This window comes from Stegostoma tigrinum, chromosome 2, assembly GCF_030684315.1.
Source record: "Stegostoma tigrinum isolate sSteTig4 chromosome 2, sSteTig4.hap1, whole genome shotgun sequence".
NCBI lineage: Eukaryota > Metazoa > Chordata > Chondrichthyes > Orectolobiformes > Stegostomatidae > Stegostoma > Stegostoma tigrinum.
In genome coordinates, this window is record NC_081355.1 from 62,887,998 (window position 1) to 63,342,515 (window position 454,518).

A 454,518-nucleotide genomic window follows, 5' to 3' on the forward strand; every position below is an offset into this window, starting at 1 on the left:
CAAAGATGGATAGAGAAGATAGGTGGAGAGGAGACAGATGAGTTAAAGGGGTGGGGATGGAGCCAGTAGAGGTGAGTGTAGGGAGGGGATAGGTCAGTCCGGAGAGAATGGACAGGTCAAGGGTGCGGGATGAGGTTAGTAGGTAGGAAATGGGGGTACGGCTTGAGGTGGGAGGTGGGGATAGGTGGAAGGACATGTTAGGGAGGTGGGGACAAGCTGGGTTGGTTTTGGGATGCAGTGGGGGGAGGGAATATTTTTGAAGCTTGTGAAATCCACATTGATACCATTGGGCTGCAGGGTTCCCAAGTGGAATATGAGTTGCTGTTCCTGCAACCTTCGGGTGGCATCGTTGTGGCACTCCAGGAGGCCCAGGATAGACATGTCGTCTGAGGAATGGGAGGGGGAGTTGAAATGGTTCGCAACTGCGGGGTGCAATTGTTTCTTGTGAACAGAGTGTAGGTGTTCTGCAAAGTGGTCCCCAAGCCTCCGCTTGGTTTCCCCAATGTAGAGGAGGCCACAACGGGTACAGCAGATGCACATCTGCCAATGTGGTATACTGCAGGTGAACATCTGCTTGATGTGGAGAATCTTCTTAGGGCCTGGGATGTGGATAAGGGAGGAGGTATGGGGGCAAATGTAGCACTTCCTGCGGTTACAGGGGAAAGTGCTGCATGTGGTGGGGCTGGAGGGGAGTGTGGAGCGGACAAGAGAGTCACAGAGAAGGAAGATCACGAAGTAGCATTCTGATTAGCAAAAGGATCATCTTAGCAAATGCAGTTGACAGGGACCATTGAACTACCTTCCTAGTCTGTATCAGCATGGGAATCACAGGTTACAGGGAACAGGCGGGAAAGTTGATATGAGGAATGACAGATCAGCCAAGATCCGATTGAATGCCGATCAAGCTTGAGAGGCCAAATTACCTAATCCTGTTCCTATTTCTTAAGGCCTTTCCGTATTCCCATAATATCCATTTTTTCTGTTTCTCGTCTGTGTGTGCAATGAGGGAGATTTATAATGGTTGAAGTAGCTTTAGAGTTTTAACTAGTAGACCTATGTCAACAATTCATAATTGATGGAACTACTGACAATACAGAGGTTAACCTGCCTTCTTGTACCACTATCAGCCGTTATAGGAAAAATGCCAAAATTTATTTTTCATGCATTTCGCAAATCTTAATGCAATTAACCAAACTAAACATAGCTCAATGACAGCGAAATCATGTCTCACTAATTTTGAATCAGTGTTTACTGTGGAAAGGGATATGGAAGATGTAGAACATGGGGAAATAAATAGTGATGTCTTGAAAAATGTCCATATTACAGTGATGGTGTGCTAGAGGTCTTAATGTATAAAAATGGATAAATCGCAAGGACCCGATTAGGTGTACCCTAGAACTCTGGGAAGCTAGGGAAGTGATTGCTGGGCTCCTTGCTGAGATATTTATATCACTGATAGCCACAAGTGAGGTGCCAGAAGACTGGAGGTTGGTTAATGTGGTGCCACTATTTAAGAAAGGTGGTAAGGAATAGCTGGGGAACTACAGACCGGTGAACTTGTTGTGGGTCGTGTTCTGCAGCAGCAGCAGACTGCGCAGCTGAAGCGTTAGTGGATCAGATGTGGGTTGGAGCAATTCCAGAGGGGGCCAAGAACCCAGAGTGACAGAGGAGCAATGTGCCCCCCAGGGCATCCGTTGGGCCGAGCCTTGGAATGATGGGTGGCTGAGAGAGTTCTTCGGCGGGAGGTGACAGCTGAGTTTGTCAGTGAGCCATAGGGCTCTCGTTTTTCCATGTGGAGTAGGCCCCCAAGCAATGGCACGGCACGGCACAGACTAGTGTAAGTCCACAGCAGGACGCATTCAACAGAGTAGCGTAGGTTAGAAAGCCCAGAGTGGAACTCTGGCAGTGGTACAGCAGCAAAGAAGGAAAGTTGGGCTCTCTCTAAGTTAAATTTCCTTCTTTATTTTAATTTGCTCATGGCGTTTATGTACAAGCGACGGTACACACTTTTTTCATTGCATTTTATTTTGAATGTATGTGACGATAAAGGATGTATTTAGAAAGGCAAGGACTAATTGGAGATAGTAGACATAATTTTGAAAGTGGGAAATCGTGTTGCATAAATTGAGTTTCGTTGAAGAAATAACAAGGAGGATTGAAGAGGGCAGATCACTGGATGTGATCAATATGCAAGGTTTTCGACAAGGTTCCTTGTGGTAGACTGGTTAGCAAGGTTAGGTCACATGGAATACAGGGAGAATTAGCCATTTGGATGCAAAACTGGGTCGAAGGTAGAAGATAGTGGTGGGGGAGCGGGGAGGGGGGTGCAGTTTGCTTTTCAGACTGGAGACCTGTGACCAGGAGTGTGCTGTAAGGATCAGTGCTGGGTCCACTGCCTTTGTCACTTACATAAATGATTTGGGTGTGAACATAGCAGGTATGGTTAGTAAGTTTGCAGATGATCCCAAAACTGGAGGTGCAGCAGACAGTGAAGAAGGCACCTCAGAATACAGCGGGATCTTGATTAGGTGGGTCAATGGGCTGAGGAGTGGTAGATGGAGTTTAACTTAAATAAATGTGAGGCGCTGCATTTTGGAAAGGCAAATCGGGGCAAGACTTCTATACTTAATGGTCAGGTCCTGGGGAGTGTTGCTGAACAAAAAGAACTTGGAGTACTGGTTTATAGTTCTTTGAATGTGGAGTCACAGGTAGATAGTATAATGAAGAAGTCAGGAACAAATTACTGCAGATGGTGAAATCCACTGAAAGCAACAAATGCTGGAGGTCACAGCAGGTAAAACAACATCCATGGGGAGAGAACAAACTAATGTTTGGAGTCTCAATGACTCTTCTTCAAAGCTGAAGTGAAGTGTGCAGGGTACAGCATTTATGCAATAGTTTGGGGATAGTGTGTAGGGGTAGTGGGTGTAGGGCGTTGTTGGAGAAAAAATGCTGATAGTTCAGATTAAGTGATCGGAATGTGAGAATGTCAAAACAACGGTGTCTCCCCTGCCAGATTTGAAAGGACAGACAGCCCCCACCGGGATTGGGAGGAGGGAGGGAAGGGAAAGAGAGGATATGATAACAAGCTAGAAGGAATAGGAGCTGGTTCACAATTTTAAAGTGTTGAACTGAATATTAAGTCCAAAAGGCTGTAAAATGCCTAAACTGAAAATGAGTTGTTGTTCCTCCAGTTTGCATAATGATTTGCTGGAACATTGCACCATGCACTTTACAGTCTTCTGTACTTAATGTTGAGTTCAACACCTTTTAAATTGTGAACTGGCTCCAATTGCCTCCCTTTCATTTTAGCTTGTTATTGTGTTCTCTTTCCCATCCCCCAATGCCAGTGGGGACTGTCTGTCCTTTCCAGTCTGGCAGGAGAGAGATACCATTAAAAACCGAAAGAACTGTGGATGCTGTAAATCGGGAACGAGAACAAAGTTGATGGAAAAGCTCAGCAGGTCTGGCAGCATCTGTGAAGGAGAAGAATAGTTAATGTTTCTGGTCTGCTGACCCTTCCTCAACTGCGAGACACCATTGTTCCTCCAATCTCACATTGTGACTGGATTAATCTGAAAATTAGCATTTCTTCATTAGCATTCTACACTCACTAACCCCCACCTCCCCAAACTAAAGCATAAATGCTGTCCCTTCCACACTTCACTTCAGCTCTGATGAAGAGTTTATCGAAACTTGAAACGTTAGCTTGCTGCCTCTCTGGGAATGCTGTCTGACCCGCTGTGATCTCCAGCCCTTGTTGTGTTCAAAGTGAAGATGATGTTTTGGTATTCATGCCTTTATTGGTCAGTGCATTGAGTATTGGTGCTGGGAAGTCATGTTGTAGCTGTACAAGACATTGGTTTGGCCACTTTTGGAATACTGCATGCAATTCTGCTATAGGCAGGATATTGTGAAACTTGAAAGGGTTCAGAAAAGTTTTAGAAGAATGTTGCAAGGGTTGGAGGATTTGAGCTATAGGGAGAGGCTGAATAGTCTGGGGCTATTACCCTGGAGCATTGAAGGCTGAGGTTTATAAAATCATGAGGAGCGTGGATAAGGTAAAATCGGCAAGTCCTGAGGTTGGGGAGTCAAAAACTAGATGATATATGTTTAAGGTGAAGAGGGAAGGATTTAAAAGAGACCTTACAGGCAACTTTTTCATACAGAGGGTGATGCATGTATGGAAGGAGCTGCCAGAAGAAGTGGTGGAGGCTAGTACAATTACAACATTTAAAAGGCATCTGGATGGGTATATGATTAGGAAGCGTTTAGAGCTATGTAGGTAAATGCTGGCAAATGGGACTAGATTAATTTAGGATATCTGGTCAACATGGATGATTAGAACCGAAGGGTCTGTTTGTGCTGTACAGCTCTATGAAAGCTGTAAGAAGTAAGACTAATTCAGTCTCTCGAATTTGTTCTCATTCAAAAAGATCATGACTATTCTGATTATGGCCTTATTTCCAATTATTTACTTGCCTAAACTTCTCTTTCACTTCCGCACCCCCCCCCACCAACCCCCATGGAAAAAAAAACTCCCTTACCAACCAAAAATCTGTCTAGCTTAGCCTTGAATATCTTCAGTAAGCCATTTTCTACTACTTTCTGGGAAGAGAATTACAAAGATCAGTGATACCAACGTGTAGAGCTAGATGAACACAACAGGCCAAGCAGCATCAGGGGAGCAGGAAGGCTGACGTTTCGGGCCTAGACCCTCCTTCAGAAATATCAGTGACCCGACCTGATCTAAAATGTGAAACTCTTATTTTGAAACTGTACCCCAGCTCTAGACTTCTCCATGAGGGAAGATATTCTTTGATTCTATGCTGTCAAATTCCTTCATATTCTTGAATTTCAATCATCTCTCATTCTTTTCAAGGAAGATGAAGTTGATCGGACTATAAGGATAATGTCTAACTGTAGTATGAATAAAAGGGAGCCAGTTTAGATTTCCAAAACATGTTTGATAAGATTATCTCATCAAAGGTAAAACTAATTGGCGTAGTAGGAAGCATAGTATGATGCAACGAAGTATGAATTGGTTGCTGAATAGGAATTAGTCATGATAATTAGGCTATTTTCACGTTAGCAACCTGTAAGAAGTGGAGTGCTATAGGAGGGTCTCGGCCCAAAACTCAGTTTTTGTGCTCCTGAGATGCTGCTTGGCCTGCTGTGTTCATCCAGCTACACACTTTGTTATGAGAGATAATGGGAACTGCAGATGCTGGAGAATCCAAGATAATAAAGTGTGAAGCTGGATGAACATAGCAGGCCAAGCAGCATCACAGGAGCACAAAAGCTGATGTTTCGGGCCTAGACCCTTCATCAGAGAGGGGGATGGGGTGAGGGTTCTGGAATAAATAGGGGGGAGGTGGACCGAAGATGGAGAGAAAAGAAGATAGGTGGAGAGGAGAGTATAGGTGGGGAGGTAGGGAGGGGATAGGTCAGTCCAGGGAAGACTGACAGGTCAAGGAGGTGGGATGAGGTTAGTAGGTAGGAAGTGGAGGTGCAGCTTGGGGTGGGAGGAAGGGATGGGTGAGAGGAAGAACAGGTTAGGGAGGCAGAGACAGGCTGGGCTGGTTTTGGGATGCAGTGGTGGGGAGGGGACAAACTGGGCTGGTTTTGGGATGCAGTGGGGGAAGAGGCGATTTTGAAGCTGGTGAAGTCTACATTGATACCATTGGGCTGCAGGGTTCCCAAGCGGAATATGAGTTGCTGTTCCTGCAACCTTCAGGAGGCATCATTGTGGCACTGCAGGAGGCCCATGATGGACATGTCATCTAAAGAATGGGAGGGGGAGTTGAAATGGTTTACGACTGGGAGGAGCAGTTGTTTATTGCGAACCGAGCGGAGGTGTTCTGCAAAGTGGTCCCCAAGCCTCCGCTTGGTTTGCCCAATGTAGAGGAAGCCACACCGGGTACAGTGGATGCAGTATACCACATTGGCAGATGTGCAGGTGAACCTCTGCTTAATATGGAAAGTCATCTTAGGGCCTGGGATGGGGGTGAGGGAGGAGGTATGGGGGCAAGTGTAGCACTTCCTGTGGTTGCAGGGGAAGGTGCCGGGTGTGGTGGGGTTGGAGGGCAGTGTGGAGCGACAAGGGAGTCACGGAGAGATTGGTCTCTCTGGAAGCCAGACAGGGGTGGGGATGGAAAAATGTCTTGGGTGGTGGGGTCGGATTGTAGATGGTGGAAGTGTCGGGGGATGATGCGTTGTATCCGGAGGTTGGTGGGGTGGTGTGTGAGAACGAGGGGGATCCTCTTTGGGCGGTTGTGGCGGGGGCGGGGTGTGAGGGATGTGTTGCAGGAAATGCGGGAGACGCGGTCAAGGGCGTTCTTGATCACTGTGGGGGGGAAAGTTGCGGTCCTTGAAGAACTTGGACATCTGGGATGTGCGGGAGTGGAATGCCTCATCCTGGGAGCAGATGTGGCGGAGGCGGAGGAATTGGGAATAGGGGATGGAATTTTTGCAGGAGGGTGGGATGGAGGAGGTGTATTCTAGGTAGCTGTGGGAGTCGGTGGGCTTGAAATGGACATCAGTTTCTAGCTGGTTGCCCGAGATAGAGACTGAGAGGTCCAGGAAGGTGAGGGATGTGTTGGAGATGGCCCAGGCGAACTTGAGGTTGGTGAAGTGGATGAACTGTTCAAGTTCCTCTGGGGAGCAAGAGGCAGCGCCGATACAGTCATCAATGTAACGGAGGAAGAGATAGGGTTTGGGGCCTGTGTAGGTGCGGAAGAGGGACTGTTCCACGTAACCTACAAAGAGGCAGGCATAGCTGGGGCCCATGGCCACCCCCTTGGTCTGTAGGAAGTGGGAAGAATCGAAAGAGAAGTTGTTGAGGGTGAGGACGAGTTCGGCTAGGTGGATGAGGGTGTCAGTGGAGGGGGACTGGTCGGGCCTGCGGGACAGGAAGAAGCGGAGGGCATGAGGAATACAGGTGTGCAGGGACTGGACGTCCATGATGAAAATGAGGTGTTGGGGGCCAGGGAATTGGAAGTCCTGGAGGAGGTGGAGGGCGTGGGTGGCGTCACAGACATAGGTAGGGAGTTCCTGGACCAAAGGAGAGAAAATGGAGTCCAGATAGGTGGAGATGAGTTTGGTGGGGTAGGAACTGGCTGAGACAATGGGTCGACGAGGGCAGGTAGGTTTGTGGATTTTGGGAAGGAGATAGAAACGGGCCATGCGGGGTCGGGGAGCAATGAGGTTGGAGTCTGTGGGTGGGAGGTCCCCTGAGGTGATGAGGTCATGGATGGTGTTGGAGATGATGGTTTGGTGCTCTGGTGTGGGGTCATGATCGAGGGGGCGGTAGGAGGTGGTGTCGGAGAGTTGGCGTTTGGCCTCGGCGATGTAGAGGTCAGTGCGCCATATTACCACTGCGCTGCCCTTGTCTGCAGGTTTGATGGTGAGGTTGGGGTTGGAGCGGAGGGCTGCCCATTCTTTCACCCCCATCCCAGGCCCCAAGATGACTTTCCACATTAAGCAGAGGTTCACCTGCACATCTGCCAATGCGGTATACTGTATCCATTGCACCCGGTGTGGTTTCCTCTACATTGGGGAAACCAAGCGGAGGCTTGGGGACCGCTTTGCAGAACACCTCCGCTCAGTTCGCAGCAAACAACTGCACCTCCCAGCCGTGAACCATTTAAAGTCCCCACCCCCATTCTTTAGGTGACGTGTCCATCATGGGCCTCCTGCAGTGCCACAATGATGCCACCCGAAGGTTGCAGGAACAGCAACTTATGTTCCGCTTGGGAACCCTGCAGCCCAATGGTATCAATGTGGACTTCACCAGTTTCAAAATCTCCTCTTCCCCCACTGCATCCCAAAACCAGCCCAGCCTGTCTCTGCTTCCCTAACCTGTTCTTCCTCTCACCCATCCCTTCCTCCCACCTCAAGCCGCACCTCCATTTCCTACCTACTAACCTCATCCCACCTCCTTGACCTGTCCGTCTTCCCTGGACTGACCTATCCCCTCCCTACCTCCCCACCTATACTCTCCTCTCCACCTATCTTCTTTTCTCTCCATCTTCGGTCCGCCTCCCCCTCTCTCCCTATTTATTCCAGTTCCTTCTCCCCATCCCCTTCTCTGATGATAGGTCTAGGCCCGAAACATCAGCTTTTGTGCTCCTGAGATGCTGCTTGGCCTGCTGTGTTCATCCAGCTTCACATTTTGTTATCTTGTACCTTCATAAATTCTGGTTTGCTTTTGAAAATTGGGGAGTACTCTTGTGGAACTGCCTTTTGAGACATCAAAGGCATTTATAACAAATCTGAGGAAGCGCCAATACTTGTTGGCCAATCTGATGATTGTATTGACGTTCAGCTTGTGGGCGGTAGGGCCGAGAAGAAACACTGAGCAGAGACAGTGCTCCTTGCCGGCCACCGGCGCTGGTCCGTTACTGGGCAGGCGTTCCTCCACCGCCGTTGTCAGGGTCGTGCCTGGTTTCCATGGGGACCGCGCTGGCGGCGTCAGCGCTCACCATGGAGCTGGCAACAGGGCAAAGTCGACTCTGCCAATTGGATGATTGAACAGGATGTCTGAGTACGGGACGCTCTAATTGGTCTGGGTAGTTGGCTGCGAGTGCCTAAGGCTGGTGAAAAGTAAACGGAGCTGCTTGGTTTGGAGAGGGAGAGGGAGAGGGAGAACCACAGGCAACACCATGAGAATCCGGTAAGTGAGAGAGGGGCCGAGTGTCAGTCAGGCCCGAGGCATCATCAGCCTCTCCTCTCAGTAACAAACACACCGTTCCCCAGCCAATGACAATAACTTCAACCTGAACCCAGAATAACCAACAGGCTCCAGTAGTTGTCAGGACAGGCCGCAACTCTTCCCTCGTGAACATTTCATTTCTCCATCAATTGTCTCATTTCCTCCCATCTCTATTCCAGGCGCTCTTTCACAGAATGTCACCATCGCCAAGCTCTCACACACATATTGTACTTCGCGTCTCTCAACTGAGTAATTTGGTTCATTCCCCGCCTCTCACTCATGACCCCAGAACTCAACACCCCCACCAAAACCTTTCTGCTCTTTCTGCGAAATCTCAGGGTGGCTAAGTGAGAGGCTCATGCTTACTGTTGCAGGATTGAGATTCAGTGTCGAGTTGAAATTATGACAAACATAGATATAAATACAAGATAAGCAGATTGACAAGGCAGTCTAAAAGTATGGAGATCACAGGAGAGTTGAGGCCACAACTAGAATAGCCAGATTTTATCAGATGGGTGAGACGGACCAAGGAGCCATCTCCTGTTTGTGCTTGTATGTCATGAAGCATAGTTCCTGCTCTCCAGCTGAAAGGTTTTGGGATGCAGAGATTGGGTGATCTCAGACACCATCCCACTGACTGGTTCACAGTAATTTAGTGATAATTTCACCAGGTGAATGCCCCATCTTAGCTTCTTGTCAGTTGGATGGGTGGCAGTTCTGTAAACCAAGCAATACCAGCTGGGGTAAGTGTCCCTGGTTAGTACTGCAGGTCATAACCTCACCCCACCCCTCATGCTAGGACACCAGGGAAGCTTGGGAACTTGACAATGCGATGAGGGTCTGTTCAAGATGTCCAGGGATATGTCTGGGGATAACCAGCTGAAGGATTGCCTCCAGTGGCCCTAGGCAACCCATAAAGGAGACCCTACTCCTTTATCTGTACCAACCTGAACAGCTAAAGCCGTGAGGCTTCCTATAATGCCTAAGGGACATGCAGATGTAGATAAATTACTGGTGGGATGGGATCAAGTCCTTACGTGGCCATTAATTGGCTACTTACGGGCCACATTAAGCCCCAGAAGGCATGGTCTTCCCAATATTTACTTTGTTCCCTATAAAATTTCAGTTGGGTCAGAGATGGAGGTGGAGGTGGGGGTGAAGTTGGCAGAAAGACTATCTACTTGATTTTATGTGCCCCTGCCCACATTCAAGCAAACCTATAATATCCAGTTAAACAGTTAGGACCATTATTTAGTTTATCAATTATAGTTGTATAATTTCAGTAGCTCCATCAGATCCAACATGCATTTATATAATGGTTTAATGACACAGATTTAGGAAAATCAGAGAGAATCAGGTGAAAATATTTAGCTGAAGGAGTGATAGTTTCAGGATGGGTATGTGGGAAAAGGAGTTGACCATTTAGAATTTTGAGGGTCTGCTGTTCAATGAAACATACTGATACATGTCCTAACGCTGTATTTGAGAAGGGGTGGATATAAAGATTCACCAGGGAAATTGTAACCAAGCCATAGCAGGCTTTTAAGGTGGAGATGCTTCAACTAACAGTCACACATATTCCCTAAAAGTGGAATATTGGGATATCTAAAGTTGGAAGTACTTGTATGCGCAAGAAGTAGAGGCTGAAATAAAGAAATTTATAATATATCAAGTACATAATGCAGTAGAAAACTACGTGTGCACAGTAAGCATTCAAGACAGACCAAAAGTGAGAAAAAAAAATTGACTTACAAGGAACTCCAAACAATTTGTTATCCGCATAAATGGAAAATGGTAGCTAAAAGGGCGATGGGACCAATTTAGAAACAAAAAAAAGGAAATCTTTTGCGGATGCTGAGGTCATGACTGAATGAGTACTGTGCATTCTCCTTCACACAAGAAGAGCATAATGTTAACATTGTAGAAGAGGAGAAGTACAGATATTCAACAAGTTAAACACATAGAAAAAAATGTAAAGGTAGGTTGGCATTATCCAAACTTAATTCACCCATATCTTATGGAATATATCATAGTTGCTTCCGTGGAGATAAAAGAAGCTCTGACTGCAGTCTTCTAATCCTCCTTAGATATGAAAGTTATGCCAGAGGACTGGAGGACTAAAAATGTTATACCCCTGTCAAAAATAGTGAGTGGGATAAACTCAATCATCACAAACCCAATTGGCCTAACAGCAGTGATGGAAAAAACTGCAGTCTATTTTCAAAGATGAAATGAATTCTTAATTGGGAAAACATAGGCTAATATGGGGCAATGAGTATAGATTTGTTAGGCAAATGTGGCACTTCTACAAGAAGCGATGAACTTTGCCAGAAACAATAGCCAGTATACTTTAAAGGGAACGATTCTGAGTTGATGCAAGAGCGGAGACACTTAGTATGCATATTTACAATTCTTTGAAGACAGCAAGTTGATTCTCTATTGCTTTTAAGGTAAATACTCAGCTTCATAAAGGCAAACTTCAAAAATATGTGGTTAAGCCTCAACTGGAGCATTATGCACAATTCAGTGCATAATAAATGTAGGAAGGATGTTAAGACCCTGCAAAAGTGTTGAGATTGCAGATGCTCAGAATACAATAAAAAAGAGTGGAAGCAAATGGGCAGTTCCTCTGAGCTGACTGATGGAGGAGAGGCACAGGAAAAGGATGATGTTGGTTGTCTTACAGTCATAGAGCTGTACAACACGGAACCAGTCCCTTTCATCCAACTCGTCAATGCCAACCAAATATCCTAAATTAATCTGGTCCTATTTACCAATATTTGTCCCATATCCCTGTAAGCCTTTCCTATTTATATACCCATCCAGATACCTTTTAAATTCTATCATTATACCAGCGTCCACCACTTCCTCTGGCAGCTCATTCCATGCACACATCACCGTCTGCATGAAAAAGTTGCCTGTTAAGTCCCTTTTAAATCCTTCCCTTCTTACCTTAAACCTATACCCTTTAATTTTGGTCCCCAACACCCTGGGTAAAAGATCTTGGTTACTCATCCAATCCATGCCCCTCATGACCTTATAAACCACTATTAAGGTCACCCCTCAGCTTCTGATGCTCCAGGGAAAATAGACCCAACCCGTTCAGCTTCTCCCTATAGCTGAAACCCTCCAACCCTGTTAACATCCTTGTAAAACTTTTCTGAACCCCTTCAAGTTTCACAACCTCCTTCCTGTAGCAGGGAGACCAGTATTCCAAAAGTGGCCTAACCAATGTCCTGTACAGCTGCAACATGACCTCCCAGCTCCTACACTCAATGCACCGACAAATAAAGACAAGCATTCCAAATGGCGCCTTCACTATCCTGTTTACCTGGGACTCCGCTTTCAAGGAACTATGAATCCGCACCCAAGGTCTCTTTGTTCAGCAACACTCCACAGGACCTTACCATTAAGTGTTTCAATCCTGCCCTGATTGGTCTTTCCACAGTACAGCACCTGACATTTATCTAAATGAAACTACATCCGCCACTCATCGACCCATTGGCCCATCTGATCAAGGTCCTGTTGTACTCTGAGGTAATCTTCTTCACTGTCCAGTACATCTCCAATTTTGGTATCATCTGCAAACCTACTAACCATATGTTCACACCAAATCATTTATATAAATGATGAAAATCTTGTGAAAAACTGCAGAAGACTTGAGGAGGAAGAGAAAAGTTCTTCTGAATCAAATATAATTGTGATAACACAGCATGGAGCTGGACGAACACAGCGGGCCAGGCAGCATCAGAGAAGCAGGAAAGTAAACATTTCGGATCAGGACTTTTCTTTACAAATGGGGGCAGGGGAAGGGAGCTCTGAAATATATCGAGAGAGGAGGGGTGTGGCTGGGGAGGGTAGGTGGGATGGTGATAGTTGAGTGTCGCTAGGCATTCGTGGGGATTGGTCAGTGAGGTGGGAGGGTGGATAAGTGGGAGAGAAGATGGACAGGTTGTGTCAGCTCAAAGAAGTGGGGATGAGGGGGAGGGTTAGTTGTGGGATGAGATCGAGGGTGATTATGTGCTGTTGAGTATATTACAAAGGGAAGAACAAAAACTGCTCAGATTTTTGAAACCTTTCTCTAATCTCTAAGCCCCTTTTACCTCATTGCAAAACTTTTTTTTATTCCAGTACTTTTTTACTAAATCTCTTCTACAGCTTCTCTAAGCTTCCCAAAATGCAATGCCTAGAATTATACACTAAAATGAGGCTAAAGCATTTTGGTGTTTTAGAAAGGTTCTGATGAATCAAGCCAAAGACCTTTAATGCTTTTTAGCAAACATTACATGTCACCCTGCTACTTCCATGGATTGTTCTACCTTCACTTGAGTTTTCTGTATCCTTGTTTAAAATTGGACCATTTAGTTCATTTTTTCTTGCCTCATTCTTCCTATAAAAGTATGCAACTTCACATTGCTTGGTATTGAATTTCATCTGTCTTGTGTCTGATGTCTGAATAACTTCTTTTGTTGTTTAGCTTTGTTGCTATGCAAAATAAATGCTCCTGAGACCAAACAGGTTAATGGTATGATGATACAATGTGAGGCTGGATGAACACAGCAGGCCAAGCAGCATCTCAGGAGCACAAAAGCTGACGTTTCGGGCGTAGACCCTTCATCAGAGAGGGGGATGGGGAGCGGGTTCTGGAATAAAGGTTCCAGAGTCCAAACTCAAAGGACAAAGAGTAGGAAGACTTCTTCAGGTTCCGTTGATTTCTTGTTGCTGAGATCACGTTTCTGACAGCCAAAGAATCAGAGAGATATCATTAAATCAGACTTTGTTTCAGATGGAGAGTCAGTCAGACTTAAACCAGTAAATGGAAGTGACAGTTCCAGAGCTTAGCAGGAAGTTAAAGATACTGATTTCTGGAACTTTCTCAGGTCAGCAGAAGATACCTTACTGAGAGAGATCTGTACACCTTGTCCCGCTGTAAGAATTTTTTTCAAAAGAGAGAGATCTTTCTTTTTTACTGCCAGCTTCTTTTATTTTTTTTCAACAGGCACCTGTTGAAAGAACAACTGTAAGTCACAAGATTGTTCCTTGGCCAACTTCAGTTCAAGGCCCCAACTCTTCCAAACCAAGTTTGTGAAGCCATTAAAGCTATACATCTCACCTCTTATTGCTCTTATAAGCTTTGAGTTGCATTCTTTTCACAAAGTTAATTGACATTTTGTAAGCAATAGGTGACCGATAAAATATTTCAATTCCTGGTTCTTCTGTTCTAAGTAGTCACCTGGTAAATCCTCTGAAACTCAAAATTGTCTGAATCTTTCCACCTCTTCCATCGTTATTTTCAAGATGCATGTATTTCCAGCACAGTGAGGATACATTTAAAGGAAATTTTGGCACGCACTTAGGACAGACATGATGGGAAGGACATGTTGATAGAATGTGTTGAAAAAAACTGAATGGAGAGTTGTGTGAAGCAAAACCCAGATGGTCAGAATGCAAGATGATGAGGTGTGGGGCTGGATGAACGCGGCGGGCCGGGCAGCGTCTCAGGAGCACAAAGGGTGACATTTCGGCTTTTGTGCTCCTGGGATGCTGCTGGGCCTGCTGTGTTCGTCCAGCCTCACATTTCATTATCTTGGATTCTCCAGCATCTGCAGTTCCCATTATCACTGATACAATTTTAACCTCACTGCGAAGCTTCTTCCAGGGATGCCTAACCTGAAGAAGCTACCCTCCTCCCTCCGGACCAACCTCAGGGAATCTCTCTCCCACTGCAACTCTCTTGTACCTGTCTGTCTTCCCTGGACTGACCTATCCCCTCCCTACCTCCGCACCTATACTCTCCTCTCCACCTATCTTCTTTTCTCCCCATCTTTGGTCCACCTCCCCCCTCTCCCTATTTATTCCAGAACCCGCTCCCCATCCCCCTCTCTGATGAAGGGTCTAGGCCCGAAACGTCAGCTTTTGTGCTCCTGAGATGCTGCTTGGCCTGCTGTGTTCATCCAGCCTCACATTGTGTCATCTTGGATTCTCCAGCATCTGCAGTTCCCATTATCAATGGTATGATGAATAACCCCTTTTATAGGAAAGCTAATATGTTAACAATGACTTTGGAAGTTATGTGACTAAAAGCTATTTATACTCTAGGAAAAATCATAGCTGCTATGTTTTTGGGATCAAGCAGATTTCAGTTCTGGAAATTAGTTATAAGTATTCAATCAATTACAGGTATTTCGATTTTCTGGAATTTTGATGTTACTTCCATTTCAGGGAAAAATTTCATGCAACTTTATTGAGAAGATTTCCGTTTCTGGTTTATCACCTTCCTCAGGTGAATGGTCTAAGTTGTTATACTAATTATACAAACTAGTTTGTTATATGTTGACTTATAATATGGATCTTAGAAAGTAGGTCAAAGAGTCTCATTCTATCAATTCTTGTATTTCTATAGCTGTGCACAGATTACATTACATGTAATATTTTACAGCAGAACTGTAACTGTTGAATAATGTGCAGTTGTACCTATACTGATCAATGTGAAATCTTTAATCAATGCGTTCTTGTTTCTAAAAGCATTTTGCAATTCACTATTAGATTTGATCTTACTGAATAGATAACTCTGTCATTAGCATCATGTCAACTCTCTCGTATGACAGAATTGTGGATTCAAGTCTGATTTCTTAAGATTTTAGGGCTTTGTGCAATGTTGAAAGAAGTTTGTGAGGTAATGTTAATTCAAAGTCCTGACTGTCTTCTCAGTAAATACCGATATATTAAGCATAGGACAGTTATCCTGGTGCCAAAGCTAATGTTTGTGTCCCAATTAATGTTACTGAAATAAATTGTCTATCATTTATTTCAACACTGTGCGCAAAAGAGGTAGTCTCTTGTGTAAATGACAGGTGTCTTGGCTGGGCAGGTGAAAAGTCACTGAGACCTCTACATCATCTCTCTTTGTCAAGGCCTGCCACATATTGTGCTGTTCTGGAAGTTAACATATCAGTGGCAGACGTTCCTGTGGATCAAGGACTTCGAAGATTGAACGTCCTACTTGCTGATAGCTTGTGGCTAATCAGAGATGGCAGATCTTTTGTACTGACTGACGTCACCAATGACGAAGTTGCTACTGGTAGTATGATATCTGAGAGATCCAGGCATAAGCGAAAGATAATAAGAAAAAGATCACAAGGAGGAGAATGAAGCTTGGCAGCAAAGAAGAGCTGGAGGGTGGCTCTCCTAGCATCACCCATATTTCCAGATGCTGGCTGTCTCAGTCAGGTATTGAGTACTTTGGAATAAGGACTCTCTGCTTCAGGCTTCCCCATGGCAAGCCCATTTCCAACTACTGGGTTATTGGTAATGGCAGAAAGAGGCCTTCTTGATCATTTATGCATTTGAGAGCTTCAATTGTTGGCAGGATGAGAAAACCATCAAGGCCTCCCATTACAGACATAATAAGAATGATGACAGGAAGTTGCCAGAGTACCAGTTGACTAAATAACCTCTTGCTACCAAACTCGCCACAGGAAAGAGTGCAACATTCCACCTAGTATCGCCTACATTTCCTGTATTACAACATTGTGAAGAATGTTTCACTGGTTGTGAAGTGCTTTGATTCTTGTGTAAAGAATAGAAGTGAACTTCTTGTTACCCTTTCTGTTAAGTTTGATGTTATCATTAAGGCAGAATGTGGTCAGCCACTCTTTTGCCACGCATGATTGAAGAAATGTCTGAGAACTGTCAAATGAACTGAATAAATTGTATTTTTAAAATATGCCTAACCTGATTGTAGTAGTGGAAGGGCAGAATGTCTGTGAATATGGTGCCAATCAAGCGGGCTGCTTTAACCTGGATGGTGTTGAGTTTTTTGAGTGTTTTTGGAGCTGCACTCATCCAGACAAATGGGGAGTATGCCGTCACAATTCTGACATTATGCCTTGGAGCTGGTGGACAGGCCTTGTGAAGTCAGAGGTAAGTTTGTGGCAGAGGCTTCTTAGCCTCTGAACTGATCTTGTGACCACTTATGTGGCTAGTCCATTTCAGTTTTTAGTCAATAGCAATCCCCAGGATATTGTCCAGACCTTGCTTACATAACCGCGTGGAATGCTTCAGTACCTGAGGAGCCGTGAATGGTGATGAATATTGTGCAGTGAACAGTGAACCTGCCCACCTCTGACCTTACAATGGAAGGAAAGTCATTGAAGTAGATGAAGATGGTTGGGCCTAGAGAATTTCTTCGAGGAATTAGGGATCTTGTGACACACTGATAGTGTCCCTATCTTTGGGCCAGAAGACCTGGATTCCAATCCCACCTGCGCCAGAATTGTACTTCAATATCTCTGAACAGGTTGATTTGACACATCTATCCTGAGGAATAATTTCAGTGATAACAGACCTACATCAACCACAACTGCCTTCCTTTATGTAAATATAACTTCAACTAGGGGAAGGTTTTTCCATTGAACCTCACTTGGCGAAGGCTTCTTGCCTCATTTCTGTCAAATACATCATTGATTCAAAAGCAATCACTCTCATCTCCCCTTTGTAGTTCATCTCTGGTGACCGTGTTTACCTAAAGGCTGTAATGACATCAGACGCTGAATAGCCCTGTCAGAATACAAACTGTGTCAGTGAGCAGGTTATTGCTAAGCCAGTGCTGTTTTAGCCTTATCTTTTGAACTGATGTGCTATGCTGTTAGACACACAGGTAAGTCTGCATTATAGATTTACGCTGCTGCTATGGCATACAAGTCTGCACTCTTCATTGAACCAGAGTTAATCCCTGAATGGTAAGGATAGAGTTGGGGATATGCAAGACCGTGAGGTTACAGATTGTGTTTGAGTACAATTCTGATGCTGTTATCGGCCACAGTGCATCATGGATGCCTAGGCCTTAGTTGCTAGATCTTTTCAAAACCTATTCCAGTTGGTATGGTGGTAATGCTACACAGCACACTAGGTATCTTCAGTGTGAAGATGGGATTTTGCCTCCAAATGTCACTCCTACTCATACTAGGCTAACTGCCACAGTATTTGGCAGTAACTGTGGAATGTAGTTTGGGGCAACTGTTTGAAGGTAAATCCACATCTGCCATGTGGGAACCTTTTAAAGGTCAGTTGGTTAGAGTTAAGGACCAGCATGTTAACTGTAAAAATGAAGGATAAGGATGGCAAGATTCAGAACCTTGGATGAGAAGAGAAATTGAGAGGTTAGTCAAAAAGAAACAGGAAGTGTTCATAAAGTTTAGGAAATTGAAGACAGGCAGTCTTCAAAGAATACAAAGATAACAGGAAAGAACTCAAAAAAGGCAATTAGGATGGCTAATAAAGGCCATGAAATGTGTTTGGCAAACAGGATTAAGGAAGATCCAAAGGTGTTTTATAAACATATAAGGAGGAAGAGGGTAGCTAAGTTCAGGGTAAGTCCACTCGAAGACAAAGGAAGGAATTTATGGGTGGAGTTGGAGGATGTGGATCAGGTCTTAATGAATACTTTGCATTGACATTCACAATGTTGGATGGTGAGTCTCGGGAGGGGTATGTTGCTATTCTGAGGCATGTCCAATATAAGAAAAAGAGGAGGTGTTGGGTGTTTGAAAAAGCATTAAGGTAGACAAGTCCCCAGGACCTGATGCAATCTATCCCAGAATGCTGAGTGAGGCAGGTGAATGGATAATTGAAATCTTTATCCCATGGTAGAAATGCCAATTACAAAGGGAAATAGGTTTAAGGAAAAAATGGGTAAATTTACTGGAGATGTGAGAGGCAGGTCTTTTACAGAGTGTGGTAAATACATGGTATGCGCTGCCGGTGGAGGTGGATACAATAGCAACGTTTAAGAGGTACCATGACAGATACACGAATAGGCGGGGAATAGAGAGATATGAACTGTGTAGGGTCAAACATTTTTAATTTAGAAAGACATCATGTGTCAGCGCAGTGCTAATTTCCTGCACTATCCCTCAATGTCATTAATCTCCAGAAAGGAAATGATTTCTGTATTGAACATGCTCGACAGCTGAGCAACCACATCTCTCTGGGTGAGAGAATTCCAAACAATCATGATCGTCTGAGTGAAGAAATTCCTGAATTTATGTACAAAAGCAGAAGCTGTTGGAAAAGCTCAGCAGGTCTGGCAGCAACTGTGAAGAGAAAATCAGAATTAATGCTTTGGATCTGGTGATCCTTCTCTGAGCTTTACCAGCAGCTTCTGTTTTTGTTCCTGATTTACAGCATCTACAGTTCTTTTGGTTTTCCTGAATTTATGTCCCTGGTTCTAGACTCACCACCAGGGAAATAGCCTATCCACATTGACTGTAAGAATTTTGTAATATTCAATGTGATACACTCATTCTTTGAGATCTGAGGCCCAGTTTCCCCAATTTTTTCCTCATAAGACAATACAACCACCTGGGAATGTTTGGTGAATGTCTGCTGTATTCCCTATTTAACAAGTATATCATTCCTTAAATAAGGAGACCAAAACTATTATGCTGCAGGTGAGAATGGCTCACGGAAGATCTGTATGTTACGCCTCAATATATTGTTCCCAGAATTGTCACAAAAGTTAAGATTTTAAAAAGTATGCACAATTCCCCGATTTACCTGACTTCCAGACCCAGGTTGACAGAAAATGTGGCCAAGATTTTTGGACAGGTAAACAATTATCAACTGCCAACTTACGACTCTCCTAGTTAAAACTCGAAGCAGCTAATAAACTGCCCCTCTTAAGACAGGCACAGAGTTAGGAAAAGAAAGGAATGTTATGGGCAGAAGGAAAACTGGGAAAGCAAGTCAGTGATCCCTGTTCATAACATGACTCTTTTGCTGATCAGAATGCTGCTCTTGATCTTTCTTCTCTCAATGCTTTCACTTTTGTATAGAAAGCACAAAGTGACAAGTTCACATTTCTAAAGACTTGTTAATTAAAAAGCAAAACTCCCTGCAACTGCTGAGGGTAAAATAAACTTTTTTCAGTCTTAAAATGGTTTCTATTGCAGAGAACAGGGAGATCTCCTGAGCTGGTAGAGATCTGATGCTTTCTCACTGTCTTTTTCATAACCCCAAGCAGTCCAGCTACCTGGGAGCCAATCATGCAGTTGTTGGCATGCAGAAAGCCTTACCATTGACAACTTCTCACTAATTCACAGACCAATCAGCTACTTGATGCCAAGTGAATTTCCATTTATATACAGCCCTTAGATCCAGTTCATCTGCAAACCATTCACCACTACTTGAACTCCTTGATCTATACTACAAGTAATATCCTTAAAAATCTCCACAGATTTATTAAAAGTGATTTCCCTTTCATAAATTCCATGTTAACTGTTCAATTTCACTGTTATTTTCTAAATGAAGAGTTATCACATCCTTTATAAAACCATAGGACATAGGAGCAGAGGTAGGCCATTCAGCCCACTGAGACTGCTGTAACATTCAATGATCACAGTTGATCTGTTAATCATCAGCTCTACATTCCTGCCTTTTTTCCATGACCATCGATTCGCTTACAGTTTAAAAATCTATCTCAGTCTTGAATGTGTGTAATAATATAAAATTTCCATAATCCCAGAGGGTCATTGGGCAGCTCTCTGATTATAGAGTGATGACTCCTGTGAATTTAACCTGAGCCCTCTGGACAGGAGTTAGGTTGAGAAAGCAGGACCTTCATGATAACTTTGGCTGGTAGTGGATTGGTTAGCTCAATTAGCTGGATGGCTGGTTTGTGATGCAGAGTGACTCCAACAGTACAGGTTCAATTCCTGAACCAGCGGAGGTCACCATTAAGGTCCCGCCTTCTCAACCTCATCCTTCACCAGAGGTGTGCTGACACTCAAGTTAAGCTCACCACCAGTCATCTCTGTCTAAGAAAGCAGTCCTGTGGTCCTCTGAGACTATGGCAACGGTACCTTCACAAATAATAACTTAGTTTCAACGACCCTATGTGGTAAAGAATTCCACAGATTCACAATGGTCTGAGAGAAGAAACTCCTCCTCCATTTCTGCATTGAATGTGCAACCCCATATTCTGAGATTATGCCCTTTGGTTAGAGACTCTCACAAAATGAAACAACCTTTTTGCATCTACTCTGTCAAATCCTCTAAGAATCTTATATGCTCCAATAAGGTTGCCTTGCATTCTTATATTCCAATGAGTATGAAACCAATCTCCTCAACCTCTCTTCATGAGACTCTATGCCTGGTATTAGTCCAGTGAGCTTTGTCTGGATTGCCTCCTAGGCCAGTGTGTTTTTCCTTAGATAAGGGGCCCAAAACTTTACACAGCATTCCAGCTGTGGTCTGACTAGTGCCTTATATAGTTTCAACAAAGCTTTGCTAATTTTATAGTCCATCTCCTTTAGAATGAAGGCCGACATTGCATTTACCTTCACTAATATCTGAACTTGGATCCTAGCTTTCTACAATTCATGGGCAAGGACTTTCAAATCCCTCTGTTCTATAGATTTCTGCAGACTTTCTACATTTAAATAACTAATTGGCCCATTGGTCCATTAGACCAAAGCTGTAAATGATGCTTACTTTTCCCAGCTTTCTACAATTCAATGATTTTTGAAATTGTTCATTCTACACTTGGGACTGTTCCAAGTGCAGCACAGTATTTACTAATAGCACCCAGCAATTAATGCAAAGAATTATTATTTTTAATTGGGGGATTCTGGTCGTTGTATTTTTATTAGTCTTATTGATGTAGGAACTCATGCCAGTTGGTTTTATATATCATACTTCCCTTTGGACAGTTCCAATAAAGGTCTGTACTCCTGTACCAAAAAGGTTTTTTGCTGTCCCTTTATTTGGAAGATTTTGTAGCTGAATTTTATTTAGCCTAATCAACTTAGAAGGACCATGATGATCATTTTAGTCTATCACACTTCACATCAGAAAGCTCCAGTAGGGCTCCACAAAAAAAAATGCCCAACACAGATACGTGCACATGCACAACTCATCCATTTATAATAGATATTCGCCTCCTCTACTCCTGCAAAAGTGCATAACCACATATTTTTCCACATCAAATTTGATCTGCCAAGTTATTTGCCTACATTTAACCAATGTGTACTGTGAACCTCTGAAGACTGTCATCCTCATCATTTGATTTTTCAGCTATTTTTGTGTCATCTGCAAACTTGGCTATAGTAAATTCTCTTTCCCCATCCAAGCCATTAGTATATATTGTAAGTAATTATTGCCCCAGTACGCCCAGCACACCACTAGCTACAGGTTGCCATTCTGAAAATGCCCCTCTTTATCCTGTCTGTCTTCTATTAGTTAGTCAGTCTTCTATCCATGCTATTACCTCTTGCAACATGGGGTCTTATTAAGTAGCCTAATATGTGGTAGCCTTTTATTCTGCTTTACCTCGTTAAAGAATTCTAGTAAATTTGTCCGACATGATTTCCCTTTCATGAAGCCATGCATCTTTAATAATAAACTGTAACATTTTCCCAATAATAAAAATTAAGCTAACTAGCCAGGGGGTGGCACAGTGGCTCTGTGCTTAACTCTGCTGCCTCACAGCATCAGGGACCTGCGTTCAATTCCACCCATGGATGACTGTGCAAACTCTACACAGATGTCCTCTCCATGTCTGTGTGGGTTTCCCTGTGTGCTCCAGTTTCCTCTCACAGTGCAAAGATGTGCAGGTTAGATAGATTGGCCATGTTAAATTGCTCTGATTTATAGCCTTTAGTTACCTGTTTTATTGTCTCCTTCCTTTTTGAATAAAGTTGTCACATTGATAGTTTTCCAACCCGCTGGGATTTTTCCAGAATCTAAAGATTACTACCAATGCATCCATTGCCTCTGTACCTATTTTCTTTAATATCCTAGGATATATCCCATCAGGTCCAGGGGACCTATTATTGATTAGTCCCATTAATTTCCCTAGCAATTTTTTTTGAATTGACTATTTTCTATTGTCTACAGCTCTGCCTTCAACATTTTAATCCCAACCAAACTAATCTCCAAATTCAAAGACCTAGGCTTCTGCTCCAACCTCTGCAAATAGATCCTTGACTTCCTGACCCACAGACTGCAATCAGTGAGGATAGACAACAGCACCTCCTCCATGACAATCCTCAACATTGGTGTCCTGCAAGGCTGCGTACTCAGCTCCTTTCTGTACTTTCATGACTGTGTAGCCAAATTTGATCCGAACTCCATCTACAAGTTTGCTGATGGCACCACTGTGTAGGCTGGATATCAAACAATGACAAGACATAATACAGGAAAGAGAGTGCTTGGTTGCATGGTGTAAAGGTAACAATCTCTCCCTCAATGTCAGCAAAACCAAAGAGCTGATCACTGACTTCAGGAAACATGGAGGAGAGCGTCAAGTTCCTAGGAGTGACGATCACCAAAAATCTGTTCTGGATTACCCACGTTGATGCGATGATCAAAAGGCACAACAATGCCTATTCTTCCTCAGGAGGCTAAGGAAACTCAGCATGTCAGTAAGGACTCTCACCAATGTTTATAGATGCATCATAAAAAGCATTCCATCTGAATCATATAGAGAGTTATGAACACAGCCCTATCCATCATGCAAACCAGCCTTTCATCCATTGATTCCATCAACGTTCACTATTTTGAAAAGGCAGCCAACATCATCTAAGACCCCTCCCACCCCAGTTGTAATCCCTTCCAAACTCTTCCATCAGGCAGGAGATACAAAAGCTTAAACACACGTACCAGCAGGTTCAAGATCAGATTGTTCCCTGATGTTAGAGATAATGGGAACTGCAGATGCTGGAGATTCCAAGATAATAAAATGTGAGGCTGGATGAACACAGCAGGCCAAGCAGCATCTCAGGAGCACAAAAGCTGACGTTTCGGGCCTAGACCCTTCATCAGAGAGGGGGATGGGGGGAGGGAACTGGAATAAATAGGGAGAGAGGGGGAGGCGGACCGAAGATGGAGAGTAAAGAAGATAGGTGGAGAGGGTGTAAGTGGGGAGGTAGGGAGGGGATAGGTCAGTCCAGGGAAGACGGACAGGTCAAGGAGGTGGGATGAGGTTAGTAGGTAGCTGGGGGTGCGGCTTGGGGTGGGAGGAAGGGATGGGTGAGAGGAAGAACCGGTTAGGGAGGCAGAGACAGGTTGGACTGGTTTTGGGATGCAGTGGGTGGGGGGGAAGAGCTGGGCTGGTTGTGTGGTGCAGTGGGGGGAGGGGATGAACTGGGCTGGTTTAGGGATGCAGTAGGGGAAGGGGAGATTTTGAAACTGGTGAAGTCCACATTGATACCATATGGCTGCAGGGTTCCCAGGCGGAATATGAGTTGCTGTTCCTGCAACCTTCGGGTGGCATCATTGTGGCAGTGCAGGAGGCCCATGATGGACATGTCATCAAGAGAATGGGAGGGGGAGTGGAAATGGTTTGCGACTGGGAGGTGCAGTTGTTTGTTGCGAACTGAGCGGAGGTGTTCTGCAAAGCGGTCCCCAAGCCTCCGCTTGGTTTCCCCAATGTAGAGGAAGCCGCACCGGGTACAGTGGATGCAGTATACCACATTGGCAGATGTGCAGGTGAACCTCTGCTTAATGTGGAATGTCATCTTGGGGCCTGGGATGGGGGTGAGGGAGGAGGTGTGGGGACAAGTGTAGCATTTCCTGCGGTTGCAGGGGAAGGTGCCGGGTGTGGTGGGGTTGGAGGGCAGTGTGGAGCGAACAAGGGAGTCACGGAGAGAGTGGTCTCTCCGGAAAGCAGACAGGGGAGGGGATGGAAAAATGTCTTGGGTGGTGGGGTCGGATTGTAAATGGCGGAAGTGTCGGAGGATAATGCGTTGTATCCGGAGGTTGGTAGGGTGGTGTGTGAGAACGAGGGGGATCCTCTTGGGGCGGTTGTGGCGGGGGCGGGGTGTGAGGGATGTGTCGCGGGAAATGCGGGAGACGCGGTCAAGTTCCCTGATGTTATTTGACTTCTGAACGGATCTCTCAAATTTTAAATCTCGTCTGGATCTTGCTTTTTGTACACCTTCTTTGCAACCATAACTTTGTATTCCTTGCTCTATTCTATCACTGTACGATCTTTGTATGGTATGATCTGCCTGTACTGCACGCAAAACAAAACTTTTCATCAGTTACATGTGACAATAAAAAAATCAAATCAAAAATCTAGTAATAGTTATTGTTTTCATTTCTTCTTCTTTTGCCCCTTATATATTTAATAATTTTATGGTGCTATTAATGTGCCCTACTGTGAAGACTGATGCCAAGTCTTTATTCAACTCTTCTGCCGTTTCCCAGTTCCCAATTTTTATTTTCCCAGTCTCATTTTCTAAGGGACCTATGCTCACTTTGATTTCTGTCTTCCTTTTTATATAGTCAAGAATCTCTTGATCTCTGTCTTAATATTACTTGCAAGTTTATCCTCAACGTTTATTGTCTCCCCCCTTATTATGCTTCTGTCCTCTTTTGTGGACTTTTAAATTTTTCCAAACCCTCTGGCTTACCACTATTCTAAGCCACATTTTTTTTTCTTTTAAACTGATACTACCCTTAACTTCACTGGTTAACCATATTGGGATTGTTCCCTTCCTAGAATCCTTCCTAACTGGAATATGTTTTTGCTGTGAACCAAAAACTATTTTGCTATTATTTGTTAGCCCTCTTTACTGCCCAACCCTGTACTCAGCCCACTCCAGCCTTTCCTTTGTAATTACCCTGTGTTCCTAAGATGCTACTTGGCCTGCTGTGTTCATCCAGCTCCACACTTTGTTATCTCTTATTTAAACTTAACCCACTTGTTTCTGACCCAAGTTTCTTACTCTCAAACTGTATGCTAAATTTTATGGCATGATGGTCACTGTTTCAGAGGAGAACATTTATTCTGATATCATTTACTAAACCTGCCGCAACATATGTCATTAGAGTCCAAATAGTGTGATCTTTGGTTGTTCAAGGAAACTGTCCCAGGTACACTCTATGAATTATTTCTCTTGGTTTTCTCTGTCGATGTGATTATGCCAATTTACATGAAGTTATCCATGATTAAGCCTCTGTTACATGCCCTTAATATCTGCTAATATATTCTCTGTCCCATTACATAGCTATGACAGTGGATGTATACACTGCTTGTACCAGTGTCATCTTGATTTTGTATTTCCTACTCTCACCCCTATGAATTCTACATTTTCCAACTCTCAATAATTTCTTGCTGACAGGCCTGAAACAAAAACAGAAATCACTGTAAAACTTCAGCAGGAACCCTGTAGTTCTGAAGAAGGTTCACTGGACCTAAAATGTTAGGTTTGCTTCCTGTCCACAGATGCTGCCAGACCTGCTGAGTTTCTCCAGCAATTTCAGGTGATGTTTTGGATTTCTAGCATCTGCAGTTCGTTTTTTTTGTTTAGTGAATCATTCAGAGGTCAGTGGTCAAAAAATATTTGAAGGAATTTCTGACTAAATTTTTAACAGCCTTTCTAAGAAAGGAGATAAAATAGATTTAACCCATAAGGTGAGTACACTTGCAGTACAACTTGTGCATTTGGAAGAGTAGGTCCCCAGCAAGCTTACATGGTTAATTGCCAGTGAACAGCCCAAGCCCCGATCTGAACTCTTTTGCATTGTCCTTCCTTCACTTGTAACACATAGCTCCATGACCTCTGAATCCTCCAATTCTCCCTTCCTCCATTCTAAATACTATTGACCACAGTCAACCCTCATCCTTCCTTCTCTTTCTCTTTCCCCACCTCCACTTTGACGGTTGCCTCTTTACCTCCGCCATAACCAAGCCACAACCCCATTTCTGCCCTTCCTTTGTGCACTTTCTTCCCCCAACCGAACAACGTAATCTTTTCCATCTCCCAAACTACAGCATTGACCTTTTTGACTTGTTTTCCTTTCTCATGGATGTAACATATCCTGTATCCCTCCACTCCACTTTTGATCTCTCTTCCTACCTGCCAAGCTATGATATTTTGAGTGAGGTGCCAGCACCCTGTTAGCGCCATTGCCTTGAAAAGGAAAGGGCATAGAACTGTGAAGAATAAAAATAGGTTTTTAAAAAAAAGTTACAGTATAGAAATAGTTTGAATTTAGATTGTATTAATATTTGAACTTGTTCGTCTTTCTGCAGGAATGTTTTAACTCTGTCTCACTGAAGTTATAAAATGCTTGAGCAAGACAAGAAGACCAAAGTTGCAGTGAAAACGGCAGATGCCAAACTCAAAAGAAGTCTAGACAAGTATGTTATTCTATTATAAAAGAGTGCTTTTCATGAACCTTCGATGTTTACAAGAATTTAACTGTGTTTGTAACCCATAATAAGAGGTTGTGATCTTGTATTCTTGTATTAAAATTATAGAATAGAAATTTAAGGATGCTTTTGTCACTACTTTTGACTTTGCAAAAAAACCCATACACTTTGAGTAAATCTCCGTAGTGTTGTGTATTAAAAGTGGATGATTGAGAAGCTCAGTGTATACTGCTTTCATATTAGAGATAACAAAATTAACATCAGTGTACAGCATAATATCAGTTGTCAACATGAATTTAACATTACTATGTGCTTTTGTAATATTGAACCATGAAAATCGGTTCAAGAAAAGCTGCTTGTTTACAACACGTGGCTAATTAGCTTCTTTATAACAGAATTAAAGTTAAAGGAGGTTAATTTTTGAATTTATTACACTAATTTAAGAACATTCCCCATGATTTTCCTGTAAATGTAAGTTGGCACTGCATCCCCTAACAATGCACACTTGGAAAATTATGCAGCAGTAATCTGGTTTAAAAATGGTGTTGTTTTTGTCATAAAGTGATACAGCATGGAAACAGATGCTTTGGGCAACCAGTCCATGCTGACTTTGCTTCCAAACTAAATTAGTCTCACCTGTCTGCCCATATCCCTCCAAACATATCCTATTCATGAACTTATCCATATCTTTTGTAACTGTACCTGCATTCACCACTTTCTCCGGCAGTTCATTCCACACAAGTACTATTCTCTACGTTTAAAAAGTTGCCCCTCATTTCCTTTTAAATCTTTCTCTTTTCACCTTAAATATATGCCCCCTAACTCCCCTGAAGTAGGGAAAACCCTAGTCATTCACCTTATCTACATTCCTCATGATTCTATAAACATCAATAAGGTCACCCCTCAACCTCCCCAGTGGAAAAAGTCCTGGTCTTTCTAATCTATTTTTATGTCTCAAACTCTTTATTTCCAGCAACATCCTGGTAAATTCTTTCTGAACCCTCTCCAGTTTAATAATTTGCTTCCCATTGAACCTTCAGACTAATCTCACTTAAAGTAAGATGTCCCCGGATGAATTGTTTCACTTATCAGAATTGTGTGTTAATATGGAAATTGTACTAATACGCTGCTAAACTTTATTCGTGAATTAGTGTTGCATCATGATATCACCCAATGTCACATTGACCTAAGTATCCTGTTGGGCTTGATTAAGTCAGTGGTTGGATGGCTGACATTTGATGCAGAATGGCCATTCAGCCCCTTGAGGCTGTTACACAGGAAGAGGGTGAGGGGAGACAGGCGCAAACGAGGCGATGGCCTAGTGGTATTATCGCTGGACTGTTAATCCAGGGACCAAGATAATATTCTGGGACCCAGGCTTGAATCCCGCCACGCAGATGGTGGAATTTGAATTCAATAAATATCTGGAATTAAGAACCTAATGATGACCATGACTCCATTGTCAGACAAACCCATCTGGTTCCCTAATGTCCTTTAGGGAAGGAAACTGCCATCTTTACCTGGTTTGGATTACATGTGACTCCAGACCCACTGCAATGTGGTTGACTCTTAACTGCCGTCTGGACAATAAATGCTGTCTAGCCAGCGATGCCCTCATCGTATGATTTAAAAAAAAGAGGACAAGGCGAGTCAATCTTGTATCAGAGATAATGGGAACTGCAGATGCTGGAGAATCCAAGATAATAAAATGTGAGGCTGGATGAACACAGCAGGCCAAGCAGCATCTCAGGAGCACAAAAGCTGATGTTTCAGGCCTAGACCCTTCATCAGAGAGGGGGATGGGGTGAGGGTTCTGGAATAGATAGGGAGAGAAGGGGAGGCGGACCGAAGATGTAGAGAAAAGAAGATAGGTGGAGAGAGTATAGGTGGGGAGGTAGGGAGGGGATAGGTCAGTGCAGGGAAGACGGACAGATCAAGGAGGTGGGATGACGTTAGTAGGTAGGAGATGGGGGTGCGGCTTGGGGTGGGAGGAAGGGATGGATGAGAGGAAGAACAGGTTAGGGAGGCAGAGACAGGTTTGACTGGTTTTGGGATGCAGTGGGTGGAGGGGAAGAGCTGGGCTGGTTGTGTGGTGCAGTGGGGTCAGGGGACGAACTGGGCTGGTTTAGGGATGCGGTGGGGGAAGGGGAGATTTTGAAGCTGGTGAAGACCACATTGAAACCATTAGGCTGCAGGGTTCCCAAGCGGAATATGAGTTGCGGTTCCTGCAACCTTCGCGTGGCATCATTGTGGCATTGCAGGAGGCCCATGATGGACATGTCATCTAAAGAATGGGAGGGGGAGTGGAAATGGTTTGCAACTGGGAGGTGCAGTTGTTTGTTGCGAACCGAGCGGAGCTGTTCTGTAAAGCGGTCCCCAAGCCTCCGCTTGGTTTCCCCAATGTAGAGGAAGCCACACCGGGTACAGTGGATGCAGTATACCACATTGGCAGATGTGCAGGTGAACCTCTGCTTAATGTGGAATGTCATCTTGGGGCCTGCGGTTGCAGGGGAAGGTGCCAGGTGTGGTGGGGTTGGAGGGCAGTGTGGAGCGAACAAGGGAGTCACGGAGAGAGTGGTCTCTCCGGAAAGCAGACAGGGGTGGGGATGGAAAAATGTCTTGGGTGGTGGGGTCGGATTGTAGATGGCGGAAGTGTCGGAGGATGATGCGTTGTATCCGGAGGTTGGTGGGGTGGTGTGTGAGAACGAGGGGGATCCTCTTTGGGCGGTTGTGGCGGGGGCGGGGTGTGAGGGATGTGTTGCGGGAAATGCGGGAGACACGGTCAAGGGCGTTCTCGATCACTGTGGGGGGAAAGTTGCGGTCCTTGAAGAACTTGGACATCTGGGATGTGCGGGAGTGGAATGTCTTATCATGGGAGCAGATGCGGCGGGGGCGGAGGAATTGGGAATAGGGGATGGAATTTTTGCAGGAGGGTGGGTGGGAGGAGGTGTATTCTAGGTAGCTGTGGGAGTCGGTGGGCTTGAAATGGACATCAGTTACAAGCTGGTTGCCTGAGATGGAGACTGAGAGATCCAGGGAGGTGAGGGATGTGCTGGAGATGGCCCAGGTGAACTGAGGTTGGGGTGGAAGGTGTTGGTGAAGTGGATGAACTGTTCGAGCTCCTCTGGGGAGCAAGAGGCAGCGCCGATACAGTCATCAATGTAACGGCGGAAGACATGGGGTTTGGGGCCTGTGTAGGTACGGAAGAGGGACTGTTCCACGTAACCTACAAAGAGGCAGGCATAGCTGGGGCCCATGCGGGTGCCCATGGCCACTCCCTTAGTCTGTAGGAAGTGGGAGGAGTCGAAAGAGAAGTTGTTGAGGGTGAGGACGAGTTCGGCTAGGCGGATGAGGGTGTCGGTGGAGGGGGACTGGTCGGACCTGCGGGACAGGAAGAAGCGGAGGGCCTTGAGGCCATCTGCGTGCGGAATGCAGGTGTATAGGGACTGGACGTCCATGGTGAAAATGAGGTGTTGGGGGCCAGGGAATTGGAAGTCCTGGAGGAGGTGGAGGGCGTGGGTGGTGTCACGGACGTAGGTAGGGAGTTCCTGGACCAAAGGGGAGAAAATGGAGTCCAGATAGGTGGAGATGAGTTTGGTGGGGCAGGAGCAGGCTGAGACAATGAGTCGACCAGGGCAGGCAGATTTGTGGATTTTGGGAAGGAGATAGAAACGGGCCGTGCGGGGTTGGGGAACAATGAGGTTGGAGGCTGTGGGTGGGAGGTCCCCTGAGGTGATGAGGTCATGAATGGTGTTGGAGATGATGGTTTGGTGCTCGGGTGTGGGGTCATGATCGAGGGGGCGGTAGGAGGTGGTGTCGGAGAGTTGGCGTCTGGCCTCGGCGATGTAGAGGTCAGTGCGCCATACTACCACTGCGCCACCCTTGTCTGCGGGTTTGATGGTGAGGTTGGGGTTGGAGCGGAGGGCTGCCCGTTCTGCAGGGGAGAGGTTGGAGTGGGTGAGAAGGGTGGAGAGGTTGAGGCGGTTAATGTCTCGACAGCAGTTGGAGATGAAGAGGTCAAGGGAAGGTAGGAGGCCTGGGGGTGGTGTCCAGGAGGAGGACTTGTGTTGGAAGCGGGTGAATCTCTCTAGTCTGTTATATAGGAGCAGGGACGAGGTCATTCAACCCCTCGAGTGTGTCCACTGTATTGAGAGACTGAAGGTTGGCAACGCTGTACCGGAAGACTGGTGATTACATATCATGAGAGTACACTGTACTCTAATACTCAAGATTGTGTATAGAGAGAGTACACTGTACTCAGAGATTCGAGATTGCGTAGAGAGGTGCTACACTGTAATGCAAGACTGAAGATTGGGTACACAGAGCTGGGAGATGGGAAATTGCATGCTGAGGTATTGCACAGTACTGAAAATCTATAGATTGAACCCACTATGCTAGGAAATTAGTGTTGACAATCAAGATACACTTTACTGGAAGACTAGAGATTGTGCACAGAGATGTTACACTATACTGAGAAACTGGTAATTATATGTAATGATATATTGAGAATACACAGTACTGTAAGACTGAAGATTGTGACCAGGGAGAGTACATTGTACTCGGAGACTGGAAATTGTTTGCAGAGATGCTACATCGTAATGTGAGACTGAAGGTTGGGTAACTGTGCTGGGAGACTTGGGTTATATGCTAAGAGGGTAAATTGTATTAGAGATTGCAGGTTGACTTCAGCAAAGCTATACTGTACTGTGAGACTGTAACTTGTGTACAGGGAGTTTGCACTGTGCTGTGAGACTGGGAATTGTATACAGAGAGAATACACTGTACTTGGAGACTGGAGACTGCGTAGAAGGTGCTACGCTGTAATGTGAGACTGAAGATCATGTACACTGTACTAGGAGATCAGAGTTGTACACAATGAGGATACACCGTACTGTGAGGCTGAAAATTGTGTACAGAGAGGATGCGCTATACTGTGAGACTGGGGACTATATACAGAGAGTGCAAGTATGCTGTACTGGGAGACAGGACATTGTATGCAGAGAGGTTACACTGTTCTGGGATACTGGAGGTTGTATACAGACAGGATATACTGTACTGCAAGACTGGAAATTTGTACAGAGATGGTGACATTGTGTACAGACAGAGTATACTGTACGATGAGACTAAAGATTGGGTACACTGTTTCGGGAGACTGGGATTATGTACAATAAGGGTACACTGTATTGGGATACTGGACGTCGTATTCTGAGAAGTTTCACTATTCTGGGAGACTGGAGGGATTTTTTGATTGGCGTAGACTTAGAACATAGAACATAGAACATAGAAAAGTACAGCACAGTACAGGCCCTTCAGCCCACGATGTTATGCCGTGGAATAATCCTTATCCAAAAATAACCTAACCCACATTCCCCTCCATTCACTGCTGTCCATGTGCGTGTACAGCAGTCGCTTAAATGTCACTACTGACTCCGTTTCCACGACTACCACTGGTAAACTATTCCATGCGCTCACAACTCTCTGGGTGAAGAACCTCCCTCTGACATCTCCTCTAATACCTTCCTCCTAACACCTTAAAACTATGACCCCTCATGGCAGTCAGTCCTGCCCTGGGGAAAAGTCTCTGGCTATCAATTCTATCAATGCCTCTCATTACCTTGTACACCTCGATCAGGTCACTTCTCTTCCTCCTCTCCAGAGAGAAAAGTCCGATCTCAGTCAACCTCTCCTCGTAGACAAGCCCTCCAGCCCAGGCAGCATCCTGGTAAATCTCCTTTGCACCCTCTCCAAAGCCTCCACATCTTTCCTATAATAGGGCGACCAGAACTGGACACAATATTCCAAGTGTGGTCTCACCAGGGTTTTGTAGAGCTGCAGCATAACCTCGCGGCTCTTAAACTCGAATCCCCTGTTAGTGAAAGCCAAAACACCATATGCTTTTTTAACAACCTTATCCAGCTGGGTGGCAACTTTGAGGGAGCTGTGCACTTGAACACCAAGATCCCGCTGTTCCTCCACACTGCCGAGAATCCTGCCTTTAATCCTTTATTCAGCATTTAAGTTCGACCTTCCAAAATGCATCACTTCGCATTTATCCTCTGAACTCCATCTGCCATTTCTCAGCCCAGCTCTGCATTCTGTCAATGTCTCGCTGAAGCCTGCGATAGCCCTCGATACTGTCAACAGCACCTCCAACCTTTGTGTCATCAGCAAACATACTAACCCACCCCTCAACCTCCTCATCCAAGTCATTTATAAAAACTACAAAGAGCAGAGGCCCAAGAACAGAGCCCTTTGGGACACCACTCAGCACTGACCTCCAGGCAGAATATTTACCATCTACAACCACTCTCTGCCTCCTGTCAGCCAACCAATTCTGAATCCAGACAGCCAAATCACCCTGTATCCCATACCTCCTGACTTTATGAATGAGCCTGCCGTGGGGAACCTTATCAAATGCCTTGCTGAAGTCCATGTACACCACATCCACTGCTCGACCCTTGTCAACCTGTCTCGTGACTTCCTGAAAGAACTCAATAAGATTTGTAATGCATGACCTGCCCCTCACAAAGCCATGCTGACTCCCTTTAATCGCGCTATGCTTTTCCAAATAGTCATAAATCCTATCCCTCAGAATTCTTCCCAAAACCTTGCTGACCACAGACGTAAGACTGAGTGGTCTGTAATTTCCAGGGATTTCCCTATTCCCTTTCTTGAAAAGAGGAACAACATTTGCCTCCCTCCAATCTTCCGGTACGACTCCCGTGGAGAGTGAGGAAGCAAAGATCTTCGCCAGCGGCTCAGCAACCTCCTTTCTCGCTTCTCGGAGCAACCTAGGATAAATCTGGTCTGGCCCTGGGGACTTATCAATCTTAATGTTTGCCAAAATTTCCAGCACATCAACTTCCTCAATCTTGATCTGTTCAAGCCTGTTTTCCCGATCCTCAAAGTTCTCATTCACAACAAGGTCCCTTTCCTTAGTGAAAACCGAAGCAAAGGCTTCCCCCATCTGCTCAGACTCCACGCACAAGTTCCCTACGCTGTCCCTGATTGGCCCTACCTGCTCCCTGATCATTCTCTTATTCCTCACATATGAGTAAAATGCCTTTGGGTTCTCCCTAATCCTTCCTGCCAAGCCTTTTTCGTGCCCCCTCCTAGCCCTCCTCAGTCCACTTTTGAGCTCCTTCCGAGCAAGCCTGTAATCCTCTAAAGCTGTGCTGGACCCATGCTTCCTCCACCTTACGTACGCTGCCTTTTTCTTTTTGACAAGAAGCACCTCTGTACCCGTCATCCAAGGCTCCTTAATCTTACCCCTTCTTACCTGTCTCAGAGGAACAAATATATGCATCACTCGCAACAACTGCTCCTTAAACAGCCTCCACATGTCTGCTGTGCCCTTTCTCTGGAACAATTTCTCCCAATCTGTACTTCCCAACTCCTGCCTGATAGTGTCATAGTTTCCTTTACCCCAGTTAAATATCTTTCCCTGGTAACTGCTCCTTTCCCTTTCCATGGCTATGGTAAATGTGAGGCTGTTGTGGTCACTGTAGCCAAAGTGTTCTCCTACCACGAGATCTGACACCTGTCCTGGCTCATTGCCGAGCATCGAATCCAAAATGGCCTCTCCCCTCGTCGGCCTGTCCACATACTGAGTAAGGAAACCCTCCTGAACACACCTGACAAAAACGGCTCCATCCAGACCATCTGCACTAAGGAGGGTCCAATCAATATTGGGAAAGTTGAAGTCACCCATAACAACAACCCTACTACGTTTGCACTTTTCAACAATCTGCCAGCCAATGAGTTCTTCGATCTCCCTACTGCTATTTGAAGGTCTGTAGAAAACCCCCAGTGAGGTGACTGCTCCCTTGCTGTTCCTAACTTCCACCCATACTGACTCAGTCGACAAACCTTCCTCGGCAACCTCAGCACATACCACCTCAGTAGATGAGTCCTCATCAAAGGTTCTTTCAGCCACCGTTATACTGTCCTTGACCAACGAAGCCACACCTCCCCCTCTTTTACCACCTTCCCTGACCTTAATGAAAGATCTAAACCCTGGAACCTGCAACATTCATTCCTGACCCTGCTCTATCCATGTCTCTGAAATGGCCACAACATCGAAGTCCCAGGTACCTATCCAAGCTGCAAGCTCACCCACCTTATTCTGGATACTCCTGGCATTAAAGTAGACACACTTCAATCCAGCTTGCTGTCTGCCAGCACACTCCTGTGACAGTGAGGTCCTGACCATGTCCTCCCTATGCTCATCCTCCAGTGTACTAGGACTACACCTCACTTTCCCATCCCCCTTCTAAGCTAGTTTAAATCCACCCGAATAGCACTAGCAAATTTCCCACCCAGGATATTAGTGCCCCTCTGGTTCAAGTGGAGACCGTCCTGTTTGTAGAGGTCCCACCTTTCCCAGAATGAGCCCCAATTGTCCATGTACCTGAAGCCCTCCCTCCTGCACCATCCCTGCAGCCACATGTTCAGCTGAAATCTCTCCATGTTCTTTGCCTTGCTATCACGTGGCACGGGTAACAAACCAGAGATAACCACTCTGTTTGTTCTAGCTCTCAACTTCCACCCTAGTTCCCTGAAATCCTGCCTGACATACCTGTCCCTCTTTCTGCCTATGTCGTTGGTGCCTATGTGGACCACAACTTGGGGCTGGTCACCGTCTCCCTTCAGGACCCCAAAGACACGATCCGAGACATCACGGACCCTGGCACCTGGGAGGCAACACACCAATCGTGAGTCTCTTTCGTTCCCGGCAAACCTTCTATCAGTCCCTCTAACTATTGAGTCCCCAATGACTATCACTCTCTTCCTATCCCCCCTTCCCTTCTGTGCAAGTGGGACAGACTCTGTGCCAGAGTCCTGCACCCTACTGCATGCCCCTGGTAAGTCGAGCCCCCAACAGTATCCAAAACGGTATACTTGTTTTTCAGGGGAACGACCACAGGGGATCCATGCACTGACTGCTTTTCCCCCTTCTAACAGTTACCCAGCTTTCTTCACACTTAGAAGTAACTACTTCCCTGAAACTCTTGTCTATCACTGACTCTGCCTCCCGGATGATCCGAAGTTCATCCAGCTCCCGCTGCAGTTCCCTAACGCGGTCTTGGAGGAGCAAGAGTTGGGTGCACTTCCTGCAAGACATATTTAGATGGGACACTAATGGCGTCCCCACCAATCCAATCTCCCTGTTTCATTGCACAAAGCACCCCCACTTGCTTCCACCCCTTTGAAGGAGTAATATGCGCTGCTGATAAAGGATACTCCGTAGATGCACCACACTTAGATTTCTAGATGGCATTTGATAAGGTGCCACATTAGAAGTTATTGTGCAAGGGAGAGAAGTGGTGGTATTGGACTATATCAACATTGGCTGGCCAGGCTGGCAGAAAAATGAGAATAAGTATCAACGGTTTTTTGTTTGATTGACAAAATGAGATAAGTCAAATCTTGCAGGGGTCTGTGCTGGGCTCTCAACATTTCATCAATGACCCAAATGAGGGGAGTGAAGGAACGGCAACTAAATTACATGGAAACATAGAAACATAAAAGATAGGAGCAGGGGGAGGCCATTTGTCACTTCAAGCCTGCTGTGCCATTCTTCATGATCATGGCTGATCATCCAACTCAATAACCTAATCCTGCTTTCTCCATATAACCTTTGATCCCGTTCGCCTTAAGTGCAATATCTCGTTGCTTTCTTTGTTTTGGCATCAACTACTTCCTGTGGTCATGAATGCCACTGGCTTTGGGTGAACAAATGTCTCCTCATCTCTGCCCTAAATCGTCTATCCCAAATTTCCATACTGGTTCTCGACACACCCACCATTGGGAACATCTGCCCTGCCCCTATCCTGCCAGTCCTGTTCGAATTTTGTAAGTCTCTATGAGATTCCCCCTCATTCATATGAACTCTAACGAAAGATGTTCCAAACCTAGTCAATCTTTCCTTATTCGTCACACCCACCGTCCCTGGAATCAGCCTGGTAAATCTTTGCTGCACTGCCTCGACAGCAAGAGCATCCTTCCTCAGAAAAGGATACCAAAATTGCACACAATATTCCAGGTGTGGTTTGACCAAGGCCCTGTAAAACTGCAACAACACATTCCTACTCCTGTTTTCAAAACCTGCCATAATGAAGGCCAACACACCATTTGTCTTCTTTACCACCTGTTGCACCTACGTGCTTACCTTCAGCAACTGGTGGACAAGGACACCCAGGTCCTGCTGCACACTCCCCTGTCCTAATTTACAGCCATTCAGGTAGCATTCTGCCTTCTTGCTTTTGCTGCTGAAGTGAATAACCTCACATTTATCCACGTCATGCTGCATCTGCCATTGTTTTGTCCACTCACCCAACCTGTCAGGATCATGCTGAAGGATCTCTGCGTCTTCACCACAGTTCACCCTCCCACCCAACTTGGTATCAACTGCAAACTTGGAGATGTTGCATTTTGTTCCCTCATCCAAATCATTAATATATGTTGTGAATAACTGGGGTCCTAGCACCAAACCCTGTGGCACCCCCACAGGGAGATGAAGAAGTGGTGGATATGGGCACAATTACAATGTTTAAAAGTCGTTTGGATAATTACATGAATAGAAAAAGTTTGGTGAGATATGGGCCAGGAGCAGTCAAGTGGAACTAGTTTAAAGTCAGGTGGAACTAGTTTAGTTTGGGCAGACAGGTGGACCTAGTTTAAAATCAGGTGGAACTAATTTAGTTTTGGCTTATTTTCCACATGGACTGGTTAGACCAACGAGTCTGTTTCCGCACTGTATGACTCTACGACTCATATTTAACCTCACTAAGATGCACTGCCACTAGCCTATCAATTCTGCTAACTTGCCATTTTCTTCCTGAAGTCATTTGCAAACAACAAGAAAGACTACCAAAGTACTTTTTTCCTGTGTTGTCAGACAGTTTCATTATAATGTTTTTCATTGCCAAAATCTAAATAAAGCATCTGCATCAGTAACAAAAGTGGGTCCTGCAGGAGGGAACAAAAAATGACGGTGACGGTGAAAATGTTTTTGTCGAGACCGTTAATGGTGGTGCTGTGTACCAAGCTGAAATGGGGTTGGAGGAAGAGGTCGTAGAGAGTTGAACTGAGACAGCTGAAGGCTGATAACCAGCTGGAGTTAAACAATGTAAAGGAGCAAGATTATTGAACTGGAACGCATCGACTAGTCCACATTACCGGCTGAGTTTACAGAGAATAATCAGTAAGATAAGGAACTTTAAAATAAAGACCCATATTTTGAACTTGATGGATTGTGTTCCTCAATTCCCCCCACCCTCATCTCCACCCACTCACTGTCCACAGGGTCGGAGCAGAGTTTCCATCCTCTACCACGGTTCTGCCGGTAACCCAACCTATTTCCCTTTGCCAGTGCTAATATAGTGTGCAGTCCTATTTAACATATAAGATTTGCATCTTAAAAAAGAACCTGTCTCTACCATAAATAGAAATCCTGTTGGTACTGCACTGAGAATGCCATAATTAGCAAGATAACAGACAAGAGCCCGGGGCAAAACGTTGGAGGAAAGATTGGTCTGGCCAGTCCTGATGAATAAAGGCATTCACCAAAACAAAAAAACCAACCACAAAGTTTAAACTTGGTAATTTATTTATTTGGTACTTGTGAATATAATGACAAATAATCCTTACCATAGCCAATTTAACCAAAATAAAATTTGCCTTTATGTTCAGATTCATAAAATATTTAAAAAGATTGCTGAAAATGTTGATACTGTTTTTGTTGTGGGTCTGAACTGAACAACCATGGAGGCAGAGTACACCTTGTTAACCCTTGGCTGGATTGCTTGAATTTTACACTATTATTCCTTTGTTCTGTAGATTACATCCTGAGCAATTTTAATTGTTCAGGCAAGTAGTTGATCTTTACAGATCAGGAAGTTCATAGGTTCTGCCTGCTTCTAAGTTGCCATCTGATCTCAGTAAGGGTGGGGTTTACAAAATAGGAAGTGAACCAGATTATTGTACCTAGATCAGTTCAGTCATTCAGAAAATAAAAAAAACAGTTCTCTCAAACAATTGAGTGTGGAGCTGGAGGAACACAGCAGACCAGGCAGCATCAGAGAAACAAGAAAGTTTCTGAAGAAGGGTCCCAACATGAAACATCACTTTCCTGGTCCTCTGATTCTGCCTGGCCAGCCGTGCTTCTCCAGCTCCACACTGTGTTGTCTCTGACTCCAGAATCTGCAGTTCTTGTGACCGCCAAGTGATTCATAACCCGACTGCAAAGCCTGTTCCAAGAATGCCCACCTTGAAGAAGTTACCCTCCTCCCTCCAGAAAGACCTTGGTGGATCTCTCTCCCACCGCAACCCACTGATAATCTCCTCTGCCCTCGAACTCTGACACCACATACTTAAACAACCCAGTACTACAGCCATAGCTCCTTTCTCAGTACCTACCAACGAGCTGGATCATCCCCAATGGACTGTAAACAACATTCAGGCCTACCCAATTTGGCCCAAACCGTGACAACCACTACCTACACCCATTTCTGAAGAATGGTCCCTACCCGAACTGTCAACTTTCCTGCTCCTCTGAGGATGCTCACTATTACTTCTGGCATGCTGCATTATCGTCGTCATTGAACTACGGTGTCGCACAGCCGGACTGTAATGATAAAGTACGGGAAATATGAGGCCATGAGGCTAGAGATTGATTGCTTATGGTTTACAACATCTCATGGGCACTGAGTTTAGAAGTGCTAGTTGTGTTCTGAATATAATTTAGTTTTTCCATTGTGCTACACAATTTGATGGAAGGTAACCTTAGTGTGAAATGGAACTTCAGTTCTACAAAGAAGGTGCTGTAGTTATTTTCTAACCGTACTATCAAAGGCAGACGTATTTACAACAGGTAGACTGTAGTGAGGATAATGTCAAGCAGAGATTGGCCACATTCATCGGTGGTAGTACTACTGAGTCACTTTTGATGAACATGAAGTCAGGGACCCATAGTACATTCTGTGTCCTTGATATTCTAAGTGTTTCTTCCAAGTTGTATTTGACATACAGCCTCACTGCTTCATCAGCTAAAGATGTGTGATTGATAGTATTCAGCAGGAGGCTTCTTTGCCCATGTGTGATCTGATGCCAAGCTCTGATGTCAATATTGAGGACTCCCAGAGCAGGTGTGCATCACTGTACTACAGTTCATGGATGATAATGGAAGACCCTGATTGAAAGATAAAATTTTGTAAGTATGACAAGTCTCATTGTTCTTTGAGTGGTATCAGGGACAACGTTGGCACAAGTCCCTAAATGTAAATGAGGAAGACTTTTCAGGGTCAACTGAACTGGCGGTGATTTTGCCATGGCTGGTATGTAGGTCACTGTTAGATTTTGCATCTGGTTTTATTCTTATTATATGTTTTTGTCACAGTTTGATATAACTGAATAGCTTGTTAGGCCATTTTTAGAGGGCACTTAAAAGGCAACCAATTTCTTTTGTATCTGGAGTTACCGATAGGCGCAACGAGGTAAGGAGAGCAGAGTTGCTTCCACTGAAGAAAGGTTTTTAGGACATTGTGTATTGCAATATTGTAATTTCATTGTTGCTATTACTGACAGTGGCTTTTCAAAATTTTGGTTTGTTTACTGAATATATCCTGTTCGCGCAAATCGAGTTGAATTCAATATGGCCAATTACTACCCAGGAGTGTGGTCTCCGTGATCAACAAAGGGGTGAAAGATGTTATTGATACTGCAATCAAGCAGCATTTGCAAGTCAACACTTGCTCATTATTGCCCGTTTGGATTCCATCTCTTTGGCTCCAAACCTCTCTAAGGCCCTGTTGCAACATGGGCAAAAGAACTGAATATCAGAGATGAGATGAGGGAAATTGATTTTGACATCAAAGCAACATTTGACCAAGTGTCACATGAAAGAGCTTAAGCACAATCGAAGACAGTAGAATTAGGAGAATAACTGTCCACTAATTGGAGTTGTACCTAGCACAAGGGAAAATGGATGTAGGTTGTTGGAGGCCATCCTTCCCTGATCCAGGGAAGGAAATTCACAAGGTTGTGTACTGGATCCAATCTTCAGCTGCTTCATCAATAACCTTCAATCCAACTTGATATCAAAAGTAGGTACATTTGCTCATGATTACATAGTATTTAGCCCCCATTTGCAATTCCCCTGCTATTGTGTGAAGACGTAGATCAGAGTTGATTGTTTCTGTGAAGGGTCTTCTTTTTTAAAAAAAGGTCAGAAATTGCTTCCATAACAGTGGCCTAATCTAGTGTCTGTCAGAAACCAGATGACTGCAGGCTTCTCTGGTGTAAATGTAAAGACTTTTATACTGTTGAAGATTACAACAGGTATGGCAAACATTGAAGGCCATAAGCTTTGAAAACAGAAAAACCAAGCTTTAAGCAAGTTTTTAATTCAGTTCAGAAGATACTAGGGTTAATGTCAGAACCGAGTTTAGTTTCTCTTAAGGAGTTAAGAGGATCAAGTCACCTTAACAGAGGGGTTTAGTCAGTGAAATCTCAAAACCAGAAGATGAGGATTTCCTTTCTGATTGTCTCGATGAGAACAGCACCAATAGCTGTTATCTGGGAAAAAGCAGCCTGATTGATATGTACTCCATCCGCTGCCAAAAACATGCATCCCCTCTGCCACTGGTACAAAATGGCAGTAATTTGTACATCTACAGGATGTCCTTCTGAACCTTACCAACCCTCTTTCTTCATCACCTCCCAAGTTTGGGACCACTATAATCTAGACGAACAACAGCAAGAAACACATGGGAACACTAGCACAAGCAAGATGCCTTCAAGTTTCATACCACTCTTTCTTGGGCATCTAATTCCATTCCTTCATTTTCACCAGGAGAAAATCCTAAACCACCCTCCCTAACTACTGTACATGAACCTGTACCAAATAGATTGCAAATGTTCAAGGAAGTGCCTCATCACCATTTCTCAAAAGCAATTAAGAATGGTGTTACAATAAACATGGATTGTTGATATTCAATTCCATCATATGATTTTAATATCTGAGACTTCCATAGACCAAAGAGATTTTTAAAAAGACAAACAATAGACTAGCAGCTTTTATACCTGACCACAGATTGAAGCAAATCCAGAGAATCCGTGCAGGATATTCTAAACTAGATGCACTAAAAATACCATCTTTTCATAAGAAACAAGTCAGTGTCAAAAAAAGTTGCATTTCTTGTTTAATTCACATTTTGTACACTTGTTAGGAGATGAAAAGTTGTCTGCGGGGTATTCTGCTTGAAAGGACAATGGAGCTAGACTGTGCAAAATACAAATGAATCATGTTTCAGAATCTTACTTGTCAGAGCAAACAGAGAAAAAAGAATAGATTCATAAGACCAGAAGTTGGAAGGCTTTCACATGTTCTCTCTCTCTTCCTGTGCTTGCCATCTCTCGATAGAAGCACTCAGTGAGAAAGCAATGTGTGAAAAAAGACTATTCAGCATAATCTCCAAGATTCTACAAATTTCATTACTGCTGAGGAAACAAGACAGTAGCTAATTTCCCTGCCATGTTGGTCTTAACTCATGCCTCTAGATCATTAGTGCAATGTATCTGCATTACCAGTCCAGTAAGATTATCATTGTTCTACTATAGCTGTGTTTTAGGTTATTAACTTTTAAGTGAGAATTAATTGAAATTAGTCTAAGGTTTCTTGCTCCTTTAATCTTAAATTACACTCATGGAATAAAAGGTATTTCCATTTTAGATTACATAATTAGATTTTTTTGCTTCAGATAGTTCATGCTAGATTGCAGTTTATTCTTGTTATGGTGGAAGAACTTTTGTTATTGCAACATGTGTCCTATATCTGTCCAAATGAATCATCTATGATAATTGTACTAATTGATACAGATTTACATAGTTGTTGGTACTTCATTGGAGCTGAGATTTTGTGTTGCTTTCTGTCCTTCAATTCTTTTCAGTATATTTGATGCATCAGTTGAAAGTACTCAGCTAAATGAAGAACACTATTCAATGATAACACTGCAGCGAGTACATATGAACATATAAAGTAGGAGCAGAAGTAAATACATCACCCCCTGGAGCCTGCTCCCATTCAATATGATCATGGTTGATCTGCTCATATTTTAAAATCTACACTTATCTCTATTCCCAATAACCCTTGATTCTTTTGTCTAACGATAATCTATCTACAGCTGCCTTAAAAATATTGAATGCAACTGCCCCTGTGGCCTTATGAGGCAGAATTTCAGAGTCACACATCCAAGAAAGAAAATTTCCACATCTCCATGCTAAAAGGAAGACCCCTAATTTTAAAACAGTGTCTCCTAGTTGGACTAACCCCAAATGAGGAAGCATCCTGCCAAGACTACCAAGTCCAGCGGCAAGGGGACTCGAGGCTGGTCACTCCAGGTCCGTGGCTGAGCCCTTAATAAGAAGTTTATTATTGTTGAACATTATTTCTTTATTTTTCTGCCTTTATATTCTATGTTTTGGTTTATTTTTCTGTGTTTGAAGATGGCGCTGAAAAATGGTGACACTATACAACACTGTTCATTGTATTTTGTAACAAAATACATATGACAATAAATAAATAAATCAACCTTATTGACACTATTCAGGATCGTAAATACGTCAATCAAGTTACTCCTCATTCTTCTAAACTCCAGTGAAAACATACCCCAAACTGTCCAATATAACAAGGTGTAAATCTGGATAAACACAGCAGGCCAAGCAGCATCAGAGGAGCAGGAAAGTTGACATTTCGGGCCGAGACCCTTCTTCAGAAAAGGGCCTTCAGAAAACCAGCCCCCCCAAACTGTCTAAATGTCCTAATTTTAAAAAAACAAAAAGTGCACATACTTTTCAAGATGTGGTCTCACCAATGCCTTTATAACTAAAGCCTATCGTCTTCACTTTTTATGTTCAATTCCTCCGAATAAAAGTCAATGTCCCATTAACCTCCTTGATTATGTGCTGTGTCTTCATACTAATTTTTTGTGACTCATAAACTGGAGCACCTAAATCCCTCTGTGCCTTATTAATTATAATAATATCTGCTTTTTCATTCTTCCTTCCAGACTGAACAGCTTAACATTTTCCCACATCGCACTCCTGCCAGAGTTTTGCCAATTCACTTAACGTTTTTATCTATATCCACCTGCAAACTCTTTATGTCCCCATTGCAACAAACTCTTCTATTTTTGTGCTATCTGTAAATTTAGCTTCCATGTCTTCGCTCACCTCATCTGGATATTTCCCTAATCAATCTATTCAGAGATGTTATGACACACTTCTGGAACAGGTGATACTTGAACCTAGGCCTCCTGGCTCAGAGGTAGAGACACTAACACTGCACCACAACAGCCTTCTGCTCACTCATCTAAGTCATTGATGTAAATTATAAACAACTTAGTCACATCCTGACAATAAGGCAGACACATTTATGCATACTTCTGTTTTCTGCTAGTCAGCTAATCTTCTACGCACGCTAATGTAACACTTCCTTATAACATGAGATTTTATTTTCTGCAATAACACTTTATCAAATACCTTCTGAAAATTTAAGTTCAGCAAGTCAACAGGCTCCACTTTATCCACACCAAATGTTACTTCTACAAAGAACTTCAATAAATGGGTAAAACATGATTTCCCTTTGACAAAATCATGTAATTACCTTGATGTTTTCTGAATGTGCAGGTACAATCTCTTTACTGTTCAATTCTACTATCTTTCCTGTGACAGTCTTCAAGCTAAATGATCTTTGGTTTAACTTTTCCCCAACTTCTTGAATATACAGATTTTAATCGCTACATTCCAGTGAGATGGAAGTTTTTCCTGAATGAACAGAATTTTGGAATATTAATACCATCACATGTAGTAGCTCATTAGTCACATTTTTCCTTCTGATAAATCTTACAGCCATTCTGTGCCAATATTTATTCTCTGTTCAGTTGTTTTACCCTGCCTCTCATTACCTTGTATATCACATCTGTGGACAAGCATCTCAGAAGTCGTCTGTTCCTTAGAGCTTCCTAGTATCTTGCTGTTCATTGAGTACTCCTATGCCTGATTTACATTTTCCATAGTGCATCAACTGAATTCTTAGGGTTAAATTCCATCTGCCACTCATCTGCCCGTCTGATCAATCTATCTGTGTCCTCCTGCAACCTAAGATCTTTTACCTGTCAACCGCGTGGCCAATCTTTGTGTTATCCACAAATGTAATTATCATTTCCACACACCACCCAACCCAACATTTTCTTCTATACCATTTATCTATTTCATGAACATTAGGGACCCAGTGCTCATCTCTGTAGTAAGCAGTTGCATGCTGACCATCAGTCATACAAACAGCCGTCTGCCACCACTCTCTGTGTCCTACCACTAAACCAATTGTCGATTCAACTTTTGGGATCATCTGCTTTTACCTTTTTTATTAGTCTACTATGTTGGATTTTGCCAAAGCTTCACTACCCTTACTTACATACCTGGTCACCTCCTCAAAATATTTAATCAAATTTGTTAGGCACGATCTCCTTTAGCTGTTTTGTAAAGGTATCTACAAAGCTATTTATTGGTGTACCTAGTTTCTGGAGCTTCTGTAGAATTTGGCCCTTTCTAGTAGCTTTTTATTCAATGGGTTGAAATAATTATCGAAAGCTTTTAAGACTTGCTCAGATTTATCTGATGTCTCATTAAAGCCTTGTATTTCAATAATACAATTGCTCCTGTTTCTCTGAAGTAAAATAATATGTTGGCTTTTCAGCTTCACACTTGCCATCTAGCCTAAGGTAATTGTGTACCTTAAATATCTTTTTTATCCAAAGGGTCAGTTTTGAGTTTGATTTGATGCTTCCATTTGTCCAAATATTTCAGGCACTGTAAACTTATGATCCATGGATTTTTGAAGTTTTGGGCAATTCACTTAATGTTTAAGTGTAAATTTATTTATCGGGATTCGGAGTTAGCTATGCTACAAAGTCCCACGTTGGTACCTGCTATGTTCATTGTTTGTCATTGGAGAAACTCTCTACTAGGTATTTTTTTCTTTAGCCATGCAAAATCATTAAAAACTGCTTAATTTTAGTAATCTCTTCACTCACTGCTCCTGAAATATACAATGTAACTTGCTCCTTCATGGTTTAATTTTCCCTTACTAATTCAAAATCCACAAATATAATGGTATTGTCTTTGAATCGGGACTGAATGCATTTTATTTTAAGCCACGCTTCTACTGATTCTCGCTGTATTCACTTTGTGTGTGGAGTAGCTTAGAAATTTTCCACTGCATCTTCACAAGTTCTGCATCTCTGATGCGATCTTTTCAGATCAGACTTTCTAATCTTCTGTAAAGTTATATTTGATGTTTTATGGGATCATTCACAGATGCCACCATGTCATATGTTGGTTAATCTAGTTTAGGAAAGTTTACCAAGCCTTCACTAGGTTAAAATTGACTAGTTTATTAAAAGGTCAAAAATGACACGACGCCAGGTTATAGTCCAACAGATTTATTTCAAGACACAAACTTACGGAGTCTTGCTCCCTCTTCAGGTGTCAGTGAGTGAAGTGGATTCAACCACTGAATTTATAAGCAAACGATCAAAGGTTCATAGAACTGATACAAATGTATTGAACAAACCTAAGATGGCTGTTAAATCTTTAATCAGTTAGAAAGGATTAATATACAAATCCCAGAATGTCTTGCAAGTCACTGCCTTGAGATATCCAAAGGTTTTATCAGAATACCAGAGGTGACATCATAGGTCAGACAATGCATTTTATGTGTGAGGCTTTGTTAAGAATCTGTCTGTGTATTAACTTGAAGTCAGACTGGTTTTATTTCCAAAATAGGAACTTATAAAATGCCACGTTGACTGTCTACAAATTGTGTGCATTTTGAACAAGATAGAATGTACCTGCAATTACAAATGTACAGATGCAAATTCACCCCATAGCTTTTTGTGTGTGTGTGTGTGTGTGTGTGTGTGTGTGTGTGTGTGTGTGTGTGTGTGTGTGTGTGTGTGTGTGTGTGTGTGTGTGTGTGTGTGTGTGCGTGCGTGCGTGTGCGTGCGTGCGAGTGGATCACCTGTAGTGTGACATGAACCCAAAAGGCTGTCTGCATGGGGACCGACCTTAGCCAACAGCCTCTGCTTGGCGACTCTGCATTGTTGTGTATCCCAAAGTCTGCCTGGAGGACATTTACCTGAAGATCCGAGACCATACAACCCTGCCATGGCAACCTCTGGAAGACATGTCAGATCATGAAAACTACTATTACACGTGGGAACACCACCCACCTCGTGCTTGGCAAATACTCACGTGACTCGGCCACCATTGTCTCACACGCTGCAGGCAAGAATGTCCCAGGTCATGTTATATTAGCGAAACCATGCAGACGCTATGACAACAGATGAATGGATACTGTACAACAATTGCCAGACAAAGATGTTCCCTCCCAGTGGGGGAATGCTTCAGTGATCGAGGACACTCGGCCTTGGATCTTCGAGTAAATGTACTCCAAGGTGGACTTTGGGGTACACAACAGTGCAGAGTCTCTGAGCAGAGTTTGGTACCCATTGAGGATGTCCTCAAACAGGATCTTGGGTTACACACACACACACACACACACACACACTCACTCTCTTATACAACACACTCACATACACATACTCACACACTCAGATCTTCTGTCATGCACACACGCACAAACGTACTCACGTGCTCTCTCACACAAATGCGCTCTCTCTTTCCGCCGCACATCCACTTTCTCCCTCTCCCGCCCTCAACATACACACACACACAGGATGAATTTGCACTTGCAGATTTGTATTTGTAGATACATTCTACTTGTTCAAAAAGCACACAATTAGTAGATATTCAATATAGCATTTTATAAATTCGCACTTTGGAAATTAATTAACTCCAAGTTACTACGCTGCCAGATACTAAGCAAGGCCTCACACCAAAATGCATTGTCTGAACTATGATGTCACCTCTGGTGAAATGATAAAACCTTTAGTTAGGGCAGTGACTTGAAAGAAATTCTGGGATTTGTACATTAGTCTTTTCTAATTGGTTAAAGATTTAACAGCCATCTTAGGTTTGTTCAATACACTTGCATCAGTTCTATGATTCTTTGATCTTTTGCTTCTAAATCGTGTCTGATATCACCTCTGTCTCTGACATCTTAAGAAAGAGTATGAGTCCAAAATAAATCTGTTGGACTATAACCTGGTATTGTGTGATTTTTAACCTTGTCCACCCCAGTCCAACACTGTCTCCTCCACATCATCGTTTATTACATTAGGAACTATGTACAGCTTTACAGAAATATGTCTAACTCTGCTGAAGCCATGATGATTCTCCCCTCAAGTTTTCTCAGTCATGTGTTGGCTTGCATCATCCCTGTGGGAGGTGCTATGTATCCAAACCTGGACATGAATCCTTTCAAGTCAACAAACTGTGAAGCTGAATGAACACAGCAGGCCAAGCAGCAGACCCTAGGCCCGAAACGTCAGCTTTTGTGCTCCTAAGATACTCTTGGCCTGCTGTGTTCATCCAGCTTCACACTTTGTTATCTTGGATTCTCCAGCATCTGCAGTTCCCATTATCTCTAATCCTTTCAAGTCCCTGTTTTCCTACAGTCACAAAATATCCAAACATCACAGCAACAAACATTTGGAGCTCTGCTCTGTGGTTGCAGAGAACAGTATATACTTAGCTGCCATGCTGTATTTTAGTCCCCTCACTTGAATGGTCTCCTGTACCATGGTATTTTGGTTTGTTTGCTCTTCCACCCTGCAGACCTTTTGCTCATTCAATGGAACTAAAGCTTGTTAATGGCAAAGATTGATACTTCTGCAGCAGAATGCATGGTCTCCCTTAACTGACTGTATCAATTACATCCAGCTGTCCAGTGACCACCAACCATACCTGCACTATTTAATAACCAAAGGGAATTAGCTGTCTATTTGACTGTGAAAGATCAAAGTATCCGCATTACCCCTTCCATCTCCTTTCCTTATGCTCTGTATTCTTTGCACATGAGACTGCAGCTCAACAATTTGGAGTTAATGTTGCTGGATATGCTGTTATAGTGATGTCGCTGGACTAGTCTAGAAGTCTAGGTTAATGCTATTGAGAAATGGGTTCATATATCGCCGCAGCAGCTGATAGGATTTAATTCAATTTATACATCTGGAATACAAAATGAGGCTCAGCATTGTGATCATGAATACAATCATGAATTGTTGTAAAACCCCATCTGATTCACTGATGTCCTTTGAGGAAGAAAATCTGCCATCCTTATCTGGGCTACATGTAGCTCCAGATCACCATAATGTAGTTAATTCTTAACTGCCCTGAAAAACCACAAGGTTCAAGGACAAGCCTTGCCAGTGACATCCACATTCCATGCAAGACTTAAAATAAAATTCAGTCATTTATTTCACATTCAGTTGTTAAGGCTCAAGATTCTTTCGACAAAGCTGCAGATGCAGCACACTGCCGACAGGTCTCCAGCCTTGTTTTATTTACTTAACACCTAGGTGTCTAAAAACTTAGATTTTAACAAATAACAGTGTCAGTCAGTCATAATGGCATAAACAAGGTCATTTTGACAAAGTAAGTTAAGTTGTAGGTAGTTTAAATATTTATCTGAACAACAAACCATGACATATATTGAAAATAAAGAGCAGCACTTCCTTCCACTCTGCAGTGAATTCCCAACTTCTGTACTGTGTTCACAATTACACTGTGCATTCGCCATGACTGATTTTTTAATTCATCTTTTTGAGACACACCCATGTTGTTTGGCTTCATGCTCAAAGACACCACCTTAATTTCTAATCAACCTTTTCAAAGATGTTATTACATATCTCTGGAGCTGGTGGGACTTGAACCCAGGCCTCCTGGTCCAGGGGTCAGGTAGGGACATTACCATATAGTGCGATAAGAGGTCTTGAAGAAATCAACTTTTTTTTTAATCAATCTGTTCAGAGATGTTATTACAGAGCTCTGGAGCAGATAGAACTTGAACCTGGGCCTTCAATTCTAGGAGTAGGGTCCAGACACCATTGTGCGACAAGCAGGCCATCTATATGTTTCTAATTTTGTTTTAAATTAAACTATTTTCCTAACAAACCTGTCAGAGATGTTATTACACAGCTCTGGAGCAACTTGAACATGGGCCTTCTGGTCCAGGGGCAGAGTAGAGACACTACCACTCTGCGACAAGCGGGCCTTCTATACGTTTCTAATTGTTTTTGAAAATTAAACTATTTTTCTAATAAACCTGTTCAGAGATGTTGTTTCATACCACTGGAGCAGTTGGGACTCAAACCCAAGCCTCCTGGTCCAGAGTTAGGGACACTACTGCTGTGCCACAAGAGGGCTCAAAGAAATCAACACTTACTTAGACAATCAATTGCAGCTGAATGGCAATTAATTAGCAATGACAGGCAATTTTTGTTTAAAAATTAACTTGAATTTAGTTATTACTAAAGTTTTTCAAGTTGGAATCAAAATGTTAATCCAAGTTTCAGTGTGCAACTACTCACTCAACACTTAGAAAATTCCCGTTGTCACTAACTTCTATAAAAATAAAAGCAAATTTTGGAAATCTGACATGAAAATAAATAATAAATATTTAGCAGGTTTGACAGCAACAGTGGAAAGAGGAACAGACTAAATGGCCAAGATATTCCAATGGCCAGATAGCTGTTGTGGCTTTGTAGACTGCAGTTGTGGTTCAAGACCTTGCAGAATTCCCAACACAGCTGAGTCCATGATAATTACCCACAAATATCTGAGGGAAATTCTGCAGTGTTTGTAACATTCCAAAGGAGTCCATTTAAACTGCAGAATGTGAAATATCCCAACTCATATAAGCTTAATAGTTACCTAGGAAAAGCGAGTGGATTAAACCCTACTTTTTAGTTCCTGAATAAGTACTAAACTGAATCCCTGACTCATGTATTATTCCCCCATGACACCCACTTATCCTGACTTCTCTCTGCATTCAAACTTTCCCTCTAACCCTACCTTCTCAAGACCTGAACTGCCCCATTCCTTACCTGGTCTGGCTCTACCGGACTTGACATCCCACACTGACTTCAACTCAACTTTGCTGGTCCCAACAGCATCATCCCCTATTGATCCAACCTGATCCTACTGCCCCAATAGCTAATTCAACCACCCGGCACTGACCTTACCGTGAAAGACCTGAATGACCACCCTGGCCTTGACCAGACCTGGCACCTAATTTCCCAACACAGTCCCATCAGACCTGATACACTCAACCCAACCATGCCAAGTCTGATAGTGTCACCATAACCCCCATCTCAATTGTACCTTGCCAGACATGACAAATCCCTAATTTGTTCTGATCCCTCCCCTCTGCCCAACCTGAGTGCTGCCCACTAATCCAAACACCAATTTCCCTGGTATCCTACATCCCCACCCTTCCCACTTACCCTACACTCTTATCTTAGTCATTGTCCAAATGTCTTCAAATCTTGACTGGAAAAGTCACTGATAAGGAAGTACTAATTTTAAACCAGATTACCATTGGTCAAATCTGTTCTGCTGGTAATTGGAATATTTGCCAGTGTTTAATGATCTTTCAATCCATTTTTTTTACACCCTGCTTAGGATGCACTTGTTTGCGAGTACTCTCTGCAATTAAAGTAACTGTAGTGAATTTGCATTCCAAATATGCACAAAAGAATCTTCAAAATTCTTCCTACATGAGAGAGTAACTATTTCAAAAGTATTTTGTCATTCTTGAAATGTGCCACCTAAATGCCAAATAAATTTTTCATATATATAATCTTTATATATCAACAGTTTCAGAAAAATTAACAGTACAATGCTTTAAAGTTGCATTAAGCACGAGTGGGATGAAAGGATTGGTGAAATTTAATTATTAATTATCTTTCCAACTATCTCAAGATTTCTTTTGTTTTAGAGAATATTCAGATCTTAAGCGACTACTTAATCTTTTGAATGTACCAGCAAGCAAGCAACAGGTATGATCACCCATAGTATAGTGCCTGTTTTAGAAATAGCAATTCTGTGCTATCAATGGGATCTATTATACTTTAAATGAAAGAATATTTCTCACCATGGTATTTTAACAATGAACCATGTATATAAGCAATATTAGCATAATACTAAAAATGTTGTTTTATTCATCATGTACAATAATTATGCTGCTTTTCATTAGCATTTAACTGTTCAAAATTCGATGAGAGGAAAACTGAATGAAGAAAATTGTCTCATAGGCCCTGTCCACAATAAGTAGGGTAAATCCACTCTAATTACTGCTCCGTCAGTTACCCTCAATCAGCAACAAAGTAATCGAAGTTGTTCTAGACAGTGTTATCAACCATTCCCCCTGACTCATTATAGCCCCAATCCAAACGTGAGCAAAAGAGGTGAATTCTAGGGCCGAAGTGAGAGGATTTGACATTAAAGCAGCACATCACCAAGTGCGGCATCAAGGAGCCCTGGCAAAATTGAAGTCAACGGGAATCAATGGTAGCAATAATAACCTAAAGAAAGATAGTCGTGATTGTTGAAGTTAATCATAAGACCATAAGACCATAATCCTGTCAGCCAAGCCTTTGATGCATCATTTTCTCAGACCAATATCCTTTGTTCATCCATTTTCAGCTCCTTACCCAATGATATTCTTTCCATAGTGATATTAGAAGTGGAAATGTTTGCTGATGATAGCCCAGTGTTCAGTATCATTCATAATTTCTCAGATCCTGAAACAGTTTCTACCCACATGTAAGAAGGTTCGGAGAATATTCAGGCTTGAATTGATAAGTGGCAAATAACATTCATTTGAGACAAGTGTTAGGCAATGAGTATCCAACAAGAGAGAATCAAAACATCTTCCTTCAACAATTAATGGCAATTCTATTACTGAATCCTCACTACCAATATCTTGTGGTGAATATTGACCAGGAACTAGATCAGCCACATAAATAATTTCATAGAGCTGTAACAAGCTGAGAATTCCCTAATGGGTTATTTACCTCTTCACATCCCTAAGAAGGTACAGCTCAGGTTTATAATGGGATACATATTGGATAAGTGCAGCTCAAACAACATTCAAGAAGTTCAATGATATCTAGGACAAAGCAACTGACTTGATTGCTAGCAAATCGCAATTTTCATCATTTCCTTCCTCACTGTTTGCCAGCACACAGTGGCAGCAATGTGTTGCGGCTAAATGATCAACTAGAGCAACTTGACAAGGCTCCTTTGACAGCAACTTCCAAATCAGAAACTTCTAGCAATATCATCTAAAAGAACAAGGGCAATAGATATAGGGGAACTGCAGCACTTACAAGCTCCCTTTCAAGTTACTAACCATTGTGACTTGGAAACATTTCTCCATTCCTTAAATAACAGAGTTAAGGAGTTAAATTCCTAGAACTTCCTCCTTAACAATGCTATGGGCTTGCCTACATCCTAAAGACACCAGTGGATTGAAAAGTCACCACCTTTTCAAGACCAGTTAAGAATAGGAATGAATATTGACCTTGCCAGTGATTCCTATATACCAGAAATGAATTAAAAAGAATTGATGTCCTTCTCCTAGGCTTGTCACAATGCTGCATAGCTGGGTGTTAGGAGAGGAGGTGGAAGTGATCCAAAATTGCTTGTCTCCATGAAACCTGACTGACAGACTGTTGGTGAAACTTAAGCACTTCTTAGAATGTTTATAATTTTGATCCTAGTTTGTTTGTTAACTTTTAATGGACCATTTTATAAATACCAAGAATTATAATTAACCTAATTGTACAAATTGTTGGTGTATGTCTTTACTTCCTAACGTTAAGAATGAATGATTGATCACAAAAGATTTCAATGTAAGTGTGGAACGATGGCATAAAATAAGAGATGAAAATTTTTTTTGTGTTTGTTCTTTTAGCTGCCAGCTTTAAATGTTGACAAAGGCCGTGGAATAGTAACTAAATCACAACAACAGCGTTTTGTTCAAGGCAAACAAAATGATGGAATTCGATACGGGGAGCAACAACAGCAGTCAACTGAAGCTGTGGAACTTGAAACTTTTAGGTATTGAACACAAGAACATAAGTGTAAGCCATTCAGTCAATCCCATGACTTAATAGTATAATGGTTGGTCTTGTATCTCAACTTCACTATCTCTCATTATCCCCATAGTCCCTAATTCCCTGAGTATCCAAATGATCTACAGTTGTCCATCTAGAATTTTCTCTGCAACTAAGCATTCATAGCTCTCAGGGATAGAGAATCACGAAGATTCATAGCATAGTGAATAAAGTGTGAACAATATTCCAGATGTGGCCCCACAAATCCCTTTTATTACAAAGGATAACATATAATTTTCTCCCTATTAGGCCTTTAGTTAACTGTTAAATTTGTATTCAAGAATATTAGGTCTGTCTGAAAACTAACATCTTCAAGCCTCCGAAATAAAAATAGAAATTGTTGGTGAAACCTGGCAGGTCTGGCAGCATCTGTGGAAAGAAAGCAGAGTTATTATCTCAACTCCAGTAACTCTTCATCAGAACTGGACTCATCAGACTTGCTACATTAACTCTGCTTTCTTCCCACAGATGCTCCCAGACCTGTGGAGTTTCGCCAGCAATTTCTGTTTTTGTTTCAGATTTCCAGTGTCCGCAGTGCTTTGATTCATCTTCATGTCTCTCACCTTTTAAAAATACAACCTGTTTTCCTATTCTTCCTACCAAAATGGACAGCTTCAGATTTTTATATACTTCATCTGCCACATTCTTGTCTACCCACTTCTTTATATCTCTTGGATGAATTTTATATTCACCACAAAGCTGACTTTCCCACCTAGTCTCCCATTATCAATAAAATCGAATACATTGCACTTGGTTCTCTCACCTAAGTTATGAATGTAGTTTATAGGTCGCTAAATCGGAATGCTGTATGAAAATCCAATTGCATTATCTATCTTTGCTTCCCACTATCAACACTGTTAACTATTGTCTAAAACTACTCAAACACGTTTGGTCAAACATTATGCTAACTCTTCCCAAACACATTTGTTTGGATTTTGAAGTGAACAATGAAATGATGACATTGCCACAAACTTTGAAGAAAGCTGCCCATAGAGGTGAATCGATTCCTCTGCCCATGGATTTCTCCTTTCTAAATTTTTGTTTGTATTTTTCAAGCACTGTGCAACATTGATGTAGGGACATTGGACTTAGGAGCATATTAGACCATTTTGTTTTTGAACTTGCTCCATACTTCAATTAGATCATTACTACTGTAGTTATTGTCTCAATTCCACTTTCCCGTCTATACCCCCATTTCCCTTGCTGTCAAGCAGGGTAAGAAACAGTCCCATTGAAGTATTTTAATAGCAATGTTGGGTATTAAAATGCAATTATTCCACAGTAAAGTAAAACTTTCCAGAAACTGAAAAAAAATGTCATAATATATATGTTGGATTATGGTATAAGGTTTTTTAAATCATTATGGAGAAATTTAACCTTACATAAATTGAAAATTAGCTTCTCAAGTCCAGTGATGCTCCTCATGATTATGGACTTAGTATGTTTTAAAAACCCAGTCACACACCTTACTCAAGATGTAACATTTTCAAGTGTTTGTGAATCAGAGTTAATACCATAAGTTGATAGGTTCTCATTAATTGTGATTATTACTCAATGACAATCTGCAGGGACTTCAATGGCATACTATACAGGGAAGCATAAAACTGCTGACAGCAAATTCTGGATTATCACATTTAACCAGTATCCGTTTCAGGGAAATAATAAGGGCTAACAATCTTGTTTCCACAACTATTCAAGCATTGTGGCTTTCTAATATGCCCTGTTACAATGTCTTTAGTAATAGATTCCAGCAATTTCCCTCGTTCTGATGCCAGGTTAAGTGGCCTATAGATCCTTCAATTATGGATTACATTTACTACCTTTCAATCAGGGAGGACTTTTCTAAACCTTGGTAATTCTGGAAGATCAAAAACCAATACAATTTCTTTGTCTGCAGCCACCTGTTTTAAAACCTAAGGAGAGGGGCATCTGGTCCAGGAGATTTGTTGTCTCTGAATCCCATTCATTTCTCTAGTATTGTTTCCATATTTCTTAACGTTACTCTTTCTCAGTCAGCCATAGATTCCTGACTATTTTGATAGTATTTTGTGCTTTCAATTGTGAAAGTTTTCCAAGTACCTTATGCAAAATATCTGTTTAATGACTCCCTCATTTCCTTGCTTCACATTATAATTTCTCCCGTAACTGCAAAGAGACCCATATTTAGTTTTGATTTCTCTAAACTTTTGTTATATATTTCTGACTAGTTTATTTGTTAATACTATTTTTTCTCTGTGTCAATAAAGCTCAAGAAGAAACAAGACAGTTTCTTGTCAACAAATGGGAGTCAAGGTTGTTACAAGTACAACAAGGGAATATTGTGGGTTAGATGGCTATTTGCTTCTCCAGCCTGACACATCTGCCATCTTAACTCCTTTCTGACTTCCAGCACTTCATGGGCATTTAGGGACAGATGACAAATGTTGTTCAACCAGCAGCACCCAGATTCAGTGAAAATATAGTTCCCCACCTGCTGGTATAAACAAGGCAAGCCTATGATTTATGGTGTCGATGGCTTTGCTATATTGTTCTTGGGTCCCTAAAATTACACACAGTACTTTAAGTAAGTCCTAATCAATGCCTTATACACATTTGTGAAATCGAGCTTATTTTATGACCTTTTTATAGTATATGTGGTGAAGGCATATTTATTTTGAATTATGTATTTAAATCATCACTATTTTTCTCTGTTCACCTACAACATTCAACTACTTTTGATTTAGTGTGACATCCTATTACTTGTTTCTCCTCCCAAAAATATGTTAAATTATATTTGTATTAAATTACCTGCTCACTGGAATAAGTTGTCTGTGTTTTCCTGATCTCCTTTACATTTTGCCTCATACTATTGAACTTCCAACACTAATAGTTTTTGTGATTGTACTCTTAATGCCCAAGTCATTTATAAATCATCTACAAATACTAAGACAAAGCTGAAGTCATATTCACCAGTGCTTATCTACAAAACTATTCTGGAGACATTCTGAAAACCTTGGACTGCAACTGCATGGATTGCCTTTATTCAGTTAGTCTTGATATAGTTAAAACACATTAATATTATTGCACTGAGATAGTAGAAATTGCTGATGCTGGACAATCTGAGATGGCAAGGTGTGGAACTGAATGAACACAGCAGGCCAAGCAGCATCAGAGGAGCAGGAAAGCTGACCGTTCTTCAGAGGCCCAGACCCGAAACATCAGCTTTCCTGCTCCACAGATGCTGCTTGGCCTGCTGTGGTCATCCAGGTCCACATCCTGCTATCTAATATTATTGCACTGTTTTGCTTGCACATTTCTCCTTTCCACTTAGCCTTTGCACCCATGTCTATCTCATTTCCACATGAGGAAGGGCCACCGGACCCGAAGTGTTAATTTTGATATTTTCTTCACAGATGCTACTAGACCTGCTGAGCATTTCCAGCATCTTCTGTTTTTGTTGCTGATTTACACCATCCACAGTTCTTTCAGTTTTTATTTATCTCATTTCCATTGTTTGATACTCTGTCTTTCCTAGTCTCCTGGTTTCTTTTGATGTTCTTTCTGTTGTTTGTCTTGTTTTATTTTCCCCTATCCCTTTTAACTATTCTCCTTCCAAACTATATTTGCCTTTTCATTGATATGTTCCCCATGCTGCTCCTGTATTTTTCTGCTATCCTTAAATCTAGATTTGTGATACTGTTTTGCCTCTGCTGTGCTTCACTTGTATTACTCACATTTTCTCTTTGTTTCTATTCACTAACATTTACATCCTAAAATTTCCTTTTGTTGGTTTATTGTTTATGTTGGTCATGAACTGAAACCTTAGGCTCAACGTATGACTTCCCTGGAGCAGCCTTGTACGTTATTTCATTTTTCCTCATGTTGATCACAGGGCCAAAGTTTTTGCATACATCAGAGACCGATGATGCTACATTGCATGTCCACATATGAAACAGAAGCTAATTCACAGACAACAACAAACATAAGATCATGAAATATGTCATTGGAGACCTTGGTCTTTGCCTGATGTTGGCACAGATTGAGTAGCTTCCATTCCATGCAATATCTACGACCAATGCCAGGACCACAGGCTGAGAAGAACATGCTTGAAGAGGATTCACACTACTATCCAATCCTATTTAACACTGTTGGTAGCTGAGGATATATTAGAAGACTGTAACAAGGACTCATTAGCATGCTCTCAAGAAGCCATTGATGAACTTCCTCAGGCAATCAAATTACCTCATTACCTTGCAAAGGTGCTCATAACTGACTTTGTCAAAACTTTGATTACATCTACAAGTGGGGTGTAGAGATCCAAGTTGTGTTCTTAGCAATTCTTCTGGAGCTGTCTGACAGAAAACACCATAGGAGTGCTTGCTCAACTATTTTTCTAATACCATATTGATTCTCTGTTTCAGTGAATAATCTCTTGGTCGCATACTCCCAAGCTATTTGTATCGTTGATGAGACAGATTGGTGGCAGATTTTGAACACAGGTCTAAAGTGAAGAGGAAACCTGCTGATCAAACTCTATCACAAATCTATAGAGCAATAGTCCTACCCACTCTGGTATGTGCATGAGATTAGGACTCTCTATCAGGATCATGCCAATAAAATCATCTACTGCCACTTGAGATGTCTTCAAATGCTTCTGTGGATTGTACAGTAGTATAAAGCACCAAACTCTGAGGTGCTCAAATGACCTGGTGTGCCAGTGATGCCACTATACTGAGACAGGTGTAATTGAATTGGGTTGGCCATGGAGTCAGAATGCCATACAGGTGCTTACCAATACAAATCTTTTTGGAGAACATGAGTTTTTGGCAGTTAAAGGCGGTGTTGCAAGGACACTCTGAAGGCTTCTCATAGGAGACTTGACATTGATGTCAAGTCCTGGTAGAAGCTTCCTAAGAACATACTGTACACCCCTTCAAAAATAGGCACAGTTGAAGGGTAGAGAAAAATTTCATGAAGAGGAAATCCTGAGCCAATAAAACTCAATCATCAAAGAGTAAAAAGATAATTAGCATAATATAAGCTAATGCTTATTGCTTTGCATGTTATTCCTGTGTCTGTTTTAGTCCTCAAAGCCTCTCGAACTGCCGATTTAACAGTGAGGAGGGAGAATTTAAATATAATAGTTGTTAGATTGTCAAGTTTCTGGATTTGTGATTCTTTATTTTTCATCACTGAATAATTTTGATTTGGACTTATATTTTGTAATGTGTTTTAAAATAAAGCAAATTTAAACACTTTATTTAAAAAGTGTCACAGACTGCAGGCTCTGAAGATATCTATTAAGGCATATGTCACTATTTATGAAACATCCCAGCTCTCAGTCTGTGTTAAACTGATGTAGATGAAGAATATTGTGGTGCAATGTAATGTCCCTATCTCTGGGCCAAAAGGTTCAAGTTCCACCTGTCACAGAGGTGTGTCATAAAATGTGCGAACAATATGACTTAAAAAATATTTAAACTGTTTCAGTCAGGAACCAGCGATCTTTGTTGCCTATGATATACTAAGTTCTGGAGAACTAGAAGTTAAACATGAGACTTCTGGAGTTTTGTTTTTGCAAAATTTCACAGTATTAGGATGGAGTTTAATTTCCTGTATTTTGCTTTGTGTTTGGCATCAACAAGTCGGGCCCATGAAAATAGATGATGTTAAAGGAGAATTATATAATAAAATGTTGTGAATCTTTTGGTTGAATTGAGTAGTGCTGGTGATAATTTGGCAAAAGTAGGCCAGATAAAGCACATTGGTCTGAATTTCACCAGAAATTGACTAATTATCAATATTTGTAATTTCATTGAGGGTATTTCTCCATGAGCCCTGGCATGTATTCTCGTGCTCGTCTCCACAACTCACCAGTTTAACTATACACCACATTTCTATGGCACCCTGCTTGTGTTTACTTTCGCTTGCTGGGAAGCACTCACTGAAGCTGGGACTGCTGGGTTTCCCAGCATGATTTTGAAAGGCCAACCATGCACCAGGTCAAGTGCTGCAAGCTAGCAGTTGCCCTTCACAGTGCACGTTTAGGAGGAGGAAGCAAAAAGAAAAGCTTCTGAGGGAACATAGGTGTCATGGAATACACTTCATTGCAAATACAAGCACACAATGGTACATGTGTCGCTATTTAAAAACAAGCTATGCAGTTTACATATCCTTAGTTTCACTCTGCAAAATCATTTTAAGGGAGTGCTACTCTTTCCCCAATGCCCGATGTTGTCTGGCATCATCTCATTGTTCAATATGGCACCATCAGATACTGGAGAGCCTTCAAACGATTGAAAATTTTTACTTCTATTCAACAACAGAAAAAGCAATGAAGAAACATACAAAAAGCACTGCATCTGGGAACAGACAGGGACTACTTGCCTTTCAAACAACAACAAATTTATAGTCAATGAGTGATTATTGCACCCAGCTCACATTTATTGGAATAGATATCAACTAAGTTTTGTCCAGCTTGTCGTGCATGGCACCGCGGTGCCCGCTGATGCAGAAGGTTATGTTTGTCCTGCTCAATGTCCTCATCTTCCACCACGGAAGACTGTTGCTGCTGTCTGAGCTCTTGAACGTCCATCAAACTTGTTCTTTGTCTGATCTAGTTATGCAGAAACACAGCATGCAAACATAATGTGGCAAACTCTGGACTGTGTTGCATAGCCCCACCAGACCGATCGAAGGATCCAAATCTCATCTTCAGCAGACCTATCATTTTCTTCATGCTGGCCAGGTTGAAGAACAATGCATCATATCTATACTTAGCTTCCCTTGGAGTGTTGTGTAATGGAGTCAGTCATGATTGCAGGGGGTAGCCTTTGTGTTACAGTAACCATCATTTTAAGGCATCTGGCCCTTGCAAGTTTAGCTACGACTCCATGCAGTGGTTCTTGGAATACCATGCATGGACTTCTGACATAGAGATCTTATTCTGATGAATGCAGCACAAGCCGTGCCAGCTAAAAACAGTAGGAGATTGCAGGTGCTGTATGATTACTGATATCTTCTATGTGTACCCCTACATCACTCAAGAAAGACAGCATTGTATATGGGAGACTGTTGACGAATATTTACAGTTCAAGGTAAAAGGAAATCAGTTACATGATTATCAGAACCCTAAGAGATTTTGGATTGTCTTTGTGAATTGCATCCCAAAGGTCTCACTTTTGAGGTCATCTATGATTACTTCAGCTCCACAGAAATAATTATGATTAATCTGCAATAACCACTGACATGGTCAAGATTATTCAAGATGAGGATCTGTAACCCACACAGTTGGGCACAGCTGTATTTCACATACAAGGTACTATGTTTACAGATGATTTCAACCTGTACTGTGAAAATGCAATTGCCCCTTAAAAGGCCTCACAGTGCTCACAAGTAGAGCCTGTGTGCTTGGACAAAAAAAAACTCTCGGCTATTCTGGATCTGGTCACAGCATTTCCATTTTCATTGCTCATTTACAGTTCACATGAGTATGGAAGATGATGTAGGACAAACTTGGCTCGATAAATCACAGGCTAAAACTAATGTTTTCCTCAGGGTTCCCCCAAGCCTCCATGTTCCTTTCTTCCTTGCACCCCCTGTCGAGTCCATCACTCCTGATCTTCCACACATCTGTTTAAATTAAGACTTGATCTCTAAATATTTCTCTGAGTCCTGGCCCTTCAGCTTAGTCGCATCAGCCATCATGCTACACTGAACCCTATGGAATCAGGGTGGTTGTACAGATGATCCCTGCCCCTCCCCCCAGAGTAACCCATATCCTTCAATGCACTATTGTCCCCATTAATTATATATATATTGAGTTTTCCTCCTTCACAATTATTTGGTCTGCACTCCAGCCTGCTACACCCAATTTCCTGACGGAGTGTTGGGCCCTGACATTCATTAAGCTGACCCCTAGGACTGAAGATTACCTAACATCAATCAATTTGAAGGGACAAACCCAACTGATGACTGATCATAACCCTGGCCTGGTATCTGTGCTGCTCTCCAGACAGGTTGCACTGAACCTGTGGGTCTGACTGTGGCTCACTTCCCAGACAGTAATGATACAGATCCTTGAACTGTGACCCTAGGAGGCAGCTAACCTTTTTCATGCCTCTGAAGTGATCGCGAATGATGCTCTTGACTTCTTGTGGTGGGCAACATTGTGGTTCAGTGGTTAGCACTGCTGTATCACAGTGCCAGGGACCCGAGTTCAGACCTTTCCTCAGGTGACTGTCTGTGTGGACTTTGTACATTCTGTCCATGTCTGCATGGGTTTCTGCCAGGTGCTCTAGTTTCTTCCCACACTCCAAGGATGTCCAAGCTAGCTGGATTAGTTGTGGTGAATGCAGGTTTACAGGGTTAGTGTGGAGGCAGGGGAGAGCTGTGTTCAGGTGGGATGCTGCTCAAAAAGTCGAGGCAGACTCGATGAGTTGAATGGCTTCTTTCTGCACTGTAGGGATTCTATGATGCTGTGACTCCATAATTGTAGGCTTTCTGCTTTGGCCTGACTGAGGACTACTTCCTTAGACTACAAGACATGGGCATTTGGTTGAAGCACATGCAGTGTTTTCCAAGAATACTGCTGGCTCATAATGCAGGTGTAAAATTGATGTAGCATGGTGCCATAGAGCAACATGACCACCCTTTTGACGAGCCACTACTGAGAACATGACAAACTAATTGGCCTTGTGCATGTGCTAAAAGGCAACACAATACCAAAGTGCTGTTCTCTATACAACTGGTAGCCATGATGTGGAGGTGCCGGTGTTGGACTGGGGTGGAAAAAGTCAAAAATCACACAATACCAGGTTGTGGTCAAACAGGTTTATTTGAAATCACAAGCTTTTAGAACGCCGCTCCTTCATTGAAATGAGAAAGGGGACACAGACACAGAGTTTATAGGCAAAGCGATCAAAGGGTCATACAACTGGTGTGAGTGGAGTGAAGAAACATAAAATGGCTGATGGAGAACTCTGTTAGAAAGGAGATGCAAGTTTCAATTGATTAAGATGCAAATTCCAGAATCTGTTTCACATCACTGCCCGAGATCATTAAAGGTGGTGTCTGCCTAACTTCGAAACTTCAATCAGGCAGAGATACAAAAGGCAACATCTTAGGTCATAGTCAGTCATTGTGGCATTTTATAAATTCCTGCTTTCAGAATAAAACCAACCTGATTCCAGGTTAAAACTCAGAATCTGTTTCTGAATGAGGCCTCATACCCACAATTCAGTGTCTGACTCAAGGTGTCACCTTTTGTATCTTTGCCTGATTGAAGCTTGGAACGTGGGGTAGATACTGATAAAATCTTTAAATATCATGGAGTAGTGACTTGAAACAGATTCTGGAATTTACATCTTAATCAATCAAAACTTGTGTTTCTTTTCTAACAGAGTTCTCCAGCAGACATTTTCAGAATGTTCACTCCACTGACACAATTTGTATGATCCTTTGATATCTCTGTCTATAAACTCTGTCTGTGTGCCCTCTCTCACTGCACCTGAGGAGGGAGTGGCACTCTGAAAGCTTGTGATTTCAAATTAACCTGTTGGACTATAACCTGGTGTCAGGTGATTTTTGACTCCATACAACTGGAGCAGATACATCCTCTGTGATAAAATAAGTAGCTGCAGAGATGGTGGATGCATTGGTGGTAATTTTCCAAGAATCATTAAGAGTTTAGAAACATTGCAGAGTGCTGGAAAACTCCCAATGTAACACCTTTCTTTAAAAAGGGAAAGTGTCAAATACTAGATAATGATAGCCATTTAACTTAACACCTGTCATTTGAAAAATAAAAATCTATTATCACGGATGTAATAGCAGAGTATTAATAATTTATTTCGGCAGAGTCAGCATAACTTCATGAAGCAGAAATCATACCTAACAAATGTATTAGAACTCTGAGGAGGTAACAAACAGGATAGATAAAAAGGAAGCAGTGGACATAATATATTTGGATTTTCAGAGTACATTTACTAAGGTTCAACATATTAGGTTACTCGTAATATAAATGTCCATAGTATTGAAGGTAGTATATTAGCATGGGTGTTTTAAGGATGGCAACCGAAAATGTGTAATGTGCTCCAGAAATCAGTGCTACAGCCACAATTATTGTATACTATAGATTGTAGATGGCGAGGGATATAGAGAGGTTAAGCAAGTGGACAAAAATTTGGCAGATTGAACATAATGTGGGGAAATGTGAAATTATGCACTTCGGCAAGAAGAATAGAGGAGCTGAATATAATTTAAATGGAGAAGGCCTGCAGAATGCAACTGCACAGAGAAATTTGGGAGTCTACGTTCATAAATCACAAAAAGTTGGCATGCTAGCTCAGTGGGTAATAGGGAAGGCAAATGGAATGTTGATCTCTATTTCAAAGGGAATGAAATATGAAAATAAGGGGAAGAAAAACAAAGAAATGTGGGTGTTAGAAATCTGAAACAAAAACAGAATTTGTTGGAGATACTCAGCAGGTCTGGCAACATCTTTGCAGTCCACAGAAGGTTCACTAGGTTGATCCCAGATGTGGAGGTGCTGTCTTAATGCATAGAAGTTGAGTAGGTTGGGCCTCTATTGGAGTTTGGAAGAATGAGAGTTGGCATTATGGAAACATATAAAATTCTTGGGGGACTTGACGGAGTAAATGTGCAAAGATTATTACTCCTTGTGAGGTTATCTGGGACCAGAGAGCATAATCTCTGTCAGGGGATCACCCTTTAAAGACAGAGATGAACGAATTTCTTCATAGAGTGTAGTGAAATAATGACATTTTTAACTGTAGAGGGCTGTGAAGTCTGGTTTGTTAAATATATTTACGGTTGAGATAGACAGTTTATCCAGTTAAGAGAATTGAGGATCATGGGGTAGGATGGAAAAGTGGAATTAAAGATGATCAGATCAGCTGTGATCTCATTGAATAGCAGAGCAGCCTTAATGGGCTGTACAGCCTGCCGCTCCTAAATAATCTTATTATGCTATGGGCGAAGACAGCAGTACTGTGAGCCTTTAAACTCTGGATGAGGGGACAAATAATAAAAAAAGCAAGGTGGAGATGTTGGGAGCCTCCAAGTAGGCACAAAGTGAGCAACTGCAAAGTGAGCATTTGAGAAGCCCTGAGATCCACCTGGTCTGACTGTGAGTTGAGTGCGTGTACCTACGTGCAAAGTTTGCTGGTAGTAGCTTTGCAATGCAAGGAGGTGGTTCACTCTGAAGTGAAGTATTGAAGTGTAGAACTGTATTGTAAGTGGGGTCAGAGATGTGCAATGATGATATAGTGAGCTTGGTACATGTCTGCTGTCAACCTCAGTGGTTGGAGGGGTGGAGCAGTTGTTTGTTGGCCATGGAGTTGTTGGGGACTGCTATTCAAAATGAAGGAGCTCAGGAGCCAGCAGTGAGCTGGGCCTGCCATGTACCAACTCAGACTTTCACGTCATGAATTGTCACCATCTAGTTTCTATCCAGTGTGAGGGAGAATTAGAAAATGGATATTAATGAGATGATTGTGGATGCTAATAGTTTGCTAATAGATGTAAATAAGGCCTCTTGCTAATCACTCATGAGATTCTCGTCTCGCCATTCAAACCTGGTTGCAGATTGGCCTCCTTTTCTCTCAACATTGAGAATCTCTTCTGCTGATCTTGCCACATTTTCCCAACTAACACGCCAGTGCCCACATTGTTTATGTTCTGGTTAGATTCCACCCATTGTCTCTTAAGCACGCTGGAGCGAAATTAGGGAAGCGATGTTTGAATGCAACATAGAAGGCACTACTTGGAGAGAGGGAGTGTTCCTTTGTTTATATTCTGTTGTAAATTTGGAATACAGAGATGCTAGTTGGAACCATGCCATAGCCTTTGATGAATAAAAAAAGAGTGAACAGTTAAAGATTAATGTGTACATGGACATTATCTATGTTAACTTCAGTATTAACCCTCATATGTTTATTCAGTAGTGCTAGTTAATGTTTATGTTGCATAGTTCTTCACAATCACTCCACTATATATTATTTCAGCAGTCAGATCTGTCTAAGCTGCTGCTGCTTGTGCTGGTGGTTGCTTCCACTGTGATCGCCTTTAAGTATATGGATCTATAAGGCCTTCCCAGTCTAACACGAGGAAGGAATACCATTCCTGGTGTTCTAATGAGAAAAGGCTCTTGTCTTAAACAAATCACAAAAAGGCAAGTGAAGCTCTGAACCTCCACCTGGGGACAAAGTGAGCAAGTGCTAAACGAGCAAGCGAGAAACCCTGAAATATTTATTGCTTCACAGCAACTGTATGCAATTTATACTGGTTTGAGAAGTGTTACCTTAGCTGTGAATAGATCATAATTTAATTCCCCAGAGATCCTAAGCTGTTCTACACCCAGGTCCATTGACTACCATCATATTAGACAGATTTTAATGTACTCTTCAGCATTAACCCTTACACGTTTAAACAAGTTAATATTTAGCAAACATAGTGGAAAAAAAATGAATCCACCGTACTCTGTAAACTGTTCATTTCACTACATTTATTATGAAGTCTGTTTGTAGCAAATGGGGTGATCACAATTTAGAGCTATTTGACTTAAATTACTTTAAAGAGAATTATTCTCAGAGCTACAAATATTTTCAAAAGTGGCTACCCTCATCATATTATTCCAATGGTATCCCTCTGCGTTATACCAAATCTGTGATAAATAAAGGCCATGTAAGTAATATAAATATTTGGCTCTTTGAGTATGTAAGCAAAGTACGTTATATTTCAAACTTCAGTTCTGAGAAGTGTATTAACTCTTATAATCTCACTAAGGACTTTAAATTGAAATTATTCCTATTTTCTATGTCAAGCTTCATTATTAGTGTAGTGGAATGATGTTTAACTTATATAGTTTTCAGTTTTGTGTAGCATGTTTTAAAAATAATGGTATCAATATAAAGTTTGAAATGATAAATACACATGAAACTAATTATGGTTTTGTATCGTAACAACTATATTGCTAGTGAATTTATTGATTTTTTTTCTGTTCCTTCAATAGTGTCAATTACAAAAATGAAAGAAAGTTCAGTTGTCATCCTCATCACAAGCTCTTTTTGGAGATTTTCGTTGCCCTTGTAAAGCAGAGGCTAACCTGCAGGTAGGAATAAATCCTGTTCATCACTAAATTATCTTGTAAATATACTCAAATCTTTCACTTCAGCTATAATATTATGCGACAGTATATTGCCTTATATGGAAGTGAAGTATGTTATAGGTTCAGTTAATCAACTAAAAAAAAACTAATGATTTATTGGTTTTATAAGGTTTTAATGCCAAATGGTCTGGACACTGTGAAAAATGTCATATTTTTTGTGGACCCAGCTGCATTATTGTGGTCTAAATTGTTCCAATTACTTTTAAAAATGCATTTTACTTAGTCTGTAAAGCAAAGAGCAGTATTATATTAGATTTTGACTTTCCTCATGGCAAATATGGACATTAGCAAGATGTGGTAAATAGATGAAGCAATAGCAAGCATCACACAACATTAAAATTGAAAAAAAAATGGCTAAAAAGCAGCGTTGGAACCACTGAATTAGAGTGGTTGATGATTTGAATGCAAAGCTGAGGTAAATGAGTATGACTTAATTGCTACTGTGGAGAAATGTCTACAGGTTAACTGAGATTGGAAACCGAACATCCAAGGATATTCTGTATTTAGGAGGCATTGACAAAAAGGAATAGGAGGTGGGGTAGAACTCTTTAATAGGGGATGACATTAGTATGTTATGTGAGAAAGGATCTAATGTAGAGAAGCTTTAATCAGGAAATAAAAGATGCTCCAATGTGGATAATACTGTAACAACAGCAACATAAATTTCTATATAGACTGGTATGACCAAGTCACCGCTAAGGCTATAGACGATAAATTCCTGGAAAATGTCTGAGATGCATTTATGGAACAGTATGTTGAGGAGCCAACTAAGTATTATACTATTTTGGATTTGGAATTGTGTAATGAGAAAGAGTTATGGAAAGTAGTCTGGAACTAGGGTCTTAAAGATATATGAGCAAGTTGTCTGTATTGGATTGAGCAAATGTCCTAAAATATTTTATCCTAGACAGGCAATGGCAGTACTTAAAGAAATACTAAAACACTGACCATAGATATCCATTCCTCCAAGGCATAAACACCCAAAGGGATTGTTAAAGGATAGTGTGGCATGGAGGCTCAGTAGTTAGCACTGCTGCCTCACAGTGCTAGGGACCTGGGTTTGATTCCATCCTTGGGTGACTGTTTTTTGTGCATTTTGCACATTCTGCGTGTGTCATCGTGGGTTTCCTCCGGGTCCTCCGCTTTCCTCTCACAGTCCAAAGATGTGCTGGTTAGTTGGGTTAGCCATGGAAAATTCAGGGATAGGGCAGGGGTTGTGTCTGGGTGGGATGTTCTTCAGAGGCTTGGTTGTTGTGGACCCGTTGGGCTGACTGGCCTGTTTGTACACTGTAGGGGTTCTGTATTTTCTAAGTTAACCATGGTTAAGGAAGCAAATAAAGATTCCATCAGATCAAAAGACGTAGTTTATAAGAATGCCAGAAATAATGGTAAACCTGAGAATTAGGAGCAATTTGTAACCCATCAAAGGATGACCAAAGAACTGTTCAGGAAAGAAAGCAAGAATATAAATGTAAACTAGAAAGGAATAGAGATAGTGGATCGGGAGTAAGCTTTCGTAATTGTACAAATTATGGAAATGCTGCCACTGATTTGAAAGAGACAAATGTAACTTTGTTAATTAAAAAAATGGGAATGAGAGATCGGAGAACTATTGATCTGTTAGTTTTATATCAGCACTGGGAAAACTGTTATAATCTATTACGAATAATATATTAGAAAATAAGATATTATGAACAAAAGAAAGGCAAAATTTGGCAGAGTCAACATAAATTTATGAAAGGAAAACCATGCTTAACAATGTTTTTGAGGATGTTACTTGTGGAATGTATTTAAAAAAAACCAGTGGATTGGTGCATTTGAATTTTCACTGGAGGATTGTAAATAAATTTAAGCACATGGGTTTGCGGAATTTATTGATGGATTGAAAATTGTGAATAGACAGAAAGCAAAGAGCAGGAATGAATAGGTAATTCACAGAATGATAGATTGTTTGTTTACTAATGGGGTGCTGCAAACATCAATGCAAAGTCCACTATACATAATCTATACAAATTATTTGAATAAGGAAAGCAATTGCAATACTTCCAAATTTACTGAATACTCAGTAGGAAAGATGCAAGGAGGCTTCTGAAGTCTTGGACAAGTTAAGCAATCGGGCAAGATCATAGAAGATGAGATATAATGTGAATAAGTGCGGTTATCCACTTTAGTAATTAGTAACAGAAAGACAGATGATTCCTTAAATGTTGAAAGGAACCTGAATGTCCTCGGTTGAGTCACAAAATGCAGGTGCAAAAAATAAATAAGGCAGGCAATTGTTATGTTGGCCTTCATCCCAAGGGAATTTGAGTACAGTAATAAGGCTATTCTGCTGCAATTGTATTTAGCCTTAGTGAAATTGCATCTGGAGCACTGTACACAATTTTAGCCTCGTTATCAAAGGAAGCACACACTTGCCATTGAGGGAGTGTAGTTCACCAGACTAATTGCTGATAGAGTGGGATTTTTCTTTCAGGAGGGATTGAGGAGAATGGGCCCATATTCTTCAGCATTTCAAAGCACGAGAGGTCATTTCATTGACGCATATACATTTCCAACAGGCTGAATCTAGCATGGACGTTCTCCTTGGCTAGTGATTCTGGAATCATAGGAAATAATTGCAGGTTTAAGAACGCAATGAGGAATTTCTTCATTCAGAGGATGGTGAATCTCTGAAATTTTCTATCCCAGAGAACTGTGGAAGCTCAGTCTTTGTTCAAGAAATTGATATGTTTCTGAACATGGATAATTTAAATGATATTGCAGGAGAGTGATTTTGTAGAGTTGTTCATCCATGATCTAGAATGGCAGAGCAGTCTTGATGCTTTTTTTTAAAATTCACTCATGGGATGTGGGCATCATGAGCTAGCCAGTGTTTATTACCTGGCCCTAGCTGTTCTTGAGAAGGTGGTGATGAGCTACCCTTCTTGAACCACTGCAGTCCATGTGCTTTGGGTTGATTCACAATGCCCTTCAGGGGGCAATTCTAAAATTTTGACCCAACGATGGTGAAGGAATGGCAATATATTTCTAAGTAAACATGGTGGGTCACCTGGGGGAAACTTGCAGGTGGTGATGTTCCCATGTATCTGTGTCCTCAGAGATGGAAGTGGTCATGAGTTTGGAGGGTGCTGTCATGGTGAATTTCCATAATGCATCTTGTAGATAATAAACGCTGCTGCTGCTGAGCATTGATGGTGGATGGAGTGGATGTTTGTGGAGGTCGTGCCAGTCAAGCGGACTGCTTTGTCCTGGATCGTGTCAAGCTTTTTGAGTGCTGGTGAAGCTGTTCCCATCCAGGCAAGTGGGGAGTGTTCAATCACACTGCTGACTTGTGCTTTGTAGATGGCTTGGGGACAGAAATTGGGGAGTCAAGAGGAGATATAATTGCTGCAATAATTCTTGCCTCTGACCTGCTCTTATAGCCACTATGTTTGTGTTGTGAGTTCAGTTGAATTTCTGGTCAAAGTAACCCCAAGGATGTTGATAGACGGAGTTTAAGTGATGATAACACTACTGAATAGAGTCTTAGAATCATACAGGAACAGACTCTTTGGCCCAACTTATCCATACTGACTGGGTTTCCTAAACTAAACTAGTCGCATTTGCCTGCATTTGGCCCATATCCGTCTAAACCTTTCCTATTCATGTACCTGTCCAAATGTCTTTTAAATATTGTAATTGTACCTGCCTGTACCACTTCCTCTGACAGCTCGTTCCCTTTACACACCACCCTCTGTGAGAAAAGCTTGCCCTTCAGGTCCCTTTTAAATCATTCCCCTCTCAACTTAAACCTATGCCCTCTTGTTTTGGACTCCCCTACCCTGGAGAAAAGACCTTGGCTATTCACCTTATACATGTCCCTCATGATTTTATTAAGCTCTAAAGGTCACCCCTCAACCTTCTATGCACCAGGGAAAAAAATAGTCCCAGCCTATTCAGCTTCTCCTTATAACACAAGAAGTGAGGATTACCGCAGCTACTAAAGGCTGAAAACAACAGAAGCTCTAGAGAAGCGCAGAATTGCTAGAGGAAACTTATAAAGGGAATTAGGAGAGCAAAAAGAGGGCATGGTAAAATAAAGCAAAATTCTAAATTATTTTACAGGTACAGCAATGGTAAAAGGATAACTAGGGAAAGCATAGGACTCATTACGGACAACAGTGGTAATTTGTGTGAGTGAAAGTGGAGGATTTAGATAGGGTTCAAAATGTGTTGATGCTCACTAGTGGGTCTGAAACAGAGGCACTGAAACAGAGTGCGAGAAACAGTGGGTATAGAAATCAAGAAGAAGGATTGTGATATAATTATACAAATTAGCCTAGTCAGCCTAGTCAGAGAGGAGGTTCTGAGTGATCTGGGATGTTTAAAAGCAGATAAATTTCCAAGACCAGTTGAAATTTACTGCAGGCTGTTGAGTGAATCAAGAGAGGAAACAGCAGGCAAATAGATTTAAGGTAAGGGGTGGGAGGCTTAAGGGGAATGTGAGAAAATATCTTCTCACCCAGATGGTGCTGGAAATATGGAATTCCTGTAAAGATGGTAGAGGCAGAAATCCTCATAACATTTAAGTAGTATTTAGATGTGCACTTATGATGCCAAGACATACTAGGCTATGGGCAAAGTGCTGGAAAATGGGAATACAAGTTATGTGCTTGTTTTTAACCAGTGGGAACTCGATGGCGAAAAGGCATTTTTCTGTGCAGTAGATCTCTGTGGTTCTTTGACTCTGTTTTTGATAGTGTTGTTCCCATAAGAACATTCAGACGATCTGGTGGCTCACTTAAAGGTGGCAATCATACTTAATCATTTAAGTAATATATTTAAAGGTTGCACCTTTTTTTTCCATTTTCTTGTATTGCAGTGTTCCAATACCTCTGATCTATATCCAGGATTGTATCCTGCACATGATAATAATAAGGATCTTAGATGAAAGCTTCTTAAAATAGTCGTGGTCTCTTTCTTGCAGCATTAGTTCTTGCAGTTTATTGGTCTCTGTCAACATATGCCTTCTTATTTTAACCTTTTTGCCTTGCCTTTAATTGCTGCCTTTCACTTACAGCTCATTTTTTGCCTTTTAGTTCTTGCCTTTTTATTGCCCCTGGCCCTGTGTGCCACTTGGTATTTATCTTACCAAGTCATGTCTCAGAACATAACTTACAAGAAACAAATACGATCTGTGACTTTTTAAAAAATGAAAGAAAGCCAGAGATTTACGGTATAAATACTGTTGTTAAGGGATTGCAGGATCCTGGCTCAACATTATGAAGGTGTCTCAAGCAAATGACACAGTGGGTGGAGTTAGAACTTTTTAAAATAAGCACACGAGAGAGAGCACTGGAAAGTGTGAGCACACATGAGCACAAGCATGAGAGTCTTACCCAAAACAAACTATAAGTCTAGCAAATCATGATTACCATGTATAGCAGTGCTGCTCCAAATATGTAGACAGTGTATCCTGTAACTCAAATCTTATTTCATTGTGTAGATTGAGGCCGCACTGAGTATTGCTGTATAATAAATACTGATACTATGACGTCTAAACCTGAAGATAATTAAAACAAAGACAATTTTTGATATTACATTCTCCATGACCACTCTTTCTCAAACACAAACTCAGTGCGGCCTCAATCTACACAATGAAACAAGATTTGAGTTACAGGATACACTGTCTACATATTTGGAGCAGCTGTGAAGATCAAGAAACAGACCTGAGATTATTTGGAGAAAAGAAGAATTCGAACAAACTTATTTTTAAGGAAATTATTAGTAAAGTTTGAAGACCAGAAAAGCCTCAAAGTTGAACAGTTACTGAGAAAGAAGTAGCTTTGAACAGAAACTTCTCCAGAGAAGCAACAAGAAACATGAAGTTTCAAAAAGTCATATGGGAAACAAGCTTTTAACTAAGCAATGAGACAGATGAAGTAAAATTTGAGGGTAAACTTGCAAGTAATAACAAGACAGACAGCAAGAACTATTTTAAATCTATGAAAAGGTGGACAGAGGTCAAGTTGAAATAGGCACCTTAGAGAACGAGGCTGGGGAAATAATAGGAAACTTGGAAACAGCAGAAGTGTTAAATGAATATTTCACAGTAGAAGGTACTAATAGTATCACAAGGAAAAGAGGAAATAAATAGAATAACTATCACTAGAGAAAAAGTGTTAGTGAAAGTACTGGGGCTAAAGACCAATAGGTCCCCTGGACCTGATGGGATGCATCCTAGGATATTACAGGAAATAGCTACAGAGATAGTAACTGCATCGGTGGTAATGTCCCAGGAATCCTTAGATTCTGCAAAATTGGAAAACTGCCAATGTAACACTTTATTCAAAAAGGAGAGGAGACCAATAACAAGTAACTCTTGGCCAATTAGCTCATCATCTGTAACTGGGAAAATGTTACAGTCTATCATACAGGATGTAGTAGCAGACCATTTAAAAATACACAGTATTGACAAGCAGAATCAGGATGGCTTCATGAGAGGAAGTCATGCCTGACAAATTTAGTTGACTGCTTTGACGAGATAACAAGCAGGATAGATAGATTTTCGAATTGCATTTGATAAAGTACCACACAATAGGCTTTTTATAAGATAAGAACCCATGGTTTTAGAATTAGTACATATGCATTGGCTAACTAACAAAAGTCAGAATTTGGATAAGGGGCATGGGATTTTCAGGATGACAATATTTTATTAATGACTTAGATGAAAAAAGTGAATGCAATACAGCTAAGCTTGTGAGGAACACAAAAATAAGTGAGAAGGCAAATGGCCAAGTATAGCATAAAGAACCTGCAGAAGGAAAATAGACAGTTTAAGTTGGAAAAAACTTGCCAAATTGAATATAACATGGGAAATGTGAGATTAAGATGTTTGCAGGAAGAATAGGGGAGTTGAGTATTATTTAAATGGAGAAAGATTGCAGAAAACTACAAAACAGAGGAATTTGAGAGTCCCTGTCCATAAATCACAAAAAAAGACTAGCATCCAAGTTCAGGGGTAATAGGGGAAGCAAATGTGATGTTATCCTTTATTTCAAAGGGAATGGAAGATGACTTCTATTTCTAGGGTCACTTCCTTAAGTTCTCTGGAATGTGGATTATCAGTTTTTAATCCTATCAATTTCTCCAACATCATTTCTTTGCTAACGCAGATTTGTTTCAGTTCCTCCATCTTATTGAACCCTGAGCTCCCCTTTATTTCTTGCGCATTATTTGGTGTCCTCCTTTTTCGTCCTTTGCATCAAATTCTCACCTGTACCAAATTCCCAACTCATTATCTAAGCCTCATTATGATGCTCTGTGCTTCCACAACCCTTCCCTCCAACTTTTGCCAATGTGCATTTTCTTCTGTAAGGAGAGAAAGCATGGAGGCGGGAGTGTTACGAATGGCTTGTATTCAGAAGAGTGAAGAACAGCATTTGTTGTATGGTGACTGCGAGGATGGATTTGTAGACCTAGGGTTATTGCAACTGATGACTGCTCAGATAGGCATGTGAACAGTCTACAGAGAGAGGAATAAGTAGAACTTTAAGGTGTTTTGACCTAAGAAATGCTGCGTGAAGCAAATTGTGCTGAAATTGTTATTCACCTGTCTTTCTGAAGTCTTAGATCCACCTGATCCACTGACTTAGGTTAGATAAGCCATATTCCTGCTCTATGCTTCAGCCACATCCCACGTTATTGCTTTCTGCCTCCTCCCCTCACTGAAGCCCCTCGACTCCTTATGGTTATAATGGAAGATTCAATAACCAACCTTTACAGGTCTTCTCACCATTCCTGTGCGTGCTGCATCCTAAAAAAACACAAGTCATAGATAGCTCTCTGATGAAGGGTCTAGGCCCGAAACGTCAGCTTTTGTGCTCCTGAGATGCTGCTTGGCCTGCTGTGTTCATCCAGCCTCACATTTTATTATCCTACAAGTCATAGTGAGCATGTTTGGAACATCCCTTGTCCTCGTAATTACAAATCTTCTAGGGACTGGATGCGGTGCTGGAAGTTGCCACAAACTCTGAAGTGTATAGACTATTATAAGGTTCTTTGTCTATATAATGAGCACTGATACATTCCATTAATGCACCTGACAGCATTTCTGAAACATTTTTTTCCTGGAGAGTTTCATTTCTTCATAGATTAACTTTTGAATAATATTTGACACATCTTGCCACATTTGCTCAATTCCATCATGTCATCCATTCCTTCCCATACAATTCTGTGACTCTTATCCCATTCCTATCTCCATCCTGTCCATTAATCCCATCCCATTTCTTAAAGAAATAATCTCTTTAGCCAGGGCTCCCTTACATTTTATTTTTCTAAGTCGACCATCATTTCCGCTGGTCTCCCCAACCATTTGGTAGTCACTTGTGTGTCAGGTGTTGCAGTTCACCACTTGTCTCTGTGTGCTAGGTACTGTCCACCAAGTATACCCACCCACACATGCAACCCATACACTGACCAATCAAAACTGTCTAATCACACAACAAAGGCAATATAGGTTCTGAACTACGCTCATTGTAGGTTAACGTCATAAATGTGAATTATATATTGCATTAAATCTTTGTTTGGAGTTTCATAAACTACTGAGTGGGTAAAGAGAATGCTTGGTATTGAATAGCAGATGGTAAGATATCTGTTATGCACTAGTAGCTAATTTAGAAATTAGCATTGAACATTGAAAAAGAGATGTTAACAGTAATGACAGTTTAATTTATAACTTGGTGTGATATCTTTTCTATTACAGGCAATGGGTGGACAGAGTTCCACCTGCTAATTTTCTCCGGGTGTTAATCTGTCTGAGATTAATAATGAGGGATCCATTTTATCAGGTTTGTTCAATAAACTATGCACATTTACCGTTCATTCACTCAATTTGTCTACTTTGTCAACGATTTATATAGGTGATGTGAAGACTTTTTGTCACTGTGGTATAGTTGCATTAGTAATTTGAAGCTAACCACATGTTTTAAAAAATCCTTCTCAGTCCTCTGAGTGCACTAGTCACTGGCCTCTGACATGTTGATTTTCAGTAACTGTATCGTGATTTAGCATGCCATTAAAACTTGTCTTTAAAAATGTCTCAACTTTTTGGTAAAATTTTGCTCTGGTTGTTTTTTTCAGTTACTTTTAATATTCCTAAAATATGAAAAATGAGTGTCAGAGACATGGTCTGCAGGGCTTCAAGAAGGCAACTCACCACCACTTTCTTAAGGGCAGCTAGGGATGGTCAATAAAAGCAGGTCAGCCAGTAAAACCCATGTCCCATTAGAGAATTTTTTAAAACCCTGAGAAGAATAATATGAAATTAACAGAAAGAAAATGGAGCCAATTTCCCTGTGAAGCAGTGGGGCTAGGCATAGACTTAAGAAAATCCCCATTCATGAGTTTGAGATGAGCTGTGTCACACATGAAATTTAATATCTTAATGCCTTTAAGGCCTATTTCAGGTTTCTTTGCTCTGAATGCTGGTCACTTCCTGCGTGACATTTCTGATTTGGAATGATGCAGGTGTGCAAGAAGACATTGAATGGCTACGGATATGATGGGCTGAGACTTAAAAAAATATTTTTTGAAATCAACTTAGAAGTGTTATTACACACCTGTGGAGGAAATTGGATTTGAACCCAGGATGCCTGGTTCAGTTGTAGGGACACGTACACTGCACAAGCAGAGCCCTAATCCTGACTCTGATAGGCTGTTGAATTGTCAGAAGATTAAATTTGTTCATTGCATGTGCAGTGTCTTTGTTAATTGCTCCTGAAATAACAAGTTAATTTCTTAAACCAGGTGATCCTTTGTTGGAGCTATGAAAGGGAACACTCACCAGTTACAGGCAGGGTGCTTTTGACTTTCATAACTTTGCCTTATCAAAAGTACATACCACAGTGATTTGTCAGAGCGGTTTGGATGTTTTGCTTACCTCAGTGAAGAAGGCAAGATCAATATCTTGCATCGTTATTGTGTTATTTGCTACAGTATCACTTAACCTCCAACATGAACAGAACACAGCGAGAGGAAGCAGCAAGGAAAAGCCTTGGAAAGAGAAGGAGGGCTGTCTTGCAAGGCGTCTAGCCGGAAAGGGTATGCTACAAGAAACACCACTTCTACATAGCCATGAGTTGGGAAAAGTGCCTGAGGATGCTACTCTTCACAAAGGACATCGTCACTACTGTGGGGCCTCATACCAGTGCTGGAAAGTTCCTTTCGTAACAGTGGAGATAACTGTCTCAGTAACTTCAATGCCAGTGGATCCTTCCAAGCTGGAGTGAACTCTCAATTTGCCATTTATGGACACAAGGAGGTCACCAGGGCACTATAAGGGAAGAAATGATACTTAATCCTATATTTCCTGAGAAAAGATCATCAAGATGGAAGGGTGTAGCGTAAGTGACATGATAATAACATGCTAATGTACAGCATAATGTAACAGTGGCATCAGCATTCATGTAAAAGAGACTTTGAAGAAAGGATGGAATAGTCTATACGAGTGAGAGATATGCTTCAAACAATTTTATAGATACATATGCAAGTAAAAAAATGAACAGCAACTTACCAGAGTCAAGCAGCAGTCACCGTTGGGTGAAATGAAATTATTACAGGGCACGTATTACCGAGGAGAAATAAGGATAACCATTTATCCATTGTGCAGAACCCTGGACCACAAGCCAATTCAACTAAACTAAATGTCACATATATTTACCAGGAGAGCGGATTTCCTGCACCATCAACCGCAATATATATTGCTACAAGCTACAATCTAACTTGAAACTAGTTTTGAACAGAAATGTATTCTGTTGGGTTTTACCTGCTCACTTCCCTTCAATAAATGTTCGTGCTTAGAGTAAAGAAAGGTATGTTAAATATGCTTCATTATACTGAAAGTCGTCACCTTTTAAAAAGCTAGGTTAGAGGTGTTGTAAGAAGAGTAAAATTTGTTTTTCCTTTCCTCTGGCCAATCAAATATTCATGTGTCACTTACCAGAGCACCACGTTGGAGTTCAGAGTTCTTTCACTTTGTTGGTATGCACACTTTTATTTGCTGTAACAGGCAATGATGACTTCCCTGCACTTAAGTGTCTGGATCCCAAGAATTTGTTCTGGGTCACTTGATTGCTGAAGTGGAAATCAGCATTCCCATCTGGCCATACTAAATTTCCCACAGTCAAGTCTCTGGAACAATTAGCCCAAATTGTGTTAAGTCACATTTGGGAAAAAGTAAATTAGCAGTTGAAACATGGCTTGATTACTTTTTAATCTTTTACAATGCAATATTTACCAATAAATAATGAAAGGAAGCAAAATACAAAAAGGAAGGTAAAACCTTCCAAAAAATTTGAATAACCTGAGCATGATATTTGGAAAGTAAAAATAAATTTGCAGTCGGTGAGTAATGTATGACATGGAGACCGACGGCTGAACTAATTCAGCTGTTAACCTCTGAATTCAACACATTAAAAACAGAACCTTAAGAAATTGACTCTAGTGATTCCTAACTAGACTTTTAACTAACCAATCCCAGAATTTGTGAATAATCAATTCTCGACACAGGTTTGTAGATTAAACAAATGATTTAAAAATTTATTAAAAATATAAATGCTTCTGGAGAGCAAAATTAAACAACGAAGCCACCTCCCAATTTTCTGAAAAAATCCCTATGCCACCCACCTCCCAATTTTCTGCATATAAACTGATATTTTCCCAGCCTGTATCAGTTCTACGGAAGGGTCACCGGACCTGAAACATTAACTCTATTTTTTCCTTCACAGATGCTGCCAGACCTGCTGAGCTTTTCCAGCAACTTTGTTTTTGTTCCTGAAGTAATTCATTGGTCTTTGCTCTAAACACAAAAGCCCTTCTTTTTAGACCCATTCACACAAAAGACAGACAAACAAACAAACACACTGCCAAGAGACAAATAAAAGAAAATGAACAATTGAACACTTCTACCCAGCTTTATGAAATAGAGTATAGCTCAGTGGTAGAGCATGTGACTACAGGTCAAGAGGTTCCCCAGCCCAAATCTGTGTTGGGTGTCCACTATGTATAGGCACCTTGATTCAACTTAGAGTCATAGAGTAATATAGCATGGAAACAGGCCCATTGGCCCAAACTGGTCCATGCCAACCATGGTGCCCACCAAGCTGGTTTCAATTGCCCACATTTGGCCCATATCCCTCTAAATCCTTCCCGTCCATGTACCTATTCCATATATGCACCACTATCTGCATGAAGAAGTTGCTCCTCAGGTCCTTCTTAAATCTATCCCCTCCTACCTTAAACCTATGCCCTCTAGTTTTCAATTCCACAACCATGGGTTAAAAAAAACGTATGCATTCATCCTATCTATGGCCCTCATGATTTTATTATACCTCAATGAAGTCGCCCCTCATTCTCCTACATTCCAAGGAATAAAGTCCTATCCTTGAGTTGTGTTTCAATGTGTTTAAATCTCTTTGGGTACACAGCAGATAAGAAAGATTTGGGCATTTTGGCTTGTTGTCAATGGCCTTAGCATTTTCACTTTTAGATGGCTGACACGGTGGCTCAGTAGTTAGCATTGCTGCCTCACAGCAGCAGGGACCCAGGTTTAATTCCAGCCTTGGGAAAATGTCTGTGGAGTTTCCACATTCTCCCTGTATCTGTGGTTTCCTCCCACAGTCCAAAGATGTGCAGACGAGATAGATAGGCCATGGAAAATGCAGGGTTACAGAGATAAGGGAGTCGGTCTGGGTGGGATGCTTTTCAGAGGGTCAGTGTAGCCTTGATGGACTGAATGGCATGTTTCTACATTGTTTCTATAACATGTGATGACCCTTAATATAATGAATTATGTTTAACAGGTTAGTTAAGCGTTTTTTAAATGTATTGTCCTACAGACATAGATGGTAGTTTCTTGGCTGATTTTCTGAAGATGTCAATCAGGGTCATCTTTACAGTTCCATCACATAAAGACAGTAATAATTATAACTTAGTTTTCTGTTCTCTGAAATTCCAAGAGCTGATCATGGGAGGCTAGGCAGGGAGATTTCAGATCTTCATGCTGCAATATCATCAGACAGGTTCCTTTTCCACAGAAAACACTGTCCAAAACCTAATACAAACTCTGACAGATCAAGACTGATTATCACCTCCACAAGGTCCCAGTTACCAATCAGCATTTGCTATCTGCTAGAACATTAGGTCTTTTCCTGACTTGCTGGAACTAATTCCCAGGTACTGACCTTGTCAATGGCCAAATTTTGCTGTCTGTTTAAACATGATACTCTACCTGGTGACTGAATGCCTACAGAACCTTTTAATCAGCAACCAACCTAAATGAACTTTCAGGCCTGTCATCATGAATAAACTGAAGCTTGTTTGATCTTTTTTCCTTTTAACACAAATATTACCCACAATCCAAACCATCTTTAGCTCACAGTTCCCATTTCACAGCTCCAAATCAAAATTTTTTTAAAAAGTAAACCAAAAATGAAGAAAAATCAGCAAGGACTCCAAAAACAATTATAATGAACATATTAAATGTCAGAGGCATGGCATTATAAAACCTAGCCAGTTGATTTTTGCATAATCTCTGCATGATATTAACATTGTTAAACATTTCGTAAGTGTAAATAACAAACCATATTGCTTTTCCGAACATTGCACACATCAGCAGGAATTGATTTGCAAGGAACTTTGTCAGCAGCTAATTTCATGCAGGCTGTTATTTTGCATATGCTATAAATCTAGCACTATAAATCTAGAAAAAGGTTATATTGTACATTCAATATGTAAAGCTTTATGATTGCTTTCCAGATGGCTATGGAATTGCTGTTGAATTGTCTGCCCAACTGGTATACAGACCTGTGCAAAGACATGATGGTAACATCAGTAGGCTATCCAGAGGGCCAAGCTAATATTTAATAAAATTAATTCATTTATTTTTTTAAAAAGCTGGAAAAATGTACTATTTGTGACTACAGAACTATCAAATGTTGTTAATACCCATCAAGTTCACTAATAGCTGATAGAGAAGTATATCTGTCAGCTTTATCAGGCTTGACCTATGTACATGTCCAGACCCACAGCAATGAGGGTAACACAAATTGTCCTTTGAAATTACCTAGCATAGAATCCCTACAGTGTGGGACCAGGCCCCTTGGCCCAACAAGTCCATGCTGAATCCCAGAGCATCCCACCTGATTTACACCTCCCTGAACACTGTGGGCAATTTAGCATGGCCAATCCATCTACCCTGCACATCCTTGGGTGTGGGAGGAAACTGGAGTGCCTGGGGAAAACCCACACAGACACAGGGAGAATGTGCAAACTCCACACAGACAGTTGCCCAAGGCTGGAATTGAACCCAGGTCCCTGGTGCTGTGAGGCAGCAGTGCCACCATGTCACCCAATATGATATAGCATGTCATTCATATATTCATCCACTACATAACAGCCTGTGGAAATTTAAGGTGATGGTTCACCAATACTTTCTCAAGACAAATTAAGATGAGCTACAGGTGCTGGCTATGCAAGTATGATGCCAAAATCACAAGGAAGAATTTTTTGCTTTGAAAAACTGGTGGAACATGCCAGTTGCTGTAGGAATAGATAGTGAAGATATGTTCATATGCTCTAGTCCCAGCTTTATGTGCATTGATTCAAGTAACTGCACAGCACCAAATGACCACAACCAGATATCTTCCTCGAAAATGATTCGTCAATATTGATTCCCTAGTCAATCTCTGATGGGATCAACAATATTTTTCCAAACTGCCTTGCCTTTTCCATACTATGGTTATAGAACTGATAAGAATAGTCATGTTAAATCAGTTCCAATACAAAATCAAAAGTGACCCATTTCAAAATATTACCAGCCACATCATTGAGATTATTGGGGCAGTAATGTTGTTGACCTTCTTAGTCAGTAAGCAACATGTGGTCAAGGCACTAAACTTGATTGAAACGTGGAGTGAATGTGTGCTGAGTTTGGTTCATATGGTAAATTCTGATAAGTCTTTTTCGTGTTAAATATAGATTAACAATTAGGTTCTGATGTACAGCTATTAGTTAGGTTCTCTTGTTAAACAGGGATTACCTGGAGTGGCATTTATCTGTCATTTAGTAAACAATTCAAGAAGCTAAACTAGCTGGTGAGTCATCACAGGCTTTATGTAAAAGCTAGGTTGGGACCTTGTGGTGCTGTGATAATGTACCTACCTCTGAACCAGTGGGCCCAGGTTCAAGTCCCATCAGTTCCAGATCTGTGGCAGAATACCTCTGAACAGGGTGACTAAAAATATCTGTAAAAGGTAGGTTTTTCAAACTACATGGTTGGTAAAACATACATTGTCAGGACACTCCTCTCAAGTGAAATGTAGACCAAGTGAGTTGTTCATTAAGATCACATTCAATTATATGGAGGAAGAGATGCTTTATGTAAGGTATATTGCAATTAGCAATATGTGTGAAGTATGCACAAGATTTATCTGTGCTCATGGTTTAACAGTAGTTTTAAGGTTTATTAAGTTAACACAAGTAATATAAAGTTAATATAAATAGACCAAAGTAAAATAATTTTAACAAAATTGAAGTACAAGTAAGGCAAAACTGGGCAGCTTAATCGCTTGGAATGTATATGTGTGGGGTGTCATGGACATCACCAGTGATCTAGACAAGCATATAGGCAACAAGTATCACCATCTGCAGAAATGTGAGCTCTGGATATTGAAACTTGAACAGTGTTGGAGCACACCTGCAAGGTTGACATTTCATATCTGAAAGCTATGTTGCTTGCACGTCAGGCAGAAAGGGAATGAGTGACTGTTAGGCCTTCCAAGAGAACTAGACAGGTACTGCAGGCATTCTTTGTGGCCCCATTCACAAATCAGCTTTCCCTGTTGGACACAGCTGTACAGGAGGGGAGGAAGAAGAAGGAAAGAACAACAGTTGCCCAACTCTTTAGTTAGGGGATCAGACAGATGTTTCTGTGGTAGTAGGCAAGGCTCCAGTATGGTATGCTGCCTCACTACCAGGGTCAAGGATGTCATGGAAGAGAGAGCGAACAGCCAAAGTTTACAGTCTGTGTCAGTACCAATGACTTAAGTAGGCTGGCAAATGAGGTCAGGAAATTGGGAAAGAAATTGAAAGTAGATTATCCACAGTAGTAATCTCAGGACTACATCCAGTTCTGCGCGCTAATGAGCATAGAAATAGAGAAACGATTGATTGAAGATGTGGCTTCTCGGGCATTAGGATCACATCTAGGGCAGGTAAGACCTGTTCAAGATGGATGTGTTTCACCTGAGCAGATGGGGACTAAAACCTCACAGGCAGTATTGTTGAATGCTGTTTTGTTGGGAGAGTTTGAAGTATGTTGATGGAGAAGGGAAGCACAGATTTGAGGGAAGGAAAACCTGTAAAGGAAGTAGAAAAGTAGAAGGCAAAAACAGAATATAGGTAAAGCTTAGACAGGCATCAAATAGGTTCAGAAAATAGAATAATGTTAAAAAATCAGACTTAAAGTCACCTTATTTGAATGCATATATCATTCACAGAAATGTTGATGTTTTGAACACACAAATTGAGGTAAATGGGTAGGATTTTAATTGCCATTACAGAGACATGACTACAGGTTGACCAAGGCTGGGAAGTGAATATCCAAGGATATTTGGCATTTAGGAGGAATAGGCAAAAAGAGAAAGGAGGTAAGGTCACATTCTTAATAAATGGTCTTAATAAATAAATTGATCACTACATTAATAAAAATCTTAATAAAACGATCAAGATTTAGAATCAGTTTGAATGGTGCTAATAAACTTGCTGTAAATTTGGGAAATAGTGACCATAAGATGATTCAATTTTGCATCAAGTTTGAATCTCTCATACTTAGTTCTGAAGCTAAAGTCTTAAAACTGAAGAAAGGAAAAGTCTAAAAAGATATATATGTTTTGAAGGCCCCACGAACACACAAAGGGAAAAGTAAACCACCGTTGTTAACAACACAAGTTAAAGATTCCATTAGATCAAGGCAGGTGGCATATAATAAAACCTGAGAAGGTCATAACCCTGAGGATTGGGTACAGTTTAGAATGTAACAGAGGACCAAGAAACAGATTAAGAAAGGGAACTGAGAAATGGATGCACATTTATAAGGAATTTAAATGCTTCGTGGGATATGTGGAGAGGAATTGATTAACTAAGACAAAAATTGCCCATTAACAGCAGGCTTCGTGATAAAAAGACCTGGTGTGTGTTTTAAATAAGGAGGGATACACTTACTATAGGAGGAATGCCATGGAGGCTTACCGGATTAATCCCTGAGATGGTAGGAATGATTTTTGAGAAGAGGTTGGGGAGACTGTGTAAGTATTCTCTTGTTTTGTAGCATGTCGTTTTGCATTTTCAAGAATGACCAGGGACCTGACTGAAATTTACATAATACTCACAGGGTGTAACGTGATGGATGTAGATGCTTCCCTTGGCTGATGATTCATAGAATAGAATCCCTTCACTGTGGAAGCAGGCCATTTGGCCCATCAAGTGCAGACTGACCCTCCAAAGACCATGCCATCCAGACCTACTGTAACCCTGCAGTCCTCATGGCTAACCCACTTAGCCTGCACATCCCTTGGCACTATGTGCAATTTAGCATGGCCAGTCCACCTAACCTGAACATCTTTGGATGTGGGAGGAAATCAGTGCACCCGGAGGGAACCTACGTAGACAAGGAGAGAATGTGCAAAGTCCACACTAACAGTCGCCCGAGGGTGAAATCAAACCCGGGTCCCTGGTGCTGTGAGGCAGCAGCGCTAACCACTGAGCCACTGTAATTCAGGGATCATAATCTCTGAATTAGGCTTAGGCCATTTAAGATTGAGATGGGGAGGATTTTTTCATGCAAAGGCAGAATTTTTCATCCCAGAGGGCTGTTGTAGCTCAATCATTGAACATGTTCAAGGCAGAAAATCAACATAATTCTGAAGATTAATGACATTATTAGAACTAGTGTTGGAAAGTGATGTTGAGGTAGACGATCAGCCATGATCTTATTGAACGGTAGAACAAGCATGATGGGCTATTTGCTGCTGCTCTTCTCTTCTGCCCAGTTAAAGGTAGACATAACAAATTCAGATTGCAAAATGTGAAATTGAAAAAATATGCATATATGGGAAACCTTTCAGTCATAACTACTATGTTGCACCTTTGAAGAAAACCTCAAGATATTTTAACTGAAATCATATTTCCTTTTTCATAGGAAAAAGAGTAGACTGTTCACTAATTTTACTTGTGTTCAGTTCCTAAATTGAAACAATCAATGCCAGTTTCCAAGTTATTTTTTTTTCACACCACACTAATTTGAAAATAGCCTAATTCCCTCATTGGCTCATTAACATACTGCTACAGAAACCTATCTCGTACATACTTCAGGAATTCTAACTCTACAGTGTTTCTGCTGATTTGGCTAACCCACTCAGTATAAACTAAAGTCAACCTTATTACTGTGTTACACATATTACTTACATCCCTATGATTTGTACGGCTAGTACACAAAACAATACTGTTTACTGTATCTTGGTACCTGTGAGAATAAAAATTAAATCAAATACAAAAAAATTCTCTTTATACTGCACTAATCTTACCACTACAGTTTGGTTGCCTCTGAACAAACTTCCACCATTGGTTGCTACCCCTTGCTGTTTCTTAGCACCATGTAAACAAATAGAAAAGTAAACTTGGGCTGATTGATTTGACGTTCTTCAGCTTAGATGCGTATTAGGTTAATGTGCCTAAAATTAACTCAAAGATGTCATAGCAAAACAAGTTACGTCACTTCATAAACAAATACTCTGAAAAATTGATGGAGATCCAAGAGAGGAGATGTTAGGTGAACTAACTACAAAACTTGGACACAAATATGAGTTTTAAGAAGAAAAGAGGAGCAGAAAAGTTTAAAAAGAATGCTGCAGAGCTTAGGAATTAGAAAATTGTGAACTAGTTACCAATTGCAGGGCAAAGCAAAGAGGGATTGAATGGTTAAAAAGGAAACAGAATTCTCAGAGGGTTGTAGCATGTTATTAAGACAGAGTGGATGAGGACAGGAACTAAAAGTTTGATGCATCTATTCATCATCTACTTGAGCTTTATTTTTAACCTACCGTATTTTGTTACAGAGTCAAAACAACTTCAAGCCTTCTTTCTTTTACAAACTGTAGGCCTTGCTCAGTCAAGTTCCAATTGCTTTTAAATGCACTTCACACAACAGGTCATCCACTACTAGTATTATTATTATATGCTCCCTTGTGACTAACTGTGTGTTAAGCATCACCTGATGTGATTCAGTACCTGTACTCTGGGAAGGCAATGTTTGCCACATATAGAGCATTTGTAGGCATTAACTGAGAAGCTGCAGAGTTTGGTGGTTTCTGTATTCTCTAAGCTATTTTCTCATCCAGCTAAATGTAGTCACCCTCCAGAAGTCCTGACTGTTAATAATAATCTCCAGTTGTGTCTATCACCTTACTTTATTCATTCATGGGATATGGACATTGGTGGTTGGATCAGCATTTATTGCCAATTCCTAATTCCCATTGAACTGAGAGACTCTCTTTTTAATTGTATATTTTTATTCAAACCTGTGTTCTCTGATTTCTAGTCCAGCGTCACTACTACATACACCACTGGATCCCCTTAAATATCTTCTTTTTCTTACAGGTGTCCTCATAGTGACTGTATGGCCACGCAAAAGGTTGTAACCCCAGTGGCCCAATCACTATACAAAGGTCTTTGGGTATACAGTTATCATCCATTTGGTGAATATGGACAAGGCATCATAGATGGCATTGGCTTTACAGTTAGCATATGCAGATATAATCAGCTGATTCTAAAATCTCTAAATTGGCCATCTTGTCCTGCTAAGAAATGCGGAGGATATACAAGAAACAGGAATTGCTCAACCTTTATGGCATATATTTATCAAGTCTCATTTCTGTTAATGTGCAGAGGATGCATATTTGGCGAATTCAATTTGCTGTTCTCCATCATGTTGCTTTTATTCTAGACACTCTTACTCAGTTTAGACATCACAACTGCATTTTCTGTAATGTGTGTTGATTTCAGCATTAGTTGACAAATCGCTGATAATTTTGGAGCCTGGGAATGTAAATCTATTAAAAATCTCCAACAGCACATTATAATGCTGATTGATTGCAACATAACAATGTTCTGGAATATCATCATCACGACCTTTTGGAACATATAATATCTAAAGGCGACTTGACATGGTGATGAAAGGATGATTCCCTTTGTGGGAGAGACTAGAAGTAAGAAACATAGTATAAAATAAACATTCATACATCTGTGATGGAGATGAGAATTATTTTTCTCTCTAGGGGTCATTAGTCTGTGGAATTCTCTTGCCTTTCATTTAAAGTTTTTAAGGCTGATTGGATGAATTCTTGACTAACAAGGAATTCAAAAGGTACAGTAGTTAAAAAAAAGTAAAGGGCACAATCAGAACAACCATGCCTTCACCACATGTTAAAGCAGATTGAGGAACAAGATATCTACTCATACTCCTGTTTCAAATGTGCAAAGCTTTGTATCCTTGTAGGGTCGACAATGAACGAACTGGTCATATGACAGTGGCAAAATGAATAATATGTGAAAGAGTATTGATGCCAGAATACAATCCTGTTTGACCGAACTACATTTCTCAGAGGTTTCCAATGTTGATCTGTCATAGCTGATCTTACCCATCAGATTGTTTTGGAAGGTAGCGATCATATGAGTAGCTTTGGCAAGCAACCAGTTTTCTTCTGCTGAAGTCAGTGACAATGCTGTCATGATACAATACCTTGAACTGCTTGATGAAAGCAAAATATTGTGGCCTCCATTATTCATGAAATTTCTCTTGCAATGGCTAGACGGTTAAAGCAGCATTCCCTCTCATTTGCTTTCCGGCTTGCCTCTCAGGCCATAAAAGAGACCTTGCCTCTACTCAGGGATTAGAGCCCTAATCAAAGGCAACCTGACATTGAAAAAACCGTCCAAATCAGTCTTCTGATTTTTAGTATCAACTATAATGTTTTGTATATGTATTCAGAATTTTGACACTGGGACTTGTTTCAGCCAAGAGCTTCATCTCTTACGATAATTGATGAACATTCACATTTTTGTGTTCTTTTATATTTAAGAAAATTTTCAGTGAACTTGGAGGAGTTGAAAGCTTGGCGCAGGTACATCTTTATATTTAATAACGTTTAACTTCAAATCAATTCAATTAATAGTTATTTAAATATTTAATATAATTGTATATTTTTCTTTCTGTGTAGTATATGGAAACAGTGGCAAATGGATATCTCGGATATGGAGGACAACAGTTTGTGGTTGACAGATTGGTCACTGTGACAAGTAAGTTCAAAACCATTTGCTACAAGCAAACAATGAAACTTACTGGTGAAACATTTCCTTCTCTTTTTAAATTTAGATATAGGACAGATGTCAGAGGTAGTTTCTTTACTCAGAGAGTAGTAAGGGGATGGAACGCTTTGCCTGCAATGGTTGTAGATTCGCCAACTTTAGGTACATTTAAGTCATCATTGGATGAGCATATGGATGTACATGGAATAGTATAGGTTAGATGGGCTTCAGATTGGTACGACAGGTCGGCACAACATCGAGGGCCGAAGGACCTGTACTGTGCTGTAATGTTCTATGTTCTTTGATCTATCAGGGCAGCTTATTTACGTAAAATCTTAGCTCTAAGTCAGAACTTTCAAAGTTCAGACACTGCTACAGGGGTTGAGCAATGACCTAGGCTGTTCCTTGAATGCAGAGCTAATGGAGTGCTACAGATGCTAAACTGAGGCCCTATTTGCCAGTATTGCTGGATGTAGAAGAAATATTGAGGTGCAGAACTTAGATTTGTAAATTCATAACCCACCCATTGGCAAGATTGGAAAATGCATTCAATAAAACCGGTAATTTATATGTTGATTCTGGATAAAATGGTCAAAAACTCAACCAAATTCAGCAGTGGCCTCACGGAAAGTGACCTGTCACCTCAACCTGCTTGGGTCTATGTGTGACACTAGCCACAAACTATGAATTATGTTCGAGCTGATCATCATTGTTCATTCAACACCAAAACACATCAACTGGACATTCATACTCTTTGTATGACCATCCAGTGAATACATCAGCTGCTAGCTCAGTTGGATGAATGGCTGGTTTGTCATGCAGGGTTCATGATAATTGCAAAACTTTATTTTGTTACTTTTATTTATTAGTCCTACTTATGCTACACAATTTATGTTTGCATTTGGGGACATATTTTTAAGTGTGGTTTATTGCCTACTTTGTGGCATTTAGGTAAAAATATGAACTATAAGCTAAAGCAAGCAGGAGGGAAGTGCTGAATCTTATCAAAAAGTGGCTGTGCCATTTTTGGTGAATTGCGTAGAGGGTTTCTCTTTGTGAACCCTAATATGTTAACTCATGCTATCTTCTGAATTTGCCTCATTACCAATGCAACACACCACCATGGTGGCTCACTAATTGTATTCTCTTACCCACCATAGGCAGAATAACTGGCCACTATCATGGTCAAGTGCTGGTAGCTGGCAGGTGCCTTGCATGTTTTGCCTTATTTACCCTTGACATGGAGGCCAGAGAATAATTAGCACCTACTTTGCCAATTGTGACTTGAAGGTCCTGCTGGATGGCAGGTGCATGCAGTCACTGTATCACACAGCCTGTGATGCTAATGATTGATGAAGATCTGGAGGAGCAAACAGTGAGCTGAAACCAACAGGTTACCACTCAAACTTACACGTCTCGAATTGTTGCCGTTTAGTTTCTATGTGGTAGGTGGAAGATGGAGAGACTGCAGAAAAATAAGGCAGGATTGCATAATTAGGAGGATGCAAATAGACCTGTCACTATTCACTAACCAGAATTTTGTCCCACTGCTCAACACTTGGTTGCAAATTCTGACTTTTTTGCTGTTGATAGTAGAAACCGCTCACTGCCATTCTCATATTATTCTCCCAAACTTCATCACAATGCCTATTTATTCAGGGGCTGAGAAGATTCCATCCATCTTTTGCAAAATATAATCTGTACCAATTTCCAGAGATTAGAAGTTTTGTCAATAAATCTTCAGATCGCAGGACAGTTTCAATATTTATTCTTGAAATATTAGTTGTACCATACTTCTTCAGAGTTCAGGCTAAACCATCCACTGACTCTTTATTAGACTCAGTTGAAGTACTTTGTTTCTTAATATAGGTTTGACTTTTAGAGATTTTTAACTTTAAATATCTAACTCTGCATAGCAGTTTTAGTGATTAAGCAATTACCAAAATGGACCATTTAGAGTCAACTCACGAAACATTGTTTTTCATTGTGCCTGTGCTTTATGCTTTTGAAAATAGGGTTTGTACTTTACTTAAATATAGAAGAAAGCAAAATTCTCATTTGCACACCAGAGCATGTTGTCTCTGAAAATGCACTGTTCACCACCTGGTATTTTTCCTAACAGTGTGAGTTATGTAGTGAGAAAGTAAATATAGAGTTAAAAGCTTTCAAGCCACATGACTTTTGAGAAATGATGCATATTTGTATACAAATTATGCATATTGATTTATCAAATATTGCGCAAATCACATTCAGTAAGTTCCACACTTGCTAAAATCAAGAATTCTTGAGTAATATTGCATTACCTCTTGAAAATTTTCATTTGCAAATGTTCAAGTCATAACCTGATGAAAGAAATTTTCAAAAACTTTGTACAATTATACTGATTTCCACCCCACCTCACTACATTCCCCCAAAAATCAAATCTTTTTATTTGTAATCCATGTTCAGGACTGACAATAAGGGGAGAAAAGGGATCTGGTTATCCCCATGCCAGTTACCACATGACTTGTGACGTAACCCCAAGATTACTACTCACATTGCCATTTTGTCATTTGATTCTTAATTTCTGATTTTCCTTGCATAGCCTTTCCCAATTTATATAATATTCAGCTCCTTTAATCTTCCTGCAAAAAATATATGAACTCACTTTTTGCCACATTATGTTCCATCTGCCAATTTTTTGCTCAACTACTTAACCTGTCTCTATTCCTCTGCAGACTCTTTGTTTCATTCTCACGACTTGCCTCCCCTCTACTTTTTGGTCAGCTTCAAAATTGGCGGTAGTATATTCGCTGTCTTCATCCAAACCATTAATATATATATGGTGAACAATTGTGGCTGCAGCACTAATCCCTCTGGCATTCCACTTGTTACAGATAGCCATTCTGAAAATGCCCCTATCCCAATTGTCTGTCTTCTAATAGTGGCCAGTTTCTATCCATACTAATATACAACCACAACCACATTAGCTGTCATCTGATAAAGTAGTCTAGTGTGCAGGTTTGTTGAGCATCTTTTGAAAATCCAAATATATTTTGTCTTGTGTTTCCTTTAGCTATTATGTTTGTTATCTCCTCAAAGAATCCTTATAAATTTGTCATGTATGATTTCTCCTTCATGAAGCCATGCTGAAACTGCTCAACTATGTAATGTAAATATTCTATTGTTACATCATTTATAATAGACTAACATTTTCCAGATGACAGATGTGAAGCTACTGGCCTTTAGTTGCCCTGCAGTTTTCTTTGTCTCCTTCCTTTTTGGAATGAAAATGTTACGTTGGCAGTTTTGCAATTCTTTAATACTTTTCCAGAATTCCAAGGATTCTTGAAAGATCACTGCCAATGCATCCATTATTTCTGCAGCTACTTCCTTTGAGATTCTAGGATGTATCATACAAGGTCCATGGGACTCATCATCTTTATCCCCATTGCTTTCCCTACTACTTTTTTTGTTAGTGATAGGTATAGTATTTTTTTTCCTCTTTCCTTTTTTCCCCTTGATTATTTAATATTTTTCAGAAACTGTTAGTATATTCTTCCGATGCAAAGTAATTATTCATCTCCCTTACCATTCCCTGGTTTACCATTGTTATTTGCCCAGCCTTACTCTCTAAGAGGTATATGTTCACTTTGCCCTCTCTCTTCATTTTCCCATGTTTAAAGAAACTCTCACATGCTGTTTTGATATTACTTAGAATAGAAGAATCACTACAGTGTAGAAGCAGACCATTCAGCCCATGGAGTCCACATTCCCCCATAACCATCCCACCCTACCCCCTACCTTATCTTTGAATTTCCCACCCTTGACACTATGGGCAATTTAACATAGCCAAACCACCTAACATGCACATCTCTAAACTGTGGGAGAAAGCCAGAACATTAGGTGGGAACCCGAGGGGAGAATATGCAAACTCAACACAGTTGCCTGAGGCTGGATTCGAACCCAGGTCTCTGGCGCTGTGAGGCAGCAGTGATAACCACTGAGCCACTGTGCCGCCCCTACTTGCTACTTTACTCTCAAAGTTTATTTTACGTCTTTATCATTTTTTGTCATCTTTTGTTAGTCTTTAAAACTTTCCCAAATCATCTCCTTTACCACTAATATTGGCACATTGTACGTATTTTCTTTCAATTTGCTACTGTCCCTAATTTCCTGGGTTAGTCTTTGTTGGTTTATTCTCTTTTTAGAAATCCTTCTTCTTCACTTGCATATATCTTTGTTGTGAATCATGAACTATTTTCTTAAATGTCTGCCATTATTTGTCATCTGCTGAACTCTTTTTTTAAGGATAGAATCCTACAGTGAGGAAACAGGCCATTTTGCTTATCGAGTCCACACCGACACTCCAAAGATCATCCTGTCCCTGTAACGCTGCATTTCTCATAGCTAATCCACCTAGCCTCTGTATCCCTGGACACTATGGGCAATTTAGCATGACCAATCCGCCTAATCTGCATATCTTTAGACTGTAGGAGAAAACCAACACTCCCAAAGGAAACTCACACAAATTCCACAACAGCCACCTGAGGAATTGACCATGGATCCCTGACACTGTGAGGTAGCAGTGCAAACCATTGTGCTGTCCCAGTCTAATCTGGCCATGTCTGCCCTCATTCCTCTTTAATTACTCTTTTTTAAGCTTTGCACAGTTCTTTCTGAGCCAAATTTTTCAATTTCAACCTGAATACTATATTCTACTAGATTATAGTCACTATTTCTTCCAGGGATCTTTGACTCTGAGATCATTTAATAAGCTTATCTGAGTAAACATTACCCAATCCAAAATAGCCACATCCTGGTTGAATCTACCAGATAAAAATATAACATACTCTTCAAGGAAACTATCCCAGTATGCTGTGAATTACTCTGCATGTCTACCTCTGCAAATGTGAATTTCCCAGTCTACGTGAAGATTAAAGTCACCCATGATAAATGTACTAGATTTTTATATCCCCTCATTATCTCCCAGTTTGTTCACTGTTCTAGTTTTGCTACAGTTTGAAGGCCTATTGACGACTCCCGCCAGTCTCTGCCAACCCTTGATATTTCTTATCTCCAGCCTTATGAATTGAACATCTTCTGATCCGAGATCATCTTTTGTTGTTGTACCGATTCCAGTTTGCACTCACAAAGCTATCCCACCACTGTTTCCTTCTTGCCTGTCCTTTTGAAAAGTCACATACCCTTGAATATTTAGTTGCCAACTTTGATCTCATGTAACCACATCACCATAATGGCTGTCAGATCATATCAATTAACCTCCATTTGTGTCATTAATTCATTTATTTTGTTCTGAATACTGCATTCTTATGAGTAAAGAGCCTGTATTTTATCTTTTTATTATGTTTTCCCCCTTTAACCCTATTTGCCACTGTTTTTCTATATTGTGCACTTTGTCTTTTCCTGTCCCAATCTGGGCATCATTACTTTAATAATTGTCCTGCAATACAGCTATATCCTTTTGTTTTGTAAGCCTTCATGACCACTCTCCCAAATCCCCAATCCATTTATTTTAAAGCCATCTTTACAGCCCCAGTTATTCATTTTTCCAGGTTCCAGTGAAAACTGTCTCACCAAAACACCTCCCTTCTACTCCAATACTGATGCCAGTGCCCCATGAATTGAAACCTATTCCACCCACACTAAATTTTGAGCCATGCATTGAGCTCCTTGATTCTACTTACAATATACCGGTTTGCACATGGCATGGGTAATAATCCCAGCATTATTACTTTGGAGTTTCTGCTTTTTAATTTAGCTCCTATACATTCAAATTCTTTCAGCAGAACCTCCTTTCCGGTCCTGTCAATGGCATTGATACCAATATTGGTACCCCTCACCTCCTAATAAGTTCTCCTGCAGCCCTGAGGAGTTGCCCTTGACCCTTGCAACAAGCATGCAACACAGCCTTAAGGATTCAGTCTTATGGCTGTCGGGCACAGTGTCTATTCCTCCCTCTAATTATACCATCCCCGGTAACTACTAGATTCTTATTTCATTGCCTTAGTTCAATGGCTCCCATTCGTCACAGATTCATGGTCACTTTGCTCATTTTCTCCATTGTCCCACTCTCATTCACACAGCTTGCAAGAACATTGTTAGTTTGGACAATTGTAGGAGCTAGTGCCTCCATGAACTGAAACCTGTTCTTTCAACAGAAATCTTTGAGCCATGCTTTGAAGTCCTGAATTCTAACACAACCTCTGGTCTCCAGACCTGCCTTATCCCCAGTTGCACTCTTCTATCCCCAACCATATCACAACTTTGAATGACCTAATCTGAGGAGTGTAAATGCCTCCTTATTACAGATGTATTTGCTAGCTTCCACATGCTGCAACAGCACATCACCCACCCTGACATCGCTATCATATTCTATTTAATTAATTACGCTAGAATCCCTGCTCATTACATTTTACTGTAATGAGTTGTTTTATACCTGTGTCAAACTTATGCTAGTTTTAAGAAAAGAGAGTGAATAAAATGCTAGAAATCTAACACAAACTGAATAGCGTAATTTTACTTTAAAGACTAGAATTGTTCACCAGTCAACTACTTTCTCTGTGCTTGCACTATGTTGTGGTTCGTGGTGTAACTGCAGTGCTGTTTTTTTGTGCAGTAGGCCTCCTGATGTGCACTCTTTATCCTCTCCCACTTACTTCTCACTCAAGAAACTGAATGCACCTATTTCCCTCATACATTGAATTCTCACTTTGATCCAACATTTCAGATATACTCACTCGGCCTGAATCTCACTCGGGGGAAATCTCCATTCACACTGACTGTGCTCTTTTATTTACTGAACTGTTATAAAATTCCTTTTTTATGTGGAGCTGCAGTTTTTAGCTACAAAAATCAGTACCTCATTTACGTAAGGGATTTTAGGAGTTGATAGTTAACTGCCAGTATTAGACAGATTTTTTAATTTGGCTATTTAAACTTGTTTAAAGATTATTAGTTCTACATCTGAATCTGACTTGAATTCTAAAATTGAACTTGGAAAATACTTACGAGTTAAGTTCCCAGTTTGAATCAAACAGAGGCCAGTGTCTATGGAAATTGTTTGCTCATTGTTTGAATGGGCAGTTTCAATGCAGTATTTGATTGTATTGCATTGTGATTCCAGTGCAATTATTTTGACATTAGTGAGATGTGATTTAATTTGAATTTCTTTTCAGATATTTTTCAAAAGCTAGCAGCTGTTGTAGAACAAAGAGAATGGGTAATTGCATGTGGAGCCCACAAGGTATGAGATCTCCGTGGTACCTGCAAACTTATTCAGTTGCTCACAGGCCTAAGCAATATTCATGGTAATTTGTACCAACATGTTACACAAAATTATAATCTCATAATGTGTTTATTCTATAATCATCAATGAAATGCAAATAATGGATCATTATCTTTTAAATTGTCACTAGTTAAATTAATTTAAATTAGTCTACTACTTCAGAATTTCCAAGCTAAATTTTAAATTAAATAAACTTCATGAATAGTTTCATTAAACAGTGTACATGCAGACATATGCCCACCAAAACTCATCTATACCCACTTTTTGGGCATAAAATTCAATGGCAAATTTGATGGAAATCTATTATGCTGGAACCCACTCCATTTTGCATTCTTTGATTAGGCCTGATGATACAGTAAGCTGCATTAAGTTTATACCAGATGCATGTAATTTAATGTATATTATTTATATACACACACACACACACATATAATTATATAATTAATAGAATTTTGTCATAATTTCTCCTTTTTTGTATATTTTATTTGCCTAGCTGAAACTGAAAATTCAGTGTTGCTGTACAGTGTACTGTGCGTGCAAATAAATTTATGGGAAAGCACAGTTGGGTAGCAACATTGTGAGGTTATTGCTGAATAATGCCTTGTGTTTCTTTCATCTTTTCCCCCTGTTGACAAAGGATTTTTGTAACTATTGTAACTACTGCTGCCTTGCCAACTACTACTGCCACAGTTACACAGGAAGTTTTCTACTGTGCATTACCTTATCTTTGCCTTTTGACAAAAGAAAGGAATAAATCAATAGAGAAATGCCAGCTACACTTGAGACATTCAACTTCTGTCCAACACTACTCCCACAATATAATACTCATGCAGAGATATGTAGGCATGTCTGAAGGGCTGTACCTGCAAAACTTTTACTCATCACTCATGGAATTGCATTTCATGGTGCAGTTGAAGTTATAACTAAATTTTATCACGTGCAAGGCCTGCTGTAGGAACAACAGAAATAGGCGCAGGAGTATACAGTCCATTGGGACTATGCTGTCATTCAGCAACATCAACTCCACCTACGTAGTTTATCCTCATATTCCTCGATTTCCCTTATGCTCAAGTAAACTAACAATCTCAGTATTGAATATAATCATCAGCTGAGTATCCACAACTGAGAATTCCAAATATTCACAATTCTCTGAGCAAATATATTTCTATTCTGGGGCTAAGCCATTGAATTTTATGCCCAAAAAGTGGGCATTGCCAGTCAAAAACAGCAGGCTAAAGAATATTAGTTTTTATTTTAGTATAAGGACATGATTCAAGGACCTCACTTAAACTGGGTTTATATTCCGCATGGTTTATATGTTGTTTGACAAAGTGTTTGCATAGATTATTTCCGCAGAGGTCTTGCTTTAAATTAGTTTGGGTGGGTGCGTGCTATGTCTGCACTTTTTTCCGTATATACACTTTTTTCCGAATCTATGCAGCTTATTTAATTAAAAGTAAACCCTGAAAATTCTGAAACAATTTTAGACTGTCTGGGCGAGGGAAATATCCGCTCAACATCCGCCCAATTAACGCAGAAGTAAAACAGTGTGGATATTGGAAATCTGAAATAAAAACAGAAAATGGCAGAAATGCTCACAGCATTGATGGGGAGAAAAAGACAGTTTCAAATCTTTGACTTTATGTTAAAATTGGGAAAGGTAGAAATGTAAACAAGGATTTTACAGTCTTGCTTTGGGTCTCAATATCAGGACCAAATGTGAGTAATGAATCCACAAAGACAACTGTGAGAGCAAGCTGTGATATTACAATTGGTAGCCAGTTAAGAGACTATCACGGTGAGCACTGTCCAATCCATTAAAGTAAGTTATGTCATAAAGCTACTTGCACAATTGGAGGGTTAGGGCGCCTCCATGTTGAGGTGCCCCGAGAAGGCTTGTCATAAATTTGGAGATGGGCCAGATATTATTGAAACCCGAAAGAACTGCAGATGCTGTAAATCAGGAGCAAAAACAGAAGTTGCTGGAAAAGCTCAGTAGGTCTGGCAGCATCTGCAAAGAAAAAATCAGAGTTAACGTTTCATGTCCAGTGATCCTTCCTCAGAACTGATGGTAGCTGGGAAAATGTTGATTCATATGCCGAAAATAGGGAGGGGAGTGTGTTCTCACACACCACCCTACCAACCTCCGGATACAACACATCATCCTCCGACACTTCCGCCATTTACAATCCGACCCCACCACCCAAGACAGTTTTCCATCCCCTCCCCTGTCTGCTTTCCGGAGAGACCACTCTCTCCGTGACTCCCTTGTTCGCTCCACACTGCCCTCCAACCCCACCACACCCGGCACCTTCCCCTGCAACCGCAGGAAATGCTACACTTGTCCCCACACCTCCTCCCTCACCCCTATCGCAGGCCCCAAGATGACATTCCACATTAAGCAGAGGTTCACCTGCACATCTGCCAATGTGGTATACTGCATCCATTGTACCTGGTGCGGCTTCCTCTACATTGGGGAAACCAAGCGGAGGCTTGGAGACCGCTTTGCAGAACACCTCCGCTCAGTTCGCAACAAACAACTGCACCTCCCAGTCGCAAACCATTTCCACTCCCCCTCCCATTCTCTAGATGACATGTCCATCATGGGTCTCCTGCACTGCCACAATGATGCCACCCGAAGGTTGCAGGAACAGCAACTCATATTCCGCCTGGGAACCCTGCAGCCATATGGTATCAATGTGGACTTCACCAGTTTCAAAATCTCCCCTTCCCCTACTGCATCCCTAAGCCAGCCTAGTTCGTCCCCTCCCCCCACTGCACCACACAACCAGCCCAGCTCTTCCCCCCCCACCCACTGCATCCCAAAACCAGTCCAACCTGTCTCTGCCTCCCTAACCGGTTCTTCCTCTCACCCATCCCTTCCTCCCACACCAAGCCGCACCCCCAGCTACCTACTAACCTCATCCCACCTCCTTGACCTGTCCGTCTTCCCTGGACTGACCTATCCCCTCCCTACCTCCCCATCTATACTCTCTCCACCTATCTTCTTTACTCTCCATCTTCGGTCCGCCTCCCCCTCTCTCCCTATTTATTCCAGCTCCCTCTCCCCATCCCCCTCTCTGAAAGCTCTCTGATGAAGGGTCTAGGCCCGAAACGTCAGCTTTTGTGCTCCTGAGATGCTGCTTGGCCTGCTGTGTTCATCCAGCCTCTCATTTTATTATCTTGGAATTCTCCAGCATCTGCAGTTCCCATTATCTCAGGTGTTGTACCTTCGCCAGTTTCAGGGGAAGGTGCAGTGGGTCTGTGGGGGAGTGTTGGGGATGAAGGAAGAGTAGACCAGGGTGTCCCAGAGGGAACAGTCCCTGCAAAAGGTGGACAAGGGAGGGGAGGGGAATATGTGCCTGATGGTGGCATCTCGCAGGAGGTGGCAGAAATGGCATCTGATGATCTTCTGGATGTGGATGCTGGTGGAATGGTAGGTAAAGACAAGGAGAACTCAATCGCTGTTGAGGGAGGGAAGAGAAGGGGTGAGGGCGGAAGTGTGGGAAATGGATCAGTCCTGGCTGGGGGTCCTGTTGAAAATAGTGCTGGTGAATCCTCTGTTGAGGAAGAAGATGGACGTTTTGGAGGCTCCCTTGTCAAAGGTGGCCTCATCTGAACAGATATGATGGGGGAGACGGAGCCAACTGGAGCACAGGTACAATAGGTAATCAGGAAGGCTAATGGAATATTTGGCCTTATTTCAAAGGGGTTGGAGTATAAAAGTACAGAAGTTTATTACAAGTGTACAAGGTACTGGTGTGACCACATGTGGAGTTTGTGAGCAGTTTTGGACTCCTAATTTAAGGAAAGATATCATTTCATTGAAGGCAGTTCAGGGAAGGTTCACCAGGATGATATCCTCTGTGGAGGGATTTTCTTATGAACATAGACTAAGCATGCTGGCGACGTACTCACCTGAGTTTAGAAGAATAAGGATGATCCCATTGAATCATATAAGATTCTTAACAGGCTTGACAGGCTGAATGCTGAAAGGATGTTTCACCTTATAGGAGAGTCTAGGACCAGAGGGCATTGTCTCAGAATTAAGGGGGTGCCAATTTAAGACTGAGATGAGATAGAATTTCTTCTCTCAGATGCTTGTGAGTCTTTGGAACTTGGTGCAATAAAGAGCTTTGGGGGTATAGTCCTTTTGTACATTTAAGGCTGAGATAGATTCTTGATCAGTCAGGGACTCAAAGGTTATGGGTAAAAGGCAGGAAAGTGGACGTGAGGAATGTCGGATGAACTATAATCCTATTGAATGATGGAGCAGGCTCAAGGAGTTGAATGGTCTCCCCCGTTCCTATTTCATTAAAATGAAGTTGACTGTCCCCAGTGATCAGTAGAGTGAACCTCCCAGCAGCCTTGTTGGAGCCACGAGGGTGGCCATTACTGCTTATGTCTATTTTGTACGTACTGGAACCTTAAGAAAAGAATGGCCCTTCAGGGAAGGGCTGGAAGCCTGCCTGGTGGAATCCCCATGTGGCAGAGCACAGTACCAATGACATTAAAATGCCAACAGGTTCATAAAATGGTTACCAATTGGCTAGTTAGTTGGTGGTCAGTTAATAAAATGGCTGCTTCTCTCTGTTTGTGGCAGTTTTTCTACCTTTGGAAATATGTGGCAGTGAGAAGTCATATTGTTTACAGCACAGTTTGAGGCCATTCAATCAATCATCTCTGCACCTTTCAACAAGGATCCAACTACATAAATCCAGCTCTGACTCAACCGCTCTTTCATACAGTGATTTCATACTCCCATCACCCGCTGAGTGAAAAAGTATGTCCTCAACTCTCCTCGTAGCTTTGTAACTCTCATCTTAAATCTGTGCTTCCTGGTATTGGCTTCCGTAGAAATGGAAAAAGATTGTCTTTCCATCCATCCTATCTATGCCCCTTATAATCTTATACACCTCTATTTAGTCCCCTCCTAAGCTTTGCTGTACCAACTAAAACAAGCCTAGCCCTTCCAATTTTTGCTCAGAGCCCAGACCCTCCAGCCCAGGCATTATCCAGATAAATCTGCACTGTATCATCTCTAGCACAATCATATCCTTCCTATAATGTGGTAGCCTGAACTGAATACAATACTCCGGTACTGGTTTAACCAATTTTTTATACAGTTCCAACATAACCTCATTGTTTGTGTAGTCTATGCCTCAGTTACTAAAGGCAGGTATCCCATTTACCTTCTTAATTGCTTTATCTACATATCCTACTACCTTTCAAAAATCCCTTTGATCTTCCACACCTCTCCAGGCCCCTACCATTCATAGTGTAATTCATCACCTCACTGGTCCTTCCCAAGTGCACAAGCTCAAACTTTCATGTTGAATTTCATTTTCCACTGCTCTGTCTACCTGACATAACCATTAAAATTCTCCTGCAGTTTACAACTATCTTTCTCGCTATTTATGACCCTTACATTGATGCATCATCTGCAAACTTCTTGATCATAATTCCTGCATTTAAGTCCAATTCATAAATGTACACCACCAACAGCAAGCCAACCAGCATTGACCCTGGGCAGAACCCCACTGGAAACAGACTTCACAATCACAGACTTATCCACTTCCCATCACTTTTAATTCTCTCAGCTAATTTTGGATCCAGCATGCCATATTGTCTTGGATCCAATAGGCTCTTACTTTCTCGACTAATCTTCCATGGGAGACCTTATCAAAAGCCTTACTAAAGTCCTTGCAGACCAAATCAAATATATAACCCTCATTGACACTCCTGGTTACCTCCTCAAAAAATTTGGACAGATTTGTCAAGCATGATCTTCCCTTAAGAAATCCATGTTTACTATACCTAATAAATCCGTGCGTCTCCAAATACAAATATAATCTGGCCCTGGAATTCTTCCTAATAACTTGCAATTGCCAAAGTTATACTGACTAGCCTAATTTCCTTTATATCCTTGCCTCCCTTTTTAAATAATGGGACAATGTTAGTCATCTTGCAGTCGTATGACACTTCAGCTGTGGCCAGAGAGCATTTGAAAATTACTGCGAAAGCCCATGATTCACTTTGCTTGCCTCCCTTCTTCCATGCTCCATCCGAGGCCCCATGTTTCATAAGCAGTGCTTATCTAGTTTAGCTTTGAATTTGTTACAAGTTCTACACTGGCTGATGTGGTCCTTAATCTCATTGTTCGATTTTAGTAGTAGAGCACTTCTCTTGCCTTCTTCAGATTAGAACCGATTCTTAGATGGCTTGCATGGAATTACTTCTGCATTTCTTTGGTTTCATCTCCTTTGTGATAATGACACTACAACGTATCATCTTGGGCTTTCATTACATCTCTTCAGCTGTAATGATCATGAGGGTGGGATGAAGGGTGCCAACCCGAAACGTTAGCTTTCGTCTCCTCTGATGCTGCCTGACCTGCTGTGTTCCTCCAGTTCCACACTGTATTGATACAACTGCTCCTTCTCTGAACTCCAGGCCTCTGATTCCCCGCACTCCGATATATGATGAAGCTGAGGAGAAATTTCTACATTTGAGGGTTGTGAATCTACAAAACTTTTTATCACGAAGGGATACAGATGCTTAGTTTTTGGACTCAGAGTGATTTGAGGGATTTTGAAATGAGACAAGACAGTGGAGTTGAGATTGAATAACAGCCCTCATTTTGTTGAATGCAGACAAGATTCAAAGGGTGATGTGGTGTCCTTTTCCTGTGGTTCCTATTTCTAAATCCTTACAACACATGGTCTAATCTTTGCACAGATGTAAGCATTTTTTTTTATATCATTTGTAACTCTCTCTCTCCTGAAACAGGTGGAAGGTACAAAGGCTTTGAGATGTCTTTCAGGCACGCTGTCTGACTTTCTATTGTTTTTACAAATGCCAGGCAAATGTATAAATGAAAATAATTATTAGTTAAGTATGAAGAAACGATAAACATACGGTAAAGTATGTTAACTTGGGATATTTTTCTTTAGACCCTAGTAAAGCTATTGGCAGCCAAGCACAATAATGTACTACTGGGTGCTCTCCTTGCTCTTACCAGCTTGGCTGAAAGGTATGTCACTTAATAAATATTATAAAAAAATCTTTAAACAAATGATTGGAAGTGAACAAGCTCACAACATTTAGTTTTTTTTTAGCCCAGAGTGCAGAGTGAAGATAGGTGAACTCACCATTGTAGAAAATTTGTTAACAATTTTACAAGAATATGACTTGCTGTCAAAAAGGTAAGTTGAGATTGTTAAATCTTTTTTTAAAATAAATTACATCTTTGAAAACGTTGTTAAGTTTGTGTGGTACTCGAGTACACAAGTTTCCTAAGACAGAACCAAACATTTAGGAGGTCATAAGGTTGTAAGTATGGCGTAGAATTACGCCATTTGTCCCATCAAATATGCTCCGCCAATCAATCACAGCTGATATGTTTCTCAATCCCATACTCCTGCCTTGTCTGTGTAACCTTTGATCCCTTCACTGAGCAAGTACTTAGCATCTATGTTTTAAATATACTCAATGACTTGCCTCCGTAGCCCTTTGTGAAAGTGAATTCCATAGATTAACCACCCTCTGGCTGAAGAAATTCCCCCTCACCTCCATTCTAAAGAGTCATCTCTTCATTCTGAGGCTGTGCTCTTGTGTCCTAGTCTCTCCTGTGAGTGGAAATATCTTATCCGTGTCTGTTCTAACCAGGTCTCTGAGTATATTATAAGTTTCAATCATCTTCCCTCTCATCTTTTGAAACTCCGTCGAGCACAGACTCAGAGTCTTCAACTGCTCCTTATATGATTAACCCTTCATCCCTGAAATATTCTTGTAGACCTCCTCCTTATCCCCTGCAATGCCAGCACACATCTTTCCTCAAATATGGGGCCCAAATGCGGTCAGATGAGAGCATTACACAGCATCCACAGTACATCTTCCTACTGTTGTATTCTAGCCTTTTTGAAATGAATGCCAACATTACATTTGACTTCCTAAACTCCAGCTAAATCTGCATGTTAACGTTCAGACAGTTCTGAACTAGGACTCCCAAATCACTTTGTACTTCAGATTTCCAAAGTCTTTCCCTGTTTAGAAAACAGTTTACACCTCTATTCTTCCCACCAAGGTGTACAAGCTCACACTTCCCACATTGTCTTCCATCTGATACTTTTTTGCCTAATCTGCTAATTTGTCCAAGTCCTTTTGCAGGCTCTCTATTAACTCAAAATGACCTGTACCACCACCTATATTTGTCTCATCTGCAAACTTAGCAACAGTGCCCTCCATTCCTTTGTCAAGATTGTTAATGTATAGTGTGAACAGTTATGGTCTCAACATGGACCAGTGCAGAATTGCATTAGTTAATGGCTGCCATCCTGAAAAAGATCCCTTTATCCCCTACTCTCTGCCTTCTGTCAGTCAGCTAATTGTTCAACTATACCGCTGCCTCACCCTTAGTACCATGGGCTCCTATCTTATTTAGTAGCCTCCTGTGAAACACCTTGTCAAAGGCCTTTTGGAAATCCAAATAGATCACACCCACTGGTTCCCCATTGTATAACATGCTTGTTACCTCCTTAAAGAATTCTAACAGATTTGTCAGGCATGATCACCCCTTGATGAAGCCATGATGTTTCTTCCCTATTTAATCATGCACTTCCAAGTACTCCAAAATCTCATCTTTAAGATTGCACCCTAAAATTTTACCAATGTTCAAGGTTAGGCTAACCAGCCTATAGTTTTCTATCTTCTGTCTCCCTCTGCTCTTAAACATGGGTGTTACATTTGCTGTTTTCTGTCCTCTGAGAACCCCCCCTGCCACAACTTAACTCCAGTAATTCCCGAAAGACCATCATCAGTGCCTCTACATTTCCTCAATTATCTCAGTGTCTGGGATATAGTCCATCTGGTCCAGGTAATTTATCTGCCTTCAGGCCTTTCAGCTTCCCCATCATTTTCTTCTTAGTGATGGCCACTACCGTCTACTCTGTCTCCTAATTCTCTTGAGATTCTGGTATGCTGCTGGTGTCTTCCACTGTGAAAACTGATGCAAAGTACTGATTAAGTTCCTTTGCCATTTGTTTGTTCCCCATTACTACTTTTCCAGCCTCATTTTCCATTGGTCCAATGTCCACTCCTGCCTCTCTTTTGCCTTTAAGGTATCTACAAAAAACCTTGTGCATTCTTCTTTTATATTACCAGCTAGCTTACTCTCATATTTCGTCTTGTTCCTCCCCACCCTAACATTGATTTTTTTAGTAGTCCTCTGCTGCTTTATAAAGTCTTCTCAATCCTTTGGCTTCCCACTCATCTTTACCACATTGTATGCTTTTCCTTTTGCTATTTTTTGTTGCTTTATGCTATCCCTCATTATTCATGGTTACTTCATCCTCCCTTTAGTATGTTTCTTCTTCCTTGTGATACTCATATGGTACCCCCAGAAATTCCTGCCAATGCTGCTCCACCGTCTCCCCTGTTAGGCTCCCCTTCCAATCAATTTTGGCCAGCTCCTCCCTCATTTCTTTGCAGCTACCTATGCTTGATTATAAGATCGTTACATCTGATTTGGGCTTCCCCCTCTCAAACTTCATTGTGAATTCTATCATGTTATGATCACTGCCTCCTATGTGTTCCTTCACCTTCAGCTCCCTAAGCAAGTCTACTTCATTACACACCACCAAGCCAAAGTTTTCTGGTCTTGCTTTGTCAGTAAATTGCAAGTTAGGGGAAGAGGGAGATGAGTATACCTCCTGATATTTACAACTTTGATCTTTGTTCATTTTCTGGATTCAAGCGCATTTGGATACTCTGATGAAGGCCAAATCCAACTACAGTGTAACTGGGGCTTCCATGTCACATGATACAGAAGAAAGCCTTTATGGTACTCAGTTCTGGTTATAGTATTGTCCTGCAATTTAGACTTTTAGTAATACATCTAATAGCCCCAGCATTTCTGGGATGAAGACTATATAAGTTACCTCACTTTCATAGTGGCATTATATTGTGAATTTTACTAAGCCACACATATTGAAAAATAAAATATCATGCTTGCTGGATATCTGAAATAAAAATAACTTTTGGGCAAAATCTATGTGATATTGAAGTCTTAAAAATCCTTGTGCGCCCAAAGCCCAGACATGAACGTGAAAATAATGAATTTTGAACAGTTCCTTTCTAAGCTTCAGGACATTGCAAGTAACAAGGAACTAGGAACTTTTGAATACTTTGTTGTGGATGTGTTTGATACTAAGAAATCAGCAAAGATGCCTAACAGTCCATATCCTTTCCACACTTTGGAAAGTCAGATCACAGCACTGTGTTCCTCCTCCGAGTTTACAATCAGTAGTCGAAACATGAGGATCAAGCACAGAAAGTAGTACAGTGCTGCTTGGAGGCAGCGGAAGAGTTTCTGTGGGACTACTTGAAAATGATGGACTGGTCCATATTCAAGAATTCAGTGACCACCCTAGACAAGCACACCACCACCATCACGGAATTCATTAGCAAGTGTGAAGAGGACTGCATGCCAAAGAAGTCAACCCATATGTTCACCCTAGATGAACTGGGAAATCCATTGCCTACTGAAGACCAGGTGTGCGGCATTCAAGTCAAACGGCCCAGACATTTACTGGAAATCCAATTCTTACATTCGATACTCTACTTATCACAACATTAAGTCTTTATGTAAACTACTACTGGCTACCAGTACACATTGAAGTGTAGGAGCTTACACAGTTCAGAGAATCAAAGGGACCTTGATGTACATATGCATAGATCCTTAAAGAGAGGTGGATATGGTCGTTAAGAAGGGATGTTTGCCCTTATTATTCAGGCCATTGAATTCAAGAGCAAGAAAGTTGAAATCAAACTGTATATATTTGTAAAGGAAGGGCATAATATTTGTGTAAGAATATTATATGTGTAGTTCTGGCCAGTTTTGTGACCACACTATTCATATTATGCATTAACAATCTGGATAAAAGAATTGAGGGTATTGTTGCCAAGTTTGCTGATGACACAAAAATAGATCAAGGGACAGGTAGTATTCAGGAAACAGGTAAACTGTAGAAAGACTTGGACAAGTTAGGAAAGTGGAAAAAGTAGTGGCAGGTGGAACACAATGCAGGAAAGTGTGAGCTTTTACACTTTGATGGCAAGAATAGAAGTGTACACTATTTTCCAAATGGGGAAGGGTTTTGGGAACCTGAAGCTTAAAGTGACTTGGCAATCCTAGTTCAGGGTTCTCTTAAGGTTAACATGCAGGTTCAGTTGTCAGTTAGGAAGGCAAATGCAACGTTAGCATTTATTTCAAGATAACTAGAATACAAGAGCAGAAATATACTGCTGAGGTTGCCTAACACTCTGGTCAGACGGCATTTGTAAGCAGTTTTTGGCCCCATATTTAAGGAAAGCTATGCTGGCATTGGAGTAGGTCCAGAGGAGGTCTACAAGGATTAGGACTTTAAACTTCTGAATTGGGGGGAAGGGAAAGCGAAAGTGACAGGGAGTATGGAGTTAAATGGAAAGATAAGCAACAGGATAGCATGTGTACAGGTGGGTTTAAGCTCGAGGCAGACTAGGAATACAGCAAAAAGGAAGGGTAGCTTAAGACATCTCAGGATTTCCAATATCTCTAATAATGATAAGAAAGTTAGCATTAAGGTGCTTTACTTAAATGCTTGTAGTATTCGCAACAAAGTAGATGAATTAACAGCACAAATCATCTTGAGTGATTATGATGTGGTAGGCATCACAGAGACATGGTTGCAGGGAGTTCAGGACTGGCAGTTAAACATCCAAGGATTCACAAATTATCGAAAAGACACGGAGGTGGGCGGGTGGTGGGGGGGGTGGGGTAGGGTTGTCTTGTTGGTTAAGAATGAAATTAAATCTGTGGCAGTGAATGACATAGGGTCAGAGGATGTGGAGTCTGTGTGGGTGGAGTTGAGGAACCACAAAGGCAAAAAAACCACAATGGGAGTTATGTACAGACCTCCTAACAGTGATCAGGACCAGGGACGCAAGATGCACCAGGAAATGGACAGGGCATGTCAGAAAGGCAAGGTCACAGTGATCATGGGGGACTTCAATATGCAGGTGGACTGGGTGAATAATGTTGCCGGTGGATCCAAAGAAAGTGATTTCATGGAATGTTTACAGGATGGCTTTTTGGAACAGCTTGTGATGGAGCCCACAAGGGAGCAGGCTATTCTGGACTTCGTGCTATGTAATGGGCCTGACTTTATAAAAGATCTTAAAGTAAGAGAACACTTAGGAGGCAGCGATCATAATATGGTAGAGTTCAGTCTGCAGTTTGAAAGAGAGAAGGCAAAATCAGATGTAATGGTGTTACAGTTAAATAAAGGTAGTTACAGGGGCATGAGAGAGGAATTGACGAAAATCGACTGGAAGCAGAGCCTAGCGGGGAAGACAGTAGAGCAACAATGGCAGGAGTTTCTGGGTGTAATTGAGGACACAGTACAGAGGTTCATCCCAAAGAAAAGAAAGATTATCCAGGGTGGGATTAGACAGCCATGGCTGAAAAAGGAGGTCAGAAAATGTATCAAAGAAAAAGAGACAGCCTATAAAGTGGCCAAGAGCATTGGGAAATCAGAAGATTGAGAAGGCTACAAAAACAAACAGAGGATAACAAAGAGAGAAATCAGGAAGGAGAGGATCAAATATGAAGGTAGGCTAGCTAGTAATATTAGAAATGATAGTAAAAGTTTCTTTCAATACATAAGAAACAAACGAGAGGCAAAAGTAGACATTGGGCTGCTCCAAATTGATGCTGGAAGGCTAGTGATGGGAGATAAGGAAATAGCTGAAGAACTTAGTAAGTGCTTTCCACCAGTCTTCACAGTGGAAGACATGAATAGTATCCCAACAATTAAGGAGAGTCACGGGGCAGAGTTGAGTATGGTAGGCATTACAAAAGAGAAAGTTCTAGAAAAGCTAAAAGGTCTAAAAATTGATAAATCTCCTGGCCCCAATGGGCTACATCCTAGAGTTCTAAGGGAGGTGGCTGAGAAAATAGCGGAGGCTTTGGTTGTGATCTTTCAGAAGTAATTGGAGTCTGGGGAAGTCCCAGATGATTGGAAAATTGCTGTTGTAACTCCCTTGTTTAAGGAAGGATCAAGACAAAAGATGGAAAATTATAGGCCGATTAGCCTAACCTTGGTAGTTGGTAAAATTCTAGAATCCATTGTTAAGGATGAGCTATCTAAATTCTCGGAAGTACAGGGTCGGGTTAGAACAAGTCAGCATGGATTTAGTAAGGGGAGGTCGTGCCTGACAAACCTGTTAGAATTCTTTGAAGAGGTAACAAGTAGGTTAGACCAGGGAAACCCAGTGGATGTTATCTATCTAGACTTCCAAAGGCCTTTGATAAGGTGCCTCACGGGAGTCTGCTGAGTAAGGTGAGGGCCCATTGTGTTCGAGGTGAGCTACTGGCTTGGATTGAGGATTGGCCACCTGACAGAAGGCAGAGAGTTGGGATAAAAGGCTCTTTTACGGAATGGCAACCAGTGACAAGTGGTGTCCTGCAGGATTCAGTTTTGGGGCCGCAGCTGTTCACCTTATATATTAATGATTTGGATGAAGGGACTGGGGGCATTCTGGTGAAGTTTGCCGATGATACGAAGATAGGTGAACAGGCAGGTAGTACTGAGGAGGTGGGGAGGCTGCAGAAAGATTTAGACAGTTTAGGAGAGTGGTCCAGGAAATGGCTGATGAAATTCAATGTGAGCAAATGTGAGGTTTTGCACTTTGGAAAAAAGAATACAGGCATGGACTATTTTCTAAACGGTGAGTATTGGTCCAGGGTTCTGTAAAGGTTAATTTGCAGGTAGAGTCCGTGATTAAGAAAGCGAATGTAATATTGTCATTTCTCTCAAGAGGGTTGGAATATAAAAGCAGTGATGTGCTTCTGAGACTTTATAAAGCTTTAGTTCGGCCCCATTTAGAATACTGTGTCCAGTTTTGGGCCCCACACCTCAGGAAGCATGTACTGGCTCTGAAGCGTGTCCAGCGGAGATTTACATGGATGATCCTTGGAATGGTAGGTTTAACGTATGATGAACAGCTAAGGATCCTGGGATTGTATTCATTAGAGTTTAGAAGGTTGAGGGGAGATCTTATAGAAGCTTCCAAGATGATGTATGGCTTAGAAAGGGTTGACGCTGGGAAGTTGTTTCCATTAGATGGGGAGACTAGGACCCATGTGCATAGCCTTGGAATTAGAGGAGGTAAATTTAAAATGGAAATGAGGAGACATTTCTTCAGCCAGAGAGTGGTGGGCCTGTGGAATTCATTTCCACGGAGTGCAGTGAAGGCTGGGACGTTAAATGTCTTCAAGACAGAGATTGATAAATTCTTGATCTCACATGGAATCAAGGGCTACGGGGAGAGTGCAGGGAAGTGGAGTTGAAATGCCCATCAGCCATGATTAAATGGCAGAGTGGACTCGATGGTCTGAACGGCCTTACTTCCACTCCTATGTCTTATGGTCTGATGGTCTTAATGATCATGGGGATGAAGGGCTTGTCATGTGAAGAGCAGTTATGGACTCTTGGTCTGTACTTGATGGAGATTAGAAGGATGAGGAGGGGGATCCAATTGAAATGTACAGAATACTGAAAGGCTTAAATGGAGTGGACATAGAGAAGATGTTTTCACTCGTAGGAAAGACTATCACTTGAGGGCACAGCCTCAGAATGAAGAGGCAATCCTTTAGAACGGAGATGAGAAGGAATTTCTTCAGCCTGAGGGTAGTTATTCTGTGGAACTCATTGTCCCAGAGGACTCTGGAGGCCATGTTATTGAATATATTTAAGACATGGATAGCTAATTTCCTGATTGGTAAGGGGATCAAGGGTTTTAGGGAGAAGAGAGGAGAATCTACTTGAGAACCATTATCAGCCATGATGAAAATTCAGAGCAGACTTGATGAACCAAATGACCTAATTCTACTCCTATACCTTATGGTCTTATGATCGTCACATAAACAAGGATGCAATTGCACTATAGAGGGTGTAATGGCAACTCATCAGGATGAGGCTTGACCTGGAGATGTGCAGTTAGGAAGAGAAGCTGGATAGGTTCGGGTTGATCTCCTTCGAGCAGAGAAGGCTGAGAAGGAATTCAGATGGAGATGTACAACATTTTGAGGGTAATTGACAGGATAAATAGGGAAAAAATACCTTTCCCCTTAGATGAAAGTTCAAAAAACCAGGGGCATAATTTTAAAGTAAGGAGCAGGAGGCTTAGAGGGGATTTGAGGAAGGTTTTTCCACCTAAGTGCTTATCAAATCTGGAACTCACTGCATAAAAGAGTGGTAGGGATGGGGATCCTCAAGACAGTTAAGAACTGTTTAAATGAGAGCTTGAAATGTCATAGCATACAAGGCTACAGGCCAAGTGCTGGTAAAGGGATTAGAATTTGAAGACCAAAATAGAAACAATGGCCTGAAGGACCTCTTTAAATGGTATAAAAACTCAATGAATTTTCATTAAGCTCCACCTACTGTAATGACTTTATACAGTATTTGGGTGGAGAAGAAGCAGTTTAACACAAGGTCCCAGTGGATATCCATGTCATCTCTGGTTCTATGAGCTTTTGTAATCATGCGTAATTGGTCTATGTAACCTTGTACACATTGCTATCATACAATAAACAACATCTGGTTGTGTAACATAAGTGCCTATTATCAGTAAGTATCAATATTCTCTCCACTCTGTTAAAGAGGATGAAGAGGATGTTTGTGTTGAAATGTAAATGTCCCTATCTCTAAACCAGAAGGCCTGGGTTCAAGTCTCACCTACTCCAAATGTGTCTATTAACATATCTGACCAGGTTGATTAAAAATATCAAGAAATGATGCTTGCTTGCAGCAACCTATGCTAACCATAAACCACCAGTAGTTTGCAGTGCAACAGTGAACAGAGTTTGGTAATTCAAGGCCAAAAAGAAGGTTCACATTTAGGGTGAAAAGAGATGAGTGACAGAAGAATTAGTTTTCTAGGGCCAAAGAGTATTGTGTTTGGGCAAGAATGAAGCTAAGAACCAAAGAGCTGGTGTGCTACTTGCTGAAAATGATGAGAAGCAATACAAGAAAAGGAAACAAATACAGGTGGATGTGAGTCTGGCGTGCTGTAAAGTGTCTTAAGTTAGTGAAACAGTACAGTTGGCCAAGAACAGAGACATCAGTGTTAGAGTAAGGTGGGGAATTAAAATTACATGGCACTAGAAGCTTGGGATCATGCTTGGGGACTGAACAGAGGTGGTCCACAAAGTAATCACCCAATATGCATTTGCTCTCCCGAATATGGAAGAGACCAGTGAATACAGTGAACTAGATTGAAAATAGTACATGTAAATCACTATTTCACATGAAAGGAGTTTTTTGTTGCTTCAGATAGTGACATGGGAAGGAAATGGGGTGTTGGACGTGATTAAGCAATAGATCTATCAGTTCCAACCATCATTAACTGTACTTCTGAACCTTTCAGGAAACAACCTGTCCCATGCTCCCATTATTAGTCAGCCAACATCTATTTTGTTTTATGCTGACCTTGCTAAGCCAATTGAAAAGCAAAAGACTAATTTTTATTTTCTTCATTTACAGGATATGAGCATTTCTGGCTAGGTCAGCTGAGGTGAAATGACTGATCTTCAACAATATCAATCATTTTCCTTCATACCAGATGTGACTTCGACCAACAGAGATTGGAATTTTCCCAATTTCAGTTGACTGCAGTTTTGCTTGGGTGCCTTGATGCAACACTCGGTCAAATGAAGCGTTGATGTCAAAAGTGGTCATTTTCACCTCACCTCTGGAGTTCAGCTCTTTGTCCATGTTTTGACTAAGGCTTTAATCAGGTCAGGAGCTGAGTGGCCCTGGCAGAACTCAAACAGAGTGTCAATAAGCAAGTTATTGGCAAGCAAGCCTTGCTTGATAGTACTGTTTATGACACCTTATATCACTTTACTGGTGATCAAAAATAGGCTAATGGACCTGTAATTAGCCAGGATGAATTGGCCCTGCAGATTGCACACAGGACAGACTAGGGCAATTTTCCACATTGGCAGGTGGATGCCAGTGTGTTTTAGCTATACTGGAACAGCTTGGCTGAGGTGCCGCAGGTTCTGGAGCTCAAGTCTTAAGTAGTCTTGGCAGAATGTTGTAAGGGCCCATTGTCTTTGCAATATCCAGCGCCTCCAACCAATTCTTGTTGTCACATATTGGCTCTGCGGATTGCTGAAGAATAGCTTCTGCGATTTTGGGGCCTTCTGGATGATGCTGAGATGGATCATCCACTCAGCACTTCTAACTGTAAGTGGCCACAAATGCTTCAGCCTTATGTGTTCCACAAAGACCCCATTGAATTATGCTTGACTGTCTGTCAAACAGTCTTTTATTTTTACACATGGTCAAAAGAAATATACGATAAAACAGGCAATACAGTCCATTTTGTGCCATTGATGTTTTTTACACCCCCTCCAGGGTTGCACATAGAATGTCTTGCAGATTGTTCGTCATTCTTTAGGTCATTACTGGAGAGTTGTCAACCCTAAGTGGATTAAGTGTCAAAGTGAGCATGATCCCTTTGGAATGCTGAAAAGGGAAGAGAGAGGAAAATGGAAAAAGCAGAAAGTGAACACTAAAATTGGTGAAATGGGAAGTGAGTACAAGAAGAACCCTATTATGGCCATCAGAGGGAGTGGAAGGAAATATAGTGACAAGATTAAGGCCCTGTCAACCAATGTGAGGGCTGCCTTTGTTGGGAAAAAAAGAAGACTCTCAAGAAGCGCTGTTCTGGAAAGTTGCAACATCAGAACAGATAAGATAAAGGAATTAGGCATGTAATCCTTACAAGGTGAAAGAAAGTGTGGTCAGGGTAGTAGTGGAAGTCAGTGGGCTTATAATGAATATTAATTGATAGCTCATCGTTCCACCAACAGTCTCTTTGGCTCTACTAAACTTCCGTCATGCCATCTCAGCTTGAGACATTTCTGCAGGAGTTCCTCAGGGTAGTGTCCTAGGCCCAACCAGCATCATCTGCTTCAGCAAAGACCTTCCTTCTATGATAAGGTCAGAGATGGGATCTTCACTGATGATTGCAAATTTTCAACACCATTCATGACTTCTTATGTATTGAAGCAGTCCATGTCTAAATGCAGCAAGACCTGGGCAACGTCGAGGTTTGAACTAATGAATGGCAAGAAACATTTGAACAACACAAGTACCAGGCAATGGCCATCTCCAAGAAACATCTCAAAACGTCACTTCCTCCAGCACCGGAGGTCAGCAGCAAAGTGTATCTCCTACAAGGTGCACAAGACTCTTTAAATAGCACCTTCCAAACCCATGACCACTACTATCTCTAAGAATAAGAGGAGCGGATACATGGAAATACCACCACCTGCAAGTTAACTTCTAAGCCAGTCACCATCCATACTTGGAAAATATATCACCATTCCCTCAATGCCACTGGGTAATAATGCTGGACTCCATCCTTAAAATTATGGGTCTACCTTCAGCAAATGGAGAGCAATGGTTTTAGAAGTTAGTTCACCACTATCTTCTCAAGGGCAACTGGGAATTGACCCAGGCTGCAATATCCACATCCTGTCGCTGCAGTCTTTCAACCTATTGCAGAGACTTTCCTTTTGTCCTTGTCCCACCTATACCTTTGCTTAAAAATAGTTACAAATGAACTATTCCCAGTCCTGAAGAGATCTCTTTGACTTGAAATATTGAATCTTTCTCGCTGTCCACAGATGCTGCCATAAACTGCTAAATATTACCAGAATTTTCTATTTTTTCCGGGGCCAAGAATGTTGGGTGACCCCATCATTAAAAGGAAATTTTTTTAAGTGATAAAAGGCAGGTAAATGCAGCTTGATCTGGCCTTTCCCTAAATTCTATGTCCTGTCTTCATTGATTTTACAGTCTTTGCGGTGATTTGATGGTGAAAAATATTTTTGTTTATTAGTGGGTAATTGTCAGTGATTGCAATAACACTAATTTCTTGGGGATTTCACCAATACAGGAATAAAAGGTGGATAACCTTACTTCTGTCTCTTTACTGAAAGCATAAGGTTATTTATGATTTGTTTCCTAAATGTTAATAATGTTTACAGAATGACTGCTGAGCTGCTTCGTCTACTCTGTGCAGACTCTCAAGTGAGAGAACAGGTGAAGATCTATGAAGGAATTCCCATTCTGCTTAGTTTGCTGCATTCTGACCATCTCAAATTGCTGTGGAGTGTTGTATGGATTCTAGTTCAGCTCTGTGAGGATCCGGATACCAGCACTGAGATTCGATTGTGGGGAGGCATCCAACAATTCCTTCACATTCTACAAGGGTGAGTAAGCAGAAAATAATATTAAACATAGCGAAGCACTATTTAATTTTACTCTTTCATTTTGGTTATCTGAAAATTGTGGTCTGAATATATAATTTAGGAACATACCTGTATAAATTAAGCAAATTAAGGGTTCAGGAATATAAGTAAGAATAGGCATTCTACCTTTACAATTGGAGAAACTTCAGGTAAGACCATATGATGTAGGAGCACAGCAGGCCATTCAGTGACATCATGGCTGATCTGATAATCCTCACCTCCACTTTCTTGCCTTTTCCCATATCTCTTTGCTCCCCTACTGATTAAAAATCTGTTTATATCAGCCTTGAACATACTTAACAACCCAGCCTCATCAGCCCTCTTTGGCAAAGAATTCCATAGATTCACTACCAACTGAAAGAAGAAAATTCTTCGTCATTGCTGTTTTAAATGTATGATTTCCTTATTCTGAGATTATGCCCCCTGCTCCAAAATTCTCCCATAATCGGAAACAGTCTTTTCACATCTTCCTTACAAGTCCCCATGAATCTTGTTTGATTCAGTAATTCTTCTGAACTTATTCTTCTGAATTCCAACAAGTACAGGCCAAAGCTATTCAATTCTCTTCATAAGACTGTTCCTCCTTATTTTGTATCAGCCAAGTGAATCTTCTCTGGACTGACTCCAATGTCAGTATTTTTCCTTAATTAAGTGGCCCAAAACTGATCTCCGTATTACAACTGGGGTCTGACCAGCAAATTTTAACAAAGCCTCCCTATTTTTATACTCCATTCCCTTTAGAAACAGAGGCGAATATTCCATTTGCATTGCTTATTATTGGCTGAACTTTGATGTTTGCTTTCTGTGATTCATAGATGGGACTCCCAAATCCCTGTTCTGCAGCTTTCTGCAGCCTTTCTCCATTTAAATAATATTCAGCTCTATTTTTCCTGCCATTATGCCAAATTTTTAACCGCTCACTGAACTTGTCTATATCCCCTTGCAGAGATACTAGGAACTGCAGATGCTGGAGAATCTGAGATAACAAGGTGTAGAGCTGGATGAATACAGCAGGCCAAGCAGCATCAGAGGAGCAGGAAAGCTGACATTTCAGGCCCAGAAGGATCTGAAGAAGAGTCGAGGCCCGAAACATCAGCTTTCCTGCTCCTCCGATGCTGCTTGGCCTGCTGTGTTCATCCAGTTCTACACCTTGTTATCTCTATACCCCCTTGCAGATATTTTGTGCCATCATCAACACGTGCCTTTAAACTTCAAGCAATTTCCTTAGCATTGGAAATTAATCTATTCCATGCATTAAGTAACATTGCCGCTTCTTGTGGTTTATAATTCCTCTTTGGAAAAACCCTTTGAGCTATTGTACTTTGAATCGGTTCCTCCAAAACATGGTCCAAGATGATTTTTAAAAACATCTTTAGATTTTACTGTACAATTTAAGATCCTTTTTACATCACATATTTGGTAGGTGGGCCAAAGGTTCACAAAATTAGTCAAATTTGAAGCTAGATGTACAGGCTGTTTTGAGTATAATTTTTTGCATGTTATTTGCTAGTAGAATGATGCTTCAATCCATTATATTACATTAGATTCAATCCATTATATTACATTAATTCTACAATGAAACAATAGTGTTCACAATGTAAAGCTTCTATCTGATAACAGAACATTAATATGATTACAGAGAAAGATATCTGACATTTTTTCATAGTTTTAGAAAGAGCAAATAGTTTTAGAAAGAGCAAGTATAATAGTCAAATTATACTGCTTCATATTGTTCTAATGCATTTATATGTTTGTTGATTCATAGAAACCTCTTTTTTGTGTATTTTTAGAGATAGAAATTTTGTATCAGATCGTTCCTCAATTGGAAGTTTGTCTAGTGCTAATGCTTCAGGAAGAATTCAACAACTTCAGCTGTCTGAGAAACTAAGCATACAAGAAATTCAAGAGAATACATTATCTTTGCAAGAAGGTATAGTATTTTCCATTGAACTGGAGATCAAGCATATAGATTCATTATTGACACTGTTACAATCATGTAAGGAGAGTGAATCAGCTCCTGAGTTTCCGTTTTCCTCATTTGGCTGCAACAAGAATTTATGTTCTTTTCAACATGAGGCTGTACCTTTTTCAAATTAATATGTAGTTTAGTGATTTGTAGTAATGAGGAGCCAAACACAAGGGGCTGAATCATATATCTTTTGAATAAGTGCAAATTACATGATTTTGCTCAACATCTTACCAAATTTGTTTCATTAACGACCTATCTTGGCTCTATGTCATCCTTCATGTCCAATTTTATTCCCAACTTAACACTTGCCATTCCTGAAAAAACTCACCAGTATTGAATATCCGTGAAAGACTAGCATCCTTGGCACCTGTGCTACTTTGCATCTGGATGAGCACTGGCTTTTTGAAGCAAATCTGTTTGGTCATGGACACAGTGTGAAGATGTTGGCAAAGAGGAAGATGATGATGTGATTCTCCAAAGGAAACCTGGAGGTGCTGGGAGATGGGGTGGTGAAAAGGAGGATGTCATCTTTCTGATGGCCAGGCAGAGGAAACCATAGCATCAGACTCTGCAGCCTGGTCAGACATTGCCACCTGGGTCAATGAACTCTCTATGGTGAGGAGGAATGGCCAGTATTGCTGCCAGAAAGTCAGTGACCTCTCTGCTCTGTCAGGGTAAATATCACACTCTTCTCTCAACTACCTCACACTCACTGTATCTCAGCTACTGCACCCACTTCCCATCAAGGCTCATTCTCTGCTTTCAACATCTTTCCTCACTTGCTTTCAACCCACAATCTCCCACAACACTAACTCTGCATTGCCTCTGCTGTGCCTACTCACTTGAAGGGATGCTGCACAACCTATCCTCTAACTGCACCAGTACTAACAGCCACATCACTCACTTTCAGCTCACTCGAGACAGGGTATATAGGAAATAGGAAACAGGTGGATATAGGAAAGTCTGACAATAGACTCATCACAGGCTGTGAGGAGAGAATCCTTACCCTCATAGAAGAATGTGACAGCTCCATGCTGAGATAACAACGACCAACCAACCAAGTAAGTATCATTTTTCTTTCTGTTACAATTATCGCATCAACCCTGCTGATGGTTTTCTGCTTTACTCACCACTTCTAACCACTAGCTTCTATGCCTTAATTCTTTTTTGACTTGCAGGTACGTCTGTGGAAAAACAGTCACATCTGCCACTTGCTCAAGTTCTGAAAGCAGGAGTACCAAGCTGTTAGAGGAAAGGTTTGCAAAGCTGCCTTCTGCCCTCCCACCACCTCAGGCACTGACACTCTGGTGGGAATGTTGGCCTTAGACAGTTTGGGAGCACATACTGGTGAACATCGCATTGTGATAACAAGGTGTAGAGCTGGATGAACACAGCAGGCCAAGCAGCATCACAGGAGCAGCAAAGCTGACGTTTCGGGCCTAGACCCTTATTCAGAAATGGGGGAGGGGTAGGGAGCTCTGAAAGAAATAGGGAGAGAGGGGGAGGCGGATAGAAGATGGTTAGAGGAGACGATAGGTGGAGAGGAGACAGACCGGTCAAAGAGACGGGGATGGAGCCAGTAAAGGTGAGTGTAGGTGGGGAGGTAGGGAGGAGATAGGTCAGTCTAGGGAGGACGGACAGGTCAAGGGTGGGATGAGGTTAGTAGGTAGGAGATGGAGGTGGGGCTTGAGGTGGGAGGAGGAGATAGTTGGGAGGAAGGACAGGTTAGGGAGGTGGGGATGAGCTGGGCTGGTTTTGGGATGCAGTAGTTGGGGGGTAGATTTTGAAACTTGTGAAGTCCACATTGATACCATTGGGCTGCAAAGTTCCCAAGCAGAATATGAGCTGCTGTTCCTGCAACCTTCAGGTAGAATCGTTGTGGCGCTGCAGGAGGCCCAGGGTGGACATGTTGTCTGCAGAATGGGAGGAGGAGTTGAAATGGTTTGTGACTGGAAAGTGCAGTTGTTTAATGTAAACTGAGCGTAGGTGTTCTGCAAAGTGGTCCCCAAGCCTCCGCTTGGAAGCATCTCACTGTGACAGCTCCGCAAACGACCAAAGAAGAAAAGTCCAAAGCTGCTGGCACTTGGAGGATTGCCAGAAATGAGGCAGTTGCTCAATCCCCAGGAAGGAAATTATCCACATGAAGACATGGCAGTGCTATAAAAGCATCCAGCCAGAAGAGAATCCACTCACAGACCCCTTGGTCATCTCCTCTCAGGACACTCCAGAGGTGGCTGGGGGTCCCTCCTGCTTACTCCCCTCCCACCAGTTGGAAGTTGAAGTCAAGTAGCATCCACTTGCCTCTATCAAGAAGACTCCCAATATGTCTGGGCAATCCACACACAAGCACGGCTGGGTCCATGTGTAATGATCTTTTGGGACCAATGTCATTGGTAGAAAAGATCAGGAGCTGCAACATCAACTTTCCTGCTCCTCTGATGCTTCTTGGCCTGCTGTGTTCATCCAGCTTCACACTGTGTTATCTCAGAATCTCCAGCATCGGCAGTTCCTACTATCTCTGTTAAAATAGATGGATATTTGATGATCCAATGGACCAATGAGCCTTGTTATGTGCTGTAAAATCTCCATGACTCTAACAAATTTCTGTCCCACTAACTCTGACAATGACAGTTTATTTATTTTCATTACTTTCTGTAAACTTTGTTTTAAAATACATTGTTTAACTTTTGGAACTAACCGACCCATTATGTGCACCTTTACACTTCATGTAAAATGAAACACAGTCCCTAAATCGTAATTCATAGTTAAGTACTGTTAAATTTATAAATTATAAACAATAAGTAGCACCCTGTAACATTTTCCAGGAATGTAAAACATTCTTTTCTCATGTATTGTTATTTGAAATATTTAATATATGAAACCTGTTTGAAATTCTTTGTCAAATATCAGTTCCTCACTGACTGTTTTGTCATTTCAGCATGTTGTGCTGCTATCACTGAGCTGGTACTTAATGATACAAATGCTCAACAGGTTGTACAGGTAGGTATGTTCAAAATTAAGATCAGTTATTATTTTCTAAACTGAATATTGCTTTAAATCATGAAATCTCCATGAACTGTATGGCAATAACAGGAGAAAACTTTTTAACAATAAAAGTATATAGCCACTGGTGTCTGAAATTGTGGTAAGATTAGTGAAGGTGTAGGCAGAGCTGAAAAGTGGAATGAGTTCTTCAGGTTCATATTTACAAGAGGAAGAGTATCTTGTCTGCAACAAAATGGCTATTCCTAGACAGTAAGAATTGGAAACGTAATGGAATTAGCATTACTGCTTGCTTATTACTTAGGTTGGAGACTTGAATTTCATGAATGAGCCAGATGGGTTGGATGACGCTTATCCTAAGTTTTTTGACTACCTCCAGGATGTACTTGCAATTAATGTTCCCTCTAAGCTGCCTGACCGTGCAGCAACTTGGAGGTCACAAGCATACTGATTGGTGTGCAGATGCTTTGTTATCCACATGCAAAAGTCACTTCTACACTGGATCTTGGGGGTGTGTACAGTAGAATTTTTTTTTCAGGGAAAAACAGGCTTGCAGAAATCATTGCACAAATATTTTGAGATTTTTCAGATTACTTATTTAGAACTGCCACAACATCATCTGCAAAAAGTGCATATAAAACACAATAATTAATGAACTTATGAATAATGTTTGGGAGCTAGAATTAGCGGCGAGAAAGTGATTTCTTTTGTGCACATGTTTTGGGCGCTGTGAGATTCCTCAGAATTCCAAATCTCTAATTGCAGTGCACATATCCATTTGTTTGTGGGATTGCTCAGGACCCCGTACTGGTGCATGGATTAACACATGATACATAAATACCCAATGAAAGTATTTGTAGCAGATACATCATAGTATAATTCAGCATGCATACGATTTGACTCCAAGGTTCCATTTCAGAGCTATTGTTTTAATTTTGAACAGCAGTAGAAAGAGTCTGCCTCCAGCATCATTGTTTAAAAGGATGATAAAGGTTAGCTACTGGTTGAGTTACTTTGCCTGGTGCTACAATTCTACATCTGTTGTTATTTTTTATTGGTTATTTCAGTTGCAAAAGTGTACAAGTGTTAAAGGATGTTTGCTTTTTACAAGATTTTTTCAAAAACCAATTGTCGCGGACACAGTTAGGAGTTGGGAGCTACTCCCCTCAAAATAAAACATGACTTGGCGAATGAATAGAATAAAGCAGGAAAATGAAAAAAGTGGTAGAGGAAAGGAGCTTTCGGGAGAAGGCGGTAATTCTTCAAGGTGTTCAAAGAGATACTTGCCTGTTTGAACAATGTATGAGAGGTCTCTGGACTTTCTCTTTTAAATCACCCATTTGCTGAAACCACATCTGTAACCTCAGAACAGACATAACAAAATCTCTGAAAGCAAACTGGAATATTTTTGGAGGAGTTTTAGTAAGTTCGAAGATGACCTGTTGAATAAAGACAGTGATAGTTGCAATGCCTGTGAATCTGCAGCACACCAGGAGGATAGAGTATAGGCTGTGAACAGAACGTGCTCTCCATGGTGGCTCTGCAAACTTGGCGCAGGGCTTCTCTACACCCTTGACACTGTTAGACTATCTGAGTAGGCCAACCCAATGCACGCAGAATCTTGGTATGTATGCCCAGCAGCATTTCTCTGAATGCCACCTATTGAGATTGTCTCCTGAGTCTTCTGCAGAGGATCCTATCTTCAGCTCACTCTCCGGTAAGCTGGCAGGTGAAACATCCTTTTTCCTGGGTTAACTACGTCCAATTTGTGTCCCAGTAATTCTTCATGATTGGCTCCAAATTCTATGCTGCCCTCTAAGTAGTTGAGTTTGTGTCTCTGTGCGTCGGATCTAGTGATGCACCCTCTTAATCAGCGTTGTTCCCTCTCTTCCTCCTCCAGCTAATGTGGCTGACTATGCTGCAGTTTTGGATGGCTGAAATTGGAAAATCAGAAAGGGAGTTTGGGATTCAAGGAAAGGGGTTGGTATTGAAAACAAGAGATCCATCAATTGAATGGTGGCAAACTAAGAATTGAGAAGAACATAAGGCAGGAATATACCTATATTGTCAATATTCTGTCCCCAGGTTTTGCTGCTGCTGTTGTCCCCATGATGCTGACTGTCATCTCCTTTGTAGCACTCAGAAGATGTAGAAGTCCTTGCTCCCCACTGATACTGCTCTATTCTGTTGTGTAGCATCTCATTCATCATGAAAGAGGATAGAGTGCCAGCTGTTGTGTGGTAAACATATTGTTTAATGAATCCTACACAAGTGCTCTTTTTCAGTGAAGGTGTTCAGAGCAGCCTTGGCTCATTCAATCATCTTTGCATCTGTCAAGACCCAATTAATAGCATATGCAAAGCTGCCACATGGAAACTCCTCATCTGTTTACTGAACATTGTTCTAAAGATTTAAGTAAAACATTGACAGATTGATCGATTGTATTATGTTGATTGACTATATTTTCCTAAAGGCTGAGGAAAATCTGAAATAAGTACTTTGACATCTTCCAAAATTCATAGCCAATCCACATGTAACCTTTTCACTTCTTTTGCACTTTCACATTGGTCAAGTTTTTTGGTGTATTTTGTGAACTAAAATAGAATCCATATGGAGTTAGGCTACCGAGGCAGGCTACAGAATTTTCCTTGGTTCTCAATTGCTGCAGCTAGCTCCTAACGTTATTTAAAGGCCTGTAAATTTCACCCACACCCTCCACCTCTCATGATAGTCCATATCACCTCAGCTCTCCCATGCCACCTCCATACTCCTCATGTTGCCTCAATAGTCAGTCATCCATTATCCACTCTGTACAGTTATTAAGAACTATATAATAATAATAATGGAACTTATTTTAAAATGATTGGGAAAAATTAAACCTCTAACCATCTAATAAATTCATCATCGTTGTTATGAGAAAGAAAAAAGAAACTACTCCAGTAATAATCCTTTCAAGCACCTGTTCACCAAGGCTTCTGAAGCAACATCTTTCTAACTCACAACCACTACTTGTGTAGAAGACTAAGGGCAATGGAAACATAGGAGCACCATCAATTGTAAGTGCCCCTCCAAGCCACTCACCATCCCAAAGTGGAAATTTATGAAGAGTCAATTTTAAATGGCAACTGAACAGTTGCAATGATCAGGCACGCAGCTTCATATCATTTTGAGACAATTATGTTTATAATCTCATTAACAACTGTTCACCCTCCTACCCTGATCATTAGCAACTCCTTTGTCTGTCCAACTGTCTTTCCCTTTCTTTGGGCTCTATCCTAACATTTACTCCCTACCCCACCCACCTCCCTATTTTCTGCATATAAACAGATGTATTCCCAGCCACCATCAATTCTGAGGAATGGTCACCGGACCCAAAATGTGAACTCTGTTTTCTCCTTCACAGGTACTGTCAGACCTGCTGAGCTTTTCCAGCAACTTTGCTTTTGTTTCTTATTTACAGCATCCATAGTTCTTTTGGTTTTTACGTTTATAATCCATATGTATTAGAATGTAAATTTTTATTTTAGTAATTAAAATATTATATGTAAGATGAATGGAAACATCTTATTAAGAAATTTGATGCATTTCAAGTGAAAGCAATTCAAACTAACTTGGATTTAATAGATTTAACAGTTAACCAAAGTTTAATTTGCAAGATCAGAAATAATAGCAATTAAGGGTAGTGGATATTCTAAGTTTAATGAAGCTAGAAGGTCTACCTTTACAAAATAAAAATTTAAATCATAAATGCAGTTCCCAGTTCAAAAACAAGATACCTGCTTGTAAACTAAGGGGGTTCCTTCATAGGATGCAGCAAGTATGTAGAGAGAGCAATCACATCTATTATTAAGTTAAATTATTCCTGTAGGTTATATAATAAGAGAGTTGTGTTGAAAGTAAAATAATTATTTTCCATTTCATTTAAGAATGTCCCAAAGCACGGTACTTTCTCCTGAATTTGGGTTGTTGGGGTTAGAAGTTTCCTTTATTTATCTTTGTGTTTACAAACAGAAAGTAGGGAATTGTACTTTTAACTTGGTATGCATTTCAGATCAGTGATTAGGGGAGACAAAAGAGATGCACATTTGTCATACCTGCACCTTAGGCAAAGAAAATACTAACTTGATCATTTACTTCATGGAATGAGGAGAAGTGTTCAGGCTCAGTTTAGAATTGATGATGGGGAAAGAGTTTAGAACTTTACTTAATTTGAACCCGAAGAAAGAAATCTACAAAGGTCCTCACAGAACCTTATGACACAAGACAGATGGCAAAGTTAGCTTGGAGGGCTATGATAAGGCAGTTGGTTATCTGCCAATAACCAGCATGAGAAACTGAGGAATTTTTGTCACAAGGATTTAAAGAAAGTAGTAGGGTTACCAGAGAGGTGTTGTATACCTTTGGAATGACTAAAGGGGTCATTGCAACTTCAAGATTCATACAATATTTTAGGGATATCTTAAGGGGATGTAAATAAAGTAAAACTGAGGTAATCACATAATTAGTTACAAACAATAGTGTTAAATTATTTGTGTTTGCATTAAAGTCATAGAATCATAGAGTTTTACAGCACAGAAAGAGTCCTTCAATTCTTCATATCCACATCACTCCTCAAGCACTGAATTACTCAACCTTTCAGGCAGTGAGTTGCAAATATCCCATCTCTTCCCACGAGGTAAAAACGTTTTCCTCAAAATCCATCTAAACTGTTGTTCCTTGTCTTATAAACATCAAACTGTTTTTATTAACCAGCACCTATGGGACCAGGAGTATACCAATATCAAATATTCTGGTTGATCAAGAGTTCCATGTAATCAATATAAATATACACACTAAGTAATAGAAATGTAACGTAGGAGGTATATATATCACTGTTATACTTCATTTACAGCATAAATCACTTAAATAATAATGCAACTTTGACTTAAATAAAACTTACTGGCAGACAGCCTTCTCATTCGCACCCTCATCTGATTACTCAGACATTGTGGAGATTGCAATAATACAGTAAACTTCGGTATTTGAGATGTATCTTTTTTGCCAGTTTAAGGAGTGTACCAGTTCCTAAGCTGCCAGTTATAACAAAGTTTTGCTGTATATGCTGCCTGGCTATGACCCTTCTACTCAGAGGAGAAATTTCTTCCTGTTTAACCAATCTATGCCCTTCTTATTTTTGTACACATCAATCATATTCCCCTGCAGCATTCTCTGCTCGCAGGAAAACAACCCAAGCCAATGTAGTCTGTCCTCATGATGGAATCACTCCAGCCTGGGTAACATGCTGATGAATCTCCTGTACACCTTCTCTAATGCAATCACATCCTTCCTATAGTATGAAAATCAGAACTGCACATAGAACTCCAGCTGTGGGCTAACTAACATTTTATACAACTCCAATATAACCTTCAATAAAGACGTGTTTCCCCTATTCCTTCTTATACAACATGTCCACCTATCCTGCTGCCTCTAAGGATAAAAGGACATGGACACCAAAGTTACTGTGATCCTCTGTACTTCCTTGGATACAATCATTCGTCATGTACTCCCTTGCCTTATTAGTCCTCGAAAATGTGTCACCTTTCACTTTTCAGGATTAAATTCCATTCAATCCATCTAACCATCCTTCTATATTGTTTTGTGGCCTAAGGTTTGCCTTCTCAATATTCATTTTAAATGTAAGCATATAAGTAAAGATCATTTCCGTTTATGTTTGTTCTTTCAATTGACCACCGAGTGTTTGGATTTCTCTGTAAAAGGGTCATAACAATAATCCAAAGATATTGGTAGTGTACAACTTTATGAGGATATTTGCCATCAGCACATGGAATTTCCAAACATCAATCAAACTTGGCAACAGTTGTCTAAAAGATACAGAATTTTAAAAGAATAAGTACCAACTTCATCCAATTTGACAAGTTATTTGCTGTGAAAATTAACTAGCTGAGCTTGATTCTATTCTTGTCCAATGTCTTACAAGTGTGCTCGTTGTTAAGGGGCACTCTTTAGAAATTAGGAATAGAGATACTTTACCTGCACTACAGTGTATTCTGGTTGTAGCAGTCCTATTGTCATCTTAGCTGAGGTCAATGCAATATTGATCAGGAATCAAGCTTGAAATCTTTAGGACTGGGAATGTTCATGCTGAACATGTAATCGAATATTGGGAATATAGAGCTTAATATTTTTGTTGTATTTCTTTAAATTCTTTATTTAGGGGAATGGCATTTATGTGATAGGGAAGCTAATCCTGCCAAGAAAACAAAAGAATGCACTAAAAGCAGATACCTTGCAGGTATTTTTCTTACAATAACAATTTTATTCTTTTTAAAATCTGTATGCTTTCAGTATTTCTTTTGGTTAAAAAAAACCAATAGATTTTGAATTTGATTTGTTTTGTTGATTGTTTAGAGATTGACAGGGTTTTACGCTGTTGGATATATGAATGCATTCCAGTTCATTCCATGCATCAGCTTCTAAATGGAGGAATGAATTGCACTGAGTTGCAAAGCACTCTTGTTTAAATTATGTTGACAATGCAGGTGATATGTCTGTCTTACTGTTTGAATGTAAATTTGTTTCTCAGACAACAGCAAGAGATGACTGACATAATATTGTAAGTTAGTTTCTGTGATATAACTCATCTGTACAATTGGAAAAACGTCTTCCTTAGAGTAGAGATTTTTCAATGAAAGTTAGACCTATTTTTAGTTTGGTTTAACAATAACGAAGTGAAATGTCTGGGGAAGATGCTGTAATTTTTCTCTTTGTGTCTCATAAAGTAATTTGCTTTTTATGTTACAGTAGCATCTACCTTTTTAAATGCTCAGAAATTTGTACTCTACATGTTTCAATGTCTCTATGCAATTTAATTCATTAATATAAAGATACTTACATACAGTAATTAAAATATTTCCATTACAGTGCTATGCTTTTAGAGCTTTGCGTTTTCTGTTCAGCATGGAAAGGAACAGACAATTGTTCAAAAGGTATAATATACAAATGTATTTATCACCTATGCATTGGCATTCAACCTCTTTATTTTGTTAATCCAATATTTCAGTCATTCTTAAGCAAGTTAACATGGAAAGTACTGTACAGGTTATTTAATCTGTGATTTTCACACTTCTGCAGAGAAACATTCTGTTTGCTACTTTGTCATAACTCAAGATTGGGATCAGCAGCTTAGCTTTTTATTTAGCTCAGTACTACCGTGTTCTATCAAAAAAACTATATAATCAAAGTATGTAATTTATGCTGTTGTTTTTTGTCGTTGCTACTCTGAATAACCTGTGTCTGTAACATTCTCCTCAAGACAATTCTCTGAGTAGAAAATGCACCGTTTTACTAAAAATACTTTTATATTACACCTTATGATTTAAAATTTATAGCATTGTCTGATTAAGCTATTTTGAATTCATGTATATTTGACTCCATACACAGTGTTGATTTCCACTTTTTAATATCTTCTATCAGCAACCAATAACTTTATTTTTCAAAAAATACTTCATTGTTCACAACATGCATTTTCCAGCCAGAGAGTAATCAAACAGGAGCCAAGTGTGAATTTCCATCCTTTACACCCCCATCTCCCAACTCCAATTCACCAGCTACCTAAATTGTTTAAGCTCATTCTGGGAATATGGCAGTCATTATCAAAGCCATTTGTTGTCCATCCATAGCTGCCTTTGAGAAAGAGACTCACCACAAAGGAGGAAACAACATTGCTAACTTTTCAATCATCATCATCTCTCATCTTCTGTGTTGAACAACAGCACAGATGTGACTGTGAAGCTTTGAAAATTCATCTATCTTTTGCAAGTTAAAAATCAAATCTCACCTTCCTTTCAGGCATTTCCATTCTTTTGCAACTCATGCTACAAAAGTCTTAAGAATACGTAAGCTATTTGCACTATGTTTTATGATTATTGTTGTAGTTGTTTGAATTAGGTATTTGAAACTACTTTTTATGAAGCACTATTTTGTGCCCTCTGACTCCTAAACTCTTACTCTATCCTTATAATTGCCTTCCTCACACTTGCTGCTCGGAAGTTGCCTGGAGGTACAGGAAATACCATGAAAATCATTCAGATAAGATCTGTCAACAAATCTTGTGTCTTACCCACCTCATTCAGAACAGGTTGATTATACTACAAATTATGATTCAGCACTCAAAAATCAGGCCACATGTATTTTGGGACCATCTGTTTTTTTCAGTTTGATGCCTTGTATGTTGGAGTAGATTAGCACATGCAACAGCAAGTGGGCTAGTAAGCCACAAATTGAGTTCAGCTTTTCCTGTTGTTGTACCATATGTTAAAGTTTTCTTTTAAAGTATGCACAGTACCCCAACTTGCCTGACTTTAAGACCAAGGTTGATAGAAGGCACGGACCAGATTATAATTTATTAGAAATAAATTTATTACAAGCATTTTGACTACAGTTACAAATAAACAGATACAAATTGTTGGCATACAACACTACTAACACTCTAAACCCTAATAAAGTCTCCTTTTTTTTACACACACATGTGCACAGGCACACGCACACACGCGCATACACACACACACACACACACACACACCACACATGTGCATACACACACACCACACACACACACACACAAACACACACACACACACACACACACACACACACACACACACGAGCAAGCAAAGGGAGAATATAGATTATTGGTAGAGATAGCAAAACTGGGAAGTCAGTTCAGTGGTGAGAGAGGTAATGGGAACTGCAGATGCTGAAGAATCTGAGATGACAAAGTATGGAGCTGGATGAACACAGCAGGCCAAGCAGCATCTCAGGATGAAGGGTCTAGGCCCGAAACGTCAGTTTTTGTGCTCCTGAGATGCTGCTTGGCCTGCTGTGTTCATCCAGCTCTACAGTCAGTTCAGTGGTCTTTGCTTCCCAGTTCTGGTGTTTCAATGATCCTTTTTCAACTAGCCAGACGCTTTGTTGTTTAGAGATAGTAGGAACTGCAGATGCTGGAGAATCAGAGATAACAAGGTGTGGAGCTGGATGATGTTTAGATGTCTTTTTTCTGATTGCTTCCACTGTCTTGTGAGAAGTACAGAGCAGCTGATACAGTTTGAATATGGCTCTGATTTATCAATTCAAAAGATACAGCTTGCAGTGACTACTTTAGGAAAGGTTATTCGTTTTCTTCCAGATTCAAACTAAGTTTTTGACTTCAGGGAACAGGCAGCTTCTGAAATGGGAACTGATTTGTACATTTACTTTTCTCCTTCTTACTGTCTCTGTAACTTGTTTCCAGCTCTAAATTGCTCAGCTACTCACAAACCAATCAGACAGTTGTTAGCAAGCAAATGGCTTCTGTCATTGATAACTGTCACTAGTCCAGAGATCAGTCAACTTTTGTTGCCAACATGAGCTGCTTGGCTTCAGATTGTCTGAACTTCAATCACTGCTTGTTCAAGCAATTGATTACAATGTCTGCTATGAGCATCAAGTCACTTGTTTTCAAAACAGCAGCCACTCATTTCAATACTCTTTTTGAAAACAGTTCTTTCTCATTTCTGTCCCCAGTTAAAAAAAACAAAGTAGAGAGACACAGTCCTTACTCAAGAATTTTTCATGTCTAATGATATATTGGCAATCTAGTGCATGAGGTCCCTTGTGAAAGAGTGACCATAATTTGGTAGAATTCTTTATTCAGGTAGAGTGTGACACTGATTTTGAGACTAGGATCCTGAATCTAAATAAAGGAAACTACAATTGTGATGTGGCTATGGGGGATGCAACTTAAAAGGATGATGATGGATAGAATATTTGAAGAGCTCATGGATGGACTGCAATAATTTTTCGTTTCTGTCTGGCACAAAAATTAAACATGGAAGATGACGCAATCATTGCTATCAAGGGATATTATGGATAATATGAGATCCAGGCTAATAAAATTGGCCAAAAACAGCGGTAGACCTGAGGATTTGGAGCAGTTTAGATTTCAGCAAAGGACGACACAAGGCTTGAATTAGAGGGGAAAGTAGTGTTTGAGAGTAAGCATGCAGAGAACTTACAAACTGATTGTAAAAGCTTCTATGCCTATATAAAGAGAAAAAGATTAGTGGAGCCAAAAATAGGTCCTTTACAATCAGCAACAGGGCAAGTTACGATGGGGAACAAAGAAATGACAACTAAATACATATTTTGATTCTTTCCTTGCAAAGGAGGACACAGGTAATGTCTCAAAAATGTGGGAACTCAGGGTCCAGCGAGAGAGAAAAGCTGAGGGAAATTAGTATGAGTAGGGAAATGGTAATTGGTGGGATAAAAGGCTGATAAATATGCTGATCCTGATAATCTACATCCAGATTACTATAGGAAGTAGCCCAAGAAAAAGTAGATGTATTGGCAATCATCTTTCAAGACTCTGTAGATTGTGGGACAGTTCCTATGGATTGAAGGGTTGCTAATACAATCTCACTATTTAAAAAAGACCTTTGAGAGAAAACAGGGAATTATAAGCTAGTTAGCCTGACATTGTTAGTGGGGAAAATGCTACAGTCTATTATCAAAGAACTAATGGCAGACCACTTGGACAACTGTGACAGAATTGGACAGAGTCAGCATGGATTTATGAGAAGAAAATCATGCTTGCTAAATCCAATAGAATTTTACAACGATGTATCCAGTAAAGTTGATAAGGGGGAACCAATGGATATGGTTTACTTGGATTTTTGGAAGACTTTTGGTAAGGTCCCACATAAGAATTGGCATATAAAATTAAGCACATGGGGTTGGGGGTACTGTGCTAGCTTGTATAAAGAACTGGTTGGCAGACAGGAAACATAATAGGAATACAGGTCCTTTTCTGCATGGCAGACAGAGATGAGTGGAGTACTGTAAATGTCAGTATTTAAACCTCCGCTAAGCACAATATGTATTAAAGATTTAAATGAAGGAACTAAATATAATGCCTCCAAGTTTGCTGATGAAACAAAGCTGGATGGGAAAGAGAGCTGTGAGGAGCATGCACAGATGTTTTAAATGATCTGGAAAAGCTGAAAGTGAACAAATGCATGGCAGATGAAATGTAACATGAATAGGTGTGAGTTTATCCACTTTGGTAGCAAAGTCAGGAAGGAAGATTATTATCAGAATGCTGTAGATGGGAAATGGAAAGGCACAAGACCTGGTGTCCTTATATACCCAATGCTGAAAGTAAGCAATAGGTGTAACAGGTGTTGAAGAAGGCAAATGGTATTTTGGCCTTTGTAACAAGAGAATTTGAGAACAAGAATGGAATTTCTTGTTGTAATTCTGCAGGGCTTCAGTGAGACCACACCTGGAGTACTGAATTCAGTTTTGGTATCTTTATCTGAGGAAGGGATGTTCTGACTGTGGAGGTAGTACAACAAAGGTTTATTAGATAAATTCCTGGGATGGTAGGACTTGATGTATAAAAAGAAATTGGATCAGATAGGAATGATTACATCGGAGTTTAGAAGACTGAGGGGGATCTTATAGAAACCTATATTATTCTAACAGGACAGGATAAATATAAGAGGGATGTTCCCAATAACCAGGGTTTCAAAAACCTGGGGACATAACTTAAGGATACAGGGTAGGTCTTTTATGGCTGAAATGAGGAGAAATTTCTTCACCCAGAAAGTGGTGGGCCTGTGGAATTCTGTGCCACAGAAGGTGGTTCAGGCCAAAACTTTGAATATTTTCAAGAAAGTGTTTGGTATAGTTTTTGGGCTAAAGCGATTGAAGAGAATGGGCAGAAAGTGGGAACAAGGCACTGTGTTAGATGATCATATTGAATGATGGAACAGCCTCGAAGGGCCAAAATACCTGTTCCTGCTCCTTTTTTATGCTTCTGTACATGAATACCTTCATGGAATTAACTGAGTGCAGAAGAATTGTACTTACTTTTCTGGTCCTATAAATTTGTGTCTATCGTTTAATGTCAAAATTTTTGTGACTTACTGACGCTGAGATTTCTTAAATGCAGATTATTTCCTCCTGACATGTTTGAGATGTTCATTGATGTTGGACATTATGCCCGTGATATCCATGCATATGAAAACTTGGTCATTAAGTTAAACTCTTTAACTGTAAGTGAAGAACTCTAATTCAACAAATATATTTTCAAAGTTCTCTTTTTTCATTGAACATTTGTAACTTGTATTACAATTTTATATCTAGACTGATGAACTAAAACAAATCACTGAAAATATAGAAGGAGTTAATCAAAATAAAGCCCCAACAAAATTTATTGGTAATTATGCCATTTTAGACTATCTTGGGAGTGGAGCATTTGGTAATGTCTGTAAGGTAAGTCATTCTTTTGTATTGTAATGTTTTGTTAGCTTTCTACAACAGACAGGTTAAATGTATATTTTAGATCTTTTCTTGAATCTACAGGTTAGGAAATACAGTGGACAGAATCTGCTAGCGATGAAAGAAATTAATTTGCACAACCCAGCTTTTGGAAAAGACAAAAAAGACCGTGACAGCAGTGTAGAGAAAATTGTGTCTGAACTCACAATAATTAGAGAACAGGTGCATTTTATTTGTCCTTTCTGAGAAAAAATACAATGACTGCTCTTGTCTCATATGTACAGTACATTGCAAAATTATTAACCTTTTTGAATGAACTGTGTGTTTATAATAATTCAAGAATGTCTGTAGTTCATTTTGGGGCAGTTTCCAGTAAGAATGCATTGATGCATGCAGAACTACACCAGTTAAATTATCGTACAAGTGAAAGGAACAAATTTTGTTGCATACATTTAAAATATTAATCTTATATCATTCATTTCTGGGATGTGGATGTTGATGACATTACTGCCAGTGACTAGTTGTCATTGAGTTGGGGTTGTGAGCCTACTTTGTGACCTGTTGCAGTCCATGTGGTAAAGTTACACCCAAAATACTACTTATGTAGGGAGTTTCAGAATTTTTACCAGCAATAATGAAAGAATAGTATGATAGGTTCAAGTCAGGCTGTATTTGACATACATTAGAATCTGTAAATATTTGTCTCATTGCCCTCTACCATTATCCTTTTATGTGGTAGAGATAACAGATTGGGACGCACTGTCAAACAAATATCGATGAGCACCTTAAAGATGGCATGCACTGTTGTCATGAAATTCAATATAGAGCCATAGAGTTACACAGCATGGAAACAGAACCTTTGGTCCAACTCGTCCATACTGACCAAATTTCCAAACTAAACTTGTTCCACATGCCTGGATTTGGCCCATATTCCTCTAAACCTTTGCTATTCATGTACCTGTCCAAATGTCTTTTAAATATTGTAACTGTACATCTACCTACCACTTCTTCTGGCAGTTCATTCCGCATATCTACCACCATCTGTATGAAAAGATTACCCCTCAGGTTGCTTTTAAATCTTTCTCCTCTCACCTTAAAAATATGCACCCTAGTTTTGAATTTCCCTACTCTGGAAAAAAGAATCTTTGTTATTCACCTTATCTGAATCCTTCATGATTTTATAAACCTCTATAAAATCACCCCCCAGAAAGTCTCAGCCTATCCAACCTTCCTTATAACTTAAACCCTCCAGTCCTAGCAACATCATGGCAAATCTTTTCTGCACCCACTCCAATTTAACAATATCCTTTCTTTAGCAGGACGACCAGAACTGAGCACAGTACTCCAAACATGGCATCACTAACGTTCTGTACAATCCCAGCATGACACTCCAACTTCTATACTCAATGTTGTGCATAATGAAAGTGAGCATGTTAAATGCCTTCTTAACCACCCTATCTGCTTGTTTGCAAATTTCAGGAAACTATTTTTCTGAACCCATAGGTCTCTCTGTTTGACCACACTACCCCGGGCCCCGCCATTAACTGTAAAGGTCTTGCCCTTGTTTTACCAAAATATAATACCTTGCATTTATCCAAATTAAACCCCATCTGCCACTCCTCAGCCTATTGGCCCAACTGATCAAGATTCCTTTGTAACCTTTACTGTCAACTATACCACCAATTTTGGTGTCATCCACAAACTGACTAACCATGCCATCCAAATTTTCATCCAAACTGTTTATATAAATGACAAACAAAAATGGACGCAGAAATGATACCTATGGAACACTACTGGCCAAGGCCTCCAGTCTGAAAAATAACCCTCTACCACTACGCCATGTCTCCGCCATCAAACGAATTTTGTATCCAATTGGCAAGATCACCCTGAATCCTTGTGATATAACTTTACTAATTAATCTACCATGTAGAACTTTGTCAAAGGCTTTACTAAAGTCCATGTAGAAAGCACCAGCAACCTCAATACCTTACTTTCTTTAATCATAATGATAAAATTTAACTGTCAACTGAGAGGGTTTATGGAGTACCCTAAAATTTGACTGCTGGCATCCTCTATCTGTTGCATGGCGATCCTCACCAACAGATTAATCAATCTTTTTGATTACTTCCTCAAAAATCTCTATCAAGTTTGTGAGACATGATTTCCCACACACAAGCCATGCTGATTATTCCAAATCAGTCCCTGCTTCTTCAAATATATTTAAAGCCTATCTCTCAGAATCCGTTCCACAAATTACACAACACCAATGCCAGTCTCACGCATTTATCAATCCCAGGCTTTTCTTTACAATCTTTCTTAAATAAAGGCACAACATTAGCCACCCTCCAATCCTATGGCACCTCATCCATGGCTATAGATGAGGCGAATATCTTTGCTAGGGGCCTGTAGTTTCTTCCCTAACTTCCCATTGCATCCTGGGATGCATTTTATCAGGTCAGAGGAGGGAATGAATATTTAGTTGGTATATGAGATGCTCATCAAGCAGGGCTGGGTGGATTGGTGGATGTGAGTATATTTTCTTGAACATAGTCTGTTCATATTGAACACCCTTTCATCTTAGAGACACAAATACAAGACCTTATAGCAACACCCTTGCTTCAGACATTGTCACCTCCTTCACTACATCATTAGTACAAACAAGTGACTGCAAGAATGTCCTCATTGTTATCAAAACCTGTTGACTTCTGGACCCACCATTGCCTAATCCATTCTGCCATCTCCTTCAACCTGGTCCAATAACAATCTGGAAATACAGGAAATCACACACATGCAATGCTTATGAATGGGAAACACCACTAAACATAAAGGGAAAGGAACCAGATCTACATACCACTGAAAGATGCAGTTCAACAAAATCTCATGGCCATCAGAACAGATGTTGGCTGGGAAAACCTCAAGAAATTCAGCAACTTGCCAACTCCCACGGTGTTCATGGATCAGTCAGTGCATTTATGACCATGATGGCCAAAACACCCAAGGACCAACCGTACCGTGAGCTAAGAAGAATGGCACTAATTAAGGATGAGTAGGCAGTTAGTGCTGTAGGCAGTACTTTGAGGATCTTCTCGAACTAAACCCAGGCCTTGATATGAGTCCCCTTAGTTTCATTCCACAATATGCTGACCCAAACTATCTCAGCACAACCTCAGCCTGAAAGTTGCAAAGGCCCATTTGATAGCTAAGAACTAACAAGGTCACCAACATTGTTGGAATAAACACTGAAATGCTGAAATAAGGAGGACCATACTTGGCATAATACATGAATGCATCTCCCTCATCTGGATGGTGCAGAGTAAGCTAGATGATCTCCACGAGACTGTAATTATGACTAATCTCAAGAAAGCACTTAAGACTGATTGCGATATCACTCCTTGCCATCCACCACAGGGAAGATTATTTCAAGAATCCTTCTCAATCAGCTCTGCTCCCAGAGTAACAATGCAGATTCTGTCCATTCAGAGGAACAATAGATATAATCTTCACAGCAAGCCAAGTCTTGAGAAAAGTGCAGAAAGCACCAGCAACCTCAATACATTACTTTCTTTAATCATAATGATTAACCTTAACTGTCAACTGAGAGGGTTTATTGAGTACCCTTAAATTTGTCTGCTGGCATTCTCCAACTGTTGCATGGTGATCCTCACCAACAGAACTACTACAGGCCATCCCCGTCATTGCAACAATGCTTTTTTTCATTATCCTCGTCTAGGAGACTTCACCCCATTCCCATGAAGCTTCACTCTGGATGGCCCTCCATACAGATCAAGTGGGAAAGTACTCAGCCTGCACTATTTCAAGTCTAGAATCAAGACCACCCCAAACTTCGGACATCAAGTTACAGTACACAGAGAATGCTTTTATTTGAGGTGAATGGGTGGCTGAGCTGCAAATTATTATCAGTGCAGTTATGGAGCCATACAAGACAATGGGCTTAAAGTTAAATATTCAGAAGACAAAAATCAAGCCTGCTGTGCAACATTGTCTTCCCACTCCAAATCTGAACCACTGAACAACATGGATCAGTTGCCGAGATAATGGGAACTGCAGATGCTGGAGAATTCCAAGATGATAAAATGTGAGGCTGGATGAACACAGCAGGCCAAGCAGCATCTCAGGAGCATAAAAGCTATACTGTGGGACTCTTATTTCAGCGAGAACAGACATCAACAATGAAATTCAACTTAATCTCTAATGCGCCAGTGCAACCTTTGGCTATCTGAGGACTAGAGAATTTGATTGAAAAGACCTCACATCCATGCCAAGCTCATAGTCTATAGGGCAAACTGTATGTATCAGAGATGTGAACAACGTATAGCGGACACCTCAAATCCCAAGAGAAATATCACAGTGATGCCTCTGCAATTTTCTGAAAATCCAATGGCAGCATAGGTGTTCCAATATCAGTGTCCTTCCTCTCTCAGGCCAATATCACCAGCATCAAGGGACTAGTTACACTCTATCAGTTGAGCATGCCTAACACAAAACTCGTAAAATTAGCTCTCTATTCTGAACTTTGTCATGTTAAGTGGTTATCAGAAAGGCAGAAGAAGAGCTTCAGGGACATCCTCAAAGCTTCCTTGAAAAATTGTAACACCCCAACAACTCATGGGAAACTCTTGCTCAAAACCACCCATACTGGAGAAGAAGCATCCACAAAGGTGGCAACCATTTTGAGCATCTTTGACAGGCCCTGGTGAAGGCCAAATGTAACAACCAAGCACACCAGCCACCCACCTCATGAAGCACAACCAGCTCCACTTGTGGCAGGGTGTACAGATTCAGCTTTGGCCAGTTTAATCACTTGGACCCATAATCCCAGAACACTGACAAATTATCCTTGATTGCAGGGGCTGCCCTAAGAAAGTGAAAAGTAAAATATTAGATTTTATTTAGCAAGGTAAAACAAGAGAGTAGATATTTTTGATACTGAGTTTGAAGACAGGAAGATGGAGTTTTGGGCATTTTTCAGGTCAAAAAAAAAAGAAATTCTGCACTTCTGCAACTTGACAAAGTACACCCTGACTGAAGAAGGGTCCAGACCTGAAATGTCAGCTTTCCTGCTCCTCTGATGCTGCTTCATCTAGCTGTACACCTTGTATTCTCTTACACCCAATAACATGTTGGTTTTGGACATCCTTGGCTACCTGAAAGAAAAAGTCATTATTTTGACATGTTATTTAGAGTTTACATCTAAATCAAGGGGCTTTTGTGAAGTTTGTACCTGCTGATGCCATCCAACAAATCCTGATAGTCTCTCTTGATAGGCTGCTTTCCCATAATAGTGTTAAATTGTTTTATATTTCCAGTGTGTCTTTGGTTCAAATTTATAGTAGCTTTGGTGAGTGTTTCTCTTCTAAAATATTTTAGAGTGAATTTGTTTCAATAACAGTTCCAAGGATTTGCTTGAGCACATTTAAGAATCATGAGACAAAAACAAAGCAGAAAATGCCAGGTTTCAGAACTCAAGTGGATGGTGGAGACACTGAGGTTGTCATATCACAGATCAAGGGATTGAATGAAAGAAGGGAGGGGAACCATTCCCTGGGGTCCCACTCATAAATTGGTTTTCCCTTTTGGAAGCTCATGAGACTGCTGGCCCCTTAGGGGAGTGCAGATAGAGTGAGACTTCTGGCACCATAAGGGGATTGACCATACAGGATGGGGGTAAGAAGAAAAGCGGAATGATAGTAATAGGGAATTTATTAGTCAGGGGAATTCATGGGCTGTTGGACGGTGAGGGAGCGCGGCACTGTCAGAGGGTGAGGGAGTGGACGCTGTCATAGGGTTCTCCAGGACGGTATGTTTCTTCCCTCATGACAAGGTCAAGGATGTCACTGAGCATTTGCAGGACATCCTGAAGGGGGAGGGTGATGAGGCAGAGATCATGGTACAAATTGATATAAGGTAGAATGAGGAGTGAAATTTTGCATCAAGAGTTTAGGTTGCAAGGCAGAAGATTAAAAAGCAGGACCTCAAAGGTTGTAATCTCTGAATTACCCCCAGTTCCACATACTGGTGAGTACAGAAATAGGAGAAGAAGGCAGATGAATATGTAGCTCAAGAGTTGGTGGAGGAAGGAAAGTATTAGGTTCCTGTATCACTACAAACGGGACAGTATGCACCTCAACCAGAACAGGACCAACATCCTTGTGGGAAGATTTTGGCTAATGCTGTTGGGAGGAGTTCAACTAGTTAGATGGGAGCAGAGGGTACAGTGTATCAGTTCAGGAGTGACACAGAATACCTTAGAAAAGGAACCCAGCAGAAGGAGTTCAGTCATATTGAGTCTCAAGGATGTAAGACAAGGTTGGATGGCCTCTACTATAATGCTAAGAGTATTATAGGCAACACAGATGAGAGTAAACTGTGACTGACATGTAGAATTACATTGTTGCCATCACGGAGATATGGTGGAGGGAGGGGAAGGACTGGCAACTCAATCTCCAAGGTACAGGACCTTCAGGCAGGACAGGGGAGCATATAAAAGAGGAGGTGGCGTTGCATTATTAGTTACGGAGTCAGTTATGCTGTAAGAGGGGACAATACCTTAGAAGAGTCCTCAAATGGGAGTACTTTGTGGGAAGAGGTTAGGAATAAAAAGTCATACTGTTAAAAGTTATTATAAGCCCCCCAAATAGTCTGGGGAACTGAGGAGCATATATGTTGACAATACACTTTGGCATGTAAAAACAATAAAAGGATAACTTTATTAGAGAATTTAAATTTACCTAACTTTATTTGGGGTGATCATAGTTTAAAGCATTTAGAGAGCAGATTTCTTGAAATGTATTCAGGAGAGCTTTTTATATTAAAATGTAGAAGGTCTGACAAGGAACCGTGTAGTGCTGGACCTAATACTGAAGAGCGAAGTCAGGCAGGTGTTTGAGGTGGCAGTGGGAGAACATTTTACTGATGTTTTAAGTTTATTATGGAAAAGGAAAAATATGGTCTGCAAAAGAGACCTTCGGTTTGGAGAAAGACAGACTTTATTAAAATAAGACAGGATCTGGCCAAAGTGAACCTGGAACAGAGAAGTGGGGGACATTCAAAATGTAAATGGGGAGAGTACAGGCCCAAAATGTTCTCTTTGGGGTGAAATGTAAGAGCAACAAGCCCAGAGAACCCTGGATGTCTATAAATGTTCAGAACTGGATAAAAATGGGAAAAAAAAGGTGTATACAAGTTACAAAGGAAGCAAATTAATGAAGGCCCTAGTGGAGTTTAGTATGCCCAGGGGGAAACTAAAGAAAACAATTAGGAGAGCAAAGAGGAAGCATAAAGAAACACTGTTAGGCAAGACCAGGGTGAAGGTATTCTACAAGTATATCAAGGAAAGAGAATAAACGGAAAGAATAGGGCTTAATAGGAATCAAGGGGGAAATTGTGCACGTATCAAGAAGACATTGGTAGAATATAAACAAAGAAGAACATGGAACAGTGAGCACAGGAACAGGCCCTTCAGCCCCCCAAACCTGTGCTGACAAATTTTGCCTTTCCATGCTAACACTGTCTTCACAAACAGAATCCGTGTCCCTCTATTCCCCTCCTATTCACGTGTTTGTCCAGGTGTTTTTTGAATGCTGCTGTTGTGTCTGCTTCCACCGCTTCCTCTGCTAGTGCGTTCCAGGCACTCAGCACCCTTTGTGTGAAAACCTTGCCACGCACATCTCTTTCAAACATTTTGTGGGAAATTGCCTCATAATTTCCACTCTATCCATGCCATTCGCAATCTTATAAACTTCTAACAGGTCACTCCTCAACCTCCTGTAATCTAGTGAAAACAATCCCAGTCTATCCAACCTTTCTAAATAGCTAAAATCCCCCACACCAGGCGATATCCAGTAAATCTTTTCTGTATCCTCCTCCAGACATCCACATCCTGTAGTGACCGGAATTGCTCACAATATTCCAAGCGCGGCTTAATTACAGTTCTGTAAAGCTGCAGCATAACTTGCCTATCCTTACACTGAATGCCCCTTCCAGTGAAGGTAAGCGTGCGATAGCCCTTTTTCACTGTCTTATTTACCTGCACTGCCACTTTCAGTGATCTGTGGACCAGCACACCCAGAACCCACTGCATATCAATACTCCTAAAAGTTCTGCCATTCATTGCATAATTTCCACATGTACTTCACATTCCAAAATGCAGCACCTCACATTTGTCCAGGATTAAACTGCACCTGTAATTTTCAGCCCATGCCTCCAACTGATCTATATCTTGCTGTATTCTCTGACAATCCTCCACACTACCCACAACTCCACTAGCCTTAGTATCTTCTACAAACTTATGAATTCGACCAGCTACATTTTCCTCCAAATCATTTATGTATAGCACAAACAGCAGAGGTGCCAGCACTGATCTCTGTGGAACACTACTATTCACAACCCTTCATTCTGAAAAGCATTCTTCCACCACCACCCTCTCTCGGATGATGAAGCCGGTTCTGTGTCCATCTTTCCAGCTCACCCCTGAAACCATGTGATTTCACCTTTTGTATCAGTCTGCTGTGAGGGACCTCGACAAAGGCTTTACTGAAGTCCATGTAGACACATCAACCACTTTTCCCAAATCAACCATCTTCATCACGTCCTTAAAAGTCTTGATCAAATTAGTGAGATATGACCTGCCCTGCACAAAATGTCTCTAATAAGTCCATTTGCTTCTAAATGTGTATGGATCTTGTCCCTCGGAATCTTTTCCAATAATTTCCCTACCATTCACATGAGGCTCACAAGCCTGTAATTTCCTGGATTATCCATGCTACATTTCTTAAACAATGGGACAACATTGGCTATTCTCCAGTCCTCTGAGACCTAACCTATGGCCAATGAGGATACAAAGATGTCTGTAAATGCTCCAGTAATTTGTTCTCTTTCCTCACTCAGTATTCTGGGATCGATTCCATCAGGAGTCAGGGACATATCTAACTTAATACTTTTGAAGATGCACAACACCTCTTCCTTTTTAATAGCAACCTGGCTTAGAAATTCGACACTCCCTTCCCTGAGACACCAACATAAGTATTTGTTTAGAATGTTAAATGTTAATTTCACATCTGTCTTCACATAGGCGAAGGCTAATGTAGGTATAGAATTCAGGAAGCTGGCCAGTGAGGTTCTTGTGCAGATTCATATAGGGAGTGAAAAGGTGTTGGTGGTTGTGGCAGGCTTAAAAGTAGATGAATCCCCAGTTCTGGATGAGTTATATCCCAGGCTGCTGTGGGATGTGGGGCGCGGATCCAAATTTTTAATTTCTCTCTGGCCACAGGCAAGATGCCAGAGGACTTTAGGACATCTCATGTGGTTTCACTTTTCAAGAAGGTGATTTAAAGATAAACTAGGGAATTACAAACCAATGACTCTCTCACCAGAGGAAGGGAAACTATTAGGGAAAATTCTGAAGGAGAGAACTAATCCCTATTTAGAGAGACAAGGTTTGATCAGGAATAGTCAACATGGCTTTGACAGAGAGAGGTCATGCCTAACAAATCATGTTGAATTTTGAGAGGAAGTAACCAAGTGTAGATGAGGGAGTACAGTTTATGCAATTTGTACGGATTTCATCAAGGTCTTTGACAAGGTCCCATGTGGGAGACTGATGAAGAAAGTAAAAGCACATGAGAGCCAGGGTAACTTGGCAAATTGGATCCAAGATTGGCTTAATGGCAGGCAACAGAGAGTGGCATTAGAAGGATGTTTGTATGACTGGAAGCCAGTGTCCAGTGGCATACGACAGGGATTAGTGCTAGGAGTCTTATTATTTGTTATATATATAAACAATGTTGGTGAGAATGTGGGGTGGAGTAGTGACAAGTAAGTTTGCGAATGACACAAAGATTGGATGGGTGATTGACAATGAGGAAGAAGATCTTAAATTGTAGGTGGATATGAACAGTTTGGTCAGATGGGCAAATCAGAGGCAGATTAAATTTAACCCTTAAAAGTATGAGATGAAGCATAATTGCACAATGTTCAGAATCAATGTCAATACTCCAGCTACTGAAACAGTCTATGTGCATATGAAGCAAGACTTGCAAGATAGTCAAGCTTGATCTAATGAGTGGGAAACGACATTTGTGGAAGCAACAAGAAAATCTGTTGAAACATCTCCAACAAGGACATCTGTTCAACTCCCCATGGCATTTAACAGCATTATTATAGTTAAATTCCCAACCATCATCATCCTGGAGTTCCCATTAACCAGAAACTATTAACTGGAGCAGTTCAGAAGCTAGAAACACTGCAACATCTAACTTTCCTGCTGATTCACTAAAGCTTGCCCACCATTTAGGGGGTCACAAGTCAGGAGTCTGGCTGGATGAGCACAGCTCTGGCCACACTTAAGAAGCTCGAACATTCCAGAACAAAACAGCCTGCTTGATCCGCTACCTTAAACATTCACTTTCTCAATGTGGGCATGCAATGGCAGCAACATGTACCATCTACAAGATGCAGTGCAGCTACTTGCCAAACCTCCTTTGACAGCACCTTACATGCCTGTGACCACTACCACCCAGAAGGACAAGGGAGCAAATGCATAGGAACATCTCCACCCGTAAGTTTCCCTCCCAATTACACACTATCTTGACATAGAACCACATCACTGTTACTTCATTGTCACTGTTTAAAAACCTGGATCTCTCTTCCTAACAACATCATGGATATACCTGCCTCAGATGTACTGCAGGCATTCATAACAATAGCTTATCACCACCTTCAAGGGCAATTAGGGATGGACAATAAATGCTGCTTTTTGCCTGTGAGGTTCATATCGTATTGCGCCCATAGGTGCTAGCGAGTTTTGAGAAGATTTGTAGCTCAGGTTGAGGTTCTGGATGTGAGTTTGCTCGCTGAGCTGGAAGGTTTGTTCCCAGACGTTTCGTCACCATTCTAGGTAACACCAACAGTGAGCCTCCGACGAAGCGCTGGTGTTATGTCCGGCTTTCTATTTATCTGGTTAGGTTTCCTTGGTTTGGTGATGTCATTTCCTGTTCTTTTTCTCAGAGGATGGTAGATTGGCTCCAAATCAATGTGTTTGTCGTTGGAGTTCCAGTTGGAATGCCATGCTTCTAGGAATTCTCGTGCATGTCTCTGTTTGGCTTGCCCTAGGATGGATGTGTTGTCCCAATCAAAGTGGTGTCCTTCCTCATCTGTATGTAAGGATACAAGTGATAGTGGGTCATGTCGTTTTGTGGCTAGTTGATGTTCATGTATCCTGGTGGCTAGCTTTCTGCCTGTTTGTCCAATGTAGTGTTTGTCACAGTTCTTGCAACGTATTTTGTAGATGACGTTTGTTTTGCTTGTTGTCTGTATAGGGTCGTTTAAGTTCATTAGCTGCTGTTTTAGTGTGTTGGTGGGTTTGTGGGCTACCCTGATGCCAAGAGGTCCGAGTACTCTGGCAGTCATTTCGGAAATGTCTTTGATGAAGGGAAGAGCGGTCATTGTTTCTGGGCCCATTTTGTCTGTTTGTTTGAGTTTGTTGCTGAGGAATCGGCGGACTGTGTTCATAGGGTACCCATTCTTTTTGAATACGCTGTATAGGTGATTTTCCTCTGCTCTGCGTAGTTCCTCTGTGCTGCAGTGTGTGGTGGTTCGTTGGAATAATGTTCTAATGCAGCTTCGTTTGTGGGTGTTGGGATGGTTGCTCGTGTAGTTCAGTATTTGGTCCGTACGTGTTGTTTTCCTGTAGACGCTGGTTTGAAGTTCCCCATTGGCTGTTCGCTCTCCTGTGACACCTAGGAATGGCAGTTTGTTGTTGTTTTCCTCTACCACTGAGGGTATTATTGATGGTCTTGAAGGTTTCCTCTAATTTGTTTTGTTTGGTGATGACAAAGGTGTCATCCACGTAGCAGACCCAAAGTTTGGGTTGGATGATTGGCAGAGCTGTTTGTTCGAGTCTCTGCATTACTGCCTCTGCTAAGAACCCTGATATCGGACTTTGACAAACTGTGACAAACACTACATTGGACAAACAGGCAGAAAGCTAGCCACCAGGATACATGAACATCAACTAGCCACAAAACAACATGACCCACTATCACTCGTATCCTTACATACAGATGAGGAAGGACACCACTTTGATTGGGACAACACATCCATCCTAGGACAAGCCAAACAGAGACGCGCACAAGAATTCCTAGAAGCATGGCATTCCAACCGGAACTCCATCAACAAACACATTGATTTGGAGCCAATCTACCAACCCCTGAGAAAAAGAACAGGAAATGACATCACCAACACAGGAAATGATATCACCAACCCAAGGAAACCTAAACAGATAAATAGAAAGCGGGACAAAACACCAGCGCTTCGTCCGAGGCTCACTGGTGATGTTACCTAGAATGGTGACGAAACGTCTGAAAACTAACCTTCCAGCTCAGCGAGCAAACTCACATCCAGGTTCATATCCCCACAAATGAAAAGAAATCCTGTATGCTCTTCTTGGAACATTGTACAATGTCAATCTCAAAGCTGGTTTCTGCTATTTTATTGCAAAATTCCTCTTCTTATTCTTGATTGCTGTAGGGAGCTTCTGAGCCTGAACTATAACAATGAGCAAGCAGAGACAAATGAGTAGCATCTGAAAGTAGCTTCAAATTAGCAGTCATACTTGCATTTGTGTTTCGACTTGGTCAGATGCATCCATAACATAAAAGGTCTGAAGGCATGATTTGAAGAGTTAGCTGATTTTTTGTACAATATTGAACCCTCAACCAACACCATCAACTTCTTTAAGTGGCAGGTGATCTTAAGAGCAAATATTACACAAGCAAACAAACAAGTCAATCGCAGAAATTTTTTTGTACATCATTGGTTACGTAAAAATGTCAATATCTATTTCAATAAAATTATGTTGTAATATCTGCATTTTAATAGTTTTACTATTAAGAATAACATTGCATTTGATGTTTATGACAAAGCCAATGGCAAAACAAAGATGCACAGAGCAATTTACAAGCTAGTTTATTTTAATTTCCTTTAATGCAACATATTACTTTTGCAGCTCCATCATCCAAATGTAGTGAAATATTACAAGACTTTTATAGAAAGTAAGTATATTTTTCCCTATAAGACAAAAAGACTGTAATAAGAATGCACTTATTTATCTATTGATAATTTTGCATTATAATATACCCAAAACCCAGGCATTCAGTTTGCACGTTTGCATCTGAATTGAAATAATTAATGAATCATACTGCCTTTATTCCTAAGAGTTTGTTACACTGAAGGTGGCAGTTACCCTAGTAAATTGCACAATGTAAGTTTGCAATATACTTTATTTGTTACATAATGAACAGCACTGTTACTATTTTAGCTCTCTGATGAAGGGTCTAGGCCCGAAACGTCAGCTTTTGTGCTCCTGAGATGCTGCTTGGCCTGTTGTGTTCATCCAGCCTCACATTTTATTATCTACTATTTTAGCTCATGTTTGTACAATTCTTCTAATAATCTAGGCTTTCAAGTGAGATAAATCTGCATTAAGGATAAATTTTAAAACACTGTACAGCAATATAATCAGATTTGAAGAGAAAGATTACATAAGAAAGTCATCCTGTTTCAGACATGGATGTCTGTTAGATATGTTCCTCAGAATTCTGGAGTTTAAGATGAAATATTGCCACCTAGTGGCAAATGGTACTCACAATCACATCCCACATCCTCTAACATGGTAAAAACCGAAAGAACTGCAGATGCTGTAAATCAGAAACTAAAACAGAAATTGCTGGAAAAGCTCAGTGGGTCTGACAGCATCTGTGGAGAGATATCAGAGTTAGCATTTCAGGTCAAGTCACCTTTCCTCAGGACTGATGATAGCTAGGAAAATGTCAGTTTATATGCAGAAGATAGTGTCGGGGGAAGGGGGAAGGAGTAAATGATAAGGTGGGATGGAGCTTAAAGAGAGAAGAACAGACAGACAGGCAAAGGAATGGATAATGTTCTGGCTAAGAGGGTGAATAGTATGAATGGAGACTGTTAGTGGCTAACAATGAGTTGTGTGTAATATCAGACTATGTGATAACAGGGCTGGTATATGGTGGTTGGGGCAAAGACATGGGAGAGCTCAGTGCTTAAAGTTGTTGCACTTGATATTGAGTCCAGAAGGCTGTTGAGTTCCCAAGTGGAAAATGAGGTGCTGTTCTTCTAGCTTGCACTGAGTTTTGCTGCAGCACAGCAACAAGCTTGAGACAGAAATGCTGGCCAGGAAATGGGGTGGTGTGTTGAAGTGGCAGGCTCAGGGTCTTTTTTGCGAACAGACACAAAACAGGAAACTATAGGCCAGTGAGCCTGACCTCAGTCATTTAGTCAGTCTTAGAGTCCATTTTAAATGGTGAGATTCCAGAGTACATAGAAGTGCATGGTAAAATCTGGCTGAGTCAACACGGCTTTGTCAATGGGAGGTCATGCCTAAAAATCTGAGGAGGCAACAACAAGTCACTCAAGGGAGTGCCAATGGAATTGATATATTTAGATTTCCAAAAGGCCTTTGACAAGGTGCTGAATAGGAGGCTGCTAAATACTAGCCCATGGTATTATGGGGGAGATACTGGCATGGATAGAGGATTGGCTGACTGACAGAAGGCGAAGAATATGGATAAATGGGTGGCAGCCAGTGACTAGTAGAGTTCCGCAGGGATACGTGTTGGGATCACAACTATTCAGATTATACATGAACAGTCTGGACGAAGGAACTGAGGACATGGTTACTAAGTTTGCAGATGTCATAAAAGCTTGGTAAAAGGACAAGTAGTGTTGAGGAAGTGAAGAGGCTGCAGGAAGACTTAGCTAGGCTAGCAGAGTGGGCAAAGAAGTGGCAGATGGAACAGAATGTGGGAGGGTGTGAGATTATACACTTTGCTACAAAGAGTAGAGGCATAGACTGTTTTCTAAATGGCAAAAAGCTTCAGAAATCTGAAACACAAATGAATTGGGAGTCCTAGTTCAGGATTGTCTTAAGATTACTATATAGGTTCAGTTGGTAGTTAGGATGACAAATGCAATGTTAGCATTAATTTCAAGAGGGCTAGAATACAAGAGCAGAAATGTATGGAGATCATATAAGGCTTTTGTCAGACCGCACTTGGAATATTGTGAACAGTTTTGGGCCCCGTGTCTAATGAAGGATTTACTGGCCTTGGACAGGATCCAGAGCAGGTCACATGAATGACCCCAGGAGTGAAGGGCTTCTCATATAAGGAGTGGTTGAGGACTCTAAGTCTGTACTTGATGGAGTTTAGAAGGGTGAAGGGTCCCTGACTGAAACTTACAGAATACTGAGAGGCCTGGATGGAGTGGATGTCAAGATGATGTTTCCACTAGTAAGAGAGACTAGGACCAGAGGGCACAGCCTCAGAGTGAAGAGATGACAGTTTAGAACAGAAATGAAAAAGAATTTCTTCAGCCAGAGGGTGGTTAATCTGTGGAACTCATTGCTGCAGAGGGCTGTGTAGGCCAAGCCATGAGTGTATTTAAGAGAGAGATAGATAGGTTCCAGATTGGTAAGAGTTATAAAGAGAAACCGGAAGAATGGAGTTGAGAAACATATCAGCCGTTATTGAATAGCTGAGCAGACTCAACAGACTGAATGAGTTAATTCTTCTCCTCTATGTTATGGTCCAATAAGCTTAGGCAAAATTGTAGGACAGTCAAGACTTAGAGGCAAATGGCCTAATTCTGCTCCTGTATGTTATGGTCTTAAATTTAAGATAATTACAGTAGGAATCAACATTTTCAAATTTGCCTTGGCTATTGATATTTTCTTTCATTTTCCTTTGTTTTGACAATTTTCTCACCAGTATCTGAGAAGAAGATTTTACATGTCATTTTGATTTTACAGAGGGTAAGTTAAAGGTAATTCAGTGTTTTAGTCAAAAAAAGTATTGTCATATTTTACTGCTCTTTTTAGATGATCGTTTGTACATAGTTATGGAACTTATCGAAGGAGCACCCCTTGGTGAGCACTTTAATTCTCTCAAAGAAAAGCAACAAAAGTTTACAGAAGAAAGAATATGGAATATATTTATACAAGTAAGAATTATAAATAATCTTTATTCACTGCAAAACTGAAATTTCAGCTCATTAGACCCTAGTCAGCTAAAGTGTTTATACATGGTCAAAACTAATAAATTTAAATCTAATATGGTGGGTTTGGACATTCAATTCAGTGTGTAGCTTTTATAGTATTTAGCCTCCTTAGCAGTTTAGATTTACGCTAATATGTTCAGTTGTTCTCACCAATAATGACACGGTAATATTTACCGCTATCACAAATCAATCACATTTGCAAGTGACAGCTGGGGGAGCCTGACAATTTTAACTTAAATTTAAAGTACTATATGCTGGACACTGAACTTACACTTTGGGTTAAAAAACACCATTCAATCATGCCAAGGCTGCTTAGTTAGGTTATCTATAAATGAAAAATACTGGAAATGCTTAGGAAGTCTGGCAACATTTAATGGAGAAAGAAAGAGTTAAATTTTCAAGTGATTTTTCATCAAAACTGTTCTAATGATATGGTTATTGACCTGAAATGTTTGTCCCGATTTTGATTTGGAGATACGTTGACAAGGCAAAGTTCAAAATTGCATTGAAAACTCAAAGTGATTTCAATGCATCAGTCTGTGGCTTTTTAATGCAGCCACCATAATATAAGTTTATTTCCAAATTGATAATGTACATCAGCAGCATGATGAGGACCCATATGATGCAAATCTCAATACCAGTAATTAAAGGAACCAAAGAAAGATTAACTTCTCTGCAATGAGCAGTAGAGAACTACTGCTGCCAAACAGAAGTAAAGGCTGGGAGATGATCAAGGAAGTCAGCAGAAGGTACATTTTTCCATCCTTCAGAATTCAGTGCTGCAAACACTTTAATAACTCAGTCAGGACAGGCAAGGTGAGTACATTTGTACATTCACTTACACCTTGCAATGCTTGTCATTTCACCCCCTCACTTTACATTACCAAACCTATTGTGTCACATTTGCTCATCTTGCATGTGATCCCATCATTCCCTTTCCACACACTTGTTCACAACCCATTTTATCTACATACCATTTGTCCTCCTCCCTAGATAATTTCATCTCTTGCTCCCCATCACCACTGTTTTCAAATACACTGCATTCATTGAGTAAACACATTCCATTTTAGTGTTGCCACTGTGGGTGAAGAGAGCACAGAGTACGAAAAAGAGATCTACAGAATAGCAGAGGAATAGCACAGGAAGCAACTATGGAGCTCAACAGCATTTTGTCATCTCTTTGGAGATAAGACAATCACAGTTACCTGTTGGCAGAATTAAATATCAACAAAAGAACATGTCATACCAGCACTGAGTCATAGTTATTTTAGGCAACAAATGAAATAAAGTTATTTTCATTACCATAAATGGCCTCATTCTTAGTTTGCTAGTACTCATTATAATATTTTTAACCTCTGCAGCGACATTCATTGCACATGGCAGTGGGGCCGATTCATTCTGAGGGTGCACCAAGATAGATTGATGCTAATTGTGGGACACATAAGACAAACAGTTGCATTTTCACCTGATGACTCAAATTTCACAAGTCAGTAAGAGCAGATGGGAGTACTGGGTGAATGGTAGGACACTAGGAAGTTCAGAGGATCAGGAGGATCCTGGCGTACTTAGCCACAGATCCCTGAAGGTGCCAGGGCAAGTTAATAGCATAGTTAAGACAGCAAACGGGACATTTGACTTTTTCAATCATGATACAAATTTGGAAGAAGAATTGGGAGGTTATGTTGGAACTGTATGCCACAACTGGAGTACTATGTGCAGTTCTGGTCACCACACTACAGGGAGGACATGATTGCACTGGAGGGGATATAGAGGACATTCACCAGGATGTTGCCTGGGATGGAGCGTTTTGGCCTCTAGGGTGACTGATAACTTGAATTGTTTTCTTTGGAGCGTAGAAGACTGAGAGAGGAATAATAAAGATGTATAAGATTATGCGAGGCATGAATTGAGTGGATAAAAAACAGCTCTTCCCCTTCATTGAAGGGTTCAGTAACAAGGGGGCACACTTTTAATGTGAAAGGCAAGAGGTTTAAAGGAAATTTGAGAAAATATTTTCATCCAAAGGTTGAGGCTGGCTGGAATGCACCACCAGAATTCGTTGAGGTGGGAACCTCACAACTTTTAAAAAGTACTTGGATGAGCACTTGAAATGTTAAAACATTCAAAGTTAAGGGCCAAATGTTGGAAAGTGGGACTGGTGTAGATTTAGAGTGGTTTATTTATAGGTGTAGTTGCGATGGGCTGAAGGGCCTCCTCTGTATTGTATCATTCTGTAACAAAGGCAGAGGCAGTAGAGTTCTGCTGTACAAGTTCTGCTCAGCCAGACACAAATGGCATATTCCAGGTGAAATGAAAAAGATAGTCGTTTAGCAATAGTATAGAAGGTGCTACATCGGTGGAATATTCCTAGCACACTGACCATGATTGCAACAAGAATGGAGGAATCCACCTCAAGATGAGTATGTCAATCCTTTATTGAGATGATGTTGTCCTGCATGGAAAAGAAGTCTGTTAACTAGTGGACTGTCAAGTGCAGAATTCATATGTGCCGTGTAGGTACTGAGCCTGTCTGTGCAGACTCTGGATACTCTTACACCTCACTAGGGTAGCACACAGAAATTAAGCCTTGCGATTATGGGAATAATCATAAAGTGTGGACCCTCACAGCCGCATTGATTTAAAACAAAGGCAATGAGGATTTGTGTGTTGTATTGATAAATAACACAGATTTAAGAAAGTGTTATATGCTGCACTTAGGACATGGCTCTGGAAACAATAATGGATTTCCTGCAGGTATTAATGTTGTCACCTGGAAAGTTAAAGGGACCTTCAAAGTCCACTTGATTGATTTGGCAGGTAAACTGTAGGTACCATTTTCTGGTACATCTAGGAAGGGAAAGATCATTGAGGTACTAGAATGCCACTTAAATCTAGAGGAAATACAAGAAAGACCAGGTACTCTGGGTAGTGAAACATCAGAATCAGGTGATGTTCAGTTGTGGTTAAGCCAACTTGAGCATGAGGAAAGAATGAGAAAACAAGAGGTGACAGACAAAGCCAAACAAAGGACTCAAAAAGACAGAGAAAGAACGGAAAAAAATAAAGAAAGGAGAAGGAATTAAGAAGACAGGAAATAGAAATAAAAAGACAAGAAATAGAAATGAGAAAACAGAATTGGAATTATAAAGAGAAGATAAAATGATCTGAATATCAATGCGAGATCTGGTTCAAGGTTGCAAAGCCCCCACTAAAATTTGAGGAAAGGATTGTCAAGACATTCTTCATGTTATTTGAGAAAATGAGAAGACAATATATTGGGCTCATATTGCTCATACAGAGTGAGTTGACAGGTAAAGCACAGGAAATTTACATGTCACTGTTTGAGGAGATGTCTCAGGATTATAATACTGTACAAAAAACTAGACTGGAATTATTCAAATATCTGAGGCAGATAAGCAAAGCATTTGGAAATAAAGGAATGGTTTGGGGAAACCTAAGTTGAATTCCAAAGGGTTTAACAAAATAATTTTTATTTGTGCATATGAACATTAGAAGCTGAAACTATATATGAAACTCTTAGAGAAATTCTTCATTAAGGAATTTAAAAACTCACTGCCTTCCATAAGAAGAACTCATATTGAGGACCAAAGCGTTGCAACAGTGAGACAGGCAACAATAATGCCTGACGATTATGAGCTAATCCATGAAAATTAAACCTCTTTTCTGCCACCTTCATCAATTTGAAAGTGATAAAAAAGGAGCATGAATGAAAGAGAAGAAGCCAGGGTAAATAATGGATAGCCCCAAGATTCCACCACAGATTAGAAGGGAATGCACTGAGGGTGGAAGTGAAAATCAAAAGCTGAGTTATTTCCATTTTAACAAGATGAGACACATTTGTTCAGAATGCTGGAAGTTGTGAAGAAATATATGGGAGTACATGAATCAGAAAAGGAAACCCTAAAGAAAAAGGCCATACATCAGATTGTAGCTGTGAATGCTGAATAAGTACATAGGGTGGAGAGATATGAAGGGTTTTTATCTAAAGAGAAGACAATCCCTTCTTTAAAGGAAACACCTACCCTGTAGCTATATTAAAGGATACAGGAGATACTCAAACGCTTGTGCTGGAATAATATTTAGTTTTCCCTTTCAAGAGTTCATTGAAATCCAAACTGTTGGTAAATGCAATAGGTGAAGAGCATATCCTAATCCATTGTACGAGATCTAATTGGAGTGTGACTTGTGTCTGGATTAGTAGTAGCTGGGGCAGATAAGAAATTACCCATGGATGGAGTTAATTTAGTTTTGGGGAATGATTTAGCAGGAATGGAAATTATAGCTTCACTATAATCGCAGAAATTCCAGTTGAAACTAAAGAGATGAAACAGTTGCAGGACCAGGTTCCAGGTTTTTTTTTCATTGTGTTTAGTGACCAGAGCAATGGGTAAACAAAGCCCATCACCAGAGATCACAGTAATACCACAAGAAGATGTTAGAGAAGCTGAAGCTATTTAAGAATGAGCATAATTCAAAAGAAATGTTTGGCATCTCTTCATTAATTGAGGATCAGAATGCAGATTCAGAGTTAAGTAGATTAGCACAGACAGCTTACATTGAAACTTGAACTGAAGGAGTTTCAGAGAATTATTATTTTAAAAACAGAGTTTTGATGAGGCTGTGGAGAATCCTCACAGATCTGAAGATGAAGACTGGACAATTGTTCATCAAAATACTGGTACCACTCAGATATTGTAAAGCAAAATAGTTGGTAGCACATGAAATTCCTATGGCAGGACAGACAAAAATATGGAAATCGCAGGTATCGATAAACAGTTATTTCATATGACCAAGTCTTCATAAAGCTATAGTACAGTGCTGTAAATGTCAAGTGGTATGAAAATCTCAACATGTCAAACCTTTGAAAGAAATGCCAGTTTTTGAAGCGGCATTCAGTCAAGTGTGAGTAGATTGTATTGGACAATTACTCAAAATGCAAGCAGGACATCAGTATATTCTTACATTTATAGGTGAGATAATCCTGTTCCCAGAAACTATTCCTCTTGGGACAATTACAGATTGGGTAGTAGTGGAGAATTTTACTCAGTTCTTCATTTATTGTGTACTACCAATTGAGGTACAGTCTGAATAAGGTTTTAACTTTATATCTAATATTTTCCTGGCAATCATTAGGAAAACAGGTGAACTCACCTATGTAATATCTGAAAACACTGGAGCTTTCGAGAGATACCATCAGATTCTCAAAACCATGTTTAAGGCTAACTGTTGTGTATACCCACAGGATTGGGACAAAGGATTAGATATTTTAATTATTTGCTGCCAGAGATTTGCCAAATGAATCTTCTGGGTTTAGTTAATTTGAATTGATTTATGGTCATGAGATTAGAAGTCCATTATAATTGATTTGGAAGAAGATCTTGAACCAGAAAGATGAATCCTTATTGTTGGACTATGTATCTATGTTTCTAGAAAAACTCAGGAGCTGGTAGGCTAGCATAAGCATTTCAAAGTCTCACTAGTGAAAATGAAAGAATGAGCAGATAAACTACCAGCAACTTGAATGTTTCAAACAGGAGATGAAGTCTTGATATTGATACCTTTGCAAAGTGAAACTTTGAAAGCAAATTCACTGCTCCATACAAAGTAAATTGGGAGGGTTAATGCAGTGACTTAACTGATAAGTACACCTGATCGTAGAAAGAAGAATTGGTCACAAACGTGTGGAAGGAGTATCTCATTGGGAAGAAGACAAGGAGGAGCAAGTGAGTCAGGTAGAAGATAACAGAAGCAATGAGAATGAGGTAGAAGGAAAGCTTGTTCCCTGATACTCATTGTTTATACTCCTGTTTGTTCATGCAATCTGTATTAATGATTTTGATGAGTAGGCTGAGGGTAACGTACCCAGAGTTCCTGATGATACAGAGTTAGATTAAAAAAACAGTGAACACTATTTAAATTGGCTGCAGAGCAATTGTGACTAGATTAGTGAATGAGCAAGTTCGTAACTGATGGAAATAGCATTGTGAAGTGTGAGTTTGAGCACTTTGTTGGAAACAATTGAAAAGCAAAATACTTTTTGATTCATAACATCCTGAAAAATATTTGTATTCAGAGGAGCTTGCACATTCACATGTATGTATCACAGAAAGATGGCGTACAGTAACAGTAAGCAACTAGGAAGGCAAGTGCTATGTTAGCTGTATTTGCAATATTGTCTATACTTAGCTCATATTATTTCTGGATTTCAGAGTACCAGCTGTACAGCTTTTGTAGGTTGTTTTGCTATTCTGACTCTGTATAATACAGTTGGTTTTGCTTGTTCAAAACATTGGAATCTTGTGGTTTTATTGTCTTGGCACGTTCTTAGGATCTTATACATTACGCACTTTAAAATCAAGGCTACCAGTCCTTGGCTGGATCATAGAATTCTGGTGTTCAGGCCTTAAATGTATATTTATGGAAACTCTACTCACACTGTCTTTAATTTTAACCTTTGTATAATATTGTGCAAAATTTTGTATCAGTGAAAAACTAATAGAACTTGGGTAGAACTGATAAAGAAGCTGCTGCCCTCAAAAATCTTTTGATCTCTCTGGTGTAGATTTCACCTTATTTGGGGTATGTTTGTAACACGCGACAACCTCAAGGATTCTCCAGGCATCCAGCAAGTGTTGCCACTTGATTCTTTTTTGTTATATTTTAAATATCAAACTTTTATCATAATGCGGAAATTTGACATTTGACATCTGACACAGCTTAAAATTAGTTTGTACAGCCAGAGAATTTTTACAATAAATTCATGAACATGCTCCATTCAAAACCAAGATACAGCTCAGGAAGAAGGCAGAATTTATTTGGGCTTTTTATTAGTAATATAGCATGAAAAGGAAATTTTCACATGTCCCAATACGTCTGAGGGACAATACACCCGATAAAGTGGCATGGAATCACTGCCAGATTTTGAATAGCTACCTTTCACTGTGCTTGTGCAAATACAGGAAGTTGTGTCTGCGGTCAGTTTCCAGTGGTAATGAAAGCAAATGTGGGCAGTTTCACTGCCATTACAACTACAAAATCTGTGCCTTTGAAGGAATTTTTTTTCTGAGAAATAATTCTGGTCAATTTTTGTTTTTCAGATATGCCTTGCATTGCGTTATTTGCACAAAGAAAAAAGAATTGTCCACAGAGATCTTACACCGAACAATATCATGCTGGGTGAACTAGACAAGGTAACAATAAGTAAGTACGAAACTTAAAAATATTTGTGCGAATTAGCCTTTCAAAATTATTGGCTAGGTACAATCAGGAAAAACTGAAATCATTTGCCCATTTTATTAAAATTCATTGCAATGTAGCATGGCAATCTCTAAGCCTTGACTCTCCTACATTTCTGCCTACCTTTAAACAAACAAAACTTCTGGGTATGGTATTTTCAGTACCTTTGGAGAATTTTCAACAATGGGATTGTTTTCTGCATGGCAAATATCTAGCTGGCTGTTTGCAAATGTATTTCCAATGAGATAATTAAATAGCTAAACCTTGAGATGTTAGAGTTGTCATGATGGAGAATGAAATATAGTTTAGAATGTTGCATCAGAGATTATCACAAATTTGTTTGTCTCTTTTTAAGTACCACTGATCTAACCAAAAATGCCCCAAGAGCAGACTTGGTGATTAAAAAAATCGCTATGTTCAGTCACCCTTTCTGAGAGCCAATAAAGTGGGAACAAGTACAGGAAAGGAACAATGTCTCAATTTCAGTTTATTCTTAGGGTTTACAAGACAATGAAGCCCAGCACTTTTAACGTTCCCATAACAGACAAAAAACATTTCCATTTAGTTTGTGATAACAGGGTGTGGAGCTAGATGAATGCAGCAGGAAAACTGATGTCTTGGGTCTGGACTCTTCTTCAGAAATAGGGGAGGGGAAGGGGGCTCTGAAATAAATGGGGAGGGGGGTCGATGATAGAAGGTGGATAGCGGAGCAGATAGGTGGGTAGAAAACAGACAGTAAGCCAGTACACGGGATAACAAAGTGTAGAGCTGGATGAACACAGCAGGCCAAGCAGCATCTTAAGAGCAGAAAAGCTGACGTTTTGGGCCTAGACCCTTACTGATGAGTGTAGGTATGGAGTTTGGATGGGGGTTGGTCAGCGGGGAGGGAGGGACGGGGAGGTGGGAGGAAAGACGGACGGGTCAAGGACACGGGGATGAGGCTAGGAGGTAGGAAGTGATGTTGTATTGTCTGTGCATTGTGTATTGTCATTGTGCTGCATAAATGTGATACCTGTTGAATTAACAATCATTTTAAGGGCGATCAATTGTAATTTGAAACACTTTCAGACATTTAAAGTATTTCATACTGATAATAAAGCAAAAAAAACTCTCATTCAAAGTAAACTACTTTGACACAGAATTTTTTCCAAAGTATTTTCTGCTAAATTTCTGTTGGCATCAGGGACATTCATTCTGGAAGTCAAAAATCACTCTTAAGAAATTCTCGTTGAAAAAATAACTGGAACTAATGAATATCAAATGTTTTAAGAAACTAATATCAAACATGCAATCCTTTCTTGCATATTATATTCCAGGAGAGAATATTTTGTGCTGGCTGCTTTGATGGCTTTCCCTGATCAATTGATCTTTAACATTGTTATGTTTTGGGTGATAATGTTCTAGGTGAAATCCTTTTTAGTGTATTTTTAACTTGCTTTTGAGGTAGGTAGCTCACGTTTAAAGGATGCCTACACTCAATATTTGCTTTGGCATCTAGGGAACAGCATAGTCAGGCCCACCTTTCCAGGAAGCAATTGGAAGTTTCAAAAGACTACGTCACTTAACGCTTCTAACTATTGCAGCCTCTCAGCCATTAATTCCCCAGAGACCTACAATCCTAACTTATACACCCTCAATGGAAAAAAGCAAACTGCTAACAATTTAAGACAGTTCTCATTCATACATCCTTCATCTGTGAAAACTCTCCCATTCATTAAACCCAGTCAGAGATTTTAAATTCCCTCAAATGTTAAATCTAGCATAAAAACTAAACTGTGATCATTTACAAATTGGCGACACCATTGACCAGAAACTGAGCCAGCCATGTGGCTGCTTGAACAATTCAGAGGTTGGGCACTCTGTAGTAATCTGTTTTCTTTTTTGCCTTTCTACCAAGAAGTCAGGACTATGATGCAATACTGGATTGGTGCAGCTGCAAGACCATTTAAGAATAAAGCAGTCTGCTCACTTGACTGGCACTTCACTCACTTGCTTAAATCCTTCCACCCTTATGTACTTTGTGCTGTCTACTAAATACATGCAATAACTTGGAATCATAGAATCTCCACAGTGTGGAAACAGGCCCTTTGACCCATCAAGTCCACACTGGCCCTCAGACCATCCCACCCAGACCCGTCTGCTCTGCACATTCCTGAACACCATGGGCAATTTAGCATGGCCAATCCACCTTGCCTGCACATCTTTGGACTGTGGGAGGAAACTGGAGCACCCGGAGGAAATCCACACAGACCTGGGGAGAATATGCAAATGCAACACAGACAGCCACCTGAGGGTGGAATTGAACCTGGTCTCTGGCACTGTGAGGCAGCAGTGTTCACTGCTGAGGCAACATGGAATTTCTTCAGCAGTACCAAACAGTGGTTGGATCACCTGAAGGGCAATGTCAGCAATTATATTGAAACTCATTGGCACATTGCGCACTATTCTGATGGACAGATATAGTTAATCCTTTGTTGATACAAGGTCAATGTCTTGGAACTCCCTTATTATTGGTATTGTGAGAGAACCTTTACCTCAGGGCAGCAAAAAATATCAAAAGACCTACCAATACTTCTCAAATAAAACCAAGAGTTGAAGTAAATTATAGCCATGCCAGTGACACCCAAATCAGAAGAAGGAGTTGAATAGATGGCAACAATTCAGAGAGTTCCTGGTAGTTAGTCACTTTATTTATCTTACTCCACTCGAACCTCTCTACCTTTGTACTTATTTCAATGAAGCTCAATGCCAATTTGAGGGAGATGAATTTGTTCTTCTGTTAGGTCTTTAGCAGCCAACCACTATAAGTGACTTTAACAACTTCAGACTTTAATCATACTTTTCTGTTAAACAATGGTGTCAGATGTTCCAATACTTCGCAATTAGGGAGGGTGTGAGAGATTCTCGGTAAAGGGCCTACAACCTCTACGACTCTGTAATTTTACCTTCAACCCTATTCCCTGGTCGGTGAAACCTGCTCAGTTTTGTTGGTTTTGACATGATCTGTTTGTTTTATTAACCTGCTATTCTGTCAGTCTCATGTAGGTCTACAATTTCTCGTTGTCTTCCTTTTGTGTTGTGCTGTAATCACATCCTAATCAAGCCATTGTTTTCAACAAATTACTTTATTTGCTTTTTCTAACTTTTCATAAGACCATAAGACATAGCAGTGGAAGTAAGGCCATTTGGCCCATCAAGCCCACTAACGTCCCAGCCTCCACTGTGCTCTGTGGCAATGAATTCAACAGGCCCACAACTCTCTGGCTGAAGAAATGTCTCTTCATTTCCGTTTTAAATTTATTCCCTCTAATTTTAAGGCTGTGCCCATGGGTCCTTGTCTCCCTGCCTAACGGAAACAACTTCCCAGTGTCCACCCTTTCTAAGCCATACATTATCTTGTAAGTTTCTATTAGATCTCCCCTGAACCTTCTGAACTCTAATGAGCACAATCTCAGGATCCTTATCCGTTCATCGTATGTTAACCCTACCATTCCAGGGATCATCCGTGTGAATCTCCACTGGACATGCTCCAGCGCCAGTATGTCCTTCCTGAGGTGTGGGGCCCAAAATTGGACACAGTATTCTAAATGGGGCCTAACTAGAGCTTTATAAAGTCTCAGAAGCGCATCACTGCTTTTATATTCCAACCCTCTTGAGATAAGTGACAACATTACATTCGCTTTCTTAATCACGGACTCTACCTGCAAGTTAACCTTTAGAGAATCCTGGATCAACACTCCCAGATCCCTTTGTACTTCTGCTTTACGAATTTTCTCACGCTTAGAAATAGCCCATGCCTGTATTCTTTTTTCCAAAGTGCAAAACCTCACATTTGCTCACGTTGAATTTCATCAGCCATTTCCTGGACCACTCTCCTAAACTGTCTAAATCTTTTTGCAGTCTCTCCACTTCCTCAGTACTACCTGCCTGTCCACCTCACTTTGTATCATCAGCAAACTTCACCAGAATGCCCCCAGTCCCTTCATCCAGATCATTAATATATAAAGTGAACAGCTGCGGCCCCAACACTGAATCCTGCAGGACACCACTTGTCACTGGTTGCCATTCTGAAAAAGAGTCTTTTATCCCAATTCTCTGCCTTCTGTCAGGTGGCCAATCCTCAATCCAAACCAGTAGCTCACCTCGAACACCATGGGCTCTCACCTTACTCAGCAGCCTCCCGTGAGGCACCTTATCAAAGGCCTTTTGGAAGTCTAGATAGATAACATCCACTGGGTTTCCCTGGTCTAACCTACTTGTTACCTCTTCAAAGAATTCTAACAGGTTTGTCAGGCACGACCTCCCCTTACTAAATCCATGCTGCCTTGTTCTAACCCGATCCTGCACTTCCAAGAATTTAGATAGCTCATCCTTAACAATGGATTCTAGAATTTTACCAACTACCAAGGTTAGGCTAATCGGCCTATAATGTTCCATCTTTTGTCTTGATCCTTTCTTAAACAAGGGGGTTACAACAGCAATTTTCCAATCACCTGGGACTTTCCTAGACTCCAGTGACTTTTGAAAGATCACAACCAAAGCCTCTGCTATTTCCTCAGCCACCTCCCTCAGACTCTAGGATGTAGCCCATCGGGGCCAGGAGATTTATCAATTTTTAGACTTTTTAGCTTTTCTAGAACTTTCTCTTTTGTAATGCCTACCATACTCAACTCTGCCCCCGACCTTCCTTAATTGTTGGGATACTACTCATGTCTTCCACTGTGAATACTGATGCAAAGTACTTATTAAGTTCTTCAGCTATTTCCTTATCTCCCATCACTAGCCTTCCAGCATAAATTTGGTGTGGCCCAATATCTATTTTTGTCTCTCGTTTGTTTCTTATGTATTGAAAGAAACTTTTACTATCATTTCTGATATTACTAGCTAGCCTACCTTCATATTTGATCCTCTCCTTCCTTATTTCTCTCTTTGCTATCCTCTGTTTGTTTTTGTAGCCTTCCCAATCTTCTGATTTCCCAGTGCTCTTGGCCACTTTATAGGCTGTCTCTTTTTCTTTGATAATGATCATGTACATTGCTACTTATTTCACACCATCACTTCCCTGGCCCCGTACTTCCTTATTGACCATTAATGCCACCTGTTTCCAATGAAGGATCATGCCTTATCCTTGTTTCCACAAATGCTACCTAACCTGCTTTCCCAGAGTTTCATCTTTCTAATTTTCAGTACCAGTGCAATTTGATTTTTGATTTCATGGCTCCTTGTCACCAGGTGGCATTGTAGCTCCATTCAAATTTTGTCAACTTTCTCCTTTTTGAATATTTTCTATGCCTTTTCCAGATATCCTAAGATACTTTAAAATGCAGAGCTGTTTACTATAGCAAAGCTTCACGTATTAGTCCATACTTTTGTTCAAGAGTTCGGTGCACAGAGGTTGGTAAAACGCCATTTCCTGCCTTTTATAAATGGCTGTTTTTGAATTTCCAGTTTTTAGTCTGGGGAGATGGGCTGGATTGGTAGTCAGGATGGCCAACATGGGAAAAGACTTCTGATTGCTGAGTCAAGTTGAATTGGAAATTGTGGCAATATGTTCATAGTTGAAATATTAAGTTAAAAAATGAAATATTAGTTCTGCTGTCACCTTCTCACTCCTCTCATTCTCCAGGCTCCATCCATGTCACTTAATTCCATATATCTACCTTCAAGACCCCACTCTCTTCATGTCAACCCATATCTCTGTACCCATCCCATGGCACCACATAAGCCGATGCCCTCACCTGTCTCATGCCCTTCATTGTCCATATGCAACTCATATTTCCTATCCACCAACCATTGTCCTTCTCGCTCTATGCCATCTTGCCCAGTATCTACCATTTGCATACCTCGGGAAGCATACTGACAGAAAATCAAGATATCAGCCTGAATATAATGTCACTGTTGAAAAAAGTATCTTCATTAATCTAAAAAAAGGAATTGTCCAAAGATGTGCGGTGTTAAAAAAAATGCGACCTATTTCAGCGGTCTTATTCACATATCTTCATTAATCTAAAAAAAGGAATTCCCTTCTCCAATCTTGTTTGAAAACAAATATTTCTGTTCTATGTGCATGTGGAGGTGTCTATCAAAATGTTTGCATGATAGACATCCCATTGTAAAAGTGATCATTTGAAAACTCAAACATGCAGCACAAATCCTATAATGGCTTATGTGAATAAGACCGCTGAAATAGGTCGCATTTTTTTTAACACCGCACATCTTTGGACAGTTCCTTGACAGCTCTGATAGTTCCTTGACAGATTTAGCAGTCCCAGTCACTAGTAAAATATTGGAAGAGATTATCAGTCGTGCTGTCAAGTACCATTTGTTCAGCAATAATCAGCTCACGGATGCTCAGTTTGGGTTCTAGCAGGGTCACTCAGCTCCTGATCTTATTACATCCTTTGTCCAAAAATGAATAAAGAGCTGAATTCCAGATTGAGGCCTTTGACATCAGGGCATCATTGAACTAAATATGGCATTGAGAAGTCCTAGCAAAACTGAAGTCAATGAGAGCCAGGGAAAGTATTCCATTAGTTGGAGTAATACTTAGCACAAAAGAAAATGGTTATGTTCGTTGAAGGTTACTCAATTCAATTCTAGGCTCCCAATGTAGTCACTATCACCTTAGATGAGTGCCCTAGGCCCAACCACCTTTGGCTACTTCATCAATAACCTGAACTCCATCTTAATATCAGAAGCACAATGTTCCAAATTATTTACAACTCCTCAGCTGCTGAAGCAAACTGTCTTCATATGCAGCATGACTTGGCAACATCCAAGCTTGGGCAGTTAAGTAAAAAGTAAAATTTGCGCCACGTAAGTGCCAAGGAAAGACAATCTCCAACAAGAGAGAATCGAATAATTCCCCTCAACATTCAATGGCACGACTGTTGCTGAAATCTCCACTACCAACATCTGGAGCTGTGTTAAATTTCATATTCGGTTTATCAGTATACTTTCAAGCGAAGTGCTCATGATGTCATTACTGCGACCTGAAAGCCTCAGACACCATGTTAACTCTGATAACATGAAACTTGATACACTACTATTAGCACGTCCCTGTGCTGTCACAAAATATTCCAATGCTAACCCAGATACTGGTGGTGATAATGGTTGTATTCAATAGCCAGTTATAATAAACATCAGTTGGATATTTCAATACTATGTTATCCATTCCTAGTTTCTTATATTATGACAGATAACAAGAGCATTGCTGCATCAAGTAAAGTTACTCCTCTGGAGGCAAAATGCACATCATAGTTAGCACCAGTGGCTATTTACATAAAATGAAAAGACGTTATTATTTGGAAATTTAATTGAAGTCCAACAAGACAGCAGCTTTCACCAACAGACATTTGGACAAAGAGACATTTTCGTGCCCTCTAAACAACATTAATTACTGTAACTGTTCTTTTGACCTGTAGATGGTTTATTAACTACCAATAAAACAAAGCTAATTTCTTTTGATTAGAAATTAAGCTTTTTCAAGATAAAAGGAATTTCTAACATTGACTAAATTAAAAGATCAAAATAGAAAGCTTCATTGCACTTTTGAGCGTAGACTCAATGCATTACAGAGACTGCAAAGCATACAAAATTTGTTTGTGAAAGTGAAACAAAAGTGTCAATATCTCAGAACAGCACCAACTGCAGATTCGGTTCTTAAAGAAAGAGCACATTTAAATTCCACTGACGCAAAGTCAAGAAACTTTTAAAATTAAGACTGCCTGAAAGGTACAGTCCAACAATTTTTTTTATCAGGATAGCAGAAGCCTCATTTCGGAATTGGCATCTCATGACACCCCTACCGAACCACATCCATTCAAACAATGTATGCAGATCTATTTTACAGATCAAGTGATAGATGATCCCAAGAGGAGAGCTCTGATATTCTTACTTGCCATTGGCAAGGCAGGCTTTGCAGAATTAACACATCCAGTCTGTACATAGACAATACAAAAGATTAAAAGTTAGAGTTGCCAAGTTCTTGAAGATTAGCTCAAAGTAAGAATTAACTCATATCATGCAAACAGAAAGCTTAAGAGCCTACTGTCAGTTTTGTTTGGTAAGATGCTGTGGCAGAGGGTGTGAGTGTGTTTTTCCAAAGGAAGGCTTCAAGATACACCATTGGGTTAGACCAAAATACCAATTAAAGCCTTTAGACAGGATCTTCTGGGCAAGAGAAAGGGTCGTAGCATTGATGCATTATTTGAAAACTGACCTCAAGTATGAATCCACAGTGGCTGTCCAACAACAGTTACATGTTTTAGGTGCAGTCAACACCACTGCTGTGGTCAGCAAAGTGTACCAAACAAACAAAAATCTGTAATAAGTTTGGTTTGCCACACCAACCTAAAAGCTGCCCACAAAATGATTATGTAAGTCTAGGAAATCTGGTTCTAAAGGCCAAGCCAAACTCCAGTCTAAACACAGATGATTGACAAGATGGCATAAAACCACAATACTGGCAGCAAGGAAAATGTTAAGAAGGTATACAAAAACAAACACGTCGACAAGGTTCAGAGTCAACCAGACAGAAAGGAAATTCTATAAGATAATCTAGATTTCCATGGTAACTTCACACATTATGTTGATGGTATAAGGTGGTCACACGGGTTTGCAATATTAACATCATATGTCCTAAAAAGATGACATCCCATCAAAACGTAAATTTAACACAGAAGCTAGTGTCAACATAAGTACATAAGAAATAGAAGCAGGAGTAGGCCATCCGGCCCCTCGAGCCTGCCCTGCCATTCAATAAGATCATGGCTGATCTTTTTGAGACTCAGCTGCCCGCCCACCATAACCATTAATGCGTTTACTGTTCAAAAATGTATCTAGCCTTGCCTTAAAAACATTCAGCGAGGTAGCTTCAATCGTTTCACTGGGCAGGAAATTCCACAGATTCACAACCCTTCGACCTCATTCCTACATCTGCTTTCCTTTATTTTGAGGCTATGCCCCCTAGTCTTAGTTTCACCTGCCAGTGGAAACAACCTTCCTGTGTCCACCTTATCTATTCCCTTCATAATCTTATATGTTTCTATAAGATCTCCCCTCATTCTTCTGAATTCTAATGAGTATAATCCCAGTCTACTGAGTCTCTCCTCATAACCCAACCCTCTCAACTCCGGAATCAACCAAGTGAGTCTCCTCTGCACCCCCTCCAGTGCTACTATATCCCTTCTCAAGCAAGGAGACGAAAACTGCACACAGTACTCCAAGTGTGGCCTCACCAGGACCTTATACAGCTGCAGCATAGCCTCCCTGTTTTTAAATTCCATCCCTCTCGCAATGGCAGACAAAATTCCATTTGCCTTTTTAATTACCTGCTGCACCTGCAATCCTACTTTTAGCGATTCATGCACAAGGACACCCAAGTCCCTCTGCACAGCAGTGTGCTGCAATTTTTACCATTTAAAACATAGTCCATTTTGCTGTTATCCCTACCAAAATGGATAACGTCACATTTATCAACATTGTACTCCATCTGCCAGACCTTTGCCCACTCACTTAGACTATCTATATTCCTCTGCAGACTTTCAGTGTCTTCTGCACACTTTGCTCTACCACTCATCTTAGTGTTATCTGCAAATTTTGACACACCTCACTTAGTCCCCAACTCCAAATTATCTATGTAAATTGTAAAAAATTGAGGTCCCAACACTGATCCCTGAAGCACACCTGTAGCCACTGACCACCAACCAAAAAAACACCCATTTATCCCTAGTCTTTGTTTTCTACTAGTCAACCAGTCCTCTATGCATGCCAATACATTACCTGTGAGACTGTGCAACTTTATCTTATGTAGCAGCCTTTGGTGTGGCACCTTGTCAGATGCCTTCTGGAAATCCAGATACACCAGATCCACAAACTCCCCATTGTCCACCATGGAAGTATTGTCTTCAAAGAATTCCACCAGGTTAGTTAAACCTGACCTACATGTCATGAACCCATGCTGGGTGTTCCCAGTGCGACAATTTAAATCCAGATGTCTTGCTATTTCTACCCTAATGATAGATTCAAGCATCTTCCCCACTGCTGAAGTTAAGCTAACTGGCCTAAAGTTATCTGCTTTTTGTCTACTTCCTTTTTTAAACAGTGATGTCACATTGGCTGTTTTCCAATCTGTGGGAACCACCCCAGAGTCCAGTGAATTTTGATAAATAATTACTCGTGCATTTACTATTTCCCCCATCACCTCTTTCAGTACCCCGGGATGCAATTCATCAAGGCCAGGAGATTTGTCTACCTTTAGCTCCACTGGCTTGCTCAGCACTGCCTCCTTAGCGATAATGATAGTTACTAGGTCCTCACCTGTTATAACTTTCTTGCCATCAGTTTTTGGCATGTTATTTGTGTCTTCTACTATGAAGACTGACACAAAATAACTGTTTAGTGCCTCAGCTATTTCCTCATTCCCAGTTATTAAATTGGCCTTCTCATCCTCTAAAGGACCAATGTTACCTTTGCCACTCTTTTACGATTTACAAATTTATAGAAACTTTTGCTGCATGTTTTTATATTCTGAGCTAGTTTACTCTCAGAATCTATCTTACTTTTCTTTATAACTTTTTTGTGGCTTTCTGTTGGCCTTTAAAGATTTCCCAGTCTACTAGTTTCTCACTACTCTTTGCTTTCTCGTACGTGTTTTTTTTTCAATCTGACACTCCTTTATTTCCTTAGACATCCATGGCTGGCTCTCTCTTTTCCTATAGTTCTTCCTTATCAATATACTTCTGCTGAGCACTGTGAAAAATCGTTTAGAAAGTCCTCCACTGTTCCTCAATTGACCCAACATACAGTTTTTGCCCCCATTCTACCACATCCCATCATCATCTCCTTTGTTTAAGCACAGGACATTGGTACTGCATTTAACCTTCTTACACTCCATCTGTATTTTAAATTCGACCATACTGTGATCGTTCCTTCCAAGAGGATTCCCTAACTGTGAGATCATTAATTATTCCTGTCTCATTACACAGGACTAGATCCAGGATAGCTTGCTCCCTTGTAGCTTCCATTACTTATTGTTCAAAGAGATTATCACGGATGCATTCTATGAACCCCTCCTCAAGGCTGACCAACCTGGTTTGACCAAATGATATGTAGATTAAAATCCCCCATGATAATTGTTGTACCATTTTATATACATTAGCTATTTCTATGTGTTTTGCCTGCCCCACCACGATGTCATTATTTGGTGGCCTTTAGACCACACCTATCAATGACTTCTTCTCCCTGCTATTCCTAATTCCCACCCAAATCGATTCAAGCTTTTGTTCAGTAGAACCTATATCATCTCTCACTACCGCCCTGATATCATCCTTAAAAATCAGAGTGACACCACCTCCCTTACCTTCGTGTTTGTCCTTCTGAACAGTTTGATACCCCTCTGTATTTAACTCCCAGTCATGACCATCCTGCAGCCATGTCTCTGTAATGGCCACTAAATCATACCCATTTGCCATGATTTGCACCGTCAACTCATCCACCTTGTTTCGAATGCTCCGAGCATTCAGATAAAGTGCCCTCATGCCAGTTTTTGCACCTTCTGTTTGAGTCCTATCACCTCCATTACTAACAGCTCTTGAGTTCACCTTCCCTTTAACTTTTTTCCTAATTTTCAATGGAGTTGAAGCTTCCTCATCACCTGCCTACCTGCTGCTTTGCCTTACATTAATTCTTATACTCACTGTATGCTAATTCCTCCATTTCCCCTCCCCTACTTACAGCTATGTACATATTACAGCTGTGTATCCCAAAAGACATGTATTTTAGTAAGTGGCATTCCACAGCTACAACTCACAAGAGACATTCACAGGCTATAAAAATACAATAATTCCATTCATTAAAAGAAGCACATTGCAACACAAATATTCAGGCTCATCTTGGCATCTTGACATTGTCTTTCTGATACATACAAATAGTCCAGCTGTGGCAGAACTTTCAGTATGCACAATCTTGGTGTCGTCACAACTCATGAGTTTCAAATGACACACACTGTGGAAGAACAGATGTACAACAATTGCATCAGTTGGAGTTGAAGATGGTCTCGATGTTGATCTGTTACACATTAACCAGGCTGAATCAGGCTGAACAGCTAAAATCAACAACTGCCAAAGATGAGCTGCAAACGATCATCATCTTGGGTTGGTCATACAATATTAAAGATGTACCTGAGCGGATTCCTTTATTTTGGCTATGCAGAGATGAACTTGGTATATTGCAACGATTCATTTTCAAGGGCAACCAGGTCTTAAAGCTACATCAAGAATTCATGTCTACATTACACCAGAGACACAAGGGTATCGAACACAGAAGATGGCATGTGAATGTGCTGACCAGGAATTAATTAGGATATTTAGAGACTCGTGAATACAAATGATATGTCCCAAACATATTAGCCCCAGTACCAGGGAGAGGCAGGAGTTTCTATATCTATATCATGTTACATCCAATACAACAGACCTACTCAGTGCACATGTGAGATTACATCCTTGTGATGGATTACTTCTCCAAACTTCCCATCATTTAATCACTTAACACAACGAGTGCAATTATCATTGATACAATAACCATTAATTTATGTTTATTAGGTATCCTGGAATGGATAGTATCTGACAATTTACCACTGTTTGCTGGAAAACCATTTAAAGATGTCCACCAAGTGGAATTTCAAATCATCACCCTGCTATTCACACTCAAAGATCTAGAAGAATGCATGGTCTATTTTATCAAAGCAGCGATTAAGTGTCAAGAAGCAAACAAGGCTTTTACATTTCATTTTTGTGCAACATCAATGGAGAAAGGATTACCTTCCTCAGCACAACCCAGCCTGGAAAGGCAAATGTGAATGATATTGCTCCACAACCAATTGTCCAGACCATACTGAGATATAGGATACTCTTCTTCAAAGGAGAATGAAGGAGATAAATAACAATGAGCAGGTAGTGAATGACCAAAACTGTAATTTAGGCAGAGAGTATGAGTTGTCAACACTCTGAAGTGTTACTTTGATGTTTGAATTGTCAGTTTGTAAACTGTGTTTTATCTGCTTGCATAATTACTGAATTAACAGCACACAGCTATATAGAACCATCTATATCTGTTTGGGAAAAGCTTTTATCTTTGGAAAACGAGGAACCTGGAGTTATACCTCACAGTCAATATGTCTATTTAAGTGACAAATCCTTGATATCATTACAGCATTGAATGTGATTGAGAATGTAAAGATCTCAACACTATCTTAACTCAGATCACTTGAAGCACGACACGCAACCACAAGAATGCTGTTTTCTCATAAATGGGTGGTTTAATACTAGCCGAGATGCTGATGCAGCTGTGGATGTAAGTCTGTATATAATAGCCAGCTGCAATAAGCATTTGTTGGATCTTTCAATGTCATGTTATCCAGGCTTAGTTTCTTCTAAGGGATAAGATAAGCATTGTCACATCATGTAAAGATATCCTGCTGCAGGCAAAGCTGACATCACATGGGGGTTATCATTAATCAAAAACTAACTGGACATGCCGGATACTACTGTGGTTACAAGGCAAGGTCCAACTCACAAACTTCTACCATCAAAAAGGACATGGACAGCAAATTCATTGGAACGCAACTACCTGCTAGCTCCCTCCAAGCCACGCATCATCCTGACTGAGAATTATTGCTGATCTTTCACTGTCAATGGATCAAAATCCCGGATTTTGGATCAAGATGCTGTATGTAAGTGGAACATTGTACAAAATGAAAAATTGACCCTGGGCATGCACAGACATAGACTGTGAAGTCGGTGGATGGTGACAAACTGTGGAGGCATCTGTACATCTGCCACTGTTTTCATCAGTGATGCCAGCACTTGTGCAGATGACCCCACCAAGGCCGTATATACGCAGACAGCCCTCATATGATTATTGCAATTGCTATGTGCTGCTAACAGCCTGAAGGTATTACTTCAATTTCCCGACTGTGTCTCCTTCATCACCACTCCTCTGATTACTCATTCAGTACCATTACCACATACTCTCACTTCCCTCATTATAACTGCATGTGTTTGATACAATCTTGGTAATACATTGCCTTCTAGATCAGTTATACATCCTTTTCCGTGTCATTCCTTGCATTTGTTTGAAACAGCAGCCATTTCAATTTCAGAACCACATAACTGATCTTAGCTGATAGCTGAACAATTAATTAATAGAGTTTATCTGGTACTCTTTTCTCAGCCTCTTCAGAAATTTCCTATTAATTAAATCTTTTTCTTACATCTTCAGCTGTCAATATGCTCCTTGTATTATTTTTGTACCTTAATGCCCAACGAAAATACCCTTTTATTGAGATCAGAAACTTCCTTTGGTGAAGGATTGAGAATTGCTCAACATGATTAACAGAATTACAGAATTGTTATGGTTCACAAAGAGGCCATTAGATTCTCAGAATGAGCACTATATTGTAGTTACAGTCATTTGCCCTTTGCTCATAACCCTGCACATTATTTCTACTTAAATAATCACCTAATGCTCTTTTGAATGCCTCAATTGAACCTGTCTTTACCACACATCCAGGTAGTATATTCCAGACCATTAACACCATCTATGTGGAAAGGTTTTTATTCTTGCATCATATTTACTTTTTTCCCAAATAAGTGTCCTTTCATTCATGATCCCTTGATGAGTAGGAATAGTTTCCCCCTATGACTTTGAAAACTTCTACAAAGTTCTTCTTTAGCCTTTGTCAGTCTCATACCTGCGCCATGCATCTGATGCATATGCTTCAACTTGCTGCCAATAAGTATTCTATCGTCAACACATAATTTGCTAGATTTGATGATCCTGAAGTATTGATTGGCTGCCAGCTTAACTGGGCAGATTTGACTGCCTAGTGCTTCATGTGGTCATGGGGACAAAGATTAAATGGAACATGTGGAATACATGCTTCCACCAGTAGCTAGTTAAGTTTAAATTAATCCCAAAATTTAAGTTTGAGCCTATTCACTATTATTTACCAGAGATTCTGCTTGGACATACTTTTCCAACTTTTACAGTGTTTACAATGCAATCAGTTTACAACCACTTTATGTGACCATACTTCACACCCTAGAAAAGTATAGAGGGGATTGTAACTCAGATTAAAAAGTAAGTTTTAAATAAGCCCTCAAAAGGTACAGCATCCCTGAAAAATTTCTTACCATCTCATGTCAAGAAAACCTCAATTAATGACACCTGGAAGCTCACCATTTTTAGTAAAAGGAAACTTAGCCCAAAAGTTACATTCTGTTCTGCATTCATCTAATTGTGCAGGTGTTAACCCTATCACTCTCATATTTGCATTCAAAAACCTTTGTTAAAATGCCTATATTTTTAATGTCCTTTTGTGGTCAACAATTCTTGTGTTTTCTTTGAATTGTTTCACTTAATTATGCCATTCTAATGTTCCATTAACTCAAAAAAAACACAAAATTAGTATACAAGAACTATGAAGCACAATTTAATGTAGAAAATAGCATCAAAACATATTTTTCATGTATTATGTTATATCAGTTCATTATCATGAAAAAATAATAACCTCTGAAATTAGACTCATTTTCGACTTGAAGTAGAAACCTTGTTTGTCTCTCAAAAGGTGTTTCCAGACCTGTTGACCTTTGCCAATGCTTTATTTTTATTTTATGTGAAGAGATTATTATTTCATAAATAAATGATGCCAGCTCACTCCCCAGTTGATTTAACAGGAAAATTGAAAGTTGTTTTTGGCATTAACATGCATTCACAAAATCCTAGATCATAAAATTTTACAGCACAATAGGCCATTTGGTCTATCGTGCATGAACTAACTGAGAAAATGCATACAATCTGCATTTTTTGATATCTAGTAGATGATTAGTTAAACTATGTCCCTCCACAAGAATCGTAGTCAAGTTTGATGGAAATAGATTTTGCTGTCTCGATGAGTAAAGGAATAAAGGGAGCTGGTAGGAAAGTGAGACTATTGTCCATGATCAAACATGATCATATTGAATGAGAGAGCAGGCTAGATGTGCCATGTGGTCTTGTCCAGCCACTATTTCTTATGTTATTTTGATCTTATGGAGGATGGTATTGCAGCTGCAATAAGCTGTGCAGCTAAATAGTGGCTTGAATTTGTACCTGGTATTTGCAACTTGTTGAGAATATGGTGTTGGCTACACAGTTAATATCTAGGCTAAAAAACTAGTCATTTCCTTACAAGAAGTGATGGAATAATGGGAAAAATAATTCCAAGGTGTGCTAAATTGACATATCAGTGATTGCATTAGCAAAGGCTTCAGTCATTGGATGAAACATTAAAGTGGGTTAAAAATTTCTCCCATAATCAACACTACCAAAAACAGACAAACTGATTATTTGTTACATTACTAGTCGTTTGATTTTGATGTACGCAAAATGTCTATGAGCTTTGCCTATAAAACAGTTGCAAACTGCACTTCAAAATAATTCATTGTTAAGGACATTTGTACACTTCTGACTATATGATGAGATAAATAGAATTGTTTCTTTTTGATTTTGAAGATTAATCTCAGTTTCTTTCTGAACTGCATGCATCTGCTCTCTGTTTATTATCCCAGTTTTTCTTGGCGAGAAATAAGAGTGACAGAGGACTTAAAAAAAGGTCTAATAACCTCTACAGTAGGTCTTGACTGCAGGACATTTTTGATTTACTTTGAATCCTGAATAATTGAGAAAATGCCAGATCGTACTTCAAAGTTTTTATAAAGAAGTTGATTGCAGAATGCTCTCTGTGGATGTACTGTGTTCCCCAGAGGTTCTGATATTTCGTCTAACTGCCTCAGTGGTGTCAAACCTATATCACCTTTTCCTTAAATATGAATATATGGGCTGAACTGGATTATTACCATATATATCTAAGAATCAAAAGATGCTCAATTTACTTTGCACTTGAGCTTATTTAGACATAAAGTCCAGAGTGATGACGCTATCTCCCTATATAAGCATAGTATAATCTGAGTGAAATGGGTTACCTTTTGCCAGAGTAATCAAAGATGAGGCTAAATAATGATGGATAAACTGAGGTTGTAGACTTGCTTGGCCAAGGCAGTGTCTTTGATTGTAGACGTTTCATCACCCTGCTAGGTAACGTTGTCGGCCTGCCTCAAGTGAAGCATTGATGCTCTGGCCTATTTGTTATTTATATGCCTTGTTTGCTGGGGTGGTTGGCATGACTTATATTGTGTCCAGTTCAATGTGTTTGTTGATGGAGTTCCATTTGGAATGCAGGCCTCCAGGAATTCCCTGGCATGTCTCTATTTGGCTTGTGCTATTATGGCTGTGTTGTCCCAGTCGAATTCAGACTGTCAAACAGACCACAACAAGAAGACACAATTTGGCCAGACACATCAGTCACCCTACCACACATCAGAGACATACCAGAGATGACCACAAGAATACTCAGAACCCTAGGTATCAGGGTGGCCCACAAACCAACAACCACCCTGTTAATAAAATGTGAGGCTGGATGAACACAGCAGGCCAAGCAGCATCTCAGGAGCACAAAACCACCCTGTGACAGCTACTAATGAACGTAAAGGATCCCATATCCACAACCAAAACGTCTAATGTAATATACAAAATACCATTCAAGGACGTAAGAAACACTAAATAGGCTAAACTGGAAGAAAACTGACAATAAGGATACATGAATGCTAACTAGCCACCAAGAGACATGACCAATTCTCACTAGTCTCAACACACATAGACACAGAATTCGACTGGGACAACACATTCATAATAGCACAAGCCAAAATGGGACATGCCAGGACCCAATATACAAACCACTGAAAATCAGAACTGGAAGTGATGCCAACAACCCCAGCAAACCAAGGCATATAAATAACATGCAGGCCAGAACACGAATGCTTCACTGGAGGTGCATTGATGATGTTACCTGTCAGGGTGACGAAATGTCTGCAATCAAACACAGTGGCTTGGTGATAACAAAGTGTGAAGCTGGATGAACACAGCAAGCCAAGTAGCATCTCAGGAGCACAGTTCCCATTAGCACTCGCACTGGCTTGGTGAGCAGGTCTACAACCTCATCCACAACCTGAACTACAAATCTTCTCAAAAACTTTAGACAGATAAACCGTTATTGCTTCAACATGCATCTAAACTGATATAGCTAATCTCTTCATTAGATTTACATTTTTAGATTATTATTTGTATTTAATTTTAATTATAGCAATCTTAAATTGTACTGGACATTTACGTAGAAATTGTAAACTTACTTTTATAAGTTGTTAAAGGTATAAAAGTCATTTCAGCATCTTGCACTATATGCATAGCAGTATAGCAAAATTTTTCTGTCTGAGCTTGCCATCTATCTTAGCAAAGTTCATTTTCAAGGTCGCTGGCAAGTTAACAGCTTGCAAATGACTTGTTCCTCAGATAAATTGACTCATGATTCTCTCTTTTGATTTCTGTCTGGAACTGGCCATCATTATATTTCCTTCTCATTCTGGCTATGCTGAGATTCCTTGAACACATTTGTCAGTATAGCTATGTTATATCTTCTGGCCTCAGAGTCATAAGCATTTAATTACATGGCAGTATTCTTTACAAATTTTACATTTGTCAGCCAAACACTGAACCTCTATTAACCTTAGAATTACAACTGTTCAAAATCTTTCTGACTTTCTGCCATTTAGCTTAGCAGGTTCAACTGCACTCTGGCCCGATGGTTTGCTTGTCTGCCAACTCTGACTTTGGTATGTCAAACGATGGATTTTTATTTCTTAATTTTCACAGATACAAGCTGCCCTTCTAGAACTAAATTTTATCTTTGAAGAACAAGGTAATTAGTTTCTATCCTTTCTGATGTATCTACTGTATTAAGAGTTCATTAGAACTCATGATCATCACGAGGACTGGGATTTCACGGCCTGCTTTTACCTTTTCACATTCTGTAGCTGTTAATTACAAACCTGTCCATGAGCTTTCAGGCTGATCAACTGGTTGGGGATATGTTAGTGGTTGTTAATTTCTTTTTTCTCATTTGTGGGTAAAAATACTTAAGCTAATTTTTCATTGCATATAATCCTCCACGTCACTCTAGATTTTAGAAATGTAGGGCAGAATTTTACACATCCCTGAGGGCAGGTTTGCAGACACTGGGCAGAATAAAGTACCATTGGCACCAGTCTCTGCCCAGCCGCAATTTTAAAACTAATAGTCACTTATGAAATACATCCCACCTCTGCTGTTATTTTGCAGGTAGCAAACTGAGACCAGCAGTAGGTCAGAAACACAGCAGGCAAGACTGCACATGATTCAAGTGGAAAAGAGTTGGGTTGGCCTTCAAGCTCCAGTCATCCCAAATTTTCCCTCACCCTTGCCCTGTCCACCCTTACATACTTTGACAATATACTTATTTAAGTTTTACATTTCTACCTAAATGTCCAGTCAGATTTTTGAACAGCCATCACAAGCCAGATGCAAGGAAAGGTGAGGGGTAGGAAGTGAAGTATTGTCAAGGCCAGGCTAGCAGGCCCTTGTAAGGGGAACATTTATGAATGACAATATCCCACTGGTAATAAAGAATGACTGTTTCTTTTGACCAGGCTTCCTCAAATTGCATTCCCAAATTGAGCTTATAATTGCAAAATTTGACTACAGCATGTTGCTTACTATAGAGATTTGGTTGTTTTTTTCCCCTGCTGTTATATTTTTTTGTTTTTCATGTGCAGGGCAATACTTTTGCGTTTTTAACTCATGGCTTTAGTTGTTACTGAAAATGAAATAACATCAAATCAGTGATGATGTGAATTCTTTGGGGTTGCCAAGAATACTTCTTGGTTTAAATGAGGAATACAAGTTCATAAGGATCCACCAAATGTAGATATTGCAACAATAATGAAATCATATACACTATCCTAAATCCTGGGAGCATGCCCTTTGGTCACATCAGAAGGGCCATTCTTTCATTTTTTAAGTTTGCAAGAGAAAAAGGGTAATTCCAAATGAGACAGTTTGAACTTCAGATCTCTAGAAGTGTTTCATGGTAGTGGTAGTTACTACAGCGTTAGACATTTTTGCTACTGCATCTTCCAAGGACAGTGACACCGGTTAGATTAGTCTGTAGCGCTCAAATGTATTAATCAACTAACATGAGCCAAATTTTAACTCACTCAGATTGCATTCACTTATTTTTTTTTAAAAATCACTCATAGGATGTGGGAGGCACTGGCTATGCCGGTATTTATTGTCCATTCCTAGATTCCCCAGAAAAGGCAAGCTGCTTTCTTGAAAAACTGAAATCCATTTTGTGTAGATACACCCACAATTTATTCGGGATGATGTTCCAGGATTTTGACCAAGTGACGCTGAAGTAATGGCAGTATGCTACCATGTCAGGATAGTGAGTGGCATGGAGAGGAACTTGCAGGTGGTAGTGTTCACATGTATTTGTTGCCCCTATTCATGTACATGGTAATGTTTGTGGGTTTGCAAGGTGTGAGATTCTAAGGAGCCTTGGTGAGTTTCTGCAGTGCGCTTTGTAGATGTACATAATGCTGCTATTGAGGACTGGTGGTGGAGAGACTGAATGTTTCTGGTGCCAATCAGTTGGATATATCTGTCCTGGATGGTGTCAAGCTTCTTGAATGTTCTTTGACTGTGCTCATCAGTTCCCCAGGTCCTGACAGATTTTATGAGCCTTAGAAGAAGTAGCTAGTGGAATAGTTGATGCATTGGTTATAATTGTACAAAACTCATTAGATTCAGGGAAGATTCATTTTTATGCTTAAAGACAGGGAGGCTGAAAACAGGAAATCATTGGCCAGTTAGCTTAATATCTGTCAAGGGGAAAGTATTAGAAACTATTATTAAGATGTTATAACAGGGCACTTGAGTAAGTTCAAGGCAAAGCTAACATGGCTTTTTCAAAGGGAAATTATGTTAAGTAATTTATTGGAGTTTTTGAAGAAGTAACTTGTGCTTTAGATAAAGGGGAACTGATGGATGTATTGCATTCAGATTTCCAGAAAAAAAAATGACAAGGTGCCACATCAAAGGTTATTGCAGGAAAAAAAACTCATAGTGTGGAGTTAACATATTGACATGGTATAAGATTGGCTGCTAACATGAAACAGAGTGTAGAAATAAATGGGTCTTTTTCAGGCTGGCAAAGCATCATGAGCAAAAACAAAATTGTTAGAAAAGCTCAGCAGGTTTGGCAGCATCTGTGAAGGAAAAAAAAAAGTGAATGTTTCGGGTCCGGTGCACAGAACATGAAATTGGCAGAATAATGGTGCATCTCAGTTCTGAGGAAGGGTCACTGGACCTGAAACATTAACTCTGTTTTTCCCTTCACAGATGCAGTCAGACCTGCTGAGCTTTTCCAGCAACTTTGTTTTTGTTCCTGATTTACAGCATCCGCAGTTTTTTTTATTTAGAGCACCATGACTGCGTGCTACAGGGGTCAGTACTGGGGGCCTGAACTCTTTACAATTTATGTAAATGATTTTGATGAATGGACCAAAAGTATGGCATCTGAATCTACTGATGACATAACATTAGGTGGGAAAGTCGGTTGTGAAGAGGACACAAGAAGTCTACGCGTGGATATAAATAGATTAAGTGTATGGACAAGATCTGACAAACTGACAAATGATGAAGAATGTATGAAAGTGTGAAATTTCCCATTTTAATGTAAATAATGTTAAAAAAAATACGTAAGTGGTGAGAGATTGCAGAGCTCTGCTGAGAGATCTGGGTGTCCAGGCTAATATGCAGATAGAGCAAGTAACTAGGAAAACTAATAGAATGTTACAATTTATTACGTGGGGAATTGAATGCAAGAGTAAGGAGGTTATGCTTCAGTTATACATGGCATTGATGAGACCACGTCTGGAGTACTTTGAACAGTATTAGTTACTGTACGTATGGAAGAATGTTACTGCATTGGAAGCAGTTCAGAGAACGTTTACCAGACTAATACCTGAAATGAGTGGCTTGTCTTATGATGAAAGGCTAGACAGGTTAGGCCTGTATCTTCTGGACTTTAGAAGAGTCAGAGATGACTTAATTGAAACATATACAATCCTGAGGGTCACGAATGGATAGATGTTGAAAAGATGTTTCCTCTTCTGGCAAAATCCAGGTGTTGGGTCATAGTTTAAAAATAAGGGGTCTCCTGCTTAAAACAAAGATAAGGAAACTTTATTTTCTCTCAGAGGATTGAGAGTCTTTGGAATTCCTATTCTCAAAAGGCAGTGGATGTAGAATCTTTAAATATTTTTAGAGTGGAGCTGGAGCGACTCTTGAATAACAAGGGATGAAAGATTATCAGGGCTGCACAGGAATGTACAGCCATAATGTTCTGGAATTGCGGAGCAGGTTTAAGGGGCTGAGTGGCCACCTCTTGTTCTTCTTGATGGTGTGTTCATCATATTCCATCATGCTCCTAACCTGTACCTTATAGATGGGGTCAGGCTTTGAAGAGTTGGTAGATGAATTATTTGTGGTAGGATTCCTAGCTTCTGACCAGCTCTTGTAGCCACATTAATTATATGGCTATTCCAGTTCATTTCTGATCTATGATAACTCACTGGATGTTGGTAGAGGGAACTTCAGCAATAATAATCAAAGAGGTGAAGGTTAGATGCTCTTTTGTTGGAGACAGACATTACCTGACACTTATGTGACATGAACATCATTTTAGAGTTAAAATCAGGCACACAGTTTTGAAATAGCTTTGATATCATGTCTATGGAAAGAGTATCAGCTGGACAGAACGTGCAACAGTCATAGCATGGAAGGGTCCCAAAATATCATGGCACAGATGTAGGTATCACAGCTCCTTATGTAAACCCTGTGGTATAATGAACAAAAGGGTTTTCATTCTATTAATGTTCAAATGTTGCAAAACTACAGAAACACCATTATCTCAGCAGCAGCTTGGAAATCTCCATTATGCAGCAGGCTAGGTATAATTTAAAAGGTTTCACAGATTTGAGGAAGATGATCCTTGATGTCATGCGTCCACAATGGAGAAAGAGCTAGAGAGGAAGAATTTGGCAACGTGTTCAAGTTTGTTATGGTAAAACTCCACAAACAATTTCTGAATGTTAAAAAATTGCAGAACACTGCAAAACTGCCCCAGGCAATCTCTATTACTCCTTGTGTGACTGAATTGTAATGTGACTGGCAGATTTAGCTGTAAGTACACCAGTTAGCGTTCACCACACAAAGCTATTTAAGAATGTCACAAGGAACGTAAGAACATGAGTGGGCCATTTAGTCTGTTAATTAGCTTGCAGCTGATCATTTACCTCAGCACCAGTTTTCCATGCAACCCCATCCTCTTTGGGGTCATAGTATCCAGAAATCTATCTATTTCTGCCTTGACCTTGCTCAATTGTTGGGTTAATGCAGTCCTTTGGTGTAGAAAATTCCAAAGATTTCTTACTCTCTAAGTGAGAAAATTCCTCTTCAAGTCAGTATGAAATGGCTTATTCAGAGGCGATGTCCCCAGAGGTAATGTTATCGGTGGGGGAAAATTCTGTCTACACCCAAACTGCAACAATTTTGTATGTTTCAATTAGATTTTATTCTTCAAAAAGAAGAGAATATAGACTAATTTTTCTCAGTCTTTCCTCAAACGGCAATCCTGCCATCCAAGAATTAGTTTGGTGAACCTTTGTTGCACAAGTTTCCCCTGTTCCTTTGTTTGGATATTAAGATATCCCAACCTCTTGCCGTGTAAGAAATATTCTCTATTTCTGTTTTGTCTACTGTACCTTCACAGTTATTCAAATTACATCTGCAATATCCTTTTCATTCGCTTGGTCTGTCTAAACCCCCTTGAAGCTACCTTCATGGTCATTAAACTTTAAATCTCTATCTTGTTTGTGTCATCAGAAAATTTGGCAATATTTCATTTGGTCCCCACATACAAACATTGGACATAGATTATTAACAGCTGTGGCACAAGCATTAATTCTTGCAGCGCATGCTAGTAATCCTGAAAATGAACCATTTATTCTTACCATCTGTTTTCTGACTTAACTAACTATCAAGCCATGGCAATATATTACCCCTGATCCTATGGCCTCTAATTTTGTTTACTAACCTCTGTTTAGGACCTTATCAAAAGCCTTCTGGAAATTTTGGCACAACCATCTCAGCACCCTCAAAAAAAAACTCCAAAAGCATGATTTACCTTTTTTAAATGAATTTTGACTCCATCCAATTTTATTATTTTTTTAAGTGTCTAGTTATCACAGCCTTCATAATAGATTCCAATATTTGCCTTACTTACACCAGAAACATTTGCCAAATGTTTGTTGTCATTTATATACATGATTTGGATGTGAGCATAAGTGGTACAGTTGGTTAAGTTTGCAGATGACACAGAAATTGGTGGTGCATTGGGCATCTAAGAAGGTTACCTCAGACTACAATGGGATCTTGACCAGATGGGCTGGTGGGCTGAGGAGTGGCTGATGGAGTTTAGTTTAGATAAATGTGAGGTGCTGCATTTTGGAAAGGCAAATCAGTGCAGGACTTATATAGTTAATGGTAAGGTCCTGGGGAATGTTGCTGAACAAAGACACCTAGGAGTGCCAGTTCATAGTTCCTTGAAAGTAAAGTTACAGGTAGACAGGATAATGGAAAAGGAATTTGGAATGCTTGTCTTTATTGGTCTGTGCATTGAGTATAGGAGCTGGAAGGTCATGTTGGGGCTGTGCAGGATATTGGTAAGGCCACTTTTGGAATAGTGCATTCAATTCTGGTCTCCCTACTATAGAAGGATGTTATGAAACCTGAAAGGGTTCAGAAAAGATTTACAAAGATGTTGCCAGAGTTGGAGGTTTGAGCTGTAGGAGGAGGCTGAATTGACTAGCGCCATTTTCCCTGGAGTTATTAAAATCATGAGGGGCATAATTAGGTTGAATAGCCAAGGTCTTCCATTTTTATCTTTCCTTCTTGTCTTAATCAGTGGGACTGCATTTGTTACTTTTCACACCACAGGAACCTTTCCAGAATCTAGGGAACTTTGAAAGATAACTGCCAATAAATTTATTATTTGCATAGTCACCTCCTTTTACATTGTAGGATGTAGTCCATTTGGTCCAAAGGATTTATTGTCCTTCAACCAAGTCCAACTTCTTTATTGATACTAATTTCTTTTACTTCCTTGGTTTCGCAAGGGCCATTGTTTCCTAACATTTCTAGGAGATTTTCTGATTTTTCTTCTTGAATAAAGACACAAAGTAACTGTCTTTTTAATTTTCCTATTCTCCATTATAAATTCTCCTGTCTATGCCTGTCCTTACTTGCCCTTTTTTCCCTTTCGAACTGATTATCCTTAACATGAAATGGCCCCCAAGCCTATGCAGATGTGGGCTGTGACATCAACTGGCCACAACAGGCTCCCAAAGCAACTGTGTATGACAATTGTCATAATCACATTCCGCATATAGTGCTATTTGTACTGATGTTGCAACTTCACATGCACTGCTGATGTTGCACCCCTTCCCACTGGTAGAAAAGGAGGAGGAGGTTGAAGGGGAGACTGGGCCGATGGAGAGACAAAGGCGGTGTCTCATGGAACAACGAAACTCATGAGGCCAGAGATGTTTGGACTGACAAAGGGGAGCTACCCCACAGTGATGTCATCTCTTCAGCTGCCCTCCTTCACTGCCTTCCTCAAGGCAGGAGGCCATGCCTAACTTTTGCTACATATCTGAAATCTGAAAAAGGAGTTAGTCAGTAAGAGCAACTGAAAAAAGGGACACCAATGCACCAGCAGCCCCAGCCCAAGGCCTCTTGTTACTGTAAGAGGTCCTTGTCGGACAGTGCAGAGACTGGAAGGGGCTGGGTGGCACTGTAAATGAGGTGAAGGACTGGCAGCCAAGGATGGGAAGGAGAAACTCTTCTTCATTAGCTCCAGGATGCAACTGTACTTTGCTAGGCCTTGGATCACATCTGAGCAGATGCTTTCTAGTGTTTTTCATTACTTTGTAATTGCATCGAGGGTCTGTTTGAATGCTCACTAAAGTGGTGTTTAAGTATTCACAGCCTTTATGTTCTATTCAAAAGAAGCTTTTATTGCCTACCTTAGTGTATCTCATTAGCTTCCATTCATATTCTCCTTTCCCATTATGAGTTCCTTGGCCATTCTCTGTTGATTCCAAATTTGTTCCAACTCTCTGGTTTACCACTTTTCCTGGCCACATTATAAACCATTTCCTATGATTAAATACAATTTTAACTTCTATTCTTAGTGACAGTTGATCACTAGTGCACATCATTAAAACTGTAGAGGGCCACATTTTTGTGGATTTGGGAAGATTTTCAGGAATGGTATCTGGGATCTCAATGTGGAAATTCTGCCTTCATTTTAAACAGATCCAATTTTATCAATAAGGGAAAGAGAGCAGAGCATAAACACAAAGTGGGGGGGAATCCTAACTCAGTAGGAGAATTTATCTCACTCGTAAGTTAAACCAGGTGACATTTTAGCTGTTGCTTGGGCCTTTGCCCATAGTGTGGGAGTAATGAATTGACGGAATAGTCATAAACACGCTTAAAGAATGGGTAAGGTCTGTACCACTGTCATGATTTAAAGTTCTTTTTAAAACCCCTGTAGTTTAAACTTTGACTAAAAATAATACAGCTGTTAGTGAGAATTAAAGAAAACCCTGTACTAGACTGCTTTGATTAACAGGCGTTGGCTAGAAAAACCTCGTAGCATCTATTTGTGAAGTTTCAATCGAGTTAATTCCTAATGAGAGCTAGTATTATGTCATTATGAATGCTTTGCTGAGTTTAAAAAGCTATCGTTATCTTAGTGTGGGATTCTGAACTCATAGTTTGATTAATGATTTAAAAGTTTTGTGTACAGATTAGCTGTCTTTTATGTGGGTTTTGAATGGATGTAATTGTTTCTATAAAATATTTATAATTTTAGTAGATTTAAAAGCATTTTTAAATGCTGTTTTCACAAATAAGTATGTTGTATTGGGTGAAAGATGTGAGTTAGCATTAAGTTGGTATGAAATGTAAAGGGAGATACGAGTTATCATTGTGTTTATGTGGCGGATATGAGAGATTCTGGATGTGGGTGGAAAACATGAGTTGCTATGGGGGTTGTGAAAGGCCTATGGGTGACTGGTAGGCATGAATTGGCATTGTGTTGATGTGAGGTCCCAAGGGATCTTGGTCATAGATGAAGACCATTTGATGGCATGAAGGGTATGAGAGGCAATGATGCAGAGTGATGAGTGATTTGGCTGTGGGTTGGCCTGTAGAGTGGGTGGATGGATGAAGAAGCGTGAGGGTGAGCGCTAGAGGGCCGAACAACATTTCAAAGAAAGACACCTTGGCACCTCTGTGACTGCAAACCCTCATCTTCCAGATCTGTGAGATGGAATCTATCTTCCCACCATCCACCATGGAATAAAAATCACACATTTCAGTATGCACTTTACCACGGTGCATTTGGTGAATTGGGAAATCTCCTGACTTCTGCTTCAATAACCAAATGCAGCCAGATGCCTCGTAGCTTTTCTGACTCTTCAATTGATAGAACAGGGAAATTGGTCAGATTGTGCTGCAGATCAAAAATTAACTTTGTAACATATGTGCTGGAGCCCAGTGGAACAATATGTAACCTTGATGTGGTTATTGAAGAGCCTCTAGAATAATTTATTTCACATAATGCTTTCTTATATTGTAGGCTCTGTCTTTATTTTCAAATTAACTTCAAACCTTGCATGGACAGAACAATTTCAGAAAGGCATGTTTTGCTTATGGATAACTTTAATTTTCATGAGCACATTTTGCAGGACTTCTACATAATACAGAGATACAGTAGTTTTGACTCAATTCATGCAATAAATTGAAGCAACCAATACAATTAGTAATTGTTTTTGTGTACCATGCTGTTATCATAGTTACTCACTGCTTGTTTTCAATTGTAGCTGATTTTGGCCTTGCAAAACAGAAACAAGAAAACAGCAAAATGACTTCAGTTGTTGGGACTATACTATATTCCTGGTAGGTATAAGGCCGGAATTTAACGAACAGCTTTGTTTGGATCTTGATAAACTACAGGATGATTGTGTTTCACAAAATATAATATATTCTAGTAATGGCTTACTGCAAATTATTTTGAAAATCAAGTTTAATATGATTGTGATCTATTCATTCTATTAAATTTAATAATTAATTCACATTGACTTGAATTTCAAACGATTTTCTGCCAGCCATTCATTATTCCAGTACAGATGGGAGTTGCACATGAGGATCCTGTGAAATCCCACTCATAAGACTCTCCAAATGAATTGCTAGGGGAATTGAAGATTCTGCTGGACAATTCCATCACACCTAGGAAGTTTCCATTTAAATCAGAGAATTTGGAGGCTCCTGACCAAATTAAGTAAAATAACTATTCAGGATAATTTAGGCTGTTAATTATACAGTCTGATTCGTGAATCAACTGACTTCATATTTACCTCACACACATCTAACTACACCAAACCCCTTACAAACCCCAGACCCTGACACAACCTCCCTCTGGGACACAACACTCCCTATACCCACTGGAACCCAATGTCCCCTCCCCTCCAGGCACTCGACAACCCTTCTGGGTCATGACAACCCCTCAGACCCAAAATTCCACCCATATCAGCACCTGATGCCCCTCTGTTAGACCCAGCCCTTTCCATCCAAAACCACAGATGCAACCATCCTGCCTCGTCTCTGGTCGAAACCGTCCAAAGTCCTCAACCTTTTTCTACACTGGAGCTGACCCAACCCCACCAGACCTGACCCAACCCCTGAACACCCCCATGTGTCAAACCAACATTGCACCCCACCGTTTTACCCAACCTGACTCCTCTGCCACTGGATCTGACCATATATTCCCATCCCCGTGCCAGACCTGAATCAATCCCCACTGCCAAACCAGCACACACCAACTCCATGATTTCTCCCACTCACCCTGACCTTCCTATAACTGCATCACTTATTGGGCCCCCAGGCCACCTCATGCCCTGGCACACTATCCACTTCCCTCCTCTTCTCACAACATTCTACACACCTGTAGCTGGCACACTACCCCAGGCATCCTACCAAACTGACATCCTGCTTTCCTGACACCCTACACTGTACCCACATGGCACCTTATCCTCCCAGCTTCCGAACATTACACATCCCTGACATACTCACTCTCTGACAGTAGTTGTCAAAGTGGTTGTTAGGACATGTACATTTCAGAATACAACAGCTGACTGCTGTGTTTTCCTTCCTGTGATAATTCTGTGCTGTGTTAGAACTGTCAGAATGAAAGTACGTCTCTACATTTCTGAGGGAGACGTGAGTGGATTCTGTGTGAGATTGTTCCTCACTGGAAAATCTGACACATTGTATTTGGACACCTGCTTTAGTCTTTGGTTCATTCTAAACTGTCAGGTGATTGATGTGTAAGTTCTTAGTTACCCTATTACACAGCAGTTACCAATTATGTTACAAATTTGAGATATTAGTAAGCTTATGCTTGTTTTTAAGCAAGATGACCACCTGCTGGTTGGTTCCTGTTTTCATTTTTAGTTCTGCAGAAGAATATGCGTGAAATTCAACTCAACTTACTTTTGTTGTGAAGTCATTTGAAATGAAAGGAATAAAGAGAGAGGCTCAATAGAAACAAAAAATATATCATCACCCAGGGTCTATAAACCAAAGAGGGTCACTGGATCCAAAACTTTAACCATGCTTTCTCTCTTCAGATGCTTCTAGGCCTGCCGAGTTTCTCTAGCAAATTCTGCTTTTTTAAAAATTTCGTATTCCAGCCTCCACAGTTTTGTTTATTTCAGGATTCAACTCATTTCAATAAAAGTTCATTTTGGTGAGCAGGGCTGCACACAAGTGAGATAATATCAAAATAGCAAACAAATCACAGATAGAATTACTAATAGGTAACTGTAGTAAAACAGAACAGCTTGCTTTTTCATGTCCTGAAGATGCCCAAAATGCAGCACAAGATTGCACTTTTAATTTTATGTATCTGAATACATACATCGCAACACTGATGATGGACCTTGGCCATAGAACTTACATTATCTCTTTTTGGCAGATCTACAAAATTGAACAGACTACATTCGTTGGGATGGGGGAAATGGGGAGTGAGGGATTGTGGGTGTGATTTGTAATGGTAATAAATTCACTTGTGTACACTTTTAACTTATGGTCTACTAATGATTCCATTCAGTCCAGAAATAGTGAAGAGCGAACCTTATGGAGAGAAGGCAGATATTTGGGCAGCAGGATGCATTCTGTATCAAATGGCGACTTTAAATCCTCCATTTTACAGTAGTAACATGCTCTCCTTGGCAACAAAGGTAGGAATATTAAGCAGTCTCTCAGAATTAAGAGAAAACTGTTTTATAAATTAATACACAATCAAGAAACAAATGAAAAGTTAAATCTTTCGGCTCTTGTGACATCTCTGAATTTTAAATGTGATGAAGTCAGCAACCAAATTATAAATGTATCTTTAAGATATACTTATAACACTTTAAAACACTTTGGGATCCCCTGGGTGTGTGAAGGATTCTATATAGCCAAATTTCTTCCTTGCTTTCTTGCTTCCTTCTTCCATTTCCCTGTTTCTCATCAATAGCAACCCATGAGCACCCTTTGACGTGTGATATAAATTTCATCATTTAAAAGTTAGCATTCTTGTGTTTGTCCAAATGGGTACAGGATATAATATGTGTTCAATATGCAATGTACCAGCATGTTCCTGTTTCAGATTGTTTTATTTATCTTTACTGAAATGTATACCTAGCTTATCTGCTAACATCTTTCACTTTCTAGATTTTTAAGGACATTTCTCCACAGGTTGTTTAACCCAAGAACTATATCCTCATACTTGACTTATTAAACTATACTTTTTGCATTTGATTTGCCTTCCACTCTTTGAGTAGAATTTTCATGGAGCTGACCTGCTCACAATGAAGGTGCCGGCTGTGGGGTTAAAAGCTCTATCATCACAGTAGTGGGCTTTACAATTGTCAATTAACTCGGCCATGGCATTTGTATTATCCAGTTTCTGGGTTTCCCAACCAATAAAGGAGTGTAGCTGTGATGAAAATCCATACCTGTCAATGGAAGGTTTCCATTTGAAGGAACCTCAGTAAGTGATAAAGTGATTCAGTCCCAGATTGATTCCTTTGGTGATCAGCTGCAAATTGCAAAGAAGAGCTGATCCCCAGGCACAGGACAAATAAGCCAGTCCTGTACACCAAACAAGTACAGATGGAAGTTGTTAAGGAAATGCATTGTGTGGTCACTCATGTGTCCTGTTCACAACACGATGGATAAATCCAACCTAAGCAGTTACCACCCTATCAATCCACTCATGATCATCAGCAAAATGATGGAATTGACTGTGCTATCAAGCAGCACTTGCCAAGCCTACTCAGCTCCTGACCTCATATCAACCTTGGTCTAAATATGGGTGAAAGGGCTGAACTCCAGAGGCGAGAATAACTGCCCTTAACATCAAAGTGGTATTTGATAAAGTGTGACATCAAGGAGCCCTGGCAAAATTGGAGGCAATGGTTGGAGCCATACCTGGTATAAAGGAAGATAGTTGAGGTTGTTGGAGATCATTCAACTGAGCTCCAGGAAATTTCTGCAGGAGTTCTTCAGGGTAGTGTCTTTGGCTAAACCATCTTCAGTTGCTTCAGCAATGACCTCCACTTCAGTATAAGGTCAGAAGTGGGAAGTTCACTGATGATTGCACAATATTCAGAACAGTTCACAGCTCCTGAAACAGACTGAAACAGTCCATCTTCAAATTCAGCAAGATCTGGACAATATCCATGTTTCGGCAGACAAGTGACAAGTAACATTCACACCACACAAGTGCCATGCAATTATCACCTTCAATAAGAGAAAGTGTAATTATGACTCCTTGACATTCAATAGCATTGCCATCACTGGATTCCCTCATGATCATCACCCTGGTGGCTACCATTAATCAGAAACTGAACTGAACAAGGCCTGTAAACATTGTGTTTACAGTAGCAATCAGAGGTCAATAAGACTGTAAAATGTGAGGCTGGACGAACACAGCAGGCCAAGCAGCATCTCAGGAGCACAAAAGCTTTTGTGCTCCTGAGATGCTGCTTGGCCTGCTGTGTTCGTCCAGCCTCACATTTTATTATCTTGGAATCTCCAGCATCTGCAGTTCCCATTATCTCAATAAGACTGTAGTAAGTAACTCAACTTCTGACTGTCCAAAATCTACAAGGCACAAGTCAGGAGTGTGATGGAAAACTCCACACCTGCCTGGATGAGTACAGCTCCAAACATACACAAAAGGCTTGACACAATCCAGTATAAAACAGTATGCTTGTTTGACATGACATCTGTAAACATTCAGTCCTTCAACCACCAACAGTCAGTAGCAGCAGTGTGTACTATCTGCAAAATGCACCACAGAAATTCACCAAAGATCCTTTGACGAACCTTCAAAACACCAAGTGACTACTACTGTCTAGAAGGACAAGGGCTGCAGATAGATGGGAACACACCATCTGCGAGTGCTCCTCCAAGCCACTCACAATCCTGACTTGGAGATGCATTGTCCATTCCTTCACAGTTGTTGGGTCAAAATCTGGAATTCTCTCCCTAAGGGCATTGTGAGCCTACATATAGTACAGCACTGCAGTAGTTTAAGAAGGCAGCTCACCAACATCACCTTCTCAAGGACAATTAGGGATGGCAGTAAATGTTGGCTCAGCCAGCAATGCTGACATCCCACAAGTGAATGAAAAAATCAAAGCTAATGATTGCTTCATACCATCAATGTCATGAATGAAATTTGGAAAGATTTTATGTTTTGAAAATTGCCTTTTAATTGATTGAATATAAACTGATATATTTGCATTTTTACACTTACTTAACACTTGCCTTTCTTTCAGAGTTTTTGGAATTTTCTTGCTGGTCACTTGCATTCTGTTCTGTGATCTGGAACCAGATTCCCTGCACATGTGTGCCCAATATACTACCACTACCACCCTGATATGTGTTTTGTTTCCAGCAATCTGTAACTGATGTGGCAATGCTTAATATCCTCAATAACATAAGAAACCAGGGCATTGAAAGACCTTTCAGAAATCTATTTGCAGCTCAAATATTCAAATATTAATAGGCATATATTTCCCTGGGTTAACATTAAGCTATTCAGTTACAAAGAGTAGCCATGCTTCCATCAGCTTGTTATGCTTCAAGTGGCCCAAATTAAGATAGAGTCTCAGACCTTTGCACCCTCAGTTCACATATTATGGTGTGATAATGATAATCACAAGCATGTCTCTTAAAGGTAGGTTTACATACCAATTATGATATATAATACAACAATATTTAACCATAGTTGCGTTTCTAGAATATTGATACATACAGTTAATCTATTAATTCATGTCTCGACATAATGACTTTTTAAAAGAAATTCAACATGTAATATAAGTCTCACTACTATGTCCTCATCTTTTTCTGCATTGGATGTCAAACAGATCACTTTTAAGTTTCTGAACTATATATCTACTTTGTACTTTTGTACTGATTGTTTTACCAAATTATTTAAGAATTACACCTTGACAACTTTTTGGATAGAATTAAAAGACAAACTTTGCAAATTGGCATTGGGATAAAAAAAGAAAATAAGCATCATAAACAGATTACAATAATATCATAATGACATAATAACGAGAAATGAAAATACCATTAAACAATGCAACACGGCCTCCAGCTCCTTTTCCTTCAGTTTCTTTCCAACAATTCATTCCGCCCAATAAAAACCAAAGTAACTGCAGATGCTGTAACTCAGGAACAAAAACAAAAGTTGCTGATAAAGCTCAGCAGGTCTGGCAGCATCTGTGAAGAGAAAATCAGAGTTAACATTTCGGTTCTGGGGAAGAGTCACCAGACCCGAAACATTAACTCTGATTTTCTCTTCATAGATGTTGCCAGACCTGCTGAGCTTTTCCAGCATCTCCTGTTTTCATTCTGCTGAATGTTGCTTCTACTCAATCTTCTTGATATCCCTTAGGGTAAGAGAGAAACAAACTATCCCACCTCTGGGAACAACTAGTATATGCAGAACAGGATATGCAAAGTTAGAACAAAATCTTTTAACTCTTGCCACACTCTCCCTGCATACTACAGTTATTTTGAACAGTTCTGGAAATAACCAAACATTTCTACAATCACAGCAATAGCCAGTAGAAATAAATTAATTGCTAAACTGAAAGCAGTAAATGATGCTGTGATAACCCCTGTAAGGCCTATGGGGAATCACTAATTAACCTCCCTTTAGAGTTTGTTGAGTATGAGTTCCTGGCCCAGGAGGCCCAGGTTCAAGTCCCACCTGCTCCAGGGGTGGGTAATAATATTTCTGAACAAGTTGATTAGAAAAATAGGCTAAATTAAAATAAACACATACACAGGACTGTGGAGGAGGTCATCTCTGCTGATTGTCTACACCTCTTCCCTGGTTTCTTTTATGCCTGGTTTCATTGGAGAGGGAGAAATAGTGTCCACCAACACTCTCAATGCCTTTAGAGAGAAGGGGGCACCATGGGGGATGCTTTATTTACCCCTCCAACTCCATTTTGATATTGTCCCTTCCCTCTCTCCCTACAATTCCCTCACTTTTGATGGTCATAATGGGCTTTGCTTATAAATATTTAATCGGCTACAAGGGTGTTTTATTGCTAGTGGTTACTGGTTAAACAAAAATGCAAAAAAAGTCATCATCATTTTGGTGGTGGGAAGTTCGGTCAAATGAATGTAATAGCACTACTGGATATAAAAATAAAGCAGATCCAAGAATGTGGAGGGGGTCATCTCTGCTGACTGTCTGCCCTTCTTCTGTGGTTATGTTTGTGACCGGGTGCCCTTGTAAATGGCACACGCAGTGCCTATCAATGTTGTTGCTGTCTTTAGAGAGAGTTGGACACTGTGGGTGCTACAGTACGTTATTTCCTCCACAAATACCTAAATGCATTTTGCTGCTAGCCCTCTTGATAGCACTACTGCTGCATTCGCGGAGATCCCCTTGGCACAAGATTTAAACTATCAGTGGGAAAGGGAAGATGCATGCCACAGAAATTGTTAGAATGTTACAGGCAGCTCAAATTAAGGTCAGTGGGGATCACCATTGCTTTGTCACTGATGACTGAATCTGACTCATTGTGTGAAGCAGAGTTTAAAAGTCATTTTTTCAGCAAAGTAGTATGGAGGACATTTCGTTCCACTCAGTGCCCGGGATTTCCAGCAGAAAACTTTTCAGTAGGAAATTATTTAAAGGTACGTAATGTCAGCAATATTTTCAGATTTGCCAGGAGTAGGATGACATGTCAAATGGCCCTCTTCTGTGCAGTTACCATTCTATGATTCTATAATTCTATAAATTTATTAGGGGCTTCTATAAGCTATTCCTGTCTTTTGTTTCTGTTGGTTGTTGTAACAATTCCTAACTTCGTAGAGTTAATATTGACAGTAGACAAAAAGTTTTTTTTGGCTTTCCCTTCCCTATGAATAATTTCTGAACTTTATTTTTATCAGATTGTAGAAGCAGCCTATGAACCAATACCAGAAGGACTCTATTCTCACAAAGTTTTCAAAACTATTAAAAGGTAAGAGCATAAGGCCATAAGAAATAAGAACAGAAGCTGTCTATTCTTCCCTTCTAGCCAAATCCATCATTCAATGTGGTTGTGACTGATCTTTTACCTCAGCTGTACCTTCTCATCTGTTGATTAGTATCCAGAAATCTATCAATCTCTGTCCCAAACGTATGGAAAAATTGAGCATCCACAGCCTGCTTGTAAGAAATCTTAAAGATCCGTAACTGCTTAGGTAAAATAGTTTCTCCTCATCTCATTCCTAAATGGTCAACACCTTGTTCTGAAACCTTTGCATGTGGCTCTAGATTTTCAAGCCAGGTAAAGTATCTACCCAGTCCCTACTTTATCGTAATTTTCTTTGTTTGAATGAGATCAGTAATCATTCTTTTAAATTATAAGAAGTATAGGCCCAGCCTACTCAAACTCTTGGTATTTGACATTGGCCTCATCCTAGGATTCAGTCTGGTGAACCCTTGTGACCCTGTCTCCATGGCAAGATATTCTTCCTTGGGTAAGAATATCAAAACTGGAAACAGTATCCTCTAGATGTGAAATTACCAAGACCCAGAACAATTGCAGTAAGACTTCTTCACTCTTGTGAACCAAACTCTTTTCAATAAATATCAGTATATCGTTTGTTTTTCTAATTGTTGGTGCACCTTTTTTTTTGTTTATTCACGGAATGTGACTCTCACTGGCTGGGCCAGCATTTATTGCCCATCCTAATAGCCCTTGAGAAGCTACCGTCTTGAGCAGCTATAGTCCATGAGACATAGGCCCACTACACTGTTAGAAAAGGAATTTCAGGATTTTGAGCCAACAACTCTGAAAGAATGAAGTTATATTTCCAAGTCTGGATGGCAAGTGGCTTGGAGAGGAAATTGCGGATGGTCGTGTTCCTTTGTATTTGCTGTCCTTGCCCATCTAGATAGTAGCAGTCATGGATTTGGAAAGTGCTGTTTAAGGATCCTTCGTGAATTTATGCAGAGCTTTGTGTAGATAGTACACACTGCTGCTAATGAGCATTGGTGGTGGAGGATTTGATTATTTATGGATGTGGTGTATTCTTTGTCCTTGACGGTATCAAGCTCCTTGAGTGTTGTTGGAGCCACACTCATCCAAGCAAGCGGGGAATTTTCCATCACACTCATGACTTGTGCCACAGCACTGCCAGCCCTTTCTCCATAAGCAATCTTTACACATCAATGTTACATTTGATGACACAGTGTGGAACTGGAGGAACACAGCAGGCCAGGTACCATCAGAGGAGCAGGAAAGTTGACATTTCGGGTCGGGACCCTTCTTCAACGTCAACTTGCCTGTTCCTCTGATGCTGCCTGGCCTGCTGTGTTCCTCCAGCTCCACACTGTGTTATCACTGACTCCAGCATCTGCATTTCTTATTATCCCTCAATGGTACATATGACTAGCTTCTCCAGCATTTAGGCCTACACTTTAAGAACCTGCAATAAATCCTGCTTCACTCATGACCTGGATAAACTGCTGCTTTAGAGTTTTGAAGAAGGGTCCTGACCTGAAACATTGATTTTCCTATTCCTCTGATGCTGCCTGACCTGCTGTGTTCCTTCAGCTCATACAATATTGTCTCTGACTCCAGCATCTGCAGTTCTTGCTATCTCCAAACTGCTGCTTTAATCATTTTTGACTTCAGTGTGATTCAAGACCACTTGTAATATGGCAGACTCTTTACTCCTAACTCTCCTTATCCTGTCTACCATCTACTGGGCAGAAGTCCAAAAAATGACAGAGTATTCTCCACTTGCCTGAATGCTGGCAACTCCAGCAATGCTCAAAACACTTGATTGACTTGTCTGGCAGTCATCCACCACTTTCAACTATCACTGCCTTCACCATCAATGCTCAGTGACTGAAATATGTACATCTACAAGATTCACTGCAGCAGCTTGCAAACAGCCTTTTCATCGCGCCTTCCAAACAAACTTTGAAAGATTTGGAAGGCCAAGAACAGCAACTGAATGGAAATGCTACCACTTGCAACTACTTCTCCAAGCCATACATCATCCTGACTTGTAACTTTTTTGCAATTCCCTCGATGCTGCTGGGTCATGATTCTGGAACTCTGTCCCTAACAACAGTGTGTCCGCCATGAGCTGCAGCAAGGGTAATTAGATTTTGCCCTTGCCAGTTACATATCCTGTGACTGACCAAAATAGTAAAATCCTAACTGCTGTATGAAATGGCCCAGAAACATCTCAGTCAAACCAATCCTTCATTCTGAAGTATGCAAGACATGCTAGGATTGTGATGAAATACTCTGCAGATGACTGCAACTCCAACAATGCTTAAAAAGCTCAACACCATCCTGGACAAAGCAGCCTGCCTGGTGAGACCCTATCCATTGCCTTAAACATTAGCTCTCCCTGCCACAGTTTACAGTCAACAAGATATTTTCCAGCAACTCTCAAACTTTTAACAGCATGTTCTGTATCAAAGCTACCATCCTGAAGACAGGAACTGCAGCTGAATTAGAACATCACCACCACCAATTTACTCTTCAAGGCATGCACCATCATGACTTGAAAGCATTACAATTCATTCATTGTCACCAGGTCAAAATTCAGAAAATAAAACCCAAATATCACTGTGAGACAACTTTCACCACACGGATTTCAGTAACTCAAGAGGGTAGCCAGCAATAGGTGATAAATGCTCACTTTAGTAGTGATACACACATCTCATAAACAAATAAAAGCTTCATACATTTAACAATTTTCACTGGCTTCAAAACGTTAACAAGCAGTATTTTTTTTTGCTCCTTAAAGAAACTGGAAAGCATTTAAGTCCTCTAGTAACTATTTAATGTTTTATCTTGGAACCATTTATTGCCATGACCACTTCCTATCCTCCTCACAATTTGCTGGATCTGCCTTGTCACATGTGCACTATATTAGGCAGCCTCATACATCTTCAGGATATACTACCTCCCACTAGCCAGAAATAAGTGAACCATCCGTATACTCAAGTCACCACCTGAGGACATACTTTTGGGTTTGTCAGATGAGTCATGTCTTAGCCATTTCCACTTTACGCTATCAGTTGCTACAGAGTTTGCCATTGTCTCCTCAGTGATACGGTTGGTTCTAGAGCACCTCCTTCTGTCGAAGTGAAGGTTATGTTTTTTGTTTTTATGCTTGTATTTTCTCTAGTTCATCATTATGGGTTGCTCCCTCAAGTCTTTCTGCTATGTTTGTCTTTTATTCCCCAATATTTAGGCAAACTGTATTCTGTACTCCAGCTAGTGGAGTGTCTTTAAAATAAACTAATTAGGCTAAACTTAGGTTCTAAGCCAATAAAAGTTAGTAATGTGGAAATTTGTCCACCAGTAGTCAGTGCACTGTTAAATAAATTCTGTTGCAAGGCATGAGAGAGAATCTGAATTGTTTTGATAGGACACCAAAGGCTGGAACTTTTGTGTTTTGCACAAGTTTGTGCTTTTGGAGGATTTGTTGCCCCAAGACTCATTGAACTTTCTTACCATATCTTACCAAATTCACCCAATTAATTACCAATCTACCCGATGGCATCTCTTATGTCCAATTTCAATCCTATCCAGTGACACATTGTTCCTAAACCAATTTGTTGGTCAGTGGGTATCTGTCAAAAGATTAGCATCCTTTAAATCTGCATCACTGTTAAAAGGAACCTAGGTGAGCACTGAAAATGTCTGTGTGAATCTCTGAGGGAGACCTGGAGATGGTCTAGATGAAAAACATCCTCTTTCTGGAGGACAATGAAAGGACCATGCCATAAGACCCTGCCAGCCTGGTGCCAGGTTGCCACCTGGGCCAGGGTTGTCTCTGGAGTGTGGAGGAATGTCCAGCAGTGCCACAAGAAGTTCAGTGACCTGTTCCACCACTCTTTTCTCTGCTACCTCACTCTTACTCTAACTCTGCCATTTCCTACAAAGGCCCATGCTCTGCCAATTTCACTACTGCATGCACTAACTTCCTTCACTCACTCTCGATAACCTCCCACACCACCCTCTCTTTATGCCCTATGTGCTGCCTCCTCAGTCAAAACAACTCACCACCTTCCCCCACATGCACTAGTACTAACAGCCATGTCCTTGACAGCAGTTTGGTCACAGGCAACATGCTTATCATTCAGAGCAAATGGCGAGTTGAATCTACCAGGTATGCACTATAGTTTCCTTGTTGAATATTCTTGACATCAAGCTTGTTTGGGAGCTTGGTAAAATGGGTAATGGAATATTGATGAGATGAGTTGTATCATGAGCAAGGTGTATAACAAGCATTAATCCCAAGTGTCAGCATCTCACTATTGTTTGACAAGAATCTTGGCACGCTGCTTGTGAGAAACATACAAGGTGGTGTGACTCGTTCCCAATGTTGGGGTGGGCCTCATCGGACTTCTTATCTGATTCAGTCACAACCCTCGTCACTCAGACCCCAAAAGATTCTGCATTGAGGTCAGGAGGGGTTGTGGACCTGTGATTGCTGCATGAACTGGAATAGGAGAAGATATTGGAGATCTAAGAGAGAAAGATGAGAGTTAAGTGTATGGCAGTAGAATGGGCAGCATTTACTGTGAGGACAGGATAAAGGAATGATTACATGGAAATCAGGTGTATAAGGATGAATTCTTGAAGGTTTCTCTACCACTAGAAAGTAGGATCATAGAATGGTTACAGCACAGATTGAGCCCACAACAAAATCCTAGAGGGTAAAATCAGTACATGGAACTGAACATACTGGTCATGCTGGATTTTGAAGTTCTCAAGACAGTCAGACCAAAATAACAAATTGTGAAGCTGGATAATCACAGCAGGCCAAGCAGCATCTCAGGAGCACAAAAGCTGACGTTTCGGGCCTAGACCCTTCATCAGAGAGGGGAAAGGGGACAGAGTTCTGAAATAAATATGGAGAGGGGGGAGGCGGACCAAAGATGGAGGGAGGAGAAGATAGGTGGAGAGGAGAGTATAGGTGGGGAGGTGGGGAGGGGTAGGCCAGTCAGGGGAGGACGGACAGGTCAAGGAGGTGGAATGAGGTTGGTAGGTAGGAAATGGAGTTGCGGCTTGAGGTGGGAGGAAGGGATAGGTGAGAGGAAGAACAGGTTAGGGAGGCGGGGACGAGCTGGGCTGGTTTTGGGATGCAGTGGGGGAGGGGGAGATTTTGAAGCTTGTGAAGCCCACATTGATTCCATTGGGCTGCAGGGTTCCCAAGCGGAATATGAGTTGCTGTTCCTGCAACCATTGGGTGGCATCACTGTGGCACTGCAGGAGGCCCATGATGGACATGTCGTCTGAGGAATGGGAGGGGGAGTTAAAATGGTTTGCGACTGGGAGGTGCAGTTGTTTATTGCGAACCGAGCGGAGGTGTTCTGCAAAGCAGTCCCCAAGCCTCCGCTTGGTTTCCTCAATGTAGAGGAAGCCACACCGGGTACAGTGGATACAGTATACTACATTGGCAGATGTGCAGGTGAACATCTGCTTAATATGGAAAGTCATCTTGGGGCCTGGGATGGGGGTGAGGGTGGAGGTTTGGGGGCACATTGGTGGGCTGTATCGGCGCCGCCTCTTGCTCCCAAGAGGAGCTCGAACAGTTCATCTACTTCACCAACACCTTCCAACCCAACCTCAAGTTCACCTGGGCCATCTCCAACACATCCCTCACGTTCCTTGACCTCTCTGTCTCCATCTCAGGCAACCAGTTAGAAACTGATGGCCACTTCAAGCACCGACTCCCATAGCTACCTAGAATACACCTCCTTCCAACCACCCCCCTGTAAAAATTCCACCCCCTATTCCCAATTCCTTTGCCTCTGCCGCATCTACTCCCAGGATGAGGCATTCCACTCCTGCCAGTTGGCCGCATTCTTCAAGTACCGCAACTTGCCCCCCGCAGTGGTCGAGAACGCCCTTGACCGTGTCTCCCGCATTTCCCGCAGCACATCCCTCACACCCCGCTCCCACCATAACCGCCCCAAGAGAATCCCCCTCGTCCTCACATACCACCCCACCAACTTCCAGATACAACGCATCAACCTCCGACACTTCCGCCACCTACAATCCGACCCCACCACCCAAGACATTTTTCCATCCCCACCCTTGTCTGCCTTCCGGAGAGACCACTCCCTCCGCGACTCCTTTGTCCACTCCACATTCCCCTTCAACCCAACGACACCCGGAACCTTCCTCCGTAACCACAGGAACTGCTACACTTGCCCCCACACCTCCTCCCTCACCCCCATCCCAGGCCCCAAGATGACTTTCCATATTAAGCAGATGTTCACCTGCACATCTGCTAACGTAGTATACTGTATCCACTGTACTCGGTGTGGCTTCCTCTACATTGGGGAAACCAAGCGGAGGCTTGGGGACTGCTTTGCAGAACACCTCCGCTCGGTTCGCAATAAACAACTGCACCTCCCAGTCGCAAGCCATTTTAGCTTCCCCTCCCATTCCTCAGACGACATGTCCATCATGGGCCTCCTGCAGCACCACAGTGATGCCACCCGATGGTTGCAGGAACAGCAACTCACATTCTGCTTGGGAACCCTGCAGCCCAATGGAATCAATGTGGACTTCACAAGCTTCAAAATCACCCCCTCCCCCACTGCATCCCAAAACCAGCCCAGCTCCTCCCCGCCTCCCTAATCTGTTCTTCCTCTCACCTATCCCCTCCTCCCACCTCAAGCCGCACTTCCATTTCCTACCTACTAACCTCAGCCCGCCTCCTTGACCTGTCCGTCCTCCCCTGACTGACCTATCCCCTCCCACCTCCCCACCTATACTCACCTCTCCACCTATCTTCTCCTCTATCCATCTTCGGTCCGCCTCCCCCTCTCTCCCTATTTATTCCAGTTCCCTCTCCGCATCCCCCTCTCTGATGAAGGGTCTAGGCCTGACACGTCAGCTTTTGTGCTCCTGAGATGCTGCTGGGCCTGCTGTGTTCATCCAGCTTCACACTTTGTTATCTTGGATTCTCCAGCATCTGCAGTTCACATTATCTCAGACCGAATACCTAATTTTCTTGGGAAAGTAATGTGTAGTTCTTACATCTTACAAGCGGTTTCAAAGGGAGATAGGAGTTGCAGTTGTTGTGATATTACCGCAACTTCTGCCTAGACCATAAGACCATAAGACATAGGAGTGGAAGTAAGGCCGTTTGACCCATTGAGTCCACTCTGCCATTTACTCATGGCTGATGGGCATTTCAACTGCACTTACCCGCTCTCTTCCCGTAGCCCTTCATTCCTTGTGAGATCAAGAAATTATCAATCTCTGCCTTGAAAACATTTAACGTCCCGGCCTCCACTGTGCTCTGTGGCAGTGAATTCCACAGGCCCACCACTCTCTGGCTGAAGAAATGTCTCCTCATTTCCATTCTAAATTTACCCCCTCTAATTCTAAGGCTGTGCCCACAGGTCCTATTCTCCCTGCCTAATGGAAACAACCTCCCAGCGTCCACCCTTTCTCAGCCACACATTATCTTATATGTTTCTATAAGATCTCCCCTCAACCTTCTGAACTCTAATGAGTACAATCCCAGGATCCTTAGCAGTCATCATACGTTAAACCTACCATTCCAGGGATCATTGCGTGAATCTCCGCTGGACACACTCTAGGGCTAGTATGTCCTTCCTGAGGTGTGGGGCCCAGAATTGGACTCAGTATTCTAAACGGGGCCTAACTAGAGCTTTATAAAGTCTCAGAAGCACATCACTGCTTTTATATTCCAACCCTCTTGAGATAAGTGACAACATTACATTCGCTTTCTTAATCATAGACTGAACCTGCAAGTTAACCTTTAGAGAATCCTGGACTAGCACTCCCAGATCCCTTTGTACTTCTGCTTTACGAATTTTCTCACCGTTTAGAAAATAGTCCATGCTTGTATTCTTTTTTCCAAAGTGCAAGACCTTGCATTTGCTCACGTTGAATTTCATCAGCCATTTCCTGGATCACTCTCCTAAACTGTCTAAATCGTTCTGCAGCCTCCCCACCTCCTCAGTACTACCTGCCTGTCCACCTATTTTCATATCATCAGCAAACTTCACCAGAATGCCCCCAGTCCCTTCATCCAGATCTTTTTATTGAACAGCTGCAGCCCCAACATTGAACCCTGCAGGACACCACTAGTCACCGGTTGCCATTCTCAAAAAGAGCCTTTTATCCCAACTCTCAGCCTTCTGTCAGACAGCCAGTCCTCAATCCATCCTCTTTAATCTGTAATTTATAATTTTTATTATATTTTCAACAGGTAGGTATAAAATCTGTTGAACAATGGAAATGTGTCCATAGTTAGTTTTAAAGCAATTTCATGCCATGAATCATCAAAGAAATGCAGATTTTGTGATTTTAAATTGTCCCTGCCAGGCACTTTTACTACGTGATGCCAATACTGTATATTATCACAATATTCAACATTTTCTGTGAGGATTTCTCAGCATCAATACAGGGTTCTGCAGCATGTCATGTGGCACTGGAACTACATGATCTGTGTATATTGATATGTACGCACTCAGTTGAATATGTGCAACCTTAAAAGTCATGGCATTTTTATTTAGAAGTTGAATTTTATACTGTATATATGTTTATTTATTCCCACAGGTGTTTGACCCCTGATTCAGAAGAACGACCAGATGTTGTGGAAGTAAGTGCAATGATTTCAGATATTATGATGAAATACATGGATAACTTATGCACAATGCAGATAACAATGGAAAAGAAGCTTGATCGGGAGAGAAGACGCACACAGAGATATTTCATAGAAGCTAACAGGAATGTAATGAATTACCATCATCAGATCTCCATGCTATCACAAGTAAGCATTTTAGTTTTATTTGTTGGAATGTTATATAAGTTTTTGTCTACTGGATTCAGTGTAGAATTAGAAGAAATATTCATTCATGACCTCTTTTTGTATGGTGCCTGTTCTTTCTTTGACTTGTACATTCTGACCATTTTTTTGTCACCAGACTTAAATCTGAAAGATAATCAACTAGCTGACACTCATGTTCCAAACAATGGTGTTAATTATTCTCTACTGTGATCAATTGTGTGATTGTACTGTTGATTATACCGTTTATCTAATACACAGTACAGTCACTCTTTAACTGGTAGCTTCACCAGATTGGCCCGCATTTTCAGATACACGTGCTACTGTTCTCAACATGCTTGTCCACATCTTTAACTGAACCACAGTTGGCCATATGGCAGAATGGAAATGGAAGTATTTGGAATATACTGAGCCATATGCAATGTAATGCAATTCCAAAGCTTTTAAGCCTTAATTACCTTATGGGTGACCAATTTTCAATATCTATATATGTTCTTAACCGATCCAACTACCCATGCTGGTAGTGCTGCACAGAAAAGTTTAGAGTGCTCTCGATGTGAAGCCAGAGCTTGGTTTAAACAGGCCTGTACAGTAGTTACTCTCACCAGTGTTCTTATCAAAAAATGCATCTTCAAAAGTTAGATTGGTGGGGTTGAGACCATGAAAAGTCTTTGCTCATTTGGGTTCTATCACCACCTGCTGGCAGCTATGTGATGTTCAGATCGCACTTGTCATCACATTCTCCCATTTTTGGTTGGCCTTCTCTGTACATGAGAAACAATGTGAAACAATAGGCCAGCCCAAGAATATCTCCACAAAAGTTGACAATACTATTCTGAAATTAATGCCGGTCTATAGGAATTTTCATTGATTCCATTGACCAGCCAAGTATAAGTTACATTTTTAATGGCACATTGTGCATTGACCTTTTGAGTATCTTCCACAGCAATTAAGATGTAGTGTGTAATTGCAATATTGTGTAGGAAATTCTGCAATTGAAATGGTGAATTATCTTCTACAGTCAAGTTTACTTTCTTGCATTAAAGGACCATTATGATAAGTCAAGACTTGGAGGCAGCAGTGGAACAGCCATCATGAAGAGTGAATCAACAGAAACCAGTGACAGCCCATTAGATGACACACACACACAGCATAATAAAAATGGGGATGAGAGACTGAATGATGCAGTATTTATTGAGAACATTAATTCTGCTGAGAACACAGAAAAAGGTATAGCTGAACTTCTTAACATTGAAAAGGTAGAGATGATGTACTGCAGTAAATGATTAGGATGTCAATAATGTTATTTAATACAGAATTAATAATATAAATAAATTGGTCAAATGTATTTTATATTGGACTTATTTTTGACATTTTGAAAATATGAATAGTCGTAATATTTCAGAAATTTTGTACACAATTAGAATGTGATAATTTACATTAACTGTAGTTGTGATCTACTCTGAGAGTATCCTTGAGGATTGGAATTGTAAAACAATTAAATGATTTTAACATTAATTTTTATTTCATTGGTAACTGTTACAAAATCCATGAACTTATTGTAACACTAGCCTTTTAATATGTCTTCAGTTTAAAATGTATCAGTGTTACTTTCTGTTGTTTTGTAGATATATGTCTAGAAATGGATGATGAATTGAACATTTCAGATCACTTTAGCAGTTCCAGTCCAAGCCCCATAAAGAATTCCACGCTGGGTAAGTGTAGTGGTTTCAGCCATTTCCTGGACCACTCTCCCGAACTGTCTAAATCTTCCTGCAGCTTCCCCACCTCCTCAGTGCTACCTGCCTGTCCACCTATCTTTGTATCATCGGCAAACTTCACCAGAATGCCCCCAGCCCAGGCCCCAAGATGACTTTCCATATTAAGCAGATGTTCACCTGCACATCTGCCAATGTAGTATACTGTATCCACTGTACCCGGTGTGGCTTCCTCTACATTGAGGAAACCAAGCGGAGGCTTGGGAACTGCTTTGCAGAACACCTCCGCTCGGTTCGCAATAAACAACTGCACCTCCCAGTCGCAACCATTTTAACTCCCCCTCCCATTCCTCCAGCCCCCAGTCCCTTCATCCAGATCATTAATATATAAGTTGAACAGCTGTGGCCCCAACACTGAACTCTGTGGGACACCCCTTGTCACCGGTTGCCATTCCAAAAAAGAGCCTTTTATCCCAACTCTCTGCCTTCTGTCAGACAGCCAATCCTCAATCCAAGCCAGTAGCTCACCTCGAACACCATGGGCCCTCACCTTGCTCAGCAGCCTCCCGTGAGGCACCGTATCAAAGGCCTTTTGGAAGTCTGGATAGATAACATCCACTGGATTTTCCTGGTCTAACATACTTGTTACCTCTTCAAAGAATTCTAACAGGTTTGTCAGGCACAACCTCCCCTTACTAAAACCATGCTGACTTGTTTTAATCTGACCCTGCACTTCCAGGAATTTAGAAATCTCATCCTTGACAATGGATTCTAGAATTTTACCAACTACCAAGGTTAGGCTAATCGGCCTATAATTTTCCATCTTTTGCCTTGATCCTTTCTTAAACAAGGGAGTTACAACAGCAATTTTCCAATCATGTGGGACTTTCCCTGACTCCAGTGACTTTTGAAAGATCATGACCAAAGCCTCCGTTATTTCCTCAGCCACCTCCCTCAGAACTCCAGGATGTAGCCCATCGGGGGCAGGAGATTTATCAATTTTTAGACCCTTTAGCTTTTCTAGCACTTTCTCTTTTGTATTGCCGACCGTACTCAACTCTGCCCCCTGGCTCTCCCTAATTGTTGGCATACTACTCATGTCTTCCACTGTGAAGACTGACGCAAAGTACTTATTAAGTTCTTCAGCTATTTCCTTATCTCCCATCACTAGCCTTCCAGCACCAATTTGGAGCGGCTCAATATCTACTTTTGCCTCTCGTTTGTTTCTTATGTATTGAAAGAAGCTTTTACTATCATTTCTAATATCACTAGCTAGCCTACCTTCATATATGATCTTCTCCTTCCTTATTGCTCTCTTTATTATCCTCTGTCTGTTTTTGTAGCCTTCCCAATCTTCTGATTTCCCAGTGCTCTTGGCCACTTTATAGGCTGTATCTTTTTCTTTGATATATTTCCTGACTTCCTTTGTCAGCCATGGCTGTCTAATCCTACCCCGGATAATCTTTCTTTTCTTTGGGATGAACCTCAGTGCTGTGTCCTCAATTATACCCAGAAACTCCTGCCATTGTTGCTCTACTGTCTTCTCTGCTAGGCTCTGCTTCCAGTCGATTTTCGTCAATTCCTCTCTCATGCCCCTGTAATTACCTTTATTTAACTGTAACACCATTACATCCGATTTTGCCTTCTCTCTTTTTTATAAAGTCTGGCTCATTACATAGCACTCAGTCCAGAATAGCCTGCTCCCTTGTGGGCTCCATCACAAGCTGCTCCAAAAAGCCATCCTGCAAACATTCCATGAATTCTCTTTCTTTGGATCCACCAGCAACTTTATTCACCCAATCCACCTGCATATTGAAGTGCCCCATGATCACCATGACCTTGCCTTTCTGACATGCCCTATTTATTTCTCGGTGCATCTTGCGCCCCTGGTCCTGATCACTGTTAGGAGGTCTGTACATAACTCCCATTATAGTTTTTTTACCTTTGTGGTTCCTCAATTCCACCCACACAGACTCCACATCTTCTGACCCTATGTCATTTAGTGCCATAGATTTAATTCCATTCTTAACTAACAAGGCAACCCCACCCCGTCTGCCCACCTCCATCTTTTCGATATGTTGTGAATCCTTGGATGTTATCCAACTTGAAATACAAATTAATTATTCATAAACTGGTACATTGTGAAAATACTGTTCTACAGTGTTCACATAAATAAACTGGCAAAAAAGTAAACTTTAATTTTCAATAAATTATTGTTGGTGTGCATATGTGCACTTACACATTTGGCAATTGTCGGTGGTACATGGTATGTGCGTGGGTATCAGCAGATGGGTATACATCTATATTTTATGCTGTTAGCTTTAACTGGAATGACAAATGCAGGTACATCTGCTGAATGCACCTGAAAACATTGATTACTGTCTTGATGTTAGTGACATTAAACAGGTTGATGCTGTGCTTAATTTAGTGAACACGTCTGCAATGTCTTTGTTCATCACTCCTAAAACAATAAGTAGGGCCGTCTTGTGTTGCAGTATCAGTGTCCATACCCCTAGACTGGGTTCAAGTCCCACTTGCTCCACAGGTGTGTGATAACATCTCTGAACAGGTTGAGTAGAAGAATAGGTTAAATAAAAGCAATATGAACCTGGATGGATACTTACATAGTTACTCAACAATTTGCAAATGATAACAGTAGTTTTGTGGAGAGATAATGGGAACTGCAGATGCTGGAGAATTCCAAGATAATAAAATGTGAGGCTGGATGAACACAGCAGGCCAAGCAGCATCTCAGGAGCACAAAAGCTGAGATGCTGCTTGGCCTGCTGTGTTCATCCAGCCTCACATTTTATTACAGTAGTTTTGTGTATTGGTCAGGATAAAGGCATTATGTATGTTACCATATTAGCCAAAGTGGAGCATGTGGAAGTGGCAAGTCAAAGATAATTCAAGTTAAAAAAAACTCATTTTTCAAATTTGCAGCTGAAAATTTCAAACTCTTAAGTCCCTTACTCTCTTAATATTCCCCTGTCTCTCTCTGCCTCCCTCTCAACTGAAGTCTGTCACAGTACAACATCGTCTCTTATTTATAAAACCGATTCTACAGTGCTGCTTCACCATGCACCATCATATGTCATACCAAACAAGCTATGCTTACTTTGTAAGCCAATATTATATTACACATTCTTAACTCGCAGGTGATCTTATTGAAAGATCAAAAAAGGGGATGATTAGAGGTGGCCTCTACCTCAAGATCTTTGTTTATCCTCCCTTACAAGGTTCTGGTTTCTCAGGTGGTAGTCAGAATATTCAGGTTTCTTGAATCAAATCACAGGCCAGGAGGCAAGTATACTCCAAGAGAAAACTATCACAGTATAAGTCACATCAGCACTTTTCTTTCACTGAAATATTCATAAATATCAAATCAATGTGTTCAATTCTGTTGCACTAAAAATGTGTTGTTCCCAATTCCATTTGATGATGGTTCATTGGCTTTTTGTTATCTGTTATTCAAATTGACATGTTCTATTAATTACTATTTGATCACATTTAGGAGCTCTATAGAAACTTTACTATTCAGTGAAAATACTTTTCATATTTACGTAATATATGGTTCTAAACATCACCAAGGAATGTTTTAGCTCTCCCAACGTTTTTTAGCAGTTTGAGTTTATCTGCAAATTTAACTAGGGTCAAAACTAGAAATCTGAAAATGGCAGCACAGATGGGGGATTTTCAAAATAATTTTGCACGCATCTACTGAATCCTTTTATTGTACCCTCCTTAGGAACAATCTACACTTTTATGAATTTGTCAAAATATGACCATGCTACATGACCATTTAGTTAATCATTTAATTAATAAATTTACTCTATGAAAGTTAATAATTTGTCCCCATTTTCATCTATGTCCAAGTCATCAGTCTTGGATTCTGAAAAAAAAACTTCCTGCTTTTGAATGGTGGTAAAATACCCAAGGCCATACTGTAGCAAGACCTGGACAATAACCAGATTTGGCCTGACAATTAACATACATAGCACACACGTGCCAGGGAATGACCATCTCTAATAAGAGACAATCTAAGTATTATTTTACATTTGATGACATCACCATTGCTAAATTACCCACTTAGGGCTCATCATCAACTAGAAACTGAACTGGACTAGCTATATAAACACTGTAGCTAAAGAGTAGATCACAATCTAGGAATCCTGCAGTGAGTAATTCATCCCTGCTTACCCAAAGCCTGTCCACCATCTACAAGGCACAAGTTAGCAGTTTGATTGAATACTCCATGTTTGCCAGGATGAGTACAGCTCCAACAATATTCAAGCTTGACAACATCCAGTAAGCCTGTTTGTTTGGCATCACATCCATAAACGTCCATTCTCTTCACTACTGGTACTCAGTAGCAGCAATATGTACCATTTACAAAATGAACTAAAAAAAATCACCAAGGGTCCCTCAGCAGCAACATCTAAACCCATAGCCACTACCATCTAGAAGGACAAGGTCAGCAGCGACATGCAAATGCCAGCAACTCAAAATTCTCCTCCAATCCATTGATGAGCCTGATTTGGAACTATATCACCATTCCTTCTTGTTGCTGGGTTAAAGTCCTGGAACATCCTTTCTCAGGTCATTGTGGGTCTGCCTATTAAAAAAGAAACTGGACTGCAGTGATTCAAGAAGTCAGCTCATCACCACATTTTCAGAGGCACCTATAAGGGCAATAAAAGTAGCCAGCAACACTCACATCTCACAAATGAATAAAAGAACAAACCTTTTTTTAGCAAAGAAGTAACTAAATATCACATGGTTCCTTCATTTTACTACTGGTCCTAAAGTTCACTTTCAGAAAATGGGTGGATAATCATCTCAAATACTTCAGATTTTGATTGACTCCTCTCTCTGAACATTTCTCCAAAGATTAGCAAAATGTTTAGTTTTAAATGTTTTGACTTAAAAACTGCTAACCATCTTTTACTACTACTATTAAATACCAGAGGTAAAAGATTGATTAGGCAGGGTCCAAGCATATAGTTTTCTAGTCAAGAGTTTTATTCCAACTTACACATCACAAAACCTCAACAAACTGATTACTTGTTCCTCATATACATCTAGGATATTATCCAGTTATCCTTTAATTAACATAGCCTTCACCTGTCCCCTAGTTCCATTTGACCTCAGGTATTCCTGATTAACCTTACTTGATACTAACATTGCAGTCCTGACAAAACTGTTGTTACAGATTCCATATTAAGTTATGAGATTTTCATTCTCTCTTGAGATTTCTGGCCACCATATTGCTCACCAAACCTTTGTTCTTATGTGGCAATGCCTAATTGTTCCGATGAATCCTTTCCAAGACAACTTCTCAACTGGAAGCTGGAATTACCAGTCTTCACCCACACACGAGAAAGCTGTTTATGATTTTGAGATGCTGTTGATGTTTACTTGTTGGCTACAGGTTCTCCTTGGCCATGTGAAACTTTTGTTTATGCCATAGTAGATAATCTCAGTAGATTCTTTCTCTTTGCTTTTGGGCTCAATTATGAATCTAGGAAGCCCAAAGAAATATTCTGCTGGTTACTGTTGACTGATTGGCCCATACAGTTTGTTCCTTGGAACACATTGAACTGCTTCTGCTATTTCAAGTATGTTAAGTGATGCAAACATGATAATTGTTGATTGTGACTTAAGTATGTATTTTCAACTCTGCTTCACTCTATGTTTCAGTGTTACTTGCAGTATATCTTTAATATTGGAAGTTATTCCATCTGAACAATGTAATTTCATATTCCTCGGACATGTTATTTAATCTGATGAGAGAGTAACACTTGCCCCTTTGCCAAGCTTAAAATTAACGATATGATCATTGACATGGGTTGGTTCTGTCAAACTCAGTTTGGTGAATTGTCAATTTGTGTGGAATGTCTTGAGTATTTTTTTCTAATGGTTGTAATTCTATAGCATTACCATTTTTCCATGAGTAGCTTTTCCTGCTCTGAAATTGCATTCTACTTCTGCACATTTCTGGAAGTAATCTATCATAGCTGGATATTGTTTGTGCTTACGAGGATGTTCTATGTTGCCAAGATTGGATTTTAGCATCTGATGTTTGACCTTGAGAAACTAGAAACGGTTCGGAAAAGATTTCTGAGGATGTTGCCCGGGTTGGAGGGCTTGAGCTATTGGGACAGGTTGGATAGGCTGGGGCTACTTTCCCTGGAGCGTCAAAGGCTGAGGGCTGACCTTATAAAGATTTGTAAAATCACAAGGGGAATGGATAGGGTAAATAGGCAAGGTCTTTTCCCCAGGGTGGGCAAGTCCAATACTAGAGGGCATAGGCTATGGTGAGAGGGGAGATATAAAAGGGACCTAAGGGGCAACTTTTTCAAGCAGAGGGTGGTGCATAAATGGAATGAGCTGTCAGAGGAAGTGATGCATGCTGGTACAATTACAACATTTAAAAGGCATCTGGATGGGTATATGAAAAAGAAGTGTTTAGATAGATATGGGCCTTAATGCTGGCAAATGGGGCTAGATTTATATAGGATATCTTGTCAGAATGAACAAGTTGGACCGAAGGGCCTGTTTTCATGCTGTATATCTCTATGACTCTATGACCTACTCTTTTATATTGGCATGTATGTTTTGATTTGGAGCACTTATACCTTATAAATCAGATAGATTCTATTACTCACTTATGAAAAGGTTGTCCTTTTCCTCTCAGGATATATTTGTGGAGGTTCCTGCTTTCCACTCCTACACAATTTTAACAGTTTTCTCCAGAATCAAATATTCTTTGGAGTGTAATAGATCTGACAAACGTTCATTAATAATTATAACAACAATTCTGTTTCTAAAGAATTTCTGATTTCAGTGCTCCACAGTTACAGTTTTCCACTAGTTTGTGGAGATCATTAACACTATTATTTATTACTCTGAATGCCAGATTCTTCTACTGCATCTTATTATTTTGAAAAATTCTTTATTCTCAGAATAAAGTCATCATCAAAAGCTGTGAGAGCATTATCAAAAGCACATGCTTCTTCTTTTAAATCTTAATGATTTTTAACATTCTTATTTGTAGGTTGTATTGAATACAATGGGTGTATTTATTTCTTCAGATTAATACTAAGTATTTAATTTTGAAGCAGTTTTATGTCTTAAGAGTTGTTTCCTCCAAGATATCCAACCTTGAGTTTTACTTAGCCTATTTCTGATATTTAACCTTTGCGATAGTAATACTTCTCCTGCCATTTTCTGCTCAGAGTGATTAGATTGTCTTCTTACTTTTCAACTGTTTTAATTTCTTACAGTATCTACATACTGCTATATTTCTGAATTTAAAGCTTTTAATCCTGAAATAAGCTGTTTTAATCTGTTCTTTTGAAGATTTAACAATGCCATTTGGCAATTCTGTTTTATTTTCTTCTAATGAAGCTTCTATTCAACACCAAGTCCAAGGGCCGATTCGGGTAACAGAGGTAGTAAGTCTTAACAAGATTAGTTATAAGTTATTAGTCAGCCTTAACAAGAAGAGTTATTTATCTTAATAAGAAAGAGATAAATGTCTGGTGCCTGATAGCAATGGGTACATGTTACTGTGGCTAGTTAGACATAATAAACAAGATTATGGTGACATCTGTCTCCATTGAGCTCTCAAGCTAAACTTTCCCTTGCTCTATCCAAGACAGTTTGGCATTGTCAGATTGGGTAGAGATTCAAGCAGCATCCAACATTAACTCTTTCAGGACCATTGCCTTACCTAAAGTGCCCTGTACCCTAGCATTGTTTTCAATGTTTTATCATAACTAACACAAGGATAATAATTGTTTCCCTGCTTCAGTAGATGAACATGGAGGCCCTTTACTCTTGAGCAATAACATTTCTGTAGCTTTCCAGCTGTCAGTTCATTCTCTCAATGATTGTAGCAGAGACTCCTATCTTGCCATGAATTTTAATAATCAGGACATTGTCACCTGGAGGAAATATACCTTAACTAGACAGATTTTCTTCTGAGCATTCAGCAGCCTTCATGTTCCCCTTGTTGTGACAAAAGTAGCATGTCAGCCTCTTTGAACTAAATTTGACCTCCAAACCCTCACTGATAGATACTACAGACACTTTAAATTTAGTTTCAAAATTTCATTACCATGCTGCTTTCTGTGCAAAGGTAATCACACTCTTTGAAGCAATTCTTTGATGGACTTCACCTGCACCATTTTGAATATATTTGAAAGACATCAAAATATAGGGGAAAAAAATCAGACTTCAAAGCAATGTTGTATAATTAGGTATTGAAGTACTAGATCAGTACTTTTCAATTACTTGATGTATATAAACTTGGAACTAACAACTGTTCAGTTGAAATGTTAACTATAGAGGTATGATTTTCTTTAGTTCAATTATTGATAGTAAAATGACTAATGGATATGTATTTTAAAACACTTTTGTAGAATTATAAAATCCCTACAGTGTGGAAAGTGGCCCATCGGCCCAACAAGTCTACACCCACCCTCAAAGCATCCCACCCAGACCCATCCCCCTATAACCTACTTAATCTACACATCTTTGAACACTACAGGCAATTTAGCATGGCCAATCCACCTAGCCTGCACTTTTTTTGGACTGTGGGGGGAAAGCAGAGCACCGAGAGGAAACCCACGCAGACTCAAGGAGAATGTGCAAGCTCCACACAAACAGTTGCCCAAGGATGGAAATGAGCGCAGGTCCCTGGTGCTGTGAGGCAGCAGTGCTAACCACTGAAGCACAGTGCTCACATTTTGGTCTTCCTTCTAGCCTTAAAACTTTGATATAACTTTACATGATTTCAGATACTGTTTATTAGCCCAACCAAATGACTATTATCCATATTAGGGGTGTAAGCAGTGAGATTTGCCAGATGTATACCTATTGTTTGTTGGAACACTGGAGGTAAGCCTGTTCCTGTTGCTGTTGAACAGTTGCACTCTTACATGAGAGAATATTACATGAAAGAATAAAGTATGAGTCCAGTATTTCCTCTTTCCTCTCTCTAACCTATAATTTGAAAATCCACTATTGCTACCTCCAATAATATCAATTAACTCTCACACACTGCAAAATGAGCCTGGGTTTTCCTGTTCGTTCAGTCACACATTGAATAAACTGGCTGAGCATTCAGAGAAGATCTATACGTCGATCTTTCAGTCATAAAGTTCTATTCATTTTTTAGTTTTTTAGAGTTTTTTTTCCTTTCTAATATTGTGAATTGACTTCAGTTACATACTGCTATACATATGGAATCTCAGGACATGAATATGCCTACTATTGGAAATGTCACAACCGAAGTAAGCTCGCCATTGGGACAGCAACTCCAAATGATGTTGAGTTTCACTTGATCAGCTTTTTTGAATGTACAATTAGGCAAAATTAAGTACCACTGATGATCTGGTGATTGCAGCACGCTGCTGTACAGGCGGACCTGGTGTCTTGTGCAGGAAGCACAAAAAGTTAGTTTGCAGGTGCAGCAGGTAATTAATGGAATTTTTTCCTTCATTGCTAGAGCGATGGAGTTTAAAATGGGATGTTATGATGCGGTTGTATGAGGCGCTAGTGAGGCCACATCTGGAGTATTATGTACAATTGTTGTCTCTTTACTTAAGAAAGGATGTACAAGCACTGGAGGAGATGCAGAGGAGGCTCACTAGGTTGATTCCAAAATTGTGAGGGTTGCCTTATGAGGAGAGATTGCATAACTGGGGCTACACTCATTGGAATTTATAAATTATGAAGGGAATAAGATAGAAGCAGGGAGCTTGTTTCCACTGGTGGGTGAAACTAGAACTGGGGAGCATTGCCTCAAAATAAGGGGGAGCAAATTAAGGACTGGTTGAGGAGGAACTTCATCACCTAAAGGGTTGTGAATCTATGGAATTTCCTGCCCAATAGAGCAGCTGAGGCTTCCTCATTGAATGTTTTTAAGCAAAGATAAATAGACTTTTGAACAGTTAGGGATTCAGGATTATAGCATGCAGGTAGGTAGGTAGAGCTGAAACAAAAAGATCAACCATAATCCTGTTGAATAGCGGAGCAGGCTCAATGGGCCAGATAGCCGACTGCTGCTCCTATTTCTTATGTTCTTATGTAAGAGGCGAATACAGATGAGGAATTCCCTGATTTGATTCTTAATCTGTCATGTTCGTTAGCTAAATTGGCTGCACCAGGAAAAAAAACTTTTGAGTTTTGCAGTGTGAAGAGGGATAAATTACTTGACTTTCCCAATTTTGAAGACGGTGTCGTTGTCTTATTGTATTTTCTCACTTCTCTTTTCTACAAGACTAACACGACTTGGCATTGTCATTTGTATTTGGTATGCAATGTGCATTGCCAAAAGCGCACTTGTGTGAAAATTAGTTAAGCAGAGAATGAGATTTTGTTTTAATATCTCCTTGCTTATGTCCTGAGTCATGCCAACGATAAAATTTAAAAGTAATCACTCGGCTGAGATACTGGAGCACGTAACAACATCGAAACAATATCCTGTCAAATAAACATGTAGATATTTGAATTTCTTTCTCATAAATCGTGTGAAAATATCTGATTATTTATTTGATTCAGTTGGGAATTGTTAATCAAGTCCTCAATATTATGGTAGTTTATTTTTTTTTAACAGGTCAGAGTTCTTCCTCTAGCTTCTTTATTCAGGGACAATTACCTCAGTCACTGTCAGGAGCAGAGACTGCACACCTTAACAACAGTCTACAGTCACATTCCCTTGAAAGCCCTGGCTGCCTTGATATAACAGGTGCAGTTTTTTTCTTATGATATTTTAATACTTAAATGGAAGTAAGGGACTTTGCTGTTGCAGAAGAAACAATGTTATATTTTCTTTCCTTCACTCTTTATCGAATGTTGGGTGTCCACTGTTGTACTCACTGTTCTGTGGGACGTAGCTGAACTTGCAAGCTAAGCTGACCCTCCCATCTGCGTGTTTGAAAAGAATATTGTTCAAGCTCACTGATATCAGGGTTGCAATGTTGTAGGTAAATACAGAGGCCTCAAAGGCCTGTGCCAATCAACACAGGTATGAGCTCTCAGTATTGACACTTTAGGTTCCTCATTTTCTTAACGTGACTGACTGATCCCACCACAACAAGGATGCCAGGCCCTTTCCAGTTAACTGTTTCATTCCCCTGTAACTTTTGTCTTCCCTTGAATCTTTCTTCCATTCTTTGATGCTTCTGAAGTCACTCCACACTGCATCATCACCAACCTTACTGCTGATTTGCCTGTGCTGATCCCAGACTTCCATGAATACTATCATTTTCCTCTTATTAGCCTTGTGTCATAGACTTCAAGAAGAAAACACATTGACCTGATACACAGCTGCACAAAACTGACCGTTACACCACACTATAAACAGATATGAATTGAATTGAATTGAATTAGCTTTATTGTGACATGTACTCAAGTGAATACAGTGAAAAGTTTCCAGTCGCTGCATTACAATACTATCTTAGGTACAAAGGTAGTTGGGCAGAGATTCTTAAGATCAAATTCTTAGGCAATAAAAAAGTTAGGAAAGTAAAGAAATAAATAGTCCAGCATTATGGGTCTTAGGAATAAATCAGAAAAATAAAGAAGTAAAAAGTTCAGAATATCAGTCTTTCTAACCTGGTCCATGTTGGCACCTAGCCTCAAGGGAGACCACCACCACCTTGCCACTGCCTGTGTCGGGTCCATCAATGTAGGAGTCGCCCCACTTTAGGCGCCATTTCTTCACCACTGGGCCCGCTTTGCTTGCGCCACTGAACCCACACTCACCCTGCAACCGAGAATCCCTAACTCTGCTATCAAGCCAGGCTGGCCGCAGGCCATGAGTCCAACTTCAGCTGCAGATGTTGCCTTGCCAGTGCCACCAGCTTGAAGAATTTGCTGCCTATAGAACCGCCTACATTTACATTCTCATGTGGCATTGACTTTCTCTAGAAGGCAGAACTTTACTAAAACCCTGTTTCATGCCAATTCATGCTATACAAATATATTACATGTACCAGCTCCAATAGGATGGTCTGAAGCCTGACACACTGGAAATATGTCACTGATTCAGCATCTCAGTTCACCAACTGAAACTTGAAATTTCACTTCAGTCCTAATTCAGTCACCCCCATTGCCATTGCTTATTTTTAATGAGCCTTCTTGGGGGTTCCAAAGAATACCTTCCCCGTCCAAGTCTTTGTTCCCATTTCTAGCATCTATCCATGTTTTCTCCTATACTTGAACTCTCCACATCACACTCAGACTTTGGATTGTACATGCCTAACAACAACAGTCCAACAACAATGGGGCACCGTGGTGGCTCAGTGTATAGCACTGCTGCCTCACAGCACCAGGGACCTGCATTCAATTCCAGTCTCGGGTGACTGACTGTGTGGAGTTTACATATTGTTCCTGAACAGTGGGAATGATAATAGCCGCATTGATTTAGCAATAAAACATATATGAAAACACAAATCATTCAGCAGACTGCTTTTGGATTCTTTATTTTGATAATGAAAATTATTGGGCTTTTTTTGAAACCATGAAACTTCCTAAAAATGGATTTATAATCTTTGTGTGCACATATTAATTAAAACAATCCTGCCCTGTATACTTTAAAACACTCTCTGGGTAAAATAGGATATTACTTGCGTAAAAAAGTGAAATTGTTTGTTTTTTCCTGCAGCTACTCTACCAAGAAGCATCAGTTCTATTGGCACTGAGAGTCAATACCAAGTTGAGTAAGTATTCTGCATATTGGCACTCTCCTTATCTTGTGTAAGCTATCTTAAATCAACATTTCAGTCTTAAGTGGATATCGGTGCAATGTTAGTAAGCCATTTTCTTGGCCTTTAAAGCTGTCTTGTCAACTTGTTACTATCAACCACATTCCTGAAACACCTAGTAACATCCAGCACAGCCACAATGGGTTTTCACACCTTAGTAACATCTTACATAGAAAATATAAACTTAGTCATTAACCGAAATTTATAGATTATGTTGTTGGCACAGAGCCCCACAATGCCTCATTTAAATCCTATTGTTTCAATCTTATCATGTTCCACCACATCGCTGTCCCTTTAACTCTAGTCTTTTTCCGAGGATGATGACTTCAGCTTGTACAAGGGGGCATAGCTACAAATTGTGGGGTGATAGATTTAAGACAGATGTCAGAGGCAGGTTCTTTGCTCAGAGAGTGATAAGGGCGTGGAACGCCTTGCCTGCCAATGTAGTTAACTCAGCCACATTAGGGGCATTTAAACAGTCCTTGGATAAGCATATGGATAATGATGGGAAGTGTAGGGGGAGGGGCTTAGATTAGTTCACAGGTCGGCGCAACATCGAGGGCCGAAGGGTCTGTTCTGCGCTGTATTGTTCTCTGTTCTATGTTCTATGTTAGCTGATCTTCAAACCATTAAGAACTTTGGAGGCAGAGTCTTCCAATGTGAAATCTAAGTATAGCATGTTGAGCCAATTAGCAGTTCACTTCTTATTGGGGCAGCTACGGGTTTTCTTGTATGATCATTGTTTGCAGTTCATTACTTAAGCATGTAAGTTGTTATATAATTTGGTTGGGCAATCTTACAGAGTGGGTGAGCTCAAAGTTCTTATTGCCTGGCTGGACCCTTCCAGGATTGAAGGTCTGAGCCCCATAATTGAAGGCAATGCAACAAGGCTGCAGCGTTGTTTAGTGTGTGTTGGTCACTCCAACAACCCTGCACTCTCCTCCCCCCTGCCCCCAGCCCAAGGGATATCTAACACCAAGCAGAAACTGGCTCAGCTTTTCAATGATTCTTCACACAATATTCTGCTCCAGACTGTTCAATGAAAAAGAGGAGAGATCCTCTTCTCAAATGATAGTGGAGGGAAAGGCCCCTACCATGCCTGGGAAACTTGAGTGAGATCATAGTACAGGTCACCATCCAGAACTTGTACAAAGGAACTTGGATCCAGTGCAAGAAGGGGATGAATGATCCCTGATGCTGAGCAAGTTTAACTGGCTCTAACTTCTCAATACAAAACCACATTCATAGGGACACACAGTCACATCAGAGGACGCTCGTTAGCAAGTCGCAGAGCACATGGCTCATAAGCACTGAATGTCTGACAGCTACCTCATGCTGTCAATGTTCTAACAACTGCCGGGAAATGCATTTCTTAATCACTTCTTAAGGACAGCTCAGAACCTGGCATGGCTATGTGTAACCATCAAATACTTATGCACCTATTGCAGTCACATTTGGTCCTTCTTTTTCTTTGCTTGTGGGTTTAGATCACTCTCAACAAAAGGGAGCTGGCCTGGGCCAGCAGAAGGATGCTATTTTTTTGCATCCTCACACCTTTCAAGAAGGGTACCTCAGAGTTGGCAGGGGAGGACCCATTCTGACCTGCACCTATGGAGAGATAGGACTATCACCAGAAGCTAGTGAGGTATCCCACTTTATGCTGTTCTCAGGTGTGCCCTGTAAATATTTGTTTACATAAGCAAAGGCATGAACAGCAACTGATTCTTTCCCTCCTCCACTCTAAATATTAATATCCACCAGAGAGGACGAAACACAAGTTGCCATAATCTCAAGAAGGCACTAGCATGGCATTAACCTGTGCTTTCCACAATAGCAGAGAGATTCACCTCAATGCATCCGCTATCCAGAGAAGGTCTAGGGTCACAATCTGGTGAGCACATCACTGGCACAGGTCCACAGCTGCCAGAAGGTGCAACACCCAAGGGTTCTAATCCATGGAGGACTGCTGGAGGTTGGGCACCTGCTGATGTCCATGTACATAACATGCCTCTTATTTGAGCATGAAACATGCTGTACATTGTGTGAAAGGCAGAGGAACAGCAGGGTGCGCAAAAACCCTTGGTGAACCAGAAGGAAAGATATAGGAGGCCACCCAAGTATGGTCTACAATCATGGTTTAGGAGAAATTAGTGCTTGCCAGCCTCTATGGAAAGTTTAGCACCCCAGGTCCAGCAGAAGATACAGTACTGCCAAATGTGCACTCAAACCTGCAATTCATCGCAGTAGCCATGGGTGCACAGCATCAATTGCAAGGTGAGAGGGGAACAAGGTATCTTGACCTTACTGGAGGTACCCATAAAAAGACACGGAGGTGTCAGCAGGCATCCATATGGAGGAGCTGTGCCAACCAGGCATCCTTGAAACTTCATCCTTGAAGTGTCCTGTCTTTCCACCTCCCACTACCAGTGAACTCATTGCCTCCAGTAGTTCATGTTCAGGAGGGAGCCACTGAACATATACAAAATCCCTCAGCAGGCTGGGGCCCTCCAGGACTTGTGGCCACTGAGAATGCACACAAAAGTCATGTCAATCACCAGGATGTAGAAATAGGTAGGCTGTCTCCGCCTTACCTATAAGTTTTGGATAGTAGTACCTAGATGAGGTGGGAGGCAAAGAAAATAGTAGATATTTGAGAGCATATGGGTGGCACAGGTGATAATTAAATGTATCATAGTTTGCACTCCAAACTCACACTATTGTAAATAGATAACTTAGTGTGGAGCTGGAGGAACACAGCAGGCCAGGCAGCATCAGAGGAGCAGGAAAGCTGATGTTTCAGGCCGGGTGCTCTCTGACTCCAGCATCTGCAGTTCTTACTATCTCACACTGTTGTAATATTTGTTGTAGCTTTAATACATAATGAGTGCTGTCAACTTTATCCAAAGTCAATGGGATGGAGTATCTTGCCCCACCAGAAGATGATGTTAATTTTCAATCAACAAACCTTTCATTGTCTAACATCATGGGCAATGGGAAGTGCCTAATGTTCTTGTGAGCAACTGAAGCATAGACTTAGCAGTTGGGGATTGCAGGCAAGGCTCATGAAGCTGATTTCAAGGACAGTAACCTTGTCCGAAAAAGTCAGAGTGAGAAAGCTGATCCTGGATTCACTATGTTACAGAGAGAGTAGGAACTGCTGATGCTGGAGAATCTGAGATAACACGGTGTGAAGCTGGAAGGGTCTCGACCCAAAATGTCAAACTTTTCTGCTCCTCTGATGCTGTTTGGTCTGCTGTGTTTTTCCACCTACACACTGTGTTATCCCTGGATTCACTATGTTGCAGGCACCACAAAGACAGTTTATCTGAATACTAGAGAAATATGTACCTAGTTTGCAGGGTGCAGGGAGGAAAAATATTTGCCCTTGCTGGGGCCTTCATAGCCACATAAAACATTCTCAAAGTAAGAGATAGGCAATGAGCTACTGACATATGAAAGACTTCATTCACCCATTGGAGGTGGGAGGGAACATTTGACTTGCCCTTAGCAGTGGAGGCACAATCACCGAGGATGCTCGGGAATTGCAGTGATCATTCTACAAACTTCTTGTTCTCTAGAACTGTAGGGATAAGAAGAGGATAAGGCAATTAGTAGTATCAGGCAGGATAAAGGAGAACTGGGATTCATCTTCCAAAGTGCCCTAATTTGCCTCTTCTTTGACTGAAGCTTGACCGATAATCTTGCTTTCCTCCAGGAGCCCGTGATCACAGGACAGTGTAGTGTTGTGCAGGTAAGTTGTGCGCAATTAATGCTTTATCCATGCAATTCAATGCTTCTTAAAGATCATAATACAGATACATTGAAAGTTAAAAAGTACTCTTTGTTTAACAAAACAGTGCAAAATGAAATGATTTTCAATCAATGATCAAAGTTGTGGTAAGGTAAGAGTGGGCTTTCAGCCAGCTGGCTTTCAGAAGCTATACATTAAAGCAAGCTTGTATTCGGATCTCAATCTGCCAAGAATTGATCAGCAATAACATTTCCGTGGACAAGTTGACTAATTCGGATTTTTACTGTGGCTTCTTCCCATTGATCGCCTGGCCCCTGTCATGATCATCACCTTTTCCTTACTCATCAGCCAAGACCTCTGACTCCTGAATCTCTTTGCAGCCTGAGACATTGTCTCTTTGTTGAATGAGCTTGTGGAGGACGTTGCACACACCAAGGATATGGAGCACTGTTAATTGTAAAAAAAAACTTATTGATCCAATAACTCCTGGGAACTGAAATTTGGAGCTAAATATTTCTGTGATTTACCACCCATTCTTGGTTCGTTCTCAGCTGGGTGCAATACTGCTATTTAAGCACCATTTTCAGGATTTCCTGCTATAATGAGAGCATTATCCATGACCACCAAAATATGGACAGGTTTAAGTAAGTATTAGGTTCATTACAAGGGTTCATTTACCTAAACAGTAGGGCTACTGCCTTTGTTTCTACAATAATCTTTCCTTTCCTGGTATTTGCAGCATCTTTTAGTGTTAGATATAACTTCAAAGTAAATAATATTGCCATTTACTTAGTGCTCTTGAGCAATACATATATTTTAAGGTAGCTCGCATTCGCACCGGGCTTATTAGTCAGTGCCCTCTGTGAATTTTGCTTCTTGCAGCAGCGAAGTAGACCAGTAACATTTTTTATTAGCTTGATCATGGGATTTCGGCACCATTGGCTAGGCCAGTGTTTATTGCCATTCCTTTTTTTTCCACTTGGGAAGGTGGTAGTGAGCATCCTTCTTGAACTGCTGCAGTCCGGTTGGTGGAGGGACACCTATGGATCTATTAGGAAGGGAGGTATAGGATTTTGATCAAGTGATACTGAGGATATGGTGATGGTTTTCCAAGTCAGGACAGTGAGTGTCTTGGAGGGGAGTTTTCCGATGATGTTATCCCCCTGTATCTTTTTGTGAATTATCAGTTTAGATAAATGTGTCTATTAAATTTTTAACTGTTTCCATTGACATGCTGCAACTAAGTGACAACAAATTATATTTGCATTTCCAAACAAAACATCAGCACGCATGTAAGGTTGTAATGCAGAAACTGTTTTGATTGTCGCCTTACTTTGCAGGGCTGAAGGAAAGCCAAGAAGATCAAATACCAAATCTCGACCAGGTAATTAAGTATTGCTTGATGCCATAGTAATTGCTCTCCAAATGTACATTTATCAACAATCGCTTGTTGAGATGATGTTTCGGTCTTTTTGTCTTGTTTGTTTAGATCTCCTACAACTAGGCTTACTTCTGCCATTACCTTCTGTTGGAATCAGAGCTTGCTTGAAGAGAACAGGAAATTCCTTAAGCTCAGGGTGGCAATGCCATAGTCTACCAGATGTAGTGCTTCGAAGGCTGAAGGATCATGGTAGTTATGTGAAATTATAACCAAGGGAAACAATAGTAAGGGAAAATATGCAGCAAAGATTTTTTAAAAATGTATTCTATACATTATTACATGCTAGAGAAAAGAATTATTTGTACAAACTGAAGGTGGCTGTCAAGAACATTTGAAGACAAATATTGCTGTTAGATTCTACTATTAGCTTATAAAAACCAAGTAAATAATATGGAAGGATCGGAAAGCTTTAATGAAACGATAGACGAAAAGTTACTCATTAAAATAAAAGCTGTTGAGTATCAGAATGAAATTTAAGAATGGCCAAGAAATTGTCTTAAGGATAAAATGTGGGGTTAAGCTTGGTAGAGTAACGTTAGGATAGAAAAAATACTGAAATAGAATGCTTTGAGGCTCAATATTGGAAAATCCTGTTGCTGCACTACATCCAAATGCTTGTTTCATTTGATACATCACCCCCAGGAGTAGTAAGAAGGTGATACTTTTCACCATTTACGCTTTTCCTCAAATTAAGAGGAATTATTTTCTTAGGTCTCCTAAAAGTTTCATTGAACACACAGTGCGTTTATTGGTTATGTTACTGAAGAGCTCTCCACGGTCAATAAGGCTGTTTGTGATATTAAGAGGAACAGGGCTTCACCCAATTTGTATCTTTGAGTCTGATTGTTTTCAGTTTGAAAATTATGTTCAAGGTGATCACCTCGATCATCCATCAGGCATCCTTAGATGACAGGCTGTATACTGTAAACCCAAAGATTTTCACAGTGGAATCAAGCAAACCTGCAGAGCCCACATCAGCAAGGTTAAGAACCATTATAGCTGGTTGCCATTGATGTCACCTGATCAAGATTAGTTCTTGCGAGCTTCCTGATACAGAATGACTGTAGAATCCTTTCGTAAGAGTTTCTCGCCAGCGAACTAAATGAGTTGGTGTGTCTGAGATATAATTTCTTCTGTTTGGTTGTATATATCAGCTCACCTCTTGAAATTGTTTTTACTGAAATTGTATTGGCCCAGATATCCTGATGGCCAAGAGTCATTGGAGCACATTGACTGGGGCTGCACATTGAGACTATGAACTATCCCGGGAACAGCTGACTCCAGGGGAATTGTCATCAAAATTGAATTTTCCAATGGGAAATATCCCAGCAAAACAATCCTCTGTGAAAGAGTCCAGGAAGAGTTAGAGGATCTAAAATATGCTGTAACTCCTGGGTAATTATTAAGCTGAACCACCAATGGCAGCCCCCAACCCACCCCCCCACCCCACCACCCTAATCACCACCTACACCCTCCCACCTACCCCACCAACTGAGAGACCTGACAACCACCTCATGACACAGCCAGAGATGCTGTGGCTCCATGTCACTGGTCTGGTCCAACTCTCAGAATCAATACCCTCACTCACCTGCCATTCTGATGTTCCTTAACCCAACAGCCCTTTTCCCAATAGTCAGAATCAACATCCCCTTCTGCACTCTACCAGACCCAGAAACCCTCCATCTCCCTATCCACCCTAAGCATTCAGACACCTACCTAGCATCCTACCCACCCTTGGCACCCCATCCACCAGGCATGCTATGGGCTTTATCCACTTGGAATCATACCCACCTGCACCCTATCCACCTTGACCACCTGACATCACACCGAATTGACAAACCAACTACCTGATAGCCAACTCACCTCCCGCATGGTACCCTACCAGCCTCTCCAACTGGCGAACCACCCAGCTGCCACCCTACCTGCCTCCCCACCCACTTCAGCCACCTGGTAACCGCCCCGGAACCCTACCCAATTTACCCCTTATCAGCCTCAACTACCTGCTACCCTACCCACCTCACTCACCTGACACAGTTCCCATCTCACCCAGCTAGTACCCTTCAATCAACTGCCACCTTAACCTTCAATTACATTACCTAGTCACTTACCGTACTTATTCTCTCACAGTAGCTGTCAAGTGGCTGACTATGCTGCTGGACATTACATCTCAGAACATGCCACAATGACTGCTACAGAGATTTTCTTTACTGCTGGATTTTTGGATTCCTGGACAGGCTCTGTCTAGGAGTCTCCAGCACAGAAGACATGTAAAGGTTAGTGGGTAACTTTTAATCCAACCAGAGTTGGAAATTGGGTTCCTAATCCTGATCAGAATATTTGAATTATTCTTCCTACCTGTGTATAGAATGTGAACAAATGAGGAAGGCTACTTGCTACAGTTGTAGTATTCCTAATTTTCTTTACCAAAATTCATTTTTTACATGAAAAGATCACTCAGATTACATTTTGCACTTCCTTTATAATATGCTGTGATTTGGGATTATATGTTACTGTATGTTAATGTTGCACTGGTGCTGTCCAGCATTTATGATTATTACTGGCAACTATTATTTTTCTGGGAGTAGTTTTCCATCATATTTTATTGTAAGTAACAAAGTGTACTTTTTACTGTTAAATTTATCACTGCTGCCATTTTTGGCAAAAGAAAAACCTCAAAAGGAGACTGTGATTCAATACGTATGATTCAGGGACAAGAGAGATTAGCTTTAGACCAAAAGGCCAGATTTTATAAAGAGGTCAATGTTGTACCTTCTTTCACTCTTAGTCAAATAACAAAAATATTTGACTGTTGTAATTTTTAATCCGTCTCGTTCTAGCCGATTTTAAACCTAACAAATGAATGTCATCTTGGGTATACCCATAAATAAAGTTAGCAATTCAATGTATGCAATTTATAGCGGAAAGATTTTAACAATGCAGTACTGTTTAAGAAAACAACAGCTTATGGGAAATTGTCAGGCTTAATGTGTTGGTTGTGGCATACTTCAAAACTATTTGTTCAGCAAAAGGCTGCAATTCCAATCACAAACTCATACATTTAACTCCCTTTTTATGTTGGTTGACTTGTTTTGTAATTTTCAGTAGTAATCCATTCACAATGGTTATGGCTAGATCATAAATCATAGCTTATCTGAAACATCATGGACAGAGTCTAATGTTTTAAGGTAATGCTGTGGTAGTATTACAGTTTAAAACAAAACCTCCTCGGAATGTAAAGCAATTCAATTTCCATACTTTTAAATTAAGTGTCACTGTACCTGTGTCATGTCATATTCTTGAATACAGTTGTATCTAGTTATTATCCATTGTAGTTTGTAATAGGAAAGTTTAAGTGGGCAGCCTGTCTAATTATAACATTCTCATCCATAGCATCTGCTGGAATAGCAGTGTCTCAACGGAAAGTGCGCCAAATCAGTGACCCAATTCAACAGATTCTCATTCAGCTGCACAAAATCATCTATATCACACAGGTATATCAATTTGATTTATTGTATTTCCTTTCCTTTTTTAATTCATTCATGGGACATGAACATCACTAACAAAGCTGGCATTTTTTCCCCATCCCTAATTGTCCTTGAGAAAGTGGTGGTGAGCTATCGTCCTGGACCTCTGCAGTCCATATGATCATATTGCACCCACAGTGCTGTTAGGAAGGGAATTCCGGAATTTCGAAGAAATCACGGTGAGAGAATGATGGCATTGTTCCAAGTAATGTTAGTGAATGGCTTGGAGGTGGTAGTTTTCCCACGAAACTACAACTCCTGACTTTCTAGGTGGTGGAGTTTGTTGGTGGAGGGTTGTTGTTTGGAAGGTATTATTGGAGGAGGGTTGGTGAGTTCCTATAGTGCAATTTGTAGATGGTACACACTGCAGTGATGGAGGATTTATGAATAAGTACTTAGATTGGCAGACATTAAACTTATCAAGAAGGCCACGTGTTCCTTATTTGTACTCAGTTTCTTGAGTTTTGGTGGAGCAGCACTAATTCAGGCAAGTTTTCCACTATACTCTTAATTTGAGCACTGTTTATGGCAGAGAGGCTTTGGGGAATCAAGAGGCATGTTGTCCCTTGCGGTGTTCCCAGTCCATTTACACGTATTGAAAAGCTAAGTTTCTGATCAATGGTAATCGCCAGGATGTTAATAATGGGGTATTCTGCAATGGTAATGCTAATGGATATAAAAAATAGGTTTTTGAGTTCTCTTTTTGTTGGAGATGTTCATTACCTGGCATTTAAATGTTGTTTGCCATTTATCAACCTGAATATTATGGAAGTCTTAACTTCATGCAAACAAGGACTAACTCTACATCTAGGAGCTGAAACTAGTATTGAACACTGTGCAACATCAATTGCAATCACCACTTACCACCTTATGATGGAGGAAAGGTCATGGATGAAGTAGCTAAAAATAGTTGGGCTGAGGACACTACCCTGAAAAACTCCTGTAATAATGTCCTGGGAGTATTGGTCTCTAGCAATCACAATCATCCTCCTTTATGTTAGATATTTTGCTACCCAGTGAAGAGCTTTTCTCATGAGTCTTATTAACTTCAGTTTCACTAGAGCTGCTTGATGCCACATTTGATGAAAAGCTATCTTGATATCAGGGGCAGTTACTCTCACCTCACCACTAGAATTAAACATTTTTGTCCGTGTTTTCACCAGATAAGGAGCTATGTGGTCCTAGCAGAATCCAAATTGAGCATCAGTCTGCCGATCATTACTGTGTATGTACTACTTGACCGCTTGCTAGCAGATCATCTTCTGTCGGCCCAGTCTCACAAATGTACCCTCAACACTGTTGGGTGTTTGTAACTGTGTACAAAGCATCCAAAGAGTGTAGATGGCATTGTCTGCTGACGTTAGTGTTGCATCATTTTATACTTCATCATATTCTCATTATTCAACAATTACAAAGCCACCATGATTAAAATTTATTCCAGTCTAATTTTAAATAATATGGTATTTAAACTGTGTCCTTTTTTTAAAGTAAAGCACAACTTCCAAATAATCTAGTTCAATAATCACCCAATTTAGAAGCAAGCAGTGAATTTTAGTGTTATACCGCTGATAGCCAGTTGGTAAAGGAAGCATTTCAGGAATATATTTTCTGATTCCATTTCACCTCTACATTACTAAGTATCTCACATGTTCAGATAACCATCCAATAAATACCCTCCACCTGTATGTACTTAACCTCAGTTAATAAAATTAATCACTCGGATGGATGGATTTCTGTGCATGCGGCAGTATAATAGACCAGACACCAACATGTTTGGATGTAATTGAGAAGTAGCTAACTTCAGCATCAATTTAAGTGCATTTGCTAATGTATAGGAAAGCCTTGGGACAGTAGATTTCGATTCCTTCAGACATTGAGTAGAGTTTTATCTCTGGATTCTGTTACTAATTTGGAGCATTTAGGTGTCCTGAGCTTCAGGGAACTTACCACAGGGTGAGACATCTATGGGGATTCAGAGCTGAGCAGCTAACAGACAGAAATGTCTTCAAGTACTAAGATAAGGCAGCTACTTCCCAGCCAAAGCAAATGGTGTTATTCTGAGAACATGTTTTCACTGCATCTTGAGGAAATTTCCAAGACTGCGCTTCTCAGTTGTTGGCCTTCATAGCTGCATAGGACCACTGATGCAGATCTACCATGGATTTCAGATCAGGACCAGAAGCAACACCACCAACAGGAACCTCCTCAATCACTCCCACTGTCCAAGAGGAAACAAGCACAGAGCTCTAGTTCGTAAGAGGTGAGACCCTAATATAAGGTATGCAGACAAGGGATTAAGTTTCTGACAAAGGCTATGAATCAAAAGGCGAGAGTGTGAATGGGCAGGATAGTTGTTGCTGGCCACTGCAGACACAATGGATCAAAATGCCTTCTCCTGAACTGTACATTTCTGTGATTCTTCAACTAGGCAGCAGTATTTCAGGAAGCTTGAACTTTAATATCAGATGCCTGCTGACATTTGCCACTTCCTGGAAGAAAAGTTTCTGCCAAGTGTCCAGATTGGCATGCAATGCCTGTGGTATCCATAGAATTCGATTCCTGGTTCCTTCCAGGAGTTGATAGGATACATTTGTTGTATCTCGCAATCTGTTGACACAAGTGCATCAAAGTGGTAACACAGTGTGGTAACACAGAGGAGCAAGAAAGTTGACGTTTCGGGTTGGGACAAAGGGTCCCAACGTGAAATGTCAGCTTTCCTGCTCTTTTGATGCTGCCTGGCCTGCTGTGTTCCTCCAGCTCCACTCTGTGTTATCTCTGACTCCGGCTTTGGCAGTTCTTACTGTCTCTGCCTCATCCTGCTAACTGATGCAGTGTTTCCCAAGTCCAGCCCTAATGTGCACTCACCAGCTGATGAGGCCAGTGAGAATACAGGGGCCCTTGGAGCTGCACTTTGACTAGATTACCACAGACAATCACAGTATACATGCGTGGCAATCAAGCGGTTTTAAGATTATGCAGCAATACTTATAAGTCAAATGGATTCCATTTCAAAATGAATACAGTCAACCTGAGATCGTCATGCATTTTTGTCAAGTCTTGCTGGGAGCACAGTCTTTTTCATTATCTAAGTTACCAGCATTGATCACATTTCAAGCAATGCTAGATAAAATAGGTTATAAATTCAGGGCTGATTCCTTTTCCAGAGTTTTAGTTAATGGTTGTTAATAGGTAAACATGCTGAATTCTATGATTGAGGATATTTACCAATTGAAGGAAATTGAAGTTTTTGTTAGAAAAGTTCAGAAGTCTGTTGTAGGTGCGAGGGTGTGAATGAGGCCTATATCCTTCAGCAGTCTTGAGACTGTGTAGTTGCTTTTCTCATTAACGGTGGTGCGTGGCCATTCTGATAGAAGGCTGTTTTGGCATGATTTTGTTTGAAAGGCATGAAGTTTGTAAAAGTTGATGTTCAGGGTGACTCGGATGTGGTCATATAAGGAATGCAGAAAAGTTAGTATGCAGGTAACAGCAAGTAATTAGGAAGATAAATGGCATGTCGCCCTTTATTTCAAAGAGGTAGGAGCTCAAAATAAGGAAGTCTCCTTGTAATTATGTGGGAGTTTTGTGAAATTATGCCCGGAATGCTGTGTGTACTTTTGGCCTCAGTATAAAGAAGGATATGCTTGCATCGGACAGTATCAATTAAGATGAATAGATTGATCTCCCTCTTGAAATGGTTGCCCTTTGATGAGAAAACTGGGCCTCTAGTCTTTGGAATTTAGAAGTTCTGAAATTTCTCACTGAAACATAAAAATTCCGAAGGGTTCTCAACTGTGTAGTCACTGAGAGGTTTTTATTTCAACAGAGAATATAGAACAGATGCAGTCTAATGCCAAGGAGCAGATCATTCGGGACTGAGACAAAGAGAAAATTATTCAAAGTGTGTGAATCTTTGGAATTATCCACCTCAGGGGATTGTAAATATGCCATCATTGAATATATTTAAGATTGAGTTGCAGATGTTTGGCCTCACAGGGAATCACAAGATATGTGAAGAAATTGGGATTTTACGTTCTCAATTGCCCTTGAGAATGTGGTGGTGGGTCACCTTCTTGAAGTGCTGCATTCTGTATGATATAAGGGCACTGACAATGCTTTTTATGGAGCAATTTTATCTAACAGTTGCTGACTAAGCTATTTCCAAGTCAACTATATCACGATGGATTTGAATTATACATTAGATCAGATAACATATTTTCCCTAAAGGATACAAATGAATCAGATGAGTTTTTGAAACAATCTAGTAGTTTCATGATCATTGTTAACGAAATTAGTATTTTATTCCAGATGTCTTAATTAATTTCATGTATATTCCACAAGCTACTGTGGTGGGATTTGAATCTGTGTCTCTGAAAAATTAATCCTGGTTTACACACTATTTGTACAGTATTACCACAATGCTTCTATCCCCTTTGCAAGGACTAGAGTTGTGAGGCCTTGACCTCCAGAGAATGTGATTAATGCTCTAGACCTTCAAATAAGTAGTTGGAAGAGTCAGAGGAGCAGTTGACAAACAGCCTAATGTGCCAAGGGCACGTGCAGCCACTTATATAGCTACCAAGCGTGCTTGGAACAGACTAATTCACCTGCTGGAGGTAACCTGCTAGAGGTAACCCTAAGCCATCTAGCACACCAGTTCTGAAGCCAGTGTGCCCACCTCGCCCTATCCCCTTACAGCCTACAAAGCAGTTTATTAATTAACAAACCATCCCTCTCACAGACTCCATTTCTAATCTATGATTCTTGTCATAACATTTCTCAATTGGCCATTTGAAAGCCACCAGACAACAATGGAGAGGGCAGAATATTAGAGATTTGAAGTAATATTTAGTGTTCATGCACATTAAACTGAAATGTGACAAAGTCTTACCCTCACCACATCCCCCCACCTCAGATGAATACAGTTGTGCAGCTACAAATTCCTCTTCTCCCTTTTATCAGTTCTGCTCTGCCATGACAGAGCTGCCTGTTTCCTGCTCTGACTGTTCAGATGCACTTGGCGAAGGTTTGCTAGGTTTGGGAACAGTTAAGGGCCCCATCAAAAACAGCCCCACCGGCACCTTTATTGGGACAGGCCTGGTAATCTGCCAGGATACAGCAGTACAACAGGGGTGAGATGGCTTTGGGAAGGAGTCCATAAGACCATGAGATATAGGAGCAGAATTAAGCCACTCAACCCATCAAATCCGCTCCGCCATTCAAACATGGCTGATTTGTTTCTCAAACCCATTCTCCTGCCTCCTCCCCATAACCTTTGACTCCCTTACTAATCAAGAACCCATCTATCTCAATAATTTGGCCCCAACAGTCCTCTATGGCAATGATTTCCACAGATTAACTACCCTCTGGCTCATCTCCATTCTAAATGACCATCACTTCACTCTGAGACTGTGGCCTCGGGTCATTGACTCTCCTACTAGTGTAAACATCTTCCTGTTATCCAGTCTATCCAGCCTCCTCAGTATGATATAAGTTTCACAGCAGTGAAAGTCAGCAGTGGAAGCACTTGGAACAGAATTCCCATTTCCATTTGTTCTCCCTAACATTTCCAGTCTGATGTGAGCTCTTCAAAATTGAAAGAGGCTGGAAAACAGTGGTTTGTTATGCTACTGACAGAGTGGGAGGAGAAGTGGGTGGGACAAATTGTGAGGGTGCCCAGAACAAAGGATAAAGAGGGTGCCAGTGGTGGGGAAGTAAAGATACAGATATAAAATGGTGTAAATGAAAATGTGAAAACGAGAAAATGGATCAGCTGTGCTGAAAGCAAAGGCAACAAGACACTAAGACACAACTGAGGGAGGGTGAGAAGAATGTGAGAAAAACAAAGGTCAGAGAACATACTCTGAAGTAGTGGAACTCAGTGTTGAGTCCAGGAGTCTGTAAAGTGTTTAACTGAAAAATGAAGTGTTGTCCTCGGTTTGCACTGAGCTGCTAGATCTGCTGAAGGTCTCTTGAACACAGGTATCTGCAGCAATGATGGCAGCAGTCTGATTTGAAAAGATCGTATTTTAACCCCGTCGCATCACTCAGTTGCACACATTTCATGTTGAGTTTTCAAAAATTAGTTTACCAGGAGATAAGAGAACATGAGAGTAGTTTGAGAATGTGCTGTACTATTACTGAACTTCCCCAGTGATGGACACAAGTGAAAATAATTATGGAACAATTGTTATTAGTCTGCTTTTCCAAATGACAGGGTTTTCACATTTCTACATAAATATGTTGTTTTGAAATTTAGGAAGTATGCAGTTTGGGCATTCAGGATTTGTATAATAAGGCCACAATATATATTGTGCATTATAATATAATAAAATTAATTAGTGATTTATCTTAAGAATCCCATATTGAGAAACTGTATTATTGTCTCCCTAAAACAGATGTAAATTACTAAGCAGATTTCATTTTTAAAGTAATTCTGTCTTCATTCCTCACAGCTTCCACCTACTTTACATCACAACTTTCGAAAAAGTGTTATTGAAAGGTTCAAAAAGTCATTATTCAGTCCACAGAGCAATCCCTGCAACTTGAAAGCAGAGCTTAAAAAGGTTTGTTGCCATAACACAGTTAACATATTTTGACACATATAAATGAAAGTTCATATATTCATGAAAGTTCATGAAAGAAATAAACATGTGAAATAATTAATGTGCAAATATTTAAATCCAAGTTGAATCCAGAATCTGAGCCAGTGTATAATAATTTACTGTATTTAAATATTCAAAGTTTTCTTGCTCTAATTCCAAATAATATTGAATTAGTACATTGTAGAAACATAGTAAAGTATAGATTGCAAATATTAAACAATTTATCAAAGGGACAATTTGCTCTATATTGCATTTTTTCATACTCCTTTGAGGCACTATGCAGCAAATGTGACTGCCAGAACCAGGCTGAAAGCAGATCTATTGCATATTCTTAAAGTATTCTTTTTGATAGGTCCTTCAAGGGTCCCCTGAACTGATTGAACTGAACTTTGTGACAGCAGATTGTAATTTAATGCGACAAACATCAAGAGAAAATGCAGCATTCCCTGGAGATAGGGCAGGTAATGACAATCAGCTTTCCTGCCTGCCTTTGGAAAAGTTTTCTGGTGATGGGAATGTGTTGGAGAATTTTCCCAATATGGCTCCCCATTATTTTCCCAGCCATTTGGGTACTGGTAAAATTCAGCCCCATGTTTTATTTGAACTGTTTAGAATAAGAGTGATCAGTTTACTGAATTGAATAATTCATATATATACAAGTATGGTTATTTCTGCTCTTAAAAAAAGTATGATTACAGAAGACCTTGTCTTTTACTTTAGTTTTGGTTGTGGACTGAATTAGAGAAAGAACAGTTTTACAGAAGAAGGAATTGCTTTTAATTTTAGAAAAAGCAAATTACTGAAACTCATTGTAATTCATGTTTCTACTGTTCCTGTACAAGCAGTAAGGCTGGTGGCCTGGCACCGGGGCATGTATACAAAGTGAGATTCATCTAACAGCAAGTAGTTGATTCATTTGTGGAATTTTGGCCAGTTGTGGACTCATTCTGAATTATTTGTGGGTATGAATGATTCACTGGGAAGCCCTCAGACCTCTGGAAGGGGAAGTGGTGTGTTTGTCTCTCTCACCAGTAAAATACCTGATGCTAAAGAAAGCCAGTTGTTTCCTCCCACGAGTTATTGTAAGATATTGGTTTTAATCAATAAGTCAGAGATTTCATAACTTGTGAACCATCTGCCCTTCCCTCCTGCGAAGAAATGAAAAAAATCTGAAAATAAAGCTCAGAGAACTGAAGGATTTGGGAAACAAAAGGAACCCCTCCATTAAATCCTGGGGACTAATATCAGTGAAATATCTCTCCAGTCCTTTTCTCCCCTTCCATTGTATCTCCTGTATGTATGTGTACAGAGCTTTAGAAAGGGATTGGAATTTTAACTGGTGGAATTATATGTTAATAGTTCATAATTGTTTACTTGTAGTTTGAATATTTATTTGTAATAAATAGTAGTTCTTGTTAAGTACAGAAACCTAGCCCTTGTTTTCTGTTAGCCTGAGACTATCAGACTGGTAAATTGTTGTCTTTGTGTACTTTGATAACATTTTTAATTTTGTGATGGTTCAGGGAATAGTGGGGCTTTACTTTGAGCATGGTAACCCAGTGAGGCATTGCAGGATTGTATGCATTCCTACTCTCTTAGAAGATCTTATATCTACGTACAATCCTGGTTGCTAAATGTTTATTCACAATATCTATTATGGCTTATTACTTGTACGGGTAAGAAAGAAAGACTTGAGTTTATATAGTGCCTTTCATTATCTCATATTGTTCCAAAGCACATTTTAGCTGATAAAGTACATTTGAATTGTAGTCACTTTTGCCTCATAGGAAACACAAAAGTCAATTTATGCATAGTGAGGTCTCACAAATAGTAATAATGATTAAATAATCTTAAATAAGCATTTCATGTGCTACTTGCAATATCTTCTTACAATATCTGGGTGGTACCACCACCTAATGAACAATCTTCATCCACGGATGTGTGAGGGTATGTCCACATTCTAATAAGAATTCTGTTCTTCATGAACTAGCATTCCAGAACTCCTGTAGCTCAGCTTCTGTGTGAACTGCCACTGGTAACTCATTTAACTCAGGGTCTGCTTTCTGGCATGACTGGGTGGCTCCTTACTCTAAAATTATGTCCTTTGCTCCTATACTTTCCCTCAAGGGGAAACAATCGCTTCACATCAATTTTGTTAGGCACCCTAAAATTCTTGAATATTTCCATTAGATCTCTCATTCTTCTAAATCCAATTAGTACAGGCCCAATCTACTCAATCTTTCCTCATAAGACATTCCGTCCATATCATGAATCATCCTAGTAAACCTTCTCTGAATTGCCCTCCCAATGTGAATACATTTTTTTTCTTAGATAAGGGGCCCACAACAATTCACACTATTCCAGATGTAGTCTAACAAGTACCTTGTACAGTTTTAGGAAGACTTTCATATTTGTATCCTCCATTCTTTTCAAAATAAAGACCAATATTTCATTTGCCTTCCCTATTACCTACTGAACTTGTATGCCAGTTTTTGTGATTTTTGCATGATGACTCCCAAATCAGTCATTTTTGTAGCATTTATAGAACATAGGACATCGGGCAGTACAGCACAGGAACAGACCCTTTGGCACATCATGTCTGTGCTGACCACGATGCCTTTCTAAGCTGAAGCTATCTGTCTGCACCTGGTCCATATTCCTCTATTCCATGCCTCTTTATATAAATGTCTAAATGCCTCTTAAATGTTGCTATTCTGTTTGTTCTACCATCTCCCCTGGCAGCATGTTCCGGGCATCCACCACCCTTTGTGTAAAAAAAAACTTGCCTCGCATATCTCCTTTAAACATTCGCCTCTCACCTCAAACCTATGGCCTCTAGTATTTGACATTTCCACCCTGGAAAAAGTCTCCAACCATATACGCTATCTATGTTTTTCATATTTATATCTCCTATAATGCAATAGTTGCATTTGTATGTGACCTTGCGCTAGAGAAAATCACCATAGAAAATTACATTATTGGGAAATCGCTATAAAAAAATCACACTACCTGTACAGAAATTTGGCATTATCCAAACAGCATCCACTATTCATCAATCGTGTTACAGCTGATTTACGTTAACAAAACACACATTGTAGCAGCCTCCAATCCTCCAGCAAAAGTAATCCATGTTTGGCTAAGCTCTTCTGAGAGCTAAAATGCTCCAATCTGTGCAAGATCTGGTAAACCTCTTTTGCACCTCTCCAAAGCCTTCACATTCTTCCTCTAGCATGCACACAATACTCCAAATGTCATATAACCAAAGTTTTATACAGTTGCAATATGACTTCCCGGCTTTTATACTTAATGCCCTGACCGTTGAAGGCAAGTTTGCCTTCTTTGGGATAGTAAGAACTGCAGATACTGGAGTCAGAGATAACACAAGATAATAAAATGTGAGGCTGGATGAACACAGCAGGCCCAGCAGCATCTCAGGAGCACAGTTTGTTATCTCTGAAATGTCTTCCGAGAAGGATCTGGACCCAAAACGTCAACTTTCCTGCTCCTCTGATGCTACTTAGCCTGCTGTGTTCCTCCAGCTCCACACTAAGTATTCCTTCTTTACCACCTTATCCACTTGTATTTCCAGAGAGTTATGGACTTGTACCCCAAGATCCCTCCATATATCAATGCTTCTAAAGGACCTGCCATTTATTGTATGCTTTTCTCTTGCATTTGACCTCCCAAACTGCATCACCTGTCACTTGTCTGGATTAAACACTATCTGCCACTTCTCTGCTCAACTTTCCAATTGATCTATATCCTGTTGTAACTTTGACAAAGTTCCTCATTATCCACAACTCCACCAATTTTCATATCGTCTGCAAACTTACTAATCAGACCACCCAAATTTTTATCCAAATCATTTATATACATATTACAAACAATAGAGTTCCCAGCATTGATCCTTGCGCTCACTGGTCACAGACCTCGAGACAGACAAACACTCCACCACAATGAGATCCAGCTTTCTATGACCAAACCAGTTTTGTATCCAATTTACTAACTCAACATGGATCCCATGGGACTTAATCTTCTCGATCTGCTTACCATGTGGAACCTTATCAAATGTTTTAATAAAGTTCATGTAGACAATATCCACTGTCCTACCCTCATCAATCATCTTCATCACTTCCTCAAAAAGCTCAATAAAATTTGTAACACAAGAGCTCCCCAGCCGAAAGCCATGTTGACTATCCCTAATAAGTCCGTTCTTTTCCAAATGTATGTAAATCCCGTCCCTAAGTATCTTCTCCAATAATAAGAGGGAAATCATGAGGGCAAAAGGGAACATGAGATAGTTTTGGCAAATAGGGTTAAGGAGAATCCAGAGGGATTCTACAAATACATTAAGGAGAAAAGACCAACTAGGGAGAGAATAGGGTCCCTTAAAGATCAGCAAGGCCGCCTATGTGTGGAACCACAATAGATAGGGGAAGTATTTTGTATCAGTGTTTGCTGTGGAGAAGGATGTGGAAGATACAGAATGTGGGGAAATAAATAGTGAAATCTTGAAAAATGTCCATATTACAGAGGAGGAGGTGCTGGATGTCTTAATTCGCATAAAGGTGGATAAATCCCCAGGACATAATCAGGTGTACTCTAGAAATCTGTGGGAAGCTAGGGAAGTGATTGCTGGGCCCCTTGCCGAGATAGTTATATCACTGTTAGCCACAGGTGAGGTGCTAGACGACTGGAGGTTGGCTAACGCGGTGCCACTTTTTAAGAAAGATTGTAAGGAAAAGACAGGGAACTATAGGCTGGTAAGCCTGACATCCGTGGTGTGTAAGTTATTGGAGGGAATTGAGATTTTTGAAGAAGTAACAAAGAGAATTGATGGGGGAAGAGTGGTGAACATAGTCTATAAGTACTGCAGTAAGATGTTTGACAAGATTGCACATAGTAGACTGGTTAGCGGGGTTATATCACATGGAATAGAGGGAGAACTAGCTATCTGGATACAGAACTGGATGAGAGGTAGAAGACGGTGTGTGGTGTTGGAGGGTTGCTTTTCAGACTGGAGGCCTGTGACCAGCATTTTCTAATTCTACGCCATCTTCCTGGATGTAAGTCTTCTTGGAAGGTTACTACCAGTGCATCCACTATCACTGTACCTACTCCTTTGATATCCTAGGATCATCCTGTCAGGTTCAGGAGACTTTTTGGACTTTACCCCCATTAGTTTCCTTGTACTGTTTCTCTTATGTGTATTTATTTCCTGTCTCTGTTTTACCTCCCTATTATTTATTATATTTGGAATGCTATTAGTGTACTCTACTGTGCAGACTCTGCTTCCATTTTCTGTTCCCTATCATCATTATTTCCACAGCCTCGTTCTTTGAGGGGCATATGATCATTATGGCCTCTCTTTTTCTTTTTATATGTTTAAAGAAGCTTTGCTTTCTGTCTTGATATTGCTTGCAAATTTACCCTCAAGTTCATTTTCTTCATATTTAATTTCTTTGGGTCAGCTTTTGTTGATCATAAAATTTTCCCAATAGTCTCGCTTACTGTTAATCTTTGCCACATTGTGTATTTCTGCTTTCAATTTAATGCTATCCTTAACTTCCCTGATTAACCATGGTTGACTTACCTCTTGTGAGCCATGAACTATGTTCTTAATCATCTGCCGTTCTGCTTCAACTATCTTGTCTGCTAAACCCCTTTCCTAGTCTACCGCAGCTACATGTTCCCTCATCCCTATGTAATTACCCTTATGGTGTGCACCATTGCTTCTGACCCAAGTTTTTGTCTTTCGAACTGAAAGCTAAATTCTAAAATGCTATGGTCACTATTTCCAAGAAATTCTTTAACTCTGAGGTCATTCATTAACCCTGCCGAATTCTATATCAGAATATCCAAAACAGCCCCATCCCTGATTGAATCCATATTATTCCAGGAAATTGTCCTGTATACATTCCATGAATGCTTCCTCATAGCTGCCTCTGCCAATTTGACTTTCCCAATCCACATAAAGACTAAAGACACCCGTGAATAATACTGACTTTTTTATATGCCCTCATTAGTATCTGATATATTCACTGTTCTACTGTTTAACTACTGTCACGGTCCTCTAGGTTACTCCCACCAGCATCTTCTACCCCTTGTTATTTCTTACCTCCAATCACATCTACATCTTCCAATCCAAATCATTTCTTGCTATCATATTTATTCTATCCCATTCTGTCAATGCTATCGCAACAGCACTTCCTTCCTGTCTGTCCTTCAGAAAAATCACATATCCCTAAATATTTAGTTCCTAGCTTTGATCTCTTTACAACCAAATTTCTGTAATGGCTGTAAATTCACACCCATTAGCTTCTATGTGTGCTGTTAGTTAATTTAATTTGTACTAAATACTATGTACGTTCAAATAAAGCACTACTCATTTTGTCTTTTTATAATTTTTTACTATTTTGACACTGTTGCAATTTTTCAGGTTTGTGTAATCTGTCCCTTCCTGTCAGTATCCAATAGCTGACCTTTAATGTGATCACATCAATTTACTTTAAAACCTTCATTTCCCCTCTCACAAGACTTCCCCCACTCTCTAAATGTTTTAAGCTCTCTTAACAGCCCTAGTCATTCAATCTGACACGACACTGGTTTCAACGTTCCCACAATTCAAAAGAAGCACATCTGACCGAACAGCTACACCCAAAACTTGTACCAGGACCCCTTAAACTGAAAACCATTCCATCCACACCACACTTTGAACCACGCATTTAACTGCTTGATTTCATTTTCCCTTTACCAGTATGACCATGTCTCAGATAGTAATCTAGATTACTACTTTGGAGGTTCTGATTGCTGATTTAGCTCCTAACCGCTCAAATATTTTGTGCAGAACGACCTTTCTAACGTGATCAATGTTATTATTACTAATGTAGATAATGGCAATTGGATCTCTTGCCTGTCGCTCCAAGTTCTTCTCCAGCCCCAAGGAGATGTCCTTACACCTGGCACTTGGCAGGGAACACAGCCTTTGGGACTCCTACTCATGACTACAGAAAACAGTGTCTATTCCCCTATTTATTCTGTCTCCTATGACTACTAGGATCACATTTCCTCCCCTGACTTGAATGACTGCCTGTACTGTCATGCCATGGTCTGTTCTTGTAGCTTGCTGTAACCTTGTAACTATTGGGCAGTTGCAGGGGCTCAGGATTTTCAAATCAAGCTCCCTACAGCCACAGTGTGCAATAACACTCTCCTATCCCTAATCACAGATCAAATGTGAGTTACCCAGTCTGAGGGGCATGACTTCCACCTGAAGCAAAGTGTTAAGGTAATTTTCCCCTTCTCCGGTGTGGCACAATGTGTGTAGCTTAGACTTCAGCTCCTCAATTTGGATCCGAAGTTCCTCAAGCTGCAAACACTTGCCATAGATGTGTTTATTCTGGGTCACTTTGGTGTCCAGTAGTTTCCACATGTTGCAGGAACAAACACATCAGCCATCCTGCCATCACTATCACATTTGGCTTATTTAATTAATTAATTACTTTTGATTCCCTCCTGTTCGTGCTCACTGGAATTAATTTTGTTATTAAAAACAATCTCAATCTTATCCTTAACCAGTTTTTTTTAAAGAGTGAAGAAAAATACTTAAGACCCAAATACAAACTTAGTGAAGTAAGATCTTACTTTTAGTTTAAAGATTAGAAATGGTCTCCACTCCTGTTCACCAGTCAACTTCTTTCCCTGCTCTCATGGATTGGACCAGGCTGCATCATTGTGCTGATTCAGTCTGAGCCTTCCTGCATGCTCACAGCATCTCTTCATTGCCTTTTTGAATATTTCCCCTCAACTGGAAATACCAAGCTTAGATTACTGCTGTATTGCCATGTCACTTAGCACGGGTACAAAACCAGGAAACTTGCCATGGTTGTCAGCAGGTCTCAGTCAAGTCAAGGGATTCAGCCCTCACCTAGGTGATCCTGGCACAGTAAATCAAGGACAGCCTCTGATGCCAGTTAAGGTCCTCCTTGGTTGATCAAAATCAGGATCCTTCCCATATACCAATTGAAAAATCAAATGGCAAGCAGCCCACCATCTGTTTTGATACTTTCTGCTTTAGTGTGGGATGTTCAGCTCCTGAAGTAAGAGAGAGGCAGCTATTACAGAAGATGAAAGTGAATAGCACAGGTACTATTGTTGGTACAGGTGGGAGGGTTTCCTGAGTGAGTAAGCAGCACAGAGGACGTACAGGATGAGCAGTGTCACAATTTGGGGCAGGTAAGGTTGTGGGGGGAAGATATTGTGTGCAATAATGAGAGTGATAGAGTGGGTACATGAACAAAGACAGGGTGAATGTGAAGTATCAGAGTGAAGATAATGGCACTTACGCTGAAACTGCTTCAATATGGGTGGCAACATTGGAACTCGTTGGCGTGATATGGTAGTGCAGCCTCCTGCACTGATCCTAGGAAAGAGGAAGTCCCACTTGTGCACCACCCAAAACAGCAAGAACTCTAGCACTACTCCCGTAACCCAGGCTCCTAATTCCCCCTGTCTGCCATGTCCGGGACCATGCAGGGCAATGCAGTCTGGCAGTGTTTGTACTGGTACACAGGAGACTTTTAAATATCACGCTGGTGCCAGGGGTTCCAGGATAGCTGGTGAGCGCCCATGGATTGATGTGTGGCAAGATGGGCCAGAAATTAGAAGTGGTAGTCATCATAAGGTTGAAACATCAACTAACACGGAGAGTTTCATAAGATATGGTGAGAAAAACCCCCAGCCTTGTGACATGAGTCACTCCACCAATCACAACCTGATTCACACTTAGCTGAATAACCATCAAATTCAGCCTTGTGGTCTTTGCACCTAGATCATGGGAAGTGAATATAGGATCTTTTTTCTCTTTTTCATAGAATAGATGTTGTCTCCGTTTAACTTAGAATTGGCACATTGGAGAGTGCTCTGCTCCCTCAGTGGTGCATCAGAGTGTTGGCCCAGACTTTGTGCTTAAGTCTCAAAGTCAGAATCAGTGCCCACAACTTTCTGGCTCAGAGGCCAGATGATATTACCAAATCAAGATTGATATCATAGACTTAAAGCTTTTCAGAGGTATATGAGACTATAACGTCCCACGAACACCAGTTCATGAAACAAGCAAGTTTCGTAGCAAAAGATATATGGGACTAGCATACAGGATTGATGCAAAGTCTTTAGAAAAGATTTCAAAATAATTGCCAAGGTGGTGGTATGGCAGATAATGTATTACCCACCTGTTGTGGCACTCATCTTTAAACAATGAAATGAAGATCAAATTAATTCCTCAAAGGGGAGGTGATCTACTCCTCCATATTGTTTCTGAGGCAATTAAAACAAAGCTAGATATTAATGTTTCATGTCGAACTTTAATTAGTCATGCAATAGTGGGCCAGCAACTAGGATATCTCTTCCATCAACCAATGTATAATTTAGTTCCATAATGTTTAACAATTATTGTTATTCTTTCTAGTCAATACATATAGCTATGAATATGAAGATGGAATAACATATGAGCAGATGCAGGTTAGCGTTTCATCATATGCATGCTAAATTATATTTATCTTTACATTTAAAAACAGTTAAAGCTTTAAAAGATTACCACACTACACTTCGCTTGTTTTGTTTCAAAATCTTAAATTAGGCTAATTTCTGTTCTGTTCTCCTAGTTCTACAATGTTCATTATGAATTTAAGTAAAAAATATTGTTACAAATATTTAACCTATAAATACACTCATATATAATATATATTATTGAAAGACAAGTAGTTAACATATAATTTGTTTGTTTATACATTTGCTGTTTGTTTCGTATATAGACTATGATTGAAGAAGTTCTGATTGAAAGTGGTTATTACGATATCCTGAACACTGTTAACAGGTCAGTTTATCCATTAAGGAGATACTTGTACTCAGTAAAGTGAGTGGCTTTGGACCAAGTAGGAACTAAATATGTTAACAAAAATGTAAAACTTGAACCCATCCTATCTCAAATCTAACACTTCTGGTTTTAATGGAAGTCCGCTGAGAGTTGGGTAATAATCTGCCTGCAGGAAGCATTCATTTAAGAATTTTAATGAGGCAGTCTAATTCAGATTTTGTTTGTTTTATGGTTTCACATCGGCTATGTGGTATTCTCAGGACTTTAGAAGCAAGGATATAAGGATGGCAGCATTAAAGAGAGTACTGGAAAGAAGAAAAGTGCAATCTTCTGTCCAGAACAAACCTGTTAATTTGTCTATTGATTATATCAATCTCCATCCAAGACCCTGCCCTGCACCTCCGCTCCCCCACAATAGCCACCGCTGACATCATTGTGCAACAACCTTTTCCTCGCTTTGTGTGCTAACTGCTCATTCCCTGAACTCATTCATTCCCCGACCAATTACTGACCCATTTGCCCAGGCTCCGTGACTCTTCTTGTAACCGTCTCTCTGCATTCAGTCTCTCTCCTTATCTCCCAGTCTCTCCCCAACCATGCCGTATTTCCGTCCAATGTCTCCCCCAACCCCTCAACCACACTGTCCCACAATCTTTCAAAATCTCAACTGCAGCCTGGATTGCAGTGTTTCTGTCCTGACTTGATCAGGCTGGCTTCAGGGAACCTGTTTTTAAAAAAATGCATTCATGAAGTCAAACTCTCATGTTGTTCAATCAAAACTGCTCCATATTATCTGGAAATCCTGCCTATTAATTACAGGAGCCAACAATATAAAAAGCAGAGTATTAATAAATGAATTTTTAAAAATTGACGGGATGTGATGAATGGAATCTCTGCTTAGGTCTCGGCTTTTTACAATTTAAAACAATGACTTAGATGAGGGAAATGAAGGCACAGTGGTCAAATTTGAAGATAACACAGGTAGCAAAGTCAATATGAAGAAAATACAGATGCTTGTAGATAGCCTGAATGAGTGGTCAAAAATCTGCGAGATGAAGTATAATGTGAGAAAATGAGAAGTTATTAGCTTTGCCAGGAAAGAGAAAACAGCAACATATTGCTTAAATGAAAATGAATGCAGAATTCAAAGCTGCAGAGAAATCTAGGTTTTCTGCTTCATGAGTCACGAAATTTAGTATGCAGATAAAGCAAGTAATTAGGAAGGCAAATGGGATGTTATTCTTTATTATACAAGGAAATGAACATTAAAGATAAAACAGAAAGTACTAGAGAACTCAGCAGGTCTGACAGTGTCTTTAGAAAAAGAAACAAAGTTAAGGGCTTTGAGTCCAATAAGTTTTCTTCCGAACTGCTCTGAAATCAAAACATTAACCCTGTTTACGCTTCACAGGCCTGCTGAGTTTCTCTTGCAGTTTCTGTTTTTATTTCTCAACTCTTGTATTCATGGTATTTTGATTTTATAAAAGTAACAATGTTATCCTTCATTTATATAGAGCATTAGTGAAACCACATCTAGAGTTTTTGTTTTCTTATTTAAAGAACAATGTAAATGTGTTCAATGAATTTTATTAGATTGACACCTGTCTTATGTGGGAAGGTTGGGCACACTGGGCTTGCTTCCATTGTTCAGAAGAGTGATTAATCAAGTATTTGATTGAGGTATGTAAGATCCGGAACAGTCTTGACCAGGTGGAACATGGGAAAGATGTTTCCTTTTGTTGGTTTATTCAGAATTCAGGCCACCATTTAAAAATTAGGGATCAACCCTCTAAGACAGGGATGAAGAGAGTTTCTTTGAAACTTTGACTTTAGAAGTCACCATCTCAGAAAGCAATGATTAAACATTTTTAGGTAAAGGCAGGTAGATTCTTGTTAGGCAGGTGAATCATAGGAGGTAGATAAAAATGTGGAATTCAAAACATAACCAGATCAGCATGATCTTATTGAATGGCAGAGTGGGCTCAAGGGATCAAATAGTTCTGCTTTGATTAAGGAATGGAATATGTGGTTACCAAATTTTCTGATATCTCAAAGTTAGATAAGAGCATAAATTGTGAAGAGGACATAAGGTGGTTACAAAGAGATATTGAAAAATTAAGTGAGGACAGATATCTTATAAGCAGAGTATCTTGGGAAAATGGGGAAGTGTCCATTATGGCCGGAAGAATAAAAAAGAACGTGTTATCTGAATGGTAAAAAATTGCAGAGCTTTGAGTTGCAAACGTATCTGGGTCCTCCTACAAGAATAGCAACAAGTTAGTACACTGGTGCAGCAAGTAATAAGGGAAGCCAATGGAATGTTATATATCGCAAGGAAAATTCAATACAAAAGTAGGGAAATAACACTTCAGTTGTACAGGTCACACTAAGACCACATCTGGAGTACTGTGTACAGTATTGATCACATTTTTAAAATATTTAAGGCAATATCAATATACTAAATGCAGTTCAGAAATAGTTTACTGCACTAGTACCTGAAATATGTGCATTGTCTTGTGAGGCAAGGCTAGACAAACTATGTTTATATCTGCTGAAGTTTAGAAGAACAAGAGGTGACTTGATTGAAATGTTTAAGATCTTGAAGAGTCTTACAAGGATAGATGTGGACAGAATGTTTCCTCATTTGAGGACAATCTAGAACTTTGGGTCACTGTTTCAAAATAAGACATCACCCAACTCAAAAAAGAAATTAGGTGACATCTTTTCTCAGAGGATTGTGCATCTTTGGAACTTCCTTCCTGAAAAGGTGATAAAAGCAAAAGCTTTAAATATTTTCGAGGTGGGTTTGAATTGATTCTTGTTAAGCAAGGAATTGAAAGATTATCAAGGTAGGGAGAAATGTGGACTTGAGGGTACAATAAGATCTAACTAATTAGATCATGATCTAATTAATTGGTTAACAGGATAGAAAAGCCTAAGAGGCCATTCCTGCTCCTTGTTCATATATTCGTATACAAGGCATTGCAATAACTCACTAAGGTCTCAACAGTGGCAGCACCCTCTCTATATTTTAGAACACAATGATTATAGCAAGCGTGTAGGAGAACAAGCACCTCCAAGCTCCCTTTCTGGTTATGTACAATACTTGCTTACATTTTTAAATTTGTTCCGTTTATAATTGCTGGTTCATTAGCTAAGACTTTCCTTATTAGCATCACCGTGACAGCACAATCACAATAAGGGCTTTGATCATTTAAGGAGAACATTTGCAATGCAATTAGGGATAGTCAACAAATGCAGCTGTACCAGCATCATCCAAACATGAGAACAGAACAAAAGTACAACCAGTGAGGGTTGCTAATTTTTCTTTTCCTGAAGATGAAATTAAAGATGAAGTCATTGAGACCTTGTTACAGCTTTTATTCTGCATACCACTTGATGTAAATTAAGCAGCTTACATTATGAACCAGTTTCATTTCACAACGTATTAATCAGTTCACTTACGAAATGAACAGAAAAATACCTGTAAGGACAAATGTGCAGGGTAAAATATCCAGTTTAGATAGTATGGGGATATATTATTACACCCATGGATTATATTATTATTTAAATTTATGATTAGACAAAACAAAAACACCAAAGTTCATTGCAATAGCACAATTGGACAGTTCTGAAATTAGTATCCATCTGTTTCAAAGAATTTTTCAATTGTTTGTAAAGATTAAATACATATAGTACCTGGTTTCCTCTAGCAACTATAAAGATCAGGACTGGATACTAAATATACTGAATACAAGTTGTTAAGGAAAAATTTAAAAAATGGTTAATGGTGCTGATTAAGGAGAGCATTGTCATGCTGAAGAAAATGAAAGAGGTCAAGGACAGAAGTTATTTGGTTTGGGCTAACAAATGATAGATTTACCATTACACTGGTGGGTGTATTCTACAGACCATCATCCAGTGGGAAAGGTATAGAGGAACAAATTTGTATGTGGAGGTGCTGCTGTTGGACTGGGTTAGACGAGATCAAAAATCACGTGACTACAGGTTATAGTCCAACAGGTTTAATTGAAAACGCTAACTTTCAAAGTGTTGCTCCTTCCTCAGATGTAGTGAAAGAGGAGGTATCAAGACACAAAATTTATAAGTAAAAGATCAAACAAGCATAAAACTGATGTGAATATATTGAATGAACCTAAAATGACTGGCTGACTCCCTCCTGTTAAATCTTTAATCAGTTAGAAAGGAGATGCATGATGTTATTGATTAAAATGCAAATCTCCGAATTTCTTTCAAGTCACTGCCCTGAGATTACAAAAAGGTTTTATCACTGTATACAAGAGGTGACGTCTCAGGTCAGACAATGCACGTTAGGAGTGAGACCTTGTTTAGAATCTGGCTGTGTTTTAACCTGGAGACAGACTGGTTTTATTCCCAAAGTAGGATTTTATAAAATTCCCTATTGACTGACTCTCCCCAAATTGTGTGCTTTTTGAACAAAAAAGAATATATCTGCAAATTCACTCCATTGATCTATGTGTACATGTGTGCACACGTGTGTGTGTGTGTGTGTGTGTGTGCGTGCGCGCGCACATGCGCTCAAGACAGAGTGTGTCAGTAAATGTTTTAACAATAATGGATAAGCCTATGGAATGGAAAGGGAAAGTGACAGCATGGATATGAAATTGGCTGTGTGACAAGAAACAAAGGCTAATAGTTAGCTATTAATAGCTGGTTTTCAAAATGGAGGAAGGTACATGTTGAAGTTCCCCAGAGTTGCTTGTTAGGATTGTTAATTTTCTTGGTCTGCAGTAATGGCCTGTTCTTGAAGGTACGGGGCGCCATTTCAAAATTTGTGAATGACACAAAATTTGAAAGTACTGCGAATTGTGAGGAGAATAGTGAATAACTTTAAGAGGAATTAACCAGGTTAATGGAATAATCTGGCAAATGACAACTGAAATTTACTGCAGAAAAGCCTGGACAAATGCATTTTAATAAGGACAAAGAGAGACAATATAAAATAGACTGTACATACATCTAAAAAACATATAGGAACAGAGGTCTCTGAATGTGTTAATTGAATGTGACAAGACTGAACATGATTAATAAAGTAATTTGGGCTTTATAAATAGAAGCATAGAATACAAATGCAAGGAGCTTGTGATGAAACCTGGTTTTATCAACCTCAACTGGCATACTGTGCCCAGTTCTGGATGCATACATTAGGAAGGCTATGAAGGTATTAGAGAGGTTGTAGAACAGATTCATAAGAATGATTATTCCCAGAGATTAAAAACTTCTGCTACAAGGATGGAATTGGCCGGTTCTATTTGAAAAGAGCATATTAAAAGGAGATTTAATGAAGAATTTAAAATTTGGACACTGTAGATAATAAGAAACTGTTCTTTGACAGAAGAGTTAAAAATTACCTGAAGGAAACAAAACTGCAGGGCTACAGAGGTAAAATAACCCATGGAGTGGGACTAGATGATTTGTTCTTGTGGAGCTAATACAGTTCTGATGGTCAGTTGGCCTTCTTCTGTTCTGCAACCATTTAAGATTCCATGAAACATTAATGATAACAACCCATCATCTGCAGTTCTGAGGAAGGGTCACTAAACCCAAAACGTTAACTCTGTTTTTTCCTTCACCAATGTTGCCAGACCTGCTGAGCTTTTCCAGCAACCTTGCTTTTGTTCCACCTTTCTGCTAGATCTGCAGCAATTGTCTCAATATTTTTGTTGCAGGAATTACACTTATCCATGGGCAATGAAGAACCATTTGACTGCACGCCGATAGTCTTCTTTTCAGATCTTCATAAAAATTCATCAACAGAACTGCCTGCGCACAGGATTGTAGGAAGGAATATGCATTCATCACTTGAAAAGCACATTGAACTGTTAAATATATATGAATAGGAGGTATTACATTCACAAATACGATGCAGTGTACATCATACATATTTCCTATCCAATATTTTATGTTTTCAGCAAACTGAATTGCTTCAAAGTGATTTCTGTTTTCATCGTTTAAAATGCTTAAGAATTGGATTCAGTTATTAATGTGATTTGTGAAGTTTATTCAATTTGGCAAGGTTAACATTGATTTGATACAAAATATTGTGAAAATGAGCTCAGACTAGCATTGATGTCATAGCTGAATAATGCTGTTTGTTCTCATAACCTTTTGCTTGAATTTCTTAACAGACTCAATAATCAATATAAAGAATGATTTTTTTACAGTTCATTACACTGGCTTTAAGTGAAACAATCGAGAAAACTATGAGGATCCATCTTAGGAGATTGATTATCATCATGTTTAGCCATAAGCAACATCTATTATCTATTTAGTTTAATAAGCACATTATTGACATGATTTTTATGCTTGTGTGTAAAATTATTAATAAGATGTGAGACTATTTATGCAGGAAATGCAGCACAAGGCATGGTTTAGATAAGTTCTGCCGATTCAAAACCACCAACGATCTAGTCAATGTTTCCTGTTTGTCCATATAATACATATGCAAGTAATTGATTTTTTTCAAATCGACCTTCAATATTTTGAGATAATGAATTCCTCATGAAAGGAGTGGTCATATTTTGTGTTTAAAAGCTGTAACAACTTCCCTTGCAGCGTAAAGAGAGCAAGACACTAGCAATTTGTTCAAAGAAAAGTTCCCAGCCATTGTACTAAGGGAAAATGTATTAAAATTAGCTGTATTGAAATCTTTTCAGTGAAGAATAAAAGGATAGCTAAATAAGAACATCAAGTTTCCACAAATATGGTTAGATAATCAATGTGTACGACCAAAACTGACCAATATTGCAACATTATAATTATATATTTTTTCCTAAACTAGGAAAGAAAAGACTGCAACTGATATTTCTATTTAAGAATGAAAAATGTTAAAATTTTTCATTTTCTATTTATCTCCTGCTTTATTAATAGATTGTCAGCCTCATTTATTTGTGTTATTAAAGTCTTGTTATGTTGCTGCCTAATAAGAACCTGCCATAGCATATACAATGAATGGTTTCAATGTATATAAGCATCAACTATTTCTTTATAGTTTATCTGAAAGCGTCAGCACATTTATCAAAATGTAAGACAATATGTTTTGAGAAAAAAGGGACTGCTTCTATAATTTTCTGACATGTTACAGTATTTACTCTATAATGTAACTGCAAATGTTGGATCAAATGTAAAACCAGTACAAACAGTGGCTGTGCCTTCATTCATAAGGAAAGTCCCAATAGTTGATGACTGTCTCCTAAAGTTATTACAACCAAAAATAATTCAAACACTGTTCAAAAGTAGAAGTCTTTTCAAAAAACTTTCCTACTTTGTTATACTGTTAGATGGATTGAGCTCACATCATAGGGTGCACTGATATTACTGTTCATCAGTAATGTATGCTCATATGTGACTTATTTTCTTAGTAAGTTGCACTTCATTGTGAATCTACCATTATTACTAATGCACAAAAGTCACTTATAGATTCCAAAACCTGTGATTACTGTAACACAGTCATCATAAACAATTTTTGTCAATTCTCCAAAGTCTAATGCTTGCTGGGATTTGAGTCTACCTTGAAAATTGTGACTCAGGTACGTCACTTTAAGCAGCAAGAAAGAACTTGCTACGTGTCATTATTAACTTTTTGATTGTTCATGTAACAATAATGGCATGGTATTACACTTAAGTGGATCTTTAAGGAAATACATTTTTATTTAAACATACAATTTAAATATTGCTCACTTGTGCTGTGCAAATTGAGTGATTAAGTGTATTTAAAAATAGGTTTCTGTTCATATTTGCAACCTGTACAATAATATGTTAAGAGACATTTACAGAAGTTGATATGTTCTATTTTTGTTATACTTAAAAATTCTCTATATTGTACTGAATGTTTAAAATAAAATCTATAATGAACATTTGCTGTTTAACATAATTTAAATTTTTAATTAGAGATGAATTAAAGCAAATACTCAAGCTGACATTTAAACTATAAGATATGAAAATAAAATTTCTATGATTTATATTAACTTGTACCATATTTCTCCTGTACCTGCAAATTCTATGAAAATCATGTTTTACTTTACATATATTCCTTTAATTTATTACAATTACTAGCTATATGTATACTGCATGATGTCAATATGCATAATTCATCATAACTAGTTAGGCATGATCACAACTATCAAGAGCTAGGTATGATACATATGTTTCCATTGGGACTTTGTGCCATGATAGCTGTTTCTTCACCCAAAGATTATGTGATCCCATTAGGTTGGATGAAGCTCATGCAACTTCAGTCTTAACTCTTTCAGGACCATTATCTTATACAATGTTCTAGTTGGTGGAATCCTATGTATTGGCCAAGTTTGCATTCTAAGAAAATATCAAGCTAAAGTTTTCATGTACCTTCCTTTTTTGAAGCTTAAGCTTGTGTTTTCAAGTTTTAGAATTTATGGCAATCGCAAACATAGGATCAGGGTTCAATTGCCTGTTCCTTTAATGATTTGAATCACAATTTGCATCTTCTTACAACAGAAAGTTTAATGTTATACCATTCAACCCTATAGTCTATTTTACTGATCTTACTCTTGCTAACTAGCTGCTAATTTTACCAGCATACTATTATAGAGAATGCCATCAGAACAAATACATTTAAGACAAGCCAAAAGCTGAAGTAATGGCATATTCACCCCCTGGAGCTGTAAAATGGTCTAAGTGAATGGAATCTTAATTAAACTTTAATCTGCAGTTAATTTAAGCTGCGGTTTTGCTGTTTGAGTTTGGAGAAATTTGACAGTTTAACTGCTATGTGTGATGTATGAATTAAGTCTATTTTAACTCACTACATTATGAATTAAAATTTTAAGAAGAAAGTAATTAGTAACTTGGATTTTCTTGGGTTGCAGAGGTATAAAAAGAACTCAGCAAGCCAGTCTTGAATTATTAAATTATTGAAATGTTCTGAATTTGAATGAGGCTGAAGCTCAAAAGTCTTCATGGACAGTTTTAAAAAATGCATGATAGCATGCTGACATTGCTCTTGGTAGATAGGAATGACACATTTTTGAGGTTTGGATTTCTCAATTTACCCATAGCCATAACCGTAACTTGTGGCACTGTCAGCATTAGTAATGTTGAGTAATGTAGGAAAAACAGAGGAGGCGCTGTTTAAATTCCGAAAACAAGCTGAATGGGCTCCACATTTATGTCATAGCAACATTAAAGTTAAAATTAAACTCACTGGTAATTGGATAATCAAAGATGTGTTATTAATATTTGCAACAGAAGTACATTTTAATATTTACGTACAATGCAGGAATAATCCATCATATCATTTCAAAATCACATTGAGATTACACTATTGGCATTGATTTTACATAGAAACATCACAACCATATGAAATAAGAAGAGGAATATGCCATTCAGCGCCTGGTGGCTGTGCCACTTTCAATACGATCATCACTGATCCACTTCTGGCCTCCATTCCTCTTTCATACCATTCGTCATTGCCATTCCCTCCTATATTTCAAAAATCTATTTACCTCATTTTAAAATATTTTTTGTGATCTACCCTCCACAACTCTATGGGGTAGATACTTCCAGGAATTCACTATTGTCTGGGAGAAGAAATCACTTTGAAATGTGTGTCTCCTTATTCTGTGACTATGTCCTCTAGTTTGAAATGCTCCATTGGGGGAGAGATCTTCTCAACATCCACTCTATACAGCTTCCTCACAATCTTGTATGTTTCAAATAACCAAATAATTTAAAAGCCAAATGAAAAAAAATTTTAAAAATTAACAAAAAGAAAGCCTTGTTACAACTTTACAGCGTTCTGGTGAGGCAATATCCAGAGTGCTATGAGTGATAATGGGAACTGCAAATGCTGGAGAATCCAAGATAATAAACGGTGAGGCTGGATGAACACAGCAGGCCAAGCAGCATCTCAGGAGCACAAAAGCTGACGTTTCGGGCCTAGACCCTTCATCAGAGAGGGGGATAGGGTGAGGGTTCTGGAATAAATAGGGAGAGAGGGGGAGGCGGACTGAAGATGGAGAGAAAAGAAGATAGGTGGAGAGAGTATAGGTGGGGAGGTAGGGAAGGGATAGGTCAGTTCAGGGAAGACGGACAGGTCAAGGAGGTGGGATGAGGTTAGTAGGTAGATGGGGGTGCGGCTTGGGGTGGGAGGAAGGGATGGGTGAGAGGAAGAACCGGTTAGGGAGGCAGAGACAGGTTGGACTGGTTTTGGGATGCAGTGGATAGAGGGGAAGAGCTGGGCTGGTTGTGTGGTGCAGTGGGGGGAGGGGACGAACTGGGCTGGTTTAGGCATGCGGTGGGGGAAGGGGAGATTTTGAAACTGGTGAAGTCCACATTGATACCATGAGGCTGCAGGGTTCCCAGGCGGAATATGAGTTGCTGTTCCTGCAACCTTCGGGTGGCATCATTGTGGCACTGCACGAGGCCCATGATGGACATGTCATCTAAAGAATGGGAGGGGGAGTGGAAATCGTTTGCGACTGGGAGGTGCAGTTGTTTGTTGCGAACTGAGCGGAGGTGTTCTGCAAAGCGGTCCCCAAGCCTCCGCTTGGTTTCCCCAATGTAGAGGAATCCACACCGGGTACAGTGGATGCAGTATACCACATTGGCAGATGTGCAGGTGAACCTCTGCTTAATGTGGAATGTCATCTTGGGGCCTGGGATAGGGGTGAGGGAGGAGGTGTGGGGGCAAGTGTAGCATTTCCTGCGGTTGCAGGGGAAGGTGCCGGGTGTGGTGGGGTTGGTGGACAGCGTGGAGCGAACAAGGGAGTCACGGAGAGAGTGATCTCTCCGGAAAGCAGACAGGGGTGGGGATGGAAAAATGTCTTGGGTGGTGGGGTCGGATTGTAGATGGCGAAAGTGTCAGAGGACGATGCGTCGTATCCGGAGGTTGCGGGGGGTGGTGTGTGAGAACGAGGGGGATCCTCTTTGGGCGGATGTGGCGGGGGCGGGGTGTGAGGGATGTGTTGCGGGAAATACGGGAGATGCGGTCAAGGGCGTTCTCGATCACTGTGGGGGGAAAGTTGCGGTCCTTGAAGAACTTGGACATCTGGGATGTGCGGGAGTGGAATGTCTTATCGTGGGAGCAGATGCGGCGGAGGCAGAGGAATTGGGAATAGGGGATGGAATTTTTGCAGGAGGGTGGGTGGGAGGAGGTGTATTCTAGGTAGCTGTGGGAGTCGGTGGGCTTGAAATGGACATCAGTTACAAGCTGGTTGCCTGAGATGGAGACTGAGAGGTCCAGGAAGGTAAGGGATGTGCTGGAGATGGCCCAGGTGAACTGAAGGTTGGGGTGGAAGGTGTTGGTGAAGTGGATGAACTGTTCGAGCTCCTCTGGGGAGCAAGAGGCGGCGTCGATACAGTCATCAATGTACCGGAGGAAGAGGTGGGGTTTGGGGCCTGTGTAGGTGCGGAAGAGGGACTGTTCCACGTAACCTACAAAGAGGCAGGCATAGCTGGGGCCCATGCGGGTGCCCATGGCCACCCCTTTAGTCTGTAGGAAGTGGGAGGAGTCAAAAGAGAAGCTGTTGAGGGTGAGGACGAGTTCGGCTAGGCGGATGAGGGTGTTGGTGGAGGGGGACTGGTCGGGCCTGTGGGAAGAAGCGGAGGGCCTTGAGGCCATCTGCATGCGGAATACAGGTGTATAGGGACTGGATGTCCATGGTGAAGATGAGGTGTTGGGGGCCAGGGCATTGGAAGCCCTGGAGGAGGTGGAGGGTGTGGGTGGTGTCACGGACGTAGGTAGGGAGTTCCTGGACCAAAGGGGAGAAAATGGAGTCCAGATAGGTGGAGATGAGTTCGGTGGGGCAGGAGCAGGCTGAGACGATGTGTCGACCAGGGCAGGCAGGTTTGTGGATTTTGGGATTGAGATAGAAACGGGCCGTGCGGGGTTGGGGAACAATGAGGTTGGAGGCTGTGGGTGGGAGGTCCCCTGAGGTGATGAGGTCATGAATGGTGTTGGAGATGATGGTTTGGTGCTCGGGTGTGGGGTCATGATCGAGGGGGCGGTAGGAGGTGGTGTCGGAGAGTTGGCGTCTGGCCTCGGCGATATAGAGGTCAGTGCGCCATGCTACCACTGCGCCACCCTTGTCTGTGGGTTTGATGGTGAGGTTGGGGTTGGAGCGGAGGGCTGCCCGTTCTGCAGGGGAGAGGCTGGAGTGGGTGAGAGGGGTGGAGAGGTTGAGGCGGTTAATGTCTCGACGGCAGTTGGAGATGAAGAGGTCGAGGGACCCCGCCCACGGCCGACGCCGACGGTACCCCGCCCACGGCCAACGCTGACGGAACCCCGCCCACGGCCGACGACCTCATCGCTCCGCCCACAACCTCCACAGCCAGCAACCCCAGAGGAGACAGCCACACTGAGCCCTGCCGCATCTTCACCATCCCCCGAGACCTCCCACTAACTGAGGATGAACGGTCAGTCCTTAGTAAGGGGCTCACCTTTGTCCCCCTACAACCACACATCAACAAATACCAGTCACGATTGGACATAGAGAGGTTTTTCCGCCGCCTTCGCCTCCATGCCTACTTCTTCAACCGGGAGCCTAACCCTCCCACCATTGACCCCTTCACCCGCTTCCAACACAAGTCCTCCTCCTGGACACCACCCCCAGGCCTCCTACCCTCCCTCGACCTCTTCATCTCCAACTGCCGTCGAGACATTAATCGCCTCAACCTCTCCACCCCTCTCACCCACTCCAACCTCTCCCCTGCAGAATGGGCAGCCCTCCGCTCCCTCCGCTCCAACCCAATCTCACCATCAAACCCGCAGACAAGGGTGGCGCAGTGGTAGTATGGCGCACTGACCTCTACATCGCCGAGGCCAGACGCCAACTCTCCGACACCACCTCCTACCGCCCCCTCGATCATGACCCCACACCCGAGCACCAACCCATCATCTCCAACACCATTCATGACCTCATCACCTCAGGGGACCTCCCACCCAAAGCCTCCAACCTCATTGTTCCCCAACCCCGCACGGCCCGTTTCTATCTCCTTCCCAAAATCCACAAACCTGCCTGCCCTGGTCGACCCATCGTCTCAGCCTGCTCCTGCCCCACCGAACTCATCTCCACCTATCTGGACTCCATTTTCTCCCCTTTGGTCCAGGAACTCCCTACCTACGTCCGTGACACCACCCACGCCCTCCACCTCCTCCAGGACTTCTAATTCCCTGGCCCCCAACACCTCATCTTCACCATGGACGTCCAGTCCCTATACACCTGCATTCCGCATGCAGATGGCCTCAAGGCCCTCCGCTTCTTCCTGTCCCGCAGGCCCGACCAGTCCCCCTCCACCAACACCCTCATCCGCCTAGCCGAACTCGTGCTCACCCTCAACAACTTCTCTTTTGACTCCTCCCACTTCCTACAGACTAAAGGGGTGGCCATGGGCACCCGCATGGGCCCCAGCTATGCCTGCCTCTTTGTAGGTTACGTGGTACAGTCCCTCTTCCGCACCTACACAGGCCCCAAACCCCACCTCTTCCTCTGGTACATTGATGACTGTTTCGGCACCGCCTGTTGCTCCCCAGAGGAGCTCGAACAGTTCATCCACTTCACCAACACCTTCCACCCCAACCTTCAGTTCACCTGGGCCATCTCCAGCACACCCCTCACCTTCCTGGACCTCTCAGTCTCCATCTCAGGCAACCAGCTTGTAACTGATGTCCATTTCAAGCCCACCGACTCCCACAGCTACCTAGAATACACCTCCTCCCACCCACCCTCCTGCAAAAATTCCATCCCCTATTCCCAATTCCTCTGCCTCCGCCGCATCTGCTCCCACGATAAGACATTCCACTCCCGCACATCCCAGATGTCCAAGTTCTTCAAGGACCGCAACTTTCCCCCCACAGTGATCGAGAACGCCCTTGACTGCGTCTCCCGTATTTCCCGCAACACATCCCTCACACCTCGCCCCCACCACAACCACCCAAAGAGGATCCCCCTCGTTCTCACACACCACCCTACCAACCTCCGGATACAACGCATCATCCTCTGACACTTCCGCCATCTACAATCCGACCCCACCACCCAAGACATTTTTCCATCCCCACCCCAGTCTGCTTTCCGGAGAGACCACTCTCTCCATGACTCCCTTGTTCGCTCCACGCTGCCCTCCAACCCCACCACACCCGGCACCTTCCCCTGCAACCGCAGGAAATGCTACACTTGCCCCCACACCTCCTCCCTCCCCCTATCCCAGGCCCCAAGATGACATTCCACATTAAGCAGAGGTTCACCTGCACATCTGCCAATGTGGTATACTGCATCCACTGTACCCGGTGTGGCTTCCTCTACATTGGGGAAACCAAGCGGAGGCTTGGGGACCGCTTTGCAGAACACCTCCGCTCAGTTCGCAACAAACAACTGCACCTCCCAGTCGCAAACCATTTCCACTCCCCCTCCCATTCTTTAGATGACATGTCAATCATGGGCCTCCTGCAGTGCCACAATGATGCCACCCAAAGGTTGCAGGAACAGCAACTCATATTCCGCCTGGGAACCCTGCAGCCTAATAGTATCAATGTGGACTTCACCAGTTTCAAAATCTCCCCTTCCCCCATCGCATCCCTAAACCAGCCCAGTTCGTCCCCTCCCCCCACTGCACCACACAACCAGCCCAGCTCTTCTCCTCTATCCACTGCATCCCAAAACCAGTCCAACCTGTCTCTGCCTCCCTAACCTGTTCTTCCTCTCACCCATCCCTTCCTCCCACCCCAAGCCGCACCCCCATCTACCTACTAACCTCATCCCACCTCCTTGACCTGTCCGTCTTCCCTGGACTGACCTATCCCCTCCCTACCTCCCCACCTATACTCTCTCCACCTATCTTCTTTTCTCTCCATCTTCAGTCCGCCTCCCCCTCTCTCCCTATTTATTCCAGTTCCCTCCCCCCATCCCCCTCTCTGATGAAGGGTCTAGGCCCGAAACGTCAGCTTTTGTGCTCCTGAGATGCTGCTTGGCCTGCTGTGTTCATCCAGCCTCACATTTTATTATCCAGAGTGCTATGTACAGTTTTGTTTCCGGCATTTAAGAGACGCTGTACTAAAATTGGAGACAGTTCAAAAGAGATTCACTAGTCTGATTCTTGGGATGAAAGGGTTGACTTAAGATGAATGACTAACTAGGTTAGAAGTTTATTCATTAGAATTCAGAAGAATGAGGATTGGTCATATTGAACTGTCTCCAATGTTAGTACATCGTCTCTTAAATGCAGGAAACAAAACTGTCCATAGCACTCTGGATATTGCCTCAGCAGTATGCTGTAAAGTTGTAACAAGGCTTTCTTTTTGTTAATTTTTAAAATTTTTTTTTCATTTGGCTTTTATTATTTGTTGTGTCTATATGCTAACATTGGACTTGGATGAGGAGCTGCGTGGATCTTGCAGCTGATCCTGGGATTGCTGGCTTGGTTAAAGTTTATTATAGTTCTTTTTTACAGTTTTACAGTTATTTATAGTCATTATAGTTTGCTAATATTGCATTTTTCTCCATTTTGTTTTATTAGCATTTAAAAATGGGGTGGTGATGGCCTAGTGATATTATCGTTGCACTGTTAATCCAGAAACCCAGATAATGCCCTGGGGACCTGGGTTCGAATCCCACCATGGCAGATGGTGGAGTTTGAATTCAATAAATATCTGGAATTAAGAGTCTATTGATGACAGTGAATCTATTGTCGATTGTCGGAAAAAACCATCTGGTTCACTAATGTCCTTTATGGAAGGAAACTGCCATCCTTACCTGGTCTGGCCTACATGTGATTCCAAACCGACAGCGATGTGGTTGACTCTTAACTGTTCTCTGGGCAATTGGAGATTGACCAGCAGCTCAATTTTCCCGGTTTTAGATGCAATTGGAAGGATGGAAAAGGAGGCAATAAAGGAGGAGGGGTGGGGGTGGCATTTTGATTAAGGAATACATGATTACTGTAACTAGGGAAGGTATTTCTGAAAAGCCTTCCAGTGAAAATATATGGGTAGAAATTACAAATAAGAAAGGAAAGGTCATTTTGATGCGATTATACTATAAGCCCCCCAATAGTAAGAGAGAAATTGAGAAACAAAGATGTAGGGAGATCTCAAATATATGTCAGTATAATAAGGTTGCAAAAATAGAGATTTTCCTTTTCCAAACATTAACTGAGACTACTATAACGTTAAAGGTTTGGGTGGTGAAAAATTTGTCAAATGTGCTCAAGAAAATATTTCTGTCAATATGTGGATGCTACTAGAAAATAAGCAAAACTAGATCTTCTTTTGGGCAGGACAGGTGACTGAAGTAAAAGTGGGGGAACACAATCATAATTCTATTAGTTTCAAAATGGCTATGGAAAAGGATAAGCCTTCCATAAAAGGTAAAGTTTTTAATTGGATTAAGGCACATTTTAATGGTATGAGACAAGAACTTTCAAAAGTTGGTTGGAGTAAACTGTTCACGGGTAATAGGACACCTTGTCAGGTGGGAAGCATTCAAGAATGTGATGACGGGAGTTCAGAGGCATCTTGTTCCTGTTAGAGTGAAGGGTGAGGCTGGTAAGGTTAAGGAATAATGGGTGAATAAAGATATTGAGGTTCTAGTCTAGAATAAAAGAGAATAGTTTTTTAGATATGTACAACTTGGTTCAATTGAATCTCTTAATCAATATAAAGAGTGTAGGGGCATTCTTAAGAGAGAAATCAGGAAGGCAAAGAAGGGATATAAGATAGCATTGGCAGACAAGGTTAAGGTTAATCCATAGAAATTCTATGATTCAATGACTATGACCCAATTTTGAATTCCATGCACAAAATAGGCTGCCTTTTGATTCTTCCTACCAATGTTCATGGCCTCAGTTAAACTCTAACATTAAACTCCACATGCCAAGTTTTTGCCCATTAATTCAACATATCTATATTCCTATGCTGATTCTTTACGTCCTGATCACAACAAACCCTCTTTCCTATTTTTGTATTGTCAGCAAATTTGGATACACTGCCTTCTGTCTCCTTCTCCAAGTCATTAACATAGATAATAAATAATTGAGGGCCTAATACTGATCCTTATGATGGTTTTATATGCCTGAGTTTTTAACTGGATCCTCTCTTCAATTACTGTTATAATCTACAGGTGTGAATTGTCCTCGTCACTATGTCCCTTTTGTCTGGAATAAATTTTTGAAGAGCACTGTGGAACATCAATTTAAATGTCCACCATTGCCATCCATTGACATTCCTCATATTCTGTTTCCCCAGCCTTACTTCATACCTCTGTAATTTCCCTTATTTAAACTGAGGACACTGGTTTAAGACTGACGTTCTCCCTCAAACTGAATTTGTAATTCTACCCTGTTGTGACCACTACATAATTGTGAGATCTCTTTGCAATTTTGCCTCATTGTACATGACCAAATCTAAAACATTGTGTTCCCAGGTACCTGATGCACTCCACAGATTTGCCTTCCCCATTTCCCAATTTGTAACTGCTTTCCCTTATTTGCATCCAAACTGATTCTATATTATAATCTATTGTGCCTCTATTACTATTCATTACTGCACTGATACACTCCCCAATTAACAAAGCTACTTTACCACCTTTTCCATTTCTGCCTATCCTTCTAAAATGTCACGAACCATTGAATATTATGTTCCGGCATGGTCACTCTGCCACCATGTCACCATAATAATTATGTCAAATTCATCTATCCATGTTACTGCTGTCCCATTTATTCCATAAATTATTTTTTTCTTACAAATCTGCTGTGATACATTATTTCCAATGTCTGTTGGAAGTCTTTGCACACCACATCAATAACATTAACCACGTCAACCATTTTTGTTATCTCTTCAAAAAAACTCCAGCAATTCATTCAAGCACAATCTTCCCTCAAGACAGTGAAGTTGGCTCTTCCTAATTAATCTACAAATCTCTGTGTGATTAATAATTCTATCACAAATATTTCTTCCTACGTTCTCAGGAGTTAAACTGATTAATCTGTACTTCCTGGTCTTATCCTTACAGCCTTTCTTGAACAAGGTTGTTACATTCCTAATTCTTCAGTCCTCCAGTACCATCCCTGAGTCAAAATAATCATGCCAGTGCCTCTGCAATTTCCACTCTCATTTTTAGGGAAGTGAGAGATGCTTATCTGCTTTGAGTACTGACATTTAAACACAATCTCTTCCAAATTAATTCTGAACTCTTCTAGTGACTGAGTTTCCTTCTCTGTCATCAAGGTCTGGACAACATCTCCTTCCTTAGAGAAGACAAAATATTCATTCAACAACTCATGCTCCCTGTCTCCATGCATAACCTCGTATTTCATTTCGCAACGCCACAGCCCAAAGGTCTCAATGTGGACTTCACAAGCTTCAAAATCTCTGCAACCCCGACTTCATCCCAAGAACAGCCCAGCTCATCCACGTCTCCTTGACCTGTCTGCTCCTCCTAACTCACTGACCAACCCCCACCCCACTTTCTACCTACTAGCCTCATCCCTGCCACCTTGACTTGTCTGTCTTCCCTCCCAGCTACCCGCCCCTCCCTCCCAACTGACCAACCCCAATCCCAACTCCCTACCTACACTCACCTTTACTGGCTCCATCCCCAACTCCTTGAGCTGTCTGTCTTTTCTCCACCTATCTGCTCCTCTATCCACCTTCCATCATCGCCTACCTCTCTCTCTACTTATTTCAGAGTCCCCTTTCCCTCCCCGATTTCTGAAGAAGGGTCCAGACCCAAAACGCAGCTTTCCTGCTCCTCTGATGCTGCCTGGCCTGCTGTGTCCATCCAGCTCTACACCTTGTTATCGCAGACTCCAGAATCAGCAGTTCCTACTATCTCTATGCATAAATCCCCTTTTTAGTCTCTAATCCTCATTTTATTACCCTAATACTGTGTATATGCTTGTAGAAAACTTTGGCATTTTATTTATGTTCACTAATAATCTTTTTTTATAATTTGACTTTATACTCATATTTGTTTTCTCACTTTCCTTCTGAACTTTCTGTATTCAGATTGGTTCGCAATTGTACTCTCCATCTACACCTCTCATCGCCACACGTTTTTGTCTTGATCTTAATCTCTATGCCTGCTTTCATCCAGGGAGTTCTGCATATACTTATCCTCCCTTTTCATTTTGATAGAATATACTTCAGCTGTATCTTCTTTGAAGGTAGCCCATTGCTGAGTTATAGTTTTCCCATAACTTTTGATTTCACTTTATTCATCCCAACTCTTCTTACTCCAGTCAGTCTCTCCCAGTTAATTATTCTTATTCTGCATTGTCCTTAGCCCTTTTCCATCATCATCCTAAACCTTATGATACAATGTGCCTGAAATGCTCCACTGCAGACACTTTCCCAAGGATTAGTTCTGACAGTAACCTCTTTCTTGTTTGACTGTTATGTACTGCTGTGTGAAATTCACCTGAACACAATCTAGGAATGTTTGTAGCAAAAACAAAAATTACCAGAAAATCTCAACAAGTCTGGCAGCATCTATGGAGAGAAATCAGAGTTAATGTTTTGAGTTTAGTGACCCTTCTTCAGAATGTTTGCCCCTTATTGCTCTTTACACTACTGCTAGCCCAATCTCTAATTGGGTAATTAAAGTCCCCTATTTTATTTACTCTACGATGTTTCCACTTCTCTATAAATTCCTTGCAAATTTGTTTCTCTACATTCTTCTCACCAGGTGATGATCTATACACCACACTGAGCACTCAGCAATGTAATTGCACCTTTTTTGTTCCTCAATTCTAGCCAAATTGATTCTGTTGTTGAACCCTCTTGGACATCTTCATACTGCAACGTTCACAATCCTCTCCTCAACTATAATGATCAATCCTCCTTTCTTTTCCTCCACCATCTTTTCAGCAATCCTTAAATCCAGAAATATTTAACACCTTGTCCTCCCCTTCCTTGAGCCAAGTCTGTTACAGCTGCAACACCATAATTCTATGTAGCGCTCCCTAGTTATATCTCATCAACCTTATTAACTATATGCCCTGCATTCATATACAATAAGTATTTAGTTTCCATTCCTTTCTTCCTTTCTACAACTCCACTCATTAAATTAGTATTCTCTACTGTTCTCTGTCCTTCCCAGTATTTTCTGCATTCTGGAATTACTCTCTGATATACTCTTCTAGTTCCCAGACCTCTGCTGAGTTAGTTTAAAGCACCAAGCCCTCTCCCACCCACACTCTAACAGCACTTGCAAACATCTGCAAGGAACTTAGTCCCAGCTCCTTGCCAATATAACTTGACCGGTTTATACAAATGCCATCTTTCCACAGCCAGTCCTGGTGTCCCAGGAATCCAAAGCTCCCCCCACAGCACTATCTTTTCAGAAGGTATTCATCTGCTTTAGCCTGTTATTTCTGTGTTCATTTACAAGTGGCACTGGATAGATCTGAACATTACTGCCGGATTGTAAATTTTGCAGTAACCATCCTAAATTGTGTTTGTAGAACCACATTGTGTTTCCCATTTATGTCATTGGCACCATCATGGATCCGACCTCAGGCTTTTCTGCCTCCCCTATTGGAAAGTCGTACAGCTGCACTGTGACCTGTTTGACTCTGGTATCAGGAAGGCAATCATTATCCTGGAGTCATATTGACAGAGATATTCTTGTCCATTCCCCTAACTTAGGAATCCGCTACCAATACTGCTCTGCAATTCATCTTCCTTCACTGCTGTAGAACTGGGCTAGGTTTAATGCCATGGACTTGGCTTTTGCTGCCCTCTTCGTTGCCTTCAACAGAACCCAGAATGGAAAGCTGATTAGTGAGTGGCACCTCAGGAAAGTCCTACACTACCTCCCTGGTTCTTGTCAAATAGTAGAGGTATTTCACACTTAGATTAAGAATTTATATGGACACAGTATCATTTCAAGGCCCATTAGTGTCTAAAGATGTGCATATTAGGTGGATTGGCCATTCTAAATTGTCCATAATGTCTAGGGATTATGCAGGCCAGGTAGATTGGCCATGGGAAATACAGGGTTACAGGAATAGGATTAAGAGGTGGGTCTGGGTGGGTTGCTGTTCAGAGGGCCAAATGTGGACTCAATGGGCCAAATGGCCTACTTCCACACTGTAGGGATCCTATGATTCTATATGTTTAAAGCATAATGTATAATTGTATGAATGATTTCTGTGTATGGACATTTCAAAGGAGAACAACCTCCAATGTTCCTAGATGGCACAAAATCATTTTGTAGTCATTAAAGATTAAGCAAAGAAGCTGTTGTTTACAGAAGAGACTGTCATTTCTATTCAGTATTACTCAAACAATTTTCAAAAGCCTTGAGGATCCGTTTTCAATCAGTTTGCATATTAATCTTGTTTAATGATGACGAGCACAGTTGCAACATTTAATTTGGTCATTAAAGATCATAGTTTATTGGATGCTTGTAATGATTTTACTGGGATTACATCAATTTACAGGAATTTAATGGTGAGCATTAACACATTTCATGGACAGAGTTTCAAGCTGCAACATGATTCTGCTGAATGACCTTGGCAATTTTAACATTGTGTCTCTACTTCAAGTATTATAATTCATTTCAACACTCTACTCATAATTAAAGAACATCTCTTTAAAAATATTCAATCTTCACATATTCTTTGGTTGAACTATAAAAGTAACTCTTTGCATGAATAACATTGCTTATTTCTTCAACTGATGTTATTCAGCTCACAACCTCTCAATTTTCCATCAGCAATCTAAATTTAACAGAAGTGCAAATTTGTAATCAAGAAGGTGTCAGGAGTACTAAGTGAACTGATAGATAGGCCCTTGTTTCGGTTGCATTTATTTTGTTTTCCTCCAGGCTCAGAATAAATATTCTGGGATAAGTTTATTATAACTTACATCTTATTGTGGAAATGTCAACACTGCACAATGAATTTGTTGTTATAGCTACCCTTTCCAATTTAATTAATCCAACAACATGAAGATTAAAGTCACCTACAATTATTGCTCTATTGTAACAAACTTCCAGCAGCAGGAACCAAAAGCTATCAATTTGAAAAGTTGGGATATTCTGGAAATATAAATTAAAAGCGCCTTCATCACTTCAGAACAAAAGAAAAAGGCCTGCAAAAGGAAAATTTCCAATGAAGTCAAAATCTCGCAACAAGGAAAATGGTCAAGAAGTCAAAGATACAGAGCAAAAAATGAAGACAATGTTCCCAGGGGAGGTCAAATAGAGCCAAAACAGATTCCAGACCATCAATTTGAAGGTATAAGGCTTTAAAGTAGAACTTAAGCTCAACACACAAACCGCTGTTTCAATATTGACAGACAGGTTGCCATGGTTGAAGTCTAGAGTTTTATATCAGTAAACATAAAACCCAGGAGGCACAATACTTAAGGTGCAGAAGCAATTCATCACAAAGCACAGTCACAGAGGACAAAATGTTAGTGCAACTTACTGAGGAGCACATCAAACATGATACCTGTTTATAATCTAGGCCTGTTCGAGAAAGTAGATGCATATTTCAGAGTAAAGATCAGGGAGAATTTTAGCAAGAAATTCTAAAGCCATTCAAAGGTTTTAGGTAAATTGAAGCGGGCATATCACATCATTTTTAAGAAGATGCTGATCCCAACAAATTCTATACAGGAAAATTTCACATTTCTTGATGGGACGAGTGAAGTTTCAGACAGTATGATTGAAAGCAGGTCATTTTTCAATATCAGAACAGACACAATGCTGCTGAGGGCTAGTAACTGTTCACAAGACAAATGGAGATTTAAGATTTTGCGTAGGTTCCTCTCAGTTAAACAAAGAACTAAGAAAGGAAATTTATCGTATTTCGTCTATTGGAAATTGTTTGACAAAACTGATTTTTGCAAAACAGAATGCTAACAGTGGGGTATGGCAGATACCCTTAGAACGAAACTCAAAATTACTGACTACGTTTATTACACCATTTGAGCAATTTTGCTACAATCAACTACTATTTGGGTTAACCACTGCATCAGAGATTTTCCAAAGAGCATTTTTGAGAATCCTGGAATGGATACAGGGAATAATTTGCATATTGATGATATGTGAGGGCCTGTTAAAACAAAGAATGAACACAAACTGAGTGCCAGGGGCATGTTAAAGGCACTACAGGTCACAGGCCTTACACAAAATGAGAAATGCCAATTGCCTAGAATGTTGATTACATTTCTGGGATACATTATTCAAGGACAGAGTCAGACAAATTTTGATGAAATTAGAAAGGAGCTTGCAGAGTTTGATTGGAGAAGTTTGTTTGCAGCCAAAGGAACCTCTTGCAAGTGGGAGGCCTTTAAAAGTGTGGTAGCTAGAGTTCAAGGTCCATATGTTTCTGTGAGGGTGAAGAACTAGGTTGCTAGGAGAAGAGAACCCTACAAGAGATGTTGAGGTTTTGACCAGGAAAAAGGAGGCATGACTCAGGCACAGGCAGCTGGGATCAAGGGATGTATAAAGGGGATACAGGAGTTAACTGAAGAAGGAAATCAGGAGGGTGAAAAGGGAGTCCAAAGTAGCTTTGTTGAGAAGATTAGGGGAAATCCAAAGAGATTCTTTAAGTATATTAAAGAAAAAAGAATAACTAGAGAAACAATGGGACCCCTCAACGACCAAAGTGAATGTATATGTGTGGAACTGTAGAGCATGGACGAGGTCCTTGATGAATATTTTCCCTCTGTGTTTACTGTGGAAAAAGACATGAAGACTTGGGAACTTGTGGAAATTAGTGGCGATGTCTTAGGGACAGTCCATATCACAGTAGAGGAGGTGGTGCAAGTGTTAGAATGTTTGATGGTGGATAAATCTCTTGGTCTTGACCAGAAAGATCGAAAAATCCTGTAAGAGGCTAGAGAAGAAAATGTAGGGTCTCTGGCTGATACGTTTGCATCATCATTAGCCATGGTTGAGGTTCTGGAAAACTCGAGGTTAACGAATGTTGTGCCCTTATTCAAAAAGGGCTGCAAAGAAAAGCCTGGGAAGTATAGATCAGTAAGCCTAACATCAGTGATACATAAGTTACTTGAGGAGATTCTGAGGAATAAGGTATTTATGCATTTGGAAAGACAGGGTTCAATTAGGTGTAGTCAGCATGGCTTCATGCATGGGATATTGTGTCTCACAAATTTGTTAGAAATCTTTGATGAAGCGATCAGGAAGGTTAATGCAGGCATGACAGTAGGTGAGTTCTATATGGATTTCAGTAAGGCCTTTGATAAGGTTCCACTTGGTAGGCTACTCTGGAGGGTTGGATCACATGGAATCCAGGGAGAGTTGGCAAATTAGACACACAATTTTCTTGATGGTAGGAAGCAGACAGTAATAGTGGAAGGATGCTTTTCAGACTGGAGGCCTGTGACTAGTGGTGTGCCTCAGGGGTCAGTGCTGGGCCCATTGCTGTTTGTTATCTATATCAATGTTTTAGATGAGAAGGTACAAGGAATGATTAGTAAGTTTGCAGATGACACTGAAATAGGCAGTATCATGGACAGTGAGGAAGGTTATCCAAAATTGTAGCAGGATCTTGATCAGCTGGGGAAGTAGGCTTAGAAATATCAAATTTTGGAAAGTCAAATCAAGGTAGGAATTTCATGGTGAATGGTAGGGCCTTAGGCAATGTGGTTGAACAGAGGAACCTTGGAATGCAGGTGCGTGTTTCTTTGGAAGTGGAGTCACAGGTAAACAGGGCAGTGAAGAAGGCTTTTGGCACACTGATCTTCATCTGGACATTGAGTACAGAAATTGGGAAGTTATGTTGCAGTCGTACAGAACATGGGTGAAGCACACTTGGAGTATTGTGTTCAGTTTTGGTCACCTTGATAAAAGAAAGATGTTACTGAACTGGCAAGAGTGCAGAAGAAATTTACAAGGATGTTGCCAGGATTCAAGGGACTGAATTATAGGGAGCTGTTGGACAAGCTAGGGTTTTGTTTTCTTTAGGGCATAAGACACTGAGGAGGGATCTTACAGAAGTGTATAAGATCATGTGAGGCATGGATAGGGTGAATGCGCTCTGTCTTTTTTCCCAGGGTTGGGGAGCCAAGGACTAGAGGGCATTAGTTTAAGGTAAGAGGGGAAAGAATACATGGGAGCCTGAGGGGTAACTTTTTTACACAGAGGGTGGTACACATAGGGAGCTGCCAGCTGAAGTGGTTGAGGCTGGTACATTAACAACATTTAAAAGGTATTTGGATGAATACATGGATAGGAAAGGTTTAGGAGGATGTGGGCCATGTTGCAGGGAAATGGGATTAGTGTGGACGAACATTTTGGTCAGCATGGACCTGTTTGAACCAAAGGGCCTGTCTCTGTGCTATAGAGCTCTATGAGTCTATGAAAGGTACCATCGTGGACCCAAAGAATACAAGAGCTATCAATGAATTTCAGGCACTGAAGATCATAAATGATACATGTAGATCTATATTTGGAAGGCAAGGACTTATTAGGGATAGTCAACATGGCTTTGCGTTTGGGAAGTCATATCTCATTAACTTAGTTGAGTTTCTTGAAGAAGTAGCAAAGAGGTTTGATAGGGCCAGAGAAGTGGACATGATCTATATGGACTTTGGCAAGGTGTTTGACAAGCTTCCTCGTGCGAGACTGGTTAGTAAGGTTATGTCATATGGAATACAGGGAGAACTAGCCATTTAGATACAGAACTGACTCAAAGGTAGAAGGCAGAGGGTGGTGGTGGAGACCGGATGCCTGTGACCAGCAGTGTACCTCAAGGATCAGTGTGAGGTTCACTGCTTTTTGTCATTTATATAAATGATTTGGATGTGAACATAGGAGATATGGTTAGTAAGTTTGCAGATGACACCTCCAACTGTTGTGGACAGTGAAGAAGGTTATCTCAGAGTACAATGGGATCTTGAACAGATGGGCTGATGGGCAGAGGAGTGGCAGATGGACTTTAATTTAGATAAATGTGAAGAGTTGCATTTTGGAAAGGCAAATCAGGGCAGGACATTTACGCCTAATGGTAAGGACCTGAAGATTGTGGCTGAACAAAAAGACCTTGAAGTGCAGGTTCATAGTTCCTTGGAAGTGGAGTCACAGGTAGACAGGATAGTGAAGAAGGTGTTTGGTACGCTTGCCTTTATTGATCAGTGCATTGAGTTTAGAAGTTGGGAGGTCATGTTGCAGCTGTGTAGGACATTGGATAGGCCACTTTTGGAATACTGCATCTAATTCTCGTCTCCCTGATATAGGAAGGAAGGATGTTGGGCTACTTGAAAACATTTAGAAAAGATTTACAAGAATGTTACCAGATTTGGAGTGCTTGAGCTGTAGGGAAAAGCTGAATAGGCTCAGGCGATTCTCCCCGGAGTGTCAGAGACTGAGGAGTATCCTTATAGAAGTTTATAAAATCAAGAGGGGCATGGATAGGGTAAATGGAAAAGGTCATTTCCCTGGGGTGGGGGAGTCCAAAACTAAAGGGCATAGGTTTAATGTTAGAGCGGAAAGATTTAAAAGGGACCTAAAGGCCAAACATTTCAGGCAGAGGGTGGTGCATGTATGGAATAAGCTGCCAGAGGTAGTGGTGGAGGCTGGCACAATTTCATACAATTATGACATTTAAAAGGCACCTGGAAGGGTATATGAATAAGAAGAGTTTAGAGGGATATGGGCTAAGTGCTAACCAAGGGGACTGGATTTATTTCGGGTATCTGGTCGGCATTGACGACTTGGATCAAATGGCCTGATTCTGCACTGTACATCTCTATAACTCTATGATTTTCTACATGGTGAAATTAGTGGCAAATTTATCCCAAACTTAGCTATACTTAATCAAACCATGACAGAACTCTCGAAAATGGACAAGCAACGATACTGGAGTCAGGAACGGACTCCAGTTTTTGAAAGAATTGAAGAAAAGTTACTTTCACTGATTTTTAGTGCATCACAATCCAGGCTGATTCACAATGTTAAATGTATTGTCCACCAGACTACAGACAGTCCTTATTCAAGTACAAACTGACTGAATACAAAATGGTCTATTTTATATCATTCTGGAAGTATGAAAATGCCTTTATAGCTTCTAGTACTTCTTTCTCTGTGGTTGAACTCTGGTATTCAGGAGGAACAGGAAGGTATTGATCTTACGCAAGCCAATAAGTGAGACTGAGCATAATTATCATAGGGTATGACATAGCTATACTCATGCTATATTTATAACTATTCAGAGTGATACAGCTATTCCAGAAGCAGTACATCACCATCCCCTAGCAATATACTCAAGTGAACCAAATTGGAATGTTTAATCAGATCAGTTTAATCCATGTGATTTGGGATTTTGGCGGGTGTTGGTGAGATAGTGATAAGGATTATAGTAATGGCAATAATAATAATAATGGTAATAATTGCAAAAAGGTAAGTTGAAGTAAAATTACTCAAATTTTGTACACCAAGTCAAAAGAAAATCAAAGTTATATTATAATGAGATTGGATGATGTAACTGATCACATAACTCTGACATCATTAAGACAGAAAACACCAATCTAAGTGTACAAGTGAAGAGAAGGGTCCTCAACATCACACTGAGAGCTTTATTTAGTAACCCACAATGTAAATAAAGGAAAGTTAACATGCAGAAGGGGTTGAAGAGTCTTACTTACTGTTAAGGAACAAATGGCCTCAGGCACAGTATCTGTGCAGACAGCCACAGTTCAGAGATATTCCAGATCAGAATCCCAATGTGGCTTAAAGTAGAAGAAAAGACAACTGTTAGCTTTTAAAGAGCTTGTGGGGGCATGACAGGAATAATATCCTGTAAATGCCTGTGTTTTAATTTTTATAAAACAGTACTATAGAGCTATTAGCAGTCAATACATTCACAAAAGTCTTTTGTGGAAGGAACTCACCTGATCTGCCATGGTCTGGCCAGACAAGGCTGCTAACTGCCCCTTGATGTGACTTGGCAAACCTCTTGGTATTAAACAGGGAAACTTTGAAAGCAACAAATTTCCTCCTTGCTAGTGACACCAGTATACCAAAACTGACATTTTAAAACCAGGTTATGATTCGTAAAGAGATTTCAAATATTATGAAACTAATAAAATGATAAAATAATAAAGTGCCATGAACATTCAACCACAATTTAATACCTTTCAGAATATTTATCCTCTCAATTGACCTGTGTGGCATGGTCACTCACGTCACAATTATTCAATCCTTGATTTTCTTCCTCAGGACTACAACAATAAAATCCCACACACAAAGAGACCGAGCTGTGCTAAGAGTTTGGAGTCTGAAATTTTATAACAAATTCCAATTAATTATGAGGATTGAAATTTAACAGTTTGAATGCCATGTTTGACAAATTCAAATATCATCCCAGTTCATTTCCTTACCAGAGCCTTTCCATTCTCTATAAACTGCTCTTTACATAGTAAACTAAATCTCCTGAATGGAACCCTGGCTCAGGTGGCCTATTACAATGTCCCATTGGTCAATGACTGTTCTCTGATTTCTCAGCCTGTCTCACTGCAACATTTGAATGCTCTGAAAAGAAAACTGACTCCATTGAAATGTCATGGTAGGAGAATTACCACAAATCTGGGATTTTCTGATAGACCAGTTGGTAAGGACGATATGTTCTGAACATCTGGAGAGAATTATTTGTATGAACTATCCATGCTCAGGCAGTTGACAATTTAAACTTTGGTTGATTCTTCATCATTTTGAACAGTAGCTCATTAGAAGCTTCCGCTGGGCAGTTCCCATACACTTGGGACTTTCCAAAACTCTCCATTTAAATCATAGAATCCTGACATTTTGTTGAAATTAATTAAACAGCTACTTGGGAACAATTAGATTTCTTAACACATGAATAACTATTCAACTGACCCTAAACTTACCTCATGCTCCCCAGACCACTTACATCACCCCTCCATGACCCAAATTTGATCCAACATGCTCGGCCCCAGCTTCCCCATTTCCACCCACTGGACCTGACGCCCCTTCTCCCGCTGCCTGACACACTTTCCCTCTTTTCCTGCTCCATATCTGACACCAACCCTACCCACTTGGCACCCTAGAATCTCCTGAGTTGGTACTGGTGTTCTACCTACTTGCCATGCTGGCATCCTATCCACCTGGCACCTTCCTCCCTAAGCCATACAGCACCCTATCCACCTGGCATCCTACTTATACCCTGCTGGTACCCTACCCAAGCTGGCAGCCTATGCACCTGAAATCCTACCCCCTTTACCCATCTGGCACACTACCTGCAAGCACAGATCTTTCTTCTGTACACTTACATTGTGTACCTAATGGTCTGACAGCAGCTGTCAATTTTGGCTGTCAGGACCTTTGACAGCTGTCAGGGCTTATGGCAGCTGACTGCTCTGAAAATAGGACATTATTTGTCTCTGTATGAGTGTTCTGCACTGCAAAAGAACTGTCTGAATGGAAGTATGGCTCTGCATTTCTGAGGAGATTCTGGTCAGGGCTCCCTTCTTTTGTAAAACAAAATAGACAGACCCTAGAGACACCTGAATGGCTGCTTCTCTCCAGAAAATCCAGGATAGTACTTATAACATTACAAACCAAGAACAATTTATACAGGCAATACATTATAATTGAAGCTATGATTTGACAATCAGAGACCCTGAACACAACACCTCAAGAGATGACGAAGGTTACAATGTCATTGCCTTAACTCTCGTGTGTTCCATGATCCCAGGTCATGGATCGGCAATTTCAGAATCGCTGGTCATGCAGGATTGTCAATTAACACTTATGTTTTTGGAATATTATCATTCTGTAAGTATTGAATGACGAGAAAGTTTAGCAATGCTGCATGCAATCTCTTGATTTCACAACATAAATCAACAGCATAACACAGCCAGGAGTAAATGCATATTCTTCCCTTACTGTCACTTGTTGCAACAGCTCACTGCTATGAAAGTTGAATGAGATTAACAGGCATGTTTCCAAAGGCATTAGATAACTCCTTGCAACTTGTACAGGTTAGATCACTGGCTGAGATGAGTTCAGTTCGTCAATGTTCATTCCTCAGACTAGCAGCAAGCACAAGGCCACTGTGTGGAGGACAAATCTTAACTACTGATGTCATCCTGCCTTCAGTGGCGTTGGATTCAATTCTATTGCTCTCACTTTCCTTAACTCAACTTAAGGTGAGGGAAATATTTGAAAGTCTTTAAAAATACAAAAAAAGCCCTTGGGTATGTATATTGTCCATTACATAATGGCAGAGATTGATGCGATTTGTTGCTATAATATGTAACGTCTAGTGGCCTGATGCTTCTTTTTGGTGTATTATTCCAATGCCAGAATCATCCCTTGCCTGATTTCTCTACTAAGATGGTTTGTCCTAGGAAGTACATTTGTATTTTTCTGTTACGCCAGAATTTGACATTGCATTCTCATTGTAGCTATGTACTGCTGTTGATCAGTCTTTCTGGTCAGCGAGGAATTGCATTTACAATATTTTCCTTCCTTAAAGTTTTCAATTTCTTTTAATGGCAGCTGCCTGAGTTTGTGCACATTGTTTGGATGGAAAGATAAACACTTTCATCAGAATGGAATCAATGCAGTCATGGTATTTTGATTTCATTTGTAAAATTCATGCCTTAAAAATAAATTGCATTTTTCATGAATTAGTATTGAGTCACCAAGCTAAACCCATATTTTTACCATGGAGTTTCATAGTGAATTTTCTTTTTGACTGAGGTTCATATTAGTTAATCCCATGTATTTGTGATCATGGAAATGAGTAAGAAACAAATCACAAACATGAAGGTATTATAGTATTAAAGACTGGACTTAGCTGCATTAAAAGGGGAAATTCATTAAAATTAACTGCCCAAATATTAAGCTACATGAAATTTCTGACAGTCTGTAACATTTATTAATATGTGTGCGATAATAATCAATAGAGCTAAGTAAATATGCTCTATATTTTGGCTAGATTATAGCTCTACACTGCAGCTGCCAGCGTTATTCACAACCTCAGTGTCAGATGGGACAATTAGAGCTGCTTCAGTTTTGGTATGAAAGATAAGATTTCCAAACATGACATTGTAATCTGAAGTTGGGGGCATTTCTGATACTGTGACCCTGATTAGAGGTGCTCCCTTGTGCTGACCTCATGGTGGTGAGGCAGGAATCGGCTGGTTGGGCCTGCTCTCTTGCACAGCATTAGCAAGGCGGAAACAGAGGCAGGTCACTGCTGAGGCAACCTGGTTAAAAGGCTCAACTTTATTATTTGAGACATGAGATCAGCCCTGGAGAGGAGCACAGGCTCCCTAATGCTCGCCTCTCTAAAGGTAGTGGTTTTTTAAAAATTCTGCATTTTTAATTGTGGGATGAAATGAGAACAGAAAACTATGAGTTACTGTTGGATTGATGCAAGTTTATCAAGCAAGTGACTTGACATTTATTATAAACACAAGCTTACACAGGAGCTCTGGTTGCTACAACTATTTTGTGGACTGGTGACCAGTCATTGATGACAAAGACCTTCTGCCTACCAGCAATGATGTAATTGGTTCTCGGGTACTTAAACAGGACAGAGCTGTGAACAAGCTACAGAGGAGATGTCAGAACTCCACCAACTTAGGAGTTCTCTCTGTCCTCTACAGTAAATGCTTCTCAAAGCTTGAAGAAAACAAGCTTATCTTTCTTCCAGTAGCTTCTGTGAGTTGTTACTTTTAATTAATAAGTTAGAGACTTTTTCTAAGTGAACCTGCCACCCTATGCCTCTTGCAAATCAGTGAAAAAATCCAGAGGAATGACAGTCAAGAGGCGGTGTACTGACAAGCACAAGAATCATACGAATCATCTCAGCAACTTTAGTGAACAGGAACAATGGAATTGTTTTCCCACACAACAGCCATCATTTCCGTGTGTGTGTGTGTGTGTGTGTGTGTGTGTGTGTGTGTGTGTGTGTGTGTGTGTGTGTGTGTGTGTGTGTGTGTGTGTATGTGTGTGTAGTTCATAAGGTGGAGGTATATGCTGATGGTCACAATTTTTTACCTGTACCTCGCGTCTAATACTTGTAATAAATAACAAATTTTGTTAAGAACTGAAAGCCATTTCATGCTTTTTGCAAACTTGAGTTTAAAAAACAGGTAAATTGGAGAATTTTTTATCATTTTATAGTGTACTACTCCATGGGGAATGATACTGTCCCTCACTCCCTAACATCTCCACATCCTCTCAAATCCTCATCCTTCAATCACCTCTTCACCATTCCCCCACTTCTGGACCTACCAAACAAATCAATTTATTTAATATCCTACACATACTGAATTCTCAAGCTAAAATAGTACTGACAGGGGCATCTTTGGGATCTTTGAGAAACTCATAAATTTGTTAAAATAAAAATACACTCCTTCTTAATTCACTTTAAAAAAAACACAATTCCATTAGGAGCTCCAAAATGTGCCAATTTGTCCATGCTCATAGACACTTTGATGCCTGTGTCAACAATCTCTGTTGAACTAAATCAGTGGGGTTAGAACACAGCCAAGCAATAAAAATGAAATTCCATTGAACTCACCGTGTCAACGAACTGTCCAGAGCTTAGCTCATAAACACCTTTGAACACAGCTGGAAACTTAGCCATTTGTCAAAACTTTGATAGATTCTTGAACTGACTGTTAATGAAGAGATAAAAGCAAAGGGGACGATTCATATAGTCAAACCTGAATTACACTAACATTCAACGCAGGATAGCTAAGTATACAGTGGGTAATGTACTGTAATGCATCCAAGGACCTTTCAATTTCCACAGTGCTGTTCAACTTAATAATCACTTATGTTATCACCCTGTCATCATTCATGATATTAAAAGCATATATAACTTATGGTACAGCATTTTTTTATGACATATGAAGTTGGCAACGCCTTTCAAATTAATATTTCATACAGCTCTGACTTCAAAATGGTTCCTTTGAAATTCTCATCACTTCAGAGCTAGTGTCTATGATTAATGGAAATTGCAGGAATTCTGAAATGCCCAGTTTCACGATGGAGCCAGCAATACTGGAACAACTGGATATTTGCTCATGACTCAACTTCTTTTGTACAATGAAGTGGGAATGGGGGCAGGAATGCTGAATCAGGTCCAATTTACTATGTCTACGGTCTACCTGATGTGATACTGTTCTTAGGACTAAAGGGATGGAAAGGTGCGTGGAGAAGGTGAGAACAGCCATGATCATTTTGAATGGGGAGGCTGGTTCAAATGGATCAGTGTCAAGGGCTGTCCATGTGTAGGGGTGGCTTGGCGATGTGGTACCGGTGTCTATGGTGTTATTTCACTTTGTTGTGAGTGGCTTACTCCTGCTCCTATATTCTATGTTTCTATGATTCAGCTCTGCATCTAAATGGGAAAATCCAATCCAGAATTTCAATTCAGTATCAATATAAATCTCAACTTATAACAAAACAGATCTCCCCAGGGAGCATTTAGTCACCAATATGTTACATGTTTCTAGTGTGTGTTTTTTTTCTGAGCTTATTATAGTTGAAGATTACTGTTTATGAAGATAATGTGAGCCTTCTTGCTTTGTGGATTTCAATGTCTCAACCTTTTACTAAAACCAACCCACCAAGCCTTTCTTCTGCTGTTGACTCATGGTGTAACAAGTCAGCCAGATGGATGTCATAAAATATGAGTTCCTTAATTGGGGGCAGTTCATCTGGTCCAATCAGAGAGCTCTTGCTGTCAGATAAGAACAGGATTGTCAGAGGATTGGTTCACTCCCAGATTGGGCTCTGAGGAAGTTGAATCAGTGTCAAGAATGCTCCTCATGTAAATAAGAGGTGACTTGGTGACAGGATATGGGCCTCTGTGGAGTTATTTCACATTGTTGTGATATTTTTGTGTTTGTATTATGGGACATGTAATGTAGCAATGATAATGGGAACTGCAGATGCTGGAGAATCCATGATAACAAAGTGTGGAGCTGGATGAACACAGCAGGCCAAGCAGCATCTCAGGAGCACAAAAGCTGACATTTCAGGCCTAGACCCTTCATCTCAGATGCTGCTTGGCCTGCTGTGTTCATCCAGATTCATGCTTTGTTATAATGTAGCAATAAGCCTGTTTGATCTTTTGTTTAGATAATTGTTTTCTTTTACAGCAATTTCTAGACTTGAATTCAGAAATCAGCTTCATTTGGAGAGTCTTAAACCCTCTGTTACATCATTGTTGAACTGGTGAACCATCCAGTATTTCACTTGATACATTATACCATCAAGGGGGTGAAATGTACCAGTTTTGTGCAGTTATTTCAGCAATGTACTTGTAACTTCTAACAGATTGCCAGCCTAGCCATTTGATTGCTATAACTCCTTGATGCGTTGATAACCTGAGCACATATTGCTGCTGTATGAACTTTTGGAATTTTCTTGATGTTGACTGGTTTAGCATTTATTCATTCCTGGGATGGTGGCATTGATGGCTGGACCAGCAGTTATTACTCATTTGTTACTGCCATTAAAAGGTGGTGGTGAGCTGCCTTCTAGAGGTGCTGCAATCCATGGGTATTAAGTGCACCAACAATGCTGTTTGGAAAGGAGCTTCTGGATTTTGACCCAGTAACAGTAAAGGAACAGTGATGTAGTTCCTAGTTGGGGTGGAGCCGGACTTGCAGGTGGTGGTGTTCCCATTCATTTGTTGCCCTAATCTTCTAGGTGATAGCGGCTGCTGGATGAGAAGATGCTGTTAACCACACCCAGCACCACTTGCTTTGTCTCAGGGCTGTTAAGAAGGCATACAGTGTTTTAGCTTTTATTAATAGATAGACCAAGTTCTGTAACCAAGAGGTTATGCTGCAGCTGTACAAAACTCTGGTGCGGCTACACTTGGAGTATTGCGTACAGTTCTGGTCACCGCATTATAAGAAGGATGTGGAAGCTTTGGAAAGGGTGCAGAGGAGATTTACTAGGATGCTGCCTGGTATGGAGGGAAGGTCTTGTGAGGAAAGGCTGAGGGACTTGAGGCTGTTTTCATTGGAGAGAAGAAGGTTGAGAGGTGACTTAATTGAAACATATACAATAATCAGAGGGTTAGATAGGGTGGATAGGGAGAGCCTTTTTCCTAGGATGGTGACGGCGAGCACGAGGGGGCATAGCTTTAAATTGAGGGGTGAAAGATATAGGACAGATGTCGGGGTAGTTTCTTTACTCAGAGTAGTAAGGGAATGGAACGCTTTGCCTGCAACGATAGTAGATTCGCCAACTTTAGGTACATTTAAGTCGTCATTGGATAAGCATATGGACGTACATGGAATAGTGTAGGTTAGATGGGCTTGAGATCGGTATGACAGGTCAGCGCAACATCAAGGGCCGAAGGGCCTGTACTGTGCTGTAATGTTCTATGTTTCATCCTGTGGATGGCACGTGCTTCTGCAACCATGCACTGGTGTTGGTGGGGTGGGAGTAGGGAGGGGGTGCATGGTGAATGTTCAAGCTGGTAGATACAGTGCTGTTCAAGATGTTTTGTCCAAAATGGTGTCAAGCTTTGAGTTTTTAAGGTACTTGAACCATTCAGACAAGTGGAAAGTATTCCATCACCTTCCTGACTTGTGCCATACGGGTGGTAGGCAGATATTGAAGAGTTAGAAGGTGAGTTTCTTGTCAGAGTTCCCAACCTCTGACCGATTCTTATAGCCAGAACTGGTCCAGTTCAATTTCTGGTCAACGTATGACCTCATTTGGGTAGAAATAGTCAACAAACAAAACAGTTTATCTTTATCTACTTGCCCCTTTGTACCTCAACCCTCCCCTCCCGCTCCACCAAATTTCTCAGTTTGTCAATTTTAAATAATATTAACATCAAAGATAATCTATTCCATTTGCTTCAAACAGATTTTATACTTTATTTTGTGGACTGTTAGGCATAATGTTGAAACTGCTTGGGGGATGACATCTTTGCTATTACCCAAGAAGCACATTGTAAGCTATTCCCTAGATCTCCAAAGGCAAGAGCTGGAAGTATTGTTGGAATGAACTTTGCACTTCATCTCTCACAATGTGATTTAATTGTAATTCATTTATTATTCTTCGTGCCAATGTTTACATATCTGCACACCCTCACCCTCCACCATCCACGTTCCCCACCACCGCCCGCCCCCCCTGTCTTTCTTGCTGACCTTATCTAACAATCAATCCAACCTCCCCCCAACTCTCAAACTGCCACTGGGGAAGTGACTGTTCATCAGTAACACATAAATCAGAGAGTAATCCAGAATCTGGGCATGTTATCACTAATGCAGCTTAATGGACCAATAAAGCATACTCATTTACCTTTAAACACATTCCCTATTGCATTGCAAAGTTCCAAACATCATTAAAATTACTTTTAATAGTTCTGCAAACTTAAGCCTAAATATCATTGCTGTGACTCATTTCAGTGAATAATTGGTGTGTATTAGTTGAATATAATCACAGGGTAATCAGAGTTTGTAAAAGTTCTGACCATTACTCAGAACACAATCTAACCCACCCATACTCCATGAGGCAAATTGTTTTCTTCATCACAGGCTGGTAAGGTGGAAGGAGCTGATGTCCCATCTCTTAAAGAACTGACCCAATTTTCATTTCACTCTGGTACGGAGGGAAGGTCTTACCAGAAAAGGCTGAGGGATTTGAGGCTGTTTTCATTAGAGAAGAAGGTTGAGAGGTGACTTAATTGAAACAGTGAAGGTGAAAGTTTTCCCCAAATATTACAGTTTCTGAAGTCATTACATTACACTAAATAAAAAACAAATCTTGTCATGAACATCAATTTGTGTGCGTTATGTTGGGTTAGAATAAACATACTGCCATACACTATCAGGAACATTGTCTGATCTCAATCCAGGCGACTGGCCATGTCACTTAGTGATCAGTGATCCATGTCTTTGCAGTTGACACTGATGCCAAGTCACAAAGGCAAAAACAATATAGTATAGGTCTGCATGCATTTCAGCAACTACTGAACATTCTGGTGGATCTGTCTCTCCATGGAAAAGACAAATGCTTTCAGAAGACCGAGACAGCGTAGTACTGAATATGTTGGTTGACTCCATCAACTCAATCCAGATCAGCAAGTGTCTCTGTTCCTGTGACTTTCTGTGCATTTGTAGAAAGCCATGAATGGTCCAGATCATGGGGTCATCTGCCTGAGCCTGAGCAAGTTCTTGGCAGACCTCTATTGACAGCCAGGTAGTTCTGCCATGTCTAATTGAGAAAGGGAACCTCATACTTCATTTTCTGGTTGGTTATCAGACATCTCTACAGCAAGGAAACAAAAATTGGGATTGAGTGAGATGAAAGCGAATGGAAGAGTTGTTAGCAGTGCTGTTGGAGCAGAAGAGGTGGTGAGCATTCCTGAATAAGTGAACAAAATTCCCAGAAGGCTGGATGTGCTAGTGATTTTGGGGGATGAGGTGAGTGAGGGCCATATCTCAATAGGGTTGGAATATAAAAGCAGTGACGTGCTTCTGAGGTTTTTATAAAGCTCTAGCTGGGCCCCATTTAGAATACTGTGTCCAATTTTGGGGCCCACACATCAGGAAGGACATACTAGCCCTGGAGCGTGTCCAGCGGAGATTCACGCGGATGATCCCTGGAATGGTAGGTTTAACGTATGATGAATGCTAAGGATCCTGGGATTGTACTCATTAGAGTTCAGAAATTTGAGGGGAGATCTAATAGAAACTTACAAGATAATGTATGGCTTAGAAGGAGTGGATGCTAGGAAGTTGTTTCCATTAGGCGGGGAGACTAGGACCTGTGGGTACAGCCTTAAAATTAGAGGGTGTAAATTTAAAACGGAAATGAGACAACATTTCTTCAGCTGGAGAGTGGTGGGCTTGTGGAATTCATTGCCACAGAGTGCAGTGGAGGCTGGGACGTTGGATGCCTTCAAGGCAGAGATCGACAAATTCTTGATCTCACAAGGAATCAAGGGCTACAGGGAGATTGCGGGGAAGTGGAGTTGAAATGCCCATCAGCCATGATTTAAATGGCAGAGTGGGCTTGATGGGTCGAATGGCCTTACTTCCACTCCTATGTCTTATGGTCTTATGGAGATGACATATATAATAGTGGGAATTGTAGCCCATTAGCTTTGGTGATGTTACTGTTCAGTGGAAGAGTTAGAATGCATGTGAGGTAGCAGAAAGAAGCTGGTGATGTTTAAGAGATAATGGGAACGGCAGATGCTGGGTCTAGGCCTGAAACGTCAGCTTTTGTGCTCCACAGATGCTGCTTGGCCTGCTGCGTTCATCCAGCTCCACACTTTGTTATCTCTGGTGATAATTAACTTTGCCAAGCACAGAAGATCATTAACCTTCTTCCAGCACTGCTGGGCACTTCTTTTGGTTCATAAGATAGCACTGACCTTGGTTACTGGCTGGGTCTGGTTCTGAAGTCTCCTTTGATAGTCCACAGGAACAAGGATGGATCTTCGCTCCAATAGACCATTTACCAACACTATCAGGTCCCATTCTCTGAAGAGGGCTAGTGTCAGCTTCCCTTTTTTTTCATCATCTTATTGCCAAAAATGGTGGAACAGCAGCTTAAGAAGGGCTTTAGTCGGAAACGCTGTGCACCTGCGGCTTAAGTACGGCATCGGTAGTATGAAACACAGAAGGTCCTGGCACTGGTGAACTCTTCCACCTCTGCTACCATGGTTACGTGAGAAGGGCATTGTGGGGCTTGAATGAATAATTAATGGGCTTAGCTGTGGAAGATTGCATGAGAAAAGTTGCCATGAGCCATTGTGTGAAGGTCTGCAGCAAAAATCCCAAGTATGACGTCTAGCCAAACAAAGCGAAACTTCAAGCCCATACGTCCCAGTCACTGGAATGAGGTTTGAACTCAAAACCTTCTCATTTAGGGATGAAAGAGTCAGAGGAAAAGACTCAACAGGAGACTCCTCTAACAAAGAACTACAAAGAGCAAAATTCCTGGGATCCTCTTTTTGGACAGTGACATTAAGTGGAATGTAAAGCATGAATCCTTGTACATTTTGGGAGCTGACTTTGAAAGCAATGAAACTTACTTTAGGAATAATTTTCCAGCTCCTCAACCTCGGCAGATTCTTTCACCGAGCAAGAGGTTATGTCACAAATTCAAATGCGCACTGTATAAAATGTAAATTAATGGTTGGAAAGTCACAGCACACATTTTTGACATACATACCCACTGGGTGAGACTCCTGTAAGCTTTGTAAATTTGAAGAATGACCTTTAATATACGAATTGATATTCCAAACCTTGATGAGAAAGCATTGTAACAGGTGTAGCCATGGAGAACAGCAGTGAGCAACGTTCAGTTCCGAATGTTATTTCTTATAATGGTTGTGATAGATTCCCCTGTTATTTTTGTGTTTTCACTGCAAACTAAAATAAACTGTTATTCACCTAAACACTAGCCAAAGAATGGGAACATTTAATGTCATAGTCCCCTACTGCTTATAGTGATGCATTATGTTCAACTTATTTCCTGTTTTTGTCTTTCAATGCTTTAAACAGTATAAGATTGCTATAAGAAATCTACAGCTTGATAAGAACTGAATCATGTTGTAGCAAGTTAATATTGACAGTGTAAACCAGAGCTCCTTAAAGGGGATTGAGTAATTAATCTTAATGAGTTACAATTTAATTAGTGAACATGCTTGTTCTTGTAGTCAGTGCTCAGTATTATCGAAGGTAATGGTTCTGAAAAGGTTAATATGGGAGCTTGCATTAGCTTCCAACCTGATGATGTCATAAGGACCCAAACTGTTAACTCTACTTTTTTTCCACAGACATTGCCAGACCTGCTGAGTTTCTTCAGCAATTCCGTCTTTTTTTTTAATACTCTTTTTACAAGCTAAATAAATTAATAACTGATAGCCCTTTAAAGGGCCACAACAACAAAAATCAAACCTTAAAGGAAAATTACAAAATGTTAATTATACTGTAGCTTGGTTTTGGGTGCTGATGATGCTCTCTAGTTCCTATGGTGATCACAGGTCATGGAAAGCCTTAAACATACTGGCAGAGGCCACATGCTCCTTCTCCATGGCCGCCTGGCTATGAACTGGAAAATTTAGTTGTTTTTCCAATGTCCACCCTTCTCTCATCTTCACCCAGTCCATCTCTAACTAAGGCCCTTCCTTGACTTCTCTGTGGCTATCAAATAAACTTCACTACAAATACACAGGCTCCCAAAGCTGCTTTGACTTCCCTTTAGAATCATAGAACCACAGACAAGATATAGCACAGAAAGAGGCCATTCAGCCCTTATGTCTTTAATTCTATCCATTTCCCTTCTTCAAAATGCATCTTATGGTTCTCTCTATTAAATTCAATCTGCTGATTGTCATTCATTCTGTTACAGGATATACAGTCATTTTGGTGATTGTGGCTTAATAAAAAATATTCATCCACCTGAATATTAGGAAGACATTAATTTTGAATAACTTAATTTAGTATAATTTAATGGCACTATGGTTTTCCTCCTGGATTGCTTGTGACTGTAACTTGGATATCAATTTCAATCCCTGGAGAGTTGACATAATCCTAGAATTTATTTTCAGGTCCACATGGGCCATGTCCCACTTCTTGGTTGAGTTGGTGAATGAATGATCTGTACTTCGTTCTATGTTTCCATATAAGTTGTGACTACAAACCGGGCAAGTGTAGTCCAAAGTTAGGAGACTGATGTCATCATTCTGTTTGGCCTTTCCATCTGAGTATTTGATGAACTTTTATTTGTTGAGCGACTGAAATCAATCAGTTTGGACATGTTTGGAAATGTGTAGGTGCAAACCTTCCACTCTGTGAGACAAAAACCAAATCAAATTTGTGTATCTCTTCTATGTAAAAATTATTGGTCCAGATTCATAATCAATTGCAAAGCATCAGCACTTGTGGCTGGTTTCAAAGAAAGTTGTCCCCAGATGTGTAGTGATGTCTATGGCATGGTTTTTCCCTCTTGCCTTTGTTAGATTCAATCTGGCATGTGTACCGAGTTCTTGTTTGCATTATGTTAATGTGTGAATTATGACTGTCATACCCTGGGATACAAAGATATGCTTTCCTTACTTATTGCTTTGTGGGATAAATCAGGAAACTGTAGGCCAGTCAGTCTAACCTCAGCGGTGGGGAAGCAATGCCGAGACTCAGAGTTAATTTGCACTTGGAGAGGCAGGGGTTAATCAGGAACTGCTAAAGGAGGTCATGGCTGACCAACCTGACTGATTTTTTTTCAGAGACGTAACCCAGTGTACAAAAGAGAGCAATGTATTCAATGTAGTCTGCCAAGGCTTTTGATAAGATGCTGCGTGGAAACTGACCGTGAAAGTAAGAGCCCATGGGATCCAAGGAAATTGGATCTATAATTGGCCGACTGGCAGAAAGCAGAGGGTGATGCTTAAAGGGGTGCTTTTCCATCTTGATGTCTGAGTCCTGTAAGGCTCCCCAGGGATCAGTATAAAATGGGAAAGAAGGACAAATGGGATACTTGTCTTTATTAGCCAAAACATAAAGTTTAAGAGCAGAGAGGTTTTCCTGGAATTGTATAAAAAGTTGGTTAAGACAATGCTAGAATATTGTGTGCAGTTCTGGAATCCACATTATAGGTGGGAGGTGATTGCATTGGACAGAGTGCAGAGGAAGCTTTCTGGGATTTTGCCTGGGATCAGATGGCTTTAGTTCTGAAGAGAAATTGGATAGATTGGCACTGTTTTCCTTGGAGCAGAGAAGGCTGACAGGGTACATGATTGAGATGTTAAAAAATTATGAGGGGCATAGGCAAGGTAATCTTTTTCCTTGGTGGAGCGGCCAATGAATGGGGGCATAGAATTAAGAAATGTTAAGATTAGAGGGGATGTGAGGAAAATGTTTTTCACTTAAAGGCTGGTGGGAATCTGGAATTCGCTGCCGGTATGGGTGGCTGCCTATATTAGAGGCAGAAAGCCTTGTAACGATTGTATAAGTATTTACACGTGCACTTGCAATGCTAAAGCATACAAGGCAATGGGCCAAGTGTTGGAAAATGGGATGAGAATAGTTAGATGAGTGATTTTGACAAACACAGACTCCTAATGGGCCAAAAAGCCATTTTATGTGCTATAAATCTCTGACTGTGATTCTATTGCTTTTCTCTTGTCTCTAGAAATTTAAAATCAATAGGCTTTCTTAAATAAAAATGAGCACTAATCAAATCCAGCTTTTTAAACAAAAATACAGCAGATTTTATTTTGTCCGATGCAGCAACAGAATGAAAACACATGCTGACAGTTAGCCGTATCTGTGAATTAAGATCGAATTCATACCTATTCACCTGAACCCTTAATGGGGACATTATGATACATAAAAATCTAAAATATTTAAGGACACAGATTTTTTTTTGAGTGAGCTGCATTAAAGTAGGTAATGTGCTTGTATCGAGAGTCAATGAATTTCTTTCTGAGTAAGAAAGACTAGTAAATAGGAAGTGTCTGCAACAAGCTTATAAAATCCAATCTGTTCAAAAGAGAAAAAAGGTATTCCTTCTGGAAGAGCAATGTTAGTTCATCCATCACATTCACAGCTGCTGCACCTTCATCCACGATAATCTGACTCGATGCAACCGCCACAAGATGAATAATAGTGGTATTGTGCAGGTACTAGAAACTTTATTTGTAACATTGGATGAGGTCATTGCTGTCAATCAGACTGGAATTATTGGGTGAAGTACCCACGGTTTAAAATAACAATGTTATTTGTTCCGTGGGGTATAGCTTCTAGTCTGGAGAGAATGCTGCATGCAATTTATAATGTCAGTTCTCAGGGAATCCCAAACGGTGGGTTGTGAGCCCCAAAGTTGCTCGCAGGATGAGAAATTGGGGTGACAAGCTCCAAGGAAGCAGTAGTGGCCTCTGAATGCTACAGTCAGATATGTTACTTCTCCCCAAAGCCCCTTTAAATGGACACACACAATTTGTTTTGCCTGTGGATGTGGTCTCATCACAAGTCCTGTCCATCAACATTCTGCAAGATAAGGCTCTCTTGTGTGCATTTACTCAAGCCTTTTGAATCCATCCCTTCACCCTAACACTGCAACTTTTCCCATGACTCTCAGATTCTGGGTTCAAGACCAACTTGAAGCATTGAAATGGGATCACATCCAGAAAAGGTTGGAAAACACTGTCCTATCTGTTAATTGAAGACAGCATTCTCTCCATGCTTAAGACTGTCTCCATGCTTAGAATTAGTTTTCTATAAAGTTTACTACTCATTTTAAACTAATTTTCCAATTTTTATTACCTCTGACTAAGAAAGCAGACGATTTTTTAAAAAAAAGGTTGAAAAATTATACAGCACTCTCAAGAACCTACTGCAAAAGCCCTCTCCATCCAATTAAGTATCCTTTTCTAAAGTGTTGCAGTATAGGAATTGCAACCATTTGTGCACAGCAACTTTTCACAAGAAACAGTGGCGCTTGACCACCTTTTATGATGTTGAATGATAAATTGAGTCTAGACACCAAATACAGCTCCCTTGCTCATCATAAAAATAGCACCATGGGATTCTTTTAAAATCTCTGTGTAAGGTAGTAGTTAAGACCTCAGTTTAACAGGTCATTCAGCATGCTGCACTCCCAGCAGGGTCCTGGAATAAACATCAACTAGCAACATTCTGACTTGGAAAGCAAAATTGCTATCATCTGAGGTACAGCTGATACCTCAGTCCCAGCAGGGAGTGGGAGCACAGTGCAGAAAACTGACTAGTATTTCCTTTCTCCCTCTCATGAAACTCATGGGGATTACACTAAACCTCTGCAGTGCAGCATGGTTGGGATAAATAACTTATATGCAGAAAATCACAGCAGAAACCTATATTCAAATCACAAACAATAATCCTGCTCCTCTATCAACATTTTTAAACACCAAATTGCTCCATTTACATTCATGGGACACAGCAAAGACATTAATTTCAATTCTGATGAAAATGTCATTTCTCGGGAATTTCCAAATTGTAGGCTGCGATCCTCAGATCCTAAATATTATTGTACAGCATTGCTCATTGAATTCCTATTGCTCAGTTATTCAAGGTGTCAAGCCCTCTTTGTATTTTGGCTAAAATGTCAGTGCAGGAGGAAATATCAACTTACCAACAGTGGCAATTGCTATTTCACCTTAGGCTGGTGGCTAATCAGAGGCCAGCACTTTTTATGCATTCCAGTAGATCATTTAGGTATAGTTGGAGGTCTTGCTGAGTATAAGCCCCCAGGGGAACAGGGTGTGGCAGGGTGAGGTTTGAGAGGGGAGAGCTATCCCAGGCATGGCCTAGAGAGCCCATTGTGGTGAATGAAGGGAGTGGACCCCCAAACCACCGAAAGTGCTTTCAAAGAATCCTGCCGGGCTGTTCACATAGTGTGGGCCTCTCCAGCAGCTCGGCAAATGCCAGCCGTGTCTCTAAGAGACCCGCCGATGTGCATTAATTACCCAGTTCTGGGCCTCAATTGGCCCATTCCCATTTGGAAGGGGAGCCAGGCAGGGAAGACAGTGGAACAGCAATATTTCTGGGGGTAGTTCGGCTCAGTAGAAATTCATCCCAAGGAAGAAGAAACATGCTAAGGGGACGGTAAGACAACCAGGGCTGACAAGGAAAGTCATGGACAGCATTTTAAAAGGAAAAGCATACAATGTGGTGACAATTAGTGGGAAGCCAGAGAAAGGCTTGGCAGAAGGAATCCGGGAAAACACAAAGGCATTTTACACTTACGTGAGGAATAAGAGAATGGTCAAAGAAAGAGTAGGGCCGATCAGGGATAGCATAGGGAACTTGTGTGTGGAGCCTGAGGAGGTAGGGGAAGCCCTAAATGAGTTTTTTGCTTCTGTCTTTACGAAAGAAACGAACTTTGTAGTGAATGAAACCTTTGAAGAGCAGGTGTGCATGCTGGAATGGATAGAGATAGACGAAGCTGATGTGCTGAAAATTTTGTCAAACATTAAGATTGACAAGTCGCCAGGCCCGGATCAGATTTGTCCTCGGCTGCTTTGGGAAGCGAGAAATGCAACTGCTTCGCCACTTGCGAAGATCTTTGCATCCTCGCTCTCCACTGGAGTCGTACCTGAGGACTGGAGAGAGGCAAATGTAATTCCTCTCTTCAAGAAAGGAAATAGGGAAATCCCCGGCAATTATAGACCGGTAAGTCTCACGTCTGTCGTCTGCAAGGTGTTAGAAAGGATTCTGAGGGATAAGATTTATGACCATCTGGAAGAGCATGGCTTGATCAAATACAGTCAACACGGCTTTGTGAGGGGTAGGTCATGCCTTACAAACCTTATCGAGTTTTTTGAGGATGTGACTAGAAAGGTTGATGAGGGTCGAGCTGTGGATGTGGTGTATATGGACTTCAGTAAGGCATTTGATAAGGTTCCCCATGGTAGGCTCATTCAGAAGGTCAGGAGGAATGGGATACAGGGGAACTTAGCTGCTTGGATACAGAATTGGCTGGCCAACAGAAGACAGCGAGTGGTAGTAGAAGGAAAATATTCTGCCTGGAAGTCAGTGGTGAGTGGAGTTCCACAGGGCTCTGTCCTTGGGCCTCTACTGTTTGTAATTTTTATTAATGACTTGGACGAGGGAATTGAAGGATGGGTCAGCAAGTTTGCAGACGACACAAAGGTCGGAGGTGTCGTTGACAGTGTAGAGGGCCGTTGTAGGCTGCAGCGGGACATTGACAGGATGCAGAGATGGGCTGAGAGATGGCAGATGGAGTTCAACCTGGATAAATGCGAGGTGATGCATTTTGGAAGGTCGAATTTGAAAGCTGAGTACAGGATTAAGGATAGGATTCTTGGCAGCGTGGAGGAACAGAGGGATCTTGGTGTGCAGATACATAGATCCCTTAAAATGGCCACCCAAGTGGACAGGGTTGTTAAGAAAGCATATGGTGTTTTGGCTTTCATTAACAGGGGGATTGAGTTTAAGAGTCGTGAGATCTTGTTGCAGCTCTATCAAACTTTGGTTAGACCGCACTTGGAATACTGCGTCCAGTTCTGGGCGCCCTATTATAGGAAAGTTGTGGATGCTTTGGAGAGGGTTCAGAGGAGGTTTACCAGGATGCTGCCTGGACTGGAGGGCTTATCTTATGAAGAGAGGTTGACTGAGCTCGGTCTCTTTTCATTGGAGAAAAGGAGGAGGAGAGGGGACCTAATTGAGGTATACAAGATAATGAGAGGCATAGATAGAGTTGATAGCCAGAGACTATTTCCCAGGGCAGAAATGGCTAGCACGAGGGGTCATAGTTTTAAGCTGGTTGGTGGAAAGTATAGAGGGGATGTCAGAGGCAGGTTCTTTACGCAGAGAGTTGTGAGAGCATGGAATGTGTTGCCAGCAGCAGTTGTGGAAGCAAGGTCATTGGGGTCATTTAAGAGACTGCTGGACATGTATATGGTCACAGAAATTTGAGGGTGCATACATGAGGATCAATGGTCGGCACAACATTGTGGGCTGAAGGGCCTGTTCTGTGCTGTACTGTTCTATGTTCTATCTATGTTCTATGTTCTATGATTGGGGAGCCTCTAAAACCAGATAAACAAAAAGCAATAACGGGTGACAAGATGAAATATGAGGGTAAGCTAGCTCATAATATAAAAGAAGATTGCAGGATTTTTTTTCAGATATCAAAAAGGTAAGAGAGAGGCAAGAGTGGGCATTGGACCACTGGTGAATGAGGCTGGAGAAGTAGTAGTGGGGAACAAACAAACAGCAGAGCAACTGAATAATATTTTACATCGATTTTCATGGTGGAAGCCATCAGTAACATATGAGAACTTTAGAGTCAGGGGCAGAGGTAGTGTAATGGCCATCACTAAGGAGTAGGTGCTGGGAAAGCTGAACGGTCTGAAGATGGATAAAACGCCCAGATCAGATGGACTGCACCCCAGAGTCTGATGGATATAATTGAGGAGATTGTAGAGGCGTTGGTGGTGATCTTTCAAGAATCACTGGAGATAGGGATGGTTCCAGAAGGCTGTAAAATGACTAATATAACACCCTGTTTAAGAAGAGAGGGAGGCAGAAGACAGAAATCTACAGATCAGTTAACCTGACCTCTATTCTTGGTAAGATTTTAGACTACATTATTAAGGATGAGATTGAGGGATACTTGGTAGTGTACAGAAGGATAGGGCTGAGTTAGCACAGCTTCATCAAGGGGAAGTCATGTCAAACAAATCTGTTAGAATTCATTGAAGAGGTAATGAGTGATTTAGATAAATGGAAGCTAGTGGATGTGATCTATTTGGATTTCCAGAGGTCTTTGACAAAATGTTGTACAAAAAGCTGCTTGATTAGATAAGAGCAGGCCAAACAACATTAGAGGAGCAAGAAGGCTGACATTTTGGGCCTAGACCCAAAATGTTAGCCTTCCTGCTCCTCTGATGTTGCTTGGCCTGCTGTGTTCATCCAGCTCCATACCTTGTTATCACAGATTCTCCAGCATCTGCAGTTCCTACTATCTCTGATTAGATAAGAACACTTGGTGTTAGGTGCCAGGTCCTGGCATGGATTGAGGATTTGCTGACTGGCAGAAAGCAGAGGTGTATAAAGGTGTATTTTTCAGGGTGGCAATTATTCACTAGTGGAGTTCTGCAGGGGTCAATGTTAAGACTATAATTATTCACATCATACATTAATGAACTGGACAAAGGAACTGAGGACATTGTTAAATTTGCAGATGACACCAAGATAGGTGGCAGGATGGGTGATGCTGAGGAAGCAGGGAGGCTGCAGAAGGACTTGGACAAGCTAGGAGAGTGGGCAAAGAAGTGGTAGATGGAATACAATGTGAGAAAGTATGAAGTTTCATACTTTGATAGGAGCAATAAAGACATTGAATATTTTCTAAATGAAGAAAGGCTTTGGAAATCTGAAGCAGAAAGGGACTTAGGATTCCTAGTTCAGAATTCTCTTAAGTTTAACATGCAGTTGGCAGTTAGGAAGGCAAATTCAACATTAGTAATTATTTTGAGAATGTTTGAATACAGCCCAGCAGGATTCCTTGAAAGAGATGTTTTGCTGAGGCTGCATAAGGTTTAGATCAGATCGTATTTGGAATATTGTGAACAGTTTTGGGTCACATATCTAGTGAAGGATAGGCTGGCATTGGAAGGGATGCAGAAGGGGTTCGCAAGAATGATCCCAGGAATGAAGGCCTTGTCACATGAAGAGTGGTTAAGGATTCTGGGTCTGTACTTGATGGAGTTTGGAAAGATGAGGGGGGGAGTCTCATTGAAACAGAAAGGCCAGCCTGGATGGAATGGACATGGAGAAGATAGTTTCACAGGTGGGAGAGACTTTGATCTGAGGGCACTGCCTCAAAGTGAAGGGATGACCCTTTCAGACTGGGATGAGGGCAAATTTCTTCAACTAGAACATGGGGAGTCTGCGGAACACATTGCTGCAGTAGGCTGTGGAGGCCAAGTCATTGAGTATATTTAAGCTAGAAGTAGGTGAGAGACTGAGGGTTACAGGGAGCAGCCAGGAGAATGGGGTTGTGAAACATTTCAGCCCTGATTGAATGGTGGGATGGGCTGAATGGCCTAATTCTGCTCCTATATCTTATGGTGTCATGGCTGCCCAATGCCCCAAAGCTGCTGATATAATGCAGTGGTGATAGGGTGAGTGTGTCTGCTGTGGGCAAGCTGTCAAATTAATTCACCAAGTACCATGCATTAAAGAAACTGTATTAGGAATATAAATTTATTAATGGAAGTGTAAAATTCCAACTAATGGACATTAATTTCTCAAAAAATGTTGGACAACAATACATATCTTGCTTATTAACTGTTGTATAGCATTCTTTTAAAGAGAAAAAAATTGTTTATTCACATGTTCATTTGCCTGTCCTCTTATAATTTCAGAGCGTCCTGAAGTGTGGTTTAGTCAAAAATGTTTCTTGTGGTTTGGGGGGGGGTGCAATATGCCTCCTTAAAAAGACTTAGATTTTTCAAACATTTGGGAGCTTCTGATATTTAAATTTGCAAATGGCCTTAACATTTATTTACTGACACAAAAAGATGTCCATATTTATGAGCAAGAAAGTGTTTTTCCTCTTTATTTCTGACCAAACATTTTTCTGAAATATAGTGTTATATTACAAGGTGTTGTATTCATAAAACTAATATTGAAAATCCCTTTCATAGTACTGTTCATGTATAGTCCCAGCGGATAGAACATAGAACAATACAGCACCATGTCTGCGCTGGCGATGACATTCTAACCTAATCACATCTGCCTGTCCATAGTCCATAACCCTCTATTCTCTGTCTGTTCAAGTGTCTATCTAAATGCCTCTTAAACATTACTATCATATTTGTTTTGACTACCTCCCCCTGGCAGCATGTTCCAGGGTACCTGCCACCTTCTGTGTACTAAAATCTTTCCTTTCATTGTCTCCTTTAAACTTAACCCCCTCACCTTAAATCCATGCTCCCTACTATTAGACGTTTTCACCATGAGAAAGGACACCAATTTATACACCTTATCCATGCCTTTCATGAGTTTATACAATTCATCGAGTCATACCTCACCCCCTGACACTGACAATCCAAATTTGTCCAATCTCTCCTTATCACTAATACGCTTCAGTCCAGGCAATATCTGGTAAACCTTCTTTGCACTCTCTCCAAAGCCTTGTATCCTTCCGAGGCTATGGGACCAGACTGCACACAATATCCAAACGTGGCCTCACTGAAGCCTGATACAACTGCAACATGATTGCCGACTTTTATACTCAATGCCCAGACTAATGAAGGCGAGCATTTCATATGTCTCCTTTACCACTTTATCCACTTGTGTTGCCATGTGCTGGATGCTACGGACTGGACCTAAAGATTCCCCTATATATCAATGCACATAATGGTCCTGCCGTTTACTGTGTACTATCCTCTTGCATTTGACCTCCCTCCTCATATTTGTCCAGATGAAACTCCAATGGCCATTTCTCCGTCCAACTTTCTAACTGATCCATATCCTGCTGTATCCTTTGACATGGTTCCTCACAATCACAACACTGCCAATTTTCATGTCATTTGCAAACTTACTAATCAGATGACCTAAATCCAAATCATTTACATATTTGACAAATAACTGAGATTCCAACACTGGTCCTTGTGGAACAACACCGGTCACAGACATTCAGTGAGAATAACACTCCTCCACAACCACCCCCAGGCTTCTATGACCAAGCCAATTTTGTATCCAACTGACCAACTCACCCTGGATCGCATGTGACTTTTTCTCTGGGCCACCTGACCAGTGATGCTATGGGTCATTGAAACCCTGGTGGACAATTCTGCTGCAAGAGGCATTCGTTGTAAATTTTGTTTTACTCGCATTTGGAAAAGAATGGGTTTGTTAGGAGTAGTCAGCATGGCTTTGTACAAGAGAGGCTTGTCTTAAAAATTTCATTAAGTTTTTTGAGGAAGAGGTGAACATGTTTGAGGGTAGGGCAATGGGTACTGAATACATGGTCTTTACTAAAGATGGTGGTGGGTGCAGAGCATTTTGAAAAACATTTTTAAAAATTGTACACAGTGCTTATGCGCCAGTGCAGTCTTCTGTGTAGCCACGTTCACTCCTGTCGCCTTTACTCCTGTTACAGAGTTGCCTAGCTGTTTGTCCATAGAACCCAAATCAAAATCTGAAATTGTGCTTCAAGTTTCCAGAGCTTAGTTGGTGGATCTGGGAAATTTTCCAACTCTGCACTCCCAACTTGGGAGCAAAAATCAAGGTCTAATTTTAAATTGCATTCAGAGAGGCTGATGGGAGAAATGGCCCTGTTACTCTGGTAGAATTGTTTAAGCAGGGTTTTCTATGGGAAGTCAAATTGCATTGTTGAGTGCTGAGATTACATTATGAACAATAACCACTGTATTCACTAGGTAATTAATGTGAAAAGTTTCCTTTGCGGATAGAATAGGTGTTCACGTTATAATTCACACTTTGAAATGTGTATCAGGAAGATGAACTTTTATAGCTCGAGTTGTATATTAAATATTATTGCACCAAAAGCATTACATATTTGTGAGAAAAGCATTTTTAACAAGCTATAAATGCACAATTTGTCATTGTTGTTAAATCTTATGTCTGCTGGCTCACAGCATATCACTATAATTATCAGGTATAAATATGCAAGTAGTAAGAAAAAAATCAAAACCCAAAACCTATGCACAGGATATTAACTCGCTTACTTGGTATTTTTTATCAGTTCTGAGAAGGTGTTAACCCATTTAAAATAAGTTCATCTGCTCGAAAGCAGAGAGCGAAATTTCAGACGTTCCGTTTGATATTTCAGGACGTGAGTCTCATTATTCAAGAACATGCGAATACTTCAGTTGCGATCTGTTTAATTTTTTCACTCGGTCTCAAGCTGTAACTCTTAGATATCTGATTCCTCTGAGCAAATGATCAGAATTACAAGGCAAAGATAATATCAGAGTGTGCAAGTTTGATTTACTGTTACTATCGGATGAAGATATGTGGCGATGAGTCAAGATTGTATAAGAATACAAGTCACAGCAAAATAATAAAAAAACCAAAATTCTTCCCAAAACAATCCATTGGTACTATCCTCACTGCGTGATTGTCAAAGTCTGTGGTTGGTTCACTTACTTCCTCTCGCACTTTCTACAAATCCATTTGGTATAAATGAACGATTTCCCAGTCTCAATTTAGAGTGAGCAGGGCTCGCTTTGCTGTCAAATATCTCACGTATGTCGTTGTTTATGTAGCTACTTGCACACTGTAGAGGCAATCACAGAGCAGAGAACGTGCCATTTGTCTTCATGTTTCACTAAAATCCAAATGCCATCGCATATGTCACACGTTTGAAAGAAAGCTCCGTTTGCTTGTCACTGCCTAACTAATGGTCTGATACCATGAATCAATATCCAAGAGGCAACTCCTCTTGGTCTGTCAGGTAATTCCCGCATTAAATTAGCACAGCATAAACAATCAAACCCCCATATGAAGTACGTTGATATTTTTGTCATTGCAATCTTATATTTTAGGAACAGTATTTTGTAACAATTGAGGATGAGGTTGCCTTAAAAATAATTTTATCCTTAGATGCTTAAAATTGTTTTTATTTCAGTAATGGAGTGAAATGAACACTACTTCATAATAAAAACCGAAAGAACTGCAGATGCTATAAATCAGGAAGAAAAACAAAGTTGCTGGAAAAGCTCAGCAGGTCTGGTAGCATCTGTGAAGGACATAAGCAGAGTAAACGTTTCGGGTGCGGTGACCCTTCCGACTTCATGATACTTAGTTACCTCTTTAAATGGCATACCTAAAAATTTCACCATGATTCTCCTGCTATTCTTTGACAAATTTATCCAAAAACTGACAGAATTCCCAGGAAATTAAGCGAGTGATTGAAAATGATCATTTACGTTAATTTACCTGGAGGATTCACCAAAGTTACAGCAGGAAATCCCTTACGAAATTTTCAGAATAATTAATGTTCATTTTCTCAGCCTATACTTCCCTCCATCTCAATTGTACTGTTTTCTATTGAATATGTTTTATTTCTTGTACTTCTGCCTTCACTTCTTCCTCACCATTTCATCATATATTTCCACAGTTCATTATTCATTTTGCTGTCAAATAAGCATTACATTGATTCATATTTCTACCATTTGTCTCTACATTTTTAAAAAAAGTTCTTATAATTCAACAAGGAGAAAAAAATGTATGTGAAGAAAAATCTAACCTGTCGGAAGTCAGTGGGGGATTTCTTCAAACGCACAGAACAGGCTCTGATGACCGAGCTATGGCTGTTGAACTCTCGTAAGAAAACTTATCAGAAAATGAGCCCTGTTTAAATTTGAAATTACACGCAGACGGAATGCAGAGAGTGGAGAGTGGAAAGCATGTAACTCTTATGTCGTTAAAATAGTATCAGAGATGATGGGAACTGCAGATACTGGAGAATTCCAAGATAATAAAATGTGAGGCTGGATGAACACAGCAGGCCAAGCAGCATCTCAGGAGCACAAAAGCTGACGTTTCGGGCCTAGACTATCTTGGCTGAGATGCTGCTTGGCCTGCTGTGTTCATCCAGCCTCACATTTTATTTTCTTGGATTCTCCAGGATCTGCAGTTCCCATTATCATTATTACTGACCTAAATTGGTTCACGGTCCTCTATTATGTCAAGTGGAAACTTTCATATATTTAAGGTTTCTATCGGTCTTCATTTAAGAACACAGTCTTAAACTTTAGCCCGCTCAATGTCTCCTTCTTTGGCTCACTATTGTCATGTTTGGATTTCCCTTCCATGCAAGAGGTGACATGCAAACGGTACCTTTTTAGACTGGTGCAGTGGCTCAGTAGTTAGCACTGCTGCCTCACAGCGACACAGACCTCTATTCGATTCCACCCTTGAGTAACTGTGTGGAGTTTGCACATTCCCCCCATGTCGGTGTGGGTTTCCTCCAGGTGCTCTGCTTTCCTCCCATGGTTCAAAAACGTGCATGTTAGGTGGATTGACCATAATAAATTGTCCACGATAGCCAGGGATGTGTAGGTTAGATGGATTAGCCATAGGACATGCAAGTTTGTGGGTTAGGGGAGATGGGTCTGAGTGGGATGCTCTTTGGAGGGTTGGTATGGGCTGAATGGCCTGCTTCCACACTGTAGGGATTCTATGATCCAAATGCAAGTTGCTGTTTATATTCTTCTATGGGCTAGATCTGAATGCTTTTTGGCTAGGTGAGAATTGCATTGAGTTCTCCTGGAGTGATTCTCACCACAAGACTGAGCGAGTTTTCTTGCAGTAGCTTAACAAACTCACCCCATTCATTGCCATTTGAGCTGTTGGGGCAGGAAAAATATCTGATTTCTACCCAACCTTAACAGATATATTCCCGGAGCAATTTATCGCTCAGCAGAGGTCCTCCCTAAGCCCAGCATTTCTTGTGGCAGTGCCATCGTCCAAAACCTTGCTGTACACCTTCCGGAATGCTGGCATGTGGAAGCCATGCTGCTTGACTGCTGAAGGAGTCGGGGAAGATGGTGAGACAGAGAAGCTGAAACCATGCTTCTCTGAGAGGGACCTGGAGATTCTTGTGGACAGAATGCTGTTGAGGAAAGGAACTGTCTTCCCAAGGGACCAGAAGAGGTGGCCATGCCATTGCGTCATGCCAGTATGGTCTGAAATCGCCACCTGGGTCACTGCCATCTCCAGGGTGAGGAGGACTGGGCAGCAGTGCCAAAGAAAGTCAAGGATCTTCTCAGCTCTGCCAGGATAAATGTAAAACTCTGCCCTCTGCTGCCTCACATTCACTCTTGCCCTGCAACTGCACCCACCTCCCACCAAGGCTCACTGCTCTGGCAGCCCCTCTGTTGCATACAGCACCTTCCCTCACTCATCACCCAACCCATCTTCCCACAACACTAATCTCCCATGCCCTTTGCACTCTCCACAAACACTAGCCCTATCACCTGTGCCTCCTTTCATTACAGAAGATACCCCATAGCTGGCCGGAGTGACATAGGGCAGGTGGTGGCTTGCTGGATATCTCTGTTGCTCAAGCATGGGAACACAGGGACCATGCCAGATGGGATACAGAGACGTACAGATCATTAGCACGTATTAGCCCTTATGCAATAGTCACATTAACCAGACATCAGAGACCACACAAACCCCTGGCCTCTGTGCCTTCACGTAGACTCATACTCCCAAGGGCCAGCCCAACTTCTACAGAGGCAAAAGTTCTCAACTGCTCCAAATGACAATGCAGAAATATTGCAGGGCATGCTAAAAACACTCCCCCTGGAACACGCCCGGACTGCTAGCAGCATGGGGGAGGGTATCTCACTAAATACTGTAAGGGCGCACAGTGAGTTCCACCCACTGGCAGTTAAACAGATGGGGCAGGGATAAATGTTCCGGTCCACAACTGTTGAAGATCAGGTACCCCGTGAACATCTGGCAGGAGAGGATCCACTACTCTCATTTCCATTTTTAGTAAACTTAACTTTGATGGGAGACTCTGTACATAATAAGAGTTTGAATTTCAGGTCACATTCAATTTTAATTAAATGTTTGATTTATTCTTCTGAAGTAAATATTTCTGCTGATGAAGTGGTTCAAATGGAACAACTTCAAAGAAAGTAGAATTACATTGTTTAAAGGATGACTTTTCAATGTTGTCTGATGTTGACAATCATTGTTATTATGCTCCAGTTCATTAATGTGCTTGTAGATTTAATTGCAGCATGAATTCTGCTGAATAGAAAGCATTCAAATTCCAAATTGTTACACTCAAACTAACAAAAATCAAAATCTTGATTTAAGGAATGAGAAAAACAATTTGATTGAAATTCAGTTTCTGATTCTAAATCTTTTCTACTCCATTGTTACTCCCACAAGACAGAGGAGTTACCTGCCCTCAAGGGTCAGTCAGTGCAGCTTTTAAACCAGTTGTTACACACCAATGTGGACTGCCATACTGTTTCATTTTCTTTATTTGCGAACAACGTGGCTGTATTGGAGCTGATTTAGAATCACATGACAAGTTAGAATAAACAAAGATTATCTTCATCCATCCAAAAAGATCCCACATTTCTCCTGTTACAATTTTAAATCAAAATGTAATCGTGACTGATTTTCAACAATGTACCATGTGGCCTAGTCAATTTCTTCTTATGCCTGATAGCCATAGGGATCATTGGATGCTGACAAACAGATGGTAAATATGGACTTATTTTACTTGAGATAATAGGAACTGCAGATGCTGGAGAATCCAAGAATACAAGGTGTAGAGCTGGATGAACACAGCAGGCCAAGCAGCATCATAGGAGCAGGGAAGCTGACATTTCGGGTCTAGACCCTTCATCAGAAAATGGGTCTAGGCCCGAAACATCAGCCTTCCTGCTCCTCTGATGCTGCTTGGCCTGCAGTGTTCATCCAGCTCTACACCTTGTTACCTCAACTTATTTTACTTATTCAATTCACCAGATTAAATAATAAAGATGCCATTCAACCCATTACCACTGCCACCTTGAACCCATACTCTGCACCACTCCTCCACGCGCCCAGTCCCTACTGTATCCCACTTCTACTCATAACCCTTGGCCAGAGAGCTAAACACACCAGACATGTTTGTTTCTAGCACCAATCTGCTGTCTCTGGGTCCCTGGCTTACATTCACTGCTGACCAGTAATACGAAAAAGATGCAGGTAAAAATAATTGCTGTGATCATACCACCATCTTCAATGTTTATGATCAAATTTCTAGATTTGTGGCTAGAAGTTTCAACCCCAGCGAGGGTAGATGATGGCCAATAGACGGGTTTCCTTGGGCAAGGCCTACTTGATCAGGACCAGCCATTTGTTTTTTATCCATTCATCGAATGCTTGTAACTTACTTAAACTAATCAAGTATTTAAGGTATAACTTGATCACAATTCTTTTCTGTATTCCACTGTTTTGGCTCTGTTGAGAAATAAATTTTACTGGTTGTATATGTTGAGTACTAGTGTCTGGCGCGCATGGTAATGGCTACCTGGCCCCAGGGTCCTGCAACCTACCAGACCCAGTCAGTGATTTGTCCTCCAATTGGAGCTTCTGTGGCCACCCATCGTGGTGGCCGTCTTATTAGGTCAGTAGTTCTTTGGGACATGCCTCGATCCTTACTGGATGGTGGCCCTGGTGTCTACTGGTAAGATGCAAAGTCTTGTCACTGTCTGAAGCAGGACTGATTCCCACGTTCAACCTCAATGGCAGGATTTCACTAATGGCAACACCATTCAGTCCCAGAACATTGATGTGAATTTCAAACAATAGCGGTCTGGTACCAATCCCTTGGGAATAGCCAAATCAATACTTTAGTCTTCTCCAACATAACTCATCAAAATGAATCTTTCATTCATTCTAAAGACTTACAAAATTTTAAACAGAAAATTTAGGGTAAAACATTGCTAAATACCTTTTGTAAATCTACCTGTAATACTGTCCTCATAACTTATTCAGTTTGTCTGTTTAGATTGATTATAATTGTCACTGGTGCAAGACAATAATTGAAATTCAACCACCATTCTGGAAATACAACATGAATTAATGGCTTACCAACAATCAAACTGACATTTTTAAACAAATCAATTTTCAAACTCTTTCATTCATAGGATGGAAAATGTGACTGACAAAACTAGCCTTTATCACATCTAGTCAGAAGGTCTGATTGGCTTACAGTTAGCTCGGGACTGATGTATTCGTCAGGTCAGCTAAAGAAGACAGATTTCCTACTACCTTCCTATTTCAAATTTTTTTAAAAGTTGGGTTCAAATTCCCAAACTTCAATTATGGGATGTTCACTCACATTTTCTCGACTACTGATCAGTGATTCTATAATTCTTTAGGAACTGCACTGTTCAAGTTCCCACATGCTGTAATCAACTAGAACTTATTGAACTGCATAGAATATCCCTTCATATGCTTTAATATTACTGTTAAAGATCCTCTTGTTAGTGATTCTGGATTTTTAAGCTGAACAACTTTACTGTCTCTGGGAAATTTTACCTTCTTATTTTAATTTTTACATTCAAAATTTGAGGTTTTTATATTAAAATTGTTTAGGATACTTTAGTTTTAATGTCATTTATTTCAGTCTCTGTAAAATGTAATAATAGCAGGATAATCAGTATATTTTCCTTCTAGCTTGCTGTCTTGAGAGTTCTTCCAGGAGGATGGCTTCTTAGCATGCTTGGTGTTAATTTTAGCATTACTGGACTCTTCGGCGATTGCTTTCTCTTGACATCAGGAATGGGGGAAATCATTCGATTTTTCATTAGGATCCTTTCTTCAAGGTTAGGTGCAAGGGCTCTAATAAAGTCATACAGCTGTGAAAAAGAACCTTCAGTCCAACACATCCGTGCTTACGAAGTTTCCCAAACTAAAATTAGTCCCATTTGCGAACCCAGTTTACCCTTTTGATGAAATCATATTAACAGAAAACATTATCTGGGTTCATTTGCTAAAGGACTGTGCACTTGTATCAATGGATTCCATCATCTTTCATCCTCACATTTTTGTTATATCAATATCATTGTTCAATGGCAGCATTGTCTCCCAGCGTTCAGGGCAGGAATGCATATGCATTCCTTGGATAAGCATATGGATGATGACAGGATAGTGTAAGGGGAGGGGCCGAAGGGCCTGTTCTGTGCTGTATTGTTCTATGTTCTATGCCTGTAACTGTCCCCTTAAAGCTTTCCTATTCACATACCTGTCCAAATGTCATTGCAAAGTTGTAGCTGTACTTGTATCTATCACTTCCTCTGGCATTTCGTTCCATGTATGAACCACCTGCTGTGTGAAAATGTTGGTGATTAGGTCAGTTTTCAATCTTTTTCCCCTCACCTTGAAATTATGCCCTCTAGTTTTGAACTCTCTTATCCTTGGAAGAAAGATCTTTGCTATTCACCTGATCTATGCCCCTCATGATTTTATAAACCTCTATAAGATCAACCTTCAAGGTCCTACACCCCAGTAGAAAAAAAAAGTCTATCCAGCTTATCCTTATAACTCAAACCCTCCAGTCCCAGTAACATCTTTGTAAATCTTTTCTGCACCCTCCAATTTAATAATATCCTTCCTACAGCAAGGTGACCAGAATTGCGCACAGTACTCAAAGTGGCCTCACCAATATCCTTTTCAACCGCAATATGTCATCCCAGCCCCAACACTTAGTGGTCTGACCAGTGAAGGGAAGGGTGACAAATACCTTATTTACCACCCTGTCTACCTGTGACGCAACTTTCAAAGAACTATACACCTGAATCCCTAGGCCTCTCTGTTCAACAACACGCCCTGGGGCCCTACCATTAACTGTGTAAGGCCTGCCCTTGTTTGTCTTACCAAAATTCAACACCTCACAATATATCCAAATTTAACTCCACCTGCCACTCCTTGGTCCATTGGCCCAATTGATCAAGATGCTGTTGTAACCTTAACTAATCTTCTTCACTGTCCACTGTATCACCTATTTTGGTGTCATCCACAAACTTATTAACCATGCTTCCTAAATTCTCATCCTAATTGTTCATGTAAATGACACACAATAGCGGTCACAGGCCTCCAGTCTGAAAAACAACCCTCCACTATCACACTGTCTCCGATCATCAAGCCAATGCTTCAACATTAACCACAAAATCCAAGCCACTATTTCTTTTACAAGTATGATTCTTCTTTAAATTTTCTACTTGCCCATGAGAAGGTGGAGAGCTGCCTTTTTGAACTGCTGCAGTCCACAAGCTATAGGTTGACACACAATGCAGTCATTCTTACTGTTATTGTCATGGATGGGTGCTTCTGCAGCAGGCAGATTGGTGAGGATGCGGTCAAGTATGGTTTTCCCTTTTTGTTGGTTGCTGACCACCTGCCACAGGCCCAGCCGAGCAGCTGTGTCTTTCAGGACCTGACCAGCTCGATCAGTAGTATTGCTGCCGAACCACTCTTGGTGGTGGAGATTGAAATCCCCCATTTTGTACCCTTGCCATCCTCAGTGCTTCCTCCAAGTGTTGTTGAACAAGGAGGAGTACGGATTCATTGGCCAAGGGAGGACAGTATGTGGTAATCAGAAGGCAGTTTCCTCACCCACGTTTAACTTCATGCCAAGAAACTTCATAGGCCCCAGTGTAAACTTGAGGACTGCCAGGCCAACTCCCTCCTGACTGTATACCATTGTGCTGCCACCTCTGCTGGGTCTGTACATACCCAGGGACAGTGCTGGTGGTGTCTGGGACAATGTACAGCATAATTCTGAGTATGACTGTGTCATACTGTTGCTTGACTAGTCTGTGAGACAGCTCTCCTAATTTAGGTATTAGCCCCCAGATATTAGTAAGGACTTTGCAGGGTTGACAGGGCTGCTTCAGCCGTCGTCTTTTCCAGTGTGTAGATAGGGCCGGTTTCATTTCTTTTGTTGACACCTTGTCACGATTAATACGACTGAGTGGCTTGCTAGGCCACTTCAGAGGGCAGTTGAGAGTTAACCACATTGCAGTAGGTCTGGAGTCACATGTAGGCCAGACTAGGTGAGAATGGCAGATTTCCTTCCCTGAAGGACATCAATGGGCCAGAGAGGTTTTTTGACAATCAGTAACGGTTTCATGGTCACCAGTGGATTCTTAATTTCAGATATTTTAATTCCCATGTATTCTGAAGTCACCAGAAAATTGGCTGGGTTTTTGAATTAACAGCCTAGCAATAATACCAGTCAGCTATAGCTTCTCCTTATGATACATTTGTAAATGTATCTAACATATCTACAGTTCCAAAGATCACTGTTTCCTTAATTCCACCCAGGTTGGTCAAGATGAAAAAGAATCACTTGAAATAACAATGTTAGAGGTAGTATTTTTAAAAAATTGCTAATGTTGGGACTGATTTTACCATTCTAACTGATCACAGAGAATCGGCAGGCTCTTGTAAACAGTTTTATGCAAGAAGGAGGAAATAAATGATTAATCCAAAGCATGAAGATGGGAAGAAAGAAACAACAAGTGTCAAGTGTCTGGCATTTATTTTCTCCTGAAACTGAATTGTGCATATGACAAATATTGTTATGTTAGCTAGACAACACTAACAGCATGTTTTCAAATATAATTAATATAGATGTCAGTTAGCTAGATAAGAAAAGACAGTTTCTTGCAGAAATCATGTTAAGATTTAATGCCTAAACAAGCAACACAGATTTCAGGCACTTAATAGGAGATCAGAATCATTCTGTGCTAGATTGTGCTTATTCTTAAGGTTAGTCACTTCTACTTTGAGCACCAAAATGCCCATAAGTGGAGATCCATCAGCTATTTCTACTCCCCCTCCCCAACTCCGTCAACTCCATAATGACCAAGAACTATCACACGTTTTCACACTTACACTTTGTAGTGGATCCCATTTAGCAGAGTTTCCTATTACTTTTCTCACCAATTTCTATTCGCAAATTTACCTTCTGAAAGAGCTGAAATCTCATTAGGATCTACGTGCTGACTGTTATGTTGTACCCTGGTAAAGTTTTAACTTCCTGTACGTTAACTGTAACAATGAGTTTTAACAGGTTAATGTTGCTTCAGATATGCACAGAATCCAGAACAAGGGAATTATCTTAAAATTAAAAGTGAGGCCATTTAGGAATGAAATCTAGTTGGAATTTTTCATGTAAAGAATAGTTACGATTCGGAACTATTTTCCCAAACATTTAAATAAATCAACTGAAATTTGATAGACCGAGATCAATAGCTATTTGTAAGGGTATCAAATGATTTAGAGGAAATATTAGTAAATGGAATGGAGTTAAAAATCAGCCATGGTCGAGTGTAATGTCGAATCAGGCCAAGGGGGCTGAGTGACCAATATATTATTTCTACATCCCTGTATTCAGGTAGGGGACACTTTGCCAGACACATCAGTAAAGAGTGGACCATACTTCCACTTGACATTGCTGTGTAAGTAAAACAGACCATCATATACAATCCAGGCTTCATTACCATCAACTTATTTCACCTTAACCTATATTGGCAGGTGATACTACAGAAGTGAAATTGCCTGCTTGTAACAGAAGAATGACAGGTACAGGAACAAGGGATTCCAACACTGAAAGTACCAAGCTTGGGCCAATTGATAGATTCACATTTTCACAGTGTATGGCAGACTGTTAACATTTACGGGTTCGTGACATTTTTATGGTTAATCAGATAAGTTCTGAATCCCTTTTGACAGATACTTCACATTCCCTTCCAATTCTGCCAAAATAGTGAAATTATTATAGGTTAGAGAGTTGGTAGTTTTGCTAGGTTATCAGAGCTTTACCCTTTCATGAGATGTGGTGACCCTCACCAGTTGCCTCAGTTAACCAGTTAAACCACCACAAGCTGCCTCTCTCTAATAAGAGCAGCCCAGTCTGGGCATAGTGGAGATTTTGGTCATAGCTGTGTATTAATTAATACAGGTGGTGATACTGAGACCAATTGGAGATCTTTCTGTTGTGACTATCAACAGTTACCAGAAGGAGACCAGCAATCAGGCCCATACTTAATCAGTGACTGCGTAAAAGGTGAGGAATTGGGACCTAACACCTTTTTTAAGCTACAATCCCAGGCTCCAACAATTCAACTTGTTATAGACATTCAGCAGCTGAAGCTGCAGATTTATTCTCACTTTTCTCTGCTGTTTGGTTTTATTATCCGATTGAAAAGAAATATTTCCAATGACCAGTTTACCTAGACTTCACATTATCATCGCTATTTCTTTCTTTCATCTATATTCCCATTCCCATGTGATCCTCGTCAGGAGGTACCAATCTCCTGCCTATAGTCTGTTCAGCTACAATTGTAAAACAGGCACCACATTGAGTTCTGCATCCTATCCTAACTTACAAAACGATCAGAAGATACAGACCATCGGACAAACCTTCAACAAGTAGAGGACAGATGTTTCTTTTGTCCTACTGCCAGCTTAGATCTAACAATAATATGATCTACATTCATTTTGAGAGATACATGCTGTGTTTGGGACATACTTCTGTAAGTAGTCAGATTAAGGGTAAATTTACCAGTTACATAGACAGCCACTTGAACAGTTTTCTTTGTTTATATTTAACCTATTTTTCTAACCAACTTGTTCAGAGATATTACATACCTCAGGAGCAGGTGAGACTTGAACCCAGACCTCTTGTTCCAGGAGTAGGGACACTACCACTGCACCACAAGAGGGCCCTTTTACTTGAATAGTTTTCAAATTAATTGTTTATCATTATATTCCAGCCTGTGCCACAATCTCAAAACATATGGGATGATGAATAATCAAACTCTGTTTAAAAAAAGATAATAAAATGTGAAGCTGGATGAACACAGCAGGCCTAGCAGCACCTCAGGAGCACAAAAGCTGACGTTTCGGGCCTAGACCCTTCATCAGATGAAGGGTCTAGGCCCGAAACGTCAGCTTTTGTACTCCTGAGATGCTGCTTGGCCTGCTGTGTTCATCCAGCTTCACACTTTATTATCTTGGATTCTCCAGCAGCTGCAGTTCCCATTCTCTCTGTTTTAAAAAAAAATTCTTTCACCCTATTCCACCATGACTTGATTGTAGGTTTTAAACGGCTGTCAGTGATATGGACAGCTCTTCACTATCATTTGTGCATCATTACTTTTCTAGGCACAGGAATGCCACTTGAAGCTGAAAAGGTCCTCAAATGCTTTATACCAGACTCATCATTTTCCTCCTTAGCAATATCACCTACTAACACCATTGCAGAAATGCTAAAAGAAGTTTTCTTACATTTTTCACATACACCATGGATATCTGTCCATCTTGTAGCAGCTGAGCACCACTACCTTCAGTTTCACTGCAGTGAAATGCTGCAAGTGGATCCAGTGAATGAAACATACACATAAGAAACTTGGTTTCAAAACCTTTTCTTCAATAGAACATTTTACAGTACAGTACTAATGTCATCTGATTCCTCTGGCTTCCTTTGCTTGCTAGGGAGTGATTTTAAATATTCAAGATGCCTTCTTGCATCTTCTTGATTTTGACGTACGTAATATACCACGTATGAGATAACCATGGTGAACCAGCCAAACATAGTGACCAGCATGGCCACATCGGTTGTTTTTTTTGACAGATTACAGAGGTCTGCTTCATTTGCAGCACTGATCAAAGATTTCCCAGTATGTTCCTTCAAAGCTGCAGTCTCACAGATAATATTGCTGGCCATTTCATGGTTCGAGGGCATGCCATGCAGTGCCTGCTGGAGGCTGCAGTCACAGTGCCATGGGTTGTCGGAAAACTGAGCCCTGCCTTTGAGTTTGCTGAATGTGTCTTTATGTACACTTTTAATCTTGTTGTTTGAAAGATCAAGAGTCTGCAAGGTATCAGCCACACCTTTGAAAGCCTGTTCTTCTATGGACTCAATAACATTTTTGGACAAATTAAGCACTTTGAGTTGGTGCAAGTTTTTAAAGATCTCATTGGGAACAGACCTTATTTGATTTGAGTCTAAGTAAAGTAAAGCAGTTTCTGGAGGAAGGTCTTTCGGAATCTCTTTAAGATTCGCATTGCTGCAGCTTACATTTAAGCTACTGACATGAGAACACATACAGCCTTTGGGACACATGCTGGCTGAGTGAAAGCACAGTACCAGGAACACTACACTCTGTAGCAGAAAACGCATAGAGAGTGGGCGAGCAAGGAATAGGTCCATCAGCTTCATGCTGGGATGTCTGCATAATCACACGGCCTAGTCCTTCATCCAACAGCGTACATACAGCATCTGGCAATAATTCTTTTCCTCTTCGGTAAGCAACTTAAACAAAGTGGTGAAGTTGTGCATGTTGTCCACATTTATACGTTGGTAATGATGTTCAAAAGTATTATACCTGAAAGAGAAATATACACATTTTATGCACAAATGCCTCGAATAGAAATATAATGGAGCAAACACTTGAATCTTTAGGACTGTAACTTTGAATAAATTCATTCACAACCACTGTCATTGCTCCAATCTTTTGCTGAGACATGCTGTGTCAATGAGAAAACCACATAATAATGAGGTGCCAAGAAAACATTATTGCTTCTCTTATATTCAGTGCATTCTGCATAATTGTTTTATGATTGCAATTTTAAGATGAATTATTTTCCATCGAGACGTAACTTAGGAAGTCTACATATCTGTATGTAAAAAATGTGACAACTTAATTTTCATAAAATTTTGCTTCATCAGAAATCTTATTGGTTCTGCTTTCTATTTTAAAGTTCCATCTTTTATTTGTCCCCAAATGCTACATTTTAATCTTTCTGTTCTTGATTTGAATCTTCTTTATTGATTTTATAGTTACAAGGTTTTTTCCCCCCTAAGTACAAGGTCTATTTCAATTTTGGATTAGAAGGATTGTATTTCAATCCCATATATGTTTAGTAGTGACCCACTGTAAGAAAAAAAACTACTGCAAAACAGATACAATGAAATGATATAATTAAAACTCAGAACAATGGTAAGCAAATAAATCTCAAGCAATAAAGATAAATTTTATAAATTTCACTACCGACTAACCACAAAGGCTTCCAAAACTATTCCAGAATGAGCAATGCTGTTTTCAAAGGCTGAACCCTCTGCACCTCCAACGCTGCTTTCAAAATTCAAACTTACAAATATTTCCGTGGCCTAACTCTATTTATTCCCAACGACCTCTTGGAGTTCCCTCTCCCAGCTGCACAGTCAGCTCCTCTGTCATGTGTTCATTTCCCATCTCCCCTTGCTCGTCTTTACACTCGTGGCATATCCTGCAGGCAGCATGTCTCTGCTGTCTGGGATAACAGAGTGTGGGGCTGGATAAACACAACAGGCCAGGCGGCAGCAGCAGAGCACAAAAAAGTTGACATTTCTGATCAGGATCATTCTTTTTCTGCTCTCTGGGATTTTCTTTCTAAACTCGCCTGCCATTCTTCACGTGCTGCCAACTTTGAAAGCTGCCTCAAACCTTACCCTTCAGCCACAGCCGATTGCCTCACCTTGATCTTCTAAATCTTACCTGGTGTTGGATTCCTCCTGTGAAGCATGTTGAGAAATTTAGCTGTCTTAAAAGGTGCGACACAATGCACTTTATATATGAGAAAGGATTTCCAGTCCCCCTAACTCCTGGGAAAGATCTCTCTTTTGAGAAGTACTATGAAGCAAATGGAATTAGTTTAGACTAGTCTGAGTGAAACAGAACCAGTCATCGAAATTAATTGCAATCAAATCAGAAGCTACACTATGTGCAGCGACCACTCACTTCTGAAGGACGATCTATTCTGGTAAATTAAGTCTATCTCCACGATTAAGTTTGAGAAATGAGAAAGCCAGAGAAAAGAGGATAATAAAAGAAATATCAAAAAGACCATATCTTAACCACCACCACCTACTCTGCACTACCACCCTGTACATTGCATTAAAAACCCTTGACTTATGTGTGACATACTAAAAAAAGAGTTGTCATCAAATTAAGCCAGACTTATGTTGCTGACATGGGTAAAAATACGAAGCACTCTGGACAAAGCTGGTGAGCTAGGGGCATATTTAGTATAATAATGCAGCATTAACATGGATACTGCCAAGTTCAAGATTGGATTGAGAGCTGAATATTTCTGGCTACAAAATATCCTGGAGAACAGAATAAGAAGGGAGCTGATGGATCGTGGAGAAGGAATGGTAGTATTTATCAAATTCTTTACAACAGCTTTGAAACATATACATGATAAAAGGCAACATGAAACATTGAAATATACGCTTAAAGCCAAGGAACAATTATCTAACTTTCTGTAGATTTTTGAAGAGTGAGAGGAGACAGAGGAATATAAATGCAAAATACATGCAGGAGAATAAAAAGGAACAAAATGGCTGAGTTCAATTATCAAAAACAAACTAAAGTAAAAACAATGTACTTTCAAAGGAAAGGGGACAATTTTGCATTGTGTCCAAAGTCACAACTTTATCTGCACTGATTCTTTGCTGGGCCAATCAAACGCCATATCAACTACCTTGTTCTCTCTCTAGAGTCTCACATCCTCTCCAACTTCAAATTCCCTTGGTTTCTGTTCTCAACATTCATTTTGCAAAGAATGTAATGCCACAATCAGGAGTAAAAGTGAACTTTCTGGAAATAATAATCCAGTAAATAACAGTCAACGTGATAATAACAATTCCGCTATTTGTCAAACACACACTTTTTTGCACTTCAAAAAATTAAAACTTTTTTCTTAGAATACACAATGGTTTCAACTTCTTAGCACAAACTTTGTGCTGCACCTACTGTCCATGTAAAGAAATTATGTTCATTTCTAATTTTAAATTTTAATGATTATTTTATGAGTATAACCCAAAGCACTTATTTCACACCAGAGGAGCTCTGCTTGAGACAGAAATGTTGGCATGGGAACACGGTGGTGTGTTGAAGTGGCAGGCAACTGGAAGTTCAGAATTTTTTTACAGATAAAATGTGGATGTTCTGTAAAGCTACAGAATAGAATAGAATATCCTTTATTGTCACTTGTACTCCAGTAGAGAAGTACAGGAGTACAGTGAAAAGTTTTTACAATGGCTGCCTTTCAATGGCACCATCTTAGGTATAAACCACAAATCTTACAGAATAATGTTGCTACACAAGAGGATTAAAAGGTAAGAATTTCCATGACAGTCCGGTAAGAGCATCAAACAGCAGCAGCTCAGCATGTGGTGCCAGGCCCAAATCCAACAACTGTACCACAACACACCAGCCTCCAGTCCACTCCTCACCGACACTCAGCATCAATAAGGCAAGTCACGCTGTACCCAGATTCACCTCCCTCCCGCACTCTGGGACTTGGGATTCCTCACATAGCATTAGCTGGGCTCACAGTCCACACTGTACCAGCTCGTCCCCCACACTCATCCAAGCCTCGCAGTCCACTCCGTGTTCCAGGGCCCACAGCTCGCGGTCCACATTTTTTTTCCCCCCAGTGGGGAGGAGACTACATTGTTGGCAGTGAATACAGTCAACTAGGTTGAGTTAAGTACAACTAAATTTCTGGAGGATAGGCTGGCCACTGATATCCACGTCAAACCCACCAACTCCCAGCTACCTGGACTACACATTCTCACATCCTGCTTCCTGAAGGGACTCTATCCCAATCTCCCAGTTTCTCTGTCTCTGACATATCTGTTCTAACTATGACACTTTCTATAGGGAAGCCTCAGAAATGTCCACCTGTTTTCCTCAACTGAAGATCCACCCTCACAGTGTTGACAGGGCTGTTAGCTGTGTCTGACCTACCTCATGCACTTCTACGCTCTCCTCCCTTCCACATCAACAATAGGGTCCCTCTGGTCCTCACTTTCCACCCCACCAGTCCCCGCCCCCAAAACAATCAGTAGCTGCTATTTCCATCACTTTTAATGGGATGCCACCACCAGACACATTTTCCCCTCCCCTCCCTTGTCTACATTCTGCAGGGACTGTTCCTTCCAGGTCACCTGGGTCCACTTCTCCTCCATTTCCAACATATTCTCACATCCCCACTGTACCTTCCCATCCAATCGCAGAAGGTGGAACACTTGGCCATTTACTTCCCCCCCTCTCTTCACTCCTAAGTCCCCAGACAGGTCTTCCAGGCGAACTGGCACTTTACCTGCTCTTCAGTCAATCTAGTTCCCTATATTTGCTGCTCACAATGTGGTCTCCTCTACAATGGGGAAACAAAGCACAGACTGGGTAACCATTTTGGCGAATACTTACACTCTGTCCACAAAAATGACTCCAAGCTTCCAGTTGCCCGTCACTTTTCCGTCCATTTTCTCACGCCAACATTTCTGTTGCAGGCCAGCAGCAGTGTTCATTGAGTCTCAGCACAAGGTGGAAAAGCAACAATTATTTTCCACCTGGAAACCCTGCAGCCTCTATGACTGAACATCAAGTTCAATTACTTTAGATCCTGATTCCATCCCTCCATGTTCTCTACCCCACCCCCACACTCAGTCCAGTCACGACATGTGTTGCTTTTGGCACAGTCACACATTCTCAGGTACTCCTAGGCCCATTATCACATTACATTGGTTGCATTCAGCACAGCTCATTTTTCTCACTCCTAGCTATTATTATCACTTATTCAGCTTTCTTCTGCCCTGCCTGTTATCCACTATCTACCTATCCCTTTCATATCTCTCTCTCTCTCTCTCTGGATTCTGTCTCCATCAATTCACCCACCTCTCTTCATACACCCACTTTGCAATTGAGTAAAAGTGGTACAATGCTGAAACCAAACAGTTCTGACAAGGAGTCACTGGGCTTGAAACATTATCTCTCCTTTCTTCTTACAGATGCTGCCAGATTTGAGTTTCTCCAGCAATTTCTTTTTTTGTTTAAGATCTGAAACTTGTTGACCGAGAGCTTAGCAGAAACAGATGGCTTTCAAAAGGTAATTTAATGTTTGTCTAAAGACAAAATAATTTACAGAACAAACAAGGGAAAGGGCAAGGGAATGACTGAGCAGATCTTAGAAGGTCCGCATGACAGGCGAAATGATCTCCTTCTGTTCTGTAACTATTCTATAATTCTATCTATTTTGTAGTTAGAACATAGAACATAGAGCAGTACAGCACAGTACAGGCCCTTCGGCCCACGATGTTGTGCCAAACTTTTACCCTAAACCTAAGGTCTATCTATCCTCCACCCCTACCTTATACTATCATCCACGTGCCTAACTAACAGCAGCTTAAATGCCCCCAGTGAGGCAGACTCCACTACCCTCTCCGGAAATGCATTCCGCGTCCCTACTACTCTGAGTAAAGACCCACCTCTGACAGCTCCCCTATAGCTAGCTCCCCTTACTTTAAAACTATGCCCCTTCGTAATAGCTACCTCCACCCCAGAAAGTGTCTCTGGCTGTCCACGCTATCTATACCTCTGATCATGTTCTATGAAACAATTTGTCCATTTAAATTACATTAGGAAAAGTATATCCAGAACTTTACTAACCTTCAATCTGAACTCATTCATCTTCCGAGGCTGTGTGCCATCAGGCTCTGATGACTTTATTTTGGAAATTCCACTACTTCATTTCAGAAGCATTGCAACTCTGTTCAAAGAAGAAAAATATAAACTATGCAACTACAAATCCATCAGTCTAAAATTAGTGGTAAATCAGTTTCTATATGTCATAGTACAGACTAAAATGAATACATCCTTAGAAAGATAGGATTTACCAAAGATAACAGCATGGACTTGTAAAAGGAAAATTGTGCCTCTCAAACTAAAAAGAGTTCTTTGAAGGAATGTGATAATAAATAAAAATGCATTGGATATTAGATTTCTTTTCAAAAGGCATTTGTAATCTGGCATAAGGGGGTTTACTGATCAATTTACAGCAAATATTAAAGGAAAAATAGGGTTACAGCTAAAGAATATAAAACTGACAGTAGTGGTCACTGAATCTTTTTACAGACTGGAAGGATTTTAAAGAGTAATATTCCCTTAGGGTTAGGATCATTGCTTTTTCCAATATTCCAATATAGAAGGAAGGATGATCAAATCTCAGGTTTTCAGGGCATGTTATCATAATTTGAAAACTACAGAGAAGTAGGCAGCATGGGTTTATGTAAGTAGCTTTGGGAGTATACAGATACGTGAGTAGATGGGATAGATGGGCATGTGCTGAATGTTTTGTCGTGAGTTGTAAGGTGAAATGTTATGGCAGGAAAAATAAGGTGAAGAAATCAGTGTTATAAAGTGGAGGTTGCCCCACCCATGTGAACTAAAACCAACACCCAAGGAGGAGGAGCTTGCCCTATAATCTGTAAAAAGACTGAAAAATAACCTGTTGTTTAGCAACTTCTAGCTGTTAAATAAAATAAATCCCTGACACTCACTTTAAAATCTACAAGTAACAATTTATTTATCTAACTCTAATAGTGAATAAATAACTGAACTGTTAAAAAGCCAAATAAATCCCTAACCACAAATTATTCCGAATAAAGTAAGATTCTAATGGTATGCTGTTCCAATAAATACAAATCCCACTTTTTTTAATATATGGAAGAATTAGTCTCTTGAAATTATAGCCAAGTTACATAATTTCCAGAATGTTCTGTGCCTTCTCTGTCAGTTCTTCTGTCAGGAAAATTAATTAGTTATGCCACTGGTACTGTTGTTATTTAGATGATTATTTACAGGAGGCTGTGACAGCTGGTGATTCTCTCTTTTCAGCTTAGGGCCATTAGCTCTGGCGGATGGCAGCTCACTTTGGGCTCAGTGTCCAACTGTCCCCTTCTTTTTATATCCTTGATGACATATCAATATTTCTTACAATAGGATTGGTCCTGTGTTGTCAAAACCATCTGACTTCAATTTAATAGGCTTTTAGTATCTAAGTACCTAGTTCAAATTGATTGGCCAAATTCAAATGCCTGCTGTCTTGGTAAAATCTTCTACTTGGGCTGCTGACTGTATAGACTTCTGATACAAATGTTTCAATTGCGGTTCTCCCTGTTTACTTGCATGCTTTCAAGCTGCTACTCTCAGATATCCATTTTCCAGCTCAAAGCATAAGAAAAAGGACATAATGTTATTAAGGGACCACGCAATGCTTTACCCCCAACACTTTACAAACACCAGATTCTTACTTCCTGTTTCCCAATCTACAAGTACTCTACCCAAACTTTACAACAAAACACAAACAGTAAAATCTGAAGAAAAGGTAAACAAAGAAGTCAAATTCTTTCCCATGCTTCCGTTTTAATCTGTTTGTCCTTGGTCTCCTGGAGTTTTCCAATGAATCTAGATGTGAGTGTGAGGAACATCATGTTTACTTCCACCTACGCACTTCACAGCATTCCAGATGCAAGACTGAATTAAACAATTTCAGATAGTAATTTCCACCACTTTGTTTTCTCTCTCTTCCCTCAGTCTTTTTTCTTTCAACAAGTACACACCACGCCCCGCCATGACTCATCTTTTGTTTCCTTACTTGTCTCATTACTGCTCTCATTTATCTTCTATCAACCTTGATGATGTTCACTTGAATCAAGCTGGGACCAGGGTTTGAATGAATTGAATGACTAAGACTTCAAGAGTTTTAACCTAAATAGTAGAAAGATGGTTTTATGTGAGGGGAATGGAACACAGCAATCGTACAGAGAAGCAATATAGGTAATGGTAATAACAGAGTAGCAGCAATTATGGTCAGATTAGGAAATATGTGGAATTAAAGAATGAAACATTTCCTTACTGAAATCAATGACAAAAACAAAAATATACAATTAAGATATGATAGCCATTTTGAAATATATTTTCAAGGTTGCAAATTGAAAATACAAGGTATTTGACATTTTGAAAGGAAATGAAGGAAGGAAAGAAGATGGAGTAGCTCTTCATGAAAAGAATAAGGTCAGTACAGGAGTGGGAAATATTATAGACTTGGAAGATTAAGGTGCAGGGATGAATGTTATCATTTTATTTTTATTGAATTTCATGGAAGATTTCTCTCCACAAGACCACTGTGCCCCCAAAGCATTGTCATTCTGGAGCTGATCTGCAAGGTTCATAACATTAGCCCTGGATATTGTACATAAAGTGGAATTGGTGCCCTGCATTGTGGGCAGGGATCCGGAAGTCCTGATGAATGGAACGGGTGGTGCAGAGGAGGGACATCCTCTATTCCCAAGACTGCCAATGGCGACCGTGGCTTCACACCCTGCCAGATTGGTCCAAAGTTGCTTCCTAGGTCAGTGTAGTATCAACCCTCTGGACGAATACCCAGTACTGTAGGAAGGTGGTCAGTGATTTTCTCCAGCTGCCAAGATAATTCACACTGACTCTCCAGCTACCTTCCGCTAAAGGCTCATGCTTTACCACTTGCACCCCAACTCCTAAAACTTACCAACCTGCTTTCTGCATTACCCACTCACTCACTTGGAGCACCTCACCAACTTCTCCCGACTTGTACCAGCTCTAACAGCAATGCCATCCATTTTCACCTCCCTCAGTCCATCCCTTTGTCCCACTGCAGGGTAAAGTGACCCACAAATGGGTGGAAGAGCCAGGATGGATGGTGGAGTATCTGACATTCAGCTCCTCACCCCGTGTGAAGAGAGGATCTGAGCCGTCATTGGTGAGGTCTGGGACTGTTACCTGCAAAGACACAGAAACTTCCATGGCCCCAGCAACCAAGTAAGAAGCTGCTGTGTTCCCTTCTGAGTCTCTCACTTTACCTGTGTATTTTACACACTGGAACAACTACCCCTTGTTTATGACATATTCTCTCTGAATCTTTTGCATTAGCAGGGTCACTACAGTCAACAGGATGGCCCCACAGGATAACCCCTTCTCCACATCTGAGGAAGACAGCACAGATGGCTCAGGGGAAGCATTCTGCTCCCGTCACCCGCTCTTATCCTGACACTTTGGTGGGTATTTTAGCTAAATCAGTGTCGGAAACACCTGCAGCTGGCAGAGGACTGGCAAATACATGATGTTGGCGTGAAATTGACGGTATCAATCATGCTGCTGTGCTGCACCATGTAACCCTTTGACTGATGACTATGACAAGCTGCCTGACTGCCTTTGTGTCTGCACATAACAGGACTACTGTAAGCCTTTAAGCTCTGGTTGAGGCAGAAAAAGCACAAGACGACAGAGATGCTATGAGCAAATGAGTAGGCATCAACTCAGAGAGCTGAGAACAAGGGAGGATCCCCGAGATGCAGCCTGGTATAAACTATGAACTGGATCCCTGAGGGCAATATATCCTTGCAGCAGTAAAGTCAGCTTTTTAAATAATGGAGCACTGAGTTCCAAAATGATTCTGTTGCTGATAAATCAATATTACACACTGATTTAGGGCATTATGTGCCACTTCTAAATACATCCAGCAGATTTTAGATGAGTTCCCGCAACAAGGTGCTGTCTACTGCAAGTCTTTGGAGAAAAGTGTGTGTGTATGTGCGTGTGATAATGTGTGCGCACATGTGATAGTGTTTGTGTATGCGTGTGCACGCGCATGTATGAGCGTGTGTGTACACAATGACATCATTATGTCCCACATATAACTACCGTGACTGAGCCTAACTCAGCACATGCTGTTTATCTGTACTGCCTACTTTTGTTACGTCTTCCGCCAATCAGGGCCTATTGAACCTTTCAAGATTTGGTTGCACAGTTAGACCCTCCATTTTTTGATGATTGGTAACGTTCCTGTTAATAATTACATATTAACATATTTATGCAATCATCAGCTGATAAAGATGCATAAACACGGAGTTACGAACAGATAAACAGATAAAACACAGGCAAATGCCTATACACACAGTCAGACATGCACGCACACACCTGTCCATTCTCATCATACATATGCACAGAAATATATATAACCTACACAAGATTGGCACTTCCAATATTTCCTGTCATGACCATCCACAACAGTCAGATTGCGCTGATGTTTTGCAATTAAGCCTTTCCTAGACATGTGTCTTGGTTGCATTGGAAAAATTCTATCCTTTATAAAACATGGGATATGTTATTTCAAAGGAAGTGATTCTTAGTTTTTATTAACTAATGGAGAAAATCAAATACTGAATAACATAAGAATGTATGTGTCTTGAGCTTCTGGAACCAAATCTTTAGCCAAAAAGTACTGGGTTGACACATACGTGAATAATATTTGAGGGGTAAAATCCACCTTATCTCATCATCTTGGTATCTCACTACTTGCAGTGATACAATAGCACAGTTGCACATCAGAAACTGCTTCCAATAACCGTGCCCCAAAGCCAAGACAAAGTGAGCCAAAAAGGTGTTTTAAGTATTGTTTTTCTTTTTCCAAAATAATACCTTGCTGACACAGACACTGTATACCATGTTTATCCAATAGTTGAATATGGCTGGTTGGACCATAGGGAAACACAGTAATATTACATTTTGCAATCCATCTCAAGCAACATCATCAACGATATATGATTTGAATAGGTCCCAGATAGGAAGACCATTTCCTGACTTAATCCTCCTAATTGGAAACTCCGAACTTTCCTTGGCCATTACTTTTAAGTCATCTTCATCCATCCATTTCTTTTGGGAATTGCTTTTCTCAGAGGACATCACTATTGGCACAAGCTTTGTTCTGCCAGACATAAGCAACTCTATTTTCATGGCCAGTTTTCCTCATTATCATTGTTTTCACTCCAGACATGCTCATTGACTGGCTGGTATGTCAAAGTTTACAGGGTTCTCATTCATGTTCCCAATACAGGTCAATCTGTATCAATTTTTCTGTCAGTATTATTACAAACTGCTGACATGTGAAAAATATCAAGTTCTGCCTGGACTGTGAAATCTTGGAGAACTCCAATGCCAACACCTCGATGACAGTCAGATATTTTCAAACTGCTGATGGTGTGAGGAGGGAACAAAGAATCCACTCATCTCCGATCAGTTGCTCATTAAGCTCCCTTCAGAATTCTGACAGACCAGAGAGCCAGCACTGCAAACCTTAATTGTGATTTCTGCAAAATTGAGAAACCTGGCACAAGCTAATGCCCCACCAGAAGAATTTGGCACTATTTTGTGCTCAAACATTTGTCTGTACTCATTTGCATGATCTGCATTCTGTAGTGTTCATTCAGTTATCCTTTGACAACTTACAATGATCTATGGAAGTGAATTACTCTGAAATGAAATCACACATTGCACAAACCATAGCAATTACAAGCAGCATTCAAGTGAATGCATCTGAAATCAGCTGTCAAAGAATCTAGCTGAAACAGAAGCAGTGTAACACATTCCTCAGTCTAGAAGCGATCAAGAAATTCTTCAAGCTAGATATTACAAAGATCCAGTATATTGCTAAGTTCCAGTTGTACTGGCATGAAGCGTGCAATTCCTTACCATAAACAAATCACAACTGTGATAAAGATGGTGTTATTAGTATTAGTTATTGTAATTACTGTAAAGAACTATTGTTATGATGAGACATAGGACTGAACCTTATTTTTTTGTCTATGTGTCAGTTTTGATGATTTTCATGGGGAGGGGGGTTTCTCTCTACAAAGCCTAGCAAATTTTCTACCTAGTTACCACATCCCATGGGGCCTCTCTCATCCAATTCCAGACCATCGACCTACCCCTAAACAACTTGCATTTATTTCCTTTTTAACTAAATAGCAGAAATAAATTATTCGTTAATGATAAAACCAAAAAGTATGGACATCCTCAAAAAAAAGTGCACAAGTTCTCACGTTAGTGGTGAATCAATAAAACGGGTAGTATTTAAAAACAGTGTAAAGGAGAGGGGCGGAATCAATAGAAAACAATAAATGAAAATGGCAGCATGAAACATAAGCAGAGCCAACAGCTCCCAAGCATCCATTCCCAAATGCAGGAATGAGAAGAAATGGTTAAATGAGAAGGGGTTAACTTGTGAAAGTAGAGTGCTGATGTAATCATTATTGGCTCCTTTGGCTGTCATGCAGTGCTTTAATTATATTTAGAGTTTTTGCTTCAATGAAACTTCACATTCTGTGAACACATATTTGTCATTTCATAGATTGTTAGCAGGAGTTTTGAATTACTTTCCAGGTATTACATCCACACAGAATATTCAAAAAGACTGAGAGGTTCCAGTCAAAATAAGGAGACCACAAAATTCGGCCTAATGACACTCAAATTTGTTGCTGCGGGTTTTGTTTCAAATCCAGAATAACACCTGCACCCTTCTGGCGTGGGCTGCACTAGACATGATTTTTAGTGCGTCAGCAGCATGTGCAGGGACAGTCACCGGACACAGTGATGTTAATCAACATTAACACCTTTTGACACCAACTGGGCCATTTTCTATTTTGATATTCTGGCCACTGCCCTCTCTTAACCTTACACAGCTGAACAAGCATTTAGCAGCAGGAAATAAACCTACCCGCACTATTTAAAGGGATCATCAACTACTTACAGATTAGTTGTTGAATGATTCCTCCTGACTTCTGCTGCATTTGTAGGAGTGTTTGGTGGGTTATATTGCTACTTAAAATTGGTGAAGTCTACAGGGAGTGGTGTTGCACAGAGAACTACATGGTTTCAGCATAACTGGAGAGTGTTCTGCCCATTGTGTTCCAGCCAGCTCTCTGCCAGAGTACTCAGCTAGCTTAATTTCCCTGCCCCCTTCCCTGCAAACTGTCTCTGTGGATAATTATCAAATTTTATTTTAAAAGCTAAGCCAAGACTGAACCTGCATTCACTGCACTTTCATTTCAGATCTGAACCACTTGCTGCGTAAAAAAATTCTCCTTATGTTTCTTTTGCTTCTTCTGCCAATTGCTTTACCTCAGTGTTGTCTGTTTCTTGATCCAATGGGAACAGTTTTTGCTCATTTACCCTGTCCAGAACTTTTGTAATTTTGAAAGTGTCCATCAAATTTACTCTCTCCAAGGGTTAACAGCCCAAGCTTCTTCAATCTACCCATTCTTGTAACGGTTTCTGTATCGTCTCTAATCCGTTCACATTCTTCCTAAACTGAGGTTACCAGAGTTCAACACAAATTTCCATTTGAAGTTCAACCAGTAACTTAATAAACTGCATCACTTCATGTCTTTACAACTTTATTGGGCACATTTTCAACCTGCCCTGTCACCTTCAACTGGTGCATATTATAAAGACTGTATTTTTTTAAAACTTTATTCTTCATTGTAGACCAAAATGACAAAAGGATTCTCTTAAAACCAAGGAAGGGATTATTACACTTCTCAAAACAACTTACTCATTCTGAGTTGTGCTTACACTGCTACTTTGCAAGTAATGCAGGAGGAGAAATAAGACATCATCGCACTAGGGTGTGTGCTTGGAAGAAGATTCATCCAGCAACAGATTGTTGATTGGCTTGTGCAACTGTAACCAAGTGTGGATGTAATAAAGTTATCCGCTTGATGACAACTCTCCAAAAGGCTCCTGTGCAGGTGGACATTTGGGTATTATCAACAGAGGAGGACAAGCCTCCAGAAACAGCAGGTTCTGTGTTTCTATCCGTGCTGCAGATGTAACTGAAGCCTGCAAAAGGCCAATTATTTTTCCCTACCAACTTCTGTAAGCTGGTTCCTACAACCAATAATTAAGAAATTTTATAATGAGTGTGCCAATCACACCATGCTCTTGCAAAAACATTGAAGGAATATAGAGAAAGGGATCGGAGAACAGATGGTTTTAGGAAGCTAAAGGAACATCTTATTAATTTGATGCTACTGAACTGTTTTTGTCCAGTGTTTTTCCCTGCCCTAAAACACCAATTTTTAAAAATATTTGTCTGTCAGTATGTGTGCAGGTGTTAGAACATAGAACAATACAGCACAGAACAGGCCCTCAGCCCTCGATGTTGCGCCGACCTGTGAACTAATCTAAGCCCCTCCCCCTACACTATCCCGTCATCATCCATATGCTTATTCAAGGAATGCATGTGCATTCCTGCCCGGAACGCTGGGAAACAACGCTGCCACTGAACAATGATATTGATATAACAAAAATAGGAAGGAATATGCGAGGATGAAAGATGATGGAATCCATTGATACAAGTGCACAGTCCCTTAGCAAATGAACCCAGACAATGTTTTCTGTTAATATGATTTCAGACGGGTAAACTGGGGTCTTTGAGTAGTTTGATTGTCATTACCTTTTACGACAACCCGGGGAATACTTGGACTTGAGTATCAGGCACTTTCCGAGGTGGGTTGGATAACATTAACCTCTCGATCTATTCAGCAGCCAGCCACCTCAGCATTCCTCATGAATGTGGCAACATCATCATCTTTGGTAAATTCAGTTCAAATATTCATTTGCTACCACAGCCATGCTCTTCGCCTCTGCATTTAAATCCATTTTTGGTCCCCAACTGGTTTCACTTTTCCTTTTACCACCTTTCAACAATTTATAAGCTTATGGAAGATTCCCTCTTATGTTAGTTCCTAGTCTCTTTTTACTTCTTTTATTCTTGGATCTTCCTCTGAACACTTGATTTGCACTTGTACCATTAGCCCAAATCTGTCATACACGTCGTTTTCAGCTTCTTCTTATTTTGTCCCTTTTACTACTGATGGAAATCCAGATTTGTTATTCTCACCTTTCAGCCCCATGGCAGCTAGGTTTAAGCCTCCGTTACGGTTTTGCCTGCAAGTGGTTAACTCCAATTTATCTTGGTGCTCCCACAATTAATTATTTGTACTCTGGATGACTTGTCCTTTTCTGTACATAATCTAAACCTTACGATACGATGATCATGATCTCTTAAACATTCCCTTGCTGCGACTTGATCTACTTTACCCACGTCATTCACCAGAACCAGAAATACCCACTTCCTTGTTGGACTGGAGTCTGGAAAATTCTCCTGAATATAGTTGAGAAACTCTTCCCTTCTCTGCACTTTACAATGTTACTATTCCAGTCTGTAAGTATTACTATAACTACTGAACCATTTTGATTTTCCCCTCTAATTTCTTTGCAAATTTGTTCCTCTATACATTTCCAACTCATTGGTGACCTACACAATAGATTCAGCTGTGTTATTCTGTTTTAGCTTCAACCAAAGAGGTTTTGTCCTTGATCCCTCCAGCATATCCTTACTCTCTAACACTGATATTTTCCCTAATAAATACTGTTGATGGCCTCAGTTCTGACCTTAAGAGTTCAGGGATTGTTCACAGACCTGGTGTTCTCATTCCTGTCACCACCGCATAAATAGTATGATTCAAAGTGATACGGAGCAGGATGAGCTGATCAAAAAGGCGAAGGTCGAAAGACAGAAGAGTTCTTGGGCCATATTCACCCTGGGTGCTCAAGGAACACATCTCCAACCTTAACGTCAGATTGACACAGTACAGGCAACATTTCTATTTCACTAGAGAGATGCTCATCAAAAATCGACTATCCTTTAAAGGTGGAACTGCAACTTCAAATCCGCCTGGGATCAGCACTGCCAGTGGCTGTGAGTGTGACTGCAGCGTTGAACTTCTTTGCAATGAGCTCTTACCAGACTGATACAGGTGTCATCCTGCAGTTTAGTTTTCTACTGGGGAGTTCATTGCCCTCAGATTGCAAAGATGGGGAAAACATTGCATTTATCTTGCCACAGAGCTGGCAGAGTGAGCAGTTTCAGCATTCAAGGTATCATGTAGGCCATTACCTGGTCCTGTTGACAGCAGTCAAAGTGCCTTCATCAGGCTGCTGTACCATGAACAGTTGAGACAGCACAAGACACAAAAGAGTGGCCACACAGTGACAAGGGGTATCATCTGACCATCTAGCGCATGGCTCTGGTGCATAGTGAATATGAATAAAGAACTATGGTTAATCCACTTCTTTCATGGAATGTAGGCATCACTGACAAGGCCAGTGTTTATTGCCTATTGACTTGTTCTTGAGCTTAGTGGTTTTCTAAATCAGTTCAGAGCATGGTTAAGAGTCAAATACATTGATGTGGATCTAGAGTCACATGCAAGCCAGATGAGCTGGCTTCCTTCCCTAAAAAGGACATTAGTGAACCACGTGAGTTTTTACAAAAGTCGGTGATAGCTGTCATGGTCACCACAGTCAAGGATACCTTTCAATTCCACATTTTATTAACTGAATTTAAATTCCACCAGCATGCCCCGTTTGAACACATGTTCTTACAGCATTAGCCTAGACCTCTAGGTAACTGGACTGGTGACATGGCCATTATTTCTTCATCTCCTCCTGGTGTCAGAACAAAATGCCATGAAGCAGACAATTCAAGTATCTATTTAAATGTTTCCTCTGCCTGAACTGCTCTGGAAAAGCCCTGCAGTATGTCCTTGCTTACTTTGATCTGCCTGTACTGCTTGCAATCAAAACTTTGCACTGTATTTAGGTACAAATGACTATAATAAATCAAATCAAATCTGTACTCAGTACAGCACGTGTCACAATTTGTCATGGGCTGCTGGATATTCTGCTATCTCACCATCAAGGAAACATAATGCTTACCATCAGGTAAAGGCCAACCAGCCGAGATAGTAAGAACTGCTAATACCGGAGTCAGAGATAATACACAGTGTGGAGCCAGAGAAGGGTCCCGACCCGAAACATCAGCTTTCCTGCTCCTGTGATGCTGCCTGGCCTGCTGTGTTCCTCCAGCCCCACACTGTGTTACCTACGGGGTCAAAATATATTTGGTTTCAAGGGCACTTCTTGACGTTTTCTTACAAGTTACTTTCTGATCTTTGGGGGCTATTTCTTGGTTTCAAGGGGTACTTTTTCATTCTCACTAACACTTTTGTTAGGTGATCCTGTCACAAGTAACAGTACCTTCTGCATTTGTGCAGAGATAGTGGGTCTTTGCACACCCACAGAAACAGAATTGAAGAATTCATCAATATCCTAACTATCAATCTTCCATAAAACATAAAGCCAGAACACAAAGAAAACAGTAATGGCCTAAACAACAGTACTTAAACTGGTACAAGACCATCGGTTAACATTGTTTCATTTCCAAAATAACTGAAACACTTCTACAAGCTAAATAAAATCCATCAACATACCTTACACAGAATGGTAAGATCTTAGCTAACTGCATAAATACAAAGTTAGAATATCTTAACCATGCAGAAAATACTTTCCTTTTTAAACTGCATCTTAGATCTCAATCACTGATTTAAATTCAAAATGCGACAGTGGGCATTAGCATACACTACATTTTTCTATATATGTAGGCTTACAGATTACACATTCATTCTCAAAAAATTCACTCACTGTGATTTCAAATTTTTCTGGTATTCAGTTATGAATTTTTCTTTGCCAACAGGTTTAAAACTTCTCTCTCAATGCAGCATCCATCTATTTCAGCCTCCATCTCCCCTCAGCCTTCTTGCAGCCTGCTCCTCTCTCGCAGCTGCCTTCATCTCTAATTCCCCAAGGAGCTTCCTTCCCTAATTGCTTTGCAGCCTCCTTCCCACCAGCTGACTTCAGCCTGCTCTTTGTCCATTCCTTCAGGAGCCTTCATCTCCTCCAGGTGATGTCAAGTCTCTCTCACAAGCCTCAGCAAAAGTCCTGGCACTGCCCCAGGTTCAAAAAAGACACATCACAGGCCCTGGCAAAAGGAACTCCTGGCATTCTGCTCACTACTACCACTTAGAACTGCTTCTCAGCTGCTCACTGCTCCAATCATAGTGAGGTTCTCTCCCATGTTTAGTGGATTGTTGTAAAAGCCCATCTAGTTCACTAAAGTCTCCTGGGAGGAAATTTATCATTGTTATCAAGTTTGGCCTACACACATTAATGTGATTCACTTTTTAAACAATGACCTGAAATGGCCCAGCAAATCAAATTGTGTCAGATCATTACAAAAAGTAGTGGTGGTGTGGATGTACCAACATGCACACTAGTGGTTCAATTAGTTTAGCTTCACTGCCACCTTTTCAAGGCAACTAACGCTGGCATAACCAGCAACACATGCCAAGAAAACCGATGACTTCCGGAAGCTTTATCCCTCAAGTTTAAGTTGCTGTGTGAAGCTTGCCTCTTCGTGCAATGGTCTGCTGAGGCTATATTCTACTTTACATTTGGGTTTTAGTGCTGCTGTTTTCTTAAAAATACATCAATATCTGTACTCTTTGCGTTCAAGAACATTTGTAGCATCTTCTACAACTTCTTAATTTCTTCACAGCTAGTGTGTTTTCTTCAACAAAAATTATTGTTGTACAAAAACAGAGGTGTTGACTTGCAGACATTCAGATTTCACAAACTGAATGTGACCAGATATTCTGTTTTTAGTGATGTTATTTGAGGGATGCTTTTTGAGACACCAGGGAAACACCCTCCTGTCTTCTAAAATAGTAATATGGGATATTTGACACCCATCTGATGGCAGACCACACTGCTCTTAACCCTCATCGCTCCAGGCTGCATTACTCTGTTAGACTAGATTCTATGCGGAGACCTCTATGGGTGGGATCACTGTGGCATCCATTGGTGTTGACTCAAAGATTTTGGAAGTAGAAGAATCATCTTTGTGGACTGAAAACATGGCTTTTCTTAATTAATGTTAGTTTCTGCTAAAACCGAAGGTGGTGTGATAATGAGATTTTAAATTAATTTTGATCAAACATCACTGTTGACTTTATGAATAAAGGAATGTAATGCAGCTTACAAGTTTCAAAGGGCTTGCATACATTTTGCAATGCATCTTGTAAAATGTATAGTAACATTGAGAGCATTACAAGTGAATAAAATATAGTTTAATAGAATAATTAACACTCAGCAGAAGCAGTGGTTACAGAAATTTCATTTCCCATTCAAAATTCTAGCATTGGGTTTTCTGCTACCTACTTAAGAGGCAATAACAATATATTTAAGGGTGGGATTTGGATATGTAATGTCTCCCAGCTACACTACAGCTCTCACACAACTTTCCTGCTTCTCTGAAGCTACTTGGCCTGATGTGTTCATCCAGCTCTACACCTTGTTATCTCAGATTCTCCAGCATCTGCAGTTCCTACTGTCCAAGATTTTAGTGCAGATTTGTTCTTCTTTCTCTCTCTCAGCCTTCAGGGACCCACAGTTCCTAAAACACAGGACAAAGGAATGGCACCAGGCCATTCATCCCCTGGTATCTGCTCTGCCATTCAATGAGATCACAGCTGTTCTGACAATCGTAAACTCCACTTTCCTGCCTTTTTCCCATAATCCTTGATTTCTTTAGTGATCAAAAATCTATCAATCTCAGACTTGAATATTCTTAATGGCCCAGCCTCTACAGACAAGACTTACACAATAATCCCCTTTCATCTGTCTTAAAAAGGTAACTCTTTGCTTGATTATACCTTCTGGTCCTGAACTGTCCTAGCAGGGGAAAAAAAAAAAAAATCTATCTGCATCTACCCTGTCAAACTCTCTAAGAATCTTACGTGTTTTAAAAAAGACACTTCCTATTTTTCTAAACTCTAATGAGTACAAGAACAACCTATCAACCTCTCCTCATAAGAAAATCCTTCCATACTTCAGATTAATCTGGTGGAGATTCTCTGGGCTGCCTCCAATGCCGCTATATTTTTCTTTAGATCAGGTGACCAAAACTATTCAGTATTTTAGATGCTGGCTAACTAGTGCCTTGTATAGTTTTGGCAGGACTTCTCCATTTTTATACTCCATTCCTTTCAAATAAAAGGGAAAAATTCTAATTTCCCTCCCTATTTCTTGCTGAACTTGGCTGATAACCATTTGGATCTCCAAATCTGTCTGGTGCAGCTTTCTGCAATCTATTCATCCTGCCAAAGTACATAACCTTACATTTTTTTCAAACTGCACTCCAGCTGCTCTTTAAAAGGATGTCTTCTGTTTCCAACACCACAATGATTTTCCTATTTCCCTTTATACTTTCCAGTCCTCTGTCAACATTTTATATCTGTGAATATTAAGCATCCGGTCCTCACCACTATTAAGCCATTTTCCCTTTATTTCTGCCACATCACATTGCCACATGGTTATTTATACTTCTGGCTCAACAACCACATTCACCACACTGTGTGCTTATGTAACATTCTTATACCTGCTTGTTTGTTCCTTGTAGTCCCTTTTCGCCCACCTTTAGATAACATGGTACCATTTCCTATCCTGTAACCTGAGTTGAGCATGCTGGCTGTGAAGACAGTTTGTTGGTAGTCACAGGATCTGCTGAATGCCAAGATGCAAAGGTTAGAAAGGTTGTCACATTGCTCTGAAATTGTGACCCAGTTGCATGTTTGAATAAAGTAAACTTTGCTTTCACCCTTTATGTATTACTCATGCCTCATATATGCCTACTCACCTATTATGACCCTCATATCGTGAATGCCAAACCATGCTCTTTCACTCCCCGAGGCCCTTCATATGGTCCTTGCCCTTCTTTTCCCCAACCTATTTCAATGGCCTGGTTTAGCTCCTTTACCAACTTAATGCCAACTTAGGCACCATACTGTACTCTTATAATCTCCCATTCCAACTCAACCATGACTCAACTCGACCTCAGGAGCCAGCTGAGATGAAATAAAATCAAATTACAAGTATCAATTTCCAACTTCACCTCTTGGATCCACCTGGCTAACCAATAAGCACTATGTTGTACTCTTCGGTGAGTTATTTATTCAAATTCTACAAATCCCTGTCTCCATAGCTTTGAACTTTGCTATTAACCTTTTAGTGTTGAACTGTAACAGATGATTTTTGCAAATTCGCAGACATAACTTCATTGGGATTTCCACATCAAACTTGAGATTTTACTTCCCCAGGAAAATCAAAGGTGCTCATGCCCTACTATAACCAGGTTGACAGCTAGTTACTAGTTAAGTGATAATCCTCAAGTTTGCACCGGACAGTATTGTAAATGGAACTGAAGTAAAACTAAATGGATCTGTAATTGTCTACAAGCTTTTCCATTCTAATGGCGCTCCAGAAACATCAATTGATTATGAATGCCCTTCAAATCCCCTCTCTGGTATCTCTATATCTGAAATAAATGTCATTCAAGTTGATAGTTTCAGTTTAAGGTCTTCCAACTTATCCAGAATTCCAATGTCACTCGTATTAAAGTTTCAGACACAAACATAAACACTAAGTGCTAGAAAAACATAGCAGGTCTGACAGCATCTGTGCAGGAAGGGAGTCAACATTTCAGGTCCTGTATGATTTTCCTTAAATACATTCTTCTTCCTTCTTCTCTGGAAGAAGAACATGAATTCAGAGCTTTCCTTGTGAAGGATTTAAAGTAATAATTCAGATATTTACTTCCCTGGGCTCATTATCAGTTAGTTATGAGTGAATTTGTGTCCTTCAATGTTTTCACCTGCTCCCTGCTTTTGTGGAACTGAAATAATTCCTTCACTGTAAAATTTCACCTCAGCATCTCCTTTCATAGGTTTGTTTTAGCTCCTCTGCTCTCACTTTTTCCGATGATCTGTTTATTCCTAACAGGAGCTCCTCCTTCCTGAAGGCTTTGTAGGGATTTCGCGCCCCCCCCCCGCCCACTGTAAATTGTTAGTTCCTTCAGCATCAGGCTCATTTTGCATGACCTTGCTAACATCAGTTCTTTATCTGTTTGATATATCTAGCATTATTCTTTAAGGAAGTTTAAATTGTTTCTGTGTTGAAATATTGATTTTGTCCTCCAAGTTCATTCAAATTCTGTTGGAATTCAACCATGTGGAGTTAGAAACGTGGATCTTGATCTTTGGTGAAATAGTGTTCCAGTTCGTGGGAAATTCAACAATTCTGGAGTCACTGCTTTGATTTTTGTGGGGTTTGTACATAACCTAGGTCTTTACCAGGTCAAGATGCACACTGCTTTTAATTAGCCTGATGCACTGAATCATGGAACAGTCACACACGACATTAACATATGTTAACTCAGCAACCAAAACACTCAAGTTTTCACTGCAGTACTACATTCTTCATTGACATTTTTAACTATTGGCACAAATGCTTAAACTGCAATTGACCCTATTGTATCCTTTCCTATATTACAACACCAACACACTCCAAAAGTACTAATTGGTTATACAATACTTGGAGACATTCCCAAGTTGCCCTGGATCGGTAACATAAAACCATATTCTTTATATCTGATATGAGAGATAATTGGAACTGCAGATGCTGGAGAATCTGAGATAACAAAGTGTGGAGCTGTATGAACACAGCAGGCCAAGTAGCATCATAGGAGGACAAAAGCTGACGTTTCGGCCTGATGAAGGGTCTAGGCCTGAAACGTCAGCTTTTGTGTTCTTTATATCTGATGCCTGCTTTATATTTGTGATCCTCCAACAAGTTTCTGCATTCAAAACCTTTTGATTTTCCTTATAAAAGTTATCAATTAGGAGCTCTGATTTCTAAGCAGTGAAACAAGATATTCTGATATTCACATTTTTGGATACATTATTCACTGCATAATTCATGAATAAAACTTTGGAAAGGACTTTGTATTTTTTTGGAGGAAATCAGTACTATCATCTTGTTTTCCAGATAGCTCGAGGCTGATTTATTCTTATCCAGACTTGTAGGGGAAAAATATCTACAAATCACACAACAAAACCACATAATGTCGATGAATCTGGTCCATCAAAATTTTAGCTGCTAATTCAGCATCAATAACTTCAACAAAATCTACAGAATTATTGAAATATAAATGGGCAAACAGGTATAGAAATAAAAATAATATAATTTAGAATTAGGTTTATTTATAACATGATCCTAAAAACAAATGATTAAACTTACCGAGAAAATGGACCAAGTCTGGTCAGAAATCTCTCAAATAAATATTGCCAGAAGAGTTAAGCCTTTATTTTTACAGCTTGACATTCATCCCAAATGTTGTTATTTTTCAGAGCTCTATTCATGCAACCTCATTGCCCTGCACAGTTTTTCATTTTTAATGCTTCTCTTCTACATAGAAATAAATAGCATTCTATCCTCCAATGCAGCTGTCATTTCTATATTTGCTCCTTGTGTAGCTACGGGCACTATTTGTTCTTCTGCTGTGGTTACAGCCACTGTATGTCCTCCAGCTGTTTCTGCAGCTGCTACCTATATTGAAACTCAGAGTTGCTGTAATCTGTTCTACCTCAAGGCTGTATCGTATGCTGCTCCTGATGGAATTGTAGCTATTTTGTGTACTCTGCCTTCTGAAATGCTTTCTAAACCTTCCTCAAGTGCTACTCAGTGTTATACCCTTTGAAATCAGGAAGCATTTAAAACACTGGTGCTCTACATGTATCTGTCTCCACTTGGTATACCACTCCCATTTACAGATATTATGTGCACCTCACCAACACATCAAAACTACAAAACACCACATGACTCCACCATCTCAAGTGAGCCCATATTTTGGATTGGCAATGGCGCAAAATGACAGGAGCTCTAGCACTGACAGATCCCATAAAAGAAATCCCACCAACTCTACCCAGCGTGTGGTCAAATATTCCTGCCCACACGGAATTCCCCTAGGATTAAGCCCCAGATCTTCCAGGTTCTCTATCCATTGGTACTCCAATTCCCTCAAACTAACTCAATCACATCGACATCTCGTCCCCCAAAGCTCTTTGGATTCAACATGACAACTGTACCTCATATGGAATTCAAAATACAAGGGGTCGCAAGCAAATCTGCCCAGAAAACCATCAAAACTCCGAAGTACGTTCACTTGTGCAGTGGCCAGAGAAAAATCACCACCCCTCCCATAAACATGGTGAGGAGCTGTCCCTGCATTTATAAGATGATTCTCCCCTGTTCTTGTTGGTTATAGATTCAACAGTGAGCCTTCAACTACGAACATGGGAGAGAAGGAACCTGTATGTGCAGGAGTAGTGAGCAGTTACATACCTAAGTACTGCTGTGAGGGAGTCACTGGGAGAAACGTTTGCTGGGGAACCAGCAGCCAAGAAGGGAAGCTGGGAGAGGGGGCTGAGTGCTGGGTGTAACTGCTGTGAGAAAGGCCCGCCAGCTGGAGGTAGAGGCAGAGGAGTGGGGGGGGGGGGGGGGGGGAACAAAGAAAAAAAAAGGTTAACATGGGAGAGCGCAAGAGCGCGCGCGAGCGAGCGAGCGAGAGCGAGAGAGCGAGAGAGAGAGAGAGAGAGAGAGAGAGAGAGAGAGAGAGAGAGAGAGAGAGAGAGAGAGAGAGAGAGAGAGAGAGAGAGAGAGAGAGAGAGGAGAGAGAGGAGAGAGAGAGAAAGAAAGAAAACGAGAAAAGAGACAGATGCTGAAAAGAACACACAGTTTTAATCCTGTCATCAGCAGAACAGTCAGGAAAACCTGAAAACATGGGGTCACTAACTTAAGGATACAAATGCTCAGGAGCTACTATACGGGGAAACTGTAGTCAATGCTACTGCAACAAACACTGTCAATTTCTGAGATTGAGAACAGAGATGCAGTAAAGAGAGAACCAAGTGCCTGGTTAAAATATTCCAGAGTTGTGATTATACAACCAGAACACATTAGGTGCGACCTCAAACCGATTTGGAATCTGTATTTAAGGTACTGGTCTTTTGTAGATAGAAATTTGTTTCAGTTATTTTGAAAAAAATCTTTGATACTAACTTACACCCATTGTCTTGTCCCAATTTAAGTTCTTTGCATCTAAGAAATTAATTGTGTGTTCTGGCTTAAAATGAAATGGAACACTGATGATCACTGACAATATTGATGAATTTTCCTAATTTGCTTCTGTGTGAATCCAAACAATCCACAAGTCAGCTGAAATAGAGAAGGTAATGTTACTTTGAGACTGTATCACCTAACGGATGAGTTTGTGAGAATGAAAAACATAGTAAATGAAAATCAAATATTAGTCCACAAGAATCAAATCTGATTCAAGTCTCTCCCTCTCAAACTGCAGGGTGAATTCTATCATATTACAGTGACTGTCTCCTGGGGATTCTGTGACTTTAAACTCCCTAATCAAGTCCATCTCATTACACATCACCAAATCCATTCCCTAGTGGGCTCTATCACAAACTGCTCCAAAACAACCATCTCATACACATTCCACAAATTCCATATGTTAAAGATCTGCTATCAACCTGATTTTTCAAGTCCACCTGCACATTGAAGACCCCGTGATTACTGTAACACTGCCTTTGTAACATGGCTTTTCTATCTCCTGATTTATTTTCTTCCTGGGATTCTGGCTACTGTAAGGAGGCCTGTACACGACTCCTATCAGGGTATTTTTCCCTCTCCAGTTCCTCAACTCTACACACAGATTCTTTGTCTTCTCACCTCTATATCACTTCTCTGCCCATCTGCCTGTCCTTTCAACAGGACATGTATCTTTAGATATTTAGTTCCCAGCCCTGATCCCCATGCAATCACATCTCTGTGATACCCATAACATCATACATGCTAATTTCAATCAGTGTCACAACTCATCTTGTTTTATATACTGCGTGCATTTAAGTACAATACCCTCAGTCTTGTGTTGATTGAACCCCTTCTCATAGGTGTCCTCTTATCTGTTGTGCCTGAAGTTAGATTGCTGACCCTTTCCATATTTTCTGTCCTATTACTTGTTTCGGAAACTTTAATAACCGCTCCAGAGTCTTCTCCCAACTTTAACATTTTCCATAATTTTACATGCAACTGAACCCACCCTCCGACAATTTAGTTTAAAGCTCTCGTTATGGATAGGATGTCAGCTCACGTGCAGTGAGCAACCACCAAAAGTATACAGTGGAGCATGATCACGACATTCAGCATGAAATGTTGATTTGACGCCAGTGGAGCCAACTTAGAGCTCGGTGCACCAGTTAATTTCCTTTCTTTGTCTTGTACCGCTGAGCATTCGATCAGCCGGGTGAAGAATGTCCCACCAGCACCATTTAAAGGATCAACAAAGGATCTACTGGTTAGTTACAGATTTCTTCTGTAATTTGCATTAAAATGCTCTACATGGAGTAATGTGTAAGTGTTCAAGGGAGATTCTGCTGACTCCAAGGCATTGGCAAAAATAGATGAACCCAGGCATAGGAACAATTCTCTGTGGGATACAAAATGACTTGGAGATGAAACACAAAGATAATTTGCTGAAAGAGGGAGGAGGAAGGGGCAACACTGTCAGATTTTGACTTATCATAGAATCCCTAGAGTATGAAAGCAGGCCATTTGGCCTATCAAATCCACACTGACCCTCTGAAGATCATGCCACCCAATGCTGTGACCCTGCATTTTTACCGTGGCTAACCCGTGCACATCTGTGGACACTGTGGGTAATTTAGCATGGCCAATCTACCTAGCCTGCACACCTTTGGATTGTGGGAGGAAACCCATGCAGCCACAGGGAAAATGTGTAAAACTCCATACAGTCATCAAAGACTGGAACTGAACCTGGGTCTCATGCTGTGAGGCAGCAGAGCTAATCACTGAGCCACCATGCCACCCATTTAGTTGTGTCTGCATCATAGACTAACATCTGTATTCTACCATTTTTTGCAATTCATGCATAAGAACATCCAGTCCACTACACCTCAGAGCTCTGCAATCTCTGACCACTTAGATAACATGCTTCTTTTCTCACTCTTACTGCCAAAATGGACAATTTCATACTTTTCTACATTATACTCCATTTACCAGAGCTTTATCTAGCCTATCTATATCCTGTAAACATTCCTTCTGTCCTCTTCACAACTTACTTTCCTTTCTGGCTTTGTTTCAAAGTAAATTTAGCAACCATACCTCTCATTCCAAATTCAATAAATTGTGAACTGTTAAGGAGTCAGCACTAATCCCTGCAGCACACTTGTTACATCATGCCAACAAGAAAATGGCCCATAAGATACCAGAGTTAGGAGCAATGGTAAGTCATCCATTGTAGCATGGACCCTTGGTTCAGGAAAAAAGTGGGCATTTCTTAGGCTCCCATGAAGGAGATAGCATCATCAAAACAATGGAGACAGAGAAACTGAGAGAATGGGATAGGGTCCTTAAGCCCTCACCACTCCAACAAACAAAATATGCTCAGTATACAATCAAATGCATGCTACAACAAGAAATGTGAATAAAAGCAGACTGCTGTCATGTTCAACCAATGTTTTTACAGCCTGACCATGCTGGAGGAGACTTGAAGTTCTCCACTGATTTGGTTAGATGATACACCACGATCACCACTGGGATGCTGTACAATCCCAATTAGGGGACAGCACTCATCGATGGCTTTACAGTGAGTGGCTGTGTGCAGGAGAAGGATGCAACCCATCTTAATTGCGCTGACCATGAAGAATTCATCTGCATTGTGTATCAGAAATTGCCATCCCAATTTCCCATTCATCAAGCATTTGTTCTTTCTCTTGCTCGCAACCACAATGTCAGTCGGTCATAATGTTAGCAAATACACAATAAAATAAACATTCCAAACCAAGTTCACACATCAAATTATTTCACATTGCACACAGAATTCAACAAAGCACCTGACCATTCCCTACTTCTGGGTTCAAATTCCTTTGCCTGTATTTGTGTAGGAGAACAATGTTACCCCAGTGGCTACAAAGGTTGCTTGGAAGGCTGATAATGTCCAATGGTAGCCAATGTACCCAACTCTGCAGGACATCCTCAAGGAGGTACAGGTCTCGAGGGCCCAGATTTATACAACAACATGATGTCATCAGCAGTAACAGTCTGGGCTATCAGTCTGAAAATCTACTACAAGGGCACGAAGTGGCAATGGTGGGAGTAGAAATGCTTTTATCATGAGAGAGAACACTGGGCTCCAGCTCCATGGTGCCATTGTTAGTCTTCCAGAAAACAAACTAGGAACATGTTGCAGCACATGACAGTCTTTGGTTGAATTTGTATGGTACCATGCTCAGTTCAGAAGTTATTACACTGACAATTCTTGATCTCAACCTGTTCTTCTGCTGTAGCAGTTAGACATTGGCTCGTTCCTGGTTGGGAGAGTAGAGACATCAACAAACTGATACTCCATGTTGCTTGGGTAGGCAAGTGTTCTCGTGGAATCAGCCACCATTTCCATACTCCATGGCATGGACTCCACATTCCGTGAAATATCCCGCACAAGCTGGAGGTGGACTTGTCCACACTCCTTGGTAAACACACGAGGCTACCACTCCACAAAAAGTATTTCTGACAGCAAATCCACCAACCGCTTTTTAAAATACATCAGCCCATTACATGCTCAACAAAAACAGATACTGCTGCAAAATCTCAGCAAGTCCGGCAGTAACTGTGAGGTGAAAGCAGAATTAACATTTTGGGTCTAGTGACCCTTCTTCAGACCTTTTTTTTAAATTAACATTCTTATCTGAGTCCTCTGCGGAAGAAATCATCGGGAAGTGCTCAGCCACACAATCCCTACTCCTGGCTTGGAACTTGGCAATTGATAGTTATTGATTCACTGTTGTGTAGAGCTGACTGCAATATAACCCTTTAAACCTGACAGTGCCAAGTTCTCAGAAGGTGGTTGAGGATGTCAGGTTTAGCAATGCTGTTTCCTCCTCCTCAGCCTCCTACGCCATTACCTGGCCAGCTAGCAGCTTTTGAGAATGTGAAAGCATCAATTAAAGCACACTGTAGGATGAGGTTGAAATGAGATTTGAGAAGGTGGGTCAGGCAGAAACATGCAACTATCTTTAATGCCTTCATCCATGTCATTGCCACAGTGACAGGTATTCCGTGGATGGCCAAGATTCTCTTCCCCATGATTACTTCCTGCCAGTTTCTTACTGCTGCCACCTATAATGGGCCAACTTGTCCAAGATCGACAGAAGAGCATCAGTGAGCGTGATGTAACATGTTTGGGAGATCTATGTGATTGTGAGGCAGGGAGCAGTGTTAGGTGCATAAAGATGAAGAGAGGCTTTGACTGTATGGTTTGACTTATGTTTGATGGAGATTGGCAGTAGGCAGGAAATGTGACTGGTGTGAAAGTAGCAAGTCTGTGACTGGTGATGCATAGTGAGAATGCATAGACTGATCCTGGTCACGTGTATAAAGTCATTAAATTTCTTGAGGTGCTACACTGAGGCCCTGGAGCCTAGACTTCTGGCATTGACAGCAATGGCTTTCCCTTTCCACCATCTTCTGAGTATTTGGAGGGACTCTCAGCTTTTTGAGGAAAGAAAAGTTCCGGTATCCAGGCCTCCAGGCGCATTGACACATTGATTTATACTCTCTGGCCTGCTCCACCGTCATTTGCTAATCTTCTAAGCTTCACTAACCAGTTTCACACCTGCACCTTACAGGGCTTCTATGCAAGGTCAAATTCCTTTGCTCTGAATACTCAATGTAATGAAATAAGCTTAACAAAATCCTTGATGGCTTAATGGGTATAATGCGATAATGACTCATAAAAACAGGATGTTCCAGACTACACTGAATTAACTTAACAGTGGCAGGATGCTAAAATTGGCCTCAGCAACAGTACATTGGGAAGATGAGAAATTAAAACAGCTAAGCAAATCATATTTTGAATTTTTATCCAGGAACTCTCTGCCGGAGAGTTTGTAAATGGTTATGTCCAGTAGGGACATTACATTTGATGATGATAATTCACATTCTGCCTGAAGTTGAATAGCAGCTAGCCCCATGCACAGGACGTTTTGGATTGAGACATGGCAGTTTATTTATTTAGGAACTTTAATGAACAAAAGTACTGAGGAGGAGAACACAAAATAATAAAGAAAGCTTCTATGTTAAACTAATATTTCAATTGCATTGAAATAACATTTTGAAGTGTACTTTAAATCTACACTTTTTTCATAATACCTGCAGTTTCTGACATTAACAACCATCAACAGTTTGCGAGATTAATGTACCTGTTAGGGGCCATTCATGGTTAAAGAAGCTAAACAGCCAACAATTAACCGACAGAATGATCCACAAGTTCTCATATTTATTGTATGTCTAAAAGAATGAAACAGAGTAAGTATAAGGGTCCCGACCCGAAACATCAAACTTTCCTGCTCCTCTGATGCTGCCTGGCCTGCTGTATTCATCCAGCTTCACACCGTGTTGTCTCAGATTCTCCAGCATTGGCAGTTCTTACTGTCTCTGTAAGAAGTATAATTAACACTACTTTTTTTTTTATACACTCATGGGACATGAGCATCACGGACTGTGCCAATATTTATTACCCATCCTGAACTGCCTTTAAAAAGATGGTGATGAGTTGCTTACTTGAACTGATACAATTCCCCTGTTAGAGGGGAGTTCCAGGATTTTGACCTAGTGACAATGAAGAAACAATTACATATTTCCAAATCAGGATTTTGAGTGGCTTGGAGGGGAACGTGCAGTTGGTGGTGTCCCCATGTATCTGCTGCCTTTGTCCATCTAGGTGATTGAAGTGATGATTTGGAAGGTGCTGGTGAAGAAACCTGGGTGTGTTGTTATTGTGCACTTTGTAGACGGTACACCCTGTTGTAACTGTGTCAGTGGTTAACGTGGTGCCAATCAAGAGGGCTGCTTTGTCCTGGATCATGTTTTGCTTCTGGAGTGTTGTTAGAGCTGCATTTATCCAGGCAAGCAGGGAATATTGTATCACACATATCACTTGTGCCTTGTAGATCACAGACAGGTTTTGGGGATGTAGGAGATGAGTTAGCTCACTCTGAAATTCCTAGCCTCTGACCTGGGCCGGGTACTGTTATGTTACCACTTTTGGAGAATCACCTTTACCAAGGACCTAACCTCGTCCCATACTTCTCTTCATTATCCACATTTTCTCGAGGGATTACAATTATTCACTTTTGCAGGCATTGCCTTGAAAGTCCACCACAAGAAAAATTCTGGCAGCGTCTGTTCAATGATTGTTCCTGATTTATTCCATTACCCTACTGTCCTCAATGAATACTTATCTAAAACCTGTACTCCATCATTTATTCACTAATACAGCTTGCCAATAAAAAAGCTTCACCAAGCTAGATCATTCATGGTTTCCTTCAAGTCTAAACTTGCTTAGTCATGACAAGCAGACAATGATAGTGAGCCTTTCAACCTCTGCTCACGTCTATACCGATTTCTTAGTGGCATCCAGCTTCTTGTGATTTTCCACAACTCCCAGGATTTTTCCCTAAAACCTTACTGCAATATCCACCTGTTTAATAAATTGGTTCTAACACAAATATCAATCGTCCTTGACCTCATCACCATAATACCATAAAACACAGGAACAGAAGCAGATCATTCAGTCTGTAAGTCTGTTCCATCATCAAATGAGATCGTAATCCTCAACTTTACTTTCCTGTCTTTTCCCCACAACCCTTTAATCCCTTGCTGATTAAAATCTATCTGCCTCAGGCTGGAATAATCTTAATTAACCACCCTCTACAGCTCTCTGTGGTAAAGAATTACACAGATTTCCAAGAGAAAAACAAAATCCTCCATGTCTTTATCTTAAATGGATGATCCCCTATTAGGACACTCAACTGGCTGTTCCTTGATTTTCACAAGGAGAGACAAATCTCTCAACATCTACATTGTCAAGTCCACTAAGAATTCTGTGTTTCAATAAGTTCACTTTTCATTCTTCTAAATTCAAGTTAGTAGAAGCCCAACATATATGCAAACTCCAATATTGTTGTATCAGCTGCAAACTTGGTGATGGCACATTCACTTCTATCATCCAAGTCATTAATATATTTTGTATCTTAATAAAACAGACTCATTCTGGAATAACTAAATAGAAAAGATCTATATCTGTACTTCATGCAATGACAGCATTGTAATACTCTTGTGAAAATTGTGAAGTGAGCCTTCTGTTGCAAATAAAATGTTCCTTTGATGAATAATAACTGCTCAGGTCTTCGAAATAAATCTGTTTTTTTTCCAGATTTAAAAAAATGATCTTTATTGTAAATAATTATGGTCCAGCGCTGATCCCTGTGGCATTCCACTCACTACAAGTTCCATCCAGAAAATACTCTCTATCTCTCTCACTATCTTCTATTAGTCAGCCAATCATCTATGCATGCTAATATGCTACCGCCAACACCATGGGCTCTTATCAAGTAGCCTTATGTGCAGTCGAATCATAGAATCCCTATGACATGGAAAGTAGCCATTCAGCCCATTGACGCTGCATCAACCCTCCAAAGACACAGAGCCACTCAGATACAGCACTACCTCATCCCTGTAACCCTACATGTGACATAGCTAATCCATGAAGCTACACATTCCTGGATATTACAGACAACTAGTATGGCCAACAGAACTATCGGCACATTTTTGGACCATGGGAAGAAACCAGAACATCTGGCAGAAACCCATGCAGACATGGGGAGAACATGCAAACTCTACACACACAATCACCTGTGGCTGGAACTGAACTCAGGTCCCTGGCCCTATAAAGGCAGTAGTACTAACCACTCAGCCACCATCTCATCCATGCCACAGCACCTTAATGAACACCTTTTGGAAATCCAAATATACTACATCTACTGATTTCCCCTTATCAAACCTACCTGCTACCTCCTGAATGAACTGTGATGAACTTGCCAAGCATGATTTCGCCTTCACAAAATCATGCTGACTCTGCTTGAATACATTATGCATTTCCACATGTCCTGCTATTACATCTTTTATAACAGACACCAGCATTTTCCCAATAGCAGATGTGAAGCTCACTTGTTTTTGTCTAACTCATTTTGAATAAGGGTGTCACACTGGCAGTTTTCCAATGTCTGGAACGTTTCCCAAATCTAAGCATTCTTGGAATCATTATCTGTTCATCCACTACTTCTGTGGTTACTTCTTTTAAAATCTTAAGATGCAACTCATCAGGTCCACGGAACTTATCAGTCTTTAGGCCCATTACTTTTTCTAGCACGTTTTCCTCCAATGATAGCTATTGTGTTCATTTCCTCCCCTCCTTTGGTCCCTTGACTAATTGGTATTTTTGGAGTATTATTAATGTCTGCTACCATGAAGACTGAAAAAAATATTCATTCAATTCCTCTGCCTTCTTTTGGTTCTCCATTATTATTTTCCAAATTTCATTCTCTGAAAGGCTTTTTAGCATCTCTTTTTTCTTGCTCATATATTTATACAAGCTCTTACTGCCTTTATTTATATTATTTACTAGTTTGCCCTCAATATATTTTCTCTCCCCTTTTTTTTGTTTTATTAGTATTATTAATTATTTTCTCGCTTAGTCTCCCACACAGAGCACATTTAGTTCAGATTTCATTCCTGCTATACAACTAAAAGTCAAAATTTAGTATACTCTTCTAACACGGAGTCTACTTTGTCCTTCTCAAACTTACTTACCTTCAGTCACTGTCTGTAGACTTTTCAAGTGCTCTTCGGTGATCTCTACAGTGTACTGAGTGACCTAATGGAAAACTCCGCAAAAGGTTCCTTTTTATTGTTGGATAGAATTAAATGTTGCCACACAACAGCTCTTGGAACTAAGTGTTCCATTAACATTACCAGTCATAAATTACTGTATTGCTTTCTACAAAAACGGGATTTAACTAGATGATTTCATTGAACATCACAGTTTAAATGGTTTAGCAAAATTCTCTGGACTTTGTACTCATAATTTACAATGCCCATTTGAAAGCTCAGATTACAGAAGGATGTACACTTCACAACAACGGCTTTGTCAGTCAACAACCACAACATAGTCATTCATATTTTACACAGCTCCACTTTTTGACTTGGCACTATACAAAATGTAGACAGCAACAACCCACATGATTTGAACCTCACAAGCATGGGAATCCATGTACAAATGTAATGAACTAATGAGGACATCTTTTGTTGGTATATTTCACTTGGTTTCACTTCCAAATTTAAAAACAGCAGCAACTCCCAGTAAATTTGCAACAATCAATTCATCCACCATAAGGCACTATTTCTATTCATGCAATTGAGCTTTGTTAACAAAAGAAACTAAATTGAAACTAACCCCACTTTCAGTTGTTCGGTAATTTGCATAAAATAAGGAAGCAATTACTGCAGAAGCTAGAAAAAGTCAGCAGACCACAGAACATCAGCCAAGAGAGAAACAGAGACAATGCTTCAGGTCCGTGACATGCATAGGCTCTACACAAGCTTCACTGAAGTCTGTGTCTCTCTGCACAGATGCCACCAGAACTGCAATTCCCATTTCGATCGGAGCAAAAATAAATCCCTTTTGTCTTCATTCCCAAAGGACATCAGACTTGAGAGCCGCTCAGTTCCCAACAACAACTGCCTGAGATCTGGTTTGGCACAATAGTTGGGGACTTCAAAAGGAAAGTCAGGCTATAAGTGTGCTGCTGAACAAGATAAATTTATGCCAAAACATTAATATAATAATATTTTAAAACAAGCAATAAAATTATCTTTAAAAATTGTCAGCAACAGTGCTAACTGATGGAATCTTTTCTTGTCTTTTCATTTAAGATGCAGAGTGAGATAAACAGTTGTGGAGGTGCTGGTGTTGGACTGGGGTGGACAAAGTCAGAAGTCACATGACACCAGATTATAGTCCAACAGTTTTGTTTGAAATCACGAGCTTTCACAGCATAGCTGTTTTATCAGGTGAAGTAAGAGAAAGGCGCACAGGCACAGAATTTATGGGCAGAGATCAAAGGCATAGAGATCAAAAGATCATACAAATGGTGTGACTGGAGCGTTGAATAATGTGTCTTCTCAGATGATCAAAAGTGCTTGATCTGAATAAAGTGTCAACAATAACAAGTGAAAAGTTGACCTATAATCCGATTAAATGAGGCAGAGAGATAATTATAGAAAGTTAAGAATAAGCTGGTGCTGGAAGCAAACCAAATGATTGTAATAACATGATAGGTATAAGAATTCCATGCCGAGGGTCTAATCAAAGTAATAAGTAATCCAAAACTGATCTTCTGATCTCTGTGCCTACAAATTGTGTACTGTGTGCTTCTCTCTCACTTTACCTGATGAAGGGGCAGTGCTGTGAAAGCTTGTGATTTCAAAATACACCTGTTGGTCTACACCTAGTATGATGTGACTTCAGACTTAGATAACAAAATAATACCAAGTCCAGGGAAGGGAAAAGGAATTATGGCTGAGCTAAGAAGTTGGGTTAAACAACACAGACCTTGCCATTTCCTCTGGCAAAGCAAACCCGGGCATAATTTATACATAAAAATGGAGCTGGGAATGGGTGTCTTTCAATGTGGGTTTTCCGCAACACCTGCCCCAGTGTAGGTATAGTTTTTTGGTTGGGGGTGGGGGGAGGGAAGAGGGTTTCAATTACCAAAACAGGCAAAACCCATCCCTTTGCCTCCTTTTCCTTCCAGTAATACATCGCTTGCCAAATAGCATCAGGAATGACAATGATGTATGTCCAATATCACCTGGATTCACAAAGTATCTCAATTCCGTCCTTTGACACTGTCCAGGATCATACAAGTCCAGGATCTGTGTAGCAACGCTATTGCTTGCAAAGATTCCTGAGAAGGATATAAGATCTTGTGAGGTGCTGCCAACGTACAGTGCTACAAACAAGCTGCCATTCCAAGATTTTCTACTTACAGCTTTATCAAAACTTCCCTTGACCATCTCCAGCATAAGAAGAACAATCACAATTCTACACTCTCTCCAGGCAACTGAAGTATTCCATGTTATTGAAAGTTTCCTCCATTTTGCCTTTTGAAATGATTAGTACTTGCAATTTTTCACTTGCTTATCTGTGCTATTCAACATTCCGTTGTTAATTGTCACACAGAAGACAGTTGTGAATTCAGCATTGCATAAAATTAATAGGTGTGAATTGGTAGCCCAATTTATAGCTTTCCCAAGTTTTATTTTTATTTCTACTGACTTCAGCAAAACTTCAGAGGCTTGTGAAAAGCACAGCTGACTCATAAACACACTTTTTACTTCAGTGCCCAGAATTACAATATGCCCCAGAGATTCCAATCATTGTCCACTTTTAAAGATGGCAATCAAGCAAGCAATTGTCAAAGTTAATCTACTTCGTTAATCTTTACAACTAACAAAACCACATGTTAGAATTATTTCCTTTACCTTAGTACATATCAGTTAGCATTCCATTAATAAATTTTGATATATTTATATTTTTTGAAGCTGAGTTTTTTTTTCTAATTCTGGCATGTTTTTAAAAGTTATTGCTAATGATAAAATGTGATGTGCTGGTACTGAAACATCTTGGAAAATTCACTGTTTTGAAGGATTGAAAATTTGAGACATTACTCTCATTAGCACTTATCATCAATGATATCAAAATAATATAATCTTTAGCTGTCTGTTAATGTATTTGCAGAATGTATCAAAAGCATACAAACATAATGAATAACGTTATGAAGTTGAGTACAGTATTCATCAGTTGGAAAGCGGGAAGTTAGAAATGGTTCGTAAAAATGATCGTGGGGTAAAGCAGCGCCACAGTCCCTTTAAGAGCTTGTGCTATGGCTGTGCTTGGATGTTTACAAGTACTGCGCAAAGTGTGTGCCCAAATGGAAACATTTTGTATCGAACAGCCAAGCAACATTTTACCAAGACAACAAGTTTTAATTTGACCAATTAATTTAAACCAAGCACCTGGATACAGAAAGCCAATTGAATTTAATTCTGATGGCGTTGACAACAGCAAATTAATCTTATGTAAGAAATGCTGTGTCATTACAGGTATAAAGATGAGGACATTTTTGAAAATTAGGAGAGAGCCAACTGCCATCTGAGGGACAGCCAAACTTCAGCTACAGTGAAAGCAAATCTGCCATCTGAGATACCAACTTAGCTATCAAATAAAATTACTGAGCTCTCCGAAAAGACCCATCAAAAGGTACCACGGCATTTTACCTCAAGGCCCTCACCGAAGAAATTAAAGAGAAAACATGCATGACAGCAGAATCATTGGAAGAAAGGCTTTTGTGACAGATAATCAACGGAAAACATGGAACTTTCTGGAAGACATATTCTGTGTGAATTTCAAGAGATTAAGTTTTAACTTCTTATTGTCTTATTAATTGGGTTTATATAAGAGGGACTTTATCTGAACAACTTTCCAGTAGAACTTAGGCCAGTTAGGGAGTAGTTGGTAGCCTAAGGGATGAATTGTTCAGTTTGGGGTAATTCTGTTAATTTGCTCATTGTTAGGGTTAAGTAAATAAGTTGCTTCTTGTTTTTTGTAAAGTGGAAATTAGGGTTTGTCTTTCTTTGAACAACTTTTAACCAGATTACAACGTTCGCTGGCGTTCCAGGGGTTAATTATTAAAGGGGAACCCCCTACTCACATCGTAACAGACTGGGGCTTCAGTTTTAGTTTAATTATCAGAGGGGTTCAGCTATTCCCCCTCATAACAACAATAAAGGATTTAGAGACTAATGAACCCTGCCGCATTAAAAGAGCAATTAAATCTGCCACCATATTCATCTATCGCATAACCTGAAACCCCACCCCCAAAAATGCAAAAAGGTGAAATTCAGAAAAAAGACTGAAAAATGTTTTGCTTTTTTAGGCAGCTAAGCAGTTTTATAATATGATGGCCTGTCATTACCCCTTCTATTCACAATTAACATTATGTAACTAAAAATGTTCTCTTTGCTCAGCAGCTAGTCAAATTCACTTCTAAAGAAACAAGAGGCAGTATTTTTCTTTAAAAATCATAGATACATTTTTAAGAAATTATTTCATATAATATTTCCATGTATTTATTACAGATAGCTGTTTTCGTGTCATCCTGAAAATGTCTCAAAATTTTATGCATAGTTGCAATATTGAGGGCCATGCTAATTAGCTTGAGGATGCGCAGTAAAGAATATCGCATTGCTGCAAAAACTGAGATTTCCCATATTCATTTGGAAAGCACATTGTCAAAAAGACTTCCAAAGACAAAAGCATGATTGTACAGTTAATCACCCTGTGCATTTTGTAATTTTTAATACCATTTATTTTGTAATTTTTAATACCATTTATTATGCCACAAATTGTTATAGGCAGAATTTCCACTCCCTTCGGCCGAGTGGGCAATGGTGAGAAAATTGGGAAAACACAACAAAAATGGGGGAAAAAAAGTCAGACTCACAATGTCAAGAAAAAAAAAAATTCTGATTTTCTCCTGAGGGTTTAAATGGCCATGCTGAATCTTACTGAGGGGTGATTAACTTATTTCAATGTATTTAACCTCATTATTAGCTAATCTCACTTCACTTCTATGCATTTCCCAAACCCTTCTCTTCCTCCGAGAAACTAGACAATGCCAAATCCCAACATGAAAGTCAAAGCAGTTACCTAGTGGCAGCCACTCGCTACTTCATCCTCTCATCTTTCAGACAGCTCTATCTTTATCACAATGGTCATGCAATCTGCACAGGCTGGTCCTCTTGCAGCTTTTGTATATGCAAGTCACCATCGGCAAACCAACAGCCTCACAACATCATGGCTACTTTCAGACAAAAATCACACAGTACTGCATTCCCTCAGGACTTCACTTTGCAGCTCTGAGATACCTATGACCTGCCTGCTTCTTCCAAGTCCCTTTGCCCATGGCAAGTCTCACACATCTTATACACCTACATATGATGCATCTTATAGCTGTCAGCTTACATTCTTAGCATTCAAGAACTTTGTGCCTACTAGGTTGTCGTCAGCCTCTTTTGCTCACAATGCTTTACAGCTCAGTGGGAGAGGCAGACAGTTTGATACTATTTGGAACACTGAACAATCAAGGGGGTGGACGTACTGCTATATAGCATTGTGTTCGGTCAATGTCACGCCAACATGTGCCAGCAGCTTACACAACAAATAGACTGCATATGCTTCAACCAAACAGCAATATCTAAAAGGCAAAGGGGACCAGTCCTAAGTGGAACCAAAGACTACAGTCAGTTGGTGGGTACCATGACATTCAGTCTAGGGGCTTGTCTGATCTCAGTCCAGGGGGTTCAATCAGAAGCTTGGTCCGACCAGATTGGTGGGATCCACTTCTCTGCAGTCTGGTCTCTGCAGTCTGCAGGTGTATTGGACCAAGGTCAGACCTACAGGACAAGTGCAAACAGTCCAGAGGTTATAGGTACGTTAGTCAGGATACTAATCCAATATCAGTCAGGGATATCTTGCCAAATCAGTAGAGGGGATGAACCACAGTCAATCCTGGGGACCTGGGCAATAATGGCGAGAGGGCTTATCAGAGAGCATTCCTTAAAGCTCTGGAGTTCTAGGAGTGGGAAGCTCAAGTCTGGGATTGGTATTCATTGAATTAGGTCACTGATAAGAAGGGTTATCCTGAATGCGCTTTAACATGGGGTGCATATATGGCCAACAAGGGCATGGCAAACTGCAAAACCATAGGCTCAGGAGGTACACTGGGGATATTCGCAGTTATGTAAAGGGAGTGACATGAATGGGATGGGGGTGTGGGAGGGTAGAACCAAAAGGCCATCGGGGACACAGAAAAAGCAACTCAAATACATGACTGTTGCAAGGACCACAATGCATCTCAGACAGAGTCTGCAAATCACTCATGAAGACACAAAGTTGAAAAGCTGCCATCTTCGATCCAAAGTCAACCACATGATAATGAGAGAAAATGGCTGTCAGCACATGCAGAATAGGTAAGGTAAGTTATTGTTTTCCTCTTTGGGAGTGGGGTGTAATCCTTTGAATGTTACATCAGCAACTGAATTAATCATGTATCTATTGACTCTACAATGCCACCCATCTGGCACCAAATTGCAATTTCTTGGCAGCTTGTTCTTTTTGCAAGAATTATAATTAAAATTATGACCTTAGTTGATTATGGTCATTACACAGTTTGCATCAATAGCTTCCTCGCCATGTCAGATATGCAAATCTATTCAGGTTCTAACTTAAAAGTCTGTCCTGGGTTTGCCATTTTTGAATTGCATTTCATACCCGATACTGGAAGACAATGCTTCAGAGCTGCTATATCTGCTCACTAAACTGTCAGTATGCAAGGGCATGGACTGTGGTTCAAGGATGACTTTTTTGGAGAGGGAGTGCTATTACAGTGGGTCAATGCATTAGCATTTTGCTTCTGTAACATTCATCTGAATAAGGTTACATATCTCAATGTATGGGGGCATGATATTGGCCTACTTACAATACGTCCTTGTCACGTTATGTCAGGGTATGACGTAATGCTTTATTGTGATTGATGTGGAGGGCTCAGGAATACTATTAGTGAATGGTGTTCTCTGTCCAATATTCCCACAGATTATTGAGTCACACATCTGGCACGGATACACAGTGCAGTTGGTGGAAGCCTTGTGCCCGTCAGGCACAGATGAGGACTGTATTGAAAGTGAGAGCAATCACAATGCTGTCTGCAAGCACAGCAAGAAAAGCAAATTCAAGTAGTTGCCTCAGTCTCCAGAGGGGGAAATAGGGGGTGAAGAGCCCTCATAAAGATGGAGAAGGATGACCAGGATCTACTTATACTGACCTCACTGTCATTTTCTACAAACAGTGCACACACAGGCTAAGGATGACCTGGACCACTATCAGCACAGAATTGAGTGACCTCCTGGGGCAGGACTCAGGTCAGAAGGACTGGATGACCAGCCCAACCCAGTGACTATCATTGCAATAATCATGTTGAGTTTTTATGTCAGCAGTTCGCTTGAAGAAGCAATTGGAGACCTTTGTGAAATCTCCCAATTCTAGACACACAAAAGCATTCAAAATGTCACAGATGCCATTTTCTCTAGAATGTATGTTTCTCCAGAAATTCATTTTCTCTAGAATTCTCCAGAATTCACAATTCTGTTGTGAGGAAGGGTCACTGGACCCGAAATGTTAACTCTGATTTCTTTTCACAGCCACTGCCAGACCTGCTGAGCTTTTCCAGCTTTTTCTGTTTTTGTTTCTCCAGAATTCAGCAGTTTATATCTTTCCCCTATAATAAGGACAGTCAAACAGTGCAGGCAGTGGACATCCCAACCATTACTGGCTCCCGTCAGGAACTGTAGATTGCTATACAATAGGACACTATAGATTACACATTGAGGCTTCTATCACTAACCACTAGAGACTGTCAACAGAAAAAGCTTCCACATCTTCCAAGTTCAACTTACCTTTGATCGTCAATGCCAAATTCTGGGGGTCTGACATGATGCCTGCGTTGAGGAACTCTCAGGTCCCTGTGTCTTTCCAAGTTCCTGAGCCATACAAGGATGACTGCTAAGAGTCTAAAGCTACCCCCTCTAAACGTAACTCCTGACACCTTTACAAAACCCTCAGGCTAACACAGCACAAGGATACAATGCTGCTCAGACTTCCTTCAGGGCCAGACTGAAATAGATCAAAGGCCTCCTTTAGATGAGATTTCAATGCCCTGACTTTTCCAGAGGGGCCCTAAGTGTAATCCAGAAAAGAGGTGCAGCATCATTATGGTATGCTATACCCTTCACAACTAGAGCCAATAGATAGGGGAATATACTAGGTGCAAACAAAATGGGAATTAACATTAACTTCTGGGTCACAGTTATATAGCTGTACAGCATGGAAACAGATCCTTCAATCCAACTCATCCATGCCAGCCATAATCTCATTTGCCAGTATTTAGCCCATATTCTTCTAATCCCGTCCTATTCATGTACCCATCCAGGTGCCTTTTAAATGTTGTACCAGTCTCCACCAATTCCTCTGGCAGCTCATTCCAAACACACACCACCCTCTGTGTGAAAATGTTGCCCCTTAGGTCCTTTGGGATGAAGATGACAATGAGGATTAGGACACTGATCAAGAGGAACATCCAAGAGACCACGGCAGAGTTATGCATGAGCATCAAACACAAGCCAGGGAGAACATAATTAAAATTCACTTTCAGGAGGAATGAGCAGGATTTTAACTTCCTTGCATTATGTCGTTTGCTGTACATTATATGGCAAACCAGTCCCTGGTCAGTCCATCTGAATGCATCTACCTTCCTTGAAATTTTCATGGATCAATATTTACTTTTAGCCATATGACTGAATGCATGATATTTATGACTGAATGCATGATATTGATAGCTGATCCCACCTCAAAAATTTATAAACTTGACAGGCCCTCCTCACCATTCAGTGGTCACCGAGACAGGGAAGTAACATCAACATTAGGCTCAGTAGGCTTTTCAGGCTTCAGTCAGTGAATGATATCCAAGTGTTACACAGTGCAGTCCCTAATGATTGGCAGCAAGTTGGGAACAATCCTGACGCACCTCCTTCTCATCCTTCCATTGTCAGTCAGCCATCCATGCTTCAGATTGTCTGCGGATTGCTGAATTATGCCAAAATGCTCGAGCATCCTGTAGGACAGCGTTTAATGTGAGAGAGGCAGCAATTTGTGTGGTTTCTCTTAGCAGGCCACTGAGGTAGCAGGGAGAGTGGAGATGTGAGCTGCTCTTTGAACACCTCCCAGCCTTGAATGTGGTCCCTTCAAAAGACAGAATGAATGAACCTTCATCTCCAGGGATTGTGAAATCATCACTGATTCTGTTCTCTCACTCAGAAGGTGAGTTTGAATATGGATATCTATTCAGGGCAGACCCTACCACAGACCCCGCACCATAATTTTAGCCTCAGTGTTGTACATGTTAAAGTTCAATGTCTTGGCTGCAATAACAAAGTTACAGTTCAAGTATTCCTGACATCTGATGCTAATTGCTGTAATAAAGTCAGTTGCGTGTGAGAGATGACCAATGCTTGCCCATTACAAATTCTTTCACCCTTGGGATGTCTAAAAAGGTTGCTCCTGAGGATCTTGATGCACTTTGACAAAGTCATTAATGGCCAAGATCTTGGGAATCATTTTCTGTTTCGAGGTCAGCAGGGACCAGTCTCCAGCAGTCCTCCGAGTGCCAGAGACCTAGGGCACTTCTTCCTCGATTAGCTGCACAGACATGTCAGTGGTGTGTTCACCAGACTGAGCTCCCGAGGCTAATCTCGAAAACAGATCCCCTCCATCCCGAGGTGAGAGTCCCTGAGCTGGAGGAGGGTGCAGGTCAAAGCCTCGCCAGTGCCCCTCTGAAGGCTCACAGGCTTCTCCTCAGAATTGGAGATGGAGCTAAAGGTCTCAGTGCTGGCTAATTGTTAGCAGAGGTTCACTGGGTGCCACTAGAGTCAGCATAAGAGAAGAAAAGGAGTTACTTGTGCAAGACAGATAAAAGCTTGAGCAGGTTAGCAACCAATTAGCACTGGTGGTGTATGCAATGGAAGTCAAACAGTTGCTTACTGATAAGTTCTCCACATCCTGAGAGTGGTTACACACTTCTCCAGCCATACCAACCATCTTCTCCTTGTATGGGATGAGGAGCTTTTTGAACATCACCTCCTCATTGGTCTATGCCTTCTCAACCAGATTAAGAGATTTTTTTTCCCCCTGTATTGAGACAAAGCTGTGCTGGATGTGATGGAAGGTCATGAGAGGGCCATGAGGGTGATGCAGGAAGAGTAGAAGTTGTGCCCTCGGTGAGGGAGTAGCAGCCAGGGAGGGTTAGTAGGTGAAAGCATTTGAGTGGACGTGAAGAATGCACTAGTGAGTGTTGTAGTCCATGAGCGCCAGTGAGTGGATAGTGCAGTGGTAAAGTTTGAGTGACTGGTGGCCTTGCGAGTGGGAAATGTCATTAAAAACAGTAGCATTTACCCTGGTGCAGTGTAGAAGATCACTTACTTTCGTCCTGCACTGCTGGGCATTTCCCTTGACCAGGAACACTGCACTAGCCTTAAAGCCATCTCCCATATCCCCAACCCAATGCTGCCAGACCCAACACACACTTCCAGGCTCCAGCACAACCCTGTTAGATCCGAAACAGACGCACAGCCCTCAGCACAATGCTGTCATCCTGTCAATACTCATCCTTGATGAATCCTTCTGTAAATAGCACTAACTCCACATCCTGAACCAACCCTCCTGGACTTTACACACACTTTCCAACACGTCCTCCACCACCACCTACAACCAGACCCTTAAAAACCTGACACCCACCTCCTACCCATCCCTCAAAGTAATCCTGCTGGAGATGAGACCCAACCATCCCATTCTATAGCCTGATTCTGCCAGACCCAACACTGCTCAACGCAAAATCCACTCTTAATGTGACTCTAATGGAGCTGATGCCCACCCTCACTTGACCAGATCCTGCCAGTCCTGACAACCCCCATGTCCCCAGCTCCACTGACCATGCCAGATCCAACAACCAACCTGGCCACACACCCACCCGTCCCCACTAACAACTCAACCTGGCCTGGCTGGACCTGACATTTACTCACTACCCACTGACCTTGCGCAGCCAGATCAATTAAGTCCCCACCCTAATCCACACCTCCCTTAATCTGACCTTGCCAGAACCAAAATCATTCAGCCCTAACCCAGCACTACCCTCAACTCAATAACGTTCATTGTACTGATGTGTTCTTTACTCAAAATAATAATCAGCCAAATGATCGAGTGCAGAAAAATCATTTGATGAATCAGTATCTGCATTCATAATCTATCCCAAAGTTCTTTCCAGGCATTAACTTCAAATAAGGTGAATGCACACAGCTTCCCAACCTATCCAGTTTTGTTAGGTTTATGCAACTTCTTATCCACAATTATTTTGCGAAAATATAGCATTACTTTCCCAGGCCCTTTTCTATACATAGCAATCCTGGTCTCATACAGTGATCAGCATTTGCTTTTTATTACCACTTCATTAAATACCTGTACCAATTATGCCTGGTTTGTAATCTCACAAACTCATCACCATACTTTTGTCACTGACATCGTTTGCAATTCGTATCTATTTTAGCAAGATTAACACATTTGCAGAGAGATTGAGAAATCCCATTTATCTCTGTACTCACGCCTGTACATTATTTTAGACTAACCTTTAATAATTCTAATTTGTCATGTTAAAGGAACAGAATCAGTCAAGCCTCCATTCTGTCTTTTTTCAGATTTTGTCCAGTAATTCTTATCTACTTCCAGCTAACCTTCTCCTATAGATACCTCTCCATGTAAACATACATTTACACTCTCCTATTGTAAAAGTTCTAATAGGGTGTGCAGACAGCTATTTTGTACAAGTTGCACTATCTTACTGAAAATAATAAAGTGAAGAAATCCTTAAAAATGTTGTTTAACTGAAAAAGTAATTTGAAATCAAATCTAAGTAAGCTATATTTGATAAGTATTTGTTAAAGTCATAGCCTTATTGTTTTCAACATAAAATGATTTCCTCAGAATCAAGATAACAAGGCGTGGAGCTGGATGAGCACAGCAGGCCAGGCAGGATCAGAGGAGCAGGAAAGCTGATATTTCGGGTCTGGACCCTTCTTCAGAAATGGGGGAGGGGAAGGAGGCTCTGAAATAAATAGAGAGAGGGGGAGGAGGTGATAGAAAGTGGATAATGGTGCAGACAGGTGGAAAGAAGATGGACAGGTCAGGGAGGCAGGGATAAAGCTAGTAAAGGCGAGTGTAGGTAGGAAGTGGGGGTGGGGGGTAGTCAGTGAGGTGGGAGGACCGGATAGGTGGGAGAGAAGATGGGTAGGTCAAGGAGGCAGGGACGAGGCGGGGGGGGGGGGGGGGGGGGGGCTAGTCTTGGGATGAGGTCGGGGGGTGGGGAGATTTTGAAGCTAGTAAAGTCCACATTGAGAATATTGGGTTGTAGGGTTCCAACGTGGAATATGAGGTGCTGTTCCTCCAGTTTCCAGGTGGCTTCATTGTGATACTGGAGGCGGCCAGGATGGACATGTCATCCAGGGAGTTGGAGGGGGAGTTCAAGTGGTTCACGACAAATGACAACATCTCCCAGTCGCAAACCGCTTCAACTGCCCCTCCCACTGCCTCGAAGAAGGATCCAGACCCAAAACGTCAGCTTTCCAGCTCCTCTGCTACTGACTGGCCTGCTGTGCTCATCCAGCTCCACACCTTGTTATCTCAGAACCCAGCATCGACAGTTCCCACTATCCCTTCCTCAGAATAAAGTAGCTTCTCCCAGTCTCCATGATGTCACTGTACAACTTAAGGAGGTAGTGCTTAAAGTTAATTGACATTTGGAGGTCAGGTAATGAGTATAAATCAACAGTACAGCTTACAAAAGTTACCTTCATTCATTTTGTTACAGAAACATGGCAAATTTTACATTTTCTAAATCACAGTTTGACCATATAACAGCATGTCTCACTTGTCCAAGCTCTTTGCTTTTCCATCTTCTCCATTTAATGCTTGCGTCACTTTCTTTGATCCTCAAATCTCTTGTCTCTCTGAACTTCACATTTCCCTATCTTTCTCCGCAGTCTCTCTCCTCTATCCCTCAACTACGTATCTCTTATTCCCCCAATGTCTTTCACTTCACTACATAAATCTTTTACTCCCCACCTCCCCCCCCCACCGTGTTACCCAAGTGTTTATTCCTTTAGTGATCAAATTTGTCAGTAGCCTTGTAATCACTGTCTAATAAAGGGTACTTTTGTTGGGCAATCAATGGGCAAGCGATAAACTGCCTATCAGTGTCTATTTAAGCATATCTATCCTGCCATAAAAATGAATGAGACATTGCCTCACCTGGAATTGTCACTGACCTGTGCTTTATGTGACAATTCCCATGTTTCCCTCATAAAAAAGGTGTTTCCATTTACATCTCTCCCCTATAACTTGCAGTGATGGGCTCCGCAGAATTGCAACTGGAAAATTTTCACCCAATAATGTGCAATGAAGTGATGTGAAGATACTGAGTCTCAACAAGGGGAACATCTGATCCCAAACAGAAGTACTGTTCACTCAAATTCCTCTGGAAAATCTGTCTAAAATGCCAAGTCTAATTTTAAACCAGGGCTCTGTATTAGCCATAGTTTAAGGACCACCATTTCTAAGTCAGAAAGTTACAATTTCAAACCACTTCAGACATGTCAGTACATAATCCACGCTGACACACTGGTGCACAACTGAGGGAATGTTGCATTGAGAGATGCAAAGTCTCAGGTAAGATATTTTACTGAAGCTTGTCTTGGATGTACATAAAAGATCCAATTCCATTTCAAAGAAGACAGAGAAGTTAACTCCAATGTCCTTGCCAATATTTATCCCTCAACCAATATCACTAAATTTGCTGGTTAGTTATCTCCTGGTTGTTTGTCAGACAGTGTAATGTCACATTTCCTACAATATTACACCAGTTATTTCAGTCAATGTCAAAAACTTTAGGATGCTCTAAGGTCATGAAAGATGCTACATAACTGCAAAATCTTTTTTTCCTACATGCCAGATCATCCTCAATGAATCAGATAAATGCAACAAATTGATTGGGAAATGTTTTGTCAAACAATAAATCAGTTATCTATATTTTTGCTATATGAAGTTAAAGTAGAAACATTATTCTGAAAGTTAAGATTTTTTAAAATTTTGTGTAACCTAATGTATTTTAAGCTTAGTTATTAAATTGCTTGGTTATTCAATCAATAAACCAATTTTTATTATGGTGAAGAAACCCCATTGCTGTCTGTGTAATGAACAGAAGCTTAAAATGCTAATCCTACAACTGTTATTCTTCCAAACTAAGTACGTGACAATCAAGCACTGGCAATCCCGTTCCTTTTAATTCATTGTGTAAAATTAAATGTCTCTAGCAAGGCTGGTATTTACCCCCTTTGATCAAGTTCCCATGAGGCAGTTTCTTAAGCTTTTTTCCTCAAATGATTGGAGTCATTTTATGCAACTACTGGGTGGCTAGCTAAGTTACCGTTAAGTGCTAAACATGTGGTCTTGGACTGAAATCACAAAGACCAGACTGGATAATGATGGCTGGCTTCCTTCCCTAAAGCATACTGCTAAACCAGTTAGATCCTCAAAGCATGCTGGTAGCTTAAACAGTCAATTTAGTAATGCCATTTATTTTATTTTTAGATAGATCCCCCCAGCAAAATATGGTTTACTGAGCTCTATCTCAATTGCATCAGTGACTGATGTTAACCATGCAAAACCTTTATACAGAAGTGAAATACAGCCAAACAAATCCTCTTAAATGTAACTATGGATAGGCATCCCAAAACATGAAGCATCTCCTACAAAACATAGAACATACAACCATACAGCACAGGAACAGACCCTTTGGCCCACAACGTTGTGCTGAACATGAAGCCAAATTAAACAAATCCCTGCCTGCCCTTAGTCCATGTCTCTCCATTTTTTGTATATTCATGTGCCAATCTAAAAGGCCCTTAAATGCATCTATCATATTTGCTTCCATGACCAGGCCTGGCAGTGCTTTCTAGACTCTTACCACTCTCTCTGTGGAAAACTTTCCCCTCATATCTCCTTTGGACATTCCCCCTCGCACCTTAAGTTCATGCCCCCTAGTATTAGACATTGCAACTCTGGGAAATATATCCTGACTGTCAACCCGGTTAGTGCACCTCATAATTTTATAGACTTCTATCAAGTCTCCCCTCAGCCGCCACTGCTTTGGAGAGAACAACCTCAGTTTTTATAATCTCTCTTTATAGCTCATACCCTCTAATCCAAGTAGCATCTCAGTAAACTCCATCTGCACCCTCTCCAAAGCATTCACATCCTTCCTGTGGCTACCGGAGTGAATGCAATGACCTCTCCTAATTAAGCCATGTAGCTCTGACAATCTAAAAGCCTTGAGCCAGAGCTTGTGTGAAGTGTGATGAGGGAAGATTAAATGGCACAGATGAAGATGATTCCAAATTCTTTTTGAAGAAACGTAATTTTAATCTGGAACGGACATGGTGAGATTTAAACTTTTATTCTATAGATCATTTATCCTCCTCTTTATACAATTAATTCAGTAACAAATGCATTGCTACCCTATCCAATAATTCTTATGGTCACACATATATGTCAATAAGATTGCCAACTAACATGAAGAAAAGGCAAATGAGACTTATTTAATGATCCATTCTCTACCCTTTATTACTATTTTTCATGCAATGTTACTTTCACAGCAGTAACTACTGGACTTTGGATCTCTCACAGCCTTACTCATGTTGCCCTGAAGAATGTCATATTATACAAGTAGGCTGTGCCTTCGTTTTTCCAATGCTCAAAGCCTTGAAATTCAATCCCCAAACCTCAGCTTCTCTACAGTTCTTTGAGAGCTATAACCTGTAGGTTGCCTTTCACAGACTGCTCACACACTCAAGGGAAGAAAATTGTGCAGGAAAGCTGTACTTCACTGTGGGTGAACTGAATGGTTTGACAGTGAGACTTCTGCCTCTCTGAAAGGAAATCACACTGTCAGAAGCTACCTGTTAATCTGTTTGTCCAACAGATCCATCATTTCAAGCAGCACCAGGCCTCAGTGGTGGGCACTGCTAGAATTGCAAGACAAAAGTCTGAGGAGGATCATGGCTGCCCCAGAAAGTTAGGTCTCTGGGTTTTAGGTGGAGAGGGATACTAGAGCCCACAAAGAAGTGATTGAAGGCTAGGTTTCTGTTAGGGTGGTGGCAAGGAAAGTGGGCTGATATATTTGAGAATGCCCTCTGATGCATACAAGCAATCCATTCTTCCCAGCTTTTCTCACACAGGCCATTAAAAACAGCATACCCACTCCTGTCTGGTCAATCAACTTGTTAACATGCTGAAATAAGAGTAAATTATTTAATTATGGCAGGTGGGCCTTTAATTTTTGTGTCTGCAAATTATGTCATGTGTAGAAAGCTGGTGGACAAGCCAATGTACGTATTTTACATGTCCCTATCAACACCCACCTCCACCCCCAAAACCATGCCCAGTGGGAACACACAAAAATCTAGCCCTATATCTTTGAACAAATGGTCACGTGGTCTACCTCCTCATGGAACCCAGTGTCAAATTTTGTTTGATATTGCTTGTAAAGCACCTTGGGATGTTTTATTATTTTAAAAGTGGTGAATTAATGCAAATTATTGTTATCAAAAATGGCCAGTAGGTGAAATTTTTTGGGGAATTTATTACATGAAATATGGGTAGAATTAGGCGCAACAGTCACAGAAATGTGCATTGCACGTAAAGCTTTAATGTTAAAGATAATTGAATTTATTATAATAAAGAGCACATCTTCAGTGTTAGAGAGAGCAGCTACAGCATTAAGTATCAGTGACTGGGAAAGATCCAGCATGTAGCAACGGTTAAGCCACATTAGCTGATGTGACCCAATGTTGTGATAGCTGCAATTCACCCAGTGTCCTTTGGTTAGGAAAAGGAAATCAATCCTCCTCTAGTTAGCTATTCAGGAACTCCGACTGTAAAAAGGATTTCAGTAGTGACAGGATCAGGCTTCACTCTAAAGCTGCCTGTTGTTGAATGATTGATAGTTAGTGTCTCAGAACATACATGATAGTAATCACGTAGGTAACATGTTTGAGAACTCCTACTCACACTTCAGTATCCAAACTTAAGTCACAACCTTCCAGAAAAGGGAGTTTACAAATGCTCAGAATTTATGCCTTGATGTCAAAAAAGCTGGGAAGTTCCCTGCTCTCTGTTAAATCTCTGATACTGATAGACGATTGAATTCAGCATCCTGAATGAAAAAGAGAAAAATCAGCTAGGATTCCTGACTGCTGCCCATTAGCCCTACTGCAAATACATATGCATTGACAGGGCTAGGCGTAATTTGGTACCATCTGATGTCAGTAACCTACAGCCACTGCTGCGAGTTAAATAATGATCAAACAAACAAGATATCCAAGGGTGTCTAGTGCCTATTGATAATACCCTAGTACTGTATCGAAACCTTCCGAAGCAGGAGAAGGGCGTGTAAAATGGCAGAACGGACCAGAAAATAATCAAGGTGGTGAGCGTGAGGAAGCTGTACTGCTTTATATTCGCTAAATGGGTAGAAGACAAGCCAATAAGGTGTTCTGCATTTCATAATAATCTGGCTGAAAAACGGTGAAAGATTTTTTTTTTGTTCACAGCGTACTACACAAGCTTGACCAAGACAAAAGTCACACATCTGGAATTTATCAACTACTGTGCACTTTATAGCTCATGAGGACATCGCTGTAATATTTGCATACACCGGTAATGGAGGCTTCACATTGGAATAAACTAAACATTGGTGTCATAGTTTTCAATACATATGTCTTTGCTTCTGCACATGTATGGCCCACTACTGTAAGGGTAATAGGTTAACAAATACATCTGCATGTGAGCTCTGATTGAGTTCATTGAATTCCCTTCATCTCCAGTTGCAGATTATTGTGTCTATTTTAACTCCCATCTGATATGTGCTGTTAAACTCATCGACAGGATCTGAATGAGATGAAACCATAAAATTTCATCTGTTTACAGATGTATCAGTTCCCAGTAGAACCACAGAGTGAATAGCCAAGGTCTTTTTCCCGGGGGGGGGTGTCTAAAACTAGAGGGCATAGATTTAAGGTGAGAGTTAAAAGGGACCTGGGGGCAACTTTTTAACCAGAGGGTGGTGCGGGTATGGAAGGAGCTGTCAGAAGAAGTGGTGGAAGCTGGTACAATTACAACATTTAAGAGGCATCTGGATGGACACATGAATAGGAAGGGTTTAGGGGAATATGGGCCGAATGCTGGCAAATAGGACCAGATTTATTTAGGAAAAGCGGACAGGTGCCGACAAGTTAGACCTAAGGGGTCTGTTTCCCTGCTGTGTAACTCGATGAGTCTAATCGCAGAGAGGTACTTACTCTGATAGGACTTGGTGTGAGATCTCCCTTTGCCCTCGATTTGGCATGGCATTTTGGCGATAACACAACGGCACAGGGGAGACAGTTATAAATTCAATTAACAAAAAAGCGGACTGAAGTCCGAAAGAACCGAGGAGGGTTAATTCAACCTGAACAACTCGTTGCAGAAACGGGTGTCCGAGACCTTCAAGGAATTGAAATTTGCAAAAGCTCAACGCACCAGCTCTCAAACTATTGGGGGGGGGGGGGAGGAACAGAGGCAGAAAAAAACCCCCAAAAAACTTTCACTGCCGTCTTCAATAATTCCACCAAAGCAACTTTTAACCGATAATATCCAAACAGCTGCACCATCGAACGGCGCCGTGTTTGCTTCGTAGAGTGACAACAAAAAGCCATTCAACCTGGTTTGAGCTTCGGCATAAATTCACCGCATTTTATACAAATGCTAACAATGAAGAAAGATGTAGGGCTGAACAGTCTAAAAGCTCTCGAGAGTTAATCGTTTCGGGGACGGGTTGGAAACTGCTATCTAGCACCGTGTGATGCACATAGTGAATGCACTAATATATCATTGCATATTTAAATCGTAGGATGCATCGAATATAAATACAATTTTGAGCTACAGTTTTATTTTCCTGACAAATGCAGTCTTTGCTCAGTTTGTCTAATCCCAACACCGCGGGTGCGGGAGTTGATCCCTCAAACCGCAGCTTCATTAGGTTCAGTTCCCGTGCGGACAGACAGCACTCAGCACACACAAAACAATCGCCAAAGCAAAACAATTCACCTCTCACCCACAGCCAGGAAAGGTCAGGCATCAGCAGGGACGGCGGAAGGGACACGAGTTTGCAAAGCAACAGGCAGCGCACTCCTTTACCAGCAGCAAACACGCTGTCTTTACCGCTCCTCCCGGGCACGAGGGGTGGCGGCGGGGGGAGCCTCGCGCAGCCCGTCTCCTGGCAACGCCTCGGGGCCGCGCGCCACTGAAGCCCCCGGGTTTGGAACGTGTCAGCGAGAAAACCCCCAGGCGGCACGTTTCCGCCAACACGCACAGCTCCCCTCCGCGGACCCAACTGGCGATGACATCTGCCGGAGGAGGGCAGAGGCCTCATGCATCGCGGAACTTGGAGAATTCGCTGCAGTCACTGGCATATCCCCTGTGAAGCTCTCGCCTCAGCTGGCTCCAGCCTTCTTCCGTCCCTCTCACAAGCGGGTGGGGGAGCTTCACCCCAAACAACATGCAGCAACCAACTTTAAAGAGACTGTTTTTTAAAAATATATATGTAGCAATAAATAAATGTACCCAGGCCAGCACCCAACCAATTGCCATTCACCAAACTAAAAGCATTACTTCATAGTCAAACTTAACCATGTGTGTTATCGAATTCTCTTATTGCATTATTTATCAACTACATCGCAAGGTAAGAGAACACAAACTCTTCTCGGTCATTCCCCTCTCCGTCCCCAGAACCTTTCCATGCAATTAGGAGTTGGAACACTTTTTACCTCCTGCTTACTCCTTTAAAACCTTCCATGTGAAGCAGCAATTTATTTTGTACATCTTTCAATCCAATCTACAGCATTCTTTGCTTTCCTTTGAAGAGTACAAAGGCAAACTGGGGGACTGCAGTTCACGTCCGCTCGGCCCCCAGACGTGACTCTGACTTTCTCAACACTTGCTATTTTTAACGCAACGTCTTGTTATCGTGCCTTAGGTCCGCAGCAGCGTTCTGGTGAAACTCCACGCGAACTGAAGGAACAGCACCTTGTTTTCCACTTAGGCACTTTACAGCCTGGGTCTCAATATTGAGATCAATAACTTACGACCATTAACTCTGTCCTCCAATTTTCCTCAATTTCCCCTAACATTCTCGTTTTCTGAATTTTGATTTCAGCAGAACTGACCTTAGTTTTGTTAATAACGCATACTATTAACACCTACACTGGAGCTAGAACTATTAGCATTACCTTTGCCTTTTGCTCTGTGACACATATGTTCTTTCATCTCATTGCCTCCTGTCACCCCATCTTTTACTAAGAATTGCAAGGCTTTGCCACCAGCCCACCCTTTGCTAAGAAAGTCTACTGAGAGACATTGCAGCTCATAGGAATTCTGTCAGTTCCAGCTTATTGAAGCTAATTATCTGCAAACAAGCATGTCTCACAAGTGGAGTTTGAATGCTAATAATGTGAAATCATTGAGGCAGTCTGTGATGGTATGACTTTTAAGGGAATTTCAAGGCTACATCTTTGAAGTAAAGACTGGAAATTCATTGGAAAGGTGGCAGACTTTTTATTTATGATTCTCACAGTGATCACTCTTATCTGAGGCTTGGGTTTTGTGAGAAAGTTGTGTGATGATCTAGTTGATGTTCGGCATGTGGTGTTCAACCAATTCTGAACGTTATAAATTTTAACTATAACATAGATTGTTTCCTTTTTAAACTGTAAAAAAATACATTTTTTGTTGAAAATCATGGCGTCTTCTGGTTATATTCTCTGACAATGTGATATGTGAGGGCTTTTGTACCCTGGAGCAACTTTGTTTCGAAGCCATTGAGCTGCTTCTCTCAGGGCATATATAGTATAGTGCGGTGGCACTAGTCATATAGATTGAGGATGGATGATTGATAGAGTTAAAGGAACTGTCTCTTAATAATGTAGTGATAAATTCTGATCATGGTGTATCTCAGATCGACATGTATGTTTGTGTATAGTGTAAACAGTAGACAATATCAATAGCAGCCTAAGTTTCAAGACAGTTCTTGACTTTACCTTCTCCTTGACCAGTCATGAAACCAAACTTTCATGTTTAAAACCACAGGATAAAGTGTAAATATCCAGATCTCAAACTTTTTCTAATTTAAACAAAAGAAATGTTACTGGTCTCTAATCAGATTATCACATAACATTGCAATCTTGCCTGGGATTGTAACAAGTTGTATTCACTGGACTAGATCAGACCAGATATATTAGAAATATAAGAGAGTATGCATCAAGCTGGCAGCATATCATAATCCATGAGAGAGGGAATGATTACTCTAGTCTGTAAAGTGGAGTTTGAATGCTAATAATGTGAAGTCATTGAGGCAGTTTGTGATGGTTTGACTTTTGAGGGAACTTCAAGGCTACATCTTTGAAGTAAAGAATAGAAATTCATTGGAAAGGTGGCAGATTTTTTATTTATGATTCCCACAATGATCACTTTTATCTGGGGAGTGGGGAGGGCAAGGAAGAAAATCAGAAGTTAGTGGCCCAGTTCATCACTTAAATGTGGACTACAAAATTCTGTCCAAGGGTGCCACTGGTTATATCAAGTCTGCTGTGGGGCTGGTGATCTATCTAGACAAGATATGCACTGCACCCAGCAGGAGGAACACTTGCCTCCTCAGCCTTAACCAGAAGGTGGCCTTTGACAGAATACCTTACACTTAGCATATGGATGTGAAATTTAAAATGGGATTTGTGAAAGTAATCTGAAATTATACCAAAATGCTCCATGCAAAAATCAGTAATACACTTTCATCCAATAGACAGGTTTTGGAAAATGTTCTAATCAAATTTGGAGCGAGACAGCGATATCCTCTTTCTAGGGCCTTGTTCAAGAACTGTATCACATCTTCTGCTGAGTTCATCAGGAAGGGTACAGCATAAGAATGGTAACAAACACAGTCAGTGGACTTAGTCATGTCAAAGCTTCCCTGAATATGAACAATGTCATCATTATCTGCTCAGATTCACTGTCAGTTCTCAGATTTATGAGCAGTTAAAACTAGCTTTAGGAAGCAAACTATATCACAGCCCTGATTTTTGGGAATAGACAATAGACAATAGGTGCAGGAGTAGGCCATTCGGCCCTTTAAACCAGCACCACCATTCATTATGATCATGGCTGATCATCCACAATCAGTATCCTGTTCCTGCCTTATCCCCATAACCGTTGATTCTACTATCTTTAAGAGCTCTATCCATCTCTTTCTTAAAAGTATCTAGAGACTTGGTGTCCACTGCCTTCTGGGGCAGAGCATTCCGTACGTCCACCACTCTCTGGGTGAAGAAATTTTTCCTCAACTCTGTTCTAAATGGCCTACTCCTTATTTTTAAACTGTGTCCTCTGGTTCTGGACTCACCCATCAGTGGAAACATGCTTCCTGCCTCCAGATTGTCCAATCCCTTAATAATCTTATCCGTCTCAATTAGATCCCCTCTCATCCTTCTAAATCAAGTGTATACAAGCCCAGTCGCTCCAATCTTTCAACATATGATAGTCCCACCAATCCGGGAATTGACCTCGTGAACCTACGCTGCACCCCCTCAATGTCCTTCCTCAAATTTGGAGACCATTACTGCACACAATACTCCAGGTGTGGTCTCACCAGGGCCCTGTATAGCTGCAGAAGGACTTCTTTGCTCCTATACTCAATTCCTCTTGTTATGAAGGCCAGCGTGCCATTAGCTTTCTTCATTGCCTGCTGTACCTGCATGCTTGCTTTCATTGACTGATGTACAAGAACACCTAGATCTTGTTGTACTTCCCCTTTACCTAACTTGGCTCCATTTAGATAGTAATCTGCCTTCCTGTTCTTGCCAACAAAGTGGATAACCACACATTTATCCACATTAAACTGCATCTGCCATGCATCCGTCCACTCACCTAGCCTGTCCAAGTCACCCTGTATTCTCATAACATCCTCCTCACATTTCACACTGCCACCCAGCTTCGTGTCATCAACAAATTTGCTAATATTACTTTTAGTGCCTTCATCTATATCATTAATGTATTGTAAACAGTTGCAGCCCCAGCACCAAAACTTGCGGTACCCCACTGGTCACCACCTGCCATTCCGAAAGGGACCCATTTATCACTACTCTTTGCTTCCTGTCAGCCAGCCAATTTTCGATACAAGTCAGTATTTTGCCCCCAATACCATGTGCCCTAATTTTGCTCACTAATCTCCTATGTGGGACTTTATCAAGTGTGGGAACTGGGTCAACTGATCGTTTGACCTCCTCATCGTCAGTTCAGGCTCCCAGAATATGCTGATATGGCTCAGATGGGTTGTGGCAATGAGCATATACCCAAAGAACATATACCCAATTTGATACATAAATTGAACATGTGAAAGCTTGCCATTAGGAACCAAGACATCAAATGCCTGGTGCTGTTGGAGTGGTTCTACCTGATGCAGGTCTGGCCCATACCCTACTCCAGTGCCACGGTAATTAGTTGAGCTATCTTCTATTTAAACTGAGATCAAGAGCGATTCATGTCTGCTGGACACAATGTACAAATCCCTAGATAAAGTGGTAAAGCATACTCAACACAATGGTCATGATAATTATCACCTTCGTGTACAGCTTCAACAATTGTGAGTAAATCTTTAGTAAACAAATATTATGTGTCACTTTGTACTGAATTTTTACCTGTCCCAATTTTGCATAGGATAGCCATGTACATCACCAGGGAATGCTTCATTATTCAGTTGGACAATGCCATATTACCAGTCTCCCATGAAAATAGTTGTACAGAAAATCTGCTTTGCCCTCCAAGTAGTGGTTGGTATGTAACATCAACAAGGCCCTGTAGAAAAATAAAATGGTGGATCCTGTTGGATTATTCTGAAAGCCAACTGTCAAACTATTTGGCAGGATGCCCCATCACCAGAACTTTTAAACAAAGACAAAGCTTGAATGGAGTGAGAAGGGACTTCCTATCAGATCCTTCCTGCATACCCGGAATCTCAACCCCTCCACATGTTACCCTCAATGTGGTTGCAGTATCCTTACTTTCTTCCTTCTGGAATGCACCTTTGCAAACCAGGGTCAGAAAGAGATGTAATGATTTTTGTTAAGGTTCATCCAAAGCAGGGTCCATAACATAGGATTCTAAATTATACAGGTTGTTTCCAGAGACACACACTTTGATAGAATGATCAACTCTAGGAAAGGAGCTCTTTGACCTGCCTGAAACTCTTGACTTTCAGTGCAAATAATCATCAATTGCTCAGTGTTATGGACTGACAAATTTCAAGGTGCAGAAACACACTAAAGCTTGGGGTAACCACCTTCAAGGCTCAGTGGAAAAGGCCACAAAACTGGACCTGCCTATCCTAATGCACCGAGGGGCTAGAAACTGGGGGAAGCTGTATGCATGAAAGAATGCTTCACATGTAATGCAACTTGTCGTGTGAATATAACCTGTATTGACAACTGTAGTGAAGCAGCTCATGTACTGTGTTGAAAGAAACCGATCAGTATTTCACTTTGCTTTGTGATAAATTTAAACAGGTACATAGCATACTTTTACAAAGTTTATAAATAAAGTATATTTTTGGGAAAATAGCTTTTGGGATCCAGCTGCCTATTGCACTGGTGAATAACAAAGCTAAATTCATACAGAATGGACAGTGAAAGTCAGAATGGTCCTTCACTAGGGACAAATTACGGTATATTGTTCAAATATTCAGGCTTAAAACTAGAGATAAATTTTGTGTTACTTGGTGAATTGTGTCTTTTCTCAATTTACTAGCAGAATTTGTCAGTATTTTAAATTTACCCGCTATTTGTGTGATCAAGTGTATATTTTTAGCAGAGCATTTGCTAAGCTCATTTGTTAACATCCAAAAGATTCACTTTTACACTGTTTAGGAATCCTTTCAAGATAAATGTTCAGAGACAGTGAGAACTGCCGATGCTGCAGTTGGAGATAATACAGTGTGGAGCTGAATGAACACAGCAGGTCAGGCAGCATCAGAGGAATAGGAAAATTGACATTTTGGGTCGGCACCCTTCTTCAGAAATGGAGAAGGAGGAAGGGAACTCCGAAATAAATAGAGGAGGGATGGGGCTAGGGATGGTAGGTGGGATGGTGATGGGCGAGTGCAGGTAGGCAGTGGTTGGGATTGGTCAGTGAGGTGGGAGGAGTGAATAGGTGAGAGAGAAAACTGACAGGTGGAGGAGGCAGGATTAGAGGGAGGGTTGGTCATGGCATGAGGCCGGGGGTGGGGAGATTTTGAAACTGGTAAAGTCCACATTTAGGCCATTGGGCTGTAGGCTCCCAAGGTGGAATATGAGGTGCTACTCCTCCAGTTTCCGGGTGGCATCATTGTGACACTGGAGGAGGCCCAGGATGGACATGTCACCCAGGGAGTGGGAGGGGGAGTTGAAATGGTTCACGACTGGAAGGTGTTGTCGTTTGAAACGAACAGAGCACGGGTGCGCTGCAAAGCAGTCTCCGAGTCTCCGCTTTGCCTCACCGATGTAGAGGAGGCCACATTGGGAGCTAATGATGCAATAGACCACATTGGCAGATGTACAAGTTCACCTCCCCCACCACTGCCAACCTGAAACATCAACATTCTTACTTCTCTGATGCTGCCTAGCTCCTGAGATAAACGTTCATATGTTTTATACTGACACTTGACATTATCGCTCCTAAGAAGATATCATCATAGAATCCCTACAGTGTGGAACAGGCCCTTTGGCCCAATAAATCCACACCTACCCTATAACCCACCTAATCTACACATCCCTGAACACTTGGGGCGATTTAGCATGGCCAATCCACCGAGCCTGCACATCTTTGGGCTGTGAGAGGAAACTGGAGGATCTGAAGGAAAACCATGCAGACACGGGGACAATGCAAACTCCACACAGACAGTTGCCCGAGGGTGGAATTGAACCCGGGTCCCCAATGCTGTGAGGCTACAGTGCTAACCACTGAGCCACCCTGCCACCTGACATGATATATAACAGAAGCCTTAAAGCAGCATATGAGTGGAATGGGGATTTCAAGCATTATGTGCTCAATGAACGGTGAATTAGGCAAACAGAGATGGGGTGTGCTTTTTCTCTTTTATTTAAAGAGGTGAAGTAAAGTGTGGCAGGAGCAGCATTTATGCAATAGTTGGGGGTTGTGGATATTGGAGTGCTGGGGGAGAAAGGATGTTAATAGTTCAACATTCCAATCACTTAATCTGAACTATCTACATCCTTTCTCCCCCAACACTCCAAAGCCCCACTGTTGCATAAATGCTGTCCCATCCACACTTTACTTCAGCCCTGATGAAGAGTCATCTAGACTTGAAACATTAGGTTAGATTTCCCTACATTGTGGAAACAGGCCCTTCGGCCCAACAAGTCCACACCGCTGCTTGAAGCATCCCACCCAGACCCATCCCCCTATAACCCACACACCCCTGAACACTACGGGCAATTTAGCATGGCCAATCCACCTAGCCTGCACATCTTTGGACTGTGGGAGGAAACCGGAGCACCCAGAGGAAACCCACGCAGACACGGGGAGAATGTGCAAACTCTGCACAGACAGTCGCCCGAGGCGGGAATCGAACCCAGGTCCCTGGCGCTGTGAGGCTGCAGTGCTAACCACTGAGCCACCGTGCCGCCCCATAACTAGTTTTGTCTCCATGGATGCTGCCTGATCCAATGTGCAATTTTTGTTTACAGTTCAGATTCCAGCATCTGCAGTAATTTGCTCCTCCAATGCAGTGATCTGAAGACTACATCAAGTCCAACCTGCTTATGAGCATAGATATAGAAGAATTGAGTGATTGAACTCATGGCTAGAAAACTGATGCAGAAAAATAGATATCAGATTTCCGAGGCAATCAGACCGGCTCAGGGACAGGTGGGACCTGTACAAGATGAACAGAACATTTTGTAGCAGGATCAGGCTAACATTCTCACAAGGAGTTTTGCTGGTGTTGTTGTCCAAGATTTAAACTGGACTAGCAGACAGAAGGATGGAAACACAAGATGGAGCTCAGAATCAAGGGAAGCAAAACTAGTAAAAGGCAGTGGGCAAAAACTGAAGACAGATGAAGCAGAGGCAAGCATCAAATATAATCAAAATGGAGAACAATGTTAAACAAGTGAATTAAAGAGACTCTGACAGTGTTTAGCATTCATAAACAGATTGATGATTTGAACGCACAGTTCTTTTTTAATTCATTCGCGGGACATAAGCATTGCTGGCTGGCAGCATTTACTGCCTTTCCCTAGTTGCCCTCGAGAAGGTGCTGGTGAACTGCCTTCTTGAATGGCTGCAGTCCAAGTGCTGTAGTTAGACCCACAACACCATTAGGGAAGGAATTCCACGATTTTGATCCAGTGACGGTGAAAGAACATTGCTATATTTCCAAGTCAGAATATTGAGTGACTTGGAGGGGAACTTGCAAATGGTGATGATCCCATGTATCTACAGCACTTGCCCTTCCACATAGAAGTGGGCACAAGTTTGGAATGTGCTGCCGAAAGATCTTTGATGAATTTCTGCTGTGCATCTAACAGACAGCAAATGCTGCTTCTATTGAGTATTGATAGTAGAGGGAATGGATGCTTGTGAATGGGATGCCAATCAAGCAGGCTGCTTTGACCTGGACAGTGTCACGCTTCTTGACTGTTGTTGAAGCTATATCCATCCAGACATCATTACATTTTCGACTTGTGCTTTTTGGAGTCATAGAATCATACAGCATGGAAACAGACCCTTCAAACTAACTCGGCCATGCTGATCGGGTTTCCTAAACTAAATTAGTCCCTTTGCCTGCGTTTGGCCCATCTAAACCTTTCCTATTCATGGACCTGTCCAAATGTCTTTTAAATGTTGTAAATGCATCCTGCATCTATTGCTTCCTCTGGCATTTCATTCCATATATGCACCACCCTCTGTGTGAAAAAGTTTCCCCTCAGATTCCTGTCAAATCCTTCCCCTCTCACCTTAAAAAAATGCCCTTTTGTTTTGATTCCCACATTCTACGGAAAAGACCTTTTTTATTCATCTGATCTATGCCCCTCATGATTTTATAAACCTCTATAAAGTCAGTCCTCAACCTCCTATGCTCCAAGGAAATGAATCCCAGCATTTCCTTTACAACTAAACCCTCTAGTCCTGGTAACTTCCTTGTAAATCTTTTCTGTACCATTTCCAATTTAATAATACCCCACCTATAGAAGGACAAGTACTATATGCAGTACTCCAAAAGTTCCCTCACCTATATCCTGTTCAGCAGCAACATGATATCCAACTCCTATAATCAATGCTCTGACCAATGAAAGCAAATGTGTCAAATACCTTCTTCAACACCCTGCATTTATCCAAATTAAACTCCATCTGTCACTCCTCAGCCCATTGGCTCTGCTGATCAAGATTTCCTTGTACTCTTAGATAACCTTCTTCACTATGCACTATACCACCAATTGTGGTGTCATCAACAAACTTACTAACCATGCTTTCTATATTCTCATCCAAATAATTTAAATAAATGACAAACAACAGTGAACTCAACACCAATCCCTGCACAGCACTACTGGTCTCAGGCCTCCGGTCCGAATAACAACCATCTACCACCATCTTCTTTCTCCTATCCTCAAGCTAATTTAGTATCCAATTAGTTAATTCTCAGTGGATCACACGTGATCTAACTTTACTAACCAGTCTACCGTGCGGAATCTTGTCGAAGTCTATGTAGACAATGTCTACCATTCTGCCCTCATCGATCTTCTTCATCATGTTCTCAAAAATCTCAATTAAGTTTGTGAGGCACAATTTCCCAAACACAAAGCCATGCCAACTATCCCTAATCAGCCCTTCTCTCTCCAATTGCGTGTAAATCCTGTCTCTCAGAATCCCTACCAACAACCTACCCACCACGAGTATCAGACTTACTGGTCTATAATACCTGGGCTTTTCCATGTAGCCTTTCTTAAATAAAAGAATAATATTAGCTACCCTCCATTTTTCTGGCACGTCAGCCACAAATATCTCTGCTGGGGACCCCACAATTTCTTCCTTAATGTCCCACAATGTCCTGATAATAGACTGGCTTTGGGCAGTCAGGAGGTGAATTACTCGCCACAGTATTCTAAGCCTTTGACCTGCTCTTGTGTTTATGTGGGAAGTTGTGTTGAGTTTCTGGTCAATGGTAACTCCAACATTGTTAATAGTGAGGGATTCAGTGATGGTAACACCATTCAATGTCAAGGGAGAGTGGCTAGATTGTCTCTTATTGGGGATGGACATTGCCTGGCATTAGTGGGGCACAAGTGCCACTTGTCAGCCTAAGCCTGGGTATTGTCCAGATCTTCTTGTATTTCAAGAACAAAAACAAAGTTGCTGGAAAAGCTCAGCAGGCCTGGCAGCATCTGTGAAGGCAAAAACAGAGTTAATATTTCTGGTCCGGTGATCCTTCCTCAAAACAGTTCTGAGGAAGTGTCACCGGACCCAAAATGTTAGCTCTGTTTTTTCCTTCACAGATGCTGCCAGACCTGCTGAGCTTTTCCAGCAACTTTGTTTTCGTTCCTGATTTACAGCATCCGCAGTTCTTTCGGTTTTTACTTTGTTGCATTTCAACATGGGCAAGTTGAGGTAAGTACATTTGACTCAATTACCATTACTGAGATGTGGCTACAGGTTAACCAAGATTGGAAACTGTATCCAAGGATATTCTACATTTAGGAGAGATAGGCAGAAAGGAAAATGAGATAGGGTACCACTCCCATAAAAGGACATTACATTGGCAAGAGAGGATCTTAGATCAAAGTATTGATACATAGAGTCAGTTTGAATGAAGAAAAGAAATGACAAGTGGTAGCAAATTTTGGTAGCAGATGTTTGCAGAATTTATATCAACATTTCTGAAGTGGTTGTTCAGTTTTCATTCAGTTTTGGTGATCTCTATGTTCTTTAGTCATATCACTTGACTCTTTCCATCATTGGTAGAATTTCACGGACGTTTGCCCACCCATCACTGCTGGATTTTATAATAGCAGAGGAGGCAGTAGGTGGCCCACCCTCAGACCTATTGAGACTTTTGAATGGACAGTTTATACTGACAACAGGACACGTCCATGTCACCTCGTTGCCATTTTGTGGGCTGAGGAAGGTGGGGGCCAGTGACTCTGCATAACCTTTGTAAAAAAAAACCATTTGTGGGATGTGGGGATAGCTGATTCAGCCAACATTTATTGTCCATCCCAGGATCCTCTTGAGAAGGTGTTGGTGAGTTGTTTTCTTGAACCGCTGCAGTGTATTTGATTTAGCTCTACCCACAACGCCACTGGGGAGGGAGGTCCAGGATTTTAACCTAGGCCTCTTCTTTATTATTGCTGCCTTCTGTAATTGGGATGAAGAATCCAGGGTACAACCACATCCCCATTTGCCATGAAAGGAATTCTGTACACTTTGATGTCAGAATGAAGGTGGGAGTGGGACAGGGAGGAAGATGCTTGTGACAGTAAATCTGATCAAGTGTAATTGTTCTACGTACTATACTGAACCAGTGTGTGTATTCTTGATTTATTCTGCTGCAGTCAGTATCTTGCTGATCTGGTGATTAGTCACAAAATAGATTGAGATCTGTGCACGTCAGTGATCTAGTGAATGCTGATTCCCTCTTGTCTGTCAGATAGAATACTTGTGCTTTCCGTGCAGAATTGCCATAGCATAGCAGCTTCTGATTATCAAAATACAAATGTAAGAGATGAGTGTTCCTCTATATGCAGTTGATTTTACTGTTGCACATTGTATCATTGACATGCAGCAGCCAGGTTCTGACATGGAAATTGTTTGCAACTACTCCCTATTCAACTTTGGTGTGTATTTGCCAATTCTCTTAGGACATCCTATGTTAATAATGGCAAAAGTGGTTTGAATTTGTCCATATAATGTGTTACATTCACAAGCTGCAACACCTGTACACTTCTGGTTGAAGGTCCTTTCAGTCCAAATCCTCACTCTTTTAGTCTTATTGCTAACCACATGTACTTGTTTGCTTTGATGTGGGTATCTGGTGTGCTCCCTGTTGTTGCTACCAGCATGCTGCACATGCTTTATTTTTGGTTGAGCCCATCTTGGAATCTCTGGTTATATCATTGGACACTGATTTCTTGCATTGGTGAGTTCTGTGTCTTTCTCAGAACACAGGAACAAGTGTAGGTTATTCAACCTTTTGGAGTGTCCATGCTAGATCGTGACTGATTATCTACCTTAATGTTGTATTCCTACACCATTTCCATATCCCTTGATGTCAATATTAACTAGAAAGACATTCAATCTATGTCATTAATGCTTTAGAAATTATATTCCCTTCAAAACTGATTTTTTTCTTATATTTCCTGTGTAACATGAGGCTTCATCTGACTGCTACTATGGTGCTAGCTCTATTTTTCAAACACAAACAATTTCTAATAAACAAGGACAAATGGAAATTGATAATAAATACTTCTGAGGCTACTATGTTCCTGATGTCAACTAGATACAGTCATAGAATTATACAGCAAGGAAACAGACTCTTTATTTCAACACTGACCAAGTTTCCCAAACTAAGCTAGTCCCACTTGCCTGCATATGGTCCATATCCCTCGAAACATTTCCTGTTCACATAACTGTCTTGGTCTTTTGGTTTTAGATGGCATGACGTGCAAAGAGCTTGCAACGTAGGACAGCTTCACAGTGTGTGCAGTAGACTACACTTCCCACATTTGCTTGCTTGCTTTCTGTATCTTGGTTACTGTGCCAAAACATCCACACCTAATGCTTTCAGATGTCGTTGTCTGGATATAATAGCTTTACTTTTTTTCTACTGACTGTAAGCCATGTGTCAATGTCGTCACATTACGTTTTTTTTGTCCCAGAAGTCTTTGTGGAAAGCTTCCATAGAATTTGAAGCTATAACTGGTTCCATTATCTACTCAGACAGCTCAGCCTATGAAAAAATCATAGTCAATGCCCTTGTCACAGCAGGTACTGACAGTCTGATTGATTGTTTCTTGTGACTGCTCTCTGTTAGACAGCAGCTCACGATAGTGAATTCTAATATTGAGCCAATCGTTTAGCAACTCCAGTAGATTAGCAGAATACTTCTGGTCCTCTTAACTATAAGCAGCCTCTCATTTTCAATGTCTATTTTTATATTCACTGTTTGCATTTCTGGTTTTGCAATCAGTAAATCTAAGGCATATAGCTTCATGCTTTATTTAAAGACTCTATTTTAGGTAGATTATTTGTGGCCTTCCATTTCATTCTAGGGAATACGGTAGTCATCTTTCTAATGTTCTTGGTCTTTTTCAGATATTACTAATGTCTAATGAATTCATAGTATTCTTTCAACTATAATGCTACTCTGTGTGGAGATCCTGAAATGCGCGCAAATAAGATATCTAAAACAGAGTCTTTAAATAAAGCACAAATTCATGCTTCTTAGAATTTTTGTAAATATTCTGTTTGTTTTTTTTGGGCTGCAACTTGAGCTTTATTTTTAACAAGTACTCTTTATTTGCAAAGTGGTATTTTTATAGGGTCCTCATGTTCATGTAACTCCTGCACTGCTTTGTTCCTATCTGAGGTGGTTTCTGTCATTTTCAAAATTGCATCACTGTTTTGTTTTTTAAGAAAAATCCTCAGGACTGATTTCCATGTCATATTTTGGTGTAATATCAGTAAGTCATACAGATTATATTTGATGGATTCAGTTTACTTGAAAAGCTGATATATGTTCATTAAACAGTTCAGAATACAATTGTAGTTACAGATAACTATAAATCCACTGTAACACTACCAAGATCTGCTGAACTGCACAGTAGGTCATAAGGTTTCATCCCAGTTCTGGTCTCGTTAGCATATCTAATTCTTAAAGCAATCCAGCTCTTAAAGCAATAATACTGTTCTAGCGCTTAAAAATACTGTATCTGCTCTGATTATAGCCTGAACTTCACTTTCCTGCCTGCCTCAGGTAACCCCCAATTCTCTTGTGAATCAAAAACCTATTTAGCGCTGCCTTTATCTGTCTAAATTCAATACCCCAATCTTACCTGCTGTCAATGGAAGAGAATTCCAAATGCTAACAACCTTCTGAGAGAAGTAATTTCTCCTTTGTTAGTAAGATGCCTTATTTGTTAATCATGTTATAGAGACCCACCCGACGGAAACACCAGGCAGAATTCAATGGAGCTGACAGGGATTTCACCAGCCAATGAGTACTCTGCATTGTCTGTTTTAGGGAAGGCCCACTGAAATAAGTACCACTCGAGGATTGATGTTCTATCTGCTGTACAGCAACGCCAGCAAGGAAGCTTTATTGAATATTGTTGCTGGATCCTAGGCCACAGGTGAGTGGTACTGGGAGTGATAGCCATGTGGCCAGATAGAGGGGTCAATAGAACTGCTCTGTCCCAATGGGTCAGTTCCTCAATCGGGTACTGAATGCTTTTGAATGTTTTACCCTATCCAAACAAGTATGGGTTTATTTGTTCTGGCCCCCTTTGGTGAGGCCCTAATTTCTCTACTGGGTAAATGTCAATGGTTTAAGAATAAGCCCCTTAGTAGGCATTAAAGACCCACTTCAGAGCCTTATATTGTGACAGGGTGGGGACTCTCACTAAGGACAGAATCAGGGTGAAGGAGGGATTATGCCAGAATGTCCCTACCTCCCTTGAACTAAAATGCCCCTTTCCACCAAATCAGATGATGGTGTTAAATTCCATTCATTGTCTCAATACTTCCCTGTCAACCTCTCTCAGAATCTTACATGATACCATAAGATCATCTCTGATTCTTCTAAACTCCAAAGAAAATAGGCCAAACTGGGTCAATTTTTCCTCTTATGGCAACCAAACTACAGAGAATGAAAGTAATTTCAGGTGTGAATTAAATAGTTGGCTGGCAGAAGTTCCATGTAACGCATCTGCGATGTTAAATCTAAATGTATCAAGGAAACTTCAGAATAAGATAGAGTAACTTGAGATAAGGAGGCCTGATGAAACTCTTCCCAACAGCAAACTTGTTGATTGTGTCCAAAACTGAAGATATACGTAAGCTAACAAAATGTGAGGCTGGATGAACACAGCAGGCCCAGCAGCATCTCAGGAGCTTTTGTGCTCCTGAGATGCTGCTTGGCCTGCTGTGTTCATCCAGCCTCACATTTTGTTATCTTGGAATTCTCCAGCAGCTGCAGTTCCCATTATCTCTGATACACGTAAGCTTTTCCTTTTGAGGAATACACAAGGGCGGGGATTAAAAAGCCAATTTCAACTGTACTGGAGGGTGCTAGTGGAACTAAACGTTCTCATGTGCACCATGGGCAAGTGTGCTCCAAGAATTATCCCCTAGTCATCCCTACATTGCAGGTAAAGGACTTCTCGGGGATTGAGTGATCGAAGCCAGACACAAGGAAGTAGGAAAATGAAAGGACTCCTTCTCACCCTAAATGCTGGTATTAAATCACAGACAAATGAAATCGGAACTTCAGAATCACAATCCATCTGCAAAAGTAAGGATTGTGAAATTTACTATTCCACTACCAATATCTATGCTGCTCGAACAACCCAGTACTGGCTGCATTGTTGCCTTATATGGTCCTCATGAACAATTCAGCAAATGATCTTTGTAAATTTTACTTTACTCCTTTTTAGACTCACTTATTTTGAATCTGTAAATATTTGTGTTCTGTTACCGATTCTTTTCGTATTTAAAATTAATAAACTCACTCTCTGTTATCTCAAAAAAGCTTGAATAATTTGTCTCTTTTTAAAGTTCAGTCTGGCCTGGGAGAAAGCTATTCACAAGGGAAGGATCCCTTTTAAATTTGCCTTGTTGCAACCAAAGGTGAAGGTGAATAATGACACAGAGCCAGTTTATCCTCCTGCACCTGCAACCATAACAAATTGGGAAACCTCTTACGAAGTCTGGATGTAACAAATGGTTGCATGACTTTCCTATTTTTATACTCCAGATGTCTTACAGTTAAGGTCTGACAGAATCTTAACAGTATACCCAGGCACGCTAGTTCTCTGTTGTTACAGGGATTCTCCACCCTGCTTTACAAGGTAAATATCTGCAATGAGTGGATAATGAACAAAAACTCCCTTTGTTGAGCCCATTTTGGAGCTGCAATAGTGCTGAAGGTCAGTACTCAAATTGAGAGGAGTAGAGGCCCCATCCATCATGCCACTGTAGGCTGTTAACCTCTAGGCAGTTGGGTACCACATTTTGCAGCTGAATGTGTCAGGCAGGCACTGGTGGTACACCAATAACCAGGCTTGCACCCTCCTACTCCATACGATTTCTCCCAATGGCGCACAAACTCTGACAAAGTTAACATCACAGATTACTAATAGTCTAAATCCTCCAAATTGCATCCCGTCCATTGTTGGTCGTAATGTTTTAAAAAACACAGACGGTAAAACATACATAAATACATGAAACATCTCTGAAGAAAAAGGGAATGAGCATGAGAGATAATGGGAACTGCAGATGCTGGAGAATGTGAGATAACAAAGTGTAGAGCTGGATGAACACAGCAGGCCAAGCAGCATCTTAGGAGCACAAAAGCTGACGTTTCGGACCTAGACCCTTCATCAGTAAAGCATCTCAGATAACAAAGAGTAGAGCTGGATGAACACAGCAGGCCAACCAGATGATGAAGGGTCTAGGCCCGAATCATCAGATTTTGTGCTCCGAAGATGCTGCTTGGCCTGCTGTGTTCATCCAGCTCCACACTTTGGCATCTGGGAATGAGCATGAGCTTTCCATTTGTCACAGCTTTGAGGTATACATATATTGTGGTACTTTAAAGTTAATCAGGATTAATCCCTTTAAATTAAGGATCAATTACAGTTACAAAATCATCCATTCCCAATCTTTTGATAAAATTGGCTAGTGTGGACCTGGTATATTATCCGTTCTGCAACAGATTGCTGGTAGCATTACGCTTACATTATAAATTGGACTGCAATGTATGCTGAAACAATGTGAGGAAAATGTTTCGAAAATGTTTACCTATTAATGTTTAAAACAGTTAACATCATTGGCAATTGTCCCCAGATCCAACTTTTTTCACCTGGACTTAATTTAAGTTACCTGTTTCATGATTTATAGTACTTCTGTGACAACCAGAATTCTTCAATCAATTCCTTTCATAGGGTTACATGGGATATGCATTACAGAAATAGTCCATTTAACCAAAGCAGTTCAAGTGAGTGTTTATGGTCTACTCAAGCCAACTTATGTCTTTGTTTCATCTAAGTGTATCATTCTAATCATCTATTCCTTTCTCCCTCATATACCTGTTTAGTTTTCACTTAACTGCAGCTATAATATTCACGTCTTATACACTTGTCTTGTAAGTTCCATATTCTTAAAATTCTTTGGATAAAGCAGTTTCTTCTGAATTCTTTCTTGGATTTCTTAGAGATTATCTTATATTGATGGCTTCTAATTAAGGCTTTTGCCTGTCCACTTCTCTATTGTCCACAATGCATCCTTTCTGTCCTGTAGCACACTTCCACGCAAGCATCAGAAATACTTTATTGCACTTCAGCCTTCAGTTGCCCAACAGCCAAAACCCTGATTAGTCTTAGAGATAATGGGAACTGCAGATGCTGGAGAATTCCAAGATAATAAAATGTGAGGCTGGATGAACACAGCAGGCCAAGCAGCATCTCAGGAGCACAAAAGCTGACGTTTCGGGCCTAGACCCTTTATCAGAGAGGGGGATGGGGAGAGGGAACTGGAATAAATAGGGAGAGAGGGGGAGGCGGACCGAAGATGGAGAGTAAAGAAGATAGGTGGAGAGAGTATAGGTGGGGAGGTAGGGAGGGGATAGGTCAGTCCAGGGAAGACGGACAGGTCAAGGAGGTGGGATGAGGTTAGTAGGTAGATGGGGGTGCGGCTTGGGGTGGGAGGAAGGGATGGGTGAGAGGAAGAACCGGTTAGGGAGGCAGAGACAGGTTGGACTGGTTTTGGGATGCAGTGGGTGGTGGGGAAGAGCTGGGCTGGTTGTGTGGTGCAGTGGGGGGAGGGGACGAACTGGGCTGGTTTAGGGATGCAGTTGGGGAAGGGGAGATTTTGAAACTGGTGAAGTCCACATTGATACCATATGGCTGCATGGTTCCCAGGCGGAATATGAGTTGCTGTTCCTGCAACCTTTGGGTGGCATCATTGTGGCACTGCAGGAGGCCCATGATGGACATGTCATCTAGAGAATGGGAGGGGGAGTGGAAATGGTTTGCGACTGGGAGGTGCAGTTGTTTATTGCGAACCGAGCGGAGGTGTTCTGCAAAGCGGTCTCCAAGCCTCCGCTTGGTTTCCCCAATGTAGAGGAAGCCGCACCGGGTACAATGTATGCAGTATACCACGTTGGGAGATGTGCAGGTGAACCTCTGCTTAATGTGGAATGTCATCTTGGGGCGTGGGATAGGGGTGAGGGAGGAGGTGTGGGGGCAGGTGTAGCGCAGAGGTTTCATTGTCTTGTACCAACCCAAACTACAAACATCCATCTTTTGTCAAGTTATTATCCTGTCTTTACACAGTGAATATTAACAAAAACAAACGATTGGACTCCTTCCGTGTGGCTAGTGTGATGTCTCCTAATTCAAAGAAATGCTGAAAACTTGTACTATTGTATTATCATATTATGTTTTTTAAATCCATTATTTTGATCAAGTTAGAATGGATTAGAAATTCATAAAAATAAGTTAGGTTCACATTTTGGAGTACCCATAGTGTTTCATTTTCTTCGTAATTTATTTTTAGAAATGACTAAAACTGTTCACCTATGAAAAGATGCATGGCACATAAATACTTCAGATATGTACATGAACAAAAGGAATTAAATAAACTTTTCACAGACAAAAATGCTGTAAATATTGAATAGGTCAAGTTGCATTTATGGAAAGTGTAACAACATTGAACTTTTATCCCGTGATAATTGGAACTGCAGATGCTGGAGAATCCGAGATAACAAAGCGTGGAGCTAGATGAACACAGCAGGCCAAGCAGCATCTTAGGAGCACGAAAGCTGACATTTCGGGCCTAGACCCTTCTCTGACGAAACGTCAGCTTTCCTGCTCCTGAGATGCTGCTTAGCCTGCTGTGTTCATCCAGCTCCACACTTTGTTATCTTGAACTTTCATGCCAGTGACTTTTTCTTGAAAGTAGAAAATGCAATGATGGAGTAGGTTTTGAGTAAGAACAGCAGCAGGGTAAGGGCACAACGGAATATCTGCAATGGGGTGGAAAGCTTAAATGAACAGCAGAGATATTACCAGCAGCTCTGTTCTGAAAAAAAGGGAGGCTTGGAGTGGTTTTGCCCCAAAATTGTTCAGCTGGATGTTGAATTCTAAGCTTTTTTACAGTTTTTAAAGCTCCTAAATTAAAGATGAGGTGCGATTTTCAAAAGCTTCCAGTGAACTTTGTTGAAGCTACTTAGGAAGCTGAGAACAGAAAAGTCAGAGTGGGAATGAAATTGAATTAAAATACCAAGGATTCCAGGACACTGTAAGGAAGAAAATGCCTGTTTCAGCAGAACGGCTGTTTTCTATGAAGTAAATTTATGATATCAAAATCCCCCCAATGATGTCTGGGGGAAATTGTATCAGAGATAATGTATCAGATGCTGGAAAATCCGAGATAACAAGGTATAGAGCTGGATGAACACATGAAGGGCCTCGGCCTGAAACATCAGCTTTCCTGTTCCTAAGATGCTGCTTGGCCTGCTGTGCTCATCCAGCTCTACACCTTGTTATCTCGATGTCTGGGGGAAATTGTCTGTTTCAGTGGAAAGAGTTCCTCTGCAAAAGAAATTCAAGAGATTAAATGTCCTCCAAATGATATAACAGACCATAGCCTGACTCTGCAGGAATTATCAGGGACATAAAATGTTATCCATTTTAAAGAGATTATAGACCTCAAATGGTTAAGACATTCTCAAGGTCAACAGTCCATAACTAAAAACCTACCAGTCTTCCAAATCCAAAGACAGGACTGGTAGAACAAGGATCAAACCACCTGAATTTGTGAAGTCAGAAATTTGGATGGAGATTAGGGTAGATGTCAATGTAATTATAAAGACAAACTTATGAATGTTACTCATGGGAAAAGTCTTGGGGAAGTGTTGTAAAAGGCATTTGGTTCTACAAGTGTTATTGCTGAGAAGTGTATCAAACTCCATCCAATATGATGTTGTCATAAAGATTTGAGTTTTGAGAACAAATCTGAGATAAATTTGAAGGAGACAGACCTTCATCTGGGTCTCCTCAATCTGAGTAACATCATCTATCGCATCAGTGTAACATGTATCTGACTGCTATCATGCAATGAACTACATCTTATTTAAGACAAAACCTCTTCTCACTAGACCACCTAAAGTGGTTCTTCTCTACCACGCTAACCAAAGTGGGCCCTAAAAAGTTGAATTGTGGCAGCAAATTTACTTTATGGTAATCAAGAGTCCAGCTAGCTCATGCAGTATAATAAGCTTTGGTGAATACTCATTATATAATAATAAATGTTCATGAAAAATAATTCCAGCCAAAGAAAATAATGATGTTCACACAATATGCAATCCACCAGAGATGTCAGGGAGGGGGGAACCTCATAATGTGGCAGTATTGTGGCAATTGATTTTGACATGCACATTTAGTATACCAATGAACAAACAGTGTCATGATCAAATAGTTGGAAATAATTCAATTCCACAAATTAGGGAGCATCTTCTCATGGAAGATGATAACTAACCTTGTAAAAAGAAGCGATGCTGGCAGTCCCACTTGAAGCTGCCTTGATTGACTCAAAGATCTGAAACGTATGGAAGATGATGACTAATCTTGTAAAAAGAAGCGATGCTGGCAGTCCCACTTGAAGCTGCCTTGATTGACTCAAAGATCTGAAACGGTAGTGTAACAATTTTTAGCAGGACAATCATGGTTCAGACTAGACCAGGCTCCAAGTATCACCCTGGAGTCATAATGAGAGGCTTTTCAGAAACCAGATATGAAGGAGGAGAAAACAGAGTTAACGTTTTGGGTCCAGTGACCCTTCCTCAGAATCCAGGTGGGTTCCGTCCTCGATGACCCTTCCTCGGGTCACTCGTTAACTCTGTTTTCTCCTCCACAGACCCTGCCAGACCTGCTAAGCTTTTCCAGCAACTTTGTTTTAGTTCCTGATTTACAGTGTCCACAGTTCTTTCGGTTTTTAATCCCGTAAAACAGCCTATGGCAACAACAGATGCCTACAGAGAAGTGTTCATTAGAAATACTTTTGCAGTATTAGAAATACTTGTACACTCAGTAAAAATCAGTTAAACTGTATCCCACATGTCTGCTGACCAATGTCCTATCAAACAATACCATGACAATGACTCCAAGTATATAGTTTTGGTGGGCTGCAAGCAATCACAGGGGTAATGTGCAAGAAATCAAACATCACTGTTCCCAGAATATCACAAAACTTAAACATTTTATGTAAGATTTTTTTAATCTACATGTCCCTTATATACAGGTTGAGAGAATTCATTCAAATCAAATTGTGAACTATCAATATATAACTGTATTTGTTAAAACTCCAACCCCCGCCTTACAAAACTCTCCCTACATTACACAGACAAATATAATTAAAATGGGTGTCATGGGCAGAGGGAAAGGATTCACTAAAATAGTCCTTTTGCATTATCATGGTCTGCTGCTCCTGGATCTTTCTTTTCCAGGTACTTTCACTTTCTTGCACAGGGCAACTGGTTCACACTTAGAAAGTCTCTGACTTATTTGTTAGGAGCCACAGATTACAGCAGCAGTTGATGGAAATAAATTGGCTTTATTCAGTCTTGCTCAGAGATCATAAGAACTGCAGATGCTGGAGTCAGAGATAACACAGTGTGGAGCTGGAGGAACATAGCAAGTCAGGAACCTTCCCGAAATGTCAATTTTCTTTCTCCTCTGATGGTGCCTGGCCTGCTGTGTTCCTCCAGCTCCACACTGCGTTATCTCTTGTTCGGACTTGCACTGTTCTTTTTATTGTGGAAAAACAGATCGGCGCCTTTGTTGGCGGTCTAGTGGCTTCAGCCCAAACATTCACCCACAAGCTGTTCAGCTGCCTGGGAGCCAATCACAAAGCTGTTGGCAGGCAGAAGAACTTTGTAATCAGTAACTGGTCAACGTTCCGCAGACCAATCAGCTATTTTCAGCCACAGATTACAAACAACTGCACCTCCCAGTCGCAAACCATTTCCACTCCCCCTCCCATTCTCTTGATGACATGTCCATCATGGGCCTCCTGCACTGCCACAATGATGCCACCCGAAGGTTGCAGGAACAGCAACTCATATTCCGCCTGGGAACCCTGCAGCCATATGGTATCAATGTGGACTTCACCAGTTTCAAAATCTCCCCTTCCCCCACTGCATCCCCAAACCAGCCCAGTTCATCCCCTCCCCCCACTGCACCACACAACCAGCCCAGCTCTTCCCCCCCACCCACTGCATCCCAAAACCAGTCCAACCTGTCTCTGCCTCCCTAACCGGTTCTTCCTCTCACCCATCCCTTCCTCCCACCCCAAGCCGCACCCCCAGCTACCTACTCACCTCATCCCACCTCCTTGACCTGTCCGTCTTCCCTGGACTGACCTATCCCCTCCCTACCTCCCCACCTACACCCTCTCCACCTATCTTCTTTACTCTCCATCTTCGGTCCGCCTCCCCCTCTCTCCCTATTTATTCCAGTTCCCTCCCCCCATCCCCCTCTCTGATGAAGGGTCTAGGCCCGAAACGTCAGCTTTTGTGCTCCTGAGATGCTGCTTGGCCTGCTGTGTTCATCCAGCCTCACATTTTATTATCTTGGAATCTCCAGCATCTGCAGTTCCCATTATCTCTGAAGCTATTTTCAGCCAGCTGGCTGTCCATTTGTAAACACCCCTTGGATCCACACTCTCTGTGGTAACCTCTCCCACTGCTCAAACTCACAGTAGTATAAATGACACTCATAATGAGTAACTTACTTTTAAAATGTGCAGCAATCTGCTTCGCAATCCTTTGTTTTTAAAACAGCCCTTTTCACATTCCAGTCCACAAACAAAAATTCAGATTTATGAAAAAGGAAAAATCATCTTTACGGTATGATTAATTAAACTTGCATGCAGTGAATTGAAGAAAGACACTGAACTGAGCCTAGCTTTTGTAAATCTCCTCAGCACTTCCAATCACCACTCCACCACCACCCCCTTAATCTTCCCATAAATATAGTAACCCAATGTATGAGCTAAGATTGTCTAACACTGGACCAATTGGAATCATACTTGGGAGCTTTACTAATATTTAGGACTCAGTACTATATCATAAAGTATATTAATGCTAGAATAGAAGATAACAAAAAGAATGGAAGTTGTTACAGTATAAAAAACTGTCTAGCAAACAATAGCAGAGTAATCAAGGTCTCCTCAGTATATGACAATATCTTTATTTATACACTCGGATCATTAGTTGAACAATTACTGCAAACTGTAAACACTTGATTTACTTCTTCGCTACAAATTTAGTAGCAAGACCTATTCCTAAAATGTAAACGCTTTAGGAGTATGTACAATCATATGATACGCATGACTACAGTTTGAATGCTTTCACCGATGATTATTTCAAAGCCCCATTAGTTTATTTGTTTAATGATGTAACGTCCCAATGTAGCAACATTTTTTGATGCCTGCTTGACTATGTATATTTTGTTTGGAAGGAGTCTCCTTAATTATTAGATATTCCCAAATTTTGTTCCTATACCCTAGTGGGAGTTGTTTCTCCATTCCAACAAAAGATGGGTGCAGTTATGTAGTTACCAAAAATCCCAACTTTGTGTGTAATTGGTTGCCTTTCAAAATAAAAAAAATGTACATTGAAGCTCAAAAGAACTGTTAAAATTTCCATTAAATAAATCCTGGTTGATTGAGGAATAGATTCACACTAAGCATTTTCCCAAATGCTACCATTCTAGAATAAATCATTAATACATACAGAAATTATGTAAATCAAAAATAAGAGCAGATTATGGGTCTGCATTTTCTATATAATCGACCTGAAAATCTATTACTAGGTTCCCTTCCCCATCTACTTCTCTTCTATCTATGTAGAAAAAGTCTTTTGATAAGATAAAAACTAGTACATTTAGGAAAAGTACATAATGAGGGCTTAGATATGGTACACATAAACTGAAGGACATTGAAAAGGTTAGATCAAAGCAGTACAAGTGAGCTAAATTCCCGGTGGTGGGGTTTGCCACACAAAACCAGACAATATTTATGTTGAGGCAAATGAGTGTGTGGAATTTGGGTCAAGACCTAAATCTGTTTTTTTTGTTCCATTTAGGCCATGTCCCAGATCCTACTGGAAGTGAGGGCAAATGTAAGAATTATCTCCCCAAAGCATTCAAAATATGCAAATGACAGACTTGAAAAAAGGTTGTCATTATTTAAACTAAATTCTGTCATTTTTCCCATGATTCTGCTGTGCTACAAGCTACTTATATAAGGCAGAGGTAGTTATAAGAACCAACTGAAGAATGTAGAAGTGAACACATAAAAATCTTATAAAAGAATATGCTTTAAGATTTTTGGTAGAGAAACTGCTTTGCCAATAATTTTGCTTCAGCTGTATCCATTCCAGCAATGTTTTGCCACATATTCTATCCAAAATTTTTATCTTAAATCCATGCATTTAGAAAGAGGATTGCTGGCCTGGAACTTTCAGAACTCAAAAGAGCGGAAGCATTCCTTGCACACAGATGGATAACAAATGGAAGCCAAAATGTAGGATGGAAAAGCAATAAATTTCCATGGAAGAAGATTCATCGGAACAGGCTGGATTACCAGTGGTAGATATAAGAACCTCTCCAAAGAACAAGGAAAATTCCATGAGATAGCTGCTCAAATTACTACTCAACAATGCAGGAATATAGAACCCATTGTAAGTTGGAAGGACATTAATTCCATGTAAAATGTGATGTTTAATACTTATAAAAGGGGAGAACTCTTTTTTGTAGCTTAAGTATAAGTTGTCATAAGAGGAATAATTTTTTATTATTTTATTATAGTAGAAGTTTAAAACATGAATTCTTGCTGTATCATTCTTTCAGCTCATGTCTGGAAATTCATGTCTCTTTTTAGCAGTTGTGGTCCCTGTGGAGATCATAACACTTCTCACCTTTCCCATTGTTTATCCGCTGGTGCTGATCTCTCCCATTGTTTCTGATACCTTGGTTGAAGAAAAACCAAAAGAACTGAGGATGCTGGAAATCAGACGTGAACCAGAAATTGTTGGCTAAACTTGGCAGATCTGGCAGCATTTGTGGAGGGAAATCTGAGTTAACATATCAGTCCAGCGACCCTCCTTCAGAACTGCTTCAAACCCTTTAGACCCTTCTTCAAACCTTGGTTACAAACCCAGCTCCACTTCATTCAAAAAGGTGTGGTCTTATTCGCAGGTTTTGACGACATGTCAAGGAGTGTAAATGGGTAAGGTCTCATCAGTCTAGAGATTTCTGATTAATTGAAATTTTTCAGCACTTCAACAGTGCACATGGTGAGGCCCAGAATCATTGCCAGCAACTCCTGTGTTCACGTTTAACTGCCTTGTGGACTTAGGAAGTTGCAGAGAGATGACAGTGGTCGTTATTGACAGCTTCACTGATGATATCAGGGTAAAACTCAGGCTAATTCCTCGATGTAGATTATAATAATGCCCCGATTGCCACAATACTGCTATAGATTGAAACCTTCAGGACTTTGATCCCAGTGTAATTTTTAGAAACTGCCCACTAAGGACTTCAAGAACTGAACACTTCACATTATGAATCAAAGAGTAGTTGGCCTAATTGGCAAACCCCGTCCAGAAAACCATAGTCAGCTGCTTATCCTCAGAAAGCTGGAATGCTGATGGAATGTGGCAAATCCGGGAGCTTAATATCAGAGGATTCTTTGCAAAACAAACAAACTACTTAGTCTTCTTTGTAAGGGGATTGATCCTTACCTGGAGAATTCATTTTTTTCCAAGGGTCAGTCCACTTTATTAGGCATTTCTTATTAGTATACAAAGTGGAATGGGAAGGGGTTTGAGATGGGGTTTATTCTGTCGGGTTGTAGTGGGGCATATTTCCCAGAAAAATATTATATCTCTGAATGGAATATACTGAATTTGAAAAGTGTACAACTATAAATCCATGGTCTGGCATCCAAAGGTAGTCAAAAGTTTATTTTGAAAAAGATTACTTTATCAACTGTCTTGCCCGTGGGTTAAGAAGGGTCAAAACAGAATGTAGAGAGAAAGACAAAGATTACGACATCCACCCCAATGTAGTTTTCATGGATTACAAACCTTTAGATCAAGTTTCTGTTCAGAGCTATCTATTGGGTTTACTGGGGATCTATAGCAAGAAGGAAAATCATTGCAGCTGCAAAGTTCAGACTCTGACAGCAGCTTAAGATACCAGGCCTTATCAATCATACAGATTTTAGGATTGTAGATTCATTAGTCAAAAATTAGTTGAAAGAAATGTTTATTATAGCAGATAACCAGCTGTCTTGGTAATTTCTTTTAAAGTCTTTGAAGGGCTTTCTCTATTATTTCAACTTGCGTCAAATGATACAATTGTCAATCTCAGCCACAGCAATCTTTATTGACAGACGTCCTCCGGGGCCTGCTTCTGTCCATTGTAAAGGTGATCGCCTCCTCTTTCATCTTGCTTCAAGCACAACTTCCACAGCCCTATCAGAAACATATGCCTATTCCCTGGCAACTTGAATTCTTCATTGCAATGTTGCTTCATCATCACTTAAAAGAAACACAATGATGCCTGGTCCATTAAGCTGCTGCTGAGGTTTGAAGCTTGGAGTTGCAATGATTTTCTGCATCTCCACAAACACGTACCAAATTCAATGGATGAGCTATAATGCAGACATTTCAAACCTTTACAGTTGTCAAACAATTGAACAGGTATGAATTGCATATTCGATGTAGCCTATTCCTATCACAAAATCCAGCCTATTTTGTCAAAGTAGGCAAAGTAAAACTGCAGATTTAGAATTGTGGTGTACAGAAGCAGAATAATTAATGTTCAATTAAACCTTTATTTGTTCAAACAGTAATGCCTAGGGGGGAGTTATTCACGGCTTAAGTAGAAATTTTAAATCCAAATTTTAAATTTTGATCTTTGCTTTTGTTTAGTTTGCAGAATGTACAATTATCAATCTTCAACTACTTATCATTTGCTCACAAATATTGTTAAAATATTCAGATTTTTTAAAGGGTGTTTTGCTAGCTGACTGAATTCTATTTCTATGTTAAGTTCCTCAAAGAATCCACATTAATGTAAAATGGGCATCACTGCTATCAGCAAGCAAGAAACCAGAGTAACATTAGCATTTCAAACTAATGCTCTGCAATTTCTGATTTAAAATAAATCAAATATTCCAGCTGGAAAAACCTTGCCAGCATCTGAGGTCTGAAAATTGCCCACAGCTATAACCTTGTGACACCTTGTACATCAGTCTAACACAGAAAAATCAATTTTTAGCCAGGGTGACAACTGACAGAATTGCTGCATCCATTAAGCAACAGTCAAAGAGCAATCACTGTCTTCTTCAGACAAAAGATGGCAGTTGTAGGAAAAGACAGTAAAATGGGTGAAAACATAATATGAATACTCTGGGCAGTCAAGAGCTGTGCAACAGGATTCAAACTACTTGTCAGAATCCAGCCACAGAAATGTAGGTTTTAACACATCACTTGTTTTTTGCATTTCCGAACATTTTGTCATATTAGCTTCTTGTGTTATTTTGAGCAGGAATGTGAAATATGAAATATAGAATATGATACATTGAATTTAGTATGGTAAAGTGTGCAGTTGACAGACTTATTTCCATTTTACTTAACATGCCAGACGGAAATGAATCCTTTTGTTCTTTGTAACAAGCATTCTGTTGGTGTCTCTTGTATTCAGTCTGCAATTTCTAAATCCGCATCAAGTGTTAAACATGACAGAAAATAGTGTGAAAGGTAAGAATTTAAAGAACATTTGAACAACATAGTGACTCATATTTTGTATTACTTTTATTATAATGCCAGTATACAGGTGAAGGTGACGTTTTATTTTTAGTGTATAGTTAAAGGTGAAATGAAGCAAAGTGCCATGCTCCTCTTTTTGTTTGTAATTTTATCACCATTTGTCAGTTTTAAAAGCGAGCTTCTTGTGGAGAATTCAATAACACAATCTGATTGAATAAGGTACACTCACCTCTGAGACCTTGGTTAAACTCCTTTTCAAACATTGGGAATTGATTGTCTGATTCACTAATAACTGTTAAACGATGTGATTGAAAATACCTTGTATTGTACATTTTTAATCCCATTAACAGATACACAATACAAACAGTCCTGAAATGGTTATTGTTATGAAGTTTACAGCTGCCTGAAGGATTAAAAACATTGGGAATAGAACTGCTGCTGCATTAGAAGTATTGAAGGAGCACTTCTGAGATGGAATTCACACATTGAGGAATAAATTTAATATCTTTATACCAGTTTTACAGGCAGAACAATAATAACTTTCTGGGTACAAGGTGCACAGAAAATATAGAAGGGGAAGGGAGGGAGGAGGGGTGGCAATATTGGTTAAGGAGGGCAGTGCAATACTGAAGAAAGAGAATATCTCGCAGGGTTTAAGGCCAGAATCCATTTGACCAGAGTAAAGGAACAAAAATTGTACAACTACATTGCTAGGCGTAGTTCATAGTACACAAATTGGTGAGAAAAATGGACAGGGTCAAATCTACAGAGAAATTACAAAGATATGCCAACATTATTGAGCATTTATAATAGGAGACTTTAATTACACAAAGAAAAACTGAGATCTTTATGGTGTAAGCAGCAGCAAGGGGCAAGTGTTTTGGAATTACATTCAGGAGACTTTCTCATAGCAGTATGTATCCAGTCCAACAGGAAAGGAGCACGTTCTTGGCAATGAAGTGGGCAGTTGGATCAAGTGCCAGCTGGGGAACATCTAGAAGACAGTGATCACTGTCTCACGAGGTTTAAGACGACGAAGAAGAATGACATGCCAGAATGAGACAATTCACCTGGTGGAGAGCAGACTTCAATGGGACAGGAACAGAACTGGTCAGGATTAGCTGGAACAAGAGGTTGGTGGCAAAAACAAGAACCGAACAATGGGCTACCCTCGAATAAGAGATGGTTCAGGTACGGTTGGGTTATATTCTGTTAAATTGTCAAGGTATGACAAACAAATCCAGAGCTCCCTGGATGGCAAAGGAGATACAAATTAAGGTAAAGAAGAAAATGTGTTGAAAACAAGTAGCAAAAACAAAAACACCAAAGGACTGTAGATGCTAGAAATCAGAAACAAAAACAGAAATTTCTGGGAAAACTCAGCAGGTCTGGCAACATCTGTGGAGACAAAGCAAAGTTAACATTTCAGGTCCAGAGACCCTTCTTCAGAATTGATTAAAGCTAGGGAAAGATTGGTTTATATGCCAAGATAGGATAGGGGATAGGGGGACAAGTAAACAATGGAGCCCAGAGAAAGAGAAAACTGGGTGGGCAGACAAAGGAATATGAAAAGGTCAGCCTGGGGGAATGAATAACTGCTAATGGGGATCATAAGTGGTTGACATTGGGTTGTTTGTAGTAGCAGCTCATATGATAACAATGTCTGGAGTGTGGGGGCTGGGGTAAGGACATAGGAGATGTTCAGGCACTAAAACTGTTGAACTCAATATTGAGTCCTGAAGGCTGCCGGGTCACCAAGTGGAAAATGAGGTGCGTTGGAGCACTGCAACAACCCTAAGACAGAGATATTGGTCAGGGAACACTATGGTGTGTTGAAATATCAGGTAACAGGAAACTCAGACTAATTTTTTCAGACAGAGTGTAGATGTTCTACCAAACAGTCACCCAATGTACAGCAACACCACAGTGTGAGCAGTGAATACAGTCACCTAGATTAAGTGAAACTGATAGATCGTTGCTTCACTTGGAATTGTTTATGAACAAGTGTCAGGTAGATAAAACAATTGAGAACCAAAATAAATACAGAAGGTTAGAGGGAAGGTGAAAAAGCAAGTAAGGAAAATAAATAGATGCTATTAAAAACAGGCAGGTGGTATTCAGGTATGCCCCAAGGTCTTCTGTAGTCATAGAAGTAATATGTGGATAAAAGGTGGAATTGAGCTGATGAGAAAGCAAAAAAGAGGATTTGCAGATGGATGCAAGGGACATGGCTGAGGTAATAAGTGAATAATTTTCTGGGTGTTGTTTTGAGGATTCCCAGATCATGCTGAAGAAGAATAAAACTCTGTCACTTGATGGGGTCAAAATTGATAAGGAAGAAGTGTTGGATAGACTGTTGGTACTTAAAGTTGACAAAACATTAAGACCACATGAGGTTTATCCAAGGATATTGAAGGAAGAGAGAGTTCTCTCAACTTAGGGGAGGTGCCAAAAGATTGGAGAATTGCAGACATTATGCCTTTGTTCAAGAAAGGTTGTAATGATAAGCTGAACAATTACAGACCAGCCAGTTTAACCTCAGTGGCGGGTGAGCTTCTAGAAACAATTATTTGGGACAGAAGTAGTAGTCACATGGAAAAAAGTGGTTTGATTAGGAAGTGCCAGCAGGGATTTCTAAAGGGGAAATCATGCCTAACTAACTTGCTGGAGTTTTTTTGAAGAGGTAACACAAAGGCTCAATGAGGACAAAGCTGTTAATGCGGTATTCATGGCCAGAAGGCACTTGACACAGTGTCACAACAGACCGGTGCAGCATGTTGTAGATCAAGGAATGAAAAAGTGGCAGTGCTAATGTGGATATAAAATTGGCTGAGTGATGGGAAACATAAAGTAATGGTCAAGCTGGATGAAGAGTTTATAATGACCATTGTCAGGGTTGGTATTGGGAACTTTTTTTTCCTGTATAGATTAATGATCTAGATCCTAGTATGTAGGAGACAATTTCAAGTTTGCAGAGACACCAAACTTGGAAGAATTGCAAACTGTGAGGAAAACAGTAGAGAACCTGAAAAGGATACAAACAATTTGGAGGAGTGGGCAGTTATATGACAGATGAGATTTGATGCAGAGAAGTGTTAGGTGATGCACTTCATTAGAAAAAGCATTGAAAGGCAATAAAATAAAAGGGTCTACAAGTCTAAACGGGTGCAGGAACAGAGAGGCGGTGGGGGTTTCGGCGCATATAGATCATTGAAGCTGGTGAAGAGAGAAGCTAATAAAACATACTGTGTTCTTGGCTTTATTATTAAGGCTTTAGAGTGCAAGAGGAATGACTTGATGCTGAATTTGTGTAAGACACTTGTTAGACCTCAGCTGGAGTATTGTGCATGGTCTGGGTGCCACATTAAGGGAAGGATGTGAACGCATTGGGGAGAGTCTAGAATTGATTTACAAGAATAGTTCCAGGAATGAGGACCTTCAGTTGTGAGGGTATATTAAAGACATTGTGACTATTCTCTTTGGAGAGAAGAACTTTTAAAAGGAGATCTGAAAGAAATCTTCAAAATCATGAAAATTGCTGGCTAAAGTGGAAAGGATAAATTGTTTCAGAGATAATGGGAACTGCGGATGCTGGAGAATTCCAAGATAATAAAATGTGAGGCTGGATGAACACAGCAGGCCAAGCAGCATCTCAGGAGCACAAAAGCTGACGTTTCGGGCCTAGGCCCTTCATCAGAGAGGGGGATGGGGAGAGGGAACTGGAATAAATAGGGAGAGAGGGGGAGGCGGACCGAAGATGGAGAGTAAAGAAGATTGTAAATGGCGGAAATACAACGCATCATCCTCCGACACTTCCGCCATTTAAAATCCGACCCCACCACCCAAGACATTTTTCCATCCCCACCCCTGTCTGCTTTCCGGAGAGACCACTCTCTCCGTGACTCCCTTGTTCGTTCCACACTGCCCTCCAACCCCACCACACCCGGCACCTTCCCCTGCAACCGCAGGAAATGCTACACTTGCCTCCAAACCTCCTCCCTCACCCCTATCCCACGCCCCAAGATGACATTCCACATTAAGCAGAGGTTCACCTGCACATCTGCCAATGTGGTATACTGCATCCACTGTACCCGGGGTGGCTTCCTCTACATTGGGGAAACCAAGCGGAGGCTTGGAGACCGCTTTGCAGAACACCTCCGCTCAGTTCGCAACAAACAACTGCACCTCCCAGTCGCAAACCATTTCCACTCCCCCTCCCATTCTTTAGATGACATGTCCATCATGGGCCTCCTGCAGTGCCACAATGTTGCCACCCGAAGGTTGCAGGAACAGCAACTCATATTCCGCCTGGGAACCCTGCAGCCTAATGGTATCAATGTGGACTTCACCAGTTTCAAAATCTCCCCTTCCCCAACTGCATCCCTAAACCAGCCCAGTTCGTCCACTCCCCCCACTGCACCACACAACCAGCCCAGCTCTTCCCCCCCACCCACTGCATCCCAAAACCAGTCCAACCTGTCTCTGCCTCCCTAACCAGTTCTTCCTCTCACCCATCCCTTCCTCCCACCCCAAGCCGCACCCCCATCTACCTACTAACCTCATCCCACCTCCTTGACCTGTCCGTCTTCCCTGGACTGACCTATCCCCTCCCTACCTCCCCACCTATACTCTCTCCACCTATCTTCTTTACTCTCCATCTTCGGTCCGCCTCCCCCTCTCTCCCTATTTATTCCAGTTCCCTCTCCCCATCCCCCTCTCTGATGAAGGGTCTAGGCCCGAAACGTCAGCTTTTGTGCTCCTGAGATGCTGCTTGGCCTGCTGTGTTCATCCAGCCTCACATTTTATTATCAAGGATAAATTGTTACTCTCTTAAAATGAACAAGAGCACAAATCTAAAAGATTTGCAAAGGGAGGAAAAGTGATTTGAGAAAAAAACAACTTTTCTCACACCGAATAGTTTTGGCATGGAGTAACTGCTTGGAAATATAGTGGAAATAGGTTCAAATGAAATATTCAAATGCATCGGATAATTATTTAGACATAAATAATGTACAAGATATGGGGGAAAAGCAGGGGATAGGTAACAGGCAATGATTTATAGATCCCAAGCAGACATGATGGACAAATGGCCTCCTTCTCTGCCATAATAATTCCTAAATTATGGAACATATTTAGCAGAGCAATAACACATATATATGATTTATGGTTCATTCAAGATGCCGTTAAATTGTGTAATTTTTTTCAGTGGCTTGATGCCTATCTGAAATGCAGGAAGGAATTATTTCAAAATTTAAGCAATTGTATTTCACATTTTTCAGGACCCTCTTGTTAACTTTATTTCCCAGTCATCAGGTCAAGGCCAATGTTTATGACCAACTGTCACCACCTTCAGCTAAATTGAATACAAACTTATTATATCTACCCTCAGTCTTCCATCTCTAATCATTTCAGTAAATTACCTTCAATTTCATGCACTCTCTTTGTTGACAGTCTACTCTGTGGAACCTTCTCAAATGTTTCTGCAAGTTTATACAAATAACATCCATAGAGATTCCCACATGTACCACTTCAGTTAACTCCTCAAAACATTTCACAAGATTTGCTATTTAGGACTATTCTTTACAAGTCTATTCTGGCTTTCTGAAAACAACTTATACTTGTCTAAGTTTACAATTAACTTCTGAAATACAGTTGTTAGACCAGTTACCCACAATTTCCTGATTTTATGTCCCAGCTTTCTTAAATAACTCAGTGGTATTGGTAATCTAACAATTCAAAGGGTTAATTCCCAAAACAAGGCAATTTTGCAAAATTATGCTTAAAGTACCCATAATTTCCTCACCCGTAACTCTTAATAGTCAGGAAGCTGTCAGGACCCTGAGATTTGTCTTTAGCCTCGTTATTTTTACATTACTCCTTTTTATTTATCTTAAATCTGGAAATTATGGATAACTCTGGCATTTTATTCTTCTTCCATTGTGAAGGCTGGCACAAAGTAAATATTTAGCAAGTCTGCCATTTTTCAATTTTCAATCACCCGTGCCTGCCTACAAGAGGTTTAATTTTCTACCCTTTTCGTTTTAAGATATTTGTTGAAGTCTACTGTGTTGTCCTGACATTTCTCACAAGATTTTTCTTGGATTCATTTTTGTAGTTTAAAGTCTTTCTGTATCATTTTGTGGTTCTTTATATCTCCCAAGTGCCTTGCTTTCCACAGTCCTTTGTGTTTGGTCAAGCCTTTTCCTTTTCGGTTTATTCTGTTTGTCACTCCTTTGGTTGACCAGGGTTCGTTTTAATAGGAATCATTACTTTTTGGGAATAAGTGCAGATTTTTGTACTGAACTAAGTACTCCTTTGAAGACCTCCCACATTCTACATTTTCACCATTTTCAGTTCTGCCCAAGTCTTTTGCAATTAATTTCTGTCTCATCCATTCAAGGTCAACCTCATTGAAATTTAAAATCTCAATTTATGACTCACCCTACACCATCCCAGTCCTAATGCCAAATTCAATCATGACTTTTACAATTGCAAACTAATTCTAGTTCATTACTCATTGCAAATCTTTGTGTTTTTTTGACTGAAGACTTGTCAGCAGTTTCCAGTTTCCAATTCACCTATTCCATACTTTTATAGCCTTTTGTCTTTGACTAGTTATAATAAGTGCTATTGTTGCTAATATATTTGGAATGAAGGATTCCTTGGAGCAGCAGGGACTGTAGTACTAACTTTAGCACCCAGCACCAGGAATGGTTGGATCTCTCAGAAGATAACAAGTGAAGCGTTAGGTTGTTGCCATCTTCAGGTTGTAGGGTCAAGAGTCATGTTGTAGAATTTATCTGAGGATCAGAAATGGCTCTCCAGGTAGTTGTTGCAGACATTGGCAAACTCCTGGACAAAAACCTGCTAGCTGCTCGAGCAGGGAAATATGCTTTCCCCTCGCAGAGTCACCACAGCCCAGAATATCTTCACCCTTTGTTTCTTTCACCCGCTACAGGACACATCAGCAACATGACACAGTCAGCAGATCACAGCTGGCTGGTATGGTTCAGCTATTCACTGGCCAAGCTTATTCAGTTATCGGATGTTTCAGGGAATTGGATCAACCTGTACTGAAGCTGGGGAGGATTATTATAGTTCACTTCTTCCAAATAAGGACCAACTTATAAATTAACTTTCAAATGACAGGGAAAAATGTAATAGCATCCTTCAAAACAGAATAGGATTATTGTTTGAAGGTGAGAGATTTGCATGGATGGGGTGATAGTGAGGGAGTGCTCTCATTGGGCTGCTCTTCAATGGAAATAGCACTCTAAAGGGCTGAACATTCTTATTCTGCATTGTGGTATTCTATGTGTCTGTGAGTAGTTGCAGTTCTTAGCCTTATGGTTTTTATAATGGTAGTGTGTGCAAGTGCAGTAAATGACAAAGTATTCACACTTTGCTTTTGCTGAAGCAAATTGCGATGGTATCTGAAAAACACAAGAACGTCCTGACTAAGGGCACTAATTTTTTGGGAGCATCCTGTGTTGGATGTAATCTTGCTGTAAAGAGCACTGCACATTACTGCAAAGAGAGACAGACTGCAATAGCAATGTGGAAAGCAGCTGGTGTTTTCCTCTTGACTGGCCTTCCTCCTGTGTGAGCACTCTAAACCATAGACGGAGTTGTATTGTCTGACCACACAGCTTTGAAAGTTGTTTCAGCTTCTGTTCGAATCACTGGCTAATAGATTTTGTTTTGATTTGATTCAAAGTTGCAACCACAGCGGAAAATTTAAGGTACCCCGTTCTCATGACTCATCAAATTGACAAGTTGGGCGGCACATTTTAGACCACAATGGTTTCACCATTCCATCTTCAGTCTAATTGTTAAGGGAGAGAAATCCTCCAGTCATCCCTTGCAGACCACTGACTTTGAGATTTAAGATATCACCCTGATCAGAACTTCTAGAGTCTCCTCAGTGAAAAGCAAGTTGTTCCATCCAACTAATATTCCCCACTCCATTCAGGGAGCCAAGAAGTCATTCTGAAATAGGAACAAAACATACTGGAACTACTCAGCAAATGAGGCAGCATTTTTGGCACAGACAGAGAGAATGGGTGCAGTTTTCTTCTCCCTCTGGTGGTGAGTTTGAGGGCGGGTAAGACAGTTTAATGAGGTGGCATTGTGCTATATCTAACCCCTGGCAAACTTCTTACCCTGCACATGGTTGATCTTCCCAATACACTGTTAACTGGGGCCAGGAAATGGTCAATTAACAGCCACTTAAAGGCCTCATCTCATCATCATTGGAATTAGGCCAGCTTCGGTGGGGCGGGGTGGGGGGGCTGTCACCATGCAGCATGCTGGGATTCTAAAAGGGCTTGGGCAGCTTGTTGCCTCCTGAGGAGTTGGGCAAATCCCCCAATCAAAGGCACTCAGTAACTGATTGAGGGACTGGACGTTCAAGAAGGAGAGGGCCTGCTGAGAGCCACCTTGTGCCCTTGTTGCCAGCATCACTGCCTCCTCTCCTCATAATCCCCACTCAAAATCCTCACCCCTTACCTCGCCACCAACACCCAATGACATTACTTAGCTGTGCCCTGGCTACCTCCACGATGCTGGCACTGTCTTTCTGCTGCAGTTACAGCCTCCTCAGTGACATTTCTGGCTATAAGAGCTGCCAGCCTCTGACTATCCTACAGCTCCCACGATATCTGTCCCTGGGCTATTGATTCCAGGGAAGGCTCCCTGGCAGCACCACCACTGCCTATTTGGTGTGTGGTTCAGTGAGCCTTTCCGTAGTGAGGAGTGCCCAGACTCTCACCAGCTGTCCGGGGTGGGGGGTTGGGGGTGCGGTGCAGGGCGGTAAGTGTTGAAGGGGGCAGGCAGGTTAGGTCTGTCGATGGTGATGGTGAGGGGGCAGGCGTTGATGGTGGTAATGGTGCAGGTCAGGTATGGAGCAAAAGAAGGGAGGTCAGACCCTGGAGCATATCATGTCAAGATCTGGGTGGTGTAATGAGTCTGCGAGTGGAAAAGTTGGGAGTACATGCGCGAAGTATGGGGTCAATTGAATAGTTACTCAGGGTATAGACTATGTAATTAGTAATCTCACCTTCCATGAGTAACAACTTACTTAATTGCAACAGAACCCTCCAAATTCTTCAATTTAAATGGACGCTTTTGGAGGGTTCAAGTTGTAGAGGAATTGCCCAGCGTAATATTCAACTTCCCATTCAATTCCTTTGAAGAGTGTTGCTATGGGTCCCCATACACAACTCCTATCGACACTGGAATCATGAATGCCTGGCCAATGTCTGGACCAATGCATTTGCCAGATTGTTCCTTCTGCCACATTGTCAAGTAGAAGATCAATATATTTTGTGGCAAAAGAAAGTTTATGAATAGATAAAATGGTGTGATATATTTTGTAGTATTGAATGTGTAATCTGGAAACCAAGGTCAGGATTTTCAAATTGGAGGCAGGAACCACAGTCAGTAATTAATCCTGCCATCACAAACCTGACCTGAGTGGCAGACTGCCAGGAAACAAGACTGGCCTAGGGGAAAGCTCCAGTTTGTGCCAGAACAGGGTTTCAATCTGGGGATCTGAAACTGGAATCAAATGGTACTGTTCCTGTAGCAGGCCTGTTGAAGGGCTCACCCCAGCCTAGTTTAAAAACTGTACCACATTACTTGCCACCTTGCATCCAGGCATTCACTAGGGACCCCTCACCTCATCCCTTTTGGCATCTTTCCATGCCAGCTTACCAGCTAACTCATAAGTTCTAATTATCCTTTATAAGTACCGAGAACAGACATGAGCCTCAGTTGCTGGTACTAAAATGCAGTAATGAATCTCCTGGACTCCAAGAGAATCTCCATCTAAAACTGATGTCTAACAAACATCTAGGTGTGCTATGGGATTGCCTGCACCACCTCCCAATACCTCTCCCCCTCCCCTTACTGAACTTGCACCAAAAAGCCTAACGTGCCCCAATGCTACCATAACCCTGTAAAAACTCTAACGTGTCTTTTGAGAATTTTCCTTGCCTGCTGTTCCATTTGCCTGGTCATTCCTACCTCTTATCACTCAGTGAGATCATAGACGGCTTCCAAATGTCACTGACTCTCATAAAAACCCTTAATGGTCTGACCTCGAGTTTTAGCATTGAAATGGATGTGCTCTCTGCATTGTTCCCTTTCCCACACCTTATAGAATGGCCAGCTGTGGAAATGGAAATGGGATTTGCGAGTGCTTCTCAGCAGCTTTTATTTTGCATATCTCAGCCCATTTCTGACATAGATAGAATCATGAAAATCTGGGCCAAAGTATAAATATCTGACCTCTTCCCATTGTTTTTTGTATTCATGCTTGGCATCTGTTAAGATAGCAGTTCTGATGTCAGTCTGTTGAGTGGACAGTTTTATGTGGTTGCAGCTATAAATTCTTGACCCTGTTTACATAGCTACTTTAAGTCGATTTGTTTATTCCAGATGATTTATGGGCTCTTAAACAGCTTCCAATTGTTATAACAGTGGTTTAGCTCCATGTTAAAGAGAATATTGGGTGTGGGGTTGAAGGTAAGGTGGTATAGTGAGTGGGGGTTTAAAATGTTCATAAAGTTCAGCTCATGTGAATGAGTTCCTTATTGGATTGGAAGAACTTTTGGTAACTGAGTTGGACCTTTCCACTTGTCAGCTCTGGAATCAACCCATCTCTATTTCTGAATCAAGGCAGCATGCTTGTCTATGGGCTCCTTAGGACCTGGACCCCAACCCCCCACCCCATAACCCAGGGAAATCCCATCTCCAGGTAATCTTGAGGCAGAGGCAAGAACAGAATGTAGAATTAGCCCCATCTCTAGATTTTCACCTTTGATGTGACAATCCAGCCTGATGTCCCTATTTATAAACTAAAACATAGTTGCTGGAAAAGCTCAACAGGTCTGGCAACATCTGTGGAGGAGAAAACAGAGTTAATTTTGTTTTTGTCCCTGATTTACAGCATTCGCAGTTCTTTTGGTTTTTATTCCCTATTTATAAAGTCCAGGATTCTGTGTTTCTCCTTTAACAATTTCCGCAACCTTCCCTGACATTTTCCATTTGTTATAGACATCCACCTACAGGACTGTCTGTCCCTGCACCCACTTTATATTTGCCACTTTTTTCTTTCATTGTCTCTCTTCGCTCTTTCAACAATAATTTATGAGTCAGCCCATTGAAGTCTCTCACTGTCCTTATTATGATCCACTATACATCCAAACATTATGTCATATGCAGTTTCCTGACAACAGACGTTAGGCTAAGTAGTCCACAGTTCTTTGGCTTCCCACTGTTACCTTAATGAATCAACACTGCTCCTTGTTGAACTTCAAAAACCTGTTGAGGGTAGCAAAGTTAAAAAAAGTACTCTGGTTTGAGGACTTAAGTGTCCAGCACGAGGACTGGCTTAGCACCAGTTGTACTGACTGAGTAGGACAATGTGTTAAAAGGTAACGAAAGAAATAAAAGGAGAGACAAACCTACTTCATCTTATAAAAACTGGAAGAACTGCGGATGCTGTGAATCCGGCGCAAAAACAACGTTGCTGGAAAAGCTCAGCAAGCCTGGCAGCATTTGTGAAGGAGAAAACAGAGTTAACGTTTTGGGTCTGATGACCCTGTTCTGAGGAAAGGTCACCGGACCCGAAACGTTAACTCTGTTTTTTCCTTCACAGATGCTACCAGATCTGCTGAGCTTTTCCAGCAACTTCTGTTTTTGTTCCTACTTCACCTTATCTTTGCTGCAATGGCATTGAACAATTCATGAGAGAAGGACACTGCACAAACATCCCCAACCTCAATAATCTCAGCAACCAGCACATCTGTGCAAAAGGCAAGGCTGAAGCATTTGCAATAATCATTAGCCAAAACTGTGAAATGATTTTGATTTGATTATTTTTTAGGGATCACTTAATTCTGTCTAAATTACATTGCATCTGCTATTTTGCATGCATATAGTCCTGTTTTGTAGCTTCATCAGAATTTTAACATCATCCTGACATCCACGCCATCATAAAAGTCATTTTTCAGTTAATTTAATTCACTCCCCTTGTTAACAGGAAATGACGGCATGACCTTAAATCTATCTGGCTGTTGTGCTGAAGACTTGTGCTCCAGAACTAATTCTGCCTCAAGCCAAACTACTCGAGTGTAGCTGCAATGTTGGCACCTATCCAGCAAGTTGAAAGACTCCCCAGGTACGAATTGTTCACAAAAACAGAACAAATCCATCCCGACCGATTATCGAACCTCACCCTTGGCCCACGGCACATCAAACAGATCATTATCATCAGCAGACTGATGGGAAGCTATTGTTATCAATGCTGTCAAATAGCACTTCTTAACAAAGCAAGGCTCAGTTTGGGTTCCCTTAAGGTCATGCAGCTCTGTACCTCTATACCCCCAAAAGGGAAAAAAAGTGCTCAGTTGCAGAGGGGAATTAAAAATAACTTTCCTCGACTTCAACATAACATTTGACCAACTATAGCTAAGAGGATCCCCAGTGAAAATTAATTTAATGGGAATGGGGAAAACTACACCCACTGGAAATGCATCCCTAGATAAAGGATGTGGTTGTGGTTGTTGGAGGTTAATCATCTCAGAGCACTGCTTCTGGCATTCCTTGTGTAGTATCCTCAGACAAACATCTGAGTTGTTTCATTAAGCTCGGTACCATCCACAACTCCTCAGAAAATGATAAACAAAAAACAGAAGTCACTGGAAAAGCTCAGCAGGTCTGGCAGCATCTGTGAAGAGAAATCAGAGCTAACACTTCAGGTCCTCTGTTTTGAGAAGGGTCACCGGACCCAAAATGTTAACTCTGATTTCTCTTTACAGGTGCTACCAGACCTGCTGCGCCTTTCCAGCAATTTCTGTTTTTGTTTCTGATCTACAGCATCTGCAGTTCTTTTGGTTTTTTTCAGAAAATGATACTTTTCATGTCCACGTGCTGTAAGGTCTGGGCAACATACAGGCTTGGGCTGATAAGTAGCAACGGACATTAATGTCAAAAGTAACAGGTAATAACCAACTACAACAAGACAGAATCTAACTGCCTCTCCTTAATAGTCCTTAATGGTCAATAGCATCATCATTGCTGAATCCACCACTGTTGACATCCTGGGTGCTACTATCGACCAGTAATTGAACTAAACACAGTCATATCATTACAGTGGCTAAGGTCAGAAGCTGGGCATTTTTCTGACTCTCCAAAATGTTTCCATCTTACACAAGGTACAAGTTAGCAGTGTGATGGGATATTCTTCACTTGCCTGGATTAGTCCAACTTCAACAACACTCGCAAGGTTTGACACTACCCAAAAGAAAACAGTCTGATTGCCAGCACCTCATAAATCCAGGGCCTGTACCACAAAGGCATGGGAATTCCACTACATCAGTAAGTCTAAGTCACGTGCCATCCAGCTGGGAATGATGTTGCTTTTCCTTGATCCATCATTGGGTCCAAATCCCGGAACTACTAAACAAGTCTATGAAAGTACCTTCATGGCAGAAAGTAACAGTTCAGAAACAGGAGCTCATTATGACGTCCACAAGGAATATTTGGGATGGGCAACGTATGCTGACCTTATCAATGTGAATGAATATTAACAAAAACATTTTTTTAAAGCAAAGGCAAGCAGCAGTAAATGATTGAATTTTTTTCCAGAACAGGAACAGGATATTCAACCTAGCTGGTCTATGTAACGTTTAAACTTCTTCAACTCACCTGATCAAGAGCGTCTTCCATTTCCTTCTCTCTCATATATTTACCAAATGTACCTTTAAAAACACCTATGCTGTTTGCCTCAGATTTTTCGTGTTATGGCGAGCTCCTGTTACCAGTGCTCTGAGAAAAGAGCATTCTAAGATTGGAACAGTCATGCTTAAATCTCCAGTACTGTGGCTTCATCCTACATATTGTGCCAGAAAGTTCCTTTATCTCATGGATTGACTTTGATATTCATTAGGCCATGAGACTCTCACTGAAACTGAAAATACAGCCATAGCACAGGGATGACAAAACAATGACAATTCATTATTATATTTTAACACTGCTTCTAGCCTTTGCCATATGGTCTATTAGGAGAGTGCTGAGATTGGGGAAGATTTCTTGCAGCAGGAGGTGTTACAATGTTGCTGGCTTCACTTAAAGGGATATTTCCTTTTTGACAGAAACATTGTTATGGTGGCTTCAGCAGGCCAAGGGGTGGTATTATTCTGCAGAAGGTTCTGTCTGGCTGGTTTTATTTGACAGAGAGGAGGATCAGTCTGGAAGGAAAATGTAAATAGGGTAATTTGAGTGAAAAGTGCATCAGTGTGGTTTCAGTTGTAACTTGAACGTGGACTCAAGCAAGGAAAAGATGTTATTGACTACAGATGGTTGTCAATCTAAATGTACAACCACAAATCAAAGTTTTAACATATTGTCTTGCAAAGCGTCTTAATTGCTCTTCAATGTGAATTTAGTGTGTGTACACACAGGCCAAATGTGATGAAATGTGATAAACACAAATACCAGCTCATGTTCTTGCATTGAGCACTGCACAATGACCATACCTGATGTCAGTCACAGATGTCAAATACTCTGCAAGTTTGCTAATGAAGCACGGTCATCTATTTTCGTAAGATAGCTTTTTGCATTTGGGTAACACCAATACTCTGAGACATGCTGGATGTAAAAACTACAGCACATGTGGAGGGGTGGAGGAGGGTCATCAAAATTGTTACCCATGATTTCTTATCAGGAAAGGACCATTGTGAATATCAGAAAGACTCACATATATCATTCTGCCTCATAAGGTAACGAAGCAGCGCTGCTATCTTCAGCTGCCCCATCTGGATGGTTTTTCCTGCAATTTTAGATTGCAGGTAAACAATACATAATCCACACTTTTAAAAACGTAGTGTAGCCCAAATTCATCTAAACATCGAGGTGCTTCTGCATTCTTAACCCCAGGAACGAGTGGGACGTCTTTCTGGCTTGTTTGGCAGATCTAACTTGTTGGAAAGTGAATCCAGGGCTGGAAGGGTACGTTATTTCAATCTCTTGCATACTTTTCCATGGGCCAGGTGGAGCAGAAACCTCTACCTGAGCCCCCCAACAAAACCTTGGGCATACCTGGATTTTCCAAATGTTTCGATCACTATCCCAACCAGTAATTTTAGTTCCCAGAGTGGTGTTTTGCTGCCCAAATCATGCTTAAATTCAAGACCCTTGTAACTTTTTCTACACAGTTTATACAGGAAACTTCTCCTGATTATACAGTTGTGGCAGAGGAGCTAAGATTTCCCAAGGCTTGGGCGTCAACGTGCCAGTCAACTTCCCCACTCCTTGGCCCCCAGCAAGTTTTGACATCTTCAAAGATTTCCCCCAAGGAATCATTAAATGAAATTAGTATATTAACTCAGAGCACTAGAGCTAATTTTCACCCCACAGGGAAATTGAAAATTTTCTTTAATTAACCCACGCATGAGGTGCACTTGTTTCATAAGAACATCATTTATAATTCACCGCAAGTATTGTACTCCTGTTCTACTAGAGGCATGATAAATGTTAATTAGAAGATTTTGTCTCAAGAGCTTCAACAGTGTTCTAATGGGAAAGAATTGAACAACTTGTTATTAAAATGTATAGTCAAATTGTTGTGTTTTTGGTATAGCAATCAGATCGGGGAGTACATTAAGTTCAAGGTCACATTGTGCCTAACCCCTGTGGGTTGTAGAAAGAGTGTAAAGCCATTATTCTGATCTTGGCCTGAAGAAACATAACCGAAAGCAGTGAGCTTTAGTGTTTACTGATAGCACTAGCTTGACCAAACGGTCCTTTCTGAAGTCAGCCCTATGTATTAATCACAAATCTGCAGAATCTAGACAATATTCTGATATCTTAGTTTAAGGTAAAGATATAGCCAGACCGTTGGTCTTTCGAAACAATTATTAATTATGACAATCTAACAAAACTGTTCATGATGTCTAACCTGGTGCTCCACTGCTAGTTTTCTCATCTCTCTTTTCATGTGGTTTATATATCCTTCTACATCTCCACACAAAGTCTCGACTACAAGGAAAGTCTCGCTCGTGATTTCAGCCATCTTCCCAATATGTGATATAGAATTCTCTTTGAGATTACTGAGGATCTGTAATTGCTGAATTCGCTCTCTTGAGTCTGAGGGTCACAGTTGTTTTCATCATTAAGTGAGAGTTCTGTAGGTGTGTCCTCTTCCTGAGTAGAAAGTTTGTACTCTTTGGAGTTATTTTTTTCTTGACATTTTGTGGCATTGTTTGGAAATGCTTGTCTTTGGTTCAATTCAGCTTCAATTAAATTGATAAAATTCACACCTACTTAGCTGTCAGAAAATATCATAAAATTGTCAGAAAATATCTCACACCCCCAAGTGTCTTCAAGATCTTATTTTCTTGATAACCATATAACTCTGTTCAGTTTCAGTCAGAGGCTATAATGCGTAATTGATTGGTCTTCTGATACAATTTTTCGATATCTAGAGGAACACTGTTTTAAGTCCTGTTTCTGACTTGTCTACTGCTCCAATAGTTGAAAGCTCAGGATTGTCATGAGCTAACATCTTAAAGGATATTAACATTCTTTACATCTTTTCAAAGGATTTCTATTGCACAAAGCCTGGACTTATTTTAAGAGTTGCCTCAAAGGTGTATCAAGGATGAGAGATGATGGGAACTGCAGATGCTGGAGAATCCAAGATAACAAAGTGGGAAGCTTCCTTGATGAAGGGTCTAGGCCCAAAATGTCAGCTTTTGTGCTCCTAAGATGCTGCTTGGCCTGCTGTGTTCATCCAGCTTCACACTTTGTTATCAATGGTGTATTAATCTGAGTTTAGTGTAGCAGCAATTTTCTCATTCAGTCAATCATTCCAATAAACATCTGCAATTCTGTCATATTCTTGGGTGGAAAGAAATCTTTAATGTCTTTAATTTTATAATCACATGCACTACCTGCCTTAACATGTGTAACACAAACTTGAATTTAAATAACATTTTTAACATTTCACAGCACTTCAGAGGAGAGTTACCAAAATAAAAAATGAAACCAGACCATCTAAGGAATTATCAGGGCAAATGTCCAAAGCCTTTGCTAAAGTGGTAAGAAGCTGCTAAAGGATGAAAGAGACACAAGAGACAGAGAGGTTTAGGAACAGGTGATACCTGTTCTTGGTCTATTAATTAATTAATTTTAATTGCTTTACCTTCCTGCTTGAAACTGTATCTTCTCTGAGCCAAAATTTCAAGGCAATAGTTGAACAAAACTAGGCAGTTTTGTTCTTTCTGGGTTTTATCCCTAATACCCTTATCATTCCCAATGCTGGGCTGAAAGATCAAACTAAGTACACAAGAGGCATAGCCTTTCATCTTTCCTGGTGACTCCAAAGGTTTAAATTCATTAGAAGGCATGCTGATCTCAGCAACTCTGTGCCTTGCACAAATTCCCCACCCTGCCTTCCTGTTCTCACACCCACAATGCATTTCTTTAGCCAGGGCACCGTTGCTTCTTTGATATTCCATTCCATCAAAACGAGACAAACCCTGTGAACAGGATACTCCCACAACCAGTCAGCAAGCCCAGGACTAGCACCAATCTGTAGTGGCTGCTGAACTGCCCGACAAGTGGAGGTTGCAGCAGCAGGATGCTGAGGGGGTTCAGCAGGCCCAGAATGTATAATCCTCTGCATTATTTCCTCCAGCTACGCAAGGCTCAGGGCCACCACTGAATAAGGATTTTCTGGGGCATCATTGCAGAACTGTGCTATCTGCTGGAATAGTTCCAGGAAGTAGGAAGCTGGCTTTTTCCAGGTGCAGGGGGCTGTAGAGTATGGACAAAAATCGTTTAGAGGACTGTATCATAATGTGGCTGCATTTATTAATAGGAAAGGATTGCAGGAGATCAACGTGCAAGTCATCTGTGATCATTGGAATCGTACCTTCAAAGTCAACATCACATATCTGAAATCTATCATCACATTTTCTTGAGAATGCCCACGTTCCTGCTTTATTCCATAGGCAGGGTGCCTTACCAGCATGGGGTTTGGTAGGATATAAGGGGTCCCCTCTCCAACCATGGCTGATGATTCAATTACACAGCTCTCTGACTGAGACTGAGCATGGATACAATGCCGACCATTCTTCTAGACGGACCATCGAGTAGTGGATGATAAGCTTCATGAAGATTAGGTTCCTTTATTTGATCAATTTAAGGGGGGCGGGGGCGGGGGCGGGCTCGTAGTACAGTCCAGTCAGTGTGTGCCACACAATCCCTAGCGTGTTATGCTGTACACAACTGGGGCTGGCAAAGAGGAGATATGATGGATGCTGAAGAACTGGGAGAAAGAAAGCAACCTTCTAATAAAGGAAGATGAGGATATTAAGTGGGAAGATTATCATTTTCAGCCTAATGGAGCAGTATAGTGTCGAGCACAACAAGTCAGACTGGGTTTAATCAATAGCCAGAACAAGCACAGAGAAACCATCTAACTGATGCCCAGTTCCAATATATGCGAGCTGGATGAAGGAATCATTTATTGACTGTAGATTTGTTGCTATTCCAAAGGCAAGCAACCACTGCTTAATTTCAAAATCAAATTCTAGTTTATTGTTTGTCCTTTCTTCACTTTTCTTGTTGTTTAATTAAAGTTCATGTCACCTTTTGAAGACTTCACAACATCTGATAGTCCAACATTCAGGAATGACAACACATAATGTTCAAATGGGCATTACATAAAGAGTAACACTCCTTCAGGCACTATACGGCACTAAGTTCACTCAACCAATGTTTGTAATGCTGAGCCCACTACCACATTGGCTAGTTAAGGTAAATAGACCAGATGCCATTAAAGAGAAGCTGAGTAAGTACTCAAGGGAGGGACAAAGAAACAGAAGGTCATGCTGATATAGTTAGATGAAGGAGGGTGAAAGGAGGATCATGTAAAGTGTTTACACACATCAGTTGGACCAAATGGTATTTTGCTGTGCTTTAAATTCTCCAGCATTCTATTTATTGGCATACTTAAGAATTGATTGGATGGTCATGGATTAGTGCAGAAGCCAACATTTCTGAAAGTGTTTTAAACTAGTATCTTGTGCAGATATAGCGACGAAGGGACAATACCCCAATCGTATATTTGTGGTTACAATGAACAGTGTTTCAGCAAGGATTGTTTCTGGCTGATCACCGAAATGTTGCTTTGAGGTTGGCTGTTCTTAGATCTCTCCCTTTCTCCACATACTCCATTATCCAGCTCTCTGTCTGAACAGTAAGGCTGTTCATATATTACAGACCAAGATAATCTTAGAAACTGGATTGGCTAGAAACATGAGACTCTCTCTGAGCTATTTGTCTAGTTGGAAAGATTCTTCAAGGTGTTATAGCATGTTTAATAATGAACTGGCAAGTGCATGATACTTATAATCTCTTATTTAGCTGATGTTCTTGACCATTTCAACTGTAGCATTTGTCTTCCAGAAGAGACCAAGCTTCAGAACCTGACGCCTCTGGAGGCTTTCACTGCCCTTGGCAATTCTGGCTGACTGGTCCAGATTGTCTGCAGTCTAAATCCAAATAAAACATTAAAACATTGTTTTGCTGATTGAACTGGAGATATTCAGGCTGATTGCCAATTTGTTGCTTTGCTTTTGTTTGCAGTTGTATTTCTTCTTTTTGGCTCCACTTCCTCAGTTGCTAAGCATTGTTGGTCAGCTCCTGTTCCTAATATGTAAATTTGCATGTTTGTGTGTTCAAAACCTAGACCTATTATTGAAACAAGGGCAAATGCGGTGAGTTAGCCAAAAATATACAACTATGAAATCCGTGGTTGTACTGCAGAGGAAGGTCTTTTGACTTGTTATATCCGTGCTGACTGCCTAAAGCAGCAAGTCACTGCCAGCCTCCTCTCAACCTTCTCCCTCTCACCCTGCACACTTTTTCTTTTCACATAATAATCCACTTCATGAAAGCATTGACTGAACCTGCCTTAATCATACTATCAGACAGTAAGTTCTAGGTCTTTTACTGAACATGTTTACTTCTTGTCGCTATTGCTTCTTTTGCCAGTTACTTTACATTTACAAACCCAGTTCTCAATCCTGAACAGCTTCTCTCCATCTGCTCTGCCCAGACGCCTCATGATTTTCATTATGCTTATCAAATGTCCTGTCAACCTTCTCTCCAATGTAACTTTGCAATCGAAGTTTCGCATGCCTGGAACTGTCCCTGTTAATTGTCTTTTTGCGCTCACTCTAATGCCTATATTTTTTTCCTAAAGTCTGCTCCTCTGTTGTAAGTAAATTCACTTTGCAATGTTCATTTTATCCCATTCTTCCTCCTTTAAATAGGAGAAAAAAAGATGAACACCTGATGAAATTCCCATTCTCAGAATATGGATTATGACAATGATCATTTTTGCGACAAAAATTAGAGGCAAAAGTGATCAAAAGTGGAATTTTTGAAGTAAATCCAACAGCATGAACAGGCAAGTGGACACCTACAATTGTCTGGGTCTTTATATCCAATGCATTCCCAAGGAACAGGGGCCTCAGCTAAATAATAAAGTGTGAAGCTGGATGAACACAGCAGGCCCAGCAGCATCTCAGGAGCACAAAAGCTGATGTTTCAGGCCTAGACGCTTCATCAGAGAGGGGGATGGGGAGAGGGAACTGGAATAAATAGGGAGGGGGGTGAGGCAGACCGAAGATGGAGAGAAAAGAAGACAGGTGGAGTGCACAGTATAGGTGGGGAGGTAGGGAGGGGATAGGTCAGTCCAGGGAAGATGGACAGGCCAAGGAGGTGGGATGAGGTTAGTCGGTAGGAAATGGAGGTGCGGCTTAGGGTGGGAGGAAGGGATGGGTGAGAGGAAGAACAGGTTAGGGAGGCAAAGACAGGCTGGGCTGGTTTTGGGATGCAGTGGGGGGAAGGGAAGAGCTGGGCTGGTTGTGTGATGCAGTGGAGGGAGGGGACGAACTGGGCTGGTTTTGGGATGCGGTGGGGGAAGGGGAGATTTTGAAGCTGGTGAAGTCCACATTGATACCATTGGGCTGCAGGGTTCCCAAGCGGAATATGAGTTGCTGTTCCTGCAACCTTCGGGCGGCATCATTGTGGCACTGCAGGAGGCCCATGATGGACATGTCATCTGAAGAATGGGAGGGGTAGTTGAAATGGTTCACGACTGGGAGGTGCAGTTGTTTATTGCAAATCGAGAGGAGGTGTTCTGCAAAGCGGTCCCCAAGCCTCCGCTTGGTTTCCCCAATGTAGAGGAAGCCACACCGGGTACAATGGATACAGTATACCACATTGGCAGATGTGCAGGTCAACCTCTGCTTAATATGGAAAGTCATCTTGGGGCCTGGGATAGGGGTGAGGGAGGAGGTGTGGGGGCAGGTGTAGCACTTCCTGCGGTTGCAGGGGAAGATGCCGGGTGTGGTGGGGTTGGAGGGCAGTGTGGAGCGAACAAGGGAGTCACGGAGAGTGTGGTCTCTCTGGAAAGCAGACAAGGGTGGGGATGGAAAAATGTCTTGGGTTATCTTGGATTATTATTATGTTGGATTCTCCAGCATCTGCAGTTCCCATTATCTCTGATACAATTTTAGCCTCAGCTAAATAGCAGTTTTGCATCCCAATGATCACAACAGCTTGGACGCACCATTGTAAACGTGAGTTTGACAAAATTCAACAGGGATTCACTCCCAGCTAGGTCCTTTCTTCTAAAAAATTTCTGATCTCCTGTTAGCTTAGAGAAACAAAATTACTCATTGTGGTCCCACAAGATTTCCACAGCCCTCCCAACATTCCCCACTCCTGATTGTAAATTTTTCATTTACGCCCACCCCTGTATTTTGTTCAACCATCCTAACCAAGGTTGCTGGTGGTTCTATTACATCCGATCAGCACATTCCTGAGGCTACTGAAATTAAAATCATCATTTGCCATGATTCCTTGTTCCTGCCGTAAATTAGAATTGGTTTGTAATTGTTAAAAAAGGCCATGAAAACTTTCAGCAGTCTTAAAACCAAAATTTAGAGTTCACAATCCTGTTTTGAATAAATATGCTTCCTCAGTTTATGTCGCTTCTCTGAGGTTTCCACAAATTATCCATCAAAATCATGGAGCAAATCTGGAAAACTCTTATGGAAACTCAACCTTGCTCTCTCAGTTGGAACATTCCTGACAACTGTCATCACTCTTCTTTTCATTTGTTAGGCCTAATAATTTAGCACCTTTTTTTATTTTGTGCACAGCTCAGCACATACCAGTTAGAGGAAAACTTGTGCCTGGTCTTCACAGTAACCTCTGGATTGCTGTGTGGTTATGCAGCATCAGAACCAGCTTGAGAGGAGTAATGTCTGCAAAAGTTGACATTTTCTCCATTGTCACTGCTGTAAAATCCAGGCCAACGTGAACATGATTCTTTTCCACAGCATATCCAACAAATGAAGAGATGAATGAAAAATTATTTTCTACACATTCATTCTAAACGTGTGGCCATCATGAATAAAGCCCATTATTTGTCCATCCCCAAATATCCTGAAATGATATTGGTGAGCTTCCTTCTTGGACTGAAGTCTTCGTTACATAACTTGTAATGATCTGATAATATTGAGTGAGCTGCTGCAACACTTCAGAGAGCAGCTCAAGAAAGGAGACTGGAGTCTCAATGCTATATAAAAGTGGCTAGGACCTTCCACATAGGACATTAGTGACCTGACTGTCTTTTTCACAAATGCCAGCTTTTTATACTTAGAACTTGGAATTCCAAAATTTCCATGGTGAAATATGGACTCACATTCTGCAGATTAATTTGTTTGTGTTTCTTGGATTAGGTATAACAATTGAACTAGTGTATGTGTGTGTGTGTGTGTGTGTGTGTTGGCCAGAACTAGGGAACAGTGTTTCATACTAATGGGCAAGCCATGTAGGAGAGAAAACAGGAGAAGTTGGTGAACCTTTATAATTCTCTAGCCTGGGGGCTCTGGGACATGTCAGAGGCAGAAGATGAACCATGATATAGTTCAATGGTAGTACAGGCTTGAGGAATTATGCCTGCTCTGCAACAATTCCATGTTCCAGTTTACATTACCACTATTCTCAGTACACACTACCGAATCCAGGTATACACTACTGCACTCAGCTACACGTTACACACTACATGGGAGAAGTTTTGTACAAGTTGCTTCAGAAGCTACATCACTCTCTCACCACTTTACTCATCCTTACCTCACCTCCTGAGACCAAATAAAAAGAAAAGGACTTGTATTTTTATATAGCTTTTCAAAAAAATAGGTGACAGCCATTCTCTGGTTCATTTCTCAGGTCAATGCCTTGACCAATCAAAGTCAACCTTTCTGGATTAAAACGTAAACAAAATCTGTGGAGTTAATTGCAATCATTATTAACTGTTGCAGTCTCCATGACAACACCTCCACCAACAGAAGTCCACTTGCTAACTAATCAGCACTCTCCTCTCGTTTGGTATAAATGCTGATTTCCATTTACTTTGTTTTTTCTTGCAAAATGTGCTAATGATTAGCCATGGGAAATGCAAGGTTACAGGAATAGGGCAGGGGAATGGGTCAGAGGGGGATGCCCCTCAGAGGGTCGGTGTGGATTCAAGGGGCCAAATGGCCCGCTACCAGACTGTTGGGATTCTATGATTCTATGACTACAAGATGAAAAGCTTCAACAAAATATTTCCTTTCAGCAATACTTATATCTTGTGCCTTTTCACGCAGGGCCTACTTTCCGAATTGTCTTTATGATATCTTTCACTCGCTTAAAGATGTGAGCATTTTGATAATTAGAGAACAAGTGGATGAAAGCAGCTTTCAAGGTAATGTTCTAGCTATATTTTCACATGTTGATTAGCCATGGGATTGAAAATCCTACTTGGGAGCAAAAGTGAAGGTACAGTAGACACAGTACATTATGCCACATTGGGAGTGTCATTAAAACATTTGACTTGGCAGAACCTGGCACTTAAATAACATATTTAATGCTCATTGTCTTTGCTCTGAACATGTTCCAATGGGCAGATTTGAGACTTATTTGAATAGGACATCCTGGGTAATGCAGTTGTTGTACCTTCATGTTCTTGCCTTAGAGAACAGTCTAAAGTAGTGAAAGGAATAGTAGGCTGTTTCATATTGTATGACAATGTTCTTTCTATGGGGTTTCCAGGCAGATTTTTTTGCCAAAAACTTGGCTTTTTTTTTTAAGAAACAAACCCCCTTATGAAAAGTGATGTTTAATTGGGCCTGGACTGAATCTAAGGAACCTAATCCCTCCACAACCTGCCAGCGCCAGATTTTGATGTTATATGGGGCAGGTAACTGCAGACAGCTACTGAAACCTACCAATGCATAGCAGTCTCCTACTGGCCCTGCAAACTCCAATTAGTTCACTGTTGGAGGGCGACTGCAGGCTAAATCATGACTGACACCAAAATCACGGCCCCTGGATTTTGGGAACAACATATTTAATCTCCTCAGCTTGTCTTCACAACTCAGTGCACTGGATTTGGGGTTGTTTCCCTAATTTCCACTGCTCCTGTGGCCATGAAATTCCTCAAACTTATTCCTACTCCACTGGCATTACTTTTCCAGACGTGCAGTGGAACCTCATCTTGCACACAATAATGCCAAAGCACAGGTGCAACTCCCAAGAAACAATACGGTCTTTTTATTATTATTATTGAGATTATCGTGGATTGGGTAATAACTCTGAATAGAGGAATGACGTAGCATGATTTTAACTGTGAATATGCTTGTATTAGCAACAAAAACTTTGAGACTAATGCCTTCCCCATTTAAAACATTACCCTGCCTAACTAAACATGATTGTGTTCACTTGTAGCTTTGATTAAAATAGAACCAATCTGTCTTTCTATTCCAGAGCCAAACTGAGGAAGTCGAGTAACATGATCTCTGATGTTATATAATTCCACAACAACCAAAACAAAAGAAAAAGCCTAAATAATTGCTCCCAGCAGCAATACAAATAGGTTTTCTGCAGTGTTTCTATGGCTAACGGTGTTTCTATGATTATTTTTCTGATGATCTGTCAACACTAGTGAATGGAAAGCTTTCTGCTTAGAATATTAGCAAACTGTATGAAAGTTAAATGTAACAGTTATGAGGACATGATGCTTAATTGCAAAGTCTTAATTTCCTGATCAAATATAGGACCATATTTGAAAATGTAAAATATGGTCCTATATTTGATCAGGAAATTAAGACTTTGCAAATAAGCATCATGTCCTCATAACTGTTCCAGTTAACTTTCAAACATAAAGTAATCAGAGATTAGGGGGAACATCTGGTACATTTTAATTCGGTTATCTCCAGAAAAGATCCAAAAATCCAACATTGCAGGATGCAATTGTTTCTTAAATGATTCCAGGATTTTTCTTCCACAAAAGGTTCTAGAAGCCCATTTCAAATATGAATCAGAATTTGTCAGTATATTGACATGAGTTATTGTGTAAAATGGTTCAATTTAACTTATCTACCCATTAAAGTCTTTTATCTGCAACAAAGTGTTTTATCTGTGGCACTGTTTTTATTATCTCCTGCAACATAAGAAACAATGTGCCGATATTCTAGCATTGAAGAATCCATCTAACTATTTATTCCATCTAACTATCATATACAATCATTATATTCCTCAGGCATATAAGTGCCCGGGCTAATATTAATCTACTGGGTTAAAATAGATGAGTATGCTTCTAAGATAATGGGAACTGCAGATGCTGGAGATTCCAAGATAATAAAATGTGAGGCTGGATGAACACAGCAGGCCAAGCAGCATCTCAGGAGCACAAAAGCTGACGTTTCGGGCCTAGACCCTTCATCAGAGAGGGGGATGGGGGGAGGGAACTGGAATAAATAGGGAGAGAGGGGGAGGCGGACCGAAGATGGAGAGTAAAGAAGATAGGTGGAGAAGGTGTGGGTGGGGAGGTAGGGAGGGGATAGGTCAGTCCAGGGAAGACGGACAGGTCAAGGAGGTGGGATGAGGTTAGTAGGTAGCTGGGGGTGCGGCTTGGGGTGGGAGGAAGGGATGGGTGAGAGGAAGAACCGGTTAGGGAGGCAGAGACAGGTTGGACTGGTTTTGGGATGCAGTGGGTGGGGGGGAAGAGCTGGGCTGGTTGTGTGGTGCAGTGGGGGTTGGGGACGAACTGGGCTGGTTTAGGGATGCAGTGGGGGAAGGGGAGATTTTGAAACTGGTGAAGTCCACATTGATACCATATGGCTGCAGGGTTCCCAGGCGGAATATGAGTTGCTGTTCCTGCAACCTTCGGGTGACATCATTGTGGCAGTGCAGGAGGCCCATGATGGACATGTCATCAAGAGAATGGGAGGGGGAGTGGAAATGGTTTGCGACTGGGAGGTGCAGTTGTTTGTTGCGAACTGAGCGGAGGTGTTCTGCAAAGCGGTCTCCAAGCCTTCGCTTGGTTTCCCCAATGTAGAGGATGCCACACCGGGAACAGCAACTCATATTCCGCCTGGGAACCCTGCAGCCATATGGTATCAATGTGGACTTCACCAGTTTCAAAATCTCCCCTTCCCCCACTGCATCCCTAAACCAGCCCAGTTCATCCCCAACCCCCACTGCACCACACAACCAGCCCAGCTCTTCCCCCCCACCCACTGCATCCCAAAACCAGTCCAACCTGTCTCTGCCTCCCTAACCGGTTCTTCCTCTCACCCATCCCTTCCTCCCACCCCAAGCCGCACCCCCATCTACCTACTAACCTCATCCCACCTCCTTGACCTGTCCGTCTTCCCTGGACTGACCTATCCCCTCCCTACCTCCCCACCCACACCTTCTCCACCTATCTTCTTTACTCTCCATCTTCGGTCCGCCTCCCCCTCTCTCCCTATTTATTCCAGTTCCCTCCCCCCATCCCCCTCTCTGATGAAGGGTCTAGGCCCGAAACGTCAGCTTTTGTGCTCCTGAGATGCTGCTTGGCCTGCTGTGTTCATCCAGCCTCACATTTTATTATCTGAGTATGCTTCTAGTAGTGTTATGCTTCAAATGATCTAAGACAAGATGGAGTATGAGATCTTTGCACTCTCAAGTCACATGATATAATACAGCAATGCTGCCATGAGCATAACACTGAATGCCTGACTAACCACTACTACGCATAACCACCCAACTGTACTCCAACTACTCAATTAACACCCAACCACACCACCACCCCAAATCTGACCATCAGCTCACCCACCTGCCATCTCATCTGCCTGTCACCTCACCCATTGTACCCACAACCCACCAACCTACCACCCCATTATTCAACTATTCACCATTCACTGATCTGAATCCTTAAAATGTACCATTTAGCAGCTAATGCTCTCAGAAAAAGGAGTGTCCTGCCTTCACCCCATATCCAATCACTGGAGCTCTCTGAAGGATGTCACATTCTGTGCAGAAATCCTGACCGGAAATGCAAAGGAGTGTTATGTCAGGGGAAAGTTTGAGGACGACATCAATTTAGTCATGAGAGGACCATAAAATATAGGAGCAGAAGTAGGCCATTCTGCCCATCAAGTCTGTCTGCCATTCAATGAGATTGTGTTTGATCTGATAACCCACAAATCCTCTTCCTTGACTTTTACCCATAAACCTTGATTCCCCTCGTGATTAAAAATCTGCCTAGCTCAGTCTTGAAATTACCTTACAACTCAGCCTCTATGGCCCTCTTCAGTACAGAATTCTACAATTTTATTACCCTCTTCATCTCTGTTTTAAATGAGTGATTCTTTATTCTGAGATTATACCCACTGCACCTAGACTCTCCCACAGGGGGGACACTTTTTCCCTCAACCTGTTTGTACCTTAAGGCTTATGTATGTTTCAATAAGGTTGCCTGTCATTCTTTCAAATGCCAATGAGCACAGGCCCAACCTACTCAACATCTCCTCAAAAGATAGTCCCTCTATATGCAGGATCAATTTAATGGCCATTCTCTGGACTGCCTCTAGTGTCAGTATGTTTTTCCTTCGATAAGGGACCAAAATTGTTCATAATATTCCAGCTGGATCTGACTAGAGTATTTTATAATTTTAGCAAGACCTCCCTATTTTTATATTTCATTCTCTTTGAAATAAAGGCCAGTATTCTGTTTGTCTTCCCCATTGTTCACTGAACTTGAATACTAGCGTATTATGATTTATGCACAAAGACTCCCAATTCCCTCTATTCTGTAGCTTTCTGCAGTCTTCCTATACTTAAATAATATTCAGCTTCTCCATTTTTCCTGCCAAAGTGTATAACCTCACCTTTTCCTACATTATATTCCATATGCCATGGTTTTGCCCACTTACTAATCTTTCTACCTCTCACTGCAAACACTTTGAGATATCCTCAGCACTTGCTTTCCTACCTATTTTTGCATCATCTACAAACTCGGCTATAGTACGTTCACTTCCCTCATCTAAGTCATTTATATATATTGTAAATAATTATTGAATTTCCTCAAAAGATTTCAGCCAATATGAAAACTAAAGAGTGGTCACTCGACTTGAAACATAGCTCAGCTTTCTCTCCACAGATGCTACCACACATACTGAGGTTCTCCAACAATTCCAGTTTGTTTTTATGAAAATTGCAAGAGCTATTTCACAGGTGGCCCAGCTAATACCATGTATTATATACTTTTGAGTGGTTCAAATGCAATAAGATGTGCAGCATGTAGTCCAATCACCTCTGTGGTTCGACATCCACGGTACTTCCAGTTTTCCTGGCCGTTGGATCCGTGGCTCTGCATTAATTTTTAATCATCTCACATTTTTCTACACTTTACCCACTTTGAATATAATAAACATTGTTCTCAGTGTCAACTGGAAAATCATCTATCAGTTGGACATGTGATCAGTACAAGTCAAGGGAGGTCTTTCGTTTTGAAGAGTTTAATTTTGACCAGACCTCTCATTTATTAGATCTTTCTCTGTACCTTCTCCATAAGCTTTAACACTATTTTCAGTATTCCGTTGTTCAGTTACCCTGCTTTACCTCCGTAAGGTATAGTTTACTTGAAAAGCACACAAAATAATACTTTTCACTGTATCTCGGTATAAGTAACAATAATAAATCAAGCCAAAAAAATGAACATACTTGACACCCCATGGTCCAATAAATCCTTTGGTCCATCTAAGGTGTGATCCCAAGTCAGCTGGATTATGGTGAGACAGCCTGTCATATCAAGTTACATGTTTATGTTCTGCCCTCACGGCTCCAGTGTTAGCACATTTATTAGGCTGACTATCTTAGCCACGTTTATTACATAATCTTATGCTTTCTAGCAGAAACATTAAAATACTCCAATCTTTTATAATAATATAGAATTGTAACAGTAAAGATGAAGCCTATGACTCTTCTCAGCATTTTCACCTCCCTTTTTTTGCATGGCGACCAACAAAAAGCAAGATTGAAGGTGATATTTCTGAAACGTATTAATGTCTCTCCTGTGTACCCAGTATTATATCCTGTATGCTCAACATTAATGACATGAGACATATAACTCATTATTTTTAGAGGACAGAGTGAGCTCCTTAAATCAGCTTAGCTAAACTACTGAGGCCAAAGGGGAATGGAGGATTGAATCTCCAGATCCCAGGCTGTTTGAAGTTGTTTAACCAAGTAAATAACTTATGATTGAAAGTTCCAAAGTACATCAGGTTCGTGTCATTTTTAAAAGAAATTAATCAACACAGCATTCCCTAAATGGGTTAGCTGTAAGTGCAGTAGTTTAAGAAACACTTCGATCATCTCAATCTTGAATTAAACATTTTTATTCTTATTAAGATGGAGATAATATATGGATACTTTTTATTACTCTTTGTGGGATGAGGGTGTTTTTGATAAGGTTTGTTGCCCTTCCCTAATTACACTGGAGAAAATGGTAGTGATGAGCCTGCTTGAACAGTGAAGGAGCAGCGATATATTTCCACTTCAAGACGGTGAGTGGCTTGGAGGGGACTTGCAGGTGATGGTGTTCCAATATATCTGCAGCTCTTGTCCTTCTAGTTGGAAGAGGTCATGAGTTTGGAAGGTGCTGTCTAAGGATTTTTGGGGAATTTCTGCAGTGCATCTTGTAGATAGTGCACACTGCTGCTGCTGAGCGTCAGTGGTAGAGGGAGTGAATGCATGTGGGTGTGGTGCCAATTAAGCTGGCTGCTTTGTCGTGGATCCTGTCAAGCTTCTGTTGTTGGGGCTGCAGTCATCCAGGCAAGTGGAGAGTATTCCATCACAATCCTGACTTGTACCTTGTAGATGTTGGACAAGTTTTGGGAGTCGGGAGGCGAGTTACTCACTGCAGTATTCCCAGCCTCTGACCTGCTCTTGTAGCCACTGCATTTATGTGATGTGTCCAGTTGAGTTTCTGGTCAAGAACATTGATGGTGCAGGATTCAGTGATGGTAACACCATTGAATATCAAGGATCAGTGATTAGTGTTTCTCACTGGAGATGGCCATTGCCAGGCATTTGTGTGACGTAAATCTTACTTGCCTCTTGTCAGCCCAAGACTGGATATTGTTCAGATCTTGTTGCATTTGAACAAGGTCTGTTCATCTGAGGAGTTACGAATGGTGCTGACCATTGTGTAATCGTCAGCAAACATCCCCATATCTGACCTTAACAATGAAATTTCATTCACTGACTGAAATAACTCCATGAAGGCGTGTACCCTGCCACCAAGTCCCTTTTATTTGCATGTGCATTCTACTTGACATTGACCCAGCAAGCTCAGAGCCAGCTTCTAGAATGATCAGAACCCCAGACACTCCTGTTTATATCTGTCAGCCAGGACTCCCTGATTGGACCAAATTAACAGCCCCAATTACGAAACTCAAACTTGATGCGATCCACCCGGCTAACATTGTTCTAATTACTTCACTGACTGTAACCAGCTATCTGAGTTCTTTGAACTTGTTGCAACTTTGCTGCTAGCTACCTGGAGCCTAACTGCAGGCATCTGCCTCCCTGGTTGTTTTCTCAATTTCCTTCAGAGGATCATTCTTGAGGCTTCCACACCCCTGCAAAAACGTAATGTATTTCCTCTGGTCAACTTGCACCATGAAACCCTCCAGTTCCGTAAACACAAACATAAGACACATCTGTTTTTCTTGGTGCTCCATTGATGTCGTTCCTACTCACTATCAGTGTTGTCAGTCAGCAGCAGCTTCCTTTCATAATGCTGCTTCCTTTTAAGAGGAGCAGGTGGCACCCCAAGATATCAACAAACATTGCTAGGTCTCAGATGAAGCACTCAGAAAGTCAGCAACATGGGGGCTGATTGTTCCAATGCAACAATAATTTAAATGAGGAGTTTTCAAAATAATATCTATTTCGAGTCAACCTGGTGGAAGGTTGTGGAAGTGGGACCTGAACATTGACCTTCTAACCTCAGCTCAAACTTTGTCTGCTACTCTCCTGAAATGGAACAGGTAGATTGCAAATTATGACATCTGAAACCAAAAAGAATCTTTACAAATTTTTAGTCCATTATGTTTTTAATGGCACTTTAACTGGGAGTGAGACATAATTTGGTGTAACTATTTTACCTGAAAGGTAACAATTATGTGAAATAAGTTAACAATAAGGCACCTGAAACAAATGATGCATGAATCCAAAGACAATTGAAATGTGTTTTTGGAGGGAAAGGGTTTAAGGAATTAAATAGCAATCAATGATGAAATAAAAGGACTGTTATTTCCTGCAGCTGTCTATGTATTTTGGATCTTTTTGACATTGTGCGGGCTCAGCATTTTACTGTTAGGAATAGCCACTGATTTTTTTTTAAAATTCATGGATTTTGTGTAAAACTAACCTGACTGGAAGAGTTGTTAGTTATTCCAATATATGATGAATAATTCAGTAATTTCTAAAAGAAAGACTTACAGCGTTTATAATCATCAGAGTATTTAAAAAGTGAAAGTTCACCTTGTTAGTATCTCAATGTGAAAATGTAATAGTTATTGATTTGACTAGGAATTAAGTGCTAGTTTAAAATAATGTGACAAATATTATGGCTAATTGGCAATCCTATTGATTAAATGGATCAATTTTATTGTTTAATCTATGCAGCAAGCAACAATATAAATTACTTAGAATGAAAAATTATTAAGTGCCAGAACAGAATGAATATAATGCTGATGTACTACTGACTGTTCTGAAAAGGATGTTTGAGAGGTATAGAGAAAAAAAATGCCATTCAAAAATAAATTATGGATGAATTACATTCATCCTCAATGGATTTGATTTTCCATGTTATTTCCTCTATCTTAAAGCATGCAGCTGTGAGCTCAATCCCTCTGAGTTTTTACTACACACATTTCATAAGCATGAAAATCTTTGTATTCATTGCAGATAAGTATTAAAAGTCATTTTAAAAGACTGGCGCCAATGTCTGTATTGGCTACCATCTGGATAACTTATAATGAAGTACAAAATCATCTTTAATGTATTGTCAATATTTTCTAGTGTGGCAGTGACAACAATTTATCTTGCATTTACAAAAATGGTGATCAAAATCATTTAAAATCACTGAAGTCCATTGTCATAGATGAATGAAGTAGATTTAATGAAGTACACTTTGTTTTCTTACTCCAGGCTCTTTTATATATTCTTAATAGATTACAATTACTATAACACATAAGTCTAATAAATACAGGAAAGACATGCAATAACAAGCTGGCAGGAAACATAGCAAAGAATTGCTGACCTTTATACCACCTTGCACCACATCAACAAAGTGAAAGTTTCTCAAAAAGAGCACATAAGCACAATGCGATATTCAATCCAGCAGTAATATTTCAGGAACAATGCAGAGATTTTCCTCGTACCCTCGGTGGTATAAAAAGTATATGGCAGTGAAGTTCTGTGTTATCTAGTAGTTGAAACATTGTTGAAACCCACAAAATTGGAAACATGTTACACAAGTATTGGAGCTGAATTTAAACCCGTTTGTGCAATCTTCAATCCTCTTTCCACAGCTTGCATTGCACAAACTTAATATTTTCAGCATCGTATGGACAAATTTATGTAGCAGGACTGGTTGCTAGGAAGAACTGAATTTTTTAATTAAAAAAATACACTTTATTCATAGAATATACAAAAAAAATATATTTATACACCTACCCCATCACGCTAGCTGCTCCGTGTTACCCTGGGGGTACGTACATCAATGAAAGGGAAAAGCAAAACAAAAACAAAGAAAAGCCCCAGCGATCATCTCCCCACACAGTCCCCGTTGGCCCCCTGACCAGTTGGGGAAGGCGCCAGCTGGGCCCAGTTACCGAATAGGACCCCTGCAACATTGCGGCCGAGGGGTCTCATGCAGTGGTCTTTCCCCACCGCACCTTGGCGGCGGATGCCCCAAGCTTCATCACGTCCCTCAGCACGTAGTCCTGGATCTTGGAGTGAGCCAATCTGCAACACTCGGGCAAGGCAGAACTGGATTTCACAGTTTCAGGTGGAGTCAGACAGGAAGTGTGCGTTCACTTACTCCGACCATTGCCCTTTCAGCACAGTGGGATGCTTTGTCTAGTCAATCATCTCTGAGCATTCAACATATACAAATCCTTTCTTAAATAAGAAGACCAATATAATTTAAAATACACCAAATGTGGTCTTGCAAATGCCTGGTACAACTGAAGCATTATCTTCCTAATTTTGTGTCCAATTACCTTTGCAATAAACAATAACATTTCTATTAGTTTTCATAATTAATCTACATTCTAACCTTTCGGGATTCAACAAGCCACCCCTTAAACTTGTGAATGCTTAAGGGATGTACAATTTGTAACTAATCCCAGGATAGCATGCATACATCTGCAACATACTTTGTTGATGATCACACAAAGTTGTACATTAAACAAATGACAACTTTTACAATCAATAAATGTCCCCAGTTGTCCTGATAGAGCTTTGATAGCCACATATATGTGATCTATCCCACCTTAAACTTGTGGGAATCCAGCAGTACACACAAGCATTTGGATATCTCAGCCTGCCAAACATCATTGTCGGCGAAGTAATTTCTTCACCTACACATTTCAGTTGTGACTACTTTTATACTACAAGCTGAAGCATGATGTATGCTGATAAGATCCCTGAATGGTTCCTGGAATAACCTCTAAGCATAAGAGCTCCGAGATCTTGAGCATTTGGAGAGTGACAGGTGTAGGGGAGTCACGAAACAATTTGAATGGATCTCACAAAGTGTGGTCACTGCCTTCCTGAAAAGACACAGTCTATGAAAACACTGGCGCTTTGAGACCAGAAGATAATTATTTCTTTAATTTAGATACGCACAGAAAAGGGTCGTCTACCACCCACTGCTTGTCGTCTGTTTTCTTTTGGCCCATGCATAGCAACAGGTCGCTGACCTGCCCGGACCACAAGGAATGTTGGACTCCACTGTTCCCTTCTCCTATTTTCTCCCCACTGGAGGGGGCCTCCTCCTTCGGGATGGTGATCTTTTGCTCCTCACCCTCCAGGATAGCAATGTCTGCAGGCCCCTTTCCCTCTTACACTCTTCCTACTTGTGATGCCAGCACACAAAATCTGAAAAAAAACAAAGTCAACCAACAGCCAAACACTGTCGCTTTCAGCAGCTGACTGCCACTACATGCAGCCTCCGTCCCATTTGTAGGCCTTTTCATCTGTCCTAGTGCTGTGTCCTAATACCCTGGCAGAGATCACTCCCATGACTTTCACATTGGATGAGCAAAGAATGGAGAGGGCAACATAAAATTGCAGCCAATTGCCTCTAACAAGCTGAATTGACTGTTACTGACAGAAATGCTCCGATTTTGTTGCCTGCTCACCCCACATATTATCAGAAATTGGTTTGAAGACGTTGGCAACAACATCGCTAACAAACCTGACCCTGTCATCACACCATATGTTCCATAAGCAGGGCTAGTGGTATCTGACTTGCAATAATGAAAGCCAGCCCATAACAGTCAGCTTTATTGGTTCAAAAATCATGTTTCATAACAGGAATTATTCAATCATTGCCAGAATCCTGTGATACAATTAAGTTAATTGCAATCATATCTGAAACCATCTAATATATATTAAAAAGAGTAACATGCAGTCTCTGAGTGTTGTGTGCTACTGTATGTTGACAAGATGATTGTTATCGCCATTGGCAATATATTACATATTATATTACTATCAGACTTTATTTTTAATATTCAAAAATGTCAAACAAGGAAATGAAATGCACAATTGGTTACATCATGAGTTTTCATTTCTAGTAATTAAATGTGAACCTGAACCAGACTGACAACTTTGGAAATCACCTTTTCTAGATTCTCTGTATGTAATTACCTTGAGCAATCATTACTAAATGCTGCTTGGCAACTGGTGCTGTTTCTGAGGCCACAAGAATATTTCAAATGGGAAATGAAAAAATTACACAAATGCTGAAAGGATTGCTTTTTTGAGGTTACAGATAAGGCACATCATTGGAGGGTGCTTTACTTTAACTGAACAGTTATGGTGCATGGCCCGGAAGTACTTATTTTTTAATGCTGAGTTCCCATACTGGAAATGGCACCTTCTGTAAATTTTCTTAAAAGTCCATTGGTAAGATGTGAACATTACTGGTTAGGCCAACATTTAGTGCCCATCCCTAATTGCTCTGAGGGCATTTAAGAGTCAACCACATTGCTGAGAGTCTGGGCTCACAGGTAGGCCAGGCTAGGTAAACATGGCAGATTTTCCTCCTTAAAGAACATTAGCCAATCAGATGGGTCTTTCTCCAACAATCAGCAATGGTTAAATGCTCATCATTAGACTCTTCATTCCAGATTTCTTTTAATGAATTCAAATTCCACCATCTGCCATGTTGAGATTCAAACCCAGGTCCCAAGAACGTCACCTGAATCTCTGGATTAATAACCCAGTAATAATACCACCAGGCCATCATCTCTTTCTTTGTCCCTATGTCCTTGCTCATTATTTTTATCTAAGTAATTGTCCAATGCCACCTTGAATGTCCTCAAGTGAACCTGCCTCAACTACACTACCAGACAACACGCCCCATTCCTTACTTGCAGTATGAAATAGTTTTATCTCACATTGCATTTACTCATTTTGCATATCACTTTAATCTCTCCCCTCTTGTCCTTGTCCTGTTTACAAGTTGGAAGAGTTTCTTCTGTTCCACTCTGTTCAAACTGTTCATAATTTGAAAACCACTGTCAGATCTCCTTTTAACCTTCTTTCCTACAAAGAGAACAATCCCAACTTCTTCAATCTATCTTCATAACTGAAGTTCCTAATTCCTGGAATGATTTCTCACAAATCGCTTCTGCAATCTCTCCAAAGCAGTCACATCTTTCCTGTAATGTGAGATAACAAGGTGTAGAGCTGGATGAACACAGCAGGCTAAGCAGATTCAGAGGAGCAGGAAAGACCTTCTTCAGAAATGCTGCTTGGCCTGCTGTGTTCATCCAGCTCTACACCTTGTTATCTCAGATCCTCCAGCATCGGCAGTTCCCACTATCTCTTTCCCGCAATATGATGCCCAGCACTGTATACAATACTCCATTGGAGCTCCAACATGTGTCCTATATAATTTCAACATCACCTCTCTACTGTATGCCCCTATTAATAAAGACATGGATAGTGTATGCTTTAATAACTGCACTCTCCACTTATCTTGCCACCTTCAATGGTCTGCACATACACACCCAGATTTTTCTACTCCTAAACCCACTTTAAAATTGCACCATCTATTTTATATAGTCTTTTGATGTTCCTCCTGTCAAAATGCATCAACTCACAGTGCTCTGCATTGAATCAGGCCCACCGCCTATTCACCCAATCCACCCACTTGTCAATGTCCTTTTGTATTTCCACACTATGCCCCTCACAGTTTACAGTTCTTCCGAGTTTCGTGTCATCTGCAAACATTGAAATTGTGCCCATCTCACCAAAAATGGTTACTTGGTTGACAGAACGTGGTTGTCTCAATGACCCCAAGAGCCAATCTGGTCTTTTCATGCCAGTGCCAGGTCTCTTTCCTCGTAGGGGCCGAGGAGCCTGATGTCAGGTCCCGCCTCTAGCATTTGGGGCTTTTATTCCTGGTGTGTGAGAAGGGAAGTGATTGAATGGCACAGCTATTATTGCTAGCACCAGGTATCAATGTTCTGAGGCAGTGTTTCTGAAGCTATGCAGGGTTAGTGGCGTGGGAGGTTGGCCATGGTGAACACAAGTGAAGGAAGGTGTTGAAGGCAACTGTTCAGGTGACAGAGTCTGGATGGGAGGTGGGTACAGTAGCAGAGATAGACTGTGAGGGAAAAGCAAACAGAATTTGCTACTTACCCTGGCAGAGCAGAGGAGGTCATCAGCCCACTTGCTGCACCACTGGCCGTTCTTACACATCACTGAGATTGCACTGAACTAACCTTGGGCCAGGCTCAAAAACAGATGTTGCTGGAAAAGCTCAGGTCTCTTTCCTCGTAGGGGCCGAGGAGCCTGATGTCAGGTCCCGCCTCTAGCATTTGGTGCTTTTATTCCTGGTGTGTGAGAAGGGAAGTGATTGAATGGCACAGCTATTATTGCTAGCACCAGGTATCAATGTTCTGAGGCAGTGTTTCTGAAGCTATGCAGGGTTAGTGGCGTGGGAGGTTGGCCATGGTGAACACAAGTGAAGGAAGGTGTTGAAGGCAACTGTTCAGGTGACAGAGTCTGGATGGGAGGTGGGTACAGTAGCAGAGATAGACTGTGAGGGAAAAGCAAACAGAATTTGCTACTTACCCTGGCAGAGCAGAGGAGGTCATCAGCCCACTTGCTGCACCACTGGCCGTTCTTACACATCACTGAGATTGCACTGAACTAACCTTGGGCCAGGCTCAAAAACAGATGTTGCTGGAAAAGCTCAGGTCTCTTTCCTCGTAGGGGCCGAGGAGCCTGATGTCAGGTCCCGCCTCTAGCATTTGGTGCTTTTATTCCTGGTGTGTGAAAAGGGAAGTGATTGAATGGCACAGCTATTATTGCTAACACCAGGTATCAATGTTCTGAGGCAGTGTTTCTGAAGCTATGTAGGGTTACTGGCGTGGGAGGTTGGCCATGGTGAACACAAGTGAAGGAAGGTGTTGAAGGCAACTGTTCAGGTGACCGAGTCTGGACGGGAGGTGGGTGAAGATAAAAGGCACAGCCCACATAGATTCCAACTGGAGTTTCATCCCCCATGTTTTGAATGCTCCCAGGCTCACTGCCTCCCTACCCCTTGGACCAAGCTTCTATGGTCTGGTAGTGAGGGCTCTTCTGCTTTTATACAGGAAGAGGATGCTCTTCCTCTGGACCAGGCCGTCCACAGGACCTCCAGGTACCCATCTGAGAATTGCCATATCATCTTCCTCTTCTCCAACACATCACACTATGCCCTTCACTGAAGAGGACATTTTGGAATGCCAGTGTTCATATGGGTACGCAGCATCCTCTTAAATATAGCATAGGAGCCAGGGAGGCAGGAGTTTCAACTGTTATCCAGCAAGTGACAGTTCCGTCCAGGAATGGTGTGTGGTTAGAGGGGGATGGAATCAGACACAAGGTTCAGCATAGGAGGCAGGATAGGTAATGTGGGGAGATTGGTAAGATACCGTTAGAAATCTCACTAGGACTCATGTTGAGAAACCTTCAAAATTCTCAATATAAATCACATTTAGCCAACAAAGCATAAGATCAGTCCCATGTCTTTTATGAAGATGTTATAAAAAGATCCAGTCATTGATTAGACATTGAAAATATCAGTATAACTAACATGCATCATTGAAAAATATCGAAAAGCAAAAATAGACCCAAAAAAATCTTGGTTTCAGGTCATAACCCTTCTTCAGAAATGGGGCAGGGGTAGGGGGCTCTGAAACAAATAGAGAGAGGAGGGGTGGGGCTGGGGAAGGTAGGTAGGGTGGTGATAGGTGAGTGCAGGTGCAATGGTGGGGATTGGTCAGTGAGGTGGGAGGAAGATGGGCAGATCAAGGAGCGGGGATGAGAGGGAGAGTTTGTCATGGGATAGAGTCGGGGGTGGGGAGATTTTGAAGCTAGCATAGTCCAGATTGAGACCAGTTTCCAGGTGGCATCGTTGTGACACAGGAGGAGGCCCAGGACGGACATGTTATCCAGGGAGTGGGAGGGGGAGCTGAAGTGGGTCGAGACTGGAAGGTGTTGTTGTTTGTTGCAAACCAAACGCAGGTGCTCTACAAAGCAGTAACACCTTTCACCCCAACCTCAAATTCGCCTGGACCATCTCTGATACCTCTTTCTCCTTCGGGACCTCTCTGTCTCCACCTTTGGTGACCACCTTGAAACTGATATCTAGTTCAAGCCCACCAACCCCCACAACTACCTAGAATACACCTCCACTCACCCACCTTCCTGCAAGAATGCTATCCCCTACTGCCCATTCCTCTGCCTCCCCTGCATCTGCTCCCAAGATGTTGTGTTCCACTCCTGAACATCCCAGATGTCCTCTTATTTCAAGGACTGCAACTTCCCCCCTTCAGTGGTTGAAGATACTCTCGACTGCATCTCTTGCATTTCCCCCACCTCAGCCCTCATACGACCTAATCACAACAAAAGCAAAGACAGAATCCCCCTTGTCCTCACGAATCACCCACTAACCTTCGGATTCAGCGTATCATTCTCCACCACCTGCAATCTGACCCCATAATGAAGGATATATTTCCCTCCCCACCCCTATCTGCCTTCCAGAGGGACTGCTCTCTCCATGACTCCCTTGTCCACTCCACACTTCCCACTAGCCCCACCACCCCCGGCACCTTTCCCTGCAACCGCAGGAAGTGCTACACCAGTTCCTATACCTCCCCCCTCACCTCCATCCCAGGCCCCCAAAAGAAATTCCACATCAAACAGATGTTCGCCTGCACATCAGTCAATGTGGTCTACTGCATCTGCTGCTCCCAATGTGGCCTCCTCTACATCAGTGAGACCAAGCTTAGGCTTGGAGACCGCTTTGTAGAGCACCTGCCCTCGGTTCGCAGTAAACGTTAACATCTTCCAGTCGCGAACCACTTCAACTCCCCCTCCCACTCCCTGGACGACATGTCCATCCTGGGCCTCCTCCAGTGTCACAATGATGCCACCAGGAAACTGGAGGAACAGCACCTCATAATCCGCTTTGGGACAACCCAATGGTCTCAATGTGGACTTTACTAGCTTCAACATCTCCCAACCCCTGACCTCATCCCATGAAGAGCCACCCCCCATCCCCACCTCCTTGACCTGTCCATCTTCTCTCCCACCTATCCGCTCCTCCCACCTCACTGACCAACCCCCACCATGCCTACCCACACTCATGCTTCACCGCCCGCCCACCTTCCCCAGGTCCTCCCCTCCTCTCTCTATTTATTTCAGAGCCCCCTACCCCTCCCCCATTTCTGGTGAAGGGTCCTGACTGGAAATGTCAACTTTCTTGCTCCTCTGATGCTGTCTGGCCTGCTGTGTTCCTCCAGCTCCACACTGCATTATCTCAGACTCCAGCATCTGCAGTTCTTACTATGTCCCAAGGAAGTCTTGCGACCTTAATGGAGTGGTAGTGGACATATTGGTTAGATAAAGATACAAGTGTTGCTTTTCATGTTGAGCCAATGTTCCAGCATATGTGGTTTGCACAGACATGCCTTTGAAATTGTTGATTCCAGCAGTATTTCAGATTCAACTCATTTGCTTGATGTGTTTAAATGGTATGAATCATATTTCCTTTGCAGCAGCGAAAGGAGCTTTTGTTGTTCGATCTTTCGGGAACCACAGGAAATCTTTCCTGAGCTGTTGTAACAGCAGCAGCGTGTCACACTTTGAGGAAGAAGTCACATCATTCTGAATATTGCCAAAATGGGATGTTTTTTCCAACCCTGAACCATTCCCAACATTCAACACACCTCCTTAACATTGACGCCCATGTCCGTCAGGAGAGTGGAATGGCTAGTCAAGGATTACAGAGAAACATAGAAGATAGGAGCAAGAGGAGCCCATTCAGCCTGCTCCTCCATTCATCATGATCATGGCTGTTCGTCCAGCTCAATAGCCTAATTCTGCTTTCTCCCCAGAACCTTTGATCTCATTCACCAGTGCTATATCTAGTCGCCTTTTGAGTGCATTCAATGTTTTGGCATCAACTACTTCCTGTGGTAATGAATACACAGGCTCACCACTCTTTGGGTGAAGAAATGCCTCATCATTTCCATCCTAAATAAACTACCCTGACCCACATACCGTGATCCCTGGTTCTGGACACACCCACTATCAAGAACATTTTCCTTGCATCTACACCCTGTCTGGTCCTGTTAGAATTTTATAAGTCTTAATGAGATCCCCCCTCATTCATCTGAACTCTAGTGAAAACAATCCCAGCTTCGTCAACCGCTCCTCATACATCAATCCCACCATCCCCAGAATCAATCCAGTTAACATTCACTGCACTCCCTCGAGAGCAAGAGCATCCTTCCTCAGAAAAGGAGACCAAGATTGCGCACAATATTCTAGATATGGCCTCACCAAGGCCCAGTATAACTACAACAACACATCCCTGCTCCTTTACTCGAAACCTCTCACGATGAAGGTCAACATACCATTTGTCTTCTTCACCACCTGTTGCACCTACATGCTTACCTTCAGCAACTAGTGCACAAGGACACCCAGGTCCCACTGCACACTCCCCTGTCCTAATTTACAGCCATTCAGGTAGTAGTTTGCCTTCTTATTTTTGCATCCGAAGTGAATAACCTCACATTTATCCACATTATGCTGCACCTGTCATTGATTTGCCCACTCAGCCAACCTGTCGAGATCATGCTGAAGGATCTCCGCATCTTCGTCACAGTTCACCCTCCACCCAACTTGGTATCATCTGCAAACTTGGAGATGTTACATTTTGTTCCCTCATCCAAATCATTAATATATGTTGTGAATAGCTGGGGTCCCAGCACCGATGCCTGTGGCACCCCACCATTTCCTGCCTGCCAATTTGAAGACGGCCCTCTGATACTGCCTGGCCTGCTGTGTTTCTCCAGCTCCACACTGTGTTATCTCTGACTCCAGCATCAGCAGTTCTTACTATCTCCTATTAATTCCTACTCTTTGTCTCCTCTTTGCAACCAGTTTTCTATTCGTCTCAATATAATTCCCCCATAGTCAGGAGTCACTGTATTATCAATAATGATGGCACTAGAATGCTTAAGTTCGATACCTGAAAAGGTTCAATGATCTTATAAGTTGAAGCAAAGTAGAGCCCTATTCCATTACTTCATCAAAATATTGTTCACCTCTTTTAAATTCTTAGAGCATTTGGCTAATATTTTATAACTGCCCATCAGGCAGTTCTGTGCAATTCCTTTTCCTAGCCTCAATGACTTCAGGAGATGTTTTAACTGTATACCCTTCTGTCAACTCCTTCAGTTTGTGGATCCTGGCTACCTAACATCCCTGATTACCATCTTGATGGATGGCTTCATATTGGTGTATGCTATGAAGAAAAGAGAACCTATAAATAGAGAGTGAGTTCTAGGGCGGAGGGAGGATTGGTGCAATTCCCACCTAAAGGCACACTTCTCCACATCCTTCTCAGTTCTGCTCATGTATCCAGTTCCCGTTTACAGCTGGATATGACTTTGCTGCCTGCATTGCATTACACTGCATTAAGGTGAAAGCTTAATAGCTGTAAGCATGCAGTCAGGCTACATGATATGATGTAGATGGGTTGACTACTTGTACAAGATTGAGTGATATACTTTTAGGTTCAAGAATGCTCCATTCTTGCATTTAGAAGCTTGTAAGGCCTAATATCAAAGACATTAATAATAGACTGGGCTTTGAAGAATTGAAACATCTTAGAACTCCCTTCTCCTGGTCCTGACTGTCAACAGGTTAAAATTGAGAGATTGCTTGCTCCAACAAATGTCAGAGACTATTTATTGCACCTTTATCTGGAAATTGATTAATATTACTGATGACTGCAAGCCTACTTAGGAAGAATCTGAGCTGAAAGACTGCAGGGTTCAGAAATCATCGAAGGCCCCTTAGCACGCCGTACATGTCATGGAGTTTGGGTTGGGATCATAAAGTATGTAATACACCTTCATCACACTGCTCCAGTCCTCACCCCAGCGGATTGGACTGTTCAGCTGCATTGCTCCACAAACAAGTCCAGATGAATTAGGTATTTCTTACCAATGAAAAACCAATAGGCAAACAGCCCTAAGTCTGCATTTAAACATTCACACATCTTCCTTTGAATGATAGAAGTAAATGTCTTCCCCTAAGAACAACTATTGTGAATGGATATGCATTGAGCTCAACGCAAGCTGGAAGAACAACTCCTCATTTTCTGCTTGGGGACCCTACAGCCCTCCAGGCTCAATATTGAGTTCAATAATTTTAGGGCCTAAACTCTCCCGTGAAGCTCCCTACCCCACACACCTGGCCATGTTATCACACAGCCTGCCATTACACACAACTTGCTGTTAGTCACTAACAGTCCCCCTTGTGTTCATATTGTTATCAACTCCTTTGTCTATCCAACTGCTCTTCTCTCGATTTGTACTCTACCCTATTGCTTACTCCCCATCCCATCCCCCTCCCCTATTTTCTGTATATAAACTGATGTTTTCCCAGCTACCATCAGTTCTGAGAAAGGGTCACCGGACCCAAAACTTTAACTCTGATTTTTTTCTTCACAGATGCTGCCAGACCTGCTGAGCTTTCCAGCAACTTCTGTTTTTGTTCCTGAATTACAGAATCTGCAACTCTTTCAGTTTTTATTAGGGATATGCAGGGATGCAATATAATTAACCAAACTGTCAATGTCACATGATGTATTTGATTTAGCTTGGAAAAAAAAATCTTTATTTGCTGACAGTAGATTTAAAGCATTTGAGTTTCATGGTGCAATTTCCACCAAAAGACACACTTTTCCACATCCTTCTCGGTTCAACTCATGTATCCAATTCCTGTTTACTGCTATATTATGGCTTTGCTGTGCTCACAGCCTCCCTGCACTACATTGCACTGAGGAGCTCAATTCAAGGCATAGTTTTCTCCTAATGTCAACCAGTTTTGATTTTCCATGCAATCTCTGGCCACAACATCTCAATTCCCAGAACCTTAAGTCACAGTCCATTCTCAGAAACCCCAAGTATTCTACCTAATTTAGAAACTATCTTTAGAAAATACAGAAAGCTTTGAGATCAGAGATAGTATACCAATTAAACGGTTAACAAGCCATCTGTATAGACACCAGCATTGAACAAACCTTCCCTGCCACAGACTTCCTCACTGATCCCACACACCATGAATTCCAATGTAGCAGGAAACGACTGAGAAGTCAAACCTGAGAGTTTTGAAGTCATATCCAGCACAACTACTCAGCAGAGAAATTAAATACATGCTTTTTTTCTCCACTAAACAATTCATTAGTTGCCATTGATAGATCTACACCCAAACAATTTGTTGATACTGCTGAAGTTGCCTGTATGATCATACAAGGAGATGAAGGCATTTAAGTTTAATTTTGTTATTTTGAGTACCTCAGAATGAGGGAGGCTATCCGCAGATCTTCCTGAAGAATGCAAAGTTCTATTACCACATTTTTAAAACTTGAACCTACAGAGCTAGTGCTCCTTCATCACAGACAGGCAACTGTGGAAGGTCCTTTCCCGTAGCAGGTAACCTAATGGTGGATTCAGCTATTATACTTCTTATACTATCTACTATTCCTGTCAGCCATTCTTAGTTCTTCTTTGCCCCAGCCCATGAAGTAAAGTGAGTGGTAGCACTGATAACAATCTCATTTGGTGCGACCCCAAAACAAAGGAAAATAGCTGTTGCTTCATTCTGGATCTGTTTGAACACAAATGAAGTGGGTAAAGTAACATGCCACTCATTTTTGCTTGAAGATTGAGATATTTCAGAGTTCTTCCTAAATAGTATTCAGAAGGAGATTTGCATTGGCATAAATTAAGTTCCAAATCCATATGACAGACCATACTACTGTCATGGGAGTTACACCTGAAATTTGAACACCGCACTCTCAACAGATGAAAAATACACACATTTAGCAACTTGGCTAATTGCTACCGTGAGTCCAATGCCAAATATTTTACGCAACACTGCAAAAGTTTGTTTTTGTTACTATTTTACTGTGAAGCAAATTAACATTTATGGAAGGTTAAAGATTATTGCTGCAGTATGTACACGAAAAATACAGAGGCCAATACCAAAAAGACTCCAATGCAGTTTTACCAGCAATAAATCAAAGCTCCTGTCCACATTAATGACAAAGTTATAAATGTGATATTTATCAGTGCTCACTTGCTTTTTTTTAATGTCAGTTGACGCAATTATAGAAATAAAAACAGGAAGTACTGGAAATGTTCAGTAGGTCTGGCAGCATCTCTGGAGAAAGAAACAGAGCCAAGCTTTCAACAGAACTACCTGTCATCAGGATTCAGGCATTATCATTTTATGTGTAATGTGTATCATCTAATGGTAGTGCTTAATCCCAGAAATGTAGACATTAATTAAGGATGAGATAAGGATAAACCAAAAAAGAAGAATCTTTTCTACACTCATTGTGGTGGAAGAATACGTAGAGATATAATTCATTAGGTATTGATACAACTTCGAAATTAGTATTTGGTTCACATGATGAATCACTTTACAGCGGAGCTGCTGAGAAATATGGGTGATTATTTACTGGTAATGTTTCCACGTATTTTTGTTAATGAAGCATTCTATTTCTTTCAGTTACCTGGGTTACCATTTTCTTTAGTTGCAGCTTAAGTAAGTTCAAACCGTGACGTATTGAAACTTAATCATTAGATGCATTTCATAATCATCAAAAGTAGTTTGAATAAACAATGACTAACTCTTAGACAACTACACTGCAAAAATTCCCTGCCACAAAAATATTTGGTAATCAAGTAAACTCTTGCATTCCTGTTTAGCAAATAATTACATTAACTGTGTGGACAAAAGTACATATGGTGAATTTGGGTTAATATAAATTCTTCTTTCCTATTATATACCAATTTGAATTGAGACAGTTTGAACTGATTATCATTAAGATAAACACTTTTAAATTTAGGTAACCTTCCGTTGGTTGAGGAGAGCACAACTGCTTCTTGTACCTGTTGAGTAAGGGGTTCAGGATCCTGGAGCAACCTTTTGATAATGTCACTGAGCTACACATCATTGAGCATAATATCAGAGCTCATGCAGTGTCAGATATTACCACACCCCAGACTACTTTGGGCTAGAAGTTCAGAGAATCTTAAGAGCACATAGACATGAAGGAACCAGAATGGTGAGATGCTCGGAAGGGAATATGCAGGCGATGGTGTTCCCATGTAACTGTTAGCCTAGTCAGTCTAGATGGTAATGGTCTTAGGTTTGAAAGGTGTTGCTTAAGAAGCTTTGATGAATTTCTGTAGCGCATCTTGTAGATGCTATTATTGAGCATCAGCTGCAGAGGGAGTGAGTGTTCATGGGTCTGGAGCTGATCAGGTGAGCTGTTTTGTCCTGGTTTTAAGATTTTTGGGTGTTGTTGGACCCGCATTCATCCAGACAAAAGATGGGGGGAGGGGAGCAGTGGTATTCCAAAACACTCCTGCCTTGTGGCTTGTAGATGGTGGGCAAGCTTTGTGGAGACAGGAAGTGAGTTACTTGCTACAGGATTGCTAGTCTCTGCCCTGCTGTTGAAGTCACAATATTTAGATGGAATATGCCAAACACAATTTGGGCACATTGCCTGAATCCCACCTTATACAAATAGCTTCATTCAAACTCTTGGTGTACCAGCCTTATTTACAAAAGGTCAAAAAATAAAAACTTTCTATTTATAAAATTGTTATCCATTTGATGAAGGTGATTCCAGGAGATTCTGTATGCCTCCTAATCTTTAAATAAGGAGTGAAATAAATTGTTATTGGACTAATGTGGTTTAAATCAATATGTTATTTGATATGTAGTTTTACAATAACTCATACCTGTACATATTACTCCTCATCCAACGTGTAAATATGCTTGATTTCACTTGGCGCTGAGTGAAATAATAGATAAGAAGCCCTCGAGAAAGTGAGACAATCAAAGGCGTTAAGATTTGTGTTAGACATGAAATTATAAGATGGAAGCAGCTTTAACCAGCTTTATCTCAAATGTCATCTGCTAACACATGCTCTCTCTCCTCTCCTTAACACTATTTCCAAAATGAAGAATGCAACAGCCTATCAATGAACCCGTTGAAGCATGGGTAAGCCAAATGATATTAATTCCTCCCTGATCAAAAACAAGATTACTGTTTTCCTAGATATTAAGTGACCCACTAGCAATTCAAGTTCTCTGAAACTGTGCCATTGAAATCATGAATTGTTAGCTTTAATCACATAACATTAATTGTTGAGGAAGAAAAACACTCTCCCTTTCCGTTAAAAGAGAGGTTTCAATTCTTGAATATTGAATATTCTATTTAAATATCTGTTAACTCACAGATGCTAACATTGCTTTTGTTTCAGTAAGATAGAGTCAAGGAGCTCTGTTGATAAAATTGTGAATGAAGTGCATTGTTACTGTTCACCTGTGTGAGCTGATCTAAACCTGCCTGGCTCTAAGGTGGGTTCACACCTTTAAATATCACATCTGTTCCCTTCAATAAGCTCGAAGTGAACATTTTTACAGGTTCAATTGCTGGCAATGGGGAGGAAAGCAGTGTTTTGGCCCTGTCCTCCTCCTGATTTACTAAAAATTGCTGGGGCTGGGGTCAGTGCCACCCCTACCCCGTGTGTGCATTGAGGATGTCCCATATAACTCAGCCACAAACTGCAAAAAGAGATGAACCTATTGATGTACCATTGTGCATTAACGAACAATAATTCAATGCATTAGCAGAACAGATTTTTGAGACTTTTGTTCAGATTTGAAAAGCATCAGTTTAAATAAAAATTTGCTGATACATTTTTCCTGATGGTCCAGGCTTTCTGGTCTCAGATTATCACACTCGCTGTCTCTCCTCATGTACCAACCTTTCACCAAGGCCAATTCTTTCCTGCTCTCGCTATTGCCTATTCATTTTTCTTTCCTCACTTTCACCCACCCCATCCCCACTGTGCCCTCTGTGCTTCCTGCTCACTCAGTTGCAACAGGCCTGTATCACCAAAGACGGCTGTGCCACCCACTTCCGTTGGAAGATCTCCTTTACAAGCTGCTTCTCTCTCTCAGTCCAGGAGGGAACCAGCCCACAGTAGGGCAGAAAGTGTTGGAACAGGTGATTGGCTGCCAGACTTATGACTGTTCACCAGTTATGAGCCGAGCATCCTGTCTCTGACTGGGCTAAGCATGTATTGGAAACTGCTCTTGGCCTACTTTGTCAGGAAGCTCTGAGCAAACGCTATCTCCTGGAACTGACTGAGGGCTGCCGACAACTGTGACAGGATTCCTAGCATTGTGTCAGTACTAAACAGCAAAGAGACATAGCGGCACCGAATCTCTGACACAAAAAGGGACAGGAAGGCAATGCAAGGCAGAGATGCTGTGAGCATGCATGTAGGCTCAGAGTGAGTGACCACTATGGCAGCAAGCTAACATTCTGGAGATGCAGAGATAATGGGAACTGCAGATGCTGGAGAATTCCAAGATAATAAAATGTGAGGCTGGATGAACACAGCAGGCCAAACAGCATCTCAGGAGCACAAAAGCTGACGTTTCGGGCCTAGACCCTTCATCTGATGAAGGATCTAGGCCCGAAACGTCAGCTTTTGTGCTCCTGAGATGCTGCTTGGCCTGCTGTGTTCATCCAGCCTCACATTTTATTATTCTGGAGATGCAGCCTGGTTCAGTCCATGAACTGGGTTCATTTCCCTGAGCGCACAAGGACATGTTCTTGCAGCAGCATTAAAAGAGTAGCTGCCAGTTCAGTCTGGGGACAGCATTGAAGTACAGAAGCAACCTGAAAATATATTGTACATATGACATGAGGGTTCTTAGAGGCTGGCATATGTCAGATGCCTATGTCTGTGGATGTATGTGGGAACCAGAGCTGTAAGTCACCATGTGGAGTGATTGAGGAGAAGGTAGACGTGATGTTAACTAAATCTAATAGGAAATACAGGCAACAGCATGAACATGGTACATTTTGGGAACTGTAATCATAATTCTGCAGGTTTTAAGATAGTTGTGGAAAAGAATAAGTCTGGTCTTTTGGTGAAATTGCTAAAATGGGCAAAGGCTAATTACAGCAGTATTAAGCAGGAACTGGAGAAATTAGATTGGGAGCGGTTGTTTGAGGACAAATTCACATATGAAATGTGGGACTCTTTTAAAAGCCAGTTGATTAGAGTTCAGGACCAGTACAGTTACTGGTCACTAAACTACAGAAGGATGTGGAGGCTTTGCACAGGGTTCAAAAGAGATTTACCAGAATGTTGCCTGGATTGGAGTGTATTAGCTATAAGGAGAGTTTAGGCAAACTTAGATTATTTTCCCAAGGAGGCTGAGGAGGGACCTGATGGAAGTATATAAAATAATAGGATGGATAGACAGATTTTTTTTTCTCTCAGGGTGGAAATGAAATACCTGGGACGTAGTTAAATGAGAGAGTGGAGAGATGTGTGATGGGGTGGCAGGTACCTTCAACTTGTTGCCAGGGGAGGTAGTAGAAGCGGATAAATTAGCAATGTTTGAAGACATTTAAACACAAATAGGCAAGGAATAGAGGGATATGTGTGGTTAAAGGATACTTGACCTGTACAAAGCAGCTCATGGTTTGTATTGCAACAGTCTGAGCATTCATGAGGAAACTCAACACTCAGTTGAAAAGTGATTGGATGGGCTGTACTAGTGCCACATACTCCAAAGATGCTGCATGCTTTATATACCACCCATCAATACCTCACCAGTGCAGCACACCACTTCCACTAATGCGAAATGATCGACCTCAGTGTTCGATGTAAGCTATAACTAATTGAGTAGATACAACTTCCTTGCCACATGCCGACAAGATTCTTATTTCTGGTTGTGGGGAGGGTGCAATTTGTGATTTTGTGAAAACACGAGACATATTACTCCTCATCCAACATGCAAGAGGGATAAATATGATGGTGAACTGGAAGCAAATGTATTGGGACTTCACATTCACTATTATCAGAACAGGAAAGTCCTGAAAATTGATTGAGAGGGAAGGAAATAAAGTGAGCCAAAAAAACCTCATTGAGGATATGCATCTCCTGCCACCTGCTCAAATGTAATTGCTGGAACTCTATTACACTTTCCTCTAATGCGAAGACTTCCTAAATTACTGTCAAGCCTTATCTGACCTGAGTTGCCTTTTGTTACATGTCACATTCGCCTGCAGAGACATTTTCCATGACACACTGCTGCATTGTTACCCTCTGTGACATGAAGAATGACTTCTCTTTGTTCTCGAAAGTAATTACACTTGCTATGAAAGTGCTGCAAATCCTTGCAAATACATGTGTAGATTCAAAACAACAAGTCAGCATATTATCATTAAGATTATTATACCATTTCTATATAATGTATTTTGAACTATCTCATAATATGACGGGAAACATCAAGTCATTACCTCATGGCACGCATACATTATATATCCTGGTGACTAATGATGAAAAATAAAAAGATAGCATGTGAATTGAGCAGGTATTTTACATTAGCCTTCATTATCGAGAAACATCCCAGCAATATCTGTGAATCAGGAATTGGAAGGGAGGGAGAAACTCAATTGAATTACAGCCACCAGGGCTGTAATACTGAGAAAATTGTTATAGTTTGTGGACTGACAAGCCTCTGAGTTCTCGTGGGTTTCATGTTAACATTTTTTAAAAAGTGGGTAATGAGGTACCTGATACATTGGTTTCAATTTTCCAAAATCTCCTTGATTCAGGGAAGGAAAGAAGTTTTGCTGCAATGATATATGGCATCCAAATGGATCAGCTGAAGAGTAACAATCGAGGATTTGTATAATCATGTACATAATTGATTTAGATGTGACTATATAGGTATAGTTAATCAGTTTGCAGATGACACCAAAATAGATGATGTAGTGGATTGTAAAGATGATTCTCTAAGAGCACAATATGACCTTGATCAGATGGGCCAATGGGCTGAGGATTGGTCAATGGAGTTTAATTTAGATAAATCTGAGGTGTTACATTTTGGTAAGAAAATCCAGGACAGGACTCGCACAGCAAGTGGTAGAGTCCTGAGGAGTGTTGCTGAACAAAGAGACCTAGGGGTGCAGGTGCACAGTTCCTTGAAAGTGGAATCACAGGTAGACAGGGTGGTGAAGAAGGCTCTTGGTATGCTTGCTTTCATTGGCCAGAACTTTGAGTAAAGAAGTTGGGACAACATGTTGCAGCTATACAGGACATTGGTTGGGTCACTTTTAGAATATTACATATAATTCTGATCGCCTTTCTATAGGAAGGAAGTTGTTAAACTTGCGCAGGTGCAGAAATGATTTACAAGGATGTTGCCAGGACTGGAGGATTTGAGTTATAGGGAGAGGCAGAATAGGCTGGGGCTTTTTTCTCTGGAACATTAGATGCTGAGGGAGGTGTTCGCTGGGGGAGAAATGGCCTTGCAGGTCCCACTCAAGCAACCCTGATTATAAAGGACTTGTCTTTGGACAGTACCACCTTGAGATGGGCGGTAACAGGCTAGACTGGCTGGCTAATGCCCTGACAGGACACTGACAGGTTGGGAAATATTGAGCAGGGATGCTGCCATTGTGAAGGAGAATGGCAGGTTCATGCTCCTAACAATCAAGTCACTGCAGAGGTATTCACGGTAATCTGTTGATGCACAGATTGCTGGTTAAGACTACATGGTCCCTTTGAGCTCTGGGGCTCCAGCCACAATGGTATCTGTTTTCATCTACACATCATCCAGCTGGCATTGTATGGCTGCAAGCACAGATCCCGCTTCCCTATAGTGAGCTACCCCACAGCCTCTGATGTGTATTACAGTGGAAGCTAAGCCAGCAGCCGGCAGGCACTGCATCAAAACTGTGTCTATTGGTTATGCAATGGATTGGTCATGCCTTGCACAATGGAAATGATGGACTCTGAGCTCAGTCCCATGCCTGCTGCTACAATGACTTTTCAAAACATCCTGATAGTGACTACAGACTGAGACACACATGCTAATGCACAAAGTCTCTACCATGCACACTTTAGCACACCATTTGAAATTTCTCCAGCAGGTCTTGAGGCTTTTGAGTTGAGGTTTTACCTCAATTCTGTTCACGTTTTTTCCATTATTGCACAGCATGATATTCACTCACATTAACTAGAACAGATTTGCATATATAAATGGCCCATTTTTGATCCTTGAGCTTATAGATTTGAATAATTCCAATTAACTTCCGATTATTGTGTTTATTGCCTGAGGCAGGTTGAGATCCTGTGTATCATGCTGTACGTCATTTCTACATGACTATACTTACTACCGCTAATTGTCCAAAGCAACCAATTACAGGGTGTGAATGATAGCCTGCTTGGCTTTCTTCTTAGTGGTGGTGGAATCTCCTCGTAGGGACAAGGGCCTATTTCTGATTGCAGCAACTCATTTATTGCATCTATAATAGCGTGGTGTTATCTCTGGGCTGTTTAGTTTTGCTATTAGGATTGCCCATTGCTTACCTGTGGAAACAATAACTGACGAGTGAGAAGTTCAGCTGGCAAGTGCTGTTAATGCCATTGCTACAGAAGCTGACAGGCCTCATAATAGAACTCAGACAGTTTCCAAACTGTCTTCACTGCAACCTGACCCATACTGGGGCAGGCACTGAACCAAACATGCAATATGTGCACAGAAAGTGCTCCATCCAGCCAGATCATAGCATCAAGCAGCAACTCTGGCTAATTGACACACGTTTTTCAAATGTGAGTGGAGGAGTATTCTTTTGAAGATGAATTCAGTCCTTGACCACTTGTATGAGGTCTCTGGCACTGTAGTTCAGGCCAGATTCAGGATATTGAACCTGCTTGCTTTCATTTCTTATAGAGGATAATCCTTTCTGGAATCTCCTGGCCCCCCGAGGAAATGTGGCCTCTAAGAGCCCTCTGTCTCTACCTTGATGCTCCATTTGTGAAGGTCCTGTTTGCAGTAAGTATGAGTACATTCAGTGCAACCCTTGCTTGGTGGATTGCAAGAACCAGTTTAAAAGGAAGGCAGCATAAGATATACAGGATGTCCACCCCAAGGGAGCTGGATGTGGGCAGATCGTACGTTATGACCCCTACAAAATAAAGGAACCAGAACATCTTAATAAATTTTCAGCCAAAAATCTGATATGATTTATTTTAAAATTAGCAATGACTTTTAAAACCTTCGTATTAACCCGGCCTCGCTTTAAAAGGCTTAAATCTAAAATAATGTCAGTTTCAAAGCTGATAATATTCACTCTTGAAAATTCATGAAATCTTCAAATTACTTAACACGCTACTCTATTTTTTTCAGTATATCCTCTGCCTGGACATTAATTATTTTGGCTGTGCTCAGGATATTTCAGGATCAGCACTAAATATAATTTAACATTGCCTTTCCAATTAGAACCAGACAGAGAATGATATAAGGGAAATTACAGGCACTGTCTCCTGGTAGTATAAATATGTATTTTGTAGTTCTTTTCATTCTTCATCAGCAAATCGTCATTCAAAGTGCTTGCTTAAAGAATTTTAAGAATGGTACAAAGCTCTCAAAAGTGAACTATTTCAAATGTATATGCATTCTTTATCATAAAAAGAACAAAGTAATTTAAAAGAAAACCGAAAGAACTGCGGATGCTATAAATCAGAAGCAAAAACTGAAGTTGCTGGAAAAGCTCAGCAGGTCTTTCAGCAACTGTGGAGAAAAATCAGAGTTAACATTTCGGATAGAGTGGCCCTTCCTCAGAGCCAATGGTAGCTAGGAAAATGTAAGTTTATATCATATTATATCATATCAAACCATATAAACTGATATTTTCCCAGCTGCCATCAGTTCTGAGGAAGGATTACAGGACCCAAAACGTTAACTCTGAACTTTTCTTCACAGATACTGCCAGACCTGCTGAGGTCTTCGAGCAACTTCAGTTTTGTTTCTGATTTACAGCATCAGCAGTTCTTTCAGTATTAATTTTCCACTTTGTTCTCACTCTGATCGCCCCGTCCTCAGCCTTCTACAGTATTCCTCAATGTAAATTCAAAGTACAGCACTTCACTTTTCAAAGAGACATTTTGTAGACTTCTGGTTTCAGTACTAATTTCAATAATTTCAAATCCTAAACTACTTAGACTCCTTTTCTTGAGCCAATTTTCACTTTATTTCATCTCTCTTTCATTTTATTTGCTTTCAAACATCAGCTATTCATGATGCTGTACTCGCAGCTCCTGTACATAAAATTTACATTATTCACTTGTTCCAATCCATTCTTATAGACCTTGATCCATCAATTTTGTTTTCATTTCATCTCTCCAATCTTGCACTCTATAACAAACTATCCTTTCTGTTGGCTTTCCCAACCTCTCCCTTTATATTTGTTTAGAACATATTGCATGAAATTATAGAATCAAAGTACTCTTACAGTATAGAAGGAGGCCATTTGGCCCATTCTTGTCTTTCTGGTTCTCCACCTCTCTAACCCTCTTCCAATGTGAACAGTTTCTCCCTATCTACTCTGTTTGGATTCCTCAGGATTTTTAGCATCCATGTCAAATCTTCTCTTCTTCTCCTCCTCTGTAAGGAGATCAACAACAGATTCTGAACCATTCTGTTCTGGGCCTTCTCTAAACCTTTCACACCTTCCTAAAGTGCACAACCTTTCCCAGTTCTAATGAAAGTTTATCAAGCTGAAACATTAACTTTGCTCTCCACAGGCGATACCAGATCTGCTGAGTTTTCCAGCATTTTCTATTTTGATTTTACTTTGAAAGAATGGAATCGGTGGCTAGGGAGGACTGTCTGCGGTATAGATGCTGGCTTCTGCTTTTCTAAGATATGGCTGTAGGAAATATAAGATCATCCAGTACCAGCTGTTGACAATGGTATTACAAATCTGAGACAGTGCAGTAGCTGCAATGTCGGAATAGATCAGGGTTTCACCAGCAACATGTGGAATCTGACCTGTTTTTTGCTGAATTTGGGGTGATCCATCATCACTGTTAACAATTTGAAGCAATTTTCTGAGTTTGTTAAGAAGTGGCAGTCTAGGTATGATACATTAGTTAATTAGACACAGCAACATGTCTAACCATGAATGAGAGATGGTTCACTGATGCCAAAGGACAACCAGGCTATTGGCGTGGAATGTGTCAGTCTCATTGAAGCTGAGATGGAGGCATCCAGCTCTCCAGCCAAGGTGCTTCAGAACTCTTCCCTGACTCTTCCTCCTCACCTTCTAGCCCATCTTCCATCTGGAGAAAACAGCTCTCTGAGGACTGCTCAACGAAGACTGCCCGATGAGGACACATGGTGAAGATTGCTCGAGGAGGACCACACTATGTAGACCGCCCAATGAGGACTGCTCCCTACAAGGATTGCATGGTGAGGACTATGCTCTGCCTCTAAGCACATGTTGATATCCCTTATCATTTGGAGCTGGTCATTTATGCGGTGCCAACAACAGTCTGAGGCTTTTTGGCCAGTGACCAGGGGACAACTACTCACGATGTTGGTTGACCATTGAACCCTTAAGAACAAATTCATTTTGAAAACATTCAACTAATATGGCCCTGTGGCACCTGATAAATCCTTTGTTTATGCTTGTGAAAGGCTAGTTATTGCTGTAACACCATTGAATGAGGTGTCATGCTACACATGAAATATTAAATATGGAATACGAAGTGGACACAGGATTTAAAGCCCCAATTTCCAACATTTTGGATAGCATCATGAGGAAGAGCAGAAGAGGGCAAAGAAAGATCTAGAGAGATGACAGTGGTAAAATTGCCTAAGTGAGACGAGAAGCCAGTCCAGATGCTTCCCTTGCTATAACAGGATGGATGGAAATTGAGTCTGGAGAATCCAATCCCAGCCAACCGGATGAGGTAGGCGAGGCTGAGGAAAAGAGTAGTGAGGACGTCCAGATCAAATTTGTAGATAGGATGAGAAGGGCAGTTAATAGGATGCTAATTCTGACATGGGTAAGTGCAGTGCCATTGCTGTGACAGTCCTCAATTGTACCCCCGTAACATGATGGGTACGTCGACTGAGTGACAGGAAAGAGGAAATTGTGTGAATAGTCATTTTGCAGTTGGAGGAACTGTTCTATAGGAACAACATTAGGACTTTATTGGCTATAGATTAACAACCAAGGGGAAAGGAAAGATTAAGCCTAGCTGAGTTGCCTTCTCCCATGCCAGGACCAATCTATGATTCTACATGATTACGATGTGCAGAACACTCAGTTAATTTTATGACTGTACATATGAACTTTGTTCATGATAGGAAAAAATATCAAATTTTCCACAGTAAATTGAATAAATAAAAGTTTTAATTAAAGATGCAAAGATGTGTTAATCTACAGTTAGCTTTTCATCTGGAAACTGTGAATATGATGTGAGATTCAGTAAAATTGTGTTTTAATTGGAATTTCAGCCTCAAAATACTGCTTGTGTCCATGACTAATATTTATTGCAATCCCCTTTTTCTCCTCAACTTGAAGTTTGATGTTATATTTTATTAACTTTGTACGTAGTTCTCATCATGTTGAAATATTGGACCTGAATCGAGTGGACTGTAAGTCTGCCAATATCAGGCAATCTAGACAAATAATTGGGCCAGTTCAAATAGGAGTGGAAATCATTTCTGTGTCAACATCAGGGCTATTACCTCCTTGATGAGATTAATGACCTCTATCTGCGATGAACCTGCGACAATTCCTGGAGATTCCACAAACTTAAAAGGGCACTCAGACAAACAAAATCTGAAATTGCTGGGAAGCTAAAACTCAATGGGCCTGGAAGCATCTGTGGAGAGAGAGACAGACAAAGAGAGAGAGAGAGAGAGAGATAGCAAGATAGCATTAATTTCTGGCCCAGTGACCCTTTGTCAGAACAGTTCCGGAGTTGGGGGTATGCCGTTGCAAGGAGTGGTGTTGAAAGCCCTCTATTGGAAGCCTTTGGTCACACTTCAAATAACTCCACAGAGGCCGGTGTCTCATTACCAAGTCACCTTTTATTTACACATAGAGAGTCCTTGACACTGATCCAGCTCTCAAAATGACAGGATGTCTGACACTCTTATTCTTATCTGTCAGCCAGGGCTTCCCGATTGGCACAGATCAACAGCCCCAGTCAGGGAATTCATATCCTACGAGGTCCACCTGGCGGACCTGGTTACAATCAACATAGCACCCACACTCAGGAAAGCAGGGAGGGCCACAAAGCCTGTCTAGAGAGATTGCCTGCCACCGTAAGCTCACCTCAAGGCAGTCAAACAGCCCTCCAAAGGTCCTGGAAACTGGAGGCAGACTGGAAACTGGTTAACAAAGCTCTTAATCAGCCTAAGATAACAAGGTGTGGAGCTGGATGAACACAGCAGGCCAAGCAGCATCATAGGAGCAGGAAAGCTGACGTTTTGGGCCTAGACCGGCCCGAAACATCAGCTTTCCTGCTCCTATGATGCTGCAGGGCCTGCTGTGTTCATCCAGCTCCAAACCTTGTTATCCCAGATTCTCCAGCATTTGCAGTTCCTACTCTCTCTTAGTCAGCCTAAATGGTTGCCATTGCACCACTATTTATTTGCTTTGTCAGCCTCTTTGTGGTCCGCAGAAGCCCTGATCATAATGTGCTGTAGTTAATATGAAATCTAAATTTTTATTTTCCATATTTGCAAATTCCAAGGAAAGTTTAGTTTGACTTATCTGTGAAGTAACATGTTGGTTATTTGTCTCAAAAATAATCTACTTCGTGAACACAACACTGAAAGTGCGAATGAAAGAAAACCATTTCCATGTGACATTCAGGCATATTTAAAATTATTGAAAGATCAAGCTAACAAAAATGAAGAGTTTTTTTTAAGCTACTTGGTACGTAATAGCCAAGTGTGCCATTAGCTAAAAATATTTTGTACCCAGTGTATTGGAATGTATGTAGAATCAAGCTGTCACTGTCTGTTCCAATGTTTCAGTACACTGCAGGACGCTCTGTAATCTGTGGGAGGCTCACAGTTGATTTTACACTCACTTTACAAAAGTCTCAGTAAAAATATACTGCTGTGACAGAAAAATTGCTGAGGAAATTACCGTTTTAAGTGTTGAGTAAGGTTTTTACCATATTTCTCACGGAAGGCAGTGTACGAGAGAAAAGCATGGTTTCTCTCATTGAAAAGCTTTCTTTTTAGTTTGTAGCTGTCTTTTGCGAGCATGTGGTACATTAATGTGTTTGGACTGTTTAAGGTGCAACAACACTCAGAAATTAATGATAGGCAGCTGTTGTAATACTTCTTAAACCAAATAAAAACCACACGTTTTGTCATCAATTTTTGTTATTAGTTTGTAATCAAATAACTGAAATAATGAATCCTTAAGCCTATAAATACCATATTTTAACAACAACTTTCTGAACTGAAGATAAGAGTGGAAGTTAATAGTGGTGGCAGTGGACGAATTGATTGGCTACACAGATGGTGGCAATCCTACCATGGCCATATGTAAGACCTAAATTATCATAAAATCGTAGAATCGCATTACAGTGCAGAAACACGCCATTCAGCCCAACAAAGTCCATGCTGACCCTCTGTTGTGCATCCCCCTACCCTTTCCTCGTAACCCTGCATTTACCATGAGTGACACAGCTAACCTACACATCTGAAGACACTGTGGGCAACTTAGCATGGCCTATTCACCTAGCCTGCATTTCTTTGGTAAAAACTGAAAGAACTGCGGATGTTGTAAAACGGGAACAAAAACAAAATTACTGGAAAAGCTCAGCAGGTCTGGCAGTATCTGTGAAGAAAAAAATCAGAGTTAATGTTTCAGGTCCAGTGACACTTCCTCACTGGACCTGAAACATTAACTCTGATTTTTTTCTTCACAGATGCTGCCGGACCTGCTAGGCTTTTCCAGCAACTTTGTTTTTGTTCCTGCACATCTTTGGACTGTGGGAGAAACCAGAGCACCTGGTGGAAACCCACACAGACACAGAGAGAATTTGCAAACTCCACACTGACAGTCGCCTGAAGGTGGAATTGACACCAGGTCTGTGGGGCTGTGAGGCAGCAGTGCTAACCACTGAGCCACCGTGCCAACCCAATTAGAATTAAATCCAATGAGAAATGGGATTCTGGCTCCAACAGGAAAAACATGCCACTGGTGCAGGAGGGACATCCTGCCTTAGGCAGAATCCAGACAATCAGAAGTTATCAGCTCTCCAATGCTAGCAGTGCCGCTAGAAGTGGTGGCAAATGCTAGTACTGCAGGGGGCCTAAGGATAAAGCTTGTTACTGAAGCCCTGGAGTTCAGGTGAATGGGTGAGGTCACCAGCTACAGACTGAAAAACCCCAGTGTGGAGCAGAGAGGGAGAGAGGCCAGAAAACTCAGTTTCCATAGGTCCCTCTAATGCTGCTGGTTAAGTTCCTCTTTTGGGAACAGGATGCTTAAGGATGTCCATTGGTTTCCAGGCGGGATTCTGTCCTTGACCCTTCCTACCTTAAACTTAATTGAGGTGAAGTGGGAAGATAATGGGGCTTCCACCCATTTCATTAAGGCAACACTCTCCTCTAAGGCTAATTTCAGGGGTACAGTAAATTCCTCCTGTAATGTTCCACCTAAATAAAGCAATACTTTGTCAGGTCAGAATAGCAAAAGCAGTAGATTCGCAGTCCAGGATGTTTGTATCTCTGTCAGCAGCACTGGGAATAGTTAGGGAAGTGCGCTGCATTGGAACAAGCATTGTACTATAGCACTGAATTGGATCAATAGTTCAAGGGGGCTTCAGCTCAATTTTGAAACTAATATTAGGTGGAAGTGATTCTACTAATGTCTGCCACTTATCTATTGTCAATGTCACTAGCGTTTGATAAGGTGGAGCATTAATTAAATCATAGCATAAATTTATTTTATGCCACACCTGGTGATTGGTTAAGTGACTGTTTCAATCGTCCATTTACAGCACAGTACTGTTTTTTGGCACTTTTTAATTCAGTCAGAGGATGTGGGTGTCTCTGGCTGGGCCAGCATTTATTTCCATCCCTAGCTGCCCTTGAGAAGTTGGTGTGAGCTATATTCTTGAGCCACTGCAGCCCACGTGCTGTAGGTAGGCCCAATAGTTTCTGTGTTACCTGCAACTTACCTGTACAGCCCATCTTGTGTGTTTTTGTAACTCAGACCATTAAACAGGACTGTGATGGCAAAAAAAACCGATCCCACTACTCCCTTTATTCTACTGTCATCAAATGGTAACACTTTATCTGAAAATGCATTAATACTGACATCTTTCCCCTTTTCACATGTACGCTGTGCAATAACAAATAGAAAATGACAGGGGTCTAATTATCATTCAACCACTACTGCTCATATGTCTACATTTCCAGCCAATCGCTGAACCAGGCTGCCACTTGCTTCAGGGAATGAGGATTTCTCATTAAAATCTGCAAATCAGGGTTAGAAAACCGATGTAATTTTAAGGTCCTCTCCTATCAGTACTTACAGCCTAATCATGACACTGAAAAAAAAATTACAGGACATTCTAAGAATGCAGAAATCGCTCTGGCACTGAACTTATTCAAACCAAATGCCCCGAAAAAAGGTTTTAATTACTGATTCTAAAACGATTCATTCCATATCCATGTTTCCATGTTTCACACCGATTCCATCAGATAGGTAGGGGGCTCACATTGATCACCACCCACACTGTGGAATCACGCAGATGAAAATAGTAAACTGCTATTTTCTTTTCTTTTTGCAATGTGACCATCTCTAGCCAATAGTTTGGTGTTTCAGATTCATCGATACTCTGCTTCCTCAGGAGCACAAGTCTTATAATTGTGTCTCGCATGTCACAATTTGTACTGCATGCTAGTTGTGGTAGGGATCAGCAGCAAGGATACAGAGAAACAGAATGAAATAGACAATTCAGGGTGCAGTAGGAGGCTATTCAGCCCTTTGTATCTGCGTCAGCTGGAAAGGGATGGTCGCCAATCACACTATCTCGCTGTTAGTCTATAGCCCTGTATGTTATGACCCTTCAGGTCCACAGTAAAGTTAACTTTAAATGCACTGAGAGACTTTGGCAGTATCACCTTTTCAGGCAGGAGATTCCAGATCCCCACTGTCCCATGGATGAAACGACTTCTCATCAAGTCTTGTCTAATTTTCTGCCAATTAATTTAAATCCATGGACATCGGTATTGACAACTTTGCTAACAGAAATAATATTTTTTTTCATTACATCTGGGGCCTACATAGTTTTATTCATCTCAGTTAAATCTCCCACAGTCTCCTCTGCAACAAACAACAAATAACTCCAGAGATAATGGGAACTGCAGATGCTGGAGATTCCAAGATAATCACATTTTATTATCTTGGAATCTCCAGCATCTGCAGTTCCCATTATCTCTGGAGTTATTTGTTGTTTGTTGCAGAGGAGACTGTGGGAGATTTAACTGAGATGAATAAAACTATGTAGGCCCCAGATGTAATGAAAAAAAATATTATTTCTGTTAGCAAAGTTGTCAATACCGATGTCCATGGATTTAAATTAATTGGCAGAAAATTAGACAAGACTTGATGAGAAGTCGTTTCATCCATGGGACAGTGGGGATCTGGAATCTCCTGCCTGAAAAGGTGATACTGCCAAAGTCTCTCAGTGCATTTAAAGTTAACTTTACTGTGGACCTGAAGGGTCATAACATACAGGGCTATAGACTAACAGCGAGATAGTGTGATTGGCGACCATCCCTTTCCAGCTGACGCAGATACAAAGGGCTGAATAGCCTCCTACTGCACCCTGAATTGTCTATTTCATTCTGTTTCTCTGTATCCTTGCTGCTGATCCCTACCACAACTAGCATGCAGTACAAATTGTGACATGCGAGACACAATTATAAGACTTGTGCTCCTGAGGAAGCAGAGTATCGATGAATCTGAAACACCAAACTATTGGCTAGAGATGGTCACATTGCAAAAAGAAAAGAAAATAGCAGTTTACTATTTTCATCTGCGTGATTCCACAGTGTGGGTGGTGATCAATGTGAGCCCCCTACCTATCTGATGGAATCGGTGTGAAACATGGAAACATGGATATGGAATGAATCGTTTTAGAATCAGTAATTAAAACCTTTTTTCGGGGCATTTGGTTTGAATAAGTTCAGTGCCAGAGCGATTTCTGCATTCTTAGAATGTCCTGTAATTTTTTTTTCAGTGTCATGATTAGGCTGTAAGTACTGATAGGAGAGGACCTTAAAATTACATCGGTTTTCTAACCCTGATTACTTGGCCTGCTGTGTTCATCCAGCCTCACATTTTATTATCAACAAATAACTCCAGTCTATTCTTATGACACAAATTCTCCATCCTTAAAAATGAAAACTTCCTGCATTCTCTCTAATGTGAACACATCCTTTCTGTAAAGTGGTGACCAGAATTGTGTGTAATCTTCTAGCTCTGACCTAATTAATGTCTTATATGGATAGTTTAAGCATAATCTCCCAGCTATTATATCCTATGCCTTGGCTAATAAAATAAAATATTCATGTGCCTTATCTACCTGCCCTGTGACTTTCCGAATTTCGAAGCCATGATCTCTAAGGTCCCTCTACTACATCGCTCAGAATCTTACCATTTATTGTTTCTCCTCCCCAAATGGATTACCTCATTTTTCTCTGGAATATATTTGATTTGCCACTTCTCTGTCAACCTGAGCAGTTTATTGATGTTGTCCCGTTAACTATAGCTTTCTGTCTCACTGTCAATTCCATGATATTATTTTGTATCACCTGCAGACCTCTTTCATCTGCATTTAAATGTAATTAATTTGTTTATGCCATGAACAGTAAGGGACTTAATGGTGGCTGTCAAATATTATCTCACTTCCTGCAATCAGGCTAATATTAGATCTAACGTAACACTTTGCCTACATCACAAGAGCTATTACATTTTGGACCAGTTTGCTGTGCAAGACACTGCCAAAACATTGCTGAAATACAAGTACTTCAGAACATAATAAATAGGAGCAGGAGTAGGATATACAGTTCTCATCCTGCCCCACCATTCTACAAGATCATAGAGATAATGGGAACTGCAGATGCTGGAGAATCCGAGATAACAAAGTGTAGAGCTGGATGAACACAGGAATTCCACATGGTTTTCACCAGCTTCAAAACCTCCCCTCCCCCCACTGCATCCCAAAGCCAGCCCAGCTCGTCCCCGCCTCCCTAACCTGTTCTTCCTCTCACCTATCCCCTCCTCCCACCTCAAGCTGCACCTCCATTTCCCACCTACCAACCTCATCCCGCCCCCTTGACCTGTCCATCCTCCCAGGACTGACCTGTACCCTCCCTTCTTCCCCACAAATACTCTCATCTCCACCTATATTCTCCTCTATCCATCTTCGGTCTGCCTCCCCCTCTCTCCCTATTTATTTCAGAATCCTCTCCCCATCCCCCTTTTCTAGGCCCGAAATGTCAGCTTTTGTGCTCCTATGATGCTGTTTGGCCTGCTGTGTTCATCCAGCTTCACACATTCTATAAGATCGTGACCTAAGCTTCAATTCCTCTTTTGTACTGTGAGATATTGTGTTATGATTCTCTTTGTCAACTCACCCAGAAGAGTTCTATGTTTATTATACCGCATTTCTATTCATTCATTCATAACTCTTCACTAAATTACTCACAAGCGCACTATGTTTACTATACCACATTTCCATTCATCCGTTCATAAAACCGTGTTTTTGTAGTACATTTTATAAACTAAATTAAACATCCCTTCTAACCCATTACAGTTTCTTTACACCTTTCGATTCTTAGTGGCCCATGCTGCAAGCATTGTTTAGACCTGTTTCTATATCAGATGCTACCCCTGAGTAAATGTTAATACTGTAACCTACTCAAAACAATGCTATCCCCGCCATCACGTCTCCATAACTTACTTGAAACTATGGAAAGATTATAATAATAATTAGCCCCTAGCAACGATCTCTTGGGACCTGAATAGGTTGCAGAACATCAAACAGTTTGCTAGTATTTACTTTTTAGATCCATATTAAGTAGGCTGCCACCCTTCTGAAGAAACTTACTATTAAAACAGCGTTTCTGTGAAACTGCATGAATGAATGTGCAATAGCCAATAGCAAATGAAATCTCACAACCCAGCTGTGGGAGATCAGTTTAATATCCTCTACACTTTTTATTACATGTATAATTTCTCACTTATTTAGATCAAATGGGTTTAGTATTTTTACTAACGTTGCTAACTTTAAAGACAAAAGGACTAACACTGCTTAATAATGCAAGCTCAGACTGGTCAGACTTCCCAATCCCATCAAGAGAAATAGCCAGCGTTTAACAAGTGTTTAAACAATCTCCTGCTTCCTCAGGACAGATGTCACGTGAACTTTTTAGTACAATAAATACAACTACGTGACACCATAATACTAAAATTTTAATGTATGTAAAAACTGTGTATAAGAGAGGCTGCTGTAAAATTGTACTTGGGGTTCCATATTTGCCTCGAATTGTGCTTCTGCAGATGCTCAATAAAGAGACTATTTTCACCACTTACCAATCTCAGATGTTATCAGCCCATATGACAGCCAAGGGCAAACTCTCTTGAGGTTTAATGTGACTGTGTTTTCAAATGGAAACAAACCATAGCTCTTAGTTACCCACTTCAATTCTAAGGAGAGTAACAAGATTCCTTGAGCATCCAACTACTCAGGCTTCATTTCACATGCTATCATTGAATAAGCACTTTTGTTCCAAGTAAAAACTAAATTACAGCAGATACGTTGTCTGGGGCCATGGTATGTTTTGTTACAGAACATGACTTGACACCCGTCTTTGAGGTGGAAATTCCCTTTCTTGTTATCACAATCGCCTTGCCTGCTTCTACTTCATGGGGTCAAACTGGCTCAGTTAGCAAATCCTCAATTCACCCAGGTTCATGTGTTTACCAAACAGATTGGCCGACTGCACCCAACTGTTAAAATTATGTAACAGTCTTACAAATGGCAATAACATTTGACCATGGTCAATGTTCAACACAGAGCAGGCAAACAGTTGGAGTTTAATGTAGAAAAGTATGAGGTGATGCACTTTGGCAGGAAGAATCAGAAGGAAGACTATTATGTAAATGGAGTCAGATTTCAAAACAGTGCAGCGCAGAGGATTTGGATGTTCTTGTGTACGAAATTCAAAACATTGGTATGCAGGTGCAGCAAGTAATTAAGAAAGCAAATGAAGTAATTGCTAGGGGTTTAGAGTTTAAAAAATGAGGATGTCTTGCACAGGGTGTTGATCAGGCCACATCCAGAGTACTGTGCACTGTTTTGGTCTCTCTATTTAAGAAGAGTTATATTGGCATTGAAGGCAGCTCGAAAGAGATTCACTAGACTGCTTCCTAGGATGAAAGGGTTGACTTGTGAAGAAAGGCAAACCAGGTTAGGCCTTTATTCTTTACAGTTTAGAAGAATGAGGAGTGATCATAATGAAACATATAGAATTTTAAGGCCCTAAACCCCACCTCTTCCTCTATTATATTGATGACTGTATCAGCGCTGCCTCTTGCTCTCACAAGGAGCTCAAACAGCTCATCCACTTCACCAACACCTTCCACCCCAATCTGAAGTTCACCTGGGCTATCTCTGAGACCTCTCTCTCCTATCTGGATGTCTCAGTTTCCATCTCTGGCAACCACCTAGAAACCGATATCCATTTCAAACCCACTGACTCTCACAGCACCCTAGAATACACCTCCAACAACCCACCTTCCTGCAAAAATGTCATCCCCTATTCCCAATTCCTTTGCTTCCACCGCATCTGCTCACAGGATGAGGCATTCCACTCCCATACATCTCAGATGTCCTCGTTTTTCAAGGACTGCAACATCCTCCCTCTGTGGTCAGGAACGTCTTCGACCGTGTCTCCTGTATTTCCAGCAACTCACCCCTCTCACCCTCTCCCCACAATAACAACCAAAACAGAATCCTCTTCGTCCTCACATACCACCCCACCAACCTCTGGATCAAACACATCATCCTTCGACACTTCCGCATTCTGCAATATGACCCCACCATCAAAGACATTTTTCCCTCCCCACCCTTGTCTGCTTTCCAGAGGGACTACTCTCTCCGTGACTCCCTTGTCCGCTGCACACTCCCCTCCAGCCCCACCACATCCGTCACTTTTCCCTGCGACCGCAGGAAGCACTGCACCTGCCGCAACACCTCCTCCCTCACCCCCATTCCAGTCCCCAAGAAGATTTTCCACATTAAGCAGATGTTCACCTGCACATCGGCCAATGTGGTACACTGTATCCACTGTTCCCGTTGTGGCCTCCTCTACATCGAGAAAACTAAACGGAGGCTTGAGGACCGCTTTGCAGAACACCCACACTCGGTTTACAATAAACAACTGCACCTCCCAGTCGAGAGCCATTTCAACTCCCCCTCCCATTCTTTAGATGACATGTCCATCCTGGACCTCCTGCAGAACCATAATGATGCCACTCGAAGATTTCGGGAACAGCAACTCATATTCCACTTGAGAACCCTGCAGCCCAATGGTATCAATGTGGACTTCACAAGCTTCAAAATCTCCCCTCCCCCTACCGCATCCCAAAACCAGCCCAACTCTTCCCCACCTCCCTGATGTATCCTTCCTCCCACCTATCCCCTCCTCCCCACCTACACTCACCTTTATTGGCTCCATCCCCGCCTCTTTGGCCTGTTTGTCTCCTCTCCACCTATCTTCTCCTCTATTCATCTTCCGTCTGCCTCCCCCTCTCTCCCTATTTATTTCAGAACCCCCTTCCCTTCCCCCATTTCTGTTGAAGGGCCTAGGCCTGAAACATCAGCTTTCCTGCTCCTCTGATGCTGCTTGGCCTGCTGTGTTCCTCCAGCTCTACATCTTGTTATCTCAAATTCTAAGCATCCGCAGTTCCTACTATCTCTGAATTCTAAGGGGCTTAATAGGCTAGATTTGAGAACATGTTTCCACTAGTGGGGAAATCCGAAAATAGGGAATATATTTATTGAAAATGGGTCATTAATTTAAAACTGAGATGCAATAGAATTTCTTCCCTTAAAGGGTTGTGACTGTCTGGAATTCTCTACACCAGGGAATTGTGGAAGCAAGACCAATGTAAGTATTTAAAAAGGAGATAGATAGATTTTTGAAATATTGAGGAATTGAAGTCTTTGAGGAGCTGGTACTGTGGGATTATGATGAATAGCAATCAAGATCTTTTTTGACTGTTGCATGCTGCTTTTTCCACTTCAGTCAAGGAACAAGTTGCAAGGTATATGTGTATTTCCTTTGAGTTGATTAGGGACTTTTCCAATGCACTGGAAAAGATGTGTGCCACATCAGTAGTGGGTAATTTGGAGTCACAATGGGGCAGAACGTCTGGATAAGTTGTTTTCATTGAATCCCAAATTGATTATTGAGTAAAAGTTTTCCTAGAAGTTCTATGATGATGGCAAGGTTGGAGTTGAACTTGCTCTAATTGGACACGTGCTTGTCTACATAAGAGAGTGATTATCTGGTTGCATACCACATAGAAAACCTCGTCAATACATCAACACCTGTCAACAGGAGATAACAAGGTGTGAGGCTGGATGAACACAGCAGGCCAAGCAGCATCAGAGGAGCAGGAAAGCTGACGTTTCGGGCCTAGGCCCTTCTTCAGAAATGGGGGAGGGGAAGGGGATTCTGAAATAATTAGGGAGAGAGGGGGTGGCAGATGGAAGATGGATAGAGGAGAAAATAGGTGGAGAGGGGGCAGGAGTTGTTTTGAACTGACCCTTAATTTCAAGGTCAGAGTTTCCAGGAGATTATCATTTGACTTTAGGTGGTTTGCTGAAGGTTCATTGTCTGGAGCTAGTCCAGTTGCTCCATCAATACTCTAATGGAAATTCTGAATCCAGTTTAAAATCAGTATCAAAGTCTCTGACCTGTAGAATGGCTAAACAAATTTCCTGATCCGGATTGTGTATGTCTTCCATTCAGTTGCTGCCACTTGGCCTATGAAGTCTGTAGTGTTAGTATTGCCTCCTTCTTGTTCAATATGTCGGATTTGCTGTTGCTCAGGAATGGGCCTATTTGACCTGCCTTTAAAGAGGTGATCTTCAATTACAAAATTGCTGAAAATGACCGATTCTTCCAAAGTGAAAGAAAAATGCAGTTTATATCGTTCCTTTAGGTGTTGAGTCAGTGCAATGAAATTACAATGTGAGATCAAAATGCCCCTGTGGTATATCACGATTGATCGAATAACATATGCATGAATTCTGCCTAAACTTCCCTTGTCTTATTAAATAATGTATCATATCTAAACTGCAGCTTCTAACAAATTCAAGAAACTATCAGAAAATTGCTACGAATTGTCAACAGCCTGCATTAGGTAATCATAGCCACAAACCCTTGAAAATCAGGAGTGGAATATCTGAGAAGTCAAGGTTTATTTGGCTTTATATTTGAGAAGCTGAAAAGCAACAGCCTTAGGTTGCATTTAAATGAATGTAGAGTAATTCTTAAGTGAATCCAGAGAGGTTCAATAGCTTTAGTGTTTGCTAGACAGCAGTTGATAAAAAAATGTGATTCTGAGAAACAGAGCAGCCAGAGCAAACAATGCATTAGGAGTGGGAAAAATCTGTGATGGGAATTGTGAGTCTACTTTTGATAGACTCTCTAAGGAAGTTTAGAAGGATAAGATTAAGATAAAGAAAGTCCATAATAAACTGCTCAATGGTTTTTATATATGTGCTTTGCAGCTGAAAATAGTACAAGGGGTCTCCGGGGCAAGTTATCAAAGGAAAGTGACAGCTGGCACATTCAATTAAGCTGGGAAATAGAAACAGGCAATGAGGCCACTATCAAGAGAAATAGAGAAAATATTGGAACAATCTGCTGAGGTACAAGCAGAGAAAACGGGATTGATGGAAGAACTAAAGGCTGCAAGGAGTACCCTATGAGAATGCATTTGTCAAAAAACGGTTGCCTCCCCTGAAGAAAACTATATCCCTTGTAAAGCCATAGTGTGTAAATACCCCAGACAGAAATTAGCTAATAGCAAGCATTGATTATTGTATGGTCTGCTGGCAAGATAAGTTGCCTTAATACATGCTGGAAAAGAAAGTGCAAGAGTGGTTTCTCTAGTGCTTGCAGGCTTTCTTGGGACTGTGTAGTTGAAAGCAATGCTTCTTCTCTCCCTTGTACAGTGAAATAAAGCTGATGTGTGGTCTCAAGTGAAAACTGAACAAAGGTGGGAAGCGATGACACCCAGTGTGGTTAAAGAGGAGTTCACAACTATACATACATCCCTGTGCTAGCTGAGGTTCGGGTCTTGAGAGAAGCGTTGGGCATTACGGTAGACGTGAGTTCCAATATCCTCCTCCTCATGCCGAAATATTTAGAATCTCACATTTGCAGTTGGACAGTGATGATTTTAAATAGATCCTACTAGCTCCCAGCTCCCAGACTTAAAGAGAGAACAGACCCCTGATATTATGGCAAAAAGGCCTGTTTACAGGATGGGAGGACGACATAAGATGGGCATTGGGTAAATCAAATATTGATTTCCAAAAAGTATAAGCTAGAATCAAACAGTCACCCACTGAAAGACACAATGTATTTGTGGTGAGGCTTCTTAGCTTCTATCAACAGACTTGGTCAGATGAAGGAGAGGACCCTGGTGGAGGTGAATACTGTGACTCCTCAAATTTTAATAAACTTCCTGAAAGGGCTTCAGCCAAACTACATTGAGCGTGTAGATCAGTAAAACCG

The 454,518-nt window shown here is 40.9% G+C and overlaps 2 protein-coding genes across 11 annotated transcripts; one reads left to right on the forward strand and one right to left on the reverse strand.

The window, feature by feature from the left end:
- The first annotated feature begins 8,575 nt into the window (after positions 1-8,575).
- Positions 8,576-247,885, forward strand: nek10 (NIMA-related kinase 10). Of its 2 annotated transcripts, XM_048523358.2 has the most exons (38): positions 8,576-8,674; positions 26,754-26,861; positions 51,835-51,895; positions 53,815-53,960; positions 67,029-67,127; positions 75,931-76,015; positions 88,361-88,402; positions 88,499-88,577; positions 95,765-95,832; positions 102,828-102,907; positions 102,993-103,079; positions 114,980-115,204; positions 117,034-117,173; positions 120,151-120,212; positions 126,430-126,507; positions 127,137-127,201; positions 132,208-132,310; positions 132,402-132,530; positions 132,621-132,758; positions 145,561-145,606; positions 148,462-148,583; positions 155,759-155,861; positions 183,884-183,959; positions 186,172-186,301; positions 191,538-191,608; positions 200,213-200,426; positions 201,488-201,671; positions 202,070-202,156; positions 212,784-212,915; positions 214,836-214,890; positions 220,027-220,070; positions 220,176-220,316; positions 223,518-223,618; positions 230,104-230,214; positions 230,606-230,714; positions 239,720-239,772; positions 240,066-240,127; positions 245,839-247,885. In XM_048523358.2, the coding sequence occupies exons 2-38, from the start codon at positions 26,788-26,790 to the stop codon at positions 245,888-245,890; spliced, it is 3,654 nt and encodes a 1,217-aa protein (XP_048379315.1). In that variant the 5' UTR covers positions 8,576-8,674; positions 26,754-26,787; the 3' UTR covers positions 245,891-247,885. The 2 variants fall into 2 exon arrangements, with proteins under 2 accessions (XP_048379315.1, XP_048379325.1); XM_048523368.2 differs by lacking the exon at positions 220,176-220,316.
- Positions 247,886-303,141: 55,256 nt separating this feature from the next.
- lrrc3b (leucine rich repeat containing 3B) lies at positions 303,142-357,340 on the reverse strand. 9 transcript variants are annotated; one of them, XM_059641628.1, is made up of 4 exons: positions 357,218-357,340; positions 309,644-309,743; positions 308,405-308,510; positions 303,142-304,531 (listed from the first exon to the last, which is right to left on the reverse strand). In XM_059641628.1, the coding sequence occupies exon 4, from the start codon at positions 304,363-304,365 to the stop codon at positions 303,586-303,588; it is 780 nt and encodes a 259-aa protein (XP_059497611.1). In that variant the 5' UTR covers positions 304,366-304,531; positions 308,405-308,510; positions 309,644-309,743; positions 357,218-357,340; the 3' UTR covers positions 303,142-303,585. The 9 variants fall into 9 exon arrangements, with proteins under 9 accessions (XP_059497611.1, XP_059497615.1, XP_059497604.1 ...); XM_059641632.1 differs by lacking the exon at positions 357,218-357,340 and adding an exon at positions 356,589-356,876; XM_059641621.1 differs by lacking the exon at positions 357,218-357,340 and adding an exon at positions 356,506-356,876.
- Positions 357,341-454,518: the final 97,178 nt, after the last annotated feature.

Bases quoted from the DNA above. Each gene is read 5' to 3' on its own strand.
- nek10 (XM_048523358.2), top strand. From the start codon at position 26,788: ATGCTTGAGCAAGACAAGAAGACCAAAGTTGCAGTGAAAACGGCAGAT. The intron at 186,302-191,537 runs GTAGGAATATTA...TATTTTTATCAG, and splicing joins TGCTCTCCTTGGCAACAAAG to ATTGTAGAAGCAGCCTATGA. The intron at 202,157-212,783 runs GTAAGTGTAGTG...TTTTTTTAACAG, and splicing joins CATAAAGAATTCCACGCTGG to GTCAGAGTTCTTCCTCTAGC.
- lrrc3b (XM_059641628.1), bottom strand. From the start codon at position 304,365: ATGAAGCTGATGGACCTATTCCTTGCTCGCCCACTCTCTATGCGTTTT.